At 49.2% G+C, this 568,391-nt stretch overlaps 7 protein-coding genes, 1 non-coding gene and 1 pseudogene across 14 annotated transcripts in view; 8 read left to right on the top strand and 1 right to left on the bottom strand.

The window, feature by feature from the left end:
• PLOD1 (procollagen-lysine,2-oxoglutarate 5-dioxygenase 1) overlaps nucleotides 1-22,003 on the top strand; it is a 25,786-nt gene extending 3,783 nt beyond the window's left edge. The window contains exons 2-19 of the mRNA XM_028108276.2: nucleotides 3,875-3,966; nucleotides 4,813-4,946; nucleotides 5,351-5,514; nucleotides 6,538-6,650; nucleotides 7,997-8,060; nucleotides 9,486-9,583; nucleotides 10,484-10,585; nucleotides 11,149-11,280; nucleotides 12,667-12,788; nucleotides 14,015-14,119; nucleotides 14,492-14,617; nucleotides 14,882-15,023; nucleotides 15,643-15,756; nucleotides 16,353-16,418; nucleotides 16,957-17,061; nucleotides 18,618-18,764; nucleotides 19,492-19,617; nucleotides 21,135-22,003. Of these exons, the coding sequence (XP_027964077.1) occupies nucleotides 3,875-3,966; nucleotides 4,813-4,946; nucleotides 5,351-5,514; nucleotides 6,538-6,650; nucleotides 7,997-8,060; nucleotides 9,486-9,583; nucleotides 10,484-10,585; nucleotides 11,149-11,280; nucleotides 12,667-12,788; nucleotides 14,015-14,119; nucleotides 14,492-14,617; nucleotides 14,882-15,023; nucleotides 15,643-15,756; nucleotides 16,353-16,418; nucleotides 16,957-17,061; nucleotides 18,618-18,764; nucleotides 19,492-19,617; nucleotides 21,135-21,290 (2,108 nt within the window). The 3' untranslated portion in view covers nucleotides 21,291-22,003. The remainder of the gene's footprint in view (nucleotides 1-3,874; nucleotides 3,967-4,812; nucleotides 4,947-5,350; nucleotides 5,515-6,537; nucleotides 6,651-7,996; nucleotides 8,061-9,485; nucleotides 9,584-10,483; nucleotides 10,586-11,148; nucleotides 11,281-12,666; nucleotides 12,789-14,014; nucleotides 14,120-14,491; nucleotides 14,618-14,881; nucleotides 15,024-15,642; nucleotides 15,757-16,352; nucleotides 16,419-16,956; nucleotides 17,062-18,617; nucleotides 18,765-19,491; nucleotides 19,618-21,134) is intronic.
• Nucleotides 22,004-34,233: 12,230 nt separating this feature from the next.
• MFN2 (mitofusin 2) lies at nucleotides 34,234-61,979 on the top strand. The gene is made up of 19 exons (XM_028108184.2): nucleotides 34,234-34,502; nucleotides 35,720-35,861; nucleotides 40,114-40,292; nucleotides 44,014-44,149; nucleotides 47,310-47,472; nucleotides 48,150-48,274; nucleotides 48,971-49,079; nucleotides 49,201-49,308; nucleotides 50,799-50,952; nucleotides 51,172-51,239; nucleotides 51,373-51,494; nucleotides 53,570-53,696; nucleotides 54,111-54,215; nucleotides 54,468-54,570; nucleotides 55,008-55,228; nucleotides 55,849-56,004; nucleotides 57,407-57,603; nucleotides 58,429-58,563; nucleotides 59,894-61,979. Exons 3-19 carry the CDS (start codon nucleotides 40,118-40,120, stop codon nucleotides 59,961-59,963), a joined length of 2,274 nt encoding a protein of 757 aa, XP_027963985.1. The 5' UTR covers nucleotides 34,234-34,502; nucleotides 35,720-35,861; nucleotides 40,114-40,117; the 3' UTR covers nucleotides 59,964-61,979.
• Nucleotides 61,980-67,339: 5,360 nt separating this feature from the next.
• On the top strand, nucleotides 67,340-76,483 carry MIIP (migration and invasion inhibitory protein). Of its 2 annotated transcripts, none has more exons than XM_028108459.2 (10): nucleotides 67,340-69,517; nucleotides 70,445-70,632; nucleotides 70,885-71,220; nucleotides 71,634-71,718; nucleotides 73,887-73,995; nucleotides 74,076-74,128; nucleotides 74,615-74,744; nucleotides 74,928-75,024; nucleotides 75,957-76,091; nucleotides 76,356-76,483. In XM_028108459.2, exons 2-10 carry the CDS (start codon nucleotides 70,510-70,512, stop codon nucleotides 76,392-76,394), a joined length of 1,107 nt encoding a protein of 368 aa, XP_027964260.1. In that variant the 5' UTR covers nucleotides 67,340-69,517; nucleotides 70,445-70,509; the 3' UTR covers nucleotides 76,395-76,483. The 2 variants fall into 2 exon arrangements, with proteins under 2 accessions (XP_027964260.1, XP_087878735.1); XM_088022609.1 differs by having other exon boundaries at nucleotides 69,336-69,517; nucleotides 70,405-70,632.
• A 56,557-nt stretch (nucleotides 76,484-133,040) lies between these two features.
• TNFRSF8 (TNF receptor superfamily member 8) lies at nucleotides 133,041-165,685 on the top strand. Of its 3 annotated transcripts, none has more exons than XM_088023050.1 (12): nucleotides 133,041-133,145; nucleotides 136,619-136,712; nucleotides 137,069-137,232; nucleotides 138,479-138,595; nucleotides 141,606-141,755; nucleotides 148,409-148,502; nucleotides 148,708-148,853; nucleotides 150,327-150,428; nucleotides 150,550-150,603; nucleotides 157,706-157,731; nucleotides 159,921-160,131; nucleotides 163,755-165,685. In XM_088023050.1, exons 1-12 carry the CDS (start codon nucleotides 133,058-133,060, stop codon nucleotides 163,997-163,999), a joined length of 1,491 nt encoding a protein of 496 aa, XP_087879176.1. In that variant the 5' UTR covers nucleotides 133,041-133,057; the 3' UTR covers nucleotides 164,000-165,685. The 3 variants fall into 3 exon arrangements, with proteins under 3 accessions (XP_087879176.1, XP_027964121.2, XP_087879175.1); XM_028108320.2 differs by having other exon boundaries at nucleotides 137,033-137,232; XM_088023049.1 differs by having other exon boundaries at nucleotides 133,058-133,145; nucleotides 150,327-150,435; nucleotides 150,536-150,603.
• Nucleotides 165,686-186,844: 21,159 nt separating this feature from the next.
• Nucleotides 186,845-220,391, top strand: TNFRSF1B (TNF receptor superfamily member 1B). Of its 2 annotated transcripts, none has more exons than XM_028108627.2 (10): nucleotides 186,845-187,026; nucleotides 205,114-205,213; nucleotides 206,967-207,095; nucleotides 207,732-207,881; nucleotides 208,410-208,503; nucleotides 208,928-209,166; nucleotides 209,685-209,762; nucleotides 210,351-210,385; nucleotides 215,419-215,626; nucleotides 218,350-220,391. In XM_028108627.2, exons 1-10 carry the CDS (start codon nucleotides 186,949-186,951, stop codon nucleotides 218,631-218,633), a joined length of 1,395 nt encoding a protein of 464 aa, XP_027964428.1. In that variant the 5' UTR covers nucleotides 186,845-186,948; the 3' UTR covers nucleotides 218,634-220,391. The 2 variants fall into 2 exon arrangements, with proteins under 2 accessions (XP_027964428.1, XP_027964429.1); XM_028108628.2 differs by having other exon boundaries at nucleotides 186,846-187,026; nucleotides 218,353-220,391.
• Nucleotides 220,392-229,723: 9,332 nt separating this feature from the next.
• On the top strand, nucleotides 229,724-473,097 carry VPS13D (vacuolar protein sorting 13 homolog D). Of its 3 annotated transcripts, none has more exons than XM_028108376.2 (69): nucleotides 229,724-229,800; nucleotides 233,031-233,204; nucleotides 239,655-239,732; nucleotides 242,352-242,542; nucleotides 242,640-242,720; nucleotides 246,066-246,182; nucleotides 248,691-248,795; nucleotides 250,620-250,790; nucleotides 251,226-251,326; nucleotides 252,027-252,195; nucleotides 252,342-252,443; nucleotides 252,605-252,806; nucleotides 253,947-254,126; nucleotides 255,255-255,385; nucleotides 256,221-256,296; nucleotides 256,708-256,878; nucleotides 258,347-258,477; nucleotides 259,931-260,063; nucleotides 262,078-264,291; nucleotides 265,442-265,593; nucleotides 269,050-270,081; nucleotides 273,970-274,060; nucleotides 275,602-275,728; nucleotides 277,538-277,718; nucleotides 286,643-286,825; nucleotides 291,599-291,821; nucleotides 296,540-296,750; nucleotides 298,865-299,036; nucleotides 299,204-299,316; nucleotides 301,705-301,917; nucleotides 305,111-305,376; nucleotides 306,723-306,856; nucleotides 310,609-310,764; nucleotides 311,908-312,118; nucleotides 312,636-312,710; nucleotides 315,032-315,238; nucleotides 316,467-316,556; nucleotides 318,941-319,081; nucleotides 321,379-321,501; nucleotides 327,549-327,651; nucleotides 328,658-328,810; nucleotides 330,916-331,051; nucleotides 332,098-332,145; nucleotides 334,320-334,470; nucleotides 334,572-334,782; nucleotides 338,296-338,543; nucleotides 340,008-340,199; nucleotides 340,508-340,634; nucleotides 342,205-342,347; nucleotides 346,386-346,516; nucleotides 346,751-346,926; nucleotides 350,609-350,732; nucleotides 351,738-351,973; nucleotides 355,034-355,142; nucleotides 360,933-361,096; nucleotides 361,993-362,101; nucleotides 364,675-364,854; nucleotides 366,582-366,698; nucleotides 368,695-368,844; nucleotides 376,979-377,128; nucleotides 378,018-378,114; nucleotides 380,349-380,497; nucleotides 388,267-388,401; nucleotides 389,535-389,702; nucleotides 424,984-425,116; nucleotides 427,845-428,040; nucleotides 462,125-462,256; nucleotides 470,500-470,740; nucleotides 472,566-473,097. In XM_028108376.2, the coding sequence occupies exons 2-69, from the start codon at nucleotides 233,108-233,110 to the stop codon at nucleotides 472,695-472,697; spliced, it is 13,092 nt and encodes a 4,363-aa protein (XP_027964177.2). In that variant the 5' UTR covers nucleotides 229,724-229,800; nucleotides 233,031-233,107; the 3' UTR covers nucleotides 472,698-473,097. The 3 variants fall into 3 exon arrangements, 2 of the variants coding, with proteins under 2 accessions (XP_027964177.2, XP_027964176.2); XM_028108375.2 differs by having other exon boundaries at nucleotides 327,546-327,651; XR_015768017.1 differs by lacking the exons at nucleotides 470,500-470,740; nucleotides 472,566-473,097 and adding an exon at nucleotides 435,302-435,484 and having other exon boundaries at nucleotides 327,546-327,651; nucleotides 462,125-462,211.
• On the top strand, nucleotides 369,520-371,269 carry LOC148164564 (UPF0235 protein C15orf40 homolog pseudogene; annotated as a pseudogene).
• Nucleotides 470,929-471,063, top strand: LOC114213428 (small nucleolar RNA ACA59). The gene has a single exon (XR_003610213.1). It is a non-coding gene; the product is annotated as a small nucleolar RNA ACA59 (small nucleolar RNA).
• Nucleotides 473,098-510,884: 37,787 nt separating the features above from the next.
• On the bottom strand, nucleotides 510,885-549,075 carry DHRS3 (dehydrogenase/reductase 3). Its single transcript, XM_028108624.2, has 6 exons — nucleotides 548,325-549,075; nucleotides 519,375-519,518; nucleotides 518,607-518,726; nucleotides 518,075-518,313; nucleotides 513,636-513,761; nucleotides 510,885-511,409 (listed from the first exon to the last, which is right to left on the bottom strand). Exons 1-6 carry the CDS (start codon nucleotides 548,517-548,519, stop codon nucleotides 511,325-511,327), a joined length of 909 nt encoding a protein of 302 aa, XP_027964425.1. The 5' UTR covers nucleotides 548,520-549,075; the 3' UTR covers nucleotides 510,885-511,324.
• Between the last annotated feature and the right edge of the window lie 19,316 nt (nucleotides 549,076-568,391).

The following is a 568,391-nucleotide window of genomic DNA, read 5'->3' as shown; positions in this document are numbered from 1 at the left end:
TCACTTCAAGCTTCTGTGACCTTCAGCAGGGTATTTAGCCTCTGTGTGCCTCAGCTTCCTCACCTGCACAAGGGGGGATAGAAATATCACCCGCCACACGGGCTGTTGATCGTTAAGTGTGATAGTGAACATAACACACTTCGTGTAGCATGTGGCATCTGGTAAGGGCTCAGCCAATGACGGTGCTTACTAGAATCACGTGCCCACCGTGCTTCCTAAGGCCAGACAGTGCACACCAGACATCCTGAGTCACACTCAATCCCAGCCACGGGTAGGGGCAGGGAGGCCAAGGAGATGAAGATGTGAGTCTGGTCCAGCAAAGGGAGAAGGGGCAGGTTTATACTGGTGCGTCACCTGCTGGGCCGGCCGATGGCGCACCAGATAAGGGGAGGGGATGACAGAGGGCTTCATGGAGGACCAAGGCCTCTTTAGGAGGAAGAGTGAGTTGTGCAGGCAGGACAAGGGAATGGGGCAAAGGCTGGGTTCAGTGAGACAGCTTTCGTGGGGGTGGGCGGTGTTGAGAGGTAATGCCGGGGTCCCTTGGGGGGAGGGGCCTGCCTGGGGTTCTCTTGCTGTGAACCACCCCCAGGCCCCTCCATTGGAGCCCAGAGTCAGGACCAGGGGATGGGCTGGATCAGAGGTTTCCAAATGTGGCTGGCCTCAGAAGTTACCCAGGAGATGTAGGACAAATCCAGACTTCTGGGCCCATCTCAAACCTCTGGTCCTGGGGCCCAGGAGTCTAGAGTTCACAAGCGTCCCTCATGATGCTGATATGCAGGCAGGTTTGGGACTCTGGACTGGGTGATCTTTTCGAGTCCTCAGCCAGGGAAGCAGGCACTAGATGTGTGAAGGCCCTGGTGGAGCGCCTGGCAGCACCAAGGAAAATAGAGAAGAGACAGGCTGAGTTGCTGGGGAGGGTCCAGCATGGCCTGGGGCCCTCTCCTCCACCTCAGCGAGGGTCTCTTCAGACAGATGGAGACACAGAGCTGGTCCCTGTCCCAGGCCTGGGCATTGCATGCACGGGTTAAGAGAAGCGGCTCTGGATCCAGGCTTCTGCGTCCCACCGCCTGGTGCTACCACTTCCTGGCTCCCTTGGGCAAGTTACCATTTCCGAGCCTTGGTTTCTAACTGTAGAGTGGGGGGTTAGGACCAGGAAAGGGCTTAGAACCAAGTACGGTTTGTCGAAGGTGTTCGGTAAAGGTTAGCTATCTTGTACCGTGATTTGGTAGAGGGAACTCAGGAAGGGAGCCTCAAGATGCCCACGCCATCCCCTTTGCCTTAACCCTGCATCCTGGCTTCAGGAGCCCTGATCCAGCACCTTACACAGACACACATGCTGGCTTTTTCCATCCATGAAACGTGACACTTTTTCTGTCCCCAGCAGCCCCTGCCAAGGACAGGAGGGCCTCGGAGCTGGTGACTCGCCTCTCCTCACTTGTGGGGGAGACTTCACCATCCTGGCAAGAATTGGGGGAGCCTTTCTTCAAGTGTGAGCAGCAGCCCGCTTACCTGGTCCCCAGGGTCAGGTGGTGAGGCCTCCCCTCTCCACACCTGCCTAGTGAATCCACCCCAGGTCTTTGGGCCCACTTCCAGTGGATTCCTGCCAAAACCTGCTGGGCCGCTCCCTGCTCTGGGGCCTGCAGCCTGCCGAGCTCTGCCAGCTCAGCCAGCTCTGCCCAGCAGGACCCCTTTGTTCTCAGCCCGGGCCCCTCTTGCTTTCACAGAGTGGGGGTGTAAGGGAAGGCCTTACTTGCCTGTGTTGGGCGGGTCTGTTTACCCAGAAAAGCATTATGTCCTGGACCCCAGTGAAAACAGTCATGAGCACTGCAAATGGGTGGGTGGGTGGGGGGGGGGTCCTGCCTCTAAGGGCAGGAGAGAGGTCAGGAGAAATCTGAGAAGGCTTCATAGAGGTGGTGGCAGGAAAGGGGTGTCACTGTTACTGGCCCTGGGACCTGGAGGAAGATTAGGGAAAGGGTAGAGAGAGGGGGAGCTGGGGCAGAAGGGGAAGAGCCCAGTAAGGTGAGACCTCTGGCTGGGGGAGGGCCCTCTCAGTGGAGTGAATGAGTATGTCACTGGGCCAATCAGGGAGGGCCTTGAATGCCAGGGCAAGGTGTTTGCCTCTCACTGATCAGTTCTTGAAGTAGGCACAGTGGTCTCAGTTACCCACGGGCAACCACGGTCCGGAAGCAGATGATCCTCCTTCTGAGGACATGTCAGTACTAGCCTAACTATGTCACAGTGCTACATCTTCATCTTATTTCCTCTTGTCCTGTAGTGTGTGGGGGTTTTTTTTGTTTTTTTGAGAGAGAGTGCTCACACAAGCTGGGGGGAGAGGGGCAGAGGGAGGGGGAGAAGCAGACTCCCCACGGAGCAGGGAGCCAAATGCTGGGCTTGATCCCAGGACCCTGAGATTATGACCTGAGCAAAGGCAGATGCTTAGTGGACTGAGCCACCCAGGTGCCCCTTGTCATTTAGGGTTTTTATATCTCACACCATCACAAGAAGGGGGAGTTCAGTGCAGTGAGGTATTTTGAGAGGCCCCATTGATATAATGTTTATTACAGTATATTGTTATTATTGTCCTATTTTATATGGCTAATCTCTTACTGTGCCTGATTTATAATTAAACTGCGTCATAGGTATGGACCCAGAGGAAGAAACATAGTATGTATAGGGTCTGGTACTCTGTGGTTTCAGGCATCCACTGGGGGTCTTGGAATTCATCTCCCATGGATAAAGGGGGGGCTGCAGGGCTCGAACTCCATAACCCGAAGACCAAGAGTCGTGTGCTCTACTGACGACCAAGCCAGCCAGACGCCCCTGCTGTACTGTTATTGTCCCTATTTTACAAAGGGGAAACTGGAGCCCAGAAAAATCAGGGACTTGTCCAAGGTCACAGAACTGGTAAGAAGCAAAGCTAGGATTCTGACCAGGCAGGCCAGCTACAGAGCCTTTACTTCTCAGATAACACAGCTTCGAATTGTGATCTGGAAGGGACGGCCCCGGGGCTCCCAGAGATGCTGTCTGGGGAGTTGTTTCCAGCAGGTTCTATTGCAGAGGTGAAGCCACACTACAGAGCCTGAGAAGGTCTCTTGTTAAAAAGGTTGTACAGCTGCTCTGGTCAAAGCTAAGGATTCATTTCTTTTCTTTCTTCTGTGAAGATTTTATTTATTTATTTGAGAGAGAGAGCATGAGCAATGGGAGTGGCAGGCAGAGGGAGAGGGAGAAGCAGACTCCCCACTGAGCAGGGAGCCCGACATGGGGCTCGATCCCAGGACCCTGGGGCCATGATGTGAGCCAGAGGCAGACCCTTAACTGACTGAGCCCCCCAGGTGCCCCAGAAGCTAAGGATTTCAAGTCGGTTTCCCCTCAGGATCCGCTCACAGGTTCTCCCATGGTGGCCGAGTGAGGCTCGGCAAGACTGTTGGGATAGACGAGCAGCGTGTGCCCCGGGCACAGGCTTGGAGAGCAGGGGCCATCCCTGGGCCCCTGTCCAGCACTGGCCAGAGAGGTGTTCAGCACTCCTGGTGTTCAGCATTCAGGGCGAATCCCTGCCTCCGCCCCTGTGCAAGGCCAGAGCCCCCTAAATACGGAGAGACCCAGCCCCACAGTGCGACGTGCAGACACCTCTGCTCTGGACACCTCCTGTCACGCCAGTCCGTTCCCAGGCGGATGGGACCCTGGAGGAGAATTGGGAGCCCTGGGTTCCGACCCTTGGCACGTCCTTCCTACCTGGGCCTTGGGCCCTTGTCTATAACGGGTAGACACGAGGACGCGTCCTGCTGGGATTTGACACATCTGGGAACAGTGACCTGCTCTTGCCTGTCGCCCCTCCCCCTCCAGTGTGGTTCACCACGCCCTCCTCTGTCCACAGACGGCCTGTTAGTCCTCACGGTGGCCACGAGGGAGACCGAAGGCTTCCGGCGCTTCAAGCGTTCGGGCCAGTTCTTCAACTACAAGATCCAGGCAAGGGGCTCCCCGGGGGGGGAGGGGGGCAGGGCAGCCAAGGGGTGGCGGGAGAGTCCAGGAGCTGGGTTTTTGCCCTTCCCAAACTGATGAGGGCCACTGGGAAAGCTTCTGGAAGCCCAAAAGATGAGGACGAGTTAGGAAAAGCAAGAGGGGGAGAACGTAAACAAAGTCTGGGAGGTGCGGGGGGCTTAGCCCTGCAGGGAGACATTCCTCCATTTACCGGAGTGTGCTGAGTGCCGCCTCCTGCCAGGCACAGTGGTAGGCGCTGGGAACAGAATGGTGGACAAGGCAGACCGTGGCACTGCCTACACAGCTTACAGTCTAGTGGCATTAAGCCAGAAAGAAAATAGATTAGTTCACATGAATGCGGGTTGAAGCAGAGGGTTGCTTCAGGCATAGCTGGATCTAGGGGTTCAAGCTCCATGATAAGGGCTTCGTCTTTCCATCTCTAGGTCCTGTTGGTCTTCCTTTGCCGACACGCTCTCTCTGCATGGTGGCAAGATGACCACCAGCTACAGACCCACATGCCCCAGCTTCTCAACCTCAGCAGAACTAGACAGCCTTTCCTTAGTTTGAACAGAAGAGCCCCAGGGAAGACTCCCACAGGCCATGCTTAGGTCTCAGGGTTCCCAGAAGGATGGAACACACTGATGGGTCAGGTGTGGTCACATGACCCAACCCCCCTCCCCCAGGCCCATCAGCTTCAGGTACCTTGTAGAATGGCTTCCCCATAGGTGCTGGACAGACACAGGCAGAGATGGTCACTGTCCAGGTGGGGGTGAAATTTTGGCTGGTGAGATAGTTCTTTGCCAAAAGCCCATGTTAAGGGGCCTTTCTCTGCAGGCACTGGGCCTGGGAGAGGACTGGAGTGGGGAGAAGGGGTCGTCGGCCGGTGGAGGGCTGAAGGTCCGGCTGCTAAAGAAAGCTCTGGAGAAGCACGCGGACAAGGAGAACCTGGTCATTCTCTTCACGGACAGGTAGGTAGCTGGGGGCCTCCTGGGCAGGGCCCCTCAGCAGAGAGATGGAATATTCTAGAGTGAGGCCCTTGCAGAATAAGGGGGAGGAGGGGGGATCACTCCAGCTAGGGTTGTCTATAGTTTTTTTTTTGGGGGGGGGGTCTGTGAGCCCAGAAAAGACCATTCCCATTGGTGGTGAGGAGGTGCGCAAGGGGGCCTGCCCAGGTCGGGTGAGCCATGCTTCGAGCGTGAGGAGGGCACCGGGGTGGGGACCATCTCTCTGCCCAGGGTGGGGTGGAAACACTGCAGGCCAGGCCGGAGACAACAGGGCAGATCCGTTTCCCAGGGGTGGCTCGGAAGGAGGTGCCCTCATGAGCCCCTGCTCACCTCTGCCCTGCTCCCGATTCCCCCGGCTCTGGCTGCAGCTACGACGTGGTATTTGCATCGGGGCCTCGAGAGCTCCTGAAGAAGTTCCGACAGGCCAGGAGTCAGGTGGTCTTCTCGGCCGAGGAGCTCATTTACCCGGACCGCAGGCTGGAGGCCAAGTACCCGGCCGTGTCCGACGGCAAGAGGTTCCTGGGCTCTGGAGGTGAGGAGCCTGGGTGCAGAGAGCATGGCAGGGCTGGGCGGACTCCAGAGGGGTCCGTCCACTGCCATCAGGATGTCCCCCCTGCAGTCGGCCTCATCTCGTGAACAGCCACCCATCTGCACAGGGGAAAACCGGAGTCACCCCTGAATGTCCTCCCTCGGGCCCCCCACCCCTCAGTCCGTGGGCCGGTCATGCCGCTCCCGCTTTGAAAGACCTCTCGAGTCCACCCCGACTGGCACCGCCTCCCTTGGCTCCTGGCCGGTTGTAGTAGTCTCCTGCCTGCTCTGCCAACCTCTACCCTCACCCCTTCCAGGCCATTCTCCATCCAGCAGCCAGGCACAAATCCACACACATCACTCAGTGGCTTCATATTGCATGGAGGCTAAAATCTGTATTTTATTCTGGATTCCTCTGTCGAGCCACAGAAGAGGGTCCGCCCCCTGGCAGCCACGTTTCCCCATTGGCCGAGAGAGTTAGCACCATCTAGATGGCCTGGTCCTGGCCCAGGGCTGGCGGTGTTCTCCCTTTCCCTGGCTGGCCCCTTTTCCCGTTTTTCTCTCTCCTTACCCATCTGCACTGTGGCCAAGGTGCCGTGTGGGCTTTTTCCTCTGAGCCCCCCCATGCACTGAGTGACCGTGGCCCAGCCTCTGCCCTTCTCTGGGCCAAATTTCCCAGATGACTATAGAAAGGGGGCTCCTGGCCTCTGCCCCACCAGCTATGCTCTCCAGGGACTCCTGGTGTGATCCATTCGTTCACCACCCGTGTGGCGCCCAGCACCTGAGCTGGGGCAGGTTAGTGGGTACAGTGATCTTTCTCTGCGAGCTCAGTGGGAATTTGTCACCAAGTGGCATTAGCTAGCAAGGCACTTTCAGCTTACGGACACTACCTCTGCTCAATCCAGGAGGACTTCTAAGAGAAGGTGAAGGAGGGGGAGGTGAATGAAAGTGGATGCTGGGACAAGGCTCCTGACTTGGAGGCCGGAAGCTAAGTGTCTGTCTTTGTGTGTCCCCCACCAACCTGCAGGCTTCATCGGTTATGCCCCCAACCTCAGCAAACTTGTGGCCGAGTGGGAAGGCCAGGACAGTGACAGCGACCAGCTCTTTTATACCAAGATCTTCTTGGACCCAGAGAAGAGGGTAAGGGCCAGCCGGGGGGGTGTGTGTGTCGGAGGGGGGTGGGTGGCGCTGGGGCATCTTAATGCTGGATCTTGATGCTGCAGTGGGAGCAGCGCCCCTGAGGCCTGACCCCCTGGGTTGGGCATTGACACCCCCATGTATCCATTCACCGATTCACCGATGTATTCAGCAGCTACTTATTGGGCGCCTGTGTGTGAGATGCTGTCAGGTGCAGGGTTGGGATGTGGCAGTGAATGAGACAGTTGGGGTCTCCACCCTCATGGACCCTCAGGTCGGGGAGGCAGGAGTTTATGACCTCACATCTGTAGTGATGGTGTTGAAAGGAACCGACAGGCTGAGTTGCCCCTGCCCCACCTTGCCTGGGAGGCTCCCGGCGGGCTGATGAGGTCTTGGCCAGACTTATGCCCCAGCCTCCGAGCCTGTCTTCAGGAGAGGTCATCGAGGGGACTGAAGATGGCAGGCCTGGACCCGTGTCGCCCCAAACCAGCCAGTGTCCTCTGGGCAGGCAGGAAACTCGGAGAGTCCTTGGAGGGTCAGGATTCCTGGATTCTGCCCCGCTTACCCCCCCAACCCCTATCCGTGCCATGCTGTGTGACCTAGGGTAAGTCACTTCTCCTTTCTGGCCCTCGGTTTTTGTCATCCACGAAATAATGGAACAAAGCGGTTGGACCTGTGCAGTCGAAATGTGAACTTGATCTCTAAACTCAGTCCTTCCTCCTCCTTCCCCTTTGCCTCCTGTGACACCACTTGCAGAAGCTCAGGGTCCCAGACATAAAAGCGGAGCCGCTCTCTGTGGGATGAGGGCCAAGCCGAGGGTTCCACTTGTCTTCCTTGGCCTGGCTTAGGTCTCCATGAGACACAGTTGAATCTTGAAGAGGCAACATTGCACATGAACAGGGAACCTCAGGGCCAGGCTCCTGGGGTTCAGATGCCAGCTTAGGCAGTTATTAGCTGTGTGACCTTAGGCGAGTTAACCAACCTCTCTGTGCCTCATTTTTTTAAATCTGTAAAAGGTAGTACTTTCCCGTAAGGATGTTGTGTGGATTAAATTAATTAATGTATCTGTAGTACTTCGTGATTGACAGTAAAGCAGAAAACAAGCGTTTGTTGTCATCATGGTGGTTTGTGCTTGAACCAGCTGTTTCCCTTCGATGCCTTCCAATTCTGAAAGTGCCTGGACCAGCAGATCCTAGGGCGAGCAGCTGCCCCGGTGTGACAGGGCAGGGTGGGTGTGGGGAGAGGAGATGGCAGAAGTGGGAGGGCAGACTCCCCGCACTGGGCGTGGTGGGGCCTCATCCCCTGCCAGGGCCTGTCCCTGCTACATCCTGGTGTCTCCTTTCCTGCAGGAGCGGATCAACATCACCCTGGACCACCGCTGCCGCATCTTCCAGAACCTGGATGGAGCTCTGGGTGAGCAGCCCCCACGGGCTCTCTGGCCACCGTGCTGGGAGGTGGCCTGGCCCCATCCGAGGTCCCCAGCGGCTGCCTGGATGTCCTGGGGCAGAAGTGTGTTTCTCGGGGGGTGGAGAAAGGGCCAAGAGGTCAGTCTAAGAGCCTGCGGGACACCAGGGCGGAGGCAGCCGCTCAGCCTGGGAGCAGCTGGGCGATGCTCACCACGGGTGCCTGCCCCCTGCCCTGCAGCCCTGGCTCTTACAGGGGAGCCTGCTCCCCTCCTTCCCTGCCCTCCCACCTCCCAGGTGAAGGCTTCCTGGGCTCGCATGGGGACTGACCTGACAGGAGGGCAACGGATGGCTTGGGAAGCAGAGAGGCTGCCTGGTCCTTAAAACCAGAAACACCCTGGGGCTGGCCCCAAATCCATGGCTGGTGATGACATTCCTTTGTCTTCCTGGGTGACCTCGGACAAGTTTCTCTCTCTCTCTCTCTCTCTCTCTCTCTCTCACACACACACACACACACACACACACACACACAAGTTTCTCTCTCTCTCTCTCTCTCTCTCTCTCACACACACACACACACACACACACACACACACACACACCCCTCAGACCTCATTTTCCCATCTTTGGAAAGGAGTAGTTAGACCCAATAGCTGATTGGTGATTTTATGGGGTAAGTGGAATCTTATTTTTTGAGAATCTAGTGAACACTATGACTCCTTTCTTGGGAAGGTGCAGAAGTGTCCACATCCTTTTGTCTGTGGCTTCTGGGAGTGCATGGACCTACATTAAGAAGCCTGGTCCAGAACACTTTTGGGGAAGCCAGGAACTTACGTGGAGGGGCCCCCTCGCATGACCACCTACACAGAGGGCCTGCCTTCCCAGTGTCTCCCAGGCTGCTGATGAAAGGCCCCTCTGCATTTATAACTGTCGGACAGGCAGTTTCCTCCTGCTGTCTAATGGGGTCAGAGCAAGAGGGTTAGGGTCCTGCGGGAGGAACTCTCTCCACCAGGACAGGATCTGTCCCCCACCCTGCCCAGGACTCCCCCTTGGGCTGGCGTATTCTCAGTACTGCTCTGCATGCCTGTCAGAACGGCTACCCCAGCCTCTGTCCCGGGGCTTCTCTGAGCTGGAGCTGAAGCTGGAGCTGGAGCTGGGATGTTTCAGGTCTTTGCTTTGTCCCTTTCCCTGCTTCTGGCTCCAAGAAGTCATCACAGTAAATACTAGGGGTTGCTGTGGATTCCGTGTGCTGGGCAGGGTGCTAAGTGCTTGCCCAACATGGACTCCTCCTACTCTTACCCCCATCTCACAGATGAGGAAATTCAAGGCTCAAAGAGGTGGTGTTGTAGCCCGGAACATGCCCTGGGTGGAAGCTAGGATTTGAGCTTGGCCTCTGGGCCTGACGGTGGATGTGTCTGTGCTTTGTGACCCCCAGATGAGGTCGTGCTCAAGTTTGAGATGGGCCACGTGAGAGCGAGGAACCTTGCCTACGACACCCTCCCGGTCCTGATTCACGGCAATGGGCCTACCAAGGTAGGGAGAGGCCCCAGCCCACAGGGAAAGAGCGGGAGAGAGGCCAGAGGCCCAAGTCTGCTCTCATCGTGACCCCACAGCTTCTCCTTGGGGTCAGGGCCCCCTGGGCCCCGTTGCCACCTCGCTGCCTCTGTCCTTGCGTCTGAGTTCAGCGTGGTGCCTTGTCTCCTTGCTGTGGTGGTCAGTGATGTTCATCCCTGCTCAGCTACAGGACACAGAGGAGGTCACTGTCCCCATCAGGGCCTCAGCTGGGCCACCTGAGTCATCTGCATCCCGTCATCCCAGGGCAGACTTGTTTCTTCGTGCAACAAACATTTACTGAGTGTTTGCACTGGGATACAAGGCAGAGTCAGTCTTGAGCGGGACAGACTGGTTCCTGTGCTCCTGGGGCTCAGAAGGAGCTGGGGTGCAGGCCAGACCTCATGGGCCCTGGGGAACCAGCCCTGGCTTACAGCACACTGCTTCAAGTGTGGTCCTCGACCCCCTCCGCTCCGCCCCCCCCCCTCCACTGTGTCGGAGTCACGTGGCCGGGAGAGAACAGGGCGAGTGTGAAAGCAGATTTCCTGACCCCGCTCCAGAGCTGCTCTAGTGGGACTCTCTGGGGTAGGGGCCTGGCCAGCAAGCTGCATTTTACAAGCTCCTGGCAGATCCAGAGGTGAAGGTACGGCAGAATGCCAAGCCCTCCCTCTGCCCTCAGAGCAGCTTTGGAGATCTCCGGAGGGACAGAACATTCTCTCCAAAACCTGCCCCAAATAAAGTCACATTCCTGCCCCATTAGAGGGCTGGGGTGTGGGTACCCCAGGGGCCGATGGAGGTGTGACTCAGTGGTTACAGATGGGTGGGCCTGGCCCAGACCCCACATCTCAGACCCCATGTCTCAGACCGCACGTTTTCCTACAGCTGCAGCTGAACTACCTGGGCAACTACATCCCACGCTTCTGGACCTTCGAGACGGGCTGCGCTGTGTGTGACGAGGGCCTGCGTAGCCTCAGGGGCATTGGGGTACAGCCGCCGGTTGTGAGGGGCTCGGTCTCCTTGGATGGGGTGGAAGAGACTATTGTCTTTGGTGGGAGGTAAAGGGATCACCTTTCTGTCTGGGGTTCCATCTTCCTCTTCACCCAGGCACCTCCTCCTGGAAGCCTTCTCAGATTACACATGGCTCCAGCTCACACCCCGCCCCCAGCCATGCCAAAGTTCTGGTTCCTTCAGCCTGAGTCCTCCTACAGCCCCCTCATCTCACGGACCTTACTCCTCATTTATAGCTCACTTCAAACCCATGCCAGCCAGGCTGTCTGACAGCAGGCCATCAGCTGGTCCTGGCTCCAAGTCTAGGCTCACTCTGCCCAGCTGGGACCTCCTCCTCCGGCTTCCTTCTGCTTCCACGCCGGTCCCTGCTTCTGCCTGCCTGCACACACTGCTTGGAGCTGCGTGGCCCAGGCCCCTTTCCTGCTAAGTCTGCACACCTCTGCCTCCGGCTCTGGGTCCCTCAGGCCACCCTACGGGCTCAGCAGTGGCCCGGTGGCTGGACATTGCCAGCCCCTCACGCTGCCCCCCTCCCGATGCAGGATGAAGCTCTGCCCACAGTCCTGGTCGGCGTGTTCATCGAACAGCCCACGCCGTTCCTATCGCTGTTCTTCCAGCGGCTTCTTCGTCTCCGCTACCCCCGGAAACAGATGCGGCTTTTCATTCACAACCACGTGAGTAGCAGGCCCTTGGTGGGGTTGCCGTGTGGCTGGGGTAAAGGCGGACCGGCTGGGTAGAGGTGTGACCTTGGGTACATTCCTCAACCTTTCTGTGCTTCAGTTTTCTCCTCTCTTAAATCGGGAGAGAAGAGTGCCGACCACGGGGATTTGCTACAAGGGTTCAACAAGTGGGCACGTGGGATGCAGGGGCGCCTGCCATGGGGGAGGCACATGATAGGCGCTCCTCGCTGTCAGCATCGGCGTGGTTTCCCTCCCTGTCTCATTCAGGCCCTCCTGATTTGATTCGGTGACAAATGGGTTTTCACACCCCTGCGTACCTTCTGGGGAATCGGGGAGAGCCCTGAGGCCTGCTGCTTTGTGGGGAGCAGGCCCGGGCTCAGGATTCCCGGCTCCTTCCCTCTCCTCTCCTTAGCTGGACAAAGTCTCAGCTCTGCTTTTGCTTATCCCAGTTTCCATAATTGGGGTGCCAGATAGACTCTCCGGTCCTCCCTGTTGTCCAGGCTCCTTGTCTTCATGTCCTCTTAACTGCCCCATCCAGTGTCACCCCTTTCTGAGACGTCTCAGCCCCGACAGTCTACACCCCATGCCCGGGGCCCCACACCCAGCTCTGCCTGGGCCACAGACATTCATTTAGCTGTGCCACATGGAAACAGGAGAAGGGTGTGGGCCTGGCCCTTGGGAGGCTCCCGGCTTCCCTGGAGACGTGAAATGGCACAACCATGAATTCCGACTCTGTGACTGGGCGTGAAAGAAGAGAGCACTCACAGGCCTTCTTTGGGGTCCTTCTGTGTGCTCCGTCTGTCTTGTTGGCTCCTGACAGTGACCCCGTGAGGGAGGCACAGTCACCTTCCCATTTTACAAGGGAGGGCACCAGAGCTGAGTCGGGGGAAGTGGCTGGTCAGAGGTCACGCAGCTGAGTGTAGCAGAGCCGGGCTTCGCTCGAAATCCTGGGTTTGCTTCTAGAGTTCCCGCTCTTTCTACTTCCCCAGGCAAGGGGCCCGGGTGTGGACTGTTGTTTTTCCAAGTGTGGCCCAAGGATCACCTGGAGCGTTTTGCAACGAAGCAGATCCCTGGGCCACACTCCAGACGAGAATAAATGACTCTGGATATGGGGCCTGTGGGGTCGGGGGGTGCTGTCCTAGAGACAGGCTCTTTAAGAGGCCAGTGGGCCTGGCCTGGTCCAGGGAGGATGCTCAAGGATGGCTGGGGAAGGGCACTCCAGGCAGGAGGCCTGGCATGGGCAAAGGCCTGGAGGTCGGAGAGCCAACGGCCAGCAGTGTGTGGGGACTGAAGGGGAGTGGATGCAGTCCCAGAGGGTGCTCCGGTCCTGGGGGGTGGAGCCTGTGTCCGCCTCCTCACCCTCCCTTCCCCCACCCCTAGGAGCAACACCATAAGGCTCAGGTGGAGCAGTTCCTGACAGAGCACGGCGGCGAGTACCAGTCCGTGAAACTGGTGGGCCCCGAGGTTCGGGTGGCCAATGCTGACGCCAGGAACGTGGGCGCGTGAGTTGGGGGCCACTGCACCATGGTGTCTCTGCTGACGGTCGTGGGCGGGGCGGGGGCGGGGGCTGGTCCCAGGGTGTCAGGAGCATCAGGCCAGATGCTGTGTGTGTTCTCCAGCAAGTTCCTGCCCCTGTCTGAGCCTCAGCGTCCCCATCTGTCAAATGGGGAAATGCTCTCTGCCCTGCCCACCTGGGGGCTCCTGGGTGGGGCTGAGCAGTGTCATTTGGGTGCAGGAAGGAAATCAGAGAAAGAGGAAGAACTGGAGGGCCAGAAGTAGATAAATGCTGACAGAGACCATCTCTGATTTTTCCCTTATTATTCAAACAAACAAACAAGTCATCTGTGTTGACCGTGGAAGAATTAGTTCAGATCCGAGGCTGGTGAACTTTCCTGTAAAGGACTAGGTAGTAACTCCGTGTGCGTCGGCTCTGTGGTGTAGCATGACAGATGTGACTGTGCTCTAACAGAATTTTATTTTATTTTATTTATGCATTTGACAGAGAGAGGGAACACAAGCAGGGGGAGTGGGAGAGGGAGAAGCAAGCCTCCCGCCGAGCAGGGAGCCCGATGCGGGGCTCGATCCCAGGACCCTGGGATCATGGCCTGAGCCGAAGGCAGACGCTTAACGACTGAGCCACCCAGGCGCCCCCAGAATTTTGTTTATGGACCCTGAAATTTGAATTTCATATGGTTTTTATGTCACTTTAAGAAAAATTTTTCCCCCAGCCATTTAAAACTGCAAGACAGTCTTTAGCTCATGAGCTGTGCGATACCAGGCAGGGGGCTGGATCCGGACCGTGCACTCCAGTTTGCTGAGCCCTGGGCCAGATAAACAAAAAGAGCATACCTTTGTAAGGCTTTCCAGCCAGGTCACCAAACTGCGCTTCGGAAGGGCAGAACCGGTTTACCCCCCTAGCCCCGGGCAGTGTAGGAACCTGTCAGGGGGCCATGCTTTCCCCAGTACGGGGGTTTTCAGGGCACCTGACACCAGTTGCTGAGTGAGCTCTGGGTGTTCACCTTGAGAGGCTAGTATAGTAGCCCAGGGTCTGGGTTCCAACCTGCACCGGGGCTGGCCTGACCCCTTTAAACACCCTTGGCTGGTTCCCTGTGGTCATGGATGGGGACAGGCCTGGAGAGCAACAGCTGCAGGGCACTCCGGGACCCTGGGTGAGGAGAGGATGGCGCCAGAGCCCCACCCCCGCTGAGCCCAGGTCCCCAACCTGTAGGGACCTGTGCCGGCAGGACCGTAGCTGTACCTACTACTTCAGCGTGGACGCCGACGTGGCCCTGACTGAGCCTAAAACCCTGCGCCTACTGATCGAGCAGAACAAGTGAGGCTGTGGGTGGGCGGCAGCAGTCGGCCGCCAGGCCCTCCGAGCCCCGGCTCCCACTCCGGGCCCGCCCTGCCGTGCCTTCCTTGTCCACCTCTCCCTCGGCCTCCCCTCCTACCCTGTGCCTGCCCCAGCCTGGCAGCCTCGGCTCGGTCCAGGATGTTCCCTCCTCCCACCCTCTGCCCCTGGCTGCCCCGTTGGAGGGGGTGGGGACCCCAGGTGGGCCAGCCCCCCCTCCCCCGCTCCAGGCCCTCCCCCAGGGGGTGCTTGCGGGTGGAAAGGTCGCCACCCTCCCCTTCCCCACACCCAGCTAGATCTGCCCCAGGCTCCCTGTGGGCCGAGGGATTCCCACTGAGGTGCTCCCTTCCTCAGGAACGTCCTTGCCCCCTTGATGACCCGCCATGGGAGGCTGTGGTCGAACTTCTGGGGCGCGCTGAGCACAGATGGTTACTACGCCCGCTCTGAGGACTATGTGGACATTGTGCAGGGCCGGCGTGTGTGAGTACCTGCGGGGTGGGAACCCCCTCCTCTGTCTCCCCCCCCGTGGTACTATCCTCGAAGCCCTCAAACTGCTGCTGGACCCAAAGCAAGGACGACTGCAGTTAAACACATGGAAGGACTTCCTGACAATTCTCCTGCCCCCGTGGGCCCAAGTCAGCCCTGTTGTGCCCTCCCAGCCTGTGACTTCCCCTCGCCCGGGGCCCCAGCCCCCCAGCCTGTGACGGGCCTGCGGCCCCCTCCATCCTCCTCTCTCACCCTTAGGGGTGTCTGGAACGTGCCCTACATCTCGAACGTCTACCTGATCAAGGGCAGTGCCCTGCGGGCCGAGCTGCAGCAGACAGACCTGTTCCACCACAGCAAGCTGGACCCCGACATGGCCTTCTGTGCCAATATCCGGCAGCAGGTCGGCCTGGGCTGGGCAGTCAGAGGAGGCCCTATTGGTGGAGAAGGTGGTCTCTATCTGCCACCTTACGCCCTGGAGCTTCTGAGATGCCAGGGCCTGGTGGGGGGCACTTGGGGCACCAGGCGTGAGGCCTGGTCCTTGGGGTCTGTGGGGATCATGTTAGTGGACCCGGTTTCCGCACCCCTCTATTTTATGTACATTTTCAATAGAGCCAAAAACCCCAAAGTTTCCACCTAAATATACTCCCAAGTCACGTGCCCGAGAGACACCCTTACCATACCCCTGCACGCCACCCAATATGTTTTTGTGGTTATTTTTTTTTAAAGCGACAGCACGATGACGTTTTCCCCATGCCCAAGACTTCAGGACCGGACACCATCCTTTGCTTTTACGCATTTGTTCTTTCATTCCCATTCGGTCCTCCAGGAAGCCCTCCTTGGTTGTATCCCATGTCAGGCCTGGGCTGGGTGCTGGGGAGATGAGGTGGGGTGACCCACACTTGGTTCCCTGATCTCCAACTTAATGGGCAGAGGAGGCTGCAGCCGTGCCTCTCCTGGGCCGTGCATGGGACTGTGGGGGTCGGGGTGGGAGTCTCTTCCATCCGGCCTGTTCTCCCTAGGATGTGTTCATGTTCCTGACCAACCGGCACACCTTTGGCCACCTGCTCTCCCTGGACAGCTACCAGACCAGCCACCTCCACAATGACCTCTGGGAGGTGTTCAGCAACCCCGAGGTGAGGCCCTGGCTGGATGGGCAGGGGAGGGAGAAGAAGGGACTCCAGTGAGCCTGCGGGTTCAGCCTGAGGAGGGGTCGGGCCCCGTAGGCCACCTGCCTTCCCCCACCCCAGGGACCCAGTTGGGCAGGGCAGGGCTCTTGAGAGGCAGCGCCATCTAGTGGAGGAGGAGGGACCAGGAGTCAGGCCTCCCTTGGTGGACCATCGGTTGAGCCTGTCTTTGGGGCCTCAGTTCTCTTAGCTCTAAAATGGGTATACTATCCCAGTCTCACTCACTTCTGAGGGTGTCGTGAAGATCAGAGGAGGAGAGAGTGCTGAAATGTTCCTAGACATTGTGAGCCTGTGGCTGACGTGGGTCCACGCACACACCTGTACACACACATGCACGCACATGCACGCACCTGCACACACATGCAGGTACACACGCGGACACCAGCCCCTGCAGGCACACGTTCACCCACATTGCACGGGGGAGGAACTGGGGGAGGAACCCCCTCTTGGAGCGTCCTGTGGAGTTGGGCAAGGGGTGAGCCCAGCTGGCCCAGGCCAGGCCTGAGGACCCCGCCTGCGTGCCCCCCCCCCCACCTACCCCCCAGGACTGGAAGGAGAAGTACATCCACGAGAACTACACCAAGGCCTTGGCAGGGAAGCTGGTAGAGATGGTAAGGACTGGGCATCTCTGGGAACAAAGGTGCTGGATGTACACCCTGCACCTGCTGTCGGGGATGAAGGACAGAGGGAGGAAACTAGCTGCCCCAAGGGAGGTGGGGAGGCACCTTTCTGGGCCCCAGCAGCGCCTGGGTGAGGGAGTGGGTGGTAGGATGGCCCCTCCTCCTGTTGTCGCTTCCCGGCTGGAGTCTGCAGGGGCCTTGGGACCTTGGGTTTCTCCTCCGGCCCAGGCCCAGGCGAGAAAGAGGAAGAACATCCCCGAATTTGGTCTCAGCTGGGGACCAGGGGCCAGTAGCGAGAAACTGTGCACATTCCTTTCCTGGCCCTGCACCGGGAGCCCTTGGCTGAGAAGGGCCAGCACTGAGCTCTGCTTCCTTCCCCTTTTTGCGGCTCGCAGACCAGGGCGTGGGGAAGGGCCTGGGCTGCATGAGGGGCCTTGCCTGTGGTGGCTGCCGCAGAGGGCTGTGGAGGTGGGGGAAGGTGCTGCGGGGCCCCTCTGGACCCCTGTGACTGAGTCCCCGCCCTCCCCAGCCTTGCCCAGACGTCTACTGGTTCCCCATCTTCACGGAGGCGGCCTGTGACGAGCTGGTGGAGGAGATGGAGCACTACGGCCAGTGGTCTCTGGGAGATAACAAGGTGGGCGTGGTGCCTGGGCTAGGGATGCGGGGAGGCCGCCCCTCCACCCATGCCTGCCCTCCGGGCTCTTTCCCTGGCAAGCAGCCAACCTCTCTGGGACTCTTCAGATGGGTGCTCTGGCACTTAGGAGTGGGGGAGATTGGGAAATGGGATGGAGTGTGGGTCCCCGAGCTGCCGGGACCACGAGATGACTGGGAGCCTCCTTAATCTTGAATTGCTTGATTTCCGGCTCCTGGTTTGTTATTAGAATGATTTAGCTTCCTTTACCAGATTGGGTGTGTCATGGGGGAGGAATGAGCAAGTGTGGGATGAGGAAGAATTAGGAACATCCGTGCCATGTTCACCAGACAGCAGAAGCAGGGGGCGTGTCAGGCTGAGAGGCTGTGCGTTCCCCGGAGGAGGAATCCTGTACCTGCATTCATCTTGGAAAGTTCAGGGAACGTTTTTTTTTTTTTTTTTTAAGGGAGGGGAAGGGGGGGTAGAGAAGAGAGAGACTATTAAGTAGACTCCACTCCGTGCTCAGCGTGGAGCCTGATGGAGGGTTCGATCCCACAATCCTGAGATCATGACCTGAGCCGAAATCAAGTCGGACGCTCAACCAGTTGAGCCACCCAGGCGCCCCAAGTTCAGGGAGCACTTTTAAAGGCACATGAGGCCCCGGGCCTGTGTGCCTCAGAGCCTGACTAATGTTTGACCTGGCAGCTGGACCTAGTGCACGGGCTTTGGTGGCTGAGATGATCTCCAGAAGCCAGTAACTGGGATAGTCCAGGCTTTCTGGGGTCTGGCTGGCCCTCGTCCTCCAGGGCCCAGGTCAGCGCTGGGACTCTAGGGCCCGACCTAACCCATGGCCCTCTGCACTGGTTTTCTCTGCGGTGTCACAAATCCGCACAGAGCTTCACGACTTCAGACCACACCCACGTATCCTCTGCGGGTTTCTGTGGGTCGGGAGTCCTCATGTGGTTTAGCCGGATCCTCTGCTCAGGGTCTCACGAGGCTGCAGTCGAGATGTCAGCCAGGACTGGGGTCTCCTCTGAGGCTCGGGGTCCTACTCTGAGCTTCTGGGGCAGAACTCACGTCCCTGCTTCCTCCAGCCGGCAGGAGAGTCTCTCTCTTCAAGATCGTTTATTTTATTTTTTTTAAAGATTTTATTTATTTATTTGACAGAGAGATAGGGAGCACAAGCAGGCAGAGTGGCAGGCAGAGGGAGAGGGAGAAGCAGGCTTCCTGCGGAGCAGGGACCCGGACGTGGGGCTTGATCCCAGGACCCCGGGATCATGACCTGAGCCAAAGGCAGCCGCTCAACCGACTGAGCCACCCAGGCGCCCCCAAGATCCTCGTTTAAATGCCCACCCGGGACAGTCTCCCTTGTGATGAACCCAAAGTCAATGAACTAGTCACCTTACTTCTCTCTGCAGAGGCCCCTCACTTGGCCCCCTACCCTGACCTTTTCCCATCACGTTCACTGGCCAGGTGGTGGGGGGTCAGACAGCCCACACCCCAGGCGGCCGTCTTCGAACTCCGCTTACCACGCTTCCCTCGGTCATGGTCATTTCCAGGACAGCCGCATCCAGGGTGGCTACGAAAACGTGCCGACCATCGACATCCACATGAACCAGATCAGCTTTGAGCGGGAGTGGCACAAGTTCCTGATGGAGTACATCGCCCCCATGACGGAGAAGCTCTACCCCGGCTACTATACCAGGGTGGGCGCGCCTGGGAGGCCACCGGGGTGGGGGCAGGGCTGGAGCGGCTCGGGAGGGGAGAGGGGGAAAGGAAAGAGGGCAGCCGCAGCTTGCAGGAGAGGCCTGAACATTTGGTCTCCAGGTGGGTGTGCAGTCTCCTCCCATGGTTGGGGGAGTGGGGGGGGCTCTGGAAGAGTCCAAGGTAGGGGCAGCCCACCTTGCCTGTGGCCTCTGACCGCACCCCTTTGACTCCTTCCTCCATGTCCTTAAATCCTGCCTCGGTAATGCTTCTGCAGGCTCCCCACACAAGCCAGTGCACCCATTCCTCTCTCAGCTCTCCACTGAGAGCCTGCTGACAGCCCCCTTTGGCTTTTGCCCTCCTTCCCTCCCTCACTGCCTCATGCGCAAGCTTTTCTCTGGACACCTGGTTCCACTGCCTGGGCCCTGCCCTCAAGGAATTGGCAGCCTGCCTAGTTGCCATGAAGGGTTGTAAAGATTCGGTTCACTCCTTCTGCCCTGCTTCCCCCACCTTCCTCCTCTCCCTTTCCTTCCCTTCCTTCTGTCCTTTCCTCCCTCCACACATTTTTACCGAGAACCTCCCCTAGGCCAGGCTCTGGGGAGCACCATGTGAAACCCTGCCCTCCGAGAGCCAACATTCCCCGAGACCGGATGAAGGGCCCCTTCTGTGCACCCCGGCCTCTCCTGCTCTTCAGCGGCCCTTGTTCTCCTTCCCACTCCCTTGACACAGGCCCAGTTCGACCTGGCCTTTGTTGTCCGCTACAAGCCAGACGAGCAGCCCTCCCTCATGCCGCACCACGATGCCTCCACCTTTACCATCAACATCGCCCTGAACCGGGTGGGCGTGGATTATGAGGTGAGCAGCTTACAGGGTGGTTGAGGAGGTGGCGGGGCCCAAGGGGCCCGGTGCCGGAGAACCAGAGAGAAAGGGAAGGCCTCTGTGCTTGTGGAGCAGGGGCACAGGAGGTCAGAGGCCAGACTGCGTGGACCTGGAGCCTGCCTGCCCGCTCTCACCAGCTCTGCAGCCTCGGACATGTTTCTTAGGCTCTCGGTTTCCTCATATCTTAGTTGGGAAAATGTAGGGCGCCCTTCGTAGAAATGCTATGAGAATTCCACAAGCTCATCCAGGTGAGTGCTTACGTGGACGCCCAGTAAGCACTCAAGGCCTGCGAGCCGTTTGTGATGATGAGTTTAGGGCTTCCATCATTCTTGGAAGTAAGGGCTGCTTTCAGAATGGCGGGACGGGGTCAGTCCGGGTGTGGGGCTCAGGCTTGTGGCTGGATGGGAGAGCTGGGGAAACCAAGAGGATGGGGGTGGAGAGGGGACAGTTCTGGGGGCCTCAGGGCCCCACGGGAGGCCTCTGGGTGTGATCGGCTTGGGGGGGCCATTCATTCATTCCTTTACTTAATGCCTTAAGCTACTATTTCTTTTTCTTTAAAGATTTTATTTATTTATTTGACAGAGAGAGATAAAGCGAGAGAGGGAACACAAGCAGGGGGTAGCAGGGGGTATTGGGAGAGGGAGAAGCAGGCTTCCTGCGGAGCAGGGAGCCCGATGTGGGGCTCGATCCCAGGACCCTGGGATCATGACCTAAGCCGAAGGCAGATGCTTAATGACTGAGCCACCCAGGCGCCCCTTAAGCTACTATTTCTAAGCGTTTCGGGGACTCAGGCCTGGCCTGGCCACAGTGAAAGACACCCGTACAAACACCTCTCATTTTTTTGGAGAGTTTACCATGTACCAGGGGTTCTCCTAGAGGACAATTTTGTCCCTGCCCCCCCCCCCCAGCCCCTGGGGACATTGGCAATATCTGAAGACATTTTTGGTTGTCACAACTGTGGCAGTGCTGCTGAGAGCTAGCGAGTAGAGGCTGGGCGCCCAGGACAGCCCCCCACCAAAGGAGAATTCCTTGGCCCCTGGCAACAATGACTGAACAACAGTACACATGTACTTAGTACCATCGAACTGCACACTTCAAAATGTTTACGATGGTAAAGTTTATGTCATGTGTCTTTTTGGCCCAATTAAAAAAAGAGTTTTCTGGCCACAAATGTCCACGGGTGCCAAGGTTGAGAAAGCCTTCCGTAAGCTCTTACTCATCTCACTGAAATCTCATGACCCTGTGAGGTTAATGCCCATTTCCCAGAAGGGAAAACTGAGGCCTGGGTTGGTGACAAAGTTGGTAAAGCACGTAGCCGGCATTTGCCCAGGGCAGCCTGACTCCCAGGCTGGGCGCCCCAGGTGGGCTGTGCCGAGGGCCGCGGGGCACCCTCCCCCGCCTCCCGGGGGAGGGGGCCTCAGACAGAAGAATCCGGCGGCGGTGGGGGAAGGGACCTGCTTCCCCTTGGAGAACTGACGCTTCCCGTCTTCCAGGGCGGGGGCTGTCGGTTTCTGCGCTATAACTGTTCCATCCGAGCCCCACGGAAGGGCTGGACCCTCATGCACCCTGGGCGACTGACGCACTACCATGAGGGGCTCCCCACCACCAGGGGCACCCGCTACATCGCCGTGTCCTTCGTCGATCCCTAATCGGCCAGGCCAGGCCACCTCAGACCTCTTCCTCTTTGCCAACAACCACTGCTCAGCAGCACTCTGGGGCCTCGGGGTCCCAGCCTCCAGGCTCTTGGAGCCCCCGTTGGAGAGACTCGGCCACGAGCCAGAGGCAGAGCCCACTTCCTCGGCTGGGGCTTTCATGGTGCTCTGGACCCAGCCCAGAGAGACACTGTTCCTGTTCATTGCTTTGTAGCAACTTGTCCTTTCCCACCCGGCTTCCTGAAAAAACCCAGGCCTCTTCCTCTGCTTCTTCCGTGGCGGGGGTCGGAGGGGGGGTGGAATTGAGCAGAACAGGGGCTTAGCCAGCTGCCCAGAGAGGCTCTACGGGTGACAAGGCAGCCCCAGACCTCCTGCCGGACAGAGCTGCAGCCCCAGGACTTCTGCTCCGGGCCTCGGGGCAAACACAGAGACCTGGATCAGATTCAGGGCCCTCCCTGCCCCCGGGGACTGCTGAAGCCCTTTCCTCCGTGGCTCCTGTCGTGGGAGCAGAACCTTGTGCCCTGGAGAGAATGACTCGGAAAATCTCCTGGGAGACGGGAAAGGTATCAATGCCACAGCTTCGTCCTCGGCGTGCGGGGAGGGAGTGAGACGCCCACACACTGCAGTGCGTAACCCTGTCCTGGATGCCTCCGGAGAGAGGGACAGACAGTCAGAAACAGGAGAGTTTCTATTAAAGGTCATTCAAACTACGGAGTGGGAGATGCTTGGGTGGGCGAGTGTGTACGTGACAGGGCGAGTGTCTGCAGGGAGACATTTAAGAGCCCAGGGCTGCCCAGAAGGGCTGTGTCAGCAGACGTGGTGACATGTGTTTCCCAAACACAGTCGTGTGTGATCCCTGCGTCGTCTGTGTATTCCGGAAAGCCTTACACGTGAGCTAGGTGCAGGCCGCTGGGGCACACTTCATCCTCTCTCAAGATCTGCATCGAGTGCTCCCTCCTCCCTGAAGCCTTTGCTGAGCACCCTTCCCGCAAACAGGAATATTGGAGAACATAGAGCTCCTGGTGGCCCCCAGCATGCCCTGGGCAAACTCTGTGTGTAGCACTGATAACACTTTGGGGTGTTTATTAATCATAAGGGCCAACGTCTGTCCATCCCTTGCTGTGGGCTGGGCATTGTGCATGTCCGGCACCCAGGCCTCTGGGCCAGGGGCTGTCATTTTCTTTTTTTTAAGATTATACTTACATATTTGAAAGAGAGCGTGCACAAGCGGGAAGGAGAGGGAGAAGCAGGCTCCCTGCTGAGCAGAGAGCCCAACGCGTGGCTTGATCCCAGGACCCCGGGATCATGACCTGAGCAGGACCCTGGGATCATGACCTGAGCAGAAGGCAGACGCTTAACCCACCCCAGGCGCCCCTGTCACTTCCTTTTTATAGATGAGCAACTGTAGGCTTGGGGAAGCCCAGGAAGTAGTAAGTGGTAAGGGAGAGGGCTTTTCGCTAGACATCTGGTCCCTCCCCACTCCAGGCAGCCCTGCAGTCACCAGTGGGGCCAGAAATCCAAACTGCAATTTCGGTCCAAGGTGACCCAGTGTGGTTTAGTGCCCCAGTGGCCGGAAGAACCAGTAAAAGTAGCGGGAAGCGTCTGGGTCTTCTGTGACATTATGCTTCTTAGTGAGGGTGACTTCCTTCCCCAGGGGATATTTGGCAACGTCTGAAGTCATTTTTGGTTGTGACACCCGGGAAAGGGGTTAGGGGTGCTACTGTCACCCATGCGTAGAGGCCAGGATGGCCTTAAACACCCTACAGGGCACAGGACGACCCCTCCCCCAAGGAATTAACCTGCCCCAAACGCCGGCAGTGCTGAGACAGAAGCCTGGTTAGCAGATGCCATTTATGCAGGGTCCTGGAGGCGGGGGAGGCTCCCAGGAGCAGACTCTCTGTGTCAGGTGGCTGGGGCCAGCAAGGCACAGATGGGATCCCAGAATGCAGGTTGGCTGGGTGTGGGCGGTGGTGGGGGTCAGCTTGTACAAGCCCATTTTCCCATTGTACATTGTACAGCCGAGGCTCAAGAGGGCTGGACTTCATTGCTTTAAAAGACATTCCAAGGTTTTGTGTATGCGTTCTAAAGATAATTTTAAGTGCTTCGTCTTTTTTAAGTGACCCAGGGCGAATTCATGTAGTGCAAATCTTAATCCCTTTCCTGTCTCACCCCTGGCTACAGAGTTCTCCCCAGAAGCGACCTTGCCTAATCTGTCCCTTAGGTGTCCTTTTTGAGCTGAGTTGTGCTTATACGTGTGTGTATGTGTGTGTCAGGGTCGTTTTTAACTGCTGCCTTTAATTACAAATCAATTCCTGTCCACCAAGAAAAAGTCAGTGAAAACAGAAGTACGTCACGTAAGAAAGGAAGGTCTGCAATTGCATACCAACCCTGCCCTGCACCCTTCCCCAATAATACCACCAGCCGATTCAAGGGAGTCTTGTCATCGAGAGGGCCTCATGGCCTGGAACTGTTTCAGAGAGAAAGCCCGGGTGCTGGCTGGAGCGCCAGACCAGAGGGTGGGGGATGGACTTCAAGCCTCCTGCAGTGGGTCAGGCACATGACCAGGACCCAGGAGGAAATGGACAGGACAGATGTTAAAGAGGGAGAACCTCCAGGCCTCCACCTGACTTGCGCAAGGTTCTGCCAAATAAGGGGAAGGAAATGGGATTCACTTCCTGTCCTTGGAGAATGGACAGTCCCCTCCAGGAGGCCAGGGAGCTGGAAAGAAGAAACAGCGGCACGACAAGGCAGCGGGTCACAGGCCCCAGTGTGCACCCCATCCCAGAGGCCTGGCCACACCCAGAGGCAGCATCTGGGGAAGGCCTCACGGTGTAGAGTGAGACTCTGGACATGAGGCTGCTAGTTCACTCAGGGCACGACTGTTCCCTTGGACCAATTTCACTTGGGAACTGCTAAGTTGGTCAGTCTGCCGTACTGATTTGCCTTGAAGTATTTGTGGCAAGATTCTACCATGGTTCTAAAGCAGTGCTGTCTAGTAGAAATACAACGTGAACCACAAATCCACTTGTAGAGAAAAACTCTTACTGCTTTCCTTTACGTTCCACACAGTACCCCACTTCTGATCGCCAAATGCGGGTGGTTTTCCCACACCAAGCAATGCTCCAATTCTCAGTAGACACCAAAAGGATGTCCTATAAATTGAACTCAATTCTACACGATCTACCTGGAGATAATTAATGTCAGATCCCACAGGCTAGGGGCTGCATGTTGTAAGCCTGTCCCCTGCCCACCTTCACGTAAACACCAATCACCAATGTACATTGTGACCCAGGCTGCTGACCACCAGTGAGTTACAGACTGGAAATTCCCACATCATCCCGAGTGTTCAATTAACGTGCTAGAGTGGCTCGCGAATTTTGGGAAAACACTTCACCTACTGGATTACTGGTTAATTATAAAAGTTTAGGGACGCCTGGGTGGCTCAGTTGGTTAAACAGCCGCCTTCAGCTCAGGTCATGATCCCAGGGTCCTGGGATCGGGTCCCGCATTGGGTTCCTTGCTCAGCGAGGAGCCTGCTTCTCCCTCTGCCTGCTGCTCCCCCTGTTGTGCTCTATCTCTCTCTCTAACAAATAAATAAAATCCAAAAAAAAAAAAAAAAAAGAAAGAATAAAAAGATTGCAGTTTAGAAATAGCCAGATACAAGAGAAGTGTAAGGCAAGGTACATAGGAGGGGACAAGGAGCTTGCACGCTCCCTTTGGGCCCTCCGTCCGCTCCTCCCCTCCACATGTTCACCAAGCCAGAAGCTTTGCTGCCCTCCGTGCATGGTTCAGGGATTTTTTATGGAGGCTTCATTACATATAGGTTATGATTGATTAAACCATTGGCCATTTATGATCAAGTCAGTCTCCAGCCCCCTCCCCTCCCAGGAGGTTGAGGGAGTCTGCTACCCAAAACTGGCTTTGTCTCTTTGTGGGTGTCAAGCTAAAAGGCACAACCAAGCCAAAGAATAGGAAAAGGAAGGGGTTTCTGTGCAACAGGTAAGGAGAACACTGGGGATATTTCCCGAAGCAGTGTCTCCCAACAACAAACAGGGAAGTTTAAGGTAAGGTTGCATACATATTCATGAATAGTCCCCATACATAATGGGGACTATTGCACGGGATTGGGCTGATTAGGGTCAGCATTTTCAGTTTTCTGCTCTGGTATCTGAGTGCTCAAAGGGGTTTAGATCCTGCAGAATGAACTCTAGAAAGTGCATCAGGTCGGTGCTTGGAATCAGCACTGGGAGTTTCACCACTACTTATTTTTTTAGTATATGTGCTGCCGAAGCGAGCACTTTACCACTATTTATTGTCCCTGATAGGATTAGGCTATCTCCTGGCCTGCTTATAAGCCACGCCCCTTGGGATATTTCATTCCTCATGCTTGAGGGGTCTTGGGCGCAGGTCAGTCTTCCATAATTGCTTCCTGAAAGAGCGTTGTGGTCTCCCTAGTTAGATGAATGAAACTCTCTCTTTTTTAAGATTTATTTATTTCAGCGAGGGGAGGGGCAGAGGAGAGAGAATCTTAAGCAGACTCCACACTGAGTGCAGATCCTGATGGGAGGCTCGATTTCAAGACCCTGAGATCATGACCTAAGCCGAAACCAAGAGTCCGATGCTTAACCAACTGTGCCACCCAGGGGATCCAAGGAGTGAAACTGTCGTGCTGTTGCATTTAGATAAGTTTGGGGATCAGAGGCTTTGGTCTGCAATTTTTCATATCTCCACTGGAGCATGAGACTTAAGTGGACTGTTGCAACTAGCAAGTTAAATGTGCGTGGACCAAATAACACTGGTCCCTGGGAGACAGAGAAAGGTTAGGATTATAGCTGTTAGCGATGAATCCCGGGAGCTGTATCTTGTAGCTTCCGAGAAGAGTGGTCCTGTCCAGATGGGGCTGAACTGATCCTGAGCTGACCCTGACTTCCAGCAAACCCAGTCACTTAGTTCATAGGAATACAGTTTATTCCATTTGATGAAGGGAGGCTCATATTTGCATAATTTGTTCAGGGCAGACACAACAGTCCCAAGGTGAATTATACGCTTTATTGCTTACTCAGTTTCAGCATCAAGGTGAGTTAAGGTTGCAAGATGCCTGGAGAAGTTCTTCCACATGTAACGTTCTGTTGTTATCTTTCAACCTTCCCTGGGGATGTCTAGGCTCTCAATCCCCCAGAACATTCCCCAAAGGGGCCTTTTTCTTTTCGTTTTTTCAGAGAGTGAGCACAAGCAGGGGTACCAGCAGGCAGAGGGAGAAGCAGGCTCCCTGCTGAGCAAGGAACCTGATGAGGGACTTGATCCCAGGACCCTGGGATCAGGACCTGAACTGAAGGCAGCCACTTCACCGACTAAGTCACCCAGGTGTCCCAAAGGGGTCTTTTTCATTTTTCTTTGTTATTGTTATGTTAATCACCATACATTACATCATTAGTTTTTGATGTAGTGTTCCATGATTCATTGTTTGTGCATAACACCCAGTGTTCCACTTAGAACGTGCCCTCTTTAATACCCATCACCAGGCTAACCCATCTCCCAACACACCTCCCCTCTAGAACCCTCAGTTTTTCAGAGTCCATCGTCTCTCATGGTTCGTCTCCCCCTCTGATTTACTCCCCTTCATTCTTCCCTTCCTGCTATCTTCTTTTTTTTTTTCCTTAACATATATTGCATTATTTGTTTCAGAGGTACAGATCTGTGATTCAACAGTCTTGCACAATTGACAGCACTCACCATAGCACATACCCTCCCCAATGTCTGTCACCCAGCCACCCCATCCCTCCCACCCCCCACCACTCCAGCAACCCTCAGTTTGTTTCCTGAGATTAAGAATTCCTCATATCAGTGAGGTCATATGATACATGTCTTTCTCTGACTGACTTATTTCACTCAGCATAACACCCTCCAGTTCCATCCACGTCGTCGTTGCAAATGGCAAGATCTCATTCCCAAAAGGATCTTTTTCTTAAAACCTCTAGATGATTGGGGCCTCCAGGCAGCAGGTGGCTTCCATTTTTATCCCTAGAGCATGGGCCACACCCATGATTACTTTAAAACAAAGCAGGTCCATTATCACTTTGGTCTGGCAAGACCAGAGCTAGGACTCATGTCCCCAGGCAACCCCTTGATTACCTCAACTGCCCCTTTAGTTCCACAGGGAAAAGCCTCCATCCATCCTGCAAAAGTATCCATGAAAACCAGAAGGTATTTAAATCCCCCAGGGGGTTAAGGGTGGCTCAGTTCTTTAAGCATCCAACTCATTTAACTCTTGATTTCTGCCTGGGTCACGATCTCAGGGACCAGGGATTGAGCACAGCGTCAGGCTCCAAGCTCAGCTCAGAGTTGGTTTGGGATTTTCCCTCTCCTTCTGCCCCTCCCCCCACTGGTGCTCTATCCATCTCTAAAACTAAAAAAATAAAAAATGAAATCCCCCAGGGGCGAGGTTCGATGGGTGTAACTGTAGAACCCATTGGCCAGTCCTCCCCAGGCAGTCTCTGTTCTTTGCATAGCCTTGGCTAGAGGGAGAGCCAGAGTTTATTCTGCTCATTTTTAACACAGTACATACAATTCTATATAGCCTCTCCCATGAGGTCTCTAGTGATTTTTTGAATGACCCATTCAGCAACAGGCACAAAGACTGTGTAAACATAGATAGAGCCCCTCGTGCTCCCTGCTCACTGGGGGAGTCGGCTTCTCCCTGCCCCCCTCTCCCAGTCCCTCTCCTGGCTCATGCTCTCTCTCTATCTCAAATAAATAATAAAGAATTTATTTATTTATTTGAGGTAGAGATTGAGCATAAGCCCGGGAAGGGGCAGAGGGAGAGGGAGAAGCAGGCTCCCTGCTGAGCAGGGAGTCCGACACAGGGCTCCATCCAGGACTCTGGGATCATGACCTGAGCCAAAGGCAGATGCTTAATTGACTGAGCCAACCAGGCGCCCCAACAAAATCTTAAAAAAAAAAAAAAAAAAAAGCTGGTCATATCTGAGTCTATGTATGTCTCTCTCAAATATGACCTTCCAATCAAAGCCTTGGTAATATAACCATGTTTCCAATGGTGTCTTTTTCCAAGTAGAACAGATTCTTACTGCACTTATGCAAGTAACTATAGTTGCCATCAGAGTAAGAATACTCAATGAGTTTCCAAATAGAGGGATCATGTAGGGGGGAGAAGATAAATGTTTCAATTTGTTCGCAAAGGAATATTTTACCAAGCTTCTGTAAGTCACAGGTATGCTAAGAGAAAAATGTTTCCTTAAATCTGGAAGAGACAAACATTAGAGAACCAGCAATGTTTCAAACAAGAGTCATAAAAACTATAATCATTTTCCTCAATTCTTTAGTCCCACATTATTCCTGTTTGAATGCAATTTTTCCATTAGTTCCGAAAGTTCTTACTCCATTTAGTTTTATGATCTGAAGGGTATCAGAAACCTGTATTCATCAAAAATCCCTTCCATGAATCTCCTTGAAAATGAAATACATTTATGAGAGCATCACAACAATAACTAAGTGACAAAAGACTCACAAATGGCCATGGTGGGGCACCTGGGTGGTTCAGTTGGTTAAGCGTTTGCCTTCAGCTCAGGTTGTGATCTCAGGGTCCTGGGATCCAGCCCTGCGTCGGGCTCCCTGCTCCTGGGCAGCCTGCTTCTCCCTCTCCTCCCCACTCATGCTCTCTCTCACTATCGCTCTTAAATAAATAAATAAATAAATAAATAAATAAATAAATAAATAAAATCTTAAAAAAAAAATGGCCATGGGTAAGGGCACTTGGTTGGCTTAGTCGGTGGAGCTTGTGACTCTCCATCTCAGGGTTGTGGGTTGGAGCCCCATGTTGGGTATCAAGATCGCTTAAAAATAGGGGCACCTGGGTGGCTCAGTTGGTTAAGCGACTGCCTTCGGCTCAGGTCATGATCCTGGAGTCCCAGGATCGAGTCCCACATCGGGCTCCCTGCTCGGCAGGGAGTCTGCTTCTCCCTCTGACCCTATCCCCTCTGATGTGCTCTCTCTCTCTCATTCTCTCTCTCAAATAAATAAATAAAATCTTAAAAAAAAAAAGATTGCTTAAAAATAAAGCCTCTTAAAAAAAATGGCCATGGTGGGTGCCTGGATGGCTCAGTTGGTTAAGTGACTGCCTTCAGCTCAGGTCATGATCCTGGAGTCCCAGGATTGAGTCCCGCATCAGGCTCCCTACTCAGTGGGGAGTCTGCTTCTCCCTCTGACCCTACCTCCTCTTGTGCACTCTCTCTCTCTCTCTCTCAAATAAATAAATAAAATCTTTAAAAAAATTTAAAAATGGCCATGGTTAGAGATCTGATGGCAGTATATCATAATGAACCTGACAAGGAAATTTGGTTATTTCTGTGACACACACATTTCAATAACTAGAATTACAAGTGATGACATTATGCCAGAACATTTTATTTTATTTTTTATTTTTTTTATTTTTTTAAAATATTTTATTTATTTATTTGAGAGAGAGAGAATGAGAGAGATAGAGAGCATGAGAGGGAAGAGGGTCAGAGGGAGAAGCAGACTCCCTGCTGAGCAGGGAGCCCGATGTGGGACTCGATCCCGGGACTCCAGGATCATGACCTGAGCCGAAGGCAGTCACTTAACCAACTGAGCCACCCAGGCGCCCGCATTTTATTTTATTTTTTAAAGTTTTATTTATTTGACAGACAGAGACAGCGAGAGAGGGGACACAAGCAGGGGGAATGGGAGAGGGAGGAGCAGGCTTCCCGTGGAGCAAGGAGCCTGATGCGGGGCTCGATCCCAGGATGCTGAGATCATGACCCGAGCAGAAGGCAGACGCTCAATGACTGGGCCACCCAGGCACCCCTATGCCAGGTCATTTTAAAACTTTAGGAATTTCATATAATTTCTAGAACTATAGCATTGGCCCATACAATGTAACCTGAGGAGACTTATAATCACTTATTTGACAATGCTTCCCATGGAATTGAACAGACCAAAAAAAACAAGCTGCTTTAGTCAAAAAGACTTCATTTAGAATTTGAATTTGGGGGATGCTTGTTAAAAAGCCAAACGAAAAACCAGTGGCTCAGTCATTGAGCATCTGCCTTTGGCTCAGGTCATGATCCCAGAGTCCTGGGATTGAGCCCCGCATTGGGCTCCCTGCTCCGCAGGAAACCTGCTTCTCCCTCTCCCACTCCCCTTGCTTGTGTTCCCTCTTTCGCTGTCTCTCTCTCTCTCTCTCTGTGTCAAATAAATAAATAAAATCTTGAAAAAAAACCGACTTCATTTAGAATTTGAATTTGGGGGATGCTTGTTAAAAAAACAAACGAAAAACCACCTCCGAAGTTTTTAAAGTACATGCAAAATAGGATTACAGATCACTACAAAACTTACCTCTTAATTATCTATTTAACCAAGATGGCAATAAGAGATTTTATGGGTTACATAGTTGTGAGCAAAACTTAGTTCTTTTATTTATTTATTTTTATTTAAATTCTAGTTAGTTAACATATATGGTAAAATTGGTTTCAGGTGTAGAATTTAGTGATTCATTACTTAGATATAACAACCAGTGCTCATCACAAGTGCCCTCCTTAATACCCATCACCCAGTTACCCCATCTCTCACCTGCCTCCCCTCCAGCCACCCTCAGTTTGTTTCCTATAGTTAAGAGTCTCTTACAGTTTGTTTCCCTCTTTCTTTCCCCCCCTCATATGTTCATCTGTTTTCTTTCTTAAATTCCACATATGAGTGAGATCATATGGTGTTTATCTTTCTCTGACTGACTTATTTTGCTTAGGATACAGTCTAGCTCCATCCACGTTGTCGCAAAAGGCAAGATTTCATTTTTCTTTCTTTTTTTTTTTAAGATTTTATTTATTTGACAGAGAGAGAGACAGCGAGAGAGGGAACACAAGCAGGGGGAGTGGGAGAGGGAGAAGCAGGCTTACTGCCGAGCAGGGAGCCCGATGCGGGGTTCGATCCCAGGACCCTGAGATCATGACCTGAGCCGAAGGCAGTCGCTTAACCAACTGAGCCACCCAGGCACCCAAGATTTCATTTTTCTGACGGCTGAGTAATATTCCATCGTATATACACACCACACCTTCTTTATCCATTCGTCAGTCAATGGACATCTGGGATCTTTCCATAATTTGGCTATTGTTGATAATGCTGCTATAAACACTGGGGTGCATGTATCCCTTTGGATCAGTATTTTTTGTATCCTTTGGGTAAATAACCAGTAGTAACAACTGCTGGGTTGTAGGGTAGTTCTATTTTTAACTTTTTGAGAAAACTTAGCTCTTTTAATATTGAGAAGATTCAGTTTTCTAAAGTAATCAAAGACCCAATAAAGACAAAACATAGAGGGGCGCCTGGGTGGCTCCGTCGTTAAGCGTCTGCCTTCGGCTCAGGTCCTGATCCCAGAGTCCTGGGATCGAGCCCCGCATCAGGCTCCTTGCTCAGCGGGAAGCCTGCTTCTCCCCCTCCCACTCCCCTGCCTGTGTTCCCCTCTCACTATGTATCTCTCTGTCAAATAAATAAAAATCTTAAAAAAAAAAAAAAAAGACAAAAGATAGAAACTGTTCTGTTTTGTTTCTGGGCAGATAAAGAAAAAAAATTGTTTACAATTTCTAATAAAAAGTAAACCAAGGGGCACCTGGGTGCGCGCAGCTGGTTAAGCACCTGATGACTCTTGGTTTCAGCTCAGGTTTTGATCCCAGGGTCCTGAGATTGAGTCCCACATTGGGCTCCACAGAGAGTGTGGAGTCTGCTTGGGACGCTCTGTCCCGCCCCCCGCCCCGTCCCTCTCCCTGCTTGTGTTCTCTCTCTTGCAAATAAATAAATCTTAAAAAAAAAAAAAAAAAAGAGTAAACCAAGGGGGTGCCTGGCTGGCTCAGCTGGTGAAGGATTTAACTCTTGATCTCAGGGTCAAGAATTCGAGCCCCATGTTGGGGGTAGAGATTACTTAATAGATAGAAGTGTTTAAAAAAGTCCACCAATCTCATTCTAGGACAAAATTACTTTCTTTTCCCTTAAAAAATGTATTCCCATTCCTCATTCTTTTCTTACCAAAAACATGTATCTTTCTTTGCATATAGAGTTGTTTCCCTCACTATTTTCAGTAGTCTTAATTGTATCCTTAAAGCTTAGAAACCTTAATTTCTAGTGGAAACTAAGTGGTCAGCAGTTTTGAGCTGTTATACCCGAATCTTATTTCGAAAAGACTTAGATATCCAATGAATTGAACCCAATTTCTTATTTAAGCTGGCAAAACTTCAAAGTTTTAAATTATCAAAGATTTTGGAAACTCTTTAAAAGTTTACTTACAGGGGCACCTGGCTGGCTTAGTTGGTGCAGTGTGCGACTCTTGATCTCAGGGTTGTGAGTTCGAGCCCCGCACTGGGTGTAGAGATTACTTAATAAAATCTTAAAAAAAAAAAAAAGTTTACCTACAAATCTTTTTATCTATTCAACCTACTTCTTCCCAACAATTACACATGGAAACTTCATGAGACAGACAAAATCAACCATCATTTTAAGTCTTTTTTTGCTGACAAATTGCAACAGGTACATGAATTTAGTAAACTCAGGTAGAATAAAAGCTGATCATCGGTAGTATATTCGATGTTGATAACTCCAAAAGAAATGCCTATTTTTAAAAATTTTTTTAACTTATTTTTACAGATTTTATTTTTTTAAGTGAACTCTACACCCAACGTGGGGCTTGACCTTACAACCCAGAGATCAAGAGTCACATGCTTACCAACTGAGCCAACCAGGTGCCCCTAAAATGACTTTTCTTATGTCAAGAAAATTATGTCTATCTTTTTCTGGGGACCCCTAACTCTCTCTGCTTACAGGTAGTGAGGTTGAAAGTTCCAACCCTCTAATCACTTTGTTGGTTTCCCGGGGCAAACAACCCTCATACTTTAGGGGATTTCCAAAAGTTACCCCATTCACATAAACTCACGTGTGGTTGAAAGGGGCTCGTTATGCATAACAAGAGACCCTCATTTCACAGGAACAGTGGATGAAAACCAAATACATATTTATTATAAACCACAATATCACAGTGAGCCACTTTTATGCAGTTTTAGATGTTTTAGTAGCCACATTTTAAACAGTAGAAAGAAACAGGTGAACTTAATTTTAGTAATAGACTTTAACTCCACGTATCCAAAATATTTCCACTTTAACATATAATCAGTATATAAATATTAATGAAATTGTTTAATTTTTTAAGCTTATTTATTTTATTTTAGTGATCTTTATACCCAATGTGGGGCTCAAACTCATGACCACGGAGATCAAGGGTTGTATGCTCTTCCAACTGTGCCAGCCAGGTGCTCCCCCCACCCCGCCTTTTTTTTTTTTTTTTTTTTGGTACTAAGTCTGCAGCACATCTCAGTTGGCACTGGTCACCTTTCAGGAGCTCCATCTCCACACGTGACTGGTAGCTGTCTTACTGGCGAGCACAGGCTTCAAGCCTTCCCTCCTTGTGCTGAGGCCACCAGGCGACCTCTCTACTGCTGTGTCCTAGTACCTGGCACATAATGAGGCCCAGTGATCTGCCATATGTGAGCTGGGGTAATCTGTCCTCTGCGCTTCCAGGGACTGTTGTGAAGGTTAAATAAAATGACGTTAGGTACCTGCCTGTTCAGTGACGGTTACTGTTCTTGCTGCCTCAAAGTCAACTGAAGGGCAGCAGGCCCAAGTTTGCTTCCTGTCTTCCTCTTAAGAGCTCTTCTCTAAAATTACAAAGCGCAGGCTGGGATTACACAGCCCTTGGGGTCAGGGGTCTTGGGGTCAGGCTGTGGGGCAATAAACGAGAAAGCGGGAACCTCTAACCCGCGCCCTTGTTTTCTTGGTCCCCTCGACAGCCCGAGGCCCCGCCCACCCCGCCCTGACGGGCGCCCGGCGGAACTACAGCCCCCATGATGCAGCGGGAATCCCGAGGCTTGAGTCATGGGCTTGGGACGCCCAGGCAGTGAACGAGCCCGCTTGAGACGCCTCTCCGGGCGCTGAGCCGGCAGACCCACTGGCCCGTAGAGAGTGATAGGGTCTAACCGCCCGAGCTCGGAGTCCTCCGACTGACCAGGGCCAGGGCGGTGAACGTGCGGCGGCTGGTGACGTGAGAGTCCTCCCTCCTCCTCCCGCCCCTCTCGGGGTGGCGCCGTCTGGTGACGTTGGGGGTATGATGGCCGCCGCGAGGCCGGGAAGGTGAAGGTGAGAGGGCGAGCGCGCCAGAAGGGTGGGGACCCGCCCGGCCCAACCCTGCGAATCCTGAGTAGCCCGGCGGGGACCGATGGGACGCTGGAACCCCGGGGGCTCTGGATCCGGGCAGGCGGGCGTCCCACGCCCCGGCCTCGCTGCGGGGCCCTCCGCGGCCCTGCGAGCAGGGGGCGGGACGCGGGTGTCGGGACTGGGGGTGGGGTTCCCTGAGGTTCCTCGTCTCCCCCGCCTTCCCATCCTTCGCGGCCACTTTCCACCCCAGGCCTTTCGCCTTTTCGTATGCAGTCTTCTGTATATGCCAGCATTTACTCAGCATGTAAGTGCCCAAGTGCACCGCTAGAGCCCCCTGCCTTCTCCCACTTTGGGCACTTACTGCACTCCTGTGCTGTCACCTATTTGTTGTTTGACTTCTCACTTGAAGGTAAGCCCCTTGAGGGCAGGTACTGTTTTACCCATCCCTAACTTCAGCGCCTAGCAACACGCAGGAGGCACACAGAAGGTGCCGAATAATTAGCTATTTGGCTACATGAAGCCAAAACTGCCCATCATCTGTTTGTAATCCTTCATTGCCCTGTTCATTTCTCTTTCTTTTCTCCTCCCAGAAAGGCCTCTGATTATCCCTCTTCCCACCTGCAAGGGTGGAGTAAGGCAGCTCCACGAAGTTAAAAACAAGTGTGCTTTGGAGTCAAAGGGAGGTGGTATCTCAGTTTCTAGCTTGGCCACTTAACTAGAAGTCCATAAATCTTTTAAATATTCCAAGCTTCTGTTTGCTCCATAGAACTGAAAATTAAGTGAGGTATTTTACAGCATCTAGCACACATAGCCTTTCAGTAAGTTCTACTTCTCTTCCTCACGCCTACCCTCCCATCTCTAGTCCTGAGTTCCACAGTCCTCAAGCCCAGTCTTTGTCCTGTTCTGTTACCTCCTGTCCTCGCACCTCTCTGGACGTGCCTTTAGCAAGCTCCTGCACCTCACCAGCACGTGGCTGACCGCATGTTTGTGCGTACCCAGGATTGTCCCCACCTGTGTATTGTGTTTTTCTCCAGGGCACTTCCCTCCCATACCATTGCCTAATGCGGGCAATGACTAAGCTTCCCTCAGGGATGAGTTTGTTTGGCTTTAAAAACTGATTAAACATGTTTTGTGCACCTTTTTTTTTTTTTTTTTTTAATTTGCTGCTTGTTGACATGTTCCTTTTCCTTTCCAAAAAGTTGGAATTGGTGGAGTCAACACAGTCAGTAGCCAACCTCAATCTGAGGGACCCGACAGAGGAGAACTCAGATTCTTTTCGTCTTTTTGACTCCAGCCATGCCCATGATGCCCAACCTGTGAAGGTCTCTCACCATCCAAAAAGTAAGTGGTGGCTGTGACATCTGGCACCCTGGATCTGGGTTGAATGGAAAGGGGTGTGCTCTGCTGGCCATCCAGTGGCACGTGTCTTGGATGGGGTCGTCATTGCACAGAGCTGGAGTTTTCCAGTCTGTGTTGAAAAAAAAACTGTATGTCCTTTCTGCTTCCATGGAGGATTTCACTGGTGGTGGAGAGAGCCTGTTTAAAGGTTGACAGTTCAGAAAGTGGCTGGAATCTTTGGGCTCCCTGAAGAATTAGGCTCTGTCTCCCTTGTTCTCTGCTATGCTGGCTCCTCCCTACCCCTCTCTGCTCAGCAGAGACTGGCTCCTTATCACAGCTCTTCTGAGAGTCTTCTCTGCTTCCTTTACCCTGTATACTCTTTTGTTTCAATTTCTCAGCTTCTCCTCTGTTCCAGTTGTGCCAGCAGACGATCCGTGGACCTATTTTATTTTCCCTGCTAGGAGTTGCTGTGCATAAAACTGGGTAAGGAGGTGGTGTGGATTCAGGGACTGTGCTTGGGATCCAAACACACCATGCAGTGAATTTTGCTACTGCTGTTCCCACATGGAAGACGCCTCATACTCCTCAACCAATAGCCTAGGTTGAGGCCAAGCTTTTTTTTTTTCTTCGGTTTAGAATTGGGTTTGGTTCTGGTCTTAGGTTAATACCTGTTAATACTGTGCCCCTAGCACTTTCTTGGGGTGGGAGAGAGGGAGAGTGCCAGGATGAATGAGGCTTTCCCCAAAGTATGTTCCTCAGGATTTTAAAAACTGTTACATGGAAGAGGAGTTTCTCTAGATACATTTGTGAAATGCTGCACTAAATGCAGTTAAGCTAATAACTGTACAGTTAAGCTAGTAACTTTCCAAAGTCTTTGCTTTGGTCATGTGCTCTGATGGAGGCAGAGCATGGTATATAGTGTTTTTAAAAATTTTTTCTACTCTGGAATCCTTTTTACCTGGAGCATTGGGTGTACTACATTTTTGTGGACCGCACTTTGGGAAATGCTTCTGTAAACTATGTGAAAGCCTGACTTGAAGAGCACTTTGTGGCTGTCACAACAGCTTGAAGCATGCCACGTAATGTCCAGCTGATATTAGAACTGTAACCCAGCTGTGCCTGGGGGACTGGCCCCACATGCTTGCTGTGAGCCCTGCAGTGAAGTAGGGACTATCAGGGTTTCCCAGAGGAGACACAGGAACCCAGCTGCTTCCTACCACCCAGTGAGGGTAGGAAGCCAATAGGCAAAGCCCCAAGATAGTGGGGGGCCCTGTCTTGGCTTGTGTGTGTGTATTCTGCCATTTTGGTCCATCGGTGCATATATGTATGTCCAGCTTGCTCTTTGAAGGATCAAATCCTGGAATATGAAAGGTTTGTTCAACTGTCTTCGTTCCCTGAGCTCCAAACACTAAGAAACAGATGATTTGCCAGAAGCTGCTTTTTAAGAAAAAGGTAGATTTGGGTATTCCAGGGATGGAAGGGTAAGAAGACACTCCCATTAAGGGGCCTTCACTAACTCATCCATGTTTGTCAAGTCATGGAGGAGAAAAGTAGAAATGGAAATAGGTCACGACTCTTAATCAGACTGTCTTTTCTGGAAGCTCATTGACTAGATGAAGAGACAGTGTGATTAAAAAACCAAAAGTCTGGTAAGGTCGCACGTCCTCCTTGGAGATGCCAAGGAAGGCTTCACGGGGGTAGGGGTGACACTAGAGTTGGGTCTAGAAGGACAATAGGAATGTGCCAAATGGGTGAAGCAGCAACCCAAATATAGAACCTCAGCTTGGTAGTTCACCGAGCCAGAGAAATCAGACCGTTTGGATGGGTTGGAGGTGGGATCCCTGAGAAAGGGTGGGGGCATGCTGCTGCAGGCCAGAGAATGGTGAGAGCAGCTCAGCTCCTGGACTGGCTCAACTCTGAGCAGATCTTACAACCTTGAACCACTAAGCTTTGACTAACGTGCCTGCCTTTGAATCTTACACTTAACTGAACACTAACACTTTTGGTTTCATATCCTTTGGGCTTGCATACAATGAACCAGAACTCAAAAGCATATGCTTCTAGACAGGGAACTTTCTCCTGCAAGCAAGTCACTTCTGGGGCTGGGCACCGCTGATCCTCAAGCCCTGAATAGACCTGTTTACTGGATTCTGCATGGCAGTGGTGGGAGAGCCCTGGGTGTGTTGGTGGGGTTGTCTCCACCCTTCCCCGAAGGCTGGGTGTTCACCTCACCGGAATGTAGGAAAGGGGTGTGCTGGGCAAGAACGCTCTAGTCATCTCCCCGGTGGTGACAGTTATCAGGGGGACTCAAGGGTGGGGCTTCGCGTGGGATCTTGGTGGAGTTTATTTTGTCGTTGCCGTATAACACATGAAACGACCTTTTAAGTTTGTACTGTGTCCTCTTGGGTCTTCTCAGTCTGTGTGGCATCACACTTGTCATACACATGAAGAATTCAACGCTCTGGGGTAAAGTAACCTGTCCAAGTTTATGTGGCCCAGAAAGGGTACGATTTGAACCCAGCTCTGTCTGATTCCAGAATCTCATCCACCGGCTGTATCCTGCCCCATCCTGGACCCCTTCTCTTCTCCTTTCGATGCTTTCCTCTTTTTGCACTCAACGCGTTTCTCTGAGAGTCTTACCTGCTGGGCCACGCCAAGCCTGATTTTGGCGCATTCTAATGCTTTGGAGGAGCCAGTGGTGTTTCCCTCCCAGTTTGCCTTCTCAGAGTTCTTTTGCCTCAGAAGTCCCTGACGCTTGACCTCCACGCTAAGAAAATCTCACAGTTGTGGCGGTTTACTGAGGAGAGAGGTAGAAATGGACATACAGTTACTTGTCTCTCCTGTCTCTCTAGAGATCGGTACAGAGTAATGTGTAGGTTTAGGTGAAACGTGTGTGGTTCGATACTTCCCTGTGTGTCTCTCTGCCCACTCTTTGGGATGATTAGATCCCAAGAGCCAGTTTTCAGTTGTTGGGCATGTTCTCTAGATGGTCTTTCTGCTTCTCAGGGACTTGTTCAGTACCCTTTGGCACCCTTGGGAAGTTTCTCATGTGTGTTCACCCATGAGCCTCCTCAGTTCGTAGAAACAGTTGAGTGCCGGGTGCCATCTCAGGCAGAGAGCTGACGGTGCTGTGATGGGGGCGGCTGGGGAGGGGGTGGCCCACAAGAATTTGCTGGGTGTTGGAGCCGTAGAACCAGGCACACTCAGCTGTGCACACTCCTCCTTATGCTTGGAGGGGCCTTTGTCCTTTGACATCCAGGCTCCAAGGGCTGTGCTGGGGATGTAGCTCTGTGCATGGTGGGAACTCAGGAGCAGCGTGACCAGAGATTCCCAGCCATATCCGGGTGCCACCTTCTCTAGTCTGTCTGCCTCTTTGGGCTTTGACCGAAGATCTCTAGGACTTTGGAGTTAAGCTTCACAGACCTAAAATATTATTGGTACTTGAACAAATATAGGCTATAAAAATGTGTGTGTGATCGACCGCGAGAGAACTACCTGCCCCCAAAACAGACTGCTGCGAAACAGGTGTTCATAGTGCTTATCACAGAATGGTGGGGTTATGGATTTTTCCTTCGGTTTCCGCATTTTCTGTAGTGCACACATTTATAATGAAAGAGACCAATAAATGTTTCTAAGTAAACAGTAGAAGTAAACCTGTCACTTGACCATCACCCTTTTCCACTCCCGACCACCACGAAAAGTAAAAACAAAAAAAATCTGTTAAGAATTAGGGCACTGTGACCTGGACAGCAGGGTGGCCAGGGGGGCCCGGTAGGGGTCATGGACCTTGAGCATCACTTTGCTTTCACTGCTTTGAATTCAGTGCTTTTTCTCAGGTGGGTGATGTGTAGGAAAGAATTGAGATTTCTGTCACACTTTTCTGCCTTAAGGCTGAGAGGATGGCTTCTCGTGTGTCCCTTCATGATTCCTGCCTGACTGTCTGAGGTGGGGCGGGCAGGGCCTGCCACCGGTCAGTAGGTGAGGATCAGCCAGCCCAAGGCTTCAGCTCAGGGTCCTGGCTCCAGCTGAGTGCCCACACCATGTCACAGGGAAACTGCCCACATGTCCTCAGCGGTCCCTTCATCCTCTTGAGGACACTGGCTCTTATGTTGCCATCCCTGATCTAGTCCTGGAGGGCCTGTGTTCTTGATGGCCCCCAGAGCTAGCCCCAGACCACCCAGTGTGCCCTGCCATGGCCCTAGCAGAACGTCCGAGCCGGGCGTTCCTAGGTTACTCACCTTGTCTTCTTTTGCAGCGCGATGTCCCTGCTTTTCTCTCGGTGCAACTCCATCATCACAGTCAAGAAGGACAAGAGACACATGGCTGAGGTGAATGCTTCCCCACTCAAGCACTTTGTCACTGCCAAGAAGAAGATCAATGGCATTTTTGAGCAACTGGGGGCCTACATCCAGGAGAGTGCCACCTTCCTTGAAGGTGAGACAGGCAGCCTGCTCATCTGGGCCTACTCCTCTACCAGCTTCCACATTTAGGTGGGAGGATTTGGGGGTGGGGAGTTAAAGCCTGGCTTTTGGGGAGCTCATGCCCAGATAGATTGTCACCTTCATTAGTGTTCTGCTCTTGGAATCATGTGGAATTGGGCTCTAGGGAGATGGGGCCAGGAAAACAAGGGACCTCTCATTTAGAAATTCTGCGTATTCTGTGTCATTGAATCATGAGGGGTCGGTGAATCCTCCCCGTGTGTAGAAGACAGGCAGATTGAGGTTTTGAGAATTGCTCAATACCTTTCAGTGACAACAGCAGTGCTTTACCAGGTATCTTTGACTCCTGAGCCCAGGTGTTTTCTTTGGCCTGGTTCTGGTCGCCATTTATACCAGGCCCTGTGTGGGTTTTGGTTGTCCCTGACCAGAGTGTTCTTTCTCTGATATTTATAGTCAGCGGGATTATGGATAGGAAACTTGTGTCACTGGCACCTTTTCACTAGTGACTAATTTGAGCCCAGCCTCTCGTCCCTGCTCGATCAGCAGAGGAGGAAGGGTTCCCAGGGCCCCACTCAGTCAATGCCCAACCCCAGCCTCTGGCTTTCTCAGGCTCCCCCTCTAGAAGGCACACATTGCCTCCTGTGTCTGGGATTGTCAGCAAAGACCCAGGAGCTGAGTCTTCCTGCCCTTGGTTTCCTTGTTTGTGAAAGAGGTGCTCAAGCGAGACCAGGGCTTTTTAAATTCTGGTCCGCAAAACTCTCGATGTTCAGTGGAAATGCCTCAGGGACATACTTCACCTTCTGCTTTCCACTAGAGAGGCTTGACTTCTGGTTGGTTGGTTTACTGACAGGCTGCTTCTTACGGCTGCCTTTATAAAAAGGGACGATTTCCAGTACTCTTGGTCTGAATGTTTGTGTCCCCCCCAGAATCACATGTTGGAATCCTAAGACCCAGTGTGATGGGGTTGGGAGGTGGGGCCTTCCGGAGGTGATTAGGTCGTGAGGAGGGAGCGCTCATGAATGAGATTAGTGCCCTTATAAAAGAGACCCCACAGAACTCCCTAGCCCCCTTTTGCCACATGAGGATACAGTGAGAAGTCTGTGTGACCTGGGAGAGGAGCCTCCCCCCACTAGGCTAGCACCCTGATCTGAGACTTGCAGCCACAGAACTGGGAGCAGTACATTTCTGTTTGTATGAGCCACCCGGTGTGTGGTATTTCATTAGAGCAGGCTGAGCAAACAAAGACTGAGAATGGACTCGCTATGCCTACCCCTAGCATGGTGCTTGATGCAGGAGAAGGCGTTCCCTGCGTATTTGTTAATTTAAAAATCTGAATTCTAAAGTTACAAGATTGGCAGTTGAAATTATTCCAGTTCATTACCCATTTATTTGGCAGTAGCTCAGGTGCTCCTGGCACTGTGCATGCAGAGATGGGGCGGACCGGCCACTCCTCCCAGAGCCCAGGCTAACCATTGGTGATGCTCTGAGCGACTTCCTTAGGTGGTGCTGTGGATGGACATGTGCTTAGTCAAGGTGTTTATGTGCTGGCATTAGGAATGGGTGTTTGATTCCTTTTGTTGTGGGACTTTTAGGCCTCTCCTATTGGTGGGCTGGAGGGGAAAGAGCTGGAGTGCTCCTGAGGAGTGTTTGGGGCCACCCTGGCTAGGGGAGGGTGTGGTGACTGCCTTGGGACTGGACTCTATAAAGACTTGTCAGTCCACTGGCTGTTTCTTTTATTTTTTATTTATTTACTTTTATAAAATATTTTATTTATCTATTTGAGATAGAGAAAGAGAACATAAGAGGGGGAGAAGGGGCAGAGGGAGCGGGAGAAGCAGGCTCCCTGCTGAGCAGGGAGCCCGATGCGGGGCTCGATCCCGGGACCCCGGGATCGTGACCTGAGCCGAAGGCAGATGCTTAACCGACTGAGCCACCCAGGCGTCCCTGGCTGTTTTCTCTTAAATGTGGCCACACGCCTGAGAGCCCAACTTCCAGGTATGTTCCTGAGGCAACACCCATGTGCCTCCATGTGAGGGAGGAATGATGATGGGTCTGAGGCTGGGGTGACCGGTGGACCTGGGAGGCCGTATTGGTTTGGTCACTTCCCTTCATGGCATGTTGTCAGCCCAGTGGGTCACAAGTATCCCAGTCTGCCTGGGCTGCCATGACAAATATCACACACTAGGTAGCTTATAAACAACAGAAACTGATTTGTCGCAGTCCTGGAGGCTGGGAAGTCCAAAATCAGGGCACCAGCGGATTCGGTGTCCAGCGAGGGCGAGCTTCCTGGACTACTGTCTTTTCTCTGGAACATCCCTGGTAGCCGCATGGCAGAGGGAGTTAGCTGTCTGGGTCTCTGATACCGACGCTGACCCCAGTCGTGAGGGCTGCACGCATCCTGACCGTCACACGCTGAGGGCATAAACAGTCCGTTGTGGCCAGCCTGTGCCGAGGGGCCAGTCACCCATGTCCTCGGGCTGGCCTTCCTGCCGCAAGTACTAGATGGGATGGGGCTCCATTGCTCCCATCATTTCTTGTCCGTCTGCCTGTCAAGGCCACTGGGAAAAAAGCAGTGAGGTGATCCCAGTACCTGCTGGCTTAGCAAACATCGTACACCTGCCGAGTGCTGGGACCAGGCAGTTTGGCTCTCACATGGGAGATGATGCGGGTGAGCTGGACAGTTCCACCATGGTGAGGTGAGTGCTAGGGTTGGAGAAGTAAGGGTGCTTTGTGAGCACAAACAAGGGACCCAACTCCAAGTTGCGGGGGAGTTGGGGAAGGCTTCTGGGGGCTGTGCAGTCCATGCTAGGCTCAAGGCTAAATGGGAGGGAGCCAGAGTCCCCCAAGGCAGTGCATCCGTGCAGGGAGGGGTTGGGGTGCACGGAGCAGAGCCCAGAGTAATGGGGAGGCAGCGAGGCGAGGTGGGGACGTGGTGAGGTGCCGTGTGAGATGGGGCTGGCAAGAGGCCCGGCCAGAGCAGTAGCCAGGCGGATCAGGAAGGGCCTTGTGAAGGTCCGTGGGCTCCCAGTCCTGGTTCTGCCATTTGCTAAGTGTGTGGCGGGGAAACGACAAGGACTGAGTGAGACCGTGTTCGGAAGGCGATCAGAACAGTGCCTGGTAGGTAGTGAAAACTGTGTTTGTTCAGTGAAATGCATAGAGGTGATGGCAGTGATATCCGAGTGTTCGCTTTCTGTAGTTCTTTTTAAGATTTTATTTATTAGAAAGAGAGCGCAAGAATGAGCAGGGAAGTGGCAGAGGGAGAGAGGCCTGAGCAAGCTCCCTGCTGAGCAAGGAGCCCGATGTGGGGCTCAATCCTAGGACCGTGGATCACGACCCAAGCCGAAGGCAGACGCTTAACTGATGGAGCCACCCAGGTGCCTCTGTATTTTGTTCATTTAATCCTTGCAACAGTTGTAGGAGGTAGGCACTGCTATTCTCTTTGTTTTAAGAGTCAGGGGACTGACACTCTGGAAGGTTCATTTGCCTGAAGTCACAAAGCTGGGAAGAAGGGAGAAGCAGCACTTCCCTCGTACTGGAACCCAGGCAGCCTTGCTTCCAAGCCTTGTTCTGAACTGCTAGGCTGCAGCGCCACGGTGGGATCCAGCCTCCGGCAGGCGATGACACAAAACCACGGTGGTAGACTCTGTCCCCCGCAGACTTGTGACCGTGAACCTGCCTTGACCATGCGGTGACTCCCTTTCAATCTCCACCTCCAGACACTCACAGGAATGCAGAACTGGACCCTGTTACAACAGAAGAACAGGTTCTGGACGTCAAAGGCTACCTGTCCAAAGTGAGGGGCATCAGCGAGGTGCTGGCCCGGCGGCACATGAAAGTGGCTTTTTTTGGCCGGTGAGTCTGTGAAGCCCTCACACCTTCTTCCTGGCCAGGAGGGAGGGGGACACTCGTGCGGTCTCCCCGTCTGAGCACCCCAGGTGGGGAGCAGCCGGCATGCCTCAGAGCGCATGGCTCTCCTCCTTTTTCAATTCTTAGCCGTGGTAAAATACCCATAACGGGGAAGTTCATGGTCATAATCACTGTTAAGTCTACAGTCCTGTAGTGTTTAGTACGTTCACATTGTTGTGCGACCATCGCCAGCATCCATCTCTAGAACTTCTTTGTCTTGCAAAACTGAACTCTGTCCCCATTAAACAGTAACTCCCTGTTCTCCTCCCCAATCCCCCAACTCCTTCCTGGCCTCTGGCAGTCACCATTCTGCTTTCTGTCTCTGTGAGTTTGACTCTTCTAGGGACCTCAAGTAAGTGGAATCATACGGTATTTGTCCTTTTGTGACTGACTTCTTCCACTTAGCATCATGTCCTCAAGGTTCATCTCTGTTGTGGCATGCCTCAGGATGGCCTTCCTTTTTAAGGCTGGATGATATTCCATTGTACATATAGACTTGGTTATCCCTTCATCCATAATGAACACTTGGGTTGCTTTTACTTTTTGGCTGTTGCGAATCATGCTACGTGAACATGGGTGTACAAATATCTGTTTGAGACCTTACTTAGAGTTCTAGGTATATGCACAGAAGTAGATTTCCTAGATCATATGGTAATTCTGTTTGTAACTTTTTGAGGAGCCACCATGTTGTCCCTAGCGACTGAACCATCTTACGTCCCTACCGGCAGTGCACAGCGGTTGTAGTTCCTCCATATCCTCTTAACACTTGTTTCTCTTTCTTTGGTAACAGGCATCCTGATGGGTGTACGGTGGGATCGCATTGGGGCTTGGTTTGCATTTCCCTGTTAATTAAGTGATGTTGAGCATCTTTTCTTGTGCTTGTTGGCCATTTGTATATCTTCTTTGGAGAAATGTCTGTTCAAGTCCTTTGCCCATTTTAGATTGGGTTGTTTGTGGGTTTTTTTGTTGAGTTGTAGGAGTTCTGTGTATATTCCAGATATTAATCTCTTACCAGGTGTGTCATTTGTAATTATTTTCTTCCATTCCGTGGGTTGCCTTTTTACTCTGTTGACTGTGTCCTTTGATGCGCAGAAGTGTTTCATTTTGATGTAGTCCCATTTATTTATTTATACTTTTGTGCCTGTACTTTTGGTGTCATGTCCAAGAATTTGCCACATCCAATATCGAGGCTTTTCCTCTGTTTTCTTCCAAGAGTCTTACAGTTTTAGCCATCAGATCTCCTTGTTACACTTGGAAGTCTCGTAGATACTAGAGGTCTGGAGTGTTTCCCCGCACCCCTGAGCAGTTCCACAGTTCTCAGCAGACCCTGGGTATCCTGCAGGTGGAACTTAGCTCTGACACGGTCTACCTGGAGGGATCATCACATCCTGTAGGTTAAGGGGGCCCGGTCCCACAAGACTGGCCTCATTTCAGATGATGTTGGGAAACCTGAGTTTCTGCCCCACTGGCGGTAGAATGGACTTTCCCGTGACTCCGCCTCAAGTTTGATTAATTTGCTAGAGCGGCTCACAAAGTGGGGGACACAATGACTTAACGTTTACTGGTTTGGTATAAAAGATACAGAAGAACAACCCGATGAAGATGTACACAGGGTGAGGTCCAGAAGTACCACCCTCCAGGTGTGTGGATGCCTTCATCAACCCTGACGCTCATCAAACCTCCTTGTTCAGGGCTTTTTATGGAGTTGAATCCACAGCCTCTTTTCCCTGAAGTGGGTGGGTGGGGCTGAAAGTTCCAATCCTCTCATCATTTGGTCTTTCTGGTGAGCAGCCCATTTTGAGACTATCTAGGGACCCCACCCTGGATCCTCTCATCAGCATAGACAGAAGTGCTCGAAAGGGGCTCCTGTGAATGACAAAAGACACTCCCATCACTTAGGAAATTCCAAGGATTTTAGGAGCTCAGTTCTAGGAACTGGAGATAAAAAAAACTAGTCAAATACATTTCTTATTTTATCACAGTACCTTTAAAAAGGTTAAAGTCTGATGTAGGGAAAAGGCACCTGGACAGGTTGGGTGCTATACACACAGCAGTCATCTGAGGACTAGGTGCTCTGCCTTGAGTCCTGCCCCTAATGACCTGTGAGGGAGAGAGGGCAGGGGGAGGGGCAGAGAGAGAGAGAGAATATCTTAAGCAGAGTCCACACTTAACTGACCAAGCCACCCAGGTGCCCCTAGCCAAGAGGATTTTAAAGGGCTGAGGGTCGTTCATCAGTGAGAAGGTATAGGGCCTCTAACATTTCCTGATTCTGAGTAGATATGGTTGTGCCTGTTTACAGCTTTCAGTGCTCAAGGGCTGTGCAAGGGGTCGAATCCCTGTTCTGTGACTTGTCAGGGCTTTCTATTCTCTCTCTAGAAAGGAATGTAAGACTTCTCGATAACACAAAGAGGGTCAGTCAGTCAGTGACACGCACTTAGGAACCTCTGTTAAAGGTCCCCATGCTAGTTATGAAGATCAAGGGGACCCTAACCTCCGGTGTGGCCCTCCACTCCTAGGGACTGTCATTTCTTCATCCTCATCTCAGAGATGTGACCCTCACCTCACCGGAATGTGGGAAAGGGGTGTGCTGGGCAAGAACACGCTAGCCATCTCCCCGGTGGTGACAGTTATCAGGGGGACTGAAGGTGGGGCGTCGCGTGGGAAGAGGAGCGCGAGGGGAGGAAGCAGCAAATGGGCCTTTTGTGGAAAGCCAGGGACATTGGGGTCATTCAGCTGAGGTCACTTAGACTAAGGAAGACCGCCCCGGTGGGGAGCCGCCGGTTTCCAGTAGAAGCAGCGGGGGTTATCCCTCGGAGGTAGACAGGTGGTCTCCGTGGTGATGCTGGTCAGCGGTGGGCATACTCAAGGGCCGGTTAAGGGTCTGCTCGTGGGTAGGCTTGCCGTGATGAGCTGGGAGCACATCATGGGTACAGGCCAGAGGCATTTGTCCATCCAGTCTCATAAACACCGAGCGCACACTCTGCCTGTCTGGGTACCTGTGCCCCCACAGAGAAGGAGACTTGGGGCTTCCTGGCCGACAGCCTCACTGTGGGAGCCTGAAACGCAGGTGTGGGGAGCTTCCCCGATGGTTGGTATCCCCTCACAGGACGAGCAACGGCAAGAGCACCGTGATCAATGCTATGCTCTGGGACAAGGTTCTGCCCTCTGGGATCGGCCACACCACCAACTGCTTCCTGCGGGTCGAGGGCACAGACGGCCACGAGGCCTTCCTGCTCACAGAGGGCTCGGAGGAGAAGCGCAGCGTCAAGGTGAGGGGGCTGTGGCAGGGACCGTTCCAGCTGCAGCCTGTGCGCTCGGCTTTCAGCCCTGAGCGTGCTGGTGGCCTTAGAGCTTAGACCAACCGGGATGTCCCTTGTGAGCGGACCGTCAGCACCTCAAGGGAGAGGGCAGTGCCCCCGTGGGGGTAGATGGGAAGCCCTGTTGGAGCTGAGCCGTCAAGGAGATGCCAGAGCTTCGGGGAGGGTCGGGAGTCAGGAGGCTCCAGGTCCTTGTGGAATGCCAAGCAGGCCCGCCGGCCTCTCTTTGCCATGAAGCGAGCCTGTGCCTCATTTCCTGAGCGGCTGCTTGAGAGCGATTCCCGCATTGGCTCTGGGATTCTGAATCAGCAGCTAGCGGCTAGTCCGTGTTTATTTTTCTGAGAGCCATTTGCATTCCTCTTTGGGGCTAGATGCTGCTTTTGGGTCATAAAGAACTCATCGGTGCAGAATAACCACAGCTTTAGGATGACATCCAAGAAAGAAGCTTTAAAAGGGGAGTGAAGAACAGTGGTTTCTTACTGCAACTCCCTGCTCTTGGCTTTTCCGTGTGAAAAGAGAGAAGACGGGGTCGCACGCAGGGCAGGCCGCAGCGTTGGGCCACCGCAGCCTTCTGCTCGGTGAACCTTCCTCAGCCCTGACCTCTCTTTCTTTCCCTCCTGCCCTGTCAGACTGTGAACCAGCTGGCCCATGCCCTTCACCAGGACGAGCAGCTACATGCTGGCAGCCTGGTGAGTGTGATGTGGCCCAACTCCAAGTGTCCGCTTCTGAAGGATGACCTCGTGCTGATGGACAGGTGAGAGGGAGGGGCCTCCCTTGGAGGTCCAAACTGGGCAGTCTTCAGGTTTCTGGTTCGGCGTCATCCAGGCCAGTGTCCCCCGGGGCCTGTCGTTGCTCTGCTTAGGTAGACCACCTTTCAGACTGGCTCAGCCAAATCCCCCTGTCTCCTGGATTTCCCAGGGGCCGGTTACTGTGTCCGTTGGCGTCAGTGCCCCGGAGAGGTCCCAGTGATGGTCTGTAAAGAGGGATGGGGGGGACGCCCAAAAGTGAAGGAGGGTCTCAGCCTCGACCCAATGTTGGTGCATGTGTTAGGGGTGGAAGCTGGCGGTGGTGGGGTCCGTGTGGTATTTAATGTTCTCGAAGGACCACTTTGGGGACAGGTTATAACTATCTTGGAAAGTATGTACGGTGCTTTAGTGCTTATGGGACTCACGTGCATGTAAAATTTTACCTTAACTGTTATCCCCAAAGTGAAATTACAAATCGTTGTTTTTATAAAAGTGACACAGGGATGGAACAAAACACATATTTTCAGACAATCAAGAAGCGTATGAAGTGAAAACTAAACATCATCTGGTAAAGGCCAGGCCCACTTTCTCTCAGATCTGTAACTACTTCTTCCTTTGCCTGGCTGCCTCAGGTCTGTGTAAAACAGGAAGAACAGAGCCCCTGGTCTGGGTGCCTGATGATAGTTTGCCTCTGTCTCCTCTAGCCCTGGCATCGATGTCACCACGGAGCTGGACAGCTGGATTGACAAGTTTTGCCTGGACGCTGATGTGTTTGTGCTGGTGGCCAACTCGGAGTCTACGCTGATGCAGACGGTAACCCCTCTTCCACCTCTTCCTGTACCCCTAGAACCCAGCTGAGCGGGAAGGGGGGCTTGCGGCTGACAGGGCCTTGGCCGACACCACCCCTCCTATACTGAGGTCTTTCCCCCATCAGGAGAAGCAGTTCTTCCACAAGGTCAGTGAGCGCCTGTCCCGCCCGAACATCTTCATCCTGAACAACCGCTGGGACGCGTCTGCTTCGGAGCCTGAGTACATGGAAGAGGTTGGTGGCTCTTTATTCGTCAGTTTGGGGAGTGCCACCCTGTGTGTCTACCCAGGGCCTCTTTGTGGGCTCCCGGTCCACATCAGGCCTGTGACACAGTTCATCACCGGAGGTTTCCCAAGTGTTCCTCCGAGGGCTCTGAGAGCACTCTTCACTTCCCCCGTCCCCCCGCCCTGCTCCCTCTACTCTTCAGAAGGCTGTTGTCCAGGTCGGAACAGCGTCCCCACCGCATCAGCTGCGTCCTTGTTTGAGGCTAGTGCTCGCTTCAGTTCATAAAGAATTAATCATTATAGAACAGGCTCAGCTTTTGGAAGCCATCCAGGAAAGAAGCTTAAAGGAGGAGCGGAGAAGAATTGATCCTTGCTGACAATTCATAATTCTTTGCTTGTTCTGCATGAAAGGAAAGAGAAAGGAGTAGTAAATGGGTAACATGGGATGGCGAAGTGCGCAGCGAGCAGGCTGACGCTGGGCAGTGTGACTGGGAAGCTCCTTGCCTGTGATGTGGATGTAACAGTTGTTGAAAAGAAGAAATCTGCTAACATTGAGGAAAGCACTTGGCAGTAGAACCCTAGGATTTGTAGGATTTCAGAGCTAGAAGGGATTTTCCAGTCACTCATTTTATTATATTTACTTATTTATTTATTTTTAAAGATCTTATTTATTTGACAGAGAGAGAGCATGAGCAGGGGGAGCAGCATAGGGAGCTGCAGGGGAGAGGGAGGAGCAGACTCCCCACCGAGCAGGGAGCCCGACACAGGGTTCGATTCCAGGACCCCGGGATCATGACCTGAGCCAAAGGCAGACGCCTAACCGACTGAGCCACCCGGGTGCCCCTGGGTCACTCATTTTATAAACAAGGCCCTGGGAGGACTCGGCTTGGCAGGATAGAGCCCAGGTTTAGATTTATTTCTTGGCTCCTGCCTTCCTTTCCTTCTGGGGCGCCAAAGTGAGACACTGTGCTGGTTCTAATAAGAGGCAGTTTGGGCCATGTTTAAGCATTTATTTTTTTAATTTTAAGGAAAAATTTTATTTTATTTTAGAGCATGAGTGGGGGGAGGGGCAGAGGGAGAGGGAGAATCCCAAGCTGACTCCATGCTGAATGCGGAGCCTGACATGGGGCTCGATCCCAGGACCCTGAGATCATGACCTGAGCTGAAATCCAGAGTTGGATGCTTAGCCAACTGAGCCACCCGGGCATCCTACATCTTTAAGCATTTCTGCTTGTATGTGCATAAAAGAGCTGTGGCAGCCTATACCTCAAGAAACCCCCATCTTGTTGGTTTTGGGGAGCTTGGTGGCTAGAGAACAGTGATGGTGGGAGAGGAGTTCTTTGTGTGTGTGTGTGCGTGTGTGTGTTTGCACCTCGGGGATACTGAACCATGTGACTATATTACCTGTTCTTTAGAAGAGAGGTGGTTGGGGGCTGTGGGCTCCATCAGGAGGGGCCCACCGGCATCCCACCTGGTCACACCCGTCTGCTTGGGCTTCAGGTGCGGCGGCAGCACATGGAACGTTGTACCAGCTTCCTGGTGGATGAGCTGGGCGTGGTGGATCGAGGCCAGGCTGGAGACCGCATCTTCTTTGTGTCTGCCAAGGAGGCGCTCAACGCCAGGATCCAGAAGGCCCAGGGCATGCCTGAAGGAGGTAACTTGGAACAAACTCCCTTCTTCCTTTTCCCGGCTGTGTGAGACAATTGGTTTGTGCTAAGTCAGCCGGTAGAAGATAGTTCTGAGAATGAGGTGGTAAGAAGAGCCATGAGGGAGAGTGTTAAGCCCAGTGCCTGGTCACATTGGCTTTGGGGGATTTCACCATTTTCCTCTGCTGTGCAGTTATTTCCCAACTCACGTGGTGCAATTCTCCTAGGGGGTGCTCTTGCAGAAGGCTTTCAAGTGCGGATGTTTGAGTTTCAGAATTTTGAGAGACGATTTGAGGTGAGCCCTTTGATTCCGGTATCTGGTTATTTTGTGGACCAGCCATGTCCCTGGCAGTGAATGCCAGAGCCTCGCCTGTGGCTGGTGGGCCCTGGTGGCCCCTGCCTCCCTCAGCACCTCTTGTCGGTTCCAGGAGTGCATCTCCCAGTCTGCGGTAAAGACCAAATTTGAGCAGCACACAGTCCGGGCCAAGCAGATTGCCGAGGCGGTTCGTTTCATCATGGATTCCCTGCACATCGCGGCACAGGAGCAGCGGTGAGAACCCGCGACCGTGTGCCCCGGGCGCAGTGCTGGGGAATGGTCACCCCCCACGCCTGCGGACGTGCTGGCAGAGCTGAGTGTCGGGGATGCCCCCAGGCCCAGTTAGATCCACGTGGAGTAGCCTGGGGGGGGGACGGCCGTTGGGTGTCTGGTTGTCCTCTGTGGTCTGTACGGTGGTCTCCTGAAACGCTGCCCACAAGCCCATGTTGGAGGCCTGGGCCTAACAGCACACCGAGCACTGCAGCATTTCTCAGAGCTTGAAGCAGGACATGTTTTTTTGTTTTTAAAGGTTTTATTTTATTTTAAGTAAGTTCTACACCCAACGTGGGACTTGAACTCATAGCCCCGAGAATAAGAGTGGCATGCTCCACTGACTGAGCCAGCCAGGCGCCCCCAAATACCTTTCTTCTTCTTCTTCTTCTTTTTTTGTTTTTTAAGATTTACTTATTTTAGGGGGGACAGAGGGAGAGAAAGAAAGAACCTCAGGCAGACTTCTGGCTGAGTGCTGGGCCTGACTCGGGGCTCAGACTCAGGACCCGGAGACCATGACCTGAGCTAAAATCTGGAGTCAGATGCTCAGTTGACTGAGCCACCCAGGCACCCTGCCCAGGACACATATATATATGTACATATACATACATACATACATACATATATATATATTTTTTTTCTATTTATTTATTTAATTTATTTATTTATTATTTATTTATTTTTATTTTAATTTTTTAAAAATATTTATTTGACAGAGAGCACGAGCGAGAGCAGGAACACAAGCAGGGGGAGTGGGAGAGGGAGAAGCAGGCTTCCCGCCGAGCAGGGAGCCCGATGCGGGGCTCGATCCCAGGACCCTGGGATCATGACCTGAGCCGAAGGCAGATGCTTAACAACTGAGCCACCCAGGCGTCCCATGTTTTTTTAAAAATAACCTTTTTTTAATAGAAATTTATAAGGAAAATAATAGAGAATAATATAAAAACATCTTGATTCCTTCAGCATTTGTTTTATGTTATCTTAAAGTTGAAATAAAAAAACCATTACGTACTCTTTGATTCTTCAGCCCCTGCCCCACTGTCATCCTGCCCATTCCTCAGAGGCAACCACAACCACGAATTTGGTGTGTAGCTGTCATCCTTTAAAAAGTACTTTCACATAGGTCCTGAAGAATATGTAATGTTGCTTTAAATACAGGGACGTCATATCGGGACTGCCCGGGTTAGTGCACCTCGTGTTTGTTTCTGCTCAGCACTGGTGTCACCCCCTACCCTGTTGATAACGTAGAGTTGGAGTTTGGGACTATGAACTACCATTGAGTATTCCCTTGGGAACATACATCATTTTCCCATGGATTTTTTAAAGTTTTTGTTTATTTAAGTGCTCTCTGTACCCAGCATGGGGCTCGAATGCACAACCCCTAGCTCAAGCGTTGGAAGCTCCACTGACTGAGTCAGCCAGGCACCCCTCCGGGGTTGATCTTTAGATTACATTATTTTCCCATTGCAAACCCTGCTGCAGGGGACACCAGTTTACGGTCCCCTTGTGTACATTTGTAAGAGTCTGTCTGGGATTAACTCCTGGAGGTACAACTCTTCCATCTTGGGGTGTGTGCATTTTCAGTTTTACCCTGTTTTCCTCTGTTGCTCTCTGAAACAGCTGAATGAGCTCCCAGTCCCACCAGCAGTGCGTTGCTGGGACTCGGCGCTCCCTGAGCTTTGCCAACACTTCAGACTTGCTGATTTTTGTCAGGCTTCTGCCTGCGTAGAGTAGAACCTCTTTTTAATTTCATTGCCCCGATGACTAGTGAGGCTGAGTTCTTTGTTTTTCTCTGTGAATGGGCAGAACTTTTTCTAAGCCCCCTGAAAGCAGCCTCCCTGCCCCGCCACCACCCCTTCCGGGGTGGAAGACCCAAGAGTCCGTGGCTGGCAGCTGGGAGGGGGGAGAGCGCGTCTCTCCGCATGTGCGTGGTACTGCTGGGGCCACCACCGGGGCACACGCAGGCCTTCCGGTGTCCCCTCGCTCCTCCGCTGGGTTGGGCGGGGACCCGCTCTTGAAACCGGTGGGTGCTCTCTCAGGGTTTACTGCCTGGAAATGCGGGAGGAGCGGCAAGAGCGGCTGGGGTTTATTGACAAGCAGTTGGAGCTCCTGGCGCAGGACTACAAACTGCGCATTAAGCAGATCACGGAGGAGGTGGAGAGGCAGGTAAGGAGCGGGAGGGCGCACCCCGGGGAGATCAGGTCTCCAAGTCGCATCCCAGGTGCCGGGAAGGTGAAAGAGCACACGTCCTCATCCTGGCGGTTTCTCCGCCTCCTGGAGGGAGCTGTGGCCCTGACTCGAGCGCACAGTGCTCCCCCCCCCACCACCTGGGGCCCCCTGGGCCAGCCCCCATCCTCCGGGCCTCTCCTCGGGCCTCTCCTCCGCATCTTGGGTGAGCGTTTGCCCGCCCCTCTGTCATAGCCCTTCTCCCTCAGAAGGTTTCCCGCCGCAAGTGAGCCAAGGAGACTGCGGGCTCGTGGGGGGGCCGGTGCGGTCTGTGAGCGTCGCGTAGCCTCTCCTGACACTGCAGGATGGAAGCGGGCTCGCCCTCCGTACCTAATGGTGCGCCCCGTCCCGCAGGTGTCCACCGCCATGGCGGAAGAGATCAGACGCCTCTCGGTGCTGGTGGACGAATACCAGATGGATTTCCACCCTTCCCCGGTGGTCCTCAAGGTCTACAAGAACGTGAGTTGTCAGTGGCAGGTGTTCTGCTCTCACCCCCATCCCTTTTGGCTGCAGGGTGGAGTAGCCCACGTGGGACAGTGGTGCAGCCCCTGCTGGTCTGTGTCCAGGCCCCTCAGCCAGGGGGCAGGACCCGGGCTTCACTCAGCGTTCCGCGGTCACCTGCGGGTGCGGGCTCACCAGCCTCAGGTTGGTCCCCAGAAGGAGCTCCCGACCGTGGTGCTGCTTCTCTTAAGCTCTCCCTTCCACTTGCAGGAACTGCACCGCCATATAGAGGAAGGACTGGGTCGGAATATGTCCGACCGCTGTTCCACGGCCATCACCAACTCCCTGCAGACCATGCAGCAGGACATGATAGGTCAGTGCTGCGGGGGGCTTCACGGTGCCAGAGGTCCACTTTGGAGGCCCGTCCACAGAAATAACGGCCTTTCCTGGTCTGTCACCTTTGATGATGAGTTAGCTCAAGACCCTCAGGTTCTTGGGGTGTGTTGTGCCTTCATTCCACACACAGACTCCGGAAGCCGTCTTGGGTGATCCCACGGGACTGTCCCAGGCCGAGGGTTTGGCCTGTCCTGAGATTCACACGGGGCATAAATATCAGCAGGTGTGGCGCCCCGGTCCACAGACCCCTGGGGAGCGCTGGCCTGCCTGTCTGGGAGAGGGACTTGCAGCCCCACGGGCCCCATGGGCTCACTCCTGCCGAACCGTCAGCATGAGCCTCGGCAGCGGCCGGCACGGCCTCCATGTGCGGCACGGGGCCGAACTGATGGGCCTTCTCATCTCTGCTCCTGACAGATGGTTTGAAACCCCTCCTTCCTGCATCTGTGCGGAGTCAGATAGACATGCTGGTCCCTCGGCAGTGCTTCTCCCTCAGCTATGACCTGAACTGTGACAAGCTGTGTGCTGACTTTCAGGAGGACATCGAGTTCCATTTTTCCCTCGGCTGGACCATGCTGGTGAATAGGTTCCTGGGCCCCAAGAATAGCCGCCGGGCCTTGATGGGCTACAATGACCAGGCAAGCAGCGTCCCTGACCCAAGGGCCTCGGTAGAGGCCCTTCTGCACCCTGCCTGCAGACACCTGGGCCGGGCTGACGGGCCTTTCTTGCGGTAACAGCCGTGGCACGTCTGCTGCCAGCCACACAGCACACCGCGGTTCCAGGTTTTTGCCACAAATCTGTCGTATGTTACCCTAAGCACTGATAATTGTGAAATTTAAAACGTTAGCTGAACTTTTTCTCTTATATTAAAATAAGCGTTTATTAAATATAGAAGTTTTAAGTGTACCCATATGGCACCATTTCACAATTTAGATTTTAAACCACTCCCGTCCATTCCACTTGAATTACTGTGTGTACTGTTCCTGGTGCGCATCCCACACTTGGTGGGACGGCCAGTGCTTACATTTTGTGGGGTCCCCTAGTGCTCCCCTTGGGGCTGGCATATCTGTTACGAAGCCTAAATTTTTCCTGGCTGCACGCAAAGCTCATTTGTTGTTGCTGTTGTTTTTGTTTTTTGGTTTTTTGCCTTTTGGAAATTGCAGAGCCACGCTGTGAGCCTGTTCCCGGGCTCCCCGAGGGTTCTGTGGAATGAGAGACTTGCCACACTCTTCTCACCCCGCTCATTGTCTCTCTTCAGGTGCAGCGCCCCATGCCTCTGACGCCAGCCAACCCCAGCATGCCCCCGCTGCCGCAGGGCTCCCTCACCCAGGAAGAGCTCATGGTTTCCATGGTCACCGGCCTGGCCTCCCTGACGTCCAGGACTTCCATGGGCATTCTCGTTGTTGGAGGCGTGGTCAGTGACAAGCCCTGCCCGGGGAAGGCTGGGGGCAGGTGGGCGGGCAGGTGGGGGCCAAGGGGCACGGTCCTGGCGGGGGTCCCTGCATTGGCCCCATAGTGTGTCATGGTGGGCACGCCGGTGGTTTCACGGCCACCAGCGACTGTTCACTGTGGTCGCATGGGGAGCGGTGCGCAGCCTGAGCCTAAGCTTCATCGTGTATTCGTTGACTTCTTTTAAGTCTCGCTCCACTAACATGGGGTTTAGACAACAGCAGTCCCGTCTTACAGAGGAGGAACATCTTGTTGGCTTGCCAAAGACATAGAGTTAGGATTGGAACTCTGATCTCAAGGCCATGTTTGGCCCCACTGGGGCCCATACTACACGATGGGCAGAGAAGAGGCCTGAGAAATGGACAAAGCTGGGTTCTAGATAGGTGGGTGTGGCCAGGTGCTTCTCGTTTGTAGGTGAGGAGGCTGAGAGCAAAACCTGCAAGGGTTTAAGACAAAGAGCCCAGGCTGGGCCTTGAACCCTTGTCTGTCTATCTCCTGGTTTTCTTGCCCTTCCCACCCCAGGGCCTGAGATCACAGGGTGCCTTCCTGATAACTAGGGTGCTCCCCACGTCCTGACCCAAGATAACAGTGCAGCCAGATTAGGTAATACATTGAGTTTTCCTGACATTGCGGCCTCATTTTCTCGGTTGAGGTCTTTCGAGCTATACAGGGGTTGCAGATGTGACGATAACAGAACTGCCAGGAGTCGTCCTTGGCGTGGAGGGCTGCGGGGGTGCAAATCTGAGGCCCCTTGTCTTCCCTCTCTGGACGTGGTGCATGCTGTGCTGCTTTATTCATAGACAGTGACCGGACAGAGGGTCATTAGTTCAGATGCTGAGACTTGATGGTCATGAGACCGTCTTAATACCCCATTTTACCCAAACAACGCTGTGAGTTGGGTGGAGGCCATTATGCCTCTTTTGGGAAGAATGGGTGTAAAGAAACTTGCCCGAGTTGCAGGCAGGCAGGCAGCACTGAAGCCTTGATTTCTAGCTCCATGTCCAGTGCTCTTTGACCATAACCACACTGCCTTGAACCCCAACGTATTACAGACCAGACCAACAGGAACCATTAACCAGGGAACGAAATGCAGAATTCTACTTGTCAGTGCCATTGGAATGGAATGTCACTGTGGAGCATGCCCACATTCATTTTTAGGAATTCTGAGTGTCTGGGTCTATGCTTCTCATCTTAACACCACCTTCCTTTTCTCCCCACGTCCATTGCACAAGTTAGGTCATGTGGCCAACACTCAGTTACCCTTGTTTCCGAACTGGGATCCTTGGGCAAGTCTGGCGGTGACAGCCAAGAGGAGGGGCAGTGGGATGGCAGAGAGTCTGCGTCGGCTCATCAGTGTGCCTCTGCAGGTGTGGAAGGCAGTGGGCTGGCGGCTCATCGCCCTCTCCTTTGGGCTCTATGGCCTCCTGTATGTCTACGAGCGTCTGACCTGGACCACCAAGGCCAAGGAGAGGGCCTTCAAGCGCCAGTTTGTAGAGTATGCCAGCGAGAAGCTACAGCTCATCATCAGCTACACTGGCTCCAACTGCAGCCACCAAGTCCAGCAGTGAGTGTCCTCATCCGTGCTGAGGGGCCAGCGCCGGCGCCTGTGGCCCAGGACTTCCCTCTAGCTTCCCTTTGGACCTGGCCTGGAAACCGCTGGGTCCCGAGCATCATCTGCCACTGGCCTTCAGCTGTGCCATGCCGGCTTTGAGACCAGGGACGGGGAGAGGGGTCTTTCCAGGGACACCTTATGTCCTGGGCTGGGACCACGTAGGCCTCTGTTCCCCTAAGGAGGGGAGGGTGTGGGAAGACGAAGACGAGGGCCGTTACTTGTAGCATTTATTAAAGGTTGCCTTGAAGGGCTTGGTTTGTAGGCAGAGCTTTGAAATGCTAAGCCACAGGCCTGTCTTCCTGGCATAGCTTTGGGCAGCTGGGGCTGGATTGCTTGGCTTGGCTGGTGGATGGGAGTACTGGCCGGCCTGCCTTATATCGCTGCGTGGCGGGCCCCTTGCTAGGCACTTGGCACCTCATTTCTCATTTCCTCTGTGACCCCTTTGAAGTAGACGTAGTTTGTATTGGCATCTCCTTTATTCAAATGGGTAAACTGAGACTGGAGGAGTTGTCCCTTTTCCCCTGCCACTGGGTGATTAGCGGCAGAGCCAGGATCTGAATCCTGGCCCGTTGTGCCCAAGCCAGGATGCTCCCGGCTCGCTCCCTGTGGTGATGCTGAGTGGGTGGTGGCTGTGACGTCCACGGCCTTGGCAGGGGGCGGGCAGGATTGTGCCACGCCGCGCTGGCGCTGGCCAGAGCTACCGGCGGCTGACACACGGGCTGCGCTGCGCTCGGTAGGATTTAGCCAGCGACGGTGTTCCGCCTCTCTCTCCCCCAGGGAGCTGTCTGGGACCTTTGCTCATCTGTGCCAGCAAGTCGATGTCACTCGGGAGAACCTGGAGCAGGAAATTGCCGCCATGAACAAGAAAATTGAAGTTCTCGATTCACTTCAGAGCAAAGCAAAACTGCTCAGGTGAGGTCGGCCCGGGTGCTCGGAGGTGGTGGGCTCTGGTGTGCGGCGCGGGCGCGTCTGTGGCTTGGGTGTGGACACGAACCTCCCTCGTGTGTGAGAGGTTAGATGGTGTGCCGCCAGAGCTTCAACGAGATGTAGGGCCCCGGCGTCCAGATGCTTGCAGTCAGGGCTGTGCTGATGGTGGAGGAACCAAGGCGTATGCTTCTCCTTAGCGGCCTGTGGCTGGCACTTGAGCCCTCGGCATCCCTCCAGGCTCATGTGACCCATTTCCTTTTTCTAAAAGGAAGTTAAGTAATTTGTCTGGGGTCCCATAGGAGATGGCCAGGCCAGGAGTAGAAGAATCCAGGCGTGCGTGGTCCTAGCAGTCTGTGATACTCTGCACATTGATTATCTTTCATTGTCTACTGTGTGCTGGGGACTCTGGGCTAGACCTGCCACACGCTTTACTCCATTTCTCTCTCAGCCCAGGGAAGGGGGCAGGTCAGCATTTTTACCCACAGGAGAGCGGGATAGGCAGCTGGTGGCTGGCAGGGCCCGCGTTGGCGCCCAGATCCATGTGGGGTCCCTGTTGAAAGTCAGAGCTTCCGTCCGTGCTTCACTGGAGAGGATGATTCTAAGGAGCCAGAGACCTGGGTTCTGGCCCAGGCCCTCATGTTTGGAGAGGTCACGGAGCTTTCTTAGGTCTCGTTGTTTTCATCTGTAAGACGGAGCAGGATTTCATGACAGAGCCACAGAGCTGAACCTAAAAGCACTGTGCAAAGGTCCCTGGCCCGCTCAGCCCGAGATAACATCTGCACATGGGGACCCTGTGCTTCCTGCCCCCGCCGCTGACGTCAGTGCCAGCCCCCTTGGTGACAAGTGGACTTTCCCTCCCTGACAGTGCAGGTGCACCCTCCCCGCCCACCAGCCTGGCTCAGGCCTCCTCTAGGGACACGTGGAACATCTCATGGGGGGCGTGTGTGGTGGAGTGTGTCTCTCCTCATCACCAATGGGGACGGGGGGAACCCGTAAGGGCTATGTATCCAGCAACCCAGCCCCTCACCTACAGGCAGGAAAACCAAGTTCCGGACAGTTCGGGGACTTGCCTGTGGTCAGGGGAAGCCAGCATAGGGCTTGAAGGTCAGAAAAGCCCGACTTTTGGCTTCACCATGACGGTGTGACTGAAGGAAGTTATGGGACCTCTCCGGGCCTCTTCTCCTTATCTGTGGAGTGGGGGTGATCAGAGGAGTAAACGAAGCTACATGTTAAACGTCCTTAGAACAGCGCTTGGCCTGTCACACTATCGCCTGTGACCAGCTCTGAGTGCTACAAAAGAACCATTTCTCTGCAGGAATAAAGCCGGTTGGTTGGACAGCGAGCTCAACATGTTCACGCACCAGTACCTGCAGCCCAGCAGATAGTGGGCCGCCGCGAGCCGGAGCCCGCGTGGGGAAGGGCGGTGCCGCCAGCCGTGTGGGCCTCCCACCAGGGCCACGCACAGCTCCTGCCCGTGGCTGCCACCGTGAGAGCGAGAGCACCCCCGTCTCATACCATTTTGAGCCCCTAATCGCTAGTGTTTTTTTTTTCCCCCTTTGCCTGCTGTTGCAGGAAGATCTGGCTCGTACCCCTAAAGGAGACTTTTTAAACGGTGATTGTGGATAGCATGGTACCAAGGAGTCGAGTCTTTGCTTTGTCGGGTGCACTTGATTGAAACTCATTTGAGTGCTTGACAAGGTCTTGGGATCTGCCCGCACCGCAGAATGCCTGGTTGGAGCCTTTAAGGGTATCAGGCAGACCCCCTTCTCCGGCCAACACTAACACCGACCCAAGCACACCCGCCTGCCGCGCACTCCAGCACCCCTGCAGAGAAAGGCCGCCTTAGGGTTGAGTTTTCTTCCCAGGTTGCATTAGAACAAGTTCCAGAAAGGCCAAGTCCGTCCCAGAAGGGCTGCTGCCTGTGTGTGTGTCAATTTGGCCCTTCAGCTTTTGTGCTTCGCTCCTTCAGCAGAGCATTTCAGACACGTCTTGGAGGTGTGGGGCTTGCCTTGGGTTGTAGGCTGAGGCAGGCCTCGTTGCCCTGGGGGGTGGGAAAGATGTTGCAGAAGTGACTGGAGTCAGGGTGGCTGAGGGGAGGGGCCGTGTGGAGAGAGCAGGTAGCTGGTTCCACGATGAGGGAGGGCCTTGACCTCCCTCCTCTTCTTTGGTCCCTTGTTCTGGTTTCGGTCCTTAGCCCGTGTTGTCTGGTCTTATTGTTGGTCAGAGATGGTTTGGTCCAGAGCGTTCAAGGATGTAGCTGAAGGAGAGATGGCGGAGGGAGAAGGGTGGACCCCATCCAGGATGGCTGGAGAATGTGGAGTCCACGGAGAACAGGGCCTTCTGTATGACCTTGCCCTGTGAGGGGCTCATAGGGTCTGAGAGCCCACGCTGTTAGCTTGATTGCATCCTTGTTAGGTTCCTTAAGAAACGCTCCCGCCCCTGCCTTGGCCCAGGCTGCCCTTGGCCACCGGTCCTCTGGACTAAGTCTCCTGTGCCAGGGAGGCTGCCGCTGGCTGAGAGATGGTGTGGGAGACCCAGCAGCCATCCTCCGGTCCTCCCATCCTCCCTGATCCCCAGAGCCTCTTACTGACCCTTACCTGGCCTCCTGTTAACTTTGAGAAATGTTTCCTGTTGAGTTTGGGATTGTTACTGGTTGAAGTGGGGGCAGGTTCCTGTCTCCAAGGTGTTAACTGGGGCAAGCAGCCTTCACAGTTCAGGTCTGAGACCTTCCTAGAAACCAGCAGGTCCTGTCTCCCAGAAAGAAGTGGGGCTCAGGCAGAGAGGTGGGGCTTGTCCTCTTCAATCCCCACGCCCCGCCCTCCGGCTTCCGGGAAATGAGTTGGTGGCCTCTGCTCACTGGTAGGTGGCCATGCAGGTGGCACCTTCTCCAGGTGCCCACTTGTCTTTCAGACCCTTAGTGCACCTGCCGTGTGGAACCAAGTGGTGGACCTCGCCCAGGTCCTCCCACGGCAGGGGAATGTTCTGAGCTTTTTGCCGGGCCTAGATGGTGGTCACTTCCCAGCGTGTCAGGAGAAATCATTGTCACACAATTCCAATGAATTTTGTGCTTTTTGGGGAAAAAGAAATTATTTAATAACTAAACCTGAATGTTTTTGAACGTAGCCCCTGGGCAATGAATGGAATTTTGAGTTTCTTATACAGTAAGTAAAATTAAATTTATCCCAGTGAGGGAAAGACTCTTGACAGAAGCGTGGCAAAAAGCACTTTAATTTAATGCTGCTAACTTTGTTCTCTGGTTTTATGTTCATTTGCTGGAGTGTGAGACGTGCTTGACACAGTGAGTTTTTTCTCTGACGTAGTTAAGGTGATCTCTTTGCCTGAATTACTCCTGTATCATTGCTCATGATATTGGCACTAAAATAAAACCTAGTTGGAAACACTTTGTGGGACCTCAGTTTACTGCTCTGATGCAAACCATGTCTGCAGGTTGTATTTTGAAATGACCTTAACTTTGTTCAGGGGAAGTTCCAACTGTAATCTGCCCGTGGGTTCCTCTTGCTCTTGGAAGGACTCTGATACTCTGAGAACAAAAGGCGTTAACTGATCTTTTAAGACCCAGGAAATCTAGAGTGATGTCTTTACAGATTTCGCTGTAACTCCAAGCCATTCATTTTTCACTTAAAAAGTAATGACTCAGACTGACCCACCCTAGTTTGCCTTCTGAGAACTTGGCTATGAGCTTTCTGTTTTTTGAAGGGCCCTCGGCAGTGACTTGTCCGCCTCCCTGGCCCCCCACACGTGTGCTCCAGGCTCTGGTGCCCCCACTCTCCGCACTGTGGTCGGTGGCAGCCTCATCCTTCCCGACGCCCAGGCCACAAACTTGGGGTGTCATCCTGGACTCCAGTGGTACTTTGCAGGTCTGCACTGCCTCCGACCACCCCTCACTCCCTGGTGCCCTCCACTTTGGCCACACTGGTTCCTTGCTGTTTGAAACTGCTAAGCACATAACCTCCTTAAGTCTTGGCCCTGGCTGACCCTCTGCCTGTTCCCCCAGACGTCACAGCTAATTCTTTTACCTCCAAGCCTGCTGAGATGTTACCTCATTGTCTGGATCTTCCTGGACCACCCTATTTCAATCCCTCTTTCCTTCCCTGTTCCCTGGTGCTTCCGGGGACCGTTACCCTGCACCTGTGGAGTAGCCATGTTTTCCTAGGAGCTGTTCTCTAGCACGTAATACGGTTTGGTGTGTCCATGTGCTAGAACACTAGCTCTCTGTACGGCCTGAGATTTTTGTTTGTTTTGTTTATTGATAACGTGCCAAGCATCTAGTCCGGTGCCTGGCACAGAATCAGAAGTCAGTATTGACACTTGAATTAATGAATCCTGTCCTGATAACACAGTCCACATCTTATCAGCCCTCCAGGGTTGGGGGCCAGAACAGAATTGCTACTGGAAACCTCCTAAGAGTAGTCATGGGACTAGGGGCTTTCAGATGTTCCAGTCTCAGCACTGTAGGGCTGATGGGTCCTGGATTGGAGCCTAAGTCTTAATTTCCCAAAGCCCAGTGGCTTTCAAACTTACTTTTCTTCCTTCCTTCCTTCCTTCCTTCCTTCCTTCCTTCCTTCCTTCCTTCCTTCCTCTCTCTCTTTTTTACCCACAATTAGAAATAACACGATGAACCAGCACACGTGTGTATGTGTAGGTACAACGAAAAATTTGAAGTTGGTCAGTTCCCTTTTCCTGTGATAACACAGGTATTCTCTCTTCCCCTGCTATTCGCAACCCACTAAGTCATTCACCAGCTACTAGATGATGGCCTGTATTTGGAAAGAGGTGTTCTATACCCTGTTCCATACTCAACACCGCCTAGTTCTCTATCCCCAGTCAAGACCAGATGCCGGTGGTTGCTCAGCCTACCTCATCCACCCACTCAGAGTTCTGGGGAATCCAAGAGGTGGGATTTTTGGTTTTCCAGTAACAGTGTCCTTATTTAATCACAAAGTATGTGGCCAGAATGTACCCCTCTTCCAAGGTTGGGCCCTCTTCAGCTAAATTCACTCTTGTCCTCCAGGACAGGGATTTCTGGCTCTGAGTCAGACTCTCAGGCTTGAGATTAGAACAGCCAGCTTTTAACGAGAGCTTAGCACACGTCAGACATTGATATGCAAGAACCCAAATCTCGGAAATTCGGTGATCTATTTGCCTCTGTGCAAATGAGGAAGTTCATGAATTCATCGAAGTATTTGAGTGCCAACTATGTGCTAATGAGCATGGTGCTAAGCATTAGAGATACAGCAGTGAGTAAGGTGGATAAAAAGCTCTGTCCTTTTAGAGCTGGTATGCTAGTGGAGGGAGGCGGACTACAGGCAAAACCAGTTCAGTAAAAGACATTGTATATCAGCAGATAAGGACTATGGGGGGAAATGAGGCAGGGAAAGTTTGGGGAGGGTGTAACAACAGTGTGGTTGGGGTAGGCCTTCTGAGAAGACAACATTTGAAGGAAGACGGTGGGGAATGAAACCGTGGGGCTATCTGGGGCAGTGCATTTTAGATGGAGGGACCAGCAGGTGCGAAGGCCCTGAGGTAGGAGCATGCCCAATATCTTTAAGGAGCAAAATAAGACTAGTGTGACTGGAGTGAGGGAGGGGGAGAGGAGCAGGAGATAAGGTATGAAAAGGAACTGGAGGCAGATTGGGATCTCACAGGTAAGGACTTTGGCTTTACTCTGAGTGAGGCAGATGCAATTGGAGAGCTTTGAGCAGAGGAGTCCCATAAGCTCACTTCCATCTTAATGGGGTCTCAGGCTGTTGTGTAGACAACAGAGTAAGAATGGAAGCAGGGGGACCTGGCAGAAGATGACCAGTGTCCCAAAGAGGAGAGGATGGTGCCTGGGGCCAGGCGGCTGTGATGGAGGTGGTGGAAAGCGCTCAGGTTCTGAAGTCCTTTTAAAGATCGAAATGGGGGGTGCCTGGGTGACTTGGTTGAACATCTGGTTCTTGGTTTCGGCTCAGGTCGTGGGTCTCAGTGTTGTGGGATCAAGCCCCACGTTGGGCGGAGTCTGCTTGGGTTTCTCTCTCTCTCATAAATAGATAAATCTTTAAAAAAAAAATAAATGATATGCTGTGCTGACAGACTGGATGAGTCATGGATGACTCAGGGTCCTGGGCACATGCTGGGACGGGGAGAGCTTCAGTGGAGCACGTTTGGGGGAAATCAGGAGTCCCTTTTGGGCATGTTAAATGTAAGGCCCCTCTTCTGTAGTTGGATACAAGAACTTGGAGCTCCGTGGAGTCCGGCCTGGAGGTACACATTTGGGAGTCGGCACATGGATGGTGCCTTGGCCAGGGTTCCCCAGAAAGCAGAGCCTCAAGCAGAGGGCTCATGCACCCTCATTTTATTTCTGCAGAACACCCCCAGAGAGGAGCAGGGAGGGAGGGAGGAGGAGAGAAGTGGGAAGGAAGGACAGCTAGCAGAAGGGTGCGTTATAGAGCTGGCTGCTGTGAGATGTGCCTGCAGAGTAACAGGCGGTGACCGTGAGAAGCCATGCAGGCGAATTTCGTGCCTTTTCTTGGTGGGGATGGAGGGGGGCAGAATTTACCCACTATTTCTTTCTTCCCACTGGTTGAAGATTTGCCTCTTGGGGCACTTACTCTGTATTTCTGGGTTGCATATATGAATGCTGGGGCACCAAACTGGGGTCCATGGTGGGTGGTGGAGGTGAGGAGCACAGGCGTGGGCTGGGGCTGTGGTGTGGATAGGTTGTGTTCACCACAAATCACCCAGCCCAGGCGGGGCTGAAGCAACAGGCAGGGGAGGCCAGGAGGGCCTGAAGGGGGGCAGAGGGTTTACGTAGAAAAGTCTACCCCTCAAATCACTCAGAGCTACGCTTGCCTTCCCTCCCTTCTTGCCTGGGAGGGGAGGTCTAAGTCTGACCCAACAGAGCCCTACGAGGCCGTAGCCAGCACAGTCTCTGCCTCCGGGGACTAGTGGCGCAAGCTACAGGCCCTGCTGGTATAGCTGGTCCCTCGTCCAGCCCCATTCTAGATTGCCCTTGTCCTCGTCTGTGCCTCAGCTGCTCTGGTTCCTGGTGGGGTGATCCAGACTTCATCCCAGGGGACCCTAGCCCTTGGCTGTCTGGTCCTGCTTGGGCCATGATTGCCGTGACTGCCACTTGCTGTTACCAGTGGGTGTGGAGACACCAAGAGACAGACACCGAGGGGGTTCCCGACACTCCCCTGTCCCACTGCGCAGCCTCAGCCCTGGCTCCTCACGGGGACCAGAATCTTGACCCCCAGCAGCACAGCGACTCTGCCCGCTGGTCCGCCAGCAGGACAGGCCCAGCCACCGGGGGATGGCCACAACTTCAAGTTCGATGGGACCCTATTGTGTCCCTCAGCAGAAGCTTTCTGCCCCCAGGCACGGGAAATACGAACTCCAGAAGTGGGTCACTGGAGTGATGGAGGGAGGGGCCCCTACTTACACCCTCTGCTTCCTGTCCCCCAGTATTCTAGCCACAGGGGACACGGTGGCCTTTCTCAGCTGCTTGGAGAGCAGAGCTGTGAAGTATGGTCCCTGAGCTTGGTCCTTCCAAGCTATGCCATTCGGGTGTTGAGGTTTCTGGAAAGATCGGTGGATCCTTTGGTCAGATGCCCATTGTTCCACATTTTGCCAAAAAACAGGTCCCTTGGTGTGAGGCGACGTGTGTATACCATGTCACTACGTCAGGGAATCTAAAGCCCCTCAGATGGTGGTGGGGGTGAGCCCCCCCCCCAGCAGGGTGGTCAGGGGGGACCATATGTGGATTGGCATTAATCTCAGTAAATACAAATTGCCCCCCTCCAGGGTGGACAGAGGACGGATGCAATCCACCTGCTACTGATGGCTGGCTGGTCCCTTGGAGATAGCGTATGGAGGGCTCAGCTTTGGTCCTGCTTCGGCAGACCAGGCATTCAGGACCTCCCCGAGCCTTTGGGAGAGGAGCCCGCCCGGGCCACTTCACCCCTGTCGTCATGACTGCTCTGTCTGTCCTCGGGCCCTGTGTACCCGCACTAGGGTGGCTGCAGAGAGAGGCCGGCTGACGTCTACCAGCACGTCACCCATTCCCAGATGTTTGTTGACCGTCTCCCCTGCCTTGGACATTCTCTGATGGGTGGATTCGAAACGTGAGACACAGATTTCGTCTGTTGTGCCCGTCCTGGTGCTCACTGGCTCACCTTCTTAACCCCTCCCCAGTTCTCCAGGTACCCCATCTTCCAAACTTTAACCCCCTAAGCTCCTGGCCACCAGCCAAATCACCTGCCACCACCCAGGGCTTTGTGTGTGTCTGTCCCTCAGGCCGTTCATCCCTCTTTATGCATGGGTGACCAAGTGTGCAGTGTACAGCTGTGTCCACTGGGAGGATTGGCCTTCGTCTTTGTCCTCAGGGCCACTCCTGAGAGGGGGTGGGGGCACGGGAGTGACAGCTGTCCATTCCAGCTAGGGCAAACACACTGTGCCCAATGAGGCCAAGTTCTTATTTGTTTCTTTTACACGCTTCACATCATTTTTTTAAAAAGATTGATTGATTGATTGATTGATTTGACACAGCGCGCGTGAGCAAGCACAAGCTGGGGGAACGGCGGGCAGAGGGAGAGGAAGAAGGAGGCTCCCCGAGGAGCGGGGAGCCCGATGTGGGGCTTGATCCCAGGACTTTGGGATCATGACCAAAGGCAGACGTTTAACCAATTCACATTTTTATTTTTATTTATTTATTTATTTTTTAAGATTTTATTTATTTTTTTTAATTTTTTTTAAAGATTTTATTTATTTATTTGAGAGAGAGAATGAGAGAGAGCATGAGAGAGGGGAGGGTCAGAGGGAGAAGCAGACTCCCCGCTGAGCAGGGAGCCCGATGCGGGACTCGATCCCGGGACTCCAGGATCATGACCTGAGCTGAAGGCAGTCGCTTAACCAACTGAGCCACCCAGGTGCCCAAGGTTTTATTTACTTTTTGACAGAGAGACAGCGAGAGAGGGAACACAAGGAGGGGGAGTGGGAGAGGGAGAAGCAGGCTTCCCGCAGAGCAGGGAGCCCGATGTGGGACTCGATCCCAGGACCCTGAGGATCATGACCTGAGCCGAAGGCAGATGCTTAACGACTGAGCCACCCAGGCGCCCCACCAATTCACATTTTTAAACAGCTTTATCGAGATTTTATTTATTTGTTTATTTTATTTTATTTATTTTTTTAAGATTTTATTTATTTATTTGAGAGAGAGAGAGTGAGAGATAGCACAAATGGGAAGAGGGTCAGAGGGAGAAGCAGACTCCCCACTGAGCAGGGAGCCCGATGCGGGACTCGATCCCAGGACTCCAGGATCATGACCTGAGCCGAAGGCAGTCGCTTAACCAACTGAGCCACCCAGGCGCCCAATTGTTCATTTATTTTAAAGTAAGCTCTATGACCAATACAGGACTTGAACTCATAACCGCGAGATCAAGAGTCACATGCTCTACTGACTGAGCCAGCCAGGCAGGCGTCCCTTATTGAGATATAATTTATATACAATAAACTGCATGTTTAAAGTGTACGTTAGGTTTAGACATATGTATGCACCATGAGACCATCACCACAACCAAGACAGTGGACATAGGCATCACCCCCAAGGTTCCCTCATGCCCCGTTATCATGCCTTCTTCCACCCCGTTTCCTAGCAACCACTGATCTATCACTACAGATCTGTTTACATTTTCTAAAGTTTTATACAAATGGAAGATACAGTACATACTCTTTCTTTTCCGTGCAACATAATTATCTTGAGATGTATCCATATTGTGCATATCAATAGTTTATTCTTTTTTATTGCGGAGTAGTATCCATTGTATGGCCATACCACGATTTGTTTATCCATTTATCTGTTGACCTATGTTTGTCCACAACTGCCATGAACATTCATATGCAAATCTCTGTATGGACAATTTTCCCCCCTTGGATAAATGCCTAGGAGTAAAATGACTGGCTTGTATAGTTGGTATGAACTTATAAAAAAAAAAAACCCACACAGCTTTATTGAGGTGTAATTTACACACCATAAAATTCACTCATTCTAAGTGTACAATTAAATCATTTTAGCAAGTTTACAAAGTTGTGCAGCCTCCACCACAATCCAATTTTAGCGCGTGTCCAGCACCCCAAAATGAGCCCTCTTGCTCTCCCTTTCTCTCTCCTTTTTTCCCTTCCTTCCATCCTCCTTCACTCCTCTCCTTTCTTTTCTTCCTGTTAATTTGCTGAATTACACTGATTGGTTTTAAAATGTTCTGGTCAAGTCACTTCATCTTGTACAACCTCGTTTTTGGTTTTTCTCTGTAAAATGGAGCTGGCATGCTCCGCATACAAATTGGATTACAGGTATCTGTGTTCGTGCTTAACCCACGGCCTCTCCTTCAGGCAGGGACCCCTCTTCCTTCTCTGCCTCCCAGTGCCTAGCACTGTGCTTCTTGGTACAAAGTAGGCACGACATGATACAGGAAAGAAAGTATTAAAGAATGAGTCTCCAGCCGCCGACTCCCCCACTCCCGCCCGGCCTCCCACAGCTGAATTCCGCTGCTGAGGAGCAACTTTAGGTCCAGACTGAAACTGCCGCCGCCTAACCCGGCGTGGCCCGCGGCCCCGTCCTGACCAATCGGAGCTCGCCCTGCGGGGGCACGCCCCCATTCCTGTAATCGGCGACCAGTACGCGGTCTCGGAAGTTGACCAATCAGCTCCTGAGTCCCGCTGTTAGGCCCGCCCCAATGTTGAAACTGCCGCTTCTGAACGCGGAGTAACGTTCGCAGGAGCGGCCGGCTCCGTCCGCAATCTGACCAATCAGGGCGGCCGCGTCGGGCCCCGCCCACAGCCGGCGAAGCAAAGGGCGGCCGGGCGGAACTCCGGGCTGCGAGAGCCTCCCTGGGGCGGCGGGCTTCCGGGCTTCCAGGCTTCCAGGCTTTCAGGCTTCCAGGCGGTGAGTGCGGGAGCGGCGGGGCTGGCGTGGGGAGGAAGGACTCGGCCCCTGGTGTGGGCGGTCCACAGGTGACCAGTGTGGGTGAGGCGGGCGGGGGGCCGGGCCGCCATTCTGAGAGGAGGGTCTGGCCTGACCCGGCGTTAAAACCCGCCCGGTGCACAGTGATGGAGACTGAGTTTCTGGGTGGAGCCTGGGCCTGGATCCCAGAGGCGATTAGGAAGCCCCTTCCCCAGGCTGCAGAAATCCTTTCTGGAGGCATCTGTGTGTCTTTGAGCCTGGGTCCCTGGGGGCAAAAGACCGAGAGAGGAGGAGGAAGGAGAAGGCGTCCCAGGCACCTCTCTGCTGCAAGAGGTCCTGGAGCCAGATTCCGGCTTAAAATCCTGGCTTTGTCACTTACTAGCGGTGGAACGTGGGGCAAGTTGGTTAACTCCTCTGAACTTTGGTTTCCTGATTTGTAAAAAGAAAGGGAAGATGGAAGGGTGGACAGGACAGAGGGAAGCCTCCCTTCAGAAGCCTGGTCTGTGCTGGATTCACAATTTATAATACTTTACATTTGTAGACTTGCTCTAATTGTTTTCTACAAATTAAACTACTTTCATAGTTAAGATTGTTAAAGGGGGATTGTTCCCTTTTGGGCAGGTAAGTAAACACACTCTGGCCAGTTTAATAATAGACATTTGTTGAGTGCTCACTGTGTACCAGGCGCCATACTAAGGCTTAACATGCATTGCCTCGTTTATTCCCTACAGTAATTTGAGGAGGTCTGTTATCATTTCTCTTTGGCAGATGAGGAAACTGAGGCACAGAGCGATTAAATAACTTGCTTGAGACCGCACACTTAGGGAGTAGTAGAGTGGGGATTCAAACCCAGGCCTCTGGCTCCACAGGGCGGCCTCCTTGGCTGGTGTCATGCTGTCTTCGCTTTAGGTAGAAGAGCTGGGACTGGAACCCAGCCCGAGGGTACACCGCAGCCCAGGAGGAAGCCGCGCCATATGCCTGGGATGGTGGAGACCAAGGACTTGGTGCATCTCCGGCAGCTCAACTCGGCACTCCTGAGGCAGCTGCGGGTCGGGCAGGATGCCGTTCGGCGGTCGGTGGCCAAAGCAGCCTCAAAGGTGAGCACCCACCTTGAGAACTTGCAAGGGGGGTGTGAAGGGGCTCCCTAACCAGGCAGGTCCCAGGCCTCCTGGGCAACATGCCCAGTTTGGAGAAAACTGAGGCCCAGCAAAGAAGGGACTGACTGGCCTGGGACATTGCAGAGGCCGGAGCAGGGCTGAGGATTGAGGAACCAGGCCTTTGTGCCTGGTGCAGGCCAGCTGGGTGGGGAGCTGGGCCACTCCCTGGGTGACCTGGCCTCTCTCTTCCAGTCAGCCCTGGACTCCAGCAGCAGCCACGACTCCCGGACACCATCGTCCCAGGAGACATTGTTAATGGCCCCCAGAGCCTCCGGCCTACACCCTGCGCACCAGGGCGATCCCTGTGATATGTCCGGGCCTGGTGGGACCAGCTCTGGAGTGATCTCTCTCCCTTCTGCCAAGTACCGACACCAGGCGTCCCTGGGCTCACTGAGGCCCTACTCGGCACCCTTGCTGGCCATCTCAGACCCAAATGACCCAGCGCTTTCAGCAGAGCTGGACAGTCCAGGGCCTCAGGAGGTCCAGGCCCAGAGCTCCACCCTGGATCAACAAAAGTGGCTGTCCAAGGTAACATGGGAGAATAGAACTTCCTTGAACTTCAGTCTCCCTGTCTCACAAATGCACTCATCGGCAGGCTCCCTTCAGGGTGGGAGGCTTCCTGGAGATACCTTGAGTCATGCCCAGCTCAGCTGAAGTGCTTAAAAAAGTGGTGGTTGTTAGTTTCTCGGCATTTTGGGAAGAAGGTGATGAGCCCATTATACAGATGGGAAAACCAAGGCTCAGAGGCCACGCTTGTTCAAAGTTACACATAGAGGGGGATCGGGGGCCAAACTCTTCCAACTCCCAAGCTCCCGGCGGAGTCCTGGGGCTCATGTCAGGGTATAAGTTAAGACATGGCCCCTTTCCTTCCCGCAAGGTGGGGCCTCCTCCGGGCTGGGCCTGCATGCCTAGCCCTTGCCCCTCTCTGTCCCCCTCCTCAGTCAAGAGTGACCCTCAGTGAGGAGTCTGCATTGCCGGACAGGAGCGGGCACCTCCGGCCATACTTGGGCTACGATTGGATTGCAGGTATGGCCCGCCTCCGCGCATGCCTGCCTGAGCCCTACCGGTGCTGAATGAATGAGTCAGAGCTGCCATATTCTTCTTTTTTTTTTTTTTTTTCCATTAGAGAGAGCGAGCGAGCTCGAGGGGAGGGAGGGGAAGAGGGAGGAGAAACAGATTCTCCACTGAGCAGGGAGCCGGACATGGGGCTCCATCCCAGGACCCTGGGATCATGACCTGAGCCGAACACAGACGCCCAACTGACTGAGCCACCCAGGCGCTCCAGAGCCGCCATATTCTTTAGCATGTATTGGTGCCAGGCCCCTGCAAAACTGCGTGTGCATATCGTCTCTTTACATTGTACTGCCTACCCTCCTCACCCCCCACCCTCAGCAACCTCAGTGGCCTGGCTGGTCTCCCTCTGGCTTCGTCCACCCCATTACTATCCATTTTTGATTGGCAGCCAGAATGGATTTTTTAAACCTGGGAATCAGAGTACTTAGCACTTAGAATAAAATACAAAATCCTTATCTAGACTTACGAGGTAAGACCTGGCCCCAGGTAGCTCTGTGACGTGACGTCTCACTACCAGCCTCTGGCTCTTTGCTCCAGCCTCATGGGCCTCCTTGCTGGTCCTTGACCGTGCCACGCTCATGGCAGCCTCAGGGCCTTCGCCCTTGCTGTCCGTGCTGCCTGGAATGCACTTCCTCAGGTTCACACCCTCTGGGTGCTTTTTATCATTGAGGGCCCAGCTCAGGGGCTAGGCCTTCTGTGAGCATAATGTCATAGGGCCCCTGCCCCCCACGTCCCTGCCTGTGGCATCAGTCATTTGTATGTTCTTCGTATCATTCGTTCTCAAGAATCGTCCTGTTTCCTTGTTTCTTAGCTGAGTTCTCCAGTAGAATGTAAGCTTCATTCAAGCAGGGCCATAGCCATTTTCTTGCTCTATCTCCCGAGCCTGAGCTTAGAGGTGTGTGACGCATAGTAGGCCCTCCCACAACACTTGTCGAATGAGTGAGTGAGCAGCCATAAGAGGTTGCTGCCGTTTGGCTCCCCGTTTCATAAAGGGGGAAACTGAGGCACAGAGAGGTTGAATTACTTCCTAGAGGCAGGTGCTCCAGGGGTTGCTGAGACCCAGTGGTGGTGGGGACACAGGCCCTGTCCCCAGCATTTCCCGGCCTGTCAGCTCACTGCCTTGCTTCCCGTTTCTGGAAAGTGGAGGCGCCTGCCTCCTGCCCGCCCTGTCCCTGTGCTCGCTCTCCTTCCCGAGGGGGAACGAGCGCCCCCATCTCAGGCCTGTCCCTGCATTTGTGTGCTCTGCCTCATCCCCTCTGGGCTCCCGGAGGATTTGCTTCCTGCGAGTCTCTCCTGCCTCCTCGTTCAGTCCCATCAGTCTGTGAACACTGGGAAGGGTGAGGAGCATAGGTTTTAGGGAGCACCTGTTACAGGTGTTCTGTGAGCTTCCCTTGGCTTTACTCCTCTTAATGTCCTCTGCCCTTCACGATGATCTGTTAGGGCCGGTGCTGCTGTCGTCCCCTGTCCCCGTGGACAGATGAGAAGGCTGAGCTGCTGGCCCTGAGGCACTTCACGAAGTCTCCCATCTGCTCAGTGGTAGAGCTGCAACGTGTTATTTTCTACCCTGATGAAATTTTTCTCTTTTATTTTATTTTATTTTATTTTATTGTAAGATTTTATTTATTTGAGAGAGAGCATGAGCAAGAGAGGAAAAGCAGGGGGAGGGGCAGAGGGAGAGGGAGAAGCAGACTCCCCGCTGAGCAGGGAGCCCGACGCGGGGCTCGATCCCAGGACCCCGGGATCATGACCTGAGCCGAAGGCAGACGCTTCACCGACTGAGCCTCCCAGGCCCCCCACCGCCTTGCCACCATATTTGTAAGGCTCATGAAGGCAGGGCTTTGTCTAGTTCCCTCCTCTTTCCCTGGCACATCAAACTGCGGCCCCTAGGAGGGGCTCTGTAAGTATTTTTTGTTTTAATGTTTTTTGCACGGACGACAGGCTGTGCGTGAGGGTAGACACACACGGAGACAGGACCAGCAGTCACAGCGAGTGACGCGTGCCCTCCAGGTCTGTACGAGGCAGAGTGGGGGCAAAGCAGGTAGACTGGAGTGCTGTGCTGAGTGCCCCCTAAGGCTCAGCCGGCGGCCACACAGCAGCTGCTGGTGCTTCGCCCACTCCAGGGTCTCTGGACAACAGCTCACCCATCACCAGCAAGCCCGAGGCCTTCTTTTCGGAGCTACAGGATTTCCGGGAAGCCAACAAGGAGGAGTGTATCAACAGTGACCCTGAGTGAGCAGGGGTGGCCAACGGGTGGGCAGAGCGGCTCAGGGACCCCGTTGCCCAGCCTGCTCACCCCTGTCCCCTCACAGACCCCAGTTCCTAGGCCCGTGGGAGAGCAGTGGTGTGGAGGAAGACCATGAATGTGAGTGGAAATTCTTGGCAGGTGCCCCATAGCCTCGCCGAGCGAGGTCTCGGGGGCCTAGGGAGGCAGCTGGGGTGGTGGAGACTCAGGGAGGGGGAGCCTAGGGTCCAGACAGGGTGGGGCAAGCCTTGGGTGGGGGCTGGGGAGTGGCGGGGAGCTGAGGCCAAGCCTGTGGCACCCCCCTCCCCCCTCCCCAGCCGCCCCCTTTCCTGTGCACCCCCACTTCTGCTGCTCTGTGCTCGTGGAGGGGCGTGGGGGCGCTGGCTCAGTCGCACGAGCACCCGAGCCTTTGCTTTGGGTTCCCATCCACAGCAGATGATGCACACACGTGTGTACGTCACGTCGGGTTCGTGTTCTGTGTGTGTACACCTGTGCGTGTGGCCGTGGGGGAGGTGGGGTTGGCGGACCCGTGCGGTGGGGGCAGCAGGGGGATCAGGGATCTGGGGGTGCAGCTGAGAGGAGCTGCTGCTTCTCCCGGCCCCGCAGGCCTGTACTGTTACCGCGTCAACCGGCGCCTGTTTCTGGTGCCTTCCGATCCTGGCGCCCCTTGCCGCCTGTGCCGGACACCTCGGGACCAGAAGCGTCCCGAGACTCGGGTGCAGACAGCGCAGGTCAGGTGAGTGGCCCGAGCAGGTAGGACCCCTCGGGGCAGCCCGGAGGGGCGGCAGCGACTGAGGCGAGGAGCCGAGCCTGAGGCCTGCCAGTCCTGCGGGAGGGCAGGGTGGGCCCCCTAGCCGCCAGGAGGCGCGCGCCGCCGAGCCTCCTCTGTCCACTACCCGCCCCCCCCCCGCCCCCGCAGGGTGAGCATCCCGCTGTCCGTCCTGGACCCCCCGCACCAGTACCGCATCCACCGGCGGAAGAGCTTCGACGCCTCCGACACGCTGGCCCTGCCCCGGGTGAGCAGCCGTGTGGGGCTGGGTGGAGTTGGATCCTGAGGCCCAGAGAGGGCCAGAGACTGGGGCAAGGCCACACAGCGAGGCTGGGCGCAAGGAGGGCGAGCGCTCAGGTCTGTGGAGTTCGGGCTGGGCCGCTCCCGTCACCTGGCCCTGTGCTCGTCCCGTTCCTCGCCCACCCCGCGCTTCCAGGGTTAGTGTCTGCCCGCCTGCCGGCGTCGTGCACGTGCGTCTCATTGGTTGAGCTCTTGGGTGCTGTGTGCGGAGTCCTTAGGAGGATTACCTCATGGAGCCCTCACAGCAGCCAAGACTGTGGGTCCTGTTGCCATCCCACTGTACAGATAAGGAGACGGAGGCCGAGGGAGGTCACTGGTCTCAGGTCAGCAGGTGGAAGAGCAGGGCTTTGAACCCAGGTCCTTATGTTTCCTAGTGTCTCCCATGGAAACGTTCTTTATGTCTCCCGGGTAGGGGGGAGCCTGTGGGGGCTGGGGGAGCTGGGATTATGGGGGAGGAGAAGGGATGCTGAGGAAAGTTGGTGTGCTCATCTGTAAAATGGGTACAGCAAACAGCCCTCAGCCTGGTGGGGTGAGTGGGGCACTTCAGTGATCAGTACCTGTCGGGGGCGTGGGGCAGAGTCCGGCACGCAGGAAGCGCTCTGTCGGTATCCACAGGCTTCCCTCCTTCTGCCTCAGGCCAGGGGCCCAGGGCCTGGGTCAGCAGGGAAAGGAAGGCCTGGGGTAACCCGCTGGGTGGACACGGGCCCTGCCCTGGGGGAGCCTGTCTCCAGGGGACATCATGACTGTTTGGGGGGACACAGCCCCAGCTAGGGGATGCTGGCAGTCCAAGGGGAGAGGCACAGCCCCCTCCCTGGGGTGCGCCCCATCAGAAGGGAGCCCTGCCATAGGCCAGGCGCCTTAACCCCTCGCTCTCCACAGCACTGCCTGCTGGGCTGGGACATTCTCCCTCCGAAGTCCGAGAAAAGCTCAGCACCCAAGAGCCTGGACCTCTGGTCCTATGTCTCCTCTGAGGCCCAGCACCGGAAGCTGTTAGCTGCCAGTCCTTCTCACCTGGTATGGTCCAGGATGCCCCAGGAGGGACAGATGCCTTGGAGCAGGCCTGGGGATGGGTGGGGGGCAGATCGGGGCAGGGAGTGCAGGGCCCCGGCCCCCCGGCCCCCCGGCCCTCGGCACCCTTCCAGGCTCTTCTGCTCCCTGCCAGCTCCCCACCCCACCCAGGAAGGTGACCCTGACTCTCTGATCCAGAAGGGGATGAGGTGGGAACTGGGGATGACCTTTCAAGTGGCCCCCTCTGACACCTCCCCATTCACCATCCAGGCCCTGCCAACAAGGGTCCCACCCTGCACCCCAATCTAGTTGGAACCCCAGCCGTGTGCCCCCTGGCGGAAGCCCTGAGGACTGGCCACTTGGAGGAAGGCAGAGCCCCTGCCATCACCTGTAACCCGTCTCCCCTGTTAAGGCACCCACGACAAGGGAGGTGGACTTAGGCCCCACCCTCCTAGGTGGGCAGGTGGATGGCCCCAGGCTTTTCTCCTTCCCGGGGACAGAGGTGGGGACTCCAGGGTTGGGGGGCAGGGGGTAAGAAGATTCTATGACATGTCCGTAAATAAAGCTCAGTACTCTGTGCAGCTCCGGATCGCCTTGTGTGCTGGGTCTGCCCTGCTGATGCCCTCAGTGTCCGGGAGGGGGCCCGGCAGCAGCCTCTTCCCCTCACCCAGGGGCAGACACGTCTGACAACCTGCATTGGGCCGGGCGATTCCATGGCCCCGGGCGTGGCTCTGCAGCTCCCAACTCTGGGCAGGTGGCCTCCCAGGTGGGGGCTTGGGGCTCAGGGGCTCAGGCAGGCCCCCGTGGATGAGGCTGAAGCTGTGGACAGCAGACAGTGAGTTCTCCCCTTCTTCTTGGTCCCTAAAGCTGGGGTCCATTGACGGGGGGCTTCTCCTGAAGTCTCTGGGCCGGTGGCTCTTCCCCTGCCCTCTCTATCTAGCCCAGCCCTGGGAGCCCCGGGTGATCAGAGCCCTGGCAGGCACAGACGGGGAAGCCGAGAGCCAGGCGGTGAGCTGAAGGCAAGGTTGGCCGAGGGCCCAGATCTCCCCTCCTGGGTTACCAGCCGATGTCTGTCTTCCTCTTGATAGGTTGAACAGTATGAAATTCCTGGTTTTGTAGGATAAAAATGGAATAAACGGGAGCCCGAAGGCCAGAGGAGGCACACGGTTTTTCTGAGGTTTCTCAACTTAGAGGGCTGGAACGAGGGTTATGGTCTCCTGTGGCCTCCACGAGAGCCGTGACGCCGGGGAAGCTTGGTCCGCCTGCTGCGCACGGCTCCCGTGTTAGTCAGGGTGGGCGAGGTTCTGCTGCAGTAGCTGATGAACCCCCTGCTCTCAGGGCCCTTCTGTGGGTTCCAGTCTCTCCACATTCACACCAATGTTTATTTTCTGCTTTTTCGATGGTAGCCACCCGAATGGGTGTGAGTTGGTATCTCGTGGTTTTTGGTTTGTATTTCCCTGATGATGATTGATGGAGAACAGCTTTTCTTGTGCTCGTAGGCCATTGGTACGTCTTCTTCAGAGAAACGTGTGTTTGAGTCCTCTGTTCATTTTTAAATTGGGCTGTTTGGGGTTGTTGTTTTTTTTTTTTTTTTTATGTTGTTCACATGTAATTTGAAGTCATAGGGCCTGTGGGAGTCAGTGGTTTTATTAGAAATTCTTTGGCCAGAGGGAAAAGAGAATCTGGAAACCTTTGGCCAAACAAAAATTATGAATTTACAGCTAAGATCAGCTTAGAAGTTCAGCTGACCCAGAAAAGCAACAGTTTGAACAAGACAGATGTTTCCCATAAAAGTCCTGACTGCAGTGTTGGGCCATTAAAGCCTCAGGGTAAGTGGTTTCTCTGGAAACACAATTCTTTTGAAAATGTAGGTTTCACCCATTTACTTCCAGTCATTCCTGTGTGCGAGAAACCACACCCATGGTCTCCAGACACTGTGACACCATTGATAGTCAGACTCACCCTTACTTTGTCCGCCACCAGGAAAAATGGGTCTAAACTCTGATGCTCAGGCTGTGAGGTCATGCTAATTTCAGAGATGTTAAAATGTGAAAGAATTTGCATCTTAGAATTAATGAGACACAAAAAGTCTTTTTTTACTAAAAAATTTTATTTTACTATCTTTTAAAGATTTTATTATTTGAGAGCACAGAGGGAGAGGGAGCCCCGTGGAGCAGGGAGCCCTATGCGGGGGATGCGCTCTATCCCAGGACCCTGGGATCGTGACCTGAGCCGAAGGCAGACGCTTCACTGACTGAGCCACCCAGGGACGCTGAGACACTTTCTATGTACTGACTTCTGGGTTCTGTGCACCCCGCCGGCTGTCTCAGTGGTGGTCTCTGCGGTGGCTTCCTTGGGGCCTTCAGGGGCAGTGGGCTGGGGTGGGAAGACTTAACCTGATCTTTGCTGCTGGTCTGCCCGCCAGTGTTTCAGGGAGGCTAAGGAGGACTCGGCCCTGGGCTCCTGTCCAGCCCACGCTGCCTCTCCTGAGCTATTCCGGATGACCGCTTCAATCTGGGGGGAATAGCCTTCTTCAAACCTAAGGGTCCCCAAGAATGAAGGTCACCGACAGAGACCCCTGGACAGAGTTGCATGTCTCCCAGGCCCCCTTCACTCAGCCTGCAGCCTCTCCCCCCCCTGCTGTCCTGCCCTCCCAGGTACCCACGCGCCCTTCTATGTTCTTCGAGGCCCCCCCGGTCCCCCCTCACTTAGGATTGCCCAGACCTCTTCCTTTCCCCCACCTTCACCCCTTCCAGCTCCCACTTAACCCTCCACATCTCAGCTGCCGTGCCCCTCAGATGCACCCCCCCCGTCACACTCTTCCCTTCCCCACACTTGTCCATTCATGGCCTTACAGCTTATTAAGTGTCTGATCATGTGCTTCCTTGCTTCGCGTCTCTCTCCCCTGCTAGAATGTAATAGCTTTGTGAGAGCGGAGGGAGTCTTTTTTTCTTAGTTGGAATTTTCTTTTCTTGTTTTCTCAAAAGTAGTGGCTACCCTGTGTTCAGGATCTGCCGTTTTCCTCCCACCTGGCTTCCCACCTGCGTCAAGAAGGTGATAAGAGGGGGCTTTAATGTCCCTGCGCCAAAGGAGGCTTGTGTTGGGGTGCGCACACTGATAGGTCGTACATGTTTCTCCCCACTCCTGCAAATTAATAATGTTCTTTTTCTCCCTTCCCCCTCCAAGTACGTGGCATAAATCCCAAAGGAAAAAAGCAAGATCACCCACTTCCTCCCAAACTGATGTCGTGTGTTAGTCACTTAGAATTAAGAACAGGGGTGCCTGGTGGGCTCAGTTGGGGGAGCGCATGACTCTTGATCTCAGGGAGGTGAGTTTGAGCCCCACGTTGGGGGTAGAGATTACTTAAATAAATAAACGTAGAAACAAAACAAAACGGGGTGGGGGTCTGGTCTCTGTTGCCATATCAACGCGTAGACACGTGGACCCACGTGGGCCATTCATTCACGCACATGCTCACTTGTTCGCCATGTGTGTGTCAAGCTCCTACTGTGTGCCAGGCACTGTCCCGGGGCTCCGCAGAGCGAGCAGTGATCCAGGTAACAGAGCAGGGGCCTGCCCCCCACCCAGAGCCCCCACGCAGGAGAAGCCGACACTGCTCCCCTCTCCCGCCCCTCAGAGCAAGCCTCCAGCTCTGCTGAAGCTTTTTTTCTGAGTCTTAAACCTGCTGGCTGCCCTTGGCCTCCAGGTCTTGATCCACGCTGCTCCCCCTGCCCGGAGCTCTCTTCCTACTCCAGCCTCAGCTTCCACGTCTGCTCCTCAGAGGCCTGCCCTGCTCCCACAGAACTGGGTTGGGCCCCCAGAGTCTGAGGCCCCCTCTGCTTACCTGCCAGAGCCGCCTCACCCTCCACAGCAAGACGCTTGGGGGCAGGGGCTGGGCTCAGACTCGTCCTCAGCTTTAGTCTAGAGGAGCACGTGGTCTATGGTAGGGGTTCAACAGGTAGGTAGCAGGCGAGTGACTGAGCCCATGAACCCCTAGGTCTTGGGGAGAAGAGGCCACACGGCCCTGGGACCTGAAGAGAGTGCGTCCCAGGAATTTGGCTCTGGTTGGTCACTGGTTTTCAGTAGGTCATACTGTCATGCGTCTCCAGCAGATCCTGGGGGTCTGGCCTCCTGAGAGGGGATGTGGGGAGTGAGCCCTCCACCCTGGGAACTTCCTACACCTGTCAGCAGCTGTGGGTCCCAGTCTCTGGTGTGCAGATGGGGAGCGTGCAGAGGAAGGAACGCTAGCTGGCCTCCCAAGGGACCCTTCCAACTTCCCGGATGGCAACTGGGAGCTGCTTCTGTTCTTTGGGAATTTGAGCGACCACTCCATTCCTACTTCTCTGTACTCATGGAGGTGGACCACGCGTGGCCCAGAAGACAACAAAACGCTGGATTTTCCAGACTTAGTTCCCCACGTGCTATTTGAACTCAGCATTCTGATGTTCTGGGAATTTACAACATTTTGGTGCCAAGTTTCTACAGGGTACCCCAAGTCAGAGATCGGGGTTCAGACCCTCTCCACACTGTTTGGCGGCTTCCTGACCATGACCTTGGGCATGTCACCTAACTCCTGCACCTCAAGGGTGACAGGGATGGTGGGAGGTGGGGAGGCTGACCTAACAGGGCCCTAACTGGTAAGACACGACGCTTCTCATCAGCTGTTCAAGCCCCCTGCCCCACCCCGTCATAAGATCAGTGCTGTCTCGACCGGGCGCAGGGCTGAATTCACGCTTCCTTGCGCACATCTTCCCGGGGAGGAAGAGCTATGGAGTATCGAGTAAATGGGGTTAAAGCCTTGCTCCCCAGCTGTTGCTAAGAGCAGGTGGCAGAGCAGTCCTGTCATTGGGCCCTGCCTACAGCGAGGAGGATGGGTGGCAGAGTCAGCCACAGGCCTGCGGGTGACCAGGGCCTTCCCCACGGCCAGAGTCTCAGGTGTGTGAGGGTGGTTGGCTAGGCTGCGCAGGAAGTCGCGAAGAGAAGCCAGCCTCCACGGGACCGTGCTGTGGCCAGTGGGGGTGGCCTGAGGTTGGGCTTCACTGACGGGGCGCCCGATGGTGGCTTGGGTGGCCTTTGGGATATCCCCCTGTCGTGGCACTAGGCTGAGCCCTGACCACAGGGTACTCATTTTCAGGTCCTCTTCGTCTGGCTGGAAGTGGGCCTCTCTCTCCATCCCCAGAAGGCACCAGCAGCCCTCTCTGCCTTCTGGCATGACAATGGCGGGGGCAGGGGCGGGGTGGGTGGGAATCTAGGGGCTGTAGGTCCCAGCTCCCAAGCCAGCCAGGGCTGGGGACCCATGGGATCTCAGCTGGGAAAGAAGGGGACGGGAGAGGCTCTAAGAATTTTCCCAGATCTCAGATACGGTATTCGGGGGATCTGGCCTGCCCTCAGGGCTGGGGGTATCAGAAAACCCCAGCGCAGAGGGAGACCCCTCTTTCCCACTCCCAACAACTTCTGGCAGCCTTCGCAATCCCCCTTTAGAGTCTGCTGGGGGAGGAAGGAGCAGCTCGAGGGAACACCCTCCCAGCTTGGTGGGGTCTGTGCCAACCGAGTGGGCAGAGCCCTGGGCCTGGGGCTCAGGGCAAGTCAGTGGGCACCGGAGCCCCAGCTTCCTCATCTGTAGGGTGGGCATTCTAATGCTGCCTACCTCATGAGGGCATTTTTGAGGTCTGAGCGAGATGATAAGTTAATGAGATGCGTAGTGGGACAGCTGGAACTTAATAAGAGCTTGCTCCAGGTGTCCTGCAATGTCGGGGGGGCCTGTCTCTGGAGAGTCTACCCCACTGGGCCTCAAACACAGTAAGGAATGAGGGAGGGAAGGGGAGAGTGGTAGGTAATTTCTCTGGTAAATGGTTGGTGAAGGGCCCTGCCTGGCCCCGTGTCCCTGCCAGAGTGGGCCCCCATACTTGCATGCCTGGGAGAGCCGGGGGGGGGCAGCTGAGAACAACAGGGCTGGGCTGCCCCGAAGCCTGGAAACCACTCAGGCCCTTCCAGGACTCCTTGGCTCAGAATTCGGGATGCGGGGCCGGGTGACACAGAAGAGAGCGGCTGTGGGCGTGAGGTGACACAAGCCTCCATCCATCTCCTTCAGCGATAAACCTCTCTCCTGTCTTCCCTTCAGGAACTTTGTCCAGACCTTTCCTTGGTCTCCCTGGCTGGCCCCACGCACCCCCGGCCCCGCCCCCTCCCCAGCTCTGGAAGCCGTCCCTCCCCGGGCCACCTTGTTGGCCTTCATCTCCCCATGTCTCTGGACCAGGGCCAGGTGGGCTCATCGGATCTTCTCGCCTTGCCGGGCTGGGGCCTTCTGAGGGGCCGGGGTCCCTGGGAGCTGCTCATCCCTGTGGGCCCCGGCTTGTCAATACTCTCGGGGGATGTGGTGGCCACCAGCATCGGGAAGAGCCAGGAACACCCCTGGGTCCACAAAGTGGTTTCACTGGTGGCCCCAAAGATGTTTATCTACCCAGAACCTCAGAATGTGGCCTTATTTGGGGTAAGGGTCTTGACAGATGTAATGAAGGTAAGGCTCACGAGATGAGATCATCCTGGATGAGGGAGGGCCTTAACTCCAGGAGGGGGTGTCCTTGTAAGAGAAAAGAAGGCACACAGACACGTGGAGAGGGGAATGTAACGAGGAGGGGGAGACTGGAGTGACCCGTCTATAAGCTGAGGACCCCAGGATTGCTGGTGGCCCCCAGGAGCTGGGAGAGGGGCCTGGAACAGTCTCCCTCAGAGCCTCCAGAAGGAACCAACCCTGCTGACACCTTGATTTTGGACTTCTGGCCTCCAGAACCGTGAAAGAATCCATCTCAGTTGCTTCAGGTCACCCCATCTGTGGTGACCATGGCTGCCCTGGAAAACTGACACAGCTCACGAGGAGCTCGGGGTGAGTGAGGCCCGGCCCTGTGGCTGGGTGGGCCCACGTGACGGCCGCTCGCAGGCAAGCTCCCGGCCACGGTTCGGTTCTTAGCGTCAGGTTTGATTTTTGGGGGAAAGCAAAAACCTCCGTGTCTCCCCCCACCCCATTCGTATGTTGAAACTGTAACCCCAGCACCTCAGAAGGTAACCGGATTAGGAGATAAGGTCTTTGAAAAGGTGATGAAGTTCTTTATCAGGCACGACTGGCGTCCTTCGACAAAGGGGAAATTTGGACTCAGGCACACGCTCGGAGGAGAGGCCATGTGAGGACATGGCAAGATGGCCACCTCCACGCCAAGGACAGGACCTCAGAGGGAGCCACCCGCCCCTTGATCTCAGACCTCCGGCCTCCAGGATTCTGAGACAACACACTTCCACTGTGTAAGCCGCACCATGTGTGGCGCTTGGTGAGGGCAGCCCTGGCAGACTGACCGCCCACCCCCGCCCCCGTGCACACAAGCCCTCCTGCACACTCACCCCCCCCACTCAGCATTCTCACATGTGCGTGTGTGCGTGCATGCACACACACACACACACACACACACGTGCTGCAGGAGGCCCTGTCATTGTCACTGTGGCCCCAACACTTAGTCATTTAACAACCCACTGGGCTGAGTTGCTTTCATGGAAGCCAAAGCTTGGCTTTTCTTTTGCCGAGAGCTTCTCACTCAATTTCTCTCGGTCTCACTTTTCATTCTGACTGGGAAGGAGTTTTTTCAGTCTCTCTCTCTCTCTCTTTCTCTTTCTCGTGGTTTTGACTGTGCCGCTGGCTGTAGCTCTGACCCCACACCTCCGGGCTTAGCTCTTGCCCATCTGATGTGTCCACTGTGGGGGGGGGATGGGCCTTGCTTGTCAGCCCCCCACCCCCACCCCAGCTGCCCAGCCATTTGCAAAGTGGAAGGTCGGGGGAGGGGCTGTGGGGGAAGGACATGTGCGGGTGAGAAGTGAGCTCACAGCGGGGGCCTGGGGTTGTGGACAGACCCCAAGGGCATGAGTGTGTCACGCAACCTCCTCAGCTGGGAGTTTCTGTGAGCAGTTTGAGAAGTGTTGGGGCATAGAGAATCCTGACGTGGTAGCCAGAGCCCCTTCAGGAACTTGGGGTCACCAGCTGATCACAGAGCTTTCCCCGGGGTGCTGACACCTGCTTGCCCTAGCTGAACCGCCCCTCCCTGAGCCACCGGGCTTGGGGTTCTCCGCCCCATTCCTTCAGACCCGCTCAAGTGCACTTCTGTCACTGCTAACAGATTGACTCTGGGCAAGGCACTCCATGCCCTCATTAACTCAGAGATGCTAAGTATGGGAAGTCTTAGAACAATCCGCGGGAGAAAGCAGCCCTTTCCTGCTTTGAGACTCTTCAGATCCCAAATCTTATGACTCTCCTCTTCCTTTCCAGGTTATTTGGGGCTGGGGGGAGGGGCCAGGGAGAGGGGTTGTTTATCACTGGAGTAGCAGAAAATGGTGCCTTTTTTTCTTCTTTCGGATGTGACATTGGACGGTTTGCCTCTCAACTCAATCTCATAACCGAACATTGGCTATTGTAATGCCTACCTCTCGGGGTATGGGGAAGAATAAATGGGCTCACGTGGGTAAGGACTGTATACAGACGGACTTGTGTTCCCCCCAAAATCCGTATGTTGAGACCCTAACCCCCAATGTGTCTGTATGTGAAGATAGGGCCCCTAGGGAAGTAAGGTTAAATGAGGTCCTTAGTGCCCCCATCCAACAGTGGAACGGGGGGGGGGGGGGGGTCTCATCTGTACTAGATGATCACATATGTGCATATTTAGAATAGATCCCCATCTTTGTAGTTGCTGGGCTATGAATATTCTAGAGCTTCCTGTGCGTCCAGCTCTGCAGGGAGCCTTGTCAGCTCCTTTCATCTTTGCAGGGCACTGTGAAGTGGGGGAAGCCAGTCCCAGGGAGGTTAACCAGCTCACTCCAGCTCACTCAGCTGTGGCAGGGCATGGCGGGGACATCCGTGCCATTTGAACCCAGCTTTGGTCTGACTTTTCCAGACCGTCTCCTTTTTCTTTTCTTTTCTTTTTTTTTCTTTTTTTTTTTCCTTTAACAACACCTGGCTATCTCCAATATTCCGTTTTATTAATACAAGGGTTTTTGTTGTTGTTGTTGTTTGTTTTGTTTTTTAATTTGCAGCACAGATCACAGGAAAGAGGTTTTCTGTGTGCTATTCATTTTGCTGAGTCCGGAGAAGGTGATAGGGATACAGGTGGTGCAAGGAAAAGCTGCATTGCCCCCTGGGCTCTTGCAGGGCTGAGCTCCCACACAGGGGCCCCGGGGGCTGAGCTCTGCCTGACCTGGTCATTTTGAAATCAGGGGCCCCTCCTGGGAAGGATGCAGGCTGAGGAGAGCTGCAAGGCAGGCTCAAAAATCAGGGCTTGAGATGACTCATCTGTGGCTATTTATTACCTATCTACATTTCTCGGTCTGATTGCGCTGCTCGAGGGCCAAGCCTCCTTCTTTCTGGGTGCTGACTAAGCAACCCAGGGTCCTGCCCACCTCTGGCCTCATCTGGAGCTCACTCTCCTCGCCCTCAGCAACGCGCGGGCCCCGTGGGGCCACTGGAAGTTCCCCCTAACTGCCCTCGCAGAGGTCTTCCCAGCAGCCCCACTCTCTGTGGGTTCCTGTTCTTTCTCCCCACAGTTCTCAGCTTCTATGTCACCTCCTCAGGGAAGCCCTCTCTGGCCACCACGCCCGCTCCGTCACGATCTGCTTAGGTGGCCTGTAGAGAGCAAGATGGAGTCACCCATGCCAAGCAGGGGCCCGTGTCAAGCAGTGCAGCCGGCAGTGAAGGGGACGGCAGCTACCCGACCTCGCTGAGACCTGCACTGGCTGAGGACGCCCCAGAACTGATAACCAACAGAAGCAGAGCGGGTCTGCAGGGGCCTGAGACTGACTAAACCCCTTTAAAAAGAGGAGGATGTTTGCAGCAAACTGTCAGACTCTTCAGACACAACCCCTCTCTCTCTGATCGCCTCAACAAGGCAGCTGTACCCAAGGCTCTGCCCGAGGGATCTCCGAACAGAACGGAGACCCTTCCCTCCTTGAACATAATTATGAAGCAGTGAGTGCCGAGAGCTGCCCCGGGGCTCGACCGAGGTCTCGTCTCAACCCGGCGCCTGCAGACTGACCTCATGTCTAGTTCTTTACCTTCCTGTGCCCTCTCTTCTCCTGTTTGCTGTGTAGCTCGTCTTGTGTGCTGCTCGTGTGCCCTGTGAGAAGCCAAGTTAATCGGGAGGTGAAATGTCATTGAGTTTGGAATCCTGGACCTGCTTCCTCATTATGTTACCCCCGCCTTATGATTGAATAAAACCGACATCGTGGAAAGACACGGCTCGTGTGCACACCTTCGCCCCATGCTCAGGACACAGTTGGAGCGGACGGCAGGATTCCATGTCATTGACTCATGGTGTGTTGGAAAATTTAGAAGAATCCGAAAAAAATGCCAGGATCTTGCTTGAATTGCCCGCAACAGAACTAAAAATAATAAATTGGGGAACAAATTGATGTGATTAATAGACCTGGCAAGCATCTCACTGAGGGTGAAACCCTTAGGGGTGGGCAGGTGAAGCCAAGGTGGGCTCTACGCAAGGAGCAGTCGACAGCGGAGGCCCGTCCGGGGCTCACCCCTTGGCGTGCTGGGCATGAGGTAGAACTAGCCAAAGTCAAGACCATGGGAGATTGCCTCGGATAGGCACTGGGAGGGCTAAGAAAAATTAAACCGTTTGGGAACATTGCAAAGATACAAGGCACTACTGGCCAAATTAATCTATTACTTGGCAGAAAGATGCAAAAAAGAATCGTGGACAAATCTGTACAAATATCCTAGATATACATGGGAAATAGAGGTCTACCTAGTTAAGAAATTGTATATACCAGCTGCTAGTTTACAAAAAAGGAAGGAAGGGGCGCCTGGGGGGCTCAGTCGTTAAGCGTCTGCCTTCGGCTCCGGGTCATGATCCCGGGGTCCTGGGATCGAGCCCCGCGTCGGGCTCCCTGCTCAGTGGGGAGCCTGCTTCTCCCTCTCCCTCTGCCTGCAACTCCCCCTGCTCGTGCTCTCTCTCTCTGTCAAATAAATAAATAAATAAATAAATAAATAAATCTTTAAAAAAAGAGAGAGAGGGAGAGGAACAGGAAGACCGACAAAGGGAACAGGGAAATTTACTAAAACTTCTTTTACAAAAAACTCCAGGACCCCGGGGTAGATTGACTGGCCCCTGAAACCGGGGATACTAGGCCATATATGCAAGTAGCACTGAGCATAGGAAAAGAAATAATAACAGACACATTTTTAGGAGCTACAGGATCCCAAATATCATTATTCAAGAGGGGGCGCCTGGCTGCCTCAGTCATTGGAGCGTGTGACTCTCGACCTAGGGGTTGCGAGTTCGAGCCCCATATTGAGCATAGAGATCACTACAGAAAAATAAATTTTAAAAAGGAGGAGAGAAAGACCTGCTAAAGGAAAAACTATAAACATTGAAGGATTAGGAGGAAAAATAACCAAAGGAATACCGTAGAAACAGGAGTGTTAACGTATGATAGGGAACCCATAGGTTTGTGGCTGCACGGCAGCAAGAAAATAGCATCCAACGGGCCCTGGACGTAGCTTGCTTTTTGCTAAATCAGAGCTAGACAGAAAGACGGGCCCCAGAAGACGTTAAACACTTCCGCCCCAGACAGAGGAAAAAGGGAAGCAACAGTAGACACACCTAGACGTCCATATAAAAGAGCAAGAAAACTGAAGCACCATTCTGTCTCATGGCAGGACATTGTCACTCACGGGCACAGAAACTCTCGTTGGACCACAGTGGCCAAAGGACAGTTGCAGCTTGAGAGAACCCAGGACCCTTCTCTTATGGACGTACTATGTGTTACAGAGCAGAAAACTGCTATATATCCCTCTACCCCTGCTCACCTTGCACTTGTCACTGTAGGACAAGTCACATACATGCACACTCACATCATCAATTAAAATACAAAAATGCAGTGTCGATCTTGTTTCCCGCCAACAATGCTGCTGGATGAAATGTAATTGACAATATTCTCCTGATTTTTAAGAAAAAAAAGATTATTTATTTGAGAGAGAGAGAAAGAGAGCACAAGCACGGGGAGGGGCAGAGGGAGAGGGAGAAGCAGACTCCCCGCTGAGCAGGGAGCCCGATGCGGGGCTCTGATCCCAGGACCCTGACATCATGACCTGAGCTGAAGGCAGACGCTTAACGACTGAGCCACCCAGGCGCCCCTTTTTCCTGATTTTTTAAAGAAAGATTTTATTTTTAAGTAATCTCCACACACAACATGGGGCTTGAACTCATGATCCCGAGGTCAAGAATCACACATTCCTCCAACTGAGCCAGCCAGGCGCCCCCTGATTTTTTTTTTTTTGAACCATATCTCCAACTCAAACTTTATCTGTTTAAATGTTATATTTGCCTCCTGCTCATAAACCTTTATTTCACTCACACTGAGCAATAAACTTCCCACACTGAAGTATCTTCCTTGCCCAATTAATCCAAAGGAAAAACACTGAAATGATTAGTGAAGAAAAACGTAGGGATTAACACACGCTTTTCATTTGTTTTTAAATATTTTTAAGGCTTAAAAAGTGTTTAAAGTGTGTAATTCCTAGTAGGAGGACATTATCTGAATGAATACCCTGGTGACAAAGCACTGTAGAATGTTTCAGCTGCGTGGGGGGCAGAGGGGTGGGGATTCTCTTCATGGCACCCCAGTTTTCTCTGTGAGACGGTCAGAGGTCCACTGGTTTGTATGATTGTCACATTCATTAGGTGACCAAAGTTGCTCTTCCTTCAGCAAGGGCTTTATTTGTCCAAGGGCATTAAGCTTGACCTCCAAAATTTGGCTAACAATTTACTGATGAGATTCATAACCTTTGATTTGGTCTGATATTTGGATGTCTTTGCTGGGTTCTGAGCCACATCCTGGAAAGCCACCGTAACTTCTGGACCCTGTCTGGCAGCGAGAACCTCTGGATCACTACGAATTTCATTGAGCCCAGGCATTCCTGCCATTCCAGGCACACCCCGCCCCACCCCCACCCCCCCCAGGAGAATTACCAGGCATTTCCCCCAGGAAAGCCACCTGGGACTGGCTTCTTTCCCCTCCCTACTCTGGGCTCTCTCAGGTTCTTCCGGAGCCTTCTTAACCCTTTCTATTCTTTCTTTGAGCTCTCGCTCTTCACATTTTGACTCACACTTTCTCTGATGTTTGGCAATTTTCTGGGCTCTTGGTTGGATCTCTCTCAGCCTGCGCTAGCATCTTCATCATAATCCAGTTTACAAGTGAGGGTGAGATCATGTGTTACTTCTTCCCAACGGCCCAGAAGTCAGTGTGCTTTTTCCCTCACCACGTATGAGGCTGAACTGCATCAGGATGTATTTCAATAGCTTTGTCACAGTCTCGCACGGCAGCGTTTGGCTTCTGTAATTTGATGAAGACACAGGCTCTCTTGGCATACGGAACAGCCAAGCGAGGATTCAGCTTGTTGGCATCTGTGAACGAGTTGGTGGTTTTCTGTAGCTCACCACCCTTTAGGGCATCAATGACAGCCACTTTTTTATCATTCGTCTGATCCATCATTTATTTCCTCGATCATCTCTACACTGTCATCTCCCATTTCTTGAGGGGCATCAGTATCTGGTTCAAACACACCTTCACTATCCATTTCTAGATCACTTTCCTCACCTGTCTTTATGTTTTCCCCCACCTTCTTCCTATCTGCTTTTTTCTTCCTTGATATTGTCTTCTGATTTAGTTCTATGAGTAGCAGGTGGTCTTTCACTCTCCCTGTTCTCCACCTGCTCCCGCAGGAAGTGATGCTCAGATCCTGCCTACACATTTTCACAGAGGCTCGCTCACTGTGCGGGGGTCCGTAGTCCAGAGGCGGCGGGAGGCGGTGGGAGGCGGTGGGCCCGGCCAGAGGTTGCGTCCCACTTCCAGGTACGGGTACTAGCTCGGTGCAACCGTGACCCTGTGGGAGGGGGCAGCTGCTGCGAACTCTCCTGATTTTTTGTCTTATCGAATTAACCGGATGCTTCACGTACTGACACATAGAAATAGCCACACTGGTAACAGGTCCCAGCCACTGTGTAGAAAATGAGCTAATTACACCAACTGCTTAATTAACGCAGCATTAAAAGAATAAGGTTTTTTACATTAGGGGCGAAAGAGAGACACACCAAACACCAGACCCAACCCTACCAGACCTTCCAGAATCTTCTGACAGCGACCTAGATTTGGCATATATAGCGTGGGAGGATGACCCGGAGATTACCCTGCTGGTTGAAGCAGCCTGGGAAGATCTCCCAGATTTTTCAGGAGACACGTTGGATGATGACGCCTGGCCACACCGGGTCCGTGCTGATCCGTTTGAGCGCCAAGATGTCCACACTCACACGAGGCATCCTTATTTTAATGATTGCTTCTTGACTGAACTAGCAGCAGCACTAGGAACCTTACAAGGACTACTGGAAGTCTCAGACAGATGACTTGTTGGCTTTCAATGTACTATTGTCACCATGTACAAGGCTTGATTAATCAGAGAGATAATGGAGGGCATTATTCTAGGCTACAGACACAGCCACCTATACCATAGGATTGCCCAAATTTGGTGGCTGGTCTTACATATGGTAACCATCACTACAGCCAATATTCTGGTGAGCGCAGAAGACAAAAATGAGACTTTAGCTCCTGAATACAATGTAACATTCCCACACCACAAAACCAGCCTGTGCCGAACTCAGTTTCTCAAATCATGTCCCAACCATACCAGGATTTCATGAGCATGTACCAGGCTATTTTTCCGACAATAACCTCTTTCCAGAGCTAATTACATATGCACTGAATTCTACTAGAGCTCAGGAAGTAGCTTTTAGACACTTTCGCCATTAGAGTGATGATGTTAAGCTTTCCCAAGAAAGTTTTTCTTCTAGCTTACAAACTGCACACCCATATCAAGCCGTAGATAGCATGAACCACACACTAGACGGCTATGGACCAAATACGACAGAATGTGAAAGACCAGACTTAGACGTTCATTCGATGAAGACTTTAATAACGTCTCAAACCAACATGCCACTCCCCTTATAAACAAGAATTATTTTATTTTTTTTATTTTTTATTTTTTTAAAGATTTTATTTATTTATCTGACGGAGAGAGACACAGCGAGAGAGGGAACACAAGCAGGGGGAGTGGGAGAGGGAGAAGCAGGCTTCCCGCGGAGCAGGGAGCCCGATGCGGGGCTCGATCCCAGGACCCTGGGATCACGACCTGAGCCGAAGGCAGACGCCCAATGACTGAACCACCCCGGCGCCCCAACAAGAGGTATTTTAACTGAAAACACGGAATCACTCACATCCATTAAATTAATTAATTAATTAATCAATTTATTTATTTATTTATTTTAAAGATTTTATTTGTTTAATAGACAGAGACACAGCAAGAGACGGAACACAAGCAGGGGAAGTGGGAGGGGGAGAGGCAGGCTTCCATCTGAGCGGGGAGCCCGATGCGGGGCTCGACCCCAGGACCCTGGGATCATGACCTGAGCCGAAGGCAGACGCTTAACGACTGAGCCACCCAGGTGCCCACATCCATTAAATTTAAAAACATTAGTACTGTCCCGCCAAATCTCACTACACAAACATGTGGGCCCAACGTGGATCATACACTGTAGGATACCCAGGCATCACATGCATGAATCTTACAATAAACTCATACGAATCTTTTGTCAATGCATGGTATGAATTGTGGTACGGATCAGGCATGGAAAAAGAGAATACATATAAGGAAGATGAATATCCTGAAAATATTACTAGTACTGATGAATATGATGAATATCCTCAAAGCACTGCTACTGATAAACCCTCATTATATCATTTTCCATACTTTACCCCACCCCTAGAAAAAGTTCCAATGCCAACAGGATACCCAAAGGATGACAACATTATATCCACAAATGAAAATGATACGTATTACAATTACAACTTGACAGATTTCCCAGACTTTCCACTTTTGGGCAATTTCTGTGTGAGACATCGGGATACACCATGTGATAACACACATGGAACTTGTTATGCCAAAACTTCATCAGCTTACTTAAGACCTGAAGAATTGTATACAAAAAAGGTAATGGAACTTTTGCACCTGCTGAATTGGATTGGAAATTAAAAATAGGACGAACCTTGCTTACATAGTCAGATCACCGCTTCACACACCAAGCTAGACCTGATTTACATGTACCTAAAAATTCACTTTATTATATGGAGCAATTATGCCATAATTGGATAATGGTATGCCTAAGAGGCTTTGAAGGTAACTTTTTCACACACCTACACAGGGATGATGCTGTAAGGCCGATTCTTTTATTATTATTTTTCTAGGATTTTATTTATTTCTTTGAGAGGGAGACAGAGCACAGGAGCAGAGGGGCAGAGGGAGAGGGGAGAAGCAGACTCCCCACTTAGCGGGGAGCCTGGCACCGGGCTCGGTTCCAGGACCCCGGGATCATGACCTGAGCCAAAGGCAGATGCTTAACTGACTGAGCCACCCAGGCGCCCCAAGGCTAATGCTTTAAAAACTAATCCTTGTATGCTTTCAACTAGACCTTACAGTGGCACACACAAAGGGATATTTTTACACAGACTATTTGGGAAACCAATACCTAAATTATCCATTTAGAACAATGCGGATTTTAAAACACTGGATTACAGGACGTGGGCATTACCCTGATGGACCAATAAATTGCTCTAGAGCAGGAAAGATAAGCTCACATTCAGCCATTGACACCTTCTGCATACCACATCAGAATGGAATAGAATTGAAGCTCTTAAATAGTACCGTAAGTGGGCAACTCCCGATTAACAGGATAGCTGAATATAAGTTATGCTTTAACAACACAGGATATAGTTTAAGTTGGAATGATGACACAGAGGTTATGCATGGATGTCACACAGCACCTCCATAGTTGAAGATATTCCCATAGAATATGTCATGTCCTCATGGAATTGACATCTTTTCCAATGATAACACTTTTGGACATGCTCCAGGCTTATCAAACATTGCATGCAATATTACATGGTGGAATGTTTCTAGCTTAAGGGACTACCTGTTATAGAGTCCTCTACTGCAGGCCAACATCACAACTTATAAACCACCAATTAACATTACTAATTGTTGGAAATCTGGCCATCCTGTAGTTAAAATAAAATGGTTCACAGGACAGTCTATGACACCAGGACAATCACATCTAAATGAATTTTGGCACGTGAGAGGTAAATGGGATAATATGATCTTTACTTATGATCATACTCTAGATAATTTTAAAGATTTATTTATTTATTTGAGAGAGAGAGAAAGAGAGAGAGCCAGCACAGGTGTTGGGAGGGGCAGAGGGAGAAGGAGAGAGAGTCCGAAGCAGACTCTGCGCTGATCATGGAGCTTGAAACAGGGCTCGACTGAGACCACTACCCGAGGTGAAACTGAGAGTTGGATGCTCAGCTGACTGCACCACCCAGGCGCCCCCGTATTCTAGATAATTTTATTTTATTTTATTTTTTTTTTAAGATTTTATTTATTTATTTGAGAGAGAGAATGAGATAGAGAGAGAGAGCATGAGAGGGGGGAGGGCCCGAGGGAGAAGCAGACTCCCTGCTGAGCAGGGAGCCAGATGCAGGACTCGATCCCGGGACTCCAGGATCATGACCCAAGCGAAGGCAGTCGCTTAACCAACTGAGCCACCCAGGCACCCTTCTAGATAATTTTAATAGCCTTGCAGCTATGAGTCCGTCACTTTAGGTCCTATCACACCTCCATGGTGTAAGACACAACTCAATTGCTCCAAGACCATTTCTACTCATGACACATCTCTTTGCAAATTATTTAATATGACTGGCACATACAATGCTACTTAATATCAAAATCTGAAGTCAACCTATATAACGTAACAAAGGAAGTGATCATACCAATATGTCCATTAGAACAATTAGATTTGGGGAGCCTGGCTGGCTCAGTCAGTGGAGCATGCGACTCTTGATCTCAGGGTCATGGGTCCGAGCCTCGTGTTGGGTGTAGAAATTACTTAAGAATAAAATCTACCCTTTGGTTAATAAAACCTCAATTATACAAAGAAAATCACCAGCATGGTGGAAAACATTGGGAATTGATTTTAAGGCAAATTTAGTGACACAGATTGATCCAGATGTGCAACAGTATTTCTTCTCATTGATCCAACCATTGGATGCACAGTGCGTGGAACATAACTGGTCAGCACAGCATCCTATCTGTGAGAATATAACCAGAACTGATCCATCCACACCAATTTACATAGCTAAAGGAATCACCTTTGACAAATGTGGTGTGTTACCCAGGAGTCCAGGCCCGTGTATTAACTGAGAGAGGATGTTGGAATGCTACATACTGTATGAGAACGTTCCACTGGGAGCCACAAGGGACCCCCGGTATTACCAACCCAACGCCAAAACTCCTCAGGTCAAATATGTTTGAACCTATTTTACCTAACCCTCTGAGAATTGTATACAATCCCAAGCCACAGAGCGTTGAAATAACCTTCCAGAAAGAACAACTCAGTTTGTACTAGCTACAATCTGAATGTAAGATTTAGGGCACAGAGCTAGGAACAACCACCCACGAATGGCCCAACTGACCCGCCTCCCCCCCCCCCCATGGATAGGATTAGGTTTAGAAAGCCTACAATCCTGGTAGGATTGGCATCATCACTAACTTAATTACCTCTGGAATTCAGGGAGCAGAAGTCCAGACTATTAAGCAGACTATTGTTTATTTGCATTTAAAAAACACATGAACCCCCTACGTCATGCAATCACAAATTTAGGTTCCAAGATCTCCTCAGCATTCAGAAAACTATATTCCCTTGTCTCAGCTGGGCATGGTTACCATGCCTACCAACGGGACTTCAACCAGAACACGGGCCATAAGGTCCAGGCCCTCCAACAAAATTTACTTCATCTTAGAGATTTCTACATAAGAGACCAATTAAAAAATAGTTGCCATAGAATGGATGACCTCCTCCAGAGAGCTTGGAATGATAATGGAAACATTATTGCAATAGGAAAAATGTATTCTTTGGACCAGACAGAATCTCTTTTAGGATTAGACACCTCCAGATCTTGGGGTTGTGACAATACAGGGCAATGTAAACTTTCATTGTCAAGACTATTAGGGGGTCAAAGCTTATTAGCATATGACTTACATGCTGTGCCACAGCTTAATACATGGTTAACATTGTGCTCATGCAACACATACACCCCTCTGGCTTGATGGATGTTTATGACAAGGAGATGGTACCCCAATGGTCTCATACCATGTATTATACCTGGCATGAACTGGAAATCAATGCTAATCTTTTCCTTGAACAAGAACATCCATTGGGGTGACTGGGTGGCTCAGTCAGTTGAGTTGAGCAACTGCCTTCGGTTTGGGTCATGGTCTCGGGTCCTGGGATTGAGCCCCGTGTTGGGCTCTCTACTCCACGAGGAGACTGCTTCTTCCTCTCCCTCTGCTGCTCCCCCTGCTTGTGCTCTCTCTGTCCAATAAATAAATAAAATCTTAAAAAAAAAAAAGAACGTCCTTTGAAAATTTATTTTTGGACAAAGGACTCTTTATTTATTTTTTTTTTAAGATTTTATTTATTTACTTGAGAGAGAGAGAGAGAGCAGGGTCAGAGGGAGAAGCAGACTCCCCGCTGAGCAGGGAGTCCGATGTGGGACTCGATCCCGGGACTCCAGGATCATGACCTGAGCCGAAGGCAGTCGCTTAACCAACCGAGCCACCCAGGCGCCCAGGACTCTTTATTTTTTAAAGTTTATTTATTAGGAATCTCTACACCCAGCGTGGAGCTCGAACTCACGACCCTGAGATCAAGAGTCACGTGCTCGTCCAACAGAACCAGCCAGGTGCCCCTGGACACGGGACACTTTTATTGGATAATTTGCGCTAATAGCTTTTCAGAGGTCATGTTCTCTCTTCATGCTCGAATGAATGATATTATTATCACCATAAACAATGAATGCATTAAAATGTTGTATGCTGTTAATGTAACACTTTTATTTATTTATTTTTAAAGATTTTAATTATTTGACAGAGAGAGACAGCGAGAGAGAGAACACAAGCAGGGGGAGTGGGAGAGGGAGAAGCAGACTTCCCGCAGAGCAGGGAGCCCGATGCGGGGCTCGATCCCAGGACCCTGGGATCATGACCTGAGCCGAAGGCAGACGCTTAACGACAGAGCCACCCAGGCGCCCCAGTGTAACACTTTTAGATGAAAACTTGGAAGGACTCAGAGCAGCCTGTCAAACATTACCCAGCAAGTCTACCCACTTTGAACGCGCCGCATGAGGCCTCAGCCCTCGACGCCAACCTACCTGCACTGAACAAAGATACACAAAACTTAAATGATGAACGTTCCTTTCTAGAGTTGTTAGCAAAACTCTTCAAACTCATGATTTGTTCTGGCTCATGGTCTGACCGTAATCCTTTAAAATACTTGAAGATGGGATGGAATCCTGTCTCTACACACGTTTGGGAATCCATCAAGGAAATTCTATTGCTTTTAGTTATTATTTTTGTTATATATCTTATTAAACATGCTGTTAGAATGTTATACACCCCTGGGCTTAAGAAGGGAAAGGCCCGTGTCAAGCAGTGCAGCCGGCAGTGAAAGGGACGGCAGCTACCCGGCCTCGCTGAGACCTGCACTGGCTGAGGACGCCCCAGAACTGATAACCAACAGAAGCAGAGCGGGTCTGCAGGGGCCTGAGACTGACTAAACCCCTTTAAAAAGGGAAGGATGTTTGGAGCAAACTGTCAGACTCTTCAGACACGACCCCCTCTGTCTGATCGCCTCAACAAGGCAGCTGTACCCAAGGCTCTGCCCGAGGGATCTCCGAACAGAAGCCTGGGGTCTGGGGACTGTCCTTGCACTGACTTGCTGTCTGACTTCTCCTTCTCCTTAGGGTCAGTGTCGATCCGGGGCGGTGGGGGGGCGCAGCGACTCACTCTCCAGATCTCTCTCAGCACTCACACTCTGGGCCGCCTCCTTATGTAAACCGGCAGCCGGGGAAGGAGGAGTCGTGGGGGGCAGGGGCGGGGGGGGGGGGGGGGGGCGGGGCGGCTGTGGATGATAATTGCTGGGTTTTTCTCAGCCCAGAACAGGGTCCCAGTCTCCAGACCTAGCCTGGGGCCTGAGCTGGGGCTGGGCCTGAGCTGGGGCTTGGCCTCAGGTTCTCAAGATCTCCAGGATTTCATGCCTGATGAGCGCCAGGCCCAACCAGCCTTTAAGGCCTCTTAGCTTCGATGTGGAGGGAGAGAAGATCCTGGGTGAGGGGCTGCCCCTTCCTCGGTGCTGTGGAGGCACTGGGGGGAGAAAGCCCAGAGGGATTATCTGAATGAATTCCACATGCTGATGGGCAGTTCCTGCCGGGAACAGGGTCCTTCCTGGCTAGGACTGGGGCCTGTTCCCGTGCCCCCTTTCCCACCCGCCCTGGGCTGTGTGACCGCATGACACTGGTACCCACACTCTGTTCTGGGTTTTACCTTCCGAGCCTGCTTTTCTCAGCCTCCATGCTGCACCCCTAGAGGGATCCCCCGGAGGCAGGGCTGACGTCTGCCATGCCTCCCAGGGCCCCTGGCCTTGTCATTCAGTCATCCAAAAAATATGCCTTAAGCCAAGCTCCGTTCCTATCAGTGGACAAGACAGGCAATCCCTGCGCCCATGAGCCCCCATCCTAGAGGGAAAGTCGGGCTCCTGGCAAGTAGTTTTAGATGGTGCTGTGAGGCTCTCCTTGAAAGGCGCGAACAGGGTGAGGTGACAGAGACTGGCGCCAGCAGCTTGGGGGCAGGGGAAGGTCTCTTTGAGGCGGTTTCATCTAAGCCAAGACCTGAAGGATGAGAAGGACAGCATTTTATTTTATCTTATTTTTTTAAGATTTTATTTATTTCTTTGACAGAGAGAGACACAGCGAGAGAGGGAACACAAGCAGGGGGAGCGGGAGAGGGAGAGGCAGGCTTCCCGCTGAGCAGGGAGGCCAACGTGGGGCTCGATCCCAGGACCCCGGGACCATGACCTGAGCCGAAGGCAGACGCTTAACCGACTGAGCCACCCAGGTGCCTTGAAGGACAGCATTTTAAAAATTTATTTTTTTAGGGCTGCTGGGCTGCTTCCATCAGTAGAGCATGTAACTCTTGATCTTGAGGTCTTGAGTTTGAGTCTCACGTTGGATGTAGAGCTTACTTTAAAAATTTTTATTTTTTTATAGCTTTATTGCAGTATCATTGACATATAAACTTCACCGATTTGCACAATTTGGTGTTTTGGCATACGTATACACCCATACAAGCATAACCAAGGGAGTGAACATATCCATCACCTCACAAGTTTCCTTGGAGGGTCAGCATTTTGAAAAGTTGGGGAATAGGATTTCAGACAGGAGGGCTGGCATGTACAAAGGCCCTGCGGCAGGGATAAGCTTGGTGGCGCCAGGAGCAGAAAGGAGGCCAGTGGGGAATATGATAGGGGATAAGGTGGTGGTGGTGAGGGGCAGGAACCCCATCTTGGGGGGTCTTTTGGCCTAGGAGAGAAGCTTGGTTCTGAATCTAAGTGCTTCCTTGACACCCTCTTGAGTGGTGAGTGGGCAGCCACTTCATACCTGTCCATCAGACCCTCTGGCCCTGTCTTCACCAAGGTTCTTCCGAGAAATCAGCCATGTGGGGCTTGACTTATAAGTGGTTTCCCCCAGAAATGATTTACATTTTAACTGGGGCCTTCAATACCTCCACCCAAGGGAATGACTAATGGTGGAGTTCTAAGCTGAGGGGAAGGCCCATGGATGGAGCCTTGATCAATCACTCCTGGGTCTCCAAATTCTCAGCCTTCAGAAAGTGAGGCTGGCTTCTTGACCGTTCTGGTTGTAAGTCATGATTTGAGGACCGGGTGCCTTTGACCCCCTCAAACCGTCCACAGTTGGTCCTTGGGAGCCTCCCCCAGCTGGACTTCCAGAGACCCAGCTCACGTGGGGGTGGGGAAGAAGGAGAGTGGACAGAAACACAAAGCCAATCCTCATAGAGCAAATTCCTGTAGAATGGACACCCTGGGAGCTTGAGAGCAGTCTCCAGGACAACCAGGAAGTGTGGGTTACCCCTGGGGCTTTAGGACATCATGATCTGGGGATGCTAGTCTCAGCAAGGAACAGCCACCACCCTAGAGAAGGGAGGGGCTTACTCTAGAGTCACAGACTTGGGTTTGAATCATGCCTCTTGAAATTCAGTAACTGAGTGGCTTGGGTAGGTTATTTCTCTGAGCGTCCAATTTCTCATGGATTTTTAAAAATCATCCCTTTAAAAAAAATTGTCACTTTGCAGGGCTACTGTGCCGGGTACCTCGAAAGCACCTTTTGATTCATTCATTCTGCATTTTTTTTAACCGGATGTCCATGTCATGCCACGTTCTGAACATTGGGAGCCAAATCCCTGCCCTGGGTTGAGGGGGATTCTTTTTCTCCTAGGAAGCCAGCAGACCCTGGCCTTGATTTTTCCATCTGCAGGGTAGGGGCGGTGCTCCCCCGAGGGAAGCGTGGCTCATTGGGATAGGAAGGGCCCTGTGAGGAGCGGTTCCTGAGTGGCTGTCCGCGCCCCCCCCCCCCCGCCCGCCGCCGGCCCTCCTGTCCAGGCACCCAGGATCCGGGGCGTCACTGCGGGGACACACCTGAGGGGACACACTCTCCTCACCTGCACCTCCAACTGAGCTGCTGCTACCATCAGTTGCTTGTTTTCTTCTTGCACCCGAAGCCTCTGATTCCGTGATTAATATTGGACTGGGCTTGGTTTCCTGAGAGTTGAAATGACTCACCCCCCTTCACAACGGCCCTGCTGAGCAGGAAGGTCTGGGGGAGATGGGGACTCCGTGGCGGAGAGCCGAGGACCACGGGGTCATACCTGCCACGGGCCGGGCTTTGGCCAAGTCTCTTTCCCTCTCTGGTCTTCGCTTCCTCCTCTGTTGCTCTGGAAGGTGGAAGGAAATATTGGAAACTGGAAGGAACAGTGCGAGCCCCTGCCCGGCTCCCAGGCCCAGGAGCTCATGAGGGTTAAAACCGTCTCCTGGGGCTTGGTCAGAAGAGTAGGGCCTCCCCACCTTTTACCCTTTGTAGTCGATATTACCGTTTGTATTATGCATGAAGAAATTGAGGCTCAGAGAGGGTGAGTGACTGGCCCTAATCCACACAGCTAGTAAGTGGCAGAGATAGAATTTGATCCGGGCTGTGTGCTCTCTGGTCCTAGCATCTCTACCAGCCTAGAAGAGCAGAGCTGGGTGTGTCCTGTAGGAGCCCCCAGGCCCGGAGGAGATCCAGGCCTCCTCTGCTTCACTCTCCCTGGAGCCTCAGGCCAACAGGACTTAAAGCCGACTGCCAAATCCCAGCCCGTTGCACGGATGAAGACACTGAGGCCTGGAGGGGGATAATTGTGTGGCCAGATGCAGACCAGGAACCTGGGGCTCCCTACTTTCCATCTAGTCTTCCCACCCCTAGAGCTGCCACCTATCAGGCTGGAGCCAAGACCGAGCCTGGACCTGGGCGCCGAGGCCTGGGGAAGTGCCCCACAGCAGGGTGACTAGCAGGCTGCTGGCCTGTGCTGAGGTGCAAGGGAGGGTCACCCCTCTGGCATCCCCGGAGGGGCCAGGGAGGACCTCTCACCCCCCAGAGCTCTCGCCTGTGGACCTGCCACAGAGCCCAAAACCCCTGTGTGAGTCACTCCTGGCTGGAACGGTGAATGCCATGGTAAACTCATCCCTTGGCGAGGGGAACACCAGACTATGAGCATTTCATCTGCGGTCCTCAAAGGAGAGGTCCGGAGCCATAGCGGGCGCTTGGGTACCCAGTGCGAGTGGGGCAAAGGTCAGTGAAGCCCTTTATATTTCTCCATTTGCAATTCAGAGATTTCTACATCCACTGTTTTATTCTGGGCTCATGGCAGCCCTCCGAAGACTGCCTGGCAGTTTTCAAATGCACACCTGGTGGAGAAGGAAGCATGTGCCCCCCGTGGCCTCCCCCCCCCCCCGCCGCCCCGTCTACCTCCGGGTATTCACGCACCTGTGCAGTCCCCGCCCACACTGGGAGAGCCAGCGTCTGTAACCAGCAACACGGTGTGGAAGTGACGACACATGACTTCTGAGGCTAGATCATAAGACATTGTGGCTTCCATCTTGTTTCTATGGCTGGACCAGGACTCCTATACCAGTGCTCTTTCTCCTCAGGAAAGCAAGGGTGACAGGGGCCTAGAGGGAGAAGAGAAGGCAGCTGAGGCCTGAAGGTCAGACAGGGTTGGAGCCAAATCCCAGCTCTACCACTCTCAAGCTGTGTGACCTCAGGCAAGTTACCTAACTACTCTGAGCCTCAGTATGGGCATCTGTGAAGTGGGGATAGCAATACTGACTTGAAATTTTGTTGCCAGGATCCAATGTCTGGCCAAGGGCCTGGGTATCCTGCCTGGGGGGTGTGCACTGCTGGGGCTCATCCAGGCACCTGGGAACCTCTAATGTGTGTTCCTTCCCAACTTTAAGGAGTGAACTTCCTGCCCCCAGCCCTCAGTGGCCACTACCCACCACCCCCTGAGAAGCCAGAGCTGAGTGACCAGGACCCAGCTAGTATCCTGGGCCTTGAGCCAGGGAGACCTCTGGGGGGTTTGAGTTGGAGGCAGCCTGACTCCTAGGTCCCGCCAGAGAAGCCCCCTAACGGAGAGTCCTACTTCCATCCAGGCTCCCAAGAAACGTACTCAGAAGAGGACCTGGGCTAACCAGAGCAGAAGGGTCCAGGCTTTCCTCTTCTGGGTGTCAGCCTCCTAGCTACCTGCTGCTACCTTTGTCTGGGGGGGGTATTTTGGGGTTATTTGGGGCCAGGGTTCCCAGCTGTTGGGGAAGTCCCTGGATTTCCTGAGCCAGGTCGGAACGTTGCGTCTTACTCAGCATCTCTTTGGTGACGTAGACTCCCTGTTCCCTCTGGAGCGCTTCCTGCTGCTCCTGCCTTCTGCCCCCTTCCTCTGAGATGAGACGGGGTGGGCAGGCTCCGCTCACCTTCCTGCCTCCTGCAGGCCGGGGGACTGGCTTCCCCAGCTCTCTCTGGCAGGCACGGCCCCTGTGATCCCACAGCAGAGCTCGCCACTTGCTGCACCTTGCGTGGGGCTCAGGGACTTCCCCTCCTGTTCTTCAAAGCACTTTCACACTTGTTAGGGGGTTTGCGAACCGCCTGGAACCCGCAGGAGGTGCCCAGTCGGCTCTGTCCAGAGCCCTCTCTTCAGAGTCCCCCGAGCCGCTACTTTCCTGGGCGGCTGCAATTTCTCCAGTAGAGGCTGGACTTTCCGGGGCTCCAGCCGGGTCCCTGGCCACAGAGCGTGCCGCCCTTCTCTCTGCTGGCCAGTTGCGGGCCCATGGCCCCGTGCCAGGTCCCGGCTCGGGCTCCCGAGGTGTCCTGGTCCTCCAGAAGCACGCAGTTTCCTGGGGCAGGGGGAGACGTGAACCAGTCATTACTGTCATGACGCAGTAAAGATCAGTTCTAGAATTGAGGTACCAAAAAACGACAGAAACCACCTTTCTGCCCGGGAAGAGGCCACTGGGGGAGGAGAAGGGACAATGAGGAGATGACCTTGGAGCAGGCTCTGAAGGTGAAGAGGAGTCGGAGGGGTGCTCCCGATGGAGGACCGGGGATGGGCAAAAGCATGGAAGAGGGAGGGGAGAGGATGGTACGCGTGGCTGGAGCAGAGCGCCGAGGGAGAAGCTGAAGGGGAAGCTAGAGCAGGACTGAGCCGGGCGACGCAGGGGTCTCCAACACCACTGGCTTTGAGGAACGCTGGCCCAGTGCATTCACTGCGCTGTGTCTCAGTTCCTCACCTGCACAAGGGGCACAAAATAGGATCTTCCTCAGAGGGTTTCCCGGAGGATTCGAGAAACCAATGCCTGAAACCAATGCCTCTTCGCACAAAGCGAGCACTCAAGACAGCCAGTGTATTGCTATTAAGTAAATAATCTGATTTTTCATGGGAGGAGAACGCCCACCTCCACCCCCATTGCACTCTGCAAGGGTTCTGTGCAGGGGAGGGTGGGTGACAGGTCCCTGGGGTGGGGGGGTGGGGGAGGTGGGGGAGACAGGTTTCCAGAGCATCACTATTAGCATCATTTTTAATGGATGTGTAGTATTCCAGTAAGCAGATGTACCACAGCCCACTTAACCCTTCACCCCTGATGTTGTGATTCTTTGGGTATTTCCAACATTTATAAATAATGTTTTAGGAAACATTGCTGTGTTTATGGTTTCCTTTTTTCTTTTTCCAGTTCAACCATTACCTTCATTTTTTTTTTTTTTTTTCTTTACTAGGGCGAAATTACTGAGCCACAAGTTGTAAACAGTTTTTTTTTTTTTTTTCCAGGGGGCTTTTGCTAAAAGTTGCCATATTGCTTTCTGAAAAGGGTTGTAACACTTACCAGCAGAGTATGAATGCATATTCCGATTTCACCACCGCTTTGGGGTTGGATTTTACCAAAGTTGTTTTTATAAAGAAGACCAAAAAAAAAACCAAAAACAACAATACAAAAACCCTGATGATTTAAGAAGTCTAAGAAAGTATCAAAGGTTGCTTTCATTTGCATCTCTTGCTAGAAACGTGGAATTTTTAAAACTTGTGATGAGATTCATTTGTATTTTCCCTTGGTCAGCCGTGTTGGGGTTGTTGTTTGATTATGCACATGGGCTTAACAAGCATTTATTTATTCAGAGTCCCAGCTCTTCTATAGTAGAAAGTCCTGAACAGGGAAGCAGGCATCCTGGGCTGCTCCTGACCCTGCCTGGCTTGTGAACATCATGGGTGGTCACTTCCATACTCACTCACTTAATTGTTTAACATAGTCCCAGCTCAAACATGCTAGGGCACTCTCACCCAGGGGAGAGCCCAGAAAGGGGTCTCCCGGAAGGATGCACAATTACAGGAAGTTTTTCCAAGTGGAATCCAGGAGCTTGAGGAGAGTTGGGTCTGGCAGGAAGGGCAGTTACAGAATGCTCTGGTGGGAGACTGCTGGTAGGGCCAAGGAGTTGAAGGCGTTTCTGAAAGATGGGGGGCTTCTACCTTGCAGGGACAGACCGAGGTGCAGAATCCTGAGAGTCACTGGGCCATTCTGGGCTCAGGGAAAACAACTGGCCATCTTTAATCAAAGCACCTAAGACTGGCTGCCTATTTCTTGGTCTCCAGGTCTGAAAAAAAATACAGCACAAGCACATGAGTCCCTGACCTGCAGACTACCTGGTGGATGCTCAATGTATATGCTTGGAATGTAGAATGAAAGGGAGAAGCACTGGAAGGGAAAATTTACCCCCTGCAAATGAGAACTTAATTTGAATGAGACTTGTATGGTTTATTTCTTTTCGGTAAGAGTTCTAGGCTCTTCCTCTAGGCAGAAAACTCTCAGGGGGCAGGGAAATGTCTGTGGATTGACAACCAAATGCTCAATACTCAATCCATCCGTCCCTTCAACAGTGAATCCATCCATCTATCCATGAAACTACCCACCTGCCCATCCACCCATCCATCCACACACCCACCCATCCACATACACGTCCATCCATCCATCCACCCACCCATCCATGCATCCATCTATCCATCCATCCACCCACACACCCATCCATCCACACATCCATCCATTCATCCACAAATCAATCCATCCATCCACCCATCCACACCCATCCATCCATCCACCCACCCACCCACCCATCTATCATCCATCTGGAGCCTCCCAATCTCCTGAGTCCTCCACCTCCAGGCGCCAGGGGTGGTGAGCAGGGTGTTGTGGGGGGGGGGGCGGGGAGGAGCTCCCTTCCCTGGCTCTCAGTCCCACGGGGCCAGGCAGCAAAATCCCTGGAGCTGCGGAGGACGCCTTCTGTCCAATCGGGGCCGGTCTTTCACAGAGCAGGAGGGGAGTGTGGCTTGTCCTGAGTCATCTCTGCACGTGTTTGGCCGCGCTTTCTTTTTTCGCTGCTGGTAGCGTTCCTGGAAACCGTCCTGGGTACCAGTGCACCTCTGGATGGTGGGGGAAGGGAAGAGTCAAGGCAGAACCCTCAGAGAAAGAGTAGCTCACTTTTGAAGTGACTTCACAGCTGCGGCCCGGCCGGTGCTGGGGAAGTCTGCCGGCGCCCCGCGCCACCCAAGGGTCACCCAGGTGTGGCTCCGGGCTCTGGCCCCGCATGTGGGCGCAGTGCGCTTCCCAGGCCGCCTAGGTGGGCGCTTCCCCCGTCCAGCTCAGCCTTCCGCCCTCGGCCAGGATGTGCCCCCTCCGCACTGTGCTGGGTCTGCTGCTCCTGGGGGTGCTGGGAGCCTTCCCGCAGGTAAGAGGGTGGCGGGAGCCTGGGAGGCACCAGCGGTCCAGAGTCCCCTCCCTGCCACTGCTGCCCTGAGCCCCTGGCAGTGTGGGGGGCGTGGGGCACAGGGGAAGTTGGGGAGTCTCCTCACCTCATTACCGCCCAGCTGGGGTTGAGGGGGCACAGGTGACAAGTAGGGGGACAGGAACCTGCAAGGATTCACAGGTGGGAGGTTGGCTGCCTGGCAGCTGTTGGGGGCCTCTCCTCCCCCGCCCTGGCAGAACGCCGCGATTACTCATTCAGTCGGCAGTAACTGAGCTGTGGGGGCTATCTGCAAGAGGTAGGCTGTTTGCAGGTGGGGGTGTCGGGGCTCTCCTTGCTACTGGCCCCTGGTCCCTAACATGGTTGGCGCGGGGAAGCTGAGTGTGGGTGAGAAGAGGGAATGAGGGAGCTAGACGGGCCGGATTAGTACCCTCGCCCCCACCCCATCTGGCCAACGCGTGGGTCCCAGGCCCTGGAGCACATAGTAGGTGCCCGCCCCTGGGAAAAGGTCAGCGGTGGGGCTGACGTCTGCTGTAGGAAAATCCCAGAACCGAATCTGGGGACTGCTTTAGGAAAACTGAGCCCTTACTAGTGGCCAGCACTGAGCTAGGCATGGGGTGGGGGCAGAGCTCAGATTAAGCGGACGTGGTCTACTTTACCGACAGCGCTGAGCGCAGGGTCTGAGGAGGAGAGAGGCCTGTGGCTGACCATAATACCCAGGTGGAATACAGTAGGTGTTGGTGAGGGGCCTGCTGAACACCAGCACCGAGCTCAAAAGCAGGAACAACAGCGGTCTGTTGGGGGGAGGGGCAGGCCCATCCTCTTTAATCCTACAGAAAGGGGCGGTCAGCCCTATTCATCCCATCCTCTGGGCAGGGGCAGGAGGGAAGTGGAGTGGTCTCCAGGCAGGAGGAGGAAGAATATAGGTAGAAAAGGGGGACAAGCCAATGCCCCCGCCCCAGCCCCACCCGGTCTTCCGAGGGACAACGTGAGACAGAAGGCAAAGGGGGTAGCCAGTGCCCTGGCTACAGAACCCTCCTGGCCCTTCGAGTCCTCTGCTGATGACCTGGGGGAGGGTGTGAGTTTGGGGTGCCGAGGGCTTGGGGAGATAAAGGGAAGGAAAAATGTGAGGGGGACTTGGGGGCTTTGGTGGCTGGAGCTCGTGTGCTTCCTTTCTATAGAGCGAAACCCCTGTTTAAATTTTTTTTTAAAAAGTATGTATTTAATTACACGAGGAATATATGAATATATCCTTGATGCAAAAAGTGCAGATAAAGCTAAATCTTTAGACACCCCCCTCATCCTGATTCCTTTGGAGGTCTAACTGCCGTGCTGGGCTCGGTGTCTCCTTGGCACACCTTTGTAAATGCATGTCCGTGTTTTAGAGAAGTAGGTAGGGTTTTCCGTACACTATACAGAATGCACAGCTCCTCATTTGGCTTTTACGTCTGCACTATGTCTCGGACATATTGTTCCCGGCGATCCCGTGTTGCCCTTTTATTTATTTATTTTCCCCACCCGTTTATCTTTGAAAATAAGTATTGGTAGTATTTGGTGGTACCCTACCAAATGGGGGTTCCATAGTTTTATTTTTTTATGTCCCTGATGGGTGGGCGGTAAGATTCCTACCACCGTTTCTTTGGTCTGTTCGTTCGCAATCTCAGTGGACAGCCCCATAGGGATTTTTGGGGAATGTGTATGCTTCTTTCCCAGAGAAGCTGAGGCGAGAAGGTAGAGGTTGCAGGGTGAAAATGCGTTCAGGTAATAAGATGCCACCAAATTGCCTCCCAGGGTGGCTGGACAATCCCCCACAACCCCCCAGAGCAGTGCCTGAGCGTAGTGACTTCCCCACATCCTAACCGACTTTTGATCTTATCAGAGTTTTTATTTTTGTCAGTGTGACCGGTGAAAAGTGCCATATCCTTGTTGTCGTAATTTGCATTTTCCGCCTACCGGAGAGCCTGCGTGACTCTCTCGTGGGCTCAGACACCGGGGCATTTCTTGGCAGGAATTGGGTTGCCTGCTCAGCTTCCTAGTCCCTCCGACTCCCCCAAGCCTTCTTCCGCCTCTGGTGTCCCAGTGAAGTTTTGGGAATTCATCATTAAAAAAAAAAAAAAACAAAAAAAAAGGAAAAAAGAACCCCAAGTCAGGGATTTTAAATCCTTTTTTCTCACCGTCTGATTTGAGACTCCATCATTTTGTGGTTGACGCCCGAGGCAAGAATGCTTTCTTGCTGTGTGTCACCCTCTGAGGAAGAGATTTGGCCTCTGATGCCTCACACTGCTGTCTCCCCAAGAGTGGTTTTGGTAATGTGACCCAGGATTGCTCTGCTGTGAATCCTGAGAAGAAGTCATTGCCCTCATGCCTCACCCTCGCCCGCCATCTTTTTCATGCGGCCACCTGGGGTGGGTCGGTCGGTCGGTGGGTCGGTCGGTCGGTCGTTGGTGGCAGGGGAGGGAGGCCCGGGCCTTCCGGTGAGCTCTGCAGACTTCAAATTCCCGTCATCTTCTTCCAGCGCTAAAGCTACAACCAAACTCCCTCCCGCACCCACGCCCTCCCATCCCAGCTCCCTTGCCCTCCAGCCAGATGAGACTTTCCGTCTTGTTTGGGAAAGAGGACTTTTCCTGCAGCTCTCAGGCCACATGGAGGCCGAATTCCACGTTATGCACCAAGAGGAAGGGACCCAGAGCGGGGTGCCCGATGGGAGGTGGGGGAGGAGGTGTGGGCTGATCTTATGCAGGGCCCCCCTTCCTCAGAGAGAGGCCTGGGCAGCCAGGAGAGCACAGTGGGGTTTGAGCGGGGTTGGGGGGGGGCATTAGTCAGCTTGAGATCAGTCAACGCTGAAGAAGGGCAGCGTTTACTGTAAGTTTCTGACTCTGTTCCCACTCATATCTGACCTAGACTTGTTTCTTGAGTTGTGATTCATCCTTAAGCTCAAATGCACCTTCCTCTAGGCCTCTTTTGCCTCAGGAACATCACCAGAAGGAAAATGCGGTCGAGAGAGATTTGGGTCTGGGTCGCCCCAGAAACTTGGCGGTCGTTGGCCCAGATGGTTAGTTTAGCCCAGCCGGGGCCAGGGTGGCCTCCTCGGGCTCGTGCACTGACCCTGGGGGTGGCCCGTCTGGGGTCATGGGCGCCATTTTCCGGACGAGGATGCGGAGGCTCAAAGGCTGAGGACGGTCTTGCCCGTAGCGTCAGGACGGGTCAGGGGCTGAGTGGACCAGAGTCGCAGACCCAACGGACAGAATGTTCAAAAAAGCCAGCTCAGCAAGACCAGTTCTCCAGCTTCTCTCTCTCCTGCCACCTCCCTGTGCCCCGAGGGGCTGCTGGGGCTGAGGGAGGGAGGGAGGGAGGGAGGGAGGGAGGGAGGGAGTGAGGGAGGGGAGGCATTATTCCAAAATCTTTGCTGCCTATGGTTGAAAACCACTGGCATTCTCAGTGGCCTCCCTGGTGGGGAGGGACCTTTTCTATGCCTCCCAGTTCAATTACTCACTGACTTCTTGGGTCTTCGGGGATATTCCCCCAAGTACTCATTCATTGATAAAATCATAAAGGAACAGCTGCTCTGTGCCTGGCATGTGCTGAGTGCTATGCAAAGGTAAGCCATTATTAAGCTCCTCTCGTATGCTAGGTATTGTGGATGCAGGATGAAGGTGAACCGGTCCTTGCCCCCAAGGGTGTGGGAAGAGGGACCCAGAGGAGAGTGACCAGCGCTGTGGGGAGATCTGCCCCCCTCCCCCCCAGCGGGAGCCCACAAAGGGCCCATGCTCGCCTCCACCTGCACTGGTGGGGGACAGCTTTTGACGCGGGGGGTGGGGGGAAGAGGTGGCCAGGCAGCAGAGGTTGTGATAAGAAGCTCTGCACCACGGATGGCGCCAGTGTCCTGTGGCTGGGTGGAACAGCATGTCAGCGAGGGGGTGTGGCGATGTGCTCCTGAAACTACATCGTTGGCTTCCATGCAGGGTCTCTGGGCCTCCAGGAGCTGCCTGCCCGGTGTGGTTCCTGCACTGGAACAGGCCGAGAGTTCTCTCTGTCCACACAGTCTCGTAGTGGAATGGGGGGGGGGGCAGGCAGTGCACACTGGGGCCCTGGCTTCCCTCCCTGAGCAGGCTGGGATGATGGAGGTGCTCCCAGAAACAAGCCGGCCCTTCTAGCTGGTGGGCTGACATAGGGAGGAATCCAAGGCACCTCCAAGAGCGGACAAAAGCTAAAGCACCCCGGGGGGGGGGGCGCTTCCTATTCTTTAATGCCATTCAGTTTTCCCTGGCAGCCACTGGTGTCCCTCAGCAGTGGCTGCTGCTGGGTCTGCTAGCACAGGGCTGGTGGCTTTCATCCCATCCGAGGTATCGCTGAGTGTGAGGCCCGAATCCCTGCTGCAGCCCCAGAACTTTCAGGAGAACCGTGATCTGAACAACTGGTTCAGGTAGCTGGCCCGGGGTTTCTCTAGGGCAGGAGGGGTGTCAGGTGAGAAGTGAGGCCTCAGCAGTCGCCGAATTTGGACTCAAGGCCAGACCTTGATAATGCTGACCTACTTGCCTCCACGCCATCCGTCCCCTCTCGTCTCAGTTGCCCTATAATCTTTAGTGGCTCCCCATTGCCAAAGGCAACATTTCCCAAAGTCACTTCCAGGGAACAGGTGTTCCATGAGGAAAGGGTTCCATGGCCACCCAAGATGGGGAAACAATTTGTCTCTCTGCCCCCAACTTTTCCTTGGCGAAGCAGAGAGCAGGCAAGCACATTAAAGGTCCCACGATTTAAAATGTAAACGTCTCAGATGGAATCCAGCAGTGGGTGGGTTGGTTGTATTTTGTTTTTTGGGTTGTTTTTTTTTTTTTTTTTTGGCTTGTCACCTGTGGACATCGGGTGGAGCCAGCATTTGGTGGAATGCCGTGTGGGAAATGACATGCAGCCCATCTGGCCCTGAGGCCTGGGCCTCTTCCCCTTCTGCTCCCAATGTCTTCACCCCGCAAACCACTGAATTCCCCTACTGCTCTGTTCTTTCCCACCTCTGGACCTTCTCCTCTGTGGCGCCTTCCGCTGGGGAAGCTCTCCCCTCATTTCCTCCTGCCAAGATCTTACCTTCCTTCGAGAAAAAGTGGAAGTGCTCCTCCTCCAAGAAGTCGTCACGAATCCCCCACGCTCCGTCCTGTTCTCGCCCCATCGCATGATGCTCGCGTCATTCTGCTTTGCTTCCGTGATCCCTGTGTTTTTCTGACCGTGTCTTTGAGGTTCTCCTTCAGTCATTCATTCCACAGATTGCTGCGTAGTGTCTCCCGTGAGCCTGTCGTGGGAGCTGCGTTCGTGAGCTGGGACCGACTGGTACTGGCTTTCGTGGGGCCCGTGGTGCCGGGCCCAGTGCCTGATTCCCCCCACCCCACCCCACCCCCGGGCCTTCAGGGGATGCTCAGTGCTTTATTCTTTGCCTTCTGGGTTGGGGCCCTGGTTTAGTTTCCTCCTGGGGCATCTTAACCACCCCTTCAGTGGCTTAGAACAACACCGAGGATTATCTTTCCGATCTGTAGCTCCTAAATCCAAAATGGCACTGGGCTGGAATCGAGGTGTGGGCAGGCCTACGGAACTCTCTGGAGCCTCGAGGGGGAAAAAAAATGCACGGCCTTGCCTTTCCAGCGGCTGGAGGTACGGCATCCTGTGGCTCAGGCTCCTTCCTCCATCTCCGCGCCAGCCGCACAGCCCCTCTCTGGCCCTGTCGCCGTGCCCAGCTCTATCTGACTTGGACTCGTCTGCCCTTCCCAGGACCCTTGTGACGGCACTGGGCTCACTTGGATGATCCAGGATCATCTCCCCACCTCAAGGTCACTCGTTAGCAACCTCAGTTCTCCTCTGCCACATAAAATGACGTCGTCATCTGGTTCTGGGGTTTAGGACGGGGACATCTTCGGACTGGCGCTCTTCTGCCCCCCACAGAGCCCTTCTCGTCTTCTTCCACCCCACAGGGGAGATTCGCAGGGAGAATGGCTACTGTTCTTGTGACTCCATCTCAGAGACGGTCTCAGCGGTTCCTGGCATTCGCTCCTGCCAGGGGTGCCAGACCCCCTCCCTGGGGGCTGTTTCTGGGTCTACTGTCTCTGGGTTTTATCTCCACCCATGGGGCTGGGCTGCATGGAGCCATATGCACCACCCCCTTGGCCCCCTGGAGGCCAGGGGTGGGAACTGGGGGGGGGGGGCGCGGCAGCTCCCCCGGGCTCCTGCTCCTAGGTATGAGAGCGGGGGAGGGATGCAGCCTGCGGGCAGCGTGTGCCGTGGGTGTGTTTAAGGTTGGGGAGGAGCTCGACTTCAATTTTAGGTGGTCTCTTGGCCTCAAGATAAAAAGAGAGTGGCCTGAAACCTTTCCATGTGTAAACCTGCCTGGTTTTCAGGCTGGTTTGGTTTTCCCTACAAAACCTGGAGCCTGGAGCTCCAGCGCGCCCTGTGGGTGGAGAGCGGGGCTCAGATTTCCCCAGGACCAGGAGACGACAGAATAACCTAGTGGTTCCTTCCGAGCAGGGTCAGCAGAATACTGGTCCCTTAAAACGTCCACATCCTGACCCCCCGGAATCTGTGAATATGGCACAGGGGACTCGGTGCCTGTGATCAAGGGTGGAGACCCTGAGAGGGGGAGGTCAGCCTGGATTATCCGGGTGGGCCCCCTGTCCTCACAGGAGTGCTTCAAAGCGGACTCTTGCCTGGCGCCATGGAAGAAGAGGGGCAGGTGACAGAAGGATTTGCCCCACCAGGGTGGGCTTTGCAGAAGGAGGAGGGGGGCCAGTGCTCCAAGCAGTGCCATCCAGGGAACACAGCAGTTGCCAGAAGATGACCACTGATGGGCAGCAAAGAGATGGGACCTCAGTTTTCACGGCAAGGAAAGGGATTCTCCCCCACAGCCGCTGGCAAGGAGGCAGCCCTGCCCACACCTTGATTTCTGCCTGCTCACAGTTGACCTGGACTGGGTAGGGAGTGAGAAAAGGGAGGGGTCTCTGAGAGAGCGGCGTGAAGGACGAGTTGGGGGTGTGCTGGACAAGGGGAACGGGGTGGTCAGGGAGCAGCACGTGCAAGGACGCTGGAGGGAGGGAGGGAGGGTAGGGTAGGGGTGGAAGTGGGGATGGGAAGAAGGCGAGAGAGGGGGCCAGAGGATGCACAGGCCAGCTGGGTCTCCTGGGCCACTGTCCGCACTTACGGGCTTTACTCACAGTTTCGTCGGAACCCTTCAGCAGGGTGGAGGGAGGAGACACAGGTCTGTGTCTTGAAAAGATCCCTCTGGCGTCTGCGCTGTGAGTGGGGCATGGGGAACGGGCTTGATGGGAGGAGGGCCTTGGATGGCCACTGGCAAGTCCAGGTTGGGGGGCGGTGAGGAAGTGCTGGTGAATTTGAGGGTAGCAGTGGGGGTGAAGCATGCAGGACTAGTGACAGAACGCGGCAGATCAGAGCCCGCACAGGATAGTTCGGGCCAGATCCTGGCGCCAACGCTGTCCAGCTGTGTGATTTTAGGCAAGTTTCTTAACTTTTCCGTGCCTCAGTTTCCCCATCTGTAAAACGGGACAGATAGTAGGTCTAGGGTGGGACCTGGGATTCTGCATCTTTAGCAAGCTGCCAGGTGGGGCCAGTGCTCCTGGCCCAGGCACCTCACCTTGAATAATAGAAGCACGGATCGCCAAGGATAGGTACGGGTGGGGTGCATCTCCCAGCTCCGCCTGCCTCTGGTCCCTTCGGGTATTTTGCATTTGATCTGACTCCTCTACCCCCCACCCCGCACCTCTAGCGGCTTGGTTCCTGCAGGTGCAGCCCAGCTCCTGTTCCTCTCTATGCAGCTGAAACCAGGTGGGGCTTTTTGAAAGTGAAATTTACCAGGTTTTGTAGGGAAAACCAAACCAGCCTGAAAAACAGGCAGGTTTACACATGGAAAGGTTTCAGGCCACTCTCTTTTTATCTTGAGGCCATCAAGGTCGGGCCGCAGGCCTTTGGTTGCACAGCTCATTACCCTGTGGAGACCTCGCTCTGCCTCGAACATGCTGGGGAACCCCACCCAAAAGCCCCCCTTCCAGTCCCCGGGCTTCCCCCTCCCACTCTCCCCTCTCTGACACCCCTTCTCTTCCAGGCCAGGGCTAGTTCCCCAGGGGCAGCAGGAACTGATGGGCCATCCAGGGTCTGGGCCCATGGCCAGCAGGGATGGGTGGTGCCCCAGTATCCAGGGGTCAGCCTTCTTGGGGCTGTCTTAGTGCTAAAGGGGAAGGGCCTGTGTGAATGGGCAATGGTGACAGGCAACAGGGGGCCTGGGGCCAACGGGGAGATGGCAGAGGGAGAGCAAAGAGCAGGGCCAGAGGCGAGGGCCGGGCCTGGGGCACGGGACTGGGCCAGCTTCTGGGGACCACAGTGTTGCACAGGTGAAGCTCAGGGCCCCAGAAGCCACCTCTCTCTAGTTTATGAGAAGGTGGCGTTGTCTCCCATACTGGAGCAGCAGCTCCTAGAGGGCATTCGGGGGCCAGGTCAGCTCTCTGACACACAGTAGGTGCTCCACGCCCTCATGGAGTGGTCGGAGCGGTCGGAGTGGTCGCGAGTCAGCTGACCCCGACTCAGCTCCTGCCCGGCCGCGAGGTGCTACGCTGGGCAGGTTCTTCTTCTCTCCGAGATTAGTTTCCGGGGTAGAAGGGTCTCACAGGGCTGTTGGGTTCAACAACTAATGTTGTTACTTCTACAACACGTGTGCACGGCCCTGGCCCCACTTTCTGGGCGCCTGTAAGCCGTGCATGACATCATAGGCAAAAAAATTCCCCACTGTCTCTGCCAGAGAAGGCCAGCCACAGCGGCCTGGGGCATCTGCGGTGGATGCTGGGGGATGGCGCTGAGCTGTGCCCCCACCTGGACTCGGCCTCTGCCCCTTTCCCCACACGTTCCACTCGGGGAGCGAGGCCCCCGGGTCCTCTACTTCTCCCAGGTATCCTGGCTGAGGTCCCAACGCCCCCTGGTGGCAGCCGTGGATTTACAAGGTTTACTGTGAAAATTCTTTCTTGAGCACCTATTACTGACAGGTGTGGTTTTGTACAGTTGCTTTATTTTTCTCTCTCCCTTCATGTATACATAAAGAATACAGAATCAAATATAAAGTCCATATTCAAATGTTACCAGCTAGGTCAACATTCTCCTTTACAGCCCCACTCAGATTCGGAATCCAATCCAGACATTGCATTCAGCCACTATGTCTCATGAGTCTCCCTCTTCTGGAACATTCCACAGCTCTTCTTTCTCTTTCATGCAAAGAGTCCAGACCAGTTGTTTTGTAGAAAGTCCCTCAGTTTGGGTTTATTCAACGTGTCCTCATGATTTGATTCAGATTATGGACTTTCAGTAGAAAGGCCACAGATGTGATATGGTGTCCTTCCCAGCACAATAGGTTATTTCTGTTTTATAGATGGGCAGCCTGTGGCCCAGAGAGGGAAAGAGAACCGGGACACAGTGAAGCTCAAATATCCTCTCGGCACTTAGTCGCTGGTGACCTCGGGTGGGTGACTAAACCTCTCTGAGCTGCAGTTCCCTCATCTGTAATATGGGGTAGTGATCCGGCCCCAGAGGGCTGGCAGTGACATAAAGGAGGAGATGTGTGACCGGGGCGGGGGGGTGATACGCAATACCATGGCTTCCCTATTCTTCTCTGCAACCCCCACCCTCTCCCACTGAATCAGGACGTGGTGGCAGGAAGGGAAGTGTAAGAATTCAGGCTCCCCTCAGCAGCCCCCCGCCCCCCAAGACCCTGGAGAGAGAGCAGGGCCTGGACCTACAGCCCCCTCAGAGTCCATAATCATCAATGAGGTGAGTGGGCAGTCAGAAGGGGAAAACCCAGGGTAGGGACCCAGAATTTTCCACACTGTAGGCCTGAACCTTCGCACCCCCACCCCGCTCCACCTGTAGGCGTCCAAGCTCCCTTGTTGAAATGCCGTGGGTCAGGCAGGTCTCTGTCCCTAGAGAGGCTCCCAGGAGCTCCCTGGTTTACGTGAAAAGAACGAGATCCTGCCGGAGGGAGGAGGCAGGGTGTGGGTGGGTGAAGAGAGTGTCCTCAAGGCCGGGGGCTCTGGATTAAGTGAGAAAGGAGGGGCACAAGTGCCACGGGACTGGTGGTGCAAATGTCAAGGTATGTTTATTTCTCATTTATATGGTGACATTTCAGACGTGCAAAAAAGGGAAAAAAAAGAATGTAATCAAGACTCCATATATCCACCTCCCAGCCACACTGGCCTCCTTCTGCTCTCTGACCCTAACGGAAGTATTCATTCATTAGTACTCACTGTTCCCTTGGCTAGACCGGAGAGGAGAGAAGCCCCTTAGACCAGCCAGGCCTCTCCCCTGTGGGGAAGGGGTGGGGAGATGGCTTCTGTTTTCTCGCCAAACCAAGAAAGCCTACTCATCTCATTCACCCCACAAGTGGCCACCTGGGCTCTGCCAGGCACCCCCTGGGAGGCTGCAGATATAAAGGTGAGACATAGCTCCCTCCTTCCCTCTCCCCTCTCCCTCCTGTCTCCCTTCCTGGAGCCTAGAAACCTGCTTCATGTTCTTTTTCCTTTTTTAGATTTTATTTATTTATTTGAGGGAGAGAGAGCATGAGTAGGGGGGAGGGGGAGAGGGAGAGGGAGAAGCAGACCCCCTGCTGAGCGGGGAGCCCGCTGCGGGACTCAATCCCAGGACCCCGGGATCATGACCTGGGCCAAAGGTAGACGCTTAACCCACTGAGCCACCCAGGCGCCCATACTCACCTTTCATTCTACCAGAAGGACAAAGTTCCTCCCCTAGGATGTGAGCAGATTTTCCTCTCTTAAGCTTCTGACAAAGGGACTTAACTTTCAAAGAGCCCTGGAAACATATGGGGGAACTTGTTAAAAATGTGTATTCCTGAAAAAAAAAGTGAGTGTTGACCCCTACTTTACACCATGCACCGAAATGAAACCTGACTGTGGAAGGTTAAGGGATATCATCTAGCAGATAATGTGGGAGAGCATCTGAATGACATCGGGCCAGCAAATATTTCTTACAAAGGACATTGACATTGAAAGAAAAGATGGATAAATTGTCCCTCATTAAAACTAAGAACTTCTGTTCATCAAAAGTCTCCCTGGGCGCCTGGGTGGCTCAGTCGGTTAAGTGTCTGCCTTGCGCTTGGGTCATGATCCCGGGGTCTTGGGATCGAGTCCCATATTGGGCTCCCTGCTTAGCGGGGTGTCTGCTTCTTTCTCTCCCTCTGCCCCTCCCCCTTGCTCGTGCTCTCTCTCTCTCTCCTCTCTCGCTTGCTCTCTCTCTCTCAAATAAATAAATAAATAATCTTTGAAAAATAAATTTAAAAAAAGTTCCTTTAAGAGGGCGCCTGGGGTGGCTTAGTTGGTTGAGCATCTGACTCTTGGTTTTGGTTCAGGTCATGATCTCAGGGTCTTGGGATCAAGCCCCGCATCAGGTTTCATGCTGTGTGGAGTCTGCTTGGGAGTCTCTCCTTCTCCCTCTCCCTCTGCCTCTCCCCCCACTTGCATGCTCTTTTCTCTCACTCTCTAAAATAAAATAAATAAAATCTTTAAAAAGAAAAGCCTCCCTTAAGAAAGTGAAAAGGCAAGCCATAGAAGGGGAGAAGATATTTGCAGTGCATTTATTCACCAAAGGGTTTGTATCCAGAATATATAAAGAGTTCCCACACATCAATAAGAAAAGTCAGACAATCCAATTTTTTTTAAAGATTTTATTTATTTATTCATGAGAGACAGAGGGAGAGAGAGGGAGAGAGAAGGAGAGAGAGAGAGAGAAGCAGAAGGAGAAGCAGGCTCCCAAGGAGCAGGGAGCCCGATGTGGGACTCGATCCCAGGACCCTGGGATCATGACCTGAGCTGAAGGCAGACGCTTAACCATCTGAGCCACCCAGGCGCCCGTCAGACAATCCAATTTTTAAAAAAAATAGACAAAAGACCTGAATGAGCATCTTATACAATATCCAAATGGCTAATAAACATGTGAAAAGATACCCAACATCATTACTCCCCAGAGAAATGCAAAATAAAGGATACAATGAAATACCACTGCACACACAGCACCATGGCTAAAATTTTTAAAACTGACACTACCAAATGCTGACAAGGATGGGGAGCAATTGGAACACTTATACACTGCAGTGAAGGGTCAGTACAATTTAGAAAACAATGGAGATTCTATCAAAGCTGAGCATGCGCATACTTTATGACCCAGCAGTTCCACCCCTGGGTGGAGTCCAGTAGAAATGTGTATATTTATGCACCGAAATATATGTATAGGGCTGTTCCTAGTGGCATTATTCATAACGATCAGAAATGGAAACAGCCCTAAGGTCCATCAAGAGTAGAATAGATAAATCAATTGTGCATATTCATGTGATGCAGCACTACACAGCAATGAACTTGAATGAATGGTTGCCATTTGCAACAATGTGGGTGATTCTCGCAATATAATGTTGAATTAAAGAAGACAGTTGCAAGAGAACAGAGATGGTTCTACCTATGTAAAGCTCAAAAGCTGACAAGACAATTCTATGGTGGAGAAGTCGGGTTAGTGGGTGCCTTTTATATGTAGTGCGTGGGAAGGGGCTCAAGGGGGGTGTTGCTGGGTGCTGGCAATGCCCTGTTTCTTGATCTGGGTGCTGGCCGGGAGACATGTTCCTACTGGAAAAATTCAGTGGGTATGCACTTGAGATGTGTGCGCTTTTCTGTAGAGCATGTTAGACCGCAACAAACAAATTTACTAGAAATTTGTATTGCTGGGTCCATGCCAGAGGCCAGGTAGGAGGCAACTGAATTAATTAACTCAGGGGAGAGAGGATGGGGAGTGGGCTCAGGTGGAGGAGGTGAGGGGGAAGGACATTGGTCCAAAGAGGTCAAGAAAGTTTGCTGATGGGTTGGATGTGAGTGTGAGGGGAGAGAGTCAGGGCAGGGCGCAGGTTTTGGGCTGAGTTATGGAAGGCTGGAGTTGCCATCAGCCCCCTCCCCTGCCAGGTGGAGCGGGTTTGAGGCAGGTGTGAAATCAGGTGTTTCTATCCTGATTCTCTTCTAAAACTTGAGGCTCTGTCTCAAGCCTGATGCTGACAGTGAGTGGAGACCAGGCCTCCTGGGACCCAAGTGGTGGGAGGGATGCGTGTGTGGGATCAGCCTGGTCTCACCAATTTATCCCGCCCTTCAGGATGGAGTTCTGAGGGACACCTGCGAGGAAGGCCCCAACCACTCCTACAACGAGATTGCTGGGAGGTGCTGTTACCGCTGCCCCGTGGGTGAGTGGGGGTGCTGGGGAGGGACAAGGGGGTATTTTTGTCCTCAAGTTATAAAACTCCGGGGTGACTGGTGAGTGGGCAAGATGGAAGCCCACACTGTCATCGTCATGTTGGCTATAGATTTCTGAAGGTTTTGGTTTTAGTTACCCCATAAGGGTTGGCCCCTTATGAACACTTACCATACATACACTGGTCTGAGACCTTCCGATGCATTGCGTGAGCTCATCAGCATCCTTTATTAATCCTATTTTGTAGATGAGGCTGTCGGGGGTGCTGTAAGGTTAGGTAACTGGCCCAAGGTCACAGGGCTGGGAAATGGTGGAGCTGGCCGGGTCTGGAGTCCAGGGTCCTGTGATCCCACAGCCTGGGCCCTCGACACCCCCTGACTGCCCCTCATTTCTGAGTCTGGAAGCCCTTTGCAGTCCTCATCTTTTCCAGCCCAGAACATGCATTTATCTCTGGGCCACCTGAACTATAGATCTCTCTGGAACCAGGCTCCCTGCTCGGAGCCCATTCCTGGAAGGCTCACCCAGCCCCAGCACCATGATTGGCTCTGAGTAGATTATCAGCCTGCCCATCCTCACTTGGCCGGTGCTGCTCAGGCCCGAAGAATGGGGTGGTGAGGCAGCATCATAATCATGGTTGTTATCAAAATTCTCAAGGCACATCCAGGGCCCTTCGCTGGGTGGGGCGTGAGACAGAGCTGGACTGTGGTCTCTGACTTCTGGCGCAGGGACTCGAGCGGGAAAGATGCTAATTCTGGCTGCGGAGGGTGTGAGGACTACCTCGTGCTTGGAGGCCACTGGAAGTGGGGGGTGACCTTCAGGATAGGTAGGGGGCCCACCTACCCATCCTCTCAGCCGCCAGCATTGCTCTCTGGAGGGCGGTGCCAGGACATGATGCGCAAAGTCACCAAGGGTAAGTGGCCGGAGCTGGGCGGGAGCCCCGGGCTGTCCCTAGAGCTGCAGCCTTTCTGCTCTACTGTGAGGCAGACCGAACCCAAGCTCAGGCCCCCAAGGACCCAGAACAACATTTTGGGGAAGAATTTGATATTTTCTATTTCCAAAAATGATTCAAAGTTGTCATGGTAGGGAAAAAAGTAGAACTTTATTGGATTTTCTCGCCTTTATTTTCTGGTTTAGTGTGGGTTTTGAAGTACCAATCAGGTGGGTGTCTGTGCTTCCTTCAGTGCCTGGGACTCCAGTGTCTGACTGCCCAGCCCCCCACCCACTCCCCATATGCCTGCCCGCTCTCTTACCTGCCCAACCCCCCATCTCCTTCACCCCCTCCCCATTCCTTCTGCCACCCATCCCCCACCCATCCCCCCATCTATCTCAGGCTGCTGGGGGCGGGCTGCCGTAACAAAACAGCACAGATGGGGAGCGGGGGTGCGGTGCGGGGGTTGGGGACACATCCACCACTGACATTCGTTTCCAAACCATTCTGGAGGCTAGAAAGTCCAAGATCAAGTTTCCAGCGGCGTTTGGTTTCTGGTGAGAAGTCTCCTCTTCTTGGCTTGCAGACAGCCCCTCGTCATGGCTGAAGGAGAGAGAGGGGTGGGGGAGAAGGAGAGAGAGAGAGAGAGAGAGAGAGCGCGCGCGTGCGAGAAAAGAGATGTATTTTTCTTTTTCTCTTCTAAGGGCCACCAGTCCTATCAGATCAGGGCTCCACCCTCATGACCTCATTTATCCTTAATTACCTCCTAAAGACCCTATCTCCAAATAAAGCCACACTGGGGGTTAGGGCTTCAGCATATGGATTTGAGAGGGACGCAGTTAGGCCACAGCACCATCCCCCTCCCACCTGGCCCCATCCATCCACCCACTCCTCCCACGCCCCTATCCTCTGCTCTTCTGCCCATCCGTCCAGCAACTGTTTATTGCTCCATCTTATCATGAAGTCAGTCGTCACCTTTCCCAGCCTTTTCCCCTTGGCCTTTCTTCCGTGCTTTCAAGTCTCTGGGCCTTTGACATGCCTGTCTGCCCTGGGATGCCCTCCCCCACCGCCGCCACCTCCGGCAGTCCTGGTACCCCTTCCTCCAGGAAGCCTTCCCTCACCAGCCCAGTGCTGGGGGGCGGCTCGCACACCGCTTCTCCCCAGGACAACCGCAGTCAGGGCCCTGGAGCGGTGGGGCCCTCAGGGCTCTGTGACTTTCCACAGGACCCATAATCCCAGCTGCAGGAAGAAAGACAGACACTTCCTTCCCCCGCCCTCCAGCTCCTTCACCCTTGCCTGGCTGGGTCCCCACAGAGTGAAGTGGGTGGACACGGAGTGATGTGTGCGTCCCCAGCGCCTTCCACTTAGATGCTGTGACTTGGGAAGAGAAGGGCTGCCGTCCCCCCACGTTCTTGCTCCATGGCCCAGTTACTGGGGGTGGCTGAGCGCCTCTTGCTGGTGTGGTGGGCGGGGCATTTTGCTGGAGTTTTATTGACCCCGTGCTTCCGGCAAGCAAGAGGAAAAAAGAAAAACCCACAAAAACCCCTTCCTCGGTCTCTGGGGGAAATTTCTGACATTTTGCCCGCCCTCTGCAATCAGCGCTCAGCTCAGCTGTGTGGCAGTGTTGGCCGGGGGTGGGTTCCTAGAGGAAGGAAACTGGGAGACCTTTGAGATTGAGACGTTTAGATGTCGCCGAATCTCTCCTCTCACCCAGCCTGTAATGCCCTTGGTAACATCCTTGACAGCTGCTCCCCAGCCCTCTGCTTACACACCCTCAGTGATGGGGAGCTCCCTCACTGTTTCATAACAAGGATAACAATTATCGTTGATGGAGCATGCTCTATGTCAGCCACAGTGCTAACCCTTCACCTGCATTAGCTCACTGAACCCTGATAGGGAACCCAGAGAGGAAACTTGGAGTTGGCAAGGTTCAGAGATTTTCCCACGGTCACGTGTTAGTAAGTAGCCAGCAAGGGCCACACTGGAGCCCCCACTGGCTCACTCAGAAAGTCTGAGTCTGGCTAACTCAGAAACCTGAGCCCTTCCCCCTTACCTGGTGCTGATCCCCAAGGCAGAGCATGTCAGTGAAGAGCCCATGTGGGGGCTACAGACCCCTTCCTATTCTGCCCCTTACTTCCTGGATCACCCTCCCCTTAGTGCCCAGACTCACTCCCCAGAGTGGGAGGAGGGGAGCCTGCAGATGTGTGAGGCCTGCCTCGGTGAGGGGGGGGACCCTGTGAAGCCAGGCCCCATGTTAGGCAGAGAGCATGGCTTGCTTGGGGCCTGCTGAGTGTACCTCATCTTGTCCCGGGAGCTGAGGGATTCTCCACGGGCTGTGAGCAGGAGGCCTCCTTGGCCCTCGGGCCCTTGGCCAAGCTTGGGGGGGGCCCAACAGTTCCTTTCCCAGTCTGTTCTCCCTCGGTCACCAAGAGGGACACATGGCCAACATTTTTCAGTTCCAATTCCAGAGCCTGAGAAGAAAGCATCCGATGGTGCAGAGAAGCCCAGATGTCCACCTCCGCTCTGGTTCCCCCCGGCCCCGGACCACTGCTGGGGGGAGGGGTGACGGAGGGAGCAATTCTCCAAGAAGGCCAGCCTGTGGGCTGGGAAGCCCTTCCAAAACGTGTCTGCTGCCCCAGGCTGTTCGACTTTGGGGTGGTGCTGCTGGGAGCCATGGGAACACACTCCTAGGGCACCTCGCCTGACTGGAGCATGCAGGGGTCTTCCTTGACGAGATGGCATCTAAAGGAGTCCTGGGGATGAGCAGGGGTTGGCCAGGCCAGGGTGAGGAGGGGGCATGCTCTGGGCAGAGGCACAGAACGTGCATAGCCCTGGGGGGGAGCAGGATGGGCCACTGGAGAATCGGGAGGGTTCCATTCAGCAGAAGCCCAAGCCCAGGGTGTGCAGGGGGGGCGGGGGAGAGCAGGCCGGAGGGGCTGGTGGCCCGACTAAGTGCGGAGCAGTTCTCAGTGTGGGAGTTTCTTGGGCCAAAGCAGCTGGGGCCGGGTTGCCTGATGCTGCGCCAGAGGTGAGAGGCGGCGCGGGAATGTTCACACAAACTTCGAGAACATCTGGAGTCAGCGGAGCGCCCTGAGACCGAGGGGGTGGGGCTGGAGACAGAGCAGGGCAGAGGGACCCATTCTAGCACCACCCCTGCAGCCCCCGAGCCTTTCTCAACCATTTTTGTTTCTGATTTGGAAAGTGATTCCGTGCAGAAGATCTGTGTGGAAAATGGGCAAAGAAGAAAACAGGAACGAATCAACGCTCATAACTCTGGCTCCGTCCGCTTCCAGCCCCCGTGGCCTTTCTGTTCTTGGCACGAGCCACACTTGTTCTGTCCTCAGGGCCTTTGCATGGGCGGTTCCCTCTGCCTGGAGTGCTCTTCCCACAGCCCTCTGTGCAGCTGCCACCTACGGTCCTCGGGGACTCGGGGAGCTCTCCCCCCTCTCCCTCTGCCTTCTCTCTTGGCTCCTGCTTTATTTTCTTCAAAGTTTGTAGGCACACTGGAAACCGACTTGCTAATTTCTTTCTTGTACTTGCTTGCCTCTCTTTCCCCAGGCCCGAGGATCAGTTCCTCGGGAGCAGGGACCTCACCTTCTCCAATCTCTAAGTCAGAGCCTGGCACAAAGGTGGTGGTCAATAAATGTGAGTTGAGTGAAAATATAATCCCACCACCGAATGAGTCACTTGAGTCCTTGAATAGATTTCCTACAGCAGGGGCTTTCTAGAGTTCACCCCAAACAGCCCCTGGCGCTGAGAGGTGATTTTAAAGGGATCCAGAGAGGGGAATTGGATGGGGTCAGAAGATGAGGAAAATTCCACCAGTGGGCGGGATTTCAGCCTGACCTGGTTGGATACAGAGGGTTCCCAGTGGGTAAAAATGGAGATGGAGAGGCACCTCAGCCTGGGCGAAGAACATTTGTATTCGTTCCCTAGAGCTGCCATCAATGAAGCACCACAAACTGAGCGGCGGACACCACAGAAATGGGTTGTCTTATGGTTCTGGAGGCTGGAAGTCCAGGATCAATGTGCTGGCACGGCCGTGCTCCCTCAGAAGGCTCTGGGGAAGGTTCTCACCTGTCTCCCAGCTTCTGGTAGTTCCTTGGCTGGTGACAGCATGACTCCAGTCTTTACCTGGCTGTGTTCCTGGGTACACGTGTGTCTTGTATCCACGTGTCCCCCTTTTTATAAGGATGTCAGTCATCTTGGATTAGGGCCCACCGCAATGACTGCATTTTAATTTCATTATCTCTGTAAGGACCCTGTCTTCAAATAAGATCACATTCTGAGATACCGGGGGTTAGGGTTTCAGCGTGTCTCTTTTGGGGGACAAAATTCAACCCATTACAACATTCCAGGACATAGGAGGGGTGCCAGAGTAAAGACCAAGGTACCCAGTGGTGGCTGCAGCGTAGAGCCCATGATACGAGCCATGTACAGTAACCCCAGAGCGGGAGTCGGAGCCAGAGGGAGGCCTGGGTCCATATTGATTAGGTGGTCAGAGCACATATTGATCAGATATATGTGTCAGGCCCTGTGTGTGAGGGGAATCATTGGTGAGCAGAAAGGAAAAGATTCAACCTTGAGGAGCTGACAGTCATGGGAGGAATTCAGATACTAAGACAATTTATCCCACAAATAAGCGTGATTACACAGCTAGATTAAATAGATTACAGCGGAGTTAGGTATAGGAGGGCGAGGTACATGATCTCTGACAGTTTATAACAGGGGTCCTGACCAAGTTGCTGACAAAATGACACCTTGACAATGATGCGAAGGCTGAGCAAGAGTTTACTAGGGGAAAGGGGAGAGGTGCATTCCTGGCAAAGGGCCAGCTTGTGCAAAGGGCCTGGGGCCAGAAGGGAGCAGCATGGCCCCTTTGGGGGACATGGAGATTCCGGTGTGGCTTGAGATTAGACAGTAAGGAGGCTGTAGGTAGGCAGAACCTCCTTAACCATGGTAAGGACCTAGGGCTCTATCGTGGGAGCCATGAGATGCCTTTGAAAATTTTAGGCGAGGGGTAATGCGGTCACATTTACCTCTCTGAAAGACCACTGGGGAGCTACCAAAATTTTCTGAGCTAGACGATGCCAGCCATCAAGCTAGTATTTCTGGGAGGTTCTTACATGTTTTTCTAGAGCAGGAGCTTCTCCGTGGGTAGATTTCAGGGGGTCCTAAACCTGAAAGAGTTCACTCCTTTTCATCAGCCTCTAACTAAAATGCCCTGTATGAATTCCTTCCATTATGAATTAAGACAACAAAGCACAGTAATGATATTGTAGGTGTCTGCAGCTTTTCCAACACAAATCAGATATTCTCAGCATATCACGAAATACTATTTATGCTCATCGGTACTTTGAAACTATGATATTCATTAGATTTTATTTAATGAGTTTACAAAGAATCACATATATTGCTATCTATTATTTTAATGCTTTGATAACCGTGCTCTCACATAGCTAGGTTCCTTGGAAACCTAGGATGTATTTTATTTTATGCACTTAGAAACATGATTCCAAGTGGTGTCCCATGTTTCCCCAGAATGACTAGGCGGCACAAGGAATGTTGAGGACCCGTGGTTTAGCCTAACTTATTTATGTCCAAAGTCAGGGTAGAGAAATAACTGGCTCGATAACGGAGAAGACGGTGACCCCATAAATTCAGTTTGGACGTCCTCAGGGTCCTTTTCTCTCTGTCCTGGACCCTACTTGTGTCTGAATCACCTCCTTCTCAGGCTTGCCGTGGCCACGCTGCCCCTGCCACAATCTGTCAGCCCTGGATTTAAACAGCCCTTTACACCAGGAATCCAATAACAAAGACAGGTGGCCTTAACTGGTAGATTTTGTGAAACTCTCAGAGAAGGGGCTCATTGGCCGGCACGGGTCATGTGTCTCTGAACCGATCGTAGTGGTGAGGAAGTGCTCTGATTGGCTTATTTGGGTCACGTGCCCATCCCGAAGGACGAGGTATTCTGATTGGCCTATCTGGGTCACGTGCTTATCCTGAAGGCTGAAGGCCGAGGTATTCTGATTGGCTTATCTGGCTCACAGGGCCATCCGGGACTCAAGCAGTGCGTGGTAGGCGCCCCGGCTAGGACCGCCACCGGCGCGAGAGCTGGGCGGGCCGGGGAAGGCGCTCTACGCCTTTGCCCCACAGTTTGGTACCAACGCCATGCATCTCCCATCCTTGTATAGTGGGAGTCAGGGACTGCTGGCTGATCTGCGTGCGTCTCAGGCTGGCTGAGGCTCCTCAGGGTCTGGGGCCTTAAGGGCTCCCCAGTTCCTGCAGGGAAACAGGACTCCTGCCCGAATGACAGCGGCCGGTGCTCCTCCAGCGCTCGTGCGAAGCACACCTGTTTATTTTCACAATCCCTTTACCTGGCTCAACAACCCGAACAGGGGGATCGTGTTAACGTCACGGTGCCCATGAGTCATGGACCTTGCCCAAGCCACGCAGTTGGAACCCCCAGGCCCAGGTCTTCCACCCAATCTGTGCTGCTTCTCCCGCCTGCCCGCTGACCTTAGGTAGGCAAGGTCTGCTCTGTCCCCGGCGATGCCTCCATGACACGTTTCTTTTTTTAAAGTAATCTCTCTGCCCAACTTGGGGCTCAAACCCGTGACCCTGACATGAAGAGTCGCATGCTCTACAGACTGAGCCAGCCAAGGCGGGGGTGGGGGGTGAGGGGGTGGGGTGGGGGTGGGGAGGAAAGTCTTTTCTTATCCCTGCTCTGCAGTGAGGAAACCCAGACTTAGGTCAAGGGCCTTTCCAAAGTTACAAAAGTCTGGTAAGTGGCAGATCTGGAGTTTGAGCTGTGTGTCTGACACCAAGAGTCAGTCTGGGGAGGTGAGGTCTTCGCCAGGGCGGCTGGGCCTGGAGCTTCTCTGCTTCCTTCCCCAGGGCTGACCTCGCAGCAGCCGTGCGCGCAGAGGTCATATGACTGCAGGAAGCAGTGTGACCCCGACTACTACCTGGACAGGGACGGCCGCTGCAAGGCCTGTGTGAGCTGTTCTGGAGGTAAGGGCCTTGTTCTCCCCTCCAGGGGCAGCTTCGGGGGAGGGGAGGCCCTTTGGGGGAGGAGGGGTAGGCAGAAAAGGTGGAGAGCATCAGGATTTGGTGCCTGGACTCTGAGTTGGCCCCCTGGTGCCTCAGTTTACCCCTCTGGATTTGTGAATTGATATCAGCCATGATGTTTTGCATCCGTTTTTAGAGAGACTTCCTTAACATGTTTCTTCAAGGGAGGAACTCACGTTTACGGAGTTTAATCTTCACAAAACTCCTAGGAGATTTTTTTTTTCTTTTTTTAAAGTAATCTCTCTGCCCAACTTGGGGCTCAAACCCATGGCCCTGAGATGAAGAGTCGCATGCTCTACAGACTGAGCCAGCCAAGGCGGGGGTGGGGGAGGAAAGTCTTTTCTTATCCCTGCTCTGCAGTGAGGAAACCCAGACTTAGGCAGGTCAAGGGCCTTTCCAAAGTTACAAAAGTCTGGTTAAGTGGCAGATCTGGAGTTTGAGCTCTCTGTCTGACACCAAGAGCTGTGTTCTTTACCTGAGACCACGAGTGCTTCCAGGAGGAGGCTTCCCGGAGCACCTTCACTGTTAATTTCTAATTATAGTTCTTGAATGTGGTTTGGGTGCTTTCTGGTGTTTGTTTTGTTTTGTGTGGGTGTTTTGTGGGGTGGGGTTGGGAAATTTGTCAAGATTTCTTGCACCCTAATGTTCATATTTTTAAACCGTGTTTAGTGTGTTTGGGGAAGAAAAATGTGTGTTCTGTTTGTTAGGTACAAAATTCTCTATATACCTATCAGATCAAGCTTGTTAATTGTGTTATTTAAATAATATACATTCTTTCAAAATAACTTTTTAAGTTTATTTAATTAAGGAATCTCCACACCCAACACGGGGCTCGAACTCATGACCCCAAGATCAAGAATCACGTGCTCTATCGACTGAGCCAGCTAAGTCCCCCGGAATAATATGCATTCTTTACTTTTGCATTCTTACTTATTTTTGTCACCTTCCCAAAGGTTGCCGTCTGAGATAGATGTGTAAAATCTATCTCCCCTGTGCTTGTTTTTCATCACATTTTCATTGTGTTCTGTTTATTTTTGCTCTCTATGTGCCAAAGCTATGTTATTAGGTACAATGTTCATGAATACTATGTTTTCTTGGTGTGTTGGACCTTTCATCAGCATGAATTATACCTCTTTGCTCCTTACAGTGTATTTGCCTTAATTCCGTTTTTGTTTGATGTTAAGATTGCCGTTCTTCTTTGTCTATGTTAGCATTTCTTTGGTATATCTTTAAGTTTTTAAAATTAGTGACTGCATTGTATTAAATGAAAGTTATAGGCATTCATTATAAAACATTCAAGCAATACAGAAGTGTGAGGAAGGAAGCCAGCTCTGCCCCCTTCCCCCTCGTTGGATGTCTGACCGACACTTCTCTGTATCTCTGTATAGAGGGAAGAATGGGAAGGTTCGCAGCCAGACAGACTCTACACACATAGAGAAGAGGGATTTTTTTTTTAAGATTTTATTTATTTGAGAGAGAGAGAGAGAGAGCACAAGCGCTCACACACACACACGAGAGGGAGGGGCAGAGGGAGAGGGAGAAGCAGACTCCCCCTGAGCAGGGAGCCCAAGGTGGGCCTCGATCCCAGGACCTGAGACCCGTACTGAAGGCCGCTGCTCAACCGACTGAGCCACCCAGGCGCCCCGAGAAAAGGGATTTTTAAGAGGATGGGATCATACTGTTTATGACATTCAAGTGATTCATTTAATTTTATTCAAATGTATCAGAGGAGAAAGAAACTAAAGTGAAAATAAAACAATCACAAGAGAGCAGTTTCTAAAAATAAAACCCTCTAAAATGAAGAAGAGGCTATGAAAATCGAGAAGCAGTTGGAAATCATTAAAGGAATAACTATCTCTTGTGGTAAAATCATGTTCTGCTCGTTTCAGTTTTTGGATGGGATAGAGCATATTGGCTTCCTGTAATGAAGTAATGAAGTAAGGAAATGAAATGAAAAAATGAAGTAATCAGCTTGCTGCCTCCTTGTCCTCTTCCTGACTTTTATTACTTACTTACATTTTTTTTTTACTTTGTTATTACCTATGGTGTTTATATTCTTTTCTGTAACCTTCAGTCCCTTGGCCTGTTAGCTTTACTTTGCTATTTAAACTTACTCCTTGTGCACTATGAGCACATTGAACACGGCTTCTCTGTTCCTGAATTTTTCATTTTGATTTATCGCTTGATTGGTTAGATTTCACTGACCTGTGCCTGTACCTTTTTTTTTTTTTTAAGAATTTATTTATTTATTTGTCAGAGAGGAGCACAAGCGGGGGAGTGGCAGGCAGAGGGGGAAGCAGGCTCCCCGTTGAGCAAGGAGCCTGATGTGGGACTCATTCCCAGGACCCTGGATCACGACCTGAGCTGAAGGCAGGTGCTTAACCGACTGAGCCACCCAGGTGTCCCACTGGATTTATATTCTTATTAACTTCTTTTATAGTGTGAAGCGCTCTTGGGATTGCTTCTGTTTTAGAGTGGCTTCTTTATCTTTCCAGAATGTATTTCTATCTCTTTTAGATCTTTCTCTTTCTTTTTCTGTCTTCCCTTCTCCCTCCCTTCCTTCTTTACTGCTATAGTGTGTTTGCACTTCTCTATTTTTGCTTAAGCTTAGCAGGGGCAGCAGCTCTTACTGCCTTCTTTCTGCCCTGATACAGTGTGACTTCTCCTTTACACCCGCCCCACCTCGCTGGGCTCTGGTTTGTCTTTTCTGCTCAGTGCTTCAGCTGGGGGCTCAGCATTCCTTTTCAAAAATACTGTAGTAAAATGTACATAACATAAAATTGATCATTGTAACCATTTTTATAAAAGATTTTATTTGGGCGCCTGGGTGGCTCAGTTGGTTAAGCGACTGCCTTCGGCTCAGGTCATGATCCTGGAGTCCCGGGATCGAGTCCCGCATCGGGCTCCCTGCTCAGCCGGGAGTCTGCTTCTCCCTCTGACCTTCCCCCCTCTCCTGCTTTCTCTCTCTCTCAAATAAATAAATAAAATCTTTAAAAAAAAGATTTTATTTATTTATAAAACAGAGAGAGAGGGAGAGGGAGAAGCAGGCTTCCCGTGGAGCAGGGAGTCCAACATGGACTCCATCCCAGGACCCCGGGATCATGACCTAAACCGAAGGCAGACGCTTAACCGACTGAGCCACCCAGGCGCCGCCCAATCACTGTAGCCATTTTAAGTGTACTGTTCAGCGGCATCAAGTGCATTCACATCTTTGGCAACACTCTCACCATTTTCCAGCTCCAGAACTTGTTCATTTGCCCCAGCTATAACTCTGTCGCCATTGAACACTAGCTCCCTAGCACGGTGCCCCCAGCCTTTGGCAATGACCATTCTATCTCTGTGAATTTGACTACTCTAGGAAGTTCATATAAGTAGAATCCTAAAATATTTGTCTTTTGTGACTGCCTTATTTCCCTGAGCATCATGTCTTCAAGACATTATAGCAGGGCGTCAGGCTAATACACCGTTGGATGGATCAACCACATTTTGTTTATCCATTCCTGTTGCTGAACACTGTGGTGCTTCTACCTTTTAGCTGTTGTGAATAGTGCTTCTGTATACATACGTCGACAAATAATCTGTTCAGGTCCCTGCTTTCAGTTCTTTTGGGGTATATACTTAGCAGTGGAATTGTTGGATCATGTGGTCATCCTGTTTAATTTTTTGAGGAATCCCGAGTATTACTTTTGAAACTGATTTTAGGAGCCGGAGGGCCTGGGTGGGAGGCAGAGTGCAGCCAGAGATGGGCGTCGTCCTTGCTGGGGCGGGGATCTGCCTTCCCTTCCATCAGAGGCATTACCAGAGCTCCTGCTGCCGGAAAAGAGGTGGACCCCACTCCCGGGGCCTCTGCTCATTTCCGCTGGGCCTGCCTTCCTGAAAGTTAGCAAGTCCAGCAGCCTTTCCCACCTTTGCCCAGGCCTGAGATACTGTGTTTGGGCTGCTAACTCTAAGGGCTTTTTCCTTGAATTTTCCAGGGATGTCTGTTGTTTGCCCTCAGTCTGCCTCTCCCTTAGATTTTCTAGAATTCTCAGGACTTTATTCTCTCCTCAGTACTGCGCCTGCGGTGCAGGCGAGAGTTAAGGGCTACTCCTGGGCCACTACAGCTAGGAAGAGAGAGATGAGCGAGCCTCAGGAGATGGTTTTAGGGGCCAGTCCTGGGAGAAATGCCTATCATTTTGGTCCACATCTCATTGGCCAGAATCCTGTCACATGATCCAAACCCAACTGCAAGGGAGGCTGGGAAATGTAGTCTTTCTGTGTGCCAACATGAAATGAACGGGTGAATACGGCATTGTGCTCCAAGGGATTCTTTTTTTATGGCTTCGACTTCCTTTCTCTCCTTCCTTGAGCTCCAGGGGATTCCGTTTTATAGCTGCAAGTTTCTGAGACTATTCATTGTACTGATTCTAACGGCTTGTTCTGTGGTTTTTGGGGTTTTTTTGCTTTTTTTTTAATCTGCTCTTTCGAGAGTTCTTTTTGAGTTTGGAGCTCTTTTTTCTTGGTGCTGGTTTTCTCTCATGTTTGGTGACCCCTCTGCACATTGTATCTGATCACTGGGGTGGGGGAGTGTGTTCTTTAGTGGCTGATCTTCTGGGTCTGCAGGGTCCCTTCCTCCCACATAGGATCAGCCCTGGGGCACTGTCTCGCTCACCTCACCCAAGAGTCTCCTAGGGGAGATGCTTGGCTTCTGGATTCGTGGCATAAGTGGATGAGAAGCGTGGGGAGACTGACCCAGCTGGGTGCTCCTGCTGCAATCCATATCGGCTTCCCTGGGGCCTGCCCCTGCCCTGTACCCACGGGGAGACTGGAGTAACCCCCCTCCCCTGCCCCCGAGCCTCTCCCAGAAGAACCCTCTTGGGTATATTTTGGGCTGAAGTATATTTTGGGCTGAAGGCTTTGGTCTTCTTCTTCCATGCAATCCTAACCGCCTTCCATGTTTCAGGAAGCCTTCACCATTTCTGGCTGACCAAGAATGCCTTGTGTAGCTTTTCACGAATGTTTGCATTTGCCAATTACTTATACCGGTGATTTTTTTTTTCTCTTGAGATAAATACACCATTTTATTTATTTTTAAAAATTAATTTAAATTACTTATTTATTCTTGCAAGTAAGCTCCACGCCCAACATGGGGTTTGAACTCACGACCCTGAGATCGAGAGTGGTGAGCTCTACGGACTCAGCCAGCCAGATGCCCCTAAAATTCACCATTTTATTTTATTTTATTTTTTTAAATTTATTTATTTGACACAGAGACAGTGAGAGAGGGAACACAAGCAGGGGGAGTGGGAGAGGGAGAAGCAGGCTTTCCGCTGAGCATGGAGCCTGATGTGGGGCTCGATCCCAGGACCCTGGGACCATGACCTGAGTCGAAGGCAGATGCTTAACGACTGAGCCACCCAGGCGCCCCTAAGATTCACCATTTTAAAGTGTGCAATACAGTGGCCTTATTGTATTCACAATGTGCAGCCACCACCACTATCTGACTTCAGAAAACTCCCACCTCCCCCAAAAGAAATCCCTACCCCCCCGTTCTCCTCCCATTCTGCTCCCTTACAGTCTACTCTACAGTCTATCTGTGTGGATTTGCCTACTCTGGACCTTTCAGAGCCATTAGTACGTGGCTTTTAGTGACTGGCTTCTTTCACTTTGCAGTGTTTTCAAGTTTCATCCATGTTGTAATACGGGTTGTTTCTTTTTGTGGCTGAATAATATTGCATTGTATGGATAGACCACATTTTGCTTATCCGTTCATCGGTTGATGGACATTTGGGTTGTTTCTACTTTTTGGCTATTACGAGCAATACTGACATGAATATTAGGTTTAGGATCCTCCTCCCAAACCCTTGGCAGCCTCTGATCTTTTTAGTGTCTCTATACTTTGGTCTTTTCCAGAATGTCACGGAGTTGGAATGACATGGCATGTAGGCTTTTCAGACTGGCTTCTTTCATGTAGCAATATGCATTTAAGTGTTCCTCATCTCTCTTTTTTTTTTTTTTGGCCCATTTTAAAACGGGGGCATTAATTTCTTTTTAATATGATTGTACTGACGTCCGGGGATCTGGGCAGGGAAGTGGAGGCTGCCTCATTGGCCCCGCCTGGCTTCTTGCCCCCATTGCAGGAACACTCTGGAAAGAAGGGCTGAGCATGCCAGCTCCCTGCCCGATGGGAGGCCAAGGCGGCATCTTCTGTCATGTGCCAAACTGGCTCTGAGGGCTCTCCAGCTCCCTTCCCCATCCTACCCCTGTGCCCCGTGACCCTTCTTTGTGTCCCTTAGATGATCTTGTGGAGAAGATGCCGTGCTCAGGGAATTCCTCCCGTGTCTGCGAGTGCCGGCCTGGCATGTTCTGTGCCACACCAGTCATCAATACCTGTGCCCGCTGTATCCCCCACTCCGTCTGCCCACCAGGGATGGTCGTCAGGTTCCGGGGTAAGTATCCCCACCCTCAGCCCAACACCAAGATCTGGGCCCAACTGCACCTCTCCCCTGCCACTGCCCCAGATCTCCAAATGACCTCCGACCTCCCACTTCCTCCTTCCTGTTGGACAGACTGCTGTCTCCTTTTGAGATCCTGTAGGTGCACCAGCCACTGCAGAGCCCCCTTCCCTGTACTTTGTGTCCCCGGCTCAGGAGACCCTGACGGCTGGAGGCACAGGCCTGCCTGGATGAGGTCTTGGATTGGTTTGAGGCTCGGGGCAGAAGTTCTCTGATGCCTGGTAAACAAGAAGCAAACCTCAGGTCTCTGTCCCGGGAGTTCCCCAGAGGATTAGGGCCACTTCCCCCAACTCACCATTGAGGCATTGGGAGTTAGAGTTGCTGAGACACTTGGGTTTCTTTTCCCACTTGCTGTGTGAGCTCAGGCAAATTCCTTACCCTCTCTGGGCTTCTAATTTTCTGACAGTACAAGGAGGCTCATGGCCAGAAAGGAGGTAAGGGGCACGGATGCTGTGTGGGTGGTATTGAGGGCACCTTTCAGAAGGGAGGCATGGGGAGTGGGTGGGCTTCGGACCATGGCCCCATAGCGGTGCCACAGCCACACAGGCTGGGGAAGAGGCAAGATGGAATCAGAGGGAGCCACGCCCACTGGGGAGAAAAGTGCCAGCACCTAGCCCATGACGCTCCCACTTCTAACCTGGTCCTTTTCCAAAGCCCCATCCTTACCACCCTCTCTCCCACTGTCCTTTCTTCCTTTCCTTCCCTCACGCCCCACAGCCAGCGCATCTCCCAGTCCCATAGCATCTGCTCCCCTGATTCTCTCTTCCATTCCCCACCCCCAGTTCCTGCTGTCATTCCTTGCCCATGGCAGATGGGCGGGGCCACCCTTGCAAAACCAAATCTGATTCTCTCTCTTTCTCTCTGTCACACACACACACACACACGCACGTGCTGAAAAAACACTTTAGTATCTTCTCATTACTCTAATGATAATGACATGATTCTCTGGCAGAAGAGAACAGGTTTTTGGAGGCACTTCTTTGTTAAAGTCTGGGCCGTTTGGCCTTCCTGGGCTGCTGGCTTATTTGGCTCCACGTCTGGGATAGAAGAACAGAGAAAACCCAAGGGACTCACCACGGTGTCATTCCTTGGGTTCCGAGGCCTTCTCTCCACTGTTCAGAATCTTCTCTGTTCAGACACATGCGCATGGCGTTTAGCTGTCTTTAGTGGGAGGGCTAGGGGAAAGGGCGCCCACTCCGTCTTCCCAAGGCAGTCTCCAGGATGTGATCCTGTACGCCGTCCTGCACAGTGTTGTCCTTCCTCCAGCCTCGGGCTCGGTGCCTCCTTTCCTGGCCTCGCTTGGTCTGCTGTCTTTCGATTCTATGGGTGCGTGGTGCTTCTCCCTCTTACCAGGCCTTTGTGCATGCGGTTCCCTCTGCCTGCGACACGCTTCCCTTGTGTTCACTCAGTCAGCTCCTCAGCCTTGAGCTCTCTGTCCAGACGTCACTTCCTCAAGAGGCCGCCTGCGACTTGTCACAGGTCACGTCTGCATTGTGATCTCTTATCACACAGTGTTTTTCGCAAACATGGATACGAACATTTGTATCTCTCTTGGTTTGATCAGTGCTGGCCTCCCTCCCTGGGGTGTAGCTTTGTGAGGGCCAAGACCAGGCCTATGGGGCTCCTGGTCATCTAGGGCCACAAGCAGGGCCAGGGGGTGGAGTGGAAAATGCTCTGGGCTGGGCATCAGACACCTGGGGTACTGTTAGCTTTGCACCTGTGGGGCGTGTTCCCACCCCATCCTGGGCTTCAGTCTCCCATCGGTAAAATGTGAAGTTGTCACTAGAAGGCCTTGGGGGACTTTCCAGCTCAGAAACCCTTGCATCTCCGGGAAAAGTAGTGGAGGTCTGTTGTTCCAGCCAGTGAGGCCCTTTCTGTGGTGTTCCTGCGACTGCCACATGATGGCGCCAGAGGCCTCTCTCTGCTGCCCCTGGACCCGTGCTGCCCCTAGCGGTCCCGCTGGCCGCATGCAGCCAGAGAGCATTTAAAATGTGGCCCCTTGCGTTGAGATACGCTGCCAGTGTAGAATATTCCCTGGATTTCAAACACGTAGTAGACAAAAATGTAAAACAGCTCGTTAACTCTTTTTTATATTGGATATCTACCGACATATTTTAGATCTATTGGGTTAAATAAATTAACTTCACGTGTTTCTTTTTACTTTTTAAAATGTGGTTACTAGGCAATTTCAGATGACATGTGTGATTCCCATCATGTGTCTATGGGACAGCGCCGCTGGCTAACTCCTGGACTCGCCTGTGGATGCTCCCACAGGGCAACTCTCCAGCCATAAAATGGAAAGTCGTTTCTGCTTAGGAGTCAGCCCATAGCTAAGCAGCAGGTGTTCTCTCCTGAAGGGCTCAGAACTCCATCAAGCAGACTGAATTAGCCATCTTTTACAGCTGAGGAAATTGAGGTCCAGAGATGGGTAAATTGCTCCAGACTACAGAGCAGGGAATATCTGAGCCAGGCCTCATCACCCCACTGCACTCAGAAACACAAGACACATCCGCATTGCTCATGCCGCCTCCACATCCCACATGTGGGACACTTTCTAAGCAATGGACAGGAGTCCAGATGGGGAAAAGGACATGCTATTTATTAGACATTTACTATATATCACACAGCGTGATGGGTACGGTGAGGACATGATAGAAGTATCAGGCGAACTCAGATCCGCTGGATAGAAAGTGCTGTGTGTTTTCCTCTTTACTCTGCTTGCACCCAGTATTCTTCAGGAATCTTTGAGTTGCTGGCAACAAAATCTCAAAATTTTTTGGTTCGTGTAACTGCAAAGTCTGGGGCTCGCTCTGGGTAGTGTCTGGCACGGCTGGATCCAGGAGCTCTGTCTTTTCCTATTTCTCATCTCTTCTCGCCTATGTGTAGGTATCTGTAAGACACCTCCCAGCAGCTCCCGGCTTGCTTCCCACCCAGTCCCAGTGGAAGGACGGCTCCTCCATCCTACAGTTTCAAGAACCAAAACCAAAACCTTGGTGTTGTACCTCACGGGCATGCCTTGAGTCATGTGCCCATCCCTGAACCAGTTCATCAGGGTCAGAGGAACGAAATGGATTGATGGGTCCAACCTGCTCTGTGTTTGCTCCTGGAAGGGAGGGATGTGAGTCAGTCTCAGCCCCTGAACACAGATACTGAGATTGGAGAGTATTCCCCAGGGGAAATCGGGGTGCTTTACCGCAACAGGGACCAGACACAGGGCAGGCACAAACATCAGATGGCTGCTCCGTTTCCAAGCACCTCATTCCGAACTCTGGGTTGTGGTGGTAAAAGATCTATGTCTAGAGTCTTCAGGCTCCTCCATGACGTCTCCTCAGTGTGTCTCAGTGAACCTCCTGACTCCTCTGTGGCGTCTGTCCCTCCTGCATTGCTGTGTCCCCCCCACCCCGCAGGTACAGCAGAGAGGGACACCATCTGTGAGCCACTCTCCCCAGTGACCAGCCCTGACTGCAGCACCAGCCCCGAAGCCTGCCAGGCGCCCGCCAGGTGACTCCCCTTCCCCATCCAGCTGAATTTGGCTGTCCTGGCCCACAGGATGCCCGGAGTCCAGCTGGCTGTGATGTGGGTGGGGTTCAGCCCAGGGTGTCAGGATTCTGGGGTGCCTCTCTGTCAAGCCCACAGGCCACTTGAGGCCCCACCGTGTGCTCAGTCTTCCCTGAGCACGTGAGAGAAGAGCCTAGAAAACACAGTCCTTGCTCCCAGGAGCTGACAGCGGGGCTGCCAGAGGCTGTAGGCAGAGGGTCTGGGGGCCCCCTTCTCTGCGGAAATGGTTGCCCTTGAGAACAGACCTCCCTTTGCCCCCTCAGGAGAATTGGCAGTGCCATTTCTGGCTTCTCTCTCAGCAGCAGGCCCCCCCAGGCCAGGCCCCTGGGGACTTCCTCAGCAAGCTCCAAGGCCAGGACCACACTTCCTGGAGGGGGTGCTTCCCTCACCCCGGAAAATGATTCCAAAATGACCAGGGCCCCCAGCTCTCCCTCCTCAGTGCGGAAGCCCAGTCCCAATCCAGGTGAGTTCTCCGGAGAAGCTGTGGGGTGGTTCCCAGGACAACAGCGTGTTGTTGGCGGGCGAGCCCTGTGGTCCAGGCCGGGGGGACGGTGGTGGGGGCACCCTCGGCTGGAGTCTTTCCCAGTCCGGGGAGAAGAGGGTCTCCGGGTCTCTGGAGGCTGAAGGCGTCGAGGGCTAGAGTAGATCATGGAAGAAGTCATTCGTTTGACAGCTTGAGTGCCTCCTAAGTGCGACACGGAGGTGCTTGCCAGGGAGCAGGTATTGATCTGATGCCCTCCTGGTTCCCACGGCGACGGACGGGGCCCTCAGTTCGCTCCTGCTTTTTACTGACTAGCCTTCCATGGTGGCTCACGTTTATCCAGTAGTCTTTGGATATTTGGGTTGTTTCCTCTTTTTGGCTGTAATGAAAAGCAGGTCTTTGTGTGAATGTATGTTTTCATTTCTCTGGGGTTTGTCTTTTTAGTTGACTTCTTGATAGGACCGCTTACAATTCTGGGTTTGAGCCCTTCATCCCACAGTGGTGTGCAGAAGACCTCCTCCCACCCGGTGGCTTGCCTTCTCATTTTCTTTATGGTGTCTTTGCTAAAGAGATGGGTTTATTTTATTTTATTTTTTGAAAAGATTTATTTATTTATTAGAGAGAGCGCGTGTGCATGTGCATGTGTGCACATGTGTGAGCAAGGGGAGGGTGAGAGAATCCTCAAGCAGACTCCCCGTGGAGCTCAGAGCCTGATGTGGGGCTTGATCCCAGGACGCTGAGATCATGACCTGAGCTGAAATCAGGAGTCCGACACTCAGCTGACTGAGCCACTCAGGTGCCCCTAGAGAGATGTTTCTAAATTTTAATGTAGTCATGGGCGCCTGGGTGGCTCAGTCAGTTAAGCATCTGCCTTCAGCTCAGGTCATGATCCCAGGGTCCTGGGATCGAGTCCCTCATTGGGCTCCTTGCTCAGTGGGGAGCCTGCTTCTCTCTCTGCCTGCCACTCCCCCTGCTTGTGTTCCCTCTCTCGCTGTCTCTCTCTCTCTGAAAAAGGAATAAATAAAATCTAAAAAAAAAAAAGATTGCAGTTTAGAAATAGCCAGATACATTCCTTCCCTTTCTGGGCTTCAGGACTCCCTCTGAAAGATTGATCTGACACGTGTGGAGTTTGGGAGCTGGCCATGGAGCCGGAGGTGGCGAACGGGTGCAGAGGTGGGGGCCTCTGCCAGGGCGGCCCGGCCTGGAGCTTCTCTGCTTCCTTCCCCAGGGCTGACCTCGCAGCAGCCGTGCGCGCAGGGCTCATCGGACTGCGGGAAGCAGTGTGACCCCGACTACTACCTGGACAGGGACGGCCGCTGCAAGGCCTGTGTGAGCTGTTCTGGAGGTAAGGGCCTTGTTGTCCCCTCCAGGGGCTCCTTCCTGGGAGCAGGGGGTCTTAGCCGAGAATCTGGGGATGGGGGACCCCGAGTTCATTCTGGGACTGCTCAGCCTTCGGGAGCCTAGCTCACCTCGCCGGTGTCTCTGAGCAGTTGGCCTTTACTGAGTCCCACTCTTGATTGTGGGGTGTTGATGGGGGTGACCCCTTCTCAGAGAGCTTGCATTTGCTCACACTTGCAAGGGAACATTTGTTATTGTCTACCTGTTCCAAGCTTGTCTCGTTATTTTTGGTAGCTACCTTCTGGTGTGTGGATTATGATTGTCCCCATTGTACAGAGGAGAACACTGAGGCCTTACAAAGGCCACAAGCCCTCAAGAGCAGCAGGGCCAGAGTTTAAACTTGGAGGTTCTGGGCTCTGGTCAGTCACTCCACTGTCCTTAGAGCATGCTCGGGACAGGCACTTACTGGGTGACTGCCGTGTATATGACCAGCTCAGCACAGCCTCACAGCACCACCAGCTGTGGGCCCCCCCCCCCCCCCCGCCGTTGAGCATGAGAGCCGCACAGGGCAGGGGAAGCTGCCCAGGCCCCGAACTGCCATGGCTGGTTGCAGCCCCAGCCCCCTCACAGAGGGGTGGGGGTGTGTGCGATTATGTCTCCTTGTCCAAGGTTTCTTTCACACCCTGGCTAAAGTCAAGGGAGGCCAAAAGAGGAAAGAACACCATTCCAGTTACTAAGGCCACATAGCAAGTTTTCTCAAAACGTGGTGGCAAAAAACAAAGCACTCATTGTACTCATGAATTCCATGGGTCAGAATTCAGACAGGACACCGAGGGGATGGCTGGTCTCTGCTCCACGATGTCTGGGATTTCAGCTGGAATTCATGAAGCCTGGAGGCGGGAATCGTCTGAAAGCCTTTTCATTCATGGGTCTGGGGTTGGTGCCAACTGCTGGCTAGGGCCTCAGTTGCCCTCTGTGTTGGCCTCTGTGTGGCTAACTTGAGGGCTTCCTCAAGGCCTGGTGGCTGGATTCCAAGAATGCGGCAGGGTTGGGGACAAGTCCTATCCCTTCTGTTGACCTTTCCTTGGATGTCACATGGCGTAACTTCCGCCAGTTTCTACCTCTTGAGGCCGTCACTCTATTGGCAGATCCCAATAGAGTCAACAGAAGGAGAAGAAAGCAAACCTCTCGACGGGTAAGTGGCAGAGGTCTGGAAGAGCAGACGGGGCCAGAAATACTGCTCTGGCCGTTTTTGGAAAAAATATAATCTGTCATAGCCACCATGACAGAGAGAGAAACAAGAGGGGGCTCTGGGTCTGAGAATTCCTTCGGCTCTAAGGATGAAAGCCCTGCAAAGCCGTGGGGTGGGGAACGGGGGCCAAGAGCACAGACTCTGGAACCCAAGAGCCTGGGTTCGAATCTTGGCTCTACCAGTTTGCAGCTTATAAACACAAGCAAGTTTCTTAACGTCTCTGTGCCTCAGTTTCCTCATCTGCAATGGGCATAATAATAGTACTCTCTGAGAGAGCCGTTGCAGCAATTAAATAGGTTAAACTACGTTAATCTGGGCAGAATGGCACTCGATGGTATTACTGCTGCCTTGCTTGCACTCAGTGATATTTTTTAAAAAAAGATTTTATTTATTTTGAGAGAGAGAGTGTGCACGTGGGGGTGAGGGAGGGAGAAGGAGAGGGAGGGAGTTTGAAGCAGACTCCCCACTGAGCACAGATTCCCCACGCAGGGCTGGATCTCACAACCCCGAGATCATGACCAAGAGTCGGATGCTTAACTGACTGAGCCACCCAGGACCCCCCCCACTCAGTGATATTAATACTGCCTAGCACACAATCGATGATATTTATAGCTATAATTGTGACAATAGCTGTCACTGTCCCAAGTCCTCTCTCTCACTCTGAGCTCACTCTTGCCATCTACACAAATGCCCCAAATCCTCCCCAATGCCCACTCTCTCTGGAGGTTTCAGGAAGAGACTGTGAGGTTCTTTATCATTTGAGGTCTCTTAAGTGATTGAGAAAAGTCCTCATGAGCAAGTCACATTTATCTAATCTACTAATGCAGTCATTCTAGTTTCACCCATTTAGAGCACATAAAGTGTTCCCAAGCATATGTAAATGCATTATCACATGCTTTCTTTTACAAAACCTCTAACATTTTATTTTTTTATTTTGGGGAAACAAAACCCTTCTTATCATTGAAAATTTCGTTTTTTTAAAAGATTTTATTCATTTATTTGAGAGAGAGGGCATGAGTTGGGGGGGAGGGGCAGAGGGAGAGGGAGAAGCAGACTCCCTGCTGAGCATGGAGCCTGACCTGGGGCTCGATCCCAGGACCCCAAGATCATGACCTGATCTGAAGGCAGACACTTAACCCACTGAGCCACCCAGGCGCCCCATCATTGAAAATTTCAAACATATTCAGGAGTCAGGGATGGTGATGGACTTCACCCAGTTTTAAAGAATGATCAAGTCATGGCCAGTGTGGGTTCATCTCTACCCATGCCCGCTTACCCTGGTCTCTAGATTATTTTCTTTTTAACAGCTTTATTGCGATAAGATTGACACGCAGCTCAACACACGTGTTCCAGTTGTGCCATTCGATGCGTTTTGACATAGCGTGTGGCTGTGAAACCGTCCCGGCCAATCAAGGAGAATGATTTCCCCAGAAAGTTTCATCATATTCCTTACCCTCCCTCCCACCGTTGCTCACCCCGCTTGCATCCCCAGGCCATCATTCTGCTTTCCGTCACTGCGGAAGATTTTGCGTTTTCTAGCATTTTCTGTGAACATAATCGTATAGTCCATATTCTTTTTTTTTTTCCCTACCTTCTTCCACTCAGCCTATTTTGAGCATGCCAAAAGATCTGCTCAACAGAATAGTCACATGAGTGTTTGCTTCCAGGCACATGCTTCTCTGCTCTCCTGGGGGGGGGTCTCTGGACCCCCTGCCCTTGCCATCCCAGATCCTTCCTCATGACCCTTCTCTGTGTCCCTTTGAAGACCTGGTGGAGAAGGCGCCGTGCACGTGGAACTCCTCTCGAGTCTGCGAATGTCGATCTGGCATGTTCTGTGCCACATCAGCCACCAACTCCTGTGCCCGCTGTATCCCCCACTCCGTCTGCCCACCAGGGATGGTCACCAAACCCCAGGGTAAGCTGTGGGTACCCTCAACCAAGGGGCTGAAATCTGTGCCCCTGCAGCTGAACTTCTCTCCACCCCCAACCGGGCAAATGACCTTCAACCCTAGCTGTTAACTAGGTCAGGTTTGGGCTTCGGTTTTGTTTAGAAGGTTAGAGCTGGTAAGTGGAATAAAGTCTAGATCTGGGGGTGCCTGGCTGGCTCAGTTAGAAGAGCATGTGACTCTTGATTGTGAGTTCCAGCCCCACGTTGAGATTACCAACAAAACAAAACAAAAACCTTGAAAAAAATCTAGATTTGGCATTTTGGTAAGATTTTTTTTTGGTTAAGATTTTATTTATTTGACAGAGAGAGAGAGGGAGAGAGAGAGCACAAGCAGGTAGAGTGGCAGGCAGAGGCAGAGGGAGAAGCAGGCTCCCCGCTGAGCAGAGAGCCCGACGCAGGGCTCAATCCCAGGACCCTGGGATCGTGACCTGAGCCACCCAGGCGCCCCTTGGTAAGAGATTCTGATGCTTTTTAAAAAATTCTTCCTTCTGAAATCGTTGGGCTGGTAAAATCTTCACTTATTTGAAAGGCTGTTTCATTGAGTCAAGATAGAGCAATATGAAATTTTTGAAGACATTTCCAACTCCAGATGGTAGGCATTTGGGGCACCTGGCTGGCTCAGTCAGTGGAGTGTGCAACTCGTGATCTTGGGGTGGTGAGTTTGAACCCCATATTGGGCATAGAGCTTACTTGAATAAAAAACAACAACAAGCGAAAACAAAGAAAAAAAAGATGGTAGACATTTGCCAGAGTGCGGAAAAATATAAACTCTTGACAGTGGGGTGGAAAAAAGGTTAATCAACAGACAAGAGATTTCAACAAATTTCTAGAAGGTAGAAAACAGATGGGAGGGTGGTGACAAACGAAACGAGGGGGAGGGAAGCTCGCCCCAGAAGTCAATCCATGAGTGCTGCAGGAAAAGTGGGAGGTACCTGGCTTGTAAGATCCCCACGGAGGCCCTGGGCTCAGAGCAGGCAAGTAAAATGAAGGATGGGCGTGAAGTGGAGAACTGAACAGTGCAGTGGGGTACGACTTCATCTTGAAAATAAAAATTAAAAACTTGAGACAGTGGTACACCATGGACACTGAGCAGTTGGAACAGATGGTGCCTGAGTTTTCACCCTCTGGTGAAAATCATCACCTTTTTGGCTGAAGACACTGAAGGAGCAGCTGGGGAAACAGGCCTTCTGGGCTGGTACTACCACCCTGCGTAAAGCCCTCTTTGGCTGTGTGTTTCTGAGTGTAGCCTGTTGATAGGCTACCCCTGCTAAGTCACCCTGAAGTGAAGACTGCCGGCCCCCACTCCCCACCGTGGGCCCGGAGTTCCCAGATGGCCCTCCTCCTCAGGGAAGAGACCTGCTGTGGAAAGGCCACAGCAGAAGAACCCCCCCCAACACCCAGCTGCTGGAATGTTCAGCAGAGTCCTTTTTAAGTAAATATGAGTGAGCAATAAAGCTATTCAGACTGTTAAGGAAAACCAGCTGCATGATGGAGAATAACAAGATACATTAACAGAAAACTTACTGTGGATGAAGCAATAGAAATGGTTTCAGGAAGAGGAATAGACGTTTAAAATTTTAAATTAGCGTCCACAGAAGAATTCAAGTTGTTACATCCTTAGAGAACAGAATGCCATGAAAAAGAAACAGTAAGAGAGAAGAGTACCAAAAAAGGCTTTTAGAAAGTGTGCTTGTTACCAAGTATTGCCTCTCAACTCTCAATTCACCTTCAGTACCTGCTGTGCAGTAAAGTATTGGACTCTTCACGTATTTCTTCTAGTGAACACGATGTTAAGCTTTGCCAGAGGACACTGGGGAGCCATTGCAGGAAGAAGGAGGCTTCTCTTGGCTGCATCTGCTTCTTCTTGCTGCGCCCTCTGTCAGCAGAGCATATGGGTGGGGACATTTGGTCGTGCCCTGCCCCAGTCATGCTCCCAGAGTAGACAGTCCCTGGGCAACCTCACAGCCCCAGCCTGGGTCTGGTGACCACCTTGGTGTGACCCTCCCAACGGGACTCTGGTATACTCCAGGCCTCATGTCAGCAGAAGTGCCATAATTCCCTCCGTGCACCCCTACCCCAAGCCTTGGGTCTTCTGCATTCCCATTGCTTACGGCCCTCTTAACCTGGTCACTGAGTGCTCCGGGCCTTGTACCCACAGTGATGCCCCAACTTTCCTGGCATGCTTGACCTGAAAAATAGGAGACTTCAGATGGACCTACCAAGAGCAAACAGGATGAATAAGATTACTCGTATCCAGACACAATAGATGTATTTATTTACCCATTCACTAGTTGACAGACATTTGAGTTATTTCCAGTTTGGAGCAATTATGAATAAAGCAGTTACAAACATTCTTGTACAACTCTGTGTACACATATATTTTCGTCTCTCATGAGTAAATGCCTAGGAGATGGATGACTAGATCACTGTGCTCGCCACACAGAATGTCTTTGCGGGCCAATTCAAAGCCTGTCACCACCCGTGATCTGATCTTACCCACCTAGTTTTATGGATGGAGAGGACCAGAGCTAGAACTGGAACACAGGGACCCTGAGTTCCAGCCTGGAGTACTCTCTACCAGACCACATCAGCTCCTTCTTAGTTCTGAACCTAGAATTTTCTATTCGGTTAAGATACAGTTAAGTTTGAAAGCAGAAAAAAAAATTTTTTTTCAGACATAAAAGGGCAGAAAGATTTTCCCTCATGTGTCCTGTCTTAGAGAGTTACTTGAAGATGTTATTTGGCTAAATGAGCGGCTAAAAACAAAACAAAACAAAAAGCCAGGAATCTAGAAAACAGTGATTCTATTGCAGGAGTGCAGGGAAGTCCCAGTATGACAGCTGTATTGCAGACCGGTTGAGCCAGATAAGAACAGAAAAATGAAGGAGGGCTCCAGTGAATTGTCTTGTCTGCAGGAATGAAAGAATTTCAGTAAACTTCTTGAGTAGTATGTTTGAAAAACTTGATGATGTGGTAAAGGCACATTGTTTTCTCAACAAGAAGACGAAGGGCAGTTGAGAATTCTAGGGAAAATAAAAAGCTGACAAGAAACTTACACTCCAAATATGAAGATGAAAATTTCATCTGATTTTAAGCACTTGTTGGATGCATTAAAAGAGAATCCATTTGACCTTGAATGCTAAGACCATTCTCCTTCAAATGGCCCAAGGATCAGGTGTTTGGATTTAAAGAGAAATGTTTCAGTCTGGTAAATAATATCCTCTTTAGTTCTAAATTGGGAGTAAATGTGGGTAGTTTCTTTTTCTTTTTTTTTTTTCCTCTTTCAGTGGGCCCTTACCAGAGAACACAGGCAGACTGAGTAGAGGCTAAACAACACCTTCTGCTCACCTCCAGATTTAAAGGAGGAGGAAAAGGGGTGGGTCACTACACCAGGGAGGAAGGAGGAAGGAGGAAGGCGGAAGGAGGAAGGAGGAAGGCGGAAGGAGGAAGGCGGAAGGAGGAAGGAGGAAGGCGGAAGGAGGAAGGCGGAAGGAGGAAGGCGGAAGGCGGAAGGAGGAAGGCGGAAGGAGGAAGGCGGAAGGCGGAAGGCGGAAGGCGGAAGGCTACGGATGGTATGGTACACATGGAGAAGCTGAGAGGCAGCCAAGGAGCACTGGGTCCATCTTCTCCACTTAGAGAAGGACAGCAGTACTTTTTGTTTTTTTAAGGTTTTATTTATTTGAGAAAGAGAGATAGTGAAAGAAAGCATGAGTGGGGATTGGGGGAGGGACAGAGAGAGGGAGAAGCAGACTCCCCGCGGAGCAGGGAGCCCGATGCGGGGCTCGATCCCAGGACCCCGGGATCATGACCTGAGCCGAAGGCAGAGGCTTCACCGACTGAGCCCCCCGGGCGCCCCAGGACTGCAGTTCTGTGGCTGGATTCCGGCAGGTGTTTCAGTGGGAGCTCAGACTGAGGCTGCCTTAGAGAGAGGCCAGAGGGCTTTCCCCTCATGGTGCGACCTGGGGGTAGCCATGGTGATATATTTGAACACAAGAACTCCTCCAATCCTCTCAAAGTCAACTCTTGTTGAAACCAATGACATTTTAAATTTAATCAAATACTGATTTGCAAATAAATAGAAATTATCATAGCTTCCTCATAGCTTAAAGTCTGCAGGCTTCAGCTAATTCAGGTAATAGTCTGGTGACCCTGAGGAAAGACCTAGCATCTATTTGGAGACACCCCCCCCCCCCGCCAAAGGGGAGAGTTCCTCAGGACACCACTAATCCAAGAAGAAAATTAATCCTTGCTTCACTTTCTCTTCAAAGTGTTTCAGGAAGAATCTGAGAAACACCATGAAAGCTTTTTAGAAGGGAAAGGAGTGTGGGTGGGGGATCTGCTTTGTACCGCATCAGAGGAGGGGTGCCGCCGCCAGGGACATGGGGGCAGAGAGGGATCGTGGCTGGGCATGACCTACTTCAAATGTGGGCCAGTTTTCTTACCCCTAGAAAAGGAGTTAATTGTAAACTTGTAAGAATGTGCTCAGTCCCCAGGCAGGAGGTGGCGTGGTCCAATGGAGTGTGCTGTGGGCTGGAATCCAGGAGGCCTGCCTTCGGGCTCTAGGTCTGGCTCTGTGGTTCTCTCCCATCTGTAAAAAGAGTGGCTGGGTCAGATCAGAGGAGACCATCTTTGAATGGGTCCTCAGAGGCCTTCTGTCTGGTCAGCACAGGCTTCCCCCTCCGAAGCATCAAGAGGAATGAGATTATATGTCCTCACAAAGACTTGTACAAGCACATTCAGAGCTGCCTTATTTATAATAGCTTCAAACTGGAAACAACCCTGATGTCCATCAACTGGTGAATGGATAAATAAATGGTGGTACATCTCTACAATGGAAGACTACTCCGTGCAACATAAGCGAATTTCAGAAATATTATGCCGAGAGAAAGAAGCCAGACCCCAGAGAGTACTTACTGCCTGATTCTGTCTAATGAAATTCTAGAACAGGCACACTAATCTATAGTGACGTAATGCCCGAATGTGGGAGGAGGATTTATGGCAGAAGGTCACGAAGGAACTTTCTGGGATGGTGGGAATGTTCTAGATCTTGAATGAAGGTGCAGTTACATGGAAGGATACATTCTTCGAAACCCATCAAACAGTGTAACTGAGGGGACATTTTCTTCTATATAAATTATGCCTTAATAAAGTTGATTTCAAAAGAAAGGAACTTCCAAAAAATTGAGGCTATGTTTAAATATCAGGAGATGGTATTTACATTTATTTATTTATATGTATTTATCAGGTTTCTCTTTTACATAAAATTAGAAAGGCAAGAGCCACCAAGCCACCTTCCTGTGAGATCACAGTTGGCTGGAGATGAGGAGCAGCTTTTCCACTTTGATCTTTTGAGACACAAGCCTGACTGTCTCAGCCAGCTCTCGCTGCAGGCATAACAGATGAAAAACACCGTTGACATTTCAGGGTTCAGCTCTCCTCCCCCGGTCAGCTGGGGCCTTTGCTGTCTTGCCTGGGCTCACAGGTTTGGTTTGGGTTTGCTTCGAGTGTTTCTCATCCTTCTGGGACCAGCGGGGACCACCACGTGCCAGAGCATCCTCTCCTTAACAGCCCTGGTGGAAGTGCAGAAAGGCCCAGGCTGGGAACAGGCACACTGTTCCTTCCATCCTGCCCCACCGACCGACCATCCGAGTCACAGGGCATTGGTGAGGCGGGGACACAGACACCTCCCCACCTGAGGAGGTGGGCCGGGGATGTGATCTACTGCACTGATCCCATCCCCTTGCTAATTAAATCCTTGCTTTGGGGAGCAAGACCTAATTTTTAAGAACAGCTTTGTTGCAGTATACTTGACATACCCCAGGATCTACTCGCTTTAAGTGTGTAATTCAAAGATTGTAAAGACATTTACAAAGTTGTAAAACCATCACCACGATCTAAGAAACCTCGTGCCTTTAGCAGTCCACCCCTGTATCTGTCCCCAGCTTGTACAAGCACTACTCTGTCCCTCTAGATGGACCTTTTCTGGACATTTCCAGAATATGTGCTCTGTGTCAGGTTTCTCTCACTGCACATGATACGTTTGAAGTTCACGCATGCTGTAGCATGTATGAGTGCATTGTTCCCTTTTATTGCCACACAATCTTCAGGTACAGGTATACTATATTTTATTTATCCATTTACCAGTTGATGGACATTTGGGTTGTTTCCACTTGTTTGGCTACTATGAAGAATGCCGCTATGAACAGTTGTGTACAACGGACCGTTGTGCACACATTTTAACATGGCTGCTCACCAGCCTCTCCCATGTGCTCGCTCTCCTCCCTCCCCCACCTAGGGGCCACCCCGCCTTCAATTTCCTCTGCTTAGATAGCTCCCCGCCAAGACACCGCAGCAATGGCCCCCTGACAGTAGAGATCTTGTCTCTTTTGCTCACTGCTATGTCCCAGCTCCCAGGACAGTCTCCGATACATAGTAGGTGCTCAATAAAGAGTTGTTGCATGGAGGGAAGGAGAGAGGGAGAGAAGGAAAGAGGGTCAGGACACCAGCCTGAGTCTACCTGGCTGCCATGTCCTTCTGGCCTCACCATGCCGCCTCCCGGGAAGTTACCAGTCCTGCTGGGTAAGGCTCCTTGACACCAACTCTAAGACCACTCCCTGCAGGTGCAGCTGAGAGGGATGCCACAGATGAGCTACCTCCCCCCGAGGCCTGCCCTGAGTGCAGCACCAACCCAGAGGACAGCAAGACGCCCACCAGGTGACTCCCTGGCCCCTTTTGGGGGCAGCTGGGCTGGGGCTGGCTGGAGGTGGGGCCTGGGCTGGATCTCAGTGCCAAGGTCGCAAGACATTTTGGAGGATGTGTGCCCGGCTCTGGGCTGGCACCACTGGGAATGGTTCCTGAGCACACGCTTCCCTTTCTCCATCTCCACCGTCAGTCTTACTTCTGGCTTCTCTCCTGGTAGTGCCCCTGCCCCTCTGGTGTCCTCGGCAGACCCCCAGATCAGTCAGGAGCATGGAGGGGGCATCTCCCACGCCTGGGGAGACACCCCCATATCAACGAGCACGCCCATCTCTTTCTCCTCCACGGCAAAGCCCATTCTGGTTTCAGGTAACTATTAGAGAGCAGCGTCTGCCTCCCAGAGGGCCGGGAGGAGGGAGGCTTCTCCCTGGGCAGCAGCATCCACTGGGTGGGGGAGACCAGAGCTGACCCCAGGTTTCTGGTTTCTTGAGCTGGGGCTGTGCCTCTGTCACTTGCTAGTGATTGTTCCTCGATTCTGGGCAGGGATTTTATTCACAGCTTCATCCCCATGGCCCGTAATTGCTACTCAGAAAATACCTGGAGAACGAAGACATGACCTTGACTAGTTGCTTAATTCCTTTGAGCCTCATTTTTGTCGCAGGGACCACGCAGGGCAGTAAGCAGTGGGGTACAGTGGGGTATACGTAGCTAGCACCTTACCGGGGCTCCTTGGAGGCATTCTAAGGTAGGCTTCGGTTTGGGGCTTGCAGTTCTGGTGTCAAACACTAGGTGGCGGCAGTCCTCCGGCCAGCCGACCTCAAAGCGCGGCCCTGGACTTGCAGCATCAGCAACTTGTTAGAAGAGCAAATTCAGGGCTGCACCCCAGCCCCACTGAACCACAGTCTGTATTGGAACATGGTCCCAGGAGATCTGCAGGCACGTTAAAGTTTGAGAAGCACATACATGGCACCTACTACTTTTTAACACCTGAACGTGGACTTAACAGTGACTAGATACACCATCTTCATAAGGGACACAGGAAAAAAAGGAACAAGTTAAGTACTGAGTTAAGTTGTAAAAAAAAAATACCCACATAGCGGTTAAGTGTGTGGGTGCTGGAGCCGCCTGGCCTGGCCTGGCCCAAGCCGTGATTCTTGCGGTTTACCCTTTGCCATTTTAGTGAGTTACTTAAACTTTGCCAGCCTCAGTTTGCCTCGTTTGTAAAAGGAGATGGTAATGGTGCCTACGTGATATTCAGGGAACAGGTGCTGAGTGGGTGTATGTGCAGAGAAGACCCCCTGCCTGCCCATCTGGAGGGGAGCTGGGAGTCCTACCAGACTCCCCGATTCACCCTCCTCTCTGCTCCACCTGCCCGCGCCCCCCCCGCCCCCCCCCCCGACTCCAGCCACACTGAATGTGCTGCCGACTGCCCCAGGGCCGCACCTGGCATAGGCCCTCCTCCAGGGCCCCCAGACCATGTTCTTTTGGACCTCAGTTCCTTCCTCTGACTCTTCGACGCCTCAATTTCTCACGGTCTAGAAATGGTTTGTTTCTGTGAACCGTTTAGCCGCCCGGATGGGCCTCCTCGAGCCAGGGGAGGGAGGGTAGGTGGATAAGGGCTGCACCAGGGAGGCAGAGGGTCTGGGTCTCAGGTCCTGCTTGGGGAAGGACCGGGTCCTGCCAGCCCTGATGGTGTCTGTGTCCCAGGAGAAGGAGAACATAGTCTGGGGTGAGGGCCGTGTAGGGAGGTTGCAGCGGGGCCCCCTGGCGCACTGCCGTGGTGTAGACTTCAGAGCCCCCAAGCATCAGGGCCGAGGGTGCAGGGCTGCCTCTGTGTTCCAGGGCCGGTGCTCTCCTGGACGGTCCTGCTGCTGGTGGTGGTCCTGGGCTCCGTGTCCTTCCTCCTGTGCCACCGGAGGGCCTGCAGGAAGTGGATTCAGCAGAGTGAGTGGATGTGTCCCTGGGGCCTGGGGGAGGGCAGGTGCCCCGCGCTGGGCTGGCCGGGTCTCTGCGCTGCCCTCAGAGGCCCTTGGAGACTCTCCGGCTAACTCCTCTGTCGTTCCAGAGCTCCACCTCTGCTACCGTGTCCAGACCTTCCGGCTCAAGGTGGAGCCCGTGGGTAAGTGTCCAGATGTCCACAGGGGGCTACTCGGGCCCCATGGACAAAGCAGCTCGAGGCCCTGGGTCTGGGGCTCCCTCTGTGCACAGCCTCATCTGTAACGGGAATGCAGTGTGGTTGGGACCCGTCCTCCACACTCCTCCTCAGCGTTCAGATGGCAGGCTGGCAGGAAGGTTTAAAGTCCATCTTGTCTTTCATTCTTTCCTCCACAGTGCCCACCCCCTGGAGAGGCATTCCTGAATGCCTTCCCTTCCTTCCTGGCCTCCCTACCCCTTCCTCTCCTCCCCACTGCTCTGCGTCCCTTCTGCTGGCAGCGAGGGGCATAGGGGTCTGTAGGGCGGGCTGATAGGGCTGGAATCCTGGTTCTGCCACTTACGAGCTAGCTGTATGGCCCCGGTGAGTTTCTTCGTTCCTCTGTGCCTCAGTTTCCTCACTGTAAAAGGGGACGGTGGGGCCTACCTCAGAGGGTGTGTGGTGCAGCAGGTGGTTGTCAGCCGACGGGCCGGCCTGTGTTGGGGGCCTTTTGCCTCACCAGGAATCTCAGGGCCTTCTGATATCTATGCTGTTCTGAAGCACTCCCTGCCCCTGGCTCTCTGATCTCAGCCCAGCTTCCAGGCCAACTTTTGCAGACCACCTGTCAGAGCCCCTGACCTACTTCCAGCCCTCACCTGGTTGTGTGTGTGTGTGTGTGTGTGTGTGTGTGTGTGTGTGTGTGTGTGCGCCTTTTCTCCCCTATGCAGCCATTTGCGGGCAGGGCAAGGTCTTCGTCAGCACTCCACAAGCACCGATTGAGCACCTACTGTGTGCTGGGCTCTGACCACAGGGGAAGGAGTGAACACGAATTTCCGAGCTTCCCTTTCTGGTTTCAAGGCAGGCTCCCATAGAGGGTCTCATCGATCTGGGAACCCCGAGAGATGTGGGTGATGATCTGTCTCCATTCCATAAGGAGGAGTCAAGGCTCAGAAAGGTGGATAGCTGGCCAGGGCCACACAACCGATGAGACTCAAGTCTCAGGCGCTGGTCCTTGAGGCTGTGGGCTTTGTTTGTGGAGGGCTCAGACCTGTCCCCTCCGCCTCCCTCCCCTCAAGCTTTGTCCACCTCCAGTGTCCACCCGCGAGCCCAGTGGGCAGCCTCATGCCAAGTCACAGCCCTCTTGCCCCCCGTCTCCACAGGACCCTCGGTGACCGTCACTGCAGTCCGCCTTTGGACTTGGGCACAAAACCTATCCACTGAGGCCTGTTTTGAATTTGATGAGTTTCACAGCAGGTGCTTGTGCGCTCTTAGCAAGGGGGGTTTTTGTGTTTTGATAGTTTCAAGCCTGTTTCCATGAGCTGTCAGCCTGAATGTCTCATTGAAACCCGTGTTTGCTTTCTTGACATTTTTCTAGTATTAGAATTTCCATTGCTGTCAGTTTATTTTTTTCTTCAAACCTTCGTGATGGCAGTTTTGCCACAGAGAAAAAGAGAGAGAGAGAGAGAGAGAGAGAGAGAAAGAAAAAAGTACCTTCCCTTAAGAAGGCAGACCTACGAGAAACCAAGCCTTGAGACTCAGTGGCGGCCATCCTGTTTGGGGCTGTTTCGGGCCCTCTGGCTTCCGGCGGGTCCCTGGAGGGTCTGGGTTCCCAGGCCTGAGCTGGAGGGTAGGTGAGGCCAGGATAAGCATCCAGGGCTCAGGATGAGAACGGATGGAGGGCGCCTGCGTGGCTCAGTCGTTGGGCGTCTGCCTTCGGCTCAGGTCCTGGTCCCAGGGTCCTGGGATCGAGCCCCGCATTGGGCTCCCTGCTCTGCGGGAAGCCTGCTTCTCCCTCTCCCACTCCCCCTGCTTGTGGTCCTGCTCTCGCTGTCTCTCTCTCTCTCTCTCTATCTCTCTCTGTCAAATAAATAAAGAAAATCTTAAAAAACAAAACAAAACAAAAAAAAAACGGATGGAGCGGGGTGGATGCCCCATTCCCTCCGGAGCAGTGGGTGCTGAAGGGGCAAAGGAGCTTTCATTCACATGCTTGCTCATTTGCGTGTTCAGATCGTCGTCCAAGTGGCTCTGTGCTGGGTGCAGAAATGGGTCCTCGCTGTCCCGAGCATTCAGACCAGCATCAGTTGCTTCAAGGGACTAATGGCTGGCAGGGTGGCGATGCATGCCCCAGCCCTCCCTGTCCCAGAGCAACAATACTTACCAGCCATCTCTTGAGTCGATTTGCCTTTATGGCCCGTGTCTTCGGCAGCAGGCTTTTGCAGAGCGCAGACGCAGACGCACAGCGGACCGGGGAGGCACCTGCTGCTTTCATCCCCATTTCGCAGATGAGGAATCAGGAAGGTGGAGGAACTTATTTAAGGCCACTTTGTTAATAACAACCTGGGGGTGGGAATCGTGCCTGGTTAAGAAACACTGACTAAAATTCTTCATTCTAATGGGCACTAAAGTCCTTATCTGTTACTTCAGGCAGGTTTAAGTCGAAAAAAAAATTTTTTTGTTGTTTTGAAACAATTTCAAGCTTACAGGAGAGTCACAAGGACAGTACAAAGAACTTATTTTTCTGAACTTTTTGAGTTAGTGACTCAATGCCTTATCATATCCACATACTTTAGTGTATATTCATACAAACAGGGGTGTATTTTTATACGACGTAGTGACACCATCAAAATCAGAAAATTCACACTGATGCGTTACCACCGGTGAATTCTCAGACCTCATTCAAGATCCTTTGTCCCAACCAAGTCCTCTACAGCAGAAGAATCCAGTTCAGGATTTCGTGTTGCATCTGGTTGTCACGTCTCTTGTCGGCCTGGCTCTGTTCCTGTCTTTTCTGTCACATTGGTGACCTTGCCACTTTTGAGCATTCCACCACCGACTTGGTGGGCATCCCTCCCCTTGGGTTTGCCTGGTGTGTCCTCATGGAGACTGGAGTCAGGTCGTGCTTCTTTGGTGGCGGGAAGATGCCAGGAGTGACGCTGAGCTCCTCTGGTGGCAGCCATCCTGCCAGGTTCCAGCCGGTTGGCCCCTTTCCTGGCGTGGCTGGCTTGGAGCACTTGGTGTGAGCGCTACCTGCCAGGCTGCTCCTGCACGAGGCTGTTCTTTTCTCCTTGGCAAGCAGTAAGCACTTTCAGGGGAGGTACTGCGAAGCTCTGTGAATAACCAGTTCCTCATCACACTTTCTTCTTCTCCCTCTCTATTTATATCTGCATGGACTGGTGGCTTTCTATTTTATTCTCTTGCCATCATTATTCTGATGTTCAGATTCGGTCCTTGAAGCTGGCCCCGGTGTCCTTCTGTCTCATTCTTTCCTGTTCTGAGCACTTTAAGAGGATCCCAGCTTACCTGGTACTTCCCTGCCCTCACCCTGGAATCAGTGGCATCTCCCAGGAGCCCACATCTGAATTAGGGGTGCCCGTTGCCAAAGCCTGGTTGAGCCTCTGTGCCAGACTCCTTCCTCAGGTCTGTTCTGCTTCCCGCGGCAGCCAGGCCCCCAGGCCAGATGGGGGCCGGGACCGAAAGGGGAGGGTGACTGGGGTGGACAGCACCGCAGCTTCGGTGTCAGAAGCCCCGGGCTCAGCTGGCAGCCCCGGGGAGAACATGTGATTGTCCCGGCGGGGGCGGGGGGGCACCAATGCCTCGTGTGTCCCTGGACTCGTGTCCTTGGGTGCCGGGCACGTTTACGAGAAGATCTTAGAGTTACTCCCCAAAGCGCGGAAGCCAATAAATGAAGACAGTGGACTGAAGCCACGTTTTTAGGGGAAGCGCACTTAGGAAATCCAATCTCTGTACTCAGCACGATTTGTTCTGGGTCTTTATCAGAGTACACACGTGGGTTATAAGGCAGCTGTAGGCAGACATTGGCACCTCTGGGTTCTGCCTTTTCACCTTTATGTTGTTTTATGCTTGTTGCCAAGAGTCAGTATCAACTGCTGGTTTTCTTTTTGGTGTGATGAGCGCTGTGCCACGTTAATGTCCTGGGACCCACCACGTGCTAGGCAGCCTCCTGGGCACTGTCCCTTTTTCACATTTAAGTTTTTAAAAAATTTTCAACAGACTTCAATTTTTAGAACCATTGTAGGGGCGCCTGGGTGGCTCAGTCGGTTACGCGACTGCCTTCGGCTCAGGTCATGATCCTGGAGTCCCGGGATCGAGTCCCACGTCGGGCTCCCTGCTCGGCAGGGAGTCGGCTTCTCCCTCTGACCCTCCTCCCTCTCGTGCTCTCTATCTCTCATTCTCTCTCTCTCAAATAAATAAATAAAATCTTTAAAAAAAAAAAAACCATTGTAGATCTGTAGAATATTTGAAAAGATAGTTCAGAGAGTTTCCGTGTGCCTCACACCCAGTTTCCTCCATTGTTTACAACTTAACGTTAGTGTATTTGTCACGATGACTGAGGCAATATTGACATGTCACCATTAACTAAAGCCCATACTCTGTTTAGATTTACTTAGGTGTTTTTCTTTTTAATAAGAGACTATTTTTTTTTTTAATTATTTGAGAAAGAGAGAGAGAGTGAAAGAAAGCACCAGTGGGGGTTGGGGGAGGGGCAGAGAGAAAGGGACAAGCAGATTCCCCACTGAGCGGGGAGCCCAACGTGGGGCTCGATCCCAGGACCCTGGGATCATGACCTGAGCCAAAGGCAGATGCTTAACCGGCTGAGCCACCCAGGCGCCCCTGGGTTTACTTAGTTTTAGCCAATGTATTTTTTTACTGTTCCAGGCTTCCACCCAGGATACCGTGTTACATTTAGTTGTCACGTCTGCTTGGGCTCCTCTGGACTTTTCTGACTTTCCTGTTTTTGATGACCTTGGGAGTGCCGGCCAGTTATGTGCTGCATGCCCCTCTATTGGAATTTGGCTAATATTTTCCTCCTAATGACAGTGGGGTTGCAAGTTTGGGGGAGGAAGACCACACGGGCTCAGGCTTGTTCTCATCACATCATATCAAGACACGTGCTGTCAGCGTGACTGATCACTGGGTACCTTCACGTTTCGGGTCTCATTTAGTCTCCGTATAAACCCTCCAAAGTTGGCATGCTGTTCCCATTTTCCGATATGAGGACTAAGGCTGGGAAGGTGGAGTGATGTTGTGCTGGGGGTTCCCTGCCAGGAAGTGCTCTGCTTCAAGACTGCTAAGCTGCCTCATTGTTTGGCATCTGGCTTGTTTTCAGTGTTTTGGTTATTGCACACAGCCTTGTATTCTCTTGGGTTGTTTCTTCCTGAGGGTGTGTCCCTAAAGAGGGATTACTGGGTCAAAGGGTGTGAGGTTTTCACTGCCAGATGGCTCTTGAGAAACGTGGAACCAGTTCACAGGGCATGAGCCACTGTGTTCCTTTTTACCCACATCCTCTCCAAGACTGAGTTTTATCACTTTTATTTATTTTATTTTATCTTGTTACTTTGTCACACTCTTTCCCCCGGCCACCCCAGACCACAGCTGGCTGTTTGCAAAAGTCAACATTACTCTCAAAGGACAAAAATTAGGCTTCACTGACATAACTTAAAAGAATGTGCCTTAGGCCAGAGAGCATTTCCCCAAGCGGTAGCTTGGGTAACAGACAGTGGCTACCCAGCGGGAATGAGCTGCGGCCTCCCAAGGTGACCACTCTGCTGGGAACAGAAGTTACCAGACGAAGGAAACTTTAACATTTGTTAAATCAAGACTCCAGATGGGGCGCCTGGGTGGCTCTGTCGGTCAATCATCCGACTCTTGATTTCAGCTCAGGTCATGATCTCAGGGCTGTGAGATCGAGCCCCGGGTCCAGCTCTGTGCTGGGCGTGGAGCCTGCTTGAGATTCTCTCGCTCCCTCATCCCCAGCCTCAGCCCCTGTGCTCACTTACTCTCTCTCTCTCTAAAAAAATAAAAATAAAAAAAAAAAAAAGAAGAAGAGGAAAGAATCCAGAATTGTGTCATTTTATACGTGTTCTTCTTTTGACCGTCAATCTGGTTCATTTCCTCTTTAGACACTTTTTACATGCTGATAGTCACTTAGAAGGCACGTGTAAGTGTTTCCCCCGAACTGACCTGGTGTCTACACAGCATGTTCCAGCCACCTGTCTTGTTTGTAGTATCACAGTTGGTTGGCCCCCAGTGGGTGTTTCAGCTAGGATTCAGAGCTGGTGGTTCCCAGAGCTGCTGATGTCAGAATGTTCTGGAGATGACTTAGCTCGCTGGTATTTTCAGAGCAGATTTCTCTGGTCAGGTACGCACACCTAACAGCGGCATATTCCAAGTCTCTGAGAGGGCCTCCTCAGGACTCCTCAAGGGCTGTGTGTCTCCAGACGACGGTCGACGCTGGGAGTTGATTTGCCCAGTGTAGACCAGATGCCCGGGTGCCATCTCCGGCTTTCTCAGATGGCCAGTGGGCCATGGTTAAATGTCACCATGTGCTTGACCATGATCTGGCCCCGTATTTGATACGAGAGAAGTGCTGGTGTGGAGGGTGGGGGTTTGGGATGAGAAGATAAAGTTGCGCCCTAAGAATCAGGCAGCACCTCCTGAGTCCTGCAGAGGGAGATGGCAGGTGGTGCGGTGATGATGAGCAGCTGTCCTCCTCGTGGGTGGTCACACGGGCTCTTTCAGGCGCGTCTAGTAGAAAACTGAACTCCCACCAAAGGCCTCCAGGGTCGATTGGCTCTGGGTATGTCCAGCGCAGGGTTCAGCAGAGGTCCTCAGGATCGGTCACCTGCTCTCACCCAGCCTTAAGGTCCTCCGTGTGAGCTTTGCATGGTGCTCCGGGGAGTTCTGGGCTCTCTAGACCTTGGGCTACAAAGCCACAGACCAGCTTCTGAGCCCGCAGAAGCCTCCGCCTGGGCGCCAGCTGGGGCGTGTGCTTCTCCCGAACCTCTCCTGTGCCTGTGTGGGGTCGGGGGGCTGGGGAAGGAGCCCGGTGCCCTGACTGGCTTAGCGGTTGGGGGAGAGGTGGTTCCCGGTTCTCCCGCAGCCCCTGCCCGGGCGAGGGCTGGCGAGTGAGCCTCTGTGTCTGCGCGTGGGTGCGGGTTCTGAAACGGTCCACTGTTGTCCAGCCTGAGGGCTGGACAAGTGGCAGCTGCCACCCATACGTCAGTTGGGGCAGGACCAGGCAGCTGCCAGGTTCTCCTTGGTGAAGTCACTACTCTTTTTCTTTCTGCAGATTCCAGGCCCTGGAGGAACCCGACAGTAAGTAGCCCTTCCTTGCTCCACCTCCCTGCCTTTGTGCCCCTAATATGGGACTCCTTTGCTAACAGAGCCACTGGTTCTGAGAACTGCTGGTGGGTCATTCCCCTCCCCCGGTGACCGGGGTCGGGCTCCCCCTGCAAGTTCAGGCTGAGTCTGCCCCATGTGGGGTGCTCTGAGTACAGTGGGGCCTCTGCCAGGCCCTGGCCTGGGATGGGGAGCCACAACCCCTCAGCAGTCTCTGGCTCCTGGCTCATCCTGCCGGGGACTTCCAGAAGGGCCTGGCAGACCGTGGATTTGGTTTTGGCTACTTTGGGTGCCAGGTGGGGTCATTTCCCTTTTCTCCTTCACTCCTCTGTGGTTCTCATTCTCACAGCTGGGATGACAAATTCATGGCACGACTCTTTGAAAACTTAGCCATCACGGGGCGAGGGGTGGGGGGCGGGTGGGGGGAGGCACCTGGGTGGCTCAGTGGGTGAAGTGTCCGACTCTTGATTTCAGCTCAGGTCATGATCTCAGGGTCATGAGATCAATCCCCACCTTGGGCTCTGCGCTAAGCGTGGAGCCTGCTCCAGATTCTCTCTCTGTCTCTCCCTCTGCCCCTCCCCTCCTGCTCACGCTCTCTCTCTCTTTCTCAAAAAAAAAAAAAAAAAAAAAAAAGTGAAAACTTAGCCATCCTGTATGGAGCACTTACCATGAGCCAGGCACCTTGCTTTGTGCTTCTCAGAGTTATCATGGGTAGTCCTGGCAGCACTCAGAGGTTGGTACTGTCATCCATTTTACAAAAGAAGAAACCCAGGCACCCACAGGAGAGGTGGGTCCACAATTGGAAAGTAGATCAGCGAACCCCGGTTTGACTTGAACCCTGGTTTTTGTGGCTTCAAAGCTGGTACCCTGAACTCTTGCCCTGAGCTGGAAGGATCTCTTCACCTGCCTTTTACAAAGAGCTTGCTGTGTGCAGGTGCTGGGCCAGGGGCTTTGCAAACATTACCCTGAACCTACAGTTACTGGGGAGGGGGCCCAGACACCCGGGCCTCACCGGGCTGGGCCTGGCGCCCTGCTCTGCGCCCAGCCTCCAGGAGCAGCCTCGGGGGTGGGGGGGGCGGGGTAAGAGAAGGGACGTTGCCCTCCGGGGCTGAGGGACGGGGCAGGACAAAGCACTCCATGTGGCTGCGTCTCAGCTGTGTATGGTTCACCCAATTTTTTTTTTCCATTTAACAATTTTTCCGTGACTTTCTTTTAACTCAAAATATTCACACATGGAGAAAGGTTTCCATCCTTTAATTTTTTAATATAACAGAACCACAATATGAGTTCAGTTTCAAATTATGGGAGGTCACATTCAAATATGCTTGGGTCAGATAAGTGGCTGTTACAGTACTGGGAAATTTCATGAAAAAGGCATTTAATGATTTGTGAGGTAAGCAAACATTTTTTGGCCATGGGAATCAGTGTTTTCACTGTAACTTGTTTAAAATGCCGTCTTTCGGACTTCAGATGATTATAAAAGGGTAATCAGGGTTGTGTAGATATACTTTGTGAATCACTCGAACTCATTCCATTTTGAAGGCTGGAGGTACATAGTATGCATTAGAACATTTCATGAGACCACTCTAACTTTATACTTACCTATAAAAGTCAAAAACGAAACCACCATTTTCCTGAAGATATAGCTATTTTTAGAGTACTTTAGCGTCATCATACCCGATCGCTGTCCCAGGAGGTCAGGGCTGGGGAGTTGGGGTGGGTCTGGAGTGCACACTTACCCACAGGGGCTTATAAGCATGGATTCCAGAGCGAGGTGCCAGGGTTCAAGTGCTGGCCCACCCACTTACTTGAGCAAGTTACTTGACTTCTCTGTGTCTCAGTTTCCTGGTCTGTAAAATGGGGAGGGTGCTAATATTAGCCACCTTAGAGGGTGGTTGTGAGGATTCACACGTGTCAAGGCCACACACATGGCAAGCACTGTATGGGATTCTGGCTACTGCCGCTATTTGGTACGAGTTAAAGCAACAGGACTTCTGAAACTCAACACAGGGCGTCAGGCTCTCAAAGCCGAGAAGCTGTGGGTGGTGTGCAGCAGCTTTAAGGCAGAGAGGGAGACTCACTGGAGTCTACAGAGGTGAAGAAACAGGGGCTTCCCAGGCCGGTTGGGGCACCCTGCATCAACTCCACACCCTCTGTGCCCACAGCAGCTGAAGAGCATATCGGTGGTGGAGTCAGGCATGGAAGAGCGGGGGTTAATGAGCCCCCCGGCTGTGGAGACCTCCTCCCCCAATGGGGCAGCCTGCGTAGAGAGCATGCGGCTGCTGGAAGCCAGGCCCCCCGCCGCCGGGAGCCCCTCATCCCCCGGGGACCTCCCCGAGCCCCGGGTGACCTCGGAGCATACCAACAACAGGATCGGTGAGTCTGCCGATTTGGAGGGTCCTGGTGTGGTCAGGGCTGAGGGGGCAGGGGGAGCTGGGCACTGGACCCTGGGCCCCCGACGGGAGCCAGAGACCCTGGGGCAGGAAGGCCCAGCGAGGAAGAGGCGTGGGTTCTCCTACTGGCCCTTGTAAGTAGGAGCAGCTTCTTGTGGGAGAGTTAAAGCTTGTTTCATCTCGGTAGCCCAATTTAAATTTCTGGAAAATCGGTGTAGTAGTGACTCGGCCCTCACAGGGCCGTTGCAAGCATTTGTGAAGTTGTCTGGGTGGGTGGGGGTGAAGGTGGGGGGCAGGGGCTCCCCCTTCCCCGGGGCCTGCCAACCTTGAAGTGAGACGTGAATGCTGCCCCCACCCCCAGCAAAGAGCCCCTTGCGGGGACAGGAGGAGACAGGCCAGTGACAGTAAGACCGGCCACTTGTCTGGGCGGAAGTCTTCTCTTGTCACGTGGCCTTCTGAGGACAGTGTCTGCCTCCCCTTTTCACACCCGGGGCAACGGCACGGTGAGGTAGGTGCGGGGAGACGTTCTCTGTCACACAGCTGCGGGGTGGCAGAGCAGGGACTCGGCCTCACCCCATGCCCGCGGGGCTCTGAACCCCTCGGCTTGCCCGCCCCGGTGCGGGCCTCTGCAGACGCACTGAGGCCAGCCCTTCCCGAACTGCCGCCGCCCTCGGCCTCAGGCAGACCTTCCGCTTTGGCCTCCCAGGGGTCTCCCTGACTTCTCTCCACCCTTGCACACCCAGAGTGTCTCCACCAAAATTCAAGCCTGTCCTTTCTGCACCCCTGCTTCAACCCTCCCGGGGGTGGGGGCCCCTGTCACTGTCAGGATGAATTCCAGAATTCTTATTCTGGAGGTCAGACTGGTCACTGGTCACAAGCTGCCTCCTCCCCGCAGACTCACCTGCCTCCTGACCCCTCCGGCCTACTTCGCCCACCCGCTGGCAGTTTCCAGAGTTTCCAGAGCCTTCCCTCCCTTTGGAGCTTCTCTGTGGGAGCTGCTTCCTCACCTGGGACAGCCAATTCCCCCTTTGAATCTAGTCAATTCCCGATGTCCTGAGGCCCCTGCTTATTTGCCTCCTCCTCCAGGAAGTCTTCCTGGCCCTCTCCACTCTCCTGTCTGGACCAAATGCCCCTCTGCTGTGCTCCCTCAGACCCTGGGCCTCCAGACCCAGTATCCTCAGCCCCCAGCAAGTATGACTGTATTTGCGGCCTCCCCGCCTCCTCGGCCCCACCTGGCTGTGAGCTCCCTGAGGGCAGGGCCTCAGTGAGCTCCATGTCTGTCTTCTCTGGAGGGCTAACCATTGCTGGGTTAATACCAGAGAGGCATCTGTAATTGTCCTACACATTTCCATAGCAGGTGTTAGTGGATAAAACTCTTCAGGGTGGGGTCTTTCATATGAAACCGAAACTTCTGGCATCGTAGCTTCAGCAAGTTTTATTTAGAAAGAGTGTTATTTGGGGCAGTACCACCAAAGGCATCTCCTTTAAATTTCCTAAGAAGTCCTAACTTGAACGTTTGGGTCTGTGCTGAGTGCGGTGCCCGGAACTGCGGGGGCAGGTGGAGGGAGGTACTGGGCTCCCAGGATGGCTGGGGTGCGGCCTGTTAGCCTCGCTGGGAAGCAGGGTGGTTGGGAGAGAGGGCCTTGGAGGTTCACTCAGGAGCCTTTCGCCCTTCTGACACCATGCCAGGGGGCACCCCCTGCCCCACTCAACCTGTCTAGTACCCCAGGGGGACCAAACTGCAGCCTGAGCTTTATCCCTCTGCCCCTGGCCACCAGGCAGGGGGAGCCCCTTCACCTCCCACCCCACCAAGATAACTTCCCTGGATTCTAGAGCTCTGGGTGGGTAGAAGGTTCAAGCAGCTCCTGAAAGACCCTCCTTTCCCCTCCCAGCTTGTGGCGGGGGCAGGGTGGGGCGGGGAGGGCAGCCCTGTGATGATGGATAGAGTCGAGCAATCAGGACCCTCAGAGGTGAGGGAGGGATAGCCTGGGCCCTGGCTTTGGCTTCTTCAGACAAACCCACCTCCACTTCTCTCCCACCCTGCTCCCTATGCCTCATCGCTTGCTCTAGCCTTGTCTGGCTGCTCTGTGCCCTGTCTCGCTTCCCAGGGTCCCCCCTCTCTCACCACCTCTGGCTCTCACCTCTTCCTGGGCCCTCTGCTCAGGCTCCCAGGGCAAAGGGCCTGCAGGCCTTGGTGGAGGGTGTGTGGCTGGGGACTGGGGCCCTGCTCTCTCTCTCGGGGTATGTGAGGGGCACCCGAACCACAGCTTGCCACATTTGTAGCTTTCCTCTGGTCCTCGCTGCTATTTTGAACACTTCCCTTTTTCCTGGAGGTATTAAAAACCAAAACAGAAGAACCGGCATTCTGCAATGGGGTGGCGGGTGCAGGACCCCCAAGGATCTTTTGGGTGTTCCTAAATCAGAGGGGTATAACTGGGTGACCCAGAGAGATAGGGGTCCCCAGCCCCCTGCTCCACCCTAGCTTTCAAGTTCCCTCTTGAGCGTCCTCATTCAGACTCCAGAGAGAGTCCCAGGGCCAAGCTGCTGGGAACTGGGACCCTGCGCCGAGCTCAAGGCCATCAGAAGCTGGGCTGAGTGAAGGCCAGGCTCCTCACTTCCCAGCTTCTTGGGCAGCTTACTTAACTCCCCTGAGTCTCTGAAGCCCCCCCCCCGCCCCGCCCCGTCCCCACAGCAGATGGTGGTGAGGACTGCGGGGGGGTCCTGCCTTTAAGGGGCTGCGCTGCCAATTCATCCAAGCAACACACAAGCAGCCCTCCTATGCGCGGGTCAGGCAAAGCCGGAAGGCCTCAGGCGGGAGATTGGCCACAAGTAACAAACACTAAAATACAGCCCTGAGCAAACCACAGGCTGGTGTTCGTTATTAAGAGGGCTGGGGTTCTTAGACTGTGATCAACTATCTGGATTTACCTGAACTGAAAACGTCCACAGGCCACAGGACCTTCACTACGACAACCAGGAGCAGCCCGGGCAAGCCGGAACACGTTGGTCACCCCAGGTTTCTGATGTAGGCACACGGACGGACGGGAGGGGAAAGGGCAGCGAGTCGGGTGGGAGTTTCTGCCGAGATTTCGACTAACTGCCTGGCAACTTTGGGCCGGTCATTTAACCTTTCGGGGCTTTAGGTTTTTTTGTATCTGTCCACGGGGACAAGAGTAGACTGTCCACCGTGCGGCAGTGGTGTGGGGACTCAGTCATGTGTGGAAGGTGCTGGACAGTGGCCAGCACGGCTGGCCTCCTCCGCTGCTCACTGGGGCCACAGTCGCTCCCTTCTCTGCCCCGGACTCGCTTTCTCTCCCAACGCTGCGCTCTCCTTCCCTACCCCGTCCCCACCTAAATGCTGAGAAGATCGTGAGTCTCTCCCGCAAGGGGCCAGTCCTGGCACGCAGTTTCTAGCTGTTTTATGTCCTTGGGGCCTCAGGACACCTGTGAGGTTGATGGGGCCGGCTGTGTGTCAGAGAGATTGCGTCATCTGCCCGAAGCCGCACAGTGGGAGAGACGAGTCGAAGCTTGGACCCTCCTCTGCCGCCTCACCCTGTCCGGCTAGGGCTCCGGGCCCCTCACTTCACCCAATCTTTTGCCTTGCAGAGAAGATCTACATCATGAAGGCTGACACGGTGATTGTGGGGACCGTGAGGACCGAGGTGCCCGAGGGCCGGGGCCTGGCGGGGCCGGCGGGGCCTGAGTTCGAGGAGGATCTGGAAGTGGACCATGCCCCCCACTTCCCAGAGCAGGAGACGGAGCCTCCTCTGGGCAGCTGTGGGGATGTCATGTTCTCAGTAGAAGAGGAAGGAAAGGAGGCCCCCTTGCCCATGACCGTCTCTGAGAAATGAAGCCTGGCCTGGGTTGGGGCTGAGAGGGCAGTGGGGTGCCCCCGGGAGGCCAGGGTGGCCCTGGTGGTACCAGGCTGGTGGCAGAGGCCCCCTGTGGCCTGGACTGAGGTTCCAGCATCCAGGGGTAGGGCAGCCTGGAGCAAGGGGGGTTCTGGTGGTCTCTAGTTGCATGCCCCCCCCACTGCTGCCCCCCAGCCCAGACCCTTGGGGAGCCTGGGCTTGTGCAGGAGAGACAACCTAGGGGCTGGATCTGAATGGCAGTGTTTGTTGGAACAGCGGACAGACAGCAGAGACTGGGCACCTTGTCTCCTGCCAGTGCTGGGAAGATGCCCCTGGGGCCCTGAGCATCACACGGCTGGGGCCAGGGCTCACTTGCAGGCGAGGCATCCCCCTGTGCCTTCTACTCTCACCTGGACCTTACCACCATGCCGGCAGCCCCCAGTTACTGTAACGTGGCCCCCTGTGGGCACTGAGCCAGCGCCTGCCATGGTCGCTCCTGAGTCAAAAGGGATGTCAAGGGGTGCGGCGTCATCAGCTGGCCCCATCTTGGTAACAGCCAGCGCACGGCGCTCTGTGCCCTGTGTCCAGGTGAGTGCCCAGCCTGGCCCCCAGCCCTGCCAGGGCTCGAGTGAGACCCTCCTGGTGCTGCCAGCCCTCCCCTATTCTGTAGCCCCCATGGTGTGCTGGAGGCCTGGGGTCACTGACTTGTCTCACAAGGTCCCCACCAGTCCCCTCCGTGGGAGGCATCTTGGGACCCAGAGGTCTGCAGACGCTCAGCAGCTGTAGCGCCCTGCCCCCGCCAGAGACCCCGCCCAGCCAGCTGCCGCCTGGAGAAGGGCCTGCTGAAGGGGAGCCCTGGGCCCTTCCTGGGTCCTTGCCTGCTCTGTGGGCACCTCTGCTCTGTCCCGTGGAGATGCACCTTCCCCACACCTGCCACGCCCACGGAACCCAGTGGCTTCCGCCCTGCCCTCGCGCTCCAGCCGCTCAGCACCCATGGCTGGGATACGGATGTCAGAAAGCAACGCCATTTCGTCCAGACATTCTGCCTTATTCCGGATTCTCAGAAAAGCAAGTAGTCCAGTCTGGACTTGAGGGCTTTTGCATTTCACGCTAAGGAGTAAAGCTGTCCCGACGTGGGTCTGCTGGCCGGCTCTCCCCAGGGCTTTCAGACTCATGTAAACAAACAAGGGGCCTTGGAGAGGGACGTGTGGGCAGATGACAGGGCTGCCCTCAGCTCAGGCCGTTCAGTCTCGGCTGCCTGGAGGCCCCTGGAATTACCCACTGGAGGCGAGGCCCAGGAAAGCTGCTGTTTACCCGCCAGCCTGCTCACTCTCTGGAGGAAGTTGGGGCTAGGTCAGGAATCACAGGGTAGTTTCTGAAACTGCTCAGATGTTTGGGGGAAAGGTGGAGAGGCTAGGACACCGAGAGGGACTCACGCCAGAACCTGAAGACGTTGCCATGTGGTGGACAGTATTTGCCCGGATGTCTCGTGCAGGGACAGCGCGGGTACACCGCGCCTGGTACTCCGGCTGGAAGGGGCCCGAGGACGCCCCACCCGGCTGAGCAGGGCACTGACAGTCTTGGCTTGAAGATGTGGACCCCATGTTGGACGAAATGAAGCACTCCCTTGCCCAAAGTCCCTTCACAAAACCTCCGATCCTCTGAAACCTTTGATCCTCAGAAAATTTGTAAGGTCCCTTAAAAATAACCAATCGTAAGTTTCAGGAAACGATCTTTGAGATTGAGTATTTGAGAATGTCTGAGCAGGAATGGCCTGGGCAATCTCTCTCCCCCCAGAACAGGGGGTCCCTCTTCATCCCCCTACCGAGGTGGCCAGCTTCTATGCTCTGTGCCCTGTGTGGAGGTGAGTGCCCAGCCTGGCCCCCAGCCCTGCCGGGGCTCAAGTGAGACCCTCCTGGTGCTGCCAGCCCTCCCCTATTCTGTAGCCCCCACAGTGGGCCTCGGGTCAACTGACTTGTCTCACTAGGTCCCCACCAGTCCCCTCTGTGGGAGGCATCTTGGGACCCAGAGGTCTGCAGATGCTCTGTGCAGGGAGCCTGCTACCTGCTGGGGCAGCCGTTCCCACTGTGGGAGGTTCTTCTTTAGCCTCAGAGGCAAACCCTTCCTCCACCTAATTCCCACTCCCTGGTCTAAGACTTGTCCTCCGAGGATATTTAAAAGAAAGCCTCTCTTGCCATAAATCTCCCTTTGGGTATTTGTAGAAAGAGATCCCGAGCCTCCCCGTGGCCCTCCCTCTGGACTGGGCCGAGCTGCCCCGCAGCTTGGGAAAAGGGAGTTCCAAAGTAGCAGCATGAATGCCCAGCCTTGGGGGCAAGGGGAGGACTGGGGGGTGAATGGAAGCCTTGGACTTGGGGCCTGAGCTGGAAAGGGCCCAGCCTGCAGCCCTGCTCACAACTCAGGGCCAGTGGGGGGCCTGCTCCCCACCACGGGCAGCCGGCCTGGAGCTCCCCACTTGACTGTGGCGCCCCTGTGGGGTGGACGGAAGAGACAGAGGGCTGTGGTCAGACCTCACCCACCCCATCCCCAGGACTGCAGCTCATGCCCAGACCTCACAATCAAACCCAGCCATTTACCCAGTGTTTCCCCGCCACGTGGTTGGTCCAAGAGCCGGGGCAAATTTCCCTGCCCTGACCAGTGATCAGGGACCACTTCTTAACCTCTGTCCGTTCTGACGTCCAGGTGGGCAGAGGACTCAGGGTAGCAGGTGGCAGGCCGTAAGGGAGCCTCCCGCGCACGAGTGACATCCCTCTTCCTGAACACTTGTATTCAGGGAGTGATGGTAAGTGATGTGTCCTAAGGAAGCTAGGCAGGCTGGTAGGTTGTAAGCTGTTTTCGGTTTGTAGAATCTCTCAGGCCAGGGCCATTCCCTGAAATGGAACAAGAGGCTGAACCTCCAGAGCCCCTGTGTCTTCTCACCGCTCCCCAGGGCTGAGACCTTGAAGAGCAGTCACCAGGGACTGGCTTGTTGGGCTAAACAGAAATGAAAATCTGTGCAGGGACAAGGCAGCTCTCTGGCTGCAGGTTCTTGGGTGCCTTCTCTCCCACCCACACTCTCGACTCTGTCCTCTAAGAGATAACAGTGGGGCAGGTATAGGGTGGGAGGGGCAGGGCCTGAGACGGAGATGAACTCAGGGCAGAAGGCTTGAGTAGAGGTCGAAATGAGAACATTAAAAGTTTCGAGGTCGGCTCTGTGGGCCTCATGAGGAGCTGGCAGAGCCCACCTTGGGCTCCTACACCCCCGCCCCCCCGCACGTCCTTCACCCTGGCCCGGCCCCCGTGCTGGGCGCACACCCTGGGGCCATGCCCAGGGACTTGCTGTGAGCAAGGTGCAGGCAGAGAGGCCTGCCCACCACTCTCTGGAGCATAGACAGAACAGCAATGAGCAGGTGGGGATGGCTTCTGAGGTCAGACTTGGGTTCGAATCCCGGCTCTACCCCTTACCAGCTGGGCGATCTTGGTTATGGGAGGCCCAGGGGTAACACGGGTCCGGCTGTTTCCTGGTCTTCAAGGTGAGGGTATCACCCCTATCCGGTAGGGTCGTGGGGTTCTGTTAGAGGCCACCTGGTCTGTGGCTCGTGCTTGCTGCTGGCCACCTGTGTCCTGGGTGCAGCATGGCTGCCACCTGCCATGAGTGAGTCCTTCCTAGGCTGGCAGAATTCAGCTCCAGGTAACCTTTGAAAGCGTGTTGGAATTGGTGGTTGGTTCCAGTAAGCCTGTGGTGGCTCGGGTAAGGTTCACCAGGGCTTTCAGGATCTCCTGGGACCTGGCCTCCCTTGCCACCAGGTTGCAGTGGGAAACCCCACAGTGAGTAGACCCCTTCTTGCTCTGTGGGGTGCCCTAGAGAACCCCTCAAGGCAAAGTCCTAGGACTGGGCTGCTTGTTAGATGTCTGAAACTTAGGTGTTTGCGATGTGCTGTGGGTCCCTCCGCGGGGGACTTCCTGCTCATGGTTCTAGTGCATTCCAGTGCATTGCTGCTTAAGATCTTTCTTCAGTGGCCTCCCTCGCCCCCTTCTTCCCTGTCTCCCATCCTTTTAAAAACACCTAAGATGAGCCAGGCCCAAGTCTAGCTGCAGAGGATATACTGCACTCAGACAGACTTGCTGGCGTGGGTTCTGTGTCTGGTGGATGGAGACTGATGACAGTACCTAACTGATCAGTGAACAAGGTGATTCCAGAATTCATCATGCTGTGTGCTATGAGAAGCCCCCATTAGGTGTCTGTGGCAGAGTGTCTGTAGGGGAGGACCAGCTCCAGCCAGGTGGCTGGGGAAGGCTTCTCAGGGGAGGTGTCCCCTGAGCTCAACCTGAGTGACATGACAAGCCGGGGGGGCGGGGGGGAGGGCGGGAAGGGGCTGGGGACCTGGGGGCAGAAGATTCTGGGAAGTTAGGGGAACAGCAGGTGCAAAGGCCCTGAGGTGGGAATACTTCTGGCCTTGAGATTCAGGAAGCACTGCCCAGCGGTAGAAGCGGGGCAGAGAGAAAAAGGAGGTGAGCGGGGAAGCCATCCGGCCAGATCACTTAGATTTTATTGTGAAAACATCGGTCCACGGTTATGTCCTTCTTCTCTATTAGAACAATAAGCATCCTGGTATTATCTTAGGACTAGGCATCAAAGGCCCAAGCAGAGGCACCAAAGGTTGTATTAACCTATTTCTGAGGGAAGTCTAGGAAAGAGGCAGCGGTGGCTGGGCGCCAGGAGGCAGTTGGCCAAGCTTTCTCAGAAAAGGCAGAGAGTTCAGACTGCATTCCTGGCTGATGGCAGTGCAGGGTCCATGGCTGACGTCCTGCGGGGGGCTGGGAGCCGGGGAGTCTAGGTTCCCCTTTCTTTGGGTGTTTTCCAGGAGAGTAAAAACCACACCAAAAATTCCTGGGGGAGGCTAGAGCCTTTTTTGTGTTTGGGTGCGGGGGTGTGGGGCCTCTTCGGACCCGGGCCTGCAAGCGCCCGCATCATTCGTAAGCCCGACTGCTCCTGCCCAGGAAGGGCGTGGTTCCATCAGGGTTCACTTCCCGCTCCAGCAGTTCCAGTCACATAGCCCCCAGCTTTGGTTTCCTAGATCTGCAACACAGACGTAATAACCCCCTTATGAGATGGTGGTGAGGCGCCCGGGGTAACCTGGGTCAAGTGCTTGGCCTGGCTCTAGGCGCTTTTCCTGTTCGGTACGGGGTGGCCCATGTAGGCATTTCAGGGAGCTTTTGAGTTGGCTCCCGCCTTTCTGCATTCTTTCTGTATTCAGGCTTCATTAATAATAGCTGAAAGGCTGAGTATCAGCATTCCGTTTAACGGACTAGGGCTCAGAGAGGCGCTCCGACTGACCCACTGTCTCACAGCCAGGAAGGCGCCCTCCCATCCACGTGGCTGGGCTGCCCCTGTGGTTGGGGCCACGTTTATATCAAGGTTATCATCGGGCCCTGTGCCCTCCGGACAAGCAGAGATGGTTGCAGGAGGCTGGGTAACCTGCCCGAGGTCAAGCGGCAGGCTAGGTGTGGCTTTCTGAGTCCCCCTGGCAGGGCAGGAAGGACACGGAGCTAGCCCAGGCAGAGCCTCTGTCCTCGGAGCTACGCTCCCTGAAGGTGGCCTGATTCAGGGGAGACTCGGGGCTGGGAGTACAGGCAGCGCAGGGGGCCTCCTGATGATGGTGTCTCCTTGTGCGTTCTCAGCCACTGCTCGTACCCCACTCTGCCCCACGCCCCCGCAGAGCCCTGGAAGGAAGACGAGTCAGGAGCAAACCTCCCCAGATCACAGATGGGAAAACTGAGCTCCATGGAGGCTAAAGGGGTTTGGGCTAAGGTCCCAGCTCGGTGCTGCCTGGTGGAGACACGGCCGGGGGGAAATCACCGTTCAGTCCAGGTGAAGGGTAAAGATGACTTGCTGATTTTCATTCTTCCCTTTATTTACTGATTTTTTTAATTTGGCGTTAAAACACAAGTAACTGCGGTGAGTTGGGTTCTTATTGATAAGGCAGCTTTGCAGGCGTCGAGGGGGTCCCGTATCATATGAGAACATCACACGAGCAGTCTGCAGCCTCATGAGGACATGGCTTGTTCGGTCCAACAGGGCTCCTGCTTTGGAGAGCCAGTGCTGGGTTTAATGCTCTGCTGTGCTGTCCGAAAAACTGAACAGGGGCATTTTTGAACAAGGGGCCTTGTGTTTTCCTTTTTCCCTGGGTCTCCCAAATTAGGGGGCTGCTCTGCATCAGGGGCAGCAACATTGTCTGTCCGGATCATACTCGATGCAGAGGCACTTTCCATACTTGGCTGCTTACGCTCACAGTGACCATGATTACAGATGGGCTCGCTCAGCCCCATTGTTCAATAACGTCGAATGGCTACTAATTGACCTCAGCCGTCCCGGTTATCTCTTGCTACGTCATAAACCACCTCAAAACTTAGCGGCTTGCAACAACATCCGTCACTGATTTTGCTCACAGATCTGCAGTTTGGCTGGGGCTTGGCGGGAAAGCTCACCTCTGTTCACAGCTGGCCCGGGGGATCGCACTTCTGACATAGCCGGCCAGTTGGTGCACACAAGAGCACCTTAGCCTCTCTCAGGGAGGCTAAGGCTTCCTCACAGCATGGCGGCTGCATTCTTAGAACAAACAACCCCAGTGTAGGAAATGGGACGTGCCAGGTTCTTAAGATCGGGGCCCAGCACCGGGCCCAGCATCACTCTGGCCTCACGCTATTGGTCAAGCAGCCCCAGAGCCCAGGTTCAAGGGGAGGGGCTGCAGACCGCCCCCCCCAAGCCCGCGAAGAATTTTGAGATCTTACTATGTGACAGGCACTGTGCTTAACACTTTGCATTCTGCCTCGTTTCATTCTCCCAGTAATTGGACTCTTCTTGCTCCCAGAGTTGCCTCAAGGAAGCTAAATCACGTGTCCAAGGTCACCTGGATGGAACTGGAATTGAAGTTGGTCTGTGTCCAGAGTGTGAGCTCTGACCTCGGGGACACCCTGTGCATTCAGGAACCCCCACAGGCACAATGTGGCAGGGCCAGAAATCAAGCCTAGCTCTGTTTGATTCGAGAACGTTTGAGGCTTTCAAAATAGCCCCAATACCCCAGTTTCCACACGGAGAAACTGAGGCTGCCAGAGCTCTTGCTGGGTGTCTTCTGGGAAGGGGAGCAGGGTCTGGCACCTTCCGAGGCCGGATGGGGGGCCCCCCTGTTGGGGCTGCACCCAGCCTGGCCAGGAAATCACAGAGAGCTGTGGGCAGATTATGCAAGAGGCTGTCATAGGGACATTGTTTTTCGTTGTGATTACACTTCACTCAGGAAATACCCACAGCCCTGGTGTGGAGGGAGGAAGGTGTCTTGGCAGGTGTCAAGGGAGGTCTCCTCACTGCGGGCAGAAGACCCCTCGTGAACCCTGGGGCACCCTCAAGGTGGACCAGTGTGCCCTGGGGCAGGTTCAGGCACACCGGAAGTTCTCGGAGAGCCTCCCTGTGCCCCTGTGAGCTGGGCTCTGCCTAAAGGGGTAGAAGCTCCATCCCTACCATCCAGGAAGTCATATAGTCGTTAGAAAGACAGTTAAGAACTCTGGCTTATTGAGGCTTGCTGTGTTCTCCTTGAAACCCCGAGGCGGTGATTACTATTGTTATCCCTATGTTCCGGTGCTAGGAAACAGAGGCACAGAGTAGTTCGGTCACTTGCCCGAGGTCACACAGCTGCTAAGTGGGGCAGTCAGCATTCAAACCCAGGCCACCTGGCTGGAGTCCCAAGTTCCCAACCACGGGGCTATGCTTGTTCCATGGGAGCTGAGGCTGGGGTCACCACTGTGCTGCGGCCCCACCCCTGGGTCCCAGGCCCTGCAGAACGCCACCGGGGCATCCGCTGGGCTCAGTAAATGTACAGCGAATGGAGTTTGCCTCCCGGCCTCCAGCCGCCTTGTCCTTTCCGAAGCCCAGCTCTGACCGGGCTGTTCTCACACAGAACCTTCGATGATTCCCCAGTACCTGCCGGCCGAAGTCGGCCGGGCCTTCAAGCCCTCACAGGCAGGTCCGGCTACCTCCCGTGGCTCCTGTATCCAAAGCACTCTGAAACATGGCCATGCTCCGCCCCCTCCCGTCACCAAATACCGGGGGCATGTCTCACCATGGAATCTCAGCCCAGTGCCCCAGTTCCCAAACCTCCATCCTCAACTTTCTCCTCCTCCTCCAGGAAGCCTTCCAGGACCACCCAGGGCCAGGACCACTTTGTCCTCTGAGTTTCCACAGCACTGGCTGTGAAAAGGGTTGGAGGCCTAATTCCAGCAGGCTCCCAAGAAATACCTCTGGGTGAAAAGATGAATTTGTCCATTCCTTTAGCTGCTCACTGAGTCATCTATCTGAGCAGCAGCCCGTACCGGGCACCTACTGTGTGTCAGGAACTGTGCAGGGAAGCGCAGCGGGGCTGGGAGGAGACAGGGATATATGGAACTGCTCTCGGGGACTCAGAGCCCGACCGGGGAGGCCTGCCTGGCGTCCGGCAGTGGTTGAGGGCATGATCATTGCTGGGGCTCTGGCGTGTGGCGCCCGCCCTGGACACTGGGCCTCTACCTCTTCCTCTGTGAAATGGGTATATAAGAGTACCTGTCCCAAAGAGAGATGACAAGGAGGGAGCTCATTCATTGATTTGTGAACTACTGAGCTCAAACTCTGTGTGCTGCTAGGTGCTGGGGACACAGCCCTGCCCTTGTGGAGGGACAAGAAAGAGAGCGTGAGACAACACCAGCCAGTGGGCACTGCTCTAAAGACAAAAAAAAAAAAAAAACAAACAGTGGTGTGTAGGGCCCCTAGTTGTGGGTCAGGGGTGCCGCCGGGGCTTGGGGATTCGGCACATGGGGTACAAAGGTCCGGGGTAGGAGGTGAGAAATTCGGGGCATGCAGTGAGCAGCTGTGATGGGGGTGTCAGCGACGAGAGTGTTTGCAGGTCTGGGGAGGAGAGTGCCGCTCTCCTACCTTCCCGCGTTGAGGTCTCTAAGGAGAGAGGGGCGAGAGATGGTGGAGGAAAGGCCTTAGCGGCCGGCCGTCCTTGTGCAGAAGTTGGGAGGGAGACTGGAAGGGCTGGGCTGGCTGTTGGTGGGAAGTTGCAACTGCAGGGGAATGGGCCTGGGGGCAGTTTCCTCTGAGTGTGGAGGGGAAGAGGGAGGCTGGGCACTTCGGGAACTTCACAGGGAAAACTTCTCCTGCACACTGGGGGACCCAGGGCTCCCATTCTGGGGAGGCAGAATGTATGGCAACCGTCAAGTTCTGAGTCTGCTTTTATTGAGCACCTACTATGTGCCAGGTGCTGTGGACTCCCAAACTCTGATTTTTTCCAGCATCCCTGCAAAGGGGACTTACTTATCCCCATCCTAGAGATGAGGAAGTGGAGGCTCAAGGAGATGAAGTGATTTGTCCAAGGTCAAGGTCACATGCCAGTAAATGGCCTGAGCTAGGACTTGAACCCAGGTCTAGGTGGTGGGCAAAGTTGATGCCTTCTTGGTGCTTGAAATTCCACCGTCATTGCTAGGAGCTCCAGTTTCCTGGGGTCCTCACTTGGACACATGGCTGGAGCAGGGTCTCCATGAACCGTGGGTGCAGGGGCACGAGAACTCTGCCTGGCACACAGTAGGTGCTCAGTAACTATGTGTGGCATCTGCAGGGAAGGCGGGACAGGCCTGGGGGGATGAGGAGTGAGGTCCTGTAGACAGATACCACCTGCGTGCTGAACTAGGGGTGGCCAAGTCACTGTCATCTAATTCAAGTCCCCAGGATCCTGAGCCAGGTCCCTCTGTCCCTCGCCCAAGCTCTCTGCCTCCCAAGCTTCTGCAGGGGGTGTGCCTACCCTGAGTCATCCCTGTCTGGCCCTGCCCAGTTCAGCTCTGGCCAGTAGACATGTACTCATAAACATCTAAATGAGTGAAGATTGGGAAATCGTACCAGGGGAAAAATTATTTATTTTTTCCTCCTTTCGAATCAGGGAAGGGAAAACTTGCCGGGAAGATGAGGTCAGTGACTTCAGTATTGTGTGCTCCTTGCTGATGAGCAAGGAGACGTCTCGTGTGCTGGGTACTGCGTCAGGGAGATGGGCACAGAGCCACGCGGTGTCCAGCGTGGGAGGGCACTGCCCCCTCCCAGCCCTGTCACCTCCAGATTGCTCTGTGGCTGCTTCAGCTCTGAGCCATGGTCTCGCTAATGAGAAAAACATGTGTGAGGTCACCTGGCCACGAGCAGGCCATCTGAACTGGTAGGTCACCAAAGTGAGGCAGTGCCCTGATGTGGCCTGAGGCCAATGGGGTGCACAGGGCAGGACTGATGTGCAGGAGGAGTCAGGACCCCCAGGCCTCAGAGCCCCATGAAGCCCCTCCCTCTCAGAGTACAGATGGGGAAACTGAGGCCTGGAGATGAGAGACGTATGTCCAAGGTTACCAGTCTCAGAACTAGACCCCAGGTTGCTGGTGCTTTAAATATTAAAACAGGGACATCTGAGTGGCTCAGTTGGTTGAGCGTCTGACTTCAGCTCAGGTCATGATCTCAGTGTCCCGGGATCAAGCCCTGCGTGGAGCTCCGCACTCAGCAAGGGGTCTGCTGGTCCTTCCCCCTCTGCTCCCCCCCCCACTCTCTTTCTCTTTCTCTCAAATAAATAAAATCTTAAAAAATATATATTAAAACAAAACCCAAAATCCTTACAAATAAGGAAGTAAATGTAATGGGGGGGGAGAATAAAATGAATAAACACAACAAAAGTATAAGGAAAATAATAAATATTATGCATGATCCCGTGCCCCTTATAACCACTTCAAACATTTTGGTTTCCTTCCCTTCCTCTAAATAATTTTTAAAAATTATCTTCGTGGGCGCCTGGGTGGCTCAGTCGGTGAAGCGACTGCCTTCGGCTCAGGTCATGATCCTGGAGTCCCGGGATCGAGGCCCGCATCGGGCTCCCAGCTCGGCGGGGAGTCTGCTTCTCCCTCTGACCCTCTTCCCTCTCGTGCTCTCTATCTCTCATTCTCTCTCTCTCAAATAAATAAATAAAATCTTTTAAAAAGAATTATCTTCGGTGATTTATTACCAAAATAAAACTTCCCAGCCTATGGTTATAAATCTTATGGGTCTTTGTTCATAGCTCTCCTCACATGGTTTGAAACCATTTCCATCCCACAATTATAATTCTAGCAATTCATGACTTGGGCTGTCTGCATGAACCTCACCTCAGCAGAGCCCCCACTGAAGGATTTGCTTCTAGTGATTCTAAATGGAACTTCTAGAGGGTTCCTGCTTTTAGTTCTTGTTCTTTTTTTTTTTTTTTAAGCTTTTAAGTCATCTCTACACTCAACGTGGGCTCGAACTCACACCCGAGATCAAGAGTCGCGTGTTCTGCTGACTGAGCCAGCCTCTTGTTCGTTTATTTTACATAGCAGACCTGCTCCTTCTCAAACTCCATGCTGTATTAGGGAATCACTTTGCCTATTTCAATTTTAAATGATGCACGTGGGATTTAAGGGTTCTGGGGATGTAACTCAGGAGTGAGCCAAGTTAGTGGGGAGCAGGCCTTTCTAAGCCCCCTTCCGATGAAGTAGCAACCCTTGGATCTGTCTTAACCAACTAGGTTTCCATCCTAATTGTCATCATTACTGATTGCCTACTATGTGCCAGGTGCTTTTCACGTGTCATCACGATTACTCTTCACAGCAACCTTTGGGGGCAGGTGTAGTTATTACTGCCATTCTACAGATCAAGAAACTGAGGCTAAGAGAGGTGTAGTGACTCTTCTAAGGTCACACAGCCCATGAGTGGCAGAGTTGGGATCCAGACCCTGGCAATCTGAGAAAACTGAGTTCTCTCTCCATCTAAGAGTCCACTGGAACAAAGACTTTCATGGCCAAATCTACATATATTTGCAAGTCTCTGGTTTAGCTCATTTTCTTTTTCTCCAATGGCGGACTTCCTGTAGAGAGGGCAAGAGACCCCTGTGGGCTGGAGACATCTTGGAGGGCTTCAAGAAGGAGGTGGGGTTGGAGCAAAGCCACTTTGAAGGATGGTTTTGCATCAGAGGAGGAAGGCATTGCATTTCAATGTGAGAGCGGGTATGCACAAACCGCCTGGGGGGGGGGATCCAGGGAAACCCTCTGAGAAGGTCCTTTGGAGGAAGCCTTTGGGGAAGGTGAGATAAGGGTAGGTTTAGGAAAGCTATTTTCTCTAGGAAAGGCCAAAGAAGATGTGACAGGTATGGTCTTTGCCTCCTGGCCAGGCTTGTCTGAAGAGCTCGGGCCACCAAGTAGGTATAAGCTACTGATGATGGGCCTGGTAATTCTAGCCTTCCCTAGGGGCCAGCCTGGAGAAAGCCTTGTCTTCAGGGCACAAGAAGAACCCCAGGTTCTCCATCCATGAAGTGGATGGAGCCTCTTTAGAATGAGTGATATAACTGAACATAATAGGCCCTGCCTTGGGGTCCGGCAAATCCCTTATGAAATAGAATTTTTCAGATTTTAATGATATTCGTCATAATACCGATTTGTTCTATGTTATGGGTTCACATAATGCTGGCTGTGTGGACGTGGATGAGCCACGTAAGATCATCTCTTAGATCATCTCATAGGACTACTAGACTCCGCCATTCAGCTCGCCTGGAAATGTGGCAGAGATCAGGGGGGAGTCGGGGGGGTAGAGCGGTGGGTTAGGGAGGGGTACTGACACCTTTCACCCAGCCACACCCGGACATCCAGAGAAAATTCAAAAATATTAAAAGACATAGAAGATGCTCTGAACAGATGAAGGGTACACCATGGTGATAGGTGGGCTATGTCGATGCTGCCATGAAGTCAATTGTCTTCCACATTCACCTATTAATTCCGTGCAAATCATAGCTGGAGCTCACAGAACATACAAGTGTATTTCAAAATGCATATGGAAGAATAAAGAACCTTATATATTCAGTAGATTTCGCAAAAGAAGAGCAAGGGGGACTCACTTTAGCAGATACTAAACATTCTGCAAAGCCCTGCTAATAAAAACCATGTGGAACTATCCCAGGAGCAAGAAGACCTATGGAGGAGGAGATAGTCCAGCCCTAGACCCATGTAATCATGATCAGGGATTACAGGATGGGCTCTGGCCTGTGAGACAGGAGAGACCAGCTCACTCTCTAGATTTTACACACCACATACAATCTGGTTGTAATAAAGACCTTGATGGGAGATGTAAAAGGGAATGAGAAGAATTACAGAAAATACCTCCTCATCCTACACGTTGGGAAGGACCTTTCGACAAAGATCCAAATGGGAAAAAGATTGATGGATCTGATTCCATTAAAATGAAGGAGATATATATATATACTTTAACAACCCTGAGCAAGGACACCAGACCGAGGACAGAATGAGAGAAGTGTTTGTAATGTCTAAAAATGACAAGGGATTAATATCTAGAATATACAAGGAATTATTGCAAAGCTACAAGAAAAAGACAGGAAATAATAGAAATACGGTCAAAGGATGTGAATAGGCAGTTCACAGAAGGGGAAACCCAAATGACTAACAAGTAATGAAGAGGTGCTCAAACCCACGAATATTCAGAGAAATGCAAATTGCAACCGGGGTGGGTTCCACTTTACACCCATCCAATTGGCCAAAATCAGAATGCTGGCTGACAGGTGATTTTGGGGGAGAGTGTGAGGAAGTGGGACCCTCTCCCCCCGCTGATGTGGCCATCCTGGGGCGACTTCCGACAGTGTCAGGGAAATAGGTATACGGTTACCCCCAGACCCAGCAGTCCCACTGCAGAGAAATCCAAACCCCCCACAGACGCCACAGGACACCTGGATTGAGCTCAGGGTGGGCGGGGAACGGGAGCGGAGATTGGGGAAAAAAGGAAGCAAGTGCAGAGCTTTACGTAGAGGAGTGTGATTGACTAAACCTGCTCTGTGTGAGGTCCAACAAACAGCAAGAGAGAAGTTAGGCAAAAAAAAAGAAAAAAAGAGTCCAGGGCACCTGGGTGGCTCAGCTGGGTAAGCATCTGCCTTCGGCTCAGGTCATGCTCCCGGAATCACGGGATTGAGTCCCGCATCGGGCTCCCGGCTCGGCGGGGAGTCTGCTTCTCCCTCTGACCCTACCCTCTCTTGTTCTCTCTCTCTCTCTCTCAAAAAAAAAAAAAAAAAAAGTCCATTCATACCAGCTAGCAGATTATAAAATACTTGGGAATTATTTACAAAACAAGGGAGGGGGAGTAGGGGCCTGTTGAGGGGAGCCCCTCCTGCCTAGGCCAGAGCGACCCAGTTTGTCATGGGTTGGAGAACTCAGAGGGGACCCAGGAGAGGCCGGGAAACTGAGGCAGGGTATGGTGTGTCTGGGGAGAGCAGGGCAGAGGGCAGCCATTGTGTCTGTGTGTCTTTAACTAGAAAGTGGGGACGAGCTGCTTCCCAGCTCCCCCGGGGCCTGAAGGGGAGACAGTGAAATGGGGTGAGGAGGGGGTTTTGGAGAGTGGGGTGGCAGGGAGTGGCAGGTTGGGAGGTTGGGAGGTTGGGGGTCGGGAGACTTTGGGGCACTCATCCCTCAAGTGAGAAGAATGCTCGCAGAGCCAGGGTGAGGCTGAAAGCAGGGAGGAGAATTGAAAGCCGTCTGAAAATATGAAGGGCTATAAAAGGAAACCCACTGATGAGATCAAAGGTCCTCGCACATGTGGGCCCCCGGGAGTCCCACAGGCTGCTGGTGGGAGTGTAACCGGGTACAGCCCCTTGGGAGAGGGATTTGGCAGGACCTAGTGAAAATGAAAATGTGCAAACCCCACCGCCTGGCAGTTCCACTTTCTAGGTTTACGACCTAGGAGTCTAGGAGGTGCTCCATCCTGTGCTTCGGGGAGGCAGGCACAGGGATGGGCATCCCCGAGCAGGGACTGGAGCAGGGCTCAGCCTCCCGCCGCGCCCCCCCCCCCCCCCCCCGCCCCGGGGGAGTCCCAGAGCAGGGAGCAGGGAGCAAAGGGAGGGGCAGGCATGCGGGCCAGCCGCACAGCAGGTACAAAGAATGAGCCAGGTCTGAACTCTTCAACACGGAAAGTTCTCAGAAACACAGCCAGGGGGAGGGGAAGCAATCAAGGGCAATCAAGGGCCAAAACAGTCTGGTTTTCTACCATTGGTATAGATGCAGAGGCACGAATATAGAATGATACTCTATGTTGTTTGTTTCAGCCAGAAGGCGGAAAACAGACTAGAGAGAAATAGGGCACAGGGGAACAGTTGCCTTTGGGGGAAGGAGAAGAGATGCGAACAGGGGGGTCAAAAAGGGCTTCGATTTTAATGATAAAATAATTTGAAGCAAAAATAATTCAACAAATACTGAGAACCTACTATTTTAAATTTAAATATATTTATATATTTATAAATATATTTAAATTTATATATTTATAAATATATTTAAATTTATATATATTATTTTATATTTATATATTTATATAAAATCGGTGTCTGTGCTGCTTTTCTAGGTGCTGGGGACCCAGGAGAGAGCAAAACAGTCAAGGTTCCTGCCATCAAGGGGGAGACAGACAATACACAAACAGAAATTACATAAGTGCTAAGAAGAAAAGTAAAGCAGCTGTTTTAGTTAGGGAGTCAGAGAAGCCTGTCTGAGGAGGTGACATTTGAGCAGAAGCCGGAGGGAAGCTAGGAAGTGAGTCACGCAGGTGTCCGGAGGAAGGGTGATCCAGGCAGAGGGAGCTGCAGGTGCAAAGGGCTGGTGGTGGGAATGTGTGCTGCGTGTTCAGGACCAGCCGGGAGGGCAGAGGGGTGAGGGGTTGTGATACGAGTTCAGAGAGTAATGAGGACAGCCCCGGATGTTAACATTGGTCAGTTCCGGGTGGTGGGAATACGGGTGTTTCTGATGGTATGCTTTGAATTTTTTTTTTTAATTAAAAAAAACCCAAGAAACTAAACACGGACAACGTGAGGTTAAAAGACAGATGGGTGTCAAATACAGGAGCCCGGGTCAGGCAGTGGGATGAGGGGGGGGGTCTCATCAGGTGAGGTCCCGGAAGGGATCAAGGACCAGGCATTCCTGCAGGACAGGCACACCCTCTTTGTACTGTTAATGTCCGGGATTTCGAATCTGGCTCAGCCCTGCTCCATCCCCACCTCCCCACGTCTCTGGAGAATCCGAATCCTCAAAGGTCAGGACTGGAGAGGCACTGGGTCCTGGTCCCCAGATGGCAGAGGAGCGAGGTGATCATGCTGTGGTGGCCTCTTCCCTGCCCAGTGCGCACCTGGCTCCTCAGCCGGGCATCCTTCCCTACAGAGCCCACGTGCCGGCTCACGACCTCTCTGAACACGGAGCCCTACCTAGGCAGCCACCATGGAGCGGAACTGGCATCAGGGATGAAATCAGCCTCTCTCCCCCGATCTGGTTCAGCTCCCTCCTGTGATAGACGAGGAACATTGGCTCAAGGTCACACAGGGAGGGGCTAGAATGGGAATTCCCCGGACTCTTAGCTGGCCCCACTTGCGGGGCTTCGAGAAACGGAGGGTCTTCGGAAGGTTTGGGGCTGGTTTTGGGGGTTGGTTCTTGAGAAGAGGCAACTTAGACCAGGGAGGTTTGGGCGGGGTGGGCGGTGGGGCAGGACTGGAGGCTCTCTGGGTTCCCTTCCCCAAATGGCCTGGGGTCCTCCCTGAGGGTTGGGGGAAGGGAGAGCTGCACTCCTTGGCCCTCCTCTCCTGTGGAAGGAAATGGGGCTGGGAGCTGGCCGTTGGATATGGCCAAAGCTTTGCCCAAGGTGTGGCCCTGCGATGGCAGGAGGGCAAGGGGGAGGCACAGATGAAGGAGGCAGCTCCAGGGCTGTGGCTAACACCAAGTGTTACTTCCTGTTCGTGATTTTAGGACATGAGTCATCAAGGGGCTGGCCCAGAGCATTTAGGGCGCTGAGATAAGCAGGACAGTGGGAGGAGAGAAGGTTGCTTGCCCTGGCTGTGGGCCAAGCTGGGTGGGGAAGGGGAGGGGCTCAGGCCACCGAAGCAGCCCCTGCAAGACAGGATCCCACGGCGAGGGGTGCTGGCTTCCGGCTGGTTCTGAGACACCCCCCCCCCCCCCCGAGTGTGAGCTGCCACTCCCCACCCAGCCACAGCTCTGCCTTCCAAACCACCCTTGACCACAGCACCTGCTGCATGCAGCAAAATCCTCTGTGTTTCCCCAAAGATAGCCATTAGTCATCTGAGGGCGCATTAAAAAGCCAGATCAGGGGCGCCTGGGTGGCTCAGTCGTTAAGCGTCTGCCTTCAGCTCAGGTCGTGATCCCAGGGTCCTGGGATCGAGCCCCACATCGGGCTCCCTGCTCCGCGGGAAGCCTGCTTCTCCCTCTCCCGCTCCCCCTGCTTGTGTTCCCTCTCTCGCTGTGTCTCTCTCTCTGTCAAATAAATAAATAAAATCTTAAAAAAAAAAAAAAAAAGCCAGATCCGCAGGCCCTCAACAGCACAAGGGGTGTGGGGGGCCAAGGAATCTGCCTGTTTAACAAGCCTTCCGGCTAACTCTGATGCTTTCTGAGGCCCGAGAGCCATTTCTCCAAACACCTGGCACACAGTAGGTGTTCAGTAAATTTTGACGGACAGACGGGCTATTCTGGGGCCCGACGCCTTCCACACCACCTGCCTGCAAAACAGAGTCATCACCTCGGTGGGGTGAGATGGTGGGGGGCTCTCTGAGGGCCACGGGCCGCACTGGGAAGGGAGGGAAGGCTCCAGGGAGGCCCAGGCCAAGGGCATATCCTGTGCATGCAGCCCGTGCATTGGGGACCGGAGGGCCACACTCCTGTCTGCTGGAACCTGCTTATTCCCCATTGCCGAGGAGCAAAAACAGTGGGCTTTTTCTGTACCGTGGGGCTTTGCTGTGTGAGACATGCATGGCCTGGGACACCAAGTTGAATGGGTAGGGCCTGGGAGTGATGGGGATCCCTAGGGCCTTGACCCTGACGTCCACTCACTTGCTCACTTCTGCACCCCTTTATTGCCTCCTGCATGCGCTAGTCCCATTGTGCAGTCCAACTTTACTGAGCCCCTTCCTCTGTGTATCACTGGGTCACTGGGGACCAAGTCCCTCTGCCCTCAAATCCAGTGGCATGAGAAGCAGCCGGTGGAGCAGGGTTCCTTGGCCGTGGGGGACAAACTCAGCTGGAAGGCACTGTTCCCTTTACTAGCTGTCTAAGCTTGCTCCAAAGCTTGGCCCCTCTACTGCAAGACAATGTCTGTAAGTCATCTGGCCCACAGGAGATTTCCAATGCCTGCTAGTATTGCAATTACTAAGAGAGGAGAGGGACATGTAAGCAACTAACCATACGGAGGTAAGTGTTTTGCTTAAAGGTCTGTAGCAGTACCAGCCCCTGCCTGGGTTGCTGGGATGTGGTTAAGGGCAAGTTTCACAAGAGGGAGTTGGGCTTCAAGTGAAAGGAACAGGTAGGGGTGATCACCAAGCAGATGGAAAGGGGAGGACATCCCAGACAGAGGAATCTTTGCAGACAAAGGCACAAAGGTGGGGACTCAAGGTTATTCAGGGAGTCCAGGGTGGTTAGAGTATGGGGCGGGGGGAGATCGGCCTGGCAGACAGTCTGGGCCAGGATGTGAAGCCTCCAGCGTCTCCCCAAGGAGACTGAGCTCAGTTCTGAAGGCTGCAGGGAGCTACCGTCTAGGGCGTGGAGGACCCCAGGGGTTCTCAGTGTTGGCACCATGCACATTTTGGGCTGGGGGCTGTTCTGTGTGTCATCGGGTATTTAGCAGCATCCTGGCCTCTACCGACGAGATGCCAGCAGCACCACTCTGCCCCCCTGCAATCGTGACAATCCCAAATGTTCCCCAGACATTGACAGAAGTCCCTTGCGGGGCAGGGGGCAAAAATCGCCCCTTGATTTCAGAACTACTGGAGCAGGGGGGACATGGCGTGCCTGCCTTATGCTTTTGAGAGCTGGCCCTGACTATACCACGGAGAACAGAGTAGAGGGACAGAGCCTGCAGGCCAGAGGACCAGTTGGGAGGCCACTGGAGCATCACAAGTGAGAAACGGCCAAGGCCAAAGCCGAGGCTGGTCTGTGGGGCGGGAGGAAAGGGGCCAGGTGATCCAGACTGAGGCAGGGTGTAAAGGGGACTCGCTGTGCTGTCGCTGAGTTTTATCAGATTCCCCGATGGCAGGTACAATCTGGTGGGTGCCAAGATCAAACCCCATCTTGAAGAGACAGCTCAGGGCCACCTCTGCGGGTGTGCTGAGAGACTGAATGTCGCTTGGTTCACCCAGAATCTGCCATTGCTCAACCCCAGCCCAAAGAAGACGTTGTTGTTGGAGAAGCCGGGATAAGGGATTTGGGGAAGGGTGTGGCCATTGTGCTGAGCGCCCCCTGCTGCCTCTTGGGGGAGGGCGGGGTGCTTCCCTTTGTCTTGGGCAAAGCAGGGAACGCTACAAAGGGCAACTCCGAGACCTTGGTACCCAGGGAGTATAGGGCCCACAAGCCTGGTAGGAGATTCTTGCCTGCTTCGTGCGCTCCTGAGTGCCCAGTACCCCAGGGCTGGCAGAGCACCCCAGGTGCTCGATAGAGGTGTGTGACATGAGTTAGAGCCTGAGTCTAGAGGGGCCCGAGGTGGCCGACCCGGAGCAAGACGGGGTGCGTGAGGTGTGAGCCGGGCTGCTACAGGAGAAGGGCAGAGGGCAACTGCGGACTCCAGGGAAGAAGGCAGCTTTGGGCCATCTCTAACTCAAAGTGCTTCCTCTGGGGGAGCAGCCCTCAGCAGAAGCCTGGAGGACCACCATTTATGTTGCAGGCAAGGGAGTGTAGGCAGCTGTGGCCAGCGGGAGGCTCGGGCAGCTGCGGTCAGAGGACTTGCCAAGAAAGCCTTCAAGATGCCTACAAAAGTGCCTCCAGAGAATGAGCCAGACACTGCTTCCAAAAGGCCCCAATGTGAGCAGGGTGACACCTGTAGTTCCCATAGAGGGTTGGGGAAGTTTTGGGGGAGCTTCTCCCCAACCATACCTGGCAGATTCAAAGAGAGAAGTCACCAGATCCTTCCCCTCCGACACAGTTTCCAAGCCTGGGTTCAGCAGGAGAAGGGGCGAAGCTCCCCGCCAGTCAGAGACTGGAGCTCTGATGAGTTCCCAGGACAGGACTGAGGGTTGTTTCTTGCCTGAGATGCCTGGAAAAGCTACAGGACCTGCCCAGGATTTCATGCAGAGGCTACGAATAGGCAGACCCGCACAGCAAGTTTCACGGGGACTGCGCCTCCTTCCTTGGACAAGTGCCAGCTGGTGGCCTGTGCTCAGGAACAGTTCCTGCCATGCCCTTGCTCTGCTCTCCAAGGCAGTGGGCTGACCCCACAAACGACATTTCCCAAGTTCCTTTGTCAAATGTTTTCCATCTTAGGTTTGGCCAATGGGAGGCACTGGTGGGAGATTAGTGCGAGGGAGGAAGGGAGAAGCCAGGATATTTCCCTCTGTACTTCATGTGCGGTCTCCTGCAGAGGCTCTGTCTTCTCCACAGTTCCAGATCCCCCCCCCACCCCCCCATGCCCTGGCTCCTGGCTGAGGAAGCATTGTCTCCAGCCCTAGAGGTGGTGGTGGCTTCTTGCATTTGCTAATCTCAGGGTTGTCTTCCCTTCCCCTAATTGTTCTTTTAATTCCTCTAACATCTTTATAACTAATTCCTCTGTATTAAATATCTTTATAATATATATTCTTGTTAAGTTTACACCTTTTTTTTTTTTTTTTTTTGAGAGAGAGAGGTGGAGAGGGGCGCCTGCATGGCGCAGTTGTTAAGCGTCTGCCTTCGGCTCGGGTCGTGATCCCGGGGTCCTGGGATCGACCCCTCATCGGGCTCCCTGCTCGGCGGGAAGCCTGCTTCTCCCTCTCCTGCTCCCCCTGCTTGTGTTCCCTCTCTCACTGTGTCTCTCTCTGTCCAAAAAAAAAAAAAAAAAAAAATCTTTAGCGAGAGATGGAGAGAGCACAAGTGGGGTTGAGGAGGTTGAGGAAAGGCAGCAGGAGAGAGAGAGAATCTCAAGCAGGCTCCATGCCCAGCTCGGAGCCCGACACAGGGCTCGACGCAGGGCCCAATCTCACGACCCTGAGATCACGGCCTGAGCCGAAATCAAAAGTCAGTGTTTAACCGACTGAGCCACGCAGACATCCCCAGATACCCTTTAAGAGAATCACTAGGCATAGGGTTTGCTTTCCTCTTGACTTAGCTGCCACCCACGCCTTGAATCCAGCTGATGGAGTTGGGCTGGGAGGTGGGATCCCAGAAGGATCCCCAACTTTTGGGCGGTGGGGGTGCCATTCACTGGGATGGGGAGCCGTTGGTGGGGATGGGTCCATGGGACCCACTGGGTTTGAGGTGTGTGTGAATCATCCACGGAGAACCATTTGCCCCTGCTTCCACCAGGTGACACCTCATTCCTGGTCTTTGGCTCTCTCTTACGGATCAGGGAGTCCTCAAAACTCCCAGGTGAGACTCGTAAGGGCCATAAAGAAGAAATCTTTATGCTCGTTTTAGAGGCTGACTCTCTACATGGAGTTCAGTTTGTGGTCTGTGCTAGTGGCACCCTCATCAGGGCCTATCTCTCAGAAATGTTTGGGAACCAGGTAATTTCCCAGACTCCTGGTCAGGAGGTGGGATTTTCCACCCCACAAGTCACTTCCCAGTTTCTCATTCATTCAGCGCCTGGAAGCACCATCCTTGCCGTCTCCATCATCGGGGCTGGTGGCCCAGAGGAGAGGTCCCTGAACCTCTTGGGCAGCCTGCCGTGAGGGAACCGGGGAACAGAATAGTGTCCTGCCGCCCTGCCCACGTCACTCCTCAGAAATGTCCTCTGGGCTGGGGACAAGGACTCCCAGGGCTGGGGGGCGACGTTCTTGCCACACAGGGCTGGCCTTTGCATTAGAGTTGCCACTCAAAGGAAGAAAGTAAGATGGCAGCTTGAGTGGGTGCTCAGTCATGATATGAGCCCTAGGGAAGCTAGCCAGCCCCATTCTGGGCCCCCTCAACTCCCTGGATGGCTTTCTGCCCCAGCCTCTGTTTACTTGTCAGTTACCCAGACAGGGGAAGGCAGGGCAGGGTCTGGCCCACTCTCAGAAGGGCTTGAAGAATGTTTAAAGATAGGGGGGCCTGGCTGGTTCAGTCCGGGTGGAGCGCAGGACTCTTGATTTCAGGGCTGTGAGTTCAAGCCCCACATTGGGCATGGAGCCTACTTAAAAAAAAAGAAAATGTTTAAGGATAAATGCACAAGTGAATCATAGTCATAGCGGCTAATAAAGTATACACAGTTTATTAAGTTACAGATATATTTTGTAAGCGTACACACACATATAATATATACTATATTATATGTAATATATAGCTTTTAATCTTCAGAAAATGTAACCCTATGAGGGTAATGCAGAGACTCACTCAAGTGGTCTGGCTCTAGTCTAAATGACTGAATTATGTAGAACACCGGCGGTCCCCCCAGAGCTAGTGGCACCTTTGTGAGATGTTTTTCAAGTTAGTGCCTCAGGAGGTGGGAGGGGTAGGGGGAACACAGGCCGGGTGGAGAGGCACAGCCTGGCGGCAGCAGTAAACCTGCTGGGAGGCGGACTCGAAAGCGGGGAGTCCGAGAAGGAGGCTGAGAGGTCCCCGAGGGCTGGGAGTGGCTGGCGCTGGCGGGACCGACCGGCACACGGGTCGGTCGGTGGAGCCGGGGTTCGAGCTGGGCCCCGCGGGGGGCGGGGTGAGAGCCGGGGTAGGGGTGCGGGGCGGCGCGCCGAGGAGGGGGCGTGGGAGGAGGTGTGGCGTAGAGGCCCCGCCCCGCCCCGCCCCTCCACCTGCCTCCCTCCCGCAGCCCGCGCGCCGGTTTCGCTTTCCGTCCGAGGCGCCGGAGGCAGCGGAGCGCGGAGAGGAGGCGCGAGGGCGCGAGGGCGCGAGGGCGCGAGGGCGCGACAGGCAGGGACTGCCGGACCCGCCCGCGCTCGGCCGCCGCCGCCCCCCGCACCATGGCGCCCGCCGCCCTCTGGGCCGCGCTGGCCGTCGGACTGCAGCTCTGGGGCGCGGGGCACGCCGTGCCGGCCCAGGTGGGTGACTCGCGCGGCCCTCACGCCCACCGGCTGGCGCGCACCCCCCATCCCGGGGCACCCCGGCCGCGCTCCCGCCCCACTCCCTCCGGGGTGCCGTGCGGGGGCTCGGGGCGACCGAGGCGCCGCCCTCCGCCGGCCAGACGCACGGCGCGCGCGCGCGCGCCTGGACACCCGCTGCGGCCCCCGAGGCCGGTGTGGCACACGTGCGCTCGGGCCACCCGAACTCTGGTCCCCGCGGCGCAGCCCGGCCCCTCCGCCCCCGCAGGCCCGAGTGTTTGGGGGCTGGCCAGCCGTCCCTGGGCTGATCCCCGCTGGAGCCTGGACCCCAGCTCGGACACCCCTGCCTGCCTCCCACGGCGTGGGGGAGGGGGTTCGGTACTGGGGCGCTGTCCCCACGGCGGACGCCGGCACCCTTTTCAGATATCCTCCTCCTCTGGGCTATGGTTTTCCTCTTTCTTAGAAATACCGGGGTTGCGCGCCTGAAAGAACAGGGTCAGGTGTGCAGTAAGCGCCTGATAAGGGCACGGGAGGACCGTGGGCTGTCCCCGTGCTCTTTGCACCGACCCCCTCCCCAGGGCCGACTTGGGGTGTCCGGCGACCATTTCAGAGCCTGTTCTCTGTGGGCTCTGGGTAATGGGGAGGAGACAGTGTCTTCAGGTTCTTCTGGGCTGAGCCCTGGGGACACAGGAGGTGAGGGAGGACTTCTGGGCTGGTTACCAAAGACAGACGGGGCCCCTGAGGGACTCCAGGAACCTGGAGAAAGCAGAGGCCCCAGAGGAGCTGGTCAATATTACCTGCACCCACCGCAGTAGCAAGGTAGAGTCTGCAAAGGGATTGCTCATCCTTTGCCTTCTTTGGCTGTCTCCATAGTCTGGTAAGATAGAGAGTAACCCCATTTCACAAAGGAGGCAAACAGGGGCTCGGAGAACTTGTATTTCATGGACGGGCATGGGGGCGCTCTTCCTTTAAAGGGGGGCATTTCCCCTTCCACCCCGCCTGGCTTGACTGGGGAGGAGGTGTGCCTTCGTCCCTTCCTCTTGAGCTCATCCTGATGGACGTGTGGTGTGCCGGCTCAGGTGAACGTCTTGCCTGGAGGAGGGTGGCAGGTGACATTGGCTGATGCTCGTAACGCAAAGTGATTGACTGGATGCGACTAGAGTGAACCTCAGAGTCCATTTCTTGAGGGCAGAGGTTGGAGGCTGTCAGAACAGAATTGACTCACCCGCAGAGGGTGCCAGGATGTGTCCTGGGGGGCTGCCCCAGAGGTGGTCCTGAAAACAGAGGAGGGTCAGGAGAGAGTCCCAGCTCTGAGAGCCTGAATGCAGGATCAAGTCACAGACTCAGGCCTTGAGGGGTGTTGTGCTGTGCTCCTGAACCCTGGAGTCATGGGAGCCCCCCCGGGGAAGAGGTACAGGGCTTCTCTGTGGGACACCAGGCCCGAGTCCTGGAGTAGTATGAGGGGTCCCCCGTGCCTCTCACTTCCCAGCCCTCCTGACCAGCATGCTCCATCCCCCCGGGACTGTCTCCACAGCCTTGGGGCTGGTCTCCTGGACCCTGCCGCCTCTCCCACTGGTCTTCCTTGGTGGCCTCGCTCCTCTGTCCCTGCCTGAGAAGCCTCCTATGGCTCCCAGTGGTGGAGGGAGAAATTCCCCCCGGTGTCCCAGGTTGGAGTGAGTCAAGGGTCTGGGTTCTTTCTGCCACCTGCCTGCATCCGTACCCCACATCCAGTGAAATGGGGTCATCGAGCTGTCCCCTTCTCGTGGCCCTCCCCTTGCCTCCTCCGTCAGGGCCTTTCCCACATGCCTCCGCTCTCCTGGAAAGCCTTTCCTCATTCTCCCAGCTGGATTGGATCTTCGGCTCTTTGTTCCGCCCAAGGACAGACTCTGTTCTGCTTTTTAATCTAGTTGTGTCTTACCTACCTCAACAGGTGGAAATTTCCTGGAGTGCAGGGCCGGTGGGGTCCTCCTCGTCCTTGTTAGTACCACAGTAGCTCCTTTTTTTGGGAGCGAAGTGCCAGGCACTGTCCTAGGCCTTCCGTACAGCACCTCGCTGGAAGCTTCCTTACAGCAACTCCTAAAATGGGGATGCTGCGGTTCGCATTTAGAGATGTGGAAGCTGAGCCCCAGAGAGGCTGTGGCATTTTCCAGGAATGCAGAGCTGGGGGCGGGGCGGGGGCTGCGGGGATTTGAACACAGGTCCGCCTGATTGCAGAGCTCCTTTCGGTATCACCGCCCTCCCCCCCCCCCCCCCCCCCCCGTGTCTGGATGCCCCTCCTGCCCCGCCAGGTCCCGCACGCTCACTGTGTCCTTAGGAATGTTGGCTGTGACTCTGTAGTCGCAGAAGGAGCTCCCAGGAGACCCAGCCTGGCTGCCTGTGTGGCAGACTCACTGCCATTAGGGCTTTTGCCTCCTTTAAAAGCTGGCTGGTGTAGAAAGCATGATTCCTTCATCCAGTCATTCATTCATTCAGCAGGAAAGCCAGCAGGTTAGGTGAGCACTCGGTGCCCTCTGATGGCGGTGGGCAGGCAGGTTCCCCAGCTGTCTGGCTGTCTGCCTGCTCGTTGCTGGGGATGGGGTTGGGCCCACCTCCCACTGCAAAGTCTTGAGGCAGAGGGCTCACCACTTGCCTCTTCATCATGCAGGGCTCTGGAGCCAGCTCGAGTTAAGGGGAGAGGTTAGGACTCCCAGCCTGGCCTGGGGATGATGGCCTTTGGTGTGGAGATGCGTGAGCAGGGTACCTGCTGCCCCAGGATGTTCCTTTGCCCCCAGCCTGACATCCCAGAGGGGGACCTGGGTGCTGACTGAGGATGTGGCCTGGTGGTGGGGCACTCCATCAGACGGCAGTGGGCAGGCGGCCAGGCACCCTGATGCATGCCATTCATTCATTCCCCCAACATTCATGGACACCTACTCCAGGCCCACTAGTGCTGGGCTCTGGGGACCTCGAGATGCCCATGACCCGGCTCCAGCCCTCCAGGAGCCACATCGCCAATGGTCACAGACCTGGGCTCTGCCCCTACCTGCCCTTGTGAGGCAGGCCAAGTTAGTGAGCCTCCGTTTTCCTGTCTGTGGACATGGAAAGTATTTCCCACTTTGCTGTCCTCACAGAGCCGAGTGGGTGTGAAAGGCATTATAGCAGAGATGGCTGAGAACCTGCCTGGCATTTTAGGTCGGGTAGTGACCCTCACTGCCATCCTGGAGCCTGAGCCAGGGGCTCCTGGAGCACTGTTCCTCCCCAGGGCTGGGAGGTAGTTTATGGTCCTGACCATCCAGTGCAGGGGGTGGGTGAGATTTTGATGCCAACCATGGTACGTGCGCGCGCGCGTGTGTCTTACATTTAGCGCTAGTTCTCAGTTTTATGCCACACTGGCTGCTTTTCTGGTCCTTGGGCATGCCACATACATACCTGCCTCAGGGCCTTTGCACTTGCCTTGCCCTTCATCTTGAAAAGCTTCTCCTGCTGATATCCCCTAGTCTCATTCACTCCACTTTTTTTTGCTCAGATGAAATCTCCTCAGAGAGCCCTTCTCTGACCATCCTGCCTAAAAAAAGCTCTCTACCGGGCGCTCTCCCTCCCCGACCTGCTTTGTTTTCTTATATAACACCCATCGCCTGTTCTGTGTCTTTCTCATTTTCATTGCATTTTCCTCCTGGAATGTGAGCATGGTGAGGGCAGGGACCCGCTTGCCGCTGTAGACTCGCAGCCTAGAACAGGGTTGCTAGCGCTCCTGACATCCTTTAGTTGTGGGGCCGTCCTGTGTACTGTAGGGTGTTTAGCAGCATTGCCTGGCTTCTACCCACTCGATGCCACTAGTAGCCCCCCTTTCGTTGTGTGACAATTAAAAATGTCACTAGGTATTGCTAAATGTCCCCTGGGGGAGAAATTGCCCTTGTTGAGAACCCCTAGCTTAGAATAGGGCCTGGCATGTAGTAGGTGCTAAAAAGTACTGACTAAATGAGCAACAATATTCCTTTGACCTTTATCATGGCCCTGTTTTATGGATGAGACAGAAGACTTGTGAAAAGCCAGTGGTGGCAGGGCTGGGTTCCAGCGTGTCTCCCTCTGTCTCCGGTATTTCTCTGGGCTCCTCTTCATGTTGAGCTTGGGTCTGCTGAGCCTAGGGGTGCTCTCCCTAAAGTGCTCCCTCCTGTCCCTCACTTCCCCACGCGAGCTCGTGACAGGGCCACCCACGGGCAATGACTCAGGGCCCTGGTACGCATGTGACTTGCCCAGAAGCGGGCAGGGAGGGAAGCTGGGGGTTAGGGAGGAGAGAGGGGTGCCACCAGGGGAACGGGAACAGAGTAGAGATGCCGCCGCTCCCAGTTCCGGCCACTCTGGCGGGCCAGGGGGAAGCACTATTGATGACTTAGGGGAAGGGTCCAAGCCTCAGAACAGACACATCCTTACGCTGCTGTTTACAGGCTGTGTGTTGTTGGCAAGTTGTTCTGTCTCTGGGGGTCTCTGTGTTCCCATCTGTAAAATGGGTACAACCCCCACCTCCCTGGCTTAACTTCAGGGTTAAAAGTGCTTTGTAGGCCGTACAAAGCTCCCCGGTGGCTGGTTGAGCACTTGTGGTTTTGCGGGGCCTGACCTGACTCTGGGTCGTGGGGCGGTGCTTGGGCTGAGGTGGGGACCACCATGGAGTCAGAGTCTCTGTCTCTGAGCCATGGGGCCCCAGGGTGTGGGTGGCAGACCTCCAGCTGCCCAGAGCTTCTGCCCAGCGTCCCTGAGCGCAGCTCTCATGCCGCCTGCCTTTTCCTGGCGGTCTTTCTTGCCCCGATGCCCCTCGCTGGGCGGACCCGAGCATGTGGCCATGGCTGGCGGGGAGGGGGGGCAGGTCAGGGAGTCACAACCCTGCTCCTTTCATGAGTTACAGGTGCTCTGTGTCATTTGAGGGTGAGCGGGGGGGCACACTTGGCACAGTATAGGGGGGTCCAATGGCCTCAGCTTCCCCGCCTGCAAGATGGGCCTTCCGGGCTATCTCTAAAATCTCTTCCATTTCTACCCTCTGTGATCCCGAAGTTCTGTTTAGTTGTAACCCTGAGAAGGGAGCGCCCTGTGGAAGATCCCCTGAGGCCATGGTGTCCTTTCTCCAGCCTCCAAGGGACTGCCAAGACAGCAGGAAGGAGCCCTGGCCTGGGTGTCAGGAGAGCAGAGTTCCCTGGCTTGCTGTGTGACCTTGCTCGGGTTACTGAGCTTCTCTGGGGCCCAGCATCCCCTTCCATAAAACCTCGCACCACTGATCCCAACACTGTCTTTGGAATGTTGGGAAAGTGCCAGCTTCGCATATGCTTGACAAAGGCCACAGACTGAGGGGTAAGGGGTTCCAGAAGTTTTCCCAGGAAGAAGAGCCCAGCGCCCCCCCCGTTAGTGTCTTGGCTTCCCAGAGTGCCTCCCTGCTGACCTCAGTCCCACTTGCTGGGCCTGGCATGATTTCCTTGACTCAGGCACCCTTGGCATCAAGAATTCCTGGCTGCCTGTCAGCTTGCTTCTGAGGCCAGACGCAGAACCTTCGGGCAGCACAGGATTCATGGGTTTCCTGCCTCCCTGCCCCTTCGCAAAGTTTAAAAGCCAGACCCTTCGGGGCCCCAGACTGGGGGTAAGGCAGTGCTGTGGGCATCCACTGCAGGGCCTGCTGTCTGAGAACCCACAGCTTCAAGGAAGCCGGGGTGGGGAGTGACGGTTTCCTTGAAGAAGCCCTTTGTCACCTGTGATGGGCACACAGCCCTCCCTGCTGGTTCTGAGTCCTGCCAGCCCCCTTTACAGCCCAGGGCTGTGGGCATCTGTCCCCCTCTGCCGAGCTGTCGACGGTGGGGCTGGGACGCTGAAGCCCAGGGCCCACCCCTGTGGGCCCCGCGGTCGTTTTCCACCGTGGCGTGTTGTGAGGTCATGGGTGGGGGTAGTGACGTCACTGTGGTTTGGGGCTCTCGGGTTGCGCACCCAGTAGGAGGAAGTGTCTGTTTACCGACCGGGGTTCGGAAGTGTAGATTTCCTTCTGCCCCAAATGTGAGCCGTGCGGGGGGAGCCGAGTGGGGGGACAGCTGCCCAGGAGGCCTCAGGCTGCCGCTGTGGTCCTGCCTCTGCCCTGCTTTCTCGCCGACTGGGACATTGCCCTACGTCTCTGAGCCTCCACGTCTCCTTTGCGTGTATGTGTGTGTGTGTGTGTGTGTGTGTGTGTGTGTGTGGGGGCCATGTCTCAGTGTAACCTGTGCAGGTTTATGATCACTAGACTGTTGGTTCGCTTTCTAGAACGAGAAGCCCCATCAGCCAGCTCTTTCACACCAAGTGATGCACGTGGGCATGGAGGGAGGCTGCAGGACCCACCTCCCGGGCCCCAGGCGGCCGCCACCCTCCCTGCTTTGGTAGCAGACGCCAAGTGGACACGCGTGGGGAAGATGGGCAGCGTGGAATGCGGACTGACTTCATGAGCCACAGGCTGAGTCTGTTTCTGGAGCGCTGGGTCCTCAAGAGGCCGGCAAACCACTGCTCTGTCCCCGGCTTTGGAGCCGGGCCCTGGGTTGACCCAGCCGCTCCGACCAGAGACAGGGTAGAAATCCCCAGGGGCTTTTGTTTGTTTTCCTTTGCTGTCCAGACAGTGGCCCACCCATCTGTTTCACTCTGAGCTCGGCCTTGAGTGGGTATGGCTGCCGTGGCCATGGGTTCAGGGAATTGAGTGGGCCTGGGAGGGGGGTGGGGAGTGGAGTAGGGAGGGATTTGGGGACAGGCAGGCTGTGCACCGGTATCTCCTGGGCCATCCATGGGAGGCCTTGTCCAACGCCTATGAGGAGAGACGCCAGAGGCTGCGGGAGGGTCTGGAGCATGAGACTGGGAGCTGGGGGTCTGGTCCTGGCTCAGCTGCCCTCCCTGGACACTGAGATCAGCAGGGACCTCGCCCACCCCTGCCTTAGAGTCCTTTGGCCCCAAATGTTAGACTGGGGGAGGTGGTGCAGGGGTGGGGGTTGTGGCTTTGGGTAGAGGGTGGAGTGCCGTTGAGGCTCCGTCTGGACTTGACAGGGACTCTCCTGGGAAGGGCTCCCGGCACTTTACCTTAGCGAGCAGGCTGCGCACCGGCGTCCTGGGCACCCCTGTCTGTCCTTCCTCCTGCCGGCCCACAGCCCGGGGCTTCCGTCTGCCACTCGCAGAGACTCCAGCTTCGGCTCCCCGGGCCCCTTGGTCACTGCCCCCATCTTTTCTTGTCACCTCCCTGGCTCTGCCCCCCCCCCCACCCTGTCCTCTTCTGGGTCCTCCTGGAAGGTCCTCCTCCTGCAAGGACCACACAGGGATCCCTCTAAAAGCTGAGCCCCGAGGGTGGGCAGGGTGGGGAGTGGTGTGGAGGGAGGCGTGGTGGCGGGAATGGCAGGGGACAGTAGCTAGACTGTCCTGGCGGGAGCTAAAGCCTCGTGCGGCACGGCGATGGCACAGGAGGCCATCAGCTGTTTGGGGCCAGGGAACGCGAGTAGTAAAAAACGTAAAGATCACATTAGAAAGTGGGAGCACCTATGATGTGGGGAGTGTTTCCTAAACATTTTACATGTCTTCTTCTTCTTCTTCTTTTTTTTTTTTTAAGATTTTATTTATTTATTTGAGAGCAAGAGAGAGAACACGAGGCAGGGACAGAGGCAGAGGGAGAAGCAGGCTCCCTGCTCGGGGAGCCCGATGCGGGGCTCGATCCCAGGACACTGAGATCATGACCTGAGCTGAACAAAAGCAGACGCTTCCACCGACTGAGCCACGCAGGCGCCCAACACTTTACGTGTCTTATTTCACTTACTCCTCACAACAGGTCCCCCAAAACGTGTACTGTCTGTGGATGAAAAGATTGATGTTTATTAACCTCATTTCTTGAACAAACTCTCATGCTGCTGGCTAATAAGGGGGGGCGTCCGAATTCAAAGCCAGGCAGCTTCACTCCAGAGTCCCTATTTCGACACCATCCTCACTGCCTGGCTGGGGTTGAGGCAATAGGGAGCCACTGATAGTTTTCAAGTAAGGGAGTGACTAGAGCAGAGTATGTAGGAAGGTCACTCTGGCCTTGGCGGGCAGGCCAGATGAGGTAGAGTGTAATCACTGAAGCCAGAGCCCTGGGCTGAGGGGTTCGCAGCAGAAGAGGAAGAGCAAGGAAGGCTTGAAGGCTTCAGGGAGGAAAAGGGGCCTTTGGACTGGACCCAAGACCTAGTGTGGGACAGAGGTACTCAGGAGGAAGAGGAGCTGTCTCTCTCTGTCCCATCCTGAAACACAAGGCGCATCTGCCTTCAGCCCTGCCCCAGCCGGAGCCAGGTGTTCCTGGAGCTGTCATGGCGAGCCACAGGGTGACTGACCCTGGCCTCGGTTACCTGGGCTCCGGCTGACCCACTCATCCCAGGTGTAGTGTGAGAGGTGATGTGCCCCCCACTGGCAGGGGGCAGGATTCCTGGGGGGCCTCGCTCTGCTGCCAGAGTACCCGGGGGCCTTGCGCTCCTCTGCGCTTCGCTTTTCCCCCCTTGGTAAGGTGGGGACGGAGGTGTCTCTGTCACTTCCCATTGGGGCTGGGGCTGACATCCAGGGGGTGCTTCACGGGGCCGGGCAAGGGTCTCATGCCTTCCCTGAGCCCTCAGCCCTCACAGGCCCCTGGGGAGGGGTACCATCACTACCCCCATTCTAGAGGCAACTGAGGCACAGGGGTTCAGCTCACTGGAGGCAGGGCCAAGATTCCACCCCAGGCGGTCGGGCTCCAGACCTCTGCACGTAAACCACCACCCAGATGTAATGCTGGTCGCCGTGCCTGGGAGGGACTCTTCTCTGAAAGCTGCCAGTTGGTCTCCCCCAACTAAGGACAGACATCTCCTTCTCTCTCTGTGAGCCATTTCCTGCCCCGTTCTCATGTGGGCTCCAACTCATTTCAACTAACTGGAAACAAAGACTTTTGCTTCTGTTAAACAATTCAGCATCTATTAGGCACCTGCTGTGTCCTGTGTCCTGGGCCTAAAGCAATGAGTAATAAAAACCCCCGCAAGTCACGCTTGGCGCTCTTACTACTGGTGAATCATACTGGCCCTATGTGGTGGGCACTGTGTTTGTCCCCATTTTATAGATGACAGAACCGAGGCTGCAGGATGGTTTAAACCGGGCTAGACTTGGCTGTAGGAAGGTGGCTTTGGGTCCATCTGGAAAGCCTGGGGACCAAGAGGGAGGAGGCTGTAGCTGGCGGGAGACGCCAAGGGAGGGGAGACAGGAGCCAGGGACACTGAGGAGGCCACGCCGACAGGACAGGCCGGTGCGTGTAGGGCTGTGGGGGGATGGAGAGGGGTGCCCTCTGCTACTAGCTCCTCGGGGGCAGGGGCCACACCCTGCTAGATTCAAGCCCTGGCACTGAGCACCAACCTGGCCCCCAGAACCGGATACCAGCCCGAGCTTCCTGTCTGCCCCTGGCTCACTTCTAAAGTGACATCACAGGAGGAGGCCGAGAGGGGGATGTGTCACCCCTGGGCCGCCGCCTGTGATGTGGTCCCTCTTGCCTGACGCGGATGCCACTGCTGTCCATGACGGCAGACGAGCCTCCGCTGCCCCGGCCCCGGCGGCGCCCCCGGGTCGGCCTGGCCTGATGTGGCTGTGCCGCCCCCCCCCCCCGCCGTCCCTGGGGCTCCCACGAGCCCCCAAGATGGAGCCCCAGACGGCTCTGCCGCCTCCCACCCTATCGCAGGGTCCCAGGGGCTACCATGCAAATGATGGGGTTTCTCTATTGCTCGAAGAGGGCTTCCACCTGTGTGGGGTCCCGGTGTCCTTCGCAGACGCCTCCGCCCCTCCCCACAGCTGTGGCCTCTGGCCCTGGGACCCTGGAGACCCTTCTGGGAGAGTCACTGCCTCCCCCCGCACCTTGCTCACTGAGTATTCTCAGAGCGGTCACTGTCCCTCTCGGGGCCCCTCTTCTATAAAACAAAGGAGCGGGACAAGACCACAAGGTGTGAAACTGTCCAAGGACACGGAGGCAGACGTGGCTGGGATGAGCTCCCATCTGCTACTTGCTACCTGTTCTTGGACTTAGCACGGACGCTCCGGAGGCCTCTATCGCTGCATCCCTAAAATGGGGTCATAGCGATCTCCTTGCGTTGGTGCAGGAATAAAGGAGGGAATGCATGCGGTGCCCAGTGCTGTGTGTAGACGGTAGGCGTTTCCCCGGGGTCTGCACAGTCTCCCTGTCTTTCTGGCTCTGTGAAAAGGATTGGTTTGAGAGGCGCAGGCTACTCCCCAAAGCCTGAAGCTTCTCCCTGGGGTCTCTCCCCACCTTCCCCCCTTCCTGCCCTCTCCCCGCCCCCAGCGGTGCTCCTGGGGGAGGCCGGCGCTGTGACCCCTTCCCAACGATACTGGCATCTAAGTTCGGGCGGGGTGGGGTGGGTCGGGTCTCCAGAAAATTCGAAAGCCTTGAAGACCCCAAAGATGTTGCGCTAACGGTTGACAGGAAGAGCAGAAGGCTCCGTGCAGAGTTGTAGTGCTCTGGGAAGACATTGCCTGGTGGGAGCCGCTTCTCCTTCCCCGGGCCTGCCCTGCTTTGCCTTCCGCTCTCTCACTGTCTACTTATAAATAGGAGAAGGGACAGAGGGCCGCCACCTTGGGGTACATGCGGGGCCAGGCCGTGCTCCAGGAGCAGGGAAAGACCGGAAGTCATCTGGGGCAGGTTTTGCCCCGTTCCCCCCGAGAGCGCGGACTCAGACTCCAGACTCGGACTGGCGAGGCCGACCCGCCTCTGCCACTTGCTGGCTGACAGCCCCGGGGCAGTGTCCACCTTGAACTGGTTCTTCCTCCCCGGTCCCTCCAGGACCAGAGTGAGTGGGGAGGAGGTCAGGAAGGGAGGGGGCAGCGGGCAGGAAAAGGCAAGCCTGACTCCCCAGGTGACTCTCGTCTGGCCATGGCTTTGGCCCCGGCAGGTCTCTGAGGCTCACTTGCTTTCGGGAACTCACTGCCATATTACTGTCCCTTCTCCTGGACTCTGCGTCCCTGGGTTTTGGCCACTCACCCAGGCTCTTTATTTTGGGGTCCTGTCACCCCTGCAGGTGTTCCCCTGGAGCGAAGCCTCTTTGGGACCACCTGAGGCAACGACCCCAGGAAGCTCACATCTGGCCCGTGGGACTCTCCCTCTCTCTCTGCCCCAGTGAGGCCTCCACCCCACTGTCGTGGCAGCTGGCCTGCCGCGGTCTCCTGACTTTATCTCCTCGAGGACTAGGCCTGGGATTAGCGCATGGGTGACCCTGTAACTCCAAGGAGCACAGGTCAGCTTCCCCACACTTGGCCTCAAGGTGGGAGGGAACCCCCTCCTTTGCAAGGCCCACATGAGCCATCTAGCACCGCCCGGGCCCCGGGCAACTTGTCCTCACCTTGTCCATTTGTAGCTGAAACCAAGCAGAAGGAGCCAGTTCTAATATTCTGTCTGACACAAGTCTGTAATTCAGGACCTTTGCAGACCCTGAGGGCTCCCCCGGGGGCCCCCCTGGGAGCAGGTGGTGAACCTGAGTTCAGACCCCCTGCCTTTGTTCTTACAACGGCTCCAGGACGAGGCAGGGCAAGGCCTATGTGTCGCCTTTTTACAGGTGACAGTGTAGAGGCTCCAAGAGGGTAAGTGACACCCGCAAGTCACCCAGGACCAGCGTGTGCACCCAGATGCTCTAACCTCAGTCTAGTGCTCCTCCAAGATGCCGGGTTCTACATCTCGGGCCCCTCTCCTCCCAGAGGCCACCTGCCCAGGCTGCCCTCACCCTGGGAGAAGGAATGAGGGGCGGGGGCGGGGCCCTGTGAGCCCCTCCCCGGACCCACTTTCAGCCTGGCCTCACACCCCCGCCCCACCTCCCAGCTCATTCAGTCTTTCCGCCTCTCATGTGGGCGGGCCACCCACTCACCCACCCACTCCTCTGAGGTCTGTGGAGGGGCCTGAGCTTCCTGACACCCGTCGTTGAGAAGCCAGAACTGGAAGGGGCTTAGAGCATCAAGCAGGCCCACAGCGCTATTTTCCAGACAAGGAAACTGAGGCACAGAGAAGCCGGTTACTGCCCACCATAGAGGGAGTGCCTGAGTAGGACAGGGAGACCTCTGGGTGAGCCCAGGGGCGCTGAAGTCCTGTCTTACCGGGAGGGGGAGAGGGGAGATGAAGACACCAGCTTGATGCTGGGGAGGAAACAGGGCTGGAGGCGAGGAGACCATCTGAGGCACATTTTCCATCTGTGACTTGAGATTAGTAACAGCGCTGACCTCACAGGGCTGGGATGAGGACTCAGCGGGGCGGTGAGGCGTGCGCGATGCCTGGCTTGGAGCGAGTCCTGGGAGGGGGCGCTGTGTCTGTGTCCGTTGCCCTTACCCTGACCCCCGCCACTCTGCCTCCTAGCTGCCGGGCCTCCGACCGGCCGCCTCCTAGCTGGGCCTACAACAAGCCAAACCCGTTCTCCCGATGCCTTCTGGCCCCAGGCAGGGCAGGCACTGGGGTGTAGTCAATGCAGTAATGCGCAGCACCTGGATGGGCAAGGGTTTGGTGCGTTTGTTGAGTGAATGAACGTTTCTGCTCTCGTCCCTGACTTTCTCCACCATGAAACGGGAGGTCGCCGAGATGCGGCGTCTGAGGCCCCTGCCGGCCCCCGGCGGCTGCACCTCCATCCTGCCCCCACTTCTGGGCCCCATCCTCCTTTAACGGGGCTCCCACGCATCCTTCCAGCGCTCGGCACCAGCCGAGCCTGAGGACGGGTCCTCTCAGGAGCCCAGTGACACAGGCAGTTGTGGGAGGAGCCAGCTCTCAGGCGGCCCATGTCCCTGCGGGCTGTGGAAGACCGGCCTGTTCTGAGGTTCCTGGGGGGGTCCCCTGGGAAACCAGGTCAGAGCTGAGGTCAGAGGATGGTGGCCTGAGGCCGAGAGGGGTCCCCTGCACTGGTGTGTGTGTGTGTGTGTGTGTGTGTGTGTGTGTGTGTGTGTGTGTGTGTGTGTGTGTGTGTGTGTGTGTGTGTGTGTGTGTGTGTGAGGAAGAGCCTGAGTGACAGGCAGAACCTGTTGAGCCCGGGCCCCGGTCCCTGCGTGGCGCGGAGGTAGATGAACAGGGGCGGTGGTGCGGCGGTGACCCAGGGACGAGGAGCTGGCTCCTTCAGCTGTCCTGAGGAGGGGACCAAGGAGTTCTCCAGCGGGACCAGGAAGAGAGTCACATCCCAGCTCCACCCCATCCTTCTTGGATGACCTCAGACAAATGACTTGATCTCCGCCAGCTGTGAGATGGGCCCGCGCCCACCTGCTTTTGGGGGTGGAAGTAGGGTTCCATAAAGTGCCTGTGGCCTGGCCCGGCGCATAGTAGGTGCTTAGCGAATATCCCGTCGTTTTCCTTCCTCCTCAAAGGGCCAGAGCTGAGAAGCTGGACGAGTGACGGAGGCCACGTGGTGGGAGGGTGTGCTGAGTTTTGGGGCACACCTGGGGTCCTGGATCTGTGTCAAGGGGAAAGGGAAGCTTGGGTCCCATGTTTTGGGGACCTTCCCGAGAGAAGGGAGGCGGGAGAAGAGGCAGCAAGGAGTGGCGCTGTTGTGCTCCAGCCTCGGGGCGGGGGTGGGGGGCATGTCACTTCACCTCTGGGCGGCTGGGATCCTTGCGGGGGGGAGACTCTGTGGGACCGTGGGTCTGGCGCATACCGTGGCTCTTGGGAGACGGCAGGTGCTCAGCGCGTGTTAGCTGCTCCCTTCCGCGGGTTTCTCCCGTCCTGGGAGGAGGGGGCCCCATGCTGAGCAGAGAAAAGGGAGTTGCTGACCTTGAGGTGAGGGTGGGTGAGGCGGGGGCCCTGATGGCCTCCTTGTGCCTGGTCCTCCATCACCCTGCCACCAGCCAGGCCCCCTGGAATGGCCTAGAACTTTTGGGAGACCAGGGAGGTGCCTTTGCTTCTTTCCACCTCCATTTCCCACAATCACAGGTGCCTCATGCATTAGATCTTAGATAGGCCCTTCCCTCCCTCCCTCCCTCCCTCCCTCCCTCCCTCCCTCCCTCCCTCCCTTCCCCCTCTCACCCCTCCCTCCCGTCTCCCTCCCTCCCTCACCCCCACCCCGTCCTCCCTCCCTCCCGTCTCCCTCCCTCCCGTCTCCCTCCCTCCCGTCTCCCTTCCTCCCTCCCTCCCTTCCTCCCTCCCTCCCGTCTCCCTCCCTCCCTCCCTCCCTTCCTCCCTCCCTCCCCCTCCCTCCCGTCTCCCTCCCTCACCCCCACCCCGTCCTCCCTCCCTCCCGTCTCCCTCCCTCCCGTCTCCCTTCCTCCCTCCCTCCCTTCCTCCCTCCCTCCCCCCTCCCGTCTCCCTCCCTCCCTCACCCCCACCCCGTCCTCCCTCCCTCCCGTCTCCCTCCCTCCCTCCCTTCCTCCCTCCCTCCCGTCTCCCTTCCTCCCTCCCTCCCTTCCTCCCTCCCTCCCCCCCTCCCGTCTCCCTCCCTCCCTCACCCCCACCCCGTCCTCCCTCCCTCCCGTCTCCCTCCCTCCCTCCCTCCCGTCTCCCTCCCTCTCTACTTCCTTCCCTCCTTTTCCTCCCTCCTTCTCTTCCTCCCTCACCTCCCACCCCCCTCCTCCCTCCCTACTTCCCCCCTCCCTCTCTTCCTCCCTCCTTCCCTCCCTCCCCTTCCCCCCTCCCTCCCTCCTTCCTTTCATCTATTTTCCTCTCCCCCCCTTATTTACCAATCCCATCCATCCACCCGCCCATCCGCCTTCTCTCCAGTCCCCCGTCCCCACACTGGGTCACAGATGGCCTCCCCTGTTATAGTTAAGAGTCATCAGTGATTTCCAGATTTTCACCTGGGAACCTTGTATTTTTGGAAGATTGGGTTTGCTAAACTGCTGAGTAAATTAAGTACTATCCAATTTATTTCCTCATTTTAAAATGTCAGTCAGAGCTCCCTGCGGGTGGGTGATATGTGAGTCTGAGACTCCCCAACACCAGCCAAAGGATCTAGAAGCTTCTGTAGCCCTGCGTTGCCCAGAGCCCGTTTGCCCCGCTCTGGGGACATCCAGAGACCCCTGGCCCATGTGGCTCCTGAGGTGACCTGAGGCGGGCTCCTGGGGCTGTGGGTCAGCAGGGCCTCTGCTCTGGGGAGCTCCACAGTAGAGGGAGGGAGTGACCTTTTGTCCTGCTCTGCAGAGGGGCTTTCTGTTCCTCATAGTTAAGCCGTGACAGGGCTGTGGTTGGTTTTTTGTTTTTTTTTTTTTTCTTGTCCAAAGGATAAACAGGCCTGGAGATTGCTCAAGGGAGGGCTGACCTCCTCTGCCTGCTGCCAGCCCCTGGGCCCTGGAATCACACACAGCAGCAGGAGAAAGTGTAGGGAAGGGTGTTCATAACAAGATTCTGACCGGAAAAGGCCCAGGAGGGGAGGCCTCCAGGCAGTGGCCTGGGGGCTGTGGGGTCCTGCTGCCTGTCTTTGTCCAGGAACCCTTGGCCTGTGGGTGGAGAGAGAGCACAGGCTTGGCCAGGGTAGGGCCCTTTCCCATCAGGCCTTTTGGACCCTGACAGGAAATCCTCCTGCCCCAGCCAGGGCTGGCCTCCCAGGGCCGCCCCTGAGGCTGAGAGTTTTTCTCTGCCAGTTGGAGCTGCACTGGCCCGGTGCTTCTCAGCGCCATGTGAGTGAGGGGCTTTCCTAGTCACCGCTGAGGGTCCCGGTGGGGATGAAGCCCACGGTGTGCTGGGCCGGGTCCCTGACGCCTGTGTTAGCCACCCTGCAGGGCGGGGGGCTGCAAGAGAAGGGTGTGTAGCCCTCCCTGCCCTCGGGACAGACAGCTGCCTCTGGGGGTCTCAGCCAGAGGGAGAGACACGGCCCCTTCCCTTCGGGAAGCCACACAGCTGCAGCCCGCAAGGAAGGCCCATCTGGGGGCCACGGGGGACAGTCAGGCCCTCCGCTATGCTTGGTACACAGTTGAATGGTGTGTATAAAGGGAGCTGCAGAAGGTATGATTTCTCTGGTTTAGGGGCTCCCCTAGCCTTTGATCTCTGGGTCTCCCTCTGTGCCCCCCGCCAGGTCATCTTGCTCTGTCCGGGCGTGCCAGATAATCGGGTATGTTCAGCAGCAGAGCATCAGAATCGCTTGGGGTTGGGGGTTCTCTTTCTTTCTCTCTTTCTGTTACAGTGCAGTTTCCTGGGCCCACTCCCTGAGCATCTGTCCCGTTTGTTGGGGTGGGGGTCCTTAGGAACATCATTAGGGCAGGCCCCCCAGATGTTTTGGACACTGACAGTGAGCCTCACCCCCAAAATGTGAGGAGCCCTGATAAGGGGCCTTGCTCCCTTCCCCTTTTGTCCAGCCTGCTCCAGGCCAAACGGGGAAGGAAGAAGGACTCGGACTGAACGTGTGTGTGTGTGTGCGCGCGCACGTGCATGCAAGCTTGAACGTGTGTGTGTGTGTGTGCGTGCGCGCGTGCGTGCATGCATGCAAGCTTGTAGTCCAGATGGGAATGGAAGTCACTTTTTTAGGCTCTGTGTTTTGCAGAATGGTTCCCACTTCCCTTGCTAGCCAGTGTCTTTCCCAGCCTCACTAGAAGGGGTTTGGCACTGGCCCTGGGATGGAGGGTGGGCTTCAGGGCCAGGCCAGCGTGATGGTTGCACCCCCTCTTTATGCTTCGTGGCTGTGGTGCTGGAATGGATCCCTCGAGGAATGACATTGTAATGAAGCCCATTGCTTCATTACCCCTGAACACCTACTACATGCCAGGCTCCAGAGTAGTAACAAAGAGTTACACCCAACCCACAGGCTCGGAGGACACCCAGCTAGTGGGGGCCCAGCCCTGTCTGCCAGGAGCCCTGAAGGAGGAGGTCGGGATTCTGGGTCCGAGTGATGATTCAGGGTGGCGTGTGGGCTGAGAAGGCTTCAAGGGGGGGGGGTTGCTGTCAGAAGACATATGTGGAATTTTGTCCGAGGAAGGGTGAAGCTGTTCCAGGTGGAGGAGGCAGTTGGGGCAAAGGCGTGTCGGCAGGAAGAGCCACAGATCACTCTGTCGCAGGGAACCCCAGCCCCAGGGGTCATCTCTGCCCCCACCCCCATGACTTCCAGCTGTTGGCCCTGAGCTGTTGGCAGCAGGGCCCGGTCAAGGCTCTGGCAGTCCTGACTCCTAGGCAGTGCGTGTGTGTAGGGGAAGGCCAAGGCCGCTTCCCTGCAGCCTGACCCCCCGGGGGGGGGGTCTCTGGAGCATGAACTGTATACAGTGGCGGTCCTGCAGGGAGGCCGGGGCCCTTACCAGTCAACACCGAGGGCGGCTGGGGGCTGGGCACCCTGCAGGTACAAGAGGACCTGAGTTGGGGGGGGGCGATGGCATCCACTGCCTACAGCACCTGGAGCACTTGGATCAGCACCTGGTACCCCATAAGTGCTCAGGTCATGGTCATGTTATTATTGTCATCAACCAGCATTCATCTACTGAGCCCCGACGCTGTGTGGGCCCTTTGTTGGAGTCTGAGGTCCAGAGATGATGAGGCTGTTATTTCTGTCCCCTGTGTCACAGATGTTTGTGGTGCATGCGTGTATGTGGGGGCACATGTGCGTGTACGTGTGCACACGTGTGCAGGTGCACATGCACCCCCCCCACCCCACTTTAGCATAATGAGCTGATTGTCCGAAGGGGCCATATCCAGTGTTCAGAGAGAGCCCAGAGGGGGAGGAACCTGACACAGCTTGGGGGAATCAGGGAGGGCTTCCCAGAGGAGGCAGCACTCAGCTGGAAGCACCAAGGGGGTGATTCCCAGGTGCAGGAGGGAGTAGGAGGCATCCTAGGCAGAGGGCCACTTTGTGCTGAGCACCGTGGTCCTCTGTGACTGAAGCCACTGCCCTCTGGCAGCTCCGGCACCCCACCTCTGTCCCCTGGAGTGTTTGAGGGGCTAGCCCGATGCTCGGGCCAGCTGGCTCGGTGCCACCACCTGTATACATGCGTGTGCCCGCAAGGGAGGGACAAGAGGCAGTAAAAGAAGGTGGGGACTCTCCTGTCTACCTTCCCCTCAAAGGGGAGAAGCCCCCACATCAGGAGAGCACCAGAGGGAGAGGGCGAAACACTTGCGGCCACAGGACCCCCATCCTGAGGTGTTAGGGGTGACAGGATCCAGGGGTGGCTGTGCTCATGGCTGTCCTTCCCTTCCCTCTTCAGGTTGCGTCGCTCCCCTATGCTCCGGAGCCTGGAAGCACATGCCGGCTCAGAGAGTACTTCGACCAGAGGGCCAAGATGTGCTGCAGCATGTGTCCGCCGGGTGAGGGGCAGCCTGGGACCCTGACTCCTGGACGCCTGGGGCCCTGGGGGCTGGCGCCTTGCAGGGAGTGTGTTTGGCGGGGGGGCTCGGAGCAGGGTAGGGTCATGGCCCTCAGTTCGAACTGAATTCCTTCTAGTTCCATGAATTGGCCCCGTGCTGCCTTTCGCCTCAGGGCCTTGGCACATTCTGTTCCCTCATCCTGGCCTAATTCCCAACTCCCTTCCCCAGGTTAACTCCTACTTTTCCTGTAGAGCTCAGCTTAGACATACCCCTCCTCCAGGAAGCCTGCTCACACTGCCTGGTCAGATCTGGCCCCTCCTTTCAGCTCCCACTGGCCCCTGGATATCCCCCATGGCAGCTACTCTTCACCCTGTGGTCATGGCCTGGTTCCTCTTTTGTCAGCTCCAGCGTGTGCTCCTCTGGGACAGGGACTGTGGGCTTGCTCTCCACTGAATCTCCAGCGCCTGGCAGAGTGCCTGGCACATAGTGGGTGTTCAGTACATATATGACCGAATCAGTGCGTGCTTACCCATTTCACGGAGGGTGGGCCTGAGGCCTAACCCCAGTTGGGAAAGCTGAGTGGCTCAACTCCTGGTGTCATCCATCTACTCGTTTGTTGATACATGCATTCCTATACTATTTATAAAGCGCCATCTAAGTGTCAGGCACTGTTCTGAGTGCTGAGAGTACAACAGAGAGCAGGGCAGACAAAATCCTCACCCTCGTGGATTTTGCATCTAATAGAGGCACAGGCAAAGAAGCCAACAGAGGAAATAGATGTGTGGTCCTATCAGAGAGTAAATGCTGTGAAGGAAACAGGGCAGGGCAAAGCCAATGGAGACAGATGGAGCAGGACATGTGGTCTGGTACGGGGTGGTCAGGGAGGGCCTTTCTGAAGAGCTGACACTTGGGCGGAGACATGTAGGAGGTGAGGGAGTGGGTTATACAAATATACAGGGAACAGCCTGCCGGGTTGGAGAAACAGCAAGTGCAAAGGTCCTGAGGTGGGAGCCTATACAGTGAACCTGAGGAACAGTGAGGCCAGTGTGTGGCCCAGAGAGAGTAAGTTAGCAGGGGCCATGGTAAGAGCTTAGATTTTATTCTACAGACGCTAGGAAGCCATTGGAGGGCCCTTGAGCCGTTAGCCTGAGGTGTGGGCAGGCACACGTGTACCTGTCATCTCCCACAGCCATTTTAAGAGACCTCACAAGGGGCTCTTTTTCTGTTAACTGGCAAGGTCTCTGTAAGAAGTTACTGGATGAGCACAGCAGTGAATATGGCAGGATAGGGCTCAAGGCTCAAGAGAGAAACTCCTTAAAGGTTTGCTTTGGTGTTCTCCCATCTCCTGGCATACCTTCTCTTCAGACCCACAAGAGTCCCATGTCCTCATCCTTGATGAGAAACCAGGGACCACATTCCTAGTTGTCCTGCCAGTTCACACCCCCAGGTGGAGAATTTTAGCCAACTGTAAAGAAGAAAGGAGCTAGCAAACCAGTTCTCACTAAAGTGTGATTGACTAGCAACAGGCAGTTCCAGTGGTAGAATCCCAGGCATCTGGGAAGAGCAGAGGAAAAGGCATTTTAAGAGCATCAGGGCTGTGGTGATGAAGTGACGGCTAGGAGCCTGCAAGATGTGAGATGGCTCGGTGAAGGACTTGGAACGCTTTCAAAGAGCCTTCCCACCCAGGCTTCAGGACGCTGGGGCTCTGGGGGGTGGTGGATGAGCCCCTGACCTCTGGCCCTTGCTTTCTCAGGCTCCCATGCACGATCGTTCTGCACCAAGACCTCAGATACCGTGTGTGCCCGCTGTGAGAACAGCACATACACCCAGCTCTGGAACTGGGTTCCTGAGTGCTTGAGCTGTGGCTCCCGCTGCAGCACTGGTGAGTGGGCTCAGAGAGCGGCCTGGGCCCTGGAACCTTCCCCTGGCCGCTGTGCAGCCCATCCCCTCCAGCTGAACACTGGCTCAGATTACCCCAGGCCAGTTTTCTTCACGCCCCAGAGCATGGGGCTGTACGGTAGCCCTTCCCTGTTTACCAGTGCCATTTTCGTTCCTTTTTTTTTTTTTTAAAGATTTAATATATTTATTTGAGAGAGAGAGACAGCAGTGGGGGAGGGACAGGGAGAGGGAGAAGCAGGCTCCCCACTGAACAGGGAGCCCTATGCGGGGCTCGATCCCAGGACCCCTGGGATCATGACCTGAGCGGAAGGCAGATGCTTCACCGACTGAGCCACCCAGGCGCCCTGCCAATGGCATTTTCATCCTCTGTCTCACCAAATCCTCTCCAACAGCCCCATGGGGCAGGTAGGCCAAGGGCCGCAGGGGGAGAACTGTGCCCATTTTAGAGCTGAGTAAGCCGTGCCTCGGAGAGCAGGTGCACTTGCTCGCGCCATCATGGAGATGGAGCCAGACCACAGGTCTTGGGACCATGCGGCCGGTGTTCTTTCTGCCCCCAGCTGGGGGGATGCGGGGCCGGCGGAGGCAGGGATGACCCTGGGCTACCCTCTGGCTCTTGTAGACCAAGTGGAGACTCAAGCCTGCACTCGGGAGCAGAACCGGGTCTGCACCTGCAAGCCGGGCTGGTACTGCACGCTGAGGAGGCAGGACGGCTGCCGGCTGTGCACGCCGCTGCGCAGGTGCCGCCCGGGCTTCGGCATGGCCAAACCAGGTATGGGGCCAGGGCCAGCGGTCCTCGGGGACCCCCATGGGCCTCTCCTTCATGGGTGTCAACCTGTCAGCCCCACCTGGGAACATGGACAGTGGTGGCCAGGTGCTTGCCACCCATCCAGCTGGCCACCCCTACCCCTTCCGTTCTTTCCATCAGCACGCCAGGTTAGGCGCCTACTCCGTGCTAGGCCTTGAGGGGCCCAGAGAGGGATCAGATTAAGCCCGAAGTTCCTGGAAAATCAGGTGGTGCCCCAGAAGATGAACCCACGTGATCCTGGAGACCAGGAAGTCACTAGAATTGGTTCAAGAACAAAGTGCCCAGCTGTGTGTGTGCGTGTGCGTGCGTGCATGAGCGCGCGTGTCCATATGCTCATGTGCACGTGTGCATGCTCACGAGTGTGTTTTAAGGGGCAGAAGGTGCAGACAGAGGTCCGTAGGCCCCTCAGGCTTCTCCTAGGGCTCCCGCGCCAAGGCCCGCCTGTTCTACTAAGAGTTACAGTTGGTGACGGGTTCCGATTTTTCCCTGAAGGAACTGCAACGTCAGATGTGGTGTGCACTCCCTGTGCCCCAGGAACGTTCTCCAGCACAACATCATCCACAGACACTTGCAGGCCCCACCGGATGTGAGTGGCTGAATCTTGGGTTCTGGAGGAGCAGGGAGGGCGGTCCCTGGGGGACTGTGGTCTAGTGCACAGAGCGGCCATGCCATGGGACCTGAAATCCACCCCCTTCACTGCCTTGGGTTGAGGCACTGGGGAGCCTTATTTGCTGCCGGGATGGCTCTATCCCATAGTGGGCGGGTCCCAGCACAGCCAGCAGGTGTATGGTAGCCTGGCCCCGGAAGTCAGCACTGGGTTGGGGGCATGGGGACTGGGCGGGGGGGACAGAGACGGGCCATTCTGAGGGGGGATGTGGCACAAATTCTCTCTCCCGCATCCTGGGTGCTGGGACTCCTTACCCACCTTCCTGGCTCCCCATGAGCGAGCCCAACCACGCCGAGCCCTTCTGGCCTCTGTTGTCCCCTGACCAAACCTCCTCCGCCCCCAGCTGTAGTTCTGTGGCCACCCCTGGCAACGCCAGCATGGATGCAGTCTGCACTTCTGTGACCCCCACCCTGGGAACGGCCCCACGCCCAGCCTCCACATCCCAGCCAGGGCCCACGCAGTTCCAGCGTGGGGAGCCAACTCCAGGGCCCAGCACGGCTCCCAGCACCTCCGTTCTGTTCCCAATGGTTCCAAGCCCCCCCACTGAAGGGCTCAGCACAGGTGACATCTCTCTTCCCATTGGTAAGTCCCAGGAGGGCTCGTTCAGCCTCTCTACTCTCAGAGTTTTACTGAGCGCCCGCTGAGGGCCGGACCCTGTCCTCTGTCCTGGGAGGCGGGTGCTGGTGAGACCTGTCTTCTGCCAAGACGTGGTGCTGTCACTAAGAACCGCTGGGTGAGAGAGGTGGGGTCAGCATTTTATCTGCAAGAGGAGATGATCTCCTGGTTGCCATTTCTGATGAACTCATTAGCCGATGAGCTGGGCCAGGTCACCTCATGGGTTTCCCTTCTGGGGTTAGGACTCCATCAGACCACAGATCTCAAAGTGGTGACCCGGGGGCTGAATGTGGCAGACGGACATGTTTTGTCTGGTATGTAGTTTTTAGCTTGTTGGTCTTGTAATTGAATTTGAGAAGCTCTGGACTGGGCTTGCCCCTCCTGTGGCAACCCAGACATCTTTGGTCATGGACTTGGCTGCCTGGCCCCTGGTATGTTTGGGTTTGCTTTCTGCAGTTGCTTTGAGCTTCTCTTTTTCCTTCCAGGACTGATTGTAGGTGTGACAGCCTTGGGTCTGCTGATAATAGGACTGGTGAACTGTGTCATCATGACCCAGAAAAAGAGTAAGTTTTCATTCCTTCCTCTTTCATGCATTCATCCATTTGCTCTGGAAGCTTTTCTGGGGCTCTTCCTGTGAGTCCAGCACCGGGCACAGCCTTGTGGGTCAGACAGAGCTGGATACTGGCAGTCCCTGTTCCGTGGGAGCTCAGAGCCGGGGGCAGAAGGCATGGCCACTAACTTACCTACTAAGAGGCAAGATGTCATCAGAGCAATCCAAGGGGGTGGCAGTCTGGGATTCTTGCCTGGAAATCCTGAAGCAGGTGGTGGTGTCGGAGCTGAGTCAGATTTCCGTGGGTAGACATGTGCAGGACAGAGAAGGCAAGCTAAGGGGAGGCCATGGCATGAGCAAAGAGGGGGACGCTGGACAACAGTTGGGCATGGTGGAGGGGAATGGGACAGGGTTGGGTCAGCTGGGGAGCTGGGAAGGGGGGCTTCTGTGTACCTTGTCTGGTGGGTGATTGCTGCTGCCCAGGGCTGGGCCTAATCTGAACGGTTCTGCTTGGGCCCCATGCTGCCCTCCTCGTCAGAGCAGGTGTGACCTGAGGAAGCCACTCTCCCTGACTTGTCTGTCCCCTCTCTCTTCTTCACAGAGAAGCCCTTCTGCCTACAAGGAGAAGCCAAAGTGGTAAGTGTCCCTCTGCCTCCCCCTCCTCCCTTGCTCTCCTTCCTGGTGGGCCGTGTTATTCCCACGGGAAGCCGTGAATTCTGAAGGTTGGTCTGCCCAGTGTGAGGCGGTGTGCTGCCCTGGGGGGCTGAGGGAAGGTCAGCCAGTCTGTCCTTGGGGGTTAGGCAGCCCTCCCTGGGCTAAATGAGAGGGTGAGTGTGAAGTGCCCCATCAGAGAGCAGGGGGTCAGTGGTGTCGGCACCAAGCACCTGCTCATGGACCCCTGTTGTGACGTTGGGCAGACGAGAAATTACTCGCGATGCTTGTCTCCTCACCATTAGAAGGGGACAGTGTCTGCTTAGCCCCACGTGAGGGCTGTGCTGTTCACTCGGTGGCGACAGTTCTCAGCGTCTCCCTGAGGCCTCACAGAGCTCTTCCTCATGGAGCCGTGCGGGGGGTACCCTGGTGTTCCAAAGAGGGTCTGGGAGGGGTCGTCTGTGGGGTTGAGAGGGAGGCTGGGGGTTGGGGCCCTGCGTCCTGCTCTCTGCTTCGACCAAAGCAGCTCACCTTTGATCTTTTTTTAATAAAACGGGGTCTGTGAGGGACTTTTGTTAGGACACTGGCGTGGTAGCTCATCAGTTTCTCCTCAGGAAGGTGTGCATTTGATTGCAAGTGACTTAAAGCAAAGGGGCTTTATTTTTCTCATGTCCCAGAGAGTCCGGGGGTTGTCAGCTGCTGGAACCGTTCATTTGCATCCCTCTGTGAGGCCAGCAGGACCCCAGGCTCTGCCCCCTTCTGCGTGTCGGCTTCTGTTCTCTTGCTTGCGGCCTTACCTCGTGAGATCGTGGGCCCCACTCTGTATGTAACCTCCGGGTTTGAGGCCGAAAGAAGAGGGGAATGTGGCCAGGCCGGCGAGGGTGCCTTTTATCAGGAAGTCAGACCCTGTCCCCGAAGCCCTGGGTGGGCTTCTCCTTTTGTCTCACTGGCCAGAGCCGGGTCGTGGGACCACCCCTGGCTACCTTCCCAGCCTCTGAGGTGGAGGGAGGGACAGGGCTTGGGAATGGGTGCCGGATGGGCCAGTACACCGTGTCTGCTGTAACTTTTACCTGGTTGGCAGGGCAGAATTTTTGCCCAGTTTACAGATGAGGAAACATTATGAGGAACTCCCTCCATGTCCCCAGTCCTGCTTGGGCAAGGTTTCTCAACTTCAGCCATTTTGATATATGGGGCCAGATAATTCTTTGTCATGGGGGCAGGGGGGACTGTCCTGCGTACTGGGGGTTTCCAGCAGTATCACTAGCCTCTCCCCACGAGATGCCTGTAGCATCGGTTCTCAGGAGTGACAACCAAAAATGTCTCCAGATATTGCTAAGTGTCCCCGGGAGACCCCCGATCGAGAACCACCATGCTGGGGAAAAGCTCAGCTCTTGGTGGCCCAGTGCCCAAGGTTTACACAGGGAGTCGGACTGGGTAGGGACCAGAGACTGATCTCAGCTCCTGCTGTTGCTGGCAGAAAAAGAGGTCCAGAGAGGGAACGTGACTTGTCCGAGGTCACATAGCAGCGTGTCTCTGGACTCCTGGCCCGCCTGCCCTGTGTTGTCGCAGACAAACACACTGGCCTGGAAGTGCAGACTGTTTCTCCGCCGCCCCCCACCCCGGAGTACAAACGCCACACCTTCCTTTCTTCTGGCTTCAGTTCAGGGGTGCTGACAGTGGCTGCCTGGTGGGGTTCCACCCAGCCTCCCTGCTGCTGCAGTGTCTGTCCCGACCAAGTGTTTCCCAACACTCGATGCAGCAGAGGTGTCTCAGGCGTGGCCAGTGGCCTCCATTTCCCCTTTCTGTCCACTGAGTTTCCTGTTCACCGAGTGTAACTCGATTATTTGTTGAGTGTGGTTGAGGATAGAGCCCAGTGGTGTGCTGGTAACTGGCTCTCTGGGCAGCTAAAAAAAAACCCCAAAATCAAAAATGCAGACTCTGATTTGTGGTGTTTGCTCACACCATCGTGCACATTCCCACCATGGCTGGTTCCGAGCCCCTGAGAACTCACTCACTGCTTAGCTGGGCGATTACTCACTGCTTAGCCAGGAGCTCACTCACCGCTGAGCTGGGAGCTCACTCACTGCTTAGCTGGGCGATTACTCCCTGCTTAGCTGGGAACTCACTCACTGCTTAGTGGGGAGCTCACTCACTGCACTTACTGCTTAGCCGGGAGCTCACTCACTGCACTTACTGCTTAGCCGGGAGCTCACTTGCCGCTTAGCCAGGGACTCACTCACTGCACTTACTGCTTAGCCAGGAACTCACTCACCACTTAGCCGGGAGCTCACTCACTGCACTTACTGCTTAGCCGGGAGCTCACTCACTGCACTTACTGCTTAGCCGGGAGCTCACTCACTGCACTTACTGCTTAGCCGGGAGCTCACTCACTGCACTTACTGCTTAGCCGGGAGCTCCCTCACTGCTAAGCCGGGAGCTCACTCACTGCACTTAACTGCTTAGCTGGGTGCTCACTCACTGCTTAGCCGGGAGCTCACTCACTGCACTTACTGCTTAGCCGGGAGCTCCCTCACTGCTAAGCCGGGAGCCAGCACGGGAGCCACACCAGGCCTTTCGCCTGCGCCCAGCCGCTGAGTGCTCACACAGCCCCGTGAGGGAAGCGGTACCACCGATTCCATGTTACTGGTGAGGAGACAGACTCGGGGCGGTTCAGTGACCCGTGTAAGGTTAGATACCTGGGTGAGTGGCCGAGCCTGGGTTGGGAGCTCAGTGGGAATCTTCAGGCTCTGCCCATTTCCTGCCATGCCGTTCGGCCAAGGCCGACTTTCAGCCTCCAGCAGGGCCTGCCCCCCACAGCCAGGGCCTCCTCCCCAGGACTGGAGCCTGACCAGGCAGCCCCCATGCTTAGCCCCATTCTTCCTCGGCTGTCCCTGCGAGGAGGCTGCCTGGTCAGGCTCCAGCCCTGGGGCCGCTGGGGTGGAGAGAGTGGAGACCCCGTGCCTCCTGCTCCCTCCTGCTGCAGAGGTAAACCCCAAGGCATGGCGGGACAGTGACTTCCCTTCGTCTGGAAGAGGCCGGCATACCCACACATGTGAGCTCGCCCGCAGTCACTCCACGGACGCACTGCTGCGTGGGCTCACGTTTGTGAGGCGCGCCGAGCGTGTGCCAGGCACAGTTCTGAGCATTGCTTAGTCTCAGAGCCAGGCTACGACTCAGGCAGTAGGATTATTGCCCCAGTTGTCTTGCCGAGGATATTTGGGCTCAGAGGAGTTAAGTAACTTTCCCAAGGTCACGCAGCTAATGAGCGTGGCCTGAGACACCAGCCTGGGAGGGCTTCTCTTCACCAGTCCTAGCATGCACAGTAACTGCACCACTCACAGATACGCACCCCCCTGCAGACAGGTTCGTGGGCACACTTCACACCCCCACCCCCACCCCTGTACATACAGACGTGTGGGCCTCATGAGCACACACGCACAGAGACAGACATGGAAACTGGGAATCTGGAGGACCCAGCTGGTGGCTCTGCCAGTGTCTTAGCTTCTGCCCGTGGTGGGGCTGGGCTGTGATGGGGGCTGGCTGGCTGGAATCCTGTTTTTTTTGAGTGAGCCTCCTCAGTACTCCCCTCCCAGCCCAAGCAGCAGAACTCAGGATGCATCTTCCCCACTCAGAGCCTACTTGAACTTTGCAACTTGTGGCTTTGGGGGAAGGAGGCGGACTGTGACCTTTGGGGGTTTCTGTTCTGTCCAGCCCTACCCACAAGCAGAGGAGCAGGCTACTGGTCCCAAAAGCCCCTTCTTTGGGGGTAGTGAGAGATGACATTTGGATGCTCCTCCTGTCCCACCTTCTCCTGCCTGTTCAAGCTTGGAGCAGGGGTCGGAGTGCCATCCAATGGCCAAAGGTTCAGCCTGAACTTGAAATGCCCTCCATCCCTCCAAAAGCTGGGGACCATAAACCAGGGAGGCAGGACGCCGTGAGAAGGCAGCATCTCTGCTATGCTGATCTGGGCTTATTGTGCCTCTACCACAGACCAGACCAGCCGTGTGATAGGGAGCTGGGGACTCACCCTCCCTGGGACTGGGTGGCCTCAAGGGACAGCTTGTAAAAAAGATCCTTCACTCCTGATGACAGTGGGCCGGCCTCAGGGAATTGAGGGCTGGGGCAGGCTCATTTGTGGAAGAAGCCATCATAGGCGGGGCTGGGGGCTGGGGGCCTGCGGTGACTGGCCAGAGCACACTTGAAATTGTTGCTCCCTGGGGAGCAGGAGTGAGGCCAAGGGGTCACAGCCTTTCCTGGGGAGGGGGCCGACATGCCCCATCCCTATAGCAAAGGCCTGCTGTCTCGACCCTCACCTCCCCCTTCTGTTCTAGGCCACATCCCCCCAGCCCTTCATTTGCCTTGGTTCCCATCCCAGCCGGGACCCTCATGTCCTGCGCAGGCCAGAGGCCAAGGGCAGCAAATGAGAACGTGGGCCCTTCTGTCTCCTTTTTCATGTAACAAACCCATTTAATCTTTACAACAACCCTAGGAGGTAGGTTTTTAGTGCTCCCCTGATAGAGGAAAGAAAGGAGGCACAGAAAGGTTAGGTACCTTGTCCAAGGTCACACAGCTAAGTCAGCGATGGAGTCATGATTTGTACCCACATGGTCTTGTGGGTCCAGAGCCCATGCTCTCGGCTGCTAGGCTGGGCCACATCACCCTGTGCTGATGAAGTGGCCTTAGGAAAGTTAACTCTCCTTCTCTGGGCCTCTGTTTCCTGATGCAAAATGAGGATGAAAGGCCTGCCCCCCCCACCCAGGACTATTTGGTGAACAGGGCCACACGGCCCCCACCCTCTTAGGGCTCACACTCGGGTAGACCAGCCAGAAGCTAATCACAGAAGCCATGCAGAATCTCACCGTCCTGAAAGCACCGAGTGTGGGGAGAACGGGCAGGCGCGGGCAGGAGCGCGGTGTAAACCGCAGCACTGATGTCACGGGGTGCACATGGTGCGAGAAGGAAGGAAGAGGAAACAGGCCGACCGGCTGACCGCTCTCCGTCCTCTCCTGCCCCTCCAGCCTCACCGGCCTGCTGATAAGGCCCGAGGCACCCCGGGCCCCGAGCAACAGCACCTGCTGACCACCGCCCCCAGCTCCAGCAGCAGCTCCCTGGAGAGCTCAGCCGGCACTGCAGACAGGAGCGCGCCTGCCAGGATCCAGCCGCCGGCAGCAGGTGCGGAGAAGGCCAGTGGGTCCGGGGAGGCCCGGGCCAGCTCCAGCAGCTCAGGTGAGAGGCGGGAGCCACCTGGCTTCCTTCCCCCTGCTTTCTGTTTCTTCCTGGTTTCTGTCTTGGCCGGCGCCTCCCAGGTCTCCCCTGCAGGGCCAGGCCTGAGCTCCCAGCAGGGCACCGGAACGGCTGGGTGACTACCCAGCCTCGTCTCCCTGCTCCTCCTTGGGTGTAACACGGAGCCACAAGCCTCTTTCATTTCTCTGAACCCACCAAATCCTGCCCACCTTTGCCCATGAGGGTTCTTTCCCCAGGAACAATCCCAGCTTGTCATTTGAGTCCCCGATATCCAGGAAGGGAGTTTTCCTGTATGTTATAATATACAAATGTATAATAATATTATCACACAGTGATGTGTAATGATATATATTATATAACACATATACAATATGTATATTTTATATATATATTATGTTATATAAATTATTACATAATATTAAATATTATAACAGTCTCATATTAAGATCTATTATATTTTACAGATGAGGACACTGTGAGGCCCAGAGAGGTTGAAGAGTTTGTTCAAGGGCACATATAGCTTGTAAACAGAAGAGCCAGGAATACCCCCTGGGCTCTCAGGCTCCAGAGCCCTGGGGTGGAAAGCTGGATGAATAAATGGGTGTCTTCAGGGCTCCACTCACTGTGGCCTGTTGCCCAGTCCCTTTGGGCCTGAGGTGTCAGGATTGTGGGGACCTCGTGGGTTCTGGAGAAGCCGAGGCCCCATTTACACAGAATGCATTTTGCCCTGGGCCTGGTCTGTGACGGGGTCACCCGTGGTGAGAAGCTTCAGTGCCCACATTGGAGGGAGGGCCTGCCGGGGTCCCCCCCCAGAAAGCCTGAGGCTCCTTTGGGTATATCTTGTAGTGACAGGCTCCTTAACTCAGCCTCAGCTTGGTCGTCTGGAGATGAGCATGGCCCCTCCTTGGCAGGGCTACAACATCTTTTCCTACCTGTCACCTGCTTCTAGGACTGCTCCCTCCCCGACTGCCACCTGCACTGAGGTGCCCCGCCTCTGTGTCCCCTGCTGTAGCCCGCCCTCATCATTCTGATATCTTGGTGTCCCCACCCCAGCCTGAGAGCTACCCCAGGAAGGGACGTAACCCGGGGTCCTAAACCTTTGTTGAATGAGTGAACGGAACTCCAGATATAAACTCTTGGTCTTTGTCCATCTCTGGGGTTCATCTTTCTGCTTTTGTAGCCACATCTCTTCCACGGTCATGCTGGTGCGCCTTATTCCTTGGCCCAGACGTGGACCCTCGACCATGGCTGCCCACCCCTTCCACCCTCCGCCCCCTGCTGTCTGTCCCCCCCCCCGACTCTCTGGTGTCACCTCTGCTCTTCCCCTCTCTCCTCCCACCCCAACTCCTCCCTCTACTGTGGCAACACATGGCTGTGCCCCCTTGTGGTCCCCCATCCACCCCCGCAGTGTCTCATTCACCATGTGCAAAGGCCACGGTGACTGAGTGACATTTGGGTGCCGTGGGGGCTCGGCGTGGTGGAAATTTCCTTCTGGCCCCGTGAGTTCAGCCCTCCCTCCCTCGGCCTCTTTGGGGCCGTTCTGAGCAGAGCAGCTCGCTGGCTCCATCCTGCTTTCAGGCTTCCCTGGAGTTGGAAACAAACGTCCAGCCCTCCCCGTGCACCCCAGATGCCACGCATGTTTGGGTACCGGGCAAGTCCCCCAGTGACAGCAGGAGCAGCTCTCCCTCTTGGAGGGGCTAGCGTGCATCCAAGCCCCTTACACTTAGCTCCTCGGCTCACCCAGCATTCAGTCCCTCACCAACTCGTTAGGAAACGCAGGTGCCTGCTGGGCCGGGTGGGAAGGTGGGCATGAACCCACCCCAGGCATCCTGGCCTCAGCGATGAGGCCAATCCACCACCCACCCCATTCTGGAATCCCAGATTTATGAAATCGGCAGCCCTGCGCGGAGGAAACAGAGTTGCTGCAAATGAAGACAACGTCACGGTCAATGTTTCATCTCCATAAGGGAGCAATTTCCAAACCCTTTGATGTTGACTTGGTGGCCAGCAGATAAGGGGCCGCTGACGGAGGAGTCCGGCCTTTTCCTGGTTGGTCCGGCCAGGGCTGCCAAGTCTTCCTGCAGCTACAGGAAGGGAACTCCTCCTGGTTGCTTGACCATTGTTTTGTAACGTATACTTCCTGTCTCCGCTCACTTCTCTGATTCTTTGCGGGGAGTGTGTTTGGTCCTCCGAGAACCTTCACCTGCTTTATGTAACTGGCTCCTCCCATCTGTGGGGTGAACTGAGCTAGAAATTATTTGACAGATGAGGAAACGGACCTGTGAAGGTTAAGTGACTTGCCCGAGGTTACCCAGCAGAGCTGGGCTAGAACCATGGCCTCTACCGAGGCTCTCGGCCCAGCCCTCCTCTTAACCTTTTGGTCTTTTTTTTTTTTTTAAGATTTTATTTATTCATTTGAGACACAGAGATACAGAGAGAGAGAGAGAGAGAGCATGAGCAGGGGGGAGAGGCAGAGGGAGAAGCAGGCTCCCCGCTGAGAAGGGAGCCCGACGTGGGGCTCGATCCCAGGACCCTGGGATCATGACCTGAGTCGAAGGCAGACGCTTAACCATCTGCGCCACCCAGGCGCCCTGACCCTTTTGTCTTAATGTGTCTCTTGGGCAGCAGACAGACCAGGAAGACCTCCTCCACTCCAGGACCCCCCCCCACCCCCCACTGACTGCCCTCCCCCATCTTCTGTTCAGCAGAGCCTTCTTCTGGTAGCCACGGGACCCAGGTCAACGTCACCTGCATCGTGAATGTGTGCAGTGGTTCCGACCACGGTGCTCAGTGTGCCTCCCAGGCCAACTACACGACGGGGGACGTGGACGCCAGCCCCTCCAGCTCCCCAGATGACGAGCAGGTCCCCTTCTCCAAGGAAGAATGCCCTTTTCAGTCCCAGCCAGGGGCTCCAGAGACTCTTTTGGAGACCCCAGAGGACAAGCCCCTGCCCCTTGGTGTGCCTGACGCTGGAATGAAGTCCAGTTAGCCAGACTGGCATGAGTCGTGTCTCAGCCGAGGTGGGCTGTTCCTTGGTCCTTCCAGGCTCCCCACCCCGCAGGACTCTGGCTCTTTCTGAGCCACATTCCTTTCGTGGCGCCCACAGCCTCAGCCTTTCTCATCTGCTGGCAGAAGGGCGAGGTGGGGAGAATGCTGGAAAACTGCTCTTGTCACGGTGTGTCAGAAGGCTAGCTGGACACGGCCATCTGGCTGGCCTGGAACCAGCCCCTGCCGCTCTGAGAGCCGCCCCCCAGCTGGCCCTGTGAGCCCTTATTTTGTTTCTGATCCCTGGGCTCTACCCAGCTCTGGCTTCCTGGGAGGCCCCAGCACCCTGCCTTCCAGCGGGGCCTGCTGGGGAGGAGGGACGATGCGTGAGTCATCCACGGAGAAGAGGCAGTGGAGGAAGGGGCAGTGCTTGGACCTGATTGCTGAGGCTACGGGATGGTCCCAGCGGGAGCTGGGCTGGGGTGGGCGGTGTCATTGATCGGATGGTTCTGTGCAGGGATGGGGTGACGATGGCAGCAGGGGACAGGGGCCCCCCGCCCCCCCGTTGACTAGCTAGTACCACCTCCAGATCCATTCCTACCAGCCTCACCTCTTGCACGATGGTGGGAAAACCAGTGGACCCAGCCAGCAACCTGTGTGAGTCCTGTAGTCCGGGCAAGACGGCAAACCTCTAGCCGAAAATCTGCCAACTTGAATGCGGGGCAATTAAAAAACAAAACAAAACGAAAAAAAAACACCACGCAGGTAAACAAGCCAACAAAACGACAAAGCCAAACTCAAAAGAGTGCGCTGTTCTCTGCTTTTGACCTTCACTCCCAATTCACCTACAGCTCGGGCCCCTCCTCCCTCCCTCCGGGTTTGGGGTGGTGTTGCGAGGCCACACCTCCTGTCGGGGAATTTCAGGAACTGGGGATGACTGAGGCCTTCAGCCATCTCTCCTCCTACCTCAGCCTGGACCTTCCTCTGCCTCCCGAGGAGGTGCTCCTCTTTCACCCCTCCACCCGCTGCCTGGAGTCCCAGGCCCCAGGGAAACCACGGGGCCACTTGGGTATTGTGCCTGCCTCAATCTCAAGTGGACGTGGGATGCTGAGAGCCAGTCTCGTGTCCGTGTGTCTGCCATGTGCTGCTGGTCTGTGTAGCCATGTTGCTGGATTGAATGGCCTGCCCGAGGCAGCTGGAATCAGCAATTTTGTCAAAGGATTCTTTTCCATTGAAGAGTCAGTCCACTTCCCCCAAACGCATGCCCAGAGTCCTGCAGAGCATGGACGCGAGCGGCCCGGACCAGCTTCTGGAAGGAAGAGGGGACTCCTGGAGAAGCCAGTTGGGTCCTAGGTACTTGGATCCCTTGCTGAAAAAGTCCACTGGACTTGGACCTTGGCAGCTGAACTTTTAGAGGGTAGGAGAGTCCAGCCTTTACCATGAAGAGAAAGTAAAAGCTTCCCCGAAATCAGGATTCCCTTGGGAGTCAGGGTGTCCCACTGCCTGGACTGGCAGGGGGGTCTCCGCCTGCAGTCTCCGCCCACGTTGGTCGCCATGTGGCGATGCAGCGTGTCTGCCCCCTGGTGGACCGCCCTGGGAGGACCTCGGCCTCACTGCTCTTTCCCAGGGCCGTTCTGAATTGGAAGGAGGCCCTTTCTGGATGTGGCCTCGGTTCCCAGGCTTGTGTTGATCCCAAGACAGAGTTTGTACTGTATATACTGGACAGCATTCCTGCTTCTAAATAAATCTTTCATTTGTTTTACACATTGACTCTTGCCTCTGGGTTTGGGTCTGAGCTGGGGTCTGTCCGTGGTCCTACTTGGCGGCCACCAAATGTGTAGGGGGAGATGGAGTCTTGGCCACTGGACTGGCTGGCTGGTGCTGTCCCTGGACTCCAGAAGCTCCCCAGAAGCACAGCTGCGCTTGCTGAGAGCCTGGCCACTCCCGCAGGCCCGGAATCACCCAGCTGGCCTCTGACTATGCCCTCATCACAGGCCCTGTGACTCAGTGTCATCGGCTCTTGGGGTGAACTGGGGTCTCTGCAGATCTGCTTGTTCACATGCAGCCCCCATCCTCACTTAGGGGAGTGAGACTCTGGCCTCCAGGAGCCTCCAGTCTGGTGACACCTACGAGGCCCATCACAGCGTACTCAGAGGAGCGTGGGGGTGGGGGGGCAGCTCCGGGAGTACGGAGGAGGGCCCCGCGGGCACAGCCAGGGGATGGTTCCGGATGTGAGGAGCAGTTTTGCAGAACGATTGCAGGCAAAGTGAATTCATGTAGAGGCCAGGAGGGGAGAGAGGCCCTGGCCCTTGAATTCACTAAGCCAGCCCCTGGGTCAGTCACCCTTTTTCCTGGGTCACGGTCACTCCCTCAGCACTACCCTCTTCATTCTTGGTGGTCTCCTGGACCCCCTCTCCTCCCACCGCCCTGCCCTCTACCCTACCCATTCCCTAGAGCAGGCTCGGCAAACTGCCGGTACAGAGCCACGTAGTATGTATGTTAGACTTGGGCGCTCTTGCGGTCTCTATGACATCTACCCAACTCTGCTGCTCCAGCAGGACACAGACACAGACAATACATCAACGAATGAGGGTCTGGAGTGTTTTCCACACCACCCGGCAATTCCCCAGTTCTCCGTAGACACCGATGAGACACCCTGCAAAATGCACTCCATTCGGACGCTCTCTACCTGGTGGGAGCACCGGACCCCGCAGGTGAGGGGCTCAGTCCCACAAGCCCGCCCTCCACTTCAGACGCCAGTCACCGGTCCAAGTGGTCACCTGTGCTTCTGACGGATAGGCTGTAAATCAGAGGTTCCCATGACCCCCCCTCCTTGGGTTCAGTTAATTTGCTAGAGCAGCCCACAGAACTCAGGAGACCAGTTTACTCACTAGATTACCAGTTTCTCACAAAGGCTGTAACTCGGACTCAGGAACAGCCAGCTGGAAGGGATGCATAAGGCAAGGTTTCTGTGGGAATGGGCTGGAGCTTCCATGGCCCCCTGCGTCTGCCACCCTCCCAGCTCCGTCACGTGGTCACCAACGCGGAAGCCTGCCTGAACTCTGTCCTGAGTCTTTATGGAGGGTTCATTACACGGTCATGGTTGATGAAATCATTGGCCGTTGGTGAATGATTCAATCTCTAGCCCCTCTCCCCAGCCCAGAGGTAGAGGTGAGGGGTTCCTGCCTTCTGATCCCATGGTTGGTTTCCCTGGAAACCAGCCCCCATGCTCAGCGGCTTTCCTCCAGTCACCTTAGTAACATATACTCAGCTGTGGCTGAAAGGCACTTGTCATGAATAGCAAGACATTCCTTTGACCTTTATGGCTCGAGCTGTTTCCAGAACTGAGGACCCAAGGTCAAATATTGGAACAAAAGATGCTCCCATTGCTCTGATCACTTAGGAAATTTGAAGCATTTTAGGGGCTGTGAGTCAGAAACAGATGATGAAGACCAAATACGTATTATAAACCACAATATTATAAACCACAATATCAGGAACGCCTAGGTGGCTTAGATGGTTAGGTGTCTGCCTTCGGCTTGGGCTGTGATCCGGGGTTCCTGGGATCAAGCCCTGTGGCGGGCTTCCTGCTCAGGGGGGAGTCTGCTTCTCCCTCTGCCTCTCCGCCTGCTTGTGCTCTCTCTGTCTGTCTCTCTCTCAAATGAATAAATTAAAAAAAAAAAATCTTTTTTTTTTTTAAGATTTTATTTATCTATTTGACAGAGAGAAACATAGCGAGAGAGGGAACACAAGCAGGGGGAGTGGGAGAGGGAGAAGCAGGCTTCCCGCGGAGCAGGGAGCCTGATGCGGGGCTCAATCCCAGGAACCCGGGATCATGACCTGAGCGGAGGGCAGACGGTTAATGACTGAGCCACCCAGGTGCCCCAGTAAAAAGAAAATCTTAAAAAAAAAAATAATTAAACCGCAGTACCAGAGGGGTAAATTTGGAGCAGCTGAAGGCAGCCACCCACCTGATGGGGTAACCGGTCAAAGTGGGCCACGTGCAGCCCCTCCCGTCACTTTCTTTTTTAATCATGATGGAGCAAGTGGTTTGTCTGAAGCAGGGCCAGTGCGGGGTGAAGGGTGTGTGGGGGGGGTCATGGTGGCTGTGATTCTTTTTTGTCCAATCTTCATGCTATGGGTTGCTCTGAAGCACTAGCACAGAAGTCAAGGCTTGGGGGCCCCCCCAAAACCCATGTGTCCAGGTGTGACCACTTCCTGTGTGATCTGGGTCGTGGCGGGGGGGGGGAGTTAATTAACTTCTCTGTGCCTCAGCCTCTTGATCTGTTAAAATAGGATTAAAATTGTACTTCCCTCAGAGTGAGGGATTACTTGAGTTACTGCCTGTAAAATGTTTGGAACGATGCCTGGCATGTAGTAAGTGCTCAGTAAACGTTAGTTGCTATTTTGTGTGTAGGTAGGTGCTGGGGATGCAAGAGTCCAGGACAGCTAAGGTCCTTGTCCGGAGCTGACACGCGAGGATGGACTGTGTAAAGGAATAGATAACAGGCCACGCTGGGTGACGGGAAGTGCTAAGAAAAAAAGCAGCAGCAGGGACAGAGGTGTGGGGGTGCTGCTGGCTTGCGGGGTGGGCTGAGGAGAGTTGCTTTGAGGAGCTGTCGTTTGAGCAGAGGCCTTGGTGAGGGGAGGGAGGTACAGCTTTGGGACTCGGGTTGGGGCAGGACGTGAGGTCGTGAGGATGGCTTCAGAAGCCACTGGAAAGGATGTTGGGTTTTATGTTCTAGTGCGTAGGAGGGGTCCAGGGAGTGTGAGAAGTTCCTTAAGTTGCCTGGTCTAAGAGTTGGGGAACCGAGCTTCGATTTCTTTTTTAAGATTTTATTTATTTTTTAAATTTTTTTTCTTTTTAAATTTTATTTATTTATTTGAGAGAGAGAGAGTGAGAGAGAGCATGAACAGGTGAAGGGCAGAGGGAGAAGCAGACTCCCCGCTGAGCAGGGAGCCTGATGTGGGTCTCAATCCCACTGGGATCACGACCTGAGCTGAAGGCAGACGCTTAACCGACTGAGCCACCCAGGCGCCCCAAGATTTTATTTATTTTATTTGAGAGAGAGAGAGAGAGCACAAGCAGGGAGAGTGGCAGGCAGAGGGAGAGGGATAAGCAGACTCGCCACTGAACGCAGAGCCCAACGTGGGGCTCGATCCCAGGACCCTGAGATCATGACCTGAGCTGAAACTAGAGTCAGATGCTGTAACTGACTGTGTCACCCAGGCGCCCAATGAGCTTCAGTTATTTTATCTCCATTATTGCCTTAGGAGATAGGCCAAGTACCCATTATCCCTACTCTGCAGAGGAGGACACCTTGGGGCAGGGCCGGAGGTTTGATACTTATCTTAAGTCAAGTCCGGAGGACAGCCTGTTCCCCGTGGGAGGCTCTTGATAACCAGCTCCTTAGAATTTCGCAAGAAAGTCAACAAGGCCTGGGTTTAAAGGGCAAGTCCTCTCTCTTTCTCTCTCCTGGGACTCTCCTAACCCGCCTGGACCTCTGTAGTCAAAAGCCAGCAAGCAGGGAAGATCTAGGAAGACAGGAGGTTGAGCTTAGAGGCTGCTTGGGGCAAAGCTAACAGTGAGGAGTCCCGGGATGGTGTCCTAGCTTCCCGAGGCGCCTGCAATGTGAACCAAAGTCAGCCGCTGTCCCTGCCGGGAGCTCAGAACCTCCATCTATAAGATGAGGGGGCTGGCCCTGAGCTGTGGTCCGTCATTGTCCTTCTTCCCACGGGGCTGTCTGCATTTTGTTCTTCTTTTTTTTAATGATTTTATTTATTCATTTGAGAGAGTGCAAGAAAGAGAGAGCACAAGTGGGGTGAGGGGCAGAGGGAGAAGCAGACACTCCACTGAGCAAGGAGCCTGACGTGGGGCTCAATACTGGGACCCCAGGAACATGACCTGAGCCAAAGGCAGACGCTTAACTGACTGAGCCACCCAGGCGCCCCAGTCTGTCTGCATTTTCACAAGAGACTCTGGACCCAGGCTGTCAAATACAGTAGCCACTAGGCATGTGTGGCTATTGAGACTTGAGTGTAGCTAGTCCAAACTGAGATGTGTGAACTACATCTCAATGCAGAATACTGAATTTTGAAGACTTAGTACAAAATATATATATATATATATAATATCTCATTAGTAATTTTTATATTGATTGTGTATTGACATAATATTTTGGAGATGTTGGCTAAATAAATTATTAACATTCATTTTACCTATTTCTTTTCACTCTAATGTGGATACTAGGACATTTGGAATTATGGATGTGAAATGCATTGTAGTTCTATCAGACAGTTAAATGCCTTCAAGGTTCGATGAAATTAGTTTATAATTAGAATAGCCGCCCGCCCCCACCAGGGGTGCCTGGGTGGTTCAGTGGGTTGAGCGTCTGACTCTCGATTTCGGCTCAAGTTGTGATCTTGGAATTGTGAGATTGAGCCCCAAGTCGGGCTCTGCGCTGGGCATGGAGCCTGCTTAGGATTCTCTCTCTACCTCTCCCTCTGTCCCTCCCCCTCGCCTCCTTATGTGCTGTCTCTCTCAAAAAAAATTGCAATGCCCCCGACCCCTGAGATCCCTACCTCGCCCATGGGACTCTTAAGGTCCTTATCACCTGCTCCAATGTTGTATAATTTATGTCTCTGGCAATTTATTGCTTACTGTCTGCTCCTTTTGTGAGAACATGAGCTCCAGTAAGGCAGAGTTTTGCTATTTTGCTCAGTGATGTAGCCCCAAGTGCATGGAATAGTGCCAGGCACATAGTAGGTGCTCAGTAAATGGTGAACGAACGAATGAATGTAGGCATACGAAGTATGGGGGTTCCACTGTCACCAAATCTTCTAATTTTCCTAGAAAAGCTCCAAATACAGATTTTCATGTATAATCTCCAGCTTTTCAAAAGATTTCATTTATTCATTTTGGAGAGAGCACAAGCAGGGGAGAGAGGCAGAGGGAAAGGGAGAGAGAGAGAGAATCTCTCAAGAAGACTCCCTGTTGACGTGGAGCCTGATGTGGGGCTGGATCTTACAACTCCTAGATCATGACCTGAGCCGAAATCAAGAGTCAGACTCCCAACTGACTGAGCCACCCAGGCGCCTTAATCTCCAGCTTTTTATTTATTTATTTATATTTATTTATTTATTTATTTATTTGAGAGAGAGAGAGAGAGAGAGAGAGAGAGAGATAGAAAGCACGAGAGGGAAGAGGGTCAGAGGGAGAAGCAGACTCCCCGCCGAGCAGGGAGCCCGATGTGGGACTCGATCCCGGGACTCCAGGATCATGACCTGAGCCGAAGGCAGTCGCTTCACCAACTGAGCCACCCAGGTGCCCAATCTCCAGCTTTTTAAATATTGTAATTCTGCATTGTGTGGGCCAAAAGAAACATTTCTGTAGCATCCAGTCCTCTCTGGTCTAGAGGATTCTGGAGCCTGATATACACTAGGCCAGGTGAGGAACGGTCTATTGGAGGGAGTGCCAAGCAGGCCCCTCAAATCTGGCCTGTCCCAGAAAACTTGCCCCTTGTGGGCCAACGTGGATCTAAGGGTCTCTCGTGGGTGGTGATTAAGGGACATCCCCCATCTCGTGCAGCCCCTTACCTGTGGTGTGTCTGTAGCCTGTAGCTTCAGCGGTCATAGCATGGGTGGGGACCAACAGAGGACTTTCCCTGTGGCCAACACAACCCTTCCTCTTGGGCAGGCCAACATTTGACCTCTCTGTCCCTTAGGTCCTCCATAACAGCAATAAATTTTGCTCTAATGGGTGAAGACAGACAGCTCAGGGCAGTGGGCTGGCGCAGGAAGGGCTGGGGGCTGTACTGGAGGGGGCTGCAGGCTTGCAGCGGAGTCCGGACTGTCCTCTGGTCTCTCTGCATGATCTTAAGTAAGTCCCTTCCCTTTTCTTGTCCTCAGTTTTCCCTTCTGTACAGTGAGGGCTTGGAACCAGCTCGGCATCTCCAAACCCATCCCCCGGGTGGCTGGGTCCCCCTGCAGACTCACTGAATTATAATTTGGGAGGGCGGCGGGTCTTCTTATTGAGACCTCCCCTGGCCACCAATCTAAGACAGTACCCTCCTCCCTCCTACCTTGTTCCTCTGTGTTATTCTCCTCTTTGGTGCCTATAACCATCTGCTTCACTCTATATTTTATGCTGATTTTGCTTTTTGCCACCCTCTCCTTTCCTGCTGGTATGTAAGCCCCATGAAGGCAGGGATTTTTTTTTCCCTCAGTTATCAAATTTTTTTTTAATTAACATAATGTATTATTTGTTTCAGGGGTACAGGTCTGTGATTCATCAGTCTTAGACAATTCACAGCGCTCACCATAGCACATACCCTCCCCAATGTCCATCACCCAGCCACCCCATCCCTCCCACCCCGCAAGGCAGGGATTTTTTAAACTATCACCTTTACTGAGGAATAATTGACAGAAAACACAATTTAGCAATTTTAAGTGCACACTTCAATGAATTGTGACAACTGTATACAGCCTTGTGACCACCACAACAGTCAGGATATAGAAGTGACATCACCCCAAAAAGTTCCCTCATGCCCCTTTTTTTATTTAAAAATTTTTTTCTTAAGTCATCTTTTTTTTTTTTTAAGATTTTTTATTTATTCATTTGAGACAGAGAGATACAGAGAGAGAGAGAGAGCATGACCAGGGGGAGAGGCAAAGGGAGAGGGAGAAGCAGACTCCCCGCTGAGCCAAGAGCCCCATGTGGGGCTTGATCCCAGGACCCCGGGATCATGACCTGAGCCGAAGGCAAATGCTTAACCATCTGAGCCACCCAGGTGCCCTCTTAAGTAATCTTTACACCCAACATGGGGCTTGAACTCACAACCCTGAGATCAAGAGTCACATGCTCTAACACTGAGCCAGCCAGAGGCCCCCCCTTGTGCCTCTTCTTAGGCAGTCTCCTCCCTCCAGACCTGGTCCCTAGCAACCACTGATCTGCTTGTTCTGTTCTAGGTTGGTCTTTTCTGGAACATCATAGAAATGGAATCACTGCAGTGTGTGGTCTTTTGTGGTCTGGCTTTTTACACAAAGCTAATACTTCCAAGGTTCCTCCAAGATGGTGCCTATACTAATAGTTTGTTCCTTTTTACTGCTGAGTAATATTCTATTGTATGGGTACATGACAGTCTGTTTATCCATTCTACTGATGGGCATCTTGATTATTTCCCTAACAGTCAAAATAGTTTTTGACTGCTATGAATAAAGCTGCTGTGAACATTCCTGTACGTCTTTGCATGCACCTGTGATTTCATTTCTCTTGGGTAAATATGTAGTAGGATTGCTGTCTGGTAAATGTACCTTCACAGATTCCAAAGTGAGGGCCCAAAGACTTCCAGTAATACTAGTTGAATGAATGGTGTCCTTGCATTTGCATTTTTAATAAACTCCCCAGGTATAGCCCAGTGTTTCTGTGCTAGAAGATCTGGACTCTGAGATCCTTCGGCTCTAATGGGCTCCTTCCCTTCTGCCTTCCATCTGTGGAGTCTGAGGTTTTATACCCAAACCTCAGCCCCTGAATGGACCCAGGATTGAGATTCTGAAAAGTTGTTCCCACCTCAGAGGAACTCAGGCCTTGCCAGGAATGTTCCACCCACAGTCACCTTCATTAGCTTAGCATTACGAGAGCTGATAATTATTATGGTAAATACACTGTTGCAAGCTTGCCATCATGCCTCCTTGATTATCTTTTGACTTTTTATGAGCCTGAGGTCTTCTCCCTGTCCTTCTGGGGCGAGATGACGTGCTCATTTGTTCCTTTATTCCTTCATTCATGTATAGCACCTTTAAATGAGTCTTTTCGGGCGCCTGGGTGGCTCAGTTGGTTAAGCGACTGCCTTCGGCTCAGGTCATGATCCTGGAGTCCCGGGATCGAGTCCCGCATCGGGCTCCCTGCTCAGCGGGGAGTCTGCTTCTCCCTCTGACCCTCTTCCCTCTCGTGCTATCTCTCATTCTCTCTCTCTCAAATAAATAAATAAGAAATCTTAAAAAAAAATAAATGAGTCTTTTCTGTGCTAGGCAATGTCTAGGTGCTGGAGAGGCATTTGTGAAAAAGATAAAATCACTGCTTTCAGGGAACTTTCAGGGCGGAGAAGGGTGACAAGGCAAGTATAAACAAATAAGGTAATTTCAAGTAGCATTAAGGTCTGTGAAGAAAATATAACTGGGTGATGGTTGGAGGGAACTTTAGATAAAATGGCAGGGAAATGCCGTCTGAGGTGGAATATTTGAAACCAGAAGGAATTGACTGTAGGACTATACAAAGTTGCTCTGTAGCCACCAGCTACGCAAGGTTATGGAGCACTTGAACTGTGGCTGGTTTGTATTGAGATGTGCTGTAAGTGTAAAAAACACACTCAATTTCAAAAATTTACTATAAAGAAACCCTAAAATACCTCATTGATTCTTTTTTTTTCTGTTGGCTACAGGTTGAGATGATCATATTTTGGACATACTGAATTAAAGGAAATACATTATTTATTTTTACGTTTTTCTTCTTTAAAAACGTACCAAGTAGTAAATTAAAAATTACGATGTGTCTTGTATGTGTGGCTTGTATTATAGTTCTACTGGACAGCAGGGATCTCAGGGGGGAAAAGGAAGCTAAGTAGAGAGAATGGCAAAAGCACAGGGTCCCCTGAGGTGGGAACTGAGGGATGCTGGGGGCAGTGAGCCAGAGAGAGTGGCAGAAATAGGAATGGACCACATCCGGTGGGATCTTGGTGTTGATTCTGGAACGAGGTGGATTTTAATTCAAGCATAAGGGGGAAGCCGTTTTAAGCAAGGAAGTGGCTTGGTCTGAATTATGTTTTAGCAGACCCCTGTGGCCACTGAGTGGGGAACCCACTGTGGGTGAGCCAGATGGAGGAAGAATCCTGGGTCCCAACACTGTCGAAGCCACACGGATTTATATGGCCCTGCCCTCCGCTGGGACTCAGTCTCCTCCCAGCCCTGTAGGGGGCGAGCGCGCGGCCGCCGGCGGCAGGGGGCGCCTCCTCGATGACTCGGCGCTCGGCTGGCCAGGCTCCGCCGCGTCGCCCGCTCGATTGGTCGGGTCGGGACGGGCCGGAGCGCCGCTGGCCAGCGCCATTGAGGAGCCGGGAGAGGAAGCGCCGCGCCGCGCAGTGCCGGGCTAGGCGGGCGGCCCGGGACACAGACAGGTACCGGCCGAGGCGGGGCGGCGCCGGGCGGCGGACGGGATCGGAGACTGCAGGTGGGCCGTAGGCCCGTTGTCTGTCGCCGCGGCTCCGCTTCGGACCCGGGGCCCGGGCCTGCCTGAGGGGAGCGCGCCGCTGGGAGCCCGGGGAGCCCGGCGTCCGGCCCTGCCGCTGTCTGAGCTTCTCCGGGGGCTCTGGGGCGTCCGCGCTCCCGACGGCCCCGAGCCCGCCGCCTTCATGGGGACCCGCCTGCATCCGAGCCCCCGCGGGCACCCCGGGGACTGACAGGCTGGGAGCTGCCTGGCTTCTCGGCACCCCGGCGTCCCTGCCCTGGGAGTCCGAGTCCCCACCGGACCCGGCACCCTTTTCGGCGTCCCGGCAGCCTGGTGCCGGGGGGTTGGGGGCGGTGTCAACCCGCGTCTCCCGCCTGAGCCGCGGTCTCGTGAGGGACCCCAGTGTGCGAGCCCCCCTATCTCACGCCCAAGAATAGGCGCGCCGGTCAGTTCTCTAGAGTGTCTTAACCACCCACCAGCCTTCTGGGGTCACGGTCTGGGAGGGGGACTTCAGGCCTCAAACCGGTCTTTACCCCCGCTCCCCGGGGTCACACCTGAGCTGAATCCCTGCTTTCAGGTGCGGGACCCCAGCCACCAGGCGCCGTTTCCTCCGGCCTTTACCTGGGAGGTGGGTGGGGGTCTCCGTTCCCTGGAGCCCACCGGGTGGAGGAAGAGCTGTGGGACCCTCGCCTTCAGGGCAGTCCCATTCCTGTGGGGCCCGAGGCCTGGCACCCGCCCCCTCTGGTTCCTTATTCTCCCCGGCTCCCACCGCGCTCAGGCCCGGCCGGCTTGGGGAGCAGCGCCCTGGTCCCTTTGCCGGTCCTTCCTACTCCCGGCTTTGGCCGCCCCGCGAGGGAGGGGCCTGGCTCAAGGTCATGCCCGGCTGTCTGCCCGCCCGTGGGCTGCGCACTGATCCCCAGTGTCACCTACCCCACCGATTAGGGGAGGTCAGGTGCGAATTAGTGCCAGGCGAATGCCTGGAAGCCCTGGTGGACCCGAGTGTAAACACTCTGGGATTCTAGCCAGTCTGGCGGCCCTTCCTGACACCGGATTCCTTAAGGGAATCCTTGAAGTGGCTTTAAGCCTGGATTAGATGCTTAGCTGAGCTAATAGACTCTTTCTGGCTTGCGTCTTAATTTACTGACCAGGGCATTTACAGTTCTTCTCACCCCATCTTTTCCTTAATCTGTATTTTGCATTCTTCCACCTTCAGGGGAAGTAGAGTAGGGCCTGATCTTGTGTGCAAACTGACAGTTGTTTTCCCTCTCCTGGGAGAGTATTTGTAGTTGGCACTTCAGAGAGAGTTTGTTGGCATTTTAGGGGTGAAGTCAATGGCATTAACTTCAGAAATAAAGAGGACTCTGATTTTGGCTCCCTGCCTAAGTGTGTTTGGAGTCTACATAGTAATACTAGAATAAGTCAGGTTCACATTTTGTTTTCACAGATTTACTTGTTTGGAGTTATAATATAGAAATGTTTCTTTTACCAGACTGTTAAACATTTCTTGTTTTAAGAATTTGTTCTTGTAACCTCTCCTTTAAATAAATGTATCCAGTAATCTCTAGCAAAATCTTAGTTTTACACAAAATATGGCTTAAAGTCTTTGGAAAGAAATCAGTATTTCATCAAATGCTATTTATTTGCTTGTTTATTTTTACTGTCACTGATAGCAAATAAAAATGAATCTTGCTGGAAGTGCAAGACACTGTTGACAAAAGTTGGTCTTTCCTGGAGGTTCAGTTAACTCTTACAGGGCCTTGTGTTTTGGGTCTTTGTTGGGTGGTAGCCTTTCATTTGAGATAAGTGTATCTTCTGGCACTACGATGAATCACTGGGGGTGGGGCAGAGTGCCTGAAAAGGATCCTGAAAGGGCTGGTTCCAAGTGGGACACATGCCATAGCGAATCTGGAGTGTCCAGCATGGTGGGCTGGTGTCTCATGTGCTTGGCCCAGAGCAGGATTTGGAACTCACAGGTCTAATTGGGATCTGCTAGCTAGCTGAGCAATTTCAGAACACATTTAAACTTTGATGTCTCAAGTTCCCTCACGTTAACTTTTTACAATACTAAAAGTAACCTGTATATTTTTTGCAGTGCTAATAAACACAGTTTTCTTATAGGTAATGGTAAAGCAGTACTGAATGTGAATACTGTAGCTGGAACCAGAGGATCTCTTGTATTTGTGTTACTGACTAAGATAGTTCATTGTATCAGCATCATCTGGTGCCTGGGTTCCTGTAATGCAGTTCTGGAACATTTAAGAAGAGTGATAAACCCCTGCCTTCTCCCTTTCATTTATGCTATTTTATGAATGATCTTGGTGGGCAAATTTGCACAATTGAATTAGGGAAGGCTTAAAGAGGATCATTGTAGAATATGAAGTTCACTGAAATCTCTTAGGACATTTTGCCTTAATCTAGGGCAAGGTTTTTCTTTCTTTCTTTCTTTCTTTCTTTCTTTCTTTCTTTCTTTCTTTCTTTCTTTCTTTCTTTCTTTCTTTCTTTCTTTCCTTCCTTCCTTCCTTCCTTCCTTCCTTCCTTTCCTTTCCTTTCCTTTCCTTTCCTTTCCTTTCCTTTCCTTTCCTTTCCTTCCTTTCCTTCCTTTCCTTCCTTTCCTTCCTTTCTTCCTTTCTTTCTTTCTTTTCTTTCTTTTTTTTTTTTTTTTAAGGACAGGGTTTTTCAACCTCAGCCCTGTTGAAATCTGGGCTGGATGATTCTTTTGCCATGGAGGAGCTGTCTTGTGCATTGTAGGATGTTTAGCTGTTTCCGTGGTCTCTACTCACAAGATACCAGTAGCAACCCCCAGTCATGATAATAAAAAATGTGTCTAGACATTGCCCAGTTACACTTGGATGAGAACCCCTGACCAGGACAGTCTGATGCCAAGGTGAATTACTAAAGGCAAGCAGTTTAATGATCGGTTACATCGAAAGGATAGACAACTTGGAATTATAGGTATGTTTTGTTATATTTTAAGTGACCGTCCCTTGTAGCTGTGTCAGAACGTAGATGTGTTAGTTTGATACTCTGCTAACAAGGCATCTTACAGTGCTGGTCACCCCATCTTTTCTTAAATCTGCTTTGCATTCGTCCACCTTTAGGGAAGGTAGAGTAGGAAATCAGCTTAGAAAAGCATCTGGTTTTCTGTTGATTTCCTTTTTTTTTTTCCTTTTTCTTTCATAGATTCTTCTGTGACCATGAGAGAGAGAAGTAAAGAATGATCCATGATTTTTTAAACACCTTATCTTGAGGATATAGTCATGTTGGAAGGTCTTGTAGCCTGGGTTCTCAATACCTATCTGGGAAAATACGTCAATAACCTGAACACTGATCAGCTGTCTGTTGCGCTTCTGAAAGGTGAGTACATGTATCTCTTTTTGGTAAAGCACTTCAATTTTTTTAATACTCATTTTGTTTTACTGGGAATAGTAAAACATAATGCCCAGATGGCTTTGTACTAAGTATGTGTAAAAGGAAATAAGTTCTCCCCCATGACGCTGATTATTATTACAGGGTAACTTAAGTATGTAGCTGTATTGCTATAGATTTTTAGGGAACTATTAAATATTAAAAAGAAAAAGACTATACTGCTGGTGACTGTTGATTTTTTATCCCAGTTGATTTTTTAGTTTTATGAAGCTTTATGGAGGTGGCCATGATTTAATGACAGTGGCATTGACTTTGGTTTCAAATCCTCTTGTGTTACTCATTAGCTATGTGAACAAGCCATTGAAATTCCGAGCCTTAGTTTCTTTAGAAAAAGCGGGTAAGGGGCACCTGGGTGCCTCAGTCGCTTAAGCGTGTGCCTTCGGCTCAGGTCATGATCCCAGGATCATGGGATTGAGCCCCACATCGGGCTCCCTGCTCAGTGGGGAGTCTGCTTCTCCCTCTTCCTCTGCCTCTCCTCCTACTCATGCTGTCTCTCAAGTAAATAAATAAATCTTAGGGGTGCCTGGGTGGCTCAGTCCTTAAGTGTCTGCCTTTGGCTCAGGTCATGATCCCAGGGTCCTGGGATCGAACCCCGCTGTCGGGCTCCCTGCTCGGCGGGAAGCCTGCCTCTCCCTCTCCCACTCCCCCTGCTTGTGTTCCCTCTTCCACTGTGTCTCTCTCTGTCAAATAAATAAAAAATAAAATCTTAAAAAAAAAAGAAGCTTTTAAAAATAAATAAATAAAATCTTAAAATAAATAAATAAACTCTTAAAGGAAAAAAAAAAAGAAAAAGCGGATAATATACCTCTCCAGGGTTGCTGTAAGGCTCAAATGGATCAAATGGAATGACATTTAAAGCTCCTGTCCTGCTGGTGTATAATAAACACCAAGTTGAAGCTTTAAAATATGTTACTGTGGGGTGTTTGATAGAATAAAGCTTGAGACACTTTAGCCTTTACAGGCCTATCCTTGGTAAATGCCTATATGTGATTTAATGCAGTGCAGGGAACTGGTGTGAGGATTGGAAAACCGTTTTCTTTTTTCCTTCTCCTTGTTTTAATGTAAGTTCTCTTTGCTCAACTCAAAATGGAATGCTTGAACAAATCTAGGGAAAGGAGATGGTCTGTAAGCATGTAGCAGCCCAGAAAATGGAAAGGAGATCTCAAATACGATGGGAAGCTCACCTTCCTGGGGGTGTGGGTTTTGGCAAGTAGACCAGGACAGGTTAGTGGAGATGGCAGTGGTACAGATTGTGGTGGAGTCTGTGAGAATAGGGTGCCCATGGCTTACTTGTTCCCAGAAATATTGTTTTCAGGTTTTTCTGACCCATCTAAACCAGTAAAAGAATTGTGGCAGCCATAGGCTGTAGGGAGCTCTTCGCTCGCCCCTCCCACTCTCCTCCTTTCACTGGAAACAGAAGTAGGTTTTTTCTTCATCTCTAACTTCTGTCCTGACCTTTCCCTCCTGTCCTTAGAAGGGAGCTGCTAAGTGCAAGGTGAAAGCCACCAGTCTGTTAGGGACGAGGATGTGTTCAAAGGACGAGAGTAGCATCAGGGTTACCTCTTTGGTCACTTACTGCAGTTCTCATACATGCTGTGCAGCTAACCAGGTTGCACAGGGCAGGTATCAGGGCCGAGAGAGGGAATTGCAGACCATAACCTTGTTAATAAAAGAGCTAGCTCTTTCAAGAGTGATATGGTAAGAGGATGTTTACCAAAGAAATGAATAAGTAGAAATTTGTGGTATCCGATATATCATGGACTCTATTACTAAACAGATTTCTAATCTGTTTTAGAATATATCTCATAATGACAACTGTGTGTATCTCTCTGATGCTTCAAAGTGCTTTTCTGTGCTTCCTGTTTAAAAAATATTCTCTTTGCAGAATAGAAAAATAATTTTTCTTTTCTTCCTTTAAATTTTTTGTTATGTTAATCACCATACATTACATCATTAGTTTTTGATGCAGTGTTCCGTGATTCATTGTTTGCGTTTAACACCCAGTGCTCCACACAGAACGTGCCCTCTTTAATACCCATCACCAGGCTAACCCATCCCCCCACCCCCCTCCCCTCTAGAACCCTCAGTTTGTTTTTCAGAGTCCATCGTCTCTCATGGTTCGTTTCCCCCTCCGATTTCCCCCCCTTCATTCTTCCCCTCCTGCTATCTTCTTCTTCTTTTTTTTTCTTAACATATATTGCATTATTTGTTTCAGAGCTACAGATCTGTGATTCAACAGTCTTGCACAATTCACAGCGCTCACCATAGCACATACCCTCCCCAATGTCTATCACCCAGCCACCCCATCCCTCCCACCCCCCACCACTCCAGCAACCCTCAGTTTGTTTCCTGAAGAAAAATAATTTTTCTTTCATAACCAGTGTTAGGGTGGTGCCCCATCCTTATGGATTCAAAGCACACCACAATGCTTGGCTAGGAAAGTGTTGGAGCATTGAGCCTTGCAGTTGTAGTTAAAGCAGTGTTTGGAGGCAGAGGGTCATGTATAGGAATAAGAATGTTATTTCGGTCCGTCTGCAGATATTTAGTGTCTGAGATGCTCTGGGAGATGCCAAGAAGATGGGGATAGTGGTCAAGAGTATGAATTTTATAGCCAGATTGTTTTTTTGTTTGTTTGTTTCATTTTAGAGAAAGAGAGAGAGAGAGAAAGCTGGGGTGGTGGTGGTGGTGGTCGTGGTGCAGAGAGAGAGAGGATCTTAAGCAGGCTCAACAACCAGTGCAGAGCCCAACTTGGGGCTTGATCTCGTGACCCTGAGATCATGACCTGAGCCGAAATCAAGAGTCAGAGGCTTAACTGACTGAGCCACCCAGGTGCCCTAGTCAGACTGGTTTTGAATCCCATTTCTTCCATTTACCAGTAACTTGGGCAAATTATTCCAGTTCTTCATGAATTCTCAAATTCTTCCTTTCTGCAAGTTGGAGAGAATATTAACTGTCTCTTAAGGTTCTGAGGACTAGAATTAATGTAGGTCAGAGAGCTTAGAACTGTTCTGGGCAGATAGTGGGCCCTCAGTCAATCATCATCCCCTATTGTCATGATCATCAGCATATGATTGGCTTGGGTTGGACTTCAAGGGTGCACACATACTAAAAGTAATAAAAATGCAAAATAGCATACAAGTAGTCGAAGGAGAGAGAACTTGTATATGATTTTATTTGTTCAGTCTCTCAGCAAGCACCATTGAGCACCTGCTTTGGGTACGGCTCTGTGTTATGGACTGATAACAAAAAAGGGGGGACAGTAGAAGATACCAGGAGCTCAGGAGTAGGGTCTGAGCCTGGTCTCACCACTTAACAGCTGTTTGTGACTGTGAGCAAGTTACTTAAGCCTCCTCTTGCCATTTGAGATCAGACAGACCTGGAACGAACTCTAGGACTACCACTTATCAGCTCAGTGACTTTTTTTTTTTTGGAAGATTATTTATTTGTTTATTTTATTTGACAGAGAGAGAGAGAGAGAGAGAGAGCACAAGCAGGGGGAGCAGCAGAGGGAGCTGCAGGGGAGAGGGAGAAGCAGGCTCCCTGCTGAGCAGGGAGCCCGATACGGGGCTCGATCCCAGGACCCTGGGATCATGACCCGAGCTGAAGGCAGACGCTTAACTGACTGAGCACCCGGGTGTCCTATCTCTGTGATTTTTAAGAAGATTGCTTACCTCTACACCTAATTTTCCTCACCTCAGAGTGGAGAAGATAATTGTATTTCCTCATATTATTGAGAGGCTTAGATGAGATGATGGAGATAAGTGCTCAGCACTAGGACGATCTCACTAAATGATTGCTCTTCCTATTATTCCACATCGGTAGTCCCTGCCCTCGGACACCTCTTAACTTGTTAGTCATGCCAGGCAGTATATATTGTTCCACTAGAGATGCAGGCATAGTGCGGAGGGGGGGTGCAAAGCAGGGGAGTCATTCACCCTGTTGGGAGAACTCTGGGGAGGCTATGACGGAGGGAGCCAAGCAGGAGTTTGGCAGGTGGCGCAGGGCAGGTCACCATGTTCCAGGTGGAGTGCAGCTTGTGAGTACAGGCAGAGGGCAGAAAACTCGCAGGGCACGTTCGGGATGGTCTGGGGCCAGAAGATAGCAGCTGCCGGAGTCACGTCAGGGCCTGAACTTCGGGCTGCGGGCCTATCTGTGTTTGTGGCCCAGCACTTAGGGCCCCCCTCCTTTTTGTTCCTTTTTTTTTTTTTTTAAAGATTTTATTTATTTATTTGACAGAGAGAGACAGCGAGAGCAGGAACACAGGCAGGGGGAGTGGGAGAGGGAGAAGCAGGCTTCCTGCTGAGCAGGGAGCCCGATGTGGGACTCGATCCCAGGACCCTGGGATCATGACCTGAGCCGAAGGCAGACGCTTAACGACTGAGCCACCCAGGCGCCCTCCTTTTTGTTCCTATCAGCTCTGCACCTCAGGCTGGCTTTCTAAGTGATGCAGAGCCGCGGGAAGAGAGGTCAGCAGTCATCAGTGCTGACCGAAAAGCCACCAGCCTCTAGATGTACCCCAGTTCTAGGGACTCTGCTTCTTGCTCGGCTAAGCTGAGGCATTTTGGGAGGAGACGTCCAGGAATAAGCCTGCACGTTATCTGCCTGGAAAGAAACGAAGAGCGTTATCATTTATAAAGTCCTCACCTACTCTGGGTCCCTTGAGGGACCTTTCCCAGCAGGGCCAGGTGTGAGTGCATATTTGAGTGGGTGGGGAATCAGTGAGCCTTCTGTCTGGAGCCACAGACTGACCGGCCGCTGCTGCTTGTTTCTGATATGCTGGAGGCTGCCCTTTCCCCAGCTTCTTCTCCTTCCTAGAGCACCTCTTTCGCTCCCCGCACTTCAGCATTAATTTTGCCTGGTGTGGGCTGCCTACTGTTCCGTCCACTTCCCCAAGGTGCACAGCAGCCAAGGAAACCTAGTGCTGTCTGCCTTTGTGACAAATTTGGGTACTGAAAAATAGGGCAAATGATTCAAATTGCAAATGATGCTTTTCAAAAGAAGAAACCATATGCTTTCCCCCTTTAAGTCAGTTTCAACTGTTGAGGAACATGTTTCATGTCCCCCCCCCATGATCATTTACTCCCCGAATGTGGAAATAGAGTTGTTTCTGGGCTCTTGGGGGTTATTAACATCTCCCTTTGGTTAGTCTTAAGCTGTGGGAGGACCCACATGGGGACACATGTTCCTGCAAACGTCTAAAGCAAGCTGGTTGCATTTGCTCAGCATCTGCCAAGCTGCTAGATTCGAATACTTTAGAAGCCAGTTACCCACAAGTCTTGAACAGTCATTTAAAGGAAAAAAGTAATCGTTTCTTGTATTAGTTTGTCTTTGGCTGGCTTGCCTCTCTTCTGAGTTCCTGTACCAGTGGTTCCTGGGTGGTTGTCTGTACCCCTGTTCTCAGAAATTGCCTTAAGTTGTGTAAACAGTTTTGTAGAATTATGGCTGTCTCCTCTGCCCTCTAGGATGGGGACCCTGCCTTCTCTTTTCATATTCCCAGTGGCCAGCACAATGCCTGCTAGAGGTTGGGGAGTGGTATGTCAGTGTGGACGCATAACTTCCACAGCTGGGAGAGTGAGAGCGAGGCAGAGAGCCTTGGCCATTCAGAGACATGTCGAACCTCTAGGTTTAAGTCCTATAAAAGCTGGATCTGAAAAGGACCTTCAGCAGTGGTTTGTTCTTTGCTTTCGGACGGGTGATTAAGCCTGCAAGTGTAGATGTGGAGCAGAACGTGTGGAGCTGGTCTCTCCAGAGGGGAGAGTAGAATTCCTTTTGATGACCAATTTTATTGAACTCTTCAAGGGCTCTCAGGTGTTGCGTGCAGTAGATCCATTTGTTGGGGGGTGGGTGGGTTGCTGGAGTTTGTTAAAAATTGCAGATTTCTGTGTTTCAGTCGCAGCGATGTCTTGCAGGGGGCCCTGGAGCCTGCATTTCTTCCCAGCTGACTCAGATATTAATGGTCATCTAGTGAATATTCGCCTAAACTAGGGGTCTGCAAACTGGCTAGCAGACCAAATCCAAACTGAGAATGGCTTTTATATTTTTAAAGGCTTGTAAAAAAAACAAAACAAAACAAACAAAAAAAACACCAGAGACAATATACAACAGATACCATAAAGCTTGAAATATGTACTATCAGGCTTATTATAGAAAAAGATTCCTGCCTACACCCTTCACCTGCTGGTGAGCTTCAGCCGTCAGAGTGGGATGGTCAGGAAACTAGTGTAGGCAGAGTACACAGCTGGTCGAGGTGCTGCTCCTGGCTTTTTCTGGCCAGGCTGAGCTGTAAAACTTTCCCTTTAACCTTCCAAGATTTGCACACAGTAGGTGCCTACTGCCTGTGTTGGGTGAACATTTCATGCTGTTGTTTTTATTTTTCAGGTGCTGTTGAGTTGGAAAACTTGCCCTTAAAGAAAGATGCCTTGAAAGAACTGGAATTACCGTTTGAAGTCAAAGCTGGTATGTGGAACTCTGCAGGAGAGGGAGGCAGTCTTCCACTGCTTCTTCCACTGCTTGGGAAAGGAAAACCCAGAGCCCTTGGATTTGGCTCTGTTTGAGCAGGAAGAGGCAGGATAGGAAATAGGGAGTTTAGATCAGTCCTTGAGTGTGGCCTTTTCTGTCAGGATGACCTTGGGGTAACAGTGGGGAGGTCAGGTGTTTCCCAGACCCAGTGAATCAGAACCAAGGGAGTGTCATTGAACCTGTATGTTTCATAAGTGCCACAGGTGATTCTTAACGTTTCCTGAAGTGTGAGAACTTCTGTTCTAGATACGGGGCGGGGCGGTCTTATTTTTGGGAACCTTCTTACACAAAACTATTACTGAGAGACAGTTTATTGAATGAAAGGTGGGCTCTGGAACAGTGTGCTTGGGCATATATTCTATATCTGCCATCACACCCCAAGGTGGTGTGGCCTTGGGGTAGTTCCCTCACTGCTCTGTGTGTGCTTCTCAGTCTTTAAGAGGAGGTGATAATCATTGTACCTATATCAGAGGGTTGTGGAGAGGAATACATGAGTTAATGCATTAAAATTACTCAACAATGCCTAGCACACTCAGTAGAGGTTTGCAGTTATGATAGGAGTTCTGCAGTTACTAGATTTGGTGAGGAAACAAGAACTGTCCTGGAATAAAAATATTCTTTGTTGGGGTGCTCGGCTGGCTTGGTCAGGGGAGCCTGCTACTCTTGATCTCGGGGTGGTGAGTTCGAGCGCCATGTTGGGGGTGAAGATTACTTAAAAATAAAGTCTTACAATTCCTTGTTAAATGACCGTGTATAAAATTAGTCCCTATTCAGACACCCCGACATCATTCAATAATACCTGTTGATGTCAGTCTTTCCATTATTTTTGGGTACTTATATTACAGTACAATGCAAGTACCATGCAAATCAGTTGCTAGGTGGAGTAAGATAGAAATCTTGCAAAAGATTTAGGCTTTCTTGAAGTCAGTTCAAGTGGTGGGTGAACTGCCAGGATACCAGGCAAAGACACTGACAAATTAGAATCTGAAAGAAACTCAGGAATGATGATACTGAGGGTACTTCCAAAGATGATTATTTGAGTATCAAAGGATTAGGAGAGGCTCTTGGGAACACTGATGAAGTTTCCTAATATTTTTGGAAAAATGACCCTATTTGTACTTGTTCTGCAAAAATTAAATGAAATGTAACAGAGGTTATATTTTGCTGTCACCTAATTTATCAAACATGCCTCTTCCCCCAATAATTTAGGTTAGAATTGCAACTGCACACCAATTGTTATTAAACTCTTTGTGGTGAAAATTTTTATTCGGTTTCAGTTATAATATAAACTATTAAATAGAAAATCTTACTTTAATTTTTCTAGATAAAATTCAAATTAAAACATTGATTATTTGTTGCCACATTTCTTTTTTTTTTTTTTTTAAGATTTTATTTATTTATTTGACAGAGAGAGACACAGCAAGGGAGGGAACACAAGCAGGGGGAGTGGGAGAGGGAGAAGAAGGCTTCCCGCTGAGCAGGGAGCCCGATGCAGGACTTGATCCCAGGACTCTGGGATCCCAGGCGCCCATATTTGTTGCCACATTTCTTAATTTTTACTGGATTACACAGTCAATCCCTTGGTGTTAATATTCTCTTCAACAGATCAATTCCACTTGAATTCTAGATCTTAGAGGGTAGCGATTGATAACATGTTTTTCTTTCAGAGGGAACATATTAGTTGGGCCATGTGGATCTTTGAGAGATCTTTTAGGACAGTTTAGATATTCTTATGCATTATTCTTTAGTGGTGACTTGCCTCTTATTAATTGAATTTAAAGAAGACCTGTGTCCTGGGAGCCTCGGCTAGAAATGGTAGGACTTGGGAAATCAGTATCACGGTTCTAGCAGGTTTCTCGTCAGTCCGGGTTCTCATGAAGAATCAGGATTCTTCCTTGATAGAGTGCCACAGTAGTACTATGGCCCATGTTTCAGCTGGTATGTTCAAGACCGGACATGCTGTAAGTAAGTCCGGTAACTCCCAAGAAGTGCTTCTCAACCAGCCCATGAATAATGAACAAGAAATGAATTTTGTGCTCATGGGCTTGTGCAGGTGCTGTGGGGAGAAAGACACCCCAAGGAAGTTTAAGATGTAGTTCAGTTGGGGAAGAGGCACTTCGCAGAGGAGGGCTGTTGCATTTGATAGGGCAAAGTCACACTGGGCTTTTTCTTTTTTAAAGATTTTATTTGAGAGAGAAAGAGAGATAGCCACAGAGATAATGACAGAGAGCACAAGCGGGGCAGGAGGCCTGACATGGGGCTCGATCCCAGGACCCCGGCATCATGACCTGAGTCAAAGAGACGCTTAACCTAACACTGAGCCGCCAGGCGCCTCCACCCTGGGCTTTTGCCATCTTTTACTTTATTGTGCCTCGTTCTTACTGATCTCAGCCTACTAACTTTCTGTTTCCCATGTATGAGAACCTGCTGCCTGTTTTCTTAGATTAAAAACTAAATGGCAAAAGTTCTCATGCTTCTTACACAAAACTGAAAGAATGCAGAAAAATTGAAGTAAAAATGTGTATCAGCACTTGACAAGACTTTTGCTTTCCCCAGGCCTGATTGGGAAGGTAACTCTTCAGATTCCCTTTTATCGCCCCCACGTGGACCCTTGGGTGATCTCCATCTCCAGCCTTCACTTAATCGGAGCCCCTGAAAAGCTAGAGGATTTCAATGATGAGAAGGAGAAGCTCTTGGAGAGGGAGCGTAAGAAGGCTCTGCTTCAAGCCCTGGAGGACAGATGGAAGGCAAGGCACACCCCCTCGGCCACCAGACCAGCTGCGGTGAGACAGATGAAATGAGCAGAGCACTGGATTTGGCTAATTCTGGCTCTTCCCTTTGTAGAATGAACGCCAGCAGAAGGGGGAATCCTACTGGTACTCAGTTACCGCCTCTGTAGTTACAAGAATTGTGGAGAATATTGAAGTAAGTCCTCCTGACTTTTATAAAGTACGAACATGACAGGGACTTCTCAGGCTTAACTGTGTTGCGCTTCTTAGTACCTTGTTTCTTGTGGGTTCAACTGAAACGGGGTGTACAGAGCCTTGGCTGACTGCTCAGGTATGCCCTCTTCTAGGCAGTACCAAAGGAAAACCTGAAAAGCAAGTCTCCAGCTCTGGGCAGACACAGGTTTTTCCTGCTTCAGCTTGTGTGAGTAGGAGTTTTCTTTCACTCATATTTCGCTTTGTTTTTGAACGTTGGACTCTTACTTGCTAAAAGGCTGTATCTCCTAAGAAGCTGGGTCACCTAAACCTTCATGACTGATCATTTCAGGGCATTTCACTTCACCTCTCTGTCTCGGTTTCTTCATCTGTTAACACGAGAGAGGTTGAATACATGGTTTCTAGTTGATTACATAGTGAATTGTGAACAGCCCACGGAGGTGTTTTAATATCTCACTGATGGATCTGGTGGCGGTCTGAGGAGTTACAGTGTCAGGGCTGTTGGCCACGTTTTCTGCTTTAATTACAATTTTGTTTCATCCTCAAAAACTAGATCAGGGTCCACACTAATTTTTATGAGTGCCATAAGAGTGAGCCTGTACTTAGTACCTCTGGGGTTTTCTTGCAGTGCCAAGGTGACACAGGCTAAATGGTTTCAAGGTATACTACTTCCCCCCAAAATGCAGTCTGAGGTTGTTGGTTTTATAACTGTCATAACGTTGACAAAGAGATTGGTGCATTTGAGGTGAGTGCTTTGAATTCTGTTTCAGGCAACTGTATATATTTCTTTTTTTAGCTGTCATTGGTTTTAAATAATTCATCATTATTATTTTTACTAATAGCTTTATTGAGATTTAGTTCACATCCCATAAAGTTTACACTTTTAATGGGTACACTCTAGTGTTTTTTTATTTATTTATTTATTTTTAAAGATTTTATTTATTTATTTGAGAGAGAGAGAATGAGAGACAGAGAGCACGAGAGGAAGGAGGGTCAGAGGGAGAAGCAGACTCCCTGCTGAGCAGAGAGCCCGATGTGGGACTCGATCCCGGGACTCCAGGATCCTGACCTGAGCCGAAGGCAGTCGCTTAACCAACTGAGCCACCCAGGCGCCCTCTAGTGTTTTTTTAGTGTGTTTGCAGAGTGCCTAGGTTACCACTCCCTAATTCCAGACCACTTTCATTACCCCCAAAAGAAACTCCATACCCACTTAGTAGCCACCCCCATTTCTCCTCTCCCTCTAGCCCCATGCAACCACTAATCTTCCTTTACGGAAACTGCCTATTTTGGACATTTCATATCTATGTGATCGTACACCATGAGGCCCCTTGTGTCTGGCTTCTTGCACTTAGCATAATGCTTTCAAGCTTCATCCATGTTGTGGTGTGTACCAGTACTTGATTCCTTTTTATGGCTGAATAATGTATTCGGTCGAAGATACGGATTGTCAAAGATAAACAAAGTTGAATGTTAGTGAAAGCGGTGAAAACAGATTTTATTCAGTAACTGCTGACAGAAGTGGAAAGAGCAGAGCTCTGTTCCAAATTACACAGAAGTGACAGGTCCTTTCCAAGGGAGAGTGAGGCAGGGGATCCCGTTGGGGAGAGCTCAGGTGAAAAATGACAAAGGGTCAGTGTCCATGTGATAAGGCCAGCTATATCTGCTAGCTGGGCTTCTTTGCTCCCACAGAGACAGACTGAGAGACAGACCCTGTCCTTCCTGATGATTACATTTCAAAGGAATGGCTTTCAAGTCCTTGATTATAGAAGATACATACACATCTCATAGGGACAGAGAAAGGATTCACAGTTGTAAGCCCTTTTTGGTAAATGCTCTAAGAAAGGGAGGTCAGGGACCTATTGTCAGGCTTTGGCTGGAAAAAACAGCCCTGAGCTTTTCCACACAGGAACTCAGAATGAGGCTGGAATGTCCCAGGGACGCAGGCTTAAGCTTCTAGAAGCCGTGTTAAATGTGGTCACATCTCTCAGTGCAGGAGTTTGAATGGAGTATTCATACCGAGAGGTTTTGTGGTTTTTGGGATATACTACATTTTGTTTATCTGCTTATCAGTTGATGTACATTTGGGTTGTTTCCACTTTTTGCCTGTTACGAATAATGCTGGTGTAAACATTCATGTATATGGTTTTGTGTGAATATATGTTTTCAGTTCTCCTGAGTATATACTTGGGAGTGGAATTGTTGGAGTCATATGGTAACTATGTGTTTAATTTTTTGAGGAACTGGCAAACTATTTTTCAAAGAGGCCGCCCTGTTTTACAGTTTCATCAGTGATGTAGGAACATTTCCATTTCTCCACATACTCATCGACACTTGTTATTATTGTTTGTCTTGTGATAATAACCACACTAGTGGGTAAGAGATGCTACCTTGCTGTGGTTTTGATTTGCATTTTCTTAATGGCTAATGTTGAACATCTTTCTATATGCTTTATGGTCACTTGCATGTCTTTTTTGGAGAAATGTCTATCCAGATCCCTTTTCCATTTAAAAAATTGATTTATTTGTTTTTTATTGTTGAGTTGAAAGAACTCCTTATAGATTTTGTTGTTGTTGTTTTTAAAGATTTTATTTATTTATTTATTTGAGAGAGCACAAGCAGCGGGGAGGGACAGAGGGAGAGGGAGAAGCAGGCTCCCAACTGAGCAGGAAGCCCGATGTGGCGCCTCAGTCCCACGACCCTGGGATCATGACCTGAGCCAAAGGCAGATGCTTAACCGACTGAGCCACCCGGGTGCCGCAAGAGCTCCTTATATATTTTGGATTCTAGTCTCTTATCAGATGCATGATTTGCAAATATTTCCTCCCATTCTTTGGGTTGTCTTTTCACTTTCTGTTACAATTTTTAATTCACTGAAGCAGAGTGCCATTTCTGTAGCCCACCTCTAGGGGCCAGGGGAAATAAATAAGTACAGAGTGTAGGTGTCCTGCTGGTGTTCCTGTGTCTAGGTGTGGGGACACAGAGGCAAGATTAAGATATCGTAAGAGAGGGCAGGCCAGTTATCTAGATCCAGCAGTATTTCTTTTAGTGTTTTTTAAAGGGGCCTTGTGAAATGGTTTAATGAAAGTATTGTAGCTCTTTTCTGGAGGTAGCGCCAATCACAAAAAATGTCATTCATGTCATTTGTGATGATAGCTCTCAGGATTGTGGTTATAATTCTCGTAGCATTGGACATGTGTGTGCTGTAAGCATTTGTATAAACTGCCTGCTCTGACTTATTTAAATGCTCAAGGGCAGTTTGACGTCTGCCTATAGTATTCTACCTATAGCGCATGTCTAAATGCTTTTTCTTTTGTTCTCTTCTTTGCAGTTAAAAATTCAAGATGTCCATTTGCGCTTCGAAGATGGTATTACCAATCCATCCCATCCTTTTGCATTTGGCATCTGTATTAAGAATGTGTCCGTGCAGAATGCTGTGAATGAGCCTGTGAGTATGAACTGTGCCTGTAACCTAGGAAGAAAGCACTGGTTCTCGGGAATTTGGGGCTCTGCCTTTGGTCATTTCATGTTCCATACAGGAGGCCGCATTCTTTTTCACCATGTTCTTTAGTGGGAATGTATGTTTCTTGTCTGTGTCAACAGATTAATTTGCCAAAGTCGGGAAATGGCCAATTTTCTCTGACCTTTCGTTATTTCACTCATATGTTAAATGTTGGTGTTATCGCTTTCTTTTTATGCACGAAGAAACTGAGTCACAGAACGGGTTTCAGCTTTGCTTTTCTTCTCATGCTATGTGTACTCCTGGGGGAAGCTCGTTCTGTTTCATAGAATCAGCCATGCCCTGGGAATGTTTGTTGATGTCTCTATGTCTTGAACCTCTCTTCTGACCTTCTTGTTTGTGGTCTTTAACTGCCTATGGGACACCTCTGGTGGTTTAGGCTTCTTATAAGCGAAATTATCCCATTATGTTCCACTGGCCCTGAAACCAACTTTTCCCCTTTATTCTCTAACATGTTACTGAATGTTAAAACAAACAAAACTGACATCTTTTGAGCCCTTTTATATGCCAGGCGCTATTCTTAGTGCTTTACATGACTTACCTCATTGAATTCTCAGTACTTTTCACCACCACTGTTAGCCTCATATTACATTCAGCTAAGCACACTAAGGTGCAGAGATGGAGTGGCAGAGCCAGGTCTCGAACCCACATGGACCAGCTGCAGAGTGGGGGTTGGCAAACTGTGGACCGTAGAGCAAAGCCCCCCCACTCCCTGTTTTTGTCCGTAAAGAATGACTGGATCACAGCCACACCCATCATTTACATATTATTCAAGGCTGCTTATGTGCTCTAGTGGGCAGAGTTGCGTCATTACAACGGAAACTGTACGGTCCACGAAGACTGTGAGTACATATGAGTACTCTCTGGCCTTTGGCAGAAAGTTTGCCCCCCTTGCTACGGAGCATGTGTTCTTAGACAGTGTGCTGAGCTCCCCAAGCCTGTGCTCAACCTTTTGCTTCTTATTCTTTAACTTCAGTATCCATCTGCTCACAGCATCCTGCCAGTTTTCCTTGCAAAATGTCTCAAATGTGTCTCTTCCTGTCATCTTCACTGTGACTGCCTTGCTTCAGGGTCCTGTAAGTTTTGGCCTGGGCTTATAAAACATCCTGTTTCATGACTTCTTGCTTCCATCCCAGGCCCTTGATTCTTTGTAACCCAGTGCTTCCTAGCCTTTTCCACATCACGGCACACGTAGGAAAAAAGATATCATTTGGACAGGATGCTGGGGCAAATGCATGCGGCTGCTGGGGGTTGGAGGTGGTGAGCCAGATATTTCTAAATGTAACTTGACCCTATAAACTTGCCTATTTCCTGATAACACTCATGACTCTTTTTCTCTAGCACACCAAGGAGGGAAGCTCCACTCTGCACTGTTGCCAGAGTCCTGTTTCTCAAACACATCCCTGACCCTGGTGGCATGCCTATAGCACAACCCTCAGCGTGGGGCCAGGGCTCTTAAAGTATGAAGTCCAAACTCCTTGGTGCAGCATAAACTTCCTTTCCTAGCATATTCGTTTCCTAGGGCTGCCTTAACAACAAATCACCACAAGTGAAATGGTTTAAGACAACAGAAATTTATCCTCTTTAGTTTTGGAGGCCTGAAGTCCAGAATCAAGGGGTTTGCAGGGCCGGTTTTTCCAGAGGCTCTGAGGGAGAATCCGTGCCTCCTTGCTTCTGGTGTTTGCCTTTGAGTTCCTTGGCTTGTGGATGCATCCCTTCCATCTCTGCCTCCATCTTCCCATGGTCTTCTCCCCTGTGTGTCTGCCTTCTCTTCTTAGAAGGACCCCAGTCATTAGATTAGGGCCCACCCTCATCCAGTATGACCTCGTTTTAATTTGATTACATCTGTAAGGACCCTATTTCCAATAACGTCCCCTTCACAAGTTCTAGGAGGACATGGATTTTTGGGGGGAGGGAAACTGCTTAACCCAGGATACCTAGTAGCATTCCAAGCTGCTTTTGTCAGCACTTAACTCCCCACTCCAAATGTGTGTACCAGTCCTGCCCTCACACCATGAGTACAGTGCTCCCATGACACAGATGTAGTCACCGTCCTCTGGAGACACCAGGCCTTCTGTATGGTGGGCCCAACACTTCGACGTGTGTCCCCATCCTTCCCTCCTACCCTGCCCTGGGCCGGAACCGTATACATCTTTTGATGCTCATCCATGCGGTGACATTTTCTCTTTTGTTTGCTCATAGCATCATAGGTATTCTTCTTCTGCTTCCCTCCACTTAGTTAAAATTGTTGCATGTTTGTATCCCCAGTTAGCTGGATTTTGAACACTGTAAGAACAAAACTGTTTTGATTCGCTTTTGTATCCCCAGCACCTTGCAAAGTGCTGATGCGTGCCTCCTCAGAAATGGTTTGTTGAATGAATGAATAAGTTTGTGAGTACAGAGAGCATGTTTTTTTTCTTCCCTGTTTTACCTCAGGTACAGAAATTAATGCGGAAAAAGCAACTAGATGTGGCAGAGTTTAGCGTCTATTGGGATGTCGATTGCACTTTGTTGGGGGATTTGCCCCAGGTGGAGTTACAGGTATGATTCTGGCAGAAGGCTTTATGGTAACACAGTACAATAGTAAAGAGTTTGGGGCCACCGCCACGTAGGTTTCTGTTCTCTGTGGCTCTGGTTGCCATTCCCATGCCCGTCTTCCTCCAAGGGCATCCATTCTCAAGTGGGTTTGCTTGAGGTACTTGATATGCATGTAATTCTGAACAATATATAGTGTTTTGTGTATGTTTCATGTTTGTATTGCATTCTAGGTTTGTTTTCTTTTTTTCACTTAAAACTGTGTTTTTTTTTAAATTTTTTTATTGTTATGTTAATCACCATATATTACATCATTAGTTTTTGGTGCAGTGTTCCATGATTCATTGTTTGTTCATAACACCCAGTGCTCCATGCAGAACGTGCCCTCCTCAATACCCATCACCAGGCTAACCCATCCCCCTACCCCCCTCCCCTCTAGAACCCTCAGTTTGTTTTTCAGAGTCCATCATCTCTCATGGTTCGTCTCCCCCTCTGACATACTCCCCTTTTCTTCCTCTCCTGTTATCTTCTTCTTTTTCTTTTTTCTTAAAATATGTTGCGTTATTTGTTTCAGAAGTACAGATCTGTGATTCAACAGTCTTGCACAATTCACAGCGCTCACCGTAGCACATACCCTCCCCAATATCTATCACCCAGCCACCCCATCCCTCCCACCCCCAACCACTCCAGTATGTGTTTTTAAGATTGATGGATGTTGCTGTTTATATTCCTGGTTCATTGCTTTTGACTCCTGCATAGTATTCCATGGTATACACCTAACATATTATAGTTACGTATTCTTTAAGCCATCGCAAAATTGCTGTCCAGATTTTAAATGAATAAAGCACCAGCTCTGACTCTTAAAGAAGAGCTTTCTTATTCTGTGTATATTGAAACTTCACCTTTGGTGGTATTCCTTTAGGAAATACTTAGAAAGGCATTAAAATCATGGGGCATAAAGTATTACTGTTTGTGAAGAATAAAAAATTCTGAGTTTAATCTCTTGGTAAAGAAATTGTAGGTGGTTTAAGTAGAATGCAGAAAAAGGACTTTTCACCCTCACCTAAGATTTTCTTTGGCTTGCATGCTGTTGTACAGGTTTTGTTTTGCCAATTCAATTAAATAAATACCGTACATCATACAGAAGAACTGTATGCAGTTATAAAAAATGAGAACAAAGATCTTTATGATGAATATGGAATAGCCTCTAAGATTAATTAATTAATTTATTTAAAGACTTTATTTATTTATTTGACAGAGAGAGACAAAGCGAGAGAGGGAACACAAGCAGGGGGAGTGGGAGAGGGAGAAGCAGGCTCCTTGCTGAGCAGGGAGCCTGATGCGGGTCTCAATCCCAGGACCCTGGGATCACGACCTGAGCCGAAGGCAGACGCTTAACGACTGAGCCACCCAGGTGCCCCTAGTCTCTAAGATTTAGTATTAAGTTTAAAGAACTGAGGTAAGAGCGTATGTACCACTTATGTGAGACTGGTTAAAAAAACCAGAAGATCATGGATCTGTCCGAACATATGCAGAAAGCCTCTGGCACTCTCCAGAAGAAACTGGTATTACTGGTTGCCTCTGGGGAGAATAATTGGCTGGCTGGACGATGGGAGTCGGAAGGAGGTATTTCACCTGTTTTTGCCTTTCAGTTTTGAACCATGTGAATGTTTTACCTAATAAGAGATATAGATAAAATTTTTAAAAATGCTAGAAATTTTGTTCTGTTTGGGATTCTGAGGTAATAGGTGGTAAATTAGGTAACATACCAGCATGTGACTTGATCCTGAAAACATTTGCCATAATGACAGACGTTCTTATGACACTCAGGAGGCCATGGACAAGAGCATGGAGAGCCGCGATCATCACTACATCCTGGAGCCTGTGTGCGCATCCGCTCTTTTGAAGAGAAACTGCTCCAAAGAGCCTCTGAGGTCTCGGCACACTCCCCGGATCGAGTGCGATATTCATCTGGAGACCATCCCCTTGAAACTCTCTCAGGTACTCTTTTTCTACCCAGTGGCTTATACTCCCTCTGTGGGACCAGTAACTGGGTGAAGGAAGCACGGTGATAGAAGGGTCTCGATACTCTTCACAGCACCCCAGCGGGAAAGAAAGTGCCCGTGAGACCAACACTGTGGTGGGTGTAGCACCCACTGTGTGTTATACGGTTGGACTGTGTTGCTGTCTGGTTAGTTTTGATTTGGTTTTGAAGCGCTGAGCAGAGGCCAGGACATACAGTAAATATGAATACTTCACCGTCCGTGGTCAGAGAGAAGTGCCACGTGGTGCTGAAACGTGGTCTCCAGTGCGCATTGGATTTCCATTCAGTGGCTTGACCAACACGAACTGTCCTCGGTAGAGATGGGTGTTAACTGAGTAAAAGAAACATGTCAGCATTAACCCAGTTTTTCTCTCTTAACCTCTGCTGAAAAGCTGCAGTACCGGCAAATCATGGAATTCCTCAAGGAGCTGGAACGAAAGGAGAGGCAGGTGAAGTTCCGAAGATGGAAGCCCAAAGTGGCCGTGTCTGAGAAGTAAGGGCTTGCAAGTGACCTGTGCCTCTGAGATGCATTGTAGAGTGTGACTGTCCTTGGCCGTGGATCAGAAATGGGCCTCACTGTCCCTGGCACGTGGCTGGAGCTAAAATACAGTTGATTTTTCTGGCCTTTAAAATGTCATTTCTGTGGTTGACTTGCATTGACGTTCTTACTGTATATTTCGTTGGTGTGGATTTACTCTCAGCTGGAGCGCAGTGGAGTTAAGGTCCTCTCGGTCTCACTTAGCAAGTCGACCACTGTTGCTCCGGTGGGATCTGACTGTGTAGGAAGTACTTTGTAGTGCTCTCTGAACCTGCTTTCCTATGTCTGTGGTCCCATGCTGTTTGGGCAGCACTTATGTAGTACACCTTATAACTTCTGTAGCAAAAAGGAATCTTTTCCTGTTGCAGTGATAGACTTGACTGATCCAATATATTAAAAATTTTAAAGATCTGTGTATTTCCATGGCTTTTCTGAAGTATGCCATTTAAAATCTTTAGTATCCAAATCCTTGCCAGTTATCTTAAGATAGTCTTTACCTTGTAGTCACCAGTTGATTATCTGTCAGTGGACAGGACTGATATTATGGGTAATTCACACCAATCGAGTAATATATTATTAATGATGCCTAAGTTGAGAATCTATTATTGAAGTTCTTTGTGTAAGAAGTAATTAACATTGTTATGAAACATCTCAGCTGCCGAGAATGGTGGTATTTTGCTCTGAATGCTAACCTGAATGAGATCAGAGAGGAGAGGAAGCGTTGTACTTGGGACTTCTTGTTACACCGGGCCCGCGATGCTGTGTCTTACACTGACAAATACTTCAGCAAGCTGAAAGGACGCTTGCTTCATGCAGACGACAGGGTGAGGGGACTGTTATCTTCATCGTTTCTTGGCTTCCAGTGGGTACGTGGGGAGGCAGATCGGTTCCCTCCCAGTACTTGTAGGGGTTTGTGAAGGTGTCCAGTTTCTCTGGAGCTCTAAGACCTGTTTTGTTTTAACCCAAACAGGAGGAGATGCGTCGGATTGAGGAGGAACAGAGCTTTGAGGAATTGAAGATTTTGCGTGAACTGGTTCATGAACGATTTCACAAACAAGAAGAACTGGCGGAGGTAAGAAATCCTCTGTGAGAAGATGTGCTCAGACTCACCACGCTCAGAGTGGCTCATTTTGATGTGCTGTGCTTCTCGGGGGGACAGAGAAGAATCAGTGGCACATTACAGCTTGTTTCTGTCTCTGGAGACTCATATTTGTTCATTTCTGGTTGACGCAGAGCCTACGAGAGCCTCAGTTGGATTCTCCAGGAGACTCTCCTGGGGATCCAGAGGCCAGTGGAGGCAGTGGGATGCTCCAGTACCTTCAGTCCTGGTTTCCTGGCTGGGGTGGCTGGTATGGGCAGCAGAGCCCTGAGGGGAGACCAGTCGAGGGGCTGTCAGCAGAGCAGCACGAACAGTGGACTCCCGAGGAGATCCTAGGTAAGGTGGGCGAGGGCCTTCGCTTTCCTGCCCTTGGCTGTCGTGAAGGGAGACACTTGTCTCGTAAAAACTCGTCTGTTATTTGTGCAACAGCCCATGGTATTTTTCAAATAAAAGAAGTAGACATTTGTAAAACAGTTTGTCTCACGTTCATAGATTCAGATGGAGGAAGTTTTTGAGAGATACTTCATTTGCAGCTTCATTGCTGAATTTGAATACTGAGCACAGTTTCAGAGCTGAGAGGCAGCGATCGTAAGAGAACTGAGCAAGTCAGAAGGTTTAAACTCTGAAGCTTGAAGATCAATCCAAAGCCACTCTTTACACCCACACTTATGGCTATCTATTTATATTTTTTAAAAAAATATTTAATTGAAGCAAACATATATAACATGCACACACCATACTTATATAGATCAGTGACTTCCAGAGTCACATACTTCCTGTACAACCTGCACACTGGTAGAGAAATAGAACAAATCAGCACCCCAGAGGGCTTTGTGTGTTTTTTGCGGTCACTGTCCTGCACATTATAATCTTTTTCCTGACTTGTAACACCATAGATTTGTTTACTCATTTTCAAGCGGATGGCTATTGAAATTCAGATTAATTAAAATTGAAAGAAAAACATTCTTTTTTTCCCCTCAGTGACACTAGGCACGTTGGCCATGGAGCTCAAAGTCACCTGTGGTTGGTGGCTTCTGAGCCTGCGGTGCAGACGTAGAGCATTTCACGGTGCTGGGCAGCGCTGTTTATGCTGTACTGTGTCCTGAATCTTCACTTCTTCCCTCACTGGAGAATGAGCTGATGAGATCTTTAAAAATCTTTAAAATTTATTTATTCATGAGAGAGAGACAGAGGCAGAGGGAGAGGGATGTGGGACTTGATCCCAGGACCCCGGGATTACGACCTGAGCCAAAGGCAGACACTCAACCGACTGAGCTGACCAGATGCCCCTGATAAGATCTCTTATAAAACAGTGGGATCATTTTACATTAGGAATGAAGCAGTTGCCCATGACTTTGGAGTTCTTCCTGGGGAAAACTATTAAATAATGTCATCATCACTGTGATCTCTGCGCCTGGTGGTGCTTTTTGAATTTTCCCGTGCATTCCTCTAACATCTTTCCTTCCTCATGCTCAGGCACTGAGGAGTTTTTTGACCCCACCGCCGACGCATCCTGTCTGAGCGCGTACACGAAGCGGGACCTGGTGTTTGCCCGACTGAATGTGCAGCTGCAGCGGGGCACCGTGACGCTGCTGCACCAGGAGCTGGGAGGCCTGCGGATGGAGGAGCGCGCCTTCATGCAGCTCGAGTTCTCAGGTGCTGCCCCGCAGAGCCCCCGGCTGTTGCCACTCTTCCCTGGTGCCCGTGTTTGCTCGAGTCTCCTTATTTGTGGTCCTTACGTTCTAGCAAGTTGCTGTGAGCACAGGATGGTTGAATGCTGAGTCGCTGCTGGGGCAAGGTGGGGGTTGTTGGCGGGGAGATACAGTCTTAGGTGCCTGCGAGCCTCTGATCATAATATTCACCAGCAGATTGGTACAGAACCCTGTGTTAATGTGTGTCTGTGTGTAAAGACAGCTTATTTCATGTATATCGTGGATTCATTAATACTGAACTTGGCCGCGGCACTGTAACTAGGGCCTGAGTGAAGCTTATCTGCTGGAAGGCCTGGCACTGCAGTGTGGAGACCGTTTTAAGCCGTGAAATCACCAACAAAAAGCACAGAAACGCCAACAACTTGGCACTCAGTAGAGCACGAGAGGGGCATGTGTGTGCAGTATGAGCCACGCTAAACCAAGAGGGCAGAGCAGTGTTACCTGGTTCACCCTTAGCTGCGAGCATGCACATTAGGTGGTGTGTTTCTGCTCTGCACATGTCCTCAGAAGCACTGCGAGGATGGATTTCGGGGTTGTAAATAAGTTTTAGTGAGTAGAAGAATTCACAAACATAGAACCCACGAATAATGAGGATTGACCATGTCTGACATGTGTTTGTGACTTGGAATTAAAGGTGTATAAATAACTATGCACATGCTGGTGTTTTTACATCTCACGTATACTTTTATTTTGGTGTATAAAATAGGCATTTATCTCAGTAATTTAAAGGTAAACAACCAAAAAAAAAAAAAAAAGCCAGTTTGTTTGACTTTATAATTGTGAGAGCTGAGGTATCATAAACTTAGTGTGAGCCAGCAGATTGCTTGAACTCAATGGTAACATGCTCTGTTTAGAATTCATTCTGCGAGGAAACTTCTAATATTCTGTATGTCATTATATAGAGAGATTTATATGGACACAACAATATGTAGGTAGGATTTTTAGTTCTACTTTCAACGAAAAAGACTTCATGATATTTAATCGTCCTCTGTAAAACATTATATTTCATACTTTTTAAGATACTTCAGGTTGTCATGGCATACTGTCAAGTCTTACGTTGATGTTTTTGTAGATGTGAAGCTACTAGCAGAATCTCTTCCTCGAAGAAATTCCTCCTTGCTCTCAGTGCGGTTGGGTGGACTGTTTCTTCGAGACCTGGCCACAGAAGGCACCATGTTTCCCCTTCTGGTGTTCCCAAATTCAGTACGTACAGTGGTGGGATGGATGCTCCATCCTGGGTGGGGTGAACTGTGATCTGTCTTGGGCAAGTGACAGGTAATGTTACCGTTCATTCTGACATTTGGTCATCTTGAGACAGATGGGCTGATTAAAAACAAACTGGAAGTCAGTAACGGTTTTTAATTTGTCAGAGAGTGAATGTCGGAGGGATTTCCGGCAGTGCCTTCTTCCTCTCCTTTGTCATGGCTGCCGTGGGGTAGTTTGCTCTGTTTTGGAAGAAAATGCCATCAGCACCACTATTTTCTGCATTTCAAGGTCAATGTTCGCATCTCCTCTGTCTGGAATTCATTTTCATGCATTCTTACCCTAAGTCACTGATGGAAAGTCTCATCTTTTCCGGAGTTCCAAGAGAACCACTTCAAGTTATCTATATATATGTAATCTTTTATATTCAACAGACTTTACTAATTAGATCTTTGATCTCATTAAGTTGGCAGAGATATGATCAGAATAGTTGAGCATTTAGCCACTTGCTCTGTCTGTGATTTTTTTAGAGTGTGGATTGAGGAGAGGCTGGGAGTGCAGCGTGAGAGTCTAAAGGGCCGTACGTACTTCCTACTCATTAAGGAATCATTCATTAAACGCGCTGACCGCAGAGTAGCATACAGTCCATTTTAGCTTAGAGAAGGGCACAGATGAGAGAGGTCAGTCTGCAAGTCCTCTAATCCGATGTCAGATGAGTTTCGATTTGGTTGTGCTAAGCGAGAGTGATGCTGAAGGGCAGAACTTGAGGAAGTGTGTGCATGGCGAACTGTCCTCTCTCACCTGACATTTATGCATTTTGTGTATGTTTTAATAGCAAAAAGAAGTTGGCAGAGTCTCACAGTCTTTTGGTCTCCAAACAACATCTGCAGACAGAAGTGACCATAATCCTGGTAATTTGTCATATGTTCTTAAAACTAATCTTTAGAAATAAGATGATTGCAGATCAGTAGTCTTAGAGGGAGTGTGTCCTGTTTTGGCTCAGCGGTTTGTTGTGTGGATCTGTGTTTGTCTCGGAGTCCGTGTTCTCTGTTAACCTGTGTGTGACCTGTGTCAGCCTGTAGGGCTTCCGGGGCCTGGGTTTCCATAATGGGAGTGAATACAACAACCCAGTCTTGAAGATTCCTGTTGAAAATTAGAGGCAGTCCTCATTAGGGTCTCTGTTTTATAAAATTTTCATAAATGAGAACTAATTGGAAAATAATTTAGAAAATGTCTTTTTTCCAGAATTCCTTACAGCTTATGAAGAATAAGGCGATTGTTTTTGCTGTGTTTCATTTTCTTTCTCTGGTTCTTCCCTTTAGCTGCGGACCCAGATGACCCGGTTTTTGAGATGCTGTATGAGAGAAATCCAGTGCACAGCCATTTTGAGAGGCGGCTGAATGTCAGCACGAGGCCCTTGAACATCATATATAATCCCCAGGCTATTAAAAAAGTAGCCGACTTTTTCTACAAGGGAAAGGTTCATACCTCAGGTTAACTTTTTTGTTTGTTTGATCTTATGTTACTTTCTATAGATACCTTTCTTGTCATTTTTAGTGCTTTGGACAAGGGTTATTATACACCTAAGTGACCTGCTAGTGTCTGGAATCATAAAGGCTTGGAGGGCATGTGGATAGGGTTGTCCTTAGTTAGGGAAACAAAGTAGATGTCCTTGGAAAGTTACTTTTTCAAAAAGGAACCATATCCCTAAATATTTTCTTTGTCTTTGCTTCCATTTAGCATATTTTTAAAAATTCTTCCCATTCTATTAGGATGGTGGTTTCCTTGGCTACCCAGGATATTTTAGGCCAGTGAGTTTAGGAGGAACGTTCAAGAACTTTCCTCTAAAAAAAGAACTTCCCTCTAAATGGCAGGGTCAGTGGTGTGTTTCACTTGTTTGGTGCAGCGTAAAATACTGTAGAACTCATCCTTGTGCTGCTCTATGTCATCATTGCTTTATTCCTGCCTCCCTTTGTGTCCAGGAGAGATTTGAGATAGGAGGAGCGGAAAAAGCACTTTCATTGACAGGGAAGTTGATAAAACAATAGTTCTTTCCTAACGTATCCCCTCTCTCCCTCCTTACAACAATGGAGCTATTTTATTTTATTTTATTTTATTTATTTATTTATTTATTTTTTAAAAGATTTTATTTATTTACTTGAGACAGAATGAGAGAGAGAGCACATGAGAGGGGGGAGGGTCAGAGGGAGAAGCAGACTCTCTGCCGAGCAGGGAGTCCGATGCGGGACTCGATCCAGGGACTCCAGGATCATGACCTGAGCTGAAGGCAGTCGCTTAACCAACTGAGCCACCCAGGCGCCCTTATTTTTATTTTTATTTTTTATTTTATTTACTTTTATTTTTTTAAAGATTTTATTTATTTATTTGACAAAGAGAGAGATAGTGAGAGAGCGAACACAAGCAGGGGGAGTGGGAGAGGCTTTCCGCTGAGCAGGGAGCCTGATGTGGGGCTCGATCCCAGGACCCTGGGATCGTGACCTGAGCCGCAGGCAGACGCTTAACGACTGAGCCACCCAGGCACCCAACAATGGAGCTATTTTAGTTTTTGGTCCAGTTTTTGAGTCTTCATGTCAACAACAGCCATAAATGCTGTGGCTTTATTGCTCTGTCCCTGATAGAATCTAGAAGGCATTTCCTTCCAAATTCCACTTTCTCTTTTAACGTAGTGGTATGCTTTCAAGATTTACAATAGTCTGGGATCATTTGGAAAATGGTTCAAGAAAATTCTAGTAACTTAGGTGCCTTTCCCCCATGGCAGGGCCCCATCATTGCTTCCGGTTACCGTACGCAGTGCCGGCACAGGTGGGAGTAGGGACGGTTGTTGTGCAGATGGTTTTTTAGCTTCGGTGGAAATGTGTGGTGAGAATAGATGTTGCAGTGGTCTTTTCCACCCGGCCGTTTGAAAATACTCACTTCTCGCATGCGTCTCTAATCTTGCAGGTTTTGGTTATCAGTCTGAACTTGAGCTGAGAGTGGCAGAAGCTGCCCGAAGACAGTATAACAAACTGAAGATGCAGACCAAGGCGGAAATCCGACAAACGCTCGATCGTTTGCTAGTGGGTGATTTCATCGTAAGTGGGGCAGGGGGCAGGCATTCCCTCTGTCAGGTTCTTCACCTCCTCTAGTTAAGCATGCTTGTTTCAACTACAAACATGAAGTTCACTGAAAATATGAAATCCTTCTTAGCTAGCAAAAAACAAAATCTCATGGCTTTTACAGTCAGGGTGTCAAGAATAAAAACGAGTGGCTGGGGGCGCCTGGGTGGCTCAGTTGGTTAAGCGACTGCCTTCGGCTCAGGTCATGATCCTGGAGTCCCTGGATCGAGTCCCGCATCGGGCTCCCTGCTCAGCAGGGAGTCTGCTTCTCCCTCTGACCCTCCCCCCATCTCATGTGCTTTCTCTCTCATTCTCTCTGTCTCTCAAATAAATAAATAAAATCTTTAAAAAAAAAAAAAAAATGAGTGGCTGGGACTAGACCATGTTTCTTCCCTGTGTCTGTCTTGGAACACTCTTAAGACTCGTCCATTTTCTAGACCTGATAATTTACAGATGTTTCACTTAAGAGCACCCCCCTTCACTTATGATTATTGGAAGAAAAACGCCTGGAATGGTGCCCCAGTTTTGATTCCCAGGTGTGATAGTCCCTTTGTGATGCTAAGTGGCCAGCTGATGCGAGGATGCCATAGACCAGGAGAAACACCTTAGCAGTTGGGCAAAACTGTCTCTAGCATGGTGGCACGGAGGTGCACTGCTCAGATGCAGCAGTAGGTGGAGAGGGAGAGCCTGGCTCCCTTCAGAGAGCAGAGCCCCTGTAAGCGTAAGGGACAGCAGCAATGTTCCAAGTAAAATGGTACTGACTGTGGTATGGGATGAAGAATTAGTCCTGTTTTTTGTTTCTTGTGTGTGTGTGTTTCAACACAAAGGCAGCAGTTAGTATTCTCTTATCTTAGAGATGTTTCTTTTTGATACCATTTACATAGATTAGCTTTTTACTACATCCATGTATGTGAGGCTAATTTTAGTTTCAGGGAAGAACAGTGAACACACTCATGACTTGGTATTTTTTTTTATATATCAAATGTCAAAGCTTATGGTTTCCACTAAGATACTTGGACATGAAAGTTCATGGTTGCCAATGTCTGTGAAGAAGTAAAAATATTTGAGTTTCTCTGTTTGTTGGAATTCCATAATTTCTACAATACTGTGAGATAGTAAGCCCTATAAATTTAGAAGCATGATGTTTCTCAAACCATGGATCATCACAATCAAAGAGCAGATAACCCCAGTCTAGTAATTTGCTAATTTTTTTTTCCTCCCGCTTTAAACATTTGCCTGTGGTAATGTCTCAAATCCTTAAGCATTGGGATCTACTTTTGTTTTAAACTTTTTGCTCTAATACTATAGACTTTTAAGTTATCCTGTAACGCCTGGGTGTGGCTTTCAGAAAGGCTTGAGCCCAACCGGTAAAGCTGTTTAGCTTTCACAGTTGTGGTTTTGTTATTTATGGTTTATTTTACTTCTACAGGAGGAGAGTAAAAGGTGGACCGTGCGACTAGATATTTCTGCCCCTCAGGTGATCTTTCCTGATGATTTCAAATTCAAGAATCCTGTGTTAGTTGTTGTGGATCTGGGGAGAATGCTGTTGACAAATACCCAAGGTACCGTGTGAATGCGAAGTGGTGAAGACATACCCTGCAGGGGTTGATCTGTCTATGCTTAACCAAGTAAAGCTTAAAAAAGGCTTTTTAGGGGCACCTGGATGGCTCAGTCGGTTAAGCGTCCGACTCTTGATTTCAGCTCAGCTCATGATCTCAGGGTGGTGAGATAGAGCCCCAAGTTGGGCTCCGCGCAGAGTGTGGAGCTGCTTGAGATTCTCTCTCAATCTCTGTCGCAAAAAAGAGGGCTTTTTATGACCATTTAACCCCAAAGTTCACTTGTTACTTCTTTTATGATAGCTGCATTGGGATACGTTTTTAAAATGGACAGTTTAATTGTTATTGGGTTATTGACAGAATCATGCAATTTACTGTTACCTAATCCCAGAACGTTTTCATCATCCTGTGAAGACATTCCAGACCCTTCAGCTGTCACTCTCCATTACCCCTTCTCCTATGCCCTGCCAACCATTAATCTTTCTATCTCTGTGGATTTGACTATTCTGAACATTTCATATGAATGCAGTCACACAATTGTGGTTTTTTATGTCTGACTTTTTTCACTTAGCGTTAATGTTTTTGAGATTTATCTATGTTGTAGCTTGTTGTGCTTCATTCCTACTTGTGGTTGAATAATATTCCTTTGTGTGAGTATACCACATTTTGTTTATGCATTCATCAACTGGTGGACATTTGGGTTGTTTCTGCTTTTTGGCCACTACGAATAATGCTGCTGTGAACATTCGTGTACAGACTTTTGTGTAGACATATTTTCAGTCTCTTGTGTATACTTCAGTGTGGAATTGCTGGGTCATACGGTGACTTCATTTTGAGGAACTGCCAGATTGTTTTCCAAAAGGGTGGCACCATTTTACTATCTTACCAGCAATGTATGAGGGTTTTAAATTTCTCTAAATCCTTGCCAACACTTGCTGTTATCTGTCTTTTGGATTATAGCCATGTTTTTTTTTTAATGAGTGTGAAGTGGTATCTAATTGTGGTTTTTATTTGTATTTCTCATGCAACATTTTGGATTTTAAGAAACACTATTTCTCAGAACTTCATTTCAGAAATAGAGGTTTAATTTATTTAGGGATATTAGGGACATAGATAAAAAGAGACTCCTGGAAGGTTATTTCATTACTGTTACTAGATCCAAAAAATATTTATTGTTTACCTTGAGATGGGCAGGAAGAAAGAGGATTCATGGGGTAAGAGATTGAGGAAGCTTCTCAAATAATCTCAACCTTATCTTTACTGAGGAGAGCCACCCAAAAGAGAAGAGGTAGAGGATTCGAACAGGAGTGGGAAAGTTTGGTGCTACGGGGAATGTTAAAAGGGAATTAGATCTGAAGAAAAGGATCTCACAATCCCGGAAAGCACCTACTTGAACTTGTAAACCATAAACATGGAACAGAGACGTGGGTGACAGAACCCAGTGGTGTGATTTTGTAGTTGACTCAGCACTGAGTGGTAAAAGACTGGACTTGTGGAAGTCTGTAGAAGAGAAGGGTTGAATTGTGAAGTCAGGCTCGAATGTGACGCTGAGCAGTTACTGCTTGCAAGCACTGCTCTGGGCACTCGGGGTGTTGTTGAGTAAGGCAGGTGAGACCTGGGTTCCTTTGCAACATTCCAGTGGGGGAACAAAAGGAACATAGAGACAAATGCAGGGAAAGGCAAACAGACAGCTGATGATGGAGAGTGGTGCAGGAATGGCTGGTGAGAGCAGCTTGTGACGGGGTAGGGAAGCGGGTCATTCGTTGGTTTCTGCTCCCTGACCTGTGTTCTGTTGTCAGCGGGCCTCCATCTTTTCTCTTTTGTGTTTTGATTTCAAAATTACTAGATAAGTTTACATTGAATAAATGGTAAAATCAGAATATCATGCGTAGAGTTTTCATCCCTGTGTTTTTTTAAATTGGGGTTGGTTGATTCTCTCTTGTTCCTTAATTATTACATTAAAGGAAAGAGTAAGAAAGGAGCAGACGTATACTTTGAATCTTCTCTTTTTTATCTGCAGATGACTCCAAGAGGAGAAGTGGGGATGGGCTAGCATCTGAAGAGAACCAGTTCAGTGATGATGAATATAAGACGCCTCTTGCCACACCTCCGAACACCCCCCCTCCTGAGACAAGCAGCGGCAATGGAGGGAAAACACCTCCATTTTCTGGGGTTGGATTCAGCGCAGAGCAGCTTCAGGCCCATCTAATGAGCACGAAGATGTATGAGAGGTACTCCTTGTCATTTATGGACCTCCAGATCATGGTTGGACGAGTGAAGGACAATTGGAAGCACGTCCAGGATATTGATGTGGGACCAACCCACGTGGTTGAGAAATTCAATGTTCACCTACAGTTAGAACGTCGGTTGATTTATACTTCAGATCCCAAGTACCCCGGAGCTGTGCTCTCAGGCAACCTACCAGACTTGAAAATCCACATCAATGAAGATAAAATATCTGCTCTCAAGAATTGCTTTGCTCTCCTGACCACCCCAGAAATGAAGACTTCGGACACTCAGTTAAAAGAGAAGATTTTTCCCCAAGGCGGGCAGCGGGGAAGTTTGCAAGACTCAGTAATGAATTTAACCCAGAGCTTTGTGATGTTGGAGCAGCATACCCGGGAGGTTCTGGTGGAGTCACAGCTCCTCCTGGCTGAATTTAAGGTGAACTGCATGCAGCTTGGTGTTGAGAGCAATGGCCGGTACATTTCCGTGCTCAAGGTGTTTGGGACCAATGCTCACTTTGTGAAGAGGCCTTACGATGTTGAGGTCTCCCTGACTGTTCACGGATTGCTCCTGGTGGACACGATGCAGACGTACGGTGCTGATTTTGACCTTTTGATGGCTTCACATAAGAACTTGAGCTTTGATATCCCAACAGGAAGCCTCCGGGATAGCAGGGCCCAGTCTCCTGTCTCTGGATCCAATGCGGCCCACCTGACTAATGCTGCCACACTGAATGACCCATCGACTGCGGGTGTTTCACTTGACAAAATTCTCACCAAAGAACAGGAGTCCCTCATCAAATTGGAATATCAGTTTGTGAGTTCAGAGTGCCCGTCGATGAATTTGGACAGCACTCTTCAGGTGATTTCATTACAGGTGAATAATCTGGATATTATCCTAAATCCAGAGACAATTGTGGAGCTGATTGGTTTTCTTCAAAAATCTTTTCCCAAGGAAAAAGATGATTTGAGTCCTCAGCCTTTAATGACTGATTTTGAAAGAAGCTTTAGGGAGGAAGGAACTTATCAAGCCACATATGAACAGAACACCGAGGTTGCCGTGGAAATCCACAGGCTTAACTTACTGCTCCTTCGGACAGTGGGGATGGCAAATGGCGAGAAATATGGCAGAAAAATTGCGACTGCAAGTATTGGTGGCACCAAAGTTAATGTCTCCATGGGTAGTGCATTTGACATGAATGGTTCTCTCGGCTGTTTGCAGCTTATGGATTTGACACAAGATAATGTTAAGAAGCAGTATGTTGTCAGCATTGGGAGTTCCATAGGCTATGAAAATATCGTCAGCGACATTGGCTACTTTGAATCTGTGTTTGTTAGAATGGAAGATGCGGCCCTCAGCGAAGCTTTGAGTTTCACCTTTGTTGAGAAGTCTAAACAGGAGTGTTTTCTCAACCTCAAGATGGCTTCCTTGCATTATAACCACTCTGCTAAATTTTTGAAGGAGTTGACGTTGTCCATGGATGAGCTGGAAGAAAATTTTCGAAGTATGCTGAAAAGCGCAGCTACCAAAGTCACTACGGTACTAGCTACCAAGACGGCCGAGTACAGTGAGATGGTGTCACTCTTTGAAACGCCAAGGAAGACTCGGGAATCCTTTATCTTAGAAGAGAATGAAATGTATGGGTTTGGCCTCTCTGGGTCTCATTCTGACACCGTAAAGCTAATCTTGAACATAAACATTGAATCCCCTGTTGTGTCTATCCCTCGGAAGCCCGGGAGTCCTGAGTTGTTGGTGGGACACTTGGGACAAATATTCATCCAGAATTTTGTGTCAGGAGATGATGAGTCCAGAAGTGACCGTCTGCGGGTAGAAATTAAAGACATTAAGTTATATTCTTTGAATTGTACCCAGTTGGCAGGCAGAGAGGGTCCTGGGTCTGAAGTAAGCCGGGCATTTTGTTCTCCTTCTGGGTCTGCCAGTGCCAACAGTCAGGAGGAAGCTCATTTCACCCGACATGATTTCTTTGAATCTTTGCATAGAGGTCAAGGTGAGGAGTGTAAATCTTTTGTCTCATTTTGTCAAAATATTCCAAACCCAGCGTGTGTGGTACTTTGCTTAAAACAACAACAAAACCCTTTTCTTTTAGAATTATCCCCAGTGAATATTTAAGAAATCAAAATAGAATTTTAATACCATGCTTCATATCAGGTTGGTATGTTTTCAGTTTTCCCCATTGGATACCAGATTTGACAAAACAAGAATTTTTTTTTTTTTAAGTGGCCCCTTTTAACATTGGATGAGTGCCCATTTACAGGGATGCTTCAAAGGGTGGAGTCTGTTAGAGTATTATTTAATTTGGTCAAATACATCTGATTTTTTCAGTTGTAAGCTGTAGATTTTTGTTAGTTAAATATTGTAGTCCAGGTTAGCTGGAGGGGTTGACAAAAGTGGAATATGAAATTTAGTCTGTGGATGTTACATTTTCCTTTCAGTATTCTACCATCTTCTGTAATGGATTGGTCCAGGGTCCTAGGAATAAAATGCGTGTATTTGTGTCCTCAATCTGATCTGCTAAAACCAAACAGTTCAATCTATTAGTCTTGGCATCCACAGACATCTGGTGGGCCCTAAAGCCTGGCTTTACTTATTGGTGAAGAAATTCATGCCTTTGAGAATTTCTCCATCTGTGGTTCTCAGATGTTAATTCACCAATTTACTTACATCCTTACCTAATGATTGCTTTTTCTGCTTGGGATAAAAGATGTTCACTCAGAACCTGATAATTGTTCTCGACTTTGATGTAGGTCCAGTAAGAGGGATCAATCTGTAATTGAAAGCTGGGTAGGGAAGGAGCAGTTCAGTTTGGAAAATGCTGGCTTGGGAGGCTAATAAGAAGCTTAGAGACCTGGCCTGGATTGATGTTTGCAACATCGTATTTTGAAGCCACCAAATGGAGCGTGTCATGAAAAATATTGTTTCATTTTGTGTATAAATTTATATTGTACCTCTGTTTGCTATGAGGTTTGAACTTGGTCTTGCTATGAGTTTGCACTCAGTCGTAGACCCCAGGTGCCACGCTGTTCTGCCCTTTGGGTCTAAGGGTAATGCATGGGCTCTATTTTATATACCCTACACTTCAGCAACAATTCAGTAAATATTAGTATTTCCAATCAGTCATTTTCTCTCTGTCATGGCAGCTTTTCACATCCTGAACAACACTACCATTCAGTTTAAACTGGAGAAGATTCCTATAGAGAGAGAATCTGAATTGACTTTCTCCCTTAGTCCAGATGACTTGGGAACTTCTAGCATCATGAAGATCGAAGGGAAATTTGTCAACCCAGTTCAGGTAAACACCTGTTGATTTTCATGTCTGGGCAGTTGAAGTCCTATATTTACTTTATATTTGTTATCATATTAATATGTTCATATCTTGTATATTTGTATATATAAAATGTGAGAAGGAAAATACGTAAATTCAAAGAGACATTGTGACTGTGTCTATGACTGTTGGTAACTTGTTCTGTGAATGTGGAGCCTTTTCATCGTGTCCTTTCATCGCTGGGGAATCAGTCTTATTGGCCCTCTTCATGTGGAGGAACTGTGAATTCTATAGAGAGAGGAGGCAGATCTTTAATTCCGTTGGCATTCAAAAACAAGCAGTTATTGCTTAAAAAGTCAGAGCCTGTCTTTCCCAGGAGGATCTAGTTCTTGTCATATGTGGCTCAGCCTGTAAAACAATCTGATTATTTGAGCTGTTGACAGACCCTCTCAAGGGAGACTTAGTCTTGCCCTCTTTGAAATGAAATGGGCCAGGATAGGGATTTTGTGTGTGTGTGTGTGTGTGTGTGTGCGTGTGCGTGCACACGCGTGCACATGCTTGTGGGTAGTGAGTATGCCTGTGTGTGTGGTGGGTACATGTGTATACAGCTGTCATCCTATTTCCTTCAAAAGTGTTGTTTTTCCTGCTTCCACAGGGACGAGCGCAAAGAGCATATCATTATAAGACAGCAGGGACAGGCAGGATCTTAGGACCGTGGATCCTAGCCTGGGGCAGTAACTGGTCACTAGTCTGTATCTGGCAACTGCTCTGGGGTAACTCAGGAGTGCTCTTCACAGAACATGTGTATCTTTTGGCATCAGTGATTCCTGAATATGGGTCCCTGGGTGAGAGAACTTTCCTCAAAGCCTTCCCGTCTTGGCTACACTTTTGCATTACCAGTAGTGGCTACTAGGGTGACTTTTTCACCTTAAATCTAGCATATGGCATGAATTCCTTTGGATTATGTTGACTTATATTCTTATGGTTACCATTCACTTACTGTGGTTTTTGATGAAACTCTTCTAAAAGTTACAATTAATTTGATAATTTTAAAATACTTTTTTTTTAATTTTAATTTTTATTTTTTTTAAAGATTTTATATACTTATTTGACAGAGACAGAGACAGCGAGAGAGGGAACACAAGCAGGGGGAATGGGAGAGGGAGAAGCAGGGGCTTCCCGCTGAGCAGGGAGCCCGATGCGGGGCTCCATCCCAGGACGCTGGGATCATGACCTGAGCCGAAGGCAGACGCTTAACCGACTGAGCCACTCAGGCACCCCTAATTTTAAAATATTTTATTATGAAAAATTTAAAACATACACAACAGTGGAATAATTTAATGAACCTCATGAACCCATCATTCAGATTCAGCAGTTATCAATATTTTGCCACATTTGTCTCATTTCTCTCTCTCTCATTTTTTGGGGGGGGTATGGGGAGGGTTAGAGGGGGAGAGAGAGAGAGAGAGAGAGAATCTCAAGCAGGCTGCTCGCCCAGTGCAGAACCTGACTCAGGGCTTGATCTCACGATCCTGAGATTATGACCTGAACTGAAATCAAGAGTCAGATGCTCAACCGACTGAGCCACCTAGGTTCCCCTTTTGGTGAACTATTTTAAGGCAAATCCCAGAGTCATACCATTTTTACTGCTATGTATTTGGAATGTATCTCTATAGACCACATGCATTTTCTTACATAACTATAATGGTATTGTCATGTGCAAATGAGGATTCCGTGGTAACATCATAAATTTTAATCCATTTTCAGATTTCAGAGACATTTTTGATTATTTAAAAAAAAAATGTCTTTTCACTTTTAGTTTTTTTGAATCAGGATCCTAGTGAGACCCTGTACATTGCGTTTGCATGATCCGTTGTGTGGGTCTTGGTTTAGTTTCCCTCTCATTTTTTCCCCCACCCTATTATTGCGTTGTGAGAAGTAGGTCAGTTGCCCTGTAGATTATCCCACATTGTGGATCTGGCTGTTTGTTTATGGCATCACTCAACTTGTTCTCCCACATTTCCCGTAAACTGTACCTTAACTCTACAGGTTTAACTGGATTCAGGTTCTTTTTTTCTTGGCCAGAACACTTCATCGTTGGGGCTGTGTGCGTCATACTGCACTATATCAAGAGGCACATAATGCTTGGTTGTCTCTGATAGTAATGCTGAAACTGATGATTGTGTGCAGGTGCGAGAACCCGGTCTGTCCATTGTAAAAGTCCCTGGCGGTCCTTCATATAAGGGCTTCTTCCACGGATGAGGTCTGATGGGATACACTGGTTCATTGGGGTCTGTAAAACAATCACTTTCCAGTTGTCATTTCCTTTTTTTTTTTTAAAGATTTTATTTATTTATTTGAGAGAGAGAATGAGAGAGAGAGAGCATGAGAGGGGGGAGGGTCAGAGGGAGAAGCAGACTCCCCTCTGAGCAGGGAGCCCGATGTGGGACTCGATCCCAGGACTCCAGGATCATGACCTGAGCCGAAGGCAGTCACCTAACCGACTGAGCCACCCAGGCGCCCACCAGTTGTCGTTTCTGTATGTTTGCAATTCCTCTGTTAAAAAATTGCCAATAAGTATATAAAAACCTTGTGTGAAAAAAAATTTTTTTTTTAAATTTTATTTATTTGACAGAGAGAGACACCGTGAGAGAGGGAACACAAGCAGGGGGAGTGGGAGAGGGAGAAGCAGGCTTCCCGTCGAGCAGGGAGCCTGATGCAGGGCTTGATCCTAGGACCCTGGGATCATGACCTGAGCTGAAGGCAGACGCTTAATGGCTGAGCCACCCAGGCGCCCCTTGTGTGAAAAAATTTTTAGTAAGTTATAATTAAAAACAAAGCGGGAGAGGAAACATAAGTGATCTTGGCTTATTATTATTATCATTACAAAGCACTTTCTGTTTGTTTAGCTGAACTGAACAAAGGTTATTACGCCAGCAGGTGATGATCAGTGAGTTGTAGAACCAGGAGTCTTGTTTCTCAGTCCTGTGGTATCACCACATTGGGCTTTTGGCAGTATTCCCATCCATTTCTGCAGTTGTTTTTGTGGGGTTAGAAAGAGTGATTTTACTGATTCAGGCCTACAGTCAACAGTACTTACTGAACACTGATTGTTTAAAGATTATTTTTTGGGGTACTGGGGATTGTGTAAAGATTATTTTGTGGGGTACAGGTTGCTGGTCTTCTGTCATCCGATTAGTTAAGATAACTAAGTGAGGTAATGTACGTAAAGTCCCTAGCCGAGTGTCTGGCCCCTAGTAGCTACTCTAGAGTGTGGTTTTGGTCCTCTGTCCCTGCTCACTCAGAACATTGTTGGCGTTCACTGAGGACAGAAAAGAAACAGAAGGGATAGTCCCTGCTGTCAACTAATTTATTACATCTTGGGAAAACCCATAAGCATCAACTCTGGAAGTTTGTGGGCAGTGCATCTGAGTGCAATTCATCATAGTGGTGGAATAACTGAATTCTTCTCTTTGACTACAGGTGGTGTTAGCAAAGCATGTGTATGAGCAGGTTTTACAAACGCTGGACAATCTCGTGTATAGTGAAGATCTGAATAAGTTTCCAGTCAGTGCTGTCTCCTCACCTTGCCCTAGTTCTCCTCTGCCTTCCCTCAGTACCAGTGGAGAACCTTCCATTGAAAGGAAGGAGAATGGATTGTTCAGCCACTCCAGGCTTTCTAACTCTTCTCAAAAGTCCTTGTCTCTGAAGGAAGTGAGATCTTTTACCCAGATTCAAGCCAACTTTTGTATTTCAGAGCTTCAAGTCCAGTTAAGTGGAGATCTGACTTTGGGGGCCCAGGGTCTTGTGAGCTTAAAGTTTCAGGATTTTGAGGTGGAATTCAGTAAAGACCATCCTCAGACTTTATCTATTCAGATTGCCCTGCGCTCTCTGCTGATGGAAGACTTACTGGAGAAGAATCCAGATTCCAAATATAAGAACCTGATGGTGTCTCGGGGAGCCCCTAAGCCATCTAGTTTAGCACAAAAAGAATATCTTTCTCAGTCTTGTCCTTCGGTATCCAATGTGGAGTATCCTGACATGCCTCGGTCTCTCCCTTCCCACGTGGAAGAAGCTCCTAATGTCTTCCAGCTGTATCAAAGACCCACCTCGGCGTCCCGGAAGAAGCAAAAGGAAGTCCAAGACCAGGACTGTCCCTTGACCCCACCCCCTTCTCCAACAGTAGATGAGCCCAAGGCACTTGCTGGAAAGAGTAAATTTGATGATTCCTTGGTACATATCAATGTCTTCTTGGTGGATAAGAAACATCCAGAATTCTCTTCCAGTTATCACCGAGTTAACCGGAACATTGATGTTGATTTTAACTGCTTGGATGTGCTGATCACGCTGCAAACCTGGGTCGTGATCCTAGATTTTTTTGGAATTGGCTCCACTGCAGACAACCACGCAATGAAGGTACTGCCTGAGGACGTTCTACAAAACGTCAAGTCAGAATCAGATGCTCTCCCGGAGTCTGAACTTCAGGATCCAGTTAACACCAAGCTGGACCTCAAGGTATCACTCCCCTTTGGCTCCTTGAAGTTCTATGAATGAATTTTGCTTTGTTTATTTAAATGCACTCATTGTTCATTTACCCTAGGAAATAGATCCTGTTGACAGGGGAGCTATATATGGTCTTTTGGATGTCTGTTAATATTTTAGAAAAGGTTTTAGCATAAATCTCATCTGGAGGCTGGGAGAATAAATGGTTTAAGTAACCTTTTGTCTTTCCTTTGCGTTGTGCAGTTCAGTGGAATGCTCTGTTGTCTTGGGAGTCTCAGGTTGCTGGTCTTCTGACATCCAGTTAGTTAAGATAACTAAGTAAGGTCATGTACGTAAAGCCCCTGGCCGAGTGGCCCCTAGTAGCTACTCTAGAATGTGGCTTTGGTCCTCTGTCCCTGCTCACTCAGAACATTGTTGGCTTTCACTGAGGCAACAGGACAAGCACTGAGAAAGAAGTCTCACGTCAGACTGCCTGGGTTTGAGTCCTGGCACTTTTGCCATAACCTCTGGCTGTGTGGCCTTGGGCACGGTTTTTAATTCTTCTCCCCCAGTTTTCTCATCGACAAACTGGGGGTGTTGAGTGGTGCCTCCATCATCGGGATGTTGCAAGGATTCAGGGAGATAACTACTTGAGCAGGGCCCTTTGCACAGTGCGTGGCATGAAGTGAGCATTGAGCGAACGAGAACTTGTATAGTTTTGCTATTATGTGGATTACCAGACTTATAACTTGTCCTTGGTACTCCTACTGTGGATGTTTAAAAACACTTAAAAAAGGTAGCGTTCGATTTTAAGGTTATTCTGTTCTGTGTGCTAGCATGGTAAGTTGTGTAAGCAGCCAAGTTCCATTGATCATGTGGGGGCACGTCCTCGGAGCTGGCACCATCCAGAGCCCGGGGCCCCCTGCAGTGACTGATGCCATCTCTGCCTGGAAGGTGAAGTTCTTCATCTCCTTGTCATAGCGAATGTGGACTGGTGCTTGCTGCTGGGGAGCCATCAGGGAGGAGAATCATGTTCAATCCAGCCGCTATCTTCTTTCCTTAGCTGGCGGGAGGCTGCATTCCTCTAGAAATAGAAGAGCTTTGGGGGCAGAGTTGGGCCCGAACCAGTGTCACCTCTCCGGCTCAGTGTCTGTGGATGAATGCTATCGCAGCACTGTTTAGCCAGATGAATGGCAACGGGAGAGGCTTCAGCCATTGTTTTGGACTTGATTTGTTTGTAGCCGTTAACTTTCATCTTGCTGTGCGTGTAATGAATGGCCTCAGGAACCCTTCAGTGTTGGGTGTGGAAGTGCTCCAGGGGGCTTTGCACAGATAGAGGTAGCTGGCTTCACAAGAGAACAACACTGGATAATGCCCCTTGGCAATGGGCTGTTTTAGAATTTTTGAAAACATTTTTATTGTGAAAATTTTAAAACATAACACAAATAGTTTAATGACCTTCCATTGACTTTATTCCTTTGAGATTCATCACATTGACTTTATTCCTTTCCTTTTTTTGCTGAAGTATTTTTTTTTTTTAAGATTTTATTTATTTATTTATTTGACAGAGAGAGAGAGAGAGAGAGACAGCGAGAGAGGGAACACAAGCAGGGGGAGTGGGAGAGGGAGAAGCAGGCTTCCCACTGAGCATGGAGCCCAATTTGGGACTCGATCCCAGGACCTCGGGATCACGAACTGAGCTGAAGGCAGATGCCCAGCGACTGAGCCACCCAGGTGCACCTTTGCTGAAGTATTTTATTTTATTTTAATTTTTTTAAAGATTTTATTTATTTATTTGAGAGAGAGAGAATGAGAGATAGAGAGCACGAGAGGGAAGAGGGTCAGAGGGAGAAGCAGACTCCCTGCTGAGCAGGGAGCCCGATGCGGGACTCGATCCCGGGACTCCAGGATCATGACCTGAGCCGAAGGCAGTCGCTTAACCAACTGAGCCACCCAGGTGCCCTGCTGAAGTATTTTAAAGCAAATTCCAGATAAATCATTTTACTTCTTCATGCTTCTGTATTCGTTTCTAAAAAATGTGGACATGTTCTTACCTAACCACATCTCACTAAATTAATGAGGATTTCTTGGTATTCTATAACACTCACCAGTCCATGATCAGATCTTTCTGATTATCTCAGTAGCCCTTTGACTGGTGGATTATAGAGAAATGAATAGTTAAGAAACTTCATGTCTTCCCTGTGATCTCTGCAAGTCATTGGAATACTTTGCTTTGTCTACAAAAGGGGGAGAATTAAATAAAATGACATGTGACTCTTTTGAATGGGAGTTCAGATGAGGTTCCCATGTTACATTTGCTGCCCTATCTCCTAAATCTCTGTTAATTGAAGAAGACCAGTCTTTATTCTCCCCATGGCATTGGCTTGTAGAAACTGGGTTGGTGTCCTGTGGAGTATCCCACATTCTGGATTTGTCTTCTGGTTTCTATTTGGGGCCACTTGACTTCTTTGATCTTCTCATTTTAGAAATGGAAGTTAGCTCTAGAGGCTTCCTCAGATTCAGGTTCAACTTTTTGTTAACGCTTCATAGGTTGCGCTGGGTGCTTCCTGTTGCGTCATGTTTGGGGGTATGCAGCATCTGGTTGTCCCACTTTTAGTGACACTAGGATTCGTGCTAAGAGTGGGTCAGGTGGTGACAGCTGGATTCCTCTAATCAAAGCATTTTTAGCCCCACTATATTTCTTTTTGGGTGAGTAAGTGACTGGAGGCTTTCTGTTTCCCTCTTTCATGATAATCTCGTTTCCTTGAGACCTGTGTGTCTGTGTCAGCAAGCTTTCTGTGGACTCCAAGGTCACCGCACCTAGAATAATCCCCTCCTTTTTTCTCTGCCTTCCTCTACAAATGTTCCTCTTTCTTCCTTCCTTTCTTTCTTTCTTTCTTTCTTTCTTTCTTTCTTTCTTTCTTTCTTTTTCTTTCTTTCTTTCTTTCTTTCCTTTTCTTCCTTTCTTCCTTCCTTCCTTCCTTCCTTTCTTTCTTTCTCTTCCTTTCTTCCTTTCTTCCTTTCTTCCTTTCTTCCTTTCTTCCTTCCTTCCTTCCTTCCTTCCTTTCTTCCTTTTCTTTTCTTTTCTTTTCTTTTCTTTCTTCCCCCATCTTTTTTTCCTCCTTATGATTCATCCAACTTTAACTGAGCACCTGCTTAGTGGCGGGCCCTGAAGATGCAGGGGTGAGTCTGGCACTTGGATGCAGTGAATGTGAATTGAGGTTCCATCCTTTCCTCTCTTCCTTCTCCCCAACCCATCTCTTATCCGCAGTGATGACGCTAAGGTACCTGTCTCAATACATCCTAGATATGGAAGTCCTTTTAATATTTGAAACGACAGTGTTACAATGCAGGATTTGTTACAAGGAATGTGGTTCCTAAGAGAGGATTTTGGCATTTTTCTATTTCTGCTTGTTCCTCGAAAAGAAAATCTTTGTGGTTCTTAGGCAAAGTCCCAGTTGGTCAGCAGAGCCTTCTATTAAGTAATGTCTAGTCATTAAACAGGATTCTAAATCATATTTATCATTTTGCTTGGACAGATTTCTTAGGGTAGGACTTAATGAATCTCTGTGAGTGATTACATTCAAATTACAGAATAGTGTAAAATGAAAAACAAATGCAAAAATGAGAAACATTGTTTTATAACGTAACACGTTTCACTGATGAAGTATGGACAAGGCGAGCACAGAGAAACCACAGAGGACCTGGGTTTTAGGTTGTCTGGTCGAGCCCCTTTTTCATCAGCTCTCTCCTCAGATTGACTGATAAAGAGAGCTAAAATGACATTGGCATCCACAGAAGCGTTACCTTCATATTTCCTGAGCCTTTCCGTATCTTCCTCAATTTGGTTCTGCTGTTTGCCTGCCACATGCCTTTTCTCCCCCAGTAAGATCTTGCTTGCTTTATCTCCCACGTTCTTAGGTTCATTTGCTCTCTCTCGTGCTGAATAAGACCACCAGTGAGCTTGCTAAAGCGAGTGTATCCAAATTAGTGGCACACCTGGAAATGATTGGTAAGTGGGGAGAAATCAAACTTGGAAAACCTGGTAAGAATTTGAACCTCCTGCTCACAAATCTAATTGTCTTCACATGCAAAGTAAGGTGAGGGATCAGTGGCTTAGATTGTGGTTCTTGGTCTGGCTATGATTTGTGGTGGTGGTTCCCAAATACTGGCTTATGGATCAGAGTCATGTGGACAGTTTGTTAAAAATGCATGTTTCTGCCCACCCCATCCCCAAAATATGATTCATTAGGTTGGGGTGGGGCCCTGGCATCTATTTTTAACAAACTCTGGGTAGGGTGACTACATAATTTTTTGTCCAAATTGGGACATTTTGAGAGTGCAAGGGGACATTATTAATTATACCTGGGAAACCAGGGTATATGTTCACTCTCTTGCCATAATAGGGGAGCCCTCGGTAAGGGGTGTGATTTTAGGTGGGAGGATGTAGCAAGGCTGGCATTCTTTCTACTAGGTTTCTGCAGGTGGAAATTGTTAGTTGAACACAAGTGATCAGCTACATCAGTTCTAAGTAGTAGAAGTTTATAAAGTGTGAATAAAGCACTATTCCTTCCTTAAGGAATAGATAATGAAATAATGGATGATCACAGCTCACATGTTGACTCTGTAGTATAAACGAGAATGTCTTTAGGGGAAGGAATGATCTGAAATTGAGATTTCATGCCTGATGTAAACTAAATTAATTTATAAAAGCTCAGAAGAGATAGGTCTTTAAAATTGGGAGAAGTTTGGGTATTTTTGTTAGAGGACATTAAGGGTCAAATATAAGTATGTTTTCAATTCATTGAGAGCTGAACTAGCATGGTAAATATAACACCTACGTCATTGCTTCATAGTGTTAATTATGATGATAAAACTTGTTTTATGGAAGCAATAGTTCGCAGTATCGTTTTTTAATATCCACACCATGTAAAGAATGATTCATCATAGGTTCACATCCCAGGTACACATGTTTTAACATTCTTCTTTGTTCTTTTCCACCTTCAAGGGGTTTCACTCTTGTAATACCAGAGTAGTTTTAAATCTGTCTCCAGTGTCTCTCTCATTAATTGCACTTTTTTATTAAATCACACCAACACCCACTTAATGTTGCCTGAATACCTGACATATCTCTGACACTTCTTCCTTTATTCTTTTATCCATAGTACAATTAATAGACCCTTTGCTATTTCACTAATTCTAATTAGTGGTCTTAATCTCCGAAAGGATTTCATTTTGTCTGCATTTAGAAATGTTTTATGCTTTAATTTATATATGCATTTAATTTAATTTCTTTCCCCTTCTAAAGGTTAAAGTATGATATTGCTGTATTGTTTCAAGCCCCTTTGGACTTCTGCATTGAGACTGTTTGAAACAATGTGGAAAATGTTTTTGGTGGGTGGATTGGAATATGAAAATTTGCCTTTTGACATTTAATTTGATTAAATAGTGAAGAGTCTGAGGCATGTATATATCGGTTTTTGTGCCAGACATATTTAAGGTGTAGGACGAAAAAAGATACATAAGAATGTGTTCTAATTTTAACATCCCTAGACGGAGACCTGGCCTTGCAGGGAAGCATTGGGAGCCTGTCCCTGAGTGACCTCACAGCCCATGGGGAGCTCTACAGAGAGCGGCTCACTACGAGTGGGGAAGAAGCGCTCATCTTCCAGACTTTTAAGTAAAAATATCAGTTTTTCTCATTTGACATTTCGTCATATTTGCTTGCTACTTTAAATTCTTGTTGGCTAAACAATAAAAGTTTAAAAAAACTTCCCCTTCTTAGGTAAAATTGATATGACCTAGTTGCAGGGAATCCTGATTTATAGTAAAACTGATCTGTGTTGAAGCAGGCTACTCAGTCTTCATAAACAGATGGTGTGTGATTGAAATAATTTTTTTTTAAGTAATCCCTCCACCCAACATGGGGCTTGAACTCACAACCCTGAGATAAGAGTTGCAAGCTCCACTGACTGAGCCAGCCAGATGCCCCGAAATAAATATCAGAAAGCCTAGGCTCTCATGCCGGCTTCACGCTGACTTGTTATGTGAACTTAGGTGAGTCACTTAATCTCCATGAATCAGTTTTTCTATCTAAATATTGAAGGGACAAAGATCAGTTTCCATCTAGCTTTCAATGTTCTGGAATGATTTCAGCCTGAAAAAGTTGTTGAAGATGTGAATGTTAAATTATATTACACATTTTTTTCTATAGAAAGACAATCTATATTAAATCTTTTCAGTTTTAGAATTTAGAAGACATTTTTAGACTATGTAGTTTTTTTAAGATTTTATTTATTTGAGAGAGAGAGAGAGACAGATAGTGACAGAGATAGCAAGAGAGAGCATGAGCGGGGAGGAGAGGGAAAAGCAGGCTCCCGCCGAGCAGGGAGCCTGACATGGGGCTCGATCCCAGGACCCTGGGATCATGACCTGAACCAAAGGCAGCAGCTTAACCGACTGAGCCACCCAGGCGCCCCCTAGACCTATGTAGTTTTTAAAGAATGGTTTCTTCAGAAGGCTGAAAGTTTAAAATGGTAGGTTTTCAACATTTTGGGGAGCTGTTAGAAAATAGAGATATCCAGCTCTGCCCCCAAATATTCTGTTCTAGGGGAGTGCTCATTTTTTTTTCTTTAACATTTGCTAAAGTGTTTCTAATGTTTAACTAGAGTTGAGAAAAACTTGTCCCCAAAGATGTCTGAGAACTTTTTTTCATTTTTCAGGGGAAGTATATCATACTTCACTGAGAATATAGATTGACGTGTTTATATTATTACCTACCACAGTGGTGTAATTCTATGATAAATGAGATAATTAAAAGTCATAACTATCAGCTTGGCGCAAAATAGGCGCTTAAGCAAATGTGAATTTCTTTCCCCTGTGACTATGTCCCGTATAATTTATTATGATGATGTCATGTCTTTTAAATTGAAAACCATTCATAAAAGTTTTCTAATTTGTCTTGGAATGTAGATGCTAAACCTCTTTGGCCTACATTTCACTGAAGTAAAAAGAAGACATCTTTCTGCCTCCAGGAGACCGTTTTCCCCAGAAACCTTGATTGTGTTGCCTACTGGTCTTTACCCGTTGTTTCATGGTCTTATTTTTGTTATCTTTTGAGTCCATATTGTTACAGTCTTTGAGCAGGAAGAATCACTTTTCCCTAAAGGCAGGGAAAGAGGCCCCGGTGAAAGGTGTGAGCCACAGGTGGCTTCTGAGTGAGTTCTGGAATCAAGAGTGAGTCTAGTGCCAGGGCTGCCCACCTGTTCATAGCTGTGGCCATCACCCCAGACTTTGATTTCACATCCTCAGCGAGTTGTTGCAGCTTAGAAAAGGAGTGATTATTGGAGTTTGCTTTGTCAAACCTGATTGCGGATTGGCATTTCAATAGTTGAAGCTGTTTTCTAGGGGAAACCCCTAAATGAGCTTGTTTTCTTCCAATATTGACTTGTATCTGGCTGCCAAGTCACCCTTCTGCGCTTCTTCCCAGATACGGCCGGCCTGACCCTCTGCTCCGGAGAGAACACGACATCCGAGTGAGCCTGCAGATGGCCTCCGTGCAGTATGTGCACACACAGCGCTTTCAGGCCGAGGTGGTGGCCTTTGTGCAGCACTTCACCCAGCTGCAGGATGTCTTAGGGCGCCAGCGAGCGGCGATCGAGGGGCAGACGGTAGGAAGGCCCATTTCCCCGGTTTGACTGATCAATAGAACTTTAAGCCTCTAGAGAGAAGTCTGGAAAATTTCACTGCAAAAAGGAAAGGTCTGTAGGTAATTTTATGCTTACTAGTGTCCTCCGGGTAGCTGATTATCTACAGAAGTCTTGTAATTGGAGAGCTTACGTTCCCTCTGTCATGTTTTAATGACCTGTAGGGTTTAGCTTTAGCTTCCTCTAAAGAAGATAAACGAAATTTATGGCCAACACTTAAGACTTCTGGTCCCTTTTAGTACTCTAGTGGAGATACTTCTCTTGGAAAGTGTTTCCAAGGAACATATCAATTATGTAAAGAGAGTTTTTTCCAAATAGATTAGTGGTTCCCAACTTCTTCATTCATGGTTTTCTTAGTGTTTTGGAAGTATTTCCATGGCATGTCCTCAGCCAAAAGACACACCTAATGGTCTTTACATTTAAAAAATAGTAAAGTCTAAACACGTACGTACACATGTCCTAATGACTCAGTAGCTGTTTAAAAAAATAACACATAAGTGAAAGACTAATATTTTTATTTCATTTGTAAATAAATTACTTGCTAGCAGGGATGCAAGCGCCCCTTGGGCACCGTACAGCTTCTCAGACTTGGGACAAGCTAGACACGGCAGCTGTCATTCATTGTCTTACGGCCCTTGCTTTTTATCACAGCTACTGCCAAAGACCCAGTTTCGCGAAGATGTGACATCATTGAAAGGAATGTAGCATGATCTAACGTTGAACGTGAACTACCTCAGTCTAGTATGTGCAGTGTCTAACAAATGATGTGTTTGCCTCAAAAATTTGAAATGTCCTGGCAGCACGCACGTGTGTGCCAGCGTCTTGTGGTGTCTTGGCACAGAGTTTGGGAACCACAGAAAACGTTTACAATGTAGTCCTTTGTAAAACTTACTTATTTTTAAGCTTCATTAGGTAAAAGATTATAATTAAATAAAGATGGACCGTCTTTATAGTGACAACATTTAAAAAGTCTAACTTTATTTAAATTTTTTGAATGTTTCATATTGATTTAATATAGAATCAAAGTAAAAGGACATTTGGAGAAAAGTCTCCTTCTCAATTACTTTTCCTCAACCACCCAGTTTCTCTCCCTGGAAATAATCAATGTTACCAGTTTCCTGTATATCTTTGAGAGAATATATTTTTTTAAAAATATAAAAGCACAGGGGCGCCTAGGTGGCTCAGTCGGTTAAGCCTCCAACTTTTGATCTCAGCTCAGGTCTCAGGGTTGTGAGTCCAAGCCCCATGTTGGGCTCCACACTGGATGTGGAGCCTACTTAGTTTAAAAAAAATGTGTTTATCTATATACATATAGATATATATCTCTATATAAAAGTACAGTCAAATTATAGGGAATTTGGGAAAAAAGGATCAGTCTTATCAGTGTCCTAGTACCCCAGGTATATTTTAATTTGTTTTCATTGTTTTTTAAATTTCTCCCTATGCATGTTTCCATGGTTGTAATGATAGAATATGTAACCTTTTTTCTTTTTAGAAACTTTTAAAACAAATTTATTATTTGACACATATAAAAGAATATCGGTAGCATGTCAGTTTCAAAGTATGATAATAAAATGAACATTCAGGAAATAAATAAAAATTAAAACATTGCTAATGCTGCTGCACGTGTTCCTTCCCCATCTTATTCCTGTCAACTCCTTAGGTAACTGTTCTCCTGATTTTTGGGTCTTATGGTCCCTTAAAAAAAAGTTCCCATATAATATCTTATTTCATTTGTTTTGATCTTTATAAAAATGCCATTAAGCTGTGTTTAATGTTCTGTTCCTTGCTTTTTTTTTTTTTCATTTTCATTTAGTTAGATACATTCAGGTTGTTACACATGATGGCCTTTCATTTAATTTCACTGTTGTAGTTCATTGTGTGTAGCACAGATTTATCCATTTTCCTGTTGAACATTTGGTTGTTTACGTGTTTTGCTCTTGTGTACTATGTCTCTCTTAGTGCACACGTGTAAGATTTTCTCCGAGCAGGATTTCTGGGCCATGGGGTATGCATATGTTTATCTTTACAAGATAGTGCCAGATTGTTTTCCCGAAACCATTATACATTCCCACTGGCAATGTATAAAAATTCCTTTTAATTCATATTTGTATGAATTCATATCCTTTAATTCATATCCAGCACTCGTATTGTTAACCTTTTTATTTTGAGCCAATAATGATGTAAAATGGCATTATTCCACTTACGGTCTACTTATGCCTTTTATTTTTACTTCTTATTTTTAAAATAATTTTAAAAATTTTAATTCCACCTACCTATGCTTTTTAAAAAAAAAACATTTAAATCGAGGAATAGCATACAGTACATACAGTAACGTAAAGTGTGTTAATTTTATGCATACACTTTTGAAAGCCATCATGTTAACCTTTTTTCATAATCTGTTTCCATTTCGCTTTGCATTTTTCATAGTGATCCTATTTAATAATTGTATAATCCATCAAGTCAGTTTACTTAACCATTTCCTTGTTTTTTAACATTTAAATTGCTTCTAGTTTTTCATTCTTATGACTAACGCTTCTGTGAATAGCATTGTGTGCCTAGTTTTTTTTTTGTTTTCTTTTCCACTTTTTGTATTATTTTTATGGTATTAAATCCTGTAAATGACTGTTTGGTCATAGTGATGAACAGTTTTGTGACTCTCAATTTGATACTTTTAATAAATGTTGTCTATTAGAATTATGTACCCTTAAAATGATTATTTTCACCTGTGTGGTTTAAGCAGCAGTGTTACTGTGAGGAGTCACTAGGGGTAGGAAGTGAGACAGTGTTCTTTAGTGTGCAATTGGGTTTAATTTCCTGGGTTAAGCAGAAATTAAACAGGTAAGTCTTCGAAGTTTTTGCTATATCAAGTTAGGTAAGACAGGTAGACGGTAAAGGAGTGATCTTCTGTTTTGAACAGTGCTAAGTGTGTGGGCTCCAAAGAAAAGCTGATCTTCTCAAGATCTTTGATCCTAGCTGTTTGAATTACATACGTTTAAGATTTTGCTTTACTTAGATTTATGGGGAGAGCTAAAGACCTACTTTTATTTGCTGGTAAAATTGAGGCTATTTTGAAATTTAAATACCTTTCTCCTGGTGACAGGTGGTATCCTCTATCTTTGACTTGTAACCGGATTTTTATGCCTGTATTTTCTGGTGTCTGTAAATAATGATCGAATAGGACTTGATGTTTCTTTTTAATCTTATTGTTTGAAATTGTAAGAGTATCATGTACCTCGACTGGGCCAAATATGAATTTATTTTTTATCCCAGAAGTGTAATAATGGTTTTCCTGCATCTTCTGATTTACATGTAGTTTCTTTTATTTGTTAAACTTCTTTATTCACTGAACAACTGGGAGTTCAGATTTTTGGTGGAGCCAAGCTGTGGTATTGCAGTTTCAAAATCTTGGTACAAGAATCTGGAGTCTGGGTGTTGCCAGTATAAGTTGTTTCACCAGCAGTGAGTTATTTTTCTTGCTGTTCTTCTTTTGACTCAGTTATTGGGAGGAAAATGGAGATACAAAAATAAGTATGCTGTACATTTGCTTAATAATATATTAATGATGCTTTGGAGCTTTCACAATATTATCTCGTTTGATCCTTATGACAACCATGTTTGTTCATTTCTGTGAATTATTTAGTGACTGTTCATTGACAAATGATCTGCCATACAGTTTGCCAGGTGCTAGGAACGTAATGGAAAACAAGAAAGACGAGGTCATTGCCTTAATGGAGCTCATGTTTTAGTGAGATGATATAACCCAGGAAAAAAATATAATTGGTTATGATTATAGCCAGTGAGGGAGTGGTGGGCCAGGTGCGTTATTGCCATTTTATCAGCGAGGAAATGGTAATTCTTAGCTCTGCTTGTCTGGAACTCTGGCTAACTCATGATTCAGCTTTTCTCTTAATGGGGAAACATGTAATATGTAACCATTAAGGTGTGTTAGAAAAGTAAGGGTTATGCAGTATTAGTGTATTACTTTTGAATCTGCCCCTTGATGCATTGAACTTTATAAAATAGAATTGTACGCTACTGGATGATTGCTTCTACGTGCTGAGGTGGGTGGTGTCATTTCATCCTTAAAACAGCTCTTGAAGGTAGTGCCTATGATTCCTCCCAGTTTACAGGTAAGGAAAGTGAGACCCAGAGACCTAACAAGTTACCCAGGCTCGCCAAGCTTCTAAGTGGCCAGGATGGGGATTCCACTCAGGTAGTCAGGCTTCAGAGCTCCCATTCTGAGTGCCTACACTAACCTGCCAAAATGGTGACAGTCTTTATCTCTGGAGGTGAGGTTATGCATGATATCAGATTTCTTCTATTTGTTTGTCTTTCCCTTCTAAGTTTTCTACAGTGAATATGAGTTAATTTGTAAATCTAGAATTTACTCAGAACAAAGCAAACAGGCAGTAGTTGTGGGTAGACAATACCAACAAAGCATCTACTACAGTTAGAAAATGAAAACGCTATTTATTGTGTTGTAAATTCTCCTACTTATATGCTTAACACCAAAGAAAGAAGAGCTTTTTTATATTATAAAGGCTATATATTTTTTTAAGTAATAAATGTTTTTTATAGGTAACACAAAAATCAATAAAAATATGAATAAGTAGAAAATTAAGACTGTCGTGTTCTCACTTTTATAATCTGTATTTTTAACTGATCAATATATGAGAAACATTTCATTATATTAGTGTATTATACTTTTTGTCGCCTTTGTTGTGGTATAATTTGCTTACAGTAAAATTAAGCAATTTTAAGAGTACAACTCAATGAGTTTTAACAATTATGTAGTGTTATAACCCCAGTCACATCCAGATTTTTAGAACATTTCTGTTATCCACAAAGTTTCCTAGCTTCCCTAGGCAAACAGTCTCCTAATCCCTGAGTCCTGGCAGCCATTGGTCTGCTTTCCTTCAGAATAGTTTTGCCTTTTTTTTTTCTTTTTTTTCTTTTTTTAGAATTTTCTATAAATGAAATCATACATCATAGTGTGTCTGGCTTTTTTCACTTAGCATTATGCTCTTGAGATCCATCCATATTGTTGCAAGTAGCAGCAGTGTGATTTCTTTTTATTGCCAAGTAGTATTCTATTCGTTGAATGTAATACAATTTGTTTATCTATTCACCCATTTAATGTACATTGGGTAGTTTCAAGTTTTTGGCTATTATGAATAAAACTGGGAACATTTGTGTTGAAATCTTTGTGTGAACGTACATTTTCATTTCTCTTAAGTAAATACCTAAGAGAGGAATTGCTGCATCATGTGGTAACTGTGTGGTTAACTTTATAAGGAACTGTCTTCAGAATTGTTCTGGCTAGGGGCACCTGCCAAGAGCATGCGACTCTTGATCTCTGCATTGTGAGTTTGGGCTCCACAGTGGGCATGGGGGCCTCCTTTAAAAAAAAACAACAACAAAAATCATTAAAAAAAAAGTTTAAAAAATTGTTTTTGCTATTCTAGATTCTTTGCTTTTTCATGTGGATTTTAGAATCAGCATGTCAGTTTCTATAATAAAGTCTGCTGAAATTTTGATTGGGATCGTGTTGAATCTGTAGGTCAACTTTTGGAGAATTGACATCTTTGTACTGTTGAGTTTTTTGTTTGAGTGTGGCATATTTCTCCATTTATTTTTTATTTTTTTTAAAGATTTTATTTATTAGAGAGAATGAGAGAGAGCATGAGAGCGGGGAGGGTCAGAAGGAGAAGCAGACTCCCCACCGAGCAGGGAGCCCGATGTGGGACTCTATCCCGAGACTCCAGGATCATGACCTGAGCCGAAGGCAGTCGCTTAACCAACTGAGCCACCCAGGCGCCCCTCTCCATTTATTTAGGTCTTCAATTTCTCTCAGCAGTGTCTGTAGTTTTGAGTGTACTGGTCTTATGCATCTTTTATTAAACTGGTCCCTAGACCTTTTATATTTTTGATGCTGTTGTGATATTTTAAAAATTTCAATTTCCAAATCTCTGTAGACTGTACATAGAGATACAATTGAGTTTTATACACTGACCTTGCACCCTGCAACTTTGCTAGATAGACTTACCAGTTCCAGTTACTTTGTGGAGATTCTTTAGGATTTTTTACATAGATGATCGTGTTGTCTGTGAATAGAGTTTTACTTTTTCCTTTTCAATCTGTATGCCTTTCATCTCTTTTTCTTCTGTTACTACACTGTCTAGGACTTCCAGTGCAATGTTGAATAGAAGGGGTGAGAGCAGGCATCCTCACCTTGTTTCCAGTCGTGAGGGAAAAGCATTCAGTTATTCTCGGGGTTGGCAAACTATGGCCTGTGAGAATATACACGTGCATACACACATACATAAAGTTTTATTGGAATACAGTCACTTTTCTACTGTCTGTGGATTTTTTTACAGTTTTCTTGATTTGATATGGATTTTTGTATCTGTGTTCCTGAGGGATATTAGTTTGTAGTTTTCTTTTCTGGAATAGAAGATAGTGCCTTTTCTGGTTTTGGTAATGGGGCAATGCTGTCCTTGTGGAATGAATTGGAAGTGTTTTCCTTTTCTAATTTCAGAAGAGTTTGTGTAGAATTGATATTATTTCTTTCTTTGTATATTCTGGATACAACCCCTTTGATATATGTGTTGTGAATATTTTCTCCCTGTCTATGGCTTTTTTCCCATTTTCCTAACACTGTTCTTTGAAAAGCAGAAGTTTTTCATTTTGATGAAGTCTAATTTTTTTCTTTTATGTTTAGTACTGTTTCTGTTTTGTCAAAGGAGTCTTTGTCGACCACTAGGTGGCAAAAATTTTCTCCTATGTACTCTATTAGAAGTTTTATAATTTTAGATATCTTCTATTTTGAGTAAATTATTTTTGAATATTTTTATTTTTTAAAGTAATCTCTACACCCATCGTGGGGCTTGAACTCACAACCCTGAGGTCGAGTTGCATGCTCTACTGCACGCCATCCAGGTGCTCCTTGAGTTAATTTTTGTGTATTTTGTGAAGTGAGGGTTGAGTGTTTTTTTTTTCCCATGTACATATCTAGACTCTTCATTTCCCATTGTATTATCTTGGCACATCTGTTGAGAAACAATCGACCGTATAGGCATGTATGTATTTCTTTCTGTTCTGTTCCATTGATTTATATTTAAATGTATGCCAATACCATCTTGTCTTAACTACTGCCACTTTATAGTGTGTCTTGAAATTGGGTAGTATAAGTCCTCCAACTTTGTTCTTTTTCAAAACTTCAGGACCTCTGCTTTTCCATACAAATTTTAGAATCAGCTTGTCTTTCTACAATAAAATCTCTGCTGGGATTTTGATTGGGATTGCACTGAATCTATATAGCTAGAGAATCAACATCTTAATAATATTGAGTCTTTGGATCCTCACGTATGATATATCTCTCCATTTAATTAGGTCTTCAGTTTCAGTACTGTGTTACAGTTTTGGGTATACTGGTCTTACACATCTTTTGTTAAATTGATCCCTAGGTATTTGAAATTTTGATGCTATTATAAAATCAATTTTTAAAAAAATTTCAATGTCCAATTATTTATTGAAAGTGGGACAAATAGAATTAACTTTCGTATATCAACATGTTAACCTTTTATCCTTCAATCTTGCTGAACTTATTCTAGTTCCTTTCGATTCTTTGGGATTTTCTACATAAGTGATTATGTTGTTTGGAATAAGAGAGTTATATTTTTTCCTTTCCAACCTGTAGGTCTTTTTGCACAGACTAGGACTTCAGCATGTTGAATAGAAGTGGTGAGAGGTGTTACCCTTGCCTTGTTCCTTATCTTAGGGGGAAAACCTTCTGAAAATGTGATGTTAACCGAAGATAGTCTGTGCTTGTGTTTTTTAAGGAATCTCTCCAGTTCATCTAAATTGTCAGTTTGTTGGCATTGAAGTTGTTCATAAGTTCCCTTATCTTTTTAATATTTGTAAGTTCTGGGGGTGCCCGAATGACTCAGTCGGTTAAGCACCTGCCTTTGGCTCAGGTCATGATCCCCAGGTCCAGGGATTGAGGCCCCCCCCCCAGTTGGGCTCCCTGCTCAGCGGGGAGCCTGCTTCTCCCTTTCCCTCTGCCCCTCCCACTCACTCATGCTCTCTCCCTCTCCCCCCACCCCCACTCAAATGAATAAATAAAATCTTTAAAAAATTCTTTTTGTAAGTTGTGTAGCAATATCCCGCACTCCTTCCTGATAGTGGCAGTTTTTGTTTTCTTCCTGTTTTCTTGATTCCTATAGCTAGAGGTTTGTCGGTTTATCAGTCTTTTCAAATAATTAACTTATTGAAGCCTGTGTTATGGCCCAGGCGTATTCTCAATGAGTATGCCATGTATTCTTGGAAAGAATGTATATTCTGTGGTTGTTGGGTATTGTGTTGTATAAATACTTAATTGATTTTTAAAAATTATTTATCTGTTTTCTAAATAACTGATTTTTGCTTTATACTATTTTTTCCTCTTCTACTTACTTAGATTCATTTTGCTTTTCCTTTTTCTAGCTTCTTATACTTTGATCACTGATTTTAATTTTTATTCTTTAAGCATTTAATACTATACTACACATTTTTCATTAAGTACTGTCTTAAGTGTGTCCCACAAATTTGAATATGCTACATTTTCTTTATCAGTTAGGTCAAAAGATTTTTCTGTTTCCTTTGTGATTTTTTTCTTTGACCCTTGGGTTATTAAGTGTGTAGTCTACTTTCCAAATATTTGGGGGTTTTCCATTATCTTGTTATCGATTTCTAGTGTAAGTACATGGTGCTATTAGAATATACTCTGTGTGATTTTAGTTGTTTTAGAATTATGAATTCATGGAACTTTTGGGAACCAGGAGCTATTTGATTGTAAAATTAGGGCATTGATTGAGCCTCTGAGTTAATTTTTCTTCCTGTTTCAGGTGAGAGATCAAGCCCAGCGCTGTTCACGGGTTCTCCTGGATATTGAGGCGGGTGCTCCTGTTCTCCTTATCCCTGAAAGTTCCAGATCAAATAATCTGATTGTAGCAAATTTGGGGAAGTTGAAGGTCAAGAACAAGTTTCTCTTTGCTGGTTTTCCTGGGACCTTTTCCTTACAAGATAAGGTGAGCAATCGATATCCATTCCCTTTTCAGTCCAACTGTTTGAGCGCCAGTTGAAGATTTCATATGTTGCCACAAGGTGACTTGTAACTGCTGTTACTTTTGTGGTGTATGCAGCTGGAACAATTTTTTTTGACATTGACATTTCAATTAGCCTTTTCATAGAGGTAGTGTAAATTACAACCCTTACCAGTTGTATGCAAACAACCAACAGAACGAACCTTCTGTCTGTATAATGCTTTTCTCACAGGCTGACCTTATAAATGATCAACTTTTTACATGACCTATTTTTTTTTTCAGAAGATGGGATTTGGCCCGTGGTTTATCTGAAGCCGTTTATATCTTCATAATAAAACTTTATACAGTATGTGGCTTCACAGTTTAAAACTACTTTAGCACTTACTTATTTCTTATGACAATGTTTAGAGGTAACTGGGCTGAAGATTATTGCTTTCACTTGCATTCATGTAGTAAATCACAGACTTGGCGCTGGAGCTGGTCTCGCGAGCCCCTCCCACCCATTTCTGTAGTCCAGGAGACTAACGCTGCTGGAACTTGGGACCAGGTCTTGGTGTTCTGGGTGTATGTTTTAACAGAGCCTTGCTGGTTTCCACGGCAGCTTTGCAGTATATTTGCTTATTGAGAACAAATTCATTTTAACTTGTTAGAAAAGCACTTACTGAAATTCCCAGCTAGTTATGCCCATCTTTAGTCTAATAGCTAGTAACATAGGGAGGGAGCCTTTGAAGGAAGAGGTATGGAAGATTTCATTATGAGCTCTTACGACTGGCAACAATAGCAGTAAATAGCCAACATTTGTTGGATGCTTCATATATATTAGCCAGTGCTAAGTTCTTTACATATTTGTCCATTTTTTTTTTCTCCTTAGCAACCTAAGGGGGTATCTGGTTTTGTTAACCCCATTTTTCGAGCTAAAGATATTGAGACTTAGATAGGGTAGGTCATTTCTTTTGGATAATACAGCTAGTCCCAAGGACAGCATGGGCCTCAGACTTGGTGTGTCTGCCTTCCATACACTCTTACCTGTGGTACGCCTTCACCTCCCACTATTACGGTTAGGCCTGTGTGGGGAGAGTAACTGGGGAAGGCTGTCCCTGTGATGTGCCTTACAGGCCCTGCCCTGCATCGCTGTAACTCTTTTGAATTTTCTAAAGGGTGTGGCTGAGTTCATGAAAATAATTTCGAGGGAAGAACTCCAAAGATGATCACAGAAAAGATATAAATTTGAGCAGTTACTGTTTGCCTCTCTAGGTGTAGAAAGAAAAGAAAATGGAAAAGTGTGAGTAGGGTGCTAGGTCTTACCAGGACTTTGCCAAGGACCTCAGCTTGGTTCAGAGAGTAACAGGAGACTTATGTTGGTAATGCCTAAACTCAAATAATTTTATTTTCAAATTACTGTCTCCATAGTTTTCTTCATTTGTTTTACTTCTCACTCATCCATTTACTCACTCTTACTAAGCTACACATCCTAAGCTGAAAATGCTTGATTCAGCGAGTGGGAGCGGGTAGAGTAAGAAGGGTGCAGACAGACAGCAAGAACACGGCAGCCATGTTTGTGTGTCCTAACCTTGCCGGAGCGAGGGTGTTTGGACGAGGGGTTGAGGGGTGGGTTGTCCATGTATCACCCCACTTGTAGTCACTCAGAGAAACCAGATGCAGTGATCAGAGCAGAGGGTGACGCCAGAGCAGCAGTGCTCAGCGTTGGAGGGCAGAGCGCCACCATGTTTACCGCATAGCTTTGTAGATGGGCCTTCAGGCAGAGCTGAGGATTGAGAACTCGCTTGTTGACCTCACTGTAGGAAGACCTCCTGTGGGAATGATAGGCCTTCCCTGCCTTGATAGGGAGATATAGTCTTCCACTTAGGTATGGTTTTTAAGAGAGTAAAAATAAAATCAGTCTCTACTGGTCTTTCACAGCAGGCCTAGTAGAGTACTGGTAACCTGGGTCTTAATGAAGAAAGTCTGTTTTCACAGTTGAGAGAGAAGCATTTTACTGTTCACTGACCGGAGTCTTAAAGAACATAAAAGAAAGATCCATTTGTGAAAAGAAAGATTGGTACCTGCTTCTAAAAGTTCTCGCTTCTAATGTTTTCTTAGTGTGAGGTATTTATAGTTAATATGACTAGATTTTTTAAAAAAGATTTTATTTATTTGAGAGAAAGAGCAGAGAGAGAGCACATGAGCTGGGGGGGAGGGTGGCAGAAGGAGACAGAGAAGCAGATTCCCCGCTGAGCTGGGAGCGCAACGTGTGGGACTCGATCCCAGGACCCCAGGATCATAACTTGATCCGAAGGCAGACGCTTAACTGACTGAGCCACCCACGTGCCCCAACATGACTAGATATTAAACAAATGTATCAGAACTTGGTGTTTGCACATGAAGGCTGTCCTCACTGTCACCTGGGGACACTCTGTTCCAACATCTTGTTCCAGCTCTCCTGCCGTCACTGCCCAAGGGAGAGTTGAATCCCTTCTTTGGAGCGGTCTTTTGAGCCAACAGTAAGTTCTTCAGGATATCTGTGTTTGTGGTAAATCTTTGTTTTGAGGACTAAATTTTTTAGGAAGAAATCAGCTAGAACCAGAATGGGTGATCAGGTTGAATAATACCATTTTTGTTTCTCTACCCTTCCTAAAAAGGTAAAGGACTGGTGGTGTTCTGTATCGGTTATATCTGCATATGGGCTCGTGAGCTAACTCAGATGTTAGCTTCTAAGAATTGACAAAATATTGGAAGAAATTTTTGCACATGAGTTTCTGTTTTGTTAAATAAGCCAAATAACAGCATATAGTTTGCGGCATTTTAATGAAAGACTTTTCCTATATTTGTTTTTGAGGATTTGATTTTAAGTGGCAGTGCATACACGGATCGCTTTTTCTTCAAGGTATAATATACTTTTTGCCTCCTGGTTATTCTGAAAAACCTTATGGGATTCAGCAGTCAATTCACATTCATATACTTTAAAACGAAAACTTTGAAAAACTAACTCTTTACCACCTTACTTGGGAAAGCCTGCTTATCACCTTTTTGTCCCTTTGATGAGTCACTTCCCTCCTGTGTAGAGAAGGCCTTCTTAAGGACCATAAAGGAAACTTCTTTTGTTTTTTTGGCTTTAGGCAGTAATATCTTGATGATCTGATTTCCTTAAATCCTAGAAAAACTTTTATCTTGTTACATGCAAGTGATTGTTCTGTAGAATTCCATAAGGGCTGCTTGGAGTGTGTCGCTTGGTGAAGTCTTTGTGATCAGATAAACCTATCTGTGGAGCTCACGTCTCCACAGGCATAGTCAAGCTCAGTTGGTCTAGATGAAGTGAAGAATTACTTTCTTCACCAAAAATCACTTTGCATTTACATTTTCCCTTTAATGTATTTGCATGTGTGAGGTTTGTCTAGTGTGCATTCCAGTGGTTAAAGAACAGGAAATAATCCTGAAATCAAAGCTCATGGAGGGGTTATTTGCCTTTGAGTTCCCCGACTCCAGTGTGTTTGGGATTGTTTTACACAAATCCATGTCTTAATGAGTGCAGGCTTGGATTTTTTACATATGCGTTTCCTTTCATTCTTCTCAACCACAACTCGAGCTTAAACCATAATTTCTGTGTCAGCCTTTCAAAAGCTTTGAGTTAATCTCCTCAAGCCATTGATTTATTTAAACCAACTACAGAGAGGATGTAGAGATGAATCAAGTCAAAGAGCAACAACTACTCTCTAGAGTTTAAATAAACTAAGCAAGGGGGAAGCCTTTTAATGTCGAAATATTTAAATAAGAGCATTTACCTAGCAATTTGCCTTCCAAAAAAATGTGGAAAGTAAGAACTGTTTTCTGGTGTGTTTTGTTTTTTTTTTTTCCACCGTTACTTGTAAATCACCGTACTCAAGATAACTGGGAAGGAGAACAGTGTTACCATCTCCTTTTCAAATGCTGAGATGAGTAAACACATAGGGCAATATGGGCAGGAAACCCGTTCTTCCCCTTCCCCCAACATCCCTGTGAAAGTGGGTCGATGGTGGTGAAGCCCTGCAGATAGGTAGCACAGAGGGGCTTGGGTCAAGTTTAAAAGTCAGTTATGGAATCATTCGGGTGAAGAAGATTTCCCCTGTTAGCAATGAACTGAAGGTACTAAGTATGTAAGAAAAGCGTGTATTGTTTTCAGTAGAATTACAGAATTTATGTTACTCCGTATTTGCCCTGAATTTTTATGCCCTTGAACAGAAACATACTAGGAATGGCCAGCCTCCTGTGTTTTCCATTTTGTTTTCATTTGCACAGTTACTTAAAGAGATAAGAAATGTAAGCCCAAAGGAGTGACTTCTAGGAAGTGCAGACGCAACCATGGCTTCATTCCATTGGAACCATATTGCTGTAGATACATTTTCTTAGAATAATAAGCCCCTCCCCTTCAGCAAAGCAACAACACACATCATAGGGCCGAGAGGTCTGCTTTCACTGTGTTTGACCTAGACTAAACCACCAACAGTTAGCGTCTTAAGCCAACAGATAATTATATTCCTGCAAGATTGCTGTAGTTTTCAACAGGTGTTGAATTATAAGTAACATCTCTGCAAATAATTACATGTGACAGGAAATGTCATGACCCTGTTACCCTTTTGTTTATGGGATTTGGGGGACTTGGGAAGTGCCAAGTGTCACAGAGTCTTTGAAGAGCCCAGGAACTAGGGTAGGACTTTCAGGGCTGAGAGTAAAGATGCAGTCACTCCTGTTCCTGCCTTCTAGTTTTATTTTATTTCTTCCCAGGAATCTGTGCCTTCAGCATCCCCAACGGGTACCCCCAAACACAGTATGAGGAAAATGACGAGCACGGAGGACCCGAAGGGAATGTATTCCGAGGGGCTGTTCATGATGCCTCCTGCTGGAATGAGTCTAGGCGGCCTGAGGAGTGAGTCTGTGCCGAGTACCTCGACCAAGCAGCAAGGGCAACAAGCCGCGCCCTCCACCAGCCAGGTTTCTGGTAGTCCAGGTAAAAGAGGAGAAAGAAGCTGCATGAGTGGGGAGTTCATGAGACTGTGGCAGGTGCCTCAGGGGGATGCATCAGAGTGGTAGTGGGTCTTTAGTGATAATCTGATTTTGATGTTGCTTTGGAAAGCTTAAGAATCTTAGGATGTAGATTTTAGCAGTGACTTCCAAAGTACAGGTAAATTAGCAAGACACAGTGTGAATAAAGGGATTTAGATGGTCTTTTAGGACTTTTTCCTTTAGGTCAAGGTAGTTGCCACAAGATGATGATAGTATAACTAGAATGATTCCTGCATCCTTAGACACATCTTTGCAAGTCACTGTCAAGACACTGTTTTCTACTTAATTATTATTCTATTTAATTCTAAAAAAAAAACTCTTAAAAGATATTAGTGTGAATTAGGTAACAACAGAGATACTGTAAGTAACAATTTTGCAAAGACAGGAACCATCCAGTTACTGGTGTTCTTCTCTAGAATTTAAGAATTAGTCATTCCAGATGAGAGCCTGATTTTGGCCTTTTGGGTTTTTTTAAAAATTAAATTATATTGAATTAAATTTTTTGTTTTAATTCTTGTATGTTAACATAGAGTGTTATATTAGTTTCAGGTGTACAATACGGTGATTCAACACTTCTTAATCACCCTGTGCTCATCATGACGAGTTCTCTCCTTCATCCCCATCACCCATTTCACCCATCCCCCTACCACCTTCCTTCTGATAACCATCAGTTCTCTGTAGTTAAGAGTCTGGTTCTTGGCTTGTCTCTCTCTCTCTCCCTCCCCACCCCCTTTTTTCCTTTGCTTCTTTGTTTTGTTTCTTAAATTCCACAGAGGAATGAGATCATATGGTATTTGTCTTTCTCTGATTGACTTATTTCACTCTCTAGCTCCATCCATGTTGTTGCAAATGACAAGATTTCATTCTTTTTTATGGCTGAGTAATGTTCTGATGTGTGTGTGTGTGTGTGTATACCACCTCTTTTTTTTTTTTAAAGATTTTATTTATTTATTTTTGTATGCGTGAGAGAGAGAGCGTGCGCACAAGCAGGGGGAGTGGCAGAGGGAAGGGAGAAACAGATTCCCCGCTGAGCAGGGAGCCCGACATGGGGCTCGATCCCAGGACCCTGGGTTCATGACCTGAGCTGTAGGCAGACGCTTAACTGACTGAGCCACCCAGGAGCCCTATATACCACTTCTTTATCCATTCATCACTTGATGGATACTTGGACTGCTACCATAATTTGGCTATTGCAAATACTCTATAAACATCTCATGTATCCCTTTGAATTAGTGTTTTTGTATTTGGGAGTAAATACCCAGTAGCGTGATTACTGGATCGTGGAGTAGTTCTATTTTTAATTTTTTGAGGAACCTCCATACTGGTTCCCGAGTGGCTGCACCAGTTTGCATTCCCACTGGCAGTGCAAGAGGGTTCCCCTTTCTCCGAATCCTTGCCAACACCTATTGTTTCCTGTGTTGTTGATTTTAACCATTCTGACATGCATGAGGTGATAGCTCGTAGTTTTGATTTGCATTTCCCTGATGATAAGTGATGTTGAGCATCTTTTCATGTGTCTGTTGGCCATCTGGATATCTTCTTTGGGGAAGTATCTGTTCATGTCTTCTGCCCATCCTTAAGTTGGATTATTTGGGTTTTGTTGAGTTGTAAAAGTTCTTATACTAACCCTTTATCAGGTATGTCATTTGCAATATATTCTCCCATTCAGTAGGTTGCCTTTTAGTTTTGTTGTTTCCTTTGCTGTGCAGAAGCTTTTTATGTTGATGTAGTCTGGCCTTTCTGTTTTGTTTTTAAATTTGTTTTTATTTTTTAATCTTTTTTTATTTAATTTATTTAAGCAGGCTCCATGCCCAGTGCGGAGCCCGACTTGGGGCTTGATCTTATGACCCTGAGATCGTGACCTGAGCTGAAATCGAGTCGGACGCTTAACCGACTGAGCCACCCAGGCGCCCCTATTTTTATTTTTTAATTTAAGTTATCTCTACACCCATCATGGGGCTTGAACTCAGGACCCCAAGATCAAGAGTTGCACGCTCCTCCCACTGAGCCAACCAGGCGCCCCTGGCCTTTTGGTTTTTAAATGTATTCTGGGTAGGTGATGGGTAGGATAAGTTAGAGAGGGAAACAGAATGTGATTCGCCACAAAAATCTGTCCAGTGTGATCAGGCTTTGAGAGATATGGGACACTCACTGAGAAGGCTGTTGCATGTCTTTTGTCCTATGCAAGGACTAATGGTACTAGGTACTACTCCCTGTCGTCCCTTGTGGTACTAGAGGTGACATGAAAGTGGCTTATGGTTGGATTGATGATTAAATGAGATTATCCTAATCATCATCACAGTGCTGGTTGTTGAACACTTATTGTGTGCCGTATATCATGGCATGTTCCATAAATCATTGCATTTCACCCCATAGCACCCCTATAGAGTTTTATTTTTATCCTCATTTTACACCCGAAGAGACAAAGACTGAGAGAGATGAAGTAGCTTAACTTGCCCTGGGTTGTGCAGATAGTAAGTGGCAGAGTTGGACTATGAACTTAGGCAGTTTGACCCCAGAGTCCAAATCCTTAACCTAAGTGATACCGTCTACCAGTCTCTATACGTAATGTGCATGGAGCATGGAGGGGGTGCGCACGTGGTGCCACCTGACACTGGCTGCCTTCTGCCATTGCTGTGAAAACAGTGATGAGTAGGAGGAAGGCCAGCCTTCTGCATAGGTGGATGCCTATGAGAAATGATTTGGGATGTTATAGAGATTGATGGAAAAATCTCTCTCCAGAAAGTATTTCTCTTTCCAATTCGCTGTTTGTTTCTGGAATTTCTTTGTTTGTGATTAAGATGGGATTAAAGCAGTGGTTTTCAAACTGCTCTGTGTGTCCTTAGGGTTCCATGATGACCCTAGGGAATCTCTGAAACACTTTACCCCCTCCCCTACCCCCTTCTACCAGATCAGTTCCACTTTTGTCTCTTTCACGTATTTATCAAAATAGTAAACGATAACCGCTGTATGTATGTATGTATGTATGTATGTATGTATGTATGTATTTATTTAGTGTGTGTGTGTTTTAATGTGCATTTGTTTGATCATTAATGAGGGTGGATATATTTTCATATACATACTGGGATGAATTTCTTTTTGTAGTAAATTGCGTATCACATTCCTTGCCAATTTTCCTACTCGTGTATTCTTTTCTTACAGATTTTCAAATCTTTATAAAGTGGGGCTATTTCCCTAATATCTGTCAAATATATTCCAGTTTTTTTCCAATTTCTCCTTTGCCTTTTTTGTTCATGATGTCTTGTAGAACTCTTTAATTTCCATATAGCTAGATCCATTGTTACTTTATTTTGTGTGTTCCGCTTCTGTTAACACACTCAGAAACACCTTCCCCATGTTTTATCATCCCATGGGACAAATACCCTTAATTATTTTTTAAAATAAGTCAGAATTATTTTGTTAAGTTCCCCCCCCCACATACCTCAAAATTCCCTTTTGGGATTTTGATTGGGATTATATTAAATAAATAGATTAATTTGGTGGAGAATTTATAAATTTACAATTTTATATTAGAATATAAGCTTCATGAGGGAAAAGGTATTTGTATGTTCTGTTCACTGCTGTATCCTAGAATAGTGTCCTGGACTTAGAAAAGTAACTGGCGCAGAGTAGGTATTTTAAAAATATTTGCACAAATGACTTTTCAGTCTGAAGAACTGACATGTGTAGTACGGGCTGAATGCTGATGTTGTAATTTGGCTCTGCCCCTCTGCGTAGGGGATGAGAGAGGCGCCAAGTAGGCCCCTAAATGTGGACACAGTGAGATGTTCTAGAAAAGATGGAATGGGGCAGGAGGAAAGAACAGAGAGGACCCAGCTGAGATCGAGAGGGGAGGGTGATGCCGTAGGTAAAACTGTTCAGATAGCAAAGGGCTTGGCAATTTTGGGGAGACAAAGGCCAGTGAGCCTGAGGCTTCAGGAGCAGGGGCAGAATGGCTTGAGATGAAGTTGGAAAAGTAGGCAGTGGCCTTATGCAGGGTTTTATAAGGATTTAGGGGGAGTTTTACAGAAACAACTTTGGATTAAGCATAATCATTAAAGTGTAGGAGGAAGAGAATGTTACGGTCTCATTTATTTTTTTAAGGATTACTCAGGTATTTTGCGGGCAGAATGATTTTGTGAGGGCCAGAGGGAATGGTGTAGGTGTATGGGAGGGGAGTTTCTGGGGGGCCAGGCAGAATGATGGTGTTTTGGATGAGATCAGTGGTAGCGGAAATGATTACATATTTGTTTGAGAAAAGAATTTCGGTGCTGGAAAACTTTGTAAGCCTTTGGGTTGCGGCCCCCCAAATGAGAGCCCTGTAGGATATCCTTGGGAGGGATGGCTGTCCAATCGTGTCGGTCATAAATCCTTAAGGTTCAGCTCATGTCTCAGGACAGCAACATACGTGTGACGTGGAAGGGGAGCAGACAGGAAGTGTCTAGCACAGGGAGCATGACAGGAAGTGTCTAGCACAGGGAGCGTGACAGGGAGGCCGTGGTGCCAGAGTAGAGACTTTGGACACTCAGGTTTTTGAAGTGGACGGTTCTGAACATTTTCCAAAGACAGGAAGAACTTTGTTTAGCTTTTTAGTTTTGTTCAGGGCCGGTCCTTTCTGGGTCTTACTTTCTTCATTCTCTCTCTTTCCTTGGGTCCATGTAGAAGACCACATCTGCCTGCTGGACTGCATTGTCGTGGACCTACAAGACATGGACATCTTTGCTGCCGAGAGACACCCACGAGAGTATTCTAAGGCCTCAGACGACAGCAGTGGAGATCTGGTATTCCCTTCCTATTTCGTGCGGCAGACAGGAGGGAGTCTCCTCACTGAGCCCTGTCGGCTGAAATTGCAGGTGGAAAGGAATTTGGACAAGTGAGTGGTTTACATCTGGATAATAGTCTATCATAGGTAGAATCTTAATCACTTGGAATTCAGTGCCATGAAGGTAAGTCTGGAAGAGAATAGGTGATGTTCACTTATTTCTTCTGTGTGGCAAATGTTTGTTGAGTCCCAGCTGGGTACTAGATGTGAGTCCTACTGTGATGTGAAGGAAAACCTATCTTTATGGAGCTTATGTTGTGTGGATATAGGGCTATAAGAAGGCAAATTAGAAGGTGATTCTAATTTAGAGTTTGACTCAGTGTTATAAACTATGTTACGGGATTGCCCCTGGGGCCTTGGAAACAAAGACGAAGGGGCATGAATGTAGCATGGCCTTTTGGTGGACGTAGGGAGGTGGTGATGGCAGGGAGAGTATTTTGGAAGAGGTGACATTTGGATTATATGTTCCAAGCACAATAGATTCTGGACCTGGTGTTGCTACTTACCCTGGAGCTCCATTTAATCAGAATAACTGTTGAGATGCAGTTCTGCCCATTTTGCTCCATTAAGCAATCTGAAAGTACTCCATAAAGGCTAATGAGCTGACTCTAATTTACCTTTTCATTGGCCTCAAACACAGGGTGCTCATTTCTGCAGATTAGAGCATTGCTTCAGTTGTCATTACTTCCGTGGTATCGTCTGGGAAACGTCTTGAATATAAATGTTCCCAGACCTGATATGAGACCTGCAGAACCTGAGTCTCAGGGCCGAGCCTCAGTACACGTGAGCAAGGTCCCCTGGCGGTGCTCACGCTGGCCTGGCCCATGCGCACAGCTGGGAGCTGCTGCGCCCCAGGGACGATTGCCCCTCCGTTTGGGGCATTCATTTTGGAGAAACAGCAACGCTTGCATTTCAACTACAGGCAAAGATGGGGCGTGGCTGTCAAGTAATGGAAGATGTTCTCGTTTGCCGCATTTTGACAAGCAGTTTCGTTACTTGTGAGGCGTGCGATTTTAATCCGTCTTTGGCCACTCCCTTCGTGGTTCTTGGGTTTGGGCGAGCCATTTAATGCCATTTTTTGTTTCTCTCTGGATTAACGACACCGTGTAGCTGCTCTCTCTCGGATTTTTGCATTTCATTCTTACTTGTTATTTGAGTGCTCCCTGGCTGGCACTCAGTTACACTTGGCATGGGCTCTCTGGTTTTACTGGCCTAACAGTCTTAGGAGGAGCTTCATTATTTAGAAATGGAATACTTTGTTTTCTTTTCAAGTAATGCTTTCCCCCCAAAAAATGTGCTTTGTTACTCTGATTATGTAAACTTGACTCTCTTCGCTTCCATCAGTGTTTATTTGCAGGTGATTATACTGTTAGCCCCGATAAGGTGGTGGTAACTCAATACGAGATACCCTCTCAGCTGCTTGCACCACAGGTACAGGAAGCTGAGAGGGCGCCGGGTAGTCCTTTCCAGCTTTTTGTGTGGCTTGCATCACTGTTCTTTCTTTACTTGATCATATATAGGTTTTTCTCTGCAAAGTAATTTTTTACATTCCTCTACTTTCAAACCCCGTCCTCTACATACGCAGAGCATGCTATCTGCAGGATCCATGGTGCCCACTTCTCCCCGGGAGGGTAGGGGAAAAGAGCTCTTCAGTGTGGGGACGAGGTATGCTAACCCCTGACCCGGGCGTCTCAACCTTACTCCTGCCCATCTCAGCAGAGACAAGTAACGGATTCAGACTTTATCCTGACGTCCCATCTAGGTTCAGAATGAAACTCTGGTGTTTGCCTGTAGTTATCATGAAATTTGGAGTTAAATGAAGAGACTGCCATTTCTTTATTGCCTCCCCAACTGTAATGTTTACGCTCTTCCTGAATCTCATGAGATTTTTCCTTATTAATAGATTACTTAGCTAACTCAGATTTGGGGACTTTATAAATGCCTATTTTAAGAGAGAAGGGGCTTTTTGTAGCTGAAGCAGGACACTCAGTTGTGCTCATGTGCTTCCTTTGGAGCCACATGAAATTTTTATTATTGGAATTTGGAAATGAACTGATGGATAATGTAGGCGGGTACATTTTAGCTCTTTCTTACATTTGGGTGTGAGCTTTGTCAGTGTTAAGTTACTGATTGTTTGCCAAAGTGACCTTTTTTTCTTTCCTCAGAGAAATAAGTCATACTGTGCCAGACATATCTATCCACGGCAACCTCTCCTCAGTCCACTGCTCCCTGGATTTGTACAAATACAAGCTGATCCGCGGTTTATTGGAGAACAACCTCGGAGAGCCCATAGAGGAATTTATGCGGCCTTATGATTTACAAGACCCAAGAATTCACGTGAGTGAGACCTCGTGCTGTCCCATAACTCTTAACTCTTGCAGTCCTAGCTGATGGCCACTTCGTGCGTGGGTCCCTCCAGCTCACCTGCAGAGAGAAATGGAACAAGCAGATTATTGTCTTGGACATATTAACCCCCTTTTCAGATTGGCATTTTCCTCTTGCAGACTGTTCTCAGTGGAGAAGTGTACACGTGCATGTGCTTCCTCATCGATATGGTGAATGTAAGTCTGGAGCTGAAAGATCCAAAAGGAAAAGAAAGTACTGGGTCCTTAGCCAGGTATGACTCTCATGGTACTGGTTTATGCCTAGTGACCGACATGGCTGTAACAGTATTGCAAACAGAACACATGTTTCACTTTAGTGAAATTCGCTTTAGCCTAGAGCAGAGGTTGCAGAATGGTGGTTCACGACTGGAGGTGGTCTGCACAGTGCTTTTTGGTTGGTCTACATGGTGCTTGTTCAAAGTTTAAATTCATTGCTTTATCAGTAAAGACAGGTTATTAGGATGTTTCAGTGACCTCCACACCTGATGCTGAAACCGATGCATTGGAAAGAGCTGTGGAAATTATGCAAAACTTTCCCAAGAATCTACTGGCATTGGTTTTGTTTTGGTTTTTTTTTTTATGGTGGCACGGTTTAAAAAAATCGTATAGTTGACACACAACGTTATGTTAGTTTCACGTGTACAACATAGTGATTCAGCTTCTCTGTACATTTTGCTGCGCTCACCATGAGCGCAGCCACCATCTGTCACCATAGGACATTATTACAGTACCGTGACTGTATTCCTCATGTTGTACTCTTGATCCCCGTGACTTACTCATTCCGTAACTGGAAGCCTGTACCTCCTGCCCTCCTTTGCCCATTCCCCTCCGCACCCTGAGTCTGCGGGTGTTTTAGAAGTATTGAACTCCAGAACCACAGTTGTGGAAGCTCCTAATGCTGCTAATGGTACCAATGGTATCTGCAGTGTGGTATATCCGTACACGTGCTGGGAGAGACAGAAGGGCCACCGCAGTTGTACCGTAGTTGCCTGGGGTGGAGTAAGGGGTACGGCTTCAGTGGAAAAAGTTGTATCATAATACATTCCTAACATAATCTTGCTGCCGTGCTGTGTCATCAGCAGCTTAAAAAATAATAATAAATAAAAACTGCCGGGGTGGGGGCAAAAGGAGGTGACAGACATGCAGACACAGCAGTGATTGAGAAAAATGAAGACGTTTTTCTCCTGATGCTGTGTATCCCTGGTGGCCCTCAGGCTGTGGGCCTCAGACAGGCCCTCAGACCTGTGGCCGTGGTCACTGTGGCTGACAGGGCAGCCAGCATCTCGATGTGCCAGTGAGAAAGACGAGAGTCCTGGAGTGGTCTTGAATGGCACTTAAAGGTGTCGCACACCTCACAGAGTTAGAGCATGGTCCCACAAAGTGCAGAGGGGTCCGAAGTACAGGCTGGGGGTTGTCTGAGTAGGGGAGACCCAGTGCTAATCGGGGAGCGGCCCTGCTCACTGCCTTCTCGGCCAACATTTAAAAATTGGGAGACTTAACATCAAAAGTTTGGATTTCAGCCTCTTTTAAGAGTCAAAGCTTTTTTGACAATACTGGGCCCATGTGTTCACTGAGGAGCAACTTGGGCTGCCTTTAGATACAGCGTGTTTTGCTTGGTGACTGACTTCGTGTATCACTTGCACGGTCTGGGTGGACCAAGAATTTGTGATTACTGGTGTGGAACCTTGAAGACTGCATTGTGTTTTCACACCTGATAACCTTTTCATTTCGATCTCTTGACAATCGTGAGGTTTGTCAGATATGACTTCTATTTTCCAGATGGAATTTTTAATCTAGTGTAAGATCATATGGCTGGAAAAGTGGTTCAGTATTTGAAAATAGGACTTCAAAGTCTAGAAATTTCCCTACTGAAACACTCCTTTCTTTTTCTTCTTTGTCTTTCCCTCGAGAATCCATCCTGGCCTATAACTAACTCAGTTGAATCAATGGTGTAATGAAGCTTGTGTCCCAGATTGTCTTGTAAGCCAGCATTTTTTTTCCCCCCTGGTGACTAGCTGTGCCCTTAGTTTTTTACAAAATGGAATAATTCTGTACAGAATGTCATGATGGTACTGAATAAATTATGAATTGCACGTTGCAGCTTTTTCTGTTGTTAAAAAAAAAAGGCAGTATCAAATGTGCTTCCTCTTGGTGGATCAGTTGCATTATTTCTCTATATGAAGAGTGTTATTTGTTCTGGTTGCTTCCAGGAAGCTATAGTTGTTAAATAAAAATTTGGCAGACTCTGGAGAGAGAATCCTGCAGGCAGGCTAGGAGTTGACAGATGAAGGTCTAAAGGGACCCTTCACATCCCTCAGGGATTGTTACACATATATAGCCTTCTCAGACTTGAGATGAGAAAGGAGAATGCTAATGCACCCAGAGTATAGTAGATAACGTTATTCCTCATGGAATTCCTGTGGACAAGATCATCTTCCTGGAAATGAAAAGTAAGAGGGCACAATGACACTAAATCCTTCTTGAGGAGTCTGTTAACAAAATCAGGTGAAAGTTATTCTCCTTCATAAAACTCAGGTGTACTTATGATTTTGTTCTGTTGTCTTGAACTTAATTTTGTGAAATGGAAGAGTTTAATATCTTGTCTGCTTTCTCCCTTTTAGATTCGACTTCAAGAAATGTAAACTGCTCTATGAAAGCTTTTCCAACCAAACCAAGTCCGTTAACTTGGTTTCCCATTCCATGATGGCTTTTGACACCCGCTATGCCGGGCAGAAGGCCTGTCCTGGCATGACAAACGTATTCAGCTGTATTTTTCAGCCTTCCAGGAACAGCAGCACTACCCAAGGATCCATTCAGATGGAGCTGCATTACAGGTAATGGATCCAGACCCTGACTCTGCATTTCTTTATCAAGAAACTTCCTTTTGTGGCCAGTGGGCCAAGGCTCTGTCAGCTGTAGAACATCACAGGACTGAGGAGTCACTGAAAAGATAAATAGAAAATGGCTCACCAGTGCTGCTCACAGTGTATTAAGTTAGGATTCCTAACACCTTGCAGTTGCATTTATTGGCCAAAAGATGTCTCTGTTGCCTTAAAAAAAGTTTAGAATTAGACCAGAGTCTTAAACTCAACCTCCCTGTAGACTGTTCTAATATGTAAAGTGAATTGAGGCAGGAAGAAAGGACTCTTGTTTAAGGGGAAAGAAGACGTTTGGTCTATAGAATTTATAGGAAGGAAGTTTTGACTTGTATTATAGATTTATCTACACACATCTTGCTAATCCACTTCTCCATTTAAAAGGGTGTTAGCCTCTTTGGACTAGATTATGTTTTTCTTCCTGGTATTATGCTAGGAAGTGGTGTGTGTGTAATGAGTGTATGTTTTGGAATCGTACAGATCTGGGCTCAAAACCTTGATCTGCCACCTTCTAGCTATGTGTCCTAGGACAAGTTCAGCCACTTTGACCTACAATTTTCTCCTCTATAAGATAGAAGAGGATGACTGTACCCACCTCACACGGTGGAGGCAGTAATTAAATAAGTAATTCTGACCTATTGCTTGGCACAGATGGTAGCTCTTATTATTATTACTGATGTAGCTGGTGTTATTTATGATATACTACTGTAAGGTTTTAGGGCTAAGTGAGGATATGCCTGAAAACTGTGAAAAATTAGATTTGATCTAAAATCCTTCAATGCAAATCCAAAAGGAGACCTTTGGAAGCAATGTCAGTTCTGTTCTATTAGTGCTTAATGTTACCAGATATGCTGTAAATACAAACTAGTAAGTAAGAAGGCTGGGAAAAACTTCATGGGAAAAAAAGACCAAGATTATTCTTGTGTTCATATACTTGAATGTACTTGATATTTCAGTGTGCTGCACAGTGACTTCTCAGGGTTGAGATTTCTTTTAGCGAGAGGTTGTGGTCCCTCTCCATATGCCTTTAGGAAGTCTAGCAAAGTAGACAGACCTTTTCCTGAACTTTTTGGATGTTCAGAAATGAGAGTGCTCATTGCCTCTTACTGAGCCCTTCCAGGAGCCAGGCATTCTCCCTGCTTTTATACTTAAATCCTCCTGGCAAGTCTGCAAAGTGGGTGACTTCTGCCCAATTTTATAGTTGCAGCAATAGAAGCTAGAAGGGCATTGAGTACCTCTCTAAGGTCACACAGTGGTTGAGTGAAGTGGTCAGGACTCGCACCAGGGCCTTTGATTTCAGCGCCCACGTCCCTTCGGATAGTCCTCAGGTGTGGCCACTGCGTGTCTAGTGATCTGGCTGACTGCAGTCGGATGCTAGGCTGGCTGTGATTTGCGGTTCTTTTGTTTGAAGATGTTTATCTGAGCAGGAGGCTTCCATATATTTGGTCCTTCTGCAGAAACAATTTCTTTTTGGGTTTGCTATATTATTATTGATCTAGCTTCCTAATCTATCAGCTAGTTGTCTCACCAATCCCATTTTTAATATACAAGGAGCCTTGAAATATTACTCTGTTTATATACTGGAGGTGTATAATTTCTTGGAGCCAAATGGTAAAGTCTTACCTTAGCTCTTGTGAACAGAGGTACCATTGTGAGTGAGAGGGGGTTAATATGTTCTCTTGATTGGAACTTTTGAACGCTTTCTGTGTCTCAAGAAGAATTGCTCTTCTGTTGGGATTTTGTGTGTCAAATATAAATCACTTCACAGTGTTTAAAGGCTTGAAATATTTTCCAGAAAAGGGTATCAGACATACTTTGACTTTTCAGTTAGTGCATAACTCTGACGATCTATGTTCAAAATGGGGTGGAAAAATTTTACTGAGGGCAACATTTTTTCTCTTAATACAAAAGAGTAAAGTGTTTCTGTGAAAAATGCTGTGTCTGTATGAGGGAGACATGCATCACTGTGCCCTTTCTCTAGAGGCAGTGAGCCAGGTTTAGGAGAAACAAGAGACTAGAGAAGCCAGACTTAAAAACATCTCAGAATCAGCTTTTGCTGAATAGGAGCCCCTTTTGGGGGAGGTAACCAGGTACGGGTAGTAGCTGGAGCCCCAGAGTCACTTTTGGGCTCACAGAACAAAGCTTAACCCAGAAAACCATATAAAAGTGTCCTGAGCCCACTTTCCTTCTGTCCTACCCATTTCTGCCCACTCATATTCTGGTGGGGCCACACCAGGGTTTGAGACTAGGCTTGGGGTCCCCCTTGGGTTTTTACCTCAAATAGAGAATTTGGGGTAATAGGGCCTACAAAACCAGTATTGTCTCTCTTCCTCCCCCAACACCACTTCCGGGGTGCATGGGGTTATGCCCACGTATAAATGTCATCTTATTTGTCCTCCTTCTCAAGCCAAAGATCTGCGCTCTCAGGTCAGGTCCAGCTGGAGAATTAGTACTAGTATGTACACTTGATGTTTGTAAAGAAGTGATCGCCAAAACATCAAAGAAAGGGTGCCTCACTGATCTTGAAATAGCCTGTAGGGAAGGCACCTAACATTTACCAAAGACACACCTGTTATCTCTTACAGTGTTCATATTTCTCGTTTTGTAAGTGAGGAAATAGGCTCAGAGAAGGTAGGCGACTTATCCAAGGTAACACAACTGTAAGTGACTGGATTTGAGCCTATGCTCTTTCTACTGCTCCAGGATTTCTCAGCTTTGGCACTGTTGATGTTTTAGGTTAGATACTTCCTTGTTGGGGGGCTGTCCTGTCTTTTGCGGGATGTTTAGTAGGATCCTTGGCCTCTGCTCACTAGATGCCCATAGCAAACTATGCCCCCAACCCGTGTTGTGACAAACACAGATGTCTCCAGACATTGCCAGAAGTCTCCTGGGGGACAAAAATCACTCCTGGTTGAGAACTGCTGTATGACACTATACTGCTTTCTTACAGCATAAAAATATGATTAGCTTTTGAAAACGTACACTGAATATCTTACTAAACCAATGTTTAGAGTTCATTGATACCCAGAGTGGTCAATTTAAAAAATACTGGAAAACACCTGCCCATGCAGAGTAGTATACTTGCAAGTTTATAAAACACATTTCTCTTTCCCTGTTTTTGGTTTTATTTTTTAAATCTTTTTCCTTGCAGATCTACAAAGGATTCGTCCTGTTTTACGGTAGTTCTCAACAATTTGCGTGTGTTCCTCATATTTGACTGGCTGCTGCTAGTCCATGATTTTCTTCACACTCCCAGCGATATTAAGAAACAGACTAATGTTACTACTTCTCGCCACCGTAACTCTAGCAGCGAATCTGCTGTAGTCCCCAAAACTGTGAAAAGTGGAGTAGTTACCAAGCGGTCTTCTCTTCCTGTGTCTACTGAAAGGCACCTGGAGGTCAAGGTCAATGTAACAGGTGAGCATATGTAGGTGTGAGTCACTGATTCTCAGTATGCATGTTAGGCTCAATATGTATCTTCTAGGATGATTTTTCTATCACCTCTGTATTTTGATGTGAGCACTTAACACATTTGCATACAGACCAAGAGACCAACAAGTGTCGAAATTCTTGACCTCCATTTTCTGGTGTGAACTGCTGGCTCCCACCCAGGCTGCAGGGTTCTGGGCCCTCTGCTCCGCCTGTCCGTGGCACGCCCAGCTTGAGTACTGCCTGGCCAGTGGTCTTTTCCCCAAGTGTTAAATCTGGCTTCAATTTTCTGTTTGATCTTCAGTGCTCCAACAGATGTTCCTTACTGAGTTTAGGCAAATCTGATGTGTGAAAATCTGTTTAAAGATAAATAAGTGAGGGGATCGTTATTTTCTTTACAAAAAGAATATGTTCCTTTACAAACAGATATACTGTGGTTTTTGTTAACTAGCAAACTCCCCTGGTAGATCTGTATGTATTTGTGTGTCTGTTGTGTTTGTGATGTAGCCCAACAACTGCTCAGTGGTTTGGAAGAAACTGGCCAGCACAGTGCGCTTTAAACGGATTTAGTTTCAAAAGTTCAGTCTAACCATGGGTTTTGATGAAAATGAAAAGTAAATTTGCCATGTACAAACGAGTAGAAAACTGTCTGCATTTAGTAATTTCTAAAAAATCTACGTTAAATTAGTATATGTTCTCTGCAAACACTTGAACAGCTGTGTAGAGGATGTCGTGCTTTCCACTGCCCGACCAGCATTGGGACGTGTATCTACTTCTGGGATTTTAAAACAGGTTATTGCTTGGAGAAGGGATGATTTCCTGGGCTTCTGAAATATCTCATAGTCCTCCCAGGAGACTTAGCTTAAAAATACATTCTAAAGATTTTTTTTTTTTTAAATTTATTCATTTGAGAGAGAGAGCAAGCCAGAGCACAGGCGGGGGTGGGGGTGCAGGAGGGGCAAAGGGCAAGGGAGAAGCAGACTCACTGCTGAGCAGGGAGCCTGACATGGGACTCGATCCCAGGGCCCTGAGATCATGACCTGAGCCACCCAGGCGCCCCTTAGAAATACATTCTAAAGAGAGAAGAGAAATTGCGCCCCCGTCTTCCCTGCCTGTTCCTGCCCTTGACTCAGCCGGGCCTGGCCAGATACAGAGGATTTGTTCAGGGTGGCAGTGAGAGTGTCGACAGCCATCCCGGAGAGCAAGTCTTGTTGGCTAATGTGTTGTGTGTTGTTCCCCCCGCCCCCCGGTATAAATGCATTGCCTAGTTTGCAATAGCGTGGTGCTTTCCAGCTTCCCAGCTTTGGCTTGGTTGACAATACTGTCCTTTCCAGGCACGGAGTTTGTGGTGGTTGAAGATGTGTCCTGCTTCGATACCAATGCCATTATTCTCAAAGGCACCACGGTGCTTACCTATAAGCCACGATTTGTCGATCGCCCCTTTTCAGGGAGTTTGTTTGGCATCGAGGTAAGAAGTCTATGTGTCGATAAAAACGCTCAATGTTTGGCTTAAGAGAGAAGCATTTGGAAGAGAATTTTACCTCCTCAGCTTTCATTATGGGAAATAATTGATGGAGTCGGTGAACTCTGGCCCCCCCTCTTTGTTTTGTCCTCAAATCTGCCAGGTTATCCTTATATGTGAAATCAGTCCTCCAGCGTCAGGCTGTAAATATGCCGAGAGACTGGACCTCTTGCTCTTACATCATCCCTTGAGAAGTTTGGTGAGACTCTTCTAGTCCCTAGTACTCTGTCAGGCCCCTGCCCTGCCCTCAGCGTCTACGGGTCTAGTCCTGGGCAAATTAGTCAAGGTAGGGAAGTGGTCCTCACTTCCCCACGTCCCTGTCCCCGCGTTGAGCTGTCTCTGTGAAGACCTAGGGCTTTGTGGTCTTGGCAACTTGTTTATAAAAGGTGTGAAGGATTTTATATATAGTCCTTTTAGGAATATCTAATCTGTAAAAGGATATCTCTAAAAAAAAAAAAGGTAGTAGGAAGGGAAAAATGAAGGGGGGAAATCGGAGGGGGAGATGAACCACGAGAGACTGTGGACTCTGAGAAACAAACTGAGTGTTCTAGAGGGGAGGGGGGTGGGGGCATGGGCTAGCCTGGTAATGGGTGTTAAAGAGGGCACGTTCTGCATGGAGCACTGGGTGTTACACGCAAACAATGAATCATGGAACACTACATCAAAAACTAATGATGTAATGTATGGTGATTAACATAATAAAATAAAATTTAAAAAAAGGATATCTTTAGAGAGGCATGCATAACCTAATGGAATGAGTCTCTAATAGTGCTGCTTGAGGCTCTAATTTAATCTCATGAAGGAGATACTTTGCATTGGAGTGGTCTTTGTAGGCTGAAAATTACAGTATGCAATATTAAGTATAAACTGCTCTGTGTCTTTTAAAGTCAGAGGTTGTGGAGAGGGAAGGAGAAATGAGGCAGATTATTATTTCTCTCTAGTGTTCTTAATCCACTGATCTCCGCTAACGTTCCTCTTGTTACAATATTAGAATATTTGGTCCAGATTACTCATCATTTCCTTTCCCTTTATGATTGAACTCTTCATGCCCTATCCTTTCCAGTGGTATTTCAGAGGTTGAATGAACAAAACTTATTTTCACTGTCAGCAGCATATGGGCACTTTTTTTTTTCCTCTCATCAGATATAGCTGAATAAAAACTGTAGAGATTTCACTTCTTGATTACTTGTTTCGCTCATGTAAAGAAACCTCAGTTTGAGAGGAAGGATTTACATGCTGGTGTGATGTGAGTTGATCATGAAATTGTAGTTCGTCTACTTTCCAAGCCTCTCCAGTAGCAGCTTTGAATGGAAAATGTTGGTGATTGATTAATGAACTGTTAGGTACAATTGAGTTTTGTGTAGCAGAAGGCCCTGAAGAAAAAAGGAAAATGAAACTTTTTTTGTTCTAAAGTCTTAGAAAAACTATATGGCAAAATATTTGAGATTCCTGGAAATTCCTTTCAGTCTTGTTCCTCAGGCAGCACAATTGGATCTAAATTTTAAGACCACCCCCCCCACCCCAGTACATCATTGGGGGAGAATTTATAAAGGAAGCCAAGTGAGTTGATTTTGAATATAGTAAAGGAGCTTGGTTTCACATGTTTTCCAACAGCACTAGAAAATTCCCCCCAACCCCCCAAAAGGGGAAGAAACAAGGGAGACCAACATGAATGCTTTCTTCGGTACTGTTCTTTTTTTTCTTTCCTTTTTTTCAAATTTTTAAATTCTAATTAGTTAACATACAGTGTGATATTGGTTTCTGGAGTAGAATTCAGTGGTTCATAACTTACATACAACACCCAGTGCTCATCGTATCAAGTACCCTCCTTAATGCCCATCCCCCATCTGTCCCCTCCCCCCACACCTCCCTCCAGCAACCCTCAGTTTGTTCTCTATCGTTAAGAGTCTCTTATGGTTTGTTTCTCTCTCTCTTTTCCCCCCTCCCATATGTTCCTCTGTTTTGTTTTTAAAAATCCGCATATGAGTCAGATCATATGGTATTTGTTTTTCTCTGACTTACTTCACTTAGCATAGTACGTTCTAGCTCCATCCATGTCATTGCAAATCACCAGATTTCATTCTTTTTGATGGCTGAGTAATAGTCCACTATATACAGACACACACCCACACACACCCACACACACCCACACACACCCACACACCCACATCTTTATCCATTCAGCAGTCAGTGGACACTTGGGCTGTTTCCATAGTTTGGCTATTGTTGTTGTTGTTGTTATTGTTTTAAGATTTATTTATTTTAGAGAAAAAGTGAGTAGGGGGAGGGGCAGAGGGAGAGGGAGAGAATCCTCAAGCAGACTCCATGCTGAGCATGGAGCCTGACTCGGGGCTTGATCCCAGGACCCAGAGACCATGACCTGAGCCAAAATCAAGAGTCGGCTGCCCAACTGACTCAGCCACCCAGGTGCCCCTGGCTATTGTTGATAATGCTGCTGTGAACATGTACCCCTTTGAATCTATGTTTTTATATCCTTTGGGCAAATACTTAGTAGTACAATTTCTGGATCATAGGGTAATTCTATTTTTAACTTTTTGAGGAACCTCCATACTTTCCCCAGAGTGGCTGCGCCGGTTTGCATTCCTACCAACAGTGCAGCAGAGTTCCCCTTTCTCTGCATCCTCACCAACACCTTTTGTTTGTTGTGTTGTTAATTTTAGCCATTCTGACAGGTGTGAGGTGGCATCTCATTGTGGTTTTTGATTTGTATTTCCCCCATGATGAGTGATGTTGAGCATATTTTCATGTGTCTGTTGGCCATCTGGATGTCTTCTTTGGAAAAATGTCCTCATATCTTCTGCCCATTTCTTAACTGGATTATTTGTTTTTTTGGATGTTGAGTTTGATAAGTTCTTTATAGATTTTGGTCTTCTGTACTTGAAGCACAAAGATAATTTGGTCCTAGAATGGGAGTCTTCTCTCCCTTCTCTCTCTCCATAAATATGTTTATTATTAAACTTTTTATTATAGAACATTTCAAACATATACAAGTAAACAGATTAATAATGAGCCCCTATATACCTATCATGTAGCTTCAATAATTAATGTATTTATTTTCAATTATGAAAGTAATAATTATATTACATCAAATTGGGGGAGGGGTGGAGAAAATTGCCAATCCCTTTGTCCGGAATCTCTGTTGACATTTTGATGTGTTTCTTTCCTTAAAGTCATGGTATAGTATTATTTTGATTGGGCTGCTTGTTCACAGTCCATATTGTTAACATTCCATGTGGTCTTTTTAATTGTCACTTTTAAATGATTGCAAAAGATTCCATTGAGTAGGTATGATATAACCTGGGTTGCTCTGAATTTTTTTTTATTAACTGTTAAATAATGGTTCAGTGATTTTTTTTTCCTGTGTTTTGCATTATTTCCATAGGCTAGTTCCTAGAAAGAAGTAGGTATATTGAATCAAGGGATGTGAGATTCTTAGGCCTTTTGCCATGTGTCAGTGATCTGCCTTTTATAAGGGGGGGGGGGCCACTGCCCACGCTCTTGGCCGTGGGCAAGAATGCCGGCCCCGCTCTTGACGGTATTTATTTCACCAGTCGCTATGGGTCTTTTGAGAACATGGGGCTGATTGCTACTGAGATAGTGTTTTTTTTTTTTCTGCTGATGTTTAGACTCTTCTAAATCAGACATTAATTCTTCCTATACTGCATTTCATTCTTTAGGTGTTTTCGTGCCGACTAGGGAATGAGCACGGTACAGCTCTTTCAATTGTTGATCCAGTTCAAATTCAGGTGGAGCTGGTGGGGAATTCTTCTTACCAGAATAGTTCAGGATTGATGGATGCATTCAATAGTGAAGATTTCCCACCGATCTTAGAGGTAATGATGACAAATCTATAGACACATCGATATGCTCTCAAACACTGCCCTGTGCCTGAACATGACATATTTGCTCTGCTGAACTCAATATTTTCATCACTTCGGCAAATACAAAAGAAATATGACATTGTCTCTGTCCTCAGTCTTGTGGAGAATAGAAGACCCATTCACTGTCTGGTATCATCTTGAAGTTCTGTGAAAGTTGACAGAAAGCAGAACGCAGCAGAGGGAGGAATCTGGATTGTGGGTGGAAGCAAAGGTAGGGCGAGTCTGAGCAGAGGGACGGGATGTCAGTAGGCAGAGGAGGAGAGCAGGCCACGTTAGGAAGAAGCTAAGTCAGGGGCGAAGGGGCCCCGCCGACACAAAGCAGAGGGAGGTCTCACCAGGGCAAAGACGTGCATACGGGAGCACACGGGATGCAAGGTGAAGCTGGGGAAGGAAGGTGAAAGGATTTGGCGTGTTCTTCCTTTGGCTGAGGACGAACAGTTAATCCACTGGAACCATGGTTTTTTTATCTTTAAAGACAGAATAAGTAGTCAACCAAGTACCACCCCGGGACATTCCAGCAGTTAGCCCATTTCTAGGTGGTCCTGTGCTGGTGTCTGTATTGCTTACTGCCGGCCTCTGCGTTGCTGATGTCGGAGGGAGGCCGGATATGGGGAGGTACTAGTGTGGCACTGGACTCATTTAAGGTGATGTTTGGAGAGAGAAGAGGTAATTTTTTTGTTGAGTGGTCAGTTGGGTTCAGAGATTTAAAAAAAAAATTAAATCGATCAAAGCAAAATGGGTTCACAGAATGCTGCTAATAGGTGATCCAGAGCCATTTTCTGATTCTCTGCTTTGATGATTAATCTCCTTGTAAGGAAATCATCCGACTGAAATATTCATTGGTGTAGTAAATCTCCTAGCTTTTTATTTTTTATTTGGTGCAGTTTTGTAAACATTCGACTTCGTAGCAGAGATGTCTTACCTCATGGTCCTTGGTGCTTAATTTCAGGATCTTTCCAGTCTTCAAAATGAAAAATTAATATAGTGTCTGCGGGACTTCTAGACCTTGAGTTGGGAACTGTACATACACGTGAGAGGTGTGGGCATAAAAGCAAATGCAACTTGAAAAAACTGCCGCCTTTTCAATTTTGTTAGATTCAGTTACAAGCCCTGGATATCAGACTCTCCTACAATGATGTTCAGCTGTTTCTTGCCATTGCAAAATCCATACCAGAGCAAGCTAATGCTGCAGCGCCGGACCCAGTGGCCTTGGAGACCAGCTCCATTAGCAGTTACCTTTCCGGCGCGTCTCGGGCTGGAGAGGAGATCAGAGAAGGGACAAGACATAGCCTAGATCCTGTCTTGGGTAGGTGTTGAACTGTGAAACCCACTCAGTCTGCCTAATAGCTCCCCTTCTGGTTCACTGTTAAGATTGTCTTTTGCACAATTAAATTGTTCAGAGTATAAGTGTATGCCATTAAGTGTAATTATACGTATGATGCTCTAATTTTAAAAATTTCAAGAACAAATACAACACCCCAAACCGACTGCTCTAGCTTACACTAGTTTTTCTTTTACCATTTCTTCCAGAGTTCTGTGGATAATGCTAAGGTTTAGTTTTAAACATTGAGTTTTCCTCCATTGTTATGTGGATAATACTAAATTTCAGTTTTAAACTTTTACAAACACAGTCACTATAGGGAAAAGACTCTTAAAAATTTCAGGGTGCACTTTGGTAAGTCTCCAGACCGGAGCCCATTTTTGCCTAGAGAAATGGAATGTTTTAGCCACAAGCTTCGGAATTTCTTTTTTTTTTTTTCCCTTTAATGAGTGGACTCATTTATGTAAAATTATTTATAAAAATTATGTACTTTTTTTTCTAGAGTTACAGCTGGCTAGACTGCAGGAGCTTGGATTCAGCATGGATGATTGTCGCAAAGCCCTTTTGGTGTGCCAAGGTAATTCGCTCAAGGGTTTCCATACCTGTTGTTCATCTTGATAATATGCTTGCTTCCCATTTCCCCCACTGCTCCCACAAGGGGACTTAGAGAGCCAGACTGTATTTTGAAGCCCCTCTGTGGTTTTCTGTGGGCTGACCGTGATCTTGGACTGGGCATAATGAGGAGCAGCAGTACTTCATAGTGGATAAGAACATGGGCTTTGGAGCCAATGCTTCTGGTCTTTACTGGGTTGCTTTTTGATTACTTATTAGTGACTTAGGTAAGTCACTTAGGCTCTCTGTACTAGTGCTTCCTTATCTGGGAAAGAGGATAAGAAGACTTCCCTTGGAGGTTTCATATAAATAGGCACCGTCTACAAAGCACTTTGGGAAAGTGTCTGGCACATGGCAGGTGCTCTGATGCTGTGAGCCAGTGTTGCTGGTGGCCCTGGTAATGGTGGTGATGCTGGTAGGCATGACCGCTGCACTCCCGTGTGCCTCATCCTGTGTTTTCTTGTGGAATCTTCATAGCCCTTCGAGGTGGGCATCATTAACCCTGCTTCAGGTAAGGAAACTGGCTCAGATAGGTTAAGTAAACTGGTCTGCGGTCACCAGTTAGTGAGGGGCTAAGATGGACTGAAAGCCAAGTCTGCCTGTGCTCTTTCTACCACCCACCTTCCTCTTTGTTGCCCTTTTTCTTAAAACAGGGAGATAAAGCAAAAGCTGTATTTTTTTCTAGTCTGTACTTATGTGTACATCTCTCTACTTCTTTACATTCTGTATATATCCGTACATACGTGTATACATATATACGTATAATATCGTGTATGTTGGCAGAGTGTACTGCAAATACAATCGTATAGCCTCTTTTACAATACAGTTTTATTGAATTACAATTGCAAATTTATTACAGTCTACTAATATCAGCATCTTCCCATGTCATTAAAATTATTTATAAATATTGAATTTTTTTACATTGACCTAATGATACATTTTAATTTAACTATTCTTTGTTTTTCATTCTTTAAATATACACAGTTCTGTAATAAATATTTTTTGGTATGAACTTCTGTCTGTATCTTTTAGTATTTCCTTGGTGGAGAGACTTAGAGTAGTATAAGCGTGTAGATATATTTTTCAGGCTTTTTACTCAACTTGACAAATCTTTTTCTAAAATGTACCAGGTTGAACTCCAACCAATTAGGTGTGAAAATGCTAGTCTTGCCACATGATTATTCACATTAACTATTACCTGTTTCCTTCTGAAAAAAAAATGCAAGCGGATCTAGTCATCTTGCATTCCTTAGCTTTGTTTTTACCGAGATGTCACTGTGTGTTAGTTTAATTAACTTAATACCCCTTAGTGTTTACATTTTCTATTCTTTTCTCTCTTTCTTTAACACAACATTTCTTTTTAATTTCTAAGAGTGTTTTTGACTTTTGGTAACTTTTCTTTCTTTTTTTTTTAATGGTAACTTTTATTTCTTTAGTAGCTAAGGTGTCACTCCATCAGTCACAAAAATGATAACAGCAACTAATATCAGTAGAGCCTTTGATATGTGCCAGGCTCTGCTCGTAGGAGAACTTTCCATGTACTTGTCTGTTTCCTCCTTGCAGCAGCCCTGTGAGTGTGTGTTGTTGGGCACAGACACCAAGTAGCTTGCCCAAGATCCAGCATCCTCTAGGTGCTGGAATCAGAAACCAGGCCATCTCCTTCTAGAGCGCATGCCCTTAACCACTTATCCCTGTGCCGTGTACTGGCCTCTAGTAATTTATAGATATGGGGTTGCATTGATTTCCTTTCCTTTATAGCTTTAGCAATCTGGTAGTGTTCAGGGGGCTGTTATTCTAACAGTTGTATTTTACGTACATGCCCTTCTCATTGCTCTTTGTTCTCGAGGAATTCCTGATTGGTGGGGAAGACAGGGTATGTACAGAGTAAGACATTTGAGAACAGTCACAAAGTTGCACATCAGTACATGCAAGATTACATACTTCCCTACCGAGTGACATCTAGAATTTGGACCCTGTCTCTTCCTCTCCTCTCTTCTCCTCCGACAGACGTCCTAGTAGAGGAGGGATGGCTCCTGGAGGCATTTGAACCAGAAGGGTGGTGAACTTGAGTGGAAGGTGTGCAAGGGGGCTTCGTTCTGTTTGCCTAGAAGTAGAATTTCTATCATTATGCTAGTTTTTTTCTTCTTTTTTAAGTCTAAGAGTAAGTACATCTGGGAGCAGGGTTCTCTTGGGCTGTCCAGTAGGTCCCTAAAAATGTTTCCTCTGTGAGCTGCTTGAGTAGCTGTGCAAACTGGCTGAATTGATCGCCTTTAAATTTTCTTGAAGGCCAACTGAAAAAGGCAGCAAGTTGGTTGTTTAAGAATGCCGAACCTCTGAAGTCTCTTGCCCTGGCTTCAAGTGGCCGCGAGAGCCAGGGGCCTGTGGCGGCGCAGCTGATCTCTGGAGTGGAGGTGAAAGCTGAGAGCGTGTGCATCTGCTTCATCGATGACTGCATGGACTGTGATGTCCCTCTGGCTGAGCTCACCTTTTCCCGTGAGTGTTTTCCTGATGTTCAGATTCGTCTTGAAGATTTGCAGTGATAACTGAGTTATTTGGGGCCCGTCTTGTGTGTATGTTTGTGTGTGTGTGAGATAGTCATGCTCCCCACTTAGCAGTATGGGTAAAATTTAGATAATGGTTTTACATCTGTTTTTCATTATTTGTATTTTAAAGAAATGTGTATTTATTTGCCATATGTGGCCTTCAGCCTCTAGTTTGGGAATAATAGACATTGTCATTGATGAAATTTCTGTTATATTAACAGCTCTAGCTAAATAATTCCTGATGTCTCCATTTTGTTTATTTTTTTATGAATCTAAAGACTACAGGGAGTCCTGTTATTAGAGGCATTTAAAAGATAAGCTCAGAAAATGCTCTGCCCTATGTATGTCTGAAAAGAAAGCACACAGAGTCTTACTAGAACATTCACCTCACAGTGTCCTCCGTAGGGCCCTGAGAGCTGTCCTTCAGTAGCAGGCGACGAGGGGACGAGGACCTCCTCCTCAGCAGTGTCATCGCAGGCAGTGTCAGATGGGGCTTCTGTGGAGAGTACGTGAAAAATCTCACCACTGGGTTTATATTTAATTTTCCGCTGTTTGACCTTGCCAGCCTCTTTTTCCTTCAAGGAAGATTCCGTCCCGGGGATTGAGTTGGGCCTTCTGTGCATGAGAGAGGCTTCCTTTTCTGTGTGCTTCAAGGCCCCACAAGGGCCACGTTGAGAGTAACAGCTGGAATTTTGACTGTCTTCTGCAGGGAATAATTACTTCTTATTTTTCTATAATAATCTTAAAATTTTGAGCTCATATTTGTCAGGACATAACTGCTCTTACCAATCTGCCTTCCAGTTTTCAGATATTCAGGGCGAAATATGTTTTTTATGTTCCTGCAGACTTGAGATACACAGAGACACGTGGGTGCCAGGGCTGGGCTAGGACGGGAAGGAGGCAGAGGGAGGCCTTTGCCTCAGGCATGACAGTGAAAGGGGTGCCAAGAAACTCAGAAATTAAGACAAATAACATTTTAACACAGTGTTTTTAAAAAAATCAGAATTCATGCAGAAAGCCCACAATGAACAAAATTTCAAGATTTTGCACGTGCTTTCCTGTGAGATCATCAGTATCAACTATGTTTCACGTCCGTCTCTTCACTAAGACTTAATCCAAGAAAGAAAGTTCTGGTTATTCTTGCCCTGCCGCTGCTGTAAGGTGTGCTTTCTTTGCAGGTCTGACTTTTCTGCAGCAGGCAAGAGCTAGCCCTGAAGGGTATGCCCACTTCACCCTCTCTGGAGATTATTACAACCGTGCTCTGTCAGGTCAGTACATAGGCATATGTGATTATGGGGCTTAAAAACCACACTTCAGTATTTGCCTGGGCCTCTTTCTACATAAATTTTATATGAGGGAAATGGGGTGGGTGGGACTGAGCAGGGAAAGGTGAAACACAAGTGACTGCCTGGGCACAAAAGACACAGATTTTTCTTTTCTCTAACATATATGTTGCAACTGAGTTATTTAAAAAGAAGTTTTCCTTGTTAATTTTTTTGATGCTGGAGGTTGGCTCATTCTAGAACATGGAATTGCTCAGGAGCAAAGGATCATTTGTCTGGCCCTGATAGAAGCTAGATTTCAAGGGAGATTTCTGACCATAAGCGTTTTACACTTTAAGCATCCTTCTTCCTCGCTGGACCTGTTTCATTAGAAGCATCCTGAGCCAGTGATAATGTATAATCTGCCGTACCCTACTCCCTCAAGCAAAACATTGTTGATCAGAGCAGGTGATTCTTCTGGAGACATAGAACCTGGATAATACTGCAAAGCTTTTTCAGGTTTCTTTCCATCCACTGGGAGGATCAAGGTAAGGGCCCATACACATGGACATTCAGGCGGTGTGGTAAACCAGGGCTGAGCAGTTTGAGTGTGAAGTTCTCTGTCTTAAGAGAGTTCTTAGTAGGTGTGGACAAAGTAGAGTTGCACAACCTAAGGCTTAGGCCTCAGAGCAACCGGTCTCTCTCGTTTCATTGGAGAATGAAGCATCATTAATTGTGCCGGTGCTGCCGATGGTTCTAGAGTACGTGTCGCATTTACTTTTGTATGTGAGTTAGCATTTTCCTCTCCGTGTTCTGGATTCACTTTCTAAGAGTGGTAGCCCTCTGATTGCCTAACCGTTCAGCATGTTTATAACTTTAGAATACTGACCCAAGTCTTACAAGTTGAGAGAGACTCTTACAGGGCATATGGAAGCCATTTTTCTGAGAATCATATATTTTCCCAGAGCAAATCTTGCTTAGTTTTAAAGTTGTGTGAACACATTCAGGTCACTAAGTGCCAAATGGTGCGAGGAGACAAATGTACCTACTTGATGCTACATATTGGATTGGATTTCTGTTGGTCAATCACCTGATCTGTGGCTGATGGAGTATAGTTAGAAAACTGTTAAAAATTAACTGTCTTGAAAAGTTGAGTCTTTAAAACCACAGGGAGGTACCATTTTTCTCATCCAGCAGACTGGCAAAAATTAAGTGTGACCCTGCTGTGAGCCACAGAACTCTAACTTGTAGCCACTAGAATTGGAAGTTGGTGCAACCACTTTGGAAAACAATCTGACGTGTAGCAAGGTTGAGTATAAGCATTACACTCCTTCTAGGTCTGTACCCCAGAGATTGTCTGGCCCACGCGTGCTCGGAAACAAGTCCAAGACTGTGGTGGTGTTCCTCCTCATGGCCATAAAGCTGTGGCCTCAAGGGAATGTTTCGCAGAAGTAGAATGAGTACATAGATTGTGGTGTATCCATAAGTGGATTACAATTCACTGGGAGAATAAGTGTGCCGCAGCTACATGGCAGCGATGTGAGTGAATCTCAGAGGCACGCTGTTGGGCAAAAATAGAAACTTGCAGAAGAACGCGTATGGCTGGATTCCATTTATGTAGAGATCCCCAGTAGGACGGACTCACCAGCATGTTCTGAAGAAATGCATGTATGTGGTAAAACTATAAAGAAGAGCGAGGAAATGATTAAAGCTGCAAACTAATGTTTACTTGGGGTTGGGTGGGAGAGGGTTGGTGGGAAGGGGGCCTGACACGGGAGAGTGGCACTCAGGGGCTTCAAAGGGACTTTTAATTTTCTATTTCTTAAGCTGAATAGTGGCTGCGTGAGTGCTTGTAGTAATTTTATTCTTTAAACCACACATAGACGTTGTTTTCGTACCTTTTGTACATATGACACTTTAAGGTCAGAAATTTGAAAAACTTAAGTTAATGAATATCCAATTATGCTGTATCTATTTATTCAATCAGTGGATTCTTGATGTAAGCAGGAGAATCAAATTTAAGGGTTACTTCAGCCACTGATAGTACTTTTGCATCCTGAGTCTGAGACTCCTTTTTCTATCTTGAGGGGATCAAAAGCAGGTCCTGCCTGCACTTTAAGAGAGAGGGCACATATGCTCTGTGCCCTTCTTCCTCCCACCTCTGGAAGACCATGCGGGGCATGTGTCTGTCCTTCCATTCACATCCTCTAGACAGCACAGACACCTGTAGGGTGACCTGTAGCTGAAGAGGGTGCTTTCATTGTGAAATCACATTGGGAATAGAAAGCTGTTAAGCTATAGTTTGTCCTTGCTGAGCATTTCTGAACAGTGTTCCCCTATAAACTCTTGATATCTGCTTAACAGATGTCTTATTTCCTGTGTTCTCTTAGGCTGGGAGCCGTTTATTGAGCCATGGCCATGCTCTGTATCCTGGCAACAGCAGGCAGCTAGTCGTCTCCACCCTCCCCGACTGAAGCTGGAAGCCAAGGCCAAACCCCGTTTGGATATCAACATCACCTCTGTGCTAATTGGTGAGTGGAAGGTTGTCTCTAGAAGATCGGTACCTTTCTGTACATAAGTCCCTTGTCTAGAAGACTGTTAATCCTGGTTTAGCAAATATCTGGGCCACACTGGACATCACTTACTCATCGAGGCTGCTTTCCTGATAAACCCTAACCTAGCTTCATGGTTCTTTTCAGCCCATTGCTCCAGAGTTGGCATCCCTTATTAATGCTGTCAGTGATCAAACAAGAGCTCAGACTATTTGGGAAACATAACTCTCTCTCTATTTGGGATGAACTCTCTCCCTGATGATGCTTGGTCACAGGTTTTTCTTAAATGTCCTAGGAGTGAGTTTAGATTCACTTCTTTTGGGCTACTCACACACAGAATAATTCTTAAAAGGTATAGTCTTGACATTGTCTTTATAGTAGGATAAGTGGCTGTACTGTGTCCCATCAGGTTATCATGTTGACCTGACTCTGAAAATCACTGGGTTGAAGGGTTGCCAAGCTAACAATGCGTGTTCTGAACGTTTCTTTGAAAACTTTGAAATGTATGTTCCCTGATTTGATGTAGCGAGTCAGAACCACCCTATGCCTGTATTTATGTCATCTAAGAGAAGAGTAATGTTATCATGCAATCATGTATTGCCTACCTTTGCTATGAAAACCCACACTCACTGTTTGAATTATTGATCTACATGATCTGATTTTTGATAATACTGTAGTTATCTGAGTGATAACAGTCCTATTGCACATCTGTGAACTTTCTTCAGTGCGTGTGATCGAGGCTCGTAGGATATCCATTGGCTTATTCCATGTCAGAATGAGATAAAAAGAATGTATAGTGAAATGAGACCATAAGTTTATTGATCCCCAAATTATAAAACCACCGTTTTACATTATCAGATTTCATTCAGTAAATTTTCCCGGATAATTGATCTGACGACCCTTCTGTACTGTATTATTTTGATCCTATGTCATTTCTTCTATAATGTGTTCATCTGGAAATTTAGATAAAGTTTAGGGTAGTGTTTTAGAAAGCTACAATAAACAAGAACTTACTTCCAGCAGAAGAATTTTATTGATATTTCTGATGAGCATCTGTCTATTTAAAAATGGCTTCCAAAAGGCATTCTTGTCTCTGGTAAAGCTGTTGTTTTTTTCACCTCTAATTCCTTATTCCTAATACTGTGCTGAAACCCAGAAATGTTACTGTGACCTCTTAGTATTTAAGTAAATCTTATATATAGCCAACTATTGTAAATGAAAACCAGAAACCAATAATTGCTGTTCTAAAAAATATCATACCTTAATTAGTGGAAAAGGTCTTTATCCAGGGGTGGTACATCATAATTATTTTGTTAACCTGCCCTTCCCATTATATTTCTCCTCTCAAAACCGTAAATAAAATCACTCCTGGAGAATTGTCAGCTAGATTTCAGCTTCCCAAGATTGGTGTTTTTTTGTTTGTTTGTTTTTTAAACAGCTTCCTCACTGGTTTTTCTCAAAATGATGTCCCTTATTATGACATAGCATATGCTTCACAAACTAATTCTCTTTTCTAGACTGCTTTGCTATGTCCCTACCCCAGTATGTTGGGCCAGAGTCACACCAAGGTATTCAGTGTTTTCTAAAAGTACTGTGTACTTTCACGTCTTTAAAATCTTTGTAGAGGCGCCTGGGTGGCTCAGTTGTTAAGCAACTGCCTTCGGCTCAGGCAGTTGCAACAGCCCTGCATTGGGCTCCCTGCTCTGCGGGAAGACTGCTGGTCTCCCTCTCCCATTCCCCCTGCTTGTGTTCCCTCTCTCGCTGTGTCTCTCTGTCAATTAAATAAAATCTTTAAAAATAAAATAAATAATAAAATAAAATATTTGTATATGCTGTTCTCTTGGCCTGGGATGTCCCCACACCCCTAATCCCATTGGTAGGTAAACTCCTGATCTCTAACCTCTGCTCATTCCTCACGACCCAGAACAAAGGTCCCTACACCTCTGAAGATTCCTGTGGATCTTGGTGTGTACTGTGCCACTTCTGCCAAAGCAGAATAAATCTTCCCCTGTTCTGTGCCCCTGTAGAATTTTATTTATGTCCTTGTTTTAGCTCCTTCCACATTTTGGTTTTGTGGTGATGGTTGTTTGGCTAACATTGATTTCTTCCAGGGGAGCCTGAGTTCTCCAGTGGACAGACTTTCTGAGAACCTAGCATAGTGCCTAGCACACAGTTAGGCATTCAACAAATCTTGTTTTGCTGAATAGAAATTATTTGACTTGAACCCTCAACCTTTTCTATTTCCATACTTAATATCTTTGGGGAATTCTTTCTAGACCAGTATGTAAGTACCAAGGAATCGTGGATGGCAGATTATTGTAAACAGGAAAAGGAGATAGATTCAACCACATCAGAAGACTGGATGGGCTCTTCAGTGGATCCTCCGTGCTTTGGACAAAGTAAGATTTTTCTCTACACGTCTGAGTAAATCACTGTTGACCAACACGGTCATGTTTCATTGAGAAATCCAAATAGAATCATCATTTTCTGTGAAAAAACCTACAGGAAATTCTGACTGTCTTCTATAGTTCTGTTTTAATCTTTGCAGGAGACATTTTTCTGGCACAAAATACTGAACTTTTAATATGGGCTTCAATTCCACCTTTGTGGGAGAGAAAAGATCTGTGATACGCAATTTTCTAAATTCTGGTAACATTGCATATGAGCTGGTGTGCCTGAAACACATCAAGATCAGCCACTGGTCAGTGTGTTTAACTTGGCAAAACTTTCCAGTTGATTTGGACTTTTGGACTGGATTTTAAAAACTATCTTTTCAGTTTTCCAAGTCTAGAGGTACAGAGTTTGGATATATTCTTGAAGGGAGGGCAGGCAGGATCCCATATGGAAGAAATTGTGAAAAGGAGGGCTCCGTATTGTTCATAAAGTAGGAAAGAATTGAATACCCAGCCTTTTGAAGACTAAGCAGTCCGTTTGTTCTCTGTTAACGATGTTTTCTTTCCTTATTTAATGCCTCACCATGGAGCTCTGGTTCCCTTAGAGCTGGGGAGATTGTGGCGGCCAACCGCGTGGTCCTTCGTTGTTCCATAAGCCATTGTCCTCCAAATTCAACTCAGCCCCAACTCTTTCAGTGTGGTTTCTTTGGGGAGTCCTGGCTGGACTTCACATAGCTCATGAATGCCTAAATATTCCATCTGGTCTGCAAACATGTCACGGGGAAGATGGATTTTCTTAGTTTGTGAAGTATTTGAACGGGTTTGTCTCTCCTCAGGGTGTAGAAGTGGACTCTCTGCCTTGTACTTCTGGAAGGAGGGACAAGGAAATGTCAGCTATATTTGCTCTCTGTATTCCCCAGTTGTTACTTCTGAGTCTCAAGGTCATTGCTTAGGAGCCAGGGCTGTTCAGATATCATCAGCTTCATTCTGGCTCCTGTAACCTTCCCAATTTGTGTGTAAAAAGAATGTAACAGTCTACCCAGAGGACTCTAAACAATCTTTGTAATATGTAATGTGTCCTAGAGAGTATGTTTCGGAAATTATTATTCATACAAGGGGATCTTAAATCCAGATGCAGTGTAAACACGAGGAAGGCCCAATTTCAGGAATCCAATGAAGGATTTTCTTTTGTCTCTACCCCTCTACCTTAAAAAAAAAAAAACAAACAAACAAAACTTTCTCTTCTTTCTTTGTAGTTAATAAGCTGCCTTCTCTGTGTTAAACGCCGGTGTGAAATTAAAGCTGGATTTTTATTTACTGACAGATTTTTATGGTTACTTAGGCTTGCAAAAGTAAATCTTTTTAATTAGACAGTAAGTGAGTATACCTGAATTTCCAAACCTTTTTTCCTACTGGACGTTCCTGGGTGGTACCACGTGTAGCAAATGGGATTGTATTCTTTTAACAGGTCTACTAAATTAATTGTGGGGAATTTGTCTTGAAAGTTTGTAGACTTGAACCTTGTTGAACAGATCACACCTTTCAGGTCCTCCTATTCATGAACATTTAGTTACATCCCTCCCATCCCCCCGCCCCCCAAATTTGTACATTTCATTCAGGCCAGCTTCAAAATGAGCCCTTGAAATAGAGATTCTTAAAATGAAATTCAGCCTAAGGGAGTTGCTGATTTCTCACCGTTTCTTTAGCAGGGGAAAGAAAACAGTGGCCTCGTTTTTTACATCATTGTTGGCTTTGTTCAGTAAGGGCTGCGATTCTGCAGGTCGACCTGGATGGCATGGCCTCTTATGCAGTTTGTTAGTTTGGTATTCAAAGGACATTTGATGGAGATATCAAATGTAAACATTCTAAAACCTTCCATGTTTAACTTATAGTATAAGTAATACTATGCGGTAACTCCTTGGTGGAGACTGTTTACACTTGGAATGCAGACTCACTCTTTCCCTTGAAATTTTGGGACCCTGGGGGATTAGCACGCCACCGGCACTGCCTTTTCCGAGTCGGAACAGAGCAGCTGCCACCTGGTCTCGGTAACTTTTCCACGCCGTTGAAGAGCATACACGCTTTAAGTGAAAAAGCCTCACAAGACTTGTCATTCCGTTAAAGAGAATGTAGACAATGTTTTCTTTCCCCCGTTGAGGAAAACAGGAGCGTGCTACTGTGACACATCCTCCACAGTAAAAGCTAGCATAAAAATGTCTCGCTCGCTTTGTCATGTACTTTCTTAGCTCCTAGCAGTCACTGACCAGAATGATCCTGAAACTGCATGTTGCTTGCTATTTTTGTAATGTACTCTCGTTGTGCTTGTGTTTTGGAGATGAGTCTTCTTATTCACCATGTTTATTCTTACCCTCTAACTTTGTCTCTCCTGTCTACCAGGCCTCCCTCTTGTCTACCTTAGAACTAGGAGCACAGCCAGTCTGACTAACCTAGAGCACCAGATCTATGCTAGAGGTACAGTACAGCCGGAAGCAAGGGCTTGTTTTCTTTCCTGTTTGAAGAACTGCCTTGTACATCAATTTTCTGTGAATGGGAGCTGAATGGGATACCCCAGGTTTGAGTACTGAGAGCACTTCCAGCTGATGAATATGACGCCTTATATCAGGAGCAGGCCATGTGCCGCGTCTTCCGTCCACCCTCACCCTTGGAGGGTGTGGAGCCAGCTCCACAGTGTATGGGGCAGAAATACCGAGCATTGGAGGGTTTCTCATTTTGAAAAGTGAGGAAATGGAGCAGAGCATCCTCCGTCAGGCAGTGCTGCAGGTCTTTGTTTATAGAATCCTCAGTGAACGCTTATTCTTATGGCAATGCAAGGGGCTCTGCAGAGTAGACGTTATCATGATCAGGAATCGAGTGAAGAAAAAATTTACCAGTAAATATTTGCTTAGAGACAAACCTTGATTTCTTCAGCTATAAATTGAAGTGCTTCAGAGACAGAAAATAAAATGTGCCCTATTTCTGTCTCTGACCTTTGAAGTAAATATGATAGGCAACACTGTAAACCTCCAGGAATGGGAATGCCACGATGTTCATCCCTGTAGTTGTTTGAGGAGTAGGATTTAATTGGCATATGTCTGTACTTGGCTAACACCAGGTCCTGCCAGGGTCGTGATATATTTTGTAAAAAAAGACCGTTTGAGCTTCCTCTATCAGGGGTTCAGACTAGGGGTGTTCACGCATGGGGGGCAGGACAGGGGTTTTTCCTGCAAGGTTTTACCGAGATGGATGTGTAGGGGAGGGTTCACAAAGGAAGCCCATGATTGAATCTTCATTTATTAACGGATTTAGACGCTCAGCTTTTCTACATCTGTTATTTCATCTTTTGGGCTAAGCAGCCTGGGCACCTTAGCTGATGAGGGAGACAAAGTAATTTGCCTTCATGCACATGACCAGCTGATAGCAGGCCTGGGACTTTAATCTATTTCTTATGATTTACAAACCAGGTCCTTTCTGATAGACTGGACGCTTCTATAGCATGAAAACTTACACTGTTTATAAGGGCCACATTGCTCTGTGCAACAAGTCCAGCAGGCTAGAAATTTCCTCAGCCACGTGAAGCCCGAGTTGGACATGAGGAGCCTTAGGTTCTCTAAGCCTATGACAGAGTGAAGTCTGGTCACTCGAGGCAGATTTTCTGGGGCCACCAGGGAATACTGCTCTCTTGGATGGACTTGGGAATGTGGTTCTCTGGTGCTGTGCCAAAGACAAGTACACAGTTGATTTGGACCCTAGTGCAGGAGATGTCGGCTTTGGATTTGTGAGCACTCCATGTTATTTATTCTCAGCGAAGTGGGCTGCTGAAGTCTGTGCTGGTGTGTGTAATCAGCACAGGAAGCTTGGGGACCAAAGCCGTGTGCCTACCCTGACTGCTTCATTCCACAGCAACATGCTTGTGACTGTCTTTATATGGGTTCTTAGCACTTTCTTCTGTATTACGGTGTGATCAAAGCCATTTGCCACCTGTTCTTTTTAAATCTAATTTGCAAATGGAAACTTACAGTCTGGCTCACAGTGGGATATGAAAGCACATCTGGCTTCTTTCCCTCCTGGGTCCTTTATCTGCTGTAGTAAAGCAGCTCTCTCCTGCACTCCTGGAGAGGGAGGTGCCTTTCAAGGTGGCACAGTAAGTGCTGTTTACCCCGCAGACAGCTCTTAAATCTTTTACTCCCCCTCTGCTCTTGTCACCAGCCTCACAGCTACTCCTTAATTTTGTACTTGATGTCATTTTTTTTTTTTTTTTAAAGCCAACCTTGGGAACTAAGTGACGCCATTGGCATGAGAAATGGGTGTATTCTAGGTGGTTATCTAGGAGATATTCTAGGAGATTATCGTCGGAAGTATGTGGGGTGTTTCTAAAGACTAATCACAGAATTGTAGGGACACACTGCAGACCATTTGTTTATTTATTGGATTACTGTTTCTCAGACTCCATTCAGCCACTGTCCTTACCAAAATAGAACTTGCCTTAGCTTTTTTTTTTTTTTAAAGATTTTATTTATTTATTTATTTGACACAGAGAGAGACACAGCGAGAGAGGGAACACAAGCAGGGGGAGTGGGAGAGGGAGAAGCAGGCTTCCCGCCGAGCAGGGATCCCAATGTGGGGCTCGATCCCAGGACTCTGGGACCATGACCTGAGCCGAAGGCAGATGCCTAACGACTGAGCCACCCAGGCGCCCCTTTGCAGCGTTTTATAGTACAGACTTCTGAAAACTTTAGAAGACACAAAGGAGAAGAAAAAAAAGTGATTACTTTGTAAAAGGCAGTAGCGATTACTGACTTTATGACCCTGGCCCAGGCCCTATTCTAGTGGTGGGAGAAGGCAGGTTCTGCTGCTTGTTTTGCTGGAAACTTGTGGACCTGTAAGGGGCATTTAATTTTGCTCTGGTGTTCTCAGTGGGCAGGTGCGGTCACCTCGAGATGGCATTTTCCGCAGCCGCAGACCATGTGCGTCCCGGTCTTTCTCAGGCTGTCTTTGTGCTTTAAAGCTGGGTGCGCAGGAAGAGTGGGCCATGTCCCCTTCTCTCGGTAGAGCCCGCTCGGCGTGAGCACGTGGCTGAGGCCTTGGTGGTTCCTGCCACCACCTCCCACTTTGTCTCAGTGCCACCACGACCCACCGACCCACCGACCGGGAGAGGAGGCACAGGCCCTTGCTAAGGGGAGCCGAGCCTGTCCCCTCGGCATGCCCATGCCGGTCCAGGCCAGACCACACGGCAGGGCAGTAGTGCCCGCAGAAGGATCTCGGCAGCCTGGGCGCTGGAAAGCCATTTCTGGCCACATGGACTCTCACTTCTCTCTGTTTACAGTCAGGTCTCTGGAACTTGGGTCCTTACAGTTTTGGATGGATCAGTATTTCTTTCCAGTTTCCCTGCTTAGAAGCTATTTTTGTGAAAAGAAACCATACTTTATGCTCCTTTTGCAGTCTCCTCAGTGCCTACCTAATAGCAGACGGTGGTGGTATCGATGTAAAAAAATGAGCTAAAATTTCATTTAAAAAGTTTTGGGATAGTGTATTTCTGATCTTCCAGGGAGGGGGGGGGGAAACTATTGGTTTAAAAGAATAGAAAAGAATGTTTTTTGTTAAAAGATGTGTAGTATGACTGAAGTGTAGCTTTTATAGAAAGGGAATCATCTTGGACAAAGTTGGAATAAGTATGTGTGCTGTATCTTGCTACAGTTTGGGTCACTCACTGAGAATATATTCCTTGGGACTCGTGGGGCTCCATTTCTCTGTCTTGATTCCAGCCCTTGCCTTCTCCTGAGTTAAGGCCCACGCAAGTCGTGGGAGGATTGGGGGCTGGGAATTGTCCCCCATCACAGCCAGTTGTTGGGGGGACCATCACCACATAGCAGGCAGCAGAGGACACGGAGATCCCGTGTGTCCCATCGACACACCAGTGGTGGCTCCACGTCTGTGGCTGCCACCGTCCACCGCTTTGCATGAGAGACAGGGGCACCGCGTGCAGGTCTGGGGAGGGTCTCTGCTTCCCAGATAGAGGCCTGCGCTAACAGCCTTCCTCTGTTTGCCCATAGCAGAGGTGAAGACCCCCAAGCGCCGGCAGCCATTTGTCCCTTTTGCTCTGAGGAACCACACAGGCTGCACTTTGTGGTTTGCCACCCTGACCACCACGCCCACCAGGTAAGGCCCACAGAGTGTGCCCCCCTGAGCCGTTTCTGCCACCAAAGGCTATGCAGTACCAACCCAGCAGCGCAAGGTGGGCCCCTTCTGGAAGCTCTTAGGATTGTATTTGAATCGATAACTTGCTGACTTGCTGAAATTAATGACGGAGTTGGAACCTGTAGCTGGAGAAGCAGGTCCCGAATCTGAAATATCCAAATTATGACCCCAACCCTGGTACACACTATGTTTAAGGTAAAAGTCAAGCAAATTAAGGATGCGAGTAGGAAGTGGGAAGGAAAAGCCATCTCGTCTTTTCTCCTCAGTCCCCACCCCCTTTTAAAAGAAGCTGAATGTGGTTATTAAACCAAATATCCTGTGTTTTTCTTCCAAGACGGCTTTGAAAACACCTCCCATATTCCCCTCTTCCAAACGGAAAACAATTCACCCCAGATGGAAGTGGGTGGAGCTTGGAGAACAAAAGAGAGTTTACCTGGGCCTAGTGAGGATGTTCTCTACCAGCTTCCTGCCCATGTAGACCTTGGCTCTCCCTTCCAAATACATGCTGATCTTTCCCTTTAGGGGGAATGAGGTGCATGAAGTAAATAACAGAATTGGCCAATTCGAAGCCACCTTTCTCCTGCCATCACTAAGTATGGTAGTGCTCCCAAGGAGATGTTTGTTTTTCAGAAGTGCTTTAGGTCTGTTACATTCCAGATGGTCACTTAAAAACTACTTTTGAAACTCATGACTGAGTTTACATGTCCCGCTACGTACTGGACTCTTGCTGGAGGTACATGGCGGTGCGGTGATCACTTTCAGCTGTTTCTAAAGGTTCACCAATGCTGCGATTGTCACAAAGATAGTGGCAGTTCCTGACCTTTTAGGTCATCCAGGGAGCCGGGCTCTCTGGGCTGCTTCTGTGGATCAAGCTCCAGGAGGGTTTCTGCCCCCAGCCCCGAGCTCTGGGTGAGAGGGAGTTGAGAGAGAAAGATGGACAAGCTGGTATTGTCTGATTTGTTTCCAGGGCTGCGCTGTCCCACAGTGGGAGTCCGGGGCTCGTTCCAGAAGGCAATGGCACATTTCTTGATGATGCTCACAATGTTAGTGAATGGCGGGAAGTCCTCACGGGGGAAGAGATTCCCTTTGAATTTGAAGCAAGAGGAAAGCTTAGACACAGGTAAAGTGTGGTTCTTTTCCTCTCCCCAAAATATACTGTATAGATCTCTGTGTTAGAGACATAGAGATTGTCTAGAAGGATTGTCCCGAGTTTTTTTGCCTTTTCACTTGCCTTTATTAATGATTTTAATGTTTCATTTTTTTTTAAAAGGTATTTTGAAAACCAATGTTTCCTTTCGCTATTTTGGAAATACACTTCTTTCCGTTAATTATCCCCTTAATGGACATGAGAGGTGATGGCCAGTGTGTTGCCCATGATTTGGTTGAGGCATAGGCGGGTGACAACACTCAAGTTCATTGTCTCCTCTCTGAGCCTGGTTTTCACGATGCAGTGGTGACAGGGTTTCTCGTGTGTTTTTACTTTTTTTTAATTGTAGCATGGTTGACACACAAGGTTACATTAGTTTCAGGTGTACACCATAGCGATTCGAGCACATTATCCGGTGCTTGCCACAAGTGTGACTTGTGAGTACCATCTGTCACCATGTGGCATTATTAAAATGCCACCGCCTGTATTCCCTGGGCTGTACCTTTTCTCCTCATGACTTGTTTGTCCCATAACTGGAATGACAAGCTATTCTTAAAAGGTCATCAAAGCATGTTGATTTCGGTTTTTAGATACGTGTGTGCCACATAGCACTTTGAGCAAGCAGGTGGTTTTGGGAAGCAGGGCCAGGAATGATAAGAAATTCTGATCTAAGGAGGATAGCACTGACTCATCGAGGGAGACCGCTGGCCCGTGCGCTGTTGACACAGCCAGCCAGCGGTGTGGAAAAAACATGAAAGAAGGTTCTGTCTGGCTACTGAGAGGTCATAAAATGTCCTTTTATTTGCAAACACGTTTAAGGGGAAGGGCTATCCAGTGGATAGTGAATAGGTTAAGATTTTAGCATTTGAGCCTCATATCCATTGTCAAGCCGAGCTGAAATCGAAGACCCCGGCTTCGGCCTTCTGTGCTCTGATGCTTTCATGGAGCTTGAAGTCTTTGTGTGCAAACGTGCGCCCGAGTGAAACAGTTCTTCCTTGTGCACAGCCTGTACCAGCACACATTATTCTCTCGGCGCCGGGGTTCCTTTCTTGTACCCCCCCTGGCCCCGCCCCCATGACTGCACAGGAAAGATTGAGTTTATAAAATCACCGTGCCGGACACACGTACCTGGAAGCCACGGTAGAATTTCCAGGGATGAGTGGTGGGCGTGTTCCTGTTCCACAGAGTTCCTGGAGAAGCTAATTATAGAACGCTGACTGTATTTCTTCATCAGCTCTGCCTCCGTTGTGTCAGAAGGGGTTTGACCTCTTTGTCATTTCCGCTTTGGCGTACATGTCTGGTAACCCATTTCAAGTCCCACTGTTCTGCTTGAATTCATCAAAATAAATGCCTCCTCTGGCTTTTCCCTCTTTGGCACACTGTACCCCACTCCCTGCCTCCCTCTCCCTTTCCTGTTAGCTTCAAATCCAGTTCCCCATTTCAGGCTTCTGGCTTGAATTAGGCAAAATCTAAAATAGAATTAAATGTGCAATTTCCTCCTGTTCCTCCTGTTCTGCCCACTGCCTTCTGCTCCAATTTCAGCCGAGCACTTTAGCCCTGAAACTCTCAGGGCTCCGTCTCTCATAACCTGTCTGTAGTCTTGTAGGACCAAAGCCAAACAACAAAATGTGGTTCTGAGAGAAGTAAGATATTCAACAAGGGAACCAAGGACAAAATGTCATTTTATGCATTTCCGAGAGTATGGTTTTATGATGAAATTGCTGGTACAACAGTTTTACTAGCCCACTGGAATAGTTCTAGCTGACGTCATGATTTTATAGAGGTGGGCGTGGGGGTGGGGATGGGGGAAGGACCTGGGCTTGTGCACAGGATTTGCAGTTTGTACACAGGGAGGGTAAATGCCACTCTTGCTCAGGCTTTACAGATCTTGCACGTTTGTTTTAAGTATAACACCCAGTTAAAATATTCTCCTGATTTTTCTTGCATTAGGTAATCACCAAAAGGCTTAGCCAACTGGGTTTTTATGTTGTTATATAGCAAATCAGATTTGACTCTTTGCTTCTACTTTCCCTTTTTAAGATCGTGCTTAATGTCCTTTCCCATGTTCTGCCTCATAGACACACCCATGACCTCCGGATTCATCAGCTGCAAGTGAGAGTAAATGGCTGGGAGCAAGTGAGCCCAGTGTCTGTGGATAAAGTTGGGACATTTTTCCGCTATGCGGCACCGGATAAGAACTCATCTTCCTCTACGGTGTGTGGTTGTCGAATGGGGGTTTAGTGGCACGATCGTGCCCCTTATGTCAGATAGTCAGATGCTTAAGCCTGTAACCTCGCTCGAGTGAAATTTTCTTGTTCCTCATTTCCCCTAGCTCTGAGAAGACATAAGATTATTTGGGGTCAGTCATAGACATTCGTAGTTGATATGTAGATAACCCGCCAATGGTTAATGTCAGTAGAAAAACAAGATCTAAAGTTAGTGTGAACACATACTACCGCACCTGTGTAGACCCATTTCATACTCAGTTGCCCCAGCTGGCAGTTTATTAATCTGCCAAACGTGTATTGGCTGTTTCCACATATTGTTATGCTTCCTTTTTATAGATAGGATCTTCTTCACATTTCTTATAATGCTGTTCCTTGATCCTTCTATCTCTGTGTCTCCAAATTCTCCTTCCTGGTATAAAGACCGATGTCCACTGTTACTCATTTTCCGATCACACCCTCGCCCTAACGTTACCCCAGCCTGCAGTGTTAGGGGTTGGGGGGCAGCCTGGGGAGTGATGCAGGCGGCCTCCCTGTCGGGAACCTGCAGGTGGAGGGCATCCTGGCTGGTGTAGCTGCCATGGGTGCTCTTGCTCAGCACTCAGTCATACTTTGTAGGACAACTGCAGTCCTTTCTGGGGAGCCAGTGATGAGTAGGAAAGTGCAGATTTGCAAAGACATCATAGCTTCCCTTTTGCTCCCTTTATTCATGAAAAATACTCTTGGAGAACACTGTTCCTCCCACTTCTCTTGTGCGCCAAGGGAATTTTGTCGTGAAGGGACTGACTCCCCCAGAGATACCTTTCTGTTGTGTTGATGTGTCCTGGAGAAATTCTGTGTATGTGGAATGGTTGAAAAATAAGTATTACTTTTCCCATATCCTCTAAGATAAGATGTTTTCTTTTCATGGTAGACCATACTTTTCTATGATTATTTATAAATCCCACCCTTTCAAGCAAATTACATTGTCATTGAATTTAATGAGGTCCGTAATCTTAGGTCTGTGCTGACTCTGCCTTCTGGACTCTTTCTTAGATTGGCAGCCCAAGCAGCAGAATGAATATTATTCATCCCCAAGTTTATGTGAGTATGGTTTTCCTGCGTCACTGCATTTACTGAGTATATACACTGCGTTTGAACCGTACATAGACGTCCTGGTGATCACAGGACTGTATGACCTGAATGTGATTGGAATTAATCTTTGTCCTTTCCTATTAACGATTACCTTCCTTTTAAAAGAACTTTCAAGGAAATGTTTTCACTAACTTGGTATGTTAGACTGAGTGTTACAGGGGAGGAGGAGAAAATGCAAATGTTGTGGTCTAAGGCTCCTTTCTCCTCTTCCCTTTTTCTTTTTTTAAGAGAGAGCACGAGCATGTGCATGTGTGTGTGTGTGGGGGCGGGGAGTGGTGGAGTGGAGAGGGAGAGAGAGAATCTTAAGCAGGCTCCATGCCCAGTGCAGAGCCTGACTCAGGGCTTGATCTCACAACCCTGAGATCAAGACCTGAGCCAAAACCAAGAGTTGGATGCTTAACCGAATGAGCCACTGAGGTACCCCCCCGCCCCGTTCTCTTTCTAAGTTAAAATATAAATTAGCCATGTATGGCTGGCTATTTGCATTTTCTAGGTTTTGGTTCCAAGGTCGTAAAAGTAAATAAGAATGAAAAATAGTAAGATTTTTTTTTGCATTTGGCTTTTGAAACATCATCAGAAGATGATATTAAAAAACTGTCTTCAGGTTTTTTTCTTGTAATTTCTTCTCTCTGATGGTAGTAAGTTCTGACATGTGAGATTTTAGGTAAGCTTGGAGGCAGCAGCATCAAAATTTAAAACCATCGTTCTTGGGCCTTGGCTCTGTCAGGCTTTACCAGGCTAGGTCAGTGGGAGCCTCGCTGATGTTTGTGCCCTGGATTATATCCCTCTAAAAACCCTCCAGAAAATGACAGTTTGTCTTTTCCATGGGACTTCCTGGAAGTCTTGGTTTAAAACATGGAATTCTTCATTTTATTGTGCATTAGGCTGGTTTCCATGTATTGTTTGTTTTAATAAAAAAGTTGGTAGTATGAAAAGTTTGGATGTGGTGTCATTTGTTTCTCCAATAAAAATAGCATTGTCAATATGTTCTGGACACTCATTCAAGGAAGGATAGTTGCAGAAACCTTCTCTTTGGTGTACCTGATATGGGGTTTGATACCTTAAAAAAAAAAAAAATTCCCTGGCACTTGGTAGTAGAATGAAACATGTGTTGAATGTGTGAATGAACATGTGGAAACAGAAAGTAGTGGCCGCAACCCAAGACCAAAAATAAACTATTTCCCCCCACTCTCTGGAGTTTTGGAGCCTTGGTGTCCCGTTTGTGAAAGAGCGATTACTGAACAGAGCTGAAAACGTTGCAGAGAAAGAGAAGTTTGATTTTCAAGTCCTTTGAAAAACAAATGTTGCTTTTTCTACAGGCATGTCAACGAGTCATGTATGGGCCTAGAGAGTAATTTTTATGACATTTAGGGGGAAACAGTAATTATTGTTCCTGTGAAAGGCATGCCAGTACAGACAACTCTTTCTTACACACTCTCTGGATTTTACAAAGACAAGTTCTAACCTCAGAAGACTTCCTCCTGTTTTTCTGTGTGTGTTGGGCAGTGTCCAGCCCATTGTTAGTGTTCAAGGAGTGTTTCTCACTTTAATGGTAATCTGGGAGAAAAATACCACAGAAGGTAAATCATTTCATGTTTTGCAAAGTCTTACTCCAGTGTTTCTGAACGTTTAGTTGCTTTGGATGATCTCTGTTCCCCTCCAGTAGAGTTGAAAACAAGCCTTGTTCATAGTTTCCATATAAGGGCTGATGTGTAGGAACCCAAGGGCATTGTGAATGAAGGGTAATTTCCAGCAGACAGTTTCTTATCAAATTGCAGGAAGTTTGGAAGATTTAATAGGTTATTATGGGTCTTAGTTTCTTTATAATGTGTCTAGAGGCCTAGGACTGATTTTTCTTTGTGACACATTTTGTGATACCACGTCTGAGTAGAGGTATCTGTCTTTCTAGAGATGTTTAGAATTGGCTTTTTTAACAGTGTGTATCTATAGGATATTCACTCCTGTTAAAGATGAATGATTTTAGGGCTTAATGACTAATTTCACTGAAGGGTTATAGTAATAATAAGATGCTTTTGATTTAGGTCTTCTGGTTGGTATTGTTGTATCTTGTGTGTCTTTTCGAGAGCCCAGCTATGGTACTTTTATTCCTGTCTTTTTCGCAGTTCTCTTCGCTCCCACCTGTCCGGGTGGTCTTTGCTGTGACGATGGAAGGCAGCGCTCGGAAAGTAATCACCGTCCGGTCTGCCCTCATTGTGAAGAACAGGCTTGAGACACCAATGGAGCTAAGACTGGATAGCCCATCTGCTCCAGACAGTGAGTTTTGCCATAGTCTGTCTTCCTTTTATCTTGAGAGGGTCAGACTTTTGGGTGGAAGACTGTGCCCTGACGATGCTGACCCTTTTTATCTGTGGCAGAGCCCGTGGTGCTTCCCGCTATCATGCCAGGGGATTCGTTCGCTGTGCCTTTACATCTCACTTCTTGGCGGCTACAGGCCCGGCCCAAAGGACTGGGTGTATTTTTCTGTAAGGCTCCTATTCACTGGACCAATGTAGTGAAGACTGCAGAAGTTAGCAGCAGCAAACGAGAGTGCCACTCCATGGACTTGGACAAAAGCCGATTCTTCAGGTATGCACAGCGCTGCAGTGGCATGTAAACTTTGCTTTTTTTTAAAAAAAAAAATTCATTCTCTCTCTAAGGACTCTTAGCGAGTCACTCGTGCTTGTTTAAAACCCTGAAGTTCTTATTCCTTAAGCTCTTGTGTTAGAGTTTCTAAGGATTCGAGGGTTTCTCTTTGGTGGGGGTGGGCCTGTTGCTTGTCATCCGATAGTTATGGGAAAAACAACCAACAAACACACTACTCACACATATAAGTTAAGGAACCGGTATGTGTGCATCCGCATAAAAAGAGGACATGTAGAGAGGGAGGAAAAAATATTACCAGTTCCCATTCCTAAATTGAGAAGCAGAATCTTGGGGTTGGACATTCTTCAAATGACAGATTTCAAGAGAATTTGTAGGAAGGCTCATGCACCTAGTACTGACTTTCCTTGGCGACCTTAACAAAATTATCTAATCATGTAGATTCCTGTTTTCCCCTTCTGAAGAGTGTAAGTAATACATTTCTAGATTCAGTGTTGGAAAAAATACTGGGTTGGCATTGTTCGATCCTTCTAAACTTAGACTTTAAACTTACTTAGACTAGAGACTATCAGCTTTAGTTTTCTCTCTAGTGAAGACGGGCATTCATTTAGTTTAAACTTACAGAAGAGGTGCAGGAATAGTGTAAAGAATTCCAGTATGCCCTTTACCCAGATTGGCCGATGGTAAACAGATCGAAAAGAGAAATGAATAAATACACAGCTATAGTGAACTGTTTTAACAGTTTCCTGTCAGTAATTTATAAGACAAACAATAAAGATATAAAAGGATTTGAACAGGGCTGTCCATCAGTGCTTGTCATAATTGGCATTTATAAAACACTTTAACCAACAACTCCAGATTGTACACTCACTTCAGGTATGTGTGGAATAGTCATCAAGAGAGACCATCTACTGGGCCATAAGACAAAGATCAGTAAATATTAAAAAATTGAAACCATACACGGTAAATCTCATCATCACAGTGGGATTAAACTGGGAATCAGTAACAATAAGATGCCTGTAAAATCCCTAAATATTTGGAAATTATACAGTAGATTTCTAAATAACCCAAGGGTCAAAAAAAAAAGAAATCACAAAAGAAATTAAAAATATTTTAGGGCGCCTAAGTGGCCCAGTTGTTAAGCATCTGCCTTCCGCTCAGGTCATGATCTCAGGGTCCTGGGATTAAGTCCCGCATCGGGCTCCCTGCTCCGCGGGAAGCCTGCTTCTCCCTCTCCTTCTACCTGTCACTCCCCCTGCTTGTGCTCCCCCCTCTCAATAAATAAATAAATAAAATCTTAAAAAAAATATTTTGAACTTTACAATAATAACAACTAGACATTAAAATGGGGGGAAGCAGCAAAAGCAGTTCTAGAGAGAAATATAGGTTGTTTTGGGTTTTTTTTTTTTGAGAAATGTGTAGATTTTTAATGCTGTTTTTAGAAAATAATAAAGATGTAAAGTCAATGATCTGAGCTTCTGCCTTAAGGTAGAAAAAGAAGAGCACATTAAACACAAACAAATAGAAAAAAGACCTAATAAAAGTAAGTGTGGAAATCAATGAAATAGAAAACAATAGAGAAAATCAGCAATGTCAAGTTGGCTTTATGCAAAGATTAATAAATTCGATAAATGTCTAATAAGACTGATCAAGGAGAAAAGAAAGAAAACACAGATTACCAATATAAGGAATGAAAAGAGGAAACATTATTACAGATCCTCAGACATTAAAAGGAGATTTCTTTGAACAATTTTATACAAATAAATTCCACCCTGGAATGAATGACAAATTTCTTAAAAAACACAGATTACCAAAACTGACACAAAAAAGAAATAGAAAATCCACATAGCCCAATATCTCTTAAATATAATTTTTAATAAAAAGCCTTCCCAGAATGAAGACTCTAGGCCCATATGGCTCCACTAGTGAATTCTCCCAGACATTTTAGGGAGAAATAGCACCAGTTCTGTGTAGTCTTTCAGAAAGCAGGGCTGGAGGGAACAGTTCCTCATTCATTTTTATGAGGCCAGCATATACGTGATACCAAAACTGACATAGATATTATTGGGAAAAAACAAGAAAGGGAGAGAGAGCTACAAACTAGTATTTCCCCAAGAGATAAAAAAAAAAAAAATTCTTAACAAAATATTACCAAATAGAAATCCAGCAAGTGAGATTTATTCCAGGAATGTAAGATTATATTAACATTTGAAAATTGATAAATGTAATTTACCATATTAACCTAAAAGACTAAAAGGAAAAAACCCATCAGATCATCTCATTAAATGCCAAACAAACAAAAAAGCATTTGATAGAATTCAACACCCATTTACTGTAATATTGGGCAAGTGAGGAACCAGGGGGAATTTTTCCAGTCTGTTTAAGGGCATCTGTCATAAACCTACAGCTACCATCATGCTTAATGATGAAACCTTAAACTTTTTTTCCTTGAGATTGAGAACCAACGACTTCATTTGATATTGCCGTAGTAGTCCTAGCTGTTGCAATAAGGACAAATAAACAAATTGAAAAAGCTTGAAGATCTGAAAAGAACTAAAATTTAATATATGCAAATGACATGTATGTAGAGAACCATGGACTACGTAAGAAAATTATGAGGCCTGATAAATTTATCGAGATTTCAGGAATTAAGGGCAACCTGCAGAAATCAATTGTATTCTTATATTCTAGCCATGAACATTTGGAAATGTGATTTTAAAAAGATAGCACTTACAAGAGTATCAAAAACCATACTTGCCCAGGAATCAATCTAAGGAATTATGTACCAGTCTTCTACGCTAGAAATGACAAAACCTTGTCAAGGGATAGTAAAGAAAATCCAATAACTAAGTGGAAAGCTAACCAAGTTCGTGGATTAGAAGACTCGATATTTTTAGGATTTCCATGCTCGCTAAATTGATCTGGAGATACAACCCAGTTGGCCATCTGCGACCCAATTGGCTGTCAACAGGATGATGAATAAATAAAAAAATGGTATACTCATCCATTGTCATGTGGGTCAAATTACTGATGCATACGTACAACAGCATGACTGCATCTTGTAGAAACTTCATGTTACACACAAAAAGCCAGACCCCAGGAATGGTAAATACTGTATCATTCCATTTACATGCAGCTCAAGAACAGGCTCAACCAATCTATAAGTGATAAGTAAAAGACAGTGGTTACTTCTTTGTTGGGAGAGGATATTGATTGGAAAGGGAGAGGAGGGAACTTTGTGGAATGAGAGAAAGATTGTGTATAACTGGTTTTGGGTAGCAGTTAATGAGGTATACATGTTTGTCAAAACTCACCAAACTGAGCATTTAAAATTACCCATTTTATTATGATTTAATTATACCTCAGTAAATGTGTTTAGATTGAAAATCACAAATATCTCACTGAATTGTTGAACCGTTTTAAGGTAATGCTTTCTCATACTCCACTGAGGAGGAAAAATTCAAGTTCTTTGGTTTTTACAGTGTTTTGTCCTCATAGGTTTTGTGTGGCCATAAAGAAGGAGAATTACCCGGATTATATGCCCTCAAACATATTTTCTGATAGTGCAAAACAGATCTTCAGACAACCTGGACATACCATATACCTCCTGCCAACTGTGGTCATCTGCAACTTGCTACCTTGTGAACTTGACTTTTATGTTAAAGGGATGCCAATTAATGGGACCCTGAAACCCGGCAAAGAGGTGGCCCTCCACACAGCTGATACATCGCAGAACATTGAACTGGGTGAGGGTTTAGTCAAAGAATCATTGGTGGTAATTCTATGGAAATGTCACTGAGTATTTTGTGATCATTTGGTAAACATTTTAGAGAACTTAGAGCACATGATATCTCAATAACCCAGCTCAAGGGATTCACGCGACTAAAAAAAAAAACAAACTTAGAAAATTACCAAAAGAAAAAATCTGAACAAATCCAAAAGATTTACAGAGGAAGCATTCAACAGAGTCTTTTTTCTTATATTGCTCACTTGATGTGTGACTACAGGAAGTCATTTCATCTTTTCAAACCATGCTTTTTTTCCTGGCTGTAAAATGAGCAAAATCCGAGGTCTCTCCTCTTTTTAGGAAAGGGGAAGACGTGCTTGGCACACACGGTACTCCAGGCATTATGTCAGGTGCTTTCACACACGTGATCTCACATAAGCCTACGGTCGTAGTTGCTGCTCTTATTTACCGATGAAGAAACTGAGGTTTGGGGCGTTTCACGCACCAGGTGATTTTCAGCCACAGGGACGAATAATGATGTCAACGTAGAGAATCGTTACTGTATTTGCAGCACTTAAGGCAAAGAGGGATTCCTGGAGTTTGGACAGGACATATGACTCAGCTGCGTGAGTGACCTCACTGTGTCCTCTCACACAACCCCTGTTTCAGGCGGACAGCTGTTAGCCCCTTTTTACAGGTGAGGAAACTCAGACTCACTGAACTTAAGCAGTGTGTTCAACGGTGACCAGCTGACATTTCAGCGCATGTGTGAATCCTCGAGCTTGATTTAGAAGAAAAAAACAATGCAGTGCTAGTTGTCCATTCTAAAGAAAACAGGTCTCTGCTCTGACATTTAAGTATCTCTTCAACAAATGTTCCTGGAGCCCTGTAGAAAATGGAAATGTCCCCCCCAACCCACCACCACCGCACGTACACCCAGCACTCCTGTCTTCCCAGTCATGCTCCACATGGATGATCACTTTTAGTAACAGTCCTGCGACAGACCTACCGGTATTCTCCCCATTTGGCAGAGGAGCTGCATCGAGGTTAGCTTGCCCCACTCCCAGCCCCCCATCACACAGCTGGTAAGGACAGACTGGGAATTGGAAGCCAGGCAGTGTGACTGCCGAAGACCTTGCCTCTTACCCTGTACTTGCCTTTCCTGTGTTTGAGGTGCCTGCCCAGCTCAGGGCCTGATGAATAGTAAGCTCACAACAATCATAGCTGTTATTGATAGCTTTTTGGTAGTTTCATCCTTCTGATTATGCAGTTCAGACTCTCTCGTGTACCTTCCAGACCGTCTGGTTTGCTTCAAATTTATTCTCGCCCCAGCTAAAGGAAAATGGCTGTTCCAATGAGATTTTTGCTGGTTACATATGTAGTTACTGATTTTTCCAAAAGGAATCCAATTTTGTTTGGCTGTGGGCTATTTTGACAAACTAAAGTGAGAACCCAGGCAGACAATAGCTTGTATCTTCTTTAGGGGTATCACTGGAGAATTTTCCACTCTGTAAAGAATTGCTCATTCCACCTGGAACGCAAAACTACATGGTAAGAATGCGACTCTATGATATCAACCGGCGACAGCTGAACCTCACTATCCGGATTGTGTGTCGAGCAGAAGGATCCTTAAAGATCTTCATTTCTGCTCCATATTGGTTGATTAACAAAACAGGTATGTACAGAGGCCGCTCAAGGAGGCCTCTGGCGTTGGTCATGGGAATTCAGATTTATTTGCTCAGCTAACTGAATGGAGCCAATGCAAATAGATTACTTCAACAGTCTAAGCTGCTAAAACTCTCCTGCGTCCATAATAAATGCTTAATCGTGGTCAAAAGTGTCCTTTCAGACAACAAAGTGAGCCCACCAAATAAATTCAATTTTCACGATTCTCCCCCTTGGCAATTTTTTTCCTTTACCATCTGCATCTGTCTTGCGTAGACTGTGTGAGATTGATGTAAACTTTCCCCCTCCTTCCTAAAGGGTTACCACTGATCTTCAGACAGGACAATGCAAAGACAGATGCTGCAGGCCAGTTTGAAGAACACGAGCTGGCCCGGAGCCTGAGCCCTCTCTTATTCTGCTACGCTGACAAAGAGCAGCCAAACCTGTGAGTACAGTTATTTATGGAAAGGGGAAATAAGCTCCTAGGCGAGGGAAAAAATTAGCAAAGGCTATAGTATATCCGTGCAAGTAGAAATATACTGTAGATAACAATCCTGACTTGGCAGGGGAATAGGACCATGACCTAATGGGATTTTTTTCAGATCTAATTTCTGTGTCATTTGATACTGAAAATAAACCATTTGGTGGGTTTGTAATGAAAGCTAGTTTTATTTTACATGTATTGAAGGAGTTCTATTCATAACTCCGCCAGTGAGGGGAACCCACATGTTCCCTTCCCTGCTCTGCACGGTTTTCTCCTGCACTGAGCCCTCAGCATGGGCAGTGGAGCTGTTATCAGAGGGGAGATAGCCTGGCCCTTTGGTAAACCCAGTCCAGGGCGTTTTTTGAAATAAACTGCCCTTTCAAGAGCTCAGAGCACTCGCTGCGTGTTTAAAGTCAGGGACGAGCAGCGTTTGCGAGATTCAGATGACCCGGCCTTTGCGGGTGTGGTAGGAGCTTGGATTCCCTTTTGTTCTTGTTTTTGACATTCTGCTCTTTATAGGAGTCTTCTCATTTAGAGCCTTCCTCAGAGGGAGGTGAGCGCATAGCGCTACAGTGCCATCCCCTGCTGTAGAGATGTAGAAGTGAGCCACAGCTGTCCAAGGAAGGCTTCGGGAGCGCTGCACACCAGCGGCTGCAGACGTGGCTCCCAGGCAGGGCTATGGCCTCGGACCTACTGGCGACTGACTGGATATGGTGGGCGTTACAGACAGCCCCTTGACACAGTCTCACGCCTTCCCCGAGAGGATTCTGATGGTTTTAGATCGAGGACTTGACATCTGTGACGCAGTTTGACTTATCCCGGGAACCCACGGTTCACCAAGCATCTCTGCCTCGCCCATCACATCCCAGGGGATTAGGCAGGGCAGGAAATACTGTTTTATTTTAAGATGAGGAAACCGAGGCTCAGAGCAAACTACCCGTCCAAGGTTACGTGGCTTGTTAGTGGTAGAGCCAGAACACACATTGGGGAATTCTGTCTCCAGGATCCATGACAAGACCCTGGCCGCCCAGACGGCCCTTTGCCGTTGTAATAGTACCAAGCCTGAGAAAGAAGATAACCATTAGCTGCATCTCGTGTACATACTTTTCTGGTGTGCACAGAGTCATGTCCACACTTTTCTCCTACGGTCAAGGTGTTTCACGAACCCCTGAAACATGTGAGATAGGAAAGTATCAGTTTGCCTCGACTCCTTGTTTCTCAGAGGAATAAGGTATCATAGTCCTTTCCTTATGATTTATGCTCTTCGAATCATAATGTTTTCTCTGAACGTGTCCAGGTATAGACGTCAGTACATTTCACACTTTGCAGTACTGTGGCCGCCTCTAAGATCAGAGTTCTGACCACTGGCTGATTGCCTTGCTGTGTTGGGAAATCACACGAGGGTGAAGAAGAGTCAGTGTTAGAGTTCTGGTTTGGGGTGATAGCTTCAGCAGTGTTTCCTGATTAGAACAGGTAGGTAAGACTGTTTCATGGCTGAATACATGTATCTCTGCTTTTCTGCCCCACACAGCTGCACGATGAGAATCGGAAGGGGGATTCATCCTGAAGGCATGCCGGGCTGGTGTCAGGGCTTCTCACTGGATGGTGGTAGTGGTGTACGAGCTTTGAAAGTCATCCAGCAAGGAAACCGCCCAGGGCTGATCTATAACATTGGTGGGTTACATTTGGAGCAGCGGGAGAATCAGAACCATTGGCCAATGACCTCAGGCTTGGAGGAATAAGCTGGCCATATGTTTTGGCCTGGCTGCAAGTGCTGATTTTCTCATTTGGCATTGGGTCAGGTATCTGTTCTCTGAATGCTAGATTGATATCAACACAGATCTGTTCTCCTAGGGACTAAGGAGCCACCTAAACACTGCCCTTTTGAGGTCTGGGACTCTGTTTAATTTCAGACTCACCTGTGTCAGGAAAGTATCGGTTTGGCTTGAATCCTTGTTTTTCATGGGAATAATAGGAACACTTAGAATGCTTTTCATCCTCCAAGCATTTCCCACGCATTCATTAAAACCTGCAAACCCTAAGAGGGTAAGAAGCATTGTTCTCCTTGAAACTGAAGCAGAGAGGTTAAGTGACTTGCCCAGATGCAAAGGGCAAGTCTGGGTCAGAAGTAGGATTATGATTGGGGTGTACACATTTGAGGCAGAAAATATAATAAAACGTGCTTAGCGGTTATAGTAATCAGAAGCCCCTAAACTAGCTTAACTTCTTGAGGTGGAGGGTGTTGAGGGAAGGGGAGAGTACTGTACGATGTACCTCATAGCCATCTGGGACACTCAAAAGACTTTCTGAAGAGTTAAGGTAAGTTTGATTTAAATATGTCTCAGGTTTAAAATGTTAGCAGTGCACCCTTCCTTTAGTATATAATTTCCAAAGATCTCAAAGCGCTGTTGAGTGTTGAATGCTGGAAAACCATCTAGAACTGTGCTGTCTGTCATTGAACCCTCTACGAGGATGGCAGTGCTCCATTTTACACCGTCCGGTGCAGCAGCGCCAGCCACATAGCCCATAGTGTGGCCACCGAGCACGCAGAGTACCTTACTAAGAAGTGGGGCAGGTGTGACCAAGGAATTGACTCTTGCGTTGTACTTGATTTTAATGAGTTTAAATAGCCATTCAGGATTAAGGGCAACTGTAATTGGACAGTGCAGATACAAAGAGTCCTGTTGTAGAGGGAAAATCCGAGGTGGTATCATGTAGCTGTTTACCCTAAGTCCCGTGGAGGGCCAGAGGTAAGTTTAAGTATTTGAGGGCTTGTTAGCAAGTCTCTTCCAAGTCCAGCTTCCTTTTCCTGTTTTTGGAACATGAATTCATATGTGTTCTCCCTTGACAGGGGAGCTGTCTTCTTTAAGGCTGATGTTAAGATTTTTAGTAGAAGAAATAAATTTTCTGCGATCCTCCCGCCAGGGATCGTTTTCTTTCTTTTATTATTGTTGTTGTTGTTGTTGTTGTTGTTTGTTTGTTTGCCCGGGGTCATTTTCTGTACTTTGTCTTTACATCTGTTTGCTCCACCTCTTGAATAGGCAAAGGCTGTGTTTCATGCTCTGTTTGGCTATCTGCTGGGGTATCTTGTCCTTGATACAGTTCCTGAAGAAAGATACCACAGGGTGGCTAGAAGCTGCAGTTGGGACAGATTGTGGGGGGAAATGGAGGCTTGTGCCTTCTGAAGTACCAGGAAGCACCGAGTTCTGCAAAGAGGCAAACAGGTCTCCAGTCAGAAATAATGCTGTAGCATGCATATAAACTTGTATGCGAGGAGCATTCATTAAAAGTCACTGCACATGTTTTTAGGAACAGTACTGTGATAGGAATTTTGTTGTTACACCAAAGAAAGGGATAGAGGGGGTAGGCTAAGATAGGAGTTTATAATTCCTAAGGATCATGAGATCTTGGCATGTATTATCAAGGGAATTTGTGGAATCTCTCCCTTGAATATTTTTGAAGAATTAGATAACCAGCTCCCTATCAGGAGAGTTTAAAAGTGAAGTCCCAAGATGAAAAGCCAGGGAGGACCTTGCCAGTTAGCCCTCCATGTACCTCCAAAAAGAAGGATTTTTGTACATTTTAATCTTACCAGATGTTCATTTATTGGGAGTTTGCTAAGGCAATCTAAGATGAAAAAGGACACAAAAAAGTCTGCTTTTCAAAAAAAATTGGGTCTTTATACTGTAGACTCTTTTTGTAATATCAAATTAAATATATCTTTTGTAGGCAGACTTTGTATTGGTTAAGATCAGCTAGCTGTGAATATCAACTTCTGACAATGCTTTCCTGTAGCAGGAAAAAAATGATAGGGTACATCTCCCTATTAGAGTATTTTTTTTAAAAGATTTTATTTATTTATTTGACAGAGAGAGAGAGCGAGAGAGGGAACACAAGCAGGGGGAGTCGGAGAGGGAGAAGCAGGCCTCCTGCTGAGCAGGGAGCCCGATGTGGGGCTCGATCCCAGGACCCTGGGATCATGATCTGAGCCGAAGGCAGACGCTTAATGACTGAGCCACCCAGGCACCCCCCTATTCGAGTATTACTTAGCATTTCTTGGCTACAGAATTTCAGACTTTTCCTGTTTTTGTGATTTGCTTAGTCTTTTTTTTTTTTTTAAGATTTTATTTATTTTTTGACAGAGACACAGCGAGAGAGGGAACCGAGCAGGGGGAGTGGGAGAGGGAGCAGGCTTCCTGCTGAGCAGGGAGCCCTGTGTGGGGCTCCATCCCAGGACTCTGGGATCATGACCTGAGCCGAAGGCAGACGCTTAACGACTGAGCCACCCAGGCGCCCCATTTGCTCAGTCTTTTAGGTATTTTGAAGACTTAGATTAAAGCAATACCAGCTTTTTTAAGCCAGTACATGTGAATTATGGAGTTAACAGACTAGAATATTTATAATTGGGGTTATGTTGGGACACCCAGGACATCTAGTTATCATGTCCTAAGATCTCTTCTTTTTTTATGGTCTCTTGACACTTGTTAACTGCTGAGGAGGGTCCTTGTAAATGTCCCATCATGATGTGATCAAGGGCTCCCGAGGCAGTGTGCCTGGGGTTGAACCCAGCTGGGCCACTTACTGGCTCTGTGACCTAGTGCTTAAGTTTCCTCGTGTATAAAACGGAAAGACTGAAAATACCATCTGATAAGGTTGTTAGGGAATTAAACGTAGAGCCTTTGGGAGAGGTGCATCCTGCATTAGGAATTCAATAAATATCATTTTTATTATTTCTAACTATAAATATTTTTATCCTTGTATAACCGGAGCTCAGCCTAGTGCCTTGAATATAGTTGCTGTATTTATTATCTGAATGAATGAATAATTTATCCCACTGAGTTTTGTAGTTTTTAAAATTGTCATCAGAGGGGCGCCTGGGTGGCTCTGTCGATAGGCGTCTGCCTTTGGCTCGGGTCATGATCCCAGGGTCCTGGGATTGAGCCCCGCATCGGGCTCCCTGCTCCGCGGGAGGCCTGCTTCTCCCTCTCCCACTCCCCCTGCTTGTGTTCTCTCTCTCACTGTGTCTCTCTGTCAAAAAAAAAAAAATCTCTAAAAAAAAATAAAATTGCCATCAGAGTTTTTAAGATAATTCAGTGCTGTTTCCCTTCTTTCTTTCTTTGGGATCCAGTGTTTGGAGATGACATGGTAGGTGCTGGAAACATTTATCTTATGAATGAATACATCTGTAATATTTAGCTTCATGTTTTAGCTGGGTTCTTGGACAGTGGGCTAAAAGAAAGTCCTAGAGAAGAGTCCGCTGTGTTTTGGGCCGTGCAGGATCCAGTTAAATAATCTGAAATTTCTGCCATATGTGAAAGGGGCAAGTTCCCAAGGAGGAAATTTTGTGTCCCAGATGTAAACAGAAATGTATCATATGAACTGTCTTAGTAGTCCCTTGGTAAACGGAAACTACCAGTACCTGTGGCTGAACACCTGCATGTCTTAGTTGCTGTTGTGATGGGGCAGCCTTTATGGAGAAGCTAGGAATTATGAAACTTTTACTGAAACTTTTTAAGGCTGAAGTGGGCATAAAGAATAAGACTTTGAGTGCAGTTGTTTTCATTCCATTCTTGGAAGGCTTGACAGCATCTCTGGGTGATAATGATTGTTTTCTCAGGGCAAGTATGTACTTGTGAAGCCTATTGATTTCTGTCAGACCATGAATTTTCTTTCTTCTGATTAACTCATGGAAGTGGTTCTTATTATTTGCAGGGATTGATGTCAAGAAAGGCCGAGGTCGATATATTGACACCTGTATGGTCATCTTTGCCCCTCGTTACCTGTTAGATAATAAATCATCTCACAAGCTTGCATTTGCACAGAGGGAATTTGCCCGGGGACAGGTAAGTAGTTTACTTTTGAAGAATGACTAGTGTTTATTTAACAGCACGGAGAGTTTTAATGCCATGGCTTATCTCTCCATCAGCACTGTGAGTTTTGTGATGTGAATGACCATTTTGTGCCTTTGGAACCCTAACTAGCTTGTGGTAGAGGGCTCAGAGTAGGTGGTTGCTCAGGAAACATTTGCTGTCTTGACTTGATTTGTTGACTAAAGCCAGTGATCCTGTGTATTTTAGGGAACAGCCAATCCTGAAGGTTACATTTCCACCCTTCCTGGTTCCAGTGTGGTGTTCCATTGGCCTCGGAATGACTACGATCAGCTCTTATGTGTCAGATTGATGGATGTTCCCAACTGTATTTGGTCTGGAGGCTTTGAAGTCAACAAGAATAATTCCTTCCATATCAACATGAGGTAAATTCAGAGACTATATTTAAACAAAAAGTAGTCGTGTTTGAGGAGAAGTAATGTAGACAGTGAGCTGTAAATACCATGTACAATAGAGATATCTACAAGTCTATAAAAAGTAAATAGTAATATTACCCTTCATGAAATGGGCACATTTCTAGCTCAAAGTTCTTAAAACTTGCAGTGACCAGATAAATATGACCGAATGTTTTGATGGAATGAATTAAAGGGCATGTTGACAGTTTTGACCATGGTGCAGTTGCTGTGGGCTGAGGTTGTAAATCCAAGGGGCTGCACTGAGCTCGTGATTGCCTGCAGCTCTGAAAATTCTGTTTGTATTTAGATGCTAACATTATTTATAGATGGTTTTGTATATTCTTCCACATTGTGTATGCTCTTTTCTCACTTGGTCGGTTTAGTAAATTATCAGGCCTTCTTTACCCAACCCAGTGACTCTCAGGTCCTTATTAAGAAAAATTAAACAGATTCAGTCTCAACTACCACAGGATGACTTTTTTCTTTCCGCTTTCATCACATGCTTTTTTTAAAAAATACTAATTTTTTTAATTGTGATAAAATACACATACCTATAAGAAAGATAACACAAAGACACAGATTATTTTTGTGGGCCTCAGGCACATAACATGAAATTTACCATCTTAACCATTTTTAAATTCACTAGGTTAAGTGTGTTCATACTATAGGGCAGCCAAGTGTCCAGAGCTCTTCTTGTCTTGCAGAATGAAACTCTATACCCATTAACAACAACTATGCATCTCCCCCTTCTTCATGTTAGTATCACACTGTTTTGAATAATGTAGCTTTATAATGAGTTCTGAAATCAGGAAATGTGAGACCTCCAACTTTGTTCTTTTTTTAGGATTATTTTGGGGGCTCCTGGCTGATTCAGTTTGTAGGGCATGTGATACTTGATCTTGGGGTTATAAGTTCAACCCCAAGTTCAACCCCTTGGGTGTAGAGATTACTTAAAAATAAAATATTTTTTAAAAAAGATTATTTTGGTTGTTGGAATTCCTTGAGATTCTATCAGAATTTCAGGGTAGATTTTTCTATCTCTGGAAAAAAACCACTTGGGATTTGGGTAGGAACTGTATTAAATCTGTAGATCCACATTGGGCAGCATTGCCATCTGAACAACATTAAGTCTTTGGATCTGTACACATGGGATGCCTTTCCATTTATTTGTTTAGTTTCTTTCATCAAATGCTTTGGCAGCTAAAGACACTGAAATCATTGCTATTTTGATACATTTAGAAATAAAATTTAAGCTTTTGTACTTTATGGTTAGTTCTCCATTGAGAACACTCTTGTAAAGGAACAGAAAAAAGGCTGATTTAAGAAGAGATGATGCAAAATAGTATCTACATTTGACTTTTTAAAACACGCGTTATCTGAAGATTGTTTTTTTCTTTGTGGTCAGTGGTGTACCCTTCTAATTTCCTTTTGCCCTGGCCCTGATTAGAGTCCATTGCATTTGGTAAAGTGGTTTTCAAGCCGTGTTTCTAGGAGTCGTCAGGGGGTTTAAGGAGGTGACTTCAGGGGCTGAGGGAGCCAAGTGGGCAGGGCTCCAGTGCACTCGTCCCTGCTTCAACCAGAACTCTTGTCTGTTAGTATCCTGTGTCCCCACCAGACTTAATGGGGTGGGGTGGTGAGGAATTGCTTCTGCAGCTAAAACCACCAGTGGTTTATGTACTGCTTGGGTGGAGGTCACCTGGATATGTTGTGTGAGAAGAAGCCAATTCAGAATTAAGCAAAAGTTGTTCATGACTACTTCAAGGAAGGAAGGGAGGAAGAAAAAATGTGTGGAGGCGGGGGAAGAAGATGGTATGTGTACCTCTGTTAACCCTTTGGAGTGGTTTTAGTGCACAGAGCTACTGAGCATGGGCCCACAGCCTCTTTCTTTGCCCTTCTCCATGTTTACATTTTAAAACTGTTTAAACCTACAGAAAACTCACAAGTGGTATAAAGAACACCCCTTTATCTTTCACCTGGATTAACTACATGTCAGCATTTTGCTGTGTCCTTGCTTTGTGTCCACGCATGCACGCATGCAATCTTTTTCGAGCCATTTGAAAGTAAATTGAAGTCATCCTGTTAGTTTAGCTGTAAAAACTTCATTTATCTACCCAAAGACGAGGGCATTTTTCTGAGTCAATATACTGTCATTACACACTGAAGAAATTGAATATTGGTTTGTTTTCTGATTTTTTTTTTTAAGGTAATCTCTACACCCAACATAGGGCTCAAACTCACGACCCAGAGATCGAGAATCCCATGCTCTACCGACTGGCCCCCCGGGCGCCCCCTGATAAAGTCTTTTGAAACGTCCTTCATAGGGGTGCCGGTGGCACAGTCAGTGACACAGTCACATGTCATTTGGCATCCGATTCTTGGTTTTGGCTCAGGTTGTGATCTTAGGATCATGAGATCGAGTCCTGTGTCTGGCTCCATGCTCAGCGTGGAGTCTACTTGGGATTCTCTGTCCCTCTCCTTCTGCCCTTCATACTCACGCGTGCGCTTGCGCACTCTCTCTCTCTCTCTCTCCGGAATAAATAAATCTGAAAAAAAAAGAAAGAAAGAAATGTCTTTCATAGCAGCTCCCTTCCTCCTGATTGAGGATCTGGTCACAGATCATGCATTTTATTCGGCAGATCTCATCCACTTTCACCTACAGTACTCCTACTTTTCCTTTTTTGCCTTTTTTGACATTGGAATTTTTAAAGATTCCAAGCCAGTTTCTTGTAGAATGTTCTATTTTCTGGATTTCTCTGAGAGTTTCCTATACATAGATTTAGATCAGACGTTTTTGGTAAGAATACTACATATATGGTGTTACATGTTTCTCAGTGGGTCACACAGGAAGCCTGTGACATCTGTTGGTCCCATTATTGATGTTGCTAAATTCAGTCATCACTTGATTGGGGTGGTGTCCACCAGATCTCTCTATTGTAAAGTTACCTTTGATTCTTTGTAAACAGTAGTAGACCACTGGGGGGATAATTTGAGACTGTGTGTATATTCTGCTCCCCGGAAACCTTTCACCCACTGGTTTGATGGTTCTTGCCTGAATCAGTGATTGCCTTGGTGGTTGCAAAATGGTGATTTTCTAATTATTTCATTTCTTCTACATTTATTAACTGATATTCTTTTGAAGGAAGAGCTCCCTCATTCTCTCCAGTGATCTATCTATATTTAAATACACGTACACGTATACATAAACACACACATATAGAAGAAAAATCATGGTTTACCTACTGGTAGCTACTGGTGGATTCTTCCTCACCTTCCATCATCCTACCGTGAAAACCCTGGTTATTAATAACATCCATACATTAGTTTGAACCATGTGAAATTGCTCTTTTTTTATGTCAAAGCAATCTAATATCTAGACTGTTTACTCATTTGCTACGCTGGCACTATTACCCAAAACAGGCCCACCAAGTAAAATATATTGGCTTTACTATGTACCGACAACGTGCTGTTCAGAAGTTGCTTGGATGAATTCTTTTTTATTCAGTGTGATTACGGGGTCAGTTTCTACTTTTCGAGTGTGATCAAAGAGCACACAGTGGTGTCGGTTGAGGTCCAGACCATATCACAATAGCGAGAAGTCTGGGTGAGCTGTAACTTGTTTCCTCCATGGTGTGCATGTTTCCTTTACGTGCAGAGATATCCTGGGGAAGTGCTTTTTCCTGCGCGTGGAAATCACTCTCCGAGGAGCTACCTACAGGATCTCGTTCAGTGACACGGACCAGTTACCCCCTCCTTTCCGAATTGACAACTTTTCTAAGGTATCGGGTGGGGTCATGAGCCAGTTTGGCTGTTTCATGTGTGGGAAGGTGGAGTGTAAATTATAAAGTACTGCCTTTAAGATAAGGGTGAAATGCATTTTAAACTTGGATTGGAAAGAAACTATATGGGGATCTCTGCAGCCGGACAACCCTAGACACCCTTACCCTCAGGAGGTGGCTTCTGCTAGTTAGTTTGACTGCTGGGCAGCCTTGTCCAGAAGTGACTTCTCAGCCCACCATAATCATTCTGACTGGATTGTTTGGTGGACATGGTGCCCTCTGTCCTCTGTAGACACTCCACACAAACAGAGAGAGGAATCAGAATCAGATTGTCCGGTGACAACGGGAATGGGCACCTCTCCTGTTGCTTCATTACAGTGAACATTTTTTATAAATCTTCCAAGGAAAGCCAAAATGGAAATCAGAAGAGGCTCTTTTAAATTATGCCTCTGAGGGGCACCTGGGTGGCTCAGTCATTGAGCGTCTGCCTTCAGCTCAGGTCATGATCCTGGGGTCCTGGGATCGAGCCCGCATTGGGCTCCCTGCTCAGAGGAGAGTCTGCTTCTCCCTCTTCCACTCCCCTGCTTATGTTCCCTCTCTCGTTGTCTCTCTCTCTCTCTCTCTGTCAAATTAAAAAATAAAATTAAATAAATAAATAAATAAATTATGCCTCTGAGTAACAGCATCTTATGTGACTTCCCATAGCTGAATTCCAGAATTTGTATTCCTTTCTGTGTTCAGAGTGGATCCCAAGGGGTTTGGGGGGGGAGCGGTGAGAGTAGAGGAGATGGCCCGTGTCCTTTAGCTGTTGGGCTTGGTGCAGTTGGGAAGATGATTAGAAAGGCATTTGAAGAGGCTAGAGGATTATGCTTATGATTGTGGTTTTGCTCTGTGTAGGATTCGCTTGGGCAGGATCTGGAACTTGAGCCTCGGGAGCACTGACTCACTTTCCAGTAATACCGCTCTGAACGGAAGTTCTCTTTATCCTCTCTGCCATTACCGTAGGTTCCAGTGGTCTTTACTCAGCACGGGGTAGCTGAACCCAGGCTCCGAACCGAAGTGAAGCCCATGACTTCATTGGATTACGCCTGGGATGAACCCACCCTGCCTCCTTTCATCACGCTGACCGTGAAGGGGGCAGGCTCCTCGGAGCTCAACTGCAACATGAATGATTTCCAGGATAACCGACAGCTTTATTATGAAAACTTCATTTACATTGCTGCTACGTATACATTCTCGGGGTAATTCTGGGTTAAACTACTGTTCTCATAAAGCAGAAGGCTCTAATTATTAACTGGTTTTAAATTTTAAGCAGTTCTCAAGAGGCCCAAAGGATGAAGGAAGATTCCTTCCATTCTTTAACAAATCCTAGGCTCAGGGTCTATCTTGAGAGGTCTTAGGCTAAACCCTTGTCCTCTGGCTAGATTAAATTTATCCGAAGAGGCAAGACTGTTCTTTTTCTTTAAAGATCTCCCCAATAATCCGTTCTAGCATTTAACAATCCTCCCATAAGGTATTATTCTCATATCCTCAGTTCCTCTTGTTTAAGGTGGTATTTTTTAGTATAATTTTTAAACTTCTTGCTATTTTTATCTCTTTCCTCATTTGAAACTGACTATCTTTATCATAATTATTCAAATCGTCATTCTGACTCCCCTCTCCCATTGAGAATACTGGTCATCACCGATAGCCAACCAGAGTAGCTCAACTTGACAGTAATTCGAGCCACCTGAGAATTATAACCTTCACTGTCCTCTGACTAGTTGTATTTAGGAAACTCAGGCGAGGAATAGCAAGTTTATTCCAACTCTGTTGTTAGATTGGTACATAGAGATTCAAAACATTGGGCTTTCAAAAACTAGTCATTCCACCAGCATGTAAATACAATTGATTGTTTCTGTGCCAGTTATGGGGCCAGTTTTTAAGTTTACCTGTGGGAAAAACGGGGAAAATAGCTAAATCTTTAGCACGACAAATATAACTCACTCGTTGTACAGGACATTTAAAGTCAGATCCCTTTCCAAAATGTTCTGAATAATTTTGCTTATGAATGATATTTTTGTATGTGCCTGAGGCTCACAAAATAATTTCTGGGTCTGGTGGTACCGCTCACCTACCTAGAGCCCAGATTTCACTAGTTATGAATTGAACGGGCATCTTGGCTTATAATAGCCATTCTTTTCCTTGTTTGTTACAGATCTCTTTGGAAATAATGGTGCTGGGTTGTTTATCTTGTTGTAATTAAGTCAGTCTGCCTGTTTCTTTTTAAAGATTATGGCACTTGCCAGAGTGACATGCTTAAGGTTTTAGTGCCTGAAAAACCAGTTCTTAATCTGTTGCTAATCATGTTTTTCTCTTTATGTTCTCATGTTAAATTCCAGTAGTTATTATGCTCTTTAACTGAAGAATCCTGATGGGTGATTATGAGTTTAATGGGTTGGGCAGATAGGGAGCAGATAAAACAAGACGTTCCTAAGAATCTTGGTGTGTAGAGAGATTGCACCATGTTTTGGTGTATTTTAGACACTATTTCTTTGCATTCTTGCAGAGAACAAATGCTGAGGAAGAGACTAGTTTTGTTTTTGTTGGCTTTTAGTTTCCGTTGAGGTGAAATGCACACAACATAAAATTAACCGCTTAAAAATGAACAGTTCAGTGACATTTAGTGCATTCGTGATGTTGTGCAGCCACCACCCCCATCTAGTTCCAGAACATTTTCATCAGTCCAAGAAGAAACGCCCAGCCCATTAAGCAGTTACTCCCCGTCACCCTCTTCTCCCCAGCCCCTGGCAACCAGCAGTCTGCTTTCTGTCCCTAAGGATTTACCTATTCCAGTTATTTCCCATAAATTGAATCACCAATACGTGACCCTTTGTATCTGGCTTCTTTCACTTAGCATAGTTTTCAAGGTTTGTCCACGCTGTAGCTTGTGTCAGAATCCCCTACCTGTCATGGCTGAGTAATATTCTGTTGTATGGGCGTACCACACCCTGTTGTCCATTCCTCTGTTGATGGGCACCAGTTGTGGTCTCCCAACTTTCGGCCACTGTGAAGGGTGCTGCTGTAACGTGCCTCTGCACTTGTTTGTTTAAGTACTCGTTTCCAGTTCCTTTGTGTGTACACCTAGGAGCGAAATTACTGGGTTCTGTGGTATTTCTATGTGTAACTTTTTGAGGAACTGCTGTCCTGTTCTCCGTGGCAGCTGAATCACTGTACGTTCCCACTAGCAATGTACAAGCGTTCTGTTTCTCCACGGCCCCCCAACACTTGCCATTTTACATTTTTTTGATTGTAGGCTACCTCCTGGGTGTATAGTAACTTCTGCCGGTGGTTTTGATTTGCATTTCCTTAATAACTCACGATGTTGAGCTTTTCATGTGCTTATGGGCCATTTGTGTATCTTTGGAGAAATGTCTATTCAAATCCTTTACTCATTTTAAAATTTATTTTTTCCATCTTATTGTTGAGTTTGAAGAGTTCCTTGTATAATATGGATAAAAATTCTGTATGAGCTATATGATTTGCAAATATCTTCTCTCCCATTTTGTGAATTGGCTTTTTACTTTGTTCTTGGTGTCCCTTGAAGGGCAGAAGGTTTTAATTTTGTTGAAATCGGATTTATGTGTTGTTTATTTTTGCCACTTGTACTTTTTTGGTCATGAAAACTTAATTTTTCACTCCGAATTTACCGGTCCCTTTTTGATGATAGAGATTAGTGGAAACAGGAGAATAATCTAAATAAAATCTTATGAAAATACCCCAAAGTGTAGCTAGGCTGCAACATTCCATAAAGCTTAGGATTCTTAAGCCATGGAGAAACACAAAACGATCGAGTTGGAAGAAGGTGATTATAAACCCTTTGTTTTCTTTTCATCCTAAAGGGACTTCTGATTTCTTGCCAAGCCTTGGGGATGCAGTGATGCTGATCTTCTGTCTGGCAAAGAGTAGAGCTAATTCTTGGACCCTTGGAATGTCTGGCTTAATTTGGGGGGGGCGGGGGGAAGCTCTAAAGTTATATAGTCATTCTTTTATGTCTGAATTTTAAGGCACTAAAATCATCAGCAGAGGGGAAATATCAGTATGTCTTCTGACAAGTGCATCTTTGAACTGTACAAGAAAACAGCCCAACCTTGATCTTTCCACAACTTTGAGTTAGACTTTTTCTTCTATGATTAAAAAAAAGTTTCCTCTTTACAGATGAGGTTTTAAGCATTTTAAGCATTTTCTTCTGAGTACTTGAGTACACATTTGAGTATATGTAGATACATGTATGTCTATCTGCATTATCATCTTAATTCTAGTTTACAGGAGGGGACGGGAAGGCCTGTGGCCTCCAGCAAGACCACTGCCTGTGCAGAGCTTGTCTTGGATGTCTCACCAAAGACACAAAGAGTCATTTTAAAGAAGAAGGTAAGAGAACCTAGCACTTAGAATTTAGAAGAGGAGGTGTTTAGTCCTGGAGGGGACTCTGGTCATCCAGTCCAGCCCCTCCTCATGCACAGGGAGGGCAATGGATGCAGGCTGGATGGCTGGCTCAGGGCGGGAACACCGAGGTGCAGGAGTGACTTGAAGAGGAGGGAGATTGCCGGGGCACCTGGGTGGCTCAGTCGTTAGGCGTCTGCCTTCGGCTCAGGTCATGATCCCAGCGTCCTGGGATCGAGCCCCGCATCGGGCTCCCTGCTTGGAGGGAGATTGCCAACTCTGATTATTTAAATCACATTTCCCTGAAGGCTGTGTTCCCAAAGGTTTTCCATAATGTAAATCACACAATCCAAAAATAACCCTGGTAAGTGAATGTGTCTTTACCACCCCATTGCCCTAATGCTGACAAAGGACACCTTTTATAACCAAAAGTGGTATCAATGTGTGTCAGTGATGTAGCTTCATTTGGATTTGAGTTTATGCAACTCCTCTCAAATTTTTAATTGGGGAAAGGGGCAGATTCAAATCATTTCAAATTTTGTACATCAAATGAAACCTTAAATGTGTTCTTAATTCACTTTTTATATTTGAACAGCTTTATTGAGGTATAATTCATACAGCACACAGGCCCCCAACTTACAGTGTACGATTTGGAGTTTGTAGTATACCCACAGATAGGCACAAGTGTCATCACACTCAATCCCAGAACATTTCATCACCTCTAGAAGAAACCCTGTTCCCCCAGCTCTTGCCCCATTTTCCTCTTACTCCCCAGCGCTCTTGCCCCATTTTCCTCTTACTCCCCAGCCCTAAGCAATCACTAACCTCACTTTCTGTCTCTCTGTACTTCTCTGTTCTAGACTTCCATATGAATGGTGTTTTCTGAGTGGCCTCTTGGCACTGAGCCTGATGTGTCCAAGGTTCACCCCTCTGTCACTCTATCAGTACTTCTGCATGTCTTCTTGTACATATTCAGTTCAAAGTCATATAATTCAGATTTGCTTACAGTGTTATCACACTCTTTTTGTGGAAGGCTATGCCTATGTGTGAGATGCATTTTGGAAATAAGATTCGGGAATGGTGATGACTAAAAGAGGCCATGAGGCATAGTAATTAAAAGTAAATGGGTCTGGAGGCTTTTACTGGGAATTCTGAAGAAGAAAAACTTTGAAAAGCAATAATCTAAAAATTAAAAGCAGCAGGTCCAACAGAAGTCAAGTGAATTGAAAAAAATGGCAGAGCCCTTGGAAATGATGTTGTCAGATGGCTTTCCAAGAATGTTCAAGTTGATGAGGATGTTAGCATGAATGGAGACAGGCTCAGGAGTAAAGGTGATTTGCCAGCTGGGATTCGAGCACCAGGTGTGATCAGCAAAACAGAAATGATAAATAACTGTAATTTCCAAGGGCTAGGTGACTGTGAAGCAGACAAAAACAGATTTTTTTTATGAAGTAGGAAAAACATTTTGAAAAAGATGTTATAATTTGTATAACATTTTTACTGCTGTTAATTTCCCTTGATGAGGATGAAAACTGGTACATAGGAGGGTAGATCTAAATGAGTTACGTTGACATCCCAAACTAGGCTATGTTCCAAGAATTAGCATTAGGAAAGGGTCCTCTGCTCTTCAACTGGAAACCAACAGTAGAAAGTCTGACATTTTGGGTTTTTGGTTGGTTGGTTGGTTTTTGTCCTTTTACTTTTTATTTTGAAAGAATCTCAAACTCAGAGAAAAACTGGCAGAAATTCTATAGAAGGGATGCTGTGATTTTGATTTGTCCTGTTACTGTTGATGTTAACTTTAGCACTTGATGAAGGTGGTGGTTGCCAACCTTCTGTACTGTAGAGCAAAGTTTTTCTCTTTCCCTTGTATTTAGTAAATACTTTGTGGACAGGTACTTTGAAACTGTGTAGATATCCTCATCTTCTTCAGATTTTCTGTGTATTATGTCTATGTATTGGCTTAGACTTCCATAATGAAACACTATAGACTGGATGACTGGAATAATGGGAATTCATTTCTCACAGTTCTGGAGGCTGGGAGGTCCAGGATCAGGGTGCTGGCCATTTGGTTCTCTGCTGAGGGTCCACTTCCTGGCTTGTAGACTTCCGCCTTCTCACTATGTCCTCAAATGGCAGAGTCTGAGGGTGGGGGGAGAAAGCAAGCTCGTTGGTGCCTGTCCTTGTAATGGCACTAATTACTAATTCCATCAGGAGAGTCCTACCCATATGCCCTGATCTAAACCTAATTATCACCCAAAGGTTCCATTTCCAAATACCATCAAAATTTCAGATTAGGTCTCTACCGTAAGAATTTTGGGCAGGGCTGTCAGTGTGGTCCATAGCTTCGTGTATGTCATCAGGATGGATTCTTCTTTTCTTCAGTGGGTTACCTGTTGCTGTCAGGATATATTTAATGCTTAATTCCCATATTCGGCCAGTGGGAGCTCTTTTATCTTCGGTGTCCTTTTGACATATACCCCTCATTCCTTGAACACGTCTGTACTTTCTAACAGCAGGTTATTCTGGGCTCATCTGTACTTTCCTTTCTGCATTTCTGGATTTGCCCCTTCTTCAGGGAGCCCCGATCCCTCCTAGCAGAGAGTGGAAGTTAGAAAGCTAAGATGCGTACACTAGGTGCACTTGTTGCTACTGTAGTGTCGTTTCCAGGCTCTCCCAGGAGATAGAGCCAGGGGTTTTCTGCGCACGGCATATGTGTACATACACACGAGTGCCCGCACCCACACTGTGATATATGTACATGTACATACAGAGTATACATGTGTATACACACACATATTCTATATAAGTATTTATATATTTTGCATATTTCTCTATCTCTGTATTTTAAGAACCAGCAGTTCACACTGATATTTCCAATTCCAGTCCAACATCACAAATTCATCCTAATTTTCTCCCTTCCCATGTTTGTAAGTCCCTTGTCCAGCACTAAGAACGTATTTACTAATTTGATCACTTCCTCTGAATGTAACCCATTTTCTGTCACCAGAGTTGCACCCAATCCCCTGTGTGAACACACGCTGGGACCTGGCTTGGACTCTGATCTCCACGTCCTAGACAGCAAGCACCCTTTTCAACCTCCAACCCTCACAGGAATGCTCTTCTCACCTCTCCCTGCCTCTGACGGCCCACACTAAGCTTCCAGCCTCCAGTCCCGTGGAGGACTGGACCATCACCTACCTTGGGCTTCAACACCACACTCTGGGCTGTCCACCCCCTCCCCCCACTGCCAACACTCACAGTCCCCATGGACTTCTGTCTTCCTCAGTGTCATCTCAAGGTTTTCAGGCTAAATTGTGAGGGAAGGAGGGTGGGAAGGGAAGTGGAAGGAGAATGGTACATCTCAGATTTTTTTTTTCATTTTATTATGTTATGTTAATCACCATACATTACATCATTAGTTTTTGATGTAGTGTTCCATGATTCATTGTTTGTGCATAACACCCAGTGCTCCATTCAGTACATGCCCTCTTTAATACCCATCACCAGGCTAACCCATACCCCCACCCCTCTCCCCTCTAGAACCCTCAGTTTGTTTCTCAGAGTCCATCGTCTCTCATGGTTCGTCTCCCCCTCCGATTCCCCCCCTTCATTTTACCCTTCCTGCTATCTTCTTATATATATATATATTTATGTATATATAAATATATATAATAAAAATAAATATAAGTAAATAAATAAAATAAAAAATATAAAATATAATGTATTATTTTTTCGGAGGTACAGGTCTGTGATTCAACAGTCTTGCACAATTCACAGCGCTCACCATAGCACATACCCTCCCCAGTGTCCATCAACAGCCACCCCATCCCTCCCAACCCCCACCACTCCAGCAACCCTCAGTTTGTTTCCTGAGATTGAGAATCCCTCCTATCAGTGAGGTCATATGATACATGTCTTTCTCTGATTGACTTATTTCAGATTTTTAGATGGAAATGTTGGTAGTTTCTAACTCTGATGAGTCTACACATAAGGGCAGACAGTAGAGGAATCCAGGTAGGAAAACTTGATTTCATCCGGCATCTGTGCTTTGACTCCCAATCTGGAACACCTGCAGGATAATTGAGTTGCTTTTCCACGTGGTTTGGGCACCGTGGATAGAGGTGCTTCTCTTACCGAGAACAGAGAAGTGAGCATGTGGGGGCCGCAGGTGTGCGGCTCGGTTTCCTCTCTCTTTACAGACGCAGGAGGCAGGAGCCCACGGGAGAAAGAGCATCGTATCTTTCTCGCTTTGCGTTTTGGTTTTGCCACTTAAAGATATACAGTATCTGGTATTTCACATTCCTCACGGAGCCTTATTTTCTTACTGATCTAACAGGTTTGTGAGACGGATCAACTAAGATGAAGTACCTAAAGTGCCGGGCGATAGTCATCATAACACAGTAAACATTTCGTGAGGCTACACCCTGTGCCAAGTGCCTTCTATTTGTTATGCTTACAACAAGAACCCTACAAGATAGCTTAATTTCCCCCTTTGACAGATCAGGAAACAGAGGCTCTGAGAGATTTAGTAACCTGTCCGAGGTCATTCAGCTAGTAATTGGTGCAGCTGCGTTTCAGATCTTGGCATTTGAGTCTGGCGCTCGTACGACTTCATTAGTTTTGACTCTGTTAGAATGTAATGTAGGAGCTGTCTTTCCAGACAGGGGCAGCATGGTCCCCAGTACTCAGTGTGCGCTACCCATACGTGTTTGTTGCTCTGGAGGAGCTCCTGGCTGGTGAGAGTGGATGTGATCCTGACAGGGCTAGCTGGAGTGTATGTTCACACAGAAAGCATTCTAGATGGTTAGGGGTTACTGCACTAGAATATCTGGACTGTGTTAGAAAGGCTGTGTGAGCAAAACAGTTAAGCGTGTTGTCTTTGAAATCAGGCTGTGGAGATGAAGTCCTCACTCCTCCACCCACTGGTTAGGTGACCATGGCAGAGTTTCTTCATCTCACTGAGCTGTGACCTCCTCACCTATAAGTAAAGATGGTAATAGGATATACGTTATTGGATTATTTTAAGGATTAAATGAGTTACCACATGTAAATCCCATGGATCAGTGACTGGCACATGGTAAATTCTCAATAAGTATTATTATTATCATTATTATTTTTACTTCTTGAAAATAATGGATTTCATAGACTTCCATGGATTGACCTGGAAGTCCAAGTGCTGTTTATAAAATATTCCGAAGAAGAAACTATATTTAGAATTAACAGTAGTCAACTTAGTATAACCTTTGAATTCAGTCAACTTTATATTTGAATACAGTTTATAAATTAGAAACCATCAATATAGTGTACTTCCATTATAAACACGGGAAGGGAGAAGACATCTGGTAAATTCTGGTTGTCTGCCAGTTAGGATTACCGGTGATCAAATATAAAGAATATCATATATACTTTATATAATTGGATCCCTCTCAAAGGTAGGGGCACCCGAGGGTCACCATCTGGGACAGCAGTTATCCTAGCAATGCAGCTAATGGAGATTGGACTGAACCTCGATTCACTAGTTTGCTCACAAAATACTAAGTATATGAAAACATACATTCCTAAAATATATATTATTTGTAATGTTTGGTTCAGGAGTTCAGCATATTTCATCCTGAGTGCAGCTCGGGACTGACAACAGTGGAAGTTAGAATTAAGCATGCATATAATGTGGAAAATGTCTTCGAGTGTAGTTTCCACTTGAGAACTTAGCCCTCGTGTGAAGCTCTTGACATCCTTACCTGAAGCTTGGCTCTGTCCATGTGTCTCTGCCCCCAGGAGCCCGGGAAGCGCTCCCAACTGTGGAGGATGACCGGCACAGGCATGTTGGCCCACGAGGGATCTTCAGTGCCTCACAACCCCAATAAGCCCTCTGCGGCCCGCTCCCCGGAGGGCTCCGCCATCTTGGATATCGCTGGTCTTGCTGCAGTAACTGACAACAGGTACTTTTCTAGGCAACTTTTGATGCACGCCCATTGCTTCCAAACTCCGTTTCAGTGGAGGTACACGCCAAAAAGTGAGTATGTAAATGAAGTAAGAATTTGTATTTTTAGATTTGTATTTTTCTTCAGTGAGAGACCCGTCACATTCCCAAATATGACTTTTGGGTCTTTATTTTATTTTTGTTAAGCTGTTGTTGAAATGCCCATGTAGGTCAAACAGTAAGAAGGGTATGTTATGAAAAAGTGAATTATCTCTTCCCACCAAACCTCTATCCTCCATTCTTCCCTAGAAATGAGCCGGTTTTTAAAAATCTTTTTAAGAATTCTTGTTAAATATTTCAAAAGCAGAAATAAATTATTGAGAGAATAATCAAATGTGTTTTTATGACCAAATCCTTGGGTTTGAATCCATTATCGGGGACAAAATAAGTTATTTGGTTTGTTTATGCCTTAGTTTCTTTATGAGGTCAGTGTGTTTGTTTTCAGTTGGTACCTTATTCACTTCCGTAAGTACTTTACATGACTTACAACTGAAAACCCAATATAAAATAGAAATAATTGGGAATTAAATAGGAAAAAAACCTCTAGAAAATATTTCTCAAACTGCATGACAGCTCGTCACTGTGGGAATGCAGGGACCTGATTGTCACATCTATTGTGAATCCTTAAAAGTACCGGTACTCCTTCGTGGCCCCTTGTTCATTGCTTTCCATTTTGTCTTATTCCTCTTTCCTCCTTAAGAGATACCTCGCTGCATGGGATGCAGGCTACCTGCCCTTTAGGTTTTAAGGGTGGAGGATATTGGAAGAAAGAAGAGCAAAACCACGATCCTGATAACTCTCTTCATGCCTAACATATTTGACTCCGACGACTCACTGCATTGTCCTGTCTTCCAGATTTGAGCCACTGATGCTGAGAAAGCCGGATCGCAGGCGAAGCACAACTCAGACGTGGAGTTTCCGGGAAGGAAAACTGACCTGTGGCCTGCACGGGTTGGTTGTCCAGGTCAGTAGTGTTTGACACCCTCAGTTGCAGCAAGCAGTGGTTGAACCTTCTTTGAAGCAAAGTCTCAATTAAGATAAATACACTGAAAGGGGGAGATGATTATAGAGATCATTACAGAGCAAGTACGCATTATTTCGTTAGAGTCAGGAAGGTCAAGGAACTTTGGTTGTACATCTGTGTATTTACAGGGAAGATATTCTTGAAGGTGATCTATGAGAAATGTATTGGGAATGGTTGCCCATAAGTAGTGGGATTTTTTTTTTTCTTGGCTTATCTGGATTATTTTTCTTTGGTTGTATAGATTACCTATGTGGGGTATCTGGGTGGCTCAGTTGGTTAAGCGTCTGTCTTCAGCTCAGGTCATGATCTCAGGGTCCTGGGATTGAGTCCCACAGTGGGCTCCCTGCTCAGCGGGGAGTCTGCTTCTCCCTCTCCCTCTGTCTTTCCCCACTTGTGCTCGCTCTCTCTCTCTCAAATAAATAAAATCTTTAAAAAAAAAAATCTTTAAAAAAATTACCTATGTAATTTTTAAAAGAAAGAAAGAAAAATGCCAGCTAAAAGCCCACCACTAAGTTAAGTGGATTAATTTTAGGCCTGTGGAATTAATCTAATATCTACAACAGTCTTCTGTGAAGTATTCTAGGCAATGGTAAGCAGTCATCATGGGCTCTGCATTCTCTAGATTCTGTTTATTTCTGCATTCTTAGTGGTGCCCAAATAAGCATTTAATTATTGTAGCAAATGTCAGAATGAAGATTGCTGGTCAGTTTCCTCTGTCCTCCACCAGTCTATCCCATGATAAATTGCCGGGGACGTCATAAGAAAACATGTGTTTAGAAAATGACCAGGAGTTTGGATTTTCTGCCCTTCTGGCTTCAGGCCAGAAATGAGACCAGGGTTATGGGATGAGGAGGTAGGAAGTTGTCACAGAGGTTTGGGCATATAGCTGAACATGTGTGATGTGGTGCAGTTTCTGCCTCAGCCCAGGGCTTTACCCAAAAGGTAAACAGGAGAGCATCAGGCCCTGGCTAGAGGACCCTTAGTGTGTTTGTTCCTGGTGGACACCAGGCTGTCCCTTCACAGTGGGAGGTTGTTCACCAGGGCAATGAGCAAAATTGGAAGGAGCCTCCGCCTGCTGCTTGGTGAGATTTATTTTCTTTATCTCTCCTGCCCTGAGCTTTTTCTGTCAAACACAAGCTGCTTACTTCTATGAAGCACACATCTGGAATGGATTTGTGATTTTCAATTAGCAATACAATTCAGGCTTCTGGAGGCAAGAGAGGGCACGTTGTAATTGTTGGGCCCCGGGTCTGACCTGGACTTCCCTTCCGGTTTGTTCCTAAAGCCCATGTAATTCGGATTCTCGTAGAGCAGCACCCCCACCCCCATCCTTTGCTGGTGTTTGTTGTTTCTTGAATCTTTTTTCATCATTCCTGTGGTTGTGAATGACCCCATAATAACAGCATTCAGCTGAGCAGGGTGTGCTTTGGTTAGGGAAATAAGCTTGTTTCGATCATATTATTCTAAATAAAGTAATTGAAGGCATTAAACATCTGACACTGCCCTGATAAGGTTGTGTACGCACTTTCTTTCCAAACTTATAACAATCGTAAAAAGCTTTCTCCGTGTTGAAATCTGTTCTGTAAACCCAGCTCAGAGTTGCCTTTTCATTACTCAGTATTTAAAAACAAAGGGGATCAAGACACGCTAGCCATTATCTTCTCTAGCCCTGTATCTGCTGTGTCCCATAGGCATGGTCCCATAGACTTCTGTTTTGTTTGGGGCAGAGAGCAAGAAGATACTTTCCTCCAAAGGTCTGAATAGCTGGCTCTCAGAGGACATTCACCGTTCCCTGTTTCATTTTAGAAGAGGCACCATCTTTTGAATATTTGAGCTGACAGTCCAACCGTAGGCCTGTTTGCGGAGGTTTTCAACTCTAGAATTTGCTTCTTACTAGAAAGCTGAGTGATAGTTATAATTGCTACATTTTCAGAATGTTTTAGATTTTTAAGCAAACCTGAATGAGAATACTCAGAAACAGGGTTTTGGTACTTTTTTTAAAGCTTATTTTAATGACTGGAAGTTATTACTAAACCAATATGCTCTATTCTTACTCAGAATTCCCTAAATTCATATAGCATAACTTTCCATCTTGCCCAGGTAATCCTCCTGGTTTTCACCTTCAGTAAAGCTGAAGAAATAGTAAATGCTTTGTTAAAAATTGATCATGGGGCACCTGGGTGGCTCAGATGGTTAAGCGTCTGCCTTTGGCTCAGGTCATGATCCCAGGGTCATGGGATCAAGCCCCACATCAGGCTCCGGGCTTAGCGAGGAGCCTGCTTCTCCCTCTGCCTCTCTCCCTGCTCATGCTTTCTCTCTCTGTACCTCTGTGTTTCAAATGAATAAAAAAAAAAAAAAAAAGTTTAAAAATAAATTTAAAAAATAAATAAATAAATAAAAATTGATCATGACGCTTCAAAAGAGAATTCAAATTTGATAACTTGTTTCAAATGACATGTTACATTGTCAAAGTCGAGGCCTTTCCCTTTTCTTACACATCTTTATTCTTTTAGGCCAAAGGAGGGCTTTCTGGTTTGTTTGATGGAGCTGAAGTTGTTCTTGGTCCTGATACTTCCATGGAGCTTCTGGGGCCAGTTCCACCTGAACAACAGTTTATCAACCAAAAACTGAGGCCTGGTTCTGGAATGTTATCCATCAGAGTCATCCCAGACGGACCAACTAGAGCACTCCAGGTGATGATTTATCATAAGAACTAAATGAATCTCACTGTACTTTCCCCCCACACATTGGTTAGTCATTCCACAAATATTTATTGAAAACATTTATGCTGGCTATGAGGATATGATGTCCTCGTTTATAAAATAGGGGTAGGACCTATTTCACAAAGTTGTTACATGAATTGAAGTATAAAAACATAAGATGATATTTAAAAAGTATAAGAATTAAAGAAGGCAATGCCAAGAATGGTACATATTATTATTATCGGTCATTATATATTATAATTGATATATTAACAACAAAGATACATGAGGTCCCTGGTCAGACAATGACAGTATTTTGTTTTCAAAGCAGGAGTGGAGGGTGTTCTGCAGAGTATACAGGAAGGATTCGTATTCCTAGACGTGGAGGCTTCCTAAGAGGAGTAATATTTAAGCTGAGATCTAAAGGTTGACTGAAAGGAGTTAGCCAAATCGAAAAGGGAAGGTGGAGGGGCTGTGCCCTAATAAGAAGAGTGTTCATTCAACAGTTATTTACTGAACACGTATTAGAGCCAAGCGCAGTTCTTGGTACTGAGCACGTACTACTGAACAAACAGACAAAACTCCCTGCAGTCTTGGAACTCACATCCTGGAGGGGTAAACAAACAATAAGCAAAAACATAATAAAGAAATAATATAGGATTTGGGAAGTTGATAAGTGAAGGCCTGGCAATAAAAGGGGAATGGTCCAATGGGCACAGAGAGTACGCTCCGAGATAATGCTGGAGACAGAAGCAGGGGCCAGATTATTAAAAGCCTGATACATGCTGCAAATTTTGTGGTTTTTCTCTGGCAATGAGGAGTCAGGGAATGACATGACCAGAAATTTATTTTAGATTGCTCATTTCTGTCTGCAATGTGGAGGATTGGAGTGGATGAAAACTGGAGATAGATCAGCTGAGGGCAACTGCAGTGATCTGGATGAGAAATTATGGCAGCCCAAACTAGAGTAAATAGCAGGGGTGTGGCAGGGGTGGGCCCAAAGAGGTTGGAGAGAAACAGGCAGAAATGGAAGCTTATTAAGACGTAGAGTCTGACCTATTTAGTGATTGAATGAAGATGAGGATGAGAGAGAGGAAGGAGTCAGGAATGGCTTTCAGGATTCTGATTTGGGCAACTATGAGGACAATAATCCATGTCACTAAGATATGAACACAGAGCAGACTTCTGGGAGACTTATATGGACTTATATGCTATCTACAGACTTTTGGACTTATATGCTATTTACGTGAAAATGTCTAGAAGTCAGTGTAAATATGGGTCTGGTGCTCAGAGGAGAGATCTGTGCTGGAGGTACACGTTTATCAGGTCATGGTGTAATTAGAGAGCTGAGGGAAAAAGGAAAGATGCTGGTGTGTAACAGTGAACTCTCCGAGATAGTATGTCATAATCCACAATACCTCTTCTAAAAGCACCCTTCTTTTAGCAAACTTGAATGCAGTGATCTTGAGGTTTGTATATTTTGACTTGACCAATAATTCTAGATCACCTGTAGATGCCTAGCCCCCCTCTATGGGGCTCTCGAGGTCTGTACCTTGGCTTTTGCCATGTAGACTTAAAACCAAGTTTACTTCATTATTACCCAAGTCTTACTTGGCAGCGCTTCTGAAACCATTAACTTCCATAGGACTATTGAGCATGGAATGGGTTTCACTGTGGAAGTATGAACCCTCTTAGTACAGTGTTTTATTTGACTTCAGATAACAGATTTCTCCCAACGGAAAAGTGACCGTTCATCATACGAAGTGGATGAACTTCCTGTTACTGAACAAGAGGTACAGAAATTAAAGAATCCAGACACAGAGCAGGAATTGGAAGTAAGTTTTAAGTATTGCAAATTCATTTCTTTATCATTAATTTTGTAGAATTTTGCGCTGTGGTTTTCTCAGTTTTAGACCTCTTTCTGCCCTCTGAATTCCAAATATAGCTGTTGCTTCCTGGTGTTTATGTCATCACAACATGAATGTGTGAATATGTTAATTAAATGACAGCTAAAGTTGAATCAGAATGTAATAATGATTGCAAAAGTAAGATGAAAATGAAGAAAACTAAACTATTTGAATTTATACAAGGTCAAGAATAAGCAAACTAGATTTTTTGAGGGGCCCCAGTTTTCTCTTGTCATCTTTCTTCTTCTTTCTCTTGTTTGGGCCTTGGAAAGTGAAAAGTTTGAAAAGGAACATGAGGTAAACGTGAAAATGTACACTGGGGCGCCTGGGTGGCTCAGTCCGTTAAGCGTCTGCCTTCAGCTCAGGTCACGATCCCAGGGTCCTGGGATCGAGCCCTGCATCAGGCTCCCTGCTCAGTGGAGAGCCTGCTTCTCCCTCTCCCTCTGCTCCCCACCTGCTTGTGCTTGCTCTCTCTGTCAAATAAATAAAATCTTAAAAAAAAAAAAAAGAAGATATATACTTATTGGATATTCAGTGATTTTTTTTATGCTTATTTTTTTTAATTTTATTTTTTATGTTAGTCACCATACAGTACATCATTAGTTTTTGATATAGTGATCCATGATTTATTGTTTTCGTATAGCACCCAGTGCTCCATGCAATATGTGCCCTCCTTAATATCCATCACCGGGCTTACCCATCCCTCCACACCCTCCCCTCTAAAACCCTCAGTTTATTTCTCGGAGTCCATAGTCTCTCATGGTTTGTCTCCCCCTCCAATTTCCCCCTCTTCATTTTTCCCTTTCTTCTCCTAATGTCCTCCATTCTATTCCTTATGTTCCACAAATAAGTGAAACCATATGATAATTTACTTTCTCTGCTTGACTTATTTCACTTAGCATAATCTCTTCCAGTCCCATCCATGTTGATGTAAAAGTTGGGTATTCATCCTTTCTGATGGCTGGGTAATATTCCATTGTATGTACGGACCACGTCTTCTTTATCCATTCGTCTGTTGAAGGGCATCTCGGCTCTTTCTACAATATGGCTGTTGTGGACATTGCTGCTATGAACATTGGGGTGCATATGGCCCTTCTTTTCACTAAATCTATGTCTTTGGGGTAAATACCCAGGAGTGCAATTGCTGGGTCATAGGGTAGCTCTGTATTTAATTTTTTGAGGCACCTCCACACTGTTTTCCAAAGTGGCTGTACCAACTTGCATTCCCACCAACAGTGTAAGAGGGTTCCCCTTTCTCCACAACCTCTCCAACATTTGTTGTTTCTTGCCCTGTCAATTTTTGCCATTCTAACTGGTGTAAGGTGGTATCTCAGTGTGGTTTTGATTTGAATTTCCCTGATGGCTAATGATGATGAACATTTTTTCATGTGTCTGTTAGCCATTTGTATGTCTTCTTTTGAGAAGTGTCTGTTCATGTCTTCTGCCCATTTTTTGACTTGATTGTTTTTTGGTTGTTGAGTTTGAAAAGTTCTTTATAGATCTTGGATATCAGCCCTTTGTAGTGTCATTTGCAAATATCTTCTCCTATTCCATTCAGTGATTTTAAAAAAATTAAGGACCTACGTGTAAAGCACCATGTCGGATATTACGGAAGTCCAGTGAATGGCTTACTAAAAGCTTGCATCCCAAATAGGGAGAAAGATTCTCAAACAATTATTTTCCTATAATGAAATGCAGAATGTCCTCAGTCTCTGGGAAGAGGTATTATCATATCATATCACTTTGGAGTTCTGGATGGAGTAGGCACTGTGCCCAGAGAGAAAGTCTCCTAGTGAGAGGCTGGAGTTGGGTTTTTACCTGCTCAGAGGTAAAGTAGAGGGATTTAAAGCCGTTTGTTTCCTTGCACTCTCCTGGCTACCTTGACCTCTGTTTTAAACTGTGTTGTATTTTGGTTTCCTTTCAGGTGCTTGTGAAGTTAGAAGGTGGAATTGGGTTGTCCTTAATTAATAAAGTCCCAGAAGAACTGGTCTTTGCAAGTCTTACAGGAATCAATGTGCATTATACGCAGTTGGCAACAAGTCATATGCTTGAGCTCAGCATACAGGATGTGCAGGTAATGGGGGTAGTTCAGAACTTGTTAAATCTCCTTATTTTCTTGCTGAGCACCCAACCAGATCCAGTGTTTGGTGTCCTAAGAACATTAATGCTTTGGCAGAGATATCTTTTATGGCCTTCAAAAGATTATTCTATGGAAATAATTGTTGCTGTCTATGTTTGTCTCACCAATTTTTCTATATAGTAGCCAGTTCATCAGTAACTTAGATAATTTAGTCCAAGTGGCATGGAGGAAAGTAGCCCATGGTTCACCATTTGCCCATAGGAAAAAATAACAGGAAATCATTTAACCATCGTTAGAGAAATTGGCGTTCGTTATAGGGAGAAAAAAATAAGGGAACTGGACTTGTACTTCTGGCCAAGATGTACTAACAGGGACCAGATTTACTCTCCTACCTGAAGCAGCCCCCAAGTCCAGATAAAATAAGGAGACAACAGGTTCAAGGCACTGTAAATCAGGCACTGAAAGACCGTAACCCTTGAGAGGTGGGAAACAAAAGAGCTAAGCCCTGCATTCACCTCAGCTTACTGCCTTGAGAAAGCTTCCAGGCCATGGCACTTGGAGGGGAGACTAAGACAGAGCCCAGCAGAGTGAATGAGTTGAACAGACCGGGCGGAGAGTCTGGGGACGAAGGCATCTAGAGTTTCACAGGGCAGCATACCTGGGAGGAGCATGCTACACAGAAAGAAGACTCAGGAGATCTACAGAGGGGCATTCAGCAGAGGACAGATCAGTGATGCATGTAAGGAAACTACCATCTGAACCATCCAAAAGGATCTCACAGGGACAGTATCTGCTGCTCACCCAGGGCTGGGAATGGGATTTGTTCCCCCAGCCAGACTAAAAACACTAATAACATATGTGACATTAGGAAGAGTCCTCCAGAAAGTCTTGCCTTCGTGGTGAACTGTAATTAGCCCTCGGCTGAGCACTGTTCCAGACCTACCTAACAAATCATAAAAGGAAAGTCTGAAAGGATCGATCTGTTTCCAAGTAATTTAACTGTATCCCCGAACAAAGCTCAAGATTTAATGGTATACAAAAATACCCAGCACCCAACAAAGTAAAATTCACAATATCTGGCATCCTGTCAAAAATTACCAGGTGTGCAAAGGGGCAGGAAAACACAATCTATAATGAGAATAATCAGTCGAACGGACCCAGAGCTAACACAGATGTTAGGATTTTCAGAAAGGACATTAAAACTGTTATTATAACTGCATTGTACATGTTCAAAAAAGTTAAGTAGAGACATAGAAGATGTGAGAAACTCAAACTTCTAGAGATTAAAATGAAATGAAAAACACACTGCATTCAATTAATAGCAGATGACACAGTACAAAAAAAAGATTAGTGAACCTGAAGACATAGCAGTGAAAACTGTCCAAATTGAAATGCCCAGAAGAAAATAATCCATAAAAAGAAAACAGCATCAGTGACCTATGGGACACCCTCAAGCAACCTAACACATGGATGATTGGAGTCCCCGAAGGCCAAGAGTAAGAGGGAGGCATATAGAAAATATTTGAAGACATCTTGGCCATACATTTTCCTAATTTAATGAAAACTTAAACTCACAGATAGAAGCTCAAGCATGAACAGAGACACGTGCATGTGTGAGTGCACACACATTAAGGAAACTACCACCAAGGTACATCCTAATTAAATTACTCAAAAGCAGTGATGAGTCATCCAGGTTAAGCAAGACCTGTCACATGCCAGGAGCAAAAGTGAGAATGAGAGCTGACTTCTCATTGGGAATGATGCGAGTGAGAAAATAGTAATGTCTTTAAAGTACTGGAAGGAGGAATAACTGTCAGCCTAGAATTCTATGCCCAGCGAATATATCTCTCAAAAACAAGAGTGGATCACCTCCGCCTGGTTCCTGGCAGGGATGCTGTGCTGAGCCATGGGCTGAGGCAGCTCGTGTCTGGACGTGGGGCTGGAGCCTCTGCCCAGCCCCTTTTAGGCACTGAGATGCCCAAGAAGGCTGGTGTGACGAACAAGGGTACGAACCAGAGCAAGGAGCCAGAGAGAACACTTCCTCCCTTAGGTCCTGTGGCGCTTGATCCTAAAGGTTGTGTCACCATAGCCATCCATGCCAAACCTGGGTCCAAACAAAATGCTATAACTCATGTGACAGTGGAATTATGAGCATGGCCATCGCAGTCTCCCCTACCCCCAACCCCTGTCAGAAGGAGAGGCTAATGTCCAGCTCTGTTGGTACCTTTCCAAGGTCTTGGAGCTCAGGAAGAGTGACGTGGTTTTGGATAAGGGTGGTAAATCTCATGAAGAAATAGTGACGCTTTTGGCCTCCACAACTGCAGAAGAGATCTTGGAGAAATTAAAGCAGCAAGTCGAAAACAAAATAAAGGCAAGTTATGAGAAATACATCCTTGAGAAGCCTTTTAACTGCTATTAATGAAGAGGCTGTTAAATAGGGAAATATATTTCAGTGCATGGAAGAACTTGGAAAAAAATAAATTTAAGAACAGGACTCAGAAAGGAAGTAGGGATTTTAAAAGTAGTCTACATTGAGGAGGGTATGTGCTATGGTGAGCGCTGTGAATTGTGCAAGACTGTTGAATCACAGATCTGTACTTCTGAAACAAATAATGTAATATAGGTTAAGAAAAAAAGAAGAAGAAGAAGATAGCAGGAGGGGAAAAATGAAGGGGAGTAAATCGGAGGGGGAGACGAACCACGAGAGACGATGGACTCTGAAAAACAAACGGAGGGTTCTAGAGGGGAGAGGGGTGGGGGGATGGGTTAGCCTGGTGATGGGTATTAAAGAGGGCACGTTCTGCGTGGAGCACTGGGTGTTATGCACAAACAATGAATCATGGAACACTACATCAAGAACTAATGATGTAATGTATGGTGATTAACATAACAATAAAACAATGGGAAAAAAAAGAAAAATAAAGTAGTCTACGTTCAATATAGGTTCTAACATCCCTAACCCAAACAGCTTGGAATATGTTAGTCCGATTTCATCACATTTACAAAATAACAGAACTGGAAGAGATCTTCAAGATGACCTCAGTCATCCCCTTTGATCCTGTGACAGGGCTTCTGCTATCCAGGAGTTGAGAGACTTATTCAGGATCACACCGTGCAGGATGGCAGCTGGAACCCAGATCCCTTGATTCCTGTTTGGATGCATCTTATCCTGATTGTAAAGGAAGAGATTTCCACAGACTTCTAGGGTTCTGGGGATTGCCTTCTCTAGAGTTTCTAAGTGACAGAAGAAAACCTGTCATACTGCTTTATGGTCTTACTTTATATTTTAAAAGGCTTATCTAAATAAAAAACGCCTTTTGTGTCTTTTTAAAACTCTATGGAGCATTTTGTGAAAAAGAAAATAAGAGTAATCAGGACTTGTATTTCAATGTTAATTATTTTGGGGAAGTCACTGAATTTTCGTCCTCCTTGGATGGTAACTGCCGTCCTCAAATCTGTACTTTTTATGAATCTCCGAAGATCCTTAGAAGAAGAGGGCCTGGAAGCTACTTCCAGTATTTTTAAAAACCTATCAGAAATCATATCTACATTAAAGCTTCAAAAGCTAATAAAAAAAGTGAAATAAAAATTTTTTAGGCATACAAAATCTAGAAGAACTCATTATCAGCAGATTCACGCTTAAAAAATGTTAAATAACATCATTCAGGCAGAAGGAAATGGTAGCAGATGGAAATCTGGGTCTACACAAAGGAATGAGGAGCACCTGAAATGATAAATACACAAGTAATTAATATAAGATTATTTTCTAATTATTTAGATCTCTTTAAGAGAGAATCAACTACTTAAACAAAACTAATAGCACTGCATTTCAGGGTCTATAATATGTTAGAGTAAAGTGAATGACAATTATAGCATAAAGTTTGGAGAAGAGAAATGGAAGTATGTTAACTATTGAAGTAGTATGCTGTCATTTGAACGTACACTGGTAAGTTAAAGATGAATACTATAAGCCTAAAGCAACAAAGGGCTACAACTAATAATCCAACAAAAGAGAGAAGATGGATAACCCAAGGCAAAGCAGAAAAAGCAGAAAACATGGGAAAGAACAGATGAGACAAATAGAAAACAAATAGCAAGATGGTAGACTCATTCAAACTGAACCGTAGCAATTAAATAAACGTGAATGCTATAAACACCTCCAGTTGAAAGGCAGAGATGATGAGATTGGATTAAAAAGCAAGATCCAATTATATGCTGCCTCAAAGGAACACATTAAATATAAAGACACAGCAGGTTAAAAAGAAAAGAGTGGAAAAAGATATACTGAGCTAGAACTAGTCTTAAGAAAGTGGGAACGGCTAGATGCCTGTCAGAATCTATTACAAAGCTAGCATATTATCATTATAAGCATAAAATATCATTCTATTTATTTGACAGAGACACAGTGAGAGGGAACACAAGAGGGGGAGTGAGAGAGGGAGAAGCAGGCTTCCCAACCAGCAGGGAGCCCGATGCGGGGCTTCATCCCAGGGCCCCGGGATCATGACCTGAGCCGAAGGCAGACGCTTAACGACTGAGCCCCCCAGGCGCCCCAAGGTAATTTCCTAATGATAAAAGGGACAGTTTATGAGGAGGACATAACGATCCCAACTATTCAAATACCTGCTCATAGGGCTTTGAAATATAGGAAGCAAAAACTGATAGCACTGAAAGAAGAAATGGACAAGTACACAATTATAGTAGATTTCATTACCCTTTCTGAATAATTGCTAGAATTATCAAATAAGAGCAACTCATCAGAGGCATGCTAGACTTGAACAGCATTACCAACCAAGTAGCCTAATTGACATTGATCCAGCAGCCCACCCCGCAACAGCAGAAATAACACGTTCTTCTCAGGTGTACAGGAAACATTTCCAAGAGACACCACATTCCGGACCATAAAACAATTCCCAAGTGCAAAAGGATTCAAGTGACACACAGTCTATTCTCTGATCACAAGGGAATCAAAGTGGAAATAACAGAAAGATAGTTGGAAAAATCCTCAAACTGATTGGAAACTAAAAAACACACTTCTGAATAGCCCAGAGATCAGAGAAGAAATACAAATAGAAATTAGAAGATATTTTGATCTGAATGAAGATGAGAACACAACATGTCAAAATTGGTGGAACACCACTGACGCTCTACTGAAGGGAGATTTATAGCACTATTAGAGGAGGAGAAAGGTCTGGAAACCGTGAACTCAGGTGTCCTCTTAAGAAACTAAACAACAACAAATTAAGCCCAAAATCAGCAGAAGAAAGGAAATAGTAAGAATCCCAATGGAAATCGATGAAGTAGAAACTAGCAACCACAGTAAAATAAATAAAATAAATAAATAAATAAATAAAATAAATAAGGTCAAAAGCTGGTTCTTTGAGAAGATCAGTAAAACTAGCAAACTTCTAAGGAGTCTGATCAGGAGGAAAAAAAAAAGAAGACACAAATTACTAATACCAAGAAAGGGAGAGGTGCCAGACAAGCCCAAAACTTGATAGTTCTCTGGAGATGGAGCTTTGGGGGGAGCTGTAAGCTTGTCTCAGCCCCCCACTGGCTGCCTGGATGTGGGGCTGTCGGTTTCCGAGACCACCAAGGACCTGGGGAGGGCGGGTGGGGAAGGATCCGTGGGAACGCCACAGAGCTGGCTGTTCTTGCTGAGTTTGAGCTAACTTTCTCCAATAAATGATCCCTGGATTGTTGCAAGCCTTTGGTTAACTGTCGGAGTTTTGAAAAGGTTGATTTTGACAGTTTCCGCTCGAGTTTTGTCTTCACGCTGTCAAGACAGCTGTTCTCTTTGTAGCATCATGCTTGCAGCCCTTCTCTCCAGCCTCCCCGAGGATTACCGTGTCCAGGAAATCAGTTCCTGGTAAACATTTCCAGAAGAAGGATCCAAAGACCTAGACCTTGGTTCTTTCCCCAGGTGGGCAGCCTGTGTTCCTCCTGCCGGTGTGCAGTGCGTGCCCATGACCGAGTGTCCTTCTGCTCCCGCTCACACCATGCACTTCCATCCACTTGAAACCCCCTTTCAGAAAAATGTTTTTATCCTATATCGCAGAGAGACAATAGTTCAGGCTAATCACATCCCATTTGTTTGAGGACAGTTAAAAAGTTAGTATCTTGTACTTCTATTTGTTTGTCTCTTTTTACCTTACAGAGAAGATCCAAGGAGCCATTTGTGCTTCATGAATTTCATTAATTTTTTAATCAAAAAAATTTTTTTACAATAATACCTCTTTAATGTGTGCTATAAATCATAGAAAATAAACAGGTTTGAGAGTTGACTATGATTACAACGCTGGGAGAAAGAATGTTTAAAAATAGAAAATATGGTCCGCATCCTTAGGGAGCATCTAATCTAATCGGGAGAATAATACTAGAATTTGTACCTCTTTTGCATCTTGTATCAAGTTTGGGGAAAGAATAAAGGAGAGGTCAGAGTAAGGTGAGAACTTCTGTGTTTTCTCTGTTTGATGTGACAGGTGATTCATTCACTCAGTAAATTCCTAGAGCATCAACGGTGTGCCGGGCATGGCACTAGGCTCTGGAGAAACAGCCATGACTCAGAAGATGAGTTCTGCTCCGTTTGGGCTAACAGCCTAGGGGAGAAATCAGCCAATAGGGGAGCAAGCAAGTGAGGAAAATGATTAGCACCTGTGGGAATTGCTCTAAAGAATACAGAAGGATGGTGCTACTTCTGAGATGAAGTGGCCTGGGAAGATCTTCCTGAGGAAGGGAGAGCTAACCTTGGAGGAAGGGAATGAGCGAGCCATGGAAAAGGCTAGTAGGGTAAAACGCGTCCCCTCAGAATCCAGAGACTCTGAGAGAGGAGAGTTGCCCCCTTTGGAGAAATAAGCGGCAGGCTTGTGTGGGGGGGTTGGAGCGAACCCGGAGGGGAGGGCTGTGTGGTGCAGGCCGTGGAGGCTATGGCGAGAAGTTTGGTTTCATCCCAAGAGAAAGGGAAGCCCCTGACAGGTGTAAAGGAAGGAGGGACATGACTTGATCTGTATTTTTGAAAGATCACTTTGGCTGCTGTGCAGGGAGCACACGGTAGGGGCAAGGGTGGAAGTAGGAAAAAGGGCTCACAGTCTCTCGCCCTTATCTCTGCAACTTGACATCTGACAGGTTACCCAAATGTCTGTGCGGCAGTCCGCATGATACGGTGGAAGGGTCACAGGATTTGGTGTCAGAAATGCCTGCATTTGAATCCCTACTCTTCTGCCCTCACCAGCTGTGTGAATGTGGGCAAGTGATCTAACTTCTCTAAGCTTCTGTTTACTTGTTTGTAAATGGAGAGGAGGAATCTTAGCCTTTACGGTTGTAGTATGGGATATGTGAGGTGATGTGTGGAAAGTACACGAATGTTCTCTTTTCTCGTCCTGATACGGAGCTTTGATGGAAAACAAAGTGGAGGTGGCTGCTTCCTGCAGGGAGCCTTCTGACACCTGTAAACATAGTGGGGTGTAGAATGCATGCTCAGTTCCGGTGCTGATTGGTGTGGGTGAAGAGAGCAGTCCCTAAGGCCACTGACATCATTGTTTTCATTCCTAGCACGGACTCCACTTCAGGAAAGGCCACTGTTTCCATTTGGTAGCCAGTTGAGCTTCTGATTCCCTAGTTTTCATGGTCTAGTATCTGTTCACTTCATTCATAACGGTTAGGAGCGCTGGGCTTGGGGTCAGACAGACCTGGAGTCAAGTTCTAGTTCTGTGATGGACCAGCTGTGCCTTAGGCAAGGGCCTCTCTCCTCAGCTTCTTGGTCTGTGCCATGGGGACAGGGATCATCCTCAGGAGGTTGTGGTAAGGACTACAGCGGAGCCCTGACTTTTTAGTAACTCTGACCTCACAGGTATCCTGTGACTCACGTCATGCATATGAGGAGACTAGCTTGGTGCTTGGCATGTAGTACTCACCACATAAAGGAGAGTTTCTGCTGTCATTCCTACTATAGTTATTGCTGGTCTGCAGTGAGGATGTATTTTTCCAGCTGCTGTTGAGACAGAGTAAAATGGCAGGGGTACTTTCTGAGGGTCCTACCTATGATGAGACCCCACTCAGTGATAAAAGAGAGCTGAGAACTGAGCCGTTGTCTGTTCTTGTTTTGTTTTGCTGCTTTTTCCTGTGCCAGGTGGACAATCAGCTCATTGGTACCACGCAGCCCTTCATGCTCTATGTGACTCCCCTGAGCAATGAGAATGAGGTCATCGAGACAGGCCCAGCCGTGCAGGTGAATGCGGTGAAGTTCCCCAGTAAGAGCGCGCTGACCAACATCTACAAGGTAGGCTGCTGGGAGAGGCTGGTGGGCTTGGCATTGGTGGCAGGAGGCCTCTTTGTTCTCTCACAGCCGAGGCTCTGAGTAGCAGTGCAGGGTGTGCAGCTGGAAGTCGTCCTGTGCAGTTAAGGCACTATGACTGACTCCATGGTGTAGGAGGGGGATTTACAGCAACTCCTCCTAGCACCTTGTATTCTCAGCTATGTCTTTGACAGCGCATGATGGTGTGGGGGACCAGAATCTGTAGTCATCAGAGTAAAGTCTCTGTGGGAAAGCATAGCATCTTCCAGGTTGATCAGGACCAGGCGTGATCCAGATGTGTGTTTAAAATAGAATAATTGGAGAGTGGTAGGAGGGGTCTGACCTTGGGACAGATGTCCTCCTGTGTAAGCTGTCACACTGTTAGTGAAAGCATGTCATTCAGAAGTGATGAACTTCTACCCTGGAGAAGTTTCCACGTATAAGCAAGCTGAGAAAGCAGCAAATTCTGGAAAAGTGGGAGCTAAGAGGTTGCTTCCCATATTTCTGGCCTTTGTCACCATTACCAGTGGGGGCCAAGCCTGTATGTGGCCCTCAGATCCTGTAGCTCCTTAAACTAGCTGCTGTCCATGTGAACTCAGCACCATAACGCTGTCCACCACAGCGTATCTGCAAGGAGACACAGATGCCCCAGGAACCAAACAATAGGGTGGTGAATTGTGTATTAAACCTCTTCTGGAATTTTTGGCTAATTGTAACAATGTAGAGAGAGATGAGCCAGAAAGCATTTGGCAGTGTTGTTACAAAATCACATGAGTAAAGAAACTGTGCCACGTCATTTTGGGGCCTTCTTAATGGCCCAGATGAGAGTTCCTTCTGGTGTTTACACTATTAATCAGAATTTCTCTATCTCTAGCATCTGATGATCACGGCTCAGAGATTCACAGTGCAAATTGAGGAGAAACTGCTCCTCAAGCTGCTGAGTTTTTTTGGCTACGATCAAGCAGAATCAGGTACTGTTGAATATTCTAGATTTGTGTTTGGGAATTGACCCAAGAATGGCATTTTCTAGTCTGCTTGAGAAAATAGGTAGCCTCTGGGTGCCCGACAAGCTCCCTTTACACCTCACAGCCCGAGCCCAGAAGCTGAGGCTTGTCTCTCAGTGGCTTTTTTCCAAGTACAGCCTGTTTGGGGGGGTGGGGGTTGACGTGGGCATGAAGGAAGCTTCTTAGAGGTATCCTGGGGTATCTGGGGTTAAGCCTTTGGGAAGGCACACTTTTCCTCTTTGTTGTGCATTTTTTGACTCATCTGCTTGAGGATAACAGAAATGATGTTCGTCATTTAGCAAACCATTTTGTTTCCTAACCTTTGTTTAGTAAACAGTCTCGGAGCCAAGAATCAGAAATCCAGCAGTTCCTTTGGTTTAGTTGAGGGGGAAAAAATTTGATTAGCCTTAGTTAACTTCTTAACTTTTTACATCCATGCCCTTATGCCTTAATATCATTAGCAAGTTTTCTAGTTACTTGACTCTTCTTGGAGAAGGGAGTGAGAGAAGCTATTGGAAACCCTACGTGTTCTAGCAGTCACTACAGAAATCATGTAGCTTTTGTCTCTTTATTTTAGATTCCTCCTCATGGCCTTTGTAAGACTGAATATAGAGCTTAGAAGGAAGTCAGTAATGCTTAGTCTTTTGAAGACTAAGCCCAACATTGAGCCTGAAGAAATGATAAGATGGACTTGTATGTTTATATGCCCACATTGGCTAGAGAAAAAAAAAGTCACTAGGGACATGTGTGCATATGTATGTACTTACACACAGCGCAAGAAAAATATTTTTGCTCTTTAACCCAGACTTAGGATTCAAACTTTAAATATATTTGGGATCAAGAGCAAGATCCTGTCCATTTAGAACTGTGTTTTCCATTTTGGGTTGGAAGACCAGTGTTGGTTTTGATTCAGCCACTTGAGGGCCTGCCTGCCAGGTAGCCAGTCTCTTTTGGCACCTTCCTGGGACATTGTACTTTCCATTTTACTGGACATACTTTTCTTATAAGTTGCTCTAAGTAAATTTCTCACCAAGCATTGCATAGACATTTGTAAAATCCTGGCTGTGTTTTACTGGAGCATCTCCTCCACTTTCTCTGTTTCTGTTCCCTGAATACAAATGGGCAACAGAGGTTGCAGTGTCATTTTCTAAAACCTAGTCCCTTGTTTTCTATAAATAGAACCATAATAGCTTACAGCATACATTTGATTGGTAGGCAGATCTGTACAATCTCCTTGGTTGTATTTCTTTTTTTTTTTTAAGATTTTATTTATTTATTTGAGAGAGCAAGAAAGAGAGAGAGAGAGGGAGAGAGAGAGCACATGAGAGGGGGGAGGGTCAGAGGGAGAAGCAGACTCCCTGCTGAGCAGGGAGCCCAATGTGGGACTCAATCCTGGGACTCCAGGATCATGACCTGAGCCGAAGGCAGTCGCTTAACCAACTGAGCTACCCAGGCGCCCTCCTTGGTTGTATTTCTAAGGCACATGAAGCCAAGTGAAAATAAGCTGACCACATGGGTGTGGGCACAGGAGCAAGTCAAAGAGCCCATTGACATGTGCCAGCCCATGTCACTCCTTCTCACTTCATGAGAAGTAAAAAAAAATATGCCTCAACTCTGCTGCTTTCACAAATGTCCACCATTTGGGAGAGAGGGCGCTTATTGTCGTGACATTAGCTCTTTATAGCCTGCAGCCTGTTTCTTTTTAAAGGCATTCTTTTGCACTCAGATGCATTATTTAATTGGTCATGTTGTTCATTATGATTCAGTTAAACTCTACTCCAATGGATAATATTTGGATATCATCTTATGAAGTAAATGCAGATAATCGGGGTCACTTATGATAATCATAATAATAACAACACAGTTTCTAGAAGACTAATTGCCAGCAAACACACCCATGACCTCTGGCGTCCCCACCTGCATGATTTTTTCCAAAGATGATGTCTGCCAGATGGTATAGAGTCACAAGTCAAAAGATTAGGCTATTGTGCTTTTTGATAAACAACATGAAGCAGATCTCCTTTTATAAAGAAGTGGCATCAGGTTACTGTATTTATCACCAAACCCTGAAAAACTAAATTTAGAGAGATATTTACATTTTTCTATGAATATTTTTCAATGTTAGCATTTGAATTGTGAGACTTCAGGAGACTCTTTTTTTTTTTTTTTTTTTTGAATTCACAATTTCACTCTTGTGCCAGAGGTGGAAAAATATGATGAAAACCTCCATGAAAAGACGGCTGAGCAAGGTGGAACACCAATTCGATACTACTTTGAAAATCTCAAAATCAGCATTCCCCAGATCAAGCTGAGTGTGTTCACCTCCAACAAGCTACCATTGGATCTTAAGGTGAGCTGGTATCTGGATAAATTTTAAAAAGGACTTTCCCTCAAAAAGAATGAATGTGTTTCCTATTTGCTTTTTCTGTCCAGGATCATCATCATCTCCAGCAAATATTTTTACAGGTTTCCCTTTTTGAAGATTTGACATATATATGTATACACACACACACACACATACATGTGTATACGTATGTGTGTACATATGGACATATGTATATGCACTTTTTTTATATTTAAGTAAGACTTTGCTAAAGATTGAGGAGTAATGAGAGTAAACAGAGAATTACATAAATCCCGTCTGCCATCTTCTTAGCTCTTGGCTTATCTCAATGAGGTAAGAGTCTGCTTTCCTAGGGTCACTCCCAGATGCAGGAGAAAAGCTACAACCAGGACAGTACCTTCCCTTTTGTGCCCAGGACCTGCCTGCCCTCCTAGTTCTCTCCTCCTCAGTACCCACCTCTTCGTGAAGGGTTGACGCTAGAGATGTCTCCCACCTTCAAGGAACACACTCAGCCACGTATCACTGAGGTGCGGCCTGACCTACCACCGTTAGCAGAATGTGACACTCCTGCCGATCATCCTGATCCACACTTGACAGATACAGCCTGAATTCCGTCTTCATTTGCTGCTGTGAGATCTGTTTTAACGAAGGAATGGGGCTGGGATTCAAATCCAAGCCTATGTGACTGGAAAGTCTGCACTGTGCTATACTCTACCATATACTGTCTGCCCCCTGGAACGTACGGCGTCAGAGAATTTTAGAGCTGTAAGTGTCCTCAGTGATCCCCTTGCTTAGTGAACAAGGATGTTGGAGTCCAGAGCGTGCTTTCCACGCGGGCCCGCGTAGGTAGGCCGTGATGGGAGCAGGAGGAGGCCCCAGGTGGTTGTTAGAAAGGCTTTTCTTAGATTGAGTCTAAATCTGCCTCCCTGCAGCTCGACCTTTGTTGCCCTTGAAGATCGTTGTCAAGGCACTCATCCCCCCCCCACCCCCCGCCCCACTAACCACCAGCCCGGGACGTGGCCACTGCCCCAGTCCCCAGCCTCCTTTCAGATGCTGCATGGTGGCCTCTCTTCTGAACAGGAGTAGCTACAGATCTGAACAAACAAAGAATAAACGTGGCGTCATAAATTCAGCTGCCTCCCGGGATTGTGCGAGCAGTGCACCGCGTGAAGCAGTGCGGTGGGGACCATGGCATGTGGGGTGAGCACCCTTCATCTGAAGGGGCAGCCTTGGCTCAGCTCCAGCCAGTTGCTCTCACAGGGCGATGTGAACCCAGTGATGCCAGATCTTCACATTTTTAAAGTGAAGCCGGAAATCTGGGTTTTTATGTGGAATCTCCTGGTTTTGAAATGTTGGCAATCAATTTGAGTTGTTTTCTTTAAAAACCTTTTGGGCCTGACAAAACACATGTGTGGGCCTCATGTGGTGCATGGTTTGCCAACTCACAACTTCTAAAATAGACCTATAGGTAATGAGACAGTAGTCTGGTCAATACCAGCTCATACTTGGATAAGGATAGGGCAAGGGTGACTGCTTCATTTCGGTGTCAAGCTGGGGACGAGCAGTCGGGAGTGCTGGTTGGGACCAGAGGGGCAGGAATTGCTTTGCAGCCATCCTGAGAACGGCATGGTGTGCCCTTTCCAACAGACTCTCCTGTCTGCTTGATTGGCTTTAATTTCATGTTTCCCAAGAGACAAAAGATACTTATAATTAGCATGGGAGTGGGGGGAAAACCATGGGAAAACCACTATCTTGCTAATATCCACAAGTATCCACTTGACTTATGTGACCCCTTGGAATGGGTTTGTTTGATAAAGTATATATTCCCCCAGAACACTTGGCATGCACCCAGCAAACTAATGTTAAGTATTTCCTGAGAGTTAAGGACTTCTTGTTTTTTAAATCATCTTACTTAGAAACACAGACACCTAACTATTCCTTTTAAATTGCTCCCAGCAGAAAACTTTCCCCCAGACTGACAAATGCAATAGGATTTCCTAAGGTTGAAGTAGCTCCAGACCTCCGGTTATATGGTACCAATGCGTGCGTGTATTCTGTGCATGCAATACCCTGGCGATCCGTTAACTTGAATGTTTCATTTGGCACTGTACTGAAGGAACATTTTGAAGGCATTTTCAAATGACTGTTCAAGAAATCCAGTGGATCAGCCATGTAATGTGGTGTGGGGCGGGGGGCACCCTGAATGGGGCACATTAATGTTTCAAGCAGGGTGCTGGGAATTGGGACTTCAGAGTTAAATTCTCAGCTTGTGGAAGTCAGCGTTTTACTGTGTCTCGAGTTCTCCTAGTGGAGTCTGGGACTCATAAAGTAATGTCATTCATTCAAAGAGTTTCCTAACAGAGTAATATCCCTTTATTAGTAGCTCTTAGGAAGAGCAATATGCTCTTTGAGATGAATATGTAATGGCTAAAAGTATGTGCTTAGGGAATGGAGTGCTATCCCAGAGCCGGAATCACAAGAGTCTGACTAAAAGGTAACCATGTCTTTGGTATTGAAGGAATAATTATCTTGATTCTCTCGACCCAGGCCAGAAGTGAGGCTGTCAGAAATCTCAGAGGGAAGTCTCTTCAGGTTTACACTGAGGGTACATTATTGCCAGATATAGTGTCTGTTCAGAAGGACTCAGAGCAGTTTCCCATCTGCTGTCTCAATTGGATTCTTTCCTCTGTGAGGGGAGAAGGGCGAGATAATGGTTCCATTTCACGAATGCAAAGACATTCCTCCCCTCCCCCCCTTTCTCTCTATTATTCTCCCCAGTGTGCACTACTAGAGAGTAGCAGGGTAAGTTCGAAAAACACCAGGTAGTTTATATGGACTTGGGTTTTTTTTTTTAAGATCAAAAGAAGCCAGGAGCCTTTAAAAGGTTTCACGAGGTGGCCTACAGCAGTCCTTTTCCCATTTAGAGCATTGGGGTATTACAAAAGAAGGGCTTTAATTGAGCAATCTAGTTTGGAAGAAAACCCACATTTTAATGGTCAGAGAGCAAGAGGGTGGGGGTGAGGGGGAATTTCAAACAAAGACACTATTTAAAAAAGCCTAAAACTGTCTTCTCAAAGGCTTGAAATAATTTGTTGGGAAACTTCAGACCCTTTACTTTTTTCCTCCCCTCCCTAAATAAAAACCAGATTTGTTAAAAGGAAAAAAGATCCAGTATTGTTAATTGTATTTCAGAAAGTGCCAGAGAGGGAAATATCCCTGTAGTTTTAAACACTGTCCCGGGAGGGAAATGGGCAAATACCCTGCTTCACATAAACGGTTTCTATGTACCATAAATAAACCTTTAAAGAATGAATTCCAGACAGTTTTGTTTAGTGCAGGATAAACTAAGAAAGGAAAGGACATGGCCCAGGGACTGGCTTGTGATCCAAGACCTAATGGTATATGGACAGGTATCTCTTCTTTCAACTCCATAAAGTTTCTGGAAGACTTCAGCAGTTTTCGTCTGGAGGAGGTAGGAATAGACAGTTTCCTAGTTTTATTAGGAACTTCTAAGCACAGATTGCTTTCTCCAGAATCCGTTTTATAACAGGAAACTGTCTGCTACTTGAGTAAATAAGCATCAACTTTGTATACTACTGTATTTGATTAGTCATTTAGTTACTACAGGAAAAAGCCGTTTGGCTCTTTCCCCTCTCATCTGTTTTCCTTTGACTGACCAGAACAACCTGAAGGTGGCAGAATAATTCATACCAAACGCTGGATCTCTGGTTTTTCAACCATGGGAGGCCCCAAAGCAGTAAATGACGAGGTGAAGATAATTTTTACTGAAGGGCCAGAGTAGTTCCTTGGTTCAGACTAAAAGCACATGAGCCATTCAGAAAGGGGATAGTGTCTCTCGTGAGGGTTTTGACAACTTGGTAGAGGTTTCAGAGTCTCTGCTACTATGTATGGTTCCTCTTTAGTATTTGGTTGCAATGAGGAAGTCGGGGTAAAAAAGCTTTTGCCTTAAGCCTTTGTTTGGATCTCATTTCCTCTTCTCTGAGAAGAAAGTAATGCTCAGGGTTGTATTGGCAAAACAAACTGCTGACCTGGTGTCAGTACCTTCCCAGCATATTTACTGTGTGGCTCTAAGCAAAGCGGTTAAGCCAGCTGGGCCTCAGTTTCTCCGTCAGCGCCTCATGGATGGGTGAAGCATACATGAATGAATAGCAGAAAGTTTTTCAGGAGAAACAATATAATCCTCCATCCTGGGCCTCATGCTTTCCACCTAATGGGTGGTTACTGTCGTGAAAATGAGCACGTTCAAGTCCAAGATCTCCTAATAACGAACTGCATGAGTTTAGGTCATCCACTTAACATTTCTTTGGTTTTATTTATTTTCAAAACATGAATGTGTTTGGCTGAATTAGCATGTTAGGCTGAATTAACCTCAGAATGCTCTTAATCTCTAAAATGTTTTGTTCTCACATTATTTAGTAGGAGGTTACTAGTGACTTCCCAGGGCCCCAGATCTAGGGGCCTTTTGTCTGTCCTTGTCTCTGTAGGGTCCTCTGTCATATTTGGCATTGCTGACCTCCCTGTTCCGTTCTCGTTCTCTTATTCTTCTGTTTGCTTCTTTGTCTTCTTCGTAGTTTTCTTTTCCTCTGCTTCTCCTGACCCATCTATTTAAGGGCTTTTTTTTCCTCTGTGAACCAAACTCTCTGGTCATATCACTTGCCCATTTTTAAAATCATATTATTGGTCTTTTATTGCCTGTAATTTTAGAAGCTCTTTATATAAGTTTGGTCTTTGATATGAGTTGCAAGGTTTTTTCCTTCCGTCTTTCAGTTGGCTTTTTATTTTTGATGTATATATGTTTTTTTAATCACATAAAAGCTTTTTATTTTTGTCATCAAATTTACCAGTCTTTTGCCTGTTTGAATCTCTATTTAAGTCCCAAAAAAGTTTCCCCGTTTCCTGGTTTTAAAAAAATTCCATCTATATTTTCTTCCATTACATGATTTCATTTCAATTAAAGATGTTCTTATCCCAAAAGAATTTAAGGCAGCCTCTGAAAATACATGCTAAAAGATGAAAAAATAAGGGAGAAAATAGAAAGTGCATGAAGTTGCACATGAGATTTTACTATAAAGGCATTTTGATTCTCCACTGATGGTACAAGGTGTAAAGAATATATGGCCATTTTTCATCTACTAAGATACCTAGGAATAAATCCAACAAAGGGTGTATATAAGACCCCTGCATGAAAAACAATGTAACGTTATTAAGAGAAAAGAGAACTGAATAGATAAGGGGACATATCACATCAATACACTGAAAGATTTAATAATGTGAAGTTGTCATTTCTCCTCAAATTGATCTATAGATTCAATGCAATCTTGATGAAAATTCCAACAATTTTTTTGCAGCAGATTGACAAGCTGATTCTAAAATGTATTTGGAAATGAAAAATGCAAAGAATAACCGGGGTAATCCTGAAAAAAAAAAAAACAAACAACAAAGTTGGAGAGCTTATACTATTAGATTTCAAAACTCATTACAAAACCATAGTAATTAAGACAGTGTGGTATTGGTAGAAGGCAGGACAAAATGCAACAGAAAAGGGAATCCAGAAACAGACACATAAATTCAGTTACTCAACTTAGGACAAAGTTTACACTGTACTGAAGTAGTGGAGAGGGTGATCATTTCAGTGAACATTACTTAGTTAATTAGGTATCCATCTGGAAAAAAATGGATCTTGATTTCTGCTTCACACTATATAAAAAAATCAAGTCCAAGTAGATTATAGATTTAAATATGAAAAGTAAAACAATAAAAAATTTTTAGGTAAACACAGGGAGTATCTTTATGACCTTGATGTAGATAATAGTTTTTTTTAAAGATTTTATATGTTTATTTGACACAGAGAGAGAACACAAGCAGGGGGAGCAGCAGGCAGGGAAAGAGGGAGAAGCAGGTTCCCTGCTGAGCAGACAGCCCGATGTGGGGCTCAATCCCAGGACCCTAGCTGAAGGCAGACACTTAACCAACTGAGCCACCCAGGCGCCCTTCTAATAATTTCTTAACCAGGAAACAGAAAGCTCATTTCCTAAAGGAAAAAATTGGTAAGTTAGATTTCATTAAAACAGAATGTCTGATCATCAAAAACGCTATTTAAAAAGTTAAAAGTTACGGAATGGGAAAAGATCATTGCAATTAATTGCAGTACATCTATTCACCAGAGGACTTGTATACAGGATGGATAAGAAAAACGGGGATGCCTGGGTGGCTTGGTCAGTTAAGTGTCTGCCTTTGGCTCAAGTCATGATCCCAGGGTTCTGGGATCAAGTCCTGCGTCAGGCTCCTTGCTCAGTGGGGAGCCTGCTTCTCCCTCTGCCTGCTACTCTCCCTGCTTGTGCTCACTCTCTCTTTCCCTCTCTGACAAATAAATAAATAAAATCATTTATAAAAAAGAAAGGAAGAAAGAAAGGCCTACAAAGCAATAAGTAAAAAACAGACAACCCACTACAAAAATGAGCAAAAGACTTGAGTAGGCACGTCACAAAAAGGGATATCCAAATGGCCGATATATGTGTAAAAAGGTGCTTGATCTCATGCTTCACCAAGAAAATAGATATTAAAGCCACACTGAGATACCGTTACACACCCATCAGAATGTCTTTTAAAAGACTGTCTAGGGGCGCCTGGTTGGCTCAGTTGGTTAAGCGACTGCCTTTGGCTCAGGTCATGATCCTGGAGTCCCAGGATCGAGTCCTGCATCAGGCTCTCTGCTCAGCAGGGAGTCTGTTTCTCCCTCTGACCCTCCTCCCTCTTATGGTCTCTCTCTATCATTCTCTCTCTGTCTCTCTCTAATAAATAAATAAAAATCTTTAAAAAAAAATAAAAGGCTGTCTATACTGAGTGTTGGTGAGGATGTAGAACAACAGGAAATTCCATAGACAGCCGAAGGGATTGTAAACCCGTTTAGCTGCCGGGGATGACTGTTGGGCAGAACTGCGTGTACTAGGGTTGAACAGGTATATTCTTTGTGACACAGCAGCTCCACTCCCAGGTATATATTCAAGAAAAGGGCATACAAATGTGCCCCCAAAGACATGTCTGCGAATGTTCATAGCAGCGTTGTTCATAATAGCCAAAAGCTTGAAACAGCACAACTGTTTATCAACAACAGTGGCTTAATAAATTGTGTTTTATTCGTATATTAGAATACTAACAATGAAACTTAAGCAACTGCAGCTATATGTAACACCCAAAGTACATACTGATGGTTTCCTTTATATAACATTCAAAGCAGGAAAAACTAACGTATGGTGGTAGAAGTCATGACAGTGGTTACCCTAGGGGAGGAGAGAGTAGTGATGGGGAGGCCCCAGCTGGGGTGGAGGATGTTTCCAAGATGGGAATAATAATTTACCCCCTGGTCTCCCGGGTGGTATTACATGTTTGTTGTGTTCACTTTGGGGGAAAAAATCATTGAACTGTACATTTGGTTAGTACACCTTTCTATATGCGTGGTAACTTCAGTCAAAAAAGTAAAACACAACACATAAAACAGACCAAAAAGAATTATGCTATGAAGCTAATAGTGTTTATTTCTGCGTGATCTTTGTTACTTTGAGTGACATATATATATATATATTTTTTACGAATGTTTTACTTTTATAATTACAGGGAAAATCCTTATTTATAAATATCAAAGCCTTGACGCTGATTAGAAAGTTGATATGTAGCTTTCATGGAATCCAAAATTATAGTACCCTGGGAGGCCATCAAATGGCTAACGTATATCATTTCCTTTCTTCCCTAACTAGGCCCTAAAAAGTACCTTGGGATTTCCACTGATTCGGTTTGAGGACGCTGTGATTAATCTGGATCCATTCACTCGGGTACATCCCTATGAGACCAAGGAGTTCATCATCAATGATATCCTCAAACATTTCCAGGAGGTGAGCTTTGGAGAAATCCGTAGTGGCTGCAACATAAGCAGAATGTTTGTTTTGGTTGTTTGAATTTTGGTTACTAAGGCATTACTATTGAGAACCCAGTTAAACATTTGCTGTGTTAGGGGTCAGGTCACAGCCCATGAAGCCCATACACATCCTGAAAATCCTGAGACAGTGTATTTGATTTATGAGCTGTTAGTCTTGTCCCTCAGAGAACTAGTCTCAGGGGCTTCCACCAGATTAGTCACAACTCTTAAGGGTTTAATTGATGCTTTAATGGTAACACAAAATACTGTGACCTCTCTATTTATTGGGCATGGGCCTACTTTCAACAACCACATCAGTGTTCTTGGAGCCTATGAGGTCCTGCCCTAGAGCTGAACTTCAAAATTTTCTTAATCAAGTTGGACATTTTCCATTTTGTAATTATTATCCAGACTCTTCAATAAATAGATAGGTCAAGATCATATCAAATTTATTAACGGCCAGAGTTAAAATATATTCCATTCCTGCTTCCTTTTCTCCCTCCTCCCTCCCACCTCCCTCCTTTCCTTCTTTGCTTCTTTCCTTGACTTTCTTAATTGGTGATATTTCCACTAAACTGTGAGGACAGTGACATAGCAGATATCCCTGGAATCTGGAATCAGACCGTGGAGGGATGCGGAAAGTGGAGGGTTGCTTGGTAGGTCTGAACATGCCCTCTTTATGCACTGCCCCCTCCGCCAGTTATGAGGGGAGCTCCCACTCTACTCTCTTCCTTCATTTTCCTTCTAGAACTCTCCTGCTGCTGCTGAATTCCCTATTTGTAGGAACAGTGGAGAGTGTGATATATATGCTAATAAATATTTGTAAAGGGTCTTTCCTGTTTCAAAGCTTTTGTTTATTCTTCGGAATGGCTTTGAGGAGTATTTCTGAACGTATTACCGAAAGTCATCTCTGGGGTACATGCATGGGGAGAGCTTGGGTGGAGTTCGTGGAAGGATAGGAGCTGGCAGTTGATGAGGATTAAGGGGTCATCATGGGAGTTGATGAGAATGGAGGATGAGACAGCTTTCTAACCTTTTTGCTTGGGACATTCTACCTGCAAGTATCAACAGGTGCTGGTTCTCACCTCCTCTGTCTGCCCCCTTTCACAGGAACTCCTCAGCCAGGCAGCTCGGATCTTGGGATCCGTGGACTTTCTTGGCAATCCCATGGGGCTGTTGAATGATGTTTCTGAAGGGGTTACTGGACTGATAAAGTATGGAAATGTCGGGGGCCTCATCAGAAATGTCACACACGGCGTATCAAACTCTGCCGCCAAGGTAAGGAAAGAAAGGTGAAATCCATTGTCACTGACCTCAGGAGTCCTCCACGTCCCCGTGAGGCTGCGAGGCTGTGAGGAGCTACACACCCGCCCTGCCTCCCCACCCCTTTGACGACCTGGTCGCTGGAGGGGAGTTGCTGTTTGACAGCATGCGGAAGGCCTCTGCTTCCCTCCCCTTCCTGTCAACTCCACGGACTTTCCTCCTAGAGACTGACCTTCTCTAGAGGACTGGGTCCTCTCTGCTTCTTTCTGGTGGAGCCTGTGTGGCGGTGAAATCATAGGGGCACCTGTGCCGTGGGCCATGCGGTTGTAAAGCTGGCTGTAGCATAGAGAGGCTTTACTGGTGGCACATAGGAGGCTGTCTTGAAGGGCAGGTGAGAACGTGGGTTGAGCAACACTTCTATATTGCACAGTGATCCTGGTAACGGTGTGTGAAGGCTGGGGACTTATTCCTGTTTTCCAAACTCTTGCCTAGAGAGGATAGTTCTTTAGTCAGGTCGGTTTGCAGGATGGTAATTATATTCAGCGGTGGACTGTTTGGCTTGTGGTTCAAAATAGGCAGCAGAGAGGCAGGAGAGACTCTCTAAATCATGGTTGAGAGACAGACTGGGCTTCAGAGTCGGAGTGAGCATGCATACTTCTGCCTTGAATCACTGCTCATGCAGACCCGGGCCTTCACCCCGGCGGCGACAAGACTCGTGACAGCGGTGGTGCAGATTGCCCAGTGTCCTTTCAGCTACTCGACTGGGTATAAACAGATGCACTTAAATGTTCAGTTGTAAAGGCCCAGCTGCGAGATTTTATTGAATTTGATGAAATTCTAACTAACATAGAGAAGCCTCCTTGGTTTTATAAATTGTTTTCTTTGTTACTGTACCCCTGGGCTTTGCTTTTTGAGGAAGAAATGCGCTTATGGTTTATTGAGGGACCTTCCTCAACCTGGAATCGAAACACACCGACCTCATAGGCTCACTGTAAGGATAAAATGAGATAGCACGTTCTGAAAACTTTGAAAAATAGAAGCTGGACAAGAGAAACGGGTCCTCACTCTGACTCTTACATTTACATCAGTGTACAGTGTTCAGACTTTAGCCACCAGGGAACCATCAGCGCCCCCGAGACAAAAGCCACAATGTTCCGGTCTACGGGAGGAGGAGGAGGGTGTCAGGCACGAAGCGTGGGAGAATCAAACTCCATCTGGGCCAGTTGGGCTGTTAGGAACCCTCTGTCGTTAACCTTGATGAGAATGAAGAAGTTGGAAACTTGCCTGTGGCCTCTGCACAGGTGAGACCTTGTGCGGGTTTCTCCAGAGTTTCTCTGTAACATCCTGGTGGAAAGGGTTGGCCCTTTCTTTATTCCCCCTCGTTTATGGAAGTCTCTTTGTGTTTCTTGGTTCTTCTGCTTCCCCTGGAAAATGGTTTCTGAAGCCCGAGGGTCTGCCCAAGAAGAGAACTGACGCAGAAAGAAAGGACAGAATGCTCCTTATCCCGAGCCTCACCCCCAAATCTATATGAAGGTCCAGGTGGCCCTGGTCAGGCATTTTATTGGATGTCAGGCTTTATATTGTCATTGGATTTGCATGGGGGACTGCCTTCCAGGGCCCAGGGCCTCTTGAATGGGAACCCTGCTCCCCATGTGGTTGGGGTCCTTCTTCGTGTAATTCTCTTGCCTTTAGTAAGCTAATCAGTGTTGGCATCAGAGGCTGCTACTCAGAGGAACTGCTGTGTAAATGTATTTGGATACCAAGAACCCTGGTGTGTTAGAAAAATTAGTCCATATATCTAAGACGAGAAGCAGGGAAACTTAACATTACCATTTCTTGTTGGAAATGGTAGCTCCAGAAGTCAGGTCTGTCAGCTAAATACCCACTCAGGTCATCTGTGATTCCGTATGTATGTAGTTTGGCTAAAGATTTCCATTTTCTTGAAGCTTTGTGGGTTGAAATCAGGCCTTAAATGTTGCTTTGGGAGAATGTTTTGTTTGCTTTTGTGTGTCCACGAGAGGAGTTAGAAGGAAGTGCAGATGACCACAATAATGAACTGTTGGCCTGTGGGAAGTATTCCTCTAAAGAGCGCCTGAGTTCTCATGATTAAAGAAAGGGGTCAGAAGATAAAACTGCACCTCCCCAAGCCCACCGGCCGGCTCCGCTTGGCTGCAAAGACCAAAGGGCTTTAGCCTTGGTTCATTGTGCTTGGAGTGGAATGGAAAATCTCCATAAACTTCTTGAAAATAATTAGAAATATTGTATATCTGTGTATTCTTCTAGAGCAAGAATCTCAAGTTTTTATTGGCTTGTCAGAGAGGCTTATGGCTCCCCAAGATCATCCAGCACTATTGCAGACATAGGCTTGTTCATTGAGGGGGAGTGTAGGGCTGGCAGTTGGGGATACCTGGGTTCTAACCCTATTCCTGCCTTTAAATAATCTTTTTATCTCTAAATCTTGAGGTTTTTTTTTTTTTTAACCTATGAAAAGATGATGTTAATCTCCCTGCCCCCCCAACCCTGGTTCCACTGACCTGAGGAGCAAAAGAGATGAGGTATGTGAAAACCTAGTGAGAAGTTAAAAGGGAATTCATTCTGTCACATAGGAAGGTAATAGGTCTGCAGGTCGTACTTGTCTCTGGATAGATGTTGTGAATTATTCACAGCAAATTTTTTATTTCAGGTCCATCATATACGCATCTGGAAGTCTTCATCACAGTTTTAACTGTTACTTAATTTGTTTAATATTAGCCTCAAGGAAATAGGACTAGGAAATAATCTGTACACTTTGTCCCCTTTATTTCTCTAAGCCTTTTCTTCTCATCGTCCAACTCTCAGAAGTCTGCTTATGGATTCCAAATCTAAGGTGATACGACTTAGGGACTGGGCACCAGGCTGTGAGCATCTGTTCCGTGACTTCCTTGTGAGCATCTGTTCCGTGACTTCCTTGCCTGGATCTTGGCAGAGAACTCTAACCCCGATCTTCGAGTAGAACCTCAAAGATCTGGTCCCCTTCCTAAGGCCATGACAAGACGATCACTGCAAGAGTCCTTTCCAGGAATAGGATTTATTTAAGAAAAGCACAGCATTTCAAATTCCAGAAGCATGTTGGAGGAACAGGTTTCTTTCTGTGGCGTGAACTGCAGAGAGCACACTTTGACCTAGTCAGGTGTCACACAAATATCTGTAGACCTTCTCTTTCAAAGCCAGAGAATTGAGGAGAGGTGCATTGCCTACATTCCCTGTCTTCTGTGGAATCTAATTTCTTCTATCTGTGGTTATTGTGTAATACTCTCATATATTTACAGGAAAATTCCATAATTATTCTAAAACAAAAAAAGGTTTTTTCGAACTGAGAGAATTTCAGATGTCAACAATAGAACAAATGATTCCATTCTCTTTCCTGGCCCTGTAGAAGCTTAACGTTTGCTCCGGCCAGCTGTTGTTCGGTCTTCCCTCAGGAAGCCAACAACTCTGTAATTTCTTCCAGCAAAGGGGAGGAGCACTTTTGATCGTCACTAATGGAACCCCTGCTCTGTTCTGTCTTGCTTTCCATCCCTCTGCTTGTGTCTTTATCAAGGCAGTGTGGGATGCTTTTGGTCATGGGTACCTTTTTGACCCCAGGCATCTTTTGACTTATGTTTATGAATGTAAATATTTTAATAACTTTTCTTTTTTTAACTGTATTTTCATCAAAATCATTAGATATTAGAATTCATGGTTCGGTACTCACTGCGTGTTAGTTTTGCTGGTAACCTTTGCAGTTGTATGGTGGGCTCATTTCTTTCTCTTTTGCTTTATGGCAATTATTCCTACCCAGCCCAGATTTCCCAGCTCAGATCCTACAGATCTAAATTTTTGTCAAGGAGATGGGAGTTTTCTCTTGGTTTTGGTTAATACATTTTATTCTGTGCCATTTTCATCATTGTTTTATTGTTTTAAATCAGGTTGGTTTGTTATGAATTGGATAAAGACCTAATAGTTTTACATTATTTCTAGGTGCAAACAGCATTAGTGGGAAGAAGATGGAGGAACAAGGTTGAAACACCCTGTTTCACTGTGGAACCCATACTAATTTATAAACATTTATTGACCACCTTCTATTTGTCAGGCCTTGTGATAGAACTCTTACAGATATGTATGTTAGTCACTGTCCTTCAAATGAGGACACTGAATCTCAGAGAGTTTAATAATTTTCTCAAGGTCACATGACTAGAAATGACAGGGATGGATTTGGAACCAAGTCTAGCTAATTCTAAAGGCCTTGTGTTTTTTCCCTATCTAATTCTAAAGGCCTTGTGTTTTTTCCCTATATAATGTTTTTCCTTTGCGTCTGTAAGGCTTTTTTTCCAGGTACCATAGAGAATATAAACAATTAGTTACTGCTAACTTCCCACCGGAAGCTTACTATCTGACATCACTTTGTAGTAGCTGGTAAGGAGACTGCCATCATATCATCTGTGTCACAAAGGAGGCCCTCAGGAAATGGCGGGGACGCCTGGGTGGCTCAGTTGGTTAAGCGACTGCCTTCGGCTCAGGTCATGATCCGGGAGTCCTGGGATCAAGTCCCACATCGGGCTCCCGGCTCAGCGGGGAGCCTGCTTCTCCCTCTGACCCTCTCCCCTCTCGTGCTGTTTTTCTCTCTCTCTCTCTCTCTCAAATAAATAAATAAAATCTTTAAAAAAAAAAAAAAGAAAAAAGAAATGGTGGTGGTCATGGTCATTCTTGTGTTAGATTCGTCAGGACCATCACCATCCCTTTGTGGGTAGTAAGAACCTTGAAGATTGCAAACATGGTTTTACTCATGTGGTATCATTTGGTCATTAGAATAACCTGCTCAGTAGATAGGATGGACAGTATTAGCCCCATTATATAAATGAAGACACTGAGGCCCAGAGAGGTAAGGTGACTTGCCCAGGGTCAGTCAGGTAACTGTAGAGCCAGGAGATGCTCTTCTGCACTAGTACCTCAATTCTCACTTTTATTTTTTTAATTTTTATTAACATATAATGTATTATTTGTTTCAGGGGTACAGGTCTGTGATTCATCAGTCTCACACAACACCTAGCGCTCACCACAGCACATACCCTCCCCAGTGTCCATCCCCCGGCCACCCGGCCCCTTACCTCCCTCCACTCCAGCAACCCTCAGTTTGTTTCCCGAGATTAAGGGTCTCTGTGGTTTGTCTCCCTCTCTGGTTTCATCTTGTTTCGTTTTTTTCCTCTCTTCCCCTATGATCCTCTGTTCTGTTTCTTAAATTCCGCAAATCAGTGAGATCATATGATAATTGTCTTTCTCTGATTGACTTATTTCGCTTAGCATAATACCCTCCAGCTCCATCCACGTCGTTGCAAATGGCAAGATTTCATTTTTTGATGGCTGCATAATATTCCATTGTACATATAGACCACATCTTCTTTATCCATTCGTCTGTCGATGGACATCTGGGCTCTTTCCATAGTTTGACTGTTGTGGACATTGCTGTTATAAATCAATTCTCATTTTTAGTTACACTTTTGAGATATTGCTGATGGCTTGATTTGTTTAGATGTGCCTCTCTGTATTAAAAAAATAAAAACAACAAGAAAAAAAACCAAAAAGCCCTGCCCAGTCTTAGAATGAACTTTGATAGCTTCTAGGAAAACCATCTGAAGATAAATATAAGCAAGTTCCATGTGAGGGAGAGAGAGAGAGAGATGAGTCTGTTTGGATAGTTCAGTGGAAAACCTAGCTAGGACTTTAGGTAATATTTTGTTCCAGTTCTCTGGTCTCTAGTGTGTGGAGGAACCACTTCCCTTCCAAGAGAACCTTCCACTGGCCCTTTGTGCCAGGAGACCAGATCTGGGGCAGAGCGGTGATCCAGTGGACAGTGGCTTCCGTGTCCCTGCACCCGGAGACTCTCAGGCAGCCTCTGCCCTCAGCCAGTCTCCTGCTGTATATACTGGGACTTTGTTGAGGGCAGAGGGGTCCATCTGCCTTTTGTTTAAGAAACAGCATTTGTTTGTGTTTGTTTTGTGGGCAGTGTATTTATAAGGCTCAAACAAGACTGAGAGCACTGTTTATGCAAGGCAGAAGTTTTATCTTTGCACAAAAGAATGTACTGAGTGCCTGCCTGCATGGATTCTGAAGGGGACAAGGCAATTTATGACTTGTATCTGTTTTTGTCATTATGTATGACTGCTTCATTGTATAGTTGAGCTGATTATCCTCATAATAGCTTTTCCATGTACCTATAAGCAAGTAATAGGTGAATGCCTTCTTATAAGTGTTGGGGTCTTAGTGTATTTAAGTTGGCACAAAACTTTAAGTTAAATGAAATTCAATTCAGACAGCACTGTATCCCTTAGAGATGTAGTTTTCTGTTTTCACAAAGACTTTGATCTAAATAAGTCACCCAAGGGATTTCTTTTCCAGCCATGAGGAGGTGTCTTCAAGTTGTTGTATATAGAGAAATGACTCAAATTCTTGGCAACAGCGTTTTTGTTTTATTTTCCTCTGATAACCTGGAATGCTAAAATGATTCCTTTAGTCTGGGCTCTTTTTGGTTAGAAGCAAATTTAGATGCTGAATGACCCATCCGTGATCTATCCTAACTTGGTCAAATCTCAGATATCTGTGGGAATTGGAAGTGTGTTGGGTGGCATGAGAATCACATGAGTGACCACAATTCCCAGGTGTCCCCACTACCCTACTTAACAGCCTTGCCTGCAAAGGAGCTCAGGGAATGGGCTCTAGCTGCCCCCTCTTCACCCTAAGCAGTCAGTTCAATAGCCAGAAGTAGCAAGGAGACGATACTACCGTCAAAGCTCTGTTTCTGAAACAGGAAGATTAGAGAAGTTCACATTTGTCTTGATGCCCTAATAGTAGTTCAGTTTAAGAATCGGGTCCTTAGGTTATCGTCTTAGACTGAAAATCTCATATTTCAGAGGAATCCACTCTGTCTTCCAAAACTGCAGTCTGTGTGGTGGAAAAGTATGTTCAGTTGCTAAATTGAAAAGGCAGGAAATATTTGTGTCCCCCAAAGAATAGTGGTTTTCTACCCCAGTGTAAACATGGTGAGTAAAAGAATAATATGCTCAAGCTTTCTTGGGTTGACTGGTTCCCCCCAGAGATGTGGTGGTGCATCCCTTGTCTGCATTTCAATATGATTCATACCAGGATTTGCCCTTTCTTGCAGAGGTGAGGACTATAACCCATGTTGATAAACACATGAAGGACAAATCAAATTCCGATTCTTGGCAGGAAAAAATCAAAATACTCGCTCTGTTTAGAAGGTCTTTTCTGTTTTCCTTTACTTCTTTCTTCCTTATAATTGTCATCTCCAGAAGGCTCTCTCCATTTTAAAGGAAAGCTGACCCCAAGTGTTTTCTTAGCGGAAAGAGAGGACTCGTTGGTCAGTATCATCCTAAAAGATCAGAAGGGGACGTGGATAATACAGCCTGCATTTACTGAGCAGCTCCTGCATGTCGGGTGTAGGACTGTCTCGTTTAATTTTCACATGGACCCTGTAAGGAAGGAGGGGTTCTCTCTCTCTCACACAGATGAGAAAAGCAAGACCACAAATGGTCAGTGACCTTGATTAAAGCTTAATAATGAGTGAGTGTTGGGAGCCCGGATATTTTCCTCCCCACGGTGCAGCTTCACAGATAAAATCCTCTGCTCAACCCAGACCACATAGAGGCTAGAACACAAGCAGTTGGAAATGAAGTCATTTAAGAGTGAAGCTCAAACAGTCTTCCGTTCATTCCCTGCTTCAGCTCCTGTGTGTTGGTGCTCGCAGCTTTCCAGCTGCGATCCCTAAGCTTTCGGAATTAGTCTTCACTATCCAGGGATCCCTGACCTCAAGTGAGAGGCCTGAAATGGGAGAAGAGGACTGAAAGAGTTTTCTTTATCTAAACAGAAAGTGTATGGACCCAAAGGCATTTGAGTAAGCTGACTGTATTTTCTCACACCCCCGACGTGCTCGACCCCAGATTGATTGAGATGTGTGCCGCGGAGGGTGTGTGGCACTTGGGCCTTTGCTGCTGTCCTGGCCGGGGAGCAGGCCAGAGTTCCGGGCTGTCTCCCGTGCGCCCCCGTAGCGGTCTTCCCCTAAACGTGTTGTGAAATTGTTGTTTCCACCTCCCGAACCTTGCTGCTTTCGGCATTTCTAAGCCACTAGGATATCATTTTAAAGCAAAAGATTTGATTTTTAGCCTAGAGGACATGAAAGAGGGGAGAGTGGTGCTTTTCCCTGCATATTGAAGGTAGAAATGAAACTAATTTTCTTTCCTGCTCCTGTCTTTTCTCACCTCCCCTTAGTCTTTGGACAGCTGTCCAGATGTTGTAGAGGTATCTCTGTCTCTGGGTTCTGTGAGCAGATAGGCTTTCAGGGGCTTGGCGATACCGTCACTTGAGTCAAGAAGCCAGATGGAGAAGGTGGGGGGCAGTGTATTGTCCCTAGAGCGGTATGGTTAATTCTGCTGACCTGTTCTATGGTGTGCTTCTCTGAGGAAAGAAGTGAGATTAACTTAGGATTTAAGCCTTCCTTGCAGGGATAATAATAATACTGCTTTGTATTTATTGTGATTTTTAGTTGTTGATATACCTGTGACCCTTTCTAAAAGCCTGAAACCAGACGATATTATTACCAACACCATGAAGAGACCGAGGCCCATGGAAATAAATAACTCACCCAGGACGGTCAGACAGAAAGTAATAGAGCTTTGGACTTCTTCCTTGGTCTCCTAAATTCTAGAACATTGCTGGACAGGACTTCTTGAATCTTACGTGATAGTATAGAAATGACACGTACTCCGTATTAGACTTGGGTTTTCTACCATCAGTGTTGTTTGTGAGCCTTGTTAGCGGGGCCCCCCCCCCACCCACAGAGAACACAGGTGGAGAAAAATGTATCTTTCCCTTTTAGAGGCTTCTTGAATCGTTCATTAACCGTGGTGCTGTTGGTGTGAGATACCTGGGAATCTTACGTTTGGGAGCACACAAACAGAATGTGTGGTGAGAGCAATTTTAGGACCAGAGTTTTATGGTGAAGTGGGGGATGGTAGGGTGAACAATTTAAGCTTACATCAGGACATTACATTAAGTAATTTCTGCAGTGTTGGAGGTGAGGAGAAATTCCCCCAGAGAGACCATGAAAGAAAAAGATTCTTTCAAAAGGAGTGAGAGGCTAGCTTTTCCTTGGCTTTCTTCATAGCCAAATGATGACATACCCAGGTCTCTCTCTCTCTTTTTTTTTTTTTCCAATTACTCATTAATTTATTCAAAATCAGTGATTGATCTCTTGTGTTAGATATTGAAGTTATTACAGAGACAGCTGGCAACAGTGTCTGCCCTTAATGAATTTATGATCTAGTAGGAATGATAAGCAATGTATATTCAGACTTTGTATTGATTGTTTTAATTTCAAATTTCAGGCCTAACTCTTTAGGGAGGCTCAGCATGTCCCAAAGTGGTGACTCAGGGGCACGGTTAGTCAGTAAACAATAGAAGCACACCACACTTAGCTCAAGCAGGCACGTGGGAGAGATGATTTCCCGTTTTCTTTTCTATTAAATGCCAGTGGAGAAACCTCCCCATGCCATTTCTTCTTTTTTTTAAGATTTATTTATTTATTTGAGAGAGAGCTCGCAAACGGGGGTAGGGGAAAGGAGAGGGAGAGCCAGAGGGAGAGAAGCCAGACTCCCCTCTGAGCTCAGAGCCCTACACGGAGCTCGATCCCAGGACCCTGAGATCATGACCTGAGCTGAAATCAAGAGTCGGGTGCTCAACTGACCATACCACCCAGGCGCCAGCCCCACCATGCCATTTCTAAGACCAAGGAAGTGTCCTAGTTTGGCACATGAGGACAGTGGAGATAAACTCAAAAACCGGGAGCCAAGCTGGGGATGTCAAGTAAAGAGTGAAGAGAAAGTGAGAGAAAGCCAACTGTCCAGGTCACTTCCTGCTTCCCCAGTCACGCCTGCTCCCCCTCACCTGTGCACTTCTGCTCATAATTTTACCTGTTGGGAATGCCCTTCTCCACGTCTCTGGCCAAATGGCTCCAAGTTTGTAAGGTCCAGTGCAAATGCCCTGACAGATTCTCCCCACTCTGCGTTCCAAGGGCACTCTGTGCTTCCATTAAGGCAGGGACCATGTTTGCCCTTGGAAAATAATAGCTGAGTGTGCACATGTCTCAAACGTCCCCTCAGCAAACATTTACCATTGTCAGAGGCTAGGTGCTGGAGAGTGAAACTTATAAAAATGTGGTTTTTTGAGGGCTGTGGAACAGGTAAGGCAGACAAATAACTAATCATAACGTAGAGAGAATGAGTGTTTAACCGGGGGTCTGTGCAAACTATTTGCATTTCCATGGGATCCGTGCTCTGGGGGCTGAGGGACAAGAACACTGTATTCTGTTCTTTGAGGTTGAGATGCGCTTGAGCAACATCGTGAGGTAATTGTCTGTGTTCCTGTGCGTCCAGGAGAGAGACTTAAAGCTCCCGAAATGCAAAGATCTAGTCTGTCATTGGGTTTTTTTTTTGCCTGTTTCCCCTGTGACAGCTGCGAATATTTGTCACAGGAAAACTGAAGGGATCCCAGGCTGTGTCCCCGGGTGCTCCCCTCTCTCTAGAGTCATCCACAAGCACTTTCACGTGATGTGCGTTCAACACAAGGTCACTGACTAAGTGACATTCCTGCTGGATTCTTTTATATTGTTGAACCATTTTACAGGTTTAAACTTTATGCAGGACTTTCTTCCCAAACGCATCCGAAGCTGACTGAGATCCAGAATCGTGCTGCATGGTTAGAAACACTGAGAGGAAAAGGCTGCTGACTTTCGGGGTCCCCTCTCCCCTCCCATCACTCAGGGTCTAGGACATCGGCCGGGATCGAAGGAGGCTGGGCGCACATTATTGGAGCTGGCCCAGGCTCTGCTGAAGGTATCAGGAAGCCTTGGGAAGCAGTTATAGGGGGAAAGAGGGGGAAACCTGGTCCCTCTTAATCCAATGAATTAAAATAATATTTATGGGAAATATGTTTGCTTTATTAGAGGAAGATGTTTAAGTAAACATTTCCTGCAAGCTATTGAATTTATACAACAATGCATTGGTTTGGAAGCAATAGCTTTCAGTGTTTTCACTGAAATGAAAATTAAGCAGAACATGATTCCAAACAGCCCATTGTTTCAGCTTTGTTGCCTTTGAATGTTTCAAAGCAGGATCTTATGGCCAGTGGGATTGTATTTTCTTTATTGGTAACTTGAAAATTGGCAGGGATGATGCCAAAGTTCTAACGGAGGAGCTACTAATAGCTCCTTGTCCTTTTATAGAAATGTAACCTTTGCAACATACTCTTGTTATTATTTGATCTTCACAAACTTAGACATTAAAGAGGGCAAGCGTTATTTGCACTTGCCAGAAGAAGAAATTGAATCACAGCAAAGGTAACTGACTCCTGGGGGATCGACAGGGAGCTTGCAGAAGAGGACAGGACCCAGGGCTCCTTCCCGGCGCCAGACTCTTTCTCTTAGACCTCATGGCTGCCCTGGAAAGCACCACTGCCCCCTAAGGAATTAAAGCACGTCTGTGAGGTGATCGAACCTTGCGACATCGCGGTGGGGCCAGCAGGGCTGGTGTGACGATCACTCCCCCTTTAGCGATAGGAGACGCAGGCACACAAGTTAAGTGCTTTTGCCAAAACCCGGCAGTCAGTGCCGGTGCCCGGGCCTCACAGCTGTAAGCCCACTGCTTGTCTCTCCGCCAGCCTCTTCCCAGCAGAGGGCCGGAGGGGCTTTTGGGCATGGGGAGACAGCTGTGAGCTAATGTGACTTTCCAAGAGAGGGCTTCACGTTCCTGGCACCCGCGCTACGTTGTGTGTGAACGCCTGGCTCTAAAATCTCTGTCGGGCATGCAAGTCTCCAGTCACAGCATCACTGAGAAACAAAGCCAGATCCCACCAGCCTGCTGCTCCCTACCTGTTTGATTTGGTGGCCAGGGGCATCACCAAGGAGAGTTTGTGGGATTGCTGCAGTACATTATTTAAAAATCGAAAAGACAAATTGAGGTGCCTCCAATGAAAAAGGTACATGGAGAGAGAAAAATTCTTGGGACTGAACACAAGGAAGAATTTGCCGCTGGCTTCTCTTTAAAAGATAAAACACAGTAGTGAACAGTGCCTAATTTCGGATTTACCAAAAAAAAAAAAAAAAAAAATTGAGCTCTGTGAGAAGCCTCGTTTTAGTGATACTTCATATGGTAACTTCACTCTCTCACCTCTCCCTTTCCGCTGAACCCCAGCTTAATATTCTTCCTGAGAGAGGTCTCGAACCTACAGCTCTTGTCACTCTTTCCAGCTGAACATCGCAAAGCTAGCTCTTCCCAGACTCGAACCCTCAACACAACCTCTGATAAATTCATCGCCACTCCTGGAACACAGATCTGGGAAAGAATTTGAAGGTCAGCCTTTCACCCTCTCAGATTACAGATGGAGAAACTGAGACCCAGTCAGTTTCTCACAGCTCGTTTGTTAGTCGCTGGACCAGCTCTACCACTCAGGCCCTCTTGGCTACAAATCTGTCTTTGAGATGGGGAGTCGGCAGCTTGTGGGGCCTGCTTATTGTCCTTCTAGAAGTGGAGGAGAAAGAAGTAGTGGGCCCAGGGCCTTGACCTTGGGTACACTTTCTCAGCATTCTTGATGTTGAGTCAGTCTGTTTGTACATCCATCTCCCGCCCTAGATTGAGCTTCTTGAGGACAAGAGACTAAGTCCTATTCATCTTGGTATTTTTAACCCCAAGCGCACCCACCATGCCCGGTATGCAGAAAGCCCTCGAGGGCTTGTTGAGCCAAACCAATCTGTTTTGTGTAAAGGTCAACCCACCCGAAGCGGGAGGGAAGTATAGCTCCTTTGAAGGGCCTCGCATCACTGGTCCTTCAGCGGTGTCTCATCCAGTGAGCAAACCCAAGCAGAATCTCACCTCACCTGGAAGCAAAACAAGACCTTCCCCTCCCACAAAACACAAATAGGGAGCCCCCCCCTGCACGGTTAGATGTAGGGAGCAACGGGTGAAATGATCGAGACAAAAAACCTGACTAGGCACGTGGTCTTTGGTTGATGCCACAATTAAGGTAACTTTGTTGGTTAAAGTGGATTTCTTGGAATTTCTCCAGATGTTCATGTGTTTATCTGCATGTTGTTCATTACGATTGTTGTCACTGGGCTCTTTCTGAAGTCTGTGTGAGTTAGGAGAGAGGGAGGGGAGAGAAAAGGGGGAAAGGGAACCTTCTGTGTGGCTTCTGACCAAGCAAAGAAAACGGCTGCTTGCTGTTCTCTCCCTGAACACAGCAAATAGGAACGTGTGCAGTCGCCCGCTGCCCAGCAAGCCTGAAGGAACTTGATTATGAGAACACTCTGATCTGAACGTGTGCCTCTTCTGAATCCTCCTTCGAAGAGGGACCAATTGCTGCCTCTGGCTGTCGGGAACAAAATGACTTCGGCACTGAGCCCCCTGGGTGCTGGGAGTTCACACATTGCCTTCTGCACAGCCTGGGCACCCTCCCCTCTCCCGTCCAGCCGAGTGGCATGTAGGCGAGGGGATGAGTGAGCCGGGGCGGTGGTGGGGGGTGGGGGGGTGGGTAAGAGGTCTGGATACCCCCTCTGCTGGCGTGGCGGTGGGGTCGCCTGTCACTGGGCTGTCACCATCCTAACCAAAGTAGGGGCCTGAAACCGTCCCTTTTTGGCTTTTTACTTTAATCTGGAACACTTTAACAAAACAGCGGACCAAATGGTGACTGAATCCTGACCCTTCTCCAGGCCACATGTAATCACCATCCTTCTGTCTCAAAATCTTCATCTGGGTCCAAGCCCTCAGTCACACAGTGGAGCTCCTCCACTTGCTTGCCGGAGCAAGATTGCAAAGAGTTAACACTTTTGCTTTTTCGGAAAGTTATCTGTGAAGAGTATTAGTTGTTTAATAAAGCGTGCCTGCCCTCCCGATGAACCCGCCAGTGACTCTGCAGCTGGGGTCATCCCAAGTTCACGCGGTGGACTTTTGACTGCCTTCTGTGTCTGTGAAAACAGTCGGCAGCTCCTGCGGGGATCATTCATTCAGGCCTGTAACACAAAACTGTTGCCAATGGGCACCTGCTGGGCGGCTTCCCAGGAGGGCTGGGAGGGGGATACCAAACTCATCAGGAATCTGCAGAGATAAGAGCGGCGGGGGGTCCACTGGGAGCCCGCTCACCGGGCTGCACTTAGAGCCCACTGCCCGGCCAGCAGGCTGGTGTCAGAGTGTATCAGGGAGACCGGGAAGGATAGGATGTGAGCTAATTAAAGGCCTTTTACAAAGAGGAGTAGAGTGTGGGGTGTGTGTGTGTGTGTGTGTGTGTGTTTGTGTGTGTGTGTGTGTGTGTGTGTGTAGGAGGTGGGGGAGAGGTTTGGAGTGCATTCCCCAAATTTCTGGCACATTCTTTATTCCTCTCTTTTATCCTTCAAAACAGAAGAAAACAAATTAGAGTCTGAACATTTGGTTATTTCTAAGCTCAGATGGTCATCCATTCTGCCTGATACTCGATTGGTTTTTGATGCTGTTTTTATGGAATTACATAGACCAGCAAAGACAGATTTTGCCACGTTTTCCCAGGAGACATCCTGCTCTTGGACTATGGCAGGCCGACGGCTTGAATTTTGCCCTTTTCCCCCAGTTTGACACATCTGGGCCGTGAAGTTCCTTCTTGCGATTTGCTCTAGGCTTTCCCTGTGTGCTTGGAAAAGCCACTTGCCGGCTGTAGGGGGCGCTGCTGGGAGGGTGAGTCATCTAGTGCCCAAGGGAGTGCTCTGACAGTGGGCTTGCTGAGGTAGTGGCGGTGGTGTGGTGCGGTGCATGGTTTGCAGCATCGGGGTGCACATGGTCTTGAACGTGCTGCGAAGTACTAGCACAGTAATTCATTTTAGTTAAACTGGCTTAAGAGAAAAGTCCCTGAAAACGTTTGATTTACTTGCTCCTTTGCTTGTTTATTTAGCCTATATATCCCCCCCGCCCGCCCCAGCAGTAAACTAACTTATTTATGGATCCAGGTACTTTGAAGTCTGTGGTATTTTCTTCATCTGCCTGGTAATGATATATTTCCTGAAAGCAGTTTTGTTCCCCTACGACCCCAAGCCTTCATTATATTATTTCTGATACAGTTCACATAAGCTTGGCTGTGTCAAAGAAACATTTAGATCAGTCTTGTACTACATGGTAACAATCCTAGGAAATTCCAATCAAAAGCCAACAACCTGCTTCCTTCATTTCTGGACTGCTGGGGTAACTGGCTTTGTCTGTGTTCTGATAAGGAGTAACCACAATGTTAATTTTGTATTTCCTTGCCTTTGTTCCACATAGTCTGTTCCCAAAGCTGACCGTCCAGGAGGCTTGTTCACTGTCCTGTGACTTGTGAGGGAGAAAGCCATAGAGGAGTAATTAGCCTGACCCTGGGAAGTATATGAGCGTATTCTTACTAGGAGTGTTTAAAATGTTCGTTACATTTTCCTCAGTATCACCGTATAGAAAACAGGAAAGACGCCATACGGATTACACAGTTGAAGGGAATTTTGAATCTAAGCTAGTAGCTGAATGGGTCACTTTAAAGATGTGACTAGCCAATATTTACTGCCTGCTTCACTATGTGCCAGGTACAGTTCTGAGTCTTCACACGAATTGACTTGTTTAATCCTCACAGTGACCCTGCGAAGCGTTAGTCCCAGTTTATACAAGAGGACATGGAGGCTCAGAGAAATTAAGTAACTTGCCCAAGGCTGTGAGGAGATCCAGGGCAGGAACTCCGTTGGGTTCTCTTGACTCAGAGCCCGCATTCTTGGCCCTGCCCCTTGCAAAAGTCGTACCCTGTCTAATGGGCTTCATTCTTGGACCCTTCTACAATATTAGATTTGCAGGAATTAACCATGTAAGGCTGCATTCTCAAGGGGGTGCAGAGAATTTGAGTCACAGTTTAAAGTCCTTTCCTGTGGTGTTCTCTGTTGTATAATTAGCTCTTTTGTAGATGCTACACCATCCAAGCCCAAGCATGTGGCTGCCAACCAGGGAATGCTCCAACCCTGTCCAAGATGCCTAGTGAAGGCACTTCAACTTTGTTCTAGCTCCACAAGCAGAACTGACCAAATATAAAGTTATGACATAGCCTCACGTTAACAAATCTGTTATTTATTGTGTCTAAACAATAAGTTCACAACTAAAAAATGCCAGGCTCTGTCCTAGGCACAGAGGAAATAAACAGGAATAGAAGCTCTTCCCTGCTCAGGGTCACAGCCCAGCACAGGAGAAGGCCTGTAAACAGATGCGTACAAGAAACATCCTGGGGGCTAGGACAAAAGTCTGTGCGGGTCCAGTGGGTGCTACAGGAGGGGGCAGACCTTTCAACCCAGGGCAGGGAAGGCCTGCACAGAGGGTGGCTCGTGGCAAACCTTGAAGTGCAAGGAGATGTGGGCCATGTGGACAGGAAGTGGGGGGGACAGGACCCAGGGGGCCCACAAGGGGCAACCCAAACAGGGGGAGCTCAGGGATGTGGAACAGCGGCCCTCGGGCGGCGGGCCGCCGGGATAGGAAAGCGTGCTGGTCCGTCAGCTGGTCCCTTGAGAAGACTGGCGCACCATTCCCTATCCCTTTGTTTGCCTTCCTCTCTTCCCGTACCAGGTATGAGGGAATCCCAAGGGAAAGAGACCTAATGGAATTTTTCCCTTTTTAAGCCTAGTGTGGTTGTCATGATTTGCCCAGAATCTGCATCTATTAAATGGTAACTATTCATGTTTTGCAAGTATTTTCATGTATGTGGGTACAACAGTTACATCTTTCACCGAGGGGGCGAAAGCAATCAACAGCCCCCACCCCCTCCGGAAAAAACAAACCTAACTTGTTTTTTACATAATTAGAGCCAAAACCAAATCATGGCCTGTTCACAGCAGGTAGGATGCAAATCTAGCCAAACTGTTCTTTCTGGCCAGAGTGACTCCGTCCAGTACTAAGGCACGGGCTGCCTCCGGCATTTCCAATTAACCTGATAATTGCATCTAGACAGAGCAGAAAGTCGCCCTCCCCAAAGCCCAGAGCAAACACACTCGGAATCCTTGTTCAAGGAGAAGGCCTTTAGGCCTCACTTACAACAATTGGACTGGAAAGGCAGGTAGGGAGGTCATGGGCTTGTGTTTCGGCTCTGCTTTTCTGCAGAATTTGGAGCTCAACAGATGCAAAACCACGACTGGGGAAGTTAATTTATCCGACCCCATTTGATCAGTCCATGAAACTGTTTCACCATGTTCTCTAGGCCTGGCTAAGCTAGATATGACCTAAATTTGAGAGGAGAGAGCACATTCTGTGTTAAAATGTGTTTCATGGCCTTCCTACCCTCAGCCCTCTCCTGCCTCATCCACCCAGTCAGTAGGTTTTTCTCTGGAAATCCCTTCTTTCCCATTTCCACTCAAGACTGGTAACAGTGTCCAAACAGTGTCTGCTTGTGTTTGGAATCTTAAGTTTTTCATGTGTGGATTCAGAGGGGACATTTATCTTGAGGTAGACATGACAGTTGTCTCGCTGCCAGGATTTGGGCCGAGGCTACATAGGACTCCGGGTGATTTCTTGGAACTTGAGCCTCATGCTCGAGATTGCAGTGCAGGCTGGCGTCTGTCCCAGCTCTTGGGGTGAGAGAAGGATTGGGTCCTCTGACTCTCAAGATGGAGCTTAGGTTGGGCTGCGTGACACACGTGGTCAAGGAAGGGTTCCTTGAGTAGTAAAACCTGACAGATGTCCATCAGGAGTGGGCTCTCCAGTCCTCGCCTCCCCAGCGCCTCGGTGTGTGTTCTGTGGTTGCTTCGCCACCCCCGTCACCCCAAACTTGAGCATCGGTCGTTGCCACTCGTGTCCTGGCCTCGGGAGACTGAGTCACTTGTATAGGAGCTGGAGATGTTTGCCTAGCGCACAAAACTTGCTATCTCTTTACGTTTTTGTTGTGTTCTCAGCACATGGTTTAATGCTCTTTTCCATGGATCCTTTCCTGCTCTGGGAGGAAAACATGGCTCTGCACTCACTGACTATGTAGAGGTTGGCCTCTCGTCCTCTCATCTCTGACAGATGAATAATTAAGGAGTGAGAGGTGTTCCATCTTTTCATGGAAGTTTATCACCGTTGGGATGTTTGCACAGTAGAGCCGACTGCTGAGTATGCTCTCATTTGCCTTTTCCCTCCACGGACACTTCCTAGCCTTGGCCTGGCCTGGCTAACCCCATCTGGGACGCCCACACTGTGAATCAGCACTGAAAGTTTTAAGCATAAAGAAGAACTAATACTTGATCATTTCCTATGTGCCAGGCACTTTCGGCCATCTGTCCTTTCTCCTTCCTTCCAGCTGCTCAGATCATATGTTGGAGTCGTTCTCGACTCCTGTCACACCACGTCTCAAGTGCATCCCCACCAGCCCAGTCAGCCGGACCACAGTGCCCCCACCTCCAGGTGATCACCCCTGGCTGCCGCATCCTAGCAGCCTTCTGCCTCTGGCTTGCCTCCCTCTTCTCACATCTGTTCTTAAGACGGCGACAGTGGGAGCTACCGTACGTGTCAAAAGGTAGCTCAGGTGGTGTCATTCCTCTGCTCAGCCCCCTCCAGTGGCTTCCCATTGCACTCTGCGTAGAAGATGACAATCTGTACCGTGGTTTATTAGGTGTGCACGGCCTGCCCCGTGCTTCGCTGACCTCATCTCGTACCCGCTCAGCGCTCTCCAGCTCACTCAGCCTGTCATCAGACCTTCTTGCTGTTTCTCAACTGTCTGCCTCAGAGCTGCTGCCTCGGGATTTCCGCACTAGCAATTCTCTCCTTCTGGAATGTTCGCTAACCACATGGTTTTCACCTGCGTGTTCTTTGTCCAAATGCTGCTTTGTCGGTGAGGGTCTTCCTGGCACTCCCTCCTACACCTGAACTTGCACCCCCTCTTCCAACCTCGTCTCTCATCCTCCTTCCCGGGCTTGATTTTTTTTACTTAACCTATATCATCACTTTCATTTTATTTATTTGTATTATTGTCTATGCAATTAGCATGTAAGTCCTGCAAGGGACAGAGGTTTCACTGCTGTACCACCAGCCCTCAGAACAGCCAGGCCTGGCACACTATGGATGCTAAGTGATTTTATGTGTATAGGAGGGAACCGAGGCGAGGAGGAAGGAGGAGACAGACTCTCAGAGTTAGGCATTATCTCAGTTTGTAGGTCAGGCACCAAGTCTCCAAGAAGTTGCCCAAGATCACACATCCCATAAGTGAAGCCAGAATTTGAACCCAAATGTGTGACTCCAGAGCTTCTCTGATTTCCACTTCCTGGCACTGTTTTCCTACGGGCGTCTCTCTGCCTCACTTACGGCGACCCTAAATAGAGACTTAAAATGCCTTACAGAGAATACTTGGCCAGAATCTCTTAGTCTCCTCAGTATCATCTGGAGCTTAATCTATAGAATAGACAAGTACTAGCAAAGTCCTAAACCAGATGCCCCTCAACATCAGAAAATGTATTTAGCACACATAGCTAAAGAGATGAAGAAGCAACACATTTCTGTCAATACAGACTTCCCAAGCAAACCAGTGAAGTCTTTTTGGTCATTGATTCCCAAAGCTACTCTGGGTTCACCAGGGGCTCACTAGGGGGACCAACCCCTGTCAGTCCCAGAGTTGGCACTGTCCCGGGTACATCCACACCACGTGCCAGGCTCTGTCCGTGGCACTGGGGATACGAAGGTGGACAAGACAGGCATGGCACTGGGCATGCCTTTAACAAGCTTCACTCCCCCTTGAACTTAAAGGGCCACTGGCGCTGAATCCCTAGAATGGCTAGTGTTTAAAGGGATAGTCTCCCAATTTCACTTTCTCATCCTGTTCTTTGAAGTTCTGAAGTTGGTTTTCGGTCCATCATGCACTCTTCTTTGGCTAACAGGAAGTTGTGGCGCTTATCTGAAGATTAAGAAACATCCAAGGCAATGAATTCCTGTTCTTCTGTCTCCCCAGCCGTTTGGTAGACTTAGCAGTCATTGTGGTTCAAGAATCCCCCGAGATACCCCTTCTTGCCCATCAGCAAAGCCACAGGCACCCTATGCAAAGAAATGATAGCTGTTCCATCCATCTTAGGGAATTTGTTCTGGACTTGGGATGGTTTTGTTTTCTTCCCTAGATGTTGCCTGTTGGATATGCCCTTAGGCTTTACACCTATAGCCCAGGACCAAATGATGCCTGGACTCACACTTATCTGGGAGAGGTGCTAAGAAATCAGTCGTCAGCTGACACTAAATTTGTTTCCCTCTCTTTCCAGCTATGTCAAAACTTACGGGTATCGACGGATACCATTCCATGTTTTGATCCCCGTCTTGTACTATTTGCTGTAGGTACATGCCTTCAGAACCTTCAGTTAATAGAAAAACAGGCAGTGGCAGCAGTAAGTTTAGAACGCTCTCGTAAAAGATACGGCCATGGGGGGGTGGGGGATGGAGGGAGTGACAGCTTGAATGGCAGGGAACTTCAAGGAAGGCCTTTTTAAGATTGAGCAAATTCCATTGTATTTGCCAGTCTGAGAGGAAGAGGCTAGGAAGGTTGGAGATACGAGAGGAAAGAGGATTGCTTGAGCAACATCCAAGACAAGGTCTTATAAGAGCGTGGAAAAAGGCTCTAGATTTGCCAAATACACCATTTATCCAATTTAAGCTGGAGGAGAGGAAAGAATTCTTTTTCCTGAGTAGAATCTTTCATTTGAATGAAGTGGCAGTGGGGCTAACTCAGAAGAGTTGGAAAGGAATTGCAGGGCACATCTTTATTTGGCTCTAAGAGCACTCCAGGCACTGTCCTGGGTGGTTAGGGGTGCAAAGATGAGCAAACCTTCAGTGGCCTCTGAGCCTCTTAGCATTGGGTGCTGCAGCCCACCCAGCCCTGTGAGGAAACAGATGCAAACAGGACTGCATGGCCGTGGCTGCGATGCTGGTAAGGCTGCGCACAGAAGGTGTATGGAAGGAGTGGGTAACCCTACGGGTTTGCACGCAGGGGGAGGACGTGCAGAGCTCTGTGGAGGCATCCGGGAGAGCCAGACTGAAGTTGGGACGGCAGCGATTTGCAGCCATTCGTGCTGGAGGAGGGCACAAGCAGTAAGAGTAGGAGATGATGTGGGCGTGTCCCCATAATTAACTTTCTGCCCACCTTCCTGCTAGGTAGTTCCATCCTGAGGAACAGAAGCCTTTCTTCCTAAATCCAAACCAATGGCCTCCGTCTAGTATGCTGTCTTAGGTGACTAGCAGTCATTTGCAAAATATTATTGGTTATCTACACAGAAAGTCTAAGTGGAAGAAATGAACTGAAATCGAAGACTTGGGTACCTTCTGAGTTTAATTTTAATTTAATCAGCTGTATCCTGAAACTTTTTAGAGTCGCATCTCTAAACTGGCAGTGTCCAATAGAAATATAATGTGAGCCGCGTAATTTATATAACTTAAAATTTTCTCGTAGTTGCATTAAAAAAGTAAAAAGAAACAGTTGAGCTTCCGACTCCTGGTTTTGGCTCAGGTCATGTTCTCAGGGTCAAGCCCCACATGGGTCTCTGCACTCAGTGGGGAGTCTACCTGAGGTTCTCTTCTCTTCCTCTCCCCCGCCACTTGCATGTCCACTCTTTCTCTAAAATAAATAAATAAATAAATAAATAAATAAATAAATATTTTTTAAAAAGGTAAAAAGAAACAGAAGAAATTAAATATTTTTATTTGACCAGTAATATCCAAAATATTGTTTCAATCTGTAATCAGTATGTAAAAATAATTGAGATGTTTTACATTATTAGTTTTCATCTTGTCTTGGAATTCCAGTATATATTTTATATTTACAGCGTATCATTTTTTAAAATATTTTATTTATTTAACAGAGAGAGAGAGAGAGCACAAGCAGGGGGAACAGCAGAGGAAGAGGGAGGAGCAGGCTCTCCACTGAGCAGGGAGCCCAATATGGGGCTCAATCCCAGGACCCTGGGATCATGACCTGAGCCAAAGGCAGACGGTTAACTGACTGAGCCACCCAGGCGCCCCTTTACAGCATATCTTAATTCATACTAATCACATATTAAGTGCCCAGTAGCCTCCCATGGCAAGTGGTCACCTTAGTGGACATTGCAGTGCCAAACCAGAAGAGGAAGTTAGGGTCATGTGATAACAACCGGTATCGTGTGTCTGAGCTGATGAGTTTCAGTTCTCTATGGCTAACTTGGTTATTTGACTCTGCAAGCTGTGTCTCTTCAGTACATTTAGTCTCTCATCCTTTTGCTAAGTGGTTTGTTTCTAAGATTTCCCTTGTTCTTGTTGGAGGAAGGAAGGTATTGAATAGAGAAAAGGACCTTTAGACAGTTGCCTTTTGTCTCTATCATGGCAAGGAGAAGTTTTCTACAAGATTCTAATAAATAGCTTTCCAAGTTATCTTTAATTTTTTCCCCTTAGGTTATTTGTTGGCTTCCTTTATTCCTCTTTTCCTGCCTGCTTGCCAAAATTTAGAAAACATTCGGTTCATGATGTTTTTGAATATGGTAGTATTTCAGATACAGGCATGATTTTTATGAAGTTGATTTTTATTTTTAAAAATAAATTCTGCCTTTGGTCACATATTTAGAAAACAAATGCCATAAACATTTTTTTTTTAATTATGGAAGAGTCGATAGGTAGAGTATTATACAGTGTATGGACAGCTTAAAGGACAATCAAATGAATACCAGGGCCTACCATTCAGCTTAAATGATAGAACGTAATAATAGAATATTATACTAATAGAACAGAATATGCTAAAAAATACTAGTACTTTTGGAGCCTCTCTGATCACATCCCCTTTTTCCACTGTTGAGTTAAATGGATTGGGTTTTCTTCCTCATTCCAAGACTTGTTTTTCAGGCCTGAAATCTGTTAACCTGGAAACGGCTAATTCAGCAGGCTTTAAAAACCCCAGATCTACAGGAAGTAGATGGGTGTGAAGTCTGAATGTCCTCTCCCAGCTCAGCCTTTGTGGGGCTGAAAGACATCAGAGGGAAGAATGCCCTATGGAAAGGCCATTAAGGAATCCAGGGGACAGGCAAAGAGCGAAGGTTTCTTAGGAGCTGTTGAGAAATGGCTAAACTGCCATTTTATTTTTATTTTAGCCCATCTGAGGCTTTGGGAACATTTGAGTCGGTTTTTAAAAGAACTGTTGGGGCACGCCCGGGTGGCTCAGTCAGTTAAGCGTCTGACTCTTGATTTCAGCTCAGGTCACGATCTTAGAATCGTGAGATCGAGCCCTGCCCAACAGGGAGCCTGCTTACGATTCTCTCTTCCCTTTTCCCCCTGCCCCTCCCCCCTGAAAGAAAGAAAGAAAGGAAAAGAAAAGAAAAAGAAAAAGAACCTTCTTTTGGCCTTTCCTTTGAGCTTAGGAATAAGCCAGATCTCAGGAGAAATGAGACAGGACTTAAGTGCCTTGGAGCTGAGCTGCCTCCAGTTCTTATCCTAACCCCCAAAAGTGAGGCTCACCTTCCCTTGTTCTCCCAGGTGCCAAATACCAGTTCAGAATCTGCAGTCTTCTCTCCTCGCACGTTCATCACACTTGCTGATGAATAACTTCCTAACACGTATCTTGGTGTTGGTTTTTGTATCTCTAGCTTTCCCCCAGTGCAGGCTCTACCCCACCCACACCCATAAAATGTTTGGTGGTTGTAAGAAATAGTAGTACCTAGTTTCCACTGTGGATGCTAGGTGACTCTTAGATGGGTAGGGCAGTTGGGAGAAGCACTGGAGTGCCCAGATAGACAGAAGATGGTTGGAGACTGAACTGGACACACTTTCAGGACCATTTCTTCTCCAGGAGCATGGCTGGCTCACGCTTCTTCTCTCCCCACAGCTCTTTTTTGCTTTCATCCCCTCCCCCTTGAATTTGTATCTCCACACATGTCAGTTACTGGTACACGAAATAGTCCTTCCCGGAGCAGTTGTCTTTTTCTGTAGTTAGATTTGCTTCACCAGAGCAGCTCTGAAAAGGCAAATCTTTGAGTTGAGCAAATCCTTTTGTAAGAAGCTGGGATGGAAGAGCAGACCTCTTCTGTGCAAGCAGGAGCTCTTGAAATCACTGGTCCCAGCCCTCACCCTAGCATGCCTTCCATCTTTCTTCCCAGCTGTAAATGGTGCACTCTAGTACCGTGAGCTGATGTGGTGTAACATGATCCATCTAATGGATGTTTACAGGACTTCGTCCTTCTCTGGGGCCCATTTCACATGTGAGAGTGATGGTTTTGGGGAAAGGAGGAAGTAGATTCTTTCTGCTTTCAAAGACTACATGGCATAGGGCAAAGAATGGGTGATGGAAGGGGGCAGGGTGTCTGAGTTGGGATATATTGGTCAAGGAAGGAGATTGGAGCCTGACTTTCTTTCTTGTTCAGGGATTTGCATGTAATTTTCTGAAACTTTATTATTTATATACTTCTTTTCGCTTCCTTCATCTGTCACCACCACGGCTTAGGAAAGGAAAAATGTCTCCTTGCATCTCTATGCGATTTTCAGTGGTATTCAGGAAGGAATTTTCCATGGAGGGAATAACAAAAATGGTTGGGTTCTCTCCATAGATGACCTAGTATCAAATGTAGGTAGATTCTTAGCCGACTTTTGTTGCAGATGATCATGGTCTTTCCAGTTTCATCTGTACAATGGGAGTAATAATAGAGCCTATCTCCTAGGGCTGTTGTGTGGATTAAACTAATAAATGATTACATAGATGGCCAGCCCTTAGAACAATGCCTGATACATAGTAAACATTGTTGGTCCATGTTTAAAATTCCAAAAGTTATGCTATGGTCTTCAGCAGTTGGAAATGTTCCTTTACCTGTTCTGCTGCATACGCATTTAAAACTTCATTTATTTGAAGAAATCAGTTGGAGACCACGTTCTTTCTTTAAAAACCTCATCAAGATATTTCAAACTCATGAAGCCTCTCTGACTTTTTCAGTAAGAAGCCCAGCTTATTCTGGTGTCTAGCATCTACATTGTTCTTTATGGTGTCACCCATCCCATTCCTTCCCAGACTTTCAGCATTAAAGAGGATTATGTCTATTTATTTGAAATACAAAGTATTTCAAGAATGAAGTCCTTTATGACTAGGAATGAGATAAGCTTGAGCTTCTTTTCTATTGTGAAATGTTCCAATTCCATTTCTAATTTCTGTATTTTGAGATTTCAGTCTATTTATAATCGACTTCTTTATGCTTTCCTTTGTTCCAGAACAGGTATAAGGTGGTTCCTGTAGTACAGGATGAGACGGGCAGGATTCAGTTGGGGTGGAAGGGGGAGCAGAGCACTCACTAGAGGAAAGAAAAGGATTTGCAGTAATAATCCTCAGCATTTACACCTTGCTTTGTGTTTTTCCCCCCAAGTACTTTTAAAACCAAGGTCTCTTTGGATTACCCCAGTGACTCTGTGGGTAGTGTTCTTCCTGTTTTATAGATGAAGATACTGATCCCTGAAGAGTGTGTTTTGCTCACAATCACCCAGCTGATACTGGTGATAGAATTGGGATCAGAACGCCTGGCTTTTCAAAGCCTGTGTGCTTCCCTAGGGTTGAAATCATGTATCTGCAAATCAGGCGTACCTCAGAGGGATTTTTTTTTTTCCCCTACAACATAATCTGTCTCCTGGTTCGGTACTGAGGCATTGGCCATTTGGGCATATTGAATAATCTTGTTAGGATGGCAAAACTGGAGGTCACTCACGGGGTGGGCAGACCTATTCCCCTTGCCTAGCACCAACAGTATGGAACCCTACCTTCGGCTTCTCCCGCGTGCTTCGGGGGGGGTTTTCAGCAGTAGACGAGCGGGAAGCCTGGCACCCTCCACTCCATCCCCTGCCCCTTCTGAGGAAAAGCTTATCATGAAGCTGATGAAGGGCTAAAAGTAGGGCATCATCCCCTCCCACAGCTAGGTCGAAAGATTCATCCTGCCCACATGGTTCTTTACAATTGGTGTAGGAAAAACAGGGAAAATTGAATGTGACTAAGCCGTGGCCCATGTCTGTTGTTGCAGATCAGCCTTGCTGATAGCCGCATGTGTGCTGCTTATGCCTGTGTTTTTGGCCTTATAGACAACTCCACCAATCCTTTTTAAAGAAAAGGCAAAACCTTTTTAGGAGAGTGCCTCAAACCACTCTGAGCTTCTAGATTAATCTGAGACAACATCTGAGTTCACAACTGGGTCAGAGTTGCAGAATAGCAAGAGAGACTTGCCAATTCAGCAGGCGTGTGTCTTGGGCTAGTTAAGAACCAGGACAATCTTGAGGTCTGACTTTGTTGCTTATGTTTAGACCTTGTGTACTGAGATAATTCTGGGTGGCTTTGGATAACTTTGTTTCTTAACTGAAAAGGAGTGTCTGTTGCCTGATAAGTGTTTATCCGTGAAATAGCAGCACAGTGTAGGTCTTAGGGTACGAGAGCTTTTACATCTCCAGAGACCTCCCCCCTCTCCCAAAAAAAGCAAGGTCATTGGCTCAGGCATGTTACTGAAGTAGAATGTCAGTCCTAGCTTTAAAAAAAAAAAAGTATCTGTATTATTCTTTTTTTTTTTAAGTTTTATGGGAATATGGATTTTTAAAATTTTTTTAAATTTTATTTTATTATGTTATGTTAATCACCATACAGTACATCATTACTTTTTGATGTGGTGATCCATGATTCATTGTTTTCATGTAACACCCAGTGCTCCATGCAGTACGTGCCCTCCTTAATACCCATCACCGGCCTAACGCAGCCACACTAGCCATGTGTGGCTGCCAAGCACTCGAAAAGTATCTAGTCCGGGACACCTGGGTGGCTCAGTTGGTTAAACGGCTGCCTTCAGCTCAGGTCATGATCCTGGGGTCCTGGGATCAAGTTCTGCATCGGGCTCCCTGCTCGGCGGGAAGCCTGCTTCGCCCTTTGCCCCTACCCCTGCTTGTGCTCTCTCTCTCTCTCTCTGACAAATAAATAAATAAAATCTTGGAAGGAAGGGAGGGAGGGAGGGAGGGAAGGAGGACCTAGTCCAAATTGAGATGCACCACAGGTATAAAATACACACCAAATTTTTGAAAACTTAGTATACAAATAAGAATGTAAAATATCTCATTGATAACTTTTAATACTGGTTACATGTTGAAATGCTAATATTTTAGACATACTGGGTTAAGGAAAATATACTTTCACTTCTTTTTTTTTTACTTTTGCTAATGTGGCCACCAGGAAATTTAAAATTATGTATGTGGCTTTATTTGTGCCTCACATTATATTTCTGTTGGATTGTGCTGGTCCACAGCATAACGCCCTGGTATATGTTTGGACAGCACTTTATATTTTTTTCTTCCTGAGCTTTATTTCACTTTATAATTATGCACTCCCCCTGGAATATAAGCTCCATGAGGTCAGAGGAAAAAAAAGCCCTTCAACAGACGAATGGATAAAGAAGATGTGGTCCATATATACGATGGAATATTACTCAGCCATCAGAAAGGATGAATATCCAACTTTTACATCAACATGGATGGGACTGGAGGAAGTTATGCTAAGTGACATAAGTCAAGCAGAGAAAGTCAATGATCATATGGTTTCACTTATTTGTGGAACATTAGGAATAGCCTGGAGGACATTAGGAGAAGGAAGGGAAAAATGAAGGGGGGGAAATCGGAGGGAGAGATGAACCATGAGAGACTATGGATGGACTCTGAGACTTTATCCATTCGTCTGTTGAAGGGCTCTCCCGAAGCACCTGGGAGAAGCTGAAGGTAGGTTTCCATACTGTTGGTGCTAGGCAAGGGGAATAGGTCTGCCCACCCCGTGAGTGACCTCCAGTTTTGCCATCCTAACAAGATTATTCAATATGCCCAAATGGCTCCCCTCCCCTCTAAAACCCTGTTTGTTTCTCAGAGTCCATAGTCTCTCATGGTTCATCTCTCCCTCCAATTTCCCCCCCTTCATTTTTCCCTTCCTTCTCCTAGTGTCCTCCAAGCTATTCCTTATGTTCCACAAATAAGTGACTTTCTCTGCTTGACTTATGTCACTTAGCATAACCTCCTCCAGTCCCATCCATGTTGATGTAAAAGTTGGGCATTCATCCTTTCTGATGGCTGAGTAATATTCCATCGTATATATGGACCACATCTTCTTCATCCATTCGTCTGTTGAAGGGCATCTCGGCTCTTTCCACAGTTTGGCTATTGCGGACATTGCTGCTATGAACATTGGGGTGCATATGGCCCTTCTTTTCACTACATCTGTGTCTTTGGGGTAAATACCCAGGAGTGCAATTGCTGAGTCATAGGGTAGCTCTGTATTTAATTTTTTGAGGCACCTCCACACTGTTTTCCAAAGTGGCTGTACCAACTTGCATTCCCACCAACAGTGTAAGAGGGTTCCCCTTTCTCCACAACCTCTCCAACATTTGTTGTTTCTTGCCTTGTCAATTTTTGCCATTCTAACTGGTGTAAGGTGGTATCTCAATGTGGTTTTGACTTGAATTTCCCTGATGGCTGATGATGATGAACAGTTTTTCGTGTGTCTGTTAGCCATTTATTTGTCTTCTTTTGAGAAGTGTCTGTTCATGTCTTCTGCCTATTTTTTGACTTGATTATTTGTTTTTTGGGTGTTGAGTTTGAGAAGTTCTTTATAGATCTTGGATACCAGCCCTTTATCTGTAGTGTCATTTGCAAGTATCTTCTCCCATTCTGTGGGTTGCCTCTTTGTTTTGTTGACTGTTCCTTTGCTGTGCAGAACCTTTTTATCTTGATGAAGTCCCAAAAGTTCATTTTTGCTTTTGTTTCACTAGCTTTTGGAGATGTATCTTGAAAGAAGTTGCTGTGGCCGGTATCTGTATTATTCTTATGCAGGGTCTCTTTCCTGGATTCTTTCCCCTCTCTCTTTGCCTTAAGGGCTATACATAATCATAACCAAGTAGAACTGAAAACAGACAAACCTGTCCCACTTCTAGTGGATACAGATCTGGGGTCCAAAAATGCCTCTTTCTTGCCAAATCTCAACTTGTTCCTTCCATGTCTTTCTTTCTTTCTTTTCTTTCTCTCATTCTCTCTCTCTCTCTCTCTCCTTCTCTCCTTCTCTCTCCTCTCTCTCTTTTCTCCTGCCCCTTCAGCATCTGGCTGAGTGAGGACTCGCCGTTTGCTTTGCCTTGTGTCAGTGACAGATACCCGTTGCTGGCTGGATCCCGGGCTTCTTTAACTCTTCTCTCCTTACAAGGATCACAAAAGGGGTTTTCAATGTCAAGGCAAAACTCACACTGAGAATTGTTTTTAACTGTGGCTATTTAACAATGTGAATCAGAGTGAAGTGGTGAAGACCTTCATTGTGAAGTGACTTAGGTCTTATGTGACTTGAAGGGCATTTTTCTACTCGTATACCAGCAGGGTTGGAGAGGACTCTCAAGTTTAAGCCACCAGACCACTTTGAAGAGACGTGTAAAAATCAGTGCCCGCCTCCCCCCCCCCACCCCCCGGTGCCACACACCGGACTGGGCATTTTGTATCATCTCTGTAACCCCTGAAAGCAACCCTTTGGAGTCTGGTTTTTTGCAGACGGGTAAACTGAGGCTCGGGAGGGTCCTGCCACCAGGATGCACATTCACGTCAACCTTAGAGGCACAGTGTGTACTGCTGGGCTTTCCGAGTGGACCTGCTCCAGCTTAGCAGATCACTGGCAGCGTTGCCCGGAGTCGGAGCCATGCTCATAGCGGAGACTCGCAGCGGAACAACTTTCTGGGTGGCAGAACGTAAGACCCCCTCACACCGCAGAGCCCTGCCACTTCTCTCCCTCTCCTGTTAGAGGCGGCCGTCATTTGCCCTGGTGACAAGAAAGGTACTGTCTCCAGCAATTACTCAATGGAGCAAGGATATTAAAGAGGAAATTTCCATTAGGTAAATAACTGTGAAAGAAGAACCCCAGAGAAGGGGGCAGAAATTCAAGCCCAGGCTTCTGTTACACTGGCCAAATATCTCTGGCATCCCATGCTTGCTGAATATCATAAAAGGGTCAGGAAAACTGATCGGACAGAACAGAGGGACACAGTGTGAATTTTTTCTCTTGCATCATTCCAGCATACTTGAATTTCAGTTTTATAAAATCATCTATCCCGAGCCTGGCCCCAAACCCAGGCTAATTTGTAGGAGCTGTTTCGATAGACAATGGGATTCTTTTTGGAAGGTGGGGTATTGACAGTGTGCATCAGCTATGCCGTGGAGCTGGCATCTTGAAGTGCTTCTGAGATTTTTACCCCTTGCTGAAAATAGGGCTTTCTAGAAATTAATAACTTTGGACTGCAGCCAGAGTTCACAAGTGTGGTGTGTGCTAAAGCTTCCTTCAGTGGAAGAAGGGGGAAATCAGTGTTGTCTTTGCAAGTAATAGCAGGTTTTCTGAAGGACATTCTGTTCCTTGGAAACTTTTGAAGTCTTAAGTTTTTTGTGGACTTGAAATTGCTACAAAATGAGTTCTATTGACTAAAGTCTCCACAAATGCTCTTTCTGCTATCCAGGTATTGTTTTTACCGAGGACAGTTACAGATTATCTACAAATTACCCTCCAAGTGCTAGTCCTTTCCCTGTGCTCAGGCCTGGTGCCCAATGTCTGTCCTGTGCTTCCACGGCCTTCTGCAGATAGCTGCTGCTTCTCCGAGCGTGCATCTGCCAGGCGTTCTGTACGCCCACCATCTCATGTCATCCTCCCAACAGCCCCTTGGAACCTGATTATTCCCATTTTGCATGTGAAGAAATTGAAGTTAAGAAAACTCAATACTGTTTTCATTGGTTGCCTCATATGTATCAGGCTCTGTGCTAAGTGCTTCACACGTACTGTCTAATCCTTATGGCATCCTTGTAGGTGGATATTCTCATCCCCATTTTGAAGATGAGGAGACAGGCTCACAGAGGTGAAGTTCCTTGTCCGTGACCTCACAGCTATTAATTGTCACAGTCCGAATCTGAAGTCAGGTGTGAAGGTCTTTCCATCATGCGGGATACGGACCTCCTGACTGAGGTCCTTGAAGGCAGGAGGCAGAAACCATCTCTGGCTAAGGGTTCTCATTTGCTAGCCTGGCACACAGTCCATGTTGCTCACGTTTGATTGATTGTTGGGTTGATGCATAGCTGGATTGTGCTTACTCGTATCCTTATGATTTTCAGCCTTTCCCCCACTGCCTTCAGATTAGTTTTCCCCTTACCTGAATATCTGTCCCCAAGCTTCATTCCCCATTTTGATATTCATGAGCATGCCAAAGAGCATCTGCTCTGAAAAAAGTTCAAAATGAATTTGAATTTCGATGCATTTGGCTTTTTTTTTTTTTTTTTAAAGCACATGAGCAGGGTTGCCTGGGTGGCTCAGTCGGTTGAGCATTCAACTCTTGGTTTCGGCTCAGGTCATGATCTCATAGGTTGTGGGATCGAGCCTAGTGTCAGGCTCCTCGCTCATCAAGAAGTCTGCTTGAAAGATTCTCTCCCTCCGCCCCTCCCCCTGCTCTTTCTCTCTCTCTCAAAATAAACAAATCTTTAAAAAATAAAATACAGTACAGTACGTAGACAGAACTGGGGATGGGGTGGTAGAGGATGTCCTGCCCCGGTCACTCCCACATGGCATTGTGGCTCTCGTGGATACTTCTGCTCTGGTTGATTATAGTGTTCTAACTCAAGGTCATGGGTGAAATAACACCTCCCCGCCTCAGAGAAGCCCAGTGCCAGAGGGCACCCATACAGAGTGCTTACTGGAATCACCATCCTCTCTGGCCCATGTGCTTACCCTATCTTTGAGGGAGAAATAAGATACGGGGTGTGATTTATTTTCCCACTGAGGTAGGGAATGAGAGAGTTGGAATTAAGTATGACTAAGTGCTCCCACAGTGAAAGAAGGCCCCAAGCTTTCGGTGCCCTGGATTCATACTCAGAAGCCCAGGGGACTGGCCCAGGGCCCAGCCTTTTTGACCACGGAACCCTTCAGCTCACTGATTTCAGATTAGTTCCTATAAAGCGTCTCTCCCCGTAAAATCTGATTAACCTCAAATCAGTACGGGTTTGGCTGGGTCACGGATTTCAACATCTTCCCATTTCCTGAGTTCTCCGTCGCAGTTATAGGGGTGAAGCCTTCGGTAATAGTTTCCTGTTAATCATATCTTTGTAGCCTTTACGTTACTCACAAGTGACAGAGGACAAATCCAGCTGGCTTGGGTGAATAGTTTTTTTGCCCACAGGGCACTGGGAATTCAGACAGAAGCCCTAGGGTGAGTTGAGTTAGCTGTGGCACCTTCCCGCCGCTGAGAAGCACGTAGCAGAATCCAGCATTTAGAGGGACGTGTGATCTCTTAGGTCATCATGCCCCGTCCTCCTGACGTCAGCGTGGTGTTTTTGTACAGAGAACGTCCAGGACCAGTTGGTGCTGGGGGAGCCGAGGGTCTTGTAGCAGAATCAGTTGGCAGTGAAGCCCTTGGCGTAGGCTGACTCCTAAACCTTGGGGATTGAACTTGTTTTATTGATGGGGGGTGGGGGGTGTTGAAGGAGACAGGGTGGTTTTAGGCAGTTCATTATTCTTTAAAAAGTAAGATTATTCTTGTTTTATTCTCCCATATTCTCTTAAGGGGAAAAGTATTATAGGACTTTTCATTTCTTCCTAGTCAGCTGCCGGAAATTGGTAGACAGGACCTTAACTTACTATCTTTTCCAAGGAAAGACCGCTTTTCAAGGAAAATGAGAGTTTGAGGAGGTGGGAAGGGCCCGAGTGAGACACTGGACGCAGCGTGGCTGGCGCTGGGCCTCTTCGGGTGGAGACAGCACGCCTCTGGAGATGGCTCTCTCACCCACCGCTGCCTCACCCCTTCTGTGACATTAGTCACGGAGAGACATTTGTGTCCAGACCCTGAGTGGAGAACGCTGGCAGCCACCATAATTCCAGAATGTAGCAGGGACTCTTCTTTCTTTTGACCCTTTCCAAAACAAGGATCACGCTTTCCTCTTCTCTCTCGATTCACAAGTGTTTTCAGTTTGCGTTCCAGGCTCTTGTTGCTGCCTGTTTCATGTCGGGGATTGTTACCTTCCCAGTGAGGCTGTCATCCTGGACAGTAGGTCCAAGGCTGCTGTGTGTCCTCAGCAGTATCTCAATCTGGGCTGGGCCCAGAGTGAGTGCTTAATAAAGATGTTCTAACTTGGATCATACATCACATGCTGTCAAAGCTGGGAAGGATTTTGGAAACCACCAAGTCCGACACTCTAATTTTATAGATGGTACCACTCCAGAAACTCATTCTGGAGGCCGGTGTTTATCTGCTGGAAAGAGGGGGGTTTGGTTTGGGTTTCTGTTTTTGTTTGTGTTTATGTAAAAGCCTAGTGCAAATGACCATAATTCTAAACCTTCGAAAGGCTTTCTTTGTGGTGCAGGATGTTCCTCCTTGGACTAGCAGCTGACTAATAATAACAGTAAAAATGCTCACTGGATTCCATACCCTGAGCCACTCTTCACTGATTCATCCAGCCACATAGCAGTGTTGGTACTGTCGTCATTCTCCACATGCCGACAGGGAGGCTTAGCAGTAGGGCACCTTGCTCAGGCTCCTGTAGTGCAGAGTCTGGTCTGGTCAGGTGCCCAAACTCATGGCCTGCAGTGGCTCTCAAACAGGATCCCTGACTAAAGCCCCATTTGGTGATTCACAGTGCTGGCTTTGCGACATGCCGTGGTGTCTCCAAACTAAACGCAATTGTAAGATTCATTTTCATTAACTTTAGTTCTCCAATTAGACACAGTGACTGGGAAGGCAAGGCCAAAAGCAAATAATGATAGGGATTGCATCTCTAGAAAGGTCAGTGATCGCTGCCCTAGATCATAAAAGCGTTTGGACTGAGTAGAAGGAATGAGTGTTCCCATCTCTTGCTCCAGAAACCATTGCTTCACCTGGAATCGCTGGTTCTTCCTCTAGTCCCTCTCCTGTGCCCAGAACTCACCTTCTCCTGTCACTCGTGTCACGAAGCCTCAGGCCTGGTGGTGTAAAAATGTCCGTTGGGGCACCTGGGTGGCTCAGTCGGTTACGCGTCTCTCTTTGGCTCGGGTCATGATCTCGGGGTCCTGGGACTGAGTCCCACAGTGGGCTCCCTGCTCAGCGGGGAGTCTGATTCTCCCTCTCCCTCCGCCCCTCCTCCCTGCTCGTGCATGCTTGCTCACTCTCTCTTTCTCTCTCTGTCTCAAATAAATAAATAAAATCCTAAGAAAAAAAAAAACCCCTTGCCAAACCAGTATGAAACAGGCCCCCCGATGACCAGGCTACCCAGTATACTGGGTCTTTAAGGCAGGCACTTCACCTTGAATCTTTGCACTGAGCTCTATATCTAAAGAGCATTCCTGTGAGTTCTCTGAAATGTTGGTCCTGGGTCATTGGCACTTAAACCACTTGTTTTGGTAGATCCTTCCCGAGAAGGTTAATTATATATTTGATATCCTTTCCTCTTTATGCCTGAATGATGAGGATAAGTACCCTGTGGTTTATTAACTGTCACTTTAAACCTTTTCAGATTGTCTTGTGACAAAACACAGTTTTATGTCCTTTTTATCCAGCTTTGATGGATGAGACAGCTTCTTTGCTAAAAGAATGCCAGGATAAATAAGGTCTTTCTCTGATTTGTGGGGGAGGATTTTCACGGGAAGTCATGGGTTCAAGTCTGCCATTTCATATGAAAGGTGGCCCGGCCTGTTGACCTTCCCGTATACTTCGTTTTTCCTTTGGGTCAATGGGGCTGGGCACCTTGGCACCTGGTAATTGTTGAATAAGTGAAAGAAAAGACATTACTTTAGGGCAATGGATGTCTCTAAAAGTTTAGATCCCAAACCCTAAAGCAACAATTTGCCACATTTCCTATTTTGAATCACATTGATTTCTTAGGGCAAAGAGCCTCTGCCCTTAACATGATAGAACCCCAACGCTTATCTCTCCTCCCTCAAGTCATTTTGTGGTACGTTTTTCAGTAAATTGCCAGAGGACTGCGGAAAGCGGATGCCGTTATGGACATTTAGTTGTTTTGCAAGCCTTGTATCCTCCAGTGTAAAGCGTCGTATAATCCGTATGTGTCCAGTGCTCGAGAACCAGTCTCCTGGGGCATATAGTATATGTAATTCAGCAATTAATACCTCTCTTCTCTCAGTTGGCATTTACTGAATCCCAGCTAGGAGCAAGGCAAGGTATTTATTTAAAATAATTAAAATAGCAAAAATAGTGCTGAGGCTTTAAAACTTTTTTCCTTCTGTTTTTTATTCATTCCAGTTCGCAGGGACATTATCAGATGGCTTAGGGAAGACGATGGACAATCGACATCAGTCAGAGCGGGAGTACATTAGATACCATGCAGCTACAAGTGGGGAGCACCTTGTAGCCGGCATCCATGGCCTGGCTCATGGTAAGTCACGTGCTATCGGGAAGACTGGCTTCTCCTCCACAGTTCCTCCAAGGTCCCTTTCCACCCAACCAATTGCAAGTGGAAGTCCTGGCGAGGGAGCTTGGTGTACTTGGTAGCCTTCCAAGCTCTCTTATCTCGCCTCCTTGCAACTGAAATGTGACAGCCTATGACAGCTCTTCACTCACTTTCAAAATGCTGTGCACATTGCAATCCCTTCCTGTTCTCTGGCTTCTGGTCCCAAAGTGGCATAAGGTGTAGTCAGTTGAACCCCTTTTTAGAATATGGAAAATATGGAACTGCTGCCTCAAGACTTGCCTTCTGCTTACTGAGCATTCCTTCCATGGCAACTGAAATGTGAAACCGGCTGCCGGGTTTGTGGCCCAGATGTTTTTGAGTCTTGTATAAATGCACATTCAAAGGGATTGTTAAATCCGTGTGCCCAAGAGATATAGGTGATGGCATGAATGTATTAAGTCTCTGAATTTGTTTGAATTCTGACCTTTAATGCTTTAACTCCTACTCATTTGCCTTTTGTTGCGTTTTTCTCAACGACCTCTTAGTGTGGCATTCAAGGCCCTTGGAAATGTAAACCCAGCCAACTTTTCCAACCATTGTTGCCCAGCCACACTGTATTTCAGCCACTGAGAGCCGTGGGTTGTTCCCCAGACGTACCCCCAAGGCCTTGCTCACTCACGTTCCTCTGCCCTCCCCTCCCTGCCTCACTTCCCTGCCTATCAAAGTCCTACTCAACCTAGAGGTTTCAACTCAAAAGATGTTTGCCCAGCTCTACTGTCCCCAGTTAGAATTAATAACCATTAGAGCACCCGTAGCAGTCTGGGTTGTGTATCTAGGCAGCTGTGTGTACCTTGCTTTCCTTGCAGAGCCTCATGGGATACTGGGCATATAGCTCCTGCTTAATAATGCTTAGTAAATTGCATAGTTTGTACCAGATTCTTAGAAATAGTCTGAAGCTAGCAGAAGTCCTATCAAGACTGACCAAGTTTAGATTATCCACATTTGGAAGAAGGAGGAAGATGGATAATAGAAAACTTTCTTTCTCTTCATGCTTAGGACACAGTGTTTAGGACAGAATTTTTTTTATCAGTTTTCCTAATGGTGAGGTTTGGATCAAAATGCCTTTACTTTTCCTAAGCCTGCCCTACTGGAAAGGGAGCAGCCCCAAAGGAGACATCAAGCTAGGAGTAAAATTTGGCTGAAATCAATCTGTTTAGGGACTCAAAAAGTTGATAGTTGGGCAGCCATTTGGGGTTAAAGATTTAATAATTCTTTCTAGTAACTGTAATGATAGTGCTTGGGACTGGAAGGGACTGTTTTGTTAGTTTTTTTTTAATGAATACAAAATGCTTTGCTGTGTATAATTGCCTTCGTTTGTCTCACATCTTTGGAATATGGAGAGAAAGCCTAGCTGTCCTCACTTTTTGAATGGACACAAGAGTATGCTGAGAAAATGGATGATGGTTCAAGGTTGGTTGCAAAATCCCTTCCAACCGAGGACCATTCATACAATCCATGCAGCATCTCCAGGAACAGGTAACCTCATCCGAGGAGGATGCATGAAGCTCTGGATGGCATGAGAGCGGTAGCCTGAAGTGAAAAAATTCTTCGGGGATAACAAGAACCAGAATCCATTCAGTCTTCTTGGTTTAAAAATGGGGAGTCCTGCCCAGTTTTCTCTGCAGGCCCCACTTGCACCAGGCTCAGTAATGTCTGTCTCTCCGTGAACTTGGTTCAAAAGGTTGGGAGAGGGCTGTGGCCTCACTGGAGCAAATGGACCCAGAATCCAAAAGAAACGTGGATTGTTAGTGTGTTCTCACCCAAGGAATTTCCTTTACCGATTTGTCTCACTAGAGATGAAGAGTCTAGAGAGCTTCCTCATGCCCCCACCGTCAAAGGGTAAACATCCTGTGAGTGTCCCTGGCACACATCCTGGAAACGCTCCCTGTACGGGGCCCCACTTCTTCCCTGTAATGCCTGTGTCCTCTCCAGCCTCTGCCAGCTTCTCGCCACTTCTGACGCTCTTTAAGGTCATTGCTGTCAGCTTTCAAAACGTTTGTAATGTCTTTGTGACCTAGCATGGTCTTTTGAAGAGACTCCATGGAGAGTCCAGGCTGGTTTTGGCGTTTTGGCAGCTTCTTTTGGGGGGGGGGGTGCCTTTCATCAAGGCCTCATGACTTACTCTGATTGCCTAAACCTGATTTCAGCAAAGTGTGCAGTAGCTTTTACCCCATTTCAAATGTCTGGTGGTGGTGGCCAGTCACACAGTGTTCTTGGAAAACTGAGGATCTGTATTTAGTTCTCTCTGCGTTATATTTTATGGGGCCCCAACTTTCCCCAAGGGCCACTATGTGCTAGTCTGTTGATTAGTCCTACTGTCTGCATAGTCTCCTGATGGCCCATGTGCTTCCCACACTCAGGAACTAGAAAGTAGCCACTGTTAACCTCTTAGGTGGTCTTTGTTTTTTTTTAAAACTGGGACACACTTCACTTCAGACTAACGTGTAATATATATTCTCGGACTCTAAACTTAGTGGGCAAGTCTGAGTCTGCTGGTTCCCCAACTAGAGTTGGCCCTCCTGTAGCCTATCAAGAGGTTGACAGAATGCCCCTAAGTTACCTTGCCAGGTGCATGGAATTAATGGGGTTCGGCTTTAAATGCTTTTGCTTTTGTCCTCAGCCAGGTTACAACAGCCCTTGTCTCTTTTGCTAGGTATCATTGGTGGATTGACCAGTGTGATCACCTCAACAGTGGAAGGAGTGAAAACAGAAGGGGGTGTCAGCGGTTTCATATCTGGCCTTGGGAAAGGGCTTGTTGGCACTGTAACCAAGCCAGTGGCAGGTGCCCTGGATTTTGCATCAGAAACAGCCCAGGCAGTGAGAGACACAGCCACGCTCAGTGGCCCCAGGTCAGTGGTCATTGCGGGTGGGGGAGGGGGGGTGGGGAGAGTCACTTTTGCAATTTCCAGCCCAGGTCTGCTGCCTCTCCTGATCTATGCTGATGTGTTTAATCGTATACTTTCTGCCTTAATGATGCCGTTTTTTAAAACTTGAATACATGTATCGAAAATTTCTGACCTGCCTAATATAAATACATGAAAATAAGGCACAAAAATCTGGCATGAATTCTTCCAGATCTGTATCTGCCTATCTTTATCTACGTCTATAATTCATTTATATATAAAATGTTGTTTTTCTTCATTAGAGGGGTCAGAAATAGGATTACACCCTTACAAATCACCAAACTAACTAGACCCCCCCCCCCCACATGCCCATTAAGAAAGCTATCAGGCTGCAGGCTGTGTCTGACTCCTAGGCGCCATGGCATGTTGTAGAACCCCTGCAGTTGCAGTTCACCACGTGAGTCTGTCCTTTCTTAGTTCTCCTTCCACTTGGACGTGCGGGCCAGTCCCCCAGCCTCATGAAGCGATTCCCTAGGCAGGTTGGCAGTTCTGCCTGCCATCTTGTCTTGACACCAGCTGAGAAGGGAAATCGGGGGCAGCCCATGTGGCTCTGCAGCCCACAGAATCCAACTACTTTAACATAGCTCTTTGTGTTAATAGCCTATTTGAGCCTTCCTTTTTCAGAGTGACTAATTGGGGATCTTATCAACAAAGGGTATAATGAATGTTACAGTTCCCAGCCAAGCTGGACGCCACTTAAGCCCAGAAGGATTTTGCTGCTCCCTGGTTAAGAGATATTCCCCGAGGGAATTAGCGTCCCCTTTTAGAATGTCTAGGGTCTGGGCCTTGTCCACACCCTATTGCTCCCTCGAATAGGATTTGAAGTGAAATCGTCCCCAATTAAAATGAATCCATGTGTCTGTCACCAGGAAACCTTACTGATGACACATTACTGCAGGGGAAATGCTTAAGATTGTAGACTGGGACCATGTAATATGTTCTGCCAGAATGTCTTCCATCTGGAAGCAGCTGCTTTTTAAAAAAGGATCTGTAGAGTTTACTTTAGTTAAGTTACATTCTATTCTCAGATACAGAGCTGAAACAATCCTTGAGTATATTTTGAAGCATTTATGAAGTTGGGGGGAGGGGCAGTAGGGAAGCTTCAAAAGTATTTCCAGTTAAGTTTTTCTGTGTCTGCTGGAAGCCCCAGAAGTCCACCTCCACTATTTTGTTACGACAATAAGACCTAATGACGCGTGAGTAAAGCAGGAGACCCCTAAGAATCCCGAAAGAAGCCTCCTTATTTGTAAAATCCCAGAGTGGCCAAGGGATTGAGTGATTTGTTTCAAAAGGGGTCTGAAGTATATGTGTTTAATTTTTAAAATATCATCTTGTGTTAGGAACTTCAGTGATATTGACCAGAAAGAAATGACTTGAATTTTCTACAGTATCAGTTTGGAAATCTTGGTAAAGTTTTGCCTTCTTTTTAGGAGCATAAGAAAGGCACAAAATGGTTGCCACAGAAAGCAGGATATCCTTGCAGTTTCACGGGCTGTCCTGCACTGATATAGCAGGTTCCACTCGTGTCACCAGGAGTATACCTGTCAGTCAGTCATTTCTAGTCAGTAAATATTGATTGAAAATTTTCTAAGGACTCGGGGTTGGGAATCTAGCAGAAAGAGGGCCCTGCTCTTCTCCTGGTCCGGTGGGGACGCAAACATAAAACAAATAATCAGAGTAATAATTACTTGCTAAAATTGTGATAAGTGACACAGGAGATTTACAGGGTGCTGTGAGACCATGTAATTGGAGAAGGCAAAGGGGAGAAGGAGGTTGGCTAACCTGTGGTCCTTGGGGTCAAGAAAGGCTTTTCAAGGGAAATGCTGTTCCGAAGTCCAACGTGCTATCCATTGCGCCACGGAGCCCCCTGGGAAGTGCTAGTTAGGATGAAGCCTGGAGCATATGGTGGGGGTTGGCCAGGTGAAAGGAAGAGAGAATCACATTCCAGATAAAAGGGTCTAGAGAGGCTAGGCAGCTTGCCTGAAAACAAACAGTCATCGGACATTCTAACTGAAGTCTAGCTGCAAATTCCCCGAGGTAGCTCTTTTTGTAGCCCTTCGCTCCTAGAAACAAAAGCTGCAGTGGTAAGTGAGAAGCAGCCAGGTAGTCATTGGCCTGGGGACCTGGGAGCTTCAGTGAGGGGCAAGTAAGCTTCTGCATCCCCTCTCTGTTCTCAGAGGAGCCACTGGTGGGAGAGCCGTGGCCAAAGTTGCCAGAGGGGAGTGGGGCATGTGCTGGGCTGCCTAATTGGGAGCCTCGAAGAGATTTGGCCTTTACCCTTTATTGCACTGAAAAGACATTACAGCTTCTTCTGACGCGCTTTGACCAGTTTCCCTCCGTCCACTTGTCTGGGTCCCAAAGTAGGTTATTAATGAGCATCCATGTGTTAGAAAAGAACACTTGGGCTGGAAAACAGCAGGTCTGGGTCCCAACCCCCCTCTTAGCTTAAGTCTCCTCACCTCCTTGAGCCTCAGTTTTTCCATCTATAAATTGGGGATAAATATACCTGTCTGTTTATTCCCTCTCTCAGAGGTCTGAAGCCCAACCAGGGTTATTTTAATGTGGATGCTATAAGGAACTATAAAATGCTGGACGATCCTATTTTTGAAAGTCACATTAGAGGAGCACAGAGATTCTTGCAGGTGGAGAAATGTTTCGGTGCTTTGAGGGTTTGTTCTGATGACACTGTGATCTCTTAGGAACATACTAGTTCTACCAAGGGATAAATCACCCTGGTTTCTTGGAAGTGAGTTATGACCATCTCCAGTCATCCCAGTTGATTGAACAGGATCCAGGGGTGTTACTCAGGGTTTTTCCCCACTGTTTAGACAACAGGGACTAACAAATGATTTGAAGGGATTAGAAGTGAGATTCTGACCGAAGGCTGACCTGAGCCCAGGGACCGAGCCAGGAATAGAACCCAGGAGTCCAAGAGTTCTGCCTCTGAGTCTCCTCTTGGAACGAGACTTTCTGCTTCCTTTGTACTATTTCTTCCAAGTGAAGGCTTAGATCTTAGCATCTATGTTTTAAATGACTCAAATTTTAAGCAGATGATAGCAAAGTAAGCCATAAAACTGTGAAAGAATATTCGTTCCAGTAATCCATCCGAAAAGTGGCCTTACAGGAAATATTGGCTCCTTTTCATGTTTATTTGAACATGATTTTATTTATAGGGAGCCCCCCTCCTTGAGTTCCTTTAGATTAAAATACTTCCAAGTTCCTCTCTTTGGTGGAGTGTGCAGGCATTCCGAAAGGACAGTCACCTAACTTTCCCCTGAAATTGCCATGCCATCTGATAGTTCTTGGGAAGGCAGGTGGGGGTGAGGGGTGAAGAGGGCGGAGGACAGCAGAGCCTTTGGCCTCCGCATGAATGTTGTAGACCAGTATCCCCTGCTGCATTCGTTAACTGTGCAAGTATGTGTGGTTTGGAACCGAAATAAGAAGCCTTTTCCAAGGCAACGTTGTGCTGGCTCAGGTTGCATCTTCTAGTCTACGTGTATAGGGCCACATTTGTCTGTTCCCAAGTAAAGTTCATGAAAATGGCACAGCTGGCGGCCACACTTGTGGTCCATGGAAGCCACGCCGAACAGCCCGCCACCCTTCAAACAGGCCAGGCCAAAGCAGGGCACCCGCTGGGCTGCTTGCCCAGCTCCTGCATGTGTGGTGGTATTCGATGGTAGTATTTGAAAAGATACTTGGATGGGTAGAAAGCCACAGAGACCCAGGGGCAGCCATTGCCCAACAGAAGGCAAAAATAACGTTGAAAGGGGGAGTATTGGACTCTGGGCTATTTATTTGCTTGTTTATTTCTCTAAATACCATCTGTTGTAGGCTTTGAGTTACATGACATTTTAGGAAAGTAGCAGATGAAGACTTAGGAAGCTGGGCCCTGAGGTTTCCTCCAAAATATTTCTTCACCTTTTTAGTCAAGACCCAAAATGGGGAGAGAAGTGGGAGCTGGCAGAACTTGAAATATTTAAACTAATTTAGCAAAGCTCAGGAGTGTTGGAGCTTATCTCATTATTTAAGTTAGATAAGGAGGAACGGGGAATTTGAAGGATAATGATAGATCAGTGCTTAAGAATATAGCCATCAGGACTTTGATAATGCTCTGGAATCCCAGGACCCCTGTATTGTGCACGTAGATGTAAATTCCAGTTGCTCTGAGGGCTTTCAAGTAACCTTTTGGTTGATGTCATGGAAAAGATTTATGGTGGGCATATTTGACTTTTTCAGTACAAACACTCCCCAAGACACCACCCAGAATTCGTTCAAGACACTTTCTATTAATGGCCTCCTGGATGTGAAAGTGAAGCGGATTTTCTTAAGGAAAAGTCCTTTTTGTTATAGTGTTTGCATTGTACTGATGACTGTCCAAGACAGAAGGGAAAGACCCTCTTGGGTCACCAGAGCCTGAATGCAGTCGGATTGGACAGGTCGGAAAAAAGTCCACAAAGGGAATTTAGGAAATGCTTTCACTAGTCTTTCATTCCAGCTTGGAAATACTCCTTGTAATGATTCTGCCCTGAAAGCAGCCATTTGCTCTTCTTGGTTTTATACATAACACATTAAGCCGAACTGGTTTGAATGGAGCCTTCGGGGAACTTTCAGAGGTAAAAATCTTAATAAAAATTAAAATGTTTGTTAGGATATGCCAGTGCCATCAGTTTTTCCCACCAGTGTTCCACCTACAGCAGAGGAGAGTGGACTGACCTCCCCTGCATCCGGGGGCAGGAGCAAGTCCAATATTGCTTGGAAGGTTTCTGTTTTATCTGAAAACTGTAAATGAATTTTACCTTTTATCCCATATTTGTTTTAATAAGATAATGTTTTTAATAAATGCTACCAAGTAAAATGAGCCCTTCAGAAGGATACACCAGGTTATCCTGTAGCTTCCTCCTCATACTCATCTAAGAGCCACAAGACATGCTTTCCAGATGAGTCCTGTAGACCCTCATAGCATTGATGTAAAGACAGGTATGTGAACACGAGTGAAAAGCCAGAGCCTAGTACCGATTTGACACTGAGGCTCGGTTTCTGGCCTTTGGGTGAACCTGTCTGTTGGCTTGCTAGCTGTCTGCTGCCTGGGGCAGCCAGTGCATTGCCTGCATTGCATGCCAGCTTTGTCGTGGGAAGGAAATTGATTTCAGTGGCACTGAAAAAGGATTGCTGTATCCATCCAAAGGGAAGGGACTGTCCACACCTCTGCTCTCCTGTCCCGGAATGGCACATTGGGTAGAGAGCGGCCGCTTGACCTATCTCCTGCTCACCCTCGGGTATGTATGTGGTGGAGAGCCATATATTCGCACTTCCTGATCTTGCCATACCAGGCCCTTCCAGAGAATGCCCCAAGGTGGATGGATCATTTTCTCACTCTTTCTGAGCAACCCCCGCAGAAGAAACAACATTCAGAGCCGTGTCACAACATAGGCTGTCTCGCTGGGGTCTGAAATTGAGCTGATGAAGTCACAGGATAAGACATTGTTTAGAAACATCTTTCATGCCTTATAAGTTAAAATTCCTCTCACAGAACACAAGCAGAGAGCTCTTATTTTTTCCAAGACCGACTTCTTCCCTCTTGCTAGACTGTAAACACCATACTTTCCTTTCACTCAGAGGCTCCAAACGATGCCACTCTCGTTATAACATAACCTATGGAAAGCTCAGATCTGTTGCTAAAAAAAATAAATGGAAACTTGCACACACATATTTGAGAAGAGTCTTTCCATTTCTGAAATCCCATGACTCATTTTTATGCAAGATTATCTGTTAAGGAAAAAAAAAAAACACTTTTTTGGTCATGGTACATTATAATCGTTTCTAGAAAGGAGAGTTCTATTTTTTGCCATTTTTGGCATGCAGAGATGACTGGCTTCATGGGAACAGCACAATCCTGTTTCCAAAAGTAAAAATAAACTGAATTTATGCACGTACATCTTTTAAGTACAGTCCTTGTATCTCAACCAGCAGGTCTTTGCTCAAAGAAGATAGAATGGAAAAGTCTAAGTGCTTTCAAATTTTGGTTTCTTCCATTTGAAAATTAAATAATCAACCCAGCCATTGTACATGTTGGGTCCTTTCCTTGTTTGGTGACTTGATTCGTAAAACTCCAGAATGACTGCGTTGGAGATTTTTGTTTTGAACTTCAAGAGAAACAGAACAACATATTTCTTCCTGAGAAAAATTTGTATTTCGTGCGTTAGAAAAGAATGAAAAGCCATCTCCTGTTTCTGGAATTCCTCTGCAAAGGCGTTAAGTTCACTTATTTTTAGGTTTTGATGACTACCCTACGTCTCTAATGGTTTTCCCGTACGAGTCGTCCCTTTTTGCCCAGGATGTAATTGGAATCCCCCTTAAAGAGAGGATCCAGGTTTGAGTTCAGATCCCCTGCTCCCAGAAAGCTTTAGGGTGTGAGGTAATTGTGAGGTACATAGGGGACCAGTGGGCTAGCAGGGGACTGAATGAAGACTGTAGTGTTGTTTTACAAGGGAAAGCTTGTAATCCTTGGGGGAAGGAAAGGTAAGTTTGGGGGTTGTTGTAATGAACCCAGAGTCTCCTTGCCCCCATACCTTTATTTAGTCTCTTTTGCCAGACCACTTCTCAAAGACAGATTCTTGCTAAGTTTCTCACTAACTTGTCGAATGGGGAGAAATAAGATTGAATTTGTAAAACATTTTAATCACAGCATAATCTAAAAGAAACAGTTTTCTTACATCGGGCTTATATAACTCAAATCGAGTTAACAGTGTTACTGGTCTATATCCTTAGTGGATTTACTTGGATACATAGAGGAAACTGATTTCTCATTAGCGCAAAATTTGTCCATGTGGGTCCTTTTAGAACAGAGGCTCTCAAAATATGGCTTAAGGACCCCTAGGGAACCCCAACCTTTCCCAGGATCCATGAGGTCAAACCTATTTTTATATATTTATATATGAATTCATACATAGGTAGATAGCTAAATAACCACTGTTATAATAATATTCTCTAATGAGTGTACGGTGGCGTTTTCCAGAAGCCACACAGCGTGTGATATTGCACACAGTGATTGACTGTAGACGCAGATAAGAGAATGCAGCTGTTTTTTGTTAAGCAAAACTTAAAGATTTGCAGAGATGTAAAACAGGGCCACTCCTCGTACCTTCTGTGACTCCAGGAATATGCCGCTAGTCAACAAATGCCTGTACCTGGTTAATTTCCTTGACAGGATGCTCTGTGTGAAAATGTGGTGATGATCCATCGTCCTTCGGGTAAATAGCACCTATTGGCAGCGGTGGATTAATGTGGATTAGACTGCAGGAGCCCCCGTGATAGGATGCTTCACCTTGGCTTCCTGCCGACAGTTGTCAGCCCTCCTGGTTTGCTCCTGACTTTTACGGGGTTTCCTGAGGTAACCATTGGAAAGATTTTATTACGTACCAGAAAGACCTCTCACAATAATTTACCTAATTTAGTCCTTCACCCTAACCTACCATCCCAATAAATTTTAACTACAGCAGCATGGGGAGTGAGGAGCACATTACTTCAAAGCTCAGGGTCCATCTTATCGAAGGCACCTTGCTCCTGCTAGCACTGGCCGAGCTCTTTCAGGAAACGGAGAAGGTATATCTAGGTCAGAGTTTACTTGGCAAAACCTCAGCTTTCTCCCCTAGCAAAGCTGGTGGAGCAGGACAAGCCTACGGTATTTGGATAAGCTCCTTTGAACTCTTTGTGGAAAGCAGTTTTTATGAGGCAGTTTTGCGTTAACACCAGAGGCAGCTCCTAGTAGATTTTCCCTCAACGTACTTCAAACATAGGTGATGCCAGGGGCGACCCAAGTGGCACCATAAAGTCCCGGGGACTGCAGGAAACTTCAGAGGAGAGTCAGAGCCGAACTGGCTTCTCATCATGAGGAGGATGGGAGGAATCCTGGCTAACCCTAGTGGGTTAGGACTGGTTGGATCCAATGGAACCTCCCTGAGTTCTGCCAGGATGGACAGAGGGCAAAGCTCATCTGTTCTCTAGACTTTCCTGATCTACCCTAGCAGCACAATTGGGGCGGTCATAACTCGCACCTGCCCACCTCCTAAGGCATTAAAGGCTAGATTACCATGTGCGAGTGTTTCTCATATCCCTCGTGAAAAGTTATGAGAGCCTCTGTGAGTTTTTATGTTTTTGTTTGAATTGTTGAGGGGTCCCATTAATTCAGTTTAGCTAATTCTAAACGTGTGATACTCCGATCCGGTTGCTTAGTGAACACACTGGTTCAAGTATAGGCAAATTGACATCAGAAATGCATTAATTGGTGAAGTATTGACCTCCTACTATGTTCTAGGCGTATCATAGGTATTCAGTGCTGATATATTGAATATTTAAAAATCTCAGTATTTGAATATTTAAATACTGAGGATATTTAAATAGTAAATATTTACATGCTTATTTAAATAATTAAACACTTTGAAGAATCTTCCAGATTATTGAGAATCACCAAGTTGTTAGTGCGTTAATATTCTTAAATTGGTCTCACGTGCTTATTAAAGCAAGTTTTCCTATAGCTTTCTTGAAGTACCCCTTTATTAGCGACGTGATTTACTGTTTGTTCTTGGAAACCACAGCATTGCATTTGTGTTGTGGTGCTGTATATTGGGGAGGCTTGGCGGTTTTTCCAACTTTATTAACAGGTCCGTCACTGCTCTTTCAGAACTCTTAAATGATCTCTACTCTTTCTACCTTATATGTGTTTACTAAATATTATTTAATTTCTGCATTAATAAGAACAGTGGTTTTAAAAAGCTATGATTTTGACCATAATTATCTCACTATAACAAATTTTTTTTCTTTTCAAATTAAATTGTATTTTGTCAAAGTAAATATGTGTCCATACTTTTAAAGGTCAAAGACTTTTCAACATGTCTGAAAATAAAAACCAGCAGTCTCCTGCCCCACTCTTCCCTACCTCTGATTCCTGCTCCCCGAGGCAACCACTTTCAACACTTTTGGCTGTTTCTTTGATTTGGAGGTATTTGCCTCTCTGTTTCTTTAAAAAAAAAAAGAAAAGTGCTATTTCTCGCTATCGTTTGACTTCCTAGTCCCTCCCCTTCTTTTTCAGTATAGTTATATTGCCCTTTCTGGGTAAATCAGTATTCAGTTTTTACATTATTAGGACTATGTCAACAGCATTCCCAGTGAAGCTACTAGGTTACTATGTTTCCTTTTTGGCTTCTTTTTTTTCTCCCTGGAGTTAGTAACTGCCTTGATTATTGTTGTTTGCTTCGTTTGCTACATGAATATTCCCATTTAATCTTCAAACTCTTACTTTCAGCTTTTTTTACTCCAAGTTTAGTAAGTCCTTAAAAAAGTTTTTTTCTATCTGCCTATTACTAACTTATCCACAAACTCTTCTCTTTGTGTCTAAAAATGTATGAAGCAGTTTATCAGTGTTAGGATTCTTCTTGCAGGTTCTTCCCCCCGGGTGCCTTCTGCTCCTGTCTGGACTGACTGCTTTCTAGAACACTCTAGAGCCAGTGCCCTGGTACTCAGTTTTGAGTTTCTTCCATTGGTTTGTTTTGGTCTTTTTCTTTCATGAACAGAGACAGTTCTCAGGTGGTTGGTGATTCTTGACTGTCTGTTCTGCTCTCCTTTAAAGCGGAGGCCCTGGTGAGCAGCGTGGGAGCCCTCTGCAGGGCCTGGGGCCTTCCCAGGGAGGGGTAGCCGGGGCCTGCTGCCTCTGCCCTTCTGTTCTGAAGGGGATGAGAAAGGGACCTGCACATCTAGCTGCTGCTTAGGCTGTTAACCCATCTTCCTGTTCTCACCACCCCAACATCCTCACCTCCCTGTTCCTCCCTTTTTGTCTCAGGCCGTCAGAGCTTCCTTGGTGCCCCATCTTTCTGAAATTTGGTGGGTTTTACCGTACTAATTAGCTTACTGCTCTGTGGCTCCCACTCCCTCAGGCTTACATTTCAACACCACATGTCCATCTGCTTTTCAGCTTCTAAAATATTGTTGACACCTTCTCTTTATCCTTTTGGATTTGTGCCATTTATATCCCTTTGCTTTTGCTTTAGAGACGTCTCTGGACTAAATCTGTCATATTTAATCAGAAGCCTTATAACTTGGACTTTTCACTAATTCATTCATCCTTTCTTGATGTCCTTTCCCCTCACATCCAACCAGTAGTTCCAAATTAATGTGGTTTTACTGAAATCCATATCCGTTATTTCGCTAAAACATTCTTTAAGTTTGGTGGTAGTAAGAAATTAAATAATAACATTATTGCTGATGATTTCTGGCCTGATGCAGGCCTTGTTCTAGGGACTTTACATGTATTATCCCATTTAATCACCACAGCAACTTATAAATAGCATCTGGTTGGGCAGTCAGTGGCCCTTCCTTCCCAGGAAGGTTTAGAATGGGTCTGGTGAGAAGTCGTTGCTACTCCCAACTCCAGTTTTAAGTCTGGTCTTGGCCTTTAATCTCTCATTCTGTGTGTTGTAAAGAAAACAGGTTGTAGAAGGCTCTTGTCAGATCCCAGGGACATGAAAGAAATAGCACACCCCACGGTAGTGACATGGCCCTGTCACCACCCCTCATGGAACCATAAAAGCTATTCAGAGGGGCCGGCAGCTGGTGAGCGACTGTACTTAGATCCTGGGTGCTGATGGGTGTTTTGTAGTTTCCAAGGGAAGTTGCTGAAAGTTTTCTTATCTTGACACTCCAAGGGCAAGAGGTCTTTCTTCAAAGAGAAGCACTCATTTCAGAAAGAGATGTGGAAAGAACATAAAATCACAGCTCTTCCCCAGTTCTGGAGAAGAAATGGGAAGTGGCACTGTGGTAGCCAGTGTAAAAAGAAACCAAGTGTTTGCAGGAATCAGGACGGGGTTCCCGCAACACTCTTTGGTCCCCACATCTATAAAACAAGGCCAGAGGGCCTGTGGGAGGCAGACAGCCCTGGATCTGAGTCATGGCACTGCTGTTTGTCAGCTGTGGCCTGGAGCAAGTCTGTCCCTGCCTGTCTCTGAGGTGAGAGTCCTCTCGCTCCTGTGGAGTGCGGACAGCAATGCCCGCCTCCATGGGTGCTCATGTGGATTAGATGGCACATTGGACGTAAAGCACTTAGCCTGCCGTGGGGCGTGTAGTTAGGGCTCGAGAGATGGCGTTGGGGTCCAAAGTCTTTCTGAATACGAATTGAGCATAAGTGAAACGGGGATTATGTCTTCACTGCTCATTTACACCCTGTCCCTGAAAACACGCTGACCACTTGGCTCTAGCCTACAATGCCAAGTTCACATGCTGTGTTGGGTTTCTGTCCCTCCTTTTCTCTTTCTTCACACAGACTAGACAGTTACAGTCAGGCCCACACATTGGTGCTAGTCACGGGGTTGCAGTTGCTGTGTGGGAGAACTTACCTGGGCTCTCAGCCTTTGTGTATGAGAACCCCTTTGAAAAAGGTGTGCAGAGGCCACGAACTCGCTCTGAACCCACTTGTGAAGAGCAGGTGATCCCAAACTATTGTTAGTGTCTGCTGTAAATGATATGCCTCTGGGTTCGAGCAGAGTTCAGCCAGAAGCCCCACATGACATGGAAATCTGTCCTGGAGCCAGGTTTGTCGGGTAAAAGTTATGTAGCAAATGTCTCCAAACATTGGCATCTGTTGTCTGACGAGGCTAGGACGACCGGGAATGATGGAGTGCTTACGGAAATTGGGACGGGGCATGCGACCCTGTGACAGCTGACAGACGGTTCCAGGCCACTGTTGCTCATCCAGCTTTTTTGATAAACAGCTTTAAAAGCATTACGTGGTTTGGAAAGCATTCCTCAAAAACAGTTATATTTTCCAGACGCATGACAGTCCACTGTTGAGTATTGCGGAAGGGTTTCGAATTGTAGAATCAGATCCCCCTTCAGTGGGACCGTTGGAACTATTGCGGGCTTATCTGTGTGAGTCCCTCCAGGACCGCCTTCCAGCAATGTTATCGCATAGGTCGGGGTCCCCTATGTCTGTTAAACAAGCAAAAAAGTGCTCTCAGGGTCAGGGCTGGAGTTTAAAAGGAAAAACTCTTTCTTTCATTTCTGGGTAGATGCGATGGGCTCTTTGAAGCGTCACTTTCATTGTGCACCCTTTATCTCGTGGCTTCCGTGTAAGGAAAGGGAGAGAGAACTTGGGGTTATTGCAAAGCTCTGAGCCTTTGAAAATGAGCTTCGTCTAGATTATAAATGTTCATTTCAGACTTCACCTTCCCATTTGTCCTATTTCCGGAAATGTAGCTCCTGTTGCCTTTGCTCTTCCTGGGAGATCCAGGGTGTCGAGGGCGAGGGAGGTGGTTCGTGGGGGAGTGGCGTCCGGGCTTCGCAATTCATGTGGGACCTAGACGCCTACAGACCGTATGAGATGTACAAAGTGCTCCAGCGACAGGTTTGTTGTTTTTTTTTTTTTTTAAACTTTCACTGAATCCTACTATACCACAGGTTTTTGTTGTTTTTTTCAGTTTGGGGATAAGAGTCACGGGATTTTATTCTTAGTCCCAAAATGCAGTGGTGGTGCTGACAGAGTAGCATGGAACATCATTCTGATTTATTGTGTCGAAGCGACAGCAGTTCACGTTCTTTTAATCTGTCAGTGTAGGATCAGTTCCTCCTTGACTCGAGTCTCTGAGATCAAAATAACCTATCTGAATGTTCCCTTTGGGTATTGGAGGCAGCATGGCCCCTTGGCAAGAGGACAGGGTCATAAATCGTGGGAGACCAGAACCCTGATTTCAGCCCTGACATCCTCCTGCCTTGTGGTCTTGTGCCAGCCGCCTTTTCTTCCCTCCCCAGGTCAGTCTCCCCACTTCAGAGGGAGTGTGGGGCGTCCCGGCCAGGTCCTGTCTGCCCGGCTGAGGTGAATAACTCCCTGAGGCATGGCACGGAGTGGGCTGGCTTCGCCATCACGGAGGAAGCCAGGCATTGGGATGAAGAAGGAGCCCAGGCAGGACATATGAACGCTTGATAATATTTTCTAAAAATAAGAAGGCAATAGGTTAATCTGAGGCGGTGTTGTACCTAAAATATTCCTGAGCAACCCTTGGCCCTAGGCTGAACCCCAGCTGGGCTTAGCACCGTTTAAGTTGGTTCCATCTAATCCCCCGAGGGGTTGGATCTGTGGCCGTGCCTGCCCTGTCACTGCTTCAGCCCCCCCTCTGATTTCACCCCTGGGAAAACTAAAGTGGCCCCAGACGCGGCGATCTAGATCCCACGCAGGCAGCGTGTGAGGACAGCCTCCATGACACACAGCATCCAGGCAAACCCTCATACACAGACTGCTTCCCACATACTCAGTCATTGTAGAGGTACTTGAATGTGATGTAGCTTCTTTGAGCTGACGCCCAAGAAGTCAGTGTTTAAAAACAAAACAAAAACCCTTGACAGAGGCCATTTTGCATCAAGAACGGATGTGCGTGGTATGAAAAAGCAAATTCCAAAACATACTCCCTTTTGGTTCCCAAACTAGTATCAAATTAGTCCTTCTTAGCCCTACCCACGATGCTAGAGTAGTTAGCGGTGTCCCGGAGCGTATGGAGAAGGTGGTCTGGAAAACACACGGGAGACAAGTGTGTGCAGCAGTGAGTCTACTGAGCCGGCTCTGCATCCTTCTTCTGAGCAACCGCGTTCCCGCAGTTTTGGAGCAGGGCCTCTTTGGTTACGTATGATTGTATGTCCCCAGATATAGTCATCCAAGTGACCCTGAGATGAAGTCCCACAGGAAGTGGGGGCATCCAGGTCACGGTGTGTCAGCTCTCACAGTCTGTCTTGGTCCATAAGAGAGTCTCATTCTCAGTGTGTGGTGAGCTTTTCCAGATTTTAATATATCAGGGAATCTTGATGTATCTGGGCTCGCGACGGACCACAGTGAGCCTTCAGAAGACCTGTTATGCACCCGACGCCCAGTGGGAACTGGCTTTCTCTGTGAGTATTGCTGTAACCTGTGTGATGTGGGCGTGTGCAAGTGCTCTGGAGACTGCCCTGGGAGAGGCGATGTGTTACTATGACTAAAGACTTCACTGAACCCTGAACTCGTATGTGAATAACCAGAGACAGATTGAATAGATTACACATTTTTCTGGAGAATTTCCTAAATTAGCCTACCTAACTTTTTCTTGCCCTTTCTCTTTCCTGACCTAACTAGTTCTCTCTAACCTATATTTCTTACAAACCCAGAACAAATAGTATCCAGTGAAAGAAGTGCCGTATAAACAGGGATTCTCAGGAGCTGGAGACAATTTTCTGTGATTTATTCATTCCATGACACTTCCTATCTACCCAAAAAAGGTGCTTTGGGCTTTGGAATGACAGACTCATTAGCTCATCTCAAAACATCAGCACAGTGGATAAGGAAACCTTTGAGGAAAACATAAAAATGTGTGTACAGTTCATTCCAAAATAAATACATGGTTAGTTCCGATCAGGAGGCACCACTTTCACCTTCACGTTGGACGTGGCCCTCATTCGGAGCAGACCACTGGCCTCGCTAGACTCCGTCGAAGAAGTGCATGTTGTTGCTAAGTGTGGGATTTTTGGTTTTATTTCTAAACAAACTTGGGCCCTAGCCTTGTACTGCACAACAGTGGCCAAAAAAGACCAGCAGAGACTCTCCTCAGAGGCTTTCCTACCTGGTCTTCTGAGCATGTCTTTGGTTTAGTTTTTGGCTTGGGTTTTTTTTTTTTTTTTTTTTTCAACCCCTCTGTTCCTCTTACTCCTTCTTGCTCTATTACACTTTGACTTTGGTTAGAAGAGTTCTGATAATCATTCCAGACTCCCAGTAGCCTCATGCAGAGGTGGGCCCACTGAGACATAATAGACGACAAACCGTGCTGGTTCACCTGCTGAACCGTGGATTCGCAGCTCATCCCTTGGAGAGCCTGGATTCAGCTCTGGATGACCCCCTTTCTGGCCGTCAGATGGTATCATCTGGAGTGAGCGGCAGACGCACCCTTCCGGAGCCGTTCCAGGCGTGCTGTCCTTTTGGGTTAAACTCTAAAACTGAAGTGAAGGCCTGCCCATCGGGTTGACTGTTCAACCCTTTATATGCTAATCAGAGATGCTAAAGATCAAGGACAGAACATGTGGGCAGACCTGGCAGGTCTGATGCATGGGACCTTCTGTGTGATTCCATGACACTGGATCCCCGGTGCTTGCCTCCCTTCTGTGCATCCCAGCCTTGTAGCCAAGGACTGGAAAATGAGTTTACTTTTTCCTGCATTAATATTCAAACTAAGACCAGCTACTAGTCAGTGTCTGCAGTCCCATCCCCTGCGGGACCTGGGAAGACTGGAGGATGGCGGTGGGTTGTGGCTCCTTTTAATGTCTTGGCTCTGGGAAGGGCAGGCTTGCCCCCACGGTACCCCCGAATTCACGCGTTCGCCTGGAGGTGTGCCCCCGGAAGGCCTGGTTGCCATTTCCTAGACGGTTCAGCAGGAATCAGACTGCAGGTTTTGCTTTCATGAGAACAAAGTGCAGTCGTCCATCCAGGAGCAGCTCCGGGCCTATATGTAGGGCCCAGGGCCTGCTGGGATGGGGTTTTACACTTGGGCTGTCCTTTTGCCCTTCCACTGAACTCTTTCATTTCAGTCATGAGCAAACAGTCAGTGCCTGAACTAACAACCCTGCAGTCCTCCAAAGCACGGCTCGCTTACAGTACCGAACAAAGGGAAGGAGGGCCGCGTGGGCCGGCCCAGGCCAAGGAATGCGGCTTCAGGGTTCTGCTCCATAAATTTAACCAGCACGACGAAAAGGAGATAATATGAGCCTTCGTGATGATCTGAAAGGGGGAGGTTCTGTGTCCCATTGATTGCGGTCTGGCCCAGTGCCAGGCCCAAGCCTGACCGACAGTTGAACCATATCGTTAAGGCGTGTAACACAGCTCGAGTCTTGTACTGCCGCCAACGAGTACATGTCCACAGGGCAAACGTTTATAAGGAGCTGAGGCGGCTGTCCTGTTTAACCCTCTCACACCACGTGTAATAGACCCGGCTGCCATTCAGAACTTGCCCGTCCGAGGTCACAAAGGAAAGCCAGCACGCTTCTTTTCTCCAAGCAGAGCTTTTCAGGACTAGGGGGAGGGAAGAAATGCTGTCTAGAGAGGGTTTCCCTCGGGAGAAGCGAAGCAGTCTACCTCCTCCCCCCCATGGCCAGAAACGGGACACCAGAGCGCTTTATTCAAAGTAGCTCTCTGTTTGCGGTATAATGTTGCCGCAGGAAGTGGGGCTGACACCACAGGAAACCTACCCGTCTCGGCAGTGGTGGCTGGATGCCGGTGGCCGAGCGTGCTCCTCGAGCAGCTGAGATGCGGGACGATTCTGTTTCCCTTCCCTGCCATGCAGCCGCCTCGAAGGCTGGTGGTCGCCAACCTCTCGGGCTTTGCAGAGCTGAGCCCAAATGCAGACACAGGGCAGGTGGAAGGCTGTCCCGTGGGATGGCCTGTTAGGCCAGGGCGCTGGCTGTCAGAGGCAGGCCACCAGGGAGGGCATGGGGGAAAATGGGGCACCACCACAGCCAGGCCTGCAGATGCCTGGGTTTTCATGGTAACGCTGCACAGAGTAAATGTGAGACAGACACGGCTTCAGGTGTAAGTAGCGAGGAGGAAAGCACGGTCTGTCTTCCGAGGACCCTAGGCGAACAGTGGGTTAAGGGTGTAGTTTAGAGCTGTCCATCCTTTGGCCAGACTGGGGGCCTACATGTCCTATGTCCACACCGTCCAGCAAGACATACATTCCTGTCATTTCCAGAGAGCTTGTCTGCAAGGGACAAGGCATCGGAGGTGGGTACCCGTGTCCCGGCTGACGGTGCTCCAGATACTGAATGCTTATGTGTGCCACACACTATTTTCAACATTCTATTTTTGTATATTACTGTTTCATTTTCACAGCAACCCAGTGAGGTGGGCGCTTTATTTTCCCCATTTTACAGGTGAGAAACATGAGGCGCAGAGAGGTTATGTGACTGGTCTAAGATCGCAAAGGTAGTGAGAGGGAACCAGAATTTGAATCCTAACTTCTCTGCTCCTTTTGGATCACCCCTTGTTCTCTCCCATCAGAAGGCCTCATGGATTTAAATCTGAGGCTTCTGGGCGCCTGGGTGGCTCAGTGACTGCCTTCGGCTCAGGTCATGATCCTGGAGTCCCGGGATCGAGTCCCGCATCGGGCTCCCTGCTCGGCGGGGAGTCTGCTTCTCCCTCTGACGCTATCCCCTCTCATGTGCTCTCTCTCTCTCTCATTCTCTCTCTCAAATAAATAAATAAAATCTTTAAAAAAAAATAAATCTGAGGCTTCTTACCAGGTCTCATGATCCACTTCCTTTCGATTCTTGGCCATGAATATGGAGTGTGGGAATGGGGTATCTGCCTCTGACCCAGAAGATATGGGGGAAAATGCCAGTGCAGTTGTGTGTGGGGGGTAGTTTCTATAAACTTTGGATCTCGTGGTGTGAAGGATGCTTATCACATTCATTACCCCCCTACCAGCTTAACCCCGAGACAGTGTGAGAGGACCACGGGAGACCCTCGCCTGCCAGTGTCCATGCCTGGGGAACCTGGTCACTGAACTTTGTGTCCAGGAGCTGTCCCAGGCCCTCCCTCCCTGCCCCCACCCTGCACCCCACCACCACCACCAGTGACAAACCACTGCAGCTTTCTGATGCAGAATTCGTCAGTTTCACCAATGGCGCTGATCCATCCTGGCTCCGCCTTATCTTTGCTCTGCCATCCAGCAAAAGCTGTTTCCACCCGCTGGTCACCTGGGAACTCCAGCTGCTACACAGAACAGGAAGCCTTGGAAGAGACTGTCCAAGTAGTATGTGCTTAGCATGCTATAACCTTTTCATGGCCAAGGATAGCTTCTGCTTACTTTGGTGCGATGGGGCCTGGAAAAAAAAAATACTTTTAGGGGTAGGAGAAGCACCTGGCCCACCCTGAGGTCATTGGATTCTCTTTGGTCATGCCTCCATGGTCAGGGTGCTTCAAAAGCCTGGGTGGAACTAACTTATGGTGTGGACTCCACAAAATGATTGCTAAACCCAAAGTTCAGCAGACCTTGGTACTAGAGGTCTCTTAATGGGCACCTGTTTGGAGGTTCTCTTTGTCACATATTTTAATGCATTTGGCATCGAGGAGCTGTGCTGTACCTTTTGAAGTATGCGGAGAGAAATGCTAAGGGAGTGGTGAGCAGTTAAATTGTAGGAAGAAATTCTGCTTTTTTAAAATTGTTTTTGTTCGGTTTAACAATGATTGAAGATGCCATGAGGTAGCCAGATGATCCACTAACTGGGATTTATAGAAATTCTTATCTGCAAAAATTTTAAGACAGAGAGAGTATTAGCTTCAACGCTTTATGTACCATGCAGAAGGAAGTCTGGTCCGAGCGTTTTGCATCTGAGTGACCCTCTGGAAGGGGGACGATGAAAAGCAGCTGAAGAGTCACTTGCTTTATGTGTGACTCACCCTCCTTTGTCTGCATCAGGGTTGTCCCAGGCCTGCCCGCTTCTCTCCACCCCAAGGAGTTTGGTCTTTGGAAAGCCACATGCCTGCTCTCCCGATCTGCCTCCACTTCGAGGTCCAGAGGGAGAAACCAACGCTCAGCTGGCAGGAGAGGCTAGAAGAGAGGTTTTGTGTGTGCCGTTGGCAGAGTAGGGAGAGGTGCCATCACCCCTGCTCTGGGTAGACTCCCAGAGGCACCTGCTTTTCCCAGAGGTGCATGAGGCTCAGGCAGAGAGGCTGGTGCTGACTGCTGATGGGTCTGTGCTTCCCGCAGGCCTGTGTCCCGGTGCCTGGGGAGGCCGCTTGCCGAAAGCTCATGGTGGGGTGGGCGGGACCAGATCCGAGAGGACTTTATTCTGCCGTCCCCTCTGTCTGAAGGATCTAGCATCTTTCCCTGCTGCCTTGTTGGCTCCCAACAAGCTCTCCAACACATTTTGAATCCACATGTTTCCTAGTCCTGTAGAGGCAAGCCCCCGTCCGACAATTCAAATGGGTTCAGTCTTGTTGGTTCTTGTTTCCTAGGAGGACAAGGCGCGCTGAAGGTTTGGTGTCAACTCTGACCCAGGGCCTGCATCTGATTTTTAGGAAGGCACAGAAATGCACCTGGGATGACCCCATGCCCTTTTCTTTCATTTTTTGAATTCTCACCACCTGGACCATTAATTCTGCTTTCAAAGGGGGATGGGGAAAGGGGAACATTTCAAAGCAAAACTGATTTGGTCTGTGAGCCGGCTTGTCTTCTAGGTTGTACTTCACCCTGATGAGAATCAGAAAGGACAGTCTATAAGCCCCTGAAATGCAATTTCCAGTGAAACCCGAACTTCACTCTAGTGGCTCTGCAGCTGGAGAGCCTCAAAACCAGTTCCAGATGTTCTCTCTCCCCGTATTAGCAGACTGGGACTTTCGGGCAAGCTGGGAGGCAGCATGCTCTTGCTTCTACCCATTCTTAGAGTGCTCCCTGTGCAGTCCCTGACTTGCCTCTCAGGGCCGTTCAGGCTGTCCAGGCTGTGAGAAGAAAAGGGAAGAAAGCCATTCCAGACGAAGCCTGGCCATTCCGACTCCTTTTCCAGTGTGTGTCCAGCCCATGCCTGTGTACGGCGTGTGGTGATAGAAATTTGAACTCTCTCATGCTTTGCTTTTTAAAAGTGTGCTTTAGACGTTTTGGTGTTTGTGCCTCACTGCACCCTGAACCATCTTCTAAAAGAATAGTTTTGTTGTTTGAGTTTAAAAATATGTACAAATGTGGGCTATTGTTAAAAAATCAAATGATACATGAGCACTTACAGTGCATAGACACTGTTCCCAGGGCCTTGTGCAAGTTACCTCCTCATAGCAAACCAGTAAGATAGGTACCCTCATTCCCATTTTAAAGAAGAAAGGAAAAAGAACTCAATTGCACTGGCCATTGATAATCCCCAAAAGGCCAATAGTGGCCACCCTGGCAGATGTTTCTGTGTGCATGGATGTCTGTGTGTGTGCATGCACGTGTGTGTGTATATGATTTTACACGAACAGGAGCACAGACCTTGTTCACTCGACAGTGACCCTGGAACATCCTTCCATTCCAGAAGTAAATCATCATTTTTAACATTTATGTAACATTAAATTGCATATAATACACTTCCCTAATTTGAAATGCATGACACATTGCCTTCTAGGAAGTTGAAACATTTTGTGCTCCCACCCACAGTGCTTGAGAGGACCCATTTCTCCAACCCTCTGCCAGTCCTGGCTATTCACCTGTTCAAATTCCAGCCAAGAGTTTTATGAAGTAAATCCCACACTAAGAGCAAGGCATTGTGACTCTTTTAAGTCCCTGCCAACTTGATCTGAGGAAATGAATGTTTCCATGTTACTGCGTGCATTTCTTCGATAACTGGAGTGCGGAAGCATCTTTTCCTACTTCCGTTGGCCATTTGGATTTCTTGTGTTGTGAATTCCCTTTGCATATTCCTCACCCCTTAACCCTTCCTATAGCCCTCGAGATCAGAGTTTGTCTCCCTTTTTAGTGTTTGGCTTTGTCTCCTCTCCTCCTGTCTTGGCCTGATCCTTCCAGTAGTTGTCATTTAATCCATTTCTCATCCATATTAGTACATATCTTTCTTCCAAATACTAATGAAATTTGGATTAGTCACTGTATGAATCCCTGTAAGTTAACGTCTGCACCTTCACTTTATGAAAGGAGAGCTGTCACCGCTCATAGTTCTTCAGTCGGTTGCTTTAACATTGAGAATGAGACTTCAATCAAATGTTTTAGGATTGTATGTGGTGTGGTCTGTTAGCCAGCTTTTATCTTGTTCGTTTCCTCCGATTTCTCCGTATTTGATTAGCACTAGTTCCTGTTATAAAACTTGGCAGATTAGTACTGGTGCTGTACCTTGTTGTCTGCTCTGCCCGTAGGCAGGAGGACACTGCTTGAAGCCCCTCGTGCCCTCTGTCTGTGTGGTGCCAAACCTCTTAGCCGTCTCATCACAGATGCATTTTCTAGGTTTCTTCCCCACCCATTTCAAGGATGTCCGCCTTACCTTCCCAACTGGACTATAAGCTACCTGAGGTCATGCTTCTGCCTTCCCTGGTATCCCTCTAGGATCTCCAGGACGCCCAACACAGTGATGGGTCAGAGTATTTACTAAAGAGATTTTCGGGCGCCTGGGTGGCTCAGTTGGTTAAGCGGCTGCCTTCGGCTCAGGTCATGATCCTGGAGTCCCAGGATCGAGTCCCGCATCAGGCTCCCTGCTCAGCAGGGAGTCTGCTTCTCCCTCTGACCCTCCCCCCTCTCATGTGCACTCTCTCTCTCTTTCAAATAAATAAATAAATAAATCTTTAAAAAAAATTTTTTTCATCAGCACTCGTGCTGATTATAAGTTTACTGAGTCCAAGAGAATCAGAAAGACCCAAGATCAAGTTTGGCTTTGCCACTTACCAACTTGAATGGCCTTGAGCAATCTTGATAATCTCTCTAAGGCACAGTTTTCTCCTCCATGAAATGGAATACTAATTTGAAAACTTCTATAAGAATGTTGTGAAATTAGCATGCCGTATAGTCAGCACAATAAACGCAGCTGTGGGGACATAGCGTGGACCGTGGTAGCCCGGCCGTGTTCGTGTTGGTGTCTCTCATGGAATGGTGATGGGGACGATATGGAGGTAAGAGAGCTGGTTGAGACGGCAGGACACTGGTTTTCCTCGGAGTGTCCTTAGAGGCTCTTTATGCTCCTCTCTGTAAAGACTTGTTGTTGAGTCTGAATCTGTTTTTTTCCAGCACAGAGCCTTATAATCATTCAGGGACTCAATACGATGCCATAAGTTTAAAACATGCCAATTTCTCTCTCATGCTGTGCCAGTTTTTCTTAAATGGGAGTATGAGTGCCTGTGCTTATGCGTGTGTGTGTGTGTGTGTGTGTGTGTGTGTGTGTGTGTGTGTGAGAGAGAGAGAGAGAGAGAGAGAGAGATGCTTAAGAAATAAAGATGGGGTCAGATTTTGCTTGGCATGACAACTATCATCCCTGGTAGCTCTAAGCATTTTACCAAGTGGACATTAATTGGTTTCCTTCTGTTCTATTTTTATTTTGTAGTCATTTTAATGTATATGGAGCCAACCCCTTCAAATGAGACATTTTGTCATTTAAACATGTTATTTAGGTTAACCGCCATGGGCCCAGCTTCAGCGGCACTGAGGACCATGGAGGAGGGGTCCGAGTGCTTGTTCCCCCATGACCTAACCACAGCCGTCTCTAACGCACATGTGCCCAAACCCAGGCCGCCGACAGCCATGTGTCGTCTGCATTGTGAGCTTGGCACACCCGCCTCCTGGTACCAGCCCCTGCCCCTCCTTGCCTGCCTCCAGTGGCCCTCAACCCTGCTGTGGCCTGTGGGACAAGAGCCCTTCTGGCCCACATCACCCTCGTGCGCTGATTAGACAGGAATCCACAGATCTGTTGAGTGCAGTGTTTAATGTGACACAGATGTGGGACACACTGCAGATCTTTCTGCTTTACAAATTTTCAGCTTTTTGCATTTCATCAGTGTTGCTTATTATTTACAGAATGTAACTTGAGACAGCAGAACAGATTGTAATTTTTAAAAAAAAGGTTTGGGGGGTGATGGGGCCACAGGGGATCTGGGAGAAAAAAAATCCAGTAGTGTGGAATGTTGTTTGCTGTCCAGACCAAACAAACCAGTTTGCCAAGGGTTGAGGGACTATGGCAATCAGTCCCATTCATGTTCACACTGGCAGCACTTAATTATAAGGCAGTGTGACCTTCTTATCGCCAAATAAGGAACAATCTTTTGTCACCGACTTGAACGTCATGGCACCAGGCAGACACGCAGCTTTTATAGAGGCCCTGAAGGGTATCATGGAGCTGCTAGCTTGTGTCCTGCTTCCTTCCTGTCCAAAGAGGAAGGACACCACGGAACCCACGCCCCACTCAGACATGTGGATGTTCTCCTTGCCTTATTCCTGCTCTGGCTTTATACCCAGCCACTGTGGCAAGAGCCAGAACAAGAAAAATCTCTTCTTTTGCCTGAAAAATCCGAGATATTCTTGAGGCTACCAGAAGGATGGGCCAGAGCCAGTCTGACACAGTTCAAAGAGAAAGTGCCATCTCTTGTTGGTAGAGGGGCAAGATGTGACTAGAGGTGGCCCTGGCTTCTGAGAAGGCTCAGCTCACGCAGGTTCAATTTGATGACAAACAAGAACAAGCTGGTCAGCAGGAAGATGAGGAGGAGTGGGTGATTGGTGGATGCCTTTCTGTTTCTAGGTCAAAAGAGACTAAAACTTGGGACTGAGCTCATGAAAGCCATACATTAAAAAGTCTTTGAAGAACATTCTCCCTGGAATTTGAGCTAGTTCAGAGAATCGGTCACCTTGGCCAGAGGTTCTGAGCTGCGTCAGCGCTGAGTGTCGAGACCGGATGAGACTGGGCCTCTGAGCAGCTCCCAGAGTGCCAGGCCCCACTCTTTTCCTCTGCTGGAAAAGTGCGCATGGTGCACGGTCCCCCAAGGCCACCAGGCAGCTGTCCAGTGGCTCCCTGGGAGAACGCCACCGAGGCAGTAACTTTTTGACGGGCCCCCGCATGCCTGTGCTCCGGGGGTTCCTGGGTCGTCACCGAGTCCCCGCCTTTCTCCGTTGTCAGGGCTTAGACTACCCCCCCACCCCGCCCCGCTCCCTTGGCCTCAGCAGCAGCAGCTCGGCCTGCTCCGGTGCTAACGCAGTCTTGGGGCCATCGGTCTGTCCATCTGTGAGTATGCCTGTGCCAGAAACTATACTAGGGGCTGGGGTACAGCAGTGCGTAGGACAGAAAACCCTGGTTCCACGTCGCTTCTGCTCAACACTTAGCTCGCGCTCCAGGCCACGGCTCGCTTCAGAATGCGAGCCCCCCTCTCTGGAAGAGGTTGGTGGCTGCAAAGGGGGGGGGGGTGTCATCCTCCCAGGGTCTCAATGTGACACTCTACCACCTGCAGGCTACGCACAGAGTCTGTTTATCCCTGGGACTGTGGAAGCTGTGGGGAAACTTGGATTCTTGTGACAGTTGTTGGTTAATCTTGTGTCTGGTCCGTTTTTGAGGCATCTTCTCGCATTCCCTCTTTCTCCTTTTCCACCCTCCCCCTCCCCCATACTCTGCCCGATGGTGGAAGGTCATATAGAACTTCCAGCCTGGATGAACGGGTGGTCTTGAAAATCATGGTGGGCTGCAGCACCCCATACCTGCTCTGCGGTGGTCACGACGGAGGCCCTTCGCACAAGAGAGTGGGGAGGCCCCAGGCAGGGGGTGGGTGATGCTGAGGGCACATCCGCAGCCCCTCTTCAGGGCAGCTCCGTTTTCAGGTGTATTCAGGTTATCTTACAAACATCATTTAGGGTAAGTGTTCTGCCACTAAAACTGTCTTTTAAAAACCTCTGTTATGATGAATTTTATTAATGGCAATGTTCTAAAACTCCCCATTCCAATTGTCAGAATTTGCCATTTGGTATAATTTAATGAGCTGCGAGGTGGATTAGCTCCAGCTCTTTAAGGACAGTTCATGAAGCACACGGGATGGATGGGGTAGGCCAGGTGACTGCGCACTCAGGCGCTGTTCCTTCAGCAAATACCTGTGCATCCGAACATTTGATGTACTGCTTCTGAGTCATTTGTACATAGTCAGTAAATCATGTTTCTGTAGTGTTTTTCAGGCTTAAATTTTAAATCTAAATTTTAAAAGTTGTGCATTTTGGTATTCTCCATTGATTAAACACCTAAGCATTCTGAATAAGGGCAGGGGAGAGGGAGACAACTTTTATGAGTACCTGCTGTGTGCCAGGCACTGTGCTATGTACTTTTCATATATTAATTATCTCATATTATCAACCAACCAAGTAAGTATCGTATTCCAGTTTATTGATAAACAAACTGAGGCGGCCAGCAATCTAGTAACTTATTCAAGATCACTCAGCTAATAAGTGAATGGACTGGGATTTCAGTCTGTGTTTGTCTTTTTTCAAAGCCTTACGTTCTTCTCTATACCACCACTCTCCTAAATTTCATCTCTCTCTTAAAAGAGATCAACTTTGGGGAGAAGGTAGATAATATAAAGATAAAAGAAAGAAATTAGTAATTATTTGCCAGCAATCAGTCTGACAAGATCTGGTTTATTTTGTTTAATCAGCTTGTTATCCTTAGCATTTGCATTTAATAGCCACAAAATCAAGTTTACCAGGATTGTGTGCTTTGGCCCAGGTGAAATATTTTAGGATTGACATTTGAGGTGACAGGTTAGCAAGGAATTTGCCCGTGGCTTGAGAGATTCCTGTAAGCACTGCATTCTGATTCAGAACGCTGTGTTTAGAACACAAATGAGGCTTGTGTTGGTCAAATACCTCATTTTTGTAATGATGTTGAAAGTTGCACACCACTTTATAAGTTGTCTACTATTTAAAAAAAAAAAAAAGCGAAACAACCCCGGAATGCATACAGAAAGGCATTCTAGGAAATCCAGGCTATCAGGCCAGTATCTCACTATAACATTATCCACTTGATTGGAATTCTTAATGAAGCCAGCCGGCTTTGCCCCTCCCCCAGCGTCATGAACAGGTAGGCTCACCCCCAAGGCAGTTAGTTGCCTCGGAGGGGGGAAAAAAAAAACTTTCAAGTAGCATTGTTCTTAGAGGTTAAATCCCAGTAGGCGTATCTATTGGCATGAGGCCTACCAGCTGTCACAGTTGCAATGTCATGGGGTCCCCAAAACATGTGTTGGGTTATAGGAAGCCTTGACCCCTATAAACAAGTCAGGTGCGAATCCCACTGATGGGAGAAAGCCCAGCCCAGGAAATGTTGTCCCCACTGCAGGATGTCAAATTACTGAAAACAGCGATAGGAATATAGTTGCTAACGATTTCATGAATCAGCATCTTTCCCACATTTATCAATTGCGACAATACAGTGCGGATTTTGTGTGTTGCACATACAACTTCAGAACTCTAGAGAGAAGGAAGTAGAATGTTAACAAGAAAGCAGAAGGAAAAGGGAAATATTTCTGTCTGAAGCAGTTTCCCCAATAAGAAAATTAAGTGAGGAAGATTGGCTGTTGGACCATAGTCCATCCCGGCTTTGGCGACCTAAGCTAGGTAAGGGCCCGCCTTGTATACCCATGGTGCTCTCCACAGATACATCCTCATCACCATCACCATCACAGGCAGCATTTTGTTGATTGCCTGTCACATACCAGGCACTGTTATGAGCGCTTAGGTCCATAATTTACTCCTCACAACAACCTCATTATTATCATCCCCATTTTACAGATGAGGAAACCAAGGCCCCAAGAGGTTACACAACTTGCCATAGGTCACAATTTGTAAGTGGTGGAACTGGGGTTCCAACCAGGCAGCCTGGCCTCTCCCCCGATGCCTGCCCCCCTCCCCCCCACGCCACATTAGAATTGCTTGCTTTTGTTAATCTTCTACGTTAGACTCCAGCAGGGTCCCTGGAAACTTGATTGTCTTCCCAAAGGCCTGGCGCTGGCCTATGCATGTGATCGCTCAGGAAAAGTCATTACACGGGGTGAGGATATGGGGGTAGAGGAGGACACACACCATTCGCAAGGCTCTGAGCAAGCTCGTTTTTCTGGCTGCCTTAGTTTGGATCCTCGGTTTCACTCCGCCCAACCTAATTTTTCATGTATTCAAAATCCAAATCGTCGTAGCAAATATTTGGTGCAATTTTTCTGGGTTCAAGGTTTAGTGTGGCCAGAGCTCAGCAGTTATTATTAAACCAATGGATTGAATGCTGTCTCTGAGTGGGTTCTAGAAAATGGATTTCTGTTTGTCATGGAATTCTGGGGAAGAATTTCTCATGTAAACTGAGCCAAACTTTAGAGGCTTTCATCCTCTCGTGGAATCTCCTCTGATTACAGTTTCCACTGAAAGGAGTAAAATCTGTGGAGGAAAAATGCTTTCCCACTTAGTCTTTGGAAGTGGGGACGGTAGAGACCGAGAGGGCTAGAGGTCAGGGATAGGATGGAACCCGTGGTGTGGTGGGCTTTCCTGAACTTCCAGACACTCTACCACAGTGGGTATCGGGGGCAATTTAACCAGTTTGTATACCAGTTTTAACCAGAGTATTGTTTAGACAGACTGTTGAGTCCTTTTAAAGAACTGACAAATGTTTGGTTGAACCATTCAGTTGAGAATCCTGGTATCTTGTAGCTGTCATCCATTAACAGTATTTGAAGAGATAGTCTGGGTTGACCTTCTGTTCTGAGCTTAACTGTTTGTGCTCAGTTGAGCACAGTATATATCTGTAAGATATTTAATTAAAACAAAAGTCTTGGACACACACATAAAGTAAATGCAGGCACAATCCATCACTCTGTTGGGGTCAGTACACACAGCCCCTGAGGAAGATGGCAGTCATCAGGCGAATAAACATTCTATTGTAGTAGGAAGTCACGTGTTTGACACATACACTTTCTCCTCATTTACTGGTTGTTTTTGAACCTCCCTTGGTTGATAGACATTGGCCATGACAAATTTCTCAACTGACTAATAGCTTAACTTAAGCTCTACGGGGGTATGGGCCTGTGTGTACAGCATCTGTCTTCAACTAATAGAGCTATGACATAGTTACTCATCATATAAGCGAAGAACAAATAATGGCTAGCCAACTGTTGACCCTCGGGCTGAAAGGCAAGATCAACCCAAGTGGAATTGGTTAGATCTCCTGGTGTCACCTTGTTTGGGTTTTTTGTTGCTTAAGGAACATGACATGAATTGTTTTCATTATCCTCATCTTTGGTTTGGGGCCTCCAGGGTATGTCAGATAGCAGTGGCCAGATGCAGACCTATTGTGTATTGATCACGCTCACGGGGTGGATATCTGCTGTGTATCAGCCACTGTATCAGCAGCCCCTTCCCTGGGGGAAGAGTTGTCCGTGCCGCACAGCCGACTCTCTGACATTTTCATGGAGTTCAAAGCTCAAGTTCATTTGGTGCTGACATTTTGGATTAGCTGGTTGACTGGAAGGCCTGCTTCTTTCTATACACTGTGAAATTTATAAACCGCAGCAGCTGAGAGCTTAAAATGGCCGACAAACCCCCAGCTGGCAGCAATTAAATACACCACAGACCTTTGGCTAAACAAAGGTTTGTGGAGGCAGAGTTGCTGCATATGCACTAAACAGACTCATGTTTTAAACCATCTTTTATGTCAAGTGTTAGTAAGAGATGCTGTCAACTCATGAGAGGTGAGTGGGCGGAGTTTTGCTACCTCTTGTGTAATGGAGGATCCGTTATCCCCAGGGCTGTAGTGCCAAGACCCTGCCCAAGAAGCAGCACATCCTGACAGGGAAGGTGATCAAGGGAGAGGGAGCAAGGCAGGCCAGGGAGGCCAGAGGATGGCCCAACAGTGGTGGGCCAGCATACCTGAGAAGTTGACCCTCCGTCTCTAGTATCCACAAGCAAGGCTCCACGGCTACTCCATTTCTTGTAATGGGCACCATCATCCTTTAGGTTGAAAAGGAAATGTGGTGATGAGAAGAAAACAACAGGAGGGGCGCCTCGGTGGCTCGGCTGAGCGTCTGCCTTCGGCTCAGGTCATGATCTCAGGGTCCTGGGATCGAGCTCTGCATCGGGCTCTCTGCTCGGTGGGGAGTCTGCTTCTCCTTCTCCCTCTGCCTCCCCCACACCTGCTCGCTCTTGAACTCTCTCTCTCTCAAATAAATAAATAAAATCTTAAAAAAAAAAAAGACAACAGGATGCCATTTTATATCCATTTGAGCAGCAAAAACTTGAGAATTTAGACCGGTACTGTTTAACATGCAGTTTAAATTTAAATTAATTTAGATTACATTTTTTTAAAAGATTTTATTTATTTATTTGACAGAGAGAGACACAGCGAGAGAGGGAACACAAGCAAAGGGGGAGTGGGAGAGGGAGAAGCAGGCCTCCCGCCAAGCAGGGAGCCCGATGCTGGGCCCAATCCCAGGACCCTGGGATCACGACCTGAGCCGAAGGCAGACGCCCAACGACTGAGCCACCCAGGCGCCCCTTTAAATTACATTTTTATTTTTTTTTCCCCTTTAAATTACATTTTAAAAAATTCAGTTCCTTGGTCACACTAGCAACATTCCAGTTGCTCAGTAGCCGTATGTGACCAGTGGCTATGTTATTGGACCAGTGCTGTCCTGGACAGTACTAAGTGTAGGAAAGGATATAGATTGCGAGGCTCTCTTACATGCATTGTTGGTGGGAGTGTAAATTTGAAAACAGTTTAAATCATCTTGTTAGGTGAACATTCATGCCTGGTGCTCCAGCAAATACCTCCTAAATATATATATATCCAAAGCAACTCTTGCCTCCCTTCACCAGGAGACAGTTTATAGGAATGTTCATAGCAGACTTGTTTGTAGTAGCAAAACCTGGAAATAATCTATGTACCATCTACAGGAAAACGGACGAATGATAGTATATCTATACAATGAAATGATAGCAATAAGCAGGTACGATAAATGGATTATAGATGCACACAGAAGAATGGCTGAATCTTAGCAGCATATGACTTAAAAGGAAGAAATAAGTCCCCCCAAATAAAGAGGCAGTGACATCCTTTTTCAAAAGACTAAAACAACTAAAACCAAAGAATGTAATGAGACTATACCAGAGCATATGTTGAGATGTAATAAGAACACAGGAAAAAGAGACGCAAAGGAATGATAAGTACAAGATTTAGAATAGTGGCTGTCTTAGGTGGAGGAGGAACGGGGGCGGGGGGGGCGGGAGGGAACGGCAGAGGACCACACAGAGAGATTCAGGTTATGGTCAGTGACGGCGTTTTTGTGTTGGGGTTGGTGGTTTCACAGATGTTTATTATACCATTTAAAATAAAGAAAAGGCCAATGATGACAGTGGGCCTTGAACCGAGGATAATGATGAGCCTAATCCTAAAGTGCAGTTTACAAGAGAATAGAGTCCTTTCCTTCCAGGTGCTCATAGGCTCCCAGGGAACATGAATACAGGAAAGCAACTTAAGAACTGTCACTCAGAAATAGACATGCCACGTTCCTGAGTCACAGCAGATGAACAAACAGGAGTGCTATTACCTATAGCCACACTGGTTCCAAAGGGTTATTTGAATTTAGAGTTTCATCAACAGATGGGGAAAACCATTCCATCACCCAGTGGCCTGCACTGGAGAAGATCATTTTAAAGTTTTTTTCTGGCTTACAAGGTTTGAAAACACTAGCTTGTGGTTTTTTGTTTATAATTATTTGATTAAGTTTGGTACCAGATTTGTTCACACACAGTGATTTTAAGTGCACACACACACCCCCCACCCAGCAGCCTCCAACTTGGGCTTTAGAAGTTAAAATTTTAGGTGAGTTTTGGAGAAGAAAGGATAGTTTTTCAACAGCAATGAAGCAATAGGGGATTCTGGGAGGAATTCCTTTAACCCCTTTGTGCTCCTAGTAAGAGTATCTCTGAACCACCCCTTCCGGCAGCCCCTAGAGTTACAAGACTATAATGGGAGACTGTTTCCTTCCACGGCAAAGCTGAACTCTTTTCTTCTATGTCCGTGTGAGAAGTGAGCCTTGAATGCCACAGTGAGCTCCTCCAGTCAGCAGTATCGGAACGCTATGCCCAGCCTTCCTTGATGGTTGGTTGGTCACAGAATGAAGACCTTGGAAGTGGGAAGACACTGTGTAACCTGTGGGGAAGACAGATAAGAAACTTAACAGATAGGCAGTGTAAGCACAAGGGAGCTACTCGGCTTTCCTGTTCTCTGGTGTTTGGGTGTGCTTATAGTTTACTTCAGAGATGTGCTGGGAGTGGAGGTGAGGTTGGGTCAGTGAAATTTGGGGAGGATCCTGAGGGATGCCATGGAGTAAAGAAATAACTGTATGCACCGGACAGCTATTTGATAATGTGATAACATGGGGCATAATTACGTTCTCAACTATTCTGTAGTTGTTCCAAGATGTGATTTCTAGGAGCTCAGGTCCAGAAACAAGCCTCCTTTCCTTGACTTCTGTGGCTTCTTTGGATCCCACCAGAGGAATTTAGGACTCTTAATAAGTGTTCTTCTCATTGGTAGTAGGCTGTTCCCACTTTGGGTACTAATGAAAAGATTGTTTCTCTTTAGGAAAATACATGTGTTAGCAAAGACATTAATTTCATGACCGTGCCTTCCTGCCCCTTCCTTCGTTTTGACTAGTGTAAACACACCCTTGATCTTTCTATCAGGAAGATATGACTCTAGCTGGTTCACATTTTGCCTTAACTTCATTGACCGCCAAGGCTCAGAATCTCTGGTCTTCAAACTCTCCACCAAAGTTTGTATACCATCTTTACTGTTAAGTTCCATAGTTAAAATGGCCCTTATGCCTGCCCCCCACCCACCCACAAATGCATTCATTCATTTACTCAACTGATGTTTATTGTTTTTCAGCCATGAACTGGGTACTGTTCTAGATCCCAGGAAAGCAGTGAATGAAACAAAATCCTTTTCGTGAATGTTCCAGATGGGATGCCAAGCAATTAAGCAAATGTTTTATCTAAGTGGGATGTGAAGCAAATGTGTTTTGGACACATGGCTAACTTGATCTAACTTGTATTTTATTTTATTTGTTTATTTATTTTTATTTTTTTAAGATTTTATTTATTTTTGACAGAGAGAGAGAGCACAAGCAGGGGAAGAAGCAGGCAGAGGGAGAGGGAGAAGCAGGCTCCCCACCGAGCAGGGAGCCCGATGCGGGGCTCGATCCCAGGACCCTGGGATCATGACCCGAGCCGAAGGCAGACGCCCAACAGCCTCAGCCACCCAGGCGCCCCCTAACTTGTATCTTAAAAGCGTCATTCTCGTTGCTGTGAGGAGAACACACAAGGGTGGAGATAGGATAAATTACAGGACAACTGTAATAATCCATTACGAACCCAGGGATCACTTGTTAGTTATGATAGAGACGGAGAAGAAGGTAGAATGGGAGTATAGATGGATGTTGAGCCCACAGACCTCCCAGTGGATTGGGAAGATGTGGTGAGAAGCATCAGGATGAAACCTTACATTGACAAGCTGTGGGGAACGGGCCCCGTCATGTTCCTCTTGGAAGGGCCTTTGGGCTTCTGCCCCAATAGCCTGAACCTCTTCCAGGAACTTCATGGGCGACAGAATAGTAGGGGGTATTTGCCTTGGGAGAAGGGCCCTTCATTAGCCTGCCCTGGGCAGGGCTTGGAATGACAGTAGCTGTCTCACGGGCAAGGCGACCAGAGCAGGGCTTTGCTGGCTGGGAAAGGGTACCATGCTCCCTCCCCGTGCTTAGCCAGCATCCCTCAAACAGCAGTTGACCGGCTTCTCCACCGGTAGCTCTACAGCAGCTCTTTACACTGCCCTCCCTACCTTCAGTTAATAGTGAGCATGTAGATAGCCAACTAAATCTTTAGGTCAATATTTAGAGGGCCTAAATCTTAAAGAAGAGATTGAGACTATGTGTGGTGGGAGTATGTGAGTACATGATGTAAGTAAAACTTTTTTTACCCATTCTCTTAGTACAGATCATTGAAACTTCTTGACAGTCTCCTTACATCACCCTTGAAGAGCTCAATTAGTGGTATCTAGGGCATCCTCAGTCCTGAACTTTTAAAAATTTTATCACTGGCTTTCTGGCTTTCTTGCACATATCAAACATTAACCAGGTATGGGACTTCACGCACCATGGCCCAGAGCAGAGTGTTGACCCGGGTCCAGGAGTGCTTTGCAATGTCCCAGTTTCACCGCTACCTCATTGCGTGGCCTGTGGCAAGTTTCTGGCTGTTTCTGTCCATATTGCTACCCCTGTTTGCCCACCAGGGCACTTCTGTGCCTTTGTAAGTAAGTCTCTACACTGCCCTTAGTACATGGTTCTGAAGTGCTGATTCAGTGCTGATTCAAGCCTTACTCCTCTCTCTTAGCTGTGTCTAGAGAGGGATGTTTTGCTTCAGTGGAATCCAGGAACAAATAACGAAAAGTACAACAAGTACAAGGCTGAGGACAGACCCGGCACACTCTTATCAGTCATCTGAAATATGCACAGCCTTTCCAAGACAAATACGGACTCTTGTTTCTAGGAAAACACCGAAAAGTACTTATCAATTACCCTGTATATGGTTTGTGGAAAAAGACAACATCAGCCTACCCTGAAAGCCATGGCAAAGCAGATTCCTTTGGGCAACTGACAGCCGAGTGGCATGAGTTAGAGGCGCTGCAGAATCCCAGACTGTGGCCTGGGCCCAGTCCATGGAGCCTCTCCTTGCCCTCCCAGGATTCCTGTGTCCCTTGCCCTGTGCCCAGGCACTGAGCTCCTCCTAAAAGAAGTCCAGAAGCCTGGTATGTGCTTCCTAGATGCCCAGGCCCCCTCACTGTTCTTCCTGGCCCTTGCAAGTCCAGAGACGCCTCTCCTAAAGATTCCTAGAAAAGCGGGGTTTTCCCAAGTAGAAGTCTCAGTAATAACAACAGCAGGAGCCGTCAGTGGTGGCTAGCCCACATCCTGTCCAGCACAGGCTCCACGAGCTGTCCTGTGAGGTACGTGTCCTCCTCCCATTTTAGAGAGAAAACTGGAACCTGGCATCAAAGAAGCAAACTCTCTTGTCCATGGTCGCCTAGTCAGGACATGGCAGAGACAGGGTTCTCGTCAAAACCGGAGTCTCAGGGCGCCTGGGTGGCTCAGTCAGTTGAGCGTCTGCCTTCGGCTCAGGTCATGATCTCAGGGTCCTGGGATCGAGCCCCGCATCGGGCTCCCTGCTCAGCGGGGAGCCTGCTTCTCCCTCTCCCTCTGTGCTCGCCCGCTCTCTCACTCTCCCTCTCAAATAAATAAATAAAATCTTAAGAAAACAAAACAACAACAACAAAACAAAACTAGAGTCTCGAATGGCTCCCTCCTAGTGCATTCATAGGTGATGCTGCGGCGTAGTTCTGGTCACTAAATTCAGAGTGTGCCTTGTATGATGTAGTGCTTTTTATTTCAGATGAGGAAGAGAGATCCTTTGAACCATAACACTTAACCTCCCTGCTCGGTGTGCCTTTCCCCATGCAGGACTCAAGCCCAGAGGGTTCGGAAGCCTCGCTGCTGCAGCGGGCCCCAGGGGCTGCTTCCTCGATACTCGGAGAGCCAGGCGGAAGGGCAGGAGCAGCTCTTCAAGCTAACGGACAACATTCAAGATGAATTGTAAGTGGAGCCGTGGGAAACCGGCCCTGTTGACTCACTGCGTTCATTGTCTTTTCTATCTCTGAGTCCAAGAAGTTTCTCTTGTTCGGGGCATTGCCATGCCTCTTCGACCTTGGAACTTGTCAGAGATTCCTTGGCCCAAACGTCCTACAGCTGTAGGTATAACTACTTGTCCAAAGCCTTTTACTCAAAGCAGTGGTTCTCAAACCGAGTTCCACACCGAGACCTCAGTGTTTTGTGTCTCGAAAATGGCAGTCTCTTCCTAGTTTGTTCAAAGAGAGACGATAAGGAATAAAACGTTCCCAGCTTTAAGGCTTTTTTCTGTGTGAAACGTCCTTAAGCTTTGGTGTTCTACTGTTTGCTGCAGAATGCCTAGTGAAACAAAACAGGGAAACAAACGGCAGACAACTAGTGGCTGAAAATTTTAGAAAAGCAATCTTTAAAACATTGTTTTGTTACCCTTCAAATGTGAAGCCTTTCATACCTCGGGTCTTGTAGTATCTTCAGTTAGTGAAATTATTCCAGGTTGGTATGATACGATTCAGTTTATCACTATTTCAGGATATTCTGCAGAGACCCTTTTAGCAGAAAATGCTCTGTAACTTAAGTGGGTGTTAGAACCACCAGTCCAGAGAAGGCGTTTGGTTATGCCTGATGAGTAGCAAAATGCTCGCATAATTTCTTTTAATGCTTACTTATCTCCTTTAAGCTAAAGCAAGAAAGGGAGGGTTCTGAGGGCCGTGAATATGTCGGGGTTGATGGAGGAGTGTCTGAAGGAGAGGAGAGCCTTCATTGTCATTGTTCAAGAGCGTGCTAAGCTGACCTCATCTCATATTTTTGTAGCAGTATTTGAATGGAAACATCAAAAATTAAGTCCAGAAATCATTTGCTGCTTACTGGATAAGATGGCTTCTTCCTGGATGCATGTGTTTTGTGTAACCCAAACCCCCTGCAGTGTTACTGGAAGGTCTCTTGAGGATGGCGGGGCATAATACTGCCCGAGCTCAGGCTGCCGTAAAAAGCACCATTTTTGTCACAGTTCTGGAGGTTGGGAAGTCCAAGATCAAGGCACCGGCCAGTTTGGTTCCTGGTGAAAGCTTTCCTCCTGCCTTGCCAGATGGCCAACTTCTGGCTGTGTTCTCATGTGGCCAAGAGCGAGCAGGCAAGAGCTCTGGTGTCTCTTATGAGGACACTAATCCTATAGGGTCAGGGCCCTTACCCTTATGACCTCATTTAACCTTAATTACTTCCTTCCTCCAAATAGGGCTTCAACATAAGGATTCTGCAGGGACACAGTTCTGTCCGCAGCATGCTTCTTGAATATGTTCTGCTTTTTAAGTCTAGGCCCAGCTCTGATCACCATTGCAAATAAGGGACTCCCCAGGCAGCTTCACTTTGGGGAGGACTTTCTATTCCTGCCTCCTTGGGGAGGATTTGGTGGCATGGTGGAACTTTTGGATCAGAGGCCCCGAGAGTCATGCCTCAGGTGTAGCAGGGCTAGAATGGCAGCCCCAGCAGCACTGGGATTTTTGTCTGTTCCATTCACTAGTCCATCCTTAGCACCTAGAACGGTACCTGGCACATGATAGGCACTCAGTAAATATTTGTTGAATCAATGATAGCTGGAGAGCTGCGGTATAGCATTATATTAATACGTGTTCACTTTGCCATCTTTTGGGGGTTTTTTGGTCAAAGGTTGAGATTATAAAGTATTGTACGTTGTACTTTTTTTTTTTTAAAGATTTTATTTATTTATTTGAGAGAGAGAGAATGAGAGACAGAGAGCACGAGAGGGAAGAGGGTCCGAGGGAGAAGCAGACCCCCTGCCGAGCGGGGAGCCCGATACGGGGCTCGATCCCGGGACTCCGGGATCATGACCCGAGCCGAAGGCAGTCGCTTAACCGACTGAGCCACCCAGGCGCCCCTGTACGTTGTACTTTTAATTTCCTCCCCCACTCACCCCTATTCAATTCGAACGATCTCTGGCCCTTACAAAATTCATTTTCAGTAGAATGACATGCGCCAAAAACACAAGGGAGAAATTGTGTGGTACAGCAAAACCAGGATTGTTCCCAGTGAGACGCGCACATTGGAAACAGAGCCAGTTCGGCTGAAAACTGGAATCAAACCGAAGTCAGTAAAATCGATTTCTTGAAACTCTTCGAAATTCATGTGAACTGGGGAAAGATATTGGCATGAATGAGTTTTGACTCTAAAGATGAAAACCATGTGTTGCTACCCAAGTTTGTGGGTTAAATCTCGCCAGTGAATGTTAAGGAAAGCACGTGACCGTGGCCTTCCTCGGGTACAAGGAAGAAGTCATCAAGGAAGCCGGCAAATTCTCTGAAGTATCCTCAGTTGTCAGGCTGGGTCTTCACGGTGACGTGAACGTTAGAATCATCACTTTGCAAGAAGGGGGTTTTCAAGAAAAGCACACAAGTGCCAAATTATACCTCTGACTTTTATCCTAGAATTGTAATTAAAAACATACTTAAAGACCTAATTATTTGCATATTTTCCTTCAGAGTTAACCCCTTAAAAGGTCTTTAATACCTTGCTCTACTGTTCTAACTAAATGTTTCCACATTTTTTCCAGTTAGACTCACTGTTTCACTTCTGGAAAATGTTGTGTAATTACTTCCTGATGTAGTGAAAACCCCACAAAGTCCCCAGTGCCATGGGCACTTCAACTTTGTCCTCCCAGATCAAGTTTCATTTAATTTTTCATTTTACTTAATTAATTAGTATTAAAAAGATAGTTACTGACATAGGATTTAAGGTCTGGCCAGCTGAAAAGGCTTCGGTTTCAGAAGAATCGACTGTTTCTCTGGTATGTTACAGACTTAACATTGCTTCCCATTCTTTTCAGTTTGGGTTTTGAAATACGATCCTGGGTTAAGATGATGTTAAAGTAAATTTGTCCCATCTGATTAAATTAATTTTGCCTTATAACTAGCATCTAATCTGTAGCCAGGGACCTCATTTTCATTTAAAAAAAAAAAAACGGAAAGGAAAAGGAAGTTCCTATTTTATGTCTAATACTTTATCACAGACAAAGCGACACACCAGTATTGTAAGCATTAGAGTGGCTCTTAACCTGATCAAAATAGGTGCCTGTGAGCCACCCACGTGACCTGATACTATTTTCTGGAGTTTGACAACTGGGTTCTATTTTCAAAATGTAGTTTCAGAAAATAACATTGATGAGATTGTTTTTTTAATACAAAGAAGTATTAAAAAAAAGAAAAAGTGGGGTGCCTGGGTGATTCAGTCGTTGAGCGTCTGCCTTTGGCTCAGGTCATGATCCCAGGGTCCTGGGATGGAGCCCCGCATCGGGCTCCCTGCTCGGCGGGAAGCCTGCTTCTCCCTCTCCCACTCCCCCTGCCTGTGCTCCCTCTCTCGCTGTGTCTCTCTCTGTCAAAGAAATAAATAAAATCTTTAAAAAAAAAAAAAAGGAAAGGAAAGGAAAAAAACAGCCTATAAACCCACCAGCCAAACAAGTTCTTTCTCCATGAAAGAAACTCATGCACATGGTCAGCACATTCAGAACAAAAAGAAATGAAATCAAGAGCAAAATTTTCCTTTCTTGCCCTCCTTGTAAACATACTGTTTTTGGTATTTTCGATCTTGTCTATCCTTTTTTTTTTTTTTTTAAAGATTTTGTTTATTTGACAGAGACGCAGCGAGAGCGGGAACACAAGCAGGGGGAATGGGAGAGGGAGAAGCAGGCTTCCCGCCGAGCAGGGAGCCCCATGTGGCGCCCGATCCCAGGACCCTGGGACCATGACCTGAGCCGAAGGCAGACGCTTAACGACGGAGCCACCCAGGCGCCCCTTGTCTATCCTTGACAAATTGCAGATAGAGACAGAAATCAAAAATTTTTTTAGAGCACAGGTTATAGTGTTGATTCTAACAGCATAGAATCATCAATATAAACCTTATAGTAACATACAGTCTGAAAACAAAAACAAAAGACAGCTCCTTTTGAGGAATGGGATAAAATTCATTAGCTTCCATTTTCTAAACCGGATAATAACCTGTCAATAACCATTGACACTTAGGGAATTGGACATTCTTTGATATGCCCCTACATAAAAACTTTTGTGTGACTGATTAGCCAGCTATGCTGATAAAAGTTAATGGCTTGACTAAATCTTTAATAAGTTAAATCAAGAGTTCCAAGAGAGTTTTGTAACTTTACTAGTGGGTAAAATATATCCATACAGAGTTGCGTGTGGCTCTGGCAAATTCCCCCGGACCTTACAATGTAAATTCACTGTCATTTTGTAAGACTACCTAACACGTAAGTGTATTGAATGTTACTCTGTGCCAGGATGAGTAAGAAATTTGCTCTTTCCTTGACAAGTTTGCAGTCTAGCAGGGGAAGCAGGATGGTATTCCCAACTACCTATAACATATGATTGCTTTTAAAATAGAAGTGTGAGCCGTGTGTTAGGAGGCCTCAAGGGGAAGTGATTAATTTATGCTTGGAGAGCCGGGGAAGACTGTGGACAGTTGGCCCAGCCCCGCAGGATGAGGGGGATTGTGCCTGGGAGAGAAAAGAGAGAGAGCCGCTGAGAGAAGGGTGCCGGGCAGAGGTGGCAGAGCTCCTGGCGTTTCTGGACGGTTGGGGTCCGCCAAGTGTGGCGGCAGCACCCATGGAAGATGGTGGCCTACAGGCCAGATCCTAAGAGCCATACCGAGTTCACTTGTTCTGTAGGCAGTGGTGAGATTTTGAAGAGGACCCCACTCCAAATTACGCGTTCAAAATGTAACCTTGCCGGCAACAGAGAAACGGATCAGAGTCAGAGAGAGGAGACAGGAAGGCGGTGGCGGGTGCCCCCTGGGTGTGATCCACGTCAACGACATAGACGGTGGCTGTGAATGGGAGTGGGGGGGGGGACAGAGTTGAGGGTACTTGAGGAGGTGGCATCAGCACTGACTAAATACAGAATCGGAGTGAGGAGGGGTTGAGAGTGACCCCCGGGCTTCTTGTCCTTATGGTTGGATGGCCAGGAAGGGCCAGAGGAAGAAAGGGACAGAGGATGGCGCCACTGCGGAGGGGAAGGCCCCAGTGTGCTGCCTTGGCTGGCTTCTCCGATCACCCCGAGTTGTGGTTCCTCTGGCGGACAACTGACGCGTTTGCCATCTGTCTCCATAGCAGGGGACCCCCAGTCTACAGCTTCATTTTAATCATCTTTTGATGTGGTTTCTAGATTTTGTAAAAAAGAAAAAGATGATGGTGACGACGAAGAAACCCAAAGCGTCGGTGGCTGGTGGCAGGAGTGCTAGGGAGGCGTCAGGAGGAAAATGGGGAGGCAGAGCTGTTTGCAAAGTCAGGCTCTGGGTTCTTGCTCAGACGGCGCTCGGGGAGAGAGTGAAGCCCAGCCATGGCTTCACTCTCTCTCTTTCTCCTCGCCGCGAGTGTACCGTTGGCTCTGATCTGCTTTTGAGTTGAAAAGACTTCAGAGTTGACACACACGTCCAAAGAGTGCTATTACCTGTGGTGACGGCAGGGTATGAACGGGGCCTCTGGTCACAGAACAGAGGTCTGGCCATGAATCCTTGAGACTTTGCTACTTGGTGAAGAACCTGGCAGGTAGCATCACCTCTGTTGGATGAAGAAACCGAGCCACAGGGACGGCAGCTGGCCTGCCCAGAGTCACCCGGCCTGGCACCATTTCCTCATGTATGAGAAGTGGCACCGTAGAGCCTATGAGCTCAGAGCCACCCTTCCTCCCGTGGCGGCTCTGGCCAGGCTGAGGACTTGTGCCCTCCGTGGCATCTTGGAAAGGAGTCTATTTTAAAGCCCATAAAAGTGTTCCTGTATGGAAAGTGCACTAATAATGTTAGCCACCCTGGCCTGGCTGTGAGAACAGCTGTCTGGATGGGAAGGCCTGGCTTTCGAGAGGCTGTGCCCCAGTGTCAGCTACGGCAGGTGCCAACAGGTGAGAGTGGGGGCAGGGGTCCTGGGATAGGTCCATCCCGTGCTGGACCAAAGGAGAGGAAATAAACTCAGTTGGGTTTTTATTTATTTTCTTTAAAGATTTTATTTATTTGAGAGAGAGAGAGAGAGAGAGCACAAGCAGGGGAAGCGGCAGGCAGAGGGAGAAGCAGAGTCCCTGCGGAGCCGGGAGCCCAACACAGGACTCGATCCCAGGACCCTGGGATCATGACCTGAGCAGAAGGCAGACGCTTAACAGACTGAGGCACCCAGGTGCCCCTCAGTCGGATTTTTAGTGCACATTCCTACTCTCACCCCAGTTGCGGCGGCCAACTTTGGGGTCTCCTTTGGGAGCCCATTGCATGCCCAGCCCACCTGTGCTCAGAAACCATAGTCCGTTTTCAGTGTTCATGCCAGTTGCTCAGCAAGTCCTGGCCCAGTGGCACTTCCTGTCTATGTCAGGATGCTTTTCTCATTTCTCTCTCTCTTTCTGTTTGTCTCCCTCTGTTTCCTCTTTTCTTCCCCCTGGACGAGCTGTTTTAGATTCCATTCAGTTTGATTAAGCGATAATGCTGTCCCCTTGATACTGTCAGAACCTAGAATGTGGGAAATTCTGTGCTGAGTGGCCTGAACACCAAAAGCTGCTGGGTATTTTTAATTTTGGCATTGAGACTTTACAAGTCTGCATTCTTGGCATTGCCAACCAGTTCGAATAGAACAATAAACCCCAATTTTTGTCATGCAAGGCTGTAATTAAAATGGCAACAGGAACAGGCAGATACTTACTGAGTACGTAGGGAGTGGCTGACTCAGGAGTGGTGGGCTCTCAGGGAGACGTGGGGGTGTCGGATATGGACCCCACTCTGACATCAGCTTAGAGCCAAGTCCGTGTTTGGCAGTGCTTTTGAAGGTAAGCAGTTTAAGCATTCAAAAGTGGGGGCAGGTTTGGAGTATTTCAGGGAGGCTTTGTGGAGAAGTTAGAGCTTGGAAATCCTCAGGTGGGGAGGGTTTGGATAGGTTGTGCCCTGAGGGGGGCGAGGGTGGATCTGTGACCCTGCAGGTGAGCGAGGGCCTGGCATATTCTCTGGTCTGAAAGGAAAGCGGCCGGGCCCCGGCGGGTGGGCCTCCGTCCCATCAGCCGTTTGGTGACCGCTGAGAAACAAAGCCATCCTGGGACCCCAGTCCCCAAACAGCTCCAGGGGGAGCCTCAGCTCAGCGGCTACAGTTTGGAAATTCCTCTCAGGACATCAAGTCCCAGGGGGCCAGAGCTTGACAGCCAGCCTGTCGTCGGCTCTTAGTATTCTTGCCGTCATCTGGTCTCTTTTGCTGTCCCTCGACGTGGCCGCCCCATTGTGGCAGGCTGTCACAAGATGCCGCGGAGGCGGCCAGGCCCCGGAGAGCCGCCGTGGCCGTTTCCAAGGGTCACTGCCCTTCATTCAGGAGCGGAGCTGAAAGGTCTGACATGCATAAATTTCCACTTTAAATCTGGGAGCTCCATGGAGGAAGAGGAATGGGATTTTTTTCCGAGCGGCCCTACCGCCCCTCCAAATGATGACTGAATGTTAGTCAAATCAAGATTACAGCTTCAGAAAGCACTTTCTAATTTATTAGATTTTTCTGAACATGCAGTGGCATTCTCCAGGCTTCCCTCTCACTGAGGTATGGAGCAGAGACCCGGACAAGGAAGGAAGCAGACTCTGTCTTCCCGCACCCGCCCGCTGGGGAACCCTGTTTAACTCCGAGTTGGGGTGGGGGGGCACGCTCATACCCCCGGCCGCATCTCCATCTCCCCGCCGGTGTCTTCAGGGCCCCAGGACTCACCCCCCTGCATAGCAGTGAACGTTGTCAGTGGCTACTTCATCAGTAGTGAAAAGCATTGTATTTTCCTCCTGTTGTGTCCAACAAAGCCCGGGTACATTTCCTCTGGGCCTTAAACTCCCTAAAAACTCTCCCTGCAGAAAACCCCCCCCCCGCACAATGCAATGTCAGGATATAAAGTGGTTTCTCTTGTTTATACTGTTGGTCGTCCTCACGAGCGCCCTTTCTCGAGCACCCCTGTGTAGGGGGCCCCATGCTGTACAGCCCCGGGAGGTCAGTGACACTTTTATTCCTAATCTGCAGATGAGGGAACTGAGGCTTGCAGTGTAGTAGACGGGAGGGAGCCTGGACTCCAGGTCAGCAGCCCGCACCGGGCCTCCTCCCCTCCCGCTGGCTCGGTGACCAGGAGCAGCCCTGCCGCAGCAGGCTGAGGCTCGGCTCGGCTCGGCGTGCCGTACTGACTTTCCCCCTCTCTCGGCAGCTTCATAGCCGTGGAGAACACCGACAGCTACTGTGTGCTCATCTCCTCCAAAGCCGTTTACTTCCTGAAAAGTGGCGACTTCGTGGACCGAGAAGCCATCTTCCTGGAAGTCAGATACGACGACCTCTACCACTGCCTCGTCTCCAGGGACCACGGGAAGGTGTACGTGCAGGTGACCAAGAAGGCAGTGAACTCGAGTAGTGGGCTGTCCATCCCTGGCCCTTCCCACCAGAAGCCCATGGTGAGTGCACAGCTGGCCCGTCTCCTTCGTCCCGCTGAGTGGTCTGTAGTCAGTGGTTAAGAGAGAAAAGGCCCTCGGAACGCTGTTGCCCTGCTTATCACACTTCCCACCAGGAAATCATCTTAGGTTCACACTGGGCTGCCATTAACCGCTAGGGGTACTGCTTTTCAGTCCTACGTACAGAAGGAGCTCAGTGTGCATTAACTGGGGTGAGGCTGTCCTCCCAGCTCTCCCAGTGACGACCCAGCACGTGTGCCCCCACTGCCCACCGGTAACAGTCCGGGCAGTAATAACCCAGCTCTAGCAAGTGGCGAGGGCCTGCTGACGTGATAAAACGTGACTCTGCCGTGCATTGGCTCTGAGGTGTTAGAGCATGCACTGGCTCCCATAACAATTGCAAACTTGTTTTTCTGTGCAGAGAAGCAATATCTAGCATACGCCCTTCCCCAGAATAAATTCTACATAAATGTTTATAAATAAAACTTATATATTGCCTCCAAAGGGTACAAGGTATTGTCATGGCAGGACTTTTAAATACTAGCCTTCCCATTAATCACCAGCATGCATTAAGGATACACTGTCTGCCAGGCTAGATAGATACTAAGTACTTCCTGAGGGTTATTTGGTGTTGTACTGTCTTTGCGCCCACTTGCCCGGTAAGGAGGCTTGGTGAGGGCAGGTGACTCGCTCCAGGTCACATGGCCAACACTGGGAGGAACTGGGGTTCACACCCAGTTGGTGTGACTCCGGAGCCAGCAGTCTACACCACTTTGCTTGCTGCCTCCACTCAAAGAAACTGTTGGCTCAGCAGAAGCACATGGGAGGAAGCTCACCACCTCTAGCCATAGTTGGACTTCGCTGGCTTTTCGTGAACCTGAGGTGTTAGTCATGCCCAGTTTTCACCTAGTATGCCAGGATTTTCAAAGCTGCATTTGAGAATGATGGGCCATTCAAATGGCCCTGCTTATCCCTGGCTCTCTCTGCAGACCAGAAACCGCAACCAACCTTATTGGGCCTCTCTCCTCAGGAATCCCTTGACCTTCCCCTGCTCAGGAATGCACTTGGGTTTGGCTTGGCTTGTGCAGGCTCCCCTGGGGTCCTTGGCTTAAGTCAGGGCTGGTAGATTCACAGAGTTAACACCCAGAAGTTGAACATTTCCACAAGTTCCTTTTGATGGTGGGGAGCTTTGCCCAGCTACGCTTTTGCTCCTTTCAAGGCAAGTGAGCAACTGAGCATTCTTGGTAAGAGCGGCCTCTAGGCATTTGTCTGAGGATCCTTCTTCCCTCTTTGCCACCAGGTGTTGGAGGTGAATCCCCTTGGTGCAGTCCTTTCTTCTTGCTCTTTATCTAGCCTCAGCAGACCCTCACCTCCTCAGAGCTGAGACTGGTGCTGGTGCTCCTGTACAGGGAGTCCCAAATGCCAGGGAACTGTGGCTTGGCTACCCAGTCACCTGGTGCGTATGTTAAAGATACAGACTCCAGGAATCCACCCCACATCTTGAGTCAGCATTCACCAGAAGCAGGCCCTGGGAATCCTTCTTAAAAGTAAACCCATACCAGTGGCGCCTGGATAATTCAGTCGGGTCCGACTCTTGATCTCAGCCCAGGTCTTAAGCTCAGGGTCGTGAGTTCAAGCCCCACTATGGGCTCCACCCTGGGCGTGGAGCCTACTTTAAAAAAAAAAAAAAAAAAAAAAGGAAGCCCATACCTTTCTGATCTGCCGCCAGGCTGGGAGATGCCTGGGCCAATTTAATTGTCCACATCCTGTGATTTGTTTGCCCCCCCCCCACCTCTGGGCGGGTTACTGATTCTGTTCTGCTCTCCAGGTCCATGTGAAATCCGAGGGCCTTGCTGTCAAGTTATCACAAGAGATAAACTATGCAAAGAGCCTTTACTACGAACAGCAACTTATGTTAAGACTCAATGAAAATCAAGAGCAGTTAGAGCTGGACTCCTGAGAAATCCCAGCTGCCAGAGAGCCGCTCCCAGACACAAACCCCAGATCAATCAGGAGGAAAGGCCCATAGGCTTGGCCTCAATCAGAGGCAAAACCAGAGTAAGGTTTGGGGGACGAGGTCAAGAAACGAGGGGAGGATGCAAATGGAAACCATACCAACTTGTGGGCGGGGTGGGGGGTTACTTTGGATTATGGGGAAGTAATTTTTAAAAGGTTTTGGTTGAATAACGTTAAAAAAAAAAGTGTACTGAGATGAATCTAATTTTTGGATTGCCCTGTATTTTGTTAACATGTACATATGTACAACTGTGTGTTTGTAAATATATAGGAGCGTTTCTGAACAGGGCCTGTGATGTGTGTAAAGGTTTGTTAACTGTAAAATAATATAAAATTATATTGGATCTTCTATTGCACTAATTCTACACGTCTAATTCAGGGTACTCTCTTTAAAAAGGCATTCTTGAAAGTTGAAGAATGTTCTGTGTTAGTTTTGGAAACCAGAGAAGTCACAGGAACGAAGACTGAGTGAGATTGGAAGTGCTCTGGCGGGCGCCTTTGAATCCGGTGGCCCCTGGGGCTGGATCGGGGAGCCGGAGCCACCCCCGAAGGAGATGCGGGACTGTGGCTCAGAAACCCATCTTTTATTTATTTCCCATCCCCATTTTTAAAAGTAGTTCCTAGATTATCACAAATTCGTTTTTTCTCCTGACTAATCTCACTCAACTTTGAGATAAATTGTGTTCCGTTACGGGGGGCGGGGGGGGGGCGGGGGGTTGGGGGCAGTGGGTGTGCGCACACACCCACGCACACGGCAGCATTATAAGATTTCCTTGGGTTATCATCAGAGAGGGTCAGTTTGAAACACTGGGAGGCTCTGTTGATTTGGAAGGAAAAACATCTCACAGAGCTATTTGTTTTAACAAATCAAAAATCCACAGATTTATCAAAGTCCCCAGTAAGAAGGCTCTTCTTTCTGGGCAACAACAGGGGGAAGGTCCTAGGACTCTTCCCTTTTTGATAAAGCCACAGGCAGGTACCACAACTGCACAGCCCTGGCATCAGCAGTGGTAACACTGGACGAGAAGGGAGAGAGTCTCAGAAAAGGGAATGAAATCTCAGTGTTAAAAAGCTGTTTTGTCAGTTTTTCATGGAACCAAGATTTGGCTAGAACATCTCTCGTCCTTGGTTTTAAATTCCAGCCAGTTAGCAAGGCCTGGTATGAGTGCCCCCTTCCTCCTGGGTGTTGTCTTTGCTGTTTCCCTTTTCTGTAAGGAATAAACACATTGGGAGGGGGGGCTCGCTCTAGAATGAATGACTAGCCTTGTGATTTTTTTAATTTTCATTTTAATAAAGCTAATCAGTTTCTATGACCTTGTCACGCAAAGATCAGCGGATGTGTAGAAGGTTTTGGTGTTTATAACTCATGACCCAAACCCTTCCGAGACGCAGATGAAGCTGATTTGTCCATCTCAGTGCCCCTCCCCTCTGCGAGTGTGCGCACGTGTGTGTGTGTGTGTGTGTGTGTGTGTGTGTGTGTGTGTGTGTGTTTTCAAAGACGCGGGAAGGGAGCTTTAGCACAAGTGCTCAAGAGCTTTCGCTAAATAGTGTTTCCAAGGTTATCGTCTTGAACCCCAAGGTCTTTGTCGTCTTCATGGACTCTAAGTTGGTGGATTGCAAAATCGAAACTTGGCTTGGGAAGGGTTGGAGTGGGTTTTGGTTTGTTGTTTGTTTGGCAGTCATGACTCTCCTGCTCACACACGAGATCCATGGCAGGGCGGCCCCGTGTCACCCACCGCGGGTCCTCCTCACCAGCCGCCCCGTCCGTGTCCCACAAGTCCACCTTGTGATTTTTGCCGTCAGTGACCCACTGCCAGAGACCACGATCTCTTACAGATGAGACTCTCAGAAGGGCTGATTGCCTCGGTGAGCCTTCCGTCGCTTTCTGGAATGAAGTCAGTGGAATTTTGTGTGACTGAGGAGGGCGGCCCTCAGCCCCCCTGGCAGCTATGATGCAGGGAGCAGAGCTGCTTCCCATGCAGAGGTTTAGCAATGCCCTCCTCCCTGCTCCTTTCTAATTTTCATCAGCTCTAGAAATAGTCGCCCATCCTGGTGGATTGTGCAAGCCCTCGCCGAGCACCAGACACGTCTGAGAAGACGCTAGAGCTTCTCAGGCTCTCTGCCCTCGTGGCCCCCACTCCGGGCTCCGGGGGGCGGCGGGGGGGGGGGGAAGGCTTTGGTGGGGGGGGTCCTTGGACATAGTTTCCTGCTTGGCCAGGAAAGAATTCAAAGCTCTGAAGGAAGCTCCTGCCCCGGGCTCCTTGAATGCCCCGGTTCTTTTTAAATTGGTGTTTAGCCCCTGATGTCTGAGACTTTGTTATGATAATTTCTCCCGATTTTCATGCTGTCCCAAATACACAGTTTCTCCCTGAGAAAAGTAAAAAAGAAATTGAATGAGGAGAAATTGGATAAGGAGAAATCAAAAGCCATCCTAATTCCCCAGTTGGCCAACCCACAGGGCCGAGCGGCCAGAGCTAGCCCGGGGGAGGCGCCTCCGCACCCCCAAGGAAGCAGGGGGGATGCAGCCCTCACCGGCCCCGGCATGGCCCCCGGCGTGGCCGGCTGCCTGGTGGGGACTCACCTGGACGTTAAGGACGCTCTAGGGCCACGTTGTTTTTAAGCATCATCTGTGCCTCAAAATACCATACATAGTAGCTGCTTGATAAAACCTGAAATTAAAATGTCTGGTTCTCTACTGTGTAAACATGATTACATACGGTCACCAATCTGTAAAGACTCTTCCGTCTGTTTCACATGTCAGAGTCGTTATTTTTCTTCCTGTGGAATAAAATGCTTTATTGACTTCCCAGACAGGTTGTTTGCTTCTGGTTTCTTGGTATTCCGTAGATTCTAGAACCATCGCCAGTGACAGATGCCAAACATATTACGACGTTCACAGTAACACACATCCTCTCCCCAAGCTCCAGGAAAGCACACGACGGGGGAAAAGTCCTCACCTTGAAGAAACCCTCACCTTTCCTCCTCCAGAGCCCGGCTTTGTGCGGGCAGCTCCTCCCCTCCCCCACTCGGGTGACTGACTAGGCTAGGCCTCAGCAGGATGGAAGTTGTCATGTTTGCTGAGAAGGGGGGACTTCAGGGGAACAGGTTTAGAGCTCACTTTGTATGTGGTAAGTTCAAGGTGCCTACCTGACGCCACTGGAGATGTCAAGAAGGCAGTGGGGCATGCGAGTCCGGAGCTCAAGAGAGAAGTCCAGGCCAGAGGTGCTCCACTAGGAGTCATCAGCATCCAAATGACAAGTGGAGCCTGGGTGAAATCCCCAAAGCAGTGAGTTGAGTGGGCCTGGCAACAAACAAACAAACAAGAGGCCCCAGATCTGAACCTTGGGGCTCCCCAAAGTTTAGAGTGTGGACAGGGGGAGAGGAAGAGCGCAGGAGACAGCAGGAGCATCCAGAGACACAGGCGTGAAGCTGGGACGGTGTGGGTCCTGGAAGCTGAGTCCAGAAAGGTTTCAGAGAGGAGAGCGGTTATCAAATGCTGCTGCTAAGTCGGGTGAGGACCGACAATACTGGGCTTCAGCATCGAGGCCCCTGGAGCCTTCTCGAGCAGCTTCAGTGGAGTGGAGAGGGGTTAGAAGCCAGATGGCATTAGAGCCCAGAGGAAAATGGTAGGGGGGACATTGGCAACAAGGAATATCGACAACTCTCTGGAGGAACCTGGCTAGAAATGGAAGGAGAGAAGTGGCTGGTACTTCGAGAAGGGCGGGGTGGGGGGGCAGTCGTTGATAATCAGGCGGGCAGTGAAAGGGTAGAACGGAGCCTAGCCAGGAAGAGGGGTAGATGTGGTGGAGACTTCAGGAAATCCTCCTTTCCTCGTTTCCATTGCTTCTCCTTCTCAGATGAGCAGAGAGGGAGCATGGGGCGGGACGTGATGGAGATTTGGAGGAGCGGGGGAAACTGGAAGACAGACATCTGAGATCATGGGAAAGTGAGCAGACCAGGGAGGTACGGACAGTAGGTCAGCCAGGAAACATGAAAGGCCCATTCGAGGTTGGGGATCATTAAAGTGAGACCAGGCAGCCTGGTTCTGGTTTTCTCCAGCCACACGATTTAGCGTGGAATAGGCAAAGAATTGGATTTAATCAAGAACCGTCCCCTCCTGCCCGTTCAGATGTTCCAGCCACCATGGCCCAACTGGAGCTCAACAAGAGAGCCAGCCAGAACCAAATGTCAAACAGAAATCCGAGAGCTCAGAGAAGAGCAGGGCAGGGCTACACTTTCCAAACCAAAGCACACAGCCAGAGACTATGCTCTTCCAAGTGGGAGAGTCTCGAGGAGCTGTGGCTAACGCCCCGAAAGGCAGACCGCACAGCTAGAATAGTTCAGGGGCTCCGGGGCAGGGGGGCAACGCTGGAGGACAAGCTGTCCTCCGAGCACTCTGGGCCTTGGAGAAACCTAGCGCAGAAAGGGCGTGCCTGTCACTTCTGCCTTCCCTCCAGCTCCTCGGGCCACCCGTTCACGGGGAGACCAGGTCCTGCCCAGCCGCTACTGGTCCAAGATTCCTTTCCCTGGGGCGGGGGGGTGGGGAGGGGGGCGGGTGATTCGAGCAATCATAGACACCAGAGGAAGAAGAACTTGTTGCTGGTGGAGAAAACTGTTGAAACTTAAAATGAGCTTAGATCTTTTTTCATACAAATGCAAACCAAAAATAGGATGTCACATATCCGTTATCATATGAAAGCAGGTAACGCAGTATTTGCCCCTGTCTGCCCCTGCATATCCCCCTCTGATAGCCTCATGCAGAACAAGGCCACAATAAACAAACATCCTCCCGGTTTATGGGGGCGGGGGCGGGGGGGCACTCCCTTGGTCTCCGTGGAGTAGACTCCTGGGAGCTGGTTGCAGTGGGGGTGTACACCAGGTCATTTCCCACACCTGCTGCTGGGGTCGTGGAGGGCTGCAGCATCCGCGGTGTGGACCAGTCTGATGGGCACAGAGGAGTGTCCTGCCTTTACTTGGCTGTCTTCTCATTTGTAGGGACCCTCAGCCATGACTGCCAAAGGACAGCAGCTGACCTCTCAGCATCCATTCTTAGGACCACATTGATTTTTCCCCCGTTTAACCTTTTTTTTTTTTTTAATGTCCTACATGATGTGGATAGATTTCCTGATAGGGCGCCACCCTTACTCCCTGGAATAAGCCCCATTTGGTCAGAATGTGTTAATGTGTTATTCTTTTGATACATTTCCTGGCTCAGTTGGCTAATATGTTGAGCCTTTGCATCTTTAAAGTGAGAGGGCTCCATCAGTTTCTCTCTATGTGCGCCAGAGGTTAGAATTAAAATTACTCCAGCTTCATAAAACGGGGCAGGGAGATGCCCGCCATTTTCTCTGGCTTGTGATACTTAAATTACCTGAGAATTTCCTGTTCTCATTTTTTAAAGTTAGATGGAAGGTTCTAGACTCTTCTTCAATGGCTCCCCTTCATCATCACCCTCCCTGTGCATTCTGCTAGTTGGAACGTCCAATTTCCATTTCTTCATGAGTCCATTTTGGCAGGAGGTTTGGCGGGAGTTTTTTGTTGTTTTGTTTTTTTTTAATTCTTCAGTTCTGGTAGGTTTTTCCTGTGTTGCTAGACATTTGCTCGTGTTCTCCTTCAGATGATTTGAATACCTCCTGAGTCTGGTCATTTCTCTTTCTCCTTCCTAATCTTGCGTATTGGTTATTTATTGTTCTTTTCAAAGAACCAGTTTGCGATTTGTTTCTCTTTGTTATTTTGTTTTTATTATTTTGTTGATTATACCTCTAATCTTTTATTTCCCCTACCTGGCTTATTTTGATTTCTTTTACTGCTCCTTTCTCGCTTTCAAAGATGAGTACTCAGTTTTGTTTTGTTTTGTGTCACCCTTTCTCCTTAAACAAAGATGGCATTTTTAGGTTGTAAACTTTCTTCTGAATACAGCTCTGTTTAGTTCAGGTTTGGGTATGAAGTATCCTCTCATTTTCTGTGTAGTTTTTACTTGTGCTTTAGATTTCTTCTTTGAGCTAAGAGCTACCTAGAGCTACCTAGGAATAGGTCATTTCTAAATATCAAAAAAATTTATCCTCGCTAAATTAGTTATTTCAAATATTGGATTATAAGCAGTAAATGTAACCGAAGGTTTCTGCATTTAAAAAAAATGTGCTGTAGTTTTCTTTTTGTCCAAGTACTTGATCGATTTTTATAAATGTCCCATGAACATAGGAAACAAAAGCGTATGCTCTTTGAGGCTTGTAACAAGAGGTGCCTACATACAAACATCCATACTTAAGCAGATAGAAGTTTGAGTTTGTAGACTATATTAATCAAATCCTGTATGGTCTGACTTAATTTGTGTGTAAGAGAGCTCTGACCCACATCTTCAAGTGGCCAGAGAAGCGAGTTCTAACTCCCCTGGAAAGTGCATAAAGTAAACAAACTTAGAAGAAAGAAAAAAACAGCAGCCTTAATTAAGCTGCCTCCAAGCAATCCAGTTGGAACTTCAGAAGGATTTGATGCCAGAACAATAGCACTACACAGCTGTGTCCCTTCCCCTGGGAGCTGGGCCCACCCACTTGTCGCCTTCAGGGAGCCCGCCCACTTCTCCCACAGCCCTGACCCAAGCAGCACGCCCAGTGTAAATAGTTCCCAGGGGGTAATAAAACCTCGCACCTCCTGCTTATTCCGAGCAGCCTCAAAAACACAAAAAAGTCATGGATACATTTTGCCTTGGAGTAAATGGATGCATCCAGACCAAACTGACCCTTGGAAGCCCTGAACAAGTGAGCCCCAGAGGGAGGGGGGTGTGGGGAGAGCGGCTGAGATGACTTTAGCGGGGGAAGCCCTGCCTTTGGGGCATGTTTTCCTAAGGCATTTAACTTTAGGGGTACACAGAGACTTCTGGGAAGTTCAGCCCAGCCTCCAGAAAGGCAACTCCCATTTTGTTTGATGGACCCATTCCTAGGCATGCCCGGACCACACAGCTTCTGAGCTTCCGCCCCTCCAGCAACAGGGAGGCCCTGTCCACCCTTGTTGTGAGCATCTACCTGGGTTCAGGCTCAGGACTGGGTGCCAGGGATATGGGATGAGTAGGGTGACACTCTCACTGTCCTACCAGGTTCGTGGACCTCGGGGTGGGGCACGGAAGACTTCACGGGGGAAGGGACAGGGAGCCGGAGTCCAGAGGGCTGAGAAGAGCTGGTGACACGGAGGAGAGAGGGGTGCTCACGTGAAGTCCTGGACCTGGGAGCTGCTCGGCACATTTGAGGACTGGAGTACAATGAGCTGAAGCCGAAGAGATGTGGCTAGGGGCCAGGCCATGTTGGACTTTGTAAGCTATATGGGCAAAGGTTTTAAGCAGAGGATTTCACTGTAAGACTGGCATCTATAACTACCTCTCTAAAAAATAAAAGTCTCTCTGGCTGCGAAATGGAGCCTGGGTAGAAGGAGTCCAGAGTGCCTGCTGCACTAGTCCGGGTAAGAGATGGGGGTGGTCAGTGGAGATCGAAGTGTGTAGATGGGGTAGGCTTTTGAGAAAGAATAGATGAGACAGAGGGATGGATCTAATGTCTAATAAAGATCAGGGGAAAACGGGGTATCAAGGGTAGTTCTCAGGTTTGGCAGCTTAAGTAACCAGGTAACTGGTGATGTGCTTACCAAGATGGGGGAGCATTAGAGAAAGAGCTGGATGTCTATGGCTGTTCAATACGTGTTGGATGCTAAACGAATAAGTGAATGTCTTCTCAGGTTATGGGCGTATTCGGTGTGAGACGTCAGTTACCTTTTAAGCAGAGATGGTGGGCAGTTCAGAGCTTGAGAGAGTGGCTTGCCTGTGAGCAGTGTTGGCGTCATGGAAGTCGATTAGGTTATGGGGAGAGCAGCATGTGAGGGGAGGAGGGCTGGACCAAGTCTGAGAACTCCAAAGTCTAATGGGTGAATGTAGGAGTAGGAGCTAGTAAAGGAGGCTGAGAAGGAGTGCCCAGAGATGCAGGTAGAAAAGGAGGAAAGAATGTTTCAAGATGGTGGATGTGATCAGCTGGGTCAAACGGTGTTGAAAAGTCAAGATGTATGTTGGATTCAACAGTCTGGAGGACATTCCCTGTAAAAAAAAGTTTGTTGGAACGATGGAAGCAGAAGCTATATCAGGGCGAGGTGTGGATGGCAGGTCGAGTGGAGATAGCAAGTGTCCTTCTCTGTGACAATGACCTACCAAAGGTGGGAGTGGCAAGTCTAAAAATGTATGATAAAATTCTCCTCCTCTTAAAAATCTTTAGTGGGCTTAAGTTCCGTTGAGTTTTAATAGTATATAAGTAAGCTCCACATTAGCATGTTTTTAGTACTTATCCTTTAATAAACCTTGTATTCCACATGGAAATGAATTCCGAGGACCCCCCCCCACCCCAGTTATGCAGTGGTCTCCCAACACACAGACTCAGCTATACCCCTTCAGTTGGAGAGGAGATTCTAATGACTTGGAGTTGTTGTTCAAGCCTACTCTGTGCACAGTTCAAGTCTCCAACCCCTGTTTGACTGCATGCCTGCGTCTGAGTAGTATTTGTGAAGTCAGTGATAATAGGCAATGACTGTAAGACAAGGCCATAGAACTTGAGTCATTTTATGTGACCACTCACAGTTTTTAACTTGTGCTTAAGATTTTAAACAGTGAAAAAGAGTGCAGACCATGAAGTGTAACATCTTTGTAGGGAAAGTGCAAATTTTAGTTTGTAAATGAAATATAAAGAGAATAGAGCGCTCTATCAATGGTATAACTTATTAGTTGCCAAAATTGTACCTTTTGCCAATGTGTTGATTTAATTAAAATTCACTCACTGGGGCGCCTGGGTGGCTCAGTCGTTAAGCGTCTGCCTTCGGCTCAGGTCATGATCTCAGGGTCCTGGGATCGAGCCCCACATCGGGCTCCCTGCTCGGCGGGAGGCCTGCTTCTCCCTCTCCCACTCCCCCTGCCTGTGTTCCCTCTCTCGCTGTGTCTCTCTCTCTGTCAAATAAATAAATAAATCTTTAAAAAAAATAAATAAATAAAATTCACTTACTACCAGACAGTTATGTAAATAAACATTTATTACGTAGGTCTATAACCAAACAAATCAAAATTCAAACCATTAAGTATAAAATATACATAAAAAGATTAAGTAGTTGTGCCCTTCTTTGAACTTTAATACTTATTTAATGCTTACTGACATCTTTGAAAAGTTCAATAAAATTTTAAACAACATTTCTGTTCTTGTTACTATTATTTGTTTCATTCACGATTATTACTGAAGATACTTTTGATATATTGGCAAGGGGGATGTTAAAACAATCCTCTGAGTTTCAAGTACCAGATATGCCATTGGCCCAAGGTGAGGATCCCTGGGGATGCCCAGGTCTGCCATCCCTAAAGATGGGGCAGAAATTGGGTCTGACAACCAGGGAGACCAGACTGAGCCAAGACCCCCAATGGCCCTGATGAGAGGAATTCACAGAAGGCTAGGAACACAGCACACCTTCAGTACAGCCTGAATTGGGGTAGGGAAAGGCAAATGAGAGACACAAGATATAAAATGAAAGGACCCTGAAGTGGAATCTTGTACTAGTTTGGCATGAACTCATTTTCAGTCCCTTGCCCCACCATGCCATGCCCCAGGCGACAGTAATCCTGTCCACAGAGGCAACTACTTTCAACTCTTTTTTCAATTTCTTCTGGTATCTACCACATGTTTCTACTACCTGTTCTTGATTTCTTCCCATCAGAGGTGTTATCTACTGATTTCCTACTGTGGAGAATTAGGATTTAGTTCTTTCTACCCACCCCCAACACCCCCCCTACACACACACACACAATACTCCACACCGAAAAAAGAAAAGAGGGACATCATTACAGATCCTATAGACATTTAAAGGATAACAAGGGGATATTATGAGTAACTTTTTTGCCTTTAAGTCTGACAATTCAGATAAAATGGACACATTGCTTGAAAGATACAAATTACCAAAATTGACAGAAGAAATAGAAAATCTGAGTAGCCCTAGGTCTATTAAAGAAATGAAATGTGTAATTAAAAACCTTTCCACAAAGAAAAGTCAGGCCCGGATGGCTTCATTTGTGAATTCAGTCAAACATTTAAGGGAAAATTAATATCAATCCTATACAAATCCTTTTGGAAAACAGAAATCATTTCCAAATCATTTTATTACTCCAACACCAAAACCAGAGGTTTTACAACAAAAGAAAACTAAAGACCAATATCCCTCAACACAGATGCAAAATTTCTTAATGGTTTTTTAGCAAATAAACTCAATGAGTCATGTAACCCAACTGAAAATAAGCAAACAGTTCAACAAACACTTCACAAGAGAAATATACAGAGGGCCAAAAAGCACATGAAAAATGCACAGCGTTGGGGCGCCTGGGTGGCTCAGTTGTTAAGTGTCTGCCTTCGGCTCAGGTCATGATCCCAGGGTCCTGGGATCGAGCCCCGCATCGGGCTCCCTGCTCAGCGGGAAGCCTGCTTCTCCCTCTCCCACTCCCCCTGCTTGTGTTCCCTCTCTCGCTGTGTCTCTCTCTCTCAAATAAATAAAATCTTAAAAAAAAAAGTGCAGTATCACTCAGAAAAATGCAGATTACAACCATGATGAAATACCACCACACACCTATAGAATAATAAAGTTACAACATCTGACAATAGCAAGTATTGACGAGGGTGTGGAACACATGGAATTCTCATACATTGCTGGTGGGAATGTCAAATAGTAAAACTAGTTTGGAAAACAGCTTTGGAAGTTTCTCAGTTAAACACACTTACCACAGGACCCATCTGTTCTACTAGTTGCCTACCCAAGAGAAATGGACACATGTCTACACAAAGACTTCTACACAAATGTTTAATCATAAGAGCGGAAAATTGGAGACAACTCAAATGTCCGTCAACAGGTAAATGAATAAAAAAAAGATGGAGTATATCATAAGGATGGACTACAACTCAGCAGGAGGCCTGAGCAAACTACTGACATGACATCCCGAGAGACAGAAGTTCTCCTTAGGGAACCGCTGAGATCGTCCGGGCAAAACAACAGACACACCAAAAAGAACCAACCTGGTACTTTGGGGATTATGTGATCAGGAAGGAAAGGACAAGGTCGTGGTACTTCTCAGGTTGGACATTTGCCCTTGTTGCCTGACCAGAAATCAGTTCTCCCTTCTTCTGGAAATAGACCCTAAATTCCTTTTGGGAAACCATCTCTCATTCACTGTCCGTCCTCGCAGTTCAAGAGGGGCTCCAGCCCCCAAGGGAGAGGCAGGAACTTAGTCCTGGCCAGCCAGACAACCCAGTCTTCCTAGCGACTGTCTTCCTAACATCCCCTAAGGGGGATGTTCTTCCTAGTGACTGTCTACATATATAATCCAATTGCCAACCAGTGCAATCCTATCTCTGGATACAGGGATTGATTCTGGAATCGACACTTGGTCCAGTCAGAATGAATCCAGGGAGTTGGGCAGAAGTCACCAGGAAGAGATACTTTCTTTCCACTGGACTGGAACCTGGAGCTGTCAGGAACCAGCATGTCAGGCCTGCCCACGCCTGAAGCCAAACGGAGAGAGGCTGACCCAAGAGATGAAGGGAGGCCAGGTCCTGAGGACATCACTCGAGGCACTGGGCTTTTTAAGTCTGTTCAAAGGTCCATTTACTTATGAAGGTCACTTGCAACAGGAAGGGTGTTGACTGCACTACTTGAACGTGGAGAACTGGGCGCTGAGTTTCATTTCGGACCCAGTGAACCTGCGGCCTATGGACCATCCAGTCAGCAGTGTTGGAAAGATAAGGATTTAGGAGTCATCCCGTTGGAGATGATACTTTAAATAAACCGCGGAGTAAATGACAGTGCTCTGAGAGGGCATAAGGTGACAAGAGACCGGAGCTAAGGTCGGAGCCCTGGGGAGACCTGATGGAGGGATCGAGAGGGGATGAGGAGCCAGGGAAGGTCAGAAAGGAGGTGAGGATGGCCGGGGGGATGTTTTGTGGGAAGGGCCTGAGCGGGGAGAGACTGGGCTGGGGTGTTCAGCTCTGCTCTGAGTTCAGGTTGGACAAGACTGAAAAGAGCCCGATGGATGTGGAAACTAGATCGTGGGTGAGTGTCACCCCAGCAGTTCTGGGAATGGTGGGTGTCAAAATAGGATCCAAAGGTGAAGAAGTGAGTGTAAGATGTCTCCAAAATTGGACTGTAGGGGAGAAAGAGTGAGGGAGGGTTTTTTTTTTTTTCTTTGTAAGCGCTTTATGAACAACGGAGAGGTGGGCATGCTCGTGGACAGGAAAGAAGCCGGGGGGAAGGGGCATGGTGAAAGAGAGAGAGTAATTTAAGGGTGGGTGGAACGCAAGGAAATGGAATCTCAGATGCGGGAGCAGAAGGCCTCCTAGTGAAGAGCAGGCCTCTTGCTTCTGAGATGCGTCCTGTTGTATTTTGATACATTAATCAGTGTGTTTTACGTTCTAGGTTTGGTTTCCTGTGGGTTTTTTTGTTCTATTTTGTTTTTTTACTCAAACTAGATTAGGGGGCCTCAGGGCCTCCAGAGGGACGGGCATTAAGCAGGGAAGCAGAACCACATGGTTGTCAGGGAATCAATTAAGATTGGGTTGTAGGAGTGAGACCACACCCACCTGGCAGGTGGAGGTTTCGAGGGGAATTCAATCAGAATAAGGTCGTTCCTGTCCCGGTGCCAGGGAGTGCACAGGACTAAGAAGGGGGCTCGGGGACGTCTTTGGAAGATTCTTGGTTCTTTTTTTTTTTTTTTAAAGATTTTATTTATTTATTTGAGAGAGAGAGAGAATGAGAGATAGAGAGCATGAGAGGCAAGAGGTTCAGAGGGAGAAGCAGACTCCCTGCTCAGCAGGGAGCCCGATGTGGGACTTGATGTGGGACTCCAGGATCATGACCTGAGCCGAAGGCAGTCGATTAACCAACTGAGCCACCCAGGCGCCCCGGAAGATTCTTGGTTCTTTGTGGCTGCCCTCTGAGTTTGCAGCAAAAGGTCTGGGGCTGGGTGGGTGTTGGTCCACAGCACTGTCCACCAAGAATGATCAGGGGCAAGAGCAAGGACCGACTGGAACAGACTTGACCCAACAAGGACCTTCAAAGCCCAGTGGCCACTGCTCACCTTTGCCTCCCAGATCTCAGGCGCCTTCCCTTTTGATGACTCTACCTTGGACACATTCAGGAAGAGAGTCTGAGAAACCTAGTTCTTAGTGTGACCAAGTAGATGCGGATTGTCTTATAGAAGTGTAATGCAAGTCACATACATAATTTAAGATTTTCTAGGAGTCACGTCTTACAAAAAGGAAAAAGAAATTGAAAATTAATTTTAATAATATATTTAACTCATCTGTCCAAAATATTATTCAGTGTGTAATTAGTATAAACAAGAATTAATGAGATATTTTGCACTACATCTTTCAAATCTGGTGTGTGTTTTATAATTCCAGGGCATCTCCATTCAGACTAGGCACATTCAAGAGTCACAGGTCTCTGCCACACTGGACAGAACAGAAGTAGATGATAGGACAATCCATGGTTGGCTGCTACACAGAAACACAAAGAAAATGCTTTTGGAAGTGGCTGACTCCTGAGCCCTCAGAGAACGCAGGCTGGGAACTTGATGTGAAGAACCCTGTTCACAGAATGGGCCCCTGGCCCCGGCTGGGGAGCGGCCTACAGCCTTCTTGGCCAGCACATCATCTGCTCTCTGTCTAGACCGAGAGAAACTAGCTGTGTCACCCATGACTGTGACCCCACTTGACTCTGCATGTGGACATAATCTTTTGTAATAGCTCAGGGCACTCCCCAGCCCCTCAAGATGGCGCGTGTGCTGGACCGTGGAGGGGTGGCTGAAGGTGGTATCAAGGGGCAGGCACCCTTCCCTGTGCTGGACAGAGCCGAACCAGCTGGACAGTGGTGGACGGAGTCCCGTGGGATGTCTCCTCCATCCCTGGCCCTCCTGGACCCCTGAGTGTGGCCAGAAAGGCCACCATGAAGATTCCTGCCTCTGAGTGAAGTCCTGGGTCCTTGGGGAGATTCTTGGATGGAGGGCAGATTGCTATCAGATACTCAGCCTTGGTCTGTGGGGGTCATGAATCTGTTTAGTTTTGGAGTTTTGTGGGAACACATTTGGATGAGAGGAAGAGGAGGAACAGTCAAGAAGGCTGCAGAGAGAATGCAAGACCCACAGGCTCCAGTGTTGGCTGTGGAAGCAGAGAGAATAGAGGGCAGGAGGGTGCGGAGTTGACAGTTCTGTCGGCCTTAGGGAAGGTTACTCCAGGTCTAATTGGCCATGGAATTTGGGGAGCGTCTCCCGTGAAGACCCCGAGGGATTCAAAGAGGCAGGAAGGCCATCTGTTTCGCTCCTGTTTGGGCTCCCGGAGCCTGGCTTTGTTTGCTAACCACCAATATCAGATTGGGCAACTCTGCAAATAAAACCAAGGCCTCTGGCTAGCTGCCCAGATTGTTTAAAGTCCCAGCAGAGAGGCAGCAGATGTGGAACGGACAGGGGAAGAGCCAGGCCTCGGTGACTGGGTCTGACCCCAAGGCACCCCAACACCTGCCTGTCCCCATGTGCCTCAGCACAGGAGTTAGTGATGATGCGCTTCACTCAGTTCATCATCAGATGATTCTGATGATGTTCCGAAAGCTGAGGCATTGGGGAAGGAGGCATTCTAACCATCTTGCAGCTCACATTTTGACCCGCGGCGTTGTTCTGTTCATCCAGTCATCTCATCAAGAGAGACCACCCAGATGACGACAGAGAATGTCTGTGAATATCAGTGTTTTGATTCAATAATCCATAATGCTAAAAGTATGTCCACAGACTGACGTGACCAGGAGACTTGCCTACCACTCATGTCTTGTCACCTTAACCTAGTCTGTGGTCGGATTGTTGGGTTTAAAAGTCCTTCAGATTTTCTTGATGGGATTTCTGAAGCCTGTCTGTTTAGAAGATGAAATAACAGTATTTAGAAAGGGAACAGGAAGTAGAGTAGACTATGTGAGTATTGTTTGTTACACACTGTCTTCTGCCATCTGTGTTTGTTTTTATTTATGCTTTCTTATCTTTTTCCTCCCTCCCACTCTTTATCATCCAGAATCAGCACCCCTCCCTGGTTCCTTATGTACTTTTCCAGGGAGATACACACAAACTGTATCTATCTATCATCATCATTTATTATCTACCTACCTTCCTATCTACCTACCTGTCTACCATCTATCTGTTTATCTATCCAGGCAATGACTTATATATCTATATACTTTGCTTGTGCTTTTTTTTTTTAAGATTTTATTTATTTTTAAGATTTTATTTATTTGAGAGAGAGAGAAAGAGAGCGCGCACAAGCAGGGGGAGCAGCAGAGGGAGAAACAGGTTCCCTACTGATCAGGGAGCCCCAAAATGGGGCCTGATCCCAGGTCCCCAGAATCATGACCGTAGCCGAAGGCAGATGCCCAACCGACTGAACCACACAGGCGCTCCTTGCTTGCTCTTTTAATTTTTATTTTTTTATAAAAATGTTAGCATACTACTTCCTGGCTTTCTTTGCTCAGTGATACAACCTGGGTATTATTCCAAATCAGCACATAAAGACCTTTCTGGGGCGCCTGGGTGGCTCAGTCCATTGAGCGTCCATCTCTTGGTTTTGGCTCAGGTCATGATCTTGGGGTCATGGGATCAAGCCCTGTGACAACAGTGGCTGGGGCTGACATGGAAAGCTCCACTTCTCCATGCTCTGACACATAACCCCTCAGGCCAGTTCTTCCCCTTGCTTCCATACCCCTTCCTGCCTACTCAAAGATACTGCACCTGCAATGGTCTGCTCATTGTCCTGCATCACGGGTCCCCACCCCTCCTGGGCTGTCCTCACCAGAATACACACATGCTGTTATTTCTCTCATTTGGATCCACCCTTGATCCCATACCCCAATCCAGCCACTCCTCATGTCTCTGCTCTCTTCAAAGTAAAATTCCTCAGAAGATTAGGGTTTCTCTCTCCACCTCCTCACATTCTCTTTTCCAAATTGTTTGTATCGAGTCATTATGTCTGCTTTCTGTCAATATCAGAGAGGAGTGTTAAAATCTCCAATTATTATTGTGGATTTGTTGATTTCTTTTAGTTCTGTCAGTATTTGTTTCATGAATTGAAGCTATATTATTAAGACTATCAATGGGGCACAATTAGGATCATTATTTCTTGCTAAATTGACTCTCTTCCATTATGCAATGGCCCTCTTTATCTCTGGAAGTAGTCTTTGTCCAGAATTCTTCTTTGTCTGATATTAACATAGCCCAGCTTTCTTTTGATTAGTGTTTTCGTTGTATACTTTTCCCCCCAACCTTTTTATTTCTTCCTTTTTGTGTCCATATATTTAATGAACACATATAGTTGGTTTTTGTTCTTGTAATCCAATCAGATGCCCTCTGTTTTTCACTTTGAGTGTTTTGTCTCTTTACATTTAATGTAATTACTTGTGGTTGGGTTCAGTCTACTATTTCTCTGTGTATCTTCTATTTGTTCCATCTTCTCTCTGTTCCTTTGCTTTTCCTTTCCTTTCTTAATTTGGATTGAATATACTTTAGAATTACATTTTATCTTCTCTCAACCTTTTTTTTAAATTACTTTATTTTTTAGAGTAGTTTTACGTTCACAGTAAAATTGAGTGAAAAGTAGCGTTCCTATATACCTCCTGCCCCCAACATGGTACAACCTCCCTCACTATTAACGTCCCACACCAGAGTGGTGCATTTGTTAGAATTGATGAACCCACATTTACACATCATTATCTTCATGGCTTTTAAACTACCCCCCCCTTTTTAGCGTTACTTTGGATTAAAATACTCATCCTTAACTTACCACAGTCTACCTTGAAATTGTCATACCACTCCTCATATTATGAAAAACTTTGAACAACGTAATTCCATTTACACTTTCCTCCTTTGTGCTATTGTTGTTGTGTATTTTATTTCTACCCTTGTTATAAACACCATCATACATTGCTATTATTTTTGCTTTAACTAGTCAATAGTCTTTTGTTTATTTATTTATTTATTTTTAAAGATTTTATTTATTTATTTGACAGAGAGAGAGACAGTGAGAGGGAACACAAGCAGGGGGAGTGCTTTTAAATAACTTTTTGTAAACACCCACCATGTTTACCATTTCTGATGCTCTTTATTTCTTCTGGCAGATCTATGATTCCATCTGGGATCATCCTCTTTAGCTGTCAGCATCCTCAGTATTTGTTGGAGCGAAGTCCTGCTGAAACAAATTATCTCAGTTTTTGTTTTCCTGAAAATGTCTTTATTTTATCTGGAGTTTTGAAGGTTATTGTCATTGGAAAAAGAATTTTAGGCTGGTAGTTTTCTTTCAGCTCTTTAAAGATGTCATTCTGTTATTTTTTAGCTTCCCATGTTTCTGATGAGGAGTCAGCCATTATTGTTGTTCTCTTGAATGTGATGTGTCCTTTTTTACTTTAGCTGATTCCTAAGAATGTTCTTTTTATCTTTGGATTTTAGTAGTTTGACTATGATGATCTAGGTATGGTATTTTTTAATTTACCTTCCTTGGGATGTACTGAATATCTTGAATCTGTGGATTGATATCTGTCATTCATTTCAGAAAATGTTTGGCCATTATCTCTTGAAATATTTTCTCTCTCCCATTTTCTTTCTCTTTTCATTTTGGAAGTACAAATACATCAGCCTATTCAATATTGTCACACAGTCCTTGGATGCTCTGTCCTATATTTTATTATTCCTTTTTCCTCTGTGTGCTTCAGTTTGGATGATTCTGTTGAGAATGACCAAACTCATTCTTCTGCTATGTCCAGTATGCTGTTAAGTACTTCCAAAGATTTATTAATTTTATCTACTACATTTTTCAGTTCAAGAATTTCCATTTAAAATATTTCAGGGGTGCCTGGGTGGCACAGTCAGTTGAGTGTCTGACTCTTGGTTTTGGCTCAGGTCATGATGTCAGGGTCATGAGCTGGAGCCCCGGCTCTGGCTATGCACTCAGGGTGGAGTCTGCTTAAGATTATCTCTGCCCCTCCCCACTGCATGCACTCTCTCTCTAAAATAAATAAATTTTTAAAAAATAAAATAAAATATTTCATTTCTGGGCTGAATTTCCCCATTTGTGCAAGTGTTTTGATCACTTTTTCCATTAAATCCTCAATACATTTATATATTTTAGTCTTTGTCTGCCAGTTCCAACATAAGGATTATACTGAGTTTGGGGCTATTGACTATTCTCTTGACTATGGGTCACATTTCCTGCTTCTTTACATGTTTAGTAATTTTTTATTATATGCTAGACATTTTGAATGTTATATTGTGGAGACTCTTAATTATGATATCATACTCTGAAGAGTGGTGTTTTATTTTTTCTGGTAGGCAGTTAAATGACAGGAGGATTATCTTGATCTTGTTGAGAACTGATTTTAGACTTTGTTAATGTGGGTTTATTTCAGTTTTGCCCATAGTCCTATGGTGGAGCCCTTACATGTATGGTGTAGCCCTTCTAAACAGTAAACTTCCTGGGTTTTCAGGGGAATTCTCAGGGTATTCACTAATATTTCATCTCCCTAGATGGCCCAGAACTCCAGTATCACCTTAGCACTAAGGCCTCTGAAATCTCTGTTCAGCTTTCAGCCTCCAAGCAGGTTTTCTCCTAGGCATGGTGGAGTCTTGTCCTGTACATGCATATCATAGAATTCAGCTACAGACCCAAAGGGAATCTCTATGCAACTTTTTGGGGCTCCATCTCTGCTGCCTCTTCTCTGTAATTCTCTCTTCTTTGGTAATCTGCCCCCAAAATTTTAGCTGTCTTAGCAACCTTAAACTCTGAACTCTCTTTTCTCCACCCAGTGAGACTAGCTCTCTGCTTGGAATCTACTTCCCTGTGCCACAGTTTGAAAATTACTCCCAGGCAGAAAGTCAGGGTGAGTGTGGAGCTTAGCCTTGTGTGCTCTCCTTCTTTCAAGGATCATAGCTTTTCATTGACTGTGGTTCAATGCCTGATCTATAGTTATTTATGACAGGCAGATAAGTCCAATACAGCTATTCTGCTCTGGATAGAACATGAAATTTCTCCTGTTCTTCTCTGAGTCCTTTCCAATTAAGTTTTTATCCTCAAGACCCCATCCTTGGAGGCGCCTGGCTGGCTAACTTGGAAGAGCATGCAACTCTTGATCTCGGGATCATAAGTTCAAGCCCCACGTTTGGTGTAGAGGTAACTTAAAAATAAAATCTTAAAAATAAAAAAGACCTCATCCTTTTCAAGGTTATCATTGACCTCCACTTTGTCAATTCTCATCTTCATTATAAAGTCTCATCTAACCCAAACAATCAGCAGCATTCTTCACTGTTGATCACTTTCTTATTCTTTTTTTTTTTTTTAAGATTTTATTTGTGTATTTGAGAGAGAGAGCGTAATTGAGAGAGAGCACAAGCACGAGGAGGGGGAGAGGGAGAGGCAGACTCCCTGCCGAGCAAGGATTCTGATGCAGGACTTGATCCCAGGACCCCGGGATCATGACTTGAGCCGAAGGCAGACACTTAGCCAACTGAGCCACCCAGGCGCCCCATCATCATTTTCTTATTCTTAAAGCACTTTTTTTCTCCACTTGGCTTCCCAGAAACCAATTGTTTCTTGGTTTTCCTCCTACTTCACTGACAGCTCCTCTCAAGTTTTCTTTGCTGGTTCCTTCTCACCTTCTTGGCCTTCAAATGTTGGAAACCCTTGGGACTCACTATGAAACCTCTTCCTTTCTCCATCCACACTATCCTTGATTATCTAATTGAGTCCCAAAGCTTTAAATACCATCTACATTCGCAAAATTCTTAGATCTATATCTCCAACCTAGGTCTGTGCCCTGAAATCCAGACTTGGAGCCCTAACTGCCTTTTCAACATCTCCACTTGGAAGTCTAGAAGGCATCCCAGCCTTAACATGTCTACCACAGAACTCATGATTTTTTCCTTCACAAGACTGCCTCTTCCCTTGGTTTTACCCATCTTAATAGATAATTCTATTCTACTGATTGTGTGGACCAACCATTTTGGAGCCATTCTTTTTTTTCCCCATTATTTAGAGAATACTTTATTAGTTTCTGTAATCAAACCCATGTAGATAAGACCTTACATATTTAATACAGTGTGTTACCCCTGTACAAATGGAAAAAATTATGTTTAACATTTCTAGACCAATATGGCTGTTAATTTCTGTACAATGCCAACCCAACACGGTACAACTGGGATACTTTTTCCAGAGTTGACAGCACAGCTAAAGTTTCCAAAAATTCAAATTATTTATATATATGTATATATATATATATATATATTTATTTATTTATTTATATAAAAAGACCAATAGCAGTATGTTATGCATCAATAGCAGCAACAGCTTTTCCAGGTTCTGCAGTTATCTGAACAAAATTATAGAGACATCCAGCACACTCCATTAATAAAAAAGGGGGGGAGGTAAAAAAAAAACAAAACCCCAGAAAACAGCAAAGTTCTGTTACTGTTGTGGTACTTGGCACCATTTTTTTATTAGCTTCTCAATCATCATCTGGAAAGAAAACATTCTAGAATAACGTCATTAAAAACAGCTCTGATAGGGCACCTGGGTGGCTCAGTTGGTTAAGCGACTGCCTTCGGCTCAGGTCATGATCCCGGAGTCCCGGGATCGAGTCCCACATCGGGCTCCCTGCTCAGCAGGGAGTCTGCTTCTCCCTCTGACCCTCTCCCCTCTCATGCTCTCTCTCTATCTCATTCTGTCTCTCAAATAAATAAGTAAAAAATCTTAAAAAAAAAAAAAAACTTAAAAAACAGCTCTGATAAAGCACAGTCACTATTACGTATCATAAAGCAGGTACAAGATATTTTACATTCACAGAGGTATGATACAGTACTGTCCTACATCTATAATACTAGAGGATACAATTAAAAAGGCATTATTTGAGACTTGATTCTACTTTTCCAGCAGAGGGCCCAAAGGGTGGTGTGACACACCTCTGGTAAAGAAATGCACCTTCTTCGATAGGATATCCTCCATAGTTTTAGAGGAGCCATTCTTAAAACCTTTTACCCACATCCAATCCATCTTAGAAATCTACCCACCTGGATTATTGTGATAGCCTCCTGAACAGCTTCCTTGCCTCCAATCCTTGTCCCCCGTATCAGCCAGGGCCACATTAGGATAGAGATGGCACACTTAGAGGATACGATTGCAGAGGTTATCAACGGGGCTTTATGTTAGTTATGGGTGGGTCAAGGGTACCAATAAGAGATAGTGAAGCATCCTGTAACCACCCCTAGGAATGGATGAGATTTACAGATTCTGGAAAGGGCCACTTGATGTAAGTCATGGCCTTTGGTAGAAAAAGTCCAACTCCTGGCACACTACAGCCCAGCAGAGAGAGAGCCAGGGGAATCTCCGATCGCCTACCACTGTCTCCCACTGGCTGAACCTAACTGGAAGCAGATGGTTGGGAGTCTATTGAAACAGTCCATGGAGATGGCCTTCCAGGGAAGAGAGGAAGATGGAGACAGGGGGAGTGGATGAAGGCAAATGGAGAATGTCCACCAAATCACATCCCCTCCCCATATATGCACATATAGTGGTCCATTCTCCATATAGAAGCCAGAGTAATGTGTTCATTCTAGCCAACCAGAGAGGGCTGCAGAGCCACAAGATGGCTGGAGCCTGGGTCTGTGAAACAGTAAATGAAGAGCTGCCTGCCCACCAGGCCTTCTTGTCTTGGTTGAGTGAGAAACAAACTTCTACTGTGTTTGAATTAAGAAACATTTGGGAGTCTATTTTTAACCCTTTAGCCCACTTAACTGATAACTTCTATAAAACAAGGACCAGAAGAGTATCATTTCCATATGGTTGTTGGGGAAATAAATGAGATATCATTGCTAGGGCAATGCTTGGTGTATTGTAAGTTCTCAAGCAATGGTACCAATTATTGTTATTTAGTATTTGAAATGAATACATAATCATGCCATTAATAATTTTTTTTCACATGCCTTGTTATAGGCTTTAGGCAATTCTTCTAGAGAATAGATGAACTGTGGAAGATATATATATATATAGAGAGAGAGAGAGAGAGAATTACAGCCTCCCCCCACCAAGAAGCTTCTGGTCCACTTGGCCTCCAGGCCTCCAGAGAACCCAGTACAAAAGAGAACTTGTTCTACCCCTCTCCTGAGCCAAGCACCCCACCCCCTGGGATCACATGGCACATGGTAGCCAGGCTCCAAAGATGCCCTTAAAGGAACATGCCTCCCAGCGTCCAGTGCCCTGGGTAAGCCCCTCCCACACCGGATCTGCGCTGAGCCATGACTCAGTTTAGGATAGGGCCTGTTCCAGGCCAATCCCTTAAGAAACCCTAACACCTTCCATTCTTGTCCTTTTGGGAGCCCTAAGGCATGATAAATAGTCTGGCTACCTTGGGGAAGAGACCCCAAGACTCCATGGAGTTGGAGAGAGAGGCCAAATGACCCAGCAAGCCAGGTGTCCCCCCAAAGGCAGTCACTGTACATGAATGAGATATGTGGAAGCCCTTCCAGACCAGAGGAGCCCCAGATGACATTCCACGGAGCAGAAAATTCACCTCGTGGAGTCCAGTCAACCCTGAGATTCAAGAGAGATTTAAAAAAAAAAAAAAGTGGTTGTTTTAAGCCACTGAGTTTTGGGGATTTGCTTTATTATATGGCAGCAGGTAACCAGACCGGGACCCAAGCTGGCCCACATGAGCAGCATTTCTGGCCTTGAATTTCCAGCCCCGCCCCCATTGCCCCCCCCCCCCCCCCCCCCCCCCCGGCTCTCATTGCAGGGAAAACCAAAAACCAAGGGCGATGTTGCAACCAGAAGCTTGCAGGCAGGGTGGAACTCTCTGTACTCTCTTTGGTCGGGGGAGTCTGGATCCTGCCCCCTCGGCCACTGGCCACCGGGAGGCTGAGCTCACTCCACTGGCCTCCATTCCTCTTCTTGATTGGCACTTTAATGAGGGCAGAAGGGGCTGACCCCCTGCCAGGGGGCCAGTTCATGCCCCGTTTATCTCACAGCTCCAGGCGGACTAGAACAACACTGCAGGCGAGCAGCCGGCCAGGAGCCCCCGCCCTCGGTGATGGATTGAGTGACCGCGGCGGGTTGGCAGCTGAAGTGTGTGGTGGCCACACTGTCCTGTCAGCGCGCAACAAAGGGGCCAGCCTGCCCCTCCTGCTCGCCAAGCTGCTCTCCCCCCCACCCCCGGGGAAAGTGACAGGGGTTCCCTCTGAGGGGCTGAGTTCACTCCGACTGCCCTCCCCTCAATGCCAATGCCAAGTTTCAAAATACAGGCCTGGGGCTGGAGCCCAGTGGGCTGGAGGAACTGTTCCGGGGGGTGGTGCAGAGAGGGTGGGGGAATTCTGGGCTTGCAGGAAGAGCTAGCACAGAAAACCTCCTCTCGGGCTCCTAGCTTTGGAGTCCAAGACGGGGTGGGCTTCTCAGCAAACCCCCCCTGCTGACTGTGCTGGGTCTTCTACTTGCTGCGCAACCTTGAGTGAGTTTCCTAACCTCTCCGAACCTGAGAGCCCTCATCTGTAAGAACCACCACTCCTCAGAGCTCCATGACCAGGTCCCTGCACCCATTACAGGAGACCTATTGGCAGAGCCTCCCCTGCTAGAAAGCAGGGTCCTACAAGTGAGGCCTCAGTTTACCCGGCTGTCGCCAGCATCTCCATTTTCCACAGGGAGAGGCAAGCTCGGAGAGGAAAATCTGCCTGGGATCCCACAGAGAGTAGAGGCGGATCAAGGATTTCGACCCAGTGTTGTCTGGCTCCAAAGTCTATGCAGACGTTCCCAAAGCCCCAGCTTCTGGGCTGGAATTTCCCGGTAAGGATGGGTGGGAAGCCAATGACATAGCTCCTGGGCGCTTGCAGAGGGAAAGAGCCAAAGCCTCTTTTGGAGAGCTCCCTTTGCAAATCATGAAGTGCTCAAGGTGGGGGACATCCTCACTGTCCTGGTGCCGCAGAGTGAACTTGAGGTCTGAGCCGTTCCCTTCACCTTGAGGGACGTTCCTCGTGCTCAGGGGAGTCACAGTGGTCTGGCACAGCCCCAGGGTCCCTCGGTCCAGGGTCCTCCCACCAGGACCCAAGCCTGTGCCCGGGACAGGACCTGTGCGGAGTCCCTGCTGCTTCGCCCCTAGAGCTGGGAAGTGGTGGGGACAGAGCTGGACAAATGATTCTTTGGGTCCCAGTGAACCCTGGAAGGGGAGGAAGGGGTCTTCCTGGGCCTTCCCAGTCCTCCCTGGAGGGGAAAGAACCAGCCTCCCCTTGGAGGAGACTTCACCTCCCCATGAACTCCCGAAGGCGGGAGGCCAGGCTCCAGCTGAGGTCAGAGAAAGCAGCAGGGCGATATTGGGGCTCTACATGGCCTTCCTTGCTCCCCGGACACCTCTCCCGCTGTCAGATGAGGTGGAGCGGGGGCGGACGGGGCCCCGGGAGTGGGCTGAACCAGGAGAGGGTCCCCCTAAACACTGACCCAGTGGACCAGGAGGGACCCAGCCTTTCAGCCCAGAATCCCGGTGCCAGACCTTGAATCTAGCTGTGTGGAAGCTTCACAGTTGTTTCCCACCCCAAGCATTCTGCATGTGCTATTCCCTTTGTCTCAAAAAGACTTTGCCCACTGCACCTGGTTAACTCCCAGCCAGCCTTCAGAAGTCACCTGAGATGTCACTTCCTCTGGGAAGCCTTCCCTGACACCCCTGGGCCCCTGGATCAGACTAAGTCACATTCCTGTGTCATGCAGCCCTCTAGCTCCATGAGCCCTTCCTTTGTAGTTCATCCCTGTTAAATGGCACCCTCCGTTTATTTGTTAATGATGGTTATTTGGTTCATGATAACGAGCCCATGAAGTCAGGGGCCATCTCTGTTCACTTGGATGTCCCCAGCCGCCAGCAGACAGGCTGGTACACAGTAGATGCTCAGTAAATATTCACTGACAATGTGCTGTTAGCCAGTGTGTGTCTCCCCATAAACTGTGCGTTCCACTGGGGCAGGGACATATTTATTTTATTTACCGTTATATCCCCCAAATTCAAGACTTGCACACAGAAGCCTGCAAATTTGCTGCAAAAGAAGAAAGAAAGTGAGAACAACCACCAACACAAAAATCAAGAAAACTAACCCAGTTTGGGGCAAAAGCCACCCAGAATGGGGAGATTCTGAGTCTTTTCATGTCAGAAGAATGATTCCACAGGCTTCAATGAGCCGAGTCCCTGGGGGAACCATGACATCAGGGAAAGCTGACTGAGCCTGACACAGGTCAACTAACTTACTCCAACTGGTAGACCTCCAGATTCTGGCTTCTGCTCATTTGGGTCTTGGGCAACCAAAGGAGAGGGGGGACTCTAATGCGACCCAGGACAGCTTTGGGGAAGGAACAGATGTCAAAACCCAGAAGTTTTCCAATATTCTAAATTCTGTGGACAGAGTAAAATGTCAAGGAATATGATGTATAGGAAGAATGGCTACAATATATAAAGAGCTCATAAAAATAAATAAGAAAAAAAAATCACAAGTCCAATATATGTGAACAAAGGAAAGGAAAAGATCATTTACATACAAAGAAATTGGAGTAAGGCAGTTGGCGTGCCTTGAGCACTTATCCTGCAGTAGGCACTCATCCTGCGGTAGGCACTCATCCTGCGGTAGGCACTCATTAAGAGTTTTACATCTCGTTTAATTATCAGAGGAAGTGCCGCAAGAAAATCCAACCAACAAATGTAGAGTTTGGTGACTGTGACATGTTCCTAACTTTTTCCTACATTATCTGTGAAATGCTGTAACCCTTTTATTTGTCCCAAGAAAACCCCTGAATTCCCATCTTAATTAAATCTCACCAACCAAGCAGATTTCTGATATCATCCATTCATTGGGGTGTGAAAGACTGGAAATTGCTTCCATATTCATAACCCTGATAGCTGTGTCCATGTCTAAGATAAAATTAACTTATTTCTGAGTTGTCTGGGTTCTGCAAATAATGTAACTACTATTGCATATCCAAGCTACTCTTGAAAGACTCACTTAGGGCAGTTCTGAGAAATACTAGAAAGACAAAAATACATATTGTATTTACATATTGTAAGCTCTTGGGGCAAAGAGCGTGTTTTGATTTGGGTACTCTGAAAGTGCTGTGTGGGCCTAAAGCTCCTATAAATACGCAAATAAAAAGAAAAAAAATTGGCTGAATCGGAAAAACAGATGATGACAATAAGGCCATGAGGAGGTGGAGGTGTTATCTCCTTTCTATGTGATGAGCTGGGGCTCAGAGATGAATTCAATGGTCAAGCTCACTTGCTCCAAATCGATACATTATAAAACGTTTCTTTACACTAACAATCTGAAAAGAGCAGATTAAGGAGGCGCTGCGAGACTATTTTATATTTATTTAGTTGGCAAAAAAAAAAAAAAATGTTTTTAAGGCCACACCCAGCATTGGCAAGAGTACAGAGAAATTCATATCCTTACCCTGCTGCTGATGGAATTGCCAATTGGCATCACCCTTTTGAAAAGCAAGGGGCTGACACCCAGAATAAAAGTCATAAAACTACTTGTGTTCTTGGTTCCTGTACCCCCCCATTGGAATCCATCTCAAGAAAAATGTTTAAAAGGTGCAAACCCCCACAGCTGGTAAAATATCCATGACCACAAGTTATCAATGGCAAAAAAAAGAGAAAAAAAAAAAAAACCCTGATATAACCTACACACCCATTAGGAAAGGAATTTACCAAAACTATGGGAAAGGTGCATGAAGGAAGAGTCTGAAGCCATTGAAATGATCTTTAAAGTGAGAATTCTGAAGGTTATGCACAGAAAACATCAGGGTGTTAAGTAAAAATTGAGAATCATAAACATAAGTAAAAAGTCTGGGCACGTACACGTTTTGTGTGTGCTGAGCTGAGTCCCAGGACCATTTGCAGGCAGGAAGATGGTACTTGCTCAGGCAATGGGTGAGTGCCCAATTTTTTTTTCATTTTCTTCTTTCTTGACACGACACCATCTTAATAATACTAAAGAAATACTTTAGAACAATGAGCCCATGGGCGGACCATCTGCTCTGGGAAGCCCCTGGCCCAGGAACTGTGGGAAAGACAGGAAGCAGAAAGGTCAGTGTGCCCCAGGGAAATCCCACTGTCGGACAGGCCGGCATTCAGGGAGAACCTGTTTCTTTGCGGGGGGGCGGGGGCAGGATGCTGATGGGGGCACAATGCCCCATTCTTAAAGTTGTCAGCTCTCCTTGAAGGATCCCCTAATTTTCTTCCTCCTTCCTTTTTTCCTTCCCTCGCTCCTTCGACACATCTGCGTGGGGCACCTGCCCCGTGACAGATGCGGCTGTCGTGGGGCGATCAGGGAAGGCAGCCGTCACACCGCGACCTGGTTGCTGACACCACCTGAATGCCTTTTAACAGTATTTTAATTTTTACAAATAATGAGTGTATATTATTTTTATAACCAGGGAACACAGAGCTAATTTCATGTCAGGAAGTGCAAGAAAGGTGATGCTTTATGGAAGACTTCCTGGCATCAGGGTCTCTATGTAGGAGAGCCCAACTCTCATCCTTTCCACGCCTGGCCCAACTTCTCTGCCTCTGTGGCCCCGCTCTGGAATGACGGGGTGAGATAAGCGGGGCCCATCCCCAGTAGCGCCCTGTCCACCACCGCCAGGCTCCTGAGCCCCAGAAGCCCCAGGTGGGAGGGAATGACTACCTCGTTGCCGCAGAGCCCCCTCCTGGGAACGCAACCCAGGGGGACCGGGTTCTCCACATCAGTTGGCCGCAAACCAGACACACTTGCTGACTGGGGAGACGGCTCTGGGTCCAATGGTGGAGCAGGCAGCTCCTCGGAGGCCTGCTCCCCGCCCTCCTTGCCTACAGACGGGCCCGGGCCTTCCTGCCGGCGGGGCCCAAAGCAAGCCGGTTCTCATGCCCCCCGCTGGGCCGCGGCCGCATTTCCGTGCCCAAGAGGAACACCAATGCTCACGCCTCCCTGCCGGGCCACCCTCCACCCTCTCCGCGGGGCAGTGCCGACTCCCAGGCAGCTCTCCTCTTCCTCCAACCCCGGGATGGTCGGCACTGAGTTCCCATCTTGCAGAACCTCCACCGAGGCTCCAGAGGCCGCGGTCAGGTGCTCAGGTCCATCCAGACCGCCCACCTCCATCCACAGGGCTTGTCACTGCCTAGCCCTCCGTGCTTCTAGGTGTCCCTGTCAGGGAGGCAGGCTGCGTTGAACAGACCACAAGAGGATAAGCTACCAGAAGAGCCAAGGGCAAATCCAAGGTTGTGGCCTTGGCCTGGCCTCTGCTGCTGCCCATCAGCCCTGTGCCCCAGGCCTGCCCCGCCCTGCACCTCACCCCACACCGCTTCCTCCTCCACAGGGACGTCTCCTCCTTACGATTCTGACCTCAGCTCCCATGGCACATCCTGCAGGCAGCGTTCGTCGACCACCGCAGCCAGTGACGGCTATTTGCCCTTGTGGCTGGTCTGTGTCCTCGTCTATCCACCCATTCACCTGCTCCCATGCCATCCATCCAGCTAACCCAGGCTCCTGAGCCCAGCTCATTCTGTGTCCCCGGGCCCAGGCCCAGTGCTCAGCATGCAGCGGGCGCTCATCCACACGTGCCCGGAGGGCCAGTGAACACCTGGCAACGTCCAGCCCCCTCCCCCTGCTGGTCTCCTGGCCTCGCGTACCTGCGCGTTAGGGTCGCGCATTTCTTCCGAGCACCGTCTATGCATCCAGGCTGGACCGGAGAATGGGACAGTGGGAGGAGACAGCCCGGTGACCGTCCTCAGGACCTCCTTCAGCTCTTCCGCAGACTGCCTTCCTGGTGATGCTCCCTGGGCTCTGCCCAACACCGGTGGCCTCCCCTGGCACACACTTTGTAGCCTGATGACCCATGAGGCTGTGTCTGTCCATGAGACCTGGCACAGACCTATTTGCGGCACCGAGCCTGGGGCAATGGCCATTGCTTGGAGGACCCCTCACGCCCGCTTCGCCATAGAGGAGGCCTCTTGCCTTGCCCCCGAAGATGGAGCTGGTCCCCGTAAGGTGTGGCTCAGGCCAGAAACAAGCCAAGAGAAGGAGGTCTGGGGTGAGGGGTCCCGCTGCAGATCCTGCCCTAAACCTCTAGGGCCATTTTCAGGAAAGAACAACTCTGGCCCCACCGTTAAGAGTCTCCGGCCCTGTCAAGGGCACGTGCCGGGTCTGCCAGAATCGTGCGACCCTCTCAGGGTGAGGGTGCTGGGTGGGGGGAGGGCAGGGCGGGGGGTGCAGGAGTTCAAATTTCAGGCTGGGCAGGCGAGACGAGAGCAGCTCCTCACCGGACCGATGGCCTGGGAGCCAGAGGGCTCCATCCTCACCCGGTCGCCTCGGGTGGTCGTGGTGGTGGCTGGGGGAAGAGGCGGGTGACAACCCCCCTGAGAGGTGACAGCCACGGGGCGGGAGATGCTCCCACCTGAGTGGGTGTGGAGCAGGTTAGCTGGGGGAAAAAAGTTCACCGAGAGGGGAGCTGTCTGTTTCCCTTGCTTAATTTATCCACTATTTGGCTAACCTTGCTCTGAACCCAGGCCCCGAGACCCCTTCCTCTCTCCCCCGCCTCCCCACTGGGCTCCTGAGCCCCGCCACCAGACCTCCCGCCCTGTGCCGGAAGGCGGGGGCCACACCGGCCTGGAAGAGGCCTCGGCCCGCGGGCCGCCCTGGGGGAGGGGCTGGCTGCCCAGTCAGGCTCTTATTTATGAGCTGAACCTTCCCATCCTTAGTAACCAAAATAAAGTCCCGTTGCTGTCCAGGTCCAGACTCCCGAACGCCAGACATGGGCCGAGCAGGCGATCAGAAGGCGCCCCACCCCGCCCGCCTCCGCCAGACACACAACTTACTGCTCCGGACACACTGACCTTTCCTTCGGGGGCCATCTGTCATCCTGGCCTGGGGCATGTCACCGGGCGCATGGACCAGCTGGTCGTGGAGAAGGGGCTGGCCTCCTTCCCTGGCCCTGGGGTGGCCCCTGGCCTGGCCTCCGGTCTGTCTTGGCCTCTCCGGGGGCTGGGGGCACGGACCCCACCTCATCTGAGCCTGCTTTATTCCTGACATGTGCAGAGGGTCAGTGGGTCGGGAGGGATGGGGGGGACCGGAGAGGACAGCCATAGCTGTGACAGCCGCCCCTGGCACTTACCACGTGCTATCTCCGGGACCCACCCGGTGGCCCCGGTCCTGCCTGGGCAGAGCCACGCTCCCAGGCCGCCGAGCCAACCCAACAGGCCCGCGCCGGGAGCCAGCGTGCTCCCTCTCACGTTCTCGCCTTTCATTCATTAAATCTCTTTCTCAGAACTATGAAAGTGCCCCGTGTGGTAGCCACCAGTGACAACAGAAGATGCATAAAGCGTGAATTGTCCCATCCCACCCTCCCCCACATCTCAGGCGCCCTTCCTCCGCTCGTTCCGTGTGTACACGTGCGCACAGACTGCGGGGGTGGCGGGGAGATGCAGGGGTGCGTGAGTCCGCCCGCGGGTGCCGCGAGCGGCCGGGGACCCCCCCCCCCCGTTTGTGCAATCACAGGACTCCACGGCCCCGTCACTGGGCGGCTGTTGACTGTCTGGCATTGGGGCAGCCCCCAGGCCCCACGATGCCACCACCAGCGAGCTCACCCATCCGTCACATCTGCCCCTTTCTGCTGGGGGCCACCCCCCCATCGGGATTACCCAACTGCTCCCCACAATCAGTTCCCTGCATCCAGAAAGACCTTTCTAAAAGCCTGATCATTCACTGCCCTTGGGAGAAGGGCCCAGATCCTTACCAGGGCCCAGCAGACCCTCTCTGATTTGGCCTCCCTGCTTCTCCAGAGCTGGTGTACCCCTCCCCGCCCCCACAGGCTGCTCCAATCTTCTTTCCCTGCTTCAGACACTCCTCTAGGCGGCCCTGCACTCGGCTCCTCCGGAGGGAACAGGCCCGGGCCTCAGCTTACATGTCCCCTCTCTGGAAGGCCAGCCACCTCCACCCCCATCAACATGGCACATCTAAGGCCGGATCACACGGTCGCGGGAGAGACCGGCTGCAAGCTCAGTGAGGGCAAGCCCTGCCTGTGAAGTTCATGGCCCCCACCGCTCCCCACCACCCACCCCCAGCCCCAGCGCCTGACCCATGATGGACCTTTCAGAACTCTTGGTGGAAGCTGAGTGGCACGGATGGTCGGGGGCAAACCATGTGCCATTCTCACACTTCCTGAATCCCTGCATCCCGGGACCACTGTCCCCTGGCTCTCAGAGGCCACAACTGGCCCCAAATGTCCTCTAGCTCCAGCCTTCCAAACGCCATTTGCTCTCGGCCCGCCGCTGGGGAATGGCAGCGCAGGGAGGGGCAGACAGTGGGGTAGCGGCAAGCCCAGGGGATTTCCCTGTCCCCCTCAGGGCAGCCCCACGAAGGACTGCCAGATAGGACTGGTCAGCTGCCAAGCATGCCAGGGCCAACTGCCCACCGGGGTGCCTGCTGACTGCCAGCCAGGAGGGGCCAGGGGGCAGCAGGGGGCCGCCAACCGCCTGTCACCACACCGGCCAACTGTCAGTCAGGAGAGGCCAAAGTCCCGCTCTGGGAACTCAGGACGGCCCATCGGGCACGGCCCAGGGGCAAGTTAGGGAGCCGCCAGTGCTCATTCTGCCCATCGCTGCTTTCGCTACCCAGCATCCTTTCTCCTGTCCAAGGCAGCCCACTGGACTTCTGGGGACCCACCCCCATTCCACCTCTCAGTCCAGGCGTTCCCATGGGCTCGATTCCCCTCCAGGCTGCAAGGACAGACCTCACGGCTCAGGTCTGGCCAATCAGAGCATTGCATTCCTCTGGCTTCTGTGATTGGATCACACTGGACACGTGACTCAAATCAAGCCAATCATAACCATTCAGAACTCACTCGGACTGACTAGGAAAATCCAGTCTCGCTTTTTTTCTGCTGCCCTTGAACCAGGGAGGGTGTGAGGCTGGAGCTGAGCAGCTATCTTGCCCTCAACAGAACAAGATGTCTGAGAGTGAGGCCAGCCCAGAGGATGTGAACTGAAGGACAGAGAAAGAGAAACTGGGTCCTGAACCAGGCCCTGGAAACATTGCTAAAACTCCTGGATCCAGCCATACCTGAGATCACTTCTCATTGGGATTTCCAATTATGTGAACTGATAAATCCCCCGCCTTTGGCCTCAGCAAGAATCATTGTGGATGGGACCGGTAGTCACTCAGGGAGTCTGCCCGTGTCCCATGCAGGGCCGTCTGCTGGGCAGGGTACCCACTCTTGTCTGATGCCCAGGGTGGCTCCCAAGGAACTCCTGACTTAAAGCCAGAGGTACACAGCTTCCATATGTGCTTTCCCTGCTCCTGGCTGCTGAGGCGCGTGATCGTGACTCCCCCGATCAGATCCTCCCTCAGCCTTTGACTCAAATAAGTGATGGAGAAGTGGGTGGTGGGGATTCTCTTCGGTGGCAGCCAGAGCCAGGAGTGTACAGATGAGGAGACAGGCTCCGGGAGGTTAAGGGACCTGCCACATAGAGCGGGGACTCAGATTTGGCTGGCTCCAAAGTGCAGCCTCTTCCCCTGTGTGCACCCCGGCTCCTGGCTAGGTCAGGTCCCCAGGCTGGCAGCCGGCCCTCAGCCAGTGGGGGCCCTGAGAAGACGTTGGCCAGGCCAGAACCCTCCTGTTCCCCACCCCCCCCCCCCCCGCCGCCCCGGTAAGAAGCCCACTGCCATGGGGCATCCATCGTGGCGTTTTGGGACAGTTTGCGTCGCTCTGTGAACACGCCAGGGCTACCCACAGCTCGCCCCAGGCGGGGCTGTGCGCACGGTCCCCAGTGTGACCTCCCCAAGCCGGATCCAGTTACATCGCAGCCAGCAGCTAAGGAACAAACGCAGCTTGTGTCTTCCTCCAAGTGCTTATTTCCTTTGTCTTGTGAACATTGAAAAATGAAAGGAATGATAAGGATTTGGGGGCGGGGGGGGCGGGGAGAAGCCCGGAAAATTCTGCAATGTTGGCGGAACTCGCCAGGAGGGCGGCGTGAGGGAGTTTTCAACCGAGTCCAAAGACAGAGAAACTCAAGTGTGCTGCCGGCGGGGGGAGGCCGGAGGGGCCTGAAGCCTCCTGGGTTCCGGGCTCCCGCCTGGGGGTCAAGGCGCACCCTGGGGTGGGCACTTCCTGTCCGTCCTCCTCTGGAGCTGGCCTCTCCTCGGCCAGGCCACCGAGCCTCCCTGGGCCTCCGCCTCTCTGCCAGCAGGTGCCCCAGGTGCCAGGAGGCTCCCATTGCTCCAGCTCGTGATGGGAGAGAAAGGGGGTAATGTGTGTGCTCAACCGGGGGCCAGTGAGCCCCTTGAGGGACACGTGGGGAATGGCTTGGTTGTCACAACCAGGAGGGTAAGGCGCTCCTGGTGTCTAGTGAGTAGAGACCAGGGATGCTGCCAAACATCCTACGGTGCCCAGGACCGTCCCCACGGAGAACTGTCCCCATCTAAATGTCCGTAGCGCCTCGGGAAGACACTGGCGTGGCGCCCCGAACACTTCATGGTAACTGTTGGTTTTAGGATTCAGGGGCCCATCTGGAGTGTAAGGGGAGGTGGTGGGGGAACGGGGCGTGCTGTGAAGAGGGGAGCCCACTGTGGTGCTGCCTCTGGCAAAGGCTCCGTCCGGTGGGCTTGTGTCGGCGCCTTGCGCTCCTCCATGGACCTGCCCTGCTGCTCACGGGGCGTCCGCTCTCCAGGGGAAGGGAGCCAGACGGCCCCGGGGGGCAAGGAGAGAGAACGGCCCAGAGTACCCTCCCAGAGTGCGGACTGGGTGAACAGACCACGGTGGACACACACGCTGGACGGTTATTCGGCCGTGCAAAGGCCCGGTTACGCCTGAACACGTTTGCTGAGGGAAAGAAGCCGGACACGAGAGAGCACATCCTGCATGCATGTTCCCAAAGATGTCTGTGCTGGTGGTTGCACAGCCCTGTGACTACACCAAGCGCCACCGCATTGCACACTTGGAGCGCGTGAACTGTGCGGCATGTGGATTCTGTCTCAACACAGCCTAGCACACGGAACCTTCATCAAGCCTTGAGCCCACCTCCTGTCCGGTGAGACGGGCGCTGAGGGAAGGAAGGGAGAGGCTGAGGCGGGGCAGCCCAGGCCTCTGGGGTCAGGTGCACACCTCCCCGAGGTCCCCTCCCGGGCCGGCTGGTGCGCGCTGGAGAGGGGCTATGCAGGCACGCCCAGGTGACCTTAGTGACCTGGTGTCTAGGCTTCGGGGCCCTGCAGAAATATTCCCTCCTAGCTGCTTCCATCCAGGGAAGTCGGCGACCCCCGGGTCATACAACTAAGCGCTGGCCGGCCAGGCTGCCCTGCCCGGGCTAGTTTGGGGTGGCGGCCCTGCCTCCAAGGCCTGCCGTCCGCCTGAGGGGACCCACGTGTTGAGAGCAGCTCCCCAGCAGGGCCGTGGCCATCGTGCCCCTCCCGACGATGCCTGCCTGGGGGACTTCTGTGCTTATTTTCTTCCCGAGCCACCGAGAGACTTGGGCGCAAAGGACCTGCCCCGAGCCAACCATGGTGGGAGAGTCCAGAGAAATGTCCTGCCCCCCCCCACCGCCACCCGCCGTGTGCTGGAAGACAATAGTCCTCCCCCATCCCCCATGAAGCACCTCCCCGTCGGGCCTCTTTGCTCTGCCCTCCCCAGGGCTCTCCTCCAACTCCTGCACCTACTACCCGTGCTGAGCTCCAGCTTCGTTCCACCCCAGCCTGCTGTCACAGGGCCGGCCAGGTCAGGCCAAGATGGTGACGCCAGGTGCCCTAAGGGGCACTTGGGTCCTGGCTGGGAACTGTGGGAGCCGCCAGCATCACATCATGCCCTTGAGTTTCCAGAGCCTTTGCACTGGACACTCATCCCTGCCCAGGAGGCCAGAGGGCAGGAACATCTCATCCTTTCTACAGGAGAGGAGGGGTGGGCTCACATGCAGAAGACGGACGAGCCAGTGCAACTCCAGAGTCTGGAGTCCTCTGGGGCCTCCTACCTCTTGGGGAGCCTCTGGGCCTTGGTGGGCTGGGAGAAGCTGGGTGCTTGGGGGTCTGCTGGGCTCCTGGACGCTGAGGGCCTCAGGGGGGCCGTGAGAGGGGAGAGGGGACAGCAGGCCCACCCAGGCTCCGCGCCACAGCGTGCAGCCCACAGCTCATGAGGAGAAGCGTGTTAACGGATGTTGGTACATTGGACCCCAGGATGACAGCCCTCTGGAAGGGGAACGGAGTGGCTGGGGTGCCCACGGGCAGCTCCAAGCCTTCCTGCTGTGCCGAGGGACACGGTCGTCACCCCCTGCTTTGCCTGAGTGAGGGGTGTGTCTATACCGACGTTCTCTTCACAAACATAGACCTCTGGGCCCCTATGAATGATCCCCTCTTTACAAGGCCCTTCCTGAAAATCCAAGAAGCCCCCTCCGAGGGAGAAGTCCCGAGGCACTGTGGTGGGAGGGAGAGCCCCCACAGCGGTCCTTCCCTGACCCCCGGCCCCCATCCACCAACCTGCAATTGTTTTTTCCCTCTGCGCTGCTCAGCACCCAGACAGCAGGATTCATCTGTCTGTGACCTGGCTCCTTTTTGGGTCCCCCATCAGACTGGGACCCAGTCTGGGACACACGCCCCGGGGGCGTGGGCTGTCTGCCCCGTCAGAGGGGCTCTTGTGGGGGAACGCAGGGCAGGGCTGAGCCCTGTCGTCACCCTGGTCCCTCCTGGCCGTCGGTTTGGCCCGAGAAGAAGAGACTCCACTTCTCAAAGCGTTCTGGCCCCGGGAGCGGGGCTGCGGCCACGGGATTCAACTCTTGGCCATTTGCCAGGCCAGATAGCCTGGTGCCTGGAACCCTGCCAGGATGGGCTCTGGTCTGGCGCCTCCCTGGGTTTAGTGCCCACCTCCGATCTGGTTCTCTTTGGAGGAACCGATGGCATGGCAACTGGGGTCATTTCCCAGGGCCCAAGCCTTCTCTGCAGGGTCGGCATGCCCTGTCCGGCCCCTCGGGGCGTCAGGGAGCCAGAGTTCAGGGTTTGTCACTCTCTTTCCCTTGGCTAAGCCCGGGGACAGAATTAGCTCTCCTCCCTCACTCGCAAGGCTTTCCAAGCACCCAGACCATCCCGGGGAGGGACCAGGCTAGGGCCGCCTGGGAATCTGCCCAAGGCTTTTTCCCTGGTTCCTCTGGGAAGAGATCCAGAGAAAGACAGAGTGTCCCAGCGGAGAGGGAGGGGACAGGGTAGGACCAGGCCGTGCCTGGCTGTCAGGAGAAACCCCTGGGGCTCTGGAAAGATGTGAGGGTATGCCTTTAGCAGCTTTCTCCCCCCCGCCCCCCACTTTGGTGACACGTATCCTCAAGCACCAAAACACAGGTGACGAGTCACTTGCTGCAGTGCAGGTGCTTGCAGGCCAGGGAGAGCCAGGTTCGAATGCTGCCTCTGGAGTGAAAGCCCTCGGAACCTGGGCAGGCAGTCTCCTTGCTCTGGGCCTCTTTGCTCACCTACGAGACCATCTTTCTGGCACCATGCCCACAAATGGCTCAGTGCTTCTTTGGGGCTCCGCTCGGGACCTGGTGTGTGCAGAGGGGGGGGGGCCACCACATCCCAGAACAGCATCTGTCTGCTTCCCTCCATCCTCCGCCGACATTTCGATTTTTCCTCACGTTCTCCGGGACAGCTTCCGCCGCGTGGCCGATTGCGTTATAGTTCAGAGCGATCGACCACACTTCCACGGAGTGCATGTCCCGCGGCAGCCACGGCAGGCTTGACCACATGACCTGCGCTGGCCCGTGAAATGTGAGCTGAAGTGACGCGCGCTGTTTCCGGGCAGAAACCTTCGGATCCCGGGCTGGGCGGCCGGGTGGCCGGGTGTGTCTACCTCTGCCCCGAGACGGCGGCCCAGATGGAGGCTGCTCGCTCAGCCAGGCTCCCAGCGTGAAGAGGACACGGAGCAGAGCTACTGCCACCCTTGGCGGACAGGGGGCAATTCTAAGACAAGCCTCATTGTCGGCAGTCAGGGAGACCTGGGGTCACTCCCTGGCTGACACAGCTCGTGGCTGTTGGAAGGGGTTCCCAGGAGCTGCTGCTAGGTGCGGTGGGGAGTTGACGGTTAAAATGTGATGCCCTCGACTTGGTGGCCGCTTGGCAGGTACTCCACAAACAGTGGATGTCACCACGACTTGGCATTTCTGCACGCAGACCTGACTGACGAGCGTCCGGACTTGGAGATTAATCTTCCGATAACGTGAATGGTGTATAAGGGCCGCCATATGCAGAGCCCAGGGAAGCTCCTACCTTGAACTTGCGACCTTCTCCTTCACCCCTGGGGGAGCTGCTGCCCATCCCCCTCCCCCCGCCTGCCCACCCACCTGCAAGAGCCTTGTAGGCAGAGGCCACCATCCACCTGTCCCCCTGCCCGAGGTCAGGTTGATGAGCTCGCTGCAGAGGAGAGAACACATACCAGAGGAACCATGGGGCATCTCTCCCCACGTCTCCTGGGCCGTAATCCTCCTCGGTGACTGAGCCCGGGTCCACTGTGCCATTCCAGACCTCCCCGTTGCTTTCTATTTCACTTCTAGCCCCTGCCGTCAAATCTGGCTCAGGGGCCTGTAGCAGCCCCTTAGCAGGGGACCTCTGGTGCTGGTGGTCTTCAGAGTTCTGGCTCCTCGGCGACATTCCCTCTCAATACCCAGTCATGCTCAGTAGACTGGCCCGCCGCTCAGTGGGTGCTCACTAAGGACTGGTTCCGCTCTCCCGGGCTGGTCGCTTTGCGGCTGGTGGGGCTGTGGCAGGGCAGAGGGCAGTTCTCTGCAGACTAGTGCATTCCGGTTGTGGGTGGCGAGGCCAAGTGCCCCCAACCCATGGCTGTTGGGAGGGGCCTGGCAAAGGCGGCAAGGAACCACATACCCCAGGCACGGGCCCCAATTTCTCTCGCCATCTCTGCCCTCCTCTTCTTGCCCGCTCCACTCCTGGCACCTGGGGACCCCGAGCAGACCGACCGTCTCTTAAAGGATGGGGTTTTGTGGTGGGGATCGGTCCCCTCCCCACTGCCAAGGACGAGGGGTCGGGGATTTCAACAAAGGAACTCGCAAAAACCATCTCTTTATTTTTCATTCCTGCCATTCAACCAGTTTGCACAAGCTGAGGATGGGTGGATTTCAGAAAGGAGAGCATCTGGGTATAGACCCTCTGGCAACAGTCTAGGCACACTGCTAAGGCTGGTTAGACTCGAGAAGCAATTTAACAATAAACTCTACAGAATTAGAAATGTATCAAAGTGTCAAGGTGGCTGCTGGCTGGTTTCTCGCCTCCCCATGGGGGTCAGAGTTACACCCGTCAGTCCTGTGCAAAGGTCCTGGGGCTGGCCTGGGGGGGGGGGCACCTGGATTCTTCCTGGGGCCAGGAGCAGTCCTGCTCACCCAGCAGAAGTGTGCCAAGGGACAGGCGCGTGGGTGTGTGCCCAGCACCGTGGCCCCCTCAGGTTCCGTGGCTTGCGAGCGTGTCTCTGCATCCGGCCTTTATGTCCGCCCTTTGAAAGTGTTCATGCAGGTGTAGGTTCCTGAGAATTTGTAGATCTCCTCCAGTGCAGCCTGTGGGAGTATGCTGGGGGAGTGGGGGTGGAGGGGGAGGAAGGAAGATGGTTAGTAGGGGCGCCAGTGGCCAGGTCACCGTTGGCCACGGAGGACCACGCAGTAGAGCAATGGTTCCCGTAAACCGCGCCGCACCCCCAACCGCCCTCCATGGAGGAAGGGCTTTCAAGTGAGTGGATAGACAATGTTTCCAAGGTAAAGGTGGGTGGTAGAAACAAACTTTCAAAGCCACATTCTTAGCATTTTGGGGCCAACAGATATCTGAGAGAGCAATTAACTCCACGTGCTGCTTATTCAACAAATATTTGCTGTGTGGGACCGAGGAGTTAGGTACTGCCGTCACCTCCTCCAGGAAAACTTCCCAGACTCACCCCCAGGCCTCTCCTCGGGCTCCCCCACAGCCCCTCTGCTTCCCCAGTGGGCCCTGCGGTGTCCTTGCTGTTTGCTTGTCAGGCCCATGCTTGCCTCGGAGGGAGATACTTCGTCTCTGATCCAAGCCCCACACGCAGGGCTCAGTCCGTTTGTTAAATGGGAAGACCCCGGCCTTGGTGAAGGATGGGAAGGGCTCTGGAAGGCTCCCTGGGGTGTGGGTGGCTCTAGAGTTGAGCTTGTAAAGATTTTTCTTGGGACGGTGAAAAGGGGGTACCGTGCAGGGGCTGGGAAGGGGGTGGCCTCTGTTTCCTGTGGAAAGTAGTGGGGGACAGAAGAGGGAATGTAGGCTGGGGGCTTACTGTGGGAAACACTGACATGTTCTAGACAAACCAGCTTTTCTCTAGAATGTTCAGAAAGGCTTCTGAGACGCTCCCTGCGGTGGAGGGTGGCAGTCTCTACTCTCCTAGGGGCTCACAGAGGCAGCAAGGAGCATCTCAGAGCAACAGTCAGGACGGCCTAAGGGACGCCAAGATGTGGCCCAAATGCCCCCAGGTGCCCCCTGCCACTGACACCCTTCAGGTGTCTCTGAAAGAGCTATGAGTTTGGGCTGATTGATGTGTCCCCTCCGTGAGGAGGTCCCCATGCCTGCAGTTGGAGCAGCTCCTCAGCTGTAGACACACAGCCAGAGGGGAACCGGTTTCCTGGGCCTTGATATCTCATGAAGGCACCTGGGTCCTTCACTTCCTGAAAAGGCCTTTCAGGTCAGAGGGGTCCAGTCAGCTGGGGGCTGGGGGCAGGAGACGAGGCCCAGAGGAGCCAGGAGTCCACGGTCACGGGGCTCCAGCGTCCAAGCTCTCCCTGAAGCAGCAGGTTTAGGTGGACACCTGGAATGGCCGCCCATTCAGGGCAGGGCTGGGAGGGGCAGGGTGTGCTGCTCAGAGTCTAGAGAGTTCTAGGAAATGTGATGCTGGGCCGATTCTGAAGGAGGATGATCTCCTCTTTAAAGCCTACCTCCTGGTACATCCCACCTGACAGCCCTGGAGCGTTTCTGGGAATCTCAAACATTGAGATCCCTGTTTTCCCCCCATTAGATTGAACTTCTTGGACCTCGGGGCTAAGTACTAGTCTCTGCAACGGTGGTTCTCAAAGTGTGGCCCAGGAACCCTCAGGGGGTACCTGAAACCTCTTCAGGGGTCAAACTTTTTTTGTAATAACACTAAGGCGTATTTGCCTCCACACGTCTCTCTCCCACATGCAGCTGAGTTTTCTGGAAGCGAGGTGACATGTGATATCATAACCGATTAAAATCAGAAGCAGATCTAAGCATCCAATTGTCTACAATTAAGTCAGGCAATAAAGAACTTTGCAAAAATCAAAACAATGCCATTCCTCCTACTACTTTTATTTTTGGTGGAAAATACACTTTTTATATAAATATCATATTTATGTCAACAAAGGATGGAAATGGATTTATTACTGCTGTTTATAAATGAATAAGTATTTTAAATATAAACAAATACATAAATCTTGTAAAACTTTTTCCATTTTAATTTCTCATATGGTAACTGATAACAGATACAACTCACATAAAAAAGCAGGGGGCTTCGGGTTCCTCTAATTTTTAAGATTGTACAGGAGTCCTGAGACCCACAAGTTTCAGAACTGCGGCTCTATCCTAAGTGTAGGAAATCCCTGGCACACAGACCACCTCTGTTCGCTCTCGTGCCCACGGCAGACATGACTAATCCATCACACGCATCCTTTCTCCTGCCTGCCGCCCCCTCCCCACCCGGGTTCCCCAGCAGAAGGGGAAATGGCCAGCGTGAGCCTGCCTCGGAGCTGCCCTCCCCCACCCCCCAGCCCTTACCTTTTCAAGATAATGAGGGCATGCATGGTCCACGGGAGGAGGAGCAGGGCCTGATTGAGCTGCACGGCTTCCACCGTCCTCCGGGCCACCATCTCGGGCTTCAGCGGCGGGAAGAGGTTGGGGAACCTGACGCAGGAAGAAACGACAGGGGATTCTTCTAGAGAAACCAGTGTTTCTGCTGACCACCTCCGTGGCTAACAAATCTGGCCCATCCTTCTGGTGTCTGCTCTTTGGGAGACTTGAGTCCCTTTAGAAGGTTCTGCCCACCCCCCCACCTGCTGCCCCAGAAGGGGTGGGAGTCCCCCCTTCCTTTTCTCCCCAGTGAGTCTCCCCTTGAGAATGGAGATCTTGTAGCCCATCCCCTGGGACCCATTCTCCAAAATGCTTCCCAGGGATCCTTTATCTAAAATGTCACTCTGATCATGGCGCTGCCTGGCCCAGACCCTCCCAGAGCTCCCAGTGCCCTGCACCGCCTTCCTCCTTGTGGGCCCCGCTCACCCACCGCCTGACCCCTCGCCCTTATCACTCTGCTCCAGCAATCCTGGCCAGCCTTTCTGTTCTTGCCACTTAAACTCTTTGCTGGCTCAGGGCCTTTCACCAGCTGTCCCCTCAGAGAGGGTTCTCGGCCCGTCCCCTCGGGGTGGCCTCTGATCTCCTCCCCCTGCTAATTCCCTTGACTGCATTGGCTGCCTCTAGAATGGCCTTGCTTGTCTGCTTGTCTCCTTGCTCATGGCCTGTCTCCCCGCCTCAGACTGTGCGTTCCACAAGGGCAGAGGTCTGGTCAGTCTTGCTCTCTGTTCTATCCCCTCTGTGCAGAGTCTGGTACATAGTGGGTGCTCAATCAATGCTCACCGAACGGATGGACACGGAACAACCTGCTGCTCCCCAAATGTGTCCTGCTTGCCCTGTCTGGAGGCAGGGGTCTACGGGAACTCTGCCCAGCTTGCTGCTTCCCTCGCTGATTCATTGATTCACTGACTGAGCCATCCAAACATTGACAGAGTGCTTTCCATGGGGTTGGTAAATGAACCACTGAATACAAGAAATGCCAGGGAGCTTTCTCATGCTTGTTCAGTTGTTCAGAGGCCTCCGACCGGAGACCCACACATCTCCCTAAGTGCCAGGCCCGTGCTAAATGCATCAGGAGCCGTTTGCTCCAATTTATAGGGAAGGAAGCTGAGGCTTTGGGGGAGATTAAGGGGGGCGGGGGGCTAAGGGCTCAAGCCAGGCCAGCATGGGCCCCAGGCCAAAGCTCTGTCCTCGCCCTCCCTCACAGCTTGTCCCATCCCTCTTGGGCCTGTAGGCACAGGGCTGACCTCGATCCCACAGAGGGCCTGTGTGCCGTTCGGGCCCCAGGAGCACTTAGGGCAGTAAGTCACTCAGAGCTGATGTTACCTGGAGCAAAGGCAACTCTTGGGACCCAAGCATGGGCTGGGTTGGCCTCAGAGAACCCGTGGGTGTCCCCCCCGACCCCATTCCCCGCCAGGGGCTTCCTTCGCTATCCCAACATGCAGCCAAGATGCTCACAGCCCTGCGATCTAGAAGGGCAGCCACTGGGGGCCTGCAGAGCTGAATGCGCTGAGGCCACTCACAGAGGCCGGGACAGACACCGCGGACAGTCTGGTTTTCCAGCCCCGACCTGGGCCGGTCCTGCTCGCTACTTGGGGGAAGGGAAGACAGGATGGATAGGCCAAGTTCTGTGGGTTCAGGGGGGCCCTTCCTAGTAAGACCCCTGCAGGAGAAGCTGACAGAGGATGCCAGCGTGCCCACTGGAGGGTCCTTCTTTCCTTCTTGGTGGGTGGGATGGGTACACAGGGAACAGGCAGAGCCTTTACCCCCACGGAGGCAGCCCAGACTTGTGGAAGAAGCATGTTCAGCCGATTTCCCTCTGTGTGGCCCTGGGCAAGTAACTTCGCTCCTCTGAGCCTCAGTTCCCACGTCTGTGAAATGGGAACAAGAGCGCTCTCACGAGGCTGCTGAGGGCCAAATGCAGCTGCGTTTATAAAGTAGCTGTTGTGGCTGGAACATAGAACAAGATCAGTAAATAGCGATTTGCAGACAAGAGCTCCCACCTCTACGACTCGCTCCTGCCAGAAAGCCCATCAGTTTTTTCATGGTTGGGGAGGAAGCCAATGTTTTTCTTTTTCTTCTTCTTTTTTTCTTTTAAGAAATGGGAGTTGGTTAAACACCAATCACCCCTTTATGACTCTCCCCACAGTGTGCGCAGATGTGCTCAGCCGCACATCCACAGGTAACTAACCTTCACCTGGTGCGTACTACTTGCCAGGCAGGCTAGTGGATTCCCACCTCGGGGCTCATCTAACCTGTGAAGCAGGGGGTACATTACCAATCCCTTCTTAGAGATGAAACCAAGGCACAGAAGAGCTAAAGTAACTTGTCCAAGGTCACACGGAGCTGGGGTTTGGCCCGAGACTGTGTGGGCCCCCACTCGGAACCACTGTAGAAAGGTGGCTTGGGGGAACCTCGCATTTCCTTAATGCGCTGGAGAGGAGGCTGCCAGAAGGTGAGACAGGCACCCTGCCAGAGGTCTGCTGATATCCCGCCCACTTCCATGTTCTGGAGCCCAGCGCAAGCCCTGGATTGCCCCTGCTGCATTTACAGAGCACCTCCCGTGTGCCCAGATGAAAAGAAGCCAAACCAAGAGGAGATGGGGGTGGGGGGGAAGCCAACACGGAACATTAACTGTCATTAATCCAACCTCCTCCACGTACGGAATCTACAGTGCTTGGCACGTGAGTCGGGTGGAAATTTCAGTGGCGCGCGGAAGGTATGATCTGTGAGGAAGGTTAATCACCTACGCCTTCTTGGAGATGCTCACTGTCGGTAAAGACAGGTATGTGCCAGGCTTTGCACCAGAACCTTCTGTGTGTTACTTCGACCCCTTCTCATGAGCCCCTGAGGGAAAAATGATTTCCACTCTTTTACAGGGGAGCAAAGTACGGCTCAGAGAGGTAGCAAAACTGGCTCAAGATTTTGCAAGTGCAGAGATGCGGGGGTGTCACCAAACCACTCTCGATACTAACAGTTCCGGGGGACTGAGGGATCCCCATATGGTCTGCTCTCTGCGAAAGGTCCTCCACTGGCCGACTCATTCGATTCCCACCAGGACCCTCCACGTCGTCCTCGTTTTTGGAAGAAGCTGATGTATATAATTTGGAAGGCAAATCTATAATTGTATGCCATGTTGCAAAAAGCAAGGAAAGTAGCTGTTGGGTAAGCCCGCATTTTCATTTACCTATGACTTTATGCCCCTTCACAACCCCACATCACTATAGTGCCAATTATTGGGCATGTACTATATACACACGTGGGGTTGCGTGCCAGGTCCCATTTTATCCTTATCACAGAACCCTAGGTGTGGACACCCTCCTCATCCCATTTTTTTTTTCTTTTTCCTTCTTTCTTTTTTTTTTAGAGTGAGCGAGCAAGCTGGGGGGAGGGGAAAGGGGCAGAGGCAGAGGGATAGAATCTTAAGCAGGCTCCACACCCAGCATGGAGCCCGATGTGGGGCTCAATCTCATGACGCTGAGATCATGAACTGAGCAGAAATCAAGAGTCGGATGCTTAACCGATTGAGCCACCCAGATGCCCCTCTCATCATCCCATTTTATAGATGAGCAATGGAGGCTGCAGTGGGGACTAATTGGACCCAGGGTCACAGGGGACATTACAGGTATAGGTGAGTTGGCACCAAAGCATGAGCTCTAAACCAAGGGTTCCCATTCCCTTTGATTCAACTGGCCTGGAGGAGAGGTGGTTGGGCTTCAGTATTTCTTTAAATTGAGCTATAATTTGCATACAATAAAAAAGGCATAAATCTTTAGGGTATAGCATGATATATGCTATATGGTATAGGCATTTTTTTACCTACGTAACCGCCATTCAGATCAGGAAGAGAGAACATTTTTAAAAGCCTAGAAAGTTCCCTTGTGCCTCCTCCCAAGCTATGTCCCCAGCCCTCCAGGGACGGCCACTGCGCTGACTTCTATTGCCATGGCCTGGCTCTAGAGCTTCATACGGTGCCTTCATGCAGAAGGCACTCTTGGGCATCTGGCTTCTTTTGCTCCACATAAGACTTTTGAGATTCATCCGTGCTGTTCATGGATGAACACTCTGTTCTCTTTTGATAGTTGGGGAATATTCCGCAGCACCCATGCATATAGAACTGATACTTTATAAAAGTCCCCTGACCCAAGAAGCAGGACCCTGAAGCACTACGGTAACCCACTGCCCTGCAGATGGAGAATCGGGTCTGAGACTACAAAGCCAAAGATAAAGGGCGCCGGAGATAGTTTTCACTGTCAGCTCTCCACGCGCGTACGCCGCTTGGCCCTGGTCCGATCTGCTGGGGGCCGTGGCGGGGGGCGGGTGGAGGGCTGGGGGGTGAGGGTGGGGAGGTGAGTCCCCCGCTCACTCACCTGACCCTCATGCCCTGGAACATCTCGGTGCTGGTGTGGAAGGGCAGCACGGTGGTGGCGCTGACTCCAGGACAGTCCAGCAGCCCCAGGGTGAGGCTTTCCATGAAGGCGAAGGCCGAGGCTTTGGACGTGCAGTAGTCAATGGCGCCGGGGATGGCGGAGAGTGCCAGCACGGAGTTGAGACACACAATGTGGCCATTCTGCAGCTCCAGCATCCGCGGCAAGAAGGCCTTGGTGGTCTGAGGGTGGGCGGGAGGTCAGTGTAGGGCCTCCAGCAGCCCCTCTAAACTTCTTCGGGGGAGAATGGGCCACCCCGGGGCACACGCGCCCCGCCGATGATGAGCTCTCCTAGGACGGGAGGGGAGGGGAGGGGGCCGAGGCCTGTCCGCTGCAGGGCCCTGACCGCCACATTCCTGTACGTCCACATGCCCCGGCCCCGGTGACCCTTTCCCCACGCCCAGACGGCACCCGGGAGGGATGGAACGGGTCACTGTCACACCCGGGGCTGGCTGTGGCCCGGGACAGCCCTTACCCAGAACTGGCCCAGGGTGTTGATGTGCTGTGACTTGAGAAGGGCGTCATCGTCACTGTCCATGAGGCTCTTCCCGTGGACCACAGCAGCATTGTTCACCAGGATGGTGATATCGCCCACCTGCGGGCAAGGGGGCCACGGGGCCGTTAGGGCACAGGGACCTGCCCCCTCAACACTGGCTGTGTGCCGCTGGACAGCCACATCGTCTCTCCAGACATCAACCTGGATTTGTGAGACAGGGCTGCCAGCCATCCCGGGGTCGATCTGAGGGTCCGAAAGACTTTATGGTACACAGCAGGTTTGTAATCAACGGGGTTATTGTTACATAAAAGCAGTTAACATTCACCATGTGCCAGATACCAAACAGGGTGGTTTTTGCTCCCTTAGAGCTCCACTGAGACATTCAGTGTAAACAGATGGCTGGAGTTAGGACAAGGATTTTCCCAGACAGCAATGGGACATTTGCCCCCCAAGCTCTAGGACAGAAACTCACAAGGTCTAAACTTCCAAAGAGGGCAACAGGGGATTACTCCTGTTATGCAATCAACCCACACCCCTTATCCCCGCCCCGAGTAGCACACACATGCACACACACGCTCACGCACACACAGCAGGGTCCAGCTTCCCAGGAGAGTCCCCAAAGATGCCCCGGAAACAGCCATTCTGCCATTAGCAATGCTCTTTCCCAGGCCAGGTGCGACTGATCTCTTTGGCTGGCATTCTCCTGGGTGTAGCCGAGCTCAGGACAGACCCTTCTAGGCCACTGACCTTCTCCCGGACAGCTTTGGCCGTCTGGTACACCTCCTCCCGGTTGCCCACATCACAGATGAAGTAGTGGCACTCGGTGCCCATCTGCCGAATCTCCTCCGTCGTCTCCTTCAGGCATTTCTCAGTCCGGCCCCAGAGGACGATCTGGAAGGAGAGGATGACAGAACTGATAAGTGGTCACTGGGTAAGCCGTTGTGATTCAGTGATTGGCATCAGAAATTCAGCACTCTGCCCGAGTAATGGGCAAGTGAAGTAACTGGCCTCCCTGATTGCATCCAAAGAGCATGTGCAAAAGCACATGGACAATAGGCTTTTCTAAAGGGATGAAGCCTATTCTGAAAGGAACGAGTAGTTTCTGAGCCCATTTATGACCGATCGATTGATGTGTTATTTACAAGTCCCTCTTAGACGTTGCTTTCCATAGGATGCCCTCTGCCAGCTCGATTCCAGAAGCCACAGCAGAACTCCTTCTCTACGGTGTTCTGGAATGCTCTCAGGAACATTAGAGCTAGAGCCAGGTTTATGAGCACCAGCCACCAGAAGGGACTGGAAGGTCCTGGCCGTGAGGCCCACGGAGGCGAAATGAGGCTCCCCACCTCGCTGCGGGCCCCCTGGGAAGGAGGGCGTGAGGAGAGGCACCAGGCTTCTACGGAGCAGGAGATGCTGCCGTCCCTACCGGTAATGAATGTGGAACCCGCCACACCAGGAGGAGACCCTGGTAGGGCTGATAAATGGATTCCTAACGGGGTGGGACAAATTTATGAATGGCTGGCCATAAAAGGCTCAGAAGAGAAGCCTGGCTAATTCTCAACCTTGACCTAAGCAAGAACAACCCACCTACCTCCCCATGACATGAGAGAGAGGCCCCTGTTGGTAAAAGGGCCTGAAGCTGGGGAACTAAGAATCCTCAGTGCAGAGGGACAGAGGGGAGCCTGGGAGGCTCAGTCAGTTAAGCATCCAACTCTTGATTTTGGCTCGGGTCATGATCTTGGGGTCGAGAGATAGAGTCCCAAGTTGGCTTGCACTCAGCACGGAGTCTGCTTGTCCCTCTCTCTCTCTCTCTCTATCTGAAATAAATAAATAAAATCTCAAAAAAAAAAAAAAAAGGAAGAGACAAGGTTTTCTTAGGGATTAGTCTAATGGGTTTCTATTTTTGTTTCTTCTTTCTTTCTAAAATTATCAATGAGGGGCGCCTGGGTGGCTCAGTCGTTAAGGGTCTGCCTTCAGCTCAGGTCATGATCCCACATCGGGCTCCCTGCTCCCCGGGAAGCCTGCTTCTCCCTCTCCCACGCCCCCTGCTTGTGTTCCCTCTCTCCCTGTGTCTCTCTCTGTCAAAAAAACAAAACAAAACAAAACAAAACAACAAAAAAACTCCCTCTTGGTGAGATTCATTAAAAAAATAAATAAATAAAATAAAATTATCAATGAAATTCCTCCTTGAAGGGCACCTGGGTGGCTCAGGGTCCTGGGATCAAGCCCCAAGTCAGGCTCCCTGCTCAGTGGGGAGTCTGCTTCTCTCCCTCCATCTCCCTCTGTCCCTCCCCCTACTTATGCTCGCTCTCTGTCTTTCTCAAATAAATAAAATCTTAAAAAAAAAATAAATTCCTCCTTGAAAAATAAAACTCAACATGAAACCCAGTGTGTGAAATGAGGGAAAGGAAGAAATTACATGTCCAACTGCATATTTTCTTCCTCTAGAAACAACTAATGAGAAGGGAAAAGTTGTGTTGGGCAGGCAAACATTTTCAAGTGGGAGTTACAGACGTGGCCCCAATTACACCAGCCCAGAATCCAATGGATTTCTCCAGTCTGCTTTGTGACACAGTAGGAGGAAAAGTCACACAGACAAGTAGTTGGAGGTGGGAACAGTTTATCAGCTGTGTACCTTAAAATCTCAGAACTTTTACTTAAGCGGAAAGGGCCCCAAAAGGGTGTAACTGGCAGGATACACACAAGAGCTGGGGGTCTCCGATGGATTTGCTTTTTTAATTAGAGTTTTTAAAACTTCCGAAATAATTTCAAAAAGAAAATAAAAGCATTTTTTTCAACTCCTGAAACATCCCTGGGAAAGCCTGGTTTGAAGACCCCACCTCGTCCAAGCACTTTGTTTCTTGCAATTGAAGTCTTAAAATACAGGAAGGGTTTTAGAAGGAAGGATTCCATCCGTGGCTCTCCATGACCACAAAAGTCCATCACGGGCAAACAGACTGCAATTAGGGAGGCTCCAAGGAACACTTTCTTGTCTGTTGAACTAAAAACAGACTAAGAATATGCTCCCCCAGGAGAGGCAGGGAGATTCACTTCAGGAAGAAGAAAACAAACATCTGTTGTAGGCAGGCAATTGGGTGTAAGCATCCTCCGCTCCACCAAACCTCACCCTTGCCTTGTGGTCATTGTCACCCAGTTTCCTTCCATCCTCTCTTGTTACCCCCCCGTCTGTCCAGCCTTCCTTCCTTCCTTCCTTCCTTCTACTCACTCTCTCCCATCATCTATCTACCCTTCCACCTAATTTCTGACTATGTCAGCCTGAGGTGAGGGTGATCCTTGGCCTCCTTTCTCCTGCTCCGGTCCCTGCCCAACTGTATCCTACCTCCAGCTCCTATGGGGAAGAGGACCACGGGGCTTGCACAGGTCCCTAGGGTCTGGCAGAAGGCAATGCCTCTGGGGACTGTGAGAATTTCTGGACAAGTGGAGAGAGAGGGGGAAGCTTAAAGCTGGCATGGGGTGTTGGCAGGTGCAGGGGTCCTAGGAGCACAAGTGATCACCTCAGAAGGTCTGGAGCAGCGGCACGGATAGGGTGCCCTTCGTTCTGGGAACCTTAGGTTGCTTCTCGGCACAAGCAGGTATGCGTGGGATTCCAGCAGAAGGGGCACAAAGGGCCCAGGGGCTCCTGACCGGATTAACTAACTCTTCCTGACCCCCCAGTTCTCAGAGAGGGCAAGGAGTGTAGAGCACAAATCCCCCTACCCCTGGTCTGCCCAGAAAACCAGGAGCCAGGAAACCAGGGAGGCCAGGACTGTCTACATGGCTGGAAGAACACCCTGAAGAGGGAAAGGGGCTGGAGTAAGGGGGTAAAATGAAAGCTGGGTCCCCTCGTCTACCATGGGCAGGGGATACACCCAGGCAGGACCCCCAGGTTTGACCATTTCCTTTTCGGGGTCTGTGGGGGATGCCGTGGGGGGCTGGCTTCCTCACGCTCTGTGCTCAGAGCCCCCACCTCTGCCCAGGCACTAGGACAGGTTTGCTTTCTGCCCACCCCACCCCAAGCCCACTGGGCTGGGAGCCCCCTGCGGGCCTCAAGTCTGACTTGTTCATCGCCGTATTCCAGTGCCCGGGAACGCACGGGCTGTTTGCTGAGTGAATGAATGTCTGGGGCCACACGTGGGACGGGCTGGGAGGAGGTTCAAGGCTGAGAGCATCCCATCTTCCTTGACGGAGCCATTTAGGGTCCCAGAACCTTCCACACAGAGTCTGCTTGGACCAAGATTTCAGTGAGATCCGGATTTCCCCAGAGTCTCAAAACTGTCCCGGGGCTGAGCTGTGAGAGACAGAGTCAAGTCAGAAGATCGGACCCTTGAAAAGCGGCAAGGGGTCAGTCTCAGGTGATAATGAGCCTCCGGCCTGTGCGTGCCTGCCTCGCTGGGTGGCCCAGGGCTGGTGTTCTGGGAATGGGAGGTGCGGGAGAGAGCGGAGGGAACGAACGGCTGGAGCTGCTCCTGCCACTGTCCCTTCCTGGCTTCTCCTCCTCCGGTCCCCTGCCCAGACCCCTCTGAGGACCCAGAGGCACCGAGCAGGGAACCGGCAGGTTCAGCCCAACAGGCCTGCCCCTGTGGTGCCTGTCCAGGGTCACCCGTGGGTGACCTGGGCAGCCGACAGGACAAGAGTCCCCCACCCAGCACCAGAACGAGGGAGAGGACGGGCAGGCAGGCGGCAGGGGTCCGAGGAGTGTGGGATGAGCAGCCTGAGGAGGGGACAGATTTGTGAAGTCCTTACTTTACCTCAAAAGCTCAGGGTGGCTTCCCATCCGCGGCCTCCCTGCCCCTCTGGGGGAAACAGTTAGCTCCCGTCCTTCGGGCTGCGTGGCTGGCCTACGTGCAGGGAAGGGGAGCAAGACCTCCAGCCTCCCAGGGGCGGTGGGCCCACACTGTCTGCCTCAGGGAGCCAGCGTTCCAGTGATGGAGGGCAGTGACTGGGCGAGAAAACCACCGGGCACAAATTACGGCGAATGGGGTAAAGAGTAAGTGGGGAGAACCTCATTTAAATTTGGGGATCGATGAGGTGGCTATGTTATGTCCATTGTACAGATGACGAAACTGCGGCCCAGAGAGGCTAAGCAACTTGTCTGAGGTCGCACAGCAACTAAGGGACAGCGCTGGGATTTGAACCAAGTTTTCTCACCAGCATTCACTCTCTCCCAGTAGGAGAAAAGCCATTGCCTCCTGGAGACAAAGAGCTGAGAAAATAAGCACAGCCTCTTGATATACCCTCATCTGCAGCTGTTAGAATGATGAGTGTTCACGACGCAGGAAAAGGCTGACGGATCTAACATTGGGGAAAAAAAGACTGCAGCCTTGTCCATATAGGATAATCTCAACTCTAAAAACATAACAGGTTTTTTTTTTTTTTAAGATGATATGTATTTATTTGAGAGAGAGAGAGAGAGTGGGTGGGGAGGGGTAAGCAAGCAGACTCCACTCCCCTCCCCTGCTGAGCAGGGAGACAGATGCGGGGCTCGATCCCACGGCCCAGGGATCATGACCTGAGCTGAAATCAAGAGGCACATGCTTAACCGATTGGGCCACCCAGGCGCCCCTAAAAGCCTACCAGGTTAATGGAAGCCGCCAGGCTATGGAAGAGCAGGGGTTGTCTCGGGTGGGATCGTGGCTGATTGTGGTTTGCTTCTTTATGCCTGGGTGTACTGAGAAACTACCTCTAAAGGACGGCGACCGTTATTTATGATCTTAAGAAAGGAAGGCAGCAGAAAAACTTCCACACACGTCGTCCCCCAAACAGCTCCTTCAACACACAGGTAACTCAGCACTGCGGGTCCCAGCCCTGCTTGCTCCCCAGCCCCCAGGTGCTGCCTCTCGGGAGCTCCCCTCCATCGTGAGGTGGCTGTCTATTTGGATCTCTCTCCCCATCATTGTGTGAACGAGCGAAGAAGCTCCCAGAGGTTCCACAGTTAGGGTTTACGCCCACGCCTCACACATTGCACTTGGCCCCAAGTGCACTGTCGTCACCATCTCCCTTTTAGATCCTGTCTCTTGGAGGGCAGGGAATAAATCTCACTCATTCTGAGTTCCCTGTGACCCTACCCAGTGCCCAGCACAGGCTGTTTTTCTCTGTTTTAAAGGCTACTGTGGACTCCTGTACATCCCACAGAACCCTGCTTGAATGCCCCCTCAGTTCTGAAGCTTCTCTGGTTATTCCTTCCGTCCTCCCTACAATAACAGTGCCATTATACAGCAGCTAACATCTAGTGAGCGCTTTCCGCAGGCTGGGTACATCCATGTGTTTTTTTCCTTTCATCCTTACCATTCCATGAGTGGGTAGAGTTATTCTGTTCAGAGGAGGCTCAGGCGGGTAAAATGACTCGCCCAAGGTCACACCACTTAGGAGCAGTGGTGCAGTGTGACTTGGGACACACATTCCCAGCTGCCAATACTAACCTTTGTTCGTGGATATCCCAGCCTCCCCTGGGAAAGCCTTCCTTTCTTGTAACCTTAGTATCCAGCATGGGCCTGCCACAGAGTACAAGCTAGCTAACACTGTCACGTGGCGTTGGCCCGGGGAGGTCTCTAGAAAAATCTGCTGACCAGAGAACAGTGAGTGACTCTACTCCACCCAGCCTGGCCTTCTTTGCCCAAAGGGGCTTGCATGAGTGCCTGGACTTGGCATTCATTGGTGGAGCTCAGCTGCAGAGCACAGTTCCCCCCTGCTCCCCCCCCCCCCCGTGACGTGAGCTGGGTGGTCTCTGGGTGGGTCCCAGGAGGAGCATCTGTTTATAATTGGGAGCCCCGGAAAGATCCAAGTCCCTGGGAAGGTCGTTAGCAGAACAGCTCATGTCTCGTGGGCTCCATGTCTTGGAGCAAAGTGGTGCTGAGTTGGCTTCTCAGAAGGAAGAAGATACCCCCCCAGAGACCACAAACCATGGCAGGGTGGTAGGGGGGAAGGTCATGATTTGGAGGGTGCACAGCTCTCCTCCACTCTGAGCACCTCCAGTGGGAGAACATTAATAACAATCCAGCCTTGTGGACAGATGAGAACGAGCAAACACCAAAACTCAGTGTGCCCAGGAAGGGGTGGGTGAGCGGTGTACAGGGGTGCGGGCAGGTAATGCTGAGAGCGTGGACACGTACTCTCCAGTGTAAGTTAAATTTTGAGTTTCCCCTTCTTTCCTAGTCCTGTCCATTTCCAAAAAGAGATCCTCTACCTTTTGAGTAGAATGACCTAGAACACAGGCTCAGGAGCCAGACTGGTTGGGCTCAATTCTCTGATCTACCACTCAGGAGTCACACGAACTTAGCAAACTCATGGAGCCTCTCTATAAATTAAGGTTATTCATTTCAAAGGGTGGCTTGGAAGATGCAGAAAGGACATGATAAATGCTGGCTATTCTTCGTATTAATCCAAGAACAGAAATAGGTCCCCCCTTGCTCGCAGAAGATCCCACTACCCCCCCATAAAAATGGAGTCACGGGGTGACAGTTGACTGAAAGACCCGAACCGGGACTCCGCTGCCTTGTTTCTAGCCACAGCCTTAACTGGGGCAGAACCACAGGATCTTAGAGACCCCTCCATTTCCATCCTTCCAGCTGACTTAGAAGACACTCCTTTGTCCACACCCCTGGCCCACGAAGGTGGAGACCATCGTCAATACTGTCCAACCTCAGAGTGGGCTGCAGGGCATCCTGTAGGAAGGTTTCCCAGGAGAGGTTTTTATGCTGTGCTCTGGGAACCCTGGGGAATCTAGTGAGGAGCCCCGAGGGCTGTTGAGGGGTGGGAGGCTTGGTAGACAGGGTCCCAGCCCCATCCTACTGGCCATCCAGAGCAGGGGCAGGTTTTTAAAGAAAATATTTATTTATTTATTTATCCATCCATCCATCCATCCATCCATCCATCCATTCATTCATTCATTCATTCTGGTGCGGGGGAGGGAGAAAGAGTCTTAAGCAGACTCCCTGCTGAGTGTGGAGCCTAACACAGGGCAGTATCCCACGACCTTGAGATCAGAACCTGAGCGGAAACCAAGAGTCCGGCGGGCGCTTAACCGACTGCACCACCCAGGTGCCCCAAGAGCAGCGGCGCTTTTTTTTTTTAAGATTTTTTAATTTATTCATTTGAGAGAGAGAGTAAGGAGAGCACAAGCAGGGGAGAGGGTCAGAGCAAGAGGGAGAAGCAGGCTCCCCGCTGAGCAGGGTGCCCAATGCGGGGCTCGATCCCAGGACCCTGAGATCATGACCTGAGCCGGAGGCAGACGCTTCACCGACTGAGCCACCCAGGCGCCCCAGTTGGGACACTTTTATTAGTTTTCTAGAACAGCTATTTCTACAAAGATTCTGTTGCTAAAAATAAAATAAAGTTTGAATGCTAGCGCTCTGGATCCTTAGCTCTTTCTTCTCCAGGACAGAAGCTTTTTCTCTAGGAATGAACCCCAGTTTCTGCCTCTAGCTCCCACCCATTGGGAGTACCAGCTGGTCCACCCACACACGCCGCCAGCCTACCAGCCCTTCTTCCAAAGGCAACACTTCAAAATCAACGACAGTGATGGGATACCTCCTCGAGACATTCTGGACTTTCTAACCTTTCCACCTTCCCTTCCCGGAGCCCCGTTTCCACACTCCACACATCCCTGTCCATACGCTGCCCTCAGGTTCATTACCCATGTCCTACCACGGATGCCTGACCCCAGCGGGTCAGAGGTGGCAAAAGCACCGGGCCTCTTTGCCAGGCACTTGGGCTAGAGTTGGCTCCCCCTTCCCGTCCCTGCACTGCCGAGCTGCCCGAGTGACGGGCAGGACAGGCTTGAGCTGCCTTCGTTCCCTGTTCCAGCCTGCCGAGAATGTTCTGGCTCCCACTGGCTCGCTGTTGGAGAGGACCGTTACGGAGCTCCTCAAATGAGATCAGGCAGCAACTGTCTTCCTCCTGCAAGTCCCTGACCACAGCCTGGACAGAGACTTCCTCCCTCCAACGTGCCGCCTGGGACTGGCCCTTGGGCACGGCCGGGATAACCATGAGCGTCATGCGGGACACCCGCTGCAGGCTCTCACCTAGTCCTCTGACAGCTCTAGGAGGGAGGGACTGTGCCCGTTCCAGGCACTTGAGATGGAGTGCTCACAGCTGCCCTGCGGGTGTGTAACAGCTTGACTTGCGTCCCCCAAGAAGATACGTCCAATTCCTGATCCCTGATACCCATGCATTTGGAAAAAGCATCTTTGCAGATGTAATTAAGTTAAGGATCTTGAGATGAGATCACCCTGGATTAGGGTGGACCCTAAAATCTAATGACAGGTGTCCTTCGAAGAGACAGAAGAGACACACACAGAGAAAAGAGGAGACTCCTCCCAGGCAGCAGCCACAGAAGCGTGGTCCTGGAGAAAGGAAGGAAGGGTGTCTAAGCCACCTTGGGGCTGGTGGAGTGGAGCCCCCAGGAGAGGATGGTAGCACGGACGGGTGGAGGTAGAGTCCAACTACACAGTGCCCTTGGCCACTAGGACCAAGAACATGCGTCTGATCCATAGATAATATGCGGCCATTGGAGGATTTTTTTTTTTTTTTTAGAGCCGTTTTAGGTTCATAGCAAAACTGAGCAAAAGATACAGAGATTTACCCCCTGCACCCACTCCTGCACAGCCTCCCCATTACCAACATCCCCTCCCAGAGTGGTAGACTTGTTACAGCCGGTGAGCCCGCACCGACACATCCCAATCACCCAAGGTCCATAGTTGACACTAGGGCTCGCTGCTGGTGGTGTACATTCTGGGGGTTTGGACAAATGTATAGTGACATCTTATCCACCACCGCAGTCTCATACAGAACAGTTTCAACTGCCCTCAGAAGCCTCTGTGCTCCACCTGTTCATCCTTCCCTCCTTCCAACCCCTGGCAACAACTGACCCTTTTAAGGTCTCCGTAGTTTGGCCTTTTCCAAAATGTCATATGGTTGGAATCACAGTATATAGAGACTTTTCAGATTGGCTTCTTTCACTTAGTAATATATATTTAGGGTGCCTCCATGTCTTTTCATGGCTTGACAGCTCAGTTCTTCTCAGTGCTGAATAATATCTCATTGTTTGAATGTTTCGGTTTATTTATCCATTCGCCTACTGGAGGGCATCTTGGGGGCAAGTTTTGGCAGTTATGAATAAAGATGCCATAACATCCTTGTGTACGTCCTTGCTTTTTTACTTTCCAGATCTCTCCCAGTCCCTGGGACACATATCACCCTCCATGACAGAAGTCTTATGTCCCTGAAGATAGAGGGTGCCCCCCCCAACCCCATACTTCCCACCTGCCAAGAGCCATGTCTTCAGCAACTATTCGGAAACCAAATGTGACAATTGGGAGTCCCCATCTCATCCCAGGGTGTGATTCTTGTGAATCTTTCTGGTTCCAGGACCACTGGGAAAACCCTCCAGGGAAACTACCTCAAAGGCCGACTCTACAGAAGAGCAGACAACTTTTCCCTTCCAGCAAGAAACTCAAGAGCTGATGCTCCTTTTCACAACATTCACAGCCTATGAGCCTGGCCCAAGGGCTCCACCTCCTTCTGTCTACCCTTAGACCACACTTGGCAAAACCTGGGGGTGGGCAAACTCGAGCCAGAGGTGTTAGCTGAAGCCCCATGACCTTTGCCTCAGTCCCTCCCTCCGGACCTCCTGGTAGAGAACACCACCTAACCTTGAGGTGCAGGGACTGGGAAGGGGTGGGGGGAGGAGAGCCAGCGGTTACAGGCCACTCTATAGCACGGTGTCCATCTTCAGTAGCACCAGCCTGAGAGATGGGACCAGAAGTGCAGTGCATGGATGAAGCCCAGACCAAGTAATTCACGCAGGGTGCAAAACCACAAGTTTCAAAGCAACGCTTCAACCTAGACCCCAAAGCCAAGCTTCTTCACTGCTCCCTGTCCTGACTCACGCACTCACACGTTCAAGGGGGATTACTGAGTGGTGACTACGCGCCAGGCAGTGTTGGAAGTAGGACATAAATTCATCGCATTCTCCTGGCGTTTGTTTTCATGTGTGTATGGGGAAGACAGGGACAATGAACCTGGGAACAAACTGACTATGTAACATGTATAAAGGTGACCGAAAGTGCATGGGAGGAACAGGAAGCTTTGTAGGGGGGCTGGATGGAATGATCATGGGTTAGGAAGCAGGGGACACGGAAACCCTCTCTGGTAGGGTAACATCTGGGCAGACCTGAGGGAAGTGAAGGAGGGAACGATGCAGACATCTGGGGAAAAAATATTCCAGGCAGAGGGAACAGCTAGTGCAAAGGCCCTGGGGTGGGAATGAGCTCAGGGTGTTGGGGGAGGTCCAGGGGCAGAGCTGAGTGGGAGACATGAAGCTGGGGACTGTAGCTGGGAGGGGTGTGGGGGCTGTGAATTCTATTCCCAGTGAGAACAGAAGCCCTTCAGAGGGTTGTGACCAGAGAGTTGACAGCCTCTGACTTGGACTTTGGAACCAGTTCTGACTGCCCGACTGGGGGGTTTGGAATGAGGGTGGGAACCAGAGCAGAGGAGCGGGGCGGAGTGGGCAAGCAAGTGACGGATGAGCTAGTTGGAGGACCCCACCTGGGGCAGCTGGGTAGAGCCCATGGAAGAGGAGGGGTGCAGGACTGCGCTGCCAGAGGAAGAGGGGTTCCAAGAGGCCCCCAAAGGGTTTGGCCTGAGGAAATGGGAGAACGGTTGTCATGCCCTGAGCCCCTGAGCCTCCCTCTCCAGGAAAGGTTGGCTTTGGCAAGTCCCAGGTATGGAGGAAGAGAAAGATCCTGACTCGGATCCCCAGGTCCCTTCTACTCCAAGAACACTCGGCTTAAGCAAAGTGAGGGGGAGGGGTGGCGGTGAGCGAGGGAACAGTTCCAGGTGGCAAGGGCAGCCTCCCCAGGAAGGGGGTGCCTGGATGCCAGCCAAGCAGGCCAGCTACCCACCTAGGGCGCTGGTAAACACACCAGTTCCAATAACAAAGCGCCGGCCACCACACCCCTGCCGCCGCCCCCCCCCCCCCCCCGGCCCAGCTAATGGGCCTCCGCAGCAGGCTGCGATCTGGGAGGCAAGTCTGCGCTCACATGAAGGGGTGAGGGGGTGGCAGGAGGAGCCGCCGGGCGAAACCTCAGCGGGTCTGGCAGGAGGCTCCAGGAAGTCTCTGAAAGTGGGCCCAGGGGCGGGCGGAGGGTGGGGACCCGCGGGGGTCCCGGGAGGGGGTGGGACGGGGCTGGGCTGGAGTCCTGGGTGGGGATTGGGCCCGGATCCCATTTGGCAGAAGGAAAAGGAAGGGAAAGGGTAGGGGAGAGGAGTGGGAGGTAGATGTGGAGGGGGTGGGGCAGGGCTATGGTCCCTCCCGGAGATGAGGAGGGGCGTCTGGAAGGTGTCCGGAGCGTGGCTGGGGTAGGGTGTGGGGACCAGGTTGGGCTGGGTTGGGGTGTGGGTGGGTGGGGCACGGATGGGGAGGGGGTAGGGAGTTGGGGAGGAGGGCCAGGTTGGGGATAGGGGTGGGGGCGCGGTTGGGGCGGGGTGAGGGGGTGGGCCAGCTTGGAGCTGGGGTTGGGGTGCGGGTTGGGGGCGTACGGATAGGGGGGCGGAGGAGGTGGGGAGGCGGGTCAGGTTGGGGATGGGGTGGGGGCGCGGATGGTGCTGGGTGGGGGGCAGTTGGCGAGGGCCAGGTTGGGGATGGGGTGGGGGTGCGGTTGGGGCTGGGTGGGGGGCAGTTGGGGAGGAGGGCCAGGTTGGGGTGCAGATCGGAGGTACTGATGGAGAGGGTTTGGTGGGGAGGAGGGTCGGGTTGGGGGATAGGGGTTGGGTGCGCGTATGGGGCGGGGTGGGGGGGGAGGCAGGGAGGAGGCCGGATTGGGGTCGGGTCGCCGATGGGGGTTGGAAGGGGTGCCGCTCCAGCCACAGGGACCGCCTGCGCTTCCTCCCCGCGGCCGAGGGGTAAACAAACGCGGTGACGTCAGGGGCGCCGCTGGCCCGAGGCTGAACCCGGCGCTGTAAATGAGATGCAAGGTGCCAGCAGGCTCCAGGCCGCGAGGCCTGCGCGCCACACACGCTCCTCTGCGCCGGCCTGAGCTTACCCCAGCTGCACACACGGACAGGATGCTGCAAACGCCACCAGACATTGCAACACGCAGCCAGTCTGCTGGCCGCAGCGTGAACCCTCCGCCGCCCCCCTGGCAGGCACCGGCCCAGCTGGAGCGCAGCCTCCCTCCTCCCGAGCATCCCGGGGCGGCGGCGGGGGGGGGGGGGGGGGGGGGAGCGGCTGGCAGCTTCCACCCAGCTGGGGTCAGCCTCTCCACTGGGGACCCCATCCTCTGCCTCCCCAGGGGGCCTCCCAAACCGAGGGCTGGGCCTCTGGGGTCAGCTTTGGGCTCTCTGCCCAACAGATTGGGGAAATGCCTGCCTTTGTGCGCGGCTTTCTGGGAAGCTCATCCCTCTTCATGGAAGCAGAGGTGCTGGGGTGCAGAGGCCCTTCCTCCAGGTGTCAGCAGATGCCAGGCGGTCCGATAGCTGCCCCCCAGCCACTCCCCACCTCCTGCGAGCAGGGGACCCCGGTTTATTCCAGGGAGCTCCCAGAACAGCCCTGGACCGCAGGCTCTTGGGAATGGAAGGCAGCCGGGCTGGGGCTCGCAGGCGGCACTGTGTTCTGGAGTGGATTTGCTGTGTGACTTTTGGATGAGTCACTTGGCATCTCTGGGCTTCACCATCTCCCTCTGGGGAAGTGGGGAGAATCGAAACTGGCCTCCCTGTGCTGGGGTGGGAAGGTTAAAAGTGCAAGAAACCTTCACCAGGCTGCAGGGGCTGGCTAGCAGCCTCAGACGCAGGGGCCTGACACAGAACTTGGAGACTCCCAGAGAAACTGAGGCAGGGCCTCTCCTCACCCACCTACCAAACTTGCCTTCTGGGTTTACTGTGAGTGGTGGGAGCTGTGGGGATATATGGGTAAACAGTCCCCTGGGCCCAAGGAGCCCCCACACTGGCTCCCCTACTTGGACTCCAGAAATTCAAGTTCCTTGTGGGGGTTGGGGGAAACTAGATAAATGACCACAGATGTTTTAAAAAGGACCCCAGGAACGTAGCAAAGCACAGCTTAACACCAGCTTCCCTGTCACCGAAGTTAATATTTAAATCTCTCTCCCTCCCATCACCCTGTTTTATGGTCTTGACGGCATCTTGTCATTGTCTGAAATTTTAACAGTTAGTTCTTTGCTCCCCCAACACACACATTCTAGAATGTAGGCTCTCAGGATGAATTCCCAGCACCTGGTATGGTCATGTGAATGAATGAATGAAATCGTGGCTCTCACTAGGACCGGCCACATCATTTGTGGGGCCCCATGCAAAAGATCAACGCAGGACCCCTAGTTTAAAAATTATCGAGGATTTTAAGACGGCAACAGCGGGACATTCAGAAGTGCAGGACCCTCCTGAGCATGGGGCCCTGAGTATGCGCACAGGTGCCACACCCAGGAAGCCGGGCAGGGCCGTTCCACCGAGGGTGCTCGATAGCAATACCCAGGGGTACCCAGTGCCAAGTCACCCCTCACCCAACCCCTCAGCCTCAGTTCCCAAATCCAAAATCTCCAAAGTCCTTTTTTTTTCCTCTCTTAATTTCACCCACACATTTAAGCAAGTCCTCAAGGCGCTTTGGACCTGAGCTATTGGCCCATCTTACAGATGGGGCACTGAGGTCCCGGAAATGTCAAGGGCCTGGCCAGGAGTGGCTAAGCTGGGAAACCAACCCTGGCAAAGACTTGTCGGAGCTGCTGGTGGAGGTGAGAATACAGCTGTTGTCCGGGGAAGGAGTAGGCAGGTTTTTTTTCACTTTCAGCACCCCCTTCCTATATCCCAACCAGACATTCGAAGGTCCCTGAGCTCGTGTGCCCAATAACACACAGCTGGTGTGTCCCAGGAAGACCTCGGGCTAATTAAGCATGATTTATGGCCCGGTCTCCTGAGGACAAGCTTTAAATTACTTGCAAGCTGTGCCAAGGTAACTATCTATCCTACAGGCTGTTAATTAGGAATTGGTTTAATCTCTGCTGGATGAAGGTCAAACGCCACGGAGTTGACCCTGCTGGCGGGCTGGCGTCGTGCTATCAGGCTGGGGATCTGGGCCCGGAGGGCTGGGGGATTCAGGGAAGCAGTGGACACTGCAGCGGGAATCGGTCTGGCCGACACATCCTGCGCAGGCGTGGATGCTGGGAGCAAACCCGCCCGGGCCTCGCGCGGCACAGGAAGCTGGGCCAGGAGGGGCTTCCCCTTGGCGCCAGCCCAGCACAAAGTGGAGAATTCTTCCAGAAAATCAGCCTCCCCTCACCCTCCAGGAACCCAGTCCGGTCCTGCACTGTGTAGAAACCCTTCTGTGGCTCCCCAGTGCTCTCCCCATCAAGTCCCAACCACGCACCGTGGCCACCAAGTGCCATGAGGGGTCGCCCTGCCCACCTCCCACCACCCTCCTCACACTTCCCTTCCAGCCAGGCCACGCTCTTCCCCTTTGCCTGGGGTGTTTGCTTTCTGTGGTCCCCACCTCATCCTCCTCAGTGCCTCCCCTGAGACGCCCGGCCTGGCCACCGCCAGACCTCCTTCCCCAGAAGCCAGACCACCTGGCTTCCAATCCCATGACTATGGGTGCTGTGTGACGTGAGGTGAGTACTTAGCCTCTCTGAGCCTGAGTTTTCTCATTTTTTAAAAATGGGGACAGGAATAGTTCCTACCTCATAGGGTTACTCTGAGGAGCAAACTGGATCATCCCTGTAAGTCACTTCGTGTGTAGGAAGAACTGCACAGACGGCAAAGTCAGACATTGGTTGGAAAGCCCAGGCCACTGGTCCATTTCCTTAGCTAGACTGAGGCTGGGACCCAGAACTGTGTTTTTTCTTTGTAATGCCCACCGGGTCCCTGTGACCTGGGAAAGCCCCCTATATATGTCCTTCCCTCCTGTCAAATCTACTCCCAGTAGGAAGCCTTCCGGGTTGACCCAGAGTATTCTCTCCCGTGGAGCAGTTGCCCACCCAGCGCAGGGTCAGTAAAAGTCCCCTGTTTCTGTTTTGCTCTCCAAGGGCAAACCTTAGGCCACAGACTGCCCTAGTCACAAAGCCGGCCACTCTGTGGCGGGAACTGTGACATCTTCCCTCCCTGGTGACTCCGGGGGTGGGGGGGTGGGGCACTTGGAACAGAGCTTTGTATTCAGCAGGTGCTCTGGGCAGGGGCAACCGGCATTTTCTGAGCCCCTGCCCAGCATGTTGGACCATCTCCTGGAATCCTACCAAAGGCCCAGGGAGGGAGGTTGGGATTAGCACTGTCACTTTGCGGATGAGAAAGCTTGCCCGGGACACGGGTCCTGATCCCCAGAAGTTGTGAATGTGTTACTTGCCGTGGGAAAGGAGGGTTAGGGTTGCAGATGGAATTAAATTTGCTAATCAACTCACTTTAAAATAGAAAGATTATCCCGGATTATCCAGGCGCGCCCCGTAAATCACAAGGGGCCTGAAACCTGGACAAGGGAGACAGAAGAGGGGAATAAAGGGAAGATGCGAGCATGGAAGCTGCTGGCTTTGAAGACGGAGGAAGGGGCCATGAGCCAAGGGACACAGGTGCCTCTGGAAGCTGAAAGGGCAAGGATATGGATTTCCCCCCAGAGCCTCCAGAAGGAAGGCAACCAGGGCCCCTCGACGTCAGCCCAGTGAGACCCGTGTCGGATTTCTGACCTGCAGCGCTGGAAGAGCATAAATGCGTGCTGTCTCAAGTCACCGAGGGTGCGGCAGAGTGTTAGAGCACCCACAGGAAGCTCCTACGGGGCGGTGGAGGGGCTTGGCCAAGGCCACCGGCCAGAGAGGCTGGGACTGAAACTCCGTCTGTCTGCCCCAGGCTGTGGGCCCCCAGTGGCACAGCGGCCCCGCCCCAGCTCACCTGTCAGCATTACTTAAAACACACCTGTCACAGGGGCACCTGGGTGGCTCAGTCGTTTACGTGTCCGGTTCAGGTCTTGATCTCAGGGTCATGAGACTGTGGGATCGAGGCCCACATTGGGCTCCATGCCAAGCGGGGAGTCTCCCTCCCCTTCTGTCCCCCCCACTCAGGCCCCCGGTCATGCGGGCTCTCGCTCGCTCGCTCGAATAAATAAATAAATTTTTAAGAATAAAATAAAATAAACCCGTCAAAAGGAAATGCTTTTGTAGAGAGAGCACAGGACGGGTGGGAGTGACCAGTAAACAGGACTGACAGCCTTACCACCGTGGCCAGCGCGTCCTGAGCGCTCATTTTGTGCTCAGGACTTTCTATACATTATCTCCCTGAGTCCTCATTTTACAGATGAGAAAACTGAGGTTCAGACAGGTCTAGAAGCTTGCCCAGGGTCCCTCAGCAACGTAAGTGGAAGAGCCAACGTATGACCTTTGGTTCACTGGTTTCCGGGCTTAGAATCTGAACAACCATTTTATACTGGCCGCTTGAGTAAGAACAACAAATGGATGTGGGTGCGCACGCTCAACAGGCACGGGTGCACGTGCGTGCGGGCAGACACGCACACACCCCCCTCCCAACACAAAGGCTCAAGAGATAGCCCCCCAAACAGGACACCGGATCCGCCAGCCAAGGGGGCGGGGGCCCCTGAGGGCACTTGGGGTCCCAGCCCACTCTGCTCCTAGCGGGCCTGGAGGACCCCCCACCCACTCTGCTCTGTGTTCACAGGGAAGTGGCCTGGAGAGGTAAGGTGGGACCCCCTCTGTGCCAAGGGAGAAGTGAGGACACGGGGTGTGGGAGCCAAGGGCGGCCTGATGTCACGTGGGCGTGCCTGGCAGGACTGCCTGCAGGAAGGTCGCGCTGCCCTTTGTGGTCACGCCGGCCCCAGCTCCCCACGCTGACCTGCCTGCGAGGGTCGGAGCCGGCTTGGCTGGCTGGCTGGGCCCTCAAAGGACCCTGGTCCTGGGAGTTCGAGTCTCTCGGACTCTAGAGACTCTTCTTCCCGCCCTGGAAGGGCCCAGCATGGGCTCCCTTCGGCTCACCTGCCCGTAGCCAGAAAGGAGGGAGAAGTGGCTCCTCACACCCAGGGAAACACTACTATGAACAGTGACCCAGTAAAGGGGCTTCCTTTCCTTTCCTATCATAGTGTCCTTAAAGCTTCTACAGAAGGTCACAAAGAGTCTGATGACCACGTGCTAGGCTACCTTGACTGGCTTCTCATTTTGCCTCTTTGTGAACTACAAACTCCCTGAGGGCAAGGAGGTTTCGGCTCAACCCTGAAAGAACCATTTTGTCCTTTTAGCCCCTGAGTGTCAGTAAATGACCTGATAAGGCCTGCAGGACCAGACCTGGGAGGACTGGCTACCAGGTGGGCCTGGATCTCCTGGAAGTTTCCACTTGAGAAGGACTGGATTGGTCCTTCCACAAGCAGTGCTGGACATCTGCTCCCAAGGCGCTTGCTCCTGGTAACAGCACTCCTACTGCCCCAACAGAAGCTCACTTCCCCACTCTCAAACACTGTGACTTGGCTAGGGCCGGTCCACCCCTGACTCAGAGACAGGCCTGTGACCCATCACTAGTGACTGCTTCAGGCTCAACCCCGTCACAGCCAGGGAGACTCAAGTCCCCTTCTGGAATTGCTGGAGCAGAAGATACGGGTCTATCCCCTGCACTGGGAGCTGAGGGGGGCGGTATTTAAGGCAGCAAGGGGCAGACGTGAGCAGCCCCGTGGCAGAGGAGGCCTGGCCAAAGAGAGCCCAAATCCTGACACCACTGTTTGGGCCCCTAAATCCATGCCCGGAAGTAGACCGACCCACAGACATTTTGGTCACAAGAGCCAACAAACCAACCTGAAGGATACCTCCAGCCCCACCATCAGGAAAGCTCCTCCAATTATGGTGGTTTGATTCATTTAGACACCCTGGCTGCCAAAGGCACCCAGCACAGAGTCTGCTAGGGGCTGTCCACAGACCTGTTCTGCTCCACAGAATGATTAATGAAGAGACACCAAAACTCCCTGGTTCCAGAGGACACCCTGGGTTTAAAATCCTGCTTGGTCGCTTGCTAGCTGTGTGATCTCAGGTGACTGACCCCCAGAGTCCTGCCCAGGAGGGAGAGGATGGTAGCAGTACCAAGGCTGCCCCTCACTGTGGGGAGTTAATGACTTTATTACATCTGCAGTGCTCAGAATGGCCCCTGGGCCCAGCAGGTCCTCAGTAAACACAGGCTCTCACTAGTAGGATGGGTGGGTCATGCCGTTGCTCAGGCAACCGACATTTATTAAGTGCCTGCCTTGTGTCTGATAGTGTGCCAGGGCTGCTGAGGGCACCTGGTGAGAAAGAAGACCTGCCCCCCTGCTCCCGGAGGGTCTTACAGTCTTTCGGAGAACACACCTGGCCACAAGCAGCCACAGAGTTGCCATGGTAACCTGCGCCTTTGGCCTCACCACCGCCCACCCCTGACCAACTGAGTTACTTGGAGGCAGAGTCGAAGATGACTAATATACCCACGGAGGGGAAGCGGGGTGGTTTGCAGGGGAGCGGGCAGCCGGGAGCAGAGCAGAGGCCCAGCCCTTGGCAGCCTCTATTCTTCAGCCACGGAAGGGCCTGCACTGGACCAGCCCCCGCTCATGAGAAAAGGGATGGTCGTTACCAGCCATCTCAACAGGACTGGAGGCCTCAGGTAGGAGGGAAAACACCAGGCTTTGAGCCCTCCCTGTGGGAAGAGAGATTCCCTCCCACCATCTCTAGAAAGGGTCAAGATCTAAAATCGCTGAGGGTTTCTGTGGCTTGGGTGGAATCCCCACCCTCCCGGGGAATCTCAGAACCAGAACAGATCTGACCAGCAAGTTCTTTGCCTTTTGCCCCCCGTGCCCAGCCGAGGACATGGTCCCATGAGCAAAAGGTAGACAGCCACGGTTAGGGAGTGTCCACTGTACCCCCCCCCCCGCCTCACTGCCCCCGGTCCCTGACTCCCCGTTCCCATTCTGTGCAAATGATGGACTAGGAGGGTTACACCTGTTACTTCACTGAATCATCACACCCTCATTTTTCAGATGGGGGAACTGAAGCCCAGAGACAAACAAACCCTTTGTTGGAGGTCACACAGCAGTTTGCTGGGAGGCCCCCTAGGTATTTATGGGATTAAATAGTACGTGAGTGGCATTTATGGGATTAAATTTATGCATGAGTGCTGCGGCCAGTGGGCTGGCCTCTGCCTCTCAAAACGCCATAGCAGCTGGGACATGGCTGGGACACGGCCCATGGATCAGTTCTGGGCCCTGGCGCTAGGGTGGCCAAATCACGTGCCTTCAGGGTGGATGCTGAATTTGGGAGGCCGTCTCAATCCTGGTTGAGAAATTAGGGTTTCTAGCTCACAGATGCCCTAGTGGTGGTGGACGGGCCCTGGCTGAGGGCTGAGCAGGGTCCGGGGTTCCAGGCGCCTGGGGAGGGAATGGTGGGGGTCTCTCTCCTGTAGGGCAAAGGAACTGGCTCAGATGAGGACCTGTCAGTGCATAAGCTTCCTCACCTTGGAGTAAAGAGTCAGAGATTCAGGGGGCGCCTGGGTAGCTCAGTCGGTTAAGCATCTGTCTTCGGTTCAAGTCATGATCCCAGGGTCCTAGGATTGAGTCCCACATCGGGCCCCTTGCTCAGCGGAGAGCCAGCTTCTCCCTCTGCCTGCCGCTCCCCCTGTTTGTGCTCTCTGACAGATAAATAAATAAAATCTTTAAAAAAAAGATCCAAAGATTGAGGACCAATTAAGATGACATGCGACACACCCAAGTGAGGATCAACTGGGGAGAGGGGGGTGTCCTGAGCATTTCCTGGAACAGCTATTTTTAAGCTGTGTTTTTTCTTTAAAGTAATGGCATTCTTTCAAAATGCACACAAGAATTTTATGGGAATTCAAAAGTATTAAACAGAAGTGAAGCTGATCTAGTTAAATGGGGGTGGGGGGCCCCTCTGAACCCTATTTTCTCCACCTCCCGTGTGGTTCCACCTTCTTGGAACCCCTCAGATGCTCTGGAACCCAGTCTGAAAACGGGGTCCTAGAACCTCAAATGGTATTGGGGTCTGCCTTGGGGGCTGCTGGGGTCCAGATGGGCCAAAGGCCTGTAGAATGAGGCATACAGATAGGAGACCCTGACCTGTAAACACCTCCCCAGGAGCATGTTTCAGATGTGGACAAAGTGATCATATCGTTCACGATCAGAATGCTTTTCTAGCCGCTTCCCTGAAAGGCCACTGAAAAGGGAATTCAACATTGCGTTCCCCAAAGCAGGGGATGGTCAATCGAGTCAGAAAGGCTTGGGCCGGGTGGCCCGTTTCGGGTGATTCTTGTTGGCATTAAGCACCACCAGGCCACAAATCTGTGTTGTCCACCTGGGCTTGGCTCTGGCTTCTGGGTCACAGGACCCCAGAGGGGCCCCTGCCTGTGTTCTGAGCGCTAGTCCTCCACAGGAATCCAAGCCTGAGGGACTTAGATGGATTGTGATTAGATCTAGTGCCAAACTTCTTAACCTGTGGCTGGGATAGGCATCAGGGGCATCCAAGGACCCCATAGAAGTTTAAAAAATGTATATCGTGTCTTAGCATGGGGTTTATACTTTCTTTAGGTCCTCAAAGGGTTCTACAAACAGAAAGATAAAAGATTAAGACTTACTACAACTCCCTCAGTTGTCACTTCCTTCAAGAAGTCTTCTAAGATTTCCCCTAATACAGTGATTGCTTCCTTCTCTGTACTATCAAAACTGTGGGTCACTTGGGAGGATCCAGCTGGGTAGCCTCAGGATTAACTGGAAGTTGCTAGCACTCACTCTTCCTGCAAATCTAGCTCCTTGCATATTTGAGGTGTTACCCTGGTTATCCAATGAAGTACAACTGTGTTGTTTTCCTGCTTATCAGTTGGTTGTTTAAAGCAAACCCTGAGGGGCGCCTGGGTGGCTCAGTAGTGAAAGCGTCTGCCTTCGGCTCAGGTCACGATCTCAGGGTCCTGGGATCGAGCCCCGCATCGGGCTCCCTGCTCCGCGGGAAGCCTGCTTCTCCCTCTCCCGCTCCCCCTGCCTGGGTTCTCTCTCTCGCTGTGTCTCACTCTGTCAAATAAATAAATAAAACCTTAAAAAAAAAAAAATAAAGCAAACCCTGATAACCACTGACTACCTTAACCCTTTGGCAAGCATCCTATTCATTGTACGCAAATACTGTTACTTGGTGCTTGAAAAACTATTTTTGTAAAGGGGACATGAACTCACTCCATCCCCAGCCCATCCTGTTGACTCCGGTCCAGCTTATCAATCCTCTGTCCAGAACCCTCTGTGTACTGGGCCCCATTATTGAACACCTTGTCTCTCCACCCCCCCCCCCCCCAGTAACCCTGACTGGGGCAGGCGGGGCCAGGCTAAGATGATCTGTCCTCATGGCAAAGGACCTCATTTCCAAGCTAGGCATAATTCAAAGCCTGCCTTTGGTCAAGCATCCGGGGCCACTCACTTAACCCGAATCTGACAAATGGGTGGCTGATCACACCTGACTCCGGGCACGGGCAAGACAGGGGGTGTGAAAAAGCACTGAACTGTCATGAAGACTATCACAGTGACACGGGGGACAGTACCACTGTCACATACGGTGTCACAGTCACGTGGGGGTACAGTACCTGTCACCTTAGTACAATAGTCACCCAGCTGCAGATGGCAGTCACCGGGACCACCAGGAAGCCCAACGAGGCCCTCAGCATCCAGTTAGGGTGTTGCAGGGTCCGAGTCATGACTCAAGGTCGGCGTGAAGGATGTGAACGGGGGCCTGCCCTGCACCCTCCCGTCCTCTCTCCAACACCCTGAGAAACCCCAGGTTTTGGAAGGCACGACAGAACCTCTGAAGGCCATTGGGGAAGTCATGAGGAGAAGGGCTGTCCTCTTTTAAGCCTTGGTTGATGGATGCTGGTAACTTCTCCTCTGGCCCCTGCCTGGGTCACTGTCCTCACTGAGGTCACCCTGCTAACAAGGATGCACGGACCCTAAAGGGTGGAAGGGACCCAGGTGGTTGGTTACCCAGAACCTAACCCCCCTGTTGCAGGAATCCACGGCATACTCACTTAAAGAGCAGCCCGCTGGGTTGCAGAAGGCTCCAGAGGGCAGGCAGGCATTCCTGGGGCCGAAGCCCAGTCCCCATCCCCAAGCTCTCCCCACTGCCTGGCGTGGCCCGCCATCCCACCTGGACCAGGTCGCTGAAGTTGTCAACTAAACACCCATGGGTTTGCCATCCAACCTAAGCCATGGCTTCTAGTCCTTGTCATCCTGAGCCCGCTTCCTGGACACCCTCCAGAGGCTCAAGGACCCTCTCAAAGTGTTGACCAATACTGACCACAGTGCTCCAGAAGTCCTTCGACCAAGTGGAACAGAAAAGTGTCTCCTTCACTCTGGGCACCAATACATTTGCTTTTATTTTATTTTTGGGGGGAGGGTGGGGGGAGTTAAATTTTATTACCATTAAAGTGATCTTGCTGGAGTTGGTTCATCTTTCCAAAGCATCAGGGGCTGGCAACCTAGAAACAGTCGTCACAGACCGTAAGTGCCAGTGGGAGGGAACCTCGTTTATTTGCTTGCCTGCGGTAGCTGCATGGCCTAGCTCGCTGAATGGATGGACCCATCTGACCGTGTCACAATTACCCAGAGCCAGGTCCCCCTCAAGCTGCTTAGTATTCTTTGCCGGAGGCATCGGCAAGAACAGATCACGACCTGGTGGACTTCTCTGCTCAAAACCCTCCAGCTGCCCCCAGCTTCACTCCGCTTCAGAGCCAAAGCCAGTTGGAGAGATTGATTCCCACATGCCCCGCCCTGCTCCCCACCCGCTGCCCTGCACCACCCCCACCCTTGGCCTGCCTGGAATGCTGCCACTCCTGCCTTCCCCACTAGGTTCTCTTGGTCTGCTTTGCCTCCTTGGGTTTTCCAGTAGCACTTAATACGACCTAATGTGCTCTCTATTTTGTGTCTCTTGTTTATTATCTGTCTGTCCCCCTCCCTAAACTGTTCACTGTTTACATGGCTGGGGATTTTTGTCTGCTCGTTACTGCATCCCCAGGGCCGTTTGTTGAGTGAATGAACGAGTGAATGGATGAATGAATGAATGAGTTGCCACCCACCACTCATCGGTGAGCCCGTTCTGGTATTTGGCGCTCTCTTTTTGCCAATCCAGGGTACTTGGATTTTTGGAGCTCAAATCCCTCCTGCACTGGTCCCGCCGTGGACACGCGTCCATCTGAGAATGCTAACGTCTAAACAGATTCCATTCTTTCCTTTTCATTGGGCTTTAACGTTTCCTGACCTTCATGGTTCATCTGAATAATAGGTTTCAAATGTTTCCTTTCAAATATCTTATATACTGGATGTATTTTTAGATTGTGTCTTTTGAAGACAACAACAAGGCAAGCCTCGTGTCATGCTTTTGCACAAGGATAAAGGAGAATATGTTGGGTCTGGAATCGTTCCTGTGCCGATGCCCAGAACTCTGTGGGATTTTGATGGTGGTGGCAGGTTGGGACAAGGTCCTTCCGGGACAAGGTCCTTCCAGGACAAGCTGCAGTTGACTGGGACAACCAGAGAGCTTTCCCGGGTAGAAAAAGAAGGCCAAGGGCTACCTTCTCCTAAATCTGGCTGAGGTCGTTTCTCAGTGATGACCTTGACAAATAACAAGCCGGAAATGGCGCAGGGAAAGTAACCATAAGGATAGAGAGATCAGAGGGCTCTGGGCAGGGATCAGAGACAGAGGCTCTGAGAAGCTTGAAGCTCAGGAGAGCCTGGAGTGTAAGCGAGGATTCGCGGACGGGCTGTAGACCGAACATGAACTTGTCAACTCAGTTCAGTATCACCAGATCTAGTGAGCATGTTCTAAAGCCCTAAAAGACAATTGGGTGACTTGAGGAAAAAAGCTGGAAGTTCTCCTTGATATGCTAGCTGGGGAATTTGGGCCCCTTGATCTCCTGAAAGCTATGGGTTGACAATATCTTCTATAAGAGTTGAAATAAACCCATGCCTGACAGCTGGCTGGAGGCTGTTGAGAGAGTTGAGCAGTGGGCGTGAGCCTCCTACCCACTGCAGGCACGTTTCCCAACACCAAGCTGCTGCTTTTTCGGTCAATGGGATCTGAGGAGTAGCAAGAGAGGCTGAGATCAGCAGCGGGGAGGACAAATGTGTTCTGAAGAGGTCTCTTCCTCCCAGCTCGGGGAGCTTGGCAACGTGTTGCTTTCCTGGGATGGCTGATCCGTGATATGACACCTTTAAGGCATGCCAGGATCTTAGGGGTCATTGTGTTCTCTCTCGTTTTATAGATGTGCTTCTCAGCGGCTGCCCAGAGAAGGTAGTTACTTCTGTAGGGTTGTAGCAGAGCTGGGTCTAGAACCCAGTCTCTGCCTCCCAGCCCAGGGACAGCAGGCCACAGCTGGGATAGCTCCACAGTTCTGCGCCCGGCTCCCCACGGGAAGTGGGCGGGGCAGTGGGAGGGAGGTGTCTGTCCATTCATAACATGGCCCAAAGTGCAAGGCCCATTGTTTGAAACCCAAGGACCTGACGCTCCAGGCTGAAAGACTTTCCCTAGATGCCACAGGTAGGACAGGTGGTCTACCTTCTTGCTCCAAGCCACATCAAACGGGAGCCTGGTCCTCTTCCCAGGAATTTCCAGCCAAGTCTGCACTCAGGGTGAGGGCGGGGGAAATGGGCCGTTGCTGTCTCCCATAGCACCCCCTTTTTTGTGACCTTCACACATCACTGTTTAATAAGCTGTTTCGTCCTGGTGGCTCTGGGTCCCACAAGAATCCCTGTCTGGACTCCTCTTCCTCCTTTTTCCTGTTCTCATCTGTACTGGCCTGACTCAGGGTCCGAGATACCAACCTCCTGCTTACCTCCCCAGCTCCCTCTCCCACAGTACAATACTGTCCTTCTTTGCCTTCTGCCTCCTTTCCCGAATTCCAGTGGGGTACGTAGTCTTTGATCAGGTGGTTTCTCGCACCTGGAGTGATCTTTTCACATCCCTTCTACTTGGAACTCTTGACTCCAATGCCACCTCCTTCAGGAAGCCTTCTGTGAGCCTTTGTTATGGATTAACAGCTCTACTGGGCTCCCGCTACGTAGTGTCCCCCCACCGCCCCACCAATGAGCACTTCATGCCCATTTAGAAGCTCTGAATGTGACCTCATTTGGAAATAGGGTTTTTGGAGTTGTAATTAGTGAAAGCCTCATTACTGGCTGAGGCTTCATTCCCCATTGACTGCCATCCTGATAAGGCGACGACAGAGCATAGAGTTGGACAGAGACGGAGGTTAAGGCCCCTGAGGAGGCAGAGACTGGAGAGGTGCCGCCCACAGGCCGAGGGACACCAGGAGCTACAAACTGGAAGCAGCGAGGAAGGAGTCTCCCGTCGAGTCCTTAAAGGGAGCGGGCCCCTGATAACACCTGGATTTCAGACTTCTGGCTTCTGTCACTCGGAGCAAATTCCTGCTCTAAGTCATCAAGTTGGTGGTAATTTGCTACGCAGCCAGGAGGAACGAATACCTACTAGCATTTGTGCCTTGACTCCGAGCACCCAGCCATGTCTCTGGGTCTTTATTCATCTTTGTTGTACCCACTCAGCCCCCCCACCCCCTCCACGCCTAGAGCTGTGCCAAACACCTGACAGACACCTCAAGCAGGTTCGGTGAACTAGCCGGTCACTGTGGCATCGATGGGCCTGGGCCTGCCCCACCGGCAGGAATGGGAAGGAGGTGAGACTTGCCGAACAGACGCGACAGGAGAATAGCCCTCACAAATCTCCATAAAGGGCTAGTTCCTGGCTAGCTGCTTTAGGAACAAGGCTCTCGACCCACATGCTGTAAACTCAGTAACAGCCAAGCAGATGCAACGCTCAGGCAGCTCTCACACTTCCTCCCGGAAGTGAAGGCGTCCCTGAGTCCCGGGGGCACCCTTCCCTCATGTCTGGACTCGGCCCTCATCTGTTGCCCCTGCCTCCACGGGCCTGCAATCACAGCCCAGGACTTTAGTCTAGCCCCTTGCCTCATACGGGAGCAAAAGCTGTAAAAGCCACTTGGAATACCATAGTCCACTTCTCCTCCTCCCAGGGGCCCCTGCTAAAACCCAGTCAAAGTCAAAGGCTTTGGAGGCTGTGCCAGCTGACTAGCAGCTAGCCAGGAGCCTTGAGGGGAAGAGGGATGGGCCCAAGCTCTGTGAATGCTTTTGTGGGAGGAATTCCAGGGGAGCACAGAAAATTAAAAAAAAAAAAAAAAAAGAGCGTAGTGGGAATAACCCAGCAGCAACCTTCCCCTTGGAGATCCTAACCATGGCTGGCCCTGCCTCGGTTAACCTCCGTATGTTGTGGGTAAGGACAGATGTCTCCAGGTGAGGCACTTTCCAACTCCCGGGGCCTTTGTGTCCGTTTAAGAAAAACCCTCCTTTGGGTCACCTTTGCAGCCTCAGGCGCACTCCCACCCACAAATATTGCCAAAGGTCATTATGGGAAACTGGGTTGTCGCTCTCTTCTCTTCTGGATACGCCAATCTGTTGGCAGAGGCTCTGGTCTTCCTTCCTTCTTTCCCTTTTGGGGGCCTTCCCCCTCCAGATCCAATCCCACCCAAATCCAGGTTGGTAGGGCTCTCAGATGCAGCCTCCAACTCCCCACTCCACAACGAAGGGCCCTCTGTCCCCATGCCCAACGGGCCCCCAAACACTCCCGGCTTGGGATTGTCCCAGGGCCCTCTCCCACTAGCCCCAGATGGACTCAGGCAGATTCCAAATTCCCCACCATGGCAGCAAGTGGAGGGCTCATTAAAAAGTAGCTTTAGTAATTGGTCAGACAGTTATGAGTTATAGGGAGCACTCTAGTTCATCCTGAGGGCTGATGACTAAACCCAGCATGGATGGTACTGGAAGTTTCACAGGCCCCCATGGATCCCATTTCTGGTGACCCGATATCAATTTAAGACATATTTCTCATTGGCCCTGAGTTTATTCCCTGGAAGACAATGTCCATTCCAAGTCAGGTGGGACACAGCTCCCAGTCCATGAACTTGCAGGGTGCCACTTGGCACTCTTTTACTAACGGCCACCCCCCCCGCCCGCCCCCAGCCCTCGCCGCCGCCAATGCCATATACTTCTTTAATTTAGGATTGTTTATAGTCAGTCAAGTTTTCCAGATTGACTAAAAGAGTTCTTCGTAAGCCTACTGCAGCCAGTTACAAAAGCAGTAAAAGAGACCAGGACTTGGGCCAGCTGGAAGAGTCGGAAGAAAGTTTCTGCGGGATGCAGACAGCTAAGGAATGACAATGACACGCGACTGTCCCAAACCTCACATACCCCTACAAGGACACCTCCTGACCCCCCTCCACAAAGGGCTTTGGGAACCCTCCAACGGGGCATCACCCCAAGGAAATGAAACTGCTGAGAACAACTCTTACTTCTCCTTTTTCAGTGTGTCCAAGGGTTAAAAACACTTCCGAACTACCCTTCCAACTGCAAGGTCAAGCAGCTGTCCAAACCACCCAAGGAGAAGCAGGACCCAGGGACAAGCAGACTCCAGCTAGCAAGGCCACCACGGTCCTCCCCTCCCCCACACTGGCCCGGCAGGGGAAGAGTTAATCTGCCATCGGCTTTGGCTGATAGTTCAGGCTCCAAAGTTCAGTCCCAGTCTGAGCCACCCCGGAGGAATTGTAAATCTCAGGGCAGTATTTAACAAAACAAAAGCAACCTGGAATTACAGGCAGGTTTGCTATCCTACAGTACATATTTACTTAATCCCCTAGGTATGTGGCTCCATGTCAGATCAGCTGGCTTTGCTGGCCCTTTCACCCCCCTCCCACCCCCCAACAAGTTTCAAACTAATTCCCTGTTTTTGCTCTTCCTCCTCACAGGGCCAGCCTGCCAGCCTCCAATCTTTCTCTCCTTTGCTCTAGTCACCGGGTGAGTCAGCCTGGCTTGGGTCAGAGTTGGGTGACAGCCGGCTCACCCTCCCCACTCTCAGGCACCAGGTCTGGGAAAACCAGAGGAAGAGATGCTGTAACCACCAAAAAGCTAAAGGCAGCCCTGGGGAAGGAGGGCCCTCCCCACAGTGCCACCTCATTTAATGGGGAGGGATCCCCTCTGGGGCTGTATCTGGGGGGAGGGGGCAGGGTTGAAGGTGAGAACAAGGACTCTTTATCAGCTGCTGGTTACCCCTGTCACACCCTCTTTCTAGATTTCCAAACACCTGTGCGTGGGAGAGCTTGTCCCGCGGGCTAGACATCCAAGACCGCTCCCCCCTCTCTCAAACCCAAACCAAGTATCCCCTCTCTTCGTGCCTCCAGAGCTGCAGCCGCCCAGGTTGGGGCTGGGAAGCGGGTTGCCAAGGAAAATACGAAGCCAGCTAGCAGGCGGCTCCCAGCTCTACCCAGGAGCGCACACACCCTGCACTCACCAGGGTGGTGGCAATGGGGGGAAGGCAAAGGGGGAAAAAACACAACACCTTCCTTTGGGAGGGAGGAATGTGGGAAATGGGTGGGTCTCCTCGGTTTCGGGGTGGGGGTGAGCGGCCAGACAACCACCGACCCCAAAGGAGCAGACCAGCTCCCGACCTGCCAAAAAAGACAGCCTGGTGCCCGGGAAATTTACAAGGTGAAACTGACTAGCTCAGCACTCGCGGGTGGCGCCGAGAAGTAGGGTGGCCGGCGACTCTGCCGGGCGCGGGTTCCGGCTGCGGCAGCAGGTGGGCGTCCCCCTCACCTTCAGCCCCCACCCCCTGGAGTCGCAGTGCCCGGTACCTTTCTGGCGCCGCGTTCTGCGAACTCGCGAGCGAGCTGGCGCCCGATGCCTCTCCCGCCTCCCGTGATGAGGACGTTCTCCCGCGACAGGTCCCGCAGCTTGGCGGGCAGCACCAGTCCGACGGCTGCTTTGGCCACCAGATAGATCATCTGCAGAGGGAACACCACCAACGCGCCCAGCCGTTTCCACACCATCCTACGCGCCGCGGAGCCGGGCAGGGGGGCGAAACTCCCCGGACCGAGCAAAACAGGAATTAAAAAAGAAAACACCCCAAACAATAATAAATAAACCGAATTAAGGGGGGAGGCGTCCCACCTGGCCACTCTTGAAATCACCTCTTCCCAAATGCAAAACACCGGGTGAGGAAAAAAAAAAAAGATAAATCCTCCTCGGGAGGAGAAAAAGCGTCTGAGAAGGTTGGGACAGTAAGAGGGCTGGAGGGGAAGCCGGAGGTGGAAAGTTCTAACAAGAAGTTTCTTGCCCCAGCAGTCGTTTCGGCTGGGGAATTCTCAGGTAATGTTTACAGGCTGACAGAGGAGTTTAGGCAGGGGGGAAAAAAAGGCACCAACCACACGCGCGCACCCTGCTACAGTCCCGCGGTTTCAAAGTGCAAGATTTAAAAAAAAAAAAAAAAATGCCGTTTCCAAATTGTAGCGCCCCCCCACCCCTTCTCCAGGAAAAAAAAAAAAAAGTGGTGGGGGGAGAGTGCTTGGAGCTCCCAATTTCAGCCCGCGAAAGTCTCCCGACTCATTGCTATTCTTGGGCTCAGGAAATTGCTTAAACGCGATCTGATTGCCAGCAACGTGCAGGAGAAGTGGGGGGTCCGGGTGTCAGTTTCTTTACGTGCATGGCTCGCCCTCGCGCGCGCTCGCTCTCTCCGGCTCTCGCCCTCCCTCTCCCAGCAGAGGCCGGGAGTTGCCGCTCGATCCGGCTCCCTTTCTCTCCCTTGTTAGCATTTATTGCCTTCTTTTTGTCCTTTCCAACTTGGAGAGGGCCCGGGTGCGGAGCGCGTGTGGATCGGACGCCCTCGTCAGCGCCGCCTTATTCATTCGCTCCTGGGGCAGCAGCCGCGCGGAGCGAGAGGGCTGCCCTTTCCTCCCCCCTCCCCATTTTTTTTAATACCCCATTAAGTCTGATTGACAGTTAAAGTTGTTCGGAGGCTTCACTACCGTTCCTCTGAGTGGTTGCCGCGGCCTCCCCTCCCCCTGCGCAGTGCGGGGCGCGCGCGCGGGCGCGCACACGGGCTCGCTCCGACTCGCGCTCTCCCCGGCTGGCTCCCCTCTCTGCAAGCCGGGACTTGCCCGCGGTGTCCCTGAGGGCTCGCAGCAGTAACTCGAACACGCTGGAACCGACTCCTGCGAACCGGCTCCCTCCCCGAGACAGTCCTCCTAGCCCGGGCCGCGGTCTCCCCGAGCTGGGGCGCCCGCCGGCCAGGTGGCGGGTCCTGCGCTCGGGGCAGGCCCGGGGGAGCTCGCGCACGCTTTGATCCAACCAGGTCGACCCGGGGTTATTTCAGGCTATTTGGTCACCCCCTGCCTCCAGGTAGGACCAGGAAACCACTCCCGCCCTTTGCCCGGACGCCTTCTGTCTTCACTTAGAGTGCACTTTCTTAGTCTGCCCGGGTCCTTCTTGTTTCGGGGCCTGGGGGAGGGGGGGCGGCAACTGGGGAGCAGGATTTTGTTTTGAGAGGTGGGGGTGAGCCGGGTGAAGGAACTTCTGCCCCCAAGGTGCCAATAAAATCCCCATAAGATTAGCTGGGAGCAAATTTATTGCTCATCTGGGGTAGAATTACCTTGACTGACAGCAATTTCTTTAATAACAAAAGCCTGTAAACAAGATGCCCTGGGCGGGAGCCCCCTGCTTCCTGCAGGCAGCGACTTCTGTCTTTGGGTCTCCTTGGGCTGCCCTAGCCTGCACCCACCTTTTCTCACCTCCTGCCCTCTCCCCGGGGAGAGTGTCTCCTGTGCTTCAGGGTGGGACCCTGCTCTTTAGAGATGTCTGTTGCAGGAAGTCTGGGAAGTGAGTCACACAAAAGCAGCCCCAGTTAGAAGTGCTGATGGGACTTGCCTCCCACTGCCCCTGACTGTCCCAGGCCAGGAGGCGAGAGGATGAGCCAGGGATCTACTCTGTAATCTGGGGCAGGAGTTCTCCAGCCAGGCTTGTTGGGGCGAGGAAGCCGGGCCTCACCCCCAGACGTTCTGATTCAGCAGGGCTGGGTGCACTGGAATCAGTAGGTTGTTCAGTGCTCCACCTGGGAGTTCTGCTGAGGATCCCGGTGAGAGAGTCGCTTTCAGAAAAGCTTATTTGGGGGTGGGGGGGGGCGGGCAGTGGCTGGGGATGACCTTCCCGCCCACAGGCTCTCTAGTTAGGGGAAGAAGTTCTGCAGGTGAGGATCTTCCTTCCAGGTGAATCGGGAAACTCATCATCTGGAGAGCCACTGCAAGAGTGGGGTTGGAAGAGAGCTTCTGCACGGAGGGCTTATATTCTGACATTTAATCCTCCCCCTGACCTTGCAATCGGGTTGTAGTATCTCCATTTTCCTGGTTACCCAGCCAGAAACTACAGGAAGGAGGGATTCAGATACAGACCTGATTTCTCCCCACACACCACCCCACTCAGGCGCAAGGGGAGGAGAGAGTGGGGATGAGGCTCCCTCCCATCTCCATGCAACCCTCTCAAAGTGTGCCCCAAGGGTAGGCCTTGTCTTCATCTGACTCCCAGGCCGTGGCGAAAGGCAGGACTCCGTCAAAGTGCCTGCACCCTCCCACCTTGGAGGTCTCTAAAAATGGAAAAGAAATCCCAACCCGAGAGAGACAGGCCCTTTCTACCCAGCCACGCCGGGTGTCAGCGGGCCAGCTAATGGGACGCTGGGGAAATCTGGAGCTGGAAGCCGGCACTCAGCCTGTTGTCATCTGTCATCTGTTATCCTCGGGGCCGCCTAGTGGCCTGCCTGCGACATTGCGCCTCCAAGCTGCCCCAGCGGTGGCCTCCCGTTCCAGCTCACTCACCAGCTCTCCTTTTCCTTCCAGACCTTTCTCCTACATGAGGGCAACACTCCAAGCCTAAAAGGGCCTGAGAAGATCATACCCCCCACCTCTGCATGTGCCTGCTGCTTGACCAAGGAGAAAACCAGCACAGAGACGTTAAGCCACTCCTAAACACCGTGGCATGTTCACCCATGTCCCCTGGTCCCCAATCTACCCGCCCCATTCTGACGCCAGACCGGCTGGGGGACCACCGCGTCCTGCTTATGTTTCCCCTGCATGTGTATTTAGGATGGAGGGCGGGCAGGAGGCAGACAGGAGGTTGAGGACCCCCATTAACCTCCAGGGTATCGGGCCCTTTACACATATTCTGCTTTCAGAAATGAGACTGCCTGCAGAGGTGGGTGCCATCCCAGCCGTTTAATGCAGGAGGAAACAGGCACAGCATATCCAAGTGACTCACGGAAGGCCACAAGGGAGGGTCCACTTCCCTCTCCCAGCCATCAGCTTTGGGGGGAAAGCAGAATAAAAAGGAACAAGTCAGGCAGTCCTAAAAGGGGGTGGCGATTGGCTTCTGGCTGAGAAGCAGACCCCTTTTCCTACTTGTGCTACCTTCAGGATGTGGGTTTTTGGGCCTGCCATCTCTGTGGGCCTCAGGCTTCTTCCATTATCAGCTGCTGTCACCTCCTCTGTGCCCCCCCCAACCTGGTCCCCAGAAGATGAGGTTGAGGGGGCACTGGGCTGGGGGGTGTCCAGAGGGTCCCTGTGGCTTGGCTTTAGTGAGAACTGCATGGGACAGGACCCCCCACCCTGCCCTCCCGCCTCCCCCATCCCTTGTCCTTTGCTCTTGGTACCCCTCCTCCCTTAGTTTCCTTGGGGGCAAGGGGTGGGGAATTTAACTGCAGGGCGAAGTTTGAAATTTCACATCCCAGCCCAGGGAGAGGGCCCCACAGCCAGCCACTCCCCCCAACCAAAAACAGTGAAAGGAGCCTTTGTGGGTTTGATGGAGTCGGGGGTGAGCTGTAGCCTGGAGAACTAACTTTTTCCATGACTCAGCTCTCCTGGTGCAGGGCGGGCACAGGAGGTGCAAGGACCCAGCTGGGCAGTTCTAGAGCTGCCTTCTAGCCCAGAGCCAGCCGGGCATCAGGGTTAGAGGTGGGCCCCCAGGAGAGCCTCCCCTGCAACTAGCAGGGAAACTTGCTGGCCTTGGATAGGCCACCAGCCTGTAAATGTGTCCCTCCCCCCTCCCCCACTGGGTCCCCTATTCTTTACTTACTATTGCAGCCCCGGTGCCAAGCACTTGAATATTCATGGCTTGTTGCTTATCACCATCTCAGCGGAGAGCTGGAAAGATAAACGGGCATCAAGCGTTGACTTTTATTTATGAGGCTCAGAGAAGTCAAGAAAGTCACCCAAGATCACACAGCTAAGAGATGGAGATAGGATTTGAACCCCTGGTCGAATGCCAAGTTCTGTCTCCTTTATCCATGGACGTCTCTCACAACGTGTAGGATCACCTGGGCACTTGTCAGATGCAGATTCCTGGGCTGCCAGCCTAGACTACTAGAACCAGCATCCTAGGGTGGGGGCCCATGAGTGTGCATGCAGGCCAGGCAGGAGATTGTTGGGCACCCAACGTTTGAGAACACCCAGTGCTGCCTGTCTGCGGCCCCTTTCTACTTCCGGCCCCTGCAGGAGGAAGTTTCCCTTGGTTTTACACTCCTGGGCAAGCCCTTCCTTCCTTTGCCCTTAGGGTCTATCAGGGCACTGAGCCCTCAGTCAGTCCTGGGCTGTTCTGGGTGGGTGGCTCTCAGCAGCTCTACAGATACCTAACAGGGGAGAAAACAGAAGCTGGAGGAGCAGAGGTACGTACACTCACCCATTCAGTCCATCCTGCAGCCAACCCACCCTGGTGGGGTCCTCTCCCTGGGCTGCCCCGGATGGACCCAGAGGCTTGCAGGGTAGTGAGGCGTGCTGGGTCAGAGAGGAGCAGAGCCTGGCAGCTCTGGTTCAAGTCCCAGCTCTGCAAGCCCCTTCTCCCCAGCTTCCTCATTTGTAAAGGGTGGATAACAATGAAGATAGATTTAGCTACTCAGAAAATCCCCTACCAGGAGCTCAGTGAGTACCAGCTCTTGTTTTTATGGTGGCATGGTCCCTGCTTGTCAGGCCCTTTCCATCTTGCTGGGGAGCCAGTTTGGCCCCATGCAGAGAGATACGGGGGGGGGGGGGGGCTTATGTTTTGCAGCGTTCTTGGACCGCCCTGAAGCAGGGCTCCTGGAACACCTCGCCAGGCTGGGCAATTTCCCTCATTTCCTCCCGTCAACTTCTACCCCCACAACCCCCCCCCCACCCCAACATACTTTCTCTAGGACCTTTTCTCTCTGGCCAAGGAAACACCTATTCGTTTTGCAATGTTTCTTTTAGCTCCTATGCTACTTTTTTTTCCCCCTAGGAAACTTCCTAGCTGCCTCCTTGGTCCCCAGTGTCTTCACTTCAGCCAAAGATGGCCCCAGGGTCCCTTCACCTGACCCCAGGGTTTCCCTCCCTCCCAGCACACTCACACTGCGCTGTAACTGGTTCCACATGGGCTCTCACACCAGGCTGGGAGCTTCTCAGGGGTAGAGGTTGGACTGCCTAGGTGGGCGTGCGACCCACGCAGTGGTGCTGGACCCCTGTGGGGGTTAATGCTCTGCTGTCACCGTCTTGAAATTGATCATTTTTTACTTGTGTGTGTTGTAAATGAAGTCAGACCTGCTCTCCCCCAATGAAGAAACTGAGTCTCTAACACTAAGCCTCAGGAACAAAGGTAGTGAAAGATTTCATACATTGATTCATTGATTCATTGATTCATTCACCAGCTGTTTATTGAGCAGTCACTGGGTGCCAGGCCTTGTTCTAGATGGTGGAGAGACAGTAGTGAGAGGGACAGCAAGGTCGCTGCCCTCATGGGGCGGGCGTTACTGCCTTGCTGGGAGGTGAAGAGAGGAAGGATGTAGGGGAGATGTTCCTGCCACAGGGTCCAGAGCAGCCTGCAAGGAACTGGGAGTGGATGCAGTGATAACTTGATGCGTGCTCACATGCGCGTGCGCACACACACACACACACACCCGCGTGCGTGCTTGCTTCATTTGACCATTGACAACTTTGCCCTGAGCAGAACAAGCTAGCAGTGTTGAATGAGGGGGTTGGATTTAGAAAACCTCGTGGTCTAGTGGAAACCAGTGTTTCGTGAAGTTTAAGATGGGCTGCCGTGTGTGTGTGTGGGGGGGGGGGGGCGGCGTCTATGTGGAGATGGACACCTGGGGAGGATAGGAGCTGTGTAAGATGGCCAGCTAGCCAGGGGTACCTGCTCAGCCAAAGGAAACAGAGGACAAAACAGGCTTCAGACAGCAGAAGATCTCTGTGGGGAGGGGGGACACTTGGTCTGCAAAGACACTTGGTCTGGAGACTTTAAAAACCTAATGAAACACCCTGCCCCTACCCCAATCCAGAACATTTACCGGGTGGGCCCCTTTTCTCCTTGGTGAGACTGGGTACATATATAAAAAACCAAAACCACAAACCCAAGAGCAGGTAGAATGGCTTCTCTCCTCCATGAAAGCCTGCCCCCGACAGGTGAGTATTTTCCGTGGAGTTACAACTCCTGTCCGCTCCAGCGGTGTGGTCGGCTCGCGCAGGCAGGTTTTGCTGGTGGGTTCTGCGGGCTTCGTGGGAGTGGACGCTGGGGCAGGTCGTGTTTATTCCGGCTGCTGGGGCTGGGTGGAAACGCAGACCACAGCCAAGGCGGACACGTGGCAGGAACACAGACGGGGTGGGGTGGGGTGGGGATGTAATTTGAGAAATCTTGGGCGGAGGCCAGGAGGGCACCCAGCGGTTGTCTCCTGCCTCCTGTCTCCAGGTGGGTCACACAATCCTAAATCAGGGCGTGGAGTCTTGGTATGAGGGTGGCTCGGGGGTTGGCATGACAGGCTTTGAACCTAAGCTCTGCCTACTTGGTCGCTGCGTGAGTTTGGGCTGGCTCTTTGACTTTCTGAGCTGAGCCTGTGTGTTCTCATCCCTAAGATGGAAATTACCACCTACAGAGATGATGTCTTTGAAGGGCTTGGTACCTGGCAGGGAGGAGATGCTCAGTGGGTATTCTTTTCCCTTGTCCTGGCAACGCGTCCTCAAGGAACTCACAGTCTGGGACTGGGTGGGGCAGATGGAGAGCCTGAGTGACAGGGTCCCCGACCAGGGGAGGTGAGCGTGGGGCATATCTGAGTGGCAGGGTGTAAAAAGCCTTCCCTGGCACCAGAACAGGCCCAGAGCTGGGGCCCGAGGAGTGCTCCATCCTTACCCCACAAACCTGTTCTGTAGACGGCTCTGTGGGCCATACAGCCTCTGTTGCAGCAGCTGGACTCTGCCGTCTTAGCGACAGACATTATGTAAATAGACAATATGTAAAGAGCTAAAGATGTGCCCTCTCTCATGATCGTGACTGTGTGTCAATAAAACTTTATTTACGGACACTGAAATGTGAATTTCATATAATTCACACATCGTGAAATACCATTCTTGTCTTGATTACTTTCCAAACATTTAAAAGACCCGCAGACTATAGACAAAAAGGCTTGGGCCAGACTTGCCTTGGGGACTGTAGTTTGGCAATTTCTGCCCTAGACTACCACCATTGAGCCAGCAAATATCAGTCTTTTGAGACCTAAGAAATAAATGAAGTGCGAACCTCAGTAAAACAATCTGTTTTCTTGCCCTCTTTCTGGAAATTGATCACAGGGACTGGTCCACATTAATGTCCACTATAAGAAGTAGAGAATCACTAGGGAGACCGAATGTACTGACAAGTTTTTTTTTTTTTTTAAAAAGCAGTAAGACATGAGAGTCTAGTGATGGATTTAAGTCCCCACAAACAGCTAACCTTTATTGAATGCTCACCATGCCCTGGGTGCTATTTGTAGATGCTCAAATGTAATATCTCATTTAGTCCTAACAGATGGGGACACTGAGACTCCAAAGGTTGTCACTTGCCTCAGGCCATTCGGAAATTCTCAAGCAGGAGCTAGACCTCCCCGGGTCTAACTTGTGATTCTAGGGCCTCCCCTTTGTTGCCTCTCAACAATGGACCTGCCTGAAGATTGATTACATCTCTGCCGTTTATTGTGAGAGTGCTCTTTGTTATGATGACAAAGAGAGCCCAATCGCCTGTCCCCTTGGCTCTGCATATGCATCCCAGGTACTCCAGACTCTCTTTATTTTGCCGCATCTGGCCTGCTGTGGCTCAGTGGGTGGGGACGCAGGGCTCCCTCCTGCCAACTCTGGTTCCATCATCGAAAAGCCCTTGTTTGGGCAATTACTTCAGTGTCTTTTTGCATGTTGCCCTGATCAATTTATAAAATACGAGTAGAGAAATAGATGGAAGTGCGTATATTCATGATATAAAGATTATGTCTCTTAAATATAAGAAAATTAATAATAAGGACCCCTGGGTGGCTCAGTCGGTGAAGCGTCTTGCCTTCAGCTCAGGTCATGACCCCAAGGTCCTGGGATCGAGTCCCGTATCCGGCTCCTTGCTCAGCGGGGAGCCTGCTTCTCCCTCTGCCTGCCGCTCCCCCTGCTTGTGTGCTCTCTTTCTCTCTGACAAATAAATAAAATCTTTAAAAAAAGAAACAACAATAATCATTATTATTTGACTTTTTCCTAAGTGCTTATTAGACACCAGGTTCTGTGCTTTGTGTGGATTTTGTCCCTTAGCTGTCATGGCCACTGGCTGCCGGGGCACTGTTGCTGTCCCCATTTAACAGATGAGGAAACCGAGGCCCACATAGGAGGAGCAACTTGTCCAAGTTGTGCAGTCTTGGGTGGTGTCGCTGAAACACAGATGGCATAATCCAATCTTCTGGATGTCATGACTCTGTAGCCTCTGTCAGGTGCTTGTTGAGCTTATGGTGGGGTGGTCAGTTATAAAGGAAAAGAACAACATCCCCGCGCCCCCAAATCATATGCACACTATTGACAATATATTACCTCGTTACAGAGTCAGTCTAATAAGCAGGGCATAATTAGGAATTTTATACTTTTTTTTTTTTTTTTTTTTTTTTAGCTCCCTGGGAAGAGAGGTCTGTTTTCCCACAGTTCGGGCAGTAAAACCCTTAAAGCGTTAGGATACACATTTGTATCAGCAGCACGATCCCACATTTGGAAAGAAAAAGCCGAAAGTACATATTCGTATTGATTTAGTTACCATTTGGTCAGGATTTACTGTGTGGGGGGCAGTATACTAAATGCCTCATGTTCATTGACTTTAATCTCATTTAATCAAAACGGTTCCTCTGAGGAAGGATCTATATTCCCCGTTTACAGCTATAGAAATGAAGGTCAAGCAGCTTGGGCAAGGCCGTGGAGTCAATGAGCGGCAGGTATGGAATTCAAATTTAACTCGGTTTTACTGCAGAGCCCATTCTCTCTGCTTCTCTCTCCCCCTGCTCTAGACCTTTGTCTTTCCCGTCTCTCTCTCTGCATGCACACACACGCACACACACCCACGCACGCAGGTGTGCACACACATCCACACACAGAAGACAGGAAAAGAACACATCAAAACGTTACCTGTGGCTGTCTCTGGATGATAGTAGGTGCATGTGGTTTTCATCTCGTTTTTCGGTCTTTTTACATATTCCTAACTTTCTATAATGAGCTTATACTAAGAAAAATCTACTCGATCTTTTTGTACGAGTATCTTGTTTTGGAGTCAGCAGGATATAGGAGTTCTGGTGTGAGGCCACAGAGCCCCTGACCATGGGCCTCCTCAAAAAATCTGCTAACAAATAAGACAGGGCCGCCAGAACCTTTGCTTCTTGGAACTGCCTAATCCGTCCTATAATACCTTGCTTTGTAGGAAAGTTCTATGCATAAATCCCATAAAATCCCATAATGTGGAGCTGACACTGAGACTACCCAGAACAAAATCTGCTAATGATCATTGCTTGCCAGGAGCCTGCAGAAGTGATCAGATGTGTCACAACCCCCATGCCTGCCTCCCGCCTAAACCTTTTGCGATAAGGGCTCTTTTCACGAGTTTATAAAAGCCCTTTGTTCAGATCACGTTGGCTCTTTATTTTGTCTTACTTGTGTGCTGAAATTCTGCGGGGCCAGAAGGGGCTGAGGCTAATCCTGAAGTTTGGGACCCAGGGAAAACCACGGGTTTGGAAATCCAGCCTGACGACCCACCTCCCCCAACCCACGGCCTCCCTGGGGGTACCCGCCCTCCTCCGAGGCTCCTGCTGGAGGTGAGGGTGGCCGCCCCACCCCGGAGTGGCCGCTGGTGGTGTGCGCTGCCCTAACAAAGCCAGAGCGACTCTGGGCAGGACTCTTAAGCACTCTGTGCCTCCACTTCAACAGACTGAAAATGAGGGTGATATTAATTACCTGGCTGGGCCACCTGACGCTCGCGAGAGGTGTCCTTCCCTTCCTGCCCTTCCCCCAACATACTGCCCCCCCACCCCCACGTGCGGGTACCTACTGGTTAGGTTTTCACCACCCAGGGATCGATGAAAGTTTGTAAACTGTAGGTCTGAAAAGACTAACAGAAAAGTTGCAAAATCGGGACTAAGAATTCCTGTGTACTCTTCACTCGTGTTAGCTAACATTTTATAGTTGCTTCCATCCATCCATCCATCCATCCATCCATCTGTCCGTCCATCCATCCATCCATCATCTATCCATCATCTGTCTGTATATTTTTTTTCCTGAGATTACGTCGCAGACCCAATTGCCTGATAGTCCCAAATACTTTGTGTACGGTTCTTAAAAATAAGAACTTTCTACCACATAACTACAGTACTTCTTTTTTAAAGATCTTCTTTATTTCTTTGAGAGAGAGAGAGACAGAGACAGAGAGCGCAGGGGCAGGGGGAGAAGCAGGCTCACTGCTGAGCAGGGAGTCCGATGCGGGACTCGATCCCAGGACCCTGGGATCATGACCTGGGCTGAAGGCAGATGCTTAACCAACTGAGCCACCTAGGGCGCCCCTACAGTACTTTTTTTTTTTTTCAAAATTAGAAAGTTGCCATCAATACGATGCTGTTATGGAATAATCTACAGGGCTTATTCAGGCCAATTGTGTCACTAAATCCTTTATAACAAAAGAAAAACATTTTTTTCTTGGATAGCATTTTTTTTTTTCCTAGTCTGGGAACCCGGCCAAGGGAACACGTGGAAGTTAGTTTTCATGCCTCTTTTGATGCCTACATTCTGGTCTTCTACTTTCCTTTGACTTTCATGACCTTGACATTTTGGAAAAGCACAGTTTGCTCTGGCATAGACTGTGTTCCCCATAAATTCGTATGCTGGAGCCCTAACGCTGGTACCACAGAACACGATTGTATTTGGAGATGGGACCTTTAAAATGAGGCTGTGAGGGTGGTCCTAATCCAGTCTGAGTTGTGTTATAAGACGAGAAAATCTGGGCCCACAAAGAGACCCCAGGGATGTATGCACAGGTAGGAGAGACCATGTGAAGACACAGGGAGAAGGTGGTGCAGGGGAGGGAGGAATTTTCTTCATTCCTCTGGGTTCTTCTAGCTGGTTTAGGAATTAAATTGATACCAGACAGATTAACAGGAGAGAAAACCGAAGTTTTATTACATGTGCGTGGAGGTTTTATTACACGTGCATGGAGGCCCGGTAATGAAATTGAGACCCAGTGACCAAGGCAGGTGGTCTTTATACATTTTAGACAAAGAGACAATAAATTTGTGAGAAATTGACAGGATAAACGAAATCAGGTGTTTGGGAGCTTTAATTAGTAAGGAATTCTAAGCAAATTTAGGCTGAAACCCTAGATTAAGAAAAAAACCCAGCAGGGTTTGTTTCTACGGTTTTCTCAACTTTAAAGTCCCTAACTCTGGTGAGGAGGATGTCTTTTTGACTTCTTAGTACAGGGAGGGTATTTTTCACGTGGGAGATTTGTGTCCTGCTCTCAGGGGTTTGGAGGAGAGTCTGAGTGTTCTTGTTCTACTGGTTGTTTTCCAAGGAGCTTCAATTCAAGATAATCAATATGCCATTGGGGTACATTTTGGGGCGGCCTGCTTGGGCCCTTACAGTTCCCTCCTCTGGCACTGTCCTGGAAGCTCACATTCTAAACGCTGAGCTGGGGACCAGGGAGGGAGAAACCGAGTTAGTCAAGGAGTGGTAAGAGATCTGCAAAGAGAGGAAAGAACATAGATCAGAATGAGGACGAAACAACAGGAAAGGACAAATCTGAGTACATTTCTGCACACCCCACCAGACCAGTCTCCCACTCTGGAAATAGATCAGTCCAATATAATATCTATGCTTCATTGGCTGGTGAAAAATATTCACTCTTTTCTTTCGACAGATTTAAGTTACATGTTACTCGGCCGGTTTGGTTTACACAGAGGCAACGTTTTCCACCGATGGATTGCACCAGCTCCTCCTTGCCAGGCAGTCAGGATATCCAGAGCATGCAGATTTCAGAGAATCATAGAGGCTAAGCTGTTACTGCCTGACCCAGGTGTTGTCAAATTTGGCCCAGTGGTATTGAACTCTTGTTCCATTACCAGAGAGAGAGTTTAGGATTGTCTTTCCTAATTTGTAATCTCTGAAATTTGGGAATAAGACTTTTAATGCAGTATAGACATTGGAATTGTCACATCCCAGTGGATTTTCTAGGATTCCTCAATGGGCGCATTTGGGTGGCATAGTTTTATGAACAAAGGAGCCCAAGTTTGCAGTTCGGCTGGCATTTAGGGTGGAGTGCTTAGTGAAGGAAGGAGCCAGGCATCCTGCTCCACATCATTCAGATCATTTAGGTGGGAACACTGTATGTATTTTGTTGCCACATGAAAGTAAGAAAGCCCAGTGCGGTTTATAGGCAAGGTTAGGTTGGAACCTGTAGCTTTCAAAGTCTGGAAGGTTCAATGACCCTTGCCACTGCTAATGTTAATATCCATCTAGCTTTGTTCGTCATGTGGTCCTGTCAGTCTCCAAGAGCAGAACAGGTTGAGAAATAGCTGATGTAGGAGGCCTATGGTTGGTTCTGGCAGCAAGAAAGCTTAGTATTATCACCCAGCCAAGTCAGTCCAGAATTTCAATCCACCCAAATATAGTCTGTGGTATTGGGCAATCTAACGAGGGGGGCAGCTGAGATACCCCATGTCATACAGGGCTGATCTGCAAAAACATTTTGGTGATTTGGCAAATGTCTGTGCTGGTTATTTTTAATCTCCTTGCTAAGTCTGAAGATGCCATTGTCAGCAGCAAGCCACAGGGTTTGACTGCAGGAGAGTTCTGGTCTCTCTCCCAGGAGAAGTCCGATGGCACATCTGTTTTCAGTACAAAGGGAAACACTTTCAGCCATTGTTTCTACTCTGACAAGGGATAGTCCTTAAGCTTCTGTGGAGATTTTCTGGGGCCCAAGTAACTCTCTGGGGAAAGGGCAGAGTGACATTCTCCTGAGCGTGGATACCATACCTGTGGCCCATCCATCTTCCGTGCTCGGTCTGCCAGGTGTGACATCAGCAGGAACAAAGACTGGTTTGGGTTCTTTGCATTATCTGGATGTTGACAGCGAACCATCAGACTGATTAGTTAATGTGGCCAGCTTTGGCAAATTGGCATAAAGGGGGTTTTCAGTTTGTGCCCCACCTGCTGAAAAAGGGAGGGTCAGTAGGAGCAAGACAGGTTGGGAAAAAGCTCATAGTGCAGACTTAGGGAAGTACGAGAGAGGGAGACCAGCACTTCCCCAGTCAGCCTTCTGTTAAGGGACTTAAACTGTGACAAAGTATTCAAAGAACGTTGTTTTAGTTTTTGTTCTTTATATCACAAAGCCTGTAAAATGAGAAGGGTAGGTGACAGTGAAGTTTCTTGATTTGTGCTCTTGGGAAAAGCTGTCTCCGTGGTGGTGTGGTCTGCTTCTGGGGCTTGGGACGTGGCCATGGAAATCTTTATTTTTAGGTCACCTGTTAGAGCTGTCTCCCAGTTGTCTTGAGAGGGATAAGCTGGGTCTACTTTGGTTGGTGCAGCTTGCACGAATGCAGGAGGATCTTTCTTTTATTTTGATGGCAGTGCAGGTGCTCAGCAATACCTCAGAGGGTCCTTCCCAGCGAGGTGATAGAAGCGTGCTTTCTTCTAAAGATCTTGATGTGCATCTGGTCCCTGGTCGAAAGGGGTGGCCAAGCTCATCAGGTGGTGGCGGGCATGCCTCTTTTGCTGTAGGTGATATGCTGCAAGTATACCAGTTAGTCCTTATACAAAGTTAGTCATAGCATCAGATTATTCCCTTAATCCCCAAATGAAAGGTTTAGAGATACCACAGGCATTGGACCACCAAACAATCTTTCAAAGGGGGTCAAGCCATATCTTCTATTTGGAGAATCCCAGATCTTCATAAGGGCCAAGGGCAATGGTTCCGGCCATTGAAGACTGATTTCTTGACAGATCTTTCCTAAGTTCCTTTTTATGTCTAGATTTTTAGATTTCCTTTGCCCTGATAATCGAGGCTGACATAGGGTATGAAATTTTAATGAATACCCCCGAATTTTTGTAATCAGGTGATTTATCTCTCTGCTAAAGTGAGTTCCTTGGTCTGACTCAGTCCATAAAGGAATGCCAAAACAAGGAATGATCTCAGGTATTAATTTTTTAACCATTGTGGTGGCATCAGGACATCTAGTTAGATAGCATTCCATCTATCCACTAAACCTGCAGACAATAATCAAACAATGAGAATATCCCAATGTTGAGGGAAAATCTATAAAATCCATTTGAAAGGCCAAAAAGGGCAGTGTGGACCAAAAAGGGTAAACTGAGTTCTTCCAGAAATCTGGCGAGATTTATAAATAGTGCCCTGGGAAATAATTTGGCCAGAAATTTTGTGGATGCCAGGACAAAACCAATGGCCTTTTAGTTCCTTAATTGTCCCCTGTTTGAAACATGCCCCTTTTGGTGGGAGATAAGTACAAGGCAAAAGCTTACAAAAAAAGGGGCTAGGGAGTCCTTTTGGCCCAGGGTAGAATCCGTCGGATAATTGTTTGGCATCCTTTTGGGTACAAGAGTCCTTTTCAGATTGTGGGGCATTTGCCTGATAATGAATAATATCACTCAATGGATAAAGGTAGAGTTAGAAATAGGGTGGAGAAAGAATAAGGAGATCCATTTTGGGCTGCATACTTAGCAGCTCTGTTTTCTTAGTAGGGCTGAGCAGTGAACAATGATAATTTCGGAAGGGGGTGAATAACTTGTAGTAGGTCAGCAATTACATGCCCATTCGCAAAGGGAGTACCCGCAGAAGTTAAGAATCCCCAGGATTTCCAAATTTTGCCAACAGTGTGGCCGACTCCAAAAGCTAACCTGGAGTCTGTGTACGTAGCAGCTTTTCCTTCTACCAACATGCGGGCTCTAGTAAGACCTATGAGTTCAGCCACTTGGGCTGAGTTTATGGTGGGTAAAGAATGTGCCTCCAGTGTTTTGTGCGGGGAAACTACGACATAACCCGTTATTCTGTTTCCCTGGAAATTTTGTTTATAGGAGCCATCACAAAATAGAAGTACACCTGGAATGTCTGGAGGGATGTCTGAGAGGTCATCCTGTGGCTTTGAGACCATGTCTATGGTTGTAAGGCAATCGGGAATAGAGAGGGGTTCTCCTACATCAGGAGGGGGAGTAAGGCAGCTGGATTTAAAGGTTACCCTGATGAAAGAGGATGGGTTAGTCAAATGAGCTTTTTTCTAAGTGGTCTGTTGCTATGTAGAAAGGTGCTGTGTCCTATGAACTTGTAAGCGAGAAGACCCCACATGGGAAACATACAGGTTGTGGGGGATCCTTGGCTTTGTCAATCAAGGTGGCAGCTTCAGCTACTGTGCATAGCATGGGAACATAGCTGATGCCATAGCGTCTAACTGGCATGAGAAATATGCTATAGGCCATGTCTGAGAAGCCATGGTTCGTCCTAGAATGCCCACAGCAATGCCATTATTTTCATGGCAATATAAATGAAAGGGCTTGTCAAAATTAGGTTAAGCCAAGAGCCGGGGGTGTGGACAGAGCTAATTTGAAGGCTTCCAAGGAGATTCATGCCTCTGAAATCCAGGAAATAGACTCTAAGCTGATATCAGAGAGAATAAACAAGCAAAGGTTTAGTAGAAACCACAAAATTAGGAATCTGTTGGTAGCAGTAGCTGGTGGCCCCTAAAAATTCCCGGAACTGTTTTCTCATTTTGGGGAGAGGGGTAGACAGAATCGACTCAAGGTGTTTTGGAGTGAGCTTTTGAATGCTCACATCCTAAGTGGAGAACAATCGTTGGCACTCACTGGAGTTTAGATCTACAGGCTTCATGGCCTCGTGCAGCTGGTGTTGGCAAGAGAATGGGGAAATCTGGACGAGCTCCTTTCTTAGTCTGATTACAGAGTAAAAGGTCATCAACATATGGCACCACGGTGGAAACTTGGGTAGAGGTTACAGAGTCTCGATCTGCTTTAAGGACTTGAGAAAACCTTGAGGGAGGCCCACAATATCCTTGCGGTATGCAAGTCTGGGTTGTCTCCCTCTAAATGTAAATGCAAAAAAGAAAATTGCGAATCAGGGTGCAGTGGGATGGAAAAGAAAGCCAAGGAGAGGTCACTTTCTGTAAACCAGGCTGCTTCGGCAGGAAGCATGTATCAGCTGTGTTGGGGACCACAACCACCAAGGAATTACAGAAGAGTCTATGGCCCTCAGGTCCCGTACGAATCAATAAGCTCGGTCTCCCTCCGAGTCAAATTTGCCTGCTTTCTTCACTGGCAAGATTGGGATGCTCCAGAGCAGGCGAGTAGGGACAAGGATGATCTGTTGCAGGAGAATCTATTATAGGCTCAATTCCTTGCTCCCATATCTTTGGAGAGAGGGTATAGAGCCACTAATTGAAACGGTTTCTTTTCCAAGAAATGTGCACACATTCCCCACTTCATAACAATCCAACTTGACTTGCATGTGTAGCCCAAAGACTGATTGGGACATCTTTTAACTTTCTTTTTTTTTTTTCATTTAAGTAAGCTCTACGCCCAACTCACGACCCTGAGATCAAGAGTCCGTGCTCTACCGACTGAGCCAGCCAGGTGCCCCTGATTGGGACACCTTGAAAAGACTTGCCTTCTTCAGAGGAATTTGGAACAGAAGTAGGAAGAAAGTAGGAAACGGGGGAGCTTGGTCTGATGTTGTAAAAGAAACAAAAACACCCTTCTCACTGTGATTTATAGGGGCATTAAATTTACATAACAGATCTCTATCCAGAAGTTTTGCTGGTGAAGAGCAGCATGCTTGAAAGAAAGGCCGGGTGAAGGAGAGGAGGCTTACAGATCGATGCTGGGCAGGGCAGAGATCTAGCTGTAGGACAGGTCTCCCTGAGACTGACAGCCTGGAGCGAACAGGGTTGCCCGGTGGAGACAAACCTTCTGAACCAACGGTAGAGAAAGTCGCGTCCATGTCAGCTATGAAATCTGGTTCCCAGTCTTATATTTAAGTTTTATGATGGGCTCCGTGTGACTTAAGATCGGCTGACCCTCTCATTTTTGGCGGGTTCTGGGGTTTAAGGGAATTGCTTTTTAAACCTTCCCTTTTCTTAACTGTGGGACAATTTCTCTTCCCGTGTCCTGGGTTGTTTTCTTTTGTTTTGCAATGTCTGCAGTTATCTGGAGGCAAATAGGAATATCTCTGAATGGGCTTCAAAGTTATTCTGAGTCATGCTCTTGCCTTTGCAAAGACTGACATTGCGTAGGAATGTCTGAAGCTGGCCGAGCTTGATGACAAAGCCCTGGAAAATATGAGGAACTAAAAGACACTGCAAAATGAGCTTTATGGCCCTTCCTGGGTGCTCTTATTGGATTTACTTCCTGACATTTCACATTTACACAAGAAACCGGTATTCCCAGAGCCTGGAGATCTGGCCCAAGTGCTCTCTGCAAAGCTAGTAGGGCAAGGGAGCTTAAAATAGGCAGCTGGTTCTTGAAGAGTTCTTCTGGAGAATCTGGAGTTTTAGGACTTAAGGAAATTGGCTGAAGAGCTGAGGTTGGGTTTGAAAGATCAGGGGCCCAGAGATCCAAAAGCCTAAGGATCTTTTGGAGGGTCAGGCACAGGGATTTGGGATATAGGGAGCTATAAGAAGGGGGTTTATGTCAGATTTGGTTTTTGCTTTTTCTTCTGACTTCTGTTCTTTCATTTTTGAAGGGCTTCCCTAAAGTTAGTCGTGTTATACTTTTTTTTTTTTAAGATTTTATTTAATTGAGAGAGAGAGAGAGAGAACTCGAGCAGGGGGTGGGGCAGAAGGAGAGGGAGAAGCAGATTCCCCACTGAGCAGAGAGCCTGACGCAGGGCTTGATCCCAGGGTCCTGGGATCATGACCTGAGCCGAAGGCAGACACTTGACCGACTGAGCCACCCAGGCGCCCTAGCCGTTATAGTTCTGGTTTTGTTTGTTTGTTTGTTAGGTTGGGGTTTTTTGTTGTTGTTGTTGTTGTTTTTGGTATTTTCCTTTCAATTTGATCTTCCCATAAATACCAATAAGGCACCTGCTTGGAATAAGAGCTCTCTAAAAAGTTTTTCAAATATAGAAGTTTTTCTGATTCAAAAGATCTATCATCTGGCCACTGACAAAGCAGGATCATATTAGAATATTTATTCCAATAGCAACTCAATCCAGTAAGTCTCTCTTTCTGGAAAGCCCTGGAGGCAACTTTCCAGGCTTAGACTAAATCTTTACCATGGATGCAAGAGGTGTCCCTGGAGAGGGCACAGGTGATAAAATTTACTCCCAAGAATAGTCTAAGAAAGTGGAGACCTTCGTGCATACGTGTTAGTCTGATCTCGCAGGAAGACGTGAGATGCTAATCTGTGACACCAGGCAGGTGCTACTGGAATGGGACCTTCTAGCACTAACAAACAATGAAGGTGGAGATGACAAAGGCCCTGATGGGCTGGGACCTCTCATGACAAACTTCCCTGATGCTTGTAACTGCCTGTCTTCAGTCCCCAGTCTATTCGACTGGCCACCAAGGCGCACCCGGGTAAGTGTAGCCTCTGGATGGCAGAGACCAGAGAGGATGTTCTCACTGGTCACAAAGCCAAGCTCTCAGGACACAGAACAAGACCAAAGGAAAAACCTCATCTGCATTTTTTTTTTTTTTGAGAGGGAGGGGAAGAGAGAGAGTGAGACAGAGACAGAGAGAGCGTGAGCAGAGGGAGAAGTAGTCTCTCCACTGAGCAGGGAGCCCAGTCTGGTACTCGGTCCCAGGACCCTGGATTAGGACCCAAGCTGAAGGCAGACACTCAACCAACTGAGCCACCCAGGCGCCCCAGGTCAGTTACTTTGTAAACTGTCTCTCAGCTTGGTCCTAGATCATTCTTTGTCTCTTCTTGCCATTCCAGGTACTCTGGATGCTTCCTCCAGCTAAAACAGAAAGCTCTTTCCACGTGCCAACCCATGCTAAGGGCTTTACATACGTGATTCTCAGAACAGCCCATTGAGGTGTGTACCGTTATGATGCTCTTTATACAGATGAAGTAAACCGAGCATGGAGGGGCTGAGTTCACATAGCTAAGAGGTGGAGGTGCACATCGGTTTGGCTAGAGGATGTGGGTCCCGGAAAGGTAAACTAATGTGAACAAATACATAAAGTACAGCCAGGGAAGTGAATCTACCGCCATTACAGTCCTATAAATCGGGGGTGAATGCCATATGGCTTATCTCTGTTTGTGGGGGACATGCATTTGCATTTGTATTTCAGGGCTCAGCCGACTCAACACCACTTCCGATGGAACTGCTCCCCCTACATTGGCCCTTCTCTCCTTTTTGGAACCTACTGGGATGATAATAGCTATTATTGATTGCTGATCTACTCTACACTCGTTTCTGTTCTAGTACATTTATAAATATAATTTATTTAATGCTCGGGGCGCCTGGGTGGCTCAGTCGGCTTAAGCGTCCGACTCTCCATCTCAGCTCAAGTCTCGATTTCAGCTCAAGTCTCGATCTCAGGGTTGCGAGTTCAAGCCCTGCCTTGGGCTCCACGCTGGGTGTGGAAACTCCTTAAAAAA

This window comes from Eumetopias jubatus, unplaced genomic scaffold, assembly GCF_037043125.1.
Source record: "Eumetopias jubatus isolate StellerSeaLion01/CBP00866 unplaced genomic scaffold, mEumJub1_p1.0 scaffold_4, whole genome shotgun sequence".
Taxonomy (NCBI): Eukaryota; Metazoa; Chordata; class Mammalia; order Carnivora; family Otariidae; genus Eumetopias; species Eumetopias jubatus.
This window is presented reverse-complemented; position numbering and strand designations above follow the sequence as displayed.

Bases quoted from the DNA above. Each gene is read 5' to 3' on its own strand.
- MFN2 (XM_028108184.2), top strand. From the start codon at position 40,118: ATGTCCCTGCTTTTCTCTCGGTGCAACTCCATCATCACAGTCAAGAAG. The intron at 49,080-49,200 runs GTAACCCCTCTT...TTCCCCCATCAG, and splicing joins AGTCTACGCTGATGCAGACG to GAGAAGCAGTTCTTCCACAA. The intron at 53,697-54,110 runs GTAAGGAGCGGG...CCCGTCCCGCAG, and splicing joins CGGAGGAGGTGGAGAGGCAG to GTGTCCACCGCCATGGCGGA.
- MIIP (XM_028108459.2), top strand. From the start codon at position 70,510: ATGCCTGGGATGGTGGAGACCAAGGACTTGGTGCATCTCCGGCAGCTC. The intron at 74,129-74,614 runs GTGAGTGGAAAT...CCGGCCCCGCAG, and splicing joins TGTGGAGGAAGACCATGAAT to GCCTGTACTGTTACCGCGTC. The intron at 74,745-74,927 runs GTGAGTGGCCCG...CCGCCCCCGCAG, and splicing joins GTGCAGACAGCGCAGGTCAG to GGTGAGCATCCCGCTGTCCG.
- TNFRSF8 (XM_028108320.2), top strand. From the start codon at position 133,058: ATGTTCTGTGCCACACCAGTCATCAATACCTGTGCCCGCTGTATCCCC. The intron at 133,146-136,618 runs GTAAGTATCCCC...CCCACCCCGCAG, and splicing joins GATGGTCGTCAGGTTCCGGG to GTACAGCAGAGAGGGACACC. The intron at 137,233-138,478 runs GTGAGTTCTCCG...TTCCTTCCCCAG, and splicing joins GAAGCCCAGTCCCAATCCAG to GGCTGACCTCGCAGCAGCCG.
- VPS13D (XM_028108375.2), top strand. From the start codon at position 233,108: ATGTTGGAAGGTCTTGTAGCCTGGGTTCTCAATACCTATCTGGGAAAA. The intron at 256,297-256,707 runs GTAATTTGTCAT...TCTTCCCTTTAG, and splicing joins CAGAAGTGACCATAATCCTG to CTGCGGACCCAGATGACCCG. The intron at 286,826-291,598 runs GTGAGCAATCGA...ATTTCTTCCCAG, and splicing joins CCTTTTCCTTACAAGATAAG to GAATCTGTGCCTTCAGCATC.
- TNFRSF1B (XM_028108627.2), top strand. From the start codon at position 186,949: ATGGCGCCCGCCGCCCTCTGGGCCGCGCTGGCCGTCGGACTGCAGCTC. The intron at 207,882-208,409 runs GTATGGGGCCAG...TTTTCCCTGAAG, and splicing joins CTTCGGCATGGCCAAACCAG to GAACTGCAACGTCAGATGTG. The intron at 210,386-215,418 runs GTAAGTGTCCCT...CTGCCCCTCCAG, and splicing joins TACAAGGAGAAGCCAAAGTG to CCTCACCGGCCTGCTGATAA.
- DHRS3 (XM_028108624.2), bottom strand. From the start codon at position 548,519: ATGGTGTGGAAACGGCTGGGCGCGTTGGTGGTGTTCCCTCTGCAGATG. The intron at 519,519-548,324 runs GTACCGGGCACT...CTCTCCTTCCAG, and splicing joins CAGAACGCGGCGCCAGAAAG to ATCGTCCTCTGGGGCCGGAC. The intron at 518,727-519,374 runs GTCAGTGGCCTA...CCTTGCCCGCAG, and splicing joins CCAAAGCTGTCCGGGAGAAG to GTGGGCGATATCACCATCCT.